The 576,716-nt window shown below is 41.5% G+C and overlaps 1 protein-coding gene across 1 annotated transcript; it reads left to right on the top strand.

Annotated features, from left to right (window-relative positions):
* Positions 1 to 206,178: 206,178 nt before the first annotated feature.
* On the top strand, positions 206,179 to 557,998 carry LOC126235999 (mucin-17-like). Its single transcript, XM_049945007.1, has 8 exons — positions 206,179 to 206,346; positions 350,107 to 350,253; positions 391,773 to 392,357; positions 449,215 to 449,454; positions 466,697 to 468,994; positions 485,198 to 485,344; positions 543,891 to 544,351; positions 556,755 to 557,998. The coding sequence occupies exons 1-8, from the start codon at positions 206,224 to 206,226 to the stop codon at positions 557,590 to 557,592; spliced, it is 4,839 nt and encodes a 1,612-aa protein (XP_049800964.1). The 5' UTR covers positions 206,179 to 206,223; the 3' UTR covers positions 557,593 to 557,998.
* Positions 557,999 to 576,716: the final 18,718 nt, after the last annotated feature.

The following is a 576,716-nucleotide window of genomic DNA, read 5'->3' as shown; positions in this document are numbered from 1 at the left end:
ACCCTGATTACTATAACTGAGCCTTTGTGGGCCAAAAACGAGGAATTGTGATGTTATTGTTCCTGTTGCAGTTGCCTATGTCATTATTGTTGTTATTCGATGTAGTTGGCATAACGTTGCTACCTGAGGGTAAACTCAGGCGCTCGTCTTTCACTGCTGTGTTAGTGACGGGGTCCATTGTTCAGTTTGCAAATTGTTCACTGCAGTGTCACCACTGTGGGAATAGTTGATTCTACTTCAAATACATATACCTTGCATAAGCGATTAACATTTCATTTGTACACTGCTGGCCACCGTAAATGCAACACCCTGAAGGAAGCATCCGAATCAAGTGAAATTTACACCATGGGTTTGCAGCGATGAGATATGCAACTGATTAGAATTTCAGCGCAGACGCACATCACGCGCGCCGGTGGCGCCACCTCATAGCGCCATTTAAGGCTTGGCGATTTCGACGAGTGTACGTTCGGCACGTGTGTTTACCTTGTGGTTGTTTCACAAGACGATCAGTTATGCCTCGTAGACAACAGCGAACATCTTTTGATCAAGTATCCGAGTTCGACAGAGGAAGGATAGTGGCTTACCGAGATTGTGGATTATCATACAGAGAAATCGCTAGTCGTGTTGGACGAAACCAAACAACTGTAATGCGGATATGTGACCGTTGGATGCAGGAGGGTACGACAGACCGACGTGGTCGATCGCATTCACCTCGGTGCATCACTGCACGTGCTGATAGGCAAATTGTGCGCATGGCAGTGACGGATCGCTCAGTGACATCCCGAACCATAGCAAAGCACATTGCGTCTGTAACGCATCATACAGTGTCTGCGCGTACCATTCGACGCCGTTTACAGCAGAGTGGTCTGTCCGCAAGACGTCCATTGCTTCGTCTACCATTGACGCAGAACCACAGACGTCTCCGTCGCCAATGCTGTGATGACAGACGGATGTGGACGGCAGAATGGAATGACGCTGTCTTTACTGACGAGGCACGCTTCTGTCTGCAGCACCACGATGGTCGGATTCGAGTGTGGAGACACCGTGGAGAGAGGATGCTGGACAGCTGCATTATGCACCGCCACACTGGTCTTGCACCGGGTATTATGGTATGAGGCGGTATTGGATATTACTCTCGCACGCCTCTAGTATGCATTGCCGGTACTTTAAATAGCCGGCGCTACATATCCGAGGTGCTGGAGCCAGTTGTCCTTCCTTACCTTCAGGGCTCGGCCACAGCCATATTTCAACAGGATAATGCGCGACCACACGTGGCACGCATTGTCCAAAGGTTCTTCGTCAATAACCAGATTGAATTGCTTCCCTGGCCGGCTCGCTCTCCGGATCTTTCGCCGATAGAAAACATGTGGTCCATGGTTGCTCAACGAGTGACCCAGATTACATCCCCAGCTGCCACACCAGATGATCTTTGGCAACGTGTGGAAGCTGCTTGGGCTGCTGTACCCCAGGAACACATCCAACGTCTCTTTGACTCAATGCCGAGACGTGTGGCAGCAGTGATCTCCAACAATGGCGGCTACTCTGGCTACTGATTCTGGCAGGAACCACATGTCACAGACGTCTGTAAACGTAATCATTTGATACTTGGTCAACATGTTATCTACAAAATAAATCTTGTTGTGCTACCTCTTGTCTTTCTTGGTGTTGCATTTACGGTGGCCAGCAGTGTATTAAATATGCTTTGCACAGGATAAAATACTTTGACCACACAATGAAACATGAACTACATACATGTACTGCAGAATATAATACACAAAGACAAGCATCATAACAATACTGATGATGTTGGGGCTGCTATGTTCAAACTAGAGTTCGTCTTCAGCGGCTCAATTACCAGCACCCAGTAAAAAGCTCAGATGGAATGGAATCATGAGATGACAAGTGCTGGTGGGATAAGGGTGCGTAAGAATGTGGGTTGTTAAACTGAATTTTCTTAGTTAGTACTGTGTGGGTTAGGCCAATGCATAGGGTAAGGCTATGTTTACAGCATGGAGTGAGTACCATAGGATAGGGTTGTTGCCCAGAGTGATAGGGATTGAGACTAGGCGTAAGTATCCAGGCATATTGAAGTGAAATCGAAGTGTTTCTGGATGCATGTTGCATGGGGGCTTAATTAAATGTAATGAAAATGATTTTGATTTCTTGCTTTAGCAGCTGTCTGTCCGGTTACGAAGTCTCGTAACGGTTGGCCCTGACTGTTATTATTACGCTATCTGACTGCTTAGAACAACAACAAGGAATGAAATGGAAATTTTCATTAACACAATTAATTAATTAAGTCCCCAGCAACTATAAAAGCAACGCAACAACAAGCACAAGAGTAACTGTTCTGTGTGTGGGAGTGTGACTCAACGTACGCATCTGGCACGGTTCTTCTTCAACAACACAAGAATTTTTAAATAACATTTATACTGAATTAATTAAAGGAAATAAAAATACCATAATTACTCAAGAGAACCACAATTACACTCTAATCCAAGAACACAAGCCAGATGCTTTGTTGACTGAACCTGTAATGACGCATTATTTAAAACATGGAAATAATGAAAAATAAATCAAGTTTCGTTACCTTCATATATTGATGACAAGCACTCAAATTATTACAATATATCTCCACACCGACTCGCTATTACAACATCTCAACAAGAATTTTTCAGTATCACATCTCAGCAAGCACTCCCTACTAGCACATCTCAACACGAACTGACTACTACGAGTCCTCGACAAGCACTGACCTCTAGCACATCTCAATAATGACAGCCCGTGGAGGCGGCGGAACAATGCTCTCTAGCGATCTCTGGCGCTGTGGCTCAGTGTAGCCACCTTTCATATGCCCTTCCTCCACGGCTAGAATTTGATGGTATTTTTGCCAGCATTGGTGGTGAAAATACCACCAAATTCGTCAAAAAAATACAGACAAAAATAAAAGATAATATTAATACGTAAATATCATATAACTAGATAAAATTTTGGCTTTGCACTGACCTTTCAATAACCTAATATATAAAATACAGTAAGCAATACAAATTCTTTCATACATGTGACTTTACATAATAGTTTACACAAGTATTATGTGGTTAAACAGTTCAATCAATAGCGTCAGCAATGACGAATATGTGCAAGTAAGAGTCTCATAATTTTTCACTAACAGTAATACACAAAAAATCAGTTTATACAAATATTCACATAAACGCTTTCCATAGCTCAAGAATAAGCAGTTGACAGTTCCAGCAGTAGCACCCAGCAATGGTCAACAGGTGCAAATACCAACAAGTAACATTTTTTCAATAGAAACAGTCCATCAGTGGCACCCAGTACTGTTGAATAGGTGCAGACACCAACAAGTAACACCATTTCAGTAGAAGCAGTCCATTAGTGGCACCCAGCAATGTTGAGCAGGTGCACACAGCAACAGGTGACTTCATTTCAGTAGAAGCAATCCATCAGTGGCACCCAGCAATGTTGAGCAGGTGCAGACATCAACATGTGACATCTTTTCAGTAGAAGCAGTCCATCAGTGGCACCCAGCAATGTTGAGCAGGTGCAGACACCAACAAGTAACACCATTTCAGTAGAAGCAGTCCATTAGTGGCACCCAGCAATGTTGAGCAGGTGCAGACATCAACATGTGACATCTTTTCAGTAGAAGCAGTCCATCAGTGGCACCCAGCAATGTTGAGCAGGTGCAGACACCAACAAGTAACACCATTTCAGTAGAAGCAGTCCATTAGTGGCACCCAGCAATGTTGATCAGGTGCACACAGCAACAGGTGACTTCATTTCAGTAGAAGCAGTCCATCAGTGGCACCCAGAAATGTTGAGTAGGTACAGACACCAACAAGTAACACCATTTCAGTAGAAGCAGTCCATCAGTGGTACCCAGCAATGTTGAGCAGGTACACACAGCAACAAGTCACATTTCTCAGCAGAAGCAGTTCCATAAAATACACTGTCACTGATCACACTGTTCATCAGAGTTTATAAGCAGAAATTAAACATGTCCTAGTGACACCAATATTGTAGAAAAGGTACAAGTAACAGTCCATAATTTTTTTACAATCACTGATCACACTGTTCATCAGAGTTTATAAGCAGAAATTAAACATGTCCTAGTGGCACCAATCATGTAGAAAAGGTACAAGTAACAGTCCATCATTTTTACAATCACTGATCACACAGTTCATCAGCAGAAATTAAACATGACTAAATGTCACACATCATGTTGAAAAGTGCAGCACCATCACTAATCACACAGTTCAGGCATGAGCAATAGTTTGAATACACATACAATGCTTTTACATTAAACATACAAATCATAACAAACACACAAATGATATCAGATAATTGTCCTATTAACTATTACAATACACAAATACCAGTAAATCTATAATATTTATAGGTGTCAGTGCAAGCCACAATAAACAAGTAAAATAATATTTAGGAGATAGGTTGGGATCACTTCTCTGGGATTATAAAAGGAAAACACACAAAACACACTCACTCATCTTTCATCCACATTAGTGCTACTGTGTAATTGAATAGTGTTAACTGTGTAAATGCAATTCTGTCAAAATTTTATGTTCATCATGTGTATCAAGTAGTAGTGGCAGCAATGTATAACAGTCAATAATAGTTAGTCAACGTCATAGTCATCATGTCAAGACCAATGTTTGCCAAGCCAGATCAAAATGTACGGTTGCTGAACAACTGTCAGTGACCCAAGATATGCAATTGCTTCCTCTCTCCAAAAAAAAGTATATACTGCTTAGTGATTTAACAAAGTGTGTGTGTAGACAATCTTCCTTCTACTTGAGTGTTCTAGTCTGCCATCTTCATCCTCCTTGTTCCATATGGACCAACAAAAAAATATGCTCCTCACTTACTTTAGCTCTTATCCACCAAAACTCCAATAATAATCAGCATCGCATAATCTCAATACTTCAATAATACCTTTTACGTCTACATATAAACCTTATCATCAATATCATTTACCTTACCTCTTGTCCATGAAAACTCCAATCATCATCACTTAATCTTAATACTTCAATAATACGTCGATACATATAAACCTCAGCACCAATATCATTTCACTTCCATAACAACTCTTTCCTCTAGTCAGTCTCCTCGAACAAGTACAGACAAAATCCTAGTGCAACTTCATTTCAGCATCCCATACAATCCGAAGACACAGTGTCCACACACAACCTCTGTATAATCCATCTGACCCAAATCTTCTACTCATTATAAATTATAAGATACATTTTGGTTCCTTGTCCATCGTTAAATAAAAGAAATGCATACATGACCTCTAACAGACTTTAGTTTGAATAACTTTCAGTAAGTAAGTACGATTACGAAGTGTTAATGATGGTGATATTTCAGTGTGTACACCACTTCAAAAATTATGGCAAACAGAAGCAAACATGTGGAGTATTTCTCGTGTCAATTGTGACTTCCTATTTCAATTGCTCACGAAGAATGCAGGGTAATAACTGTCAATGGTCTAAACCTAGTGTTGGTATGTCATGTCGTTAGCTTCCTTCCTATTAGCATAAATTTATACAGCTTCCATAAAACCTCCATCTCATGTGACTTCTATGAAATTTCTTGTACTAATGTCGTTCGTAGCATTATAGCAGTTCATTTTCTTATCTTAAAAATATCAGGCACTGAGCGTAAGCAAAACATGCAATAGCGAGTAAATATACCAGTAGAGAACAGAATGTCAAGAAGTGGATGCAACACAATCCCTACAACGAGGCTCTGCCAAGCGAACAATCTATAATTAATACCATAGTGTGACCTAAACTCTATGTTTGTACACAGTATATCAGCATTTCTATATACCAACTTATAGTTATGACAACAAAACAGAAGTGTGTAAATATGCAATCCATACGCACAGCAGCAAACATATATCTTACGTAATAAACAAGTCATTAGCATCATTCAGCATAAGCAAATAAATGTTCATATGTAATCTTAATAAGTAAACATGAAGGCGCAAGCAGATAAATCACAAAGTGTAACCTACATACCTAACTACAGTCAGCACAATTAATCAGGTGACAATTATAATTTAAATAAATAAGCACAGCAGGCACATAATAGAAAAATGTGACATCAGTGAAAAAGCAGTGCAGCCAAGCGATGCATAATATATACAAATAACAAGCCTGTTCATTAATCAATCATCGTCAAAATCAGTAAATGTACACAAGCACGTCGCTTCACAAGTAAATTCATAGAACATGAAATTTAGCACAAAGTATGAATCACGTAATCGCAAGCAGCAAATTACGTCTAAAGTACGTACCTAAGTGGAAATATGTTACCTGAAAAATAAACTCAATTAATCGTTACCTTTTTTGTTTATTACTTTCTTCTTCGAAATGACATTCTTCCTGAAAATTTTCTCCAAAGCAAGTCGTCTTAACGTCGGACACGCACAGAATTTACCTGAAGGTCTTAAATACTTTATACAACCGTATCCTGAAAAATACTGAACGTTAATAACATAATTTATGAAGTCCTTATAGCTTTATACAGAATTTATTCGGAGAAATTAAACTGTGTATTTATTTACGTCTGTCAGTGCATTCACACTGAGCGCTCGATCAGCTGTAGGCGCGTGACGTAGAAAGTGATTGTTTGCGGTCAACGACTGCCTTGTGCGGCGCGCAGACTGACTGTTGCTTTGAGTATGTGCCGCCGCCAAAACACAGCGCGGTATCCTTGTACTCTCTTCGTGTTTACATGTAGCTGTTGGTTTCTCAAAAGTATGTCATTCCACAAAAATTTTAACGTTAGATATATGATGTATTCCCTTAGAGCGCCGAAATTTAAGAGTTTCTACTTCAACAGTGTTATCATGAATAATTTTGCGAACTCTATACGGACCGTTATAAAGCAGAAAAAATTTGCGACATAAGCCTTTTCCTTTATGAGATAAACGGTGGGACTTAATTAACACCTTCTGGCCAACTGACAAGATTTTTAAACGACCAGGACGCTTAGCTGATTTCTCTCTTCTAGCAGCCGCCGATGCAATATTTTGTAGAGCCAGGTTGACAACTTCAGAATGCCGCAGTTTCCGTGAAGGCGGAAAAGGAACGATTTCAGAAATGCGATTTGTTGGTACTTTATTTTTTAATATCAATAGAGGCGGTAAAGAAGTTGAGTCATTAGGAAGTTCATTCAGAATGTTTTGAAAAATATGAAGATACTGATCCCAAGTTCTGTGATTCTGATGACAATAAAGACGGCACAATTTATTGATTTCCTTCATCCATCTCTCTGAAGCATTGGATTGAGGGTGAAAAAGTGAAATGAAAATTGGTTTAATCTTCCGACGCCGTAGAGTACGAAGCCAAATTTTAGAGCGAAACTGTGATCCATTATCTGATATAACCTTATCAACATGACCAACTTCTTTAAGAAAATGTTTGATGAAAGCATTAGATACTGAACGAGCTGTTGCTTTGCGTAATGGTGTAAAACACACGTATTTTGATGTCAATTCCACTGCTACGAAAATGTACGCAAAACCATTAGTAGAACGAACCACTGGACCGAACAAATCGACTGCAGCCATGTCCTTTAATTTCGCTGGAATGATAGGAAACAACGGTGCTCTGTGAGAAATCGTTGGAGGCTTAGCCATTTGACATAATTTGCATTTGGCAAGAACAGATCGAATACGTTTTTCCATATTACTGAAGTAACAATTTTCTCGTAATTTATGAAAGCATTTTCTGGGACCAAAGTGCGCATAACTGAAATGTGTGTACCAAATCAATTTATTGACCCACTCATCAGGAATACAAACTAACCAAACAGAGTTGTCGACCGATTTTCGTTTGAAAAGAATATCATTGCGAACTAAATAATACTGTCTGATCGCTACGCTTTCCTTTCCCCTCCACTTCTCCTTAATGTCCTTCCAGATTGGATCCTTATTTTGCTCCTTAGCGATGTCCTGGAGCGAAGACGAAATAAAGTTCTCAAACGCAACACCTTGAATGTACATCAAACAATAATGGTTTTCTTTGCCGTCCTCTTCAGCACTTTGTTTCAAACCCATAGGTGCACGTGATAAAGCATCAGCAACAATATTTGAAGATCCCTGTATGTAAACAATACGAAAATCAAATTCCTGTAGGTACAACGCCCATCGTGACAATCTGCCGTGAGTTAATTTTGTTGACATAAGAAATTCCAGAGCTCGATGATCGGTGTAAACCTTAGTATGTCTGCCAAACAAAAATGTGCGAAATTTTGTGAAAGCCCAAACAACAGCCAAAGCTTCAAGTTCCGTAATCGAATAATTCTTTTCGGATTTAGAGAGAACACGACTTCCAAATGCAATAGTCTTCTGTACTACAACGCCGTTTTCTTCTATCTCTTGAAATAAATGTGCACCTAGGCCTTTGTATGATGAGTCCGTCGCCAAACAAAAATCTTTAGATAAATCCGGATGTGAAAGAAGTGGAGCAGCAACTAAAGCATCACGAAGTTGTTCAAATTCTGACTGAGCTTCCTCATCCCAACACCAATTAGAATTTTTTCCAGATAGTTCACATAAACGAGGTGTGGCCAAATTGTCCAATCTAACAAAGCGTCTAAGAAAATTACAGACACCAAGGAAACTACGAACATCACGTTTTGTGGTAGGAACAGCATAATTACGAATAGCATCTAGTTTCTCTGGATCGGGAAGAATACCTTCTGTAGAAATAATGTGACCGAGAAATTTCACCTGAGAACGACCAAATTCTGATTTTTCCAAGTTCACTGTCATGCCAACTCGTGCAAAAATACGTAATAATGAATCCAAAATTTTGTTATGCTCACTCCAAGAACGTTTAGCAATAAGAATATCGTCAACATATGAAGTAATATTGTCACGAAGATAAGCAGGTAAAATTTCATTTAAGCTACGAATGAATGCTGCTGAAGATACAGTAAGTCCAAATGGTAATTTCCGAAACTGGTAACAGCTACCGAAGGCTAAAAAGGCAGTATATTTTCTACAATCAGGGTGGAGTTCTATTTGCCAAAAACTTGCGCGCATATCAATCGTGGATAAAACTTTAATTCCATGGAAATGTTGAAGAAGTTCATCTAAATTTTGTGGACGGTCAGTTTCAGGAATAATAATATTATTTATCTGTCTGGAATCCAGAACCAAACGAATTGATCCATCCTTTTTAAGAACAACGTGTAATGGGCTGGTATAAGGACTGACTGCTGGCTCAACAATGCCCTGATCTAACATGTATTGAAGTTCATTCTTAACCTTGTCTCTGTAAGCCAAAGGAATAGCATACGTTTTTCCTCGAAATGGTGTGTGTTCTTTAACTTTAAATAAATATTGTAAGCCTTGTATAGTTCCTGTGTGATGACTAAACACTGTAGCATGTGAAGTCAAAATATGGTGCAGCTCTTCTCTTGCAACGTCATCTGGCACTTCAGCTTTTTTAACCTTTTCATTAATTAATTCTTCGCTACTAATTATATCCTCCATCGCGTCTCTGTATCTATTGTCATTGTCATGAATAAACACACTGTCGTCATAATGCTCAACGAAAGCATCAGAAGTAAGAAACCTTAAACATTTTGTATCTGATTCAGATCTTGCTAAACACTCGAAAAATTTCAAACATTTCGGCATTCCGGCAACAGTCAAATTCACACTTCCTTCTTTAAAGTTCAAAATTGCCTTATGTGCGTTAAGAAACTCCATACCTAATATAATCTGTGTACTGAGTAATGGAACAATAATAAAATTAGCAGAAAATTCGTATCCTTGACAAATGAAATTTAGGTTGGTCTGTTGTTTAACTTCCACACCTTTTCCAGAAATCGCTCCTCGAATTGTAGTTTTAGAAATAGGTAACACAGGACAGGCAATAGTTCTTTCACATATACGAAAAACCGATTCACTAATGACGTTCAATGGGCTCCCAGAATCTAAAACTGCAGTGAACTTATTCTTACCCACACATACTTCAATAACAGGATGTAAAAATGCGTCTACATTATTTTCCTTTTCATCTAGCAAAATGTCTCTCATGTCTTCCAGGCGTACGTAGTGTAAAGTCGTAGTGTCATTACTTTCTGAAGCGTCTATATTGCTGCCAGAAGCCGAAGCTGCTAGTCATTGTCGATTGTTTGCGTCACGTCTTTGATTATTCCCGACATTTCGCGGATCAATTTCTACTATTTCCACTTGTCTCTCTGAATTTCTGTCACGCGGAGGATGCCAATTAGGTCCTTCCTGTCTGTTAGATGCAAATTCTTGGTTGTGTCTGTTATTAAAATTTCTGTTTTCCTGTCTGTCTGCATAATTACTTCTTGTATAATTTCGACTGTCACTTCTGAAATTATTGTTAGACCTACTACCCTGGTTATTTCTGTAGTAAGAGTTTCTATTATTGTATGAATAATTTCTGTCTTGATGATACCGATTACTGTTTCCGTATGATTGATCATTCCGGTACGAATTACCGTTATTATAATTGTCTGTGTAATTTCTGTTAGAACGTCTGTTATTGTCATAAGGCTGGTATCTATTGTCCTGTCTGTTACGTCTGTCATTCTCAAAATTACCCATATAACGCCCGTTCCGATCACTATCCCTTTTCTCTGAAAATCTATCGTAATTACTGTTACTGAAAAAGTTACAAGAAGTCCCGTCGTCGTTGTCATACTCAAGTTCTTGTAACAAAGTCTTGAAAGTCTCAATGTCGTCTTTACATCTTCCAGCTAAAGCAATTTGTCTTATGGATTGTGGCAGCTTAGTTAAACAAATGCGAATTAATTCAGTCGGGCTATAAGGGTTGGAAAGGAACTGATTCTTTCGAATCATGTCTTCAAAATATTCCGCTGGCGTGCGGAACTCAGACTGTTTGAAATTACGCTGCATAATAAGACTGTGTTTGACTCTGTCTTGCGTGTTTTCGGACCAATATGCCGATAGAAATGCATGATAAAAATCATTTAGGTTATTACAATCTCTAATGAGTGCGCGCATCCGCGTCGCCGGTTCGTTTTCTAAATATCCACACATAAATTCCAGTTTGTGACTTAATGGCCAATTTGGTGGGAGTGCATACATAAATTGATCTAACCATGCACATGGATGTATGTCATTTTTAGAATTGCGGAAGATCTTAAATTTCCGAACAGTCAAAAAGTGTTTATAGTCAAAGTTTTCGCCTCGTGGCGACAAAGACCTACCGCGTCTGTCCCAGTTTGAATGTCGATTATTGTCAAGTTCGCGCGCCTGGCGCTCTCTTGTTGCGTCCCGTAAATGAAACAAATTATCTTCTTCAAAGCCCTCTGCTATCTGTGATTCTAAATTTCTTCTGCTGTCTTTTCCTACGATTTCACCTTCGATTTGTTTGACTTGCTTTCGTAATGCCTCTACTTCCCTTTTAACGCGTTCATTAAACTTTCCCTGATTTTCAACATGCTTATTTATGTTCTGGTACTCTTCGGTTTCTGCAAATGGTAATGGAGCTGTATCATCTGAATCTCTATCCCCATTTAAACTAAGATTTGTCAATTTATCTGAAATCTCCTCAACTCTTTCCGATAAGTCACCTAATTGCTCTTTCTGTTTATTTACGTCTTCCGTAAGTGTCGCGACTCGGGTTTCAGTATTGTCACATTTAGTAGTTAACTGTTCACACTGTTGCGTTAAGTTATTTATTCTGTCATTTGGTACGGATTCCTCGATTCTCTCAAATATTTCTTCCTTATCGTCTGCACGTTGTAAATTTAACTCTGAAAATTTTTGTACTATCACGCGATCTCTTTCTTCCTGTTCTCGATCCTGTTCCCTTTGTCTAATCTCTACTGCAATTAATCTACTATTGTGAGAATTCAAAATCGGTTGTACTTCTTCTCTGATTTCTTTCTTTAACTCATCTTTCATATTTTTGAAACATGTCCCTATTCGTGAGTCTAACCGTGTTTCCATTGTTTCCATCTCTGTTTTAATTGTTCCTATTTGTGATCCCACTGTTTTTAATTCAGATCCCAACTGTGATCCCAGTGAGTCTAACCGTGTTTCCATTGTTCCCCTATCTGTTTCTAATTCAGATCGTAACTGTGATCCCATTATTCCCATCTCTGTTTTTAATTCAGATCCTTGTGAGTCTAACCGTGTTCCTATCTCTGTTTTAATTGTTTCCATTCGTGTTTCCATTGTTCCCATCTGTGTTACCATTGTTCCCATTTGTGATCCCAGATTTAATATTGCACCCATCAACTGCTCCATAGTAGCCGGTTCGCAATTCTTTTCGCCCCTAACATTTCCCGCAAAACCAGTTTCCTTCGTCATAGCTGTAAAGCTATCTGTGTTCGATACTATTTCAGAATCTTCTATCGTTAATCTCATATTCTGTAAATTTTCTGATTGAGAAAAATTTTGAAATGGTTCCGAACTATTTTCCCGACTTATTAAATTGTTTTCCACTTCATTATTCATGATACTGTTTTCCTCTGTTGGCGAGTTCGCCATGTTAACAATTTCGTCATTCTCACTATCCATCATTTTTGCCTTTTTCATCGATCGCGTAATCATTTACAAAACATACAAAACTCGTCACTATATGAAAATTACACACAATGACACTTTATCTCCAACAATACCATTCACACGAAATGTTTCCCTCAAACACGATTAATCGAACAATTGAAATAATTGCACTAAATCGTCAAACGCGTATACAAGGCAATAAAAATTAAATTTTGAAAAATACCATTAGAAGAATGCTAATTACCAAATCTACACATGCAATATAGACTACAATTACTAAACTACAAATTACTACAACAATACTACTGTCTACACAATCAGAAGAATTCCAAGGGACGATCCGAAGCAGCGGTCGCCACGTGCATGGGGACTTAATTAAATGTAATGAAAATGATTTTGATTTCTTGCTTTAGCAGCTGTTTGTCCGGTTACGAAGTCTCGTAACGGTTGGCCCTGACTGTTATTATTACGCTATCTGACTGCTTAGAACAACAACAAGGAATGAAATGGAAATTTTCATTAACACAATTAATTAATTAAGTCCCCAGCAACTATAAAACCAACGCAACAACAAGCACAAGAGTAACTGTTCTGTGTGTGGGAGTGTGACTCAACGTACGCATCTGGCACGGTTCTTCTTCAACAACACAAGAATTTTTAAATAACATTTATACTGAATTAATTAAAGGAAATAAAAATACCATAATTACTCAAGAGAACCACAATTACACTCTAATCCAAGAACACAAGCCAGATGCTTTGTTGACTGAACCTGTAATGACGCATTATTTAAAACATGGAAATAATGAAAAATAAATCAAGTTTCGTTACCTTCATATATTGATGACAAGCACTCAAATTATTACAATATATCTCCACACCGACTCGCTATTACAACATCTCAACAAGAATTTTTCAGTATCACATCTCAGCAAGCACTCCCTACTAGCACATCTCAACACGAACTGACTACTACGAGTCCTCGACAAGCACTGACCTCTAGCACATCTCAATAATGACAGCCCGTGGAGGCGGCGGAACAATGCTCTCTAGCGATCTCTGGCGCTGTGGCTCAGTGTAGCCACCTTTCAATGTGGTTGTGTCATTAAGGGGCAACTTGGAACAGGCAACTAGCGTAATTTGTTGGACCATATGGTGCCAGTCAAAGGGATTGACATTTTGGAGAAATGTGGTTATCAAACAGATTATACCTTTGATGGTGGATGTGGGACATAAGGAGTTTTCTGGGTGTATTGATAGAGTGTGTGAGGACTGCTAATTCAGCTTTGAGGAAGGATGCTTGCATTTGCATTTATAGTAGGTTGGGTGGGAGAGACTGGGGGTCCTGTACATTTGGATAATGCTTCAGAAGGTGATTTGCTGTGCAGTGATGGCATGTGGAAGGGTTTTTAGTCTTTGATGAGGTTGTTGTCGTATGTCAGGCATTTGAAGCTTTACCATGATTGGTCATGGAATCAGGATGGTCTTGGGCAGAAGATGCAAGTACCATTTGTAAATGAATCTTTTTTCTGTTTTTATTGTTTCATCCCCCTTGCACCGCATTGGAAGAGAGTGGGCTATCAGTGTTACATACGTCTAGTTCTTCAGGTTAAAGCCTTAAAAACATGCAAAAATTGGACAATCTACTGTAATTAAGGAGAAAAACATTAACATATTACTTTTAAATTAAAAAATTATGAAATTCAATCAAGGCATGAACATAAATTGTAAATGTTGACTTCTTAATTATCAAATTAAAGTCAGAAAACTAAAGATTAAAATAAAAATAAATAAAAAAGACATTTGTAATAAACTGATCATTTAAAGTGAAGCACCGTACTTTCACTAAAACTTGAAGTATCTACACTGGGGAAGGATGTATAAGGGGGAGAAAAACGTTAGACTTTTTGTGGGGTTGAAGGGTATCGATACAAGTAGAGCAATCCCTTCGGTTGTAGCTATGGAGATGATGGTAGATGTTCAGGTATATGGTAGGAAACAGAATGGAAACTAGAGATTGGAGTGTGTGCAGGGCTTTAACATGAAGGGGAAAAGATGGACATTAGTATTGGGAAAGGAAGCCCTGATGTGGAGTGGGATGGGAAGGAAGAGCTAGATTTGCTAGTGTACAGTAGGTACACTTCAAATGGGGATGTTTTTCCAGCGACAGACTGCAACTACACTGGTCCACAGGTAAGGGATTATTATTACTGTGGATAAAGGGGTACATTTTGGTAGTATGAAAGGGCTGAAGTAATGTTTCATTTAGGACAAAGGACTGGAAATTGTTTTGGGAAAGGATATGTACAAACAGGGATATACTTAGTGGGAGGGGGCTCGATATGTGGGATTGGCTCTTGTATTGCTGTCGCACCATGACGAATACTATGGAATCGTTTGTGTGGGTAAGAACTAAATGATGTTGTTGAACACAAAGTGTCTCTGAATATGATAGAAGCAGAGGAACTATAAGAGAAGTTTAAACAGATTTCAAATTGTGAACTGGAAAATTATATCCCAAGTAAGTAGATTAAAGATGGAAAAGACCCTCCATGGTTTAACAACATAATTCAGGAAATGCTAAGGAAGTAAAACCCTTGGTTCAACAGAGAGCATGCAAATGATATCAGGCAAAAGTTAATATAGATTTATGCATCTGTACTAAGATATAAATTGGACTGAAAATTCTTGAAGTTATCACATTTATTATGAAGCAGACTTTAAAAATTCATGGCTTTTTGTGACTTTATGTATTTCTTCCTGGTCAAGATGCGTTTTGAGAGTATCCCACCATCTGATTACCTGATAAATAAGCATTATATCTATTTATATATAGAAAATTTTTTCTTTGTTGTTGACAGTGTTACAAATAATCCGCTCTTCAGATAGTAGAACTTGCCTCTAACTGCTAGAAAAAGAGCAAGGAGATGTGTGTAGAATGAATTTAAAAGGTATCATGAATGGGCGAAATGTAAATAATATAATGCTGACTGTTTGAAAACAGTGATAAAAATGTGGGCAGCTGGCACACTTAAAAACACTAGAAAATCCCTGAACACAACAAAAGATTCACTGACCATTAATAATAGAGCAATGCACGCTTTCACTAAAAGTGGAAAAGGACCAGCCCTGGGTTGGTGGGTTGTAGATAAAAAGAAGGGTGGGCATGGAAAGATAGGAAAGTGGTGGTGATGAGGACTGAGGACTGGTAACAGATGGTGATGAGACAGGTGTGGCTGTGGGGGTCAGGGAGAGAGGGGTAACTGGTATTAGGATCTATAGGTTGAAGAGGAAAAGCAGGTGGAGTGCGACAAGGGAGGGCAAAAGGAAGAGGTGTGGTACGGCAAGAGGAGGACGAGGGAGCATATGGTATATTTTTTCTTTATTGTTATTTCATCCCCCCACCTCATCGTATGGTAGATGTTACAAGAGTCTTGTAATGGTTATTATAATAAAATAACAGTCAAAAGTAATAAAATGTGAACCTGCGATAAATACCATAGACTAAATATGTACAGCACGACTTGGACATACTAGTCATGTATCATTGATTGAAGCTTAAGTTTCATCAAATAAAAACTTGATGCCAACAAGAAACCTAACAGGCATAAAGCTAGAACTACAGTGTCAAGCCGAACTATCTATGCTGCAGAAGAAGACATTTTGCTCAATAGAGAGCAGTGGAGCACATATATGTGTGACGAGCCACACGACTTTGCCTGGTTTATGTGGAAGTAAACAACTTAGTATACACATATACAAAAACCTGAAATTACACAGTGGTCGAAAATACAGATCACTGACAATTTTAGAAGGAATTTACTAAATAACATAACAGAATAAAATTTTCTGTGTTCCTACAAATAACCAGAAAGTAAAAGTTGTGGAAATCCTTTCTAGAACACCCACACAACATGTTAATTTACTTGTCTAGTTTACCAATATGTATTTGAAGAAAAAGTCAAAGCTTACATTAAGTTCATACATAAAATGTAATGAATTGGTTACTTTATTAAGTGTTTAAGGTGGCCACATCGTTAAGACTTTTCTATGTTATCATTGTGCATATCAGAGAGAAAGCAAGTTACATTACTGTTAAACAATATTTGGTCTTGTCTTGACACACTCTTTGCCTTCTTAATTGAAGTGTGGTAGGTGATGGATGAATTCTGTAGTGCTGTGTTGACTTGTTATTGTATCTGTTTGATGAAAAAAATTTATTGTAAAGGACAGCAAGGATGAACATGATGTATGTATTGGAAAGCAAAAGGAATATAAATATTTTTAAGAGAATATGTTTGAGGTAAGACTGCAGGACTATGCACCTGATTTGTAGAAATGATCATTGGCAGCTAGTTAACTTTGTTCACTTGGTCAGAGCTGAGAGAAAGACCACCCAACTTCCCTGCACCAAGGGTTAACATATTAACTGATTAAGCTGTTTGTTTTTTATAGGAAATCCCTGTTAACATTGTGCCCTTTTTAAATCATTTTTCAGTTCATTAAGCACAGCTTTGTTCAGACCATTCAGACCAATGTAATGTATGGAGTGCATGCGAAATTTTTACTCTGTCTTTTTGAATACACACTTCATTCTAAAATCTTTGTCTCAGAATATCATTTCATCGAAATAGTTACTCTACACAACCCACTGTTTATCATTACCATTACCATCTTTCACCTTGTGGTATGCAACAGTTTGAATATAGTTTGGAAATTTTACTTAGAAATAGAAATCTAGCTTAGCCACTGCCTGCTTGCTCTTTTGCTTTTGAGAAATCTTCAACAATGTTGTCAAGATGTGAGGTAAGCGAAAATTTTGATTGGGGCCAGATAACTGTTTCACTCAAGTTGTACATTTAATTTAACGACAAGTTGCATTCAGATCAGTTTCAGTTCAGTTCAAATTAGGTGCTGTTTAGTTAAAGGTTAGTATATGAGTTTAAGTTGGATAATAATTTGGAGGTACATAGTTTAGGTAACACATAGGCTTTTATAGAGTGTGAGGTAAATATGGGCTAAATTTCATACAGAAACAATTATGGTGGGGAGGTTACAAGATAATCAAATTTTCTGAAAAACCAAATTTGCAGTTTGTTCATTAATCAGGCAATTGGGAGTTGAACAATTGTTAATGTATATTTCTAACTCTTCTAATGTATCGAAATTATTAGCCTTACTCTCAATGTGCAATATAATAAGCAAATTTCCATTTTTTATAGTTATGATCTCATAGATGTACTCCCAGGAGGCTGTTGTTGCTTGTGTAGTCATGTTCCCTAAACTGTTTTCTAATTTCTCTACCTCTCTGCTTACTAAAGTCGCCATAACTTTCTGTTTGTCTGGAAATCTAATTGTATGTTATGTTTTATCAAAGTATTTGCAATTTTTTGAGATAACGAGCTGTAATATGGCAGTGATATGTATTTCATAGTAAGATCTATTTTCCTAAATGCTTTTCACACATCTTTCTCATATCACTTTGCTTGTAGCTATTTGCTTTGCCTATCAGAAAATAGTGGGGCAACAGGGCTACAAGCACAATTTTCTAGTGCCAGTTGCATATATTCAGGGGCAAACTTGTTTGGTTTATGATAACCCTCTCTCTTCCTTTAACTTATTGTTCTTTTAATTGATTTATGAGCCCCTAGTGGTTGATTTATAGCGCCCAGGGGATTACCTATGCTTATAAGAAATTCTCACCCCTCCCCCTCCCTTCACCTCCTCTGTCTCCACCCCTCTGGGAACTCCCCTCCCCGATACAAGCACACCTTTGATATTAACTTAAATGACCAATTAATAAAATCGATAAATTAATTAACCCATTTCCATCCTGGTAAATTCGCCAGTCCTACCCTCTCACCCCACACATCCTCCCCTCTCCTACCTGGAAATCGACGGTTCTGTGCTGGAGAGGAAGGATCTTATGACAGGGAATTCAAATAGACAACAAAGGGTATGCTGAAACTACCTGGCAGATTAAAACTGTGTGCCAGACCGAGACTCGAACTCGGGACCTTTGCCTTCGCAGGAGAGCTTCTGTGAAGTTTGGAAAGTAGGAGACGAGGTACTAGCAGAAGTAAAGCTGTGGGGAAGGGGCATGAGCCATGTTTGGGTATCTCAGTTGGTAGAGCACATGCCCACGAAAGGCAAGGGTCCCGAGTTTGAGCCTTGGTTCAAATGGCTCTGAGCACTATGCGACTTAACTTCTGAGGTCATCAGTCGCCTAGAACTTAGAAATAATTACACTTAACTAACCTAAGGACATCACACACATCCATACCCGAGGCAGGATTCGAACCTGCGACCGTAGCGGTCACGCGGTTCCAGACTGAAGCGCCTTTAACTGCATGGCCACAATGGCCGGCTTTGAGCCATGGTCCGGCTGATAGTTTTAATCTACCAGGAAGTATCATATCAGCGCACACTCCGCTGCACAGTGAAAATCTCATTCTGGGAACAAAGGGTATGCCGTTTATTTATGAAATTCAACTCGCAGTCTTTGGATCTCTCTTGCTCATCATTCTCTGCTATTTCGGAATGTGCCGGTCTTGTAAGATACATCAAAAAGAAGTAATTAAATAGATCACTTTTTCCAGTCATGCAAGGAATACTGTCAACATACCTCACTGCACGTAACTACACCGTTAAAAATCTTTTGCATCGACCTCAGGGGCAGATGTGCTGGTTACTTCATATATTCCTGCGGTTGCTGTTGCCTGCCGCACTGCCAGCCTGCTCATGTGGCGTGCAGACCAGAAGTCAGGCTAATCACTGAACAATGCATCAGGTGGCAGCAATTCTTTCAATTTTGATACCATACTCACTTCCTGCTTTTCTCTCCCCCTTTCTCTGTCTGAAGTGATACTTTCTGTTTGTGTATACCAACGTATGCAAACACACACAGACAAAGATGGCCTCCCCACTGCTCCTCCCTTCCACCCCCTCTCCTGCCCCCCTCTCCATTCATGCTGATTTGGCACTGATAGTCGGTGTACCCCTTTGTTCTCACACTGCCACTGCTATGGAAACCTGTATTGGACGGAACAAAGACATTCAATAAGACCTAGGTATCATCTGTCATGTGCCACACTACCCCTACCTTGTCCTTAACAAATCAGCAGGCACCTGGGAAATCCCCAGTTGAGGATGTCTTGGAAGTATTCCCTCACTATGTCAGATTGATTAACTAATGAACAAGTTAGATCGATACCCTTTGTGTGTAGCTGGGTTTTTCTTGCATCCAGTTGATGGATACTAGGACTGGCATATATGGTGGGATTATATCCTGCAACTAACCGGTCTCCAAACTCTATTCTTCCCCCTTCTGAATTTTTGTATTTTTTCCTCCTTGTCTTCAGTTGGTGGATACTGCCGCAGCTACATTATTTGGTAGGCCCTAACTGCAATGTGGTATCACTGACCTGATGTCCACCAAAACGCTAGAGAGGGAGCTACTGCTAGTCAGAGGATCTTTGCTATTACTAATACTACTACAACTATGTGAAGAAGCTGCTTGCAGTGAGGTGTTGTGAGGTATGTGCCGAACCTTGCGAGGTCAGCGAGGACGAGAATATGGAGGAGGAGGAGGAGAAAGAGGAGAAGATACTGCAGTACTAGACCACTTTGAGCAGCTCGGCTGCGGCTGCTGCTGCTGCAGTCCTTACCCTCTTGTTGGAGGGAGAGGCCCATGGACGCCATAACGGAGGACGGCGGCGGGGGCGGCGACTTGGTCGGGAGTGGGAATCGGCAGCGTTGGAGGTGGCGGCTTCCCAAGCGGCGCTGTTGCCAGCGGGGCACGCCTCACTGGGACCCGCTTTGGCGAAACAGTCTTCGCTGTCTCTGGTACTCGTGCCGCAGTGTATTTCATGGCGGTGGTATTGTAGAGAAAAAATAACGAACATAATTAAGTACAACATTCCAGACATCGCCAAGTGCTGCCGCTGCAAGGAAACAAAGAAGAATGATTACTTGTAATTAGAATGAGAATGTAAATTACCTCTTTCGCTCTGGCTCCTTGGCATCTCCCTCAGGTCATCTGGCATCTCCTCGCGCCGACAAAGGTCTTCCTTCATGTCCTCCACACACTATGGCATTTCGACCTCGCTTGAAGTGGAGAAGAGCCATCTATCCATCTCACCGATATCACCTAGAGCCGCATGTTAGTTCTTTTATAATAAAAGCATATACACACACAGAAAACTGTGAGAAAAATTTTTGTTTAAGAAATGCACTGCTTATCCTCAACACGTACACTCCATGTTCACCTTCTTCTATCGGGAAATCGTCTACAACAACGAAAAAGAGTACACACCATATCATATATATGATGAAATTTTTGTCAAACAGCTGCATGTTACGAGTACACAGTACTATGAAGAAGAAAAATATATTTACTACTTAAAATGCTGTTGCTGCTTCTCAGCATCCAGCTGGTCAGTTATCCGCTCGGCAAATACCGAAACAATAAGGCCATATGTATTTAATATTACTGTGATATTCTCAGTGGAAGAAGAAGTTACAGTAATCGATTTTGGTCCCACAAAATCATCTACAACAGCAAAGAATATGCAATGTATTACGTATGAGATGAAATATTTTTAGAAAGAAATTACATATATTATGAAGAGGAAGAAAAATTATATTTATATATTGCTGCTGCTGCTGTTGCTTCTCGTCATCCAGATTGTCAACTGAACAATTGCTGAAAGAATAAGACGACATAATGAAATTTTCACTCTGCAGCGGAGTGTGCATTGATATTAACCTTCCTAGCAGGTTAAAACTGTGCCTGACCGAGACTCGAACTCGGGACCTTTGTCTTCCGCGGTCCAGCACAAAGTTTTAATGTGCCAGGAAGTTTCAATAAGACGATATGTATTCAGTTCTACGAAATTCTTAGCGAAAAAACTATATTTATAGATTTTGGTCCCTCAAAATCATCTACAACAACCTCAGACACGTTGGTCACAACTTATTTCTTATAATACGAAGAGGAAGAAGAAAATATATACTTACGACGATGTAACTGCTGCCGCTGATGCATCTCAGCCCTTCGTTCATCGGCGATACGGCGGTCATCGCTGAGAAACAATAAGACAACATGTATCCAATAATACGAAATTCTTCGTGAAAAAAGAGTTGCAGTTTACGACCTGAATCTGTACTTACCACGTAATTTTCCATCCTCCTCTAACAGTCTCTGACGCTTGTTGCCACTGGCACAGCGGCTGCTTGATGTCACTCAACACTTTGTGTGAGATTAGGGATGAACCAAACTAACGATTAACGCACACCAGAGAGAACAAGACAATCGACCTCACACAATGGCGGCGGATGAAGGCAGAATGAGACTGGGAGTGGAGGGGGTAGGTTTTATATACCTCCACTGATCCAGCATCAGTCACTAAGAACACAGTATTTTGAAACACCTGATTCACCATTAGTCAATAGGAGTGCAGTATTCAGGGATACCTTGTAACCTCCCCCTCACTTATCGACCTTAATGACAGTGAAAAATTAAACCGCGTGTACCTCATGGAAATTTGGGAAAGCAATCGTCACCGAAGTTAATCTGTCGGTAAAGAGGGAGGAAAGGGTTACATCTAAATGAAAGGAAAAATGCAAATGAAACTGGTGGAAATTAATTTTGAAAAGGGGTAAAGTTAATAAGGAAAGTAAATGTGCGGCCATTACGTTAACAATTAACTAGCGGTAATTAGATATTTGAGTAAACTCTTCCGGGCTAAGTTGCCGTGGTCGATATGTAGAAATTCTTCTCCCTGACGTTTCATTCTCAACTACGGAGAACATCTTCCGAGGTGAGTCGACGACTCACCTCGGAAGATGTTCTCCGTAGTTGAGAACGAAACGTCAGGGAGAAGAATTTCTACATATCGACCACGGCAACTTAGCCCGGAAGAGTTTACTGATAAAGACGCCGGCCGTGAAAGCCTACATGGAATGATTAGATATTTGAGATTTGGGGGAAATCACGGTCGCCAGTCCTAAGGACAATTACTATAGTAACTGAAAAAGAAAGGTTATTACACATATAACTAGCACTAGAAGCGTGGCAACTGAAGGTTGACACGTGTAGTGTGAAAACTGAAAGTTTGTCAGAAGTAATAAATTTCACTACACTCTGACTTAATTTAGCAAAGGAATTAATAAAACCGGAAAATCGAAAGTTAATTTAGTGACTGAAGTTAATAGTGAGCTTTCCTTCTGAAGCACATCGAAATCCAGTAAAATACGGTTAGTCTTGGACTACCTCAACAATCATTTCAAAAGCAACTTGACTCTACGCAATTTAGAAACAAGAGATTTAACTTTGAACTTGAATTAAATGATTCTGAACAATTAACAATAGTAAAATTTAGTACGTACCAAGCTGAGCTGCAGTCACAGGTAAGCTAAAACATGCTAACAAAACTCGCACTCTTAATTTTTGCTCGTGTAATCTAAATATTGTAGCCAGCTATGAATACTTTAACTGAACTTTGAAATTAAAGCAGTGAAATCTAATTATATTATTTTAATGCTGGCGTTTGAATTTCAACGACACTCGGGTTCATTTCGGAAAAGGAAGGGACCCTGCTTGGCAATGCAATTGGGACAATGAGCAACAAAGGTTCATGCTAAGTTGCTGTAATTTTGCGAGGCAAATGGAACAATTTTAAAAGCTGAGGTCTGCCATACAGTTCTGAAACTTTACGTGCTTTTAGTCTTCCTTGTTGGTTGATTGAAGGTTTGAAGCCGTCGATCGAGGAGGTGGCGACAGTCACTCATTGTCGGCCGTCGCTGTTGCAGAAGCTGGATGCTGGCGCGCCTTCTTCTCGACACGGTCACCAGGCGAAACGGGCTCTTGATGTGCGCCAGCTAATGCTTCCCGTCCGCGACACCATGTCAGAAACTATCATCGCAAGTCGAGCGCAATTACATGCTGCTAAACCCCGAAAGCGCGGCAACTCGCGGGAGCGTCACACAACACACCTGCTCCAATCGCTACTCCAGCCAGACTCTCTCTGCCCGCGCTCCACGCGGCAGAGTTAACACTACCAAAGATCCTACACACTTTGATTCTTCACACGACCTATCGATGTAATCGTTCGATAGCAGATTTCCCTAGGCAAGACCCAGCGTAAAAATACAAATAATATTTACGAAACAAATCAATTATACATCGACATAAATGCATATATATATATATATATATATATATATATATATATATATATACAAATAGTAAAACAATTACAATATATAAAGGCACAGAAATGTCATATATTCAGGTAACAAAATAAGGAAAAAACTTACAGTACAATAGATGGAAATAGGAGGATATGCATTTCCGGCGTTACAACCTTGGTCGACAGGTTTTTATAGCCACTCGAGGTGGCAAAGGACACAACTGTGAACAAAGGGTACCGCAGGTGCGGGATGACCTGGCTGCCAGACATCACAAAAAATGTAGCTTGCGCCCAATGTCGCCGCCGTGGAACTCTCTGGACGTCCAGTTCGCATCGTGTATTTTCAATACCGATAGAAGTCATCGTATTCTCGCACATGTAACAACCAAAATGTTTGTATGACACTCTAACAGGTTTTTGTCGTAACAAACTCATTTTTGCGAACTGAATCATATCCATCTTGGGGTATTCCTGTTCCAAAGCGTTAAACTGGTACAGTGCTTGGCAAGAAGAACTTAAAGTGTATTTAGACTCGATACAGAACAGTTTTGCGATATATAGTATGCAGACGTTTCTCTATCCATTTGCCTAGCCCTTCAAAATTAACCCCAAATGGACGTACTCTAGTATATTGCACTCGCAATGGTGTCTTAGTCGAGAAATTTGCATGACCTGGATGTGAGATCTATGATAGTTATGCGTTTAATTGTGGCTTACGTTTCAAATGCACTAACACAAACTCCAGCATGGCGGCCCGAATATATAAGACACCACTGTATTTGCTGGATTTATAAGTATCAAAAATACGAAAGCGTTTTGTGGAAGTGGCAAAATGGAGAAAATGAAAAAGACATGAGGACTTTTTAAACTGTAATTACATGCTCTGGCCCTTGACAAATATGTGATAACAACGATGTGGCGGGAGTGGGAGTTGCTACTGAGCCGTCCGTGTGCAACGACACCTAGTTGATGCGAGTGTAGACGTATCATCAGTAATGTTATGCTGTTTGAACTTAAGGGTATTGGGCTTATATTCCGACGTATCACCAGATGTTTGTGGGAAGTGATCAGACTACTATTCATGTAAAAAATTACGTATGTCTAGTCGTGAGGGAAGGACAGATTTTATGTGGTGAATTGTGATTTCAGTCCATTGAGGAGCATACGACACTATAAGGGGTGATTTCATTTCGTTAACAGCTGCACAATATACACTCCTGGAAATGGAAAAAAGAACACATTGACACCGGTGTGTCAGACCCACCATACTTGCTCCGGACACTGCGAGAGGGCTGTACAAGCAATGATCACACGCACGGCACAGCGGACACACCAGGAACCGCGGTGTTGGCCGTCGAATGGCGCTAGCTGCGCAGCATTTGTGCACCGCCGCCGTCAGTGTCAGCCAGTTTGCCGTGGCATACGGAGCTCCATCGCAGTCTTTAACACTGGTAGCATGCCGCGACAGCGTGGACGTGAACCGTATGTGCAGTTGACGGACTTTGAGCGAGGGTGTATAGTGGGCATGCGGGAGGCCGGGTGGACGTACCGCCGAATTGCTCAACACGTGGGGCGTGAGGTTTCTACAGTACATCGATGTTGTCGCCAGTGGTCGGCGGAAGGTGCACGTGCCCGTCGACCTGGGACCGGACCGCAGCGACGCACGGATGCACGCCAAGACCGTAGGATCCTACGCAGTGCCGTAGGGGACCGCACCGCCACTTCCCAGCAAATTAGGGACACTGTTGCTCCTGGGGTATCGGCGAGGACCATTCGCAACCGTCTCCATGAAGCTGGGCTACGGTCCCGCACACCGTTAGGCCGTCTTCCGCTCACGCCCCAACATCGTGCAGCCCGCCTCCAGTGGTGTCGCGACAGGCGTGAATGGAGGGACGAATGGAGACGTGACGTCTTCAGCGATGAGAGTCGCTTCTGCCTTGGTGCCACTGATGGTCGTATGCGTGTTTGGCGCCGTGCAAGTGAGCGCCACAATCAGGACTGCATACGACCGAGGCACACAGGGCCAACACCCGGCATCATGGTGTGGGGAGCGATCTCCTACACTGGCCGTACACCACAGGTGATCGTCGAGGGGACACTGAATAGTGCACGGTACATCCAAACCGTCATCGAACCCATCGTTCTACCATTCCTAGACCGGCAAGCGAACCTGCTGTTCCAACAGGACAATGCACGCCCGCATGTATCCCGTGCCACCCAACGTGCTCTAGAAGGTGTAAGTCAACTACCCTGGCCAGCAAGATCTCCGGATCTGTCCCCCATTGAGCATGTTTGGGACTGGATGAAGCGTCGTCTCACGCGGTCTGCACGTCCAGCACGAACGCTGGTCCAACTGAGGCGCCAGGTGGAAATGGCATGGCAAGCCGTTCCACAGGACTACATCCAGCATCTCTACGATCGTCTCTATGGAAGAATAGCAGCCTGCATTGCTGCGAAAGGTGGATATACACTGTACTAGTGCCGACATTGTGCATGCTCTGTTGCCTGTGTCTATGTGCCTGTGGTTCTGTCAGTGTGATCATGTGATGTATCTGACCCCAGGAATGTGTCAATAAAGTTTCCCCTTCCTGGGACAATGAATTCACGGTGTTCTTATTTCAATTTCCAGGAGTGTAGTAATACAAGGGTTCAAGTGGATCTGCTATAGTATACAAACAGGACAGGCAACACGTAACAAAATGGATACACTGAACGTGCTCTCGTCGGATCCCCTAAACAGATCCTGCGATGTTTATTACAGTACACCAACCCTTTCGTCCGTGGGAGCTCTGTTGATGATCGCATAGTGCCAGACGCATGTGCTTTACAACACTTGTTTGAGAGAGTATTGACAGGATGCAGCGCCTTCCAGAAGGGCTGACTTGAAGACTTCAACGTCACATAATTTCCTAGAATTGAGGAGAATCGAAACACCTAGAACGTGTGAATGTGGACGAACCATGATTTTTTCTGATGGTGTACATATACAAAGGATAACTACACTGCTTGACTGAAATGTGTACAGTGAAAAGCAGTGAAAAGGTACTGTGGCCAGTGTTCCAACATGTGCAAAGAAAGTGACTGTCTGGTCGTAAGTGAGGCATTGATTTGACATGGAAATCTGCGATTCAGCTGATCAATGGCCAAAAGCGGGATGAAAGATTTTACATGGAAAAAATGTAGATTCATAAGAATGATATAGATATTGATATTTCCAGAGCCACAACCGCCAACAGGAGATATTTCTGGTACATCGCTCATTGTCAAATGTCACCAGATTTATGCCACAATCATAACATTTAATTGCAATTACGCTGATAAATATGTAGCTGGTTGCCTAGGACGATTCTACCTGGCATGTGGGTGCATAGCTGAGGTAGCCAGTGACCGGAACGAATTGGCATTTCCAGTTTAAGGGGAGAGCCACCACTGAGCCTCTGAACCGGTCAGACAGGGTACTACTGTGTCGCCCTCTGGTCGGGTGAAAAGCGAACTGATACTCAATACGTGTTGGGGAGCATTTGTGAAGTTGTGTGTTGCAAATATTCTCCGATTTTTATGTGGAAATTCGAGAAGATTCAATATGGCGAGTGATGGTGCTGGACATATTGATAACATCCGAATTCCAACCACTCTGGTCCTCCCAGACACCCTCCACGACTGGGCAGTCCTCTCTCTCATAGGCCAATTCCAGCTGCGACCAGGCGCCATCACTGAGATGTGCGTCCCACAGCGGCAGCTAGCAATGGACCTCAGCGCCATGAGTATGCAGGATGTGACAGTGATTCAGCAATCTCGGACGTCTAGCCATGACAACTTCTACTGTGGATTCGATCATGGTTTACTTGTGTCATGTTTAGTGCTTCTCAGTACATCACAATGGACAATGTCTTGCAGTGGTTCTTGTTGTTGTTGTCTCTACCCTATCACACAATAGGCCCTTCCTCCACCTTCCAAATGTAGCAGAGAGAACCAGCTTAGCAATACTATAGTGCTTCAAAAACCCAATCGCAAGGCCAAATTCCCGATTGTTCAATTTATTGTTTCTGACAGTGGTATTGCAAGCACACATCTGTCCTGCCCCTTCCACAAATTGCATAAGAAGATAGCATGCAACACGACTGTAATTTTAAATTTTCTGCTACCTTCAATGTAACGGACTTCCTACCAAATGACATAACTATGCCAGTATCCACCAATGGGGGGCAGGGGGGGGGGGAGTGGAAGGGGAAAAAGTAGGTTTTGGAATCTGGGGAATTGCAAGATTGAATCCCATCAAATATATCTGTCCTAGTATCCACCAACAGGTTTGAAAGAAAATCTGACTGCACACAAAGGGTATCGATCTAATTCGTTCATTAGTCAATCAATCTGATAGATGAGGTAATATTTGCAAGACCTCCTTAGCTAGGGATTTCCCAGGTATCTGCCACTTTGTTCAGGACAAAGGATGGGTTAGTGTGTCACATGATAGATACTATCTACTTCTTCTCGAATGTCTGTGTTCCAACCACTACAGGTTTCCATCCCAGTAGAAGAGTGAGAACAAAGGGACACACCAACTATCAGCGTCATGTCTGCATGAATGACGAGGGGAGCAGGGGAGAGAATGGAAGGAAGGAGGGGTGGGGGGACATCTTCATATGTGTATGCTTGGATACATTGGTTCACACAAACAGGGAGTACCATTTGAGACAGAGAGAGGGGACAGAGAGGCAGGAAGGGAGTCTAGTATCAAATTTCACAGAGTTGTTGCCACCTGATGCTTTGTTCGGGGTTAGCACTTCTTCCAGTCTGCATGCCGCACTAGACAGCTGGTAGTGTGGCAGCCAACAGTGGTTGCAGGAATATGCGAAGTGGCCAGCACTTCTGCTCCTAAGGTCAGTGCTAAAGATATTTAACAGTGTACTTGTGTGTGTGAGTTATGGTGACGATATTCCTTGTACAACTGGAAAAAAGTCACCTATTTAATTACTTCTTTTCGATGTATTTTGTAAGACCTGCATCTTCTGAAATGGCAGGGGATGATGAGAAAGAGAGATCCAACTCCTGCAAATTGAATTTTATAAATAAATAATATATCCTTCATTATGTATTTGAATTTCCTGTCATGAGATCCTTCCTTTCTGGCACAGAACTACCAGTTTGCAGGTGGGGGAGGGAAGCATGTGTTATGTGGGAAGGGTGGGCTGGGGTATTAATCAGAAGGGGGAGGGGTTAATTACTTTATGGATTTAATTAATTAGTCACTAATTTGCTATCAAAGATGTGCTTGTATTGGTGATAGGAGTTCCAAGAGGGGTGGGCAAGAAGGAGGATGAGGAGGTGGGGGACGGGTGGAGGGTTTCTCAGAAAGATAGATTATCCCCAGAGGCTCATAAATGAACCTGCAGGGGCTCATTAAGCAATGAATCAAAGAAGTTTCCCCCTGAAGGTATGCAACTGGCAATAACAAATTGTGCTCGTTGCCATGTCACCCCTCTACTTCTGAATAATGGGTTTAATTTGTTTATTCTTATCTTCCTCATGTAACTGAAATTTGGGGAGCCTCTGAAACATTTTATTAATAATGCTCATTTCTGTGCCAGCGGATGGCATGAAACTGTTGCAGTTATTATGTAGGAGACTATTGTCTTGCGAAATATTACATTTAGGTCAAGAAAATTGAGCGAATTGTTTTGTTCCAGTTCGTTCATAAAAGCTATGTCAGCATACAAAAATTTTAAAACATCATCCAAATTCGCAGTTTGTTCTATACTACCACTGAAGACTATGTAAATGTCGTCTATATATCTCCTATACAACTAATTTTTCTTGTACAGATCATTATTGGTTTGGAGAAATTAGCTTTCTAAATTGTTCATAATAATTCCTAGCTTCTCAGGCACACTTTTGGAGATTATTGTGACTGTACAAACACACCGTCGTTAGAGCATTGCACAGACTCCCATATGGACGACGGTAATAAGCATCCATGGCGCAGAGAAGTAAACGGAAGTGTTGAAAATAAATGTCATCAGGTCCACATAGAATCCCTGTTTGGTTTTACACAGAGTACTCTTCGGCATAGGTGCTGTATTTAACTTGCATTTATCGCGAATCTCCTAGTGACTGGAAAAAAGCACAGCATAAAAGAATGGACCCACAAAATTATAGATCAGTATCCTTAAAATCGGTTTTCTGCAGAACTCTTGAACATATTCCCATTTTGAATATAATAAATTTACTTGAGACGGAAAAGCTTCTGTCCACAGATCAGCACTGCTTTAGCAAGTGTCGCCCCTGTTCTTTTCTCACATGATATTTTGTGAACTATGGATGAGGGGCAACAGACACATTCCATATTGTCACAATTCTAAAAAGTGTTTGACTTGGTTTCCCACTGCAGACTGTTAATGAAGGTACGAGCATACTGGAAAGATCCCTGATATGTGAGGGCTTTAAGACTTATTAAGTAATAAGACCCAGTACGTTGTCCTCGACGGCGAGTATTCATCAGAAAGAGGAGTATCATCAGGAGTGGCCCAGGAATGTATGATAGGACGGCTGTTCTCTACATACATAAATGGTCTGACGGACGTGTTGGGCAGCAATCTGTGGCTGTTTGCTGATGATGCTTTGGTGTATGGTAAGGTGCCGACATTGAGAGACTGTAGAGGATAAAAGATGACTTAGACAGATTTTATAGTTGGTGTGATGAATGGTTGATAGCTCTAAATCTAGAAAAATGTAAGTTAGTGCAAATGCGTAGGAAACACTATCCCGTAGGTTTGGATGTTGCAGATAAAAGAGGAGGCGAGGTCCGGACATTTTTTGGGAAAGACTGAGACTGAGATACTGCATTTGTGCGACGTGACACAGTCAGGTCGATTAAATACCTAGGTGTAACATTGCAAAGCAATATGAAGTGGAATGAGCGTATAAGGATTGTATTGTGGAGGCGAATGGTCGACTTCTGTTTATTGGGAGAGTTTCAGGAAAGTTTCGTTCATCTGTAAGGGAGACCACACATGGAACACTAGAGTGACACACTCTTGAATACTGCTCGACTGTCTAGGATCACTACCAGGTCAGATTAAAGGAAGACATTGTAACAATGCAGAGGTGGTCTGGGAGATTTTTTTCCAGTAGGTTCAATCAATAAGCAAGTATTATGGAGATGCTTTGGGAACTCAAATGAGGATCCCTGGATGGATGACAATGTTCAAATGGCACTGAGCACTATGGGACTTAACAACTGAGGTCATCAGACCCCTAGAACTTAGAACTACGTAAACCTAAATAACGTAAGGACATCACACACACCCATGCCCGAGGCAGGATTCGAACCTGCGACCGTAGCGGTCGCGCGGTTCCAGACTGTAGCGCCTAGAAGACAATGTTCTCTTCGAGGAACACTACTGAGAAAATTGGGAGAACCGGCATTTGAAGCTGACAGCATGACGATACTACTGCTGACAACGCACATTTCGCGTGAGTACCATGAATATAAGAAAGAGAAATTAGGGGTCGTATGGTGGCATATAGACAGTAGTTTTTCTCTCACTCTGTTTGCGAGTGGAACAGGAAGGGAAATGACTAGTAGTGACACAACCGAGCCTCCGCCACGTACTGTTCAGTACCTTGTGGAGTATGTATGCATGTATTTGTAGATGTAGAAGTGCACTTGTTTGCAGAAGTATGTGGCCTGTATTTTTAAGAGGAAAACGGTATAAAAGTAGCTGGAAAGGTTGAATATCTTGCAATCGTGTCCAGGAATATTTTTATATCTTCAGCAGTCGGAGTGGGCTTAGGGAGCTACTGGGACAAATGGGATTACTAATGGTTTTGAGAGGCACATTCAGTCCTGTTCGCTAGGTGGAGTATTAGCTTTACATTTACGGAGTGACTAGGATGGGAATCGTTGCAGGTGTTGCAGATGAAAGAGGAGGTGAGGTTTGGATGTTGCAGATAAAAGAGGAAGCGAGGTTTGGACATTTTTTGGGAAAGACTGAGACTTTGCAGTGAGGGCAAATGGGTGAGTAGTTACTCTTCCCATACAGAAGTCCATATGAGCAAACCAGTTGTGTCTTTACCTGTGGTTACTCGCAGTTTAGGTACTTGGGCTATGTACGGCTATGTTTAAAAAGAGTAGCTCGATGTAGTCATAGTGTCGAGCCGCGCACGTCTGCTTACATCCCCCACAGCTAATTCCCTGCACCTGTAGCTGTGATCATGCAGTCAAATAGTCTATGCACCAGCTAGAGCTGCGAGTTAATAAAATACACAGAAATACAAAATAAAAGTTAAATAAATAATTTAATAACAAGGGGTCTATTCTAACATCTGTAACTGATGTAGATAACAGAGAATTGCAGTGAATAATGTTCATTCAATAAAGGAGATCTCAAATAAACGGGAAGTGGTCCTACTATATTCAGACAAGATACTGACAGAAAATACCCTTATCAAACGCAGTAAAGTTACTTTGACAGAACTACGAGAGTGTTGGCAAAATCCCGAAACTAGATTGCAATCGTAGATACGCGAAAACTAAGTCCATTTCGTGATCACAGTACGCGAAATATTCATCAGGTCAAAGCAGTCCAGAGTTCAACATGATGGTTTACAAATGTACCCACATCATACAAAGAGCAATAAGCCATGCTCTGTCTATCCTCAGTTCTGTAGTACAAAAATTAGAGTCCCACTCTGGGGCACAGTCAAAGTATTGTAGCGGCCGTTCAGCGCCCAGAGTGAATCACCTATACGACTGAATCACGCACGTTACCACAGGCAGGTCTGCCTACTTCCAGCACTCGACGTAAAGCGTCGGGAACCGCTCCCTTGAGCTCGTCCCTCGAAAAGTTTCAGTCTCCACGTCACTCAAGGAGTGTTCCGCTACTCTCTACACCTCCATTGGTTCAAGGCCATCCCCACCAAAAATACGTCATTCTGAAGCTCTACAGACATGACCACATGCCCACTTTCCCGCCCTAAACTAATATACACCACTGGCCATTAAAATTGCTACACCACGAAGATGACGTGCTACAGACGCGAAATATAACCGACTGGAAGAAGATGCTGTGAAATGCAAATGAATAGCTTTTCAGAGCATTCACACAAGGTTGGCGCCGGTAGCGACACCTACAACGTGCTGACATGAGGAAAGTTTCCAACCGATTTCTCATACACAAACAGCAGCTGACCGGTGTTGCCTGGTGAAACGTTGTTGTGATGCCTCGTGTAAGGAGAAGAAATGCGTACCATCACGTTTCCGACTTTGATAAAGGTCGGATTGTAACCTATCGCGATATCGGTTTATCGTATCGCGACATTGCTGCTCGCGTTGGTCGAGATCCAATGAATGTTAGCAGAATATGGAATCGGTGGATCAGGAAGGTCATACGGAACGCCGTCCTGGATCCCAACGGCCTCGTATCACTAGCAGTCGAGATGACAGGCATCTCATCCGCATGGCTGTAACGGATCGTGCAGCCACGTCTCGATCCATGAGTCAACAGATGGGGACGTTTGCAAGACAACAACCATCTGCACGAACAGTTCGACGACATTTCGAGCAGCATGGACTATCAGCTCGGTGACCATGGCTGCAGTTACCCTTGACGCTGCATCACAGACAGGAGCGCCTGCGATGGTGTACTCGACGACGAACCTGATTTCACGAATGGCAAAACGTCATTTTTTCGGATGAATCCAGGTTCTGTTTACAGCATCATAATGGTCGCATCCGTGTTTGGCGACATCGCGGTGAACGCACATTGGAAGCGTGTATTCGTCACCGCCATACTGGCGTATCACCCAGCGGTATGGCGTGCCATTGGTTACACGTCTCGGTCACCTCTTGTTCGCATTGACGACTCTTTGAACAGTGGTCGTTACATTTCAGATGCGTTACAACCCGTGGCTCTACTCTTCATTCGATCCCGGCGAAACCCTACATTTCAGCAGGATAACGCACGACCGCATGTTGCAGGTCCTGTACGGGCCTTTCTGGGTACAGAAAATGTTCGACTGCTGCCCTGGTCAGCACATTCTCCAGATCTCTCACCAATTGAGAACGTCTGGTCGATGGTGGCCGAGCAACTGGCTCGTCACAATACACGTCACTACTGTGGTATCGTGTTGAAGCTGCATGGTCAGCTGTATCTGTACACGCCATCCAAGCTCTGTTTGACTCAATGCCCAAGCGTGTCAAGGCCGTTATTACGGCCAGAGGTGGTTGTTCTGGGTACTGATTTCTCAGGATCTACGCACCCAAATTACGTGAAAATGTAATCACATATCAGTTCTAGTATAATGTATTTGTCCAATGAATACCTGTTTATCATCTGCATTTCTTCTTGGAGTAGCAATTTTAATGGCCAGTAGTGTATTACAACAATATTTAAATAAAGAAGTGTTATAAACATTCTGTCACACTCAGCTAGTATTCTTGGGCAAGAGCACTCGAATTAAGTGACAACCAACTGTCGATAAATATTATTTGAACAATTATTCTGGACATAATCGTTTTTTGGCTGTCTTTTCAATATGAGCTACTGGTGCTGTGTTCGTTTGCTGTGTAAATGTAGCGAATACGATGTTCTGACAAACATGTGCATAATGAAACAGACACAAAAATATGTCATAAATCAATAAATAAAATCGATACACATATCGTTTGTTGAAATCCCATCAAGCGATTAAAAGTTGTTAATACACAGGTTCATTGTGTAAACGTTTATTCACTGTGAAATATTAACTTCCGTAGTTCTAAAGATATTGAAATATTGTTGTGTCGCTGGATGCACATCATTTTTCTGAGATCGCCAAAGTATTCTGATTTCTTTTAATACTTGCTGTAAATTAGTACAGGCTCTCATAGAGCTGTAAGAAGCCGTCTTTCAGTGAATTTCAAAGCCCACCATTGCTTGGAGCATTGTATTCTGCACAAAGGTAATGTAAGCGAAGCCGTCAAAATTCCCAGCGTTGGAATTTACCCATTTCCGCTCGTTTCTGCACTTGGAGACGCCAAGGGCGGCCGCGTGACGTCCTCGTCCAGCCGAGTTACACCCACTTCAGCAAGCAAATTCAGCTCTCCTCAATACCAGTACTAGGTGGACGAATAACTCGCCTACATACTAGTAACGTTGCAATAGACGGTGAGATAACCATTACAGCAAATAATGTTTTGGCAATGGGAGGATTGGGATAATTTGTGGAGAGTTCAAATTTGTGGGTGCGATGATATTTCTGGGCTGTCTCAGTAATTAAGTGATCTATTATGAGAACAGATTCAGTGAGGAAACGGATGAAAAAAGTGGGGTTTGAGTTGTTATCGACGCATATACCTTTCTGGATTTCTATGTCAGAATGGAAATTTACTTCAGATGCCATTTCTTCTGCTGTGATCTCGGGATCAACGTGCTCGATCACTGCAGTGAATATGGATGGACAGTGAGGGTGCTGGGGTTATTTGGCTTTAATGGGGGGAAGTGGACTGAGAGGAGTTAGGGGAAGGCACGTAAAGTGAAGGTAATGTGAGTGATTTTGAGAAGTAAGTGTGTGCAGAAGTTCGATTTTAGGGATTTAATAAAGTCAAAGCCTTTTCGGGGTACAATTTGTTTTACAGGTACTGGTGAGATGTATTTCTCCATCTCAAGTGTTAAGGATTTGGGATTAAGGAAATTTGGGTGAGACTGAAACAGGATGCAAGTGTGAAAATCAGAGGAAGAAGAAGTGTGGGGGGCTGCGTCCATGTATACAGTGATTAGTTGCAGGTCTTTTCTGAGTTTGGTACTGGGAGTAGGTTCTGTGTTTGGGGGTTTAGAGATTTCTTTGAGACAGTAGGGTGAATGGGGTGTTTGGGGAACAGGATGTGGCGTAATGCGTGAGGGTATTTCATAAATTATTAACCTCCAATCGGCTATTAAAAATAAACAAAAGCTTGTAGCTTCACAAACTTGCATGGTTGGAAAAGGACATCTTGAAGGTCATGTTCCGTCAGTCAGCTGTCTTAGGTATTTGTCGGTGTGTACACAGCAGACTGTTGAAATGGACAGTGTTACTGCGTCGTCCGCTAATTGCCAGGCTCCTTCTGTCATTCGCTTCCTGGAAACAGAAGGGATCAACGCTGCTATGACTCATTGTTGATGGTGTCATATTTGTGGGTATGGGTATAAGAGTGATGGTTTGGTGGGTAAGTGGTACAGAAAATTCCAGACTGGCAGAAATGTTGTGCATAATGAAAGTGGTTGAGGAAGTCATTCAAATGTGACTGATGGACTTCTGCAACACGTTGACGAAACTGAATGTGCAGGACGGTCGGTTCACAATTCCCGAAATTCCTAAAGATGTGACTCAGATTTCAGGAACAGCCCTCTGTAAAATTTGTTACATTGAGGTTAGGTTACCATAAGTTTTGCGCATGGTGAGTTCTAAAATATTTAACTGATGTTCACAAAGCTTAAAGAATAGGTTCGGCCCTTACATACCTTCAGTGCTATCATGAGAGGGAAAGGAATTTCTTAATGGAACTGTGACTAGGTGCAGTAGGTGAACTCTGTAACTAAAGAACAGTACAAACAGTGGATGCACACTTATTCACCCAGTAAATTCAAAAAATTCTAGCAGATTACTGTCAAACAGTAAAATTATGGCTAAAGGGTTATGGGATCGCAAAGGGATTTTGACAACAGATATCCTTAGAATGAGAAGTAACAGTACTGTGACATCAGTCAGGTTTATTGTGAGACTCTTTCGAAACTCCGAAAATCAATCCACAATATACAGTACGGCGTAACACTATAACACAGTATTTGACATCCTGATCCGTTATTTCTCTTCTATTTTTCAATGTTGTTCTTTCATCCTCAGTGTAAATATCTTCATTTATTTTTTGTCAAAGATAATCAAATGTATTATTGTGAACTTATAAATGATTGAAAACGATTTTATAAATGTTGTAAAGAGACACACTGCCAATGTCAGGGCTATACACTGTATGGAGTCAGAGATATAGCCTGAGTGGTGGTAGGATCTAAGCAGTATGAAAGAAGTAGAAGAGAGTCTGAACTTAGCTGTGAAAGAGATTGGACGCTATGTGACTGGGAGAAAAGAGTGCGCAAATAAGTGTACATGCCCATTGCATGGTTGCAACGTGTGTAGCAAGGTCTTGTGGCAGTGATGAGCATGCAGTTTGTGGGACACATTACAATATCAGTAAAAGGAGACACTCCAAGAAAATTATTAAGAGAAGAGTATCATGTGGCCAAACACTGGAAAAAGTTATCCAACACTGGAGAAAGAGCCTCCTTGAAGTACCTGTTACCATTGTACAATTACGTCATGCCAGCAGTTTAAGCTGAAGTAAGACTGTACCATCTCAGGCAGAACTGTAGAAGACTTGCCGGTATCACAGAAATATTTAGTGGACAATATACCATACTGAATGTGTAAAACTTTAATCCTAATCCTATGTTAATTATTTACTCACGTCATGGTTTTCATAAGCAAGGGTCCACACCTATCTTCCTAACGAGCGAATATAAGAATTGTAAAATAGAGGAAAGACTTTAATCTAAAATTATTGAATGTACCAGAAGTCAATAGTTAAATTTTTTCTCTTACATTTGTAAAGTCACTTTGCTGGTTGATCGAAGTTGTTAATGGATCTGGCACTACAACATTTTTAATATCCTTTTTAAAATAGGAGTTAACTAGCTGAGAAACCGGCACTGCTGGGTCAGAATATATCGCCTGGGAGAAGGGATGAGAATCATTCTAGATATGAGACGCATAAAGACTTATATCTCATTAAGGATATTATGAACGCAATTACCCTGTTAGTACGACAGTGGCAGTTGGTGAGTACGGTGGACAAAAATCAGAGTGAAAAGGGAGCAGTGAGTACTCTTAGGTAAAGATGAATAACATATGAGTTGCGAACTTTAGCTGGTTTGTGAACATGTTTTTATTGTTTCATTCATGATGCAATGTATTAGTGATAGAGGTCTCAAATGTTTCATCAGTTCTGTGGTGTGTGGTAGTGGGTGATTGCAGTTGTCGGATATATTGTAAGTAGGCTGTTTATGTGTTTGTATGTTGGCAGCGCTATGTAGCGCTCTACATTAATAACTGTGACAGCGTGAGACCTTAACTTTTCCCGACGAATTGACTGTTCAAATAACTTACGGGTTTGCTGCCGGGTGACGTCGTCGACCACTGCCGATATTTCGACAGGAGCACACCCTGCCATTCTCAAGGCACAAATGCAAGGCGGAAGAAATGTGCAAGGGAATTTAATACCTCGGTTCGCAGAGGAGAAACAAGGAAGATACCACACACAGAATAAGTGTCAACACAAACAAAGATAACCAACATCAGAAATATCGATAGTGACTATTAGTCAACAGGTGAGGTAGCACTAATTCTGTCCCTCTGTTTTTTGATGAGAGACAGAGCCGGATTCCAAGCAGCATTTTAAGAAAATCCACCATCTCTGTTTATAAAGTTTCTTGATAGTTTGATTTCAACGGATTCCTTAATAACACTATCCCAATAGCTGGACGTGCAAGCCAGAATCTCGGTATTTTTGTAGTCCATAGGATGACCGGTGTCAAGGAAATGTTCTGCAATAGCGGATTTGCTCGGCTGTTGTAAGCGTGTGTGACGCTCATGTTCAATACACCGGTCTTCCACAGTCCTGATTGTCTGACCAATATATGACATGCCACAACTGCAAGGAATACGGTAGACACTAGCCTTACGCAAACCGAGATCAACTTCTATGGACGCCAACAGGGCCTTAATCTTAGAAGGTGTTCGAAAAACACATTTCACATCATATTTCCGCAAAATACGGCCAATCCTGTTGGATATGCTTCCTGCATAAGGTAAAAAGGCCGTAGACTTAGGTGCCACTTCGTTGCTATCGTCACTTACCCGTTGCACAGAAGGCTGATAGCGCAACGCACGTTTGATCTTCCTCTCACTATAACCATTCTGACGAAAGGTGACTTCGAGATGTGATAGCTCAGCTGACAAACTTTCAGGGTTTGTGATAACGTGGGCCCTGTGAACCAAGGTACGAAGTACTCCTTCACGCTGAGCTGGATGGTGACAACTATCAGCTAGCAGATATAAGTCAGTGTGAGTAGGCTTTCTATAAACAGAATGTCCCAACGTACCATCAGTCTTCCTTCTGACCAACACATCAAGGAAGGGAAGGCATCCATTCTTTTCCACCTTCAAAGTGAATTGAATATTCGGGTGGATTGAATTCAGGTGTTCCAAAAACCGGTTTAAATTCTCACTACCATGAGGACAAACAACAAAAGTATCGTCTACATATCTGAAAAAACACGCAGGTTTCAAGGTCGCTGACTCCAATGCACGTTCTTCAAAGTCCCCCATGAACAAATTGACCACAATAGGTGACAACGGGCTTCCCATTGCCACTCCATCAGTCTGTTCGTAGCACTGACCATTGAATAAAAAGTAAGTGGAAGTCAGCACATGTCGAAACAAATTTGTTAACTCGACACCAACCTTAAACTCAATTAGCTGCAACGAATCAGAGAGAGGAACGCGAGTGAAAAGAGAAACCACATCAAAACTGACTAAAATATCAGAGTCATTCAAACGCAATCCCTGCAATCGACGTAAGAGATCTGCAGAGTTCTTAATGTGGTGTTCACACCTACCTACTAGTGGGCTCAACGAATTAGCAAGACGTTTAGCTACACGATATGTCGGAGCACCAATATTAGAAACAATAGGCCTCAACGGGACAACCTCTTTATAGGCCACGTTATCTCAGACCCTGCAAGTTTGGCACCTGAGCTATCACATCTCGAAGTCACCTTTCGTCAGAATGGTTATGGTGAGAGCCAGATCAAACGTGCGTTACGCTATCAGCCTTCTGTGCAACGGGTGAGTGATGATAGCAACGAAGTGGCACCTACGTCTACGCCTTTTTGCCTTACGCAGGAAGCGTATCCAACAGGAATTGCCGTATTTTGCGGAAATATGATGTGAAATGTGTTTTTCGAACACCTTCTAAGATTAAGGCCCTGTTGGCGTCCATAGAAGATGATCTTGGTTTGCGTAAGGCTGGTGTCTACCGTATTCCTTGCAGTTGTGGCATGTCATATATTGGTCAGACAAGCAGGACTGTGGAAGACCGGTGTATTGAACATAAGCGTCACACACGCTTACAACAGAACATTTCCTTGACACCGGTCATCCTATGGAATACAAAAATACAGAGATTCTGGCTTGCACGTCCAGCTATTGGGATAGTGTTATTAAGGAAGCCGTTGAAATCAAACTATTAAGAAACTTTATAAACAGAAATGGTGGATTTTCTTAAAATGCTGCTTGGAATCCGGCTCTGTCTCTCATCAAAAAACAGAGGGACAGAATTAGTGTTACCTCACCTGTTGATTAATAGTCCCTATCGATATTTCTGATGTTGGTTATCTATGTGCGTGTTGACACTTATTCTGTGTGTGGTATCTTCCTTGTTTCTCCTCTGCGAACCGAGGCATTAAATTCCCTTGCACATTTCTTCCGCCTTGCATTTGTCCCTTGAGAATGACAGGGTGTTGTGCTCCTGTCGAAATATTGGCGGTGGTCGAGGACGTCACCCGGCAGCAAACCCGCACGTTATTTGAAAACTCTGACAGCGCTATGCGTACGCTGTAAGAGACTATTTGGCTGGTCGAACTAGCAGCTGGAGGTGAACAGCCAGCAGCGATGCAAGCTGGGAGTGAGTAGTCAACAGTGATGGAGGTTAGAGGTTAATAATTAACAGTGTTGGGGGTTTGCGCTATTCGCGTGAGTGGAGGGTCTGAATGTGTATCCGTCATGGAGATTCATTACTGATGATTATATAATTTTTTTGATCTGGTTGTCACATGATTAATGTAAAATCTGCTAAATACATTGTTTGCTCTGCAACAAAAGCTTTCCTTTGCTAAGCACATGGTTAGTAGTAGTTAGAGCCTTCAGTAGTTAGAATCTTTTATTTAGCTGGCAGTACTGGAGCTTGTATCGCTGTAGTTCATGTAATGAAGATTTTCTGTGAGGTAAGTGACTTATGGTATGTATGGGTTATTGTTAGGATTTCTTCTAATTCAGGGTCATTCTTTTGAGTTAATTATTTGAGCAGTCAGGTTGTGTTTGAGTTATATTTATCAGGAATAATTCTGTATGTCAGATATGAAATGATAAAGACAAGCAAAGAGACAGTACTTGAGTTTCACTCAGCAGTTTCAGACTTAAATTTAGAAGTTTCATCTTCCCAGTTATTTCAGTCCAAGTAAGTAAAAACGTAATTAAGAAGTTTCATCTGTCAAACCTGGAATCTTCTGATTTTCTTATAGTTTGAGTAATTAGTGCAGGATCAGAAATTAATTATTGTTTACTACTAGCGCATAATTATATAGAGAATTTCCTTTGTAATTGTGGTTCCTTATTATTGTACAGTATTGTAAAGAGCAAAGCAGTTGCGGCATGCATGTGGATTTGCACCAAGTATTTCGCAGTTGCTATTGCAACTAATTAGGTATTTACGAATGCATGCTTTCATGGCGATATCCGTTAATAAAACATTATCGGGTTTCAAGCCGCGTCAAGTGGTTTACTGCCCACGAGATTTTAGCAGAGATCTCCTCTGCCATTGTCAAGTGGATGACAGACGTGTGGTTGTCATTGCCATTCTCAAATAGCCGCGCCGTCGCTCGTGACGTCGCTCGTGACGTCACTGGTGCTCGGTTCTGCACCATATATGGTAATGTTTTGGCCGCGCGACTGCCGGGCCCGCTTCAACTCCCTCAACACCGGATCCCACGCTGTACTCAGCTGCAATCCAACGTCTCTATTGAAGGAGTTGTCAGAAATTCTAATCTCTATGGCCTCGTTTATCACGCTATCCCAGAAACCATTAGTCCATTTAATAATAAACGTGTCATCGAATGCAATTCAGTGTCCGTTTTCCAGAGCATGTTCTGCTACAGCTGAATTTTCGGGATAGCGCACACGGTAATAACTTTCATATTCTATGCGGCGTTGTTCAATAGTGCGAACAGACTGTCCGACATAAAACTGCCCACATCCACACGGTATCTTGTAAATTCCTGGCGTTCTGAGGCCTACATCGTCTTTCACAGATTTCATTAGTTGCCGAATCTTAGCCGGAGGCCTGAAGATTGTGTCTATTTTATGCCTCTTCAGGAGCCGACTAATCTTCTCTGTTGTCGAACCACAAAACGGTAAGAATGCAACCTGCTTGGTGTCTTCTTCAGAGGTCTTCTTCCTTTGAGGCTTGGATGACACTGCTTGTGAGATCTGTTTGTTGTTGTAACCGTTTTCCTTAAAAACTTTGCGTAAGTGGCTCAATTCTTTCGGCAAGTTTTCAGCGTCTGAGACGGTTTCAGCTCGATATACTAAGGTCCTCAGAACTGACTGTTTCTGTGTTGAGTGATGGAAGCTGGTGGCGTGCAGATACGGATCAGTGTGGGTGGGCTTGCGGTAAACGCTATGACCTAGAGACCTGTTGGGTTTACGACGGACAAGCACGTCCAAGAACGGCTGGGAACCCTCCTTCTCTACTTCCATTGCGAAGTTGGTGTGGTCGTGGATGCTGTTGACGTGCTCCAGGAACTCTTCTAACTTTTCTTGTCCATGTGGCCAAACGATTGATGAAGTCCGCCGAATTCTTTATATGGTGTCCACAGTGTCCAGCGTGCGTAGAGAGGACGCTGACCAGATGTTTAGCAAGTTTATAGGTCGGCGATCCGATGGTACTCACTATCGGCCTCAACAGTGTGTCCTTCTTATGCACCTTCAGCAGACCAGAGAACATGGGCGGTCTTGGTGCCTTAGGGAGGAGACTCTTAATAGTATTCTCTTCCAGCAACGACCGTTTGATAAGCTCTGAAGTCTTCCTCACTATTCTGGATGTTGGGTCCTGAGGTAATTTTTGGTATGTGTCTTCCTCCAACATCTGTCAGATTTTTGCGTCATAGTCGGCTCGTTCCATTAAGACGGCTCCATTGCCCTTGTCAGCTGGTAGGACGACGGTGAGAGGAGAGCACGGAGGCCACTGCATTCAGCTCTAGTCATATGTGAAGCTGGTGGTTTGGCCCGACAGTCGCGCGGCCAAAACATTACCATATATGGTGCGGGACCGAGCACCAGTGACGTCACGAGCGACGGCGCGGCTATATAAGCGCGGAAATGACAACCACACGACATTCATCTACTTGACAATGACAGAGGAGATTTCTGCCGAAAGCTCGTGGGCAGTAAACCACTTGACGCGGCTTGAAACCCGAGAATGTTTTATTAATTAGATATTGGTTATTTTCAGTGCTATTTTAGTGTGTCTTCATATTTTTGCTTTTCAATTTTTTTTTGTCTGTTATCGTGTGAAATGCTGTGACAATTATGGCGTGTGACAGGACAAGACTGAAAGCAAATTGAGAAATTACAGTGAATACGAGAGCAGCGTGATCCATTACCTTGTAATGAATTGACAAATGTTCAAGACAGTAATTTGATAATTGTGCATAGGGACGTGGACCAGGCAGTAAATAACGGTGTAGAAATGGAAACGATCAGTGAGCTCAGAACTATTGTCGATAGATCGATCAGTAACTATTCGCCTCAGGAATGCGAAATGACTGAACAAAATCTTGGAAATACCGTAGATTCAGGTTTTGTGTCATTACACTTTCTTCAATTAATTCAAGATACATTCTCTGCTTTTCAAAATGCGAATGTTGCCGGTGCAAATGCACTGCTGATAAGCACAAAGGAACATGTTTCAGACATTAATACATTTTTATTGCAATTTATGCAACAAAATCAGAAACTAATAGACCAAAAGCTCCAAAAGCTAGACATAATAGACCAAAAGCTCCAAAAGTTAGATGATGTAAAATGGAAATGAAGTCCCATGCTTCTTTACAGAGCGTAGGGGAACGATGCGGGAGGCCCGCACCGCCTTACTAGGCAAGGTCCTAATGGAGGTGGTTTGCCGTTGCCTTCCTCCCACCGTAATGGGGATGAATGATGATGATGAAGACGACACAACAACACCCAGTCATCTCGGGGCAGGAAAAATCCCTGACCCCGCCGGGAATCGAACCCGGGACCCCGTGCTCGGGAAGCGAGAACGCTACCGCGAGACCACGAGGGGCGGACAAAAGTTAGATACAATGGTACAAATTGAGGAACGAATACTGCCACGGCTCCAAAAATTTAACACAATTGAGCAAACGCTTGAACAAACACGTGAAGGTTTAACTGCTGAGTTAATTAAAATCGAATCGAAATGTCAAAAAGATGTAAAGATGTAAAAACACAAATTTGTGAGCATTTTCAGCCTATTTGTTCGCGACATGAAAACACAATACAAAATCATGAAGCATCCATAAAAGAACTGCAGATTTATGTTCACGAAAATCACGACACCTTGCAGGCAAAAACTGACTCAGTTGCATCTATTGATACGGTTAAGCAAATTGCAAAAAAATGAGGAAAACTTAAAGGACACAGTAAATGCAATTTCGACACAAATGGACACTCTAAAATTTGATTTTGAATGATGCAAGACCGATAGATAGCCTTTACTAACAGAGTACGAGGAAATTAGAAAATTTAAACAAAATCAGAATCAAATTAATACGCAATATAAAAGAGAAATGCGGAAGTACAAAATCATTTGTCACACATGATACAAGAACGACACATTTCACAGAATACTCACGCTCCGACACGGGAAGACATTTAGATATACGGAAGAGTCACATAGTAATAACACTGGGTATTTCGGAGATCTTGAAAGGAGTCGGTAAGGTGCGGTGAGCCTTGAGAAGGAACCGCCGACACGACGTAAGAATGACAGATTTGCGACTTGGAGTCATAATGACTTTCACTATAAGCTCTTCATCACAATGCGTAAATTCAGAACATTCAAGAATTCTAGTAATGATATACATCTACAGCCTTGGCTTCATCAATTTTCTTATTGCTTTCCTCCTAATTGTTTATTAAAGACCAAAAAAAGTACAAAAGATTATACCACATTTCTCGTGTAAAACCGATTGTTGAGAAACAGTTTGCTTTCTGACTTAGTCTTTGGCATTTTACTTTTCACTTTACGTTACTATTACGCTCTGTCATATTTCGCATGCAACGATATTTTGAAGTCAACTATCCAGTCAAGAACCTATGGAACATATTAAGACAGTAATTTTACGAATCCAATTTTATGGGGAACAGACGACACAATCTTATTGTGTGCACATTTTGCTTGTTGGTTACGCGATTACGCCACGAGTACGACTCACATTCTTGAAACATATACCGCTAATGAGGTTTTACTGCAACATTTTGGTTTACTTGAAAAGAAAATTTTTATTAAAGTACTTTCTGAGAGGCACAGATGAGAGAGAATTTGGTTTATTTGACAGCTGCACGATTACAGTACGACGCTGCTTGGGAGTGACACAATTTTCATTATTGCTTTTGTGCTATATCTGTTTGATATCTGCACAGTTTTTCTACAGTCTTCTGGAAAGTAAAACATGTTTTGGCTATGACTTTTGTGGGATAGCTACAATGAGATAGGTATTTTTCGTAACACAACAATACGTTACAGTATAGTACTTTCAAGGTCACGGCAGTGAACGTATTAACTTCGACATTTTTACTCATAGCACTTTACTTTTGTAAATGACAAGAACTTTGGTTGTGAAGGGCGATAACTACTATACTTGGTACATATTTTACCATTAGTCCTGACAGAAATTACCTTTCAGCAAGAAGCACAATTTAGCACTACAGGACGCGCATTTGAATGATTACGTTTTGTACTTGGAACATTTTTAAGAAATATTTTTGAACTACAGTGATATAGTCTAGGTTTTAGGCGATACATTTCATTCCGCAGTTTTAATCTGTAATATCTGAGGGTATAATTACATTATCCCTCATGGGAGTACGCCTACTTTGTGTACTATGCGTGTGGCAAGATCAGTTTTATACATCAGTACCATATTTCTCTAAAACATTATTACACAACTATCTGGTCATTTAACAGAGAGGAATGAACATTTTTTTACTGCGTCACTGACATATGTCTAAGTAATTACGTAGTTGGATTACCTTACATTTATGAAATTGAACCTTGTCTGCATTTTGTGAACTGTTCACATATGTTTTTGGGACCATTGTGATACTGTGAAAGATTTGTGTGATGTATTTTGTATGCAATCATGATTTTTGAAGTATGAAGATGATACTACTAGAAGGAGATAGAATTTTTTTAGAGGTTTTGAGATTACTGAAGGAAGCTACGACGATTTTGAAATTTGATTGAGGAGTTATGATGATATTATTACAGTGACGATGTGTATTATGATCCTGAGATATGTTTATGATCAATAAGGTGATGCTATATGAGGAATATGATTATGCTATGTGTTTATTATTATGAAGTATTGAAGAAGTATCGCTGTATATGTATATGAAGAATGAGTGGTGGTTAGGGACTCTGGTTTGTGAAAAAGAATGTTGGAAACCAAGAATCGTACTTTAAGAGTTACGAGATGTGAGTATATATGTGAGTGTGAGTACCACAATGCCGACGGAAATTTTTGGACTCTGTTATTCATGAGATTTCGTTTCTATACACTTCTAACGTAAATTTTCAACATGCGAAATTTTTTATTCTGTATCAAACTGTCATTGTAGCTGAAATTGCTGTCGTACATATTTTGGTGAAAAATGTATGTGACCTTGATGTTATGCTGTGCTGGGCTACGTGCTAACTGCTTTAAAATATACCTATTGTTGTGTGGACTTTCATCTTTACTTGTGCCACTGTGAAGCATGCCACACTCACGCAAGCACTCGCATAGCTGTGGAAAAGAGAGGCTGTTGACCTAGCTATTGACTTTTCTTTGCAGAACGCACCACAAACATGACACACTATTGCTTGGAAACATATGATTAAACTTTGGAGTTTGTACTTTGTGCTACTTACTGAAATGCTTATAAACTGATGAGAAATATTTTACGTCTACACACCTGATTATGACTAGTATCTCTCTATGAGAGTTGCGAGAATTTTTACTGAGTTATGAAATGCCACATGGCTAGTGAATGATGTTTCTATGCTTTGCTTTGTACATATTTGCTTGTTTTATTTGATATCTAGTTTCTAGCTAAGCTGCGGCATTGGTTTTATAAAATTAAAAAAAAATTAATACATATGCTACTGTAAATACTTTCTGTTAACAGATCCATTATATAATAATTTTATGATCCACATTCTTAAAAAAGGAGCACTAGGAAAGGAAAGAAGCATAGCAAGTGTCAGCCACGTACTACCTCCAAAGACTGCTTGTACATCACAAGTGAAGTTCAGATGCAGTCCACGAAAAACATTTGGACCTCCAATCAATTGCTGATTATTAAACTGCCCAGCCAAGTCAATATCAATCGCCTTCAAACTGCGATATACTGGTACACTGCGCCGCCAGCGACGACGCCATGCACGTCGCAGAGGCATTGCTGTGGCACATTAACAACAGGAATTGCATACATAATTTTCTTTTCAAGGACTTGGTAATTTTTTGGTAAAATAGGTTGTTGTAGTGCACCTCTCTAGTGTTAAAATGTGACATAGACATTAAGATGTGAATAGACATTTCCGTTATCTGCATTTCTATCTTTACTGTAATATTTTTTCTGCTTGTGCTTTGTCATGTTTAGGTTGTAAGTAGGCTATTTAGGTTTTCTTATTGGTAACTCTACGTAGCGCTCTGTATGAAAATAACTGGCTGTGCTGTGTGCAGTCTGTGGCTAGTTTGCATTGTTGTCTGCCATTGTAGTGTTGGGCAGTTGGCTGTTAACAGCGCGTAGCGTTGCGCAGTTGGAGGTGAGCCGCCAGCAGTGGTGGATGTGGGGAGAGAAATGGCGGAGTTTTGAAATTTGTAAGACTGGATGTCATGAACTGCTATGTATATTATGATTTTTCAACTCTATTAAGGTAAATACATTGTTTGTTCTCTATTAAAATCTTTCATTTGCTAACTATGCCTATCAGTAGTTAGTGCCTTCCGTAGTTTGAATCTTTTATTTAGCTGGCAGTAGTAGCGCTCCCTGTATTGCAGTAGTTCGAGTAACGAAGATTTTTGTGAGGTAAGTGATTTGTGAAACGTATAGGTTAATGTTAGTCAGGGCCATTCTTTTGTAGGGATTTTTGAAAGTCAGATTGCATTGCGCTAAAAATATTGTGTGTCAAGATAAGCACAGTCTTGTATAATTTTTCAAAAAGGGGATGTTTCATATGTCGACCCTTAGCCGAGGATACCTCACTGGAATCTTCTGATTTTTATCTTGTAGTTTGTGTAATTAGTGTAGCTTTTGTTTATTGCTAGCGCGTAATTATAGAGAGAATTTCCTTTGTAGTTGTAGTTTTTCATTGTTGTACACAGTTGTGGCATGCATGTAGATTTGCACCAAGTATTTCGCAGCTGCGCTTGCAATTAACTAGATATTATTTTCAATGCTATGTTAATGTGTTTTCTTATTTTGCTCTTCAAATTGTAGTTTTCTGTGTTGTCGTGTGAAATATTGTGACAATAATGGCGTGTGAAAAACGTAATACTAGGCTCCAAAGTAAACTGAGAAATGACACTGAAGACGAAAGCCGCCGAGTAATGAATTAACTAATGTTCAAAGTAGTAATTTGGTAACTGTGCATAGGGAAATGGAGCGGGCTGCAAATAATGGTGTAGGCAGTGAAACAATTAGTGAACAGGGAAGCATTATCGATCGATCGCTCGGCAACAGCTCGCCTCAGGAATCCGAAATGACAGGACACAATTTTGCAAATACTGTAGATTCAGGTTTTGGGTCCTCATCGTTTTCTCAAATAAGTCAAGACACATTTTCTGCTTGTCAAAATGTGAATGTTGCCGGTGCAAATGCACTGCCGAAAATCGTAGAGGAACAGATTCCAGACACTAATGCATTGTTATTACAGTTAATGCAACAAATGGGACAAAGGCTACAAAAGTTAGACACAACGCTCGAACAAAATCAGAAACAAATGGGACAAAATCTTCAAACGTTAGACACAATGGAACAAAATCTTCAAAAGTTAGACACAATGGAACAACACCATAGACAAACACAGCAAAAGTTAGACACAATGGAACAAAATCAGAGACAAACACAGCAAAAGCTTCAAAAGTTAGACACCACAGTTGAACAAACACGTGAAGATTTAACTGCTGAGTTACATAACATTGAATCGAAATGTCAAAAAGTCTGCAATGACGTAAAAACACAAATTTGTGAGCATTTTCAACCTATTTTTTCGCGGCATGAAAATGCATTACAGAATCACGAAGCTGCCATAAAAGAACTGCAAACCATTGTTCATGAAAATCACGACACCTTGCAAGCTAAAATTGACTCAGTTGCATCTACCGATTCGGTTACGCAACTTGCAAAAACTCAGGAAAATAAAGGACACAGTAGATACTCTGAAACTTGGTTCAGAAAAACACACTGAGGAAATAAGTACACTATCGGAGAAAGTAGCCGAATTTTCGGATCAGTTCACTAACTTATCTACAAAGGTAGATGATGATATGAATGACACAAGACCTGTAGCCATCACTGACACAGAAGAGTATGAACAAATTAAGAAATTCAAACAAAATCAGAATCAAATTAATACGCAACACAAAAAAGAAATCCGGGAAGTACAAGATCAGTTGGCACAAGTAATACAAAAATTACATATTTCAGAGGACACTCGTGCTCCAACACGGGAAGAGGGACTTAGAAATACGGAACAACCACAAAATAATAACACAGGACACTTCGGAAATTATGAAAGAAATTGGCAAGGTCCACCGAATTTTGAGATGGAACCGCCGAAACGACGTAACAATGACCGACATGCGACTCGCCGACATGATGATTTTGACTATAAGCTGTTCATTACTACACGTAAATTCAAAACATTTAAGAATTCTGGCAACGACATTCATCCACAAACATGGCTCCATCAATTCTCTCATTGTTTTCCTCCCAACTGGTCGTTAGAACACAGATTAGAATTTATGTGTGGCTACTTAGAGAATGAACCAGCTGTAAGAATGCGATCGGTCATTCACGATTGTCACAGTGAAGGACAATTTTATCATGCCTTCCTCTCAGCATATTGGTCTCAAGCTACACAAGACCGAGTAAAACATAGCATCATAATGATGAAACATTTCGAACAATCTGAATTCTCCAGTCTTGTGAAATATTTTGAAGACATGTTGCACAAGAATTAGTACCTGTCAAACCCATACAGCCCCTCAGAACTAATCCGCATTTGCTTAATCAAATTACCTGAACATTTACGACATATTATTTTGGCAGGACGTTGCAAAGACGACATTGAAGCTTTTCAGGGACTCTTACAAGAATTAGAAGAAATTGACACTGATAATCGCGGAACGCGAAAACAGGAACACAACAATTACAGGTCACATCCGTCGCAATTCCGCGATGAAAGAAATAATAACTGGACACGACGAGGCTATTCTCACAACACAAATCGTGACCAAAATAGACACCAACCGTATGACAACCATTGGCAGAGTAATAGTCACAGAGAAAGTCCGCATTTCGTAGTAATGATTATGACAGAGGTAACCACAGAAACAGACAATATGGGAACCAAAACAATTATTATCATGGGAGAAAGAATAACTTCAGATGCAACAGTTCAGAGTGCAGTTACGATCAGGGAGACATTCTCCACCATGTGACCAACAAGAAAGAAATTATGGAATCTACCGACATGACAACAGACGATATAATCGTAACGACAGACCTGAATTGTATCAGAACTGGCGAGATTCAAACAGAGCAGGGCAATCTCGACAAGATGAATTTGTAGAAGTTAGGTCTCCTAATCCTAATAACGACGCGCGCCAACAAAGAGACAGACAATGACTCGCACCGCAGGCAGCCACGTGCGCCGGCTGGGCTTGAGAAAAATAACACAGACGCTAACCTTGAGAAAATTTTAGCATTCCTTACCGACGTATACAACATGATAATTGCTTTGAAATTGAAACTCTGCGTACTAGGAAGAGTAAAGAATTGCACCACATTTCACATGTAAAACCGTTTATTGAAAGATAATCTGCTTTTTAACTTTGTCTTTGCCATATAACTTATCACTTTACATTACTAGTATGCTTTGTCAGACTTAGAATCTGTTAACATGCAACAATGTTTGAAGTTAAATATCCAGTCAAGAACCAAGAGAACGTATTTAAACAGAAATTACGAATGCATTGTTATTGTGAACAGACGACACAGTGTTATTGTGTGTATACATTCTTGCTTGTTAGTTGCACGATTACGTAACGTCTATAAGGCTCACGTACTTAGAACATTTACCAGTACTGCTAATGAGATTTTAATGCAACATTTTGGTTTACTTGAAAATACATTCTGGATTTAAAGTACTTTCTGTGAGATACCAGATGACACAGTGGTTAGTTTATGTGACAGCTACACGATTTTATCACAACGCTACTAATGAGTGACAATTTACAATGTTGCTTTTGCAGTGTTTCTGTTTTATATCTGCACAGTTTTTCTGTATTATTCCGGAAAGTAAAACATGTTTTATTTGTACCTTTTGTCGTATAGCTACAATGAGACAACCTTTTTCGTAGCACAACAATCCGTTAAAGCACAGTACTTTCTTCATCACGGCAATAAGCATAATAACTAAGATATCTATACACAAAGCATTTCACTTTTGTTTATCATGAGGTAAGTACATTGACTTCTGCAGAACGTAGCTTTCGGAGGACGATAACTATGACACTTACACAGAGATTATGTTGCAACAAGACGCACAGTTTAGCGCTACAGTACACGTATTTGAATTACAAAGAAAGTTTTCCGTGATACATTTCATTCCATTGCTGTAATCTGTAACACCTGAGGGTATAATTACATTAATCCTTACTTTGTGTACCATGTGTCTGGCAAACACAAGGAGCCCAAGCTATTATGGTATTTGCTTATACAACTTTACACATCGGTACCATATTTCTCTGACACAAATTACACAGCTATCTGATCATTTAACTGAGAGAGGCAAACATTTTTTTTTCCTACGTCAGTGACACATGTCTATGCAATTACACAGTTGGATAACTTCACACTTATGAAATTGTATTTTGTCTGTACTTTGTGAACTGTTCATATTTTTTGGAACCATTGTGATACTACGAGAGCTTTGAATGTCGCATTTGGTATGAGATCATGATTTTTAAAGTACGTTTGAGGTAGATGACACTATTGAAATGAGCAGAGAATTCTTTTTAGGTTTTGAAATTATTGCAGAAAGCTACGACGATTTTGAGACTTGAATGAGGTGCTATGATGCTATTGTTACGATGACTATGTGTATTATGCTGCTGAGGTATGTTTATGATCAATAAGCTGATGATATATGAGGAATTTGATTATGCTATGTATTTATTATGATGAAATATTGAAGAAGTGTCGACGAATATGTATATGTGTAATAAGGTAAGGAATAATGAGTAGTGGTTAGGGAATCTGGTTTGTGAAAAAGGATGTTGGAAACCAAGAATCATACTTTAAGAGTTATGAAATGTGTGTAAATGCGTGAATGTACCACAATGCTGACGAAAATTTTTTGGACACCGTTATATTTACAAAATTTTGTTTCTACAGATTTGTAACGCAAATATTTCGACCTGTGAAATTTGATTTGTATCCAACTGTCACTGTAGCGGAAACTGATGTAAATATTTCGGTAGGTCGCTGTAAGCACCCAGCTGCGCGACAGTCGCCTGGAAAAAAGCCAGTAGTGTGTGCCTTTCAGAGGCACAGGTGGAGAAAAAAAGAGGCCATTATCCTCACTATTGACATTTCTTTGTAGAAAGCATCGCAAATACGACACGCTCAAACTTGGAAACATATGATTACACTGCGGAGCTCTTAATTTATGATATTTACTGAAATGCCTAATGAGATGACGAGAAATATTTTATGTCTATACATCTGATTATGACTACTGTCTTTCTGGTTGAGAGATTATTTTTACTACCTTATGAAATGCCATATGGCTAATGAATGATGTTTCATGCCTTCCTTTGCACATATTTGTTCATTTTGTTTAATATCTAGTTTCTAGCTGCACTGCAACATTGGTTAAAATAAAATTTTATAGATCTACTAATATAGATACTTTCTGTCTACAGATCCAGTAAATAATAATTTTGTGATACTTCCAAAAAAAATGAGGGAGCACAAAAAGACATTTCCCTTCACAGGAACTGCATACATAATTTTCTTTTCAAGTATCTGGTAATTTATTTCATAGAATAAGTTTTTGTGGTGCACCACTTTAATTACATAGATATTAAGATGTGAATAGACATTTCCCTTATCTGCATTGTTGTCTTTAGTGTACTATTTTTTCTGATTGAGCTTTTTCATGTTTAGGTATAAGTTATTGCATTTGCTGCTGCTGTGTACCAGGCATAGTGCTACTGAATTTCACTTTGTATTACTCTGTTAAGCCAGTTTTACTACTGATTTATTTTTATTGTTGCTGCACATTGGCTCATATTAGTTGTAATGTTGCATTTGCTGGGTAATTTAGATTTACTGTAGCTTGCTTTGCCAGTTTGCATTTTTTTCATTGCTGTTTGTATTAATTGTTTTATGCTGCTGCATTGCCTCGTCCCTTAGTTTAGCATCTGAGCTCAGTAGATTTAAGTTAGCTTAAGAGGGGTAGACTATATAAGAGAATGAGTTGCGATGAATTGGAAGAAATGCATTGAGAAGTTTTACAAAAAAAAGTACAGAAAGCAGGTATAGATAGCACTTTTTGAAATAATGAAGAACGAAAAGAGGTCTCTAAGAAGTAAAGAAAGTTTTGTTTGCAAGATACTGCAGTAAAACAAACCCTGTCCTTTCCCTTTCTGTTATTCCGCTACGTGTTTGTGTACCCCTGGGTATTTGTGTTCTTCCTGTCTTTATGTGTATCTGATGAGAGTTACGTTGTAGAATTTTTCTGATAATATATTTTTTTCTTTGTAAAGATGTTTAAACATTATTTATTCTGTTTTGTTTTAATGCTCATGTGTGAAGTTGATGTTTCAAAAGTTATTCTGATCTTTTATGTATAAACTTATGTCATTATTCCTGTAACACTGATGTATATGTTATTTCGATTCTTTTGTAAAGCCTGTACTACAAATGTTATCTGTATTGTTATGTTCTTTAATGATGTATTTTGTACCTTTGTAATTGTATTCTTATGTTATAAAATTGTAATTGACACCAGTTCATCATATTATTAACTTGTAAGTTCCATTTCACTGCACACGTTTCTGTTGGTCACAGTATATGGACAATATGTGAGAAGCAGGGACTGTTAGTGTTTGCACGTGTGTTAATAATTCAGCAAGTGACTGGATAACAGCATTGCTGGTTCTAAGGACAATTCCAAAAACTATGTGAGTGCACAAGTGGTGGTTATTGTCTTGCTATATTCTCAAGACTCTTCGATGGTGATTGTGCACCTGCACAGCCGCAACAGGTGGCTGCTGGCCGTCTCTACAAGGACTACAGTGGGTCTCCATCTTTGATGGCCCACCAGTACCATTATTTCTACAAGGACTACAGTGGGTCTGCACGTGTGATGGCCCACCAATACCATTATCTCTAGAAGGACTATAGTGGATCTGCATCTTTGATGGCCCAGCAATACCGTAATCTCTACCAGGACTACAGTGGGTCCGCTCTGTGATGACCTACCTAGCAGTATTCTTCAAAACTTCGACTGACTCTGCGGTGGGTTTGCTCTGTTGTGGACCATTACCTGCCTGCATGTCAAGAGTCAGCACTGTCTTTCTGTTGGAAGGACAACACTACTTCTTCAAGACTGCATTGAAATCCACTACTTCTGTGTGCATTGTCTTTTACTGCTCAGACTTTGAGAAAAACACTGCAATTTTACTGTGATGAACGATCAGGACTTTCTTTATGGTCTGTGAGAAAATTTTAGCTTTTGACCAACGTTGTATCAATAAGTGTGTGCATTTGATTTCTTTGTTATTGTAACTAGAAAATTTTTTTAACAAATATGTATTGGCCAGTGCCCAAAACAATTTGTAAAACTTGGAGCATTTGGGGAGCATGGGGGCTATGTAAGTAGGCTATTTAGGTTTTGTTATTGGTAACTCCACGTAGCGCTCTGTATGAAAATAACTGGCTGTGCTGTGTGCAGTCTGTGGCTAGTTTGCATTGTTGTCTGCCATTGTAGTGTTGGGCAGTTGGCTGTTAACAGCGCGTAGCGTTGCACAGTTGGAGGTGAGCCGCCAGCAGTGGTGGATGTGGGGAGAGAAATGGGGGAGTTTTGAAATTTGTAAGACTGGATGTCATGAACTGCTATGTATATTATGATTTTTCAACACTATTAAGGTAAATACATTGTTTATTCTCTATTAAAATCTTTCATTTGCTAACTATGCCTATCAGTAGTTAGTGCCTTCCGTAGTTTGAATCTTTTATTTAGCTGGCAGTAGTAGCGCTCCCTGTATTGCAGTAGTTCGAGTAACGAAGATTTTTGTGAGGTAAGTGATTTGTGAAACGTATAGGTTAATGTTAGTCAGGGCCATTCTTTTGTAGGGATTTTTGAAAGTCAGATTGCGTTGCGCTAAAAATATTATATGTCAGGATAAGCACAGTCTTGTATAATTTTTCTAAGGGGACGTTTCATAAGGTATAAGTTGTTGCATTTGCTGCTGCTATTTGTCAGGCTTTGTCCTACTGAATTTTACTTTGTATTACTGTGCTAAGCAAGCTTTACCACTGATTTACTTTTCTTGTTTGCTGCATATTGCTTTATATTAGTTGTAATGTTAACTTTGCTTTGCTAATTTTGATATACTGCTGCTCGCTTTCCCAATTTCCATTTTTTGTCATTGTAATTCGTGTTAAATGTTTTGTGCTGTTTCATTGCCTCGTTCTCTAGTTTATATATCTGAGCTCAGTAGGTTTAAGTTAGTTTAAGGGGGGGGGTATAATATATAAGAAAATGAGTTGTGATGAGTTGGGAAGAAAAGCATTAAGAAGCTATATGGAAAAGGTTTGGCCAAAGAGTGTTGTACAATGAGGAATAATTATTTTGAAAGAGGAAATGAACAGATGTAAGTCGAATATAATGACAATAGGCTTAGACAGGATTTTCTTGTAGACAAATGATGAGGTAAGAAATATATGAAAGTATAAATACAGATCAATAGGATTTTTTTGTGGGAACGAATGTTGAAATAAGAAGAACGACCTGTGGGAATACGAAGTTTTGATTGGAAATGAAGTACCGCAAGTATTGCAGTACTAAATGTTACACTGAAAACAAACCCTGTCCTTTCCTTTTGTGTTACTCCACTATGTGTTTATGTGTGTCTGTGTTCTTCCTGTCTCTGTGTGTTTACCTGATAAGATAAATTTGGCAGAATTTTTTCCTAATACTGAGCTGTGTTCACTTTGATGAGGAATGCTATATTCCTCAAATCTAAAATGTTTTTTACTTTGAAAAGATGTTCAGACATTATTTATTCTGTTCTGTTTTCTTTCGATGCTCATGTGTCAAGTTAATGTTTCAAAGGATATTCTCATTTCTCATTTATTTACTTATGTCACAATTCCTGTATTACTCATGTATGTGCTTAGTTCTATTATTTTTGTAAAGCCTGTAGTACTACAAATGTTATCAGAATTATGAAGTTCTTGACTGTAATGATGTTTTCTGTACCTTTGTAACTGTATTCTCATGCTGTAAAATTGTAAATTGTATAGACACCAGTTCTTCAAGTTAAGTAAATACACTCCTGGAAATTGAAATAAGAACACCGTGAATTCATTGTCCCAGGAAGGGGAAACTTTATTGACACATTCCTGGGGTCAGATACATCACATGATCACACTGACAGAACCACAGGCACATAGACACAGGCAACAGAGCATGCACAATGTCGGCACTAGTACAGTGTATATCCACCTTTCGCAGCAATGCAGGCTGCTATTCTCCCATGGAGACGATCGTAGAGATGCTGGATGTAGTCCTGTGGAACGGCTTGCCATGCCATTTCCACCTGGCGCCTCAGTTGGACCAGCGTTCGTGCTGGACGTGCAGACCGCGTGAGACGACGCTTCATCCAGTCCCAAACATGCTCAATGGGGGACAGATCCGGAGATCTTGCTGGCCAGGGTAGTTGACTTACACCTTCTAGAGCACGTTGGGTGGCACGGGATACATGCGGACATGCATTGTCCTGTTGGAACAGCAAGTTCCCTTGCCGGTCTAGGAATGGTAGAACGATGGGATCGATGACGGTTTGGATGTACCGTGCACTATTCAGTGTCCCCTCGACGATCACCAGTGGTGTACGGCCAGTGTAGGAGATCGCTCCCCACACCATGATGCCGGGTGTTGGCCCTGTGTGCCTCGGTCGTATGCAGTCCTGATTGTGGCGCTCACCTGCGCGGCGCCAAACACGCATACGACCATCATTGGCACCAAGGCAGAAGCGACTCTGATCGCTGAAGACGACACGTCTCCATTCATCCCTCCATTCACGCCTGTCGCGACACCACTGGAGGCGGGCTGCACGATGTTGGGGCGTCAGCGGAAGACGGCCTAACGGTGTGCGGGACCGTAGCCCAGCTTCATGGAGACGGTTGCGAATGGTCCTCGCCGATACCCCAGGAGCAACAGTGTCCCTAATTTGCTGGGAAGTGGCGGTGCGGTCCCCTACGGCACTGCGTAGGATCCTACGGTCTTGGCGTGCATCCGTGTGTCGCTGCGGTCCGGTCCCAGGTCGACGGGCACGTGCACCTTCCGCCGACCACTGGCGACAACATCGATGTACTGTGGAGACCTCACGCCCCACGTGTTGAGCAATTCGGCGGTACGTCCACCCGGCCTCCCGCATGCCCACTATACGCCCTCGCTCAAAGTCCGTCAACTGCACATACGGTTCACGTCCACGCTGTCGCGGCATGCTACCAGTGTTACAGACTGCGATGGAGCTCCGTATGCCACGGCAAACTGGCTGACACTGACGGCGGCGGTGCACAAATGCTGCGCAGCTAGCGCCATTCGACGGCCAACACCGCGGTTCCTGGTGTGTTGATAATTCAGCAAGGGAGTGGTTAACAGCATTGCTGATTCTAAGGATATTGCAAAAAGTTAGTGAGTGCACAAGTGGTGGTTCATGGACTTGCTACATTGTCATCATGACTCTTCAATTGTGGTTGTGCACCCACACAGTCACAACAGATGGCTGCTAGCCATCTCTAAAAGGACTACAGAGGGTCTGCACCTTTAGTGGCCCACTACTACCATGATCTCTACAAGAACTACAGTGGGTCTGCACCTTTAGTGGCCAATTACTGCCATAATTTCTGCAAGGAATACTGTGGGTCTGCTCTGTGGTGACCTACCAATTCTACCAATATTCTTCTGCCTCTGCTGTGGGTTTTCTCTGTTGTGGCCCATTACCAGTCTTCATGTTAAGAGTCAGCACAGTGTTTCCATTGGGAGGACAACTTCACTTCTTCAAGATGCATGAAGGTCCACTACTTGTGTGTTCAGATGGTTCAAATGGCCCTGAGCACTATGGGACTTAACTGCTGTGGTCATAAGTCCCCTAAAACTTAGAACTACTTAAACCTAACTAACCTAAGGACATCACACACATCCATGCAGGAGGCAGGATTCGAACCTGCGACCATAACGGTCGCGCGGTTCCAGACTGTAGCGCCCAGAACCACTCAGACACTTCAGTCGGATACTTGTGTGTGCATTTTATTTTAGTGCTCAGACTTTGTGCATAAAATTGTCATACACAACTCTTCTGATGAATGAGTAGGAATGTCTTTAGGGACTGTGAGCACAATTTTTGCTTTTGACCAACAGTATATTACTAATCGTGTGCATTTGATCTATTTGATATTGTTAATATGAAAAAATTTTTAACACTGCCTGCACTATTTTATAAATTTTTTTGAGAGGAGCAGGGGTGTATGTAAGTAGGCTGTTTATGTGTTTGTATGTGGGCAGTGCTATGTAGCACTCTGCATTAATAACTCTGACAACACTGTGTGCACTCTGTAGGAGACTCTGTGGCTGGTCAGACTAGCAGTTGGAGGTGAACAGCCAGTAGTGATTGAAGTTGTGAGTGAGTAGTCAGCAGTGATGGAGGTTAGAGGTTAATAATTAGCTGTATTGGAGGTTTGCAGTATTTGCACAAGTAGACGGTCTGAATGTGTATCTGCCATGTAGATTTATTATTAATGATTATATAATTTTTTTAACTAGTTGCCACATGATTAAGGTAAAATATGCTAAATACATTGTTTGCTCTGCAACAAAATCTTTCCTTTGCTAAGCACATGCTTAGTAGTAGTTAGAGCCTTCAGTAGTTAGAATATTTTATTTAGCTGGCAGTATTGGAGCTTGTATCGCTGTAGTTCGTGTAATGAAGATTTTCTGTGAGGTAAGTGTAAGGGTATGGGTTATTGTTAGGATTTCTTCTAATTCAGGGCCATTCTCTTGTGTTAATTATTTGAGCAGTCAGATTGTGTTTGAGTTGTATTTGTCAGGAATAATTCTGTAAGTCAGATATGAAATGATAAAGACAAGCAAAGAGACAGTACTTCAGTTTCACTCAACAGTTTCAGAATTAAATTTAGAAGTTTCATCTTCCCAGTTATTTCAGTCCAAGTAAAAATTTAATTAAGAAGTTCTATTTCAATATAGTGTGCAATGTGGAATACTTACCCCTCTTAGAGAAAGTTTTATATTCTCTATGACTTTTAAACTTTATTATTAGCGAATATACTCGCTTATACAATCCTCAACCTGTTCCATCCATACTGGCATTAACATTACGTTATGCAAACACATTTAACTGTGTGTAACACCATAGGGCCAATAACAGTTTAGTAATATTGTCTTAACATAATGGTATAAATGAAGCTGGAAATGAATTGAAGTTACATTATTTCATTAGGCATTAGGGAATTGATTGATGAAAACCCGCTAATTTCAAAAATGGTTCAAATGGCTCTGAGCACTATGGGACTTAACTTCTGAGGTCATCAGTCCCCTATAACTTAGAAATACTTAACCCTAACTAACCTAAGGACATCACACACATCCATACCCGAGGCAGGATTCGAACCTGCGACCATAGTGGTCACGCGGTTCCAGACTGTAGGGCCTAGAACCTCTCGGCCACCCCGGCCGGCCACGCTAATTTATGAAAAGGATTATATCCATGAAGAAGAAGCAGAATAGCCTCACAGACTGGCCGTGTGGTTAGAGGCCACTTGTCGCGGATTGCGCTGCTCCTCTCGCCGGAGGTTCGAGTCCTCCCTTGGGGATGGGTGTGTGTGTTGTTGTTAGCATAAGTTAGTTAAAGTTAGTTTAAGTAGTGTGTAAGTCTAGGGACCGATGACCTCAGCAGTTTGTTTCCTTAGGAATTCACACGCATTTCAACATTTTTTTTTATTAATAAGCAAAATGTTTCTCTGAAATCAGTGTAGTGTACCGTTCGATGATTCATTTGTTAGAAATGAGTACTTTTATCTTTGAGTCGATCTGGATTTTTTCTTCGTGTCTCTTTGATCATCAGGAAAGTGTGATTGATGAAAACTCTATGCGATATTAAAAACTAGTCTGTTTGATAATACACATCGTTATTAAAGTCTGAGTGACAAAACCATGCAAGCATCATATTATGTTGGACGAATGAAACAATAATCGCATTTTCGCATGTATGGTAAAGTTCATAAGTCACAGAGTATATAGCTTTTCCTAAGAGTATTCATTGCGCCACACTGCGAGGATTTTTGTACGCCACGCTCACCCCCTGCCACGCACTGTGACTAAACTCCCTTAATAACAACAAGAGCTCCAGGGCTATCTACTACCATAACCAAGAGTGAGTGGCAATGGGTGGTCAAGGAGCAAAATGTGTCGCTATGTACAAACCCAAGCTTTTTGTGTATACATTTAGATTAAATAATGCAATCAGTGAATCGTGGAAAACGGCAGTAAATTTTTTCTATGATTTAGGTATAGTGTTAAATTTTGTGTATTTATTAATTTTCTGTATGAATCTTGGCTTTCGTATTTCAGCGTCGCCTTATTGTGTTTTCTGTTAATTATGATATCACTTATACTTAGTTGTTACGTTTTCTGGTAATCTATTTTGACTATTTGAAAAGAAATGGTTAATTAAAACTCAGTGGCAATGAAAATTATTATTAGGTCACACTTTAGGAGATAGGACAGTCAGTTTAGTTTTAGTTAATTCTTAAGAGTTAGATACACTGAAGTGCCAAAGAAACTGATATGGGCATGCATATTCAAATACTGAGATATGGAAACAGACAGAATACGGCGCTGAGGTCTGTAACACCCATATAAGACGCAATTGTTAAATCGGTTAGTGCTGCTACGATGGCAGGTTATCAAGACTGAAGTGAGTTTGAACGTGATGTTATAGTCGGAGCACGAGCATGTCAGTAGGGGACTGTTCAAGCTGTGGAGACTCTTTAATGGTGTGGGCGTGTGCAGCTGGAGTCATGTGGAAACCCTGATACGTCTAGATACGACTCTTGACAGCTGACACGTACGTAAGCATCCTGTCTGATCACCTGCATCCATTCATGTCCATTGTGCATACCGACGGACTTGGGCGATACTAGCAGGACAATGCGACACCCCACACGTCCAGAATTGCTATAGAGGGGGGCCCGGAAGTTTTAAGTGAAGACAATACCGGCCGTGAAAGCTTACATTGTGTGATTCCATATTTGTTTGTTTCATATCAAACTGAAGTTGGTTTTGACACATTTTGTTCTGTGAACTTACGTATATTTCTTACAGCTTACGAATCCATGTGACTGCACGATTGTAAGTATACTTCTTTTATTCAAGTTCATTTTTGTTTGCATCCATTTTCTGCGCTTTCTCGCATATATGGAGAACTCTATGATAATTGCTTTTGACAGAACTGATATTCGGCTGTATTACGTCTTGTCACTGAATGAATATGTATTTCCGCTTTGAATGACGTTGTTTCCTGTGACTGAGTATCATGCATTTCACAAGGTTATTTGCAGAGTACATATGTAGATGTAAATGAGTATGCTTTGTTATCTTAGTGACTAGAGCATTCTTCCCTACAAATACTAAAAATGCTACAGTAGAAATGCAAATGTGTCAACAAACGATGACAGACCATACCACACTTTAACACCTGGTAGATTAACATGTTTGTCCACATGGACATAAGGATTTTAAGGAGCCCAGAACATGCAGTTGGGGCAGTTTACAGTACAGTACAGTTCGTGCCTTGCCAGACCAGATAACCATCCCGGCAAACCGTTCATCCTGGCGAAGCAGGCCTTCAAACCACCCTATGACCCAGGTCGTCCTCGTTCATAGCGTGGAGCGATCTTGGAACGTACACTTTCCACTTTACAGCCTTCAGAATTCGTCGTACGCCTGATCGCTTTACTCCACTTTCCCACGCACCTGCTTCACAGATTTTTGTGGTAACTTGGTAAAACGTTGCAACACAGCAGCACTTGAAGCTGGACTTCTTGATGTTTTTGGTTCGCCAGACCTTTCCTTTGCACATCCTGGACAGTACTGTCGGCTTCAAATTTATCCGACTACAGTAAATTTTTGTACGTGTTGGTGGCTGAGTTCCATACACATAATTCTCTAAATTCTCCACATTGTTTAAATTGAACTTTGAAAAGGCATTTCCAAAAGTATGCATGTCTGTATCTACATCTCACAACAGATCGATAACAGCAGGTACTAAGAAGTCCTCCCAAACATTTAAACACCTCAGTTCCGTGAAAAAGATTCGCAATGATCCAGAATTCTTAAATTTCTATCATAGATACAAAAGATCTATAGGAAGGTGCTGATCGCTGCAAAAACGTTATTTAATGACAAAACAATATAGTATAATGCAGAGAATAAAAGCAAAGCAGTTTGGGATGTTATAAAAAAGGAAACAGGGAGAGTCAAACAAATGCAGAATAACATACTGCTAAGGGAGGGGAATAAGGTAATAAATGATCCACAACCATTAGCAGACAATGTAAACGAGCATTTTTCAAGTATTGCAGAGAAGTTACAGCAAACATTTCTCAAAACAAATATAACTCCTGTAAGTAATGTTGCACTAAATACAATGATGTTACTTCCAACCACAGAGAATGAAATCAGTAAAACAATTCAAAAACTAAAAAATAAAAAGTCAGTAGGCTTATATGAAGTACCAATGTGTGTAATGAAACAATGTATAGGGATTATACAAGGCCCCTTAACAAATATAATACATGCATCCTTCACATCAGGGACATTTCCAGAGCAGCTGAAACAGGCAAGGGTTGTAGCTTTGCTTAAGAAAGGTAATGCAGAAGACATAGAAAATTACTGTCCCATTTCCCTGCTGTCAGCATTCTCAAAAATAATGGAAGCAATTATGAAAGACAGATTAATGAATTACTTGAATAAATACAATCTTTTAAGTGAATCACAGTTTGGTTTCTGAAGAGGCAAAAATATGGAGTCAGCCATAGTAGAATTCACAAAAGTTGTACTTGATGCTCTTGATAAACATGAGTGTGTCACAGGCATATTTTTGGATCTTTCTAAGGCGTTTGATACAGTCGACTACAAGATTCTATTAAATAAATTAGAAGCATTAGGAATAAGTGGGGTAGCTAATGGCTGGTTTCAATCATACCTAGAGTAGAGGTAACACGTATTTCAAATAGATCTAAACATTTAGTAAAACACTTATCTGAACCAAAATACATTAATATAGGGGTTATGTAAGGTAGCATATTAGGACCAATACTATTCCTGATATACATCAATGACTTTCCCAGTAGTGTTACTCATAGTGAAAAAATTCTCTTTTCTGATGACAGCACTATTATAGTCACTGCAAAAACAAGAGAACTCCTTGCCAAGAAAGCAAATGAAACTCTCAAGGATGTTTATGACTGGTCAGTAAGCAATAAAATGACATTGAACATAAAGAAGACTAATGCCATGAATTTCAGTTTGAAGAGGAAAAATGTCAATGTTAAATTAAATGTAGATGTGAAGTGGTGTGAACACACAAAGGTACTTGCAAACAGAATGCCATCGGCATGTTATGCCCTTAGAATCCTATCATCAATGTGTAACATGCAGTGTCTTTTAGTTACATATTATTCATATGTACACTCAGTTCTTAGCTATGGCATTCTTTTTTTGGGAACAAACGCAAAAATATGAACACAATTTTCAAACTCCAGAAAAAAGCCATAAGAATAATAACCAAAAATACTAGTTGATCTTATTGTAAAGATGTGTTCAAAATACTGGGGATTTTAACTCCTCTATGTGAATACATTTACCAGTCAGTTGTACACTTCAAAAATAATATTGGTAATTACTGCACAAACAGCTCTGTCAAAGACCATGCAACAAGAGATAGACTCAACTTACATACCACGAAAAAATAAACATGAATGAGCTGTGTGCCGCTCGCGTTGATGCCGTTCATAGCTTGGCATCTTGTAATAGTGGTAGTGGCGTCTCGTTTTCTTAGTGTGTTCATTGGCGCCACTATGTTTGCTCGCCTTGTCTGTCCATGAGTAGCAGCACCAGTGCTTATCGATAGCATGTACTGTGGTACCATCTTTGGAGCGGCCTCTAGTATTTCCGGGTCGCCGTGTGTCGAGCAAGTTGAGTTGGGATGGAGCAGCAGTACTCGCCCAACCGCTGGTGACACACATGCACTGTCCGATGGAAAGATGTAGTCGCGAGAGTGCACGACCATGTCAAGGACCGGATTCAACGAGTTTCAGTTGAATGGACTGTGATATTCGAGTAGCGAAACCTTCACCTGTGTTCGTGTGTCCACCCGTCGAAGTGCCCTCATGGCAAAAAGTTGACAGTCGACGATTTACACTGGGATTTTTCCCGTGTCTGACTTGAGTGGGGACGACTGTTGGTTGGTCGCTCGGTTGGTCGTCGCAGCGGGCGACATGCATTTGGTCTTCCAACCGCTTCTGGCTTCTCTGTGTTTCTGCTGACTTATAATTCGTCTGTGTTGTTTCACAGTGACTGGTTTTGGTACTGTAAGTTGTTGGTGTAATTGTTTTCCTGAATCCGTGTGTATCTTGTGGTTTTGAATGAGCAGTTATTTTAATGCTGTCTGTGTACTGGATATGGAGAGAGTTGCGAATGGACATCAGTTCAGCTTCGGATGGAGCAGCAAGGAGGTCCACAGCACGTGAGTCAGGCCGGGACTGCTGGCGGTGTGCAGGCACTGTCAGACTGAGGGGCTGTAGCTGGTGACCGAACCCATGGCATTTGAAGTTGAGTGAACTGTGTCCAGTACTGAAACCTCCACTGTTTGAGATATCGCTGTTGTCTGTGTGTTGCTGCTCCCAGGGACAGTGAGACCAACCGCAGCAAGTGGAGTGTATCAGGTTGGCGGAAGCTACTAGCCGCTTCCTACTCCTTGATCTTAGTTTGGATTTAGTATTATTCTTATTAGTGAAGTGCAACCTGCGGTATCTTCTGCCTTGTGGCCGGTAATGCCCCTGTTACCTGTCCTGGAGGTTAGCGGACTTTTCCGACAGTGTACCTTTCATCGTCATGTTGATGCTATCCGACAAGGTTCAAAATGGCTCTGAGCACTATGGGACTCAACTGCTGAGGTCATTAGTCCCCTAGAACTTAGAACTAGTTAAACCTAACTAACCTAAGGACATCACAAACATCCATGCCCGAGGCAGGATTCGAACCTGCGACCGTAGCGGTCTTGCGGTTCCAGACTGCAGCGCCTTTAACCGCACGGCCACTTCGGCCGGCTATCCGACAAGGCGTGTAGTTCGACAGCCTCTTGAATTGTACAGTGCATATGTTCTTGGGAGGTCTACCTTGGTTCTAGTGTTTCCTTCGGCCTTGGGTGTGTTTCTGAAGATGTGGCGCTGTCCATCTCTTCGCCCTTGCCTAAAAATATTCCATCGTTGTACCGGTGATCGGACGTTAGGCGGAAGGGTTAGTCAGTCAGTCAGCGCTTAAGCTGCTCCTGGTGTGAGTTGCCATCCTGTTACATGAGTACAACTCTTGGCTGCCTGTCTCACCCCTTACACAGCTGTAGTCATCTTCCTCAGGTCGATCCAGAGAGCACTGTCTGTGGATCACTCCATCTTGTTTGGACAAGTTGTCATAATTGTTTAAAATTTACTCTGTTTTAACATGTTATTGCCTTACCCACTTATAATTCCAGTCTTCAGTCGTTAATTGTTTGTAACACTGCTTGTGGCCTGTAGTCTACCAATAACTTGCAACTTTTTCTTAATAAGGTCTTCAGCCATTACTATAGCTTGTTACCACTTTGTTTGTTGAGAAGAAAATATCTTAGTATTTATTAATGTGTAACTGCCTTCCTCACTTGTAATTCAGGCCTTCAGCCGTTGTGTATTCTGAAATTGCTGCTGGCCTTCAGCTGTTAATTGTTTGTAACATTGTTTGTGGCTTTCAGCTGACAAATAGTTTCACATCTGTCTTGATAAGGCCTTATTACATTTACAAATAATCTAGTTACATAGCCTTATGTGGAACTGAGATCTACAGAATCACCTTCGTAATCTGCATCTACAAAACGATCTAAGAAATCAATACTTTCAGCTCTTTCGTAGTTAACTTCAAACCTTTTGATTCATACAAATGTTTTGGTACTCACAAAGCATACTTATGGTATCATTGTGACAGTTTTGAAATACTCAAATAGTTACACTATAACATATATCTGGCTGGGTTCTGAGCTAATGTACAGGATAGCACCTACCAAGTTCTTGTAGTTAATATCATCCTACTTTCATCTTGTGCTGCTTGTAGTTTCAAATTTACTCCCATTGGAGTGCTGTACAACTATGAATGTGGAATCAGGTATTTCTTAGCTAGAAATTCAATATATCTTTCCTGACTCATAGAAATTACATTCTTTACATATTGTGATTAACATTTATCCCATGATAACTCTTTGCTTTACCTAAGTCTTTCATTTGAAATCGCTTGGAAAACAGATTTTTGATTTCTTGTATTTTCCTTTCACTTTCACAACAATTAGCTAATCGTTAATGAACACAATTCTACAGATCACATAATTTGTAATACTTAATATATGTAGATAATAATTATGTTTACTTCTTTTATAACCTTGATCTTTTAAAAACTCTTCAAAACAATCATACCGTGCTCTAGGACTTTTCCTCAACCATATAATTCCTTAAATAATTTACAAACTCTATGTGTTCCATGCTTGTATCCAGGAGTTGCTTCACATAAGTTTCTGAAAAAACTTTACCATTAGGAAATGCATTCTGTACAGCCATTTGTTCTACACTTAAACCTTTCTGACAACAGAATGAAAGCAAAAGTTTCAATGTTTGCACCATAGCAACTGATGAATAAACATCATCCACAATTTCTTTTTGTTGAAAGCCCTTTGCAACAATCTTGCTTTACAAACATTATCTGATTTTCTTGTAAAAACCCACTTTACATGAAAAACATTTAAATTCTGTGGTAAAGTTACCAGTCTTGAGATTTGATTTTATTTAAACTTTAGATTTCATGATCCATTGCTCACTTCCAAATTTGTAACTCATTACTGTTCATATAAGCTAAACTCTGCCCATACAGGCCATGAAGGCCCAACACTACCGAGTGGCCGCCATGTCATCCTCAGCCTACAGTTGTCACTTGATGTGGATATGGAGGAGCATGTGGTCAACACACTGCTGTCCCGGCCGTGTGTCAGTTTACGAGACCAGAGTCACAGCTTCTCAAGCAAGTAGCTCCTCAGTTTACCTCTCAAGGGCCAAGTGCACCCAAATTATCAAAAACGGTCAGCAGACCAGATAGTCACCCATCGAAGTGCTAGCACAGCCCGACAGCACTTAACTTCAGTGAGCTGATAGGAACCGGTGCTCTACCACTGTGGCAAGGCCTTTGCACCATTACTGTTCATCGATTCCTCAAAATTTTCTAGACTATCAGAATTACATAAGTGTAAATGAAGTTACTCATGACAATTATGTCCTTGGAGTCTGTCACAGTGGCATGCTTCAATAATTTTTTTGGGTTTGAAAACAGCATCATTTCGAATAAAAAGCTGGAGCTTTTGCCAGCTGGCTCTGCCATCATCATCAGGAGTTGAAATCACTGACTACTGGGGATGGCACAGTGTTCTGCTTATATACATGTAATGGCATGGCAGTGTCTGGAACCTTCCTGAGAGAGCTGGAGTGGTGCATGTGCAGAGGGCAAGTTGGGCAGCAGCTCTGTCCCTTCGCAGTATGAGTGACATCACATGGTGCGAGAAGCTGGTGCCACATTTGAAACTGCTGCTTTCGTTTCCCTACAATGGTCAAGGCCACATCTCCACTTTCACGCAATATCCAAAGTCCACACTCATGCTCTACTGTGTGTGTACCCCTGGTCTCTGTTAAAATTGTTTCTGACATAATCATTAAATTTATCAGGCATTTTACATTCTCTGATTGACCTTCTGAACTGTTGTTCCTGTTTTTGTTTATGATTTCTTGCACACCCTTCAATGGCACTGTCCTCCATTTGCTCATTTACTGATTCATTTTGTATGCTTTTGCGCTTGGAATCAGTAAAATCTTCACTCCTTGAATCAGAGTCCTTAATATCAATACGTCTGATGTCAGCTTGCACAGTATCAACATGTCTGGCAACCATAACTTTGTTGTTTATCTGTACTCTGTATGCAACTTCACTGTACCCTATTAAATACCCAAGTCTGCTTTACAGTCTCACCATGACTTTCTCAGCTGTTTTGTCACACATACAAAAACCCTACTTTCATAAGACTTTAAAGTTTAAAATTAGGGTACTGTCCAAACAATATTTCTTTAGGAGTTTTCCTTCCAATAGTATTAGCTAAAGTTCTCTGTTTAAGGTATGCAGCTGCACAGATTACTTCAGGCCAAAGTATCCTATTTACTCTCACTTCAGCTAACAGGCATCTTGATGTATCTATAATTGATCGGTCATATCTTTCAGTGGTACCATTTAACTCATGCAGATGGAGAGGATATGTATTTAAAATGCTTTCTTTCTTTCTGGCTTACTATATAATACACATATGAATTTAAATATTCTTTCCTATTATCACATCTCAATTCCTTAATAGTTTTAGCAGTTAAACTTTCGATATCATTAACTTATTCCACAAGACAAACATAAATTTCATTTTTAGATTTGGTAGTGTACACTCTAGATGCTTTACTATAATCATGAATAAAAAGTGTGAAAACATCTTTCTCCATGCAAACTGTGCATTGCGTGAGGCCCATTCAAATCAGTATGAATAATCTTTAATGTTTATTTTGCTTTGCTTCCATTGTTTTCAAATGGTAAACTGTGCATTTTGTTTTCGATACAAACTTTACACTTCATAAATTTTGGTTCTAAATTTGTTGACAATCCATCTGGTAACTGATGTTTACACAGCATTTTCAAAAGGTTAAACTTTACAAGTTCAAGTGTATGACGCCATTTCTCCTTTACTGACATGCTATCCTTACCATTGACACTATTTACACTAATCTCTTTCTTGTAAATTTTACTTGTCATTTTATACAGCCTATCTTCTTTCGAAGCAATCGCTGTTAAGTTATTGTCTTTGTCAAAAATCTTTGAGGTATTGCCTATAGATACAATTTTATGTTTTTATGTTACTTTAGAATAGCTAATCAAGTTTCTGTTCATGCCTTTGATGTAAAATCCTTTTTTCATTTCGATTTGAATCATTGTAAAATAACTTATTGTGTTTTCTACTTTTGTAACTTGCAAAGCTTTGCTGTCCGCAATTTTTATATTCACAGGCTCTTTTAAGGTTACATACTCAGAAAAATAAATTTCGTGGTTAACGACATGATCTGTGCAACCACTATCCAGTAATCGAACAGCCTGTACATTGTTACCTGACTCAATGTTATTACACACCACTGTTGTGTTTGTACCTCCGTTACAAAACTGCTCATGCTAGTTCCATTCCTTTGATATCCTCAACATCATAGGTAACGACTGCCTCTTGAACCATATTGTTTACTCCAACCACAGGGCCAGTTGTTGTTGTCCCCACTGCACTGATGCACTGATCGCTTTGTCAATGTTGCCAACTGCTGGTACTGTATCCTCGATTATGTCCGCCACATGTTCATGAATCTCTGTTTGTTCTTGAATGCCGACAGTCCCTCTTGAAATGTCCGGTTTGGCACATTTGTAACACAACTGCTCCTAGTAGCTCGAACCAGTTTTCTTTTCAGTGTGAATGGCATTGGATTTTACACTTTCATGTCCATCCTTGTCTTTTAAATTCATCATCTAAAATTTACTTTTAACATATTTGGCTGTGATCTTCTGCTTTCAAAACATCAATCAAGTCCTCGGTATAGCTCAAGAATTCAGCAAAGTTCTCAACATGTAGTGTAGGCTCTCATTTTCTGTCACTTTCGCATCTGCTAATTTTAATTCATTCACTGTTTTTTTTTTCAAAAATACTGAAGAATGTTACCGTATCGCTGTAGCCTTTTAACCTCAGTTTGTCCCACTTGTTTCTATACATTGTCTGTAATGCTGTTGATTCTTGATTTGGCATTATCACAAATGCAGTTTTCTTATCATTCACGAATTCCAGTTGCTTGTTCAAGACTGCGTCATATACGTAGTTCATTGCAGCCAGATTTCTTCATCTCAAGTATCCTCCTTGCCTGTGGTTGTTTTCGCTCTTGAAGCCTCTCAATAGCATTTCTTCACTTTCAAATAAATTTATATTCTCCGTTTCCAGCATCTTAAGGTCAGCCATGTCCGGTTTCACAAAGCACACTTTTCTAATTACAGTCTTCTTTGTAGTTCACAAGGGATCACTACTTTTCGGAATTACACTCTTCTTTTTTAGTTTACAACTGTGGACTGCTACCACTTTAAGAATATATATTTATAAAAAGGTAAATACAAACTGTTCCAACCTGGAAGGTCTACGGGAGAAAGTGCAAGACAGGAAAAATTGGCGTGCTTTGATTCATGGGGTCACGAAGAGTCGGAACCGACTAAAGGAATAGAGAGAGAGAGAGAAATACAAATATGTGCCCTTACAAAGTGCGCACATTCATGGGACGGAACTAACTGCCTAACTGTTGTGTAATAAAAATACAATACTAATTCTCGTGATCCCTAGCGAAACAGTCAATACTATCGATAAAAATGTACCATATTCCAAAAAATCTAACAATCACATTTCGCAAAGCAAGAATACGGATTTTCGTACCATATTTTCCCATATTTGAAGTTTACTGCCAAGCCTCTATGAGCGCTAATGTCATTACCTGTTTCCATATCTTAACACTGCCCTTGTGATTCCTATAATCTCGTATCCTGTAGTCCACACGATTCTGTTTTCTGTTCAACTTCGCGCATACGTTTACATTTCGAACAGAGCAAATACGATCTCCATTTGTGGATGCGTAATAAAGTCGAAATGGTCGCCCTATTAAAACGTGCATTGCTTCCCAGGTTTGGTGGGAATCTCTTGCACTGTTTAACAGATGACAGGCGGCTGGGGCAGACGTACGTTTCGTTGTGCAGTGTGTTGAGGATATGTCGTGAGGTGATTTATGTGTAGTAATACCAGTTGACTCCAAAGTAAGCATGCTTAAATTTATAGATGATTGCAGACAAGGAGAAGTCATATGGAATGACGCATCTGAAGATTCTTTGAGTCAAATTTTGAGATCTGATGCCCTGAGCGACAAGTATTAGATAAAATTTCTCCTATAATATTACTGTAAAGACTCGAAGAAGGAAAACAGAGAAGAATTAGTCAGAAATTTATGCACAGTATATACGAAAACTGTGGACGAGTTAATAGCAAAACAACTGAGGAGCCTGACATCTGAACAAATGAAATGACGGGGTATGTGTAGTCCTCAGAAACAACTAGAAATTGAAATGAAGGACGCTGATACAAAAACTGAAAAACAACCTCCATTCTAGTGGGTTCTGGCATCTACGAAATTCGCAAACTTGTCGAGTCGGAGGATGTTAACCTGTATATAATCTTTGATGATTAAACTTGTGTAAACAACTTTTTTATAAAATCAAATACAAATGATGCATTAAAAGTTCATTAACGATCACGTAACGAATACGGACCTCTCTTCAGTATTTCTCAGTATCAAGAATAATCACGGAAATGCTTTGTCTTAAAATGCGAAATAAATAGTTCAAAGCAGTATACTTGTCTCCGGTTACTAGCTAAAAAATATTATTGCCGTCTTTATCGCTGCATTTGCCCAAACAGAAACTCTAAAATCTCGCTAGGGCCTCCTTCTGAAACATGCAGGCTAAAAGTTGTCGTAATCTATTTCTCGCAGCGTCTTGCGCAGAAGGAATGCGTTGTCCTTGGCGCTGACAATCGTTGGAATCCAGTTGTCTGGATGAAATGGTATTTCGTTCCTCTCCACTACATGGTAGGAAACTATATTCTGTCAGGAGGAATTTCTTGTCTGCAGCAGTAAAATATTTCCAGATGATCAGATTTTGGAAAAGTGTCGTAATATGTTGGACATCCCTCATGAAATCAGCAATGTTTAGGCTTACTTTCAAATGAAAATCATATAAAAATAGGAATTATGATTAAAACATTCCTGTTCCATTGTTTTTCTCTGACTGCTGTCCTTAACTATCTCAAACAGGAAACAGAAACACTTTTGAGACATTCTGTAAAAATGATGCTACCTTTCAGGATGCACGTTTTTTAATTACGTCGAATGTGCCATAGTTGTTTCCTTTTTTCAGCCATAATGAATGTATCCAGCAGCATCTTCGCTGCTCAACATGTACTAATTACAAAAGATCCAGTGCATCAATATCTTCATCTGATGAAATGAAATATTTTGATCTATCCGTAGCATGACTGCCTCGCATTTCTTTGGTAACACCACTTCCATGTGAATGGACATGTCCTGTCCGCGCTACGTCTCTGTCTCGCCGTCACCGGGAGTCTGTGCCATGCAGTTTGTGTGTGAATTGAGCCTTTGAAACAACTACTGTCACACAGACGCCTATCTTTGGCAGGGTTTATGTGGCTAACTCCGTTTCATATGTGATAGCGTGAGCATCAGGACGTGGGGCAGCAAGCATTCATACGCGCAGACCAGAGATTTTTGTGTGTTCTGCGACTACGTCACTGTGGGGAAGCTGTGCTCAGTCGCATTCCATGTTGAAAAGAGTAAGTTTTGAATTGTTGCTCTTTGTTTTTATGTCCTCTCTAGTTTGTTCGTTCTCTTTAACATAATACTACCGATTTCTGCTGTGGCTGTATGTGAAAACTACGCATATAATTAGAGACCTAAAGACAGCAATATCACCTACTGTAATTTTTCCAAAGATACATAAACATTTGATCGGTAGGTTCACTTCTGCAAAAAAGATGTTGGTATTAACACTAAAAATGTTGCTATCTGTAGCATACGTTCAAAAGAGGACGGTTTTTAACCACATCACCAGGCAGAATTACTGAAACATCCTCAAAAGAAAATTGTAAACCTAGCTGCAGTGCCTGTGTTCTACCTTTAATTAAAGTTACTTCTACTGCCCTCCCATCCTCAAGACAATATTATCACAAACAAATGATGGACGGAAGTAATGGGACTACCTTTGTTGTGGTGCATTTGTTACTGCGGGTTGCACACATCAGAGGCAGGTACGCACTCAGGGGCAAACATATTGTTCTCCTTTTGTTGACAGTTACCTAACCTTTTGTTCTGCTGAAAGGATCCTTCCTTTTGATAGTTAGGTAATTAACCTATTTTTCTGCTAAAGGGATCCTTCCTTTTGATTGACTGGTTCTTAACCTATTATTCTGCTAAAAGCATCCTTCCTTTTGATTTTCAGACACTTAACCTATTGTTCTTCCACCCCCACCCCCCACCCCCCTCCTCACACATTGTTACATTACGCTTTCAGGTCTGACTTATTCGAATAGCCCCTCTCACTCTTAGCAATATGATTGACTACTTACTTAAACTGATCAATTAATTAACCTCTCCCCCTCTGGTAAACCCCCTCCCCTCCCACTCTCCCTCCCGGAAATTGGCAGGAAAAGGACTCAGGTGATCGATTATTTGGAGGTAATCCGATTGTACTGTATGGAATATTGTTTAAACAAATTTGACATTGTGTGGAATATTGCTCATTTAAACAATTTAGGGGATTCAAGGCAGTGTATGGAATATATGGAAATTGGTGGAGAGGAAGGATCTCATAACAGGAAATTCAAGGGTATATTGTTTATTTATAAAAAATTCAGTTTGTGGGGTTGGATTTCTCTTGCTCATTGTACTCTGCTGTTTGGAAACATGTAGGTCTTGTAAGAAGCAATTGCAAGGGGCAAACATGTTGCATAACCTAATTTTCGGCACTGTTCTCTGGCTGTCTTAACCTAACGTTTGGGCCTTTGTCAGCACTTAACCTATTGTTCTGTTTAGTAGTTTTCCATGTCACCAACATTTTCTCAAACTATTGTACCATCTTTGATACCAAATTAAGTAATTAGTTATGTACTCCCACCATTTTCTGGTACATGTTTCGAGTTTCACACGATTTTGAACGCCATTTCTAGCGCATTCTTCTTTGTCACCCACCCCCTTAAACTATTGTACTATGTTTTACATAAAAATTATGCAAATTAACCTAGTTTTCTGCACTAACCTGCTCTTCTGCTCCATGTCACCCACTCAAGCGCACCCTCCCTTAATTATTTTAACGCTAACATAGCGTTGATACAGAAAATTTATGCAAATTAATTAAATCGATATTTTTCACATGTATGGGGTAGTTTTTTTAATTCGTAGCATCCTATTGGTCAGTGAATTCGATGCAATACAGTTTAAACAAAAGATCGCTAAAAAAATACATGCCATCACTCGACGCCATACGCCACCACCGCCCCCGCCGCCACCACCGCCGCCGCCGCCAACGCCGCCACTGCTGCCGCTGCCCCTGGCCCCAGTCCTATCTTGGCTGCAGCTGTCATAGCATCGCTCTGGCGTCCCTGGGCCACACTCCCTCAGGCTTGCAGCAGCCCGATTACACAGCATCTCCCCCTCCACTGTCCATTCTCGTCAATCACGTGAGATACAGCACACACCCCTGTCCCCCTCACCACAGAACTCCAAGGTGCGCTCACACCAATCCCATACACGAAACACCTCTGAGCAGAACGTGTGTTTACCATTGCTGAGCAGGCCGGTGTGGCAAGCGGTTCGAGGCGCTACAGTCTGCAGCATATCTCCGTCTCTCAGCGGTTAACTAAAGGTGGGGCGAGCAATGTTCTCGGCTTAGGTACTGGGGGTGTGCTTTGCCCATGTCCTTGACCGTGTGGATTGAACAACAGTATTAGGGTCATAGTTTAGCTAGAATATTTACAGAGGAGTATGTCCGAAGGAGTATAAAGGTCCAGGCTGTGACGTGGGCGGTCTCGCGCTCGTGGTGTGTGAGAGAGGCAAAACAGACGATTTTGAGTCATCACAGGTTAGTGGCTTCGTTTGAATTATTTGTATAGACACATAGACTTTTTGACCGATATAGCTTTTAGCGTGTCACGTGATAGAACTTTCCAAACATCTCGGGTGGTTGTGTGAGGTAGGTATCGGCAGGTTCGAAACTGTTCAGAAAAATAAATTTGGGGTGGAACATGTCCTTTGTCTGGCATGTGGTCGACAGGTTCCATCCTGTCCAGCGTTAAGTGCTCGCGGGCACGACAGGATGTTTACGTAGCGGCCTCTGGAGCAGTGGCTAGCGCGGGCTGGGACGCCGGTCGGCGCCTACCTGCCGCCCGGGTCCTTCGGAGAGAGTCGCGCGCGTCAGCCGACAGGCGGGGCACGGAGCGGAGTGCCTCAGCTGCGCTCTGGAGTTCGTTGTGTGAGGATCGCAAAGACAGTTGGGATGCACCTGTATGACCGTAATGCATTAAATAGAGAGTCCTTTTCCCACCTTGTGACTTTGCGTAGTACAAGTGACGAGATTTTAATAATGTATGTCCGGGTGCTGATTTAGAAATATGTAGCCAGATTCGATTGTCCAGCAAAGCATGTTGCGACTGGCCTATGGAGGGGTGTGACGTCAGAGCAGATTCCACTTTCGAGCAAACAACTTTGGCGACGAACGTGTGGCGGGGCGTTGCTTGTCCCACAAAACCGCGTGGTGGATCGCGAACCGACCGACCGACGCTTACGCCGGCTGAGTGGCGCCTGTAACGCCAGCGGCGGTTTGCTCGCTGGACCGGGGGCGCGCATGGGCTACCACTGACCGGTGGGGCCGGAGGGTAGGTCCCTCTGCTGGCGACGACGTGAACTAAACCATTTGGGCTCTGGAGTTCGTGGTGTGACCATCTCGAAGTCAGTTGGGACACACCTGCATCACCGTAATGCCTGAAATAAGGAGTCATTTTCCCACCTGGTGACTTAGGTTGGTACAAGTGGCGCGATTTTAATAATTTAGCGGCGGAAGCATAAGTGACGCGAAAATTCAAACTTGGTGGACGTGGCCCAACTGGCTTTCTTGCCGCCATCTTAAATGACGTCACAGCGACGTCCTCGGGTGGCTGAGATACGAACTAACACACAGTTGGGCTGAGGACCTCGTAGCGAGCATGGTGGATGCTGCTGCGATCTGGAAGATGTATACTAAGTATGTTGGAGAACAAGTGATGAGCGTACTGTTTCAAATAAAGACTTGAGTCCATTTCCCACTAATTCACAGAAGCTGACTTAGATTAGTGGAAGTTCAGTTTATTATTATTATTTGACGCGATTTTGATAGCTTACGAGTGAAACAATTAGTGATTGCGAAAAAATTCATACTTAGTAGGATGAGGTGGCCTATTTAGTATGTGTGACCGATTATCGTATTGGAATTTGAACTTGTGAGCGATTTTTTGTTATGGTTGTAACGGGAATGGATTTCTCCCCGCCAAAATCAGACGTATTCAATAAATAACAATAAATGACTGAAATTGGGGCGATTTTCTATGTTAGTGGAGGTAGGCCAATAATAATAATAAATAATAACAAATGATAATAAAATGAATATAAATAATAATAAATGATAATGAATGATAATAAATGATAATGAATGATAATAAATGATAATGAATGATAATGAATGTTAATAAATGATAATAAATGATAATGAATAATAATAAAGAAAAGTAAGGTTTTGCATGCATTATCCAGTTGGAATTTGAATTTCACACCTACACTCCTGGAAATGGAAAAAAGAACACATTGACACCGGTGTGTCAGACCCACCATACTTGCTCCGGACACTGCGAGAGGGCTGTACAAGCAATGATCACACGCACGGCACAGCAGACACACCAGGAACCGCGGTGTTGGCCGTCGAATGGCGCTAGCTGCGCAGCATTTGGGCACCGCCGCCGTCAGTGTCAGCCAGTTTGCCGTGGCATACGGAGCTCCATGGCAGTCTTTAACACTGGTAGCATGCCGCGACAGCGTGGACGTGAACCGTATGTGCAGTTGACGGACTTTGAGCGAGGGCGTATAGTGGGCATGCGGGAGGCCGGGTGGACGTACCGCCGAATTGCTCAACACGTGGGGCGTGAGGTCTCCACAGTACATCGATGTTGTCACCAGTGGTCGGCGGAAGGTGCACGTGCCCGTCGACCTGGGACCGGACCGCAGCGACGCACGGATGCACGCCAAGACCGTAGGATCCTACGCAGTGCCGTAGGGGACTGCACCGCCACTTCCCAGCAAATTAGGGACACTGTTGCTCCTGGGGTATCGGCGAGGACCATTCGCAACCGTCTCCATGAAGCTGGGCTACGGTCCCGCACACCGTTAGGCCGTCTTCCGCTCACGCCCCAACATCGTGCAGCCCGCCTCCAGTGGTGTCGCGACAGGCGTGAATGGAGGGACGAATGGAGACGTGTCGTCTTCAGCGATGAGAGTCGCTTCTGCCTTGGTGCCAATGATGGTCATATGCGTGTTTGGCGCCGTGCAGGTGAGCGCCACAATCAGGACTGCATATGACCGAGGCACACAGGGCCAACACCCGGCATCATGGTGTGGGGAGCGATCTCCTACACTGGCCGTACACCACTGGTGATCGTCGAGGGGACACTGAATAGTGCACGGTACATCCAAACCGTCATCGAACCCATCGTTCTACCATTCCTAGACCGGCAAGGGAACTTGCTGTTCCAACAGGACAATGCACGTCCGCATGTATCCCGTGCCACCCAACGTGCTCTAGAAGGTGTAAGTCAACTACCCTGGCCAGCAAGATCTCCGGATCTGTCCCCCATTGAGCATGTTTGGGACTGGATGAAGCGTCGTCTCACGCGGTCTGCACGTCCAGCACGAACGCTGGTCCAACGGAGGCGCCAGGTGGAAATGGCATGGCAAGCCGTTCCACAGGACTACATACAGCATCTCTACGATCGTCTCCATGGGAGAATAGCAGCCTGCATTGCTGCGAAAGGTGGATATACACTGTACTAGTGTTGACATTGTGCATGCTCTGTTGCCTGTGTCTATGTGCCTGTGGTTCTGTCAGTGTGATCATGTGATGTATCTGACCCCAGGAATGTGTCAATAAAGTTTCCCCTTCCTGGGACAATGAATTCACGGTGTTCTTATTTCAATTTCCAGGAGTGTATTTTTTCTGGAGACGTAGGTTAGTGGACACAGCACAATTGCTCTATTTTCCCGCCAAAATTCAAACTTCCCGCCATTTTTTCTGGAGGTTAGGTTAGTGAACATAGCACAATAGGCCTATTTGCCGCCAAAATCCGCCATCTTGGATGATTTCATGCACTGTTGCCATGTCTACATGCCGCCATTTTGGATGACGTCATCGCCGCCATCTTGAATAAATTTGGCAACAATGCAGAGTCAGCTGACATAACGGCTGCCCTACTACTACTACATTTACTATTTAACGATAATTTGGTTTGAACAATAATATTTACAATAACTATTTAATGTTGAACAAAATAAGAAACAACACAGTAAATAACCAAGACACTGATCATAATATAAAAATTAAAAAAAAACACTAGAAGAATCAAACGTTCATGGCTTTTGCTTGTGCAAACTCTTTCACACAATCTGTGTAATTTAAGTCCTCTGCAAGCTCGTGCTCAATCGATATAGTTGTAAGATCATTCAAACGAGTTTGGCTCATCGTTGATCAGAGGTATGTCCTTATCAATTTCAGTTTTGAGAAACTCCTCTCTCCACTCGTAACTGTCACTGGGAGTGTTAGGAGAATTCTCAGAGCAATGTTAACATTAGGGCAAAAATTATGTCTTCCTATTAACTTCAGAGTCTCTTTTCGATCTATTCTAGGTTTCAACAATGCTGAAAGCACTTTTAGTTCTTCCCTCAACTCCAGTGCATCAGTGTCGCTTGACTCATGATCTTGCAAAATCGCTGCGACGTTTCTACACTTTGTGTTCAGGCTGTCAGGAGGTGCATTCTTCAGCTCGCCGATGTCGTAGAGAAAATCAAAATAATCACGATGAGATTTCAGTTGATTGAATCTCTCATCCAAAGATGTGGTTACTATATCTAAAAGATAATACTAGAATTCAATCTTGTAACGTTTTGTTGGGTTATCTATTGTGTCATCCCTTCCTTCATAGGTAAAGTGTATTGGCTTCTTACTTCGTCGCCGGGAAACACTTATCCATGGTAATGTTAGATCTTCTAGCTCTAATTCTGTAGCCAATTCTTTGGAATCCGTCAAGAAAGACACAAACTTTTCTTCTGCTCTGCAGGTCTCGAAATATGCCTTTCGTTTTTTCAAGCATTTCCACGGCCTCGGAAACATTTATGTCAATGGCCTGGAGGGTCTTACTGACTACACTGATGTGAAGCAGAACGTCGCACCAGATTACCAGAGAAGTGAGGAAGGTGTAATTTTTAGCTGGCCGGAGTGGCCGTGCGGTTCTGGGCGCTACAGTCTGGAACCGAGCGACCGCTACGGTCGCAGGTTCGAATCCTGCCTCGGGCATGGATGTGTGTGATGTCCTTAGGTTAGTTAGGTTTAATTAGTTCTAAGTTCTAGGCGACTGATGACCTTAGAAGTTAAGTCGCATAGTGCTCAGAGCCATTTTTTGTAATTTTTAATTTCATTCGCAAGTGACGTTGCTTCATGAGCGGTCGTGCCATCGAATTCTTCTGATATCTGAACCAGTACATCATAAACGCCTGCAATTTGAAACCTCAGGGGAGTAAATGCATCGATGCCACTTTCCCACCTAGTATCGCTCAGTGGCTTCAGCGACAGGTTAGGCAGATACTTCTTCAAGACATCCCAACGTCGAACGGAGGACGAGAAGAAGTCATACAAGCTTTTCACTGTCGAAAACATGGAAACAGCATATTTAGAAGACATAGCGGCGTCGTTTACAACAAGATTCAATGAGTGACTGCTACAAGGTACATAAAATGCTCTCTTGTTCATATCTGAAATTCTTTTCTGGACATCAGACTTCTTTCCTTTCATGTTTGTTCCATTGTCGTATCCTTGCCCTCTCATATTACACAACAGGATTTTTTTATCTTCCAAGAACTTGAGTACTACCTGCGTCCAAGTGGAGCTTGAAGAATAGGGCACTGGAAGAAATCCCAGGACCACATATACCCCGTCGGGTCTTGTCTTCTTGATGAAACGTACCACAACTGTCATCTACTCAACTTTTGAAACATCTGGTGTGCAGCCCAGAATTATACTGTAATACTTTGCAGATTTCATCATTAATAGAATGTTGTTGGTTATAGATGATCCTATAAGATGAATTATTTCATTCTGTGTTTCTTTTCCAAGATAATGATGACCCTTGTTCTCACCTTGCTTTGTTCTGTGCAGGTGCTCCATCATCACAGTGTCGTACTTCCTCTGAAAGGCAGATATTGTAGACCCAGGAAATGAATTATTGCTATTAAGCGCTCAAGAACATTTTTCCAATGTTCGCTTTAAGTATGCAGAAGCCTTTGATGATGGGCGTCGACAGTTCCTGACTTTTTCAATCACTCGGAAAACACGATCCACTTTTTATGTGAATTCAAATTTTCGGTAGACTTCCCGTGACTTTCGAGATACGAAGCAAGGTTCCGCCAGTTGCTTATACCGTTCTTTGCAATTTTTGCTGTAGATGAAGAAAAAAGTTTGCAACAAAAGCAGAACACAGCATCCTTGCTCTTTGAGTACACCAACCAATGTCTGTCTGCTTCTTCTAAATTCTTCAAAGAATAGCCGTAGTGCACAGGGCTGAAACGCCGGTTGTCTTCGTTTTTAGGATATTCTTCAGCTTCCTTAATGCGCTCGGGAGGACCTCGCACGACCAAAGTCGTTCGAATGCAGTCGGTAATAATTTTCGACCATCTTCCGGGATCTGAGTCAATTGTGTCTTCCAGTTTAGGCTCGCCTACAATCCCTTCTCCGGCTGATGTTCCTCCGGTATTTTCCGAATCGGGTCTCCTAATTGCAGTTCTGCCTGATGTTTCAATCTCGGAGCTTTCGTCACAAAACAGGTCTTGAGTCCAGACGAAGTCTGTTGAACATGTTGTGGATGGCCCACCGTCAGCGTTGTTGCTGTATGTAGTGGCCGCAGTACTGTGTTCGTCAACTTTCTGGACATGTCCTGAAGATAAAGATGTAGCTGCAGTAGTTTCTGTACTTTCAGGATCTATTTTTCCACCCTCGCCGCTGCTACGTCGTTCTCTCTTTGGCTTGAAATACCGTTGTAGTGCATCCTTTTGCTTCTTATCGTCATCTTCCTTCATCGCCCGTCTTTTCCTATATTCACTGCCAGACAGTCTTTTTCTACCGCCATACATGTTTCGATCCAGCCTGTAAAGAACGGTTACGTGAAACTAACTGTTGATGTCAGTGTACTAGCTTTATTTGCAGTACACTTCACAGACAATTCCCTGATATTCCACTGCACGTAAACGGAAAATTATATTACTGTAGGATACACTGTTCAGGAGATGAAGTCATAAGAATTGCGCCGCGTGAAATGGAATTTCAGGCCGAATTTCACTACAGACGCAAGTTAAAAGGTCAAAGCGTGGGGCGGAAGACAATGGAGAGAGGAAGAATAAGGAGATGGAGTAACATAATAATGGAATAAATACACACTCGGGCATCGACGGGTACTAATGCTAGTCGAAATATATTAACTCACTGCACTGCGGTTGTTCATTTCAAAGAACTGACACTCGACATCTGTCGTAATTTCCAAGTGTCACTTATTTCGTGTCTGATTACGGAATAAGGGGTAACAAATTAGTCATCACCGTATCACTTCACTTTTCTTCGCTTTATTTTCATTCTAGCTATTGGGACGACGCATGCTTATTTGCCGACTTACCAATTTTTGAAATAACAGATCATAAGAAAAATAACTTCTCCTATTATGCAATCTTGAAGGAGAAAAATTCTAACTTACGAGAAACGAGCATGCGCAATACTAATTGTACGTTATATGAAAAGCACTTACCTATTACATCCCAAGTTGCAAGAAATTCCGACGAACCAATTCTTCTGTTCTTACGAAACGCAATGAAAGTGCTTCTGACCAATTTTGACTCCTTCGGCCACTACCGAAACGAATTCTGTAGTTTTCATTGTAGAGAACGCAACAATACCTATTGCCTGGAAAGCTGAAGTGGTGACGCGGCACTACCAGGAACTAGGTCACGTGACGAGGTACAGCGAGGCCACGGTTAAACTAGCGCCCAAGAAGAAGAAGCAAGAAGCTCACAATAAGTATGTGACCGATGATATGGATAAAAGTATTATCAGGCAGCAATTTCTACGGCATTACGAACAATAGAAAGAAATACGAACTTTGCGAAAACTGCGCAGCTTTTGTCAAACAGAAATGAGCTTCAAAGCTAGCAAGGAAACCCTTAGAAGCAATGTTCTGTCTACGGATTTTCGAATTAGAAGGTGTCAAAATTAACGTTTTGTTTTGTGCGGACGAGACGGCATTGTTGCTAAAGACCATACTTTATCAGGGTTTCATCAGAATCAAAGCGACCAGTAGTTTACTAAGATGAAACACGGATTCACAAGTATTATACAGTAAATAAATCTTGGCAAAGTGATAGTGTGCGAGTAGTATTGTCAAACAAAAGTGCCGGTCAGAGTTTAATTGTTGTTCATGCAGGCGGAGACAGGTGTTTCATGGCTCAAAAACCAAGACGTTCGACTATAACCCAGAAACGGATAGCAAAAATTTAAAAAAATACACCGATACACAACTTATACCAGGCTTATTACCAATGTCTTTATCCCTTGTAATTCCTCGCAGCGTATTTACCCATTCAGAATACTTCTAGCCATTGTAGGTGTTGGACATGTTTGACTGTAGTAATGTTCAACCATTTTTTTCCATAATGTGGGAAGAATAAAACACTCAGAAACTGCCACTGAAGGGCTTAGCAAAATTGCTTCAGGCTTAACATGTAACCGCAGTATCGAACATTGCATTCGAATTTCCAAATTAGATTCCGTCTTGTGCAAAATTAGTTGTGAGTAAACGCACGGCACGTATCAGACTGGCAGTGCTCCACTCAAAAGAATACTGGCGTGTAAGCCAGACTGCTTCCCCCCTCTCTGTTCCTCCGGTGTAAACACGACGGTGCTGCCACAGTGACGAGGAAGAAATTAGTCCTCCTGCCTCACCTCGTTCAATAGGGGGGAGCTGGCAGGTAGTCGAGGTGCCATGCCACAGTTCCCGAAGCCGCTCCCTCCGAGGTTTGGTTTCAAATCCCCTATTGGACATGAATGTTGAGTTTGTCTTAAAAAAAGGGGGGGGGGGGTGTTGGCAGATTTGCCGCCCCTCGGAAAGTGCTGCCCCGTGCGGCCGCACGTTTCGCACGTGCCTTGCGCCAGCCCTGGGTACGCCCCATTACTAACGATAATTTTATAAAGGGCTGATGCTCGTATAGTATAATTTCTGAAGCGTGATCTGATGTGAAGAGTGGACGCTATACATCTCTGGAAAGCTATATTGTGCTCGTATCACACAGAGCCAATGTTTTAAGGAAGAAGTTTTTTTTTGTTTTATGGTTTGATAACAGTTTATCGTCGAGAAACCAGGAAGAAGGATGTATGCCTTGAGCTTGAAATATATTTCTTACACTGGAATATTAACAGTGCTACATTACATACATCTCATAGGTCAGAAACGAAAGTGATCTAACATTATAGCCTGTTTAAAGTGCAGAACGTTGTAGCTTTAGGAGTGCATGTGTGTATGTTCTCTCTTACCAATACCTTCCAGGTATTGATCCTAGACTCTGGAACAATATTTTAAAATTGATAGCTTGGTTGATTTACATAAAAATGCTTCGAACTCCATCTGTCGGGAGCTCCATCATGCATAAAAATCACCTGTTTCTTGTTCTTCTTCACTGTCTGCTATTAGATCACAACACTTTCAAATCTGTTACTATACATCGATAAGGAGTGCTAACCTCCTCGAGATGGGCGCATCTCGAGCAATCTTGTGCACTTGGATGGCCGAAGACTCAGCAAGCTCTACTCTTTCACGAGGCATGGAATGTAGCAGTCTACTTCTGGTCGATTGCAGATTAAATCGGTAACTGTGCTGCAGGGCGGGTCAGTCAGTGACAGTGTGAGAGGGTCTTTCAGTCTCTAATTTTATCCTAAGACTGCGAGAATGCTCTTGACTCCTATCAGCATAGAGATAGATGGTAAATTAAACACTATGCTCGAAGTGTTAGAAATATGTAGAGTGCTGTCTGATATACTTTGATGATGGATGTGTTCGAGAATTAACACTGCAAGGATGTACTCCACAGTCATCTATCCACATTAGCAATGGTACTTGCAAAGTGGAGAGGGAGTTGTTTACCTATGATACTGAAATTGGGAAACATGCTGTCACATCATTGGTTGGTGTTGAAATTACTGTAAAATTGGTAAAATTGTTTACACAATCAATTGTAATGCTTATTATTTCAGTACGTCAGCGATGTCTTTTCCATCCCATCCATCCAATGGCACGCTGTTGGTTCCCATATGATGATTGACTGACAACGCTTGTTTGAGTTGGAGAAAGAGTTTTGTGGTGGGGTGGCTAGAACCGAAACAGTGATTGCATACATGAGTGCAATATGTGGAATCAGTCGAAATGGAACACAGAGCAATGAGCTATTCCATCAATGTGACAGATGAGTTTATATGTAGTTTGGAAAGCCACGCCAACGCCGCAAAACTCTTCCAATTTTTTATGTTGTAAATGGCTTTTATTTAAAATCATCAAGTGTGTGCGGTGTGTTATGGTAACAGCGGTAACAATATGATTTACATTGTGCGATGTCTAGAGGTAACCCAATTGACCTATCTTCCCTCCAAAATTCAAGCTTCCTGCCATGGAAGCTTGGCAGGGCACTTTGCAGCAGGTGTGGCACTTTGCAGCCATCTTGGCTAACAGTACTCGCGTCATCAGCTGGCGTCACGGCAGCCATCTTGAAAGACGTCAATCGCGTCGTCAGCTATGATCACAGCAACTGTCTTGAATGACATCAATTGCGTCACAGTGCAACTTCTTGGATAATTGTACTTTGGGGAGATGTCCTTGTTGTTTGTGAGAGGTCATGGATCAGAACGTCTTAATGTCAGTTTAGAACATGACACAGACCTCGAAGTGGTGGCAGAAAAACAAAATGTTTGGCAGTGTACAAAGCGTGTTAGAGCAGAAAAAAAAACAATGTTTCAAACATCGAGACAGGGCCACAGAGGGCGTCTCTTGCGACTTACAGTATAGTCTGCGGGACACGATCATCCTCCTACAGTACAGTTGATGAAACTTTAAACTGGTCTGTGCAGTTGATCAATATCTGTATATTTAATAGGATCGTCACATGTGCCCGAGCCTACACGTATGTGGTATTTGTTTTCAATATATGGGAGGAGAGAGATGTGGTAAAAATTTTATCTAGTTCTCTATTGGATGAAGTTAGTTGAGCTTTTATAGTTCGTAATTTTTCTCTGATGGATGGTACAGAATAACAAAGATAGCATGTTGGGGACATAGATGTGAATGGACGTGGATTGTAGTATTTGTATGTAGTTTGGGGGTACACCACAGTACAGTAGCAAAAATCCTCGTCCTTCGCTCAGTTCCCGTTTCCATCGAATGGCCAAAACACATTCCTGTCACAGTAATAGAGCTCAGCCTCTTTCTACATGGTATGCAGAAGGTGGTATATATAGTTTCCTCTGACTTCTATTCAGTTTCGACTTACATTAGAACGATCACATGCGCAAAGTTGTAGGGATAGTAGTGCGGAGTCTGAGAGGGCTATTGCATGATGCATAGGGACTAACCTAAAACGAGGCTGGAATTTCAGTGTAGCAGATAGGTTCAAGACAGGTGACACCTTTCAAGATATGAGAGTGTCAAAAATATGAATCACTAGTGGCTGTAATCATTAAAGCACTTCTCCATAGGATCCAATGCAGGTAGGTGCTTGAATGCAGGGAATTGATTCCAAATCATAGACATCATTTCTAGCGTATAGCGTGACACTTGAGATCAGAAAAGCTAGTGTGTATTTCTTACAATGTCAGTCAGCACAACATCTACTACTTTTGTGATCCTCCTAAATCAATCATCGCCTATAACTCAGTGGATATATCACCAAACCTCTGACATGGTATCGAGACAGAATACGCTACGACATGGTATCGAGACAGAATACGCTACAAATACTGGAGAAATATCTAGCGGTGTGAGGGAGTTGCAAATGCCGATTTCATACCAGGTTCCTTAGCCGAATCACTTTCAAAATTCAGTGATTTTATCATGAGGTTGCATCTTGGGCTACGTGTAACCAGGCTGCTGATCTGATAATATACATTCCTATGATCACCATCTCGGTATTTTTCTGGAAAAACCAATTCATTCAGAGGTAATACCATACCTCGATTTAAAAAGCCAGTATAGCTTTTAACATGGATACTTGTGTGCACCTTTAGAACCAAGACCGCTTGTGATGGTAATATGGTTGTGTTTTTCAACATCTGGCGCTTTGTAAGACGACTACGCCTCTCTTTCTAAGACACAGTGGTACCACTTGCAAGAAAAACTTATCAGACATGCCCAGTTATGGTTGATTTTCGGTCAGTGTTATTTCGTATCGTTGGCAATCAGTTATTGATGAGGTACTATACTTAGCAGTAGGGGATGTATGATAGGTTTGCCTTGGGCATCAGGCTTATAAAGTATGTGTTTGTGTTAAAAACATGTGCAAAGGAAGGTATGGATTTGACGTGGAATACTCTGACAGCAAAGGAAAGATTATGCCAGATCATAAGAATGGTACAGATATTTCTATTTCCAGAGCCACAGTTGTCAGCAGAGTGTATTCCCAATACTTTGCTCATTGTCAAATGCCGTTCAGTTGAGACCGCGATCGTAACATTTAATTATAAATACAATGATAAAACATATATGTGACCGGTTTTCAAGGATGATTCTGCCTATGCATGGTTGGCATGCAGCGCTGGTGATGGGAATGATTCATGTTTCCCGTTAACACTAGGAGCTGTCTGGATGGAGAGGCAGTTGGATCATAGGAATGTTGCTGACTTAACTGTATAGTCCTCTAGATGGATGAATAGCGAAATAATACTTACTATATGTTGGACAGCTTTCGTGATCGCATGGAAATTTGAGAAGATTCAATATGGACATGTGTTTGCGCTGGGCCATTTTTCCCATCCATGTAAATTGTTCAGCTGACTGCTTCTTCACATTTCGCGTCTTTATTTAGTTGAGAGAACATCGATTGTGTTGTATGGGTCTAGCAGGGGGAAGACATGTTTGCTGGTTCTCTAGACATGAGAAATGCTTTATTTGACTTTGTAAATTTTAGGAATGATTTGGAATCTGTTACATCACTGACATCGGTATTAGCAAGTGGAAATATCAGTTTACTCTAATTTTCTTTTGTTGAGTTTTTTCATGTAAAATGTCTTGCGTTTGTGCCGAGGGGGAAACGAGTCAGTCTTTGCACAACAGTTTTGAGAGTAAAATCGATCCACTGAGGGCGCTTTTTTCATTCGTCGGGATTGGATGACTGCCCGATCTCATGGCCAATATCTAGTGCTCCAAGTATACCTACGATGCATGTGCTTAATGCTGTCTGACTTCCTGGTATATGTACAAATTATGTAAAAGGGGAGATTTTACATGGTGCAGGACGCAAATTGTATGTTTACTACTTCGACACAGTACATGGTAATGTATTGCTGGGTTGGCGATTGGTATCACACTCTAATATTCAAGCTCCTGTCCTCAGTTTGATAGCTGTGTAATAGAGTAAGAGTCTTTCTGTATTTGATGATATTTAGGGCAGTTTGCAAGGTTTAATTGTGGGTGCAGTATGGCTATCTGTATAAAATAGTTTTTTGCAGCTGAAAGTCTCATCTGCAGAAAGAAAAAGAAAAGGCAGATGGTGCTTCCACACTGGCAGCATCAGTAATTTGGCGGGTAAATTCGATAAGAGCCAATCATAATCCCCCATTCATTCACAAGAAATCCTTGTGCTGGGATATGGGAACTCTACATACCGGTGAGAATGTATGTGTATGTTGAAAGTAGGCAGGGTAAGACGTGATGGACAGGGTGCCACATCAGGACCATCAGAAGGAATGCATTCGGCATTATTGCGCGCTATTTCCGTAAACAGGTTCTGTTAAGACAAGAATTTCCATACGCACAAGCTGAGACATCATAAAAGCTCCTACAAAGGCGACCGTTAACTATTTCTGGGACACTATACTATCTCTGAGAGGTCGACTTGGCTCTTATTTTACATAGCCATGTGGCGTCAGTATAAAATTGAGAAACTTTTAGATGGCGAGTCGCCACGCGGACTTTTTGCGGCGAGGTGTCAGTCAGGCTGAGGCAGGTTTTCACAGCTGGACACAGCTCATATGTACCGTTAGGGTTTCTGGGGAGAAAGCAGCCTGTGCTATTCTGGAACAGATTTCTATAGCGTGATCTGTGATGTCAGTATCAACAGGTGTAGCATCAGCAATGGTAAACACACGTGCTGCTCAGAGGCGTTTCGTGTATGGGATCGGTGTGAGTGCACCTTGGAGTTCTGTGGTGAGGGGGACAGGGGTGTGTGCTGTATCTCACGTGATTGACGAGAATGGACAGTGGAGGGGGAGATGCTGCGTAATCGGGCTGCTGCAAGCCTGAGGGAGTGTGGCCCAGGGACGCCAGAGCGATGCTGTGACAGCTGCAGCCAAGATAGGATCGGGACCAGGGGCAGCGGCAGCAGTGGCGGCGGTGGTGGTGGCGGCGGTGGTGGCGTGGGGGGGGGGGGGGGGCGGTGGCGGCGTATGGCGTCGAGTGATAGGATGTATTTTGTTTTTAGCGATCGTTTTTTTAAACTGTATTTTATCGAATTCACTGACCAATAGGTTGCTACGAATTAAAAAAACTACCACATACATGTGAAAAATATCGATTTAATTAATTTGCATAAATTTTCTGTATCAACGCTATGTTAGCGTTACAATAATTAAGGGAGGGTGTGCTTGAGTGGGTGACATGGAGCAGAAGAGCAGGTTAGTGCAGAAAACTAGGTTAATTTGCATAATTTTTATGTAAAACATGGTACAATAGTTTAAGGGGGTGGGTGACAAAGAAGAATGCGCTAGAAATGGCGTTCAAAATCGTGTGAAACTCGAAACATGGACCAGAAAATGGTGGGAGGACATAACTAATTACTTAATTTGGTTTCAAAGATGGTACAATAGTTTGAGAAAATGATGGTGACATGGAAAACTACTAAACAGAACAATAGGTTAAGTGCTGACAAAGGCCCAAACGTTAGGTTAAGACAGCCAGAGAACAGTGCCGAAAATAAGGTTATGCAACATGTTTGCCCCATGTAATTGCTTCTTACAAGACCTACATGTTTCCAAACAGCAGAGTACGATGAGCAAGAGAAATCCAACCCCACAAACTGAATTTTTTATAAATAAACAATATACCCTTGAATTTCCTGTTATGAGATCCTTCCTCTCCACCAATTTCCATATATTCCATACACTGCCTTGAATTCCCTAAATTGTTTAAATGAGCAATATTCCACACAATGTCTCAATTGTTTAAACAATATTCCATACACTACAATCGGATTCCCTCCAAATGACCGTTCACCTGAGTCTTTTTCCTGCGAATTTTCGTGAGGGAGGGTGCGAGGGGAGGGGGTTTACCAGAGGGGGAGAGGTTAATTAATTGATCAATTTAATTAATAGTCAATCAAACTGATAAGAGCTAGAGGGGCTATTCGAATAACTCAGACCTGAAAGTGTAGTTGTAGCAGTGAGGGAAGAGGGTGTGGGGGTGTGGGAGGGGGTGAGGGTGGGGGAACAATAGGCTGAGTGCCTGTCAATCAAGAGGAGGGACACTTTTAGCAGAATAATAGGTTAAGGACCAGTCTATCATAAGGAAGGATCCTTTTAGCAGAACCAAGGTACCTACCTGTGAATCAAAAGGAAGGATCCTTTCAGCAGAACAGTAGGTTAGGTACCTGTCAATCAAAGGAGAACAATAGGTTTGCCCCTGAGTGTATACCTGTCTCTGATGTAGGCAAGCTGCACTAACAAAATGCACCACAACAAAGGTAGTCCGCCCGCATCTCGTGGTCGTGCGGTAGCGTTCTCGCTTCCCACGCCCGGGTTCCCGGGTTCGATTCCCGGCGGGGTCAGGGATTTTCTCTGCCTCGTGATGGCTGGGTGTTGTGTGCTGTGCTTAGGTTAGTTAGGTTTAAGTAGTTCTAAGTTCTAGGGGACTTATGACCACAGCAGTTGAGTCCCATAGTGCTCAGAGCCATTTGAACCATTTGAACCAAAGGTAGTCCCACTACTGATGGAAAGTTTGTGAAAGTCGCAAATGTGCACTTAACACACTGTATTCATTGTCATCGACGAGGAAAAAAAGTGGATCAAATCTCAGAGTCAGAAAAAGGGCGTATTAAGAATGAAATTAAGAAACTGAGAAAGAACTATGACTAGCGACAGACAAACAAAATCAGCATTTAATAACAAATAACAATACGCTGCGAGCCCATGCTTTCCACAGACAGGCACACAGTGTCTTAGACTAGTTTCGACAGAGTTCTAAACTAATAAGTCAAGTCCACCAGATTGTAGAAAAATACACAAAAAATGTATTCCCCGCCAAATGCAAGAACAATGCCCACTAGAGTTCGGAAGATGTAAACAAACTATTGATTTTACGCTGTTCGTCATTAAAACTTATGTTTATGTAGGGTATGAGATGTGTATACCATTACCGAGAATTTCAACTTTAATGGGATGGGTGTAAAATTCTTTTCGTTGTCATCCTGGCGTTTCGGTTAATGTCTATCGAATAGTTTCAGGTTTCTCCATAATTATGCGTGTGTCAAGTAACTGAAAAACTCGAACTAACGCAAGAGTTACAGTGACTGAAATTATGGTGTTTTCTTGTTACACTAAATCTGCACGAAAAAGATTCAAGACATTGTTGCCGATAGTGACGCACAAAATGTGTTTACTATACCGAAAGCTTCTACGGATCTTGAGTAATGAAAATAAGAAACTTAGAAGTTATCAGACAGAAAATATTGAGTAACAGAACAGAAACGTCGAGCATAATCGTTAGAAGAAAAGCGACGTATCAGATTTTCATGACCACAGCTTACGAATATTTGTATTATACGCGTAATTCACCCTTCGCTTTTTTTCTAATAGTGTTGCTTGTAAAGAAATAGTGTCACATCCGAAGCCGAGAATCCGTCTGGCGTTGCTATCGCTTCTCGCCTAGTGACGTCCGGCGAGCGCTGATAACCTCGCCCCGAAACTTACAGACACACCCACCTACCCATACACACACACACACACACACACACACACACACACACACACACACGCGTGCCTCGTCGGTGCCCGACGCATTGGTCCAATCTTCTACTTAACAGTCGTGGACTGAACGGCTTTGCCTGAACTTTGTCGTTTATTCATCATTGCCTTATGCGTTCGCTGTATGGGAGTTTTATACGTCTGCGAAGAAAGCCGTAATTTTTGTCGCTTACTGTTGCTATTCTTATTTGCGAGTTAAAATGATTCATTTAGAACACACAAGCAGCCACGTAAAGGGACTAATTTACAAGTTGTAAGAATTTCTTCGCGACCTTTAAGTTATTTACAGAAGAAACGAAATCTTATCGGCCCGACAGACTACAACAGCAAAAGCGCGTCTGATTTTCCTATGAACAGTACTGAGATACCCTTACCGTACGTACGGAATTAGCAAGGACAATCCTGGTTTTTTTACTTCAATCCAGAGTAATGTCTGGGATTGCAGGCATGTCCGGGGACTGAGAATTTTTGAACTAGCCAGGATTTTTCTTTCTAATTTTAGACCTACATGATCTATATCGCAGCTTTAAACATTTTCTTAAACAGTCGGCACACGAAGCGTACCTTCGAACGTTGAGCGTCGGGCGTGACGAGTTTCTGACGTCACAGCGTGGAAAAAGCATGTTGGGGAGTCTTCCCGAACGCCATAGCATAATCTAGTATGAAAGATATTCTGCATGTTCGTTTGAACGTTGACCAATGAGACGGAAGAACGCCAGCTACGTCACATGCGCGTCATCAACGGCCGACTTGACATCGGCTGTGCACGTCATCATCTCTCTTCAGTACATAGTCGCGAGACGCCATATTGGCTTTCAGTTAAAGTCATTTGTATATATGCCGTTTCTAAGCAACAACAAATTCAGGATCTCTCGAAAGCCCGTCGTTAATTTCATAATTTTTTGTAATAAAATGACGGCAAACGTCATATTACTGGTTAAATAATTATTGTGGCTTGCAAGGTATGGTCTTATTATATTGAAGATTGATATAGCGCAATAAGTAGTCACAGAATTGTAAGCTGTCCGGTGACGTGTTGCTGGTTTGCATCTCATTAGATCCGAGAATGTTTTTACTAGCCTTCGTGTTTTCTAATAGGTTCTAATACTTTCTTATTAGTTTAATGAGAGTATAGTCTGTTTTTTACATGTTGTGTAAATATAAGTGCGCTCTTTCTGAGGAGTGATATTCTTCAATTTGGTTAATCTAGAAGACAGCATGCACTACTTTCAGCAAGATATCTTGCACTTTCTGGTTTTAAATTTTGTATTTCACATGTCTTAAGGGTTCTGATGCTGAATAGAAACGGTGGTCAAGTAAGAATGACCTTAAGATTTTACTAAAAAGTGAGAATGATGAAACAGTTTTTATCTTACGTGTCCCACTATTTCTAAAGGAACTTTTATAAGCTGACGTCCTTATCAGCCGGATATGGTACTTTCCTTTTTGCTTTGTAATATATTCTTGGATACTGAAGTTTTTATTTATGTGCACTACAGGCAGAACAATATGACTAGTATATGAACAATAGAGGAAATGTGCTTTTTAATAGGGCTAATGCAGGATCTTTACAGCTGTCCATTTCATAAACAAACTGTGATTTGTGTGCCAGACACAGCCACCAATTGCCACTGGAGTGCGCTGCAATCATATGTACCACGTTGTACAGCCCTGCCTCTAAGCTGACCTTGATGGATGCGCTGACATCGGTGTGTAGGCGTGGCTCCCGGTTGCACCACAACTTTTCAATCACAAAGTCAATTCCCCATCGTACCCCTCGCAGATTTACTGGCAAAATGGCCCAGTGAATAGCCTGTCAAAAACTGAACAAAAATAAAGCATGAAAACAAGAAGAATGTGTACTAAATTGTAAAAGAATAAGTAAAATAGAAACAGTGTACAGTCCAAGCTTAAGATGTTCAACACTGAGCAAATTGTAACAGTCACAGCGTCATGGTTGTATGGTCAGAGTGTTGGACTGCCAAGCGGGAGAGCAGTGATCAAATCTCCCTCGTGACTCTCTTTTTCCGCAAATTTATGAACTGCCCGTCCAGTCATTGATGTGTCTGCTCTCGTTGTGTAGTTTTGCCAGTTGTCATATTCTAGAATGAATTTTCACTCTGCAGCGGAGTGTGCACTGATATGATCCTTTCTGGCTGATTAAAACTGTGTGCCAGACCGAGACTCGAACTTGGGACCTTTGCCATTTGTGGGAAAGTGCTCTACCAACTGAGCTACCCAAGCACGACTCACAACCTCTCCTCACAGCTTTACTTCAACCAGTGTCTGTAGCATCAGGTACTCTGAAAACCTAAAACAATTAAGAATGGAAATACATACTGTACACCAAATTTGCAAACCATATTAACAATAAAACTACCCTACTGGCATAAAACGGCAGTAAGCAGTAATAATAAGTTGTAGATAGCTAATGACAACCTACCACAAAAAAAATTCTGTACAGTAGCTACAAGCGTATAAGATACGTCATCCTCTTCACTTGAACAAATTAGTTTTTGAGGCTATAATTTATGCCTAAAATTTCTAATAAAGATTTTGCCTATTAGAGTTTTCGAATAAACCTGCGATTTCAGTCCATAGATTCCGAGCTATATCCCGATTGTCATATTTTCATTCTCAGGACGCCACAAACTTTCTTGGACTAAACTTATCAGTTTCTCACGCTCCAAATTTCGTATGCGACAAAGTCGGTCGATTTGACCGAAGAAAACAAACTGATTTGAATTGCATTGATTGTCGCCCAGGAGATAGGATCGGCTATAGCGTGACCTTGCATGTAGTGGCGTACTCATTTGAAAAGATCGGCCGTCTCCGGCCGATGTCGGTCGTCGGCAGAATCCACAGACATTGGAGCCAGTGTGACCGCAGCCTAAGACATTTAACAAACGTATCGACGCGACAGTAGGAAAAGGAAGAGAAGGAAACGTAGTAGGTGAATATGGATTGGGGGGAAGAAATGAAAGAGGAAGCCGCCTGATAGAATTTTGCACAGAGCACAACTTAATCATAGCTAACACTTGGTTCAAGAATCATAAAAGAAGGTTGTGTACGTGGAAGAACCCTGGAGATACTAAAAGGTATCAGATAGATTATATAATGGTAAGACAGAGATTTAGGAATCAGGTTTTAAATTGTAAGACATTTCCAGGGGCAGATGTGGATTCTGACCACAATCTATTGGTTATGAACTGCAGATTAAAACTGAAGAAACTGCAAAAAGGTGGGAATTTAAGGAGATGGGACCTGGATAAACTGAAAGAACCAGAGGTTGTACAGAGTTTCAGGGAGAGCATAAGGGAACAATTGACAAGAATGGGGGAAAGAAATACACTAGAAGAAGAATGGGTAGCTTTGAGGGATGAAGTAGTGAAGGCAGCAGAGGATCAAGTAAGTAAAAAGACGAGGGCTAGTAGAAATCCTTGGGTGACAGAAGAAATATTGAATTTAATTGACGAAAGGAGAAAATATAAAAATGCAGTAAATGAAGCAGGCAAAAAGGAATACAAACGTCTCAAAAATGAGATCGACAGAAAGTGCAAAATGGCTAAACAGGCATGGCTAGAGGACAAATGTAAGGATGTAGAGGCTTATCTCACGAAGGGTAAGATATATACTGCCTACAGGAAAATTAAAGAGAGTTTTGGAGAAAAGAGAACCACTTGTATGAATATCAAGAGCTCAGATGGAAACCCAGTTCTAGGCAATGAAGGGAAAGCAGAAAGGTGGAAGGAGTATATAGAGGGTCTATACAAGGGCGATGTACTTGAGGGCAATGTTATAGAAATGGAAGAGGATGTAGATGAAGATGAAATGGGAGATATCATACGGCGTGAAGAGTTTGATAGAGCACTGAAAGACCTAAGTCGAAACAAGGCCCCGGGAGTAGACAACATTCCGTTAGACTTACTGACAGCCTTAGGAGAGCCAGTCCTGACAAAACTCTACCATCTGGTGAGCAAAATGTATGAGACAGGCGAAATACCCTCAGACTTCAAGAAGAATATAATAATTCCAATTCCAAAGAGAGGAGGCGTTGACAGATGTGAAAATTACCGAACTATCAGTTTAATAAGTCACGGCTGCAAAATACTAACGCGAATTCTTTACAGACGAATGGAAAATCTGGTAGAAGCCGTCCTCGGGGAAGAATAGTTTGGATTACGTTTCTAGCATTTGTAGACTTGGAGAAAGCTATTGACAATGTTGACTGGAATACTCTCTTTCAAATTCTGAAGGTGGCAGGTTACAAATACAGGGAGCGAAACGCTATTTACAATTTGTACAGAAACCAGATGGCAGTTATAAGAGTCGAGGGGCATGAAAGGGAAGCAGTGGTTGGGAAGGGAGTGAGACAGGGTTGTTGCCTCTCCCCGATGTTGTTCAATCTGTATATTGAGCAAGCAGTAAAAGAAACAAAAGAAAAATTCGGAGTAGGTATTAAAATCCATAGAGAAGAAATAAAAACTCTGAGGTTCGCCGATGACATTGTAATTCTGTCAGAGACAGCAAAGGACTTGGAAGAGCAGTTGAACCGAATGGACAGTGTCTTGAACATCAACAAAAGCAAAACGAGGATAATGGAATGTAGTCGAATTAAGTCGGGTGCTGCTGAGGGAATTAGATTAGGAAATGAGACACTTAAAGTAGTAAAGGAGTTTTGCTATTTGTGGAGCAAAATAACTGATGGTGGTCGAAGTAGAGAGGATATAAAATGTAGACTGGAATTGGGAAGGAAAGCGTTTCTGAAGAAGAGAAATTTGTTAACATAAAGTGTAGATTTAAGTGTCAGGAAGTCGTTTCTGAAAGTATTTGTATGGAATGTAGCCATGTACGGAAGTGAAACATGGACGATAAATAGTTTAGACAAGAAGAGAATAGCAGCTTTCGAAATGTGGTGCTACAGAAGAATGCTGAAGATTAGATGGATAGATCACATAACTAATGAGGAGGTATTGAATAGAATTGGGGAGAAGAGGAGTTTGTGGCACAACTTGACTAGAAGAAGGGATCGGTTGGTAGGACATGTTCTGAGGCATCAAGGGATCACCAATTTAGTATTGGAGGGCAGAGTGGAGGGTAAAAATCGTAGAGGGAGACCAAGAGATGAATACACTAAGCAGATTCAGAAGGATGTAGGCTGCAGTAGGTACCGGGAGATGAAGAAGCTTGCACAGGATAGAGTAGCATGGAGAGCTGCATCAAACCAGTCTCAGGACTGAAGACCACAACAACAACAACATCGACGCGAGGGAATGATGTGCTTTTCTAAAATCTGTGCGCGCGTCCTAGAGATCAATACCGCGTGCGGGCTCAGAAGGCGTTACTCTTGGTGTGCGTTCTGCTTGCAATTGTTCATTGTTTACTATTATTTTGGACGTTTGTGCCCAGCAGCTGTCAAAAGGCTTTCATACTGAAGCTTTTGCTCATTTGTCAGCCGTAAATTTTCATAAACACCGTAGCTAAACAAATGCAATATTTTTTGCTATAGACTTTATTTTTCTACCTATTCCTGTTGTGACAAACATTTTTTTGTAATACTTGCTTCGTATTGTAGAAATGGAATGCAACAAAAAAGGCATGAGCGTACGAATTCATGCATGTAGCGAGGAAATGTATATGATTTCAGGACTTTTTGCTGTATCATCACATGGTACATAAGAAATAGTTTATTTCAAAATAAATATCGGTATGCACATAACTTTACATGTGTGATTTTCGATTTCCATACAAAGCGCCTTAAATGAATGTTCGCTTCTGATTAGACTGAATCTTTTCCTTCATTACAGCATGTCAGAAATGAGAAAATGGCAACAATCGGCGAGATAATATGATCACAAAACTTATAAACAAATGGCTAAATTATTACTTCAAACTGTGTGGAATTGCTTCTCCCATTACTTGAGCAAATTCTCTTCTTTATCAAAGACAACAGTTCCTCAATACCAGTCAGTAGTAGGGTGGTGACAGCCTTGGTGCAGTGTGCATTGTTGCCAGGTCTATCAAAGATGGCGGCGATGACATCATCAAATATGGCAGTCTGTAGACTTGCGAAGAGCAACTGACATCATCCACGATGGGGGCCATGATGTCAGCTGATGACACGAGTACCATTATCAAAGATGGCGGGTTTAGCGGGAAAGTGCCACGCCCCCTGGTGGGAAGTTTGAATTTTGGCGGGAAATTGAATTTTTTGCTTCTACAGGTCACCCAGTAGTCCCCTGACTCCCCTTCCCGACTTTTTGCATGATGGCATGTCACCCTGTTGGATAATGGGCGCGAATTTCAATTTTTTGAAGGAATTTTGCTCTAAAAGCTTACTCCAGCAACTGGAGGGGGAGTTAATATGGTGTTGCCCCACTAGAGACTGCTCATGATGTCATTCAATTCGAATATAATTTGCTTAAATTTGTTTGGGTTTGTTGAAATTTGTTTAAATTTGTTGAAATATTTTTAAATTTATTATCTACCTATGGCAGTAGCGCCTTAGTGTGGTGTCAGCACCACAAGAGGCTGAGATATCAGTGCTTGTTGAGCTGTCAGTGTGGAAGGAGCATGTATGCAATTAGTGAGATGTTGGTGCCAGACATGGGCAGTTTTGAAGCTGTATTAGATGCACTCATTCAGCTGAGCAGTGCATCCACAGCTCATTGCATGAAGAATGGAAGCTAGCATTAATGCTTGAACATATGAAGAGGAAGAATATGGTCCTGCAAATAAATGCTTTGCATCGAGATGCATTAAAGATACATTACACAATGGATGGAAACATATGTCTCTGCTGGAATTGTTTGTCATTTGTGAAACCTACGTTAAGTTCCTATAAGACAACACAAGAAACAACTGCCTCTGATCCAGCAGACCAAAGAACTGAGCTAATTGCCGAGTTCACCGCTAGAGAGCGCTGTGATAGGTCACATGATCATGCAGTTCAGTCGATAGGAGCACAGCATCATGATGATGTCACATGTTTTTCTCAGCTGCACGTGAGCCCCAGCCTCCTCATCCCCCCAGCGATCTGGAGGGTAAAATTTGGTGGGAAATGGAATCAGCCTGTTCTGGGCTGCTGGAGAGAGGAAGGAGTATACTTTATTTATTTTTGGAACAATTTATTTAGGGACAGTTTTCACCTAGTTTATTTATTACGCTGATACATAACACTCACTTGACATGCTTGAGTTCACAATATACAGTTTACTGACCTGGAAACTACTCGTAAATAATGCAGTACACTGATGTGTGGAGACGAAAACAACTCGTAAATTACCGAAATAATGCATGTGTAATGCTATGTAAACACACTCACAACGCTGAAACACTCGACAATAATGCAGTGCACAAACACTCAGAGCGCATAAAAAACGCAGCGGTTCAGCGACTCGAACCCTGATTCTAATGGATGGAAAGCCTAAGTGCACCCCCTAACACATGGAAGCTGCGCAGATGCGGGAGAGGAAGGTTAGGTTAGTGTACTTTACTTAATTTGGTCAGGGAACTGACGCAAATATAGATCCCAATTACGAAATTAATTACAAAGATCAGTCCTAATTACACAGCTATATGCATATCGCTACACAAGGACAGATTAAAATCGCCATACAGCTCAAAAACTGACGGTACCATACAACTGGTCTTATCCTGCTGGGAACAAAATTCGCAATACCACTCGAAATTGACCCAAATATTGATCCTAATTACGTAATTAATCACAAAGATTGGTCCTCATTGCACAGCTATAAGCATAGCGCTACACAAGGACGGTTTAAATCGCAATACAGCTCAAAAACTAACGACACCATACAACTGGTCTATCTGGCTGGGAAAAAATTTCACAATACCACTCGAAAACAGCGACAGAAACTTTCAAACTATACCCTACACATACAAGCTAGAGGGGGAAAGGCTGGTGTGTAAGGTACTATCCTTATTCTTTTTGGTGGGAAATACTGACTAGATGCTAGTGTTGGACAGAGAGGAGTTTAAAAAAAGTGTATTACCTGTAAGCATACAGTATCTGTCGTTGTTTGACGTCGGAGTTCGCTACAGACACCTGCTAAAATCACCCTACAACCCAGGTAATCGAAGCCAATACACGCTATCACAGCTGGTGGAATAAAGGTGTCCCGATTCTAATTACACTTCAATATTGTCGTGAAAAAGCAGCACTCGTATTGAACGGGTCATATGCAGCATATGTACTGGGGAAAATTGTCGTGCTAAAAGACTACAGAGGAGGTAGTAGTTGAACTTGCATTCTTCTCGATGTACAATCACAAACTGCAGAAAATCGAGGCCCCCTCTCCAGCTACAGGGTGGATGGACCGAGGGAGGGAGCTACTTCACCAACAGCCCCGCAACACATGCTGAACACTGGCCGCCTTGATACGATGGCCCTTCGCCAACACAAAATTTTTACAGAGGTACAGACGGTGTTTGGGAAGGATAGATTGCATGCAACCGGTGGTGGAGTGTTTGTCGCTGTTAGTAGTAGTTTATCCTGTAGTGAAGTAGAAGTGGATAGTTCCTGTGAATTATTATGGGTGGAGGTTACACTCAACAACCGAGCTGGGTTAATAATTGGCTCCTTTTACCGACCTCCCGACTCAGCAGCGTTAGTGGCAGAACAACTGAGAGAAAATTTGGAATACATTTCGCATAAATTTCCTCAGCATGTTATAGTCTTAGGTGGAGATTTCAATTTACCAGATATAGACTGGGACACTCAGATGTTTACGACGGGTGGTAGGGACAGAGCATCGAGTGACATTATACTGAGTGCACTATCCGAAAATTACCTCGAGCAATTAAACAGAGAACCGACTCGTGGAGATAACATCTTGGACCTACCGATAACAAACGGACCCGAACTTTTCGACTCTGTAAGTGCAGAACAGGGAATCAGTGATCATAAGGCCGTTGTAGCATCCCTGAATATGGAAGTTAATAGGAATATAAAAAAAGGGAGGAAGGTTTATCTGTTTAGCAAGAGTAATAGAAGGCAGATTTCAGACCACCTAACAGATCAAAACGAAAATTTCTGTTCCGACACTGACAATGTTGAGTGTTTATGGAAAAAGTTCAAGGCAATCGTAAAATGCGTTTTAGACAGGTACGTGCCGAGTAAAACTGTGAGGGACGGGAAAAACCCACCGTGGTACAACAACAAAGTTAGGAAACTACTGCGAAAGCAAAGAGAGCTTCACTCCAAGTTTAAACGCAGCCAAAACCTCTCAGACAAACAGAAGCTAAGCGATGTCAAAGTTAGCGTAAGGAGGGCTATGCGAGAAGCGTTCAGTGAATTCGAAAGTAAAATTCTATGTACAGACTTGACAGAAAATCCTAGGAAGTTCTGGTCTTACGTTAAATCAGTAAGTGGCTCGAAACAGCATATGCAGACACTCCGGGATGATGATGGCATTGAAACAGAGGATGACACGCGTAAAGCTGAAATACTAAACACCTTTTTCCAAAGCTGTTTCACAGAGGAAGACCGCACTGCAGTTCCTTCTCTAAATCCTCGCACAAACGAAAAAATGGCTGACATCGAAATAAGTGTCCAAGGAATAGAAAAGCAACTGGAATCACTCAACAGAGGAAAGTCCACTGGACCTGACGGGATACCAATTCGATTCTACACATAGTACGCGAAAGAACTTGCCCCCCTTCTAACAGCCGTGTACCGCAAGTCTCTAGAGGAACGGAGGGTTCCAAATGATTGGAAAAGAGCACAGGTAGTCCCAGTCTTCAAGAAGGGTCGTCGAGCAGATGCGCAAAACTATAGACCTATATCTCTGACGTCGATCTGTTGTAGAATTTTAGAACATGTTTTTTGCTCGAGTATCATGTCGTTTTTGGAAACCCAGAATCTACCATGTAGGAATCAACATGGATTCCGGAAACAGCGATCGTGTGAGACCCAACTCGCGTTATTTGTTCATGAGACCCAGAAAATATTAGATACAGGCTCCCAGGTAGATGCTATTTTTCTTGACTTCCGGAAGGCGTTCGATACAGTTCCGCACTGTCACCTGATAAACAAAGTAAGAGCCTACGGAATATCAGACCATCTGTGTGGCTGGATTGAAGATTTTTTAGCAAACAGAACACAGCATGTTGTTATCAATGGAGAAACGTCTACAGACGTTAAGGTAACCTCTGGCGTGCCACAGGGGAGTGTTATGGGACCATTGCTTTTCACAATATATATAAATGACCTAGTAGATAGTGTCGGAAGTTCCATGCGGCTTTTCGCGGATGATGCTGTAGTATACAGAGAAGTTGCAGCATTAGAAAATTGTAGCGAAATGCATGAAGATCTGCAGCGGATAGGCACTTGGTGCAGGGAGTGGCAACTGTCCCTTAACATAGACAAATGTAATGTATTGCGAATACATAGAAAGAAGGATCCTTTATTGTATGATTATATGATAGCGGAACAAACACTGGTAGCAGTTACTTCTGTAAAATATCTGGGAGTATGCGTGCGAACGATTTGAAGTGGAATTATCATATAAAATTAATTGTTGGTAAATTGGGTACCAGGTTGAGATTCATTGGGAGAGTGCTTAGAAAATATAGTCCAGCAACAAAGGAGGTGGCTTACAAAACACTCGTTCGACCTATACTTGAGTATTGCTCATCAGTGTGGGATCCGTACCAGATCGGGTTGACGGAGGAGATAGAGAAGATCCAAAGAAGAGCGGCGCGTTTCGTCACAGGGTTATTTGGTAACCGTGATAGCGTTACGGAGATGTTTAATAAACTCAAGTGGCAGACTCTGCAAGAGAGGCGCTCTGCATCGCGGTGTAGCTTGCTCGCCAGGTTTCGAGAGGGTGCGTTTCTGGATGAGGTATCGAGTATATTGCTTCCCCCTACTTATAACTCCCGAGGAGATCACGAATGTAAAATTAGAGAGATTAGAGCGCGCACGGAGGCTTTCAGACAGTCGTTCTTCCCGCGAACCATACGCGACTGGAACAGGAAAGGGAGGTGATGACAGTGGCACGTAAAGTGCCCTCCGCCACACACCGTTGGGTGGCTTGCGGAGTATGAATGTAGATGTAGATGTAGATAGTTAACTAAACAGTAGGAGATAAAAGGACGGCTTTCACAAATGCATGTTGGTCATCTAAAGTATAGCGACACAGCCTCCCCTAATGGTTAGGGGGAGCAGCTGCAGCAACGAGATGTCACAGACTAGATAGATCCCCAATGTCTCCAATAGGCCTCCCGTTCTGGAATGGAAAACACTTTAGTTTAATGTCACGTAGCACACTCCAGCTGCGACAGAGGGGGAGTCATGGTCTCTTAGAGAAGTCGTTTGCCATTCTGCACTGGACTATTTAACATCAACTCGACTCCTATAATAAAGAAACTATTAAAAAAACAAAAAAAGTTCGTAACAGTAATAAATGTCCTCTTCCTATGAAGATAGACAAGTCCATTTTCATTTAGATTTATGAGCAAAATCGCTATAGTTTTTTACGTTCGACTGCACTCGCATCTCATTATATTGTGAAATTGTCATCATCCAACCTTTGTATTTGCACAGTGAGTGTACTAATGTATGCAAACTTAGCACCACTTAGCGTGCAAATGGACAAAACATCCGAACTGTCTTCTCAAGCCCAGAGTGTAAACAGTCATTCTAAATAAATATGAACCTGGCCCTGTAAGGCAGCTAATATCAGGTGCAGATCGTAACAAAAGTCATTACAAATGCTGCTGCCATTTAACTAGAATACACGAATTAATAAATGTGAAAGTTTGGAGTCTATTCTAGAAAGACAATAGAGCAATTCCCATTTTTATTCTACATATAATTTATCAACTGTGTTTTCAGATATCAAGTGATACACAACAATCATGTTCACTTACTTTTGACACTCAGTAACAAAATATTTAAATCTTGGACATATTGAATTGACGATCATTAAAATCGTTATCTCTACATATGAATAAAAATTTATCACAGGAAAGAATGATTAAAAATCTTCATCAGCTCACTTAAATCTACATTGCCGTAGCTGGTAAATGCACTGAGTTGATGGAGAATACATTTTACTTTTTGAGTCAATGAATAAACTCTAATGTACAAAATGTGAGGGTAGGTTGGTAAGCAAGCTTTTGATATTCAATGGTCAAAGTGTACACAAGTTGACGTGAGCAATTCTAGACTCAACATTTGCTGTGGCCTAATGCACGATGGTACTTTACCAAGTGGCATCTGCAACGGCATTGTCTCCATGCTGGATCTGAAACGCTAATTCCCTAGCCTGGCCTTGACTGAATTCACTCAGTCTTAACTTTCCTTCATTCTGTAGAACGTTAATCTTTCCCTAGGTGAAATAATGGCTATTGCACACTCGCTAAGGGTTGGAGTAACATGCACAATTTCTTTGGCTGCAAAAATTCCCGCAGGAATAATTATCTACCTCTTTGCTATTTGTTGCCAAGATATGTGAAGCGTATCGTCCTCGCTTCTTAGAAACCAAAGCTCTCATTGCCCTCGTTATTTTTCACACTCTTGTGCTATACACCGTGAGATGAGAGAGAGATCTAGCCATATTAGTTCTCAAAATACTTTTGTTTCATGGGGATCTCCTCATCACGTTGCGTCTGTGTCACCCGTATGACTTCAGCCAATCATTGTCTCGTTAGAGGTAAATTTGCTGGGTCGCAGCCTAACTCTGTTAATGCTGTGCAGCCACTTACCCTCAGTCCTGGCCATATTTACGTTAAAAGGAATAATGTATTGTTCTGGCCTTATCCCTTTCTGCACTGAAGCCCACCATTATCTTTTAAATTGTTTTTTTGATGCCATTAAGCACCTGCTCGGTTCGTCTCCAAAATGCGTTTCACTTTAACTTTTGATTCATGCAGCTGTCCATATATTGGTGGATAATGTTTTGTTAGTTTTTGGTACATGAGATTAACTGCAGCCGGCCGAAGTGGCCGTGCGGTTAAAGGCGCTGCAGTCTGGAACCGCAAGACCGCTACGGTCGCAGGTTCGAATCCTGCCTTGGGCATGGATGTTTGTGATGTCCTTAGGTTAGTTAGGTTTAACTAGTTCTAAGTTCTAGGGGACTAATGACCTCAGAAGTTGAGTCCCATAGCGCTCAGAGCCATTAACTGCAATTAGCTTTTGTTATTTTTTCTGAGGATCTCATACTGTATCGTACTGTCATTATGCATCAAGATCATGCAAAGTCTGAAAACCCTGACGCCTTACACATGTCATCCCATCTGAATTAATTTTGTGCTGCTGTGATCAATGGTTGAGGCATTGCTCACTGCAGTGCAAAATTATAAATTCAAGTAATTTAATCATTGTCCAGCTACTTGTCTATCTTATGCTAGTTGATATCTATTTCACATTTTTTACTTGAAATGTGTTGCTTTACACAGCATTTTCTAATTAGATGGTTATTATGTGGTTTCACAGTCCTTTATAGTTATTTGACTAATATTGCAACATTTTTCTTCCTAGTACTTGGGGTTAAATTATATAAAACCGAGCGGGGTGGCGCAGTGGTTAGACACTGGACTCGCATTCGGGAGGACGACGGTTCAATCCCGCGTCCGACCATTCTGATTCAGGTTTTCCGTGATTTCCCTAAATCGCTCCACGCAAATGCCGGGATGGTTCCTTTGAAAGGGCATGGCCGACTTCCTTACCCATCCTTCCCTAATTCGACGAGACCGATGACCTTGCTGTCTGGTCTCCTTCCCCAAAAACAACAACAATTATATAAAATTGGTTCATCCACCCTTTAGATTCTCTCTTTACAATAACTTCAGGCACTCCACAATTCACTAACATTCATGATATTAATGATTGTGAAAGATGAGTGAAATTAAGGAAGTATTTGTTGCTCTTATATCTACTCTCAACACTTAAATGCTACATCAATATTACAATTTAGTCTCATAAACAGATATGCATTTATTTTAGTGACATTATATGTGTAAAATAGTTAATATTTGTACTTATTTTTACACACATTACACAAATTTTATATTCATTGTCATTATTTATTATTAAAAACGTATGGTTCCAAAATGTCTACAATACACAAATTCGTATTAACACTTTTAGACTGAATGGAAATTTACAAATTACACATGAAATACAAAATATAAAACATGGTATATTTATGAATATACTTTAACAATTTACAAATCGAATTAAAGAATACAAATGAAACACATAATTTACAAATTCGTATGTGCGACTGAATATTTACAGGCATCTCAACTCCTTGCTGAAGTGATTATCTTTTGCACTCTTTGAAATATTACTGTGAATTTACCTCATACATCACTTTCTTTCTGCACAAACTTTACATGTTAAGCTTTGTGCTGGGTTTCCTCCCCAATGCTGCTGTCGATTAGTGGTGGTTGATGCTGCAAGTCAGTGGTAGACTCTGTGCGATGTTGATGGAGATTATCGACATTTACAGTTCTGAGTGTTCGATCACAAATGCCATTACATGGTTAATTCCATGTTGCATTGTTCTGATGACAACTGCTCGTCGAAGGCAATGCCATGATGTGACAACATAGGTGGCATAGTCCTTTATTGGCATCGTTGTCATCGAGGTTGATGCTTATAGCCCCTCGATGGTTGCTGCATTTTGATGTCCCCATTATGCATACTCTGTCTGTTGGTTTGACTGCCTTTGGTTGGTTTGATAGTTACAATGAAATAACTGCCATGGTTTTGTTGAATGCTACTTTCTGTTGGTTCAGCCAACGCTCGTACTGTTTTAAGGTATAGGATTTAGAAAGCAATCTTGTTGTCTTCTACCCTCATCTTGGGACTCTTTCTTCTCTCTGTTACCTGCTGCGTCTTCAGGTTTCCTTTCTTGGAACTTGCAACTTCTCAGGCACAGGGATAGGATATGTCATTCAGCGAAAGTTATACAGAAGGATTACCAGTAAGGTTGAATATATAATTTAGGAAGTAATATATCTCTGTTCACTTACCAGCTTCTCCGTCTGGTATTGAGAGATATTCCGAGTCTATTATTCGAGGCGGTTGTACTAATGAGTTGTTGCTTACAGTTTGCTATTGTGCATCGCCGTTAATGGGGTCACTTTGCCTTCCTCGCAGGCTTGCTTCCTTTGTCCCTCACAGCTGCTGGGTTTTCCCATCCTCTCGCTATTGGGGTGAGGCATGGGACAATATTCTTCCAAATACATGTGGCTTAGTCTCCGCACTAATGTGAAGCAGAGACAGTGAATTCCTTACTTCAGTCTCTTGTTTGCCGCCATTGCCATAGTGTGCAATCATATAAACTCTCACACTCAGACCATAGCCTCCTGTCTATTTTCTGCTTCTGTCGTCAGCTTGGCTTCCTTCCCCAGACAATTGTAGTGATGTTGTTTGAGTGTCTTCTTTGTTTCATTTGTTTACAATGACTTTTGCTTAATGCTGCAACTTATAAGTTCCTTTATCTAAATTTACAATGAGCTTGACATTTGGATATTTACATGAATAATACTAAATGAACACTTAAATACAGGCTGTTTATAAATGAATATCGGAGTTTTAGCGCTTTATAATAGTTATTACATTACACATCAGGTGGGTAGATCACGTATCTAATGAGGAGGTATTGAATAGGATTGGGGAGAAGAGAAGTTTGTGGCACAACTTGACTAGAAGAAGGGATCGGTTGGTAGGACACGTTTTGAGGCATCAAGGGATCACAAATTTAGCATTGGAGGGCAGCGTGGAGGGTAAAAATCATAGAGGGAGACCAAGAGATGAATACACTAAGCAGATTCAGAAGGATGTAGGTTGCAGTAGGTACTGGGAGATGAAGAAGCTTGCACAGGATAGAGTAGCATGGAGAGCTGCATCAAACCAGTCTCAGGACTGAAGACCACAACAACAACAACAACATTAAACTTACAGTTATAAACGATATGTCAAATGAAAGAGCAAATCAAACAGTTTTACCAAGAACCTTATAAATGTTCAATGTGAGCACCATTTGTCACACAGCACACATGAAGTCTATAGCTGAGCGCTGGATAGGCTGCAAGGGACCCAAAGACAGGGCTTGCTTTGCATGGTCTCCACGTTCACCCAACCTAACGCCATGCGATTTTTTCCTTTGGGGCTTCATCAAGCATCGTGTGTACGTGCCTCCGCTACCAGCAGACTTCCCTGAATTAAGAAACCGGATTGAAACAGCTGTTGCTACACTAACTGAAGACACACTTATCAGCGTTATGGAAGAACTCGGCTGTAGACTTGATGTGTGCCATGTGACAAAAGGTGCTCACATTGAACATTTATAAGGTTCTTGGTAAAACTGTTTGAGTTGCTCTTCATTTGACATATCATTTATAACTGTAAGTTTAATATAATAAATATTATAAAACGTTAAAACCCTGATATCCATTTATGAAGACCAAGTATTTTTTTCCAGTACTTTACAGAAGAATGATATCATTTACACATTAAATTACTTCATTTTATAACGGTTAATTTACTTCTTGAATGAGCATGGGTTGATTATGTGTATGTTAGTTAATTAGTACATCATGCAATTAGTTTTCTTTTATTTTTGTTTGTAGCCTACTTTGATGATTTAAATGATTAGTGTTATTGTACCTATATTTGAATATTTACATTTTTGTAGCTCGTCCTGTCTGCCTCTTAAAATCTGCTGCTGCCTGAAACACATCAACATTTATATTTTAGTTTTCATGGCTAATTGCCGTATGACTACTTCAAGAATTCCTATCCAATGCCTCTGTGAAACAGCATGTCATTCTTCAGCAAATAATGCTGATGAATGTCAACCGAGTTCTTGTCTTTCCACTTATGTTTGACCCTTAACAACTCTCGATCTTTGTTCTGTTCGAATACGTCATTGCCACCATTGCAACGATTGAAAAACGGCTCTCATATCGCCGTTAACTCACTACCACTATCTACGATTACGCTAACGAAAACGCCCTTGGCTGTTACACAGAGTATCGGACTTATCTCTGAAGTAATCTCGTTTTCGATTTCCTCCATTAATATGTCCCAATTACTTTGTAATTTAACCGGTATATGGGTTACCTAAGTATTAGTTCCTTTTAGCCATATTCTCAAAGAATTTGACTGCTGCTTCCTCACTCGAATTTTCGAATGAGAGATTTTGTAATAGTCCATACTTTATTCTCATCTGTGCATCAGGCGACCAATATGTTGCTATAAAGGCAAGTCTAAACGAATCATACGAATCGCAAGTTTCTGCTATCTTCTGCATAGTTTCAGCAACACTTCCCTCCATACGTGCGCAAATGAAATCTAACTTATGTTTCAATGGACAATGTGTTGGTATTCCTACTTTAAATTGGTCAATAAATGCGTGGAGGTGGAGAATATTTGCATCCTCCTTATAGTGCTGGTATTTCCGCACTTAAAGAAAGTGGTTATCATCATAACCTCTCGCTTCTGTCTGTGATGTATCTGCTGGGTTTTGAAGAGTGTAATTCTGTCCCTGGTTTGCGTCAAATCTACGCAAACATGTGCAACTCGGTTCATTCTGTGACATTTGTGCCGTAGAGTCACTGGCAGGCCTCACTGCGTAATATGCTTGCATAACGCCCGCTACCGACTCTGTATCTTGACGTATAAGCAATTCTGGCTCGTCAGACGCGGTACTGTAACCCGTCGGTATTCGTCCAGCAGGCTGTGGCAACGCGTCTCTATGGTTTGATCAGCGTATGCCATGCTTTCTGCTCAACGTACTGAACCTTGCTGCAAATCACACTCTTGCATTCCAGAGTGACCTGTTATTCTTTCTTGAACAAGTGGTCGCAATCCACACTGCTCCCTACGGTTACCGTGATGTTCTTGCATACGCTGGTTTGGACCAATTTCCCGTTCTCGATTTGCGATTTCTGACTGGCATCCACATGACCTTTCCGTCTTACGTCACACGTAATTTCGCGTACCCTTTCTGTCGTATTATCGACAACTGTTGATTTTGCAGTATTCACAGTAGTATCTACCGACATTAAAGTGTATTCTGTCGTCGTCTGCGACTCCTCACTAAGGCTTTCTACGTCACCATGACTTTCGATCGAACGTAAAACTTCCGATCTCAGCCGTTGAAACTGGTGTTCGATTTCTCTTGTATTTTTAAAATACGAGCATCGAATTTCTTTAACGCTGCATTTGTCGTTCTTTTGTGAGACGTCATCTCAGCCATAACATGTTTCGCCTTTGTCGTCGCATTGATGGCAAAAGCTTCGACCTGTTGTTTAACCTTTCTGACACTTTGTTGCGTAACTTCACGCAACGTAATCATATCTGTTCTCAATTGTTTGTGCCCTGTAACGACAGTTTGAAGCTTCAGTTCGTATTTGATTTGGTTGGCTTTGAATATTATCACGCTTTTTATGTATTTCCTTGTTAGTTTCTTTCAACACCAGTGTTATGCGCCCTTCTATACGCTTTTCTGATTCCTGAAACTATGTTGTTTGATGTGTTATGCGCCCCTCTAATTCTTTTTGCCCTTGTGTTATGCACCCTTCTAATTCTTTTTGCCCTTGTGTTATGCGCCCATCTATACGCTTTTCTGATACCTGAGATTGTTGTAATAAACGCTGTAACGTTCCAAATATGTTGGCGTTTTCATCTACACCATGTTCGCCAGTTGCCATCAGATGCAATCGTCCCTACCTCGTTTTTCGTGAACTGTTTCCTTCAATTCCGAACATAGTGTTGGAACACCAACTCGTTCTTTCATGTAACTGCAAGCCTGCTTGATCCAATATGATTACTTTTGTTTCAATATGCTGTCAGTCACTATCTACAGACTCTGCGTCAGATTCATTAGCAACGCCGTTCTCATGTCCATTCTTTGGATCATACTGAACATCATGTGTCACATTTTCGGACTCATTCGGTATTTCTAAATGTTTTGTCTCGTGTTGTTCACGCTGATCTACCTGTTGCGTGTCCAACTCGATCCTGTCAAGATCTTCCATTACTTCTCTTTGTTTTAATCGATTATTTTCTGTCATTTATGAGCTTCGACTAAGCGTTGCTGTTCGCGAATTTTCCGAACCTAACTACGCGTTAACATCAGACCGTAAGACTTGGTTCTACCCCAAAATATAATCCACAGTCCTATATTCAATATTTGAACCCGTTACCTAATCTTTTATTTAGCCTTTCGGTTAATGGAGTTCAGTCAGAACTCAACACAACCCAATTCAACGATGTGGTGCGTCAGCAAATAAGAAATACATGAATACAATTCTATCTACACTTACTACACAGTTGAGTCTCATTTACGTATACAGTTTTTTTTCTCCAATTTGCGTCAGATTATTGTTTGGGAGGTTTATGTCTCTTGTACCTATCAAAAGCAAACCCTCAATCTATCAGAATGCTGTAATTTCGCATCCCGGCAGGGTCGTCATTTTGTCATCGTACGTGTCATGTTCTGACTTTTGTATCTGCACAGTGAGTGTACTAGTGAGTGCAAACCATTTACAATGCAAATGGACAAAACATCTGAACTATCTTCTCAAGCCCAGAGTGTCAGTCATTCTAAATAAATATGAACCTGGCCCTGTAAGGCAGCTAATATCAGGTGCAGACCGTAACAAAAGTCGTTACAAATGCTGCTGTCATTTAACTGGAATGCATGAATTAATAAATGTGAAAGTTTGGAGTCTATTCTAGAAAGACAACACAGCTATTCCCATTTTTATTGTACATATAATTAATCAACTGTGCTTTCAGATGTCAAGTAATACACAACAATCATGTTCAGTTAGTTTTGACACTCCATAACAAAATATTTAACTCTTGGTGTGGTGTCACCGCCAGACACCACACTTGCTAGGTGATAGCTCTAAATCGGCCGCGGTCCATTAGTACATGTCGGACCCGCGTGTCGCCACTTTCAAAGTGATAGCAGACCGAGCGCCACCACACGGCAGGTCTAGAGAGACTTACTAGCACTCGCCCCAGTTGTACGACGACGTTGCTAGCGACTACACTGACGAAGCCTTTCTCTCATTTGCCGAGAGACAGTTAGAATAGCCTTCAGCTAAGTCCGTGGCTACAACCTAGCAAGGCGCCATTTGTAACATTGCATGTATCTTAAGAGTCTCACTTGATTCGTCAAGAGCGATGTACCACAAGGATGGAATAAAGTTAAGTATTTCCGCAGCTACGTACTTTTCTTTATAGCATTCATTACGTATCTTGTTTCAGACCTCAAGCCATCCTTCGTGCGCTTATAGCGTGCATCTCGGCCACCCTCAGACACAGTGTCGGCTCTCGTGTCGACACAACACTTGGACATATTGAATTGACGATTATTAAAATCATTATCTCTATCATTATCTCTATCATTGATCACAGGAAAGAATGATTAAAAATCTTCATCAGCTCATTTAAATCTACATTGTCATAGCTGGTAAACGCACTGAGTTGGTGGAGAATACATTTTACTTTTTGAACCAATGAAGAAACTTTCATGTACACAATGTGAGGGTAGGTTAGTAAGCAAACTTTTGATATTCAATGGTCAAAGCGTACACAAGTTGACGTGAGCAATTCTAGACTCAACATTTGCTGTGGCCTAATGCATGATGGTACTTTACCAAGAGGCATCAGCAACGGCATTGTCTCCATGCTGGATCTGAAATGCTCATTCCCTACTCTGGCCTTGACTGAATTCACTCAGTCTCAACGTTCCTGCATTCCGTAGAACGTTAATCTTTCCTTAGGCGAGATAATGGCTATTGCACACTCGCTAAGGGTTGGAGTAATATGCACAATTTCTTTGGCTGCAAAAGTTCCCGCAGAAATAGTTATCTATCTCTTTGCTATTTGTCGCCACGATACATGAAGCATATCGTCCTCGCTTCTTAGAAAGCAAAGCTCTCAATGCCCTCGTTATTTTTCACACTCTTGTGCAATCCGCCGCAAAATGAGAGAGAGATCTAGCCATTTTAGTTCTCAATATGCTTTTATATAATAGGGATCTCCTCATCGTGTCGCGTCTGTGTCGCCAGTATGGCTGCAGCCAATCAATGTCTCGTTAGAGTTGAATTTTATTTTTCTTGCTGGGTCGCAGCTTAGCTCTGTCAATGCTGTGCAGCCACTTACCCTCGGTCCCAGCCGTATGTACATAAAAAGGCATAATGTATTGTTCTGGCCTTATCCCTTTCTGGGCTGAAGCTCGCTGTTCTCTTGTTAAACGGGTTTCCCATTGCCATTAACCACCTGCTCTGTTCGTTTCTAAAATGTGTTTCACTTTAACTTGTTTATACATGCACCTGTCCGTATATTGGTAGATATTATTTTGTTAGTTTTTGGTACATGGGAGTAACAGCAATTACCTTTTGTAGATATAATATAATTATTAATTTTTTTAGAATCTCGTACTGTATCGTACTGTCGTTGTGGATCAGGCTCATCTAAGGTCCGAAAATCCGGACGCTTTACAATGCCCAGCGAAGTGTACTGCCACCGATCACAAATGATTAGCAGAGACATACCCACCCTGCATAAAATTAGGAAAAAAATCTTCGACTATTCTGATGCGAATACTACCGATCACAGAGTGTCCTCATTATTTTGAAATTAAATTGATCATGAGAGCTACTTAGCATGGCGAGTAATTTTTGTTTTTGTTTTTTCTGTAGGTGGATTACAGTCACAAGGTAGGTCAAATGGGAATCCATGGTGGGAACACGATGTTCTTTTAGAGTAACATTACTGAGAAATGACATCTGTAGCTGACCACAGAGGGATTCTACAGCCCACAATATACATTTCGAGTAAGGATTGTGCTATTAAAAATACGATGTCGCTACTACACTACCGTCACCATGCATAAAAAACAGTCTTGAATCTACAGTCTAAGGTCTATGGTCTATGGTGATATACTGTAAAATGAAAATGAAAAACTACTTGCTTAAAGCATCCATTCCTTCTGATACACATGCAATATAGCTTTCCAGAGGGTGTGTAGCCCCCACTATTCACATATGATCACGGTTCAGAAATTATACTATGCTCCCATCAGTCCTATATAAAATGATCTTTAGTAACAGGGAATGCCTCTTACAAAGAAAGGGGCAAATGCATAGCAGCGGTGTTTGAAATTACATGTCATGCCGCCACTAACTCCAAAACAGGACAGCTGTTAATCAGATGTATATGTGGGGATTGTAATACCTCACAAACACCTATCACTAACTTAGAATCACCATAGTTAAGAAACTGAAGACTAGATGTTATGCCCAAGATGTGGCAGGGGGATGGAGTGTCTTGCATAAATCTTTGTTCGTCTAGAGGAATGTGTCGAAACAGGATGGAAGTCCTCTGATGACCGAGAGGTTTGCTGTTAACTATTGCAAGTAGACAGTGCTCTAAGTCATACACAGAACATGCGGTTGTATGCGAGTCGAACGCAAGTTGTCACATGATACATATTGACAAAACAACGGAAAAAATGGTCAAATGAGCTACAGCGACGTGTCCCTCTCTCTCTAGAATGCTTCATCAGTCTACCATTAAATCCTACCTCGTTACAACTCCATCTCACCCTATCACTCCATCCACTCTCTGTCATCCTTTAACTCATATACAAGTAAGATTGGAGGCATATGGTTCTCTTTTTTCCAGGAAAGTATCAAATACAGCAGTCAACTTGCGTTTGTCACTATCACCTCAATAGAGATGCAGTAGGATGTTCCCTCGACGAAAAATAAGAGATTGTATCCCCCAGTTCCCGGTACTTCCATCTCGCCATTTTCCCGCATTCCTCTTGCTGTCGTGTACTCGTTCCCATGTACAAGAATTGTTCTGCACCAATCAGAAGAAATGTTAGTACTCTCTCAATTTCCCCACATTTCGTCGTATTTTCCCTCAGTTTATACGTATTTTCCGTCATTTTATCGATTTTATGCACTCCTATCCCTGCGATCATGACGTCACTTATTGTTCCGTGCTCCAAAATTGCTTGTAAATGTTCAACAGCTGCCAACACCTAGGGCAAATGCATTATTTTTCTGGTCGGGCTGCCTAGTACTGCACTGTACTCGAATGCACCCAGTCACCTCCAAACACATATTCTACAGTTGCAGCACGTTTGCTCTGTTTTATCTGTGTCTGTGTCTTTACATCTGTTGCAGAAGGTTCCCACGACGTGCTCTTCCTGCTGGTGCATTCAACTTCAAACATAGAACACATGTCCGTATGTAGCACGTGACTGGTCCACCCTCAAGCCATATCCCAAATGTAGTGTGTTTTGTATCTGGTTCGCGTCACCACTTCCGACATAACGCTCGGCGGATCCACCTTCCAATGCTAACTTGGGTCTACTGTGAGAACTGAGAGCCATCCGCGACACAATAGGTGCTAGAAATCGAAAAAAGAAACCAATTCGGAGGAAGTGAAATCTGAGAATTATGCTCTGAGAACGTCATAATACGCATTTCGTAGCACGTGGATACTCTTGTTAAATTTCAGATTGCTTCATTGCTTTGTATATCGCGACTGCAAAGTCATTAAGGCGCTCTGCGGTGCGCTGCGGGGCTCGGTAGCAGTTTGCCATCCCAGTGGCATCAACGACGGCGGCCCCCTCCCCCCCCCCCCCTTCCGCCCATCCCGACCAGCTGTGGGCCTTCTGACATGAAAGGCGTCGCACAACACGAGCTCTTAACTCTCAGGTGGCCTAATGACACAACCGCGACACATGTGCCGTACGACCACGTGTCTGGAAGTCTGTTGGTTTAGCGTTTCCCCAACAACTCTGTCCTGAGGAAAACATTTTGAGGTTTGCAACTGGCATTGGGCATGTCAGACTATCAGTCTGTCTCAGAATGAACAAAGCTATGCAACCAGACCAGAAGAATAATGCATTTGTACTATGTGTTGGCAGCTGTAGTACATTTACAAGCATATTTGGAACACAGAACCATAAGTGATTTCGTGATTATGTGGATAGAACTACATAAAATCGATAAATTGACGGATAATAAGTCTTCTGATTGGTGCAGAACAATTATTGTACATGGGAACGAATACACGATTTCAAGAGGAATGCGGGAAAGCGGTGAGATGGAAGCACCGGGAACCAGGGGATACAATCTTTTATTTTTTGTCGAGGCAACATTCTATTGTGTGTCTATTGACATAATAGCGACACACGCTAATTGACTGCTGTCTTTGATACTTTCCTGGAAAAAAGAGAACCATATGCCTCCAATCTTACTTGTATATGAGTTAAAGGATGACAGAGAGTGGATGGAGTGATAGGGTGAGATGGAGTTGTAACGAGGTAGGATTTAATGGTAGATTGATGAAGCTTTCTAGAGAGAGAGGGACACGTCGCTGTAGCTCATCTGACCATTTTTCTGTTGTTTTGTCAAGATGCATCACAGTGTTCAGAAAGGATAGATTGCATGCAACCTGTGGTGGCGTGTTCGTCGCTGTTAGTAGTAGTTTATCCTGTAGTGAAATAGAAGTGCATAGTTCCTGTGAATTATTATGGGTGGAGGTTATACTCAACAACCGAGCTAGGTTAATAATTGGCTCCTTTTACCGACCTCCCGACTCAACAGCATTAGTGGCAGAACAACTGAGAGAAAATCTGGAATACATTTCACATAAATTTCCTCAGCATGTTATAGTCTTAGGTGGAGATTTAAATTTACCAGAAATAGACTGGGACACTCAGATGTTTAGGATGGGTGGTAGGGACAGAGCATCGAGTGAAATTATACTGAATGGACTATCCGAAAATTACCTCGAGCAATTAAACAGAGAACCGACTCATGGAGATAACATCTTGGACCTACTGATAACAAACAGACCCGAACTTTTCGACTCCGTAAGCGCAGAACAGGGAATCACTGATCATATGGCCGTTGCAGCATCCCTGAATATGGAAGTAAATAGGAGTATAAGAAAAAGGGAGGAAGGTTTATCTGTTTAGCAAGAGTAATAGAAGGCAGATTTCAGACTACCAAACAGATCAAAACGAAAATTTCTGTTACGACACTGACAATGTTGAGTGTTTATGGAAAAAGTTCAAGGCAATCGTAAAATGCGTGCCGAGTAAAACTGTGAGGGACGGGAGAAACCCACCGTGGTTCAACAACAAAGTTAGGAAACTACTGCGAAAGCAAAGAGAGCTTCACCGCAAATTTAAACGCAGCCAAAACCTCTCAGACAAACAGAAGCTAAACGATGTCAAAGTTAGCGTAAGGAGGGCTATGCGTGAAGCGTTCAGTGAATTCGACAGTAAGATTCTATGTACCGACTTGACAGAAAATCCTAGGAAGTTCTGGTCTTACGTTAAATCAGTAATTGGATCGAAACAGCACATCCAGACACTCTGGGATAATAATGGCATTGAAACAGAGGATGACTCGCGTAAAGCTGAAATACTAAACACCTTTTTCCAAAGCTTATTCACAGAGGAAGACCGCACTGCAATTCCTTCTCTAAATCCTCTCATGAACGAAAACATGGCTGACATCGAAGTAAGTGTCCAAGGAATAGAAAAGCAACTGAAATCACTCAACAGAGGAAAGTCCACTGGACCTGACGGGATACCAATTCGATTCTACACATAGTACGCGAAAGAACTTGCCCCCCTTCTAACAGCCGTGTACCACAAGTCTCTAGAGGAACGGAAGGCTCCAAATGATTGGAAAAGAGCACAGGTAGTTCCAGTTTTCAAGAAGGGTCGTCGAGCAGATTCGCAAAACTATAGGCCATATCTCTGACGTCGATCTGTTGTAGAATTTTAGAACATGTTTTTTGCTCGCGTATCATGTCATTTCTGGAAACCCAGAATCTACTCTGTAGGAATCTACATGGATTCCGGAAACAGCGATCGTGTGAGACCCAACTCGCTTTATTTGTTCATGAGACCCAGAAAATATTAGATACAGGCTCCCAGGTAGACGCCATTTTCCTTGACTTCTGGAAGGGGTTCGGTACAGTTCCGCACTGTCACCTGATAAACAAAGTAAGAGCCTACGGAATATCAGACCAGCTGTGTGGCTGGATTGAAGAGTTTTTAGCAAACAGAACACAGCATGTTGTTCTCAATGGAAATGGAAATGGAAATGAGCGTTTGGCGTCATTGGCCGGGAGGCCCCTCGCGGGGCAGGTCCGGCCGCCATATCGCAGGTCTTATTACATTCGGCGCCACATTGGGCGACCTGCACGCCGGATGGGGATGAAATGATGATGAACACAACACAACACCCAGTCCCTGAGCGGAGAAAATCTCCGACCCAGCCGGGAATCGAACCCGGGCCCAGAGGACGGCAATCCGTCACGCTGACCACTCAGCTACTGGGGCGGACTTCTCAATGGAGAGACGTCTAAAGACGTTGAAGTAACCTCTGGCGTGCCACAGGGGAGTGTTATAGGATCATTGCTTTTCACAATATATATAAATGACCTAGTATATAGTGTCGGAAGTTCCATGCGTCTTTTCGCGGATGATGCTGTAGTATACAGAGAAGTTGCAGCATTAGAAAATTGCAGCGAAATGCAGGAAGATCTGCAGCGGATAGGCACTCGGTGCAGGGAGTGGCAACTGACCCTTAACATAGACAAATGTAATGTATTGCAAATACATAGAAAGAAGGATCCTTTATTGTATGATTATATGGTAGCGGAACAAACATTGGTAGCAGTTACTTCTGTAAAATATCAGGTAGTATGCGTATGGGACATTTTGAAGTGGAATGATCATATAAAATTAATTGTTGGTAAGGCGGGTGCCAGGTTGAGATTCATTGGGAGAGTCCTTAGAAAATTTAGTCCGTCAGCAACAGAGGTGGCTCACAAAACACTCGTTCGACCTACACTTGAGTATTGCTCATCAGTGTGGGATCCGTACCAGGTCGGGTTGACAGAGGAGATAGAGAAGATCCAAAGAAGAGCGGCGCGTTCCGTCACAGGGTTATTTGGTAAGCGTGATAGCGTTACGGAGGTGTTTAGCAAACTCAAGTGGCAGACTCTGCAAGAGAGGCGCTTTGCATCGCGGTGTAGCTTGCTATCCAGGTTACGAGAGGGTGCGTTTCTGGATGAGGTATCGAATATATTGCTTCCTCCTACATATACCACCAGAGGAGATGACGAATGTAAAATTAGAGAGATTCGAGCGCGGCTTTCCGGCAGTCGTTCTTCCCGCGAACTGTATGCGACTGGAACAGGAAAGGGAGGTAATGACAGTGGCATGTAAAGTGCCCTCCGCCACACACCGTTGGGTGGCTTGCAGAGTATAAATGTAGATGTAGATGTAGATGTGTGACATAACTTGCTTTCGACTCGCATACAACTGTGTTTTGTGTGTGTCTTAGAGCACTGTCTACTTGAAATCATTAACAGCAAACCGCTCGATCATTAGAGGACTTCCATTCTGTTTCGAGACATTCCTCTAGACAAACGAAGATTTATGCAAGGAACTCCATCCCCCTACCGAATCTTGGACACAAAATCAAGTCTTCAGTTTCTTAACTACGGTGATTCTAAGTTAGCGATAGGTGTTTGTGAGGTATTACAATCCCCACATACACACCTTATTAACAGATGTCCTGTTCATTGAGTTAGTGGCGGCATGAGGTGTAATTTCGAACACCGCTGCTATGCATTTGCCCCTTTCTTTGTAAGAGGCACTCTCCGATACTAAAGATCATTTTATATAGGACTGATGCGAGCATAGTATAATTTCTGAACCGTGATCATATGTGAATAGTGGGGGCTACACACCTCTGGAAAGCTATATTGCATGTGTATCACAAGGAATGGATGTTTTAAGGAAGTAGTTTTTCATTTTACAGTTATCACCATAGTTTATCGTAGAGAAACCTGCAAGGAGAATGTATGTCGTGTGCTGGAAGTATATTTCTTATATTTCTTACATTGGGATGGTAACAGTGTTGCATTCCATACGACTAATAGGTTGGAAACTGCAACAATCTAACATTATAGAATGTTTTAAGTGCAGAACATTGTAGCCTTAGGAGTGCATGTGTTTACGATATCTCTTACCAATACCTTTGGGTCCACAGCTAATGGTCGTGCGGTAGCGTTCTCGCTTCCCACGCCCGGGTTCCCGGCTTCGATTCTCGGCGGGGTCAGGGATTTTCTCTGCCACGTGATGACTGGGTGTTGTGTGATGTCCGTAGGTTAGTTAGGTTTAAGTAGTTCTAAGTTCTAGGGGACTGATGACTGTAGATGTTAAGTCCCATAGTGCTCACAGCCATTTGAACCATTTTTTGAACCAATACCTTCTTGGTAATGACCCCAAGCACTAGAGCAAGACTTTAGCATTGCTAGTGCAGTTGATTTACGTAAAACGCAACAAACTCCGTCCGCCTGGAGCTCTATCGTGCATAAAAACCACCCGTTTATTGTTCTTAACCGACTGTTATATAACAACAGTTTCATATCTACTGTACACCGATAATGGGTGCTAACCTCCTCGGCATTCGCGCATCTGGAGAAATCTTGTACTCTTGGATGGGTGCGGAACAGTAGTTACAGCCTCGGTTCACACTGTTCCTACACGAAACATGGAATGTAGCGGTCTACGTCTGGTCAGCTGCAGGGAGCGTTTGTCAAAGACAATGGGAGGAGATCTTTCGGCCTCTAACTTTATTCTACAAACATGCCCTGAGACTCCCATCCACATAGAGAAAGATCATAAGTTACAAACTATGATCGAAGTGCTGGAGGTATGTAGGTCACTGTCTGGTATACTTTGATGATGTATATGTTCGAGAATTAACAATGAATGAATGTCGTCAATCAACTTCGGACAGCAATTTGGAAACTCTTCACAACGCCACCAAACTCTTCCAGTTTCCTTATGTTATAAATGTCTTTTATTTAACATAAACCAGTGTGTGTGGTGTGTTACGGTAGCAGCAGTAGCAACATGATTTATGATTTATACCATGCAACATCTAGTTTTCTGCGAGAAACAATGGATCAGAATGTGTTAATGTCAGTTTAGAACCTGACACAAACCTCGAAGTCGTGGCAAGAAAAAAACAAAATGTATGACAGTGTACAAAGCGTGTTACAGCAGAAAAACGAATGTTTGAAACAACGACACAGTGTCACAGGGAGCGTCTCTTGCGACTTATTGTATAGTTTGTGGGACACAGTCATCCTCCTACAGTACAGGCGAAGCAACTTTGCACTGGTCTGTGCTATGGATCAGTACCTGTATATTTAATAAGATCGTGACATGTGCTCGATGCCGGCATGCAGATAGTTCGTAATTTTTCTCTGCTGAATTGTACAGAATAACAATGATAGAATTTTTTGGTGATAGATATGAATGGATTCCGAGGGGCGCGGATCTGCTTCGATGTTGTGTCTTCCTAATTTTCACAGCAAGAAACACCAACATAACTGCTTGTACTGTCGTTGTGTTGCTAGAGCAGGCTTCATTTGACGTTGACTTTACATATTTTACACGGGTGGTGTAGCTACAGAAACATGTTCACACTTACACCGAGTGGTCAAAACACGCTCCTATAGCATAACCTCAGCTCACTCTGTTTCTAAACAGGTTTCAGAATGTGGTGGATACTGCTCTCTCCGACTTCTGTGTAAAATTGCTAAAATTGATCTCGCTATCAACTGCGGTGTGTATTACAGTACATCACTACATATCAATGGCGTCTTTCCAAACCTGACCATCCACTATGTATGCTGCTGATTACCGCATAATTATTGACTGACACCACTCCGTTGAGATGGAGGGAATCTTGACGGAACACTGGGTATCTGCTACTTGTCACTGTGGAACATGGGATTAAATGTAGAGGTCATCACCTTAATACAGTTGTTTGGAAGCATTCCTCATTCCTACAGAATCGTCTTATTTACATATGCTGTGATGTGGTACACATGTTTTTATTTTTATCTTTATTTTTTTCGCCAATAAGATAACAGTACCTCTTTTTATTTGTGCCACCTCATGCGTGTTGTGAACAGTGCCTTCGTTCAATGGTCAACACCAAAACAGTAATCATGTACATGACTGCAAAATGAAGGAACAATGCTTTTGAAGCGGAGTATCAAGACATCTGCTGCCCTTTCGATGGGAAGATGAGATAACTGTACATTTAATCACCTTCGAATAGTTGTTGGAAGCGCTCTACAATACCGCAGACTCTTCCAGTTTCCATATGTTGCGATGTCTTCCACATTTTTGTCAATAAGAAACATCACGTCGGTGTTTTATTTCTACCAGCCTGTGGTGTGGTAGCTGTACAGTTTATGCCATGTGATATTCACTTTTCTGTGAGAGCCAGAGGATCGAAGCGTGTTAATGTCGGTTTAGCAGCAGCTGACACTGATCTCTAAGCCATGGTAGAAAAACACAAAGTGTATGGCGGTGTACACTGATTGGATGTGTTACAACCGAAAAAAAAAACAATGTATTAAACTGTTTAGGAAGGAGCAATACAGGAACCCTCTCGTGTGATTAATAGTCTGTTGGATATGGTCATCCTACAGTACAGGCGATGAAACTTTAGACCGGTCTGTGGAAGTGACTTTGAAAGGGTACAGAACAGCCCGACATTGAAAATAGGTACAACATTCTTCGTTATTCTTGTCAGAACAACATATTTTTCGTAATAATAACTCAATTTCACTTAATACACTGAAGCCGGATACCAGTGTGGGAAATAATGACAATTTATTTATTTAATTGATCACATGTGCACTCCCACAAAATAAATCCCTACATCCAGTTTGGTGAGATCTGTGAAATGAATGAATTATGGTCGTCTGCTAACTGCAGATAGTGAATGTGAATAGATGATCATCTTTGAGACGATCCTTTGGCCACCTTTGGTGGGACCAAAGAGATGAAATTTACCTGAGCTTTGAGCGCCTGAAATGTGGCTGACCAATACGGTAGCAAGGTGCTCCCCCACTTCGGTAGAGGTGCGAGTGGACCTGAAGAACGGCCATGTTTCAGCACTCTGCCGCTGGATCTTGTGCTGTTAAGACCTGTCTTAGGTGTGCTCTGTAAAGACAAAAGAGTGGAGAGAATGGTATGCATGTGGAATACTTAAGAGTAGTTTGGAGTAAGTATTTCTCTATTTCAGGAACTTTTGGGGGAGAATTAAACGACAGACAGGTAATATTAAGGGGATCGTAGTAATCTTCGGAAGTGACCAACGATCATAATGAAACCATGTGTAGCAATATGTTGAAATACTTTCGAGTGCTAGTACTAAGTGCTAAAGTTAAGCTGAATTACTGGCGTGTGTACTATAAATTGGAAATATTTAAGAAATGGCGTGTGCAGAACTTGAAATTAGAGACGAGTACTTCCACGTGGTGAGTACTGTGTGAGTCTCAATCTGTGTATGAAACAATGGATAATGAGAAGTACTCGACCATGGTATCAGTGGAGGACTCACATGTGTGATGAATATGGTCTTAATATTACTTTGCGTGTTATGTCTCCGTGTGACGCTAGATTCAAACTCTAATACTCTGAGAGAGAAGTAAGGTGAATCAGCTGTCCATCCAGCAACGCCACTTGGCTTGCATTGTACAGGAAGACGTGCATATATCCTCCCTCCAGAGTTCGTGGTAGGAAAGATGAATATGATATTAATATTACCTTTGTGTGTTATGTTTCCGTGTGACGCTAGATTCAAACTCTAATACTCTGAGAGTGAAGCAAGGTGAGTCAGCCGTCTATCCAGTAACGCCTCTTGGCTTGCATTGCACAGGAAGACGTGCATATATCCTCCAGAGTTCGTAGTAGGAAAGAAAAGTTACGAAGTGGGGCAATGTCGTGTGAAACTGGGATGAATACTAATTGAAGTGGGAAAGCTGAACGTGATGTGATTCTAACGTTGTGACTATCGTTTGTGTTGTATTCTATGTTGCTAGTGTGATGTATTTCATGTAATTTAAGTATGTGTGGTTTGTATGGGAGAGTAGCAAGATAGGTTCAGAGGCAGTGGGTTATGCATGTTCCTTTTTGTACCGCTCGGTCTGGAGGAAATTTTCGTGATGATGGGTGTGAGAGTCGAAGTGTGAGATATAGCAAGAGATCCACCATCCTATCCAGAAAGTGCACTGTAGCGTTAGATAATTACGAGACCATAAGATAGAGAATCACCAATGTAAAGCCATGCCCAATGGGAGGAGTTTCTCATGTGTAATTGTAGTATAAAATGTAATGGTGTGTTTAGGTTATCTGTGAATCATAATAGAATTTATCTGAATAAAAAAGACAGTGAAAAGAAAAAGATTGGTGGCCTTGTTCTTCGAATAGGGTGTAGTCATAATATCCAGAATTTATAACGTGTGTGCCATTCATATTCAGTGTTGATCAAAGCCGTTGGTTGAGAAAGAAAATGTGGTATTGCCAGTGCGTAGTGAACAATCAGAATTGTGTAAATTTTTAATAGTCAGATGTGCGTTATCCGTTTCCGTTGCGTAATATCCAAAAAAGGAGAATAATTTGTAGCTTAATTGTAGGTACTAGAGCTCACAATCAGTCATTGATGTTTTGCGATAAATAAGAATAAATCCACTCGCTTGGCAGACCACTCATCTTGCAGGCCTGACTGCTTGATGCCACAGTATGAACAAGGCATGTGGGTGCCTCTCAACTTCAATCACGAACTATGTGCTTCAATGAAGCAATACCTGTATATTTAATAGGATCGCCACATATGTTTGGGTGATAGACAAGAATGCACCCTGAGACACAAAAAGTGACCCATTTTGGGATATGAGAGTGCCACGAATATGATTCACCAGTGGCTGTAATCATTAAAAGATGTCTCAACAGGATCTAATGCAAGTAAGTGGTTGAATGGATAGACTTGATTCCAAATCGCAGACAGCATTTCTAGCAGAAAGCGTAACACTGTCAGTGGCTCGTGTGTGTGTACCTGTAGACTCAAGACTGCTTTTTAGGCATGGTGACGGTAACATTAGTCGCAACGATCGTCTTTTTAATAGCACGGTCCTTACGCGAAATGGATGTTGTGGTCTGAAGAATCCATCTGTGGCCAGCTTCAGATGTCATTTCTCAATTGTGTTACTCGAAAATAATACTGTGTTCCCTCCACGGATTCCCATTTGACCTCCCTTGTGAGTGTAATCCGGCTACAGAAACAACAAAAACAAAAATTACTCGTCATGCAAAGTGCTGTCAAGATCAATTTAACTTCGAAATAACGAGGACATTCTGCGGTGATCGGTAGTTTTCGCATCAAAATAGTCGAAGTCTTTTTTTTCTGATTTTATGTAGGATGGGTATGTCTCGGCTGATCATTTGTGATCAGTGGCGGTACTCTTCTCTGGATGTCACAAAATAATGAGATGCTATTGCAGTCGAACGTAAACAACTACACCGATTTTGCTCATAAAACTAAATGAAAATGGACTTTGACTGTTTTCAAGGAGAGAGGACATTTATTATCGTAGCGAATTTTTGATTTTTTTTAATAGTTGCTTTATTATAGGAGTCGAGATGATGTTAAACAGTCCAGCAGAGGACGGCGGGCGACTCCTCTCTGAGACCACGGCTCCCCCTCGATCCCAGCTGGAGCGCCCTACGTGACGTTCAACAAAAAGTGTTTTCCATCCCAGAACGAGAGGCCTATTGGAGTAGTTGAGGACCTGTATAGTCTGTGACAGCTCGTCGCGAAAGCTGCGCCCCCTAAACCATTAGGGGCGGCTGTGTCACTATACTTTAGACGACCAAGATGCATTTGGGAAAGCCATCCTTTTATCTCCTATTGTTTAGTTAACTATACCTGCTTTTGTGTTGGCGAAGGGCCATCATATCAAGGTAGACAGCGGCCAGCACATGTCGCGAGGCTGCTGGTAGAGTAGCTCCCTCCCTCGGTCCATCCACCCTGTAGGTGGAGAGGGGGCCTCGATTTTCTGCAGTTTGTGATTGTACATCGAGGAGAACGCAATTGCAACTACCGCCTCCTCTGTAGTGTTTTAGGACGACGATTTTCCCCAGTACATGTGCTGCATTATGACCCACTCAGTACGAGTGCTGGTTTTTCACAATAACGAAGTGCAATGAGAACTGTGATGCATTTGCCATCAGCTATGATAGCGCGTATTGGCTTCGCTTACCTGGGTTGTAGGGTGATTTTTAGTAGGTGTCTGTAGCGAACTCTGACGTCAAACAACGATAGATACTGTATGCTTGCAGGTAATACACTTCTTTTAAACTCCTCTCTGTCCAACATGAGCATCTAGTCAGTTGAATTTATTTCCCACCAAAAATAATAAAGATAGTACCTTACACCCTAGCCCTTTTCCCCCCTAGCTTGTAGGTGTACGGTAGAGTTTGAGTGTTTCTGTCACTGGTTTCGAGTGGTTTCGCGAAATTTTTTCATAGCATGATAACACCAGTTGTATGGTATCATCAGTTTTGCGGCGTTTTGCGCTTTTTGCCATCCTCGTGTAGCGTTATGCATATAGTTGTGTAATTAGGCCCATTCTTTGTGTTTAATTACGTAATTAGGATCGATATTTGGGTTAGTTTCGAGTGGTATTGCGTAATTTTTTTTCAGCAGGATAAGGCCAGTATTATTGTATTGTCAGTTTTTGAGCTGTATTGTGATTTTAAGCCGTCCTTGTGCAGCGCTACGCATATAGCTGTGTAATTAGGACAAGTCTTTGTGATTAATTACGTAATTAGGATCGATATGTGGGTCAGTTTCGAGTGGTATTGCGAAATTTTCTCCCAGCAGGATAAGACCAGTTCTATGGTATTCTTAGTTTTTGAACTGTATTGCCCTTTTAAGCCATCTGTAAGCGTATAGTTGTGTAATTAGGTCAAATCTTTGTGAGTAATTATGTAATTAGGATCGATATTTGCGTCAGTTTCCCGACCAAAATAAATAAAGTGCACTAACCTAACCTTCCTCTCCCGCAACTGGACTATTTCAGTGTTAGGGAGTGCACTTAGGCTTTCCATCCAGTAGAATCAGAGTTCGGGCCGCTGATACTTGAGTTTTTTATGTGCACTGTGTGTTCGTGCACTGCATTATTTTTGGGTGTTTAAGCACTGTGAGCGTGTTTGCATAGCGTTTCACATGTATTAATTCGGTGATCTACGAGTCACGTCTGTATGCTGTGTACTGGATTATTTAGGTAATTTACTAGTTGTTTTCGTCTCGCACAACAGTATACTGCATTATTTACGAGTAGTTTCCAGGTTTGTAAACTGTATATTGTGACCTCAAGCATGCCAGGGTGACTGTTTTGTATCAGCGTAATAAATAAACTAGGTGAAAACCGTCCCTAAATAAATGGTTCCAAAAATAAATGAAGTACACTCCTTCCTCTCTCCAGCAGCCCAGAACAGGCTGATTCCTTTCCCACCAATTTTACCCTCCAGATCGCTGGGGGGATGAGGAGACTGTGGCACACGTGCAGCTGAGAAAAACATGTGACTTTATCATGATGCTGTGCTCCTATTGGCTGAACTGCATGATCATGTGACCTATCGCAGCGCCCTCTAGCGGTGAACTCGGCAACTAGCTCAGTTCTTTGGTCTGCTGGATCAGAGGCAGTTTCTTGGGTGGTGGGAGCTTATACGTAGATTTTAGAAATGACAGACAATTCCAGCAGAGACATATATTTCCATCCATTGTGTAATGCATCTTTAGTACATGTCAATGCACAGTATTTAGTTGCGGGACTGTATTCTTCGTCTTTATATGTTCAAGCATTAATGCTCGCTTCCATTCTGCATGCAGTGAGCTGTGGATGCACTCCTCGGCTGAATGAGCGCATGTAATACAGCTTTAAAACTTCCCTTGTCTGGTGCAAACATCTTGCTAAATGAATTTCAGGCTCCTTCCACACCGACAGCTCAATTAGCACTGATATCTCACCCTCTTGTGGCGCTAACACTACACTAAGCCGTTACTGCCTTAGGTAGATAATAAATTTAAACAAATTTCAACGAATTTAAGCAAATTATATTCGAATAGAATGATATCATGTGCAGTCTCTAGTGGGGACAACACCATACTAACTCCCCCCCCCCTTCCCCCACTGCAGGAGTAAGCTCTTAGAGCAATATTCCCACCAAAACTTGAAATTCGCTCCTATTATCCAAGAAGATGATGCGCCATCATGTGAAAAGCTGGAAAAGGGGGGGAGGGGGACAGGGGAATGCCGGGTGACCCGTAGAAGCACAAAATTCAATTTCCCGTTAAAATTCAAACTTCCTGCCAAGGGGCGTGGCACTTTCCCACCAAAAACCGCCATCTTGGATAACAGTACTTGCGTCATCAGCTGACATCACGGCCGTCATCATGAATGACGTCATGGGCTGTTAGCAAGTCTACAGACCGCCATATTGGATTATGTCATCGCCACCATCTTGGTACATCTGACAACAACGCACACTGCACCGAGGCCACCCCCACCCTTCTACTCAAGTCGTGTCTGTTACGACGAGTTTCCAAAATTGCTGTGAATTGTCAGGTCTCAGTTCCTTCATTAATAGGAAATATGTGCCCCAACCTTCGTCCCTTCTTTCTAAACACATTCGAATCCAACTATCTGACTAAGTCGTCATCGTTCTGCCTTAAACTTAGGCTCCCTTTACATGTTTTCACAAGTATTCAGATCTGTCTGTGCAGACCTTGTTTTTGCAGACAAATCGTTGCGTGTAAGTTAGTCATTGACGGAAGCTTTGGTGTGCGCTGTTGATTGTGGCCCAGTATGATGCACCTTTTGCACTGCTTGCTTTTATGTTTTCGTTTTCTTCAAAGGCAAAGAGGAAAGGTGAAGCGGTAGCCCAGCATAGAGCCTGCGACTACTATAATGTACTTTTGATTTTCAAATGTTAGAAAAACGTAAGATGTTTTCCCTGTTCCTTGGTAAGGGGAAGGACTCACTCTCTGTTAATGGACGAAGGTAGACGCACTTTATTTTAGAGCGAAATCGGTGGTAGTTATTTGGTTATGAGAATAAGTAAAAGGTCTGACTTTTTGATGTGCGTAGAAGGAAGAATGTAGTATTATTTCACCAGTGAAAAATTGTTTGAATCATCATCCCAACTAGTACTTATATACATATAAAAACCCAAGAAGCCCACCTCTGTACTTCGGAGTTATTAAGAAGATCCGATTACAAAAGTAATGACAAACACGGTCAAGATTTTGTAGGTGGATATGGCCATCGGACGTAGTATTATTAATTGGTAAGCATAACTCTACAACTAGAGAAAGACTATTTCGTTTATGTGGAACTAACATGAAAATATTTTTTACCCGTTTACAGGCATAGCTCATCTTATTGTGCTTGTCCGAAACGCCGAAAAATTAATCTCACTATTTCCATATATATAAACTATTATTATAATTTTTTATTGTATTATAAAGTGGCGACAAGTGACAGGCACGATACGTTGTGAGCAAAACAGTGAGTACTAGTATTGTTAAGAAAATGAAAATAGATGTATGTTAATAATTTCTTTCTGTTGCGTGTAGTTTGATGACATGACAGAGACGATAATGTAACACAGGTAAAATACTAACTGAGAAAAAACAATAATAAATAAATTCAAGGAAGAAGAGAACACCAAAAGTGGACAACTAAAAATACAATAGAGGGAAGTACCAATTACAAGACAACAACAACTGGTAGGACCGCGCAATGCATGTAGAGAATGCGTTCCTAGTAGACCTATTAGGATATCCAAGCACCTATTTCCTAAAATCCAGGACCTAAAGCTTCAGGGGCTGACGCAATTGCAATCAAGTAGAGAGAATGACATTTCTTTATCAGTGCGAAAAGCATATTTAGTGAACAACAACTGAGATTACAATTACATATAGCTGTACATGTATTCTGTCGCGCAAGAAACAGAAAAGGTATTACTTTTTGGAACTACAGAGACGTAAAGATTTTCATGATGGACGGACAAAACAATGATGAAATGTCATTTCAAGATCAAAATACCAATGTAGCAGACTTCCATTTGCAAAACGTAATAATGAGTTGTTTGGAACGGTCAAAAGGTCATTATTTGGATGTTGGGCGCGACATGCCATTGTTACATGTCCGTGAATACGGAACATTTCATTACAATCAATACATTGATTACAGTAGACGAAATTAATGACACCACAAGGCAAAGGAAGTAGTACGCGTAGTACAGACGCAGATGCTCACAGCCTTAACAGAATCAGTACAAACAGACATGAACGCAATGAAAACGGACATGAATTCGAAAATGTTGAGTATAGAGACAAATTTGAACACAATAAATTCAAAGGTGTCGAGTTTAGACACAACGCAAACAGACACGACTAACATGAAAGCAGACATGACCACAGTAAAGTCCGAAATCGGGTAGGTAAATACAAACATGACACTCATATCAGGCGAAGTAAAAATTTGTGCACAGAACTCAATAATCTGGATACGAAGTTCACACAGCAGATTTCGCAAATCTCCACGGAGGTGGACAGGAAAATTAACGAACAAGTACTGACTTCAGTTCACGACATGAGTGAGAAATTAAAAGGCACAGTGGAAGAAAAATTTGAAACACTCACAGGCACATATGGACAGGAGCTATCCGGAATCAGAGAAACACAGGACAATTTATAGGTAATGCAAAAGAATACGCAGCTTAACATAGCTAACGTACAATCAGAAGTAGCGAAGCTACGTTCGTTCTGCGAACAAGACTTACCAGAAAATGTAGAGAAAATCACAGTGGAGATAGGATTACCTTAGTTAGTATGATTACTTAAGTTAGAACATCCAACTCAGACATTGTACAACTTTAGTAAACAGTGAAGAATAATACAAAAGATGAAAAACAACGTTCGCAGAAAAATGCGTACTCGAACAGCGTACTTATGTGGAAGCGGTAAACGATGTAATGGGGGGGGGGGGGGGGGGGGAGAGAGAAAGAAAGAAAGAATTTTAAAACGCGTAGGACATGATATCAAACAGGTAGAATAAAGATTAATGGACGAAATAGTTAGCAAACGAAGTACGGTAATATCATCGCCGGGGGTGGTAAGCGGAGCTCTAAACAGCCGCCCGCTGTTGAGAGAAATCAGTGGCGTGCACAATACCCAACTCACGCCGCGCGAACGCATACCGACGCGCGTCGCGAGCAACGGGTGAAACTTTTATGAGACAGATATGTCATCACCGCATGCAAATGATGTTCCGTCCTGTTGGCCAGCGTTTTTAATGGACGAGAGTTTAATAAAATACCGGCATTTTCGTGTATTTTCAAATGAAACAAAGCGAACGCACCCGGTAGTGTTTGCCCGAGCCTTTAGGAATGTACTGCCTTGGACTTTAACAGAAGCTCAAAAGATCAAACATGTGGAAGGACACACAGAAGGCGACGCCCTTTGGCGGGCTACAGAGACGTCGGAACTCTGCGAGACATGTGATCAATCCGAGAGTGCATTTTTTGATAAATACTGTAGAACAGCTATCCAGGAGAGATTAAGACGAGAGGTATTCAACCCATTATCATACCATCCAAAATTCGTAGGGGCTAAGAAATTATTTTGAAACGTATATAAACAAGACCCGCTACTGGAATAATCCGGTATCTCATGTCGATGTATTGAAAATCTTAAAGAAAAAATTGCCTGCAAATTTAGGGAAAAACTAGTAACCATTCCCGAATATGATCTCGAGTATTTTCTCTCAGTGCTCGATTCAATAGATCTGATTCGTGACGGGCAAGCCATGGCTTGCTATCGTGACGGGCAAGTCCTAATGTTTTTGTAAGTCCACAGTTTTGTTTAATGTATTTTGTCTACTTCCTTTTGATTGATTGAAGTGCTTTAAAATAAAGCCAAAGTGCCCTGTGTAAATAAAACTTTTGTTACAGTCGCGAAAAACGGAATATTTCTCAATATTACATACGACACCTATGTGGTACTTAAATTAAATGAGATATCGTTGTACAGTAAATTTTATATAAAATTTAGGTATCTTGTCCACATTTCATTCTCAACATTGTGGCAACTAAAATCGACCATACGGAAAGTATACGCTATGGACTTTTACCTCTGCAAACTCTTCAAAATTTCGTGCAATGGTTTACTATATTTAATGCTACATAATAACTGTGTTGAACATCGAAACAAAATTAAGTCATTTATGGGGGAAGGTATCAGTCAAGCAGATGTGTAAAAATCTAATTTTTGGGCCAAATAGTTTTTGTGGAATCGAATGATAAGAGTGTCAAAGCTGTCGGAACACCATGTGTCTGCACAGGAGAGCAGTGCAGTGACAAAATCGCGTACAGCGCGGAATGCAGGGAGCACGTCTTTGTAGCAGCGAAAGGGTTAAAGCGGCCGTGGTGGCTTTACTTCATGAATTGCGCGCTCCCCCCTAAACGTAAGCTTGCGAACTATACTACACTATGGCGCTGCTTCTCTCGGCGCGTGCGTCATGTGCAACTGGCAACGCAGCGATCTCCCGCGTCTGGGCGGGCATGCGCGAGCCGCCAAGATAAAGAATTGAACTATAGAGAAAGAAGGTAATGAACTGCCAGTGTGCCACATTAGCAGGCAAATAACGACAGACACACTAACATGAGCAGAAAGAGGAAGTAGACACTGAAACCAGATTATACGTACAGCATATCCCCATGATCTGTTTTTAAGGTATGATACGGAAGCAGAAATAGAAAGAAGATTTGTTCATTGAAGGGAAAGAACAACACGCAAGGTAAGTGAAATTATTCAAGCAACATTAAAGGTAAAGTAGGGAAACTTAGATATATAGCAGTTGTTTTGGATACTGGAGCGTCAACGAGCCTGATGTCAAAAGCAACTTTTTAAAGAGATAGCACGGGAAGTAAATGTACCCACACTACCCACTGAGACCTGTAAGATCGTAACGGCGATGAGAAGTAAATCCAAAGTTATAAAATTACAGGCCAGTACGCCCATTAGCATATGTGGTGTAATTTTGCAGTGTACTTTGTTGTTGATAGATAAACTTATAGTGAACTGTATACTTGGTATGGAAGTGTTCAGAAGGTAAGGGGTAAAAATAGATATTGGCAGCGAGGAATATCAATTTTCTAAGGAGAACTCACATTGACAGGAGACTTAATAAGAACCACAACGACAAATCAGACTAAGCAGGCACCTGACATTAATGCTAAACTTATCTACCCTCATATCTTAATGGTAAATGAAATGGAACATGATGACATTGGTGGGGAGATTCTCGATGAGCAAACAGTAGACAGTAAACAAAGTCTTAACTATGAACAGAGAAGTGAACTGACAATATTACTCTTTAAGTGTCATAGCATTTTTCGTAAACAACCGAGTATTATTCAGGGATATGAATATAAAATGGAAGTGTATCTGCATGAAACTTATTATAGAACGCAGATGGCATTCCTTGGGCAAATAAAAAGGCAGTAAGACAAGAAATAGAGCTTATAATTAGATGGAAGGTAATTGAAACATCGCACTCACCTCATTGCAGTCTGATTTTTGCAGCCAGTAAAACTGATAGTATGGTGCAGTTGGCGTTAGACATGAGAGAAATAAGCAAAATCACCACTCCTATAAGAACAAGGCCAGATAATTTAGAAGAATAGTTATTAAAGTTTCATGGGGTTAGGTACTCAACATCCTGCCGATTGAAAGACTTCATACTGGCAAATTTTATTACATGAAGAGAGTAGAAAGTATACAAGTTTCGTAAATGCCGGAAGGAGCTACCAGTTTAGTGTGCTACCTTTTGGATTAAACGTGAGTGCTGGTGTTTTTATTGAAGCATTAGACAGAGTACTTGGACCGGCATTGCTTAGCCAGATTACACTATATGTTGATAACTTATTAATTGCAACTCAAACATGGAATAAACATATAGGTGTTTTGGAAAAGGTTTTTCAAAAATTTGATGAATACGATGTCACAGTTAACTTTAAAAAGTCTGATTTCGGAAAAGAGAAAATAAAATTCTTAGTGCATATCATTTCACCAGTAGAAATTGTACCTGATCCCAGTAAACGAGATGTGATACGCAGTTTCCCAACACCCTACACAAAGAAACAATTAAAATGTTCTCTGGTACTGGCCTCGTTTTTAGGAAATTTCTGCCACAACAATTGTTGTACAGTAGTTTGCTATTAAACTTACTGCGTAAAAACCACACTTGGTTGTGGACTGAAGAATGTGAAAATGATTTTCAACACATTAATCAGGCGCTGGTTGACGCACCTATCGCTAAACACCCAGATATGGAGTTGGATTTCTGTTTAAGCATCGATGCTTGTTATCAGGAGCTCGGTGCATGTCTGTTTCAAATAATAACAAAGGATGATAAAGAAGATGTCAATAGAATCAGTTTTCCTAGTAGAACCCTCACGGAATGTGAGAGATCTTATTCTGTAACTGAGTTAGAAGTGTTAACGGCAGTTTGGGCGTTTCGTAAATTTCATATTACCTTTCGGGAAAACATACTAAAGTTTACTGTTATCATCAAGATTCGTCCTTTCTTATTACGTGCAAGTTGTTACATAAGAGAATAGCGAGGTGGTGCGTGTACATTCAAGAGCCTGATCTTGAAACAGTGTACATAAAAGGGAAACAGAATGTTTTGGCAGATGCTATATAACGGTTACCCCAAGACCTCACTGATTTCCATGAGTTAGAAGAACAAACATCAGATTTGAGGATACTTTTATATTACAAAGATCTGATCACAAAAGTAACGACAAACACGGTCAAGATTTTGTAGGTTGGATACGCGATCAGATGTAGTATTATCTAAGCTATTGTTATAATTTTTATTGTACTATACCGGCCCGCGCAATTTTTTATTTTTTGCATCATCAGTGTTATTTCAGTTCAATTGTTAGTAGTTTTTTGAGGAGTTTAGCATATCCAACGAGTTAAAATTTCATAGAGTGGCTATAGGTCTGCCATGTTTGAAGCAAATTGAAGTTCTGTCCGCCATGTTTTCTTTAGTCAAGGCCTTCGTCTGCTGTGTCCCGCCCCCTTGTAACTGCGTTTGACTTACTTGAAATAGCCCATACTAGCTTTATTTTTTCTAAAACAAGCAATAGACAGCAGTGATTTCTTTGTACACTGACAGAAAAAAGGGGTGTTTTTGTCGAAATATAGCTAAACTTTTCGATGTAGATAACACTACAAGACAACTCAAATAAGTCCGTCCATCCACTATAACGTCACTTGTTGCCCATAAATTAATGCAATTAGATCAGGTATCACCAGAATATTATGGTGAAACTTCTAAACATGCTGTGGTTAACTATTAGAAACAGTAACTGGCGCAGAATGCGATATTTTTGTAGCTATTTCAAAGTGAACAGTCAAAGCCTCAAAAACCAGTATACTGTGAATGAGAATATTATTTGAAATATGTGTTACAAGTAGTTAACACAAGCATAGTAATTCAATAATAATAATAATAATCTACAAGAAAAGTAAAATAATTTATTTACATTTAATTTTTAGAATGTTTTAACTGACATTCGAGTTTTTTCACTCTTTTCACTGAATTTTAAATAAAATAAGCTTGGTGTATAGTTGTCTCGAACTTTACCTCTCTGCTCAGAAGATTTTGAGTTGCATAAGTGATTTATTCGACATATAAACTAATGTTTAAGCAGCAGTTTTATCATTTTAACATATTGGGTTTCTTCACCAAATTCAGTTTCTGTTTCTGTAAAAAGATGTTCATTGTTTATAAATAAGGAGCCTCTCACCAATTGCATCACTTCTGTCTGGAACCTCAACAAAACATTTTTCTGACATTTCACGATTATGTCCTCATTATTTCTGAAAACCTTCTCAGCAACATTACAAAGTTTAACAACATAATTAGCTGGATTGATTAAACCAGTTTTCACATCTTCCCCTGCAATCAATCCAGTTCTTTTAGCCTTAATAGAATCAAAAATCTTCTAAGCAGTCAGTACAGTTAATTTTATTTGTCACCTGTCTCACTATACTTTCAGCTATGTACTCAATGACACATTCAGAGTACATACTCAGTGAGGCATAATCTGGCACATAATCATGATCTACAGCTGCAGGTCTTACCTTAGCAAAAGGAAGTGATGGAACAGTAGCAGGAGGTAGCATACTAGTATTTGATTCTTGGAAATTTCCATTTTGAGAACCTTCTATCTGTGCAATTAAGCATTTCCTGTATGCTGATCTAAACTGCACAGCATTTGGGTTATTTTTGTTTCCTCCTCTACTACGAATGCTGGAGAAAAATAATTCCAAGTTATCTTGACTTGTTCTACGGGTCAAAATATAATTGAGCTCTGCATTTTCTTTCCAAACATACAATTCCGCAATTTGCTTTATCCTCATTAAATTCAGCATAAGTCCATACAAAGGCATATTTCTGTTAGACAGAATAACAGGACTTCCATCAGAAAGCTTTAAAGACTTGAAATAATTAATGTATTCATTGATCCTTTTACAGACTGTGTCTCTGTTCCCTCTGAAAATTGGTGCCTTAGTGCCCTTGCCCATTGTGTGACAAGAATTTAATAAATCAAATGCACTGTCTAACATTTTGATATATTTAACTGTTGATCTTTGCAGAACAATATGTCATTTGCAACAGAATTGCCAAGGGTTTGTGCTGCCAAAGCCACTTTCATTTTTTGAGTATGGTACGGAATGTGCTGCCTCCTAAGTTTGTTTGCAGCATGCAAACCTTCCCTTTCATGCAAGTCCACTAACTTTTTAAAATATTCCCATTTAATTATGTTATCACTGCCTGAAATGGTACCATCTAACAAAAAAATTCTTTTCTGCAAGTAAATTACATGCCAGCTTTAGCATGTGAGCTGTGTTGAACATGCAAAATACCCTCATATCATTATTTGAAGGGTGGGGAAACAAACACTGTGGTCCCTGTTCATCACATCTGATCCCTAAATTTGCCATTAAAGATCTAGTTGTGGCAGTACCATCGCAAACCACAGCTACTATAGTAACAACAGTGACTTCAAATTTTCGCAGATACTGTTCTACGAAATTTAGCTTTACAGTAGAAGATAGGGAGTGCACTAAACAATAACCCACAGGAATTTTCCAATTTCTGTTTAGCGCTGTGACCATGAACACAAGAGCCTCTGTTGCTGCCTCGCTATCATCACTTTCTATGCCACCCTCCCCAAAATCAACATAGCCACTTGTTTCTTCCCCATCCCAAACAACGTCCTTCTTAATAGCCATCTCATCAAACATCATGGTACAAAAATTTGGGTTGTGCTATTCTCAACTTCAGAGGCAATTTTAGTGAAACCCTCCTCAGTAAAACCTGGATGGCCACCCACTGACATTGCCCAACGGCGAAGCGCTCTTGGATGGGGTAATTTCACAAATTTTCCTAAGTAGCTATATGCCTTGGCAGAATAAATTTCCTTATTTGCTGAGAATAATGGCATACTTTACCACTGCACTGAAGTTCCAATAGCTCCTTCAACAAACCAACTACATGTTCACTGTTTAACATACCAGAAACTGAACTACATAGCCTTCTTCTCAAACCAGCAACTAAAGTCTGTAACTGCACTATTCTTCTTTTGTGTCGCCCACTAAGTTGCTTCATTTGCTTTAAACGCCTTTTTAGTCGCACATTCCGTACTTGTACTCTGTTATATTGTGTTTTCAAATTCTTAGGGCTTGGTAGACAGTAATTGTTGTCAGCAGAAACAGATGTGGGTCCAATAGGTACTGAAAGAATGCAGTTACATCATAAGTTTATAACAGAGTTACACCATAAGATTATAATAGAAAGTATGTAATTCAAAGTAATAAGAAGGTGGAGTAAAAATAAATTATTGACTTACTTTGTGCTAATGATGTCACATTAACAGCACTGTCTTGAAAATTGTCGAAAGATCGCTTTCTGGGTTGTGGTTGTAATACTTTACCTTTTTTTTTGTAAATGTGGTGGAAAATTATAGTTGGTACTGCTTTTGACAAGAGGCGCCTCTGGACATTTGTGTGGTACATATATTTCTCTTCAAAATGAGCTGAACAGAGGTAACTGGCTGTAGTAGGAACCCAGTTTTCTCGCTTCATATTTATAACCCATCTTTTTGTAATTTCCTTATCTTTTAAAGGAAATCTGTAAGCAATGATAAATAAATTACTTTCCTGCATATGTCTTAAGCATAATTACAGTTCCAATGCAAATGACTCTTTAATAAACTTTAAAAACGTGTGTCGTATTTCGGTACTAATATACTTACTTATAGTATGAAATATTTGTTGTTTTATCGCAGCGATTTGTGCAGCTGAACGCTGAACACACTGCAGGCTTGTTGACTTTATATTTTGTAACAAAAAAGTCAACTAGAAAAGTTAAATATTGCAGCAATATCACAACAGCTGACACACTTCCAACACAAACAACAGTAACGCTTTCATAATGTTTTGACTAAGGAGAACATGGCGGCCGAGTTAGCGTTGTTTGCCGCTAGGTGCGCTGTAACTAGTATCTCAGCCACTCCATGAAATTTTAACTCATTGAGCATACCCAATAATTTCTTTCACTCAAATGTCTGGCCCCCACAGGCGTGTTTTTAACTCGCTATAAGCATGAATATTCGTCCACAGTTTTCATGTAGACCAACACTTTTCATAATTTTTTACTTATTATTCTCCCTTTTCCTGAGACTAAGCTTATTGTATCTTATTCTTTACAAATTATGATCGGAGACCTTTTATATAATACTTGACGTTCGGGACAACAGATCTCGAATTTTTATTCAAATAATTTTCAGAAAGGGCAGTCAGTATGTCATTACATTCTTGTCTGTAATCATCTACACACTTCAGCGTTCTTCTTTTGGACTCGACAGACATTATTGTGCATAATTCGCTACACAACATAACCTCAAAACCTAATCAAACACACGTCGTCAACCAAAAATCGTGAAGGTTCCCACCAAAAGTGGGTAGCAATACGTACGCACGGCCTCCATTTCCAGGAAATTACGCAGGCATAAATGCGCATGCGTAGTTGCGCTGTTGGAAATTTACGCGCATGCACAAAGTCGAACATAAAAAAAACATCGCGTGGACATACCTTAAATGGAAGGTAAGACGTGCAAATCCTATGCGCAGACATTCGTTGCGAATCTCGTCTGCACAGACAAGTCGGAAAGTGTAAAGGCCCCTAAGGGATTAGAGCCACTGTCAGGGCAACAGCAACAAAACTAACTGCATCCTCCATGTGCGAAATGCTGTATAAACGTAAAGGTTGATAAACATGTGCTTATGCAAGCAAGTGTCATGAAATTAAACGAGCAGTAGCGCTCATAATTTAGTACATAATAGTGTAACTATCAAATGGCTACATAAGAGAACAAAAATAACTAAATCAAAAGGAACCTTTGCCACACTAAAATTTTGATTTGAATGAACAGTGACTTAATCTTTCCGTTCGAGGTTTTGTGGCATGAATACTGCGCGATGTATCACTGTTACAGTAGTTGGGTGATGTGAACCACCACTCGGCAGTTCTAAAAATATATGCTCGCAGCGTACAGTTTTGGAACTTTAGAGGTTTACACCTTAGATGCCACGTGTAATAAGTGCCATGCTATCAGTTTGAAGTCGGCAACTTAGCAGCACAAGTTGGCGAAGAGGTTGTGTGGCTCCTCATCAATACCAGTAGAACATTACAGAAACAATATGGGCACTAGTGAAAGGATAGGTCACATACAAAAATTGCACCTCCAGAATTAAAAATGTGCAGATTTTGTAGATGGAGTTATTGATTTTATTCTGGAATACTGGTTTAAGAACTTATGGTACGCCGAAAATTTACAGGAAAATGACTTTCTAAAAGAAAAGAAACTCGTTGAAAGCATTGTCATTGCTTCAAATCATTGCTCGGCTACTAAGCTCTCAGATACAGATTCGCTTTCCCAAAATTGGTTGGTAGATGCGCAGTTGGCAGGGATTGCGTGGGGAGAGTTGTACTGGTGGGGGTTATGAACAGACACAGTAAGGTAAACGCCGAGTGCTGGAGGGAAAGTGTTGTTCCAAACTGAACCCCCCACTCAAATTTTTGTAAATATTGAGTGGAGCCCCTCCATGCCCAAACTTCCATGGTGACCATTCAAAAAGATCTGTCCCCTCTGCTTTGGTTAATATCTAAAATGAACTCCACTGTTAATGCAGGGATTTATTTTCGCTTGGGTTGTTAACCATTTGAAACTTTTAGAGAAGCGTCATTAGTGGCGAATTTTGAGTAAAACCTACACATTTGCTTCATTGTCATATTAAAATTTGCTTCTTTTGCCAAAACACAGCGTAATTTACACCTCACTAACATGTTGTGCCGACGCAAGTGCGAGATAATTCTGAAACAGTAGTTTGTTAAGTTAATTGCAGAACTGAGGAAAAGTAAGGTGAGTAGCTTCTGAAAAAGCACATCCTCGGTATAAAATAGACGTGCAGTGTCTTCACTTATGTTGTTCCAGAGCCCATAGCATTTCTCGTTTCACCAACTGACGATGGCTCCTAAAAACTACATTTTTTCAGTGAAAAAGTCTCTGGTTAGCGGAATAACATTGTAGATAATGAGTTTTTGCATAATAGCCGTATGACAAAATACTCTCCTCCTTATGGCGACCATTTGCCAAAATCTCATCTGGACATTTCAAATCGCTTATGGAATTTGAGGAATGTTGTAAATACACTCCTGGAAATTGAAATAAGAACACCGTGAATTCATTGTCCCAGGAAGGGGAAACTTTATTGACACATTCCTGGGGTCAGATACATCACATGATCACACTGACAGAACCACAGGCACATAGACACAGGCAACAGAGCATGCACAATGTCGGCACTAGTACAGTGTATATCCAGCTTTCGCGGCAATGCAGGCTGCTATTCTCCCATGGAGACGATCGTAGAGATGCTGGATGTAGTCCTGTGGAACGGCTTGCCATGCCATTTTCACCTGGCGCCTCAGTTGGACCAGCGTTCGTGCTGGACGTGCAGACCGCGTGAGACGACGCTTCATCCAGTCCCAAACATGCTCAATGGGGGACAGATCCGGAGATCTTGCTGGCCAGGGTAGTTGACTTACACCTTCTAGAGCACGTTGGGTGGCACGGGATACATGCGGACGTGCATTGTCCTGTTGGAACAGCAAGTTCCCTTGCCGGTCTAGGAATGGTAGAACGATGGGTTCGATGACGGTTTGGATGTACCGTGCACTATTCAGTGTCCCCTCGACGATCACCAGTGGTGTACGGCCAGTGTAGGAGATCGCTCCCCACATCATGATGCCGGGTGTTGGCCCTGTGTGCCTTGGTCGTATGCAGTCCTGATTGTGGCGCTCACCTGCACGGCGCCAAACACGCATACGACCATCATTGGCACCAAGGCAGAAGCGACTCTCATCGCTGAAGACGACACGTCTCCATTCGTCCCTCCATTCACGCCTGTCGCGACACCACTGGAGGCGGGCTGCACGATGTTGGGGCGTGAGCGGAAGACGGCCTAACGGTGTGCGGGACCGTAGCCCAGCTTCATGGAGACGGTTGCGAATGGTCCTCGCCGATACCCCAGGAGCAACAGTGTCCCTAATTTGCTGGGAAGTGGCGGTGCGGTCCCCTACGGCACTGCGTAGGATCCTACGGTCTTGGCGTGCATCCGTGCGTCGCTGTGGTCCGGTCCCAGGTCGACGGGCACGTGCACCTTCCGCCGATCACTGGCGACAACATCGATGTACTGTGGAGACCTCACGCCCCACGTGTTGAGCAATTCGGCGGTACGTCCACCCGGCCTCCCGCATGCCCGCTATACGCCCTCGCTCAAAGTCCGTCAACTGCACATACGGTTCACGTCCACGCTGTCGCGGCATGCTACCAGTGTTAAAGACTGCGATGGAGCTCCGTATGCCACGGCAAACTGGCTGACACTGACGGCGGCGGTGCACAAATGCTGCACAGCTAGCGCCATTCGACAGCCAACACCGCGGTTCCTGGTGTGTCCGCTGTGCCGTGCGTGTGATCATTGCTTGTACAGCCCTCTCGCAGTGTCCGGAGCAAGTATGGTGGGTCTGACACACCGGTGTCAATGTGTTCTTTTTTCCATTTCCAGGAGTGTATTTCACTCTGGCTTTATCTCTGGCGCGGCGCGATCGCAAATTAACATTCTAGAGATTGGTGACAGATAGAGACCTCCACCCAAGTGTAAAAAAAATGCAATTTGTTAGCTAACTTTCATTCGCAGCAACAAATTATGCAATAAGCACCAAAATCATGGCGACCCCTATTCTTCATTTCAAACTCTTTCGAATTTCGCGCAGTGAGCTACTTATATGTAAATGTTACATAACTATGATCAATCACAAAATGATGGGTACATCATCATGAACCCGACATATAAAGCTACAAGCGAATCGAAAATTAAGTTTTTTTCTGAATAATTCTTGTAAAATCGTTTGATAAATATTGCAGCGTGTGCGCCTCGATTCTGTCAGCGTTGGCCTCCCCTTCTGAACAAACGAATGAACTCGTCCAGCGGTTTGGACGAAAAATGGTCACCGCGCAATTGCCACCGTATCCTGCATGGACACTATACACAGCTTGTTTGTCACATTTGGGACCCAGACATACGCACCAGCCAAATCGCCTACGGTTGCTTTGATCGTTCCACATGTCAGCAATTTTCCAAGCAATTTCATCCATCCAGTACTACCAGCTCTGCTACTAACCAAAGAATGTTTAGCAGTAGTGACAATTGATTTCGTATTTCCATTAACACTTACAAAATTAAATAAAGTTCAAGAATTATATGGAATTACAGATAAAGTTGTTTAGTGCGAAGACAGAAAATAGGCCAATTACTTCCTTTCCTAAAATGAGCTAATTAGAGAGAAATTATTTGCTTTCAATTTGCAGGTATTGCAGCAGTCTGTTCAACATTTATGTACAACAATCGAAGCTAAAAGTTCATTGCTTATTGTAGAAATAAATAAAACATTTGCATTCCAAAAAGGGACAATGGTAAATAATGGGTTAATGAATGCAAATAAATCGTTACAGCGTGGAAGCGCTGTAACCAATATGTATGGAAAGCACGCATGCAGAATGACGGTTTGAGGGGGTCTTGGTGCTCTGTTCCTATTTGAGCTAGGAACATGAGATAAAAAGTTTTTGGTTTAACCTGGAACAGCAGCCATTTGTGTAGCCATTTGAACATCTGCCTAATTGTAGCTATGTTATAGTATAATACGCAATGTTTGAACAACGAAACGGAGATGGAGCCCAAGCCAACTGTGTGAATCAATTAATTTCTTTTGCAAAAGATTTGAATTGAGCTTGTATGTGCATCGTTTGGATCTTATATGCCAAAACAGTCTTCTTTAAATAGTCCTGGACTGGGGCGAGACTGATGGTTGTTATTTGGTCCATCGGTATATCAGACATTGGTGTAAGATAGTTTTTCACCGTTTGAAAATGTTGCTTTGTTTTGATTTTACGTGCAAGAAATATGTTTTTTTTTTCTGGGAGGTTTTTGAAGCACATCAGTTCTGTATTTTAAACTTGTACGAACCAGTTCAAAGTTCGCAAGATGTAGATAAAGTCAAAGCGAAAATCTTATTGTCCAGTAATCTTCATCCGTTGTCGAAACATGATGGTTTATAAACGAGCTAAATGCAGCACTTAAAATCGTTCCTAAGTGAATTAAGCACGTGGAAACAATGTAAAGTGAATCAAGTAAGTAAAAAATGCATTCTTACCATAAAATTGAAAACTCACTTTCAGAAATCTAGCTTTATTCCGATATTAAGTGAAAAAACACGATTTTGTAATTTTTTTAACAGCACCTCTCATACGTTTCAAACTTGTACGATGGGTGGCAAATACATACAATTAATGGTCGTCCTTCTGTTTTCTTAAAACCTTATCTGTTGCACGATATAGCGGTTTTACGCCAATCTCTTGTGCTAACACTGTTTAAAGTGATGCAAATGATAATAAAAATATGTTCTTAAGGTAATTATATAAGAAGCGTTTGCAAAACTCTTTCATCGTTGCAGCGCTACGTGCGAAAAGTCACGCATTTTCACATAAAACTGTGTTTTGTAGAAATGCGTTGCATTTTAAAAGCTGCATTTGTATGTAATTAACAAACTGACTATTACAGCTTGTTGTCGTTTCATGATCTATACGTTAATTTTTTTTTTACCAGTGGCTTAAAATCATTGACAACCCTTTGGTCGTGCAAAACAATGCTTGTACTAAACTAGAATTATGCCCACTCCTGTACAATGTGATACACTGTTTGACAGAGCATTTGAAGCTTTATCGATGACCATGCAGAAAATTAAACGAACCCGAAAAAAATTCTCGAGAAAAAGGTGACCTTATTTGTAACAAACAGAAGATATTTCACTGTCTTTTCTTCAGAAACTGTTATGCTATTTTCGAGAAAATTTATTTTTGGACTAAAGAGGATTATAAAATACTGTTTTGTCATTCACACATTGTTTCGTAGTGCTGAATGATCTTGTGTGACTAGGGATTCCCGTCGCGTAGACTGTTTGCCGGGTTCAAGTCTTTCGATTTGACGCCACTTACGCATCGATGGGGATGAAATGATGATGATTAGGACAACACCCAGTCCCTGAGCGGAGATAATCTCCGACCCAGCCGGGTATCGAACCCAGGCCCTTAAGATTGACATTCTGTCGCACTGTCCACTCGGCTACTGAGGGCAGACTTCGCAGTGCTGCTTATTTCAGACAATCATACTGATACATAATTGGGATTAGTTGTTGCAACATTTTGTGCCAAAACTATTCAAATGAGTTTTTCTAGCAGCGCTTCCTTAATTTTCAATTTTTTATTGCATACCTTAAATAAGCAATGGAAAGAACCTTAAGATAACAAATAACAAGATATGTGCTTTTCTGTAGTTTATTATGTGTTGCATGAATAGCTGAGCGTTCATGACCTGCACGATTCATTACACAGCCAATGTTTTTTTCCTTTTTTTTCAGACGCAAAATTTCATTTACAACATCTCTCGGGAAATTCTCAAATATCTGGAAACGAAACGTTAGCTCAGCTGATAGGTACTGTAAATTAGATTTAATCACATATGTTGGTTCTTCTTGTGTCTTAGGATACTTCCTCCTGTTGGTCATCAACTCATTGGATGTCGAAGACGAAGAAGTAGCATATCCTAGTGCAATGTTGCCCACACTTTGTGCTTGATTGTAAAGACACTTTCATATTTTGTAATGGCCGATTATTTCGTGCTATTTCATCACGTGGTTGGCAACATGCCCTGGGTGCAAGTGAACTGTGTGGTCAGAGAACTAGCCGTCTGGACAGACTGCCCTTCACATTGGTTCTCACACATCCAAAGCCATTTCGTCACTGCCAGTATAACGCAAGACTCTGTCAAAGATGCAAGTGTGGTGGCACTACTTGACATCCACTCCACCAGCAAACCAGGTTGCCTCCAGAAAGCATGAGTTACTAATAGGTGAGCCTATTCAGTGGCTTTCCCTCTCTATTTCACAACGCTTAAGACGATATTGTTCTGCACAGGACGGAAACGGGCGAAAGGAAGCCGTCACAATTCCTGTGACACCTTCGCACCTCAGCCATACTGGATGTCCTGGACCCTATGCTATGATCCACATGTATGTCACGCTTGCTGGGGATGCACCGCACCCACTCTCGATAATGCAAGAGAGGAACGTCATCAAGTTGGCAGTGATTGCAAGTGCGGTTTGAAGACTGAGTCTAAGCCAGTAATATATAAATTAAGAGATTTGAACGGTCAATAAAAACAAAGGAATTTTTATGAACAAGAACTACAAAAAACAAAAAAATCCTGGTGTACACCTTATTGAACAAATTTGAGAATGAAAGGAGATAAAGCATATGTTAAATAGCTGAGATATGATGATTCCAATAATAGATGGGTAAATAAAAGTAATGTTATTTAATTTAAGTTGGACCAGTTCATTAGTTACACTTTAATTCTATATAATATTTAGATCTGGTGAGTCACTTGGTCTAGCGGGAAAAATAATTCAATTAATAAAAATTTTTATGCATAAATCTGCCAAACAGTATGAATGAGAAAATTACACTTTCATTTTTTGTAGCCATATGTTATCTAAATGACAATGAAGATATAGTCTCGAAAATCATAAATCATTTAACTGATGAAAATATTAATTATTTACATAGTTTAATGGAGAATAAGTTTGTATTGTTTTTGAATACTTTAAAATGCAAATTACTGTATAAAGTTTATTCTCATCATATCTGCTATCTCTTTCCATAACTTAAACATTCTCTTAACTTTATACCCCTTTGATTCTAGAAGTTCTTTGAATACTTCTTTAGCCACTTTTTTATGAGGATATTCTTCAAAGTTTTCAGAAATAACTGAAGACAGTTTTTTGTTAAGTAAATTATTTATGATAACCCTTTTTACTTTATGTATTTTATTTCCAATCTGCAACTGTATAACAATTTCTTGTTGGATAATAATTGTATTGAATTCTATCAGATCTTTGTTTTGAATATTTGAATAATTTTTTCTATTCGAATTAATTTGATCAACATATTCGTTAGTATCTTCATAAAATAAATTCATATGATTTTTCAAATCATCAAATGGAATTTGATACATTTCTTTCTCTTTATTATCTTTATGTACGTACAGAAATTTTTCAAGTATGTTTTCAACTAGTTTGTAATTATAACATTGTTGTGTGTATACAAACAATAATTTGTCATCATCTAAGTGACTATTACTATTAGTTGAAAAGTGACCTACTAAATTTTAGTTGAACTCCATCAACTATAATTTGTTTTTTCTAGAATAATGTTTAGTAATTGCTATGTAAATTATTTGTTCTTTTTTCATTTCTATGATATTAGTTACTACCTCTTTTAAATGTTAACATTCTTTATCTTTTTCTTTTATTTGTAATCTACTTTCAAATTCGTTTGTGAGTTGTTGAGATGGAATGAATTTCTTTTCTTTTACATAATCAGCCTAGGAGTGAAAAATTTCTTCTGGTTTAAGATAATATCTTTTAACATCCTTAACCTTAGAGTTATTCAACAATTTAAAATTATCTATTGTCATAAGTACTATCTTTCTCTAGATAAACTATTTCGAGAAGCCTTTTCTGTGAACTCTTGAATATAGGGATTGAAATGTACTTATTTATTTTGATAATCTATTTGTTCATAATCTATACAATGTTCTTTGATGAATTCAACAAAACTTGATTCTTTCCTTATTTCAGCAATCGTAATATTGGATGAGTGACTTTCATTAAGAAATCCCATGAAAATAAGCTAAGTGGTATAATTAATATTTATTTTTTATCCTTCAAAGATAACCATAATTCTAAAAATATTTGATCATCACATAGTGTTAAGTTGTTTTGATTCATATGATCACAAATATTCGAGACAGATGATTCTGAACTGGCGACAACTACATTAGATGGAATAGCTGCTATTTATTAAAGATAATTTTACTAGTTTTTTATTTTTGAATAAAAATTATGGTTTCTCTCCTTCTTATTTCAGGGGTCATAATATTCGATAGCTGATTTTTTATGTAAATTCCATAATGAAAAAAGTTCAAAATTTTCAGATGGGATGAAGGCATAATGAATAAAGTTAAAAATTTACTGGACTAGATATCTATTTTCATATAGAAAATGTAAACTCAATTTGCCATGTCTAGATTTATTATATCAGTAAAAAGTTGTTCTTGAGGGTAATTATTTAAATATTATTATAATTATGCCAACAAATAATTCTTAAAGTTACTTTCAGTTGTTGATATAAATTATTTAAGTTAGGATTGTAGGTAAGTCTTAACATTTCTTCACAATTTCGATGTCTATCTTCGATTCTATATAACTGTTTTCATAATTTTCCTCTGAGTTCTAGCAACATAGTAAGTGTAATCACAATCATTGTCAAATAATTTCAAAAGAGCAAATGTTGGTTTTAAATTTTCATTAACTGTTTTAGGTACAATAAGAGGTAATAACATATTTATTTATTTGTTTCTTTCGTTTATTATTCCAAACGTATCATGAATTACTTCTTCAAAACTTTCTATACTTTCATCTTTGATTTTATTTAAATTTTCCTAGTGAGTTATTGTATCTTTCATTTTATATTCTCAATGTTTTTGAACTGATGGGAAAACTTCTTCATGAACCCAATCATGAAATTCTTGTGTAATAGGCATATTGGATCTCGTAACTAAAGAATATAGAATTGGTTCATGGATAAATTTTGTTGAATTTTGAAATTATTTTGTTAGTGGTGTCACACCACTACTGAAACTTTCATATTTAGTATATACCTATATTTAACATGAAGTTTTATACTGTCTCAGGGTCGATTATATCCTAAAATATCTGCAACTTGATCTGCCTAAAACCACAGATTATTTTTCATCAATAATCACAAATACTGACTGATTATTAGATCTATAATTGATTCCATTTAAGAGAAATTTTTTATTAGATATTTAATTTTTTATATTTAATAAATAATGAATACAGTCTTGGTCCATTATTAAAATTGAGTGTAAGTGTAGCTGTTAACTAAGTAATCAACATAATGTTTTTACAATCGTTTAAAATTGCAGGGTCCTGGAAATATGTACAGAAAAGTTAAAGTATCATTTGTAATTTACAAATTTTGCTTTTCCTTAAAATTGTCATGGTCCATTTTTGACCTTGAGAAACTGAATGCAATTAATCTTCTTTTGTTTAAGATCTGTGGGTGGGAAATTTTTCCATACCTGGGTATTCTGTATTGAAAAATTAAATTAATACATTTCTTTGTTCAAAGAATGAAATAATTTTTCAAAAGGGAAATGGCGCCTTTTTGAATATTCATTTTTCACAACTCTAATAAAAATTATTTCTAATGAATGGCAAATGTAAATAGTCTGAAAGTCAACGAACTGAAAGCTAGAGCAAAAGAAGTATGAAATAAAAGAATATTTCAAAGTTAGAAAACAATTTATTGATGTCATTACTACTCATAATATTAATGAAGAAATGAATAATATTATTAATGAACCAGTGTGAGCTCTTGCCTGTGCAATGAACTGAATGAATTAAAAACTAAACAACAAATTATTTAGATGATTTAACCTATGTGTAAATAATTTAATTTTCAACCATTATATGACTTGAGTTTAGCAAATGAAACATATAGTGAAATAGCTATTGATTACATTAAAAAAGAAATACATTTGGTAAATTTGAATGGAAAGAATTAATTTCGAGATTTTATTATATACCCAAGAAATAAGAGAATTTCAATTTGCATAATATATCAATACATCAGAAATTATCTGAAGGTTTTATGAGAGCATTTCAAGATAAATTAGATTGTGCAGGTACATCAGGTGAATAAAAATTATCTGAAAATTTTGTAGTAGAATTTAAAGATAAAGTTAATTGGGAAATAATTTTAAAATATCAACAATTATGTGAATCTTTTATGCAAAAAATAATTACACCTTATGAAATACTGATGGAACAATCTGAAAAATATGAATGTCCTATATGCTTAAGTAATGAAAATCATCAATTTATAAAAACAACCTGTAATCATATTTTTCATAAAGTGTGTTAAAAAAACAAATGAAATATCCTATATGTAGAAGTGTTACTAAAAGATATAATGAAAAGTCTATTATAAATCAAACTGATGATTTAATAATTATTGATAAAGCTTAAGGTAATGATGATGATAGTGCTTGGGAATAGATTCATACTATAATATTTTACTTCTTCACTAATTAATAAATTTTTTCTGTATAAATGGAGCAGGTTCAACAACAAGCAGAGCAGTCTTGTGGTGTCAAATCCAAACATTGTAAATATTGTAATACTTAGAAGTCGACTGACAATTTTGCTTCATAGAAATATACAAAAGATGGATATAGAATGATATGTAGCCATTGTGCAAATGAATATCATATAAAAAATTACAACAAAAATCTAATTCCTTGTGTATGTGGACAAAATATTTCTAATTATTATTATAAAAATAGTTTACACCAAAGTCCGAGTGAAGGACATTCGAAAATATTATTGTCAGTGAGAAGCTAAGAAAAAGAAGAAACTGATACAGTGGCAAAGAAATTTAAACCTTGGCAAGAGATGGAAAGTTTAGATTGTTTCTCTGTTAATCCATCACATAAAGAGAAACATAATAATAAATATGGAAAATGTACTTTAGAATATATGAAAAATAAGAAAATGAATCTTCTTGTATTTAGTACTTAAAAACCTATTAAATAAAGAACCTCCAAATATATAAAATCTTATTTTTTCACAAATCTAATAAAATTTATCATATATAAATAGAAAGGTTAAATGGGTTGATTCACAATTATTCAATTTTGTGATTATTGTAAAAGAAATAATTTAAGAATATATGGTAAATTAAATAAAGTTGCTCTAATTAGATTTATTAAAAGGCATCAAGACACAGTAACTGTTAATGTATCTATCAACGTTTATTCATTTCACGAAAAATATCAAGTATATCGATAAAAAAATACGAAAAGTAAGAAAGAGGAACGTGTAAATCTCCCTCATTTGAAGAAAGGAAATAATTCACACTATTGTATTATAAAAATTTTATGTAGGCATATTTTGAGTCTAATTAATAAACATGAAGAAGTAAAATTTATTTGTGATATGTGTTTACTCCATTTCACTAGTAAAGAAAGATTAGATAATCACACATCAAGGTGAAAATGCCAGAGAAAGGTTCCTATGTAAATTTTAAAAATTATCAATATATGCAGAAAGTTCCATTCGTTATTTACGCTGATTTTGAAAGTTTATTATTGAAGATGCACAACTAGCAACCAGACCCTGAAAATTCATATGCAATGAATCATCAAAAACATCAACCAAGTGGATTCTGTTATTATATTATATGTGCAAATGGACACTATAATTATCCTGTTGTCTATAGAGGACCAAATTGTGGTGAAAATTTATTGAATGTATAAAAAAAGAGGTTGAAGAAATTAGAAGAATTTATTCTGAATCTGAATAAATGAAACCATTAACTCCTGAAGAGCAATCAAGATATGCAAGATCGAAAAAAGTACAGTGTGCTACTATCATTATTCATCGAAAAATAAAAAGGTTTGACATGAAGATCATTTGACAGGAAAATATGTAAATCAATTATCTAATAAACATAATTTACAGTTAAAAACATCTGAGCTTTGTACCAGTTTATTTACATAATTAATCAGGATATGATTCGCATCTGTTTGTGAAAGACCTTGGTTATGATGGGAGAGAAATAGATAAATGTGATTCCAGGATTTCTCGGCATATTCTATTGATGAACTCTTCTCAGGTGATCATCCGAGTGGTGGCGTCATCTTGTCACTACGTTTCGATGGGTGTTGTACCCATCATCCTCAAGCGAGGTGTTAGGATGCTGCCGTCTCTCTCACCCTTTACTTTCCCCTCCTTGGGGAAGTGTATGGAGGAGTGTGCAGCCTGTAGGCTTTTACTCAACATTGTATGCTTGTGTGTGTGTGTGTGTGATTATCTTGGATAGTTTTGGTTGTCTGCGTATTGTGATTGTGTTCTGGTTGTGTCTCGCACTTGCCTGAGGTGAGAAAGATGTTAAGCTATTTTTAGGATTAAGGATTGGTATTACGACTTGGAGATTTTGGTGTTTTTCTCTTCTACTTAGTCGTCGAAGATCGTCATAGGGTATTTGTGCTTATCATGGGACATGTCATACTGACCTAGTGAGTTGATGAGGTTATTTCCCCCATCATGCATATGTCGATGGAGAACTCCTTCATGAGTTATCTGAACTCGACCTCTTGATTAACAGTGTCATCTGCTTGAGAGACCCACATTGTCAGGCCTTGGTTATTTGGTCATCTATCCATGATGGGGTTTTGAAACTACTGATAAATTCACAGAGGGGAGCGACTGCTGAACTGCTGCCTGAAGGACAACGAAGATCTGAGCATTCTGCCTCTGGGCCTCCCTAAATTCTTTCATCATTTCCGTAACAAGGCTCATGGTCTGGACGATGATGCCTAACAACTGATCCGAGGGGGTGGACAGAGTGTGGGTCTTGGTGGACATGGTCATTGTTGTGTTTTTCCCGATGTTGTTCTTGCTTGTGTGTCTGGTATTGTGGTAACTGGGCTTGCGTCGATTTCTCGACGTTTCGGTGGCTTTTTGTTGGAGAAACCACTTGTGCATATGTCGCCCTTGGTGTGTCGGGCCTTGGTTTTACCCAAGTTTTGTCTGTGTGTGTTGTCCTATTTCGTCTCTCTGTGTGGTTTGATGGGGTGGTGGTGGTTTGTTTTCATGTGTGAGGGCGGCCTTGACACCCTTTACCTTATGTATGTGGACCTCATAGCCTCGGTACCCTGCCGTGTGTTTTTTTCCATACAGCATGCATCTTATCTGCGGGTCCGTGTGTTTCATTGTGCAAGTCCTGGTGTTATGGGATTCGGCGCATTTTCTGCAGCGCTTTGGCATCTAGCAATGGGTGGCTATACGATGCAGTCCCTGCCACCTGAAGCATTGCACCATCTTGTTCTTGTGGTGAAGCGGCTCCGTGGTGACAGGAACTGCCAGAACAACCTTGATCTCATGCCTGTTCTGGGGTATGTCTGGCAGAGTGATTTGGAATAATGGCCACTTATTCTCTGCCCCATTTTTGCCCATCTGCTCAACGGTTTTTACAACAAATCCCTGGGCAGTCCGCTCTCTTTTGACTGTCTGAGGAAGGGGGGGGGGGCGCCTGGGAGGTCCCTAATAATGATGTCTTTGTTTCTTGTCTTGCTGGTGGGGATCATGTAGTATGGTATATTTTTGTCAGTGAGGGCCTTTCTTGTGGTGTTATAGCCTTCTATGTTGTGTAGTGTGATTTTGTGTTAAGGGGAGCGATTTTGTGTTTAGGGGAGCGATTTGGGTTGGGATGGTGGGATTCCTGCTCTTCTTGTGTCTATCCTTGTGGTCCTTAGCACGCTGCTGCTTCCTGGACGTGCACTTGAGTGGGGGGGGGGGGATTTAAGGAATTTAGATCGGGTGGGGGGTTGGGTCGCAGTTGTGGGTTTGGGGTGGATTTTAGTCAGTTGACGGGACTTCTGCTTGCCATCATTTAGGTCGAGGATATGTTGGGCGAGTCGGTTTTGGGCGTTGGCAAGCAGGAGCGGGCTCAGGAGAGGGGAGGGAAGGAGGGGATCGCAAATACTGACAATGTAGTTATCTGTTTGTGTTCTCCGTGTAGTTGCATTTTGTGTAGACGTCACCATGTCCGGAGTGGAAAGGGGGGTTGCTGCCAGGGGATTGCCAGTTACTACCCTTGTTGGCACCATTGGGTTTCCCAGTTGCATTGCTGGCCCTAATAACACGATGTCAGACGCGGAGTTCTGGACGGAGGAGGCGGAAAACCCTTTGGTTCCGCGGCCTGCTTCCAGGTCCTGACCTACTTTTTCTCTATTCTTGGGGGGAGCAGAGCCTGGCTCTGCGACGCGTCCGCGGCAACAAGAGAACGCGCTTCGTGCCGTCGGCGGAATGAGTCCGCCGCGACTCTGAACTTCCACCCAGCTCGACATTCCGCTTCGACAAGACGACACGACAATTCTACTGTCAGGCGACGCCACGCAAAAATTGCCAAGCACCGTTTTGCTACGCTGCGAGACCTCGTTGCTAGTGCCTGTAAATGTTTTAATAAAAACAAAGCCGGGCAAGACTTCCGGTTTCACTCCTGTGCAAGCAGGGGCCTATGGCTGCATGTGCGCGAGTAAGCGGAACTGACGCTCCACGCTTGACTGCCACTCAGAGAGTCTGCGATGCTGTGCTGTACATATTTATATAGTTACTTGACCGTTGTCCTCTTCTGCAGGTTGGCCAATCATGCGCCTGCGGAAATGAATGCCGAGCGGCGGGCCCGGTGGCGGGGTACTACGGCGCGGCTCCTGCGCGGGAGTCGAGTCCATTCTATCCCCGGACCCCGCCACCTTTAGAACGGAGCATTCCTGACGTATCGCCTCAATTGCGGAATCCCACGTTGCACTAATTCCAAATCTGCTATCCCAGTTGACCAGATTGTTGTGGAGACGTATTTCCACTGCCTCATTGATGGCAGAGTCCCAGAATCAGTTGATACTGCATATCTTCTTCGTTTCTTCAAAGTTGAAGGTGTGCCCCTCATTAACACTATGCTCTGCTACCACAGACTTGTTCATTTGTCCTACGCGCACGTTTCTGATGTGCTCCGAATAGCGCTGTGATATACACCGTTGTGTTCGTCCCATGTTCTGCCTTCCACATTCACACTCAATACTGTAGATGCCCGGTGTCTGCAATCCCAAAGGGTCTATGGTCGAGCCAAGTATGTCCTTTACTTTTCGCGTTGCGCGGAAGATGGCTTTTATACCGTGCTTTTTCAATATTCTTGCGATTTTGGCTGTTGGCGGGCCAGCATAGGGCAGGAACGCCACACGATTTGCATCTGGCTTGTCCTCCCGCCTCTTCTCTGTCCGTAACAAGCGACTTACCCGCGTCTCGCTGTAGCCGTTTATTCGTAAAGTTTCCTGTAGATGCTGCAACTCCTGTGGCAAACTCCCCCTGTCGCAGATGGACCTGGCTCTATGTACAAACGTGTTTAGTAGCCAGTTGCGTTGTGCTGGATGGTGGCAACTCCGAGCATTAAGATAAAGGGCCGTGTGTGTCTTTCTCCTGCAGACCGAGTGTCCCAATGTACCGTCCAGATTTCTCTTGATTAAAATGTCCAGGAAGGGCAGGCATCCGTTCTCTTCTACTTCCTGGTGAACTCGATATTTTCATGTATGTCACTGAAATGACATAGAAACTCCTTTAGGTTTTCCTTGCCATGCGGCCACATCACAACAGTATCATGAATGTATCTGTAGAACGCTTTTGGTTTTAGGCGAACAGTATCCAGTGTTACATCTTCAATGTGCTCCATGTAAACGTAGGCAATAACTGGAGCTGAGGGGGAGCCCATAGCAACCCCGTCTATTTGTTCATAGAATTTCCACCATATTCGAAATAGATGGTAGTTAGGACGTGACGAAAAAGTGATTGTGTCTTCATCGAAGTCTCCCTTGAGAAGCTCTAAGGAATAGTCCAGTGGCATGCGGGTGAAAAGGGACGTAACATCAAAGCTCAGTAGAAGGACCTTCTCATCTATGCGCAGCTCTTGGAGTACCTTAACAAATTCTGTAGAGCTCTTGATGTGCTGACCCACAAGTAGTTTTAGTAGTTGTGCTAGATGTTTGGCTCTCCCTTAATTATGTTAGTGAGTTTATGGTGTTCAGTATCGGACATAGTGGAACCATCTCCTTATGGATATTCAGGGGGCCACATAGTCGTGGAGGCGCCAATACCTTGGGGTAAAGCCTTCTGATGGTGTTCCTGCCTAGTACCGAGCTATTGAGAAGATCTGTGGTCTTACTTGTGACTGTAGTAGTCGCGTCTTTCCTCACTTGTTTCTATGTAGAATCTTGCAGCAAAGTCTCGATCTTTTGTCGGTAATATTCTGTCTTCAATAGTACAGTCGCACTGCCTTTATCTGATGCTAAAACCATTGTATCTTTGTCGTCCCAGAGGGCCAGCAACGCCTTGAGTTCTGCTGCCAAAATGTTGTTCTTTGGGAGTCTTGCTTTCTCGAGTATTCTCCAAGTCTCCCTCCACACTTCTTCAGCGGCCTCCAAAGAGAGCCCTCATATGGCTTGCTTGACGTTGACCACGATGTCACATTTTCGTAATGTTCTAGGAAATAGAGCGAAGTTCAATCCTTTCGACAGCACAGAGATTCTTGTTTCATCCTGTTCTCTCTTAGTCAGGTTGATGACGTCTTAGCACTGTTGAAATTGTCTTCCTGCTGCCGAGCCCTTGGAAGTCGGAGAAACTTATCGCATTGTTTCTTGCTGGCTTTCGTCTTGTGGAGCTCACAACTTGCGTAACAGTTACCATCTACCCACTCCCCGGTATGTGTTGGCAGAATGGAAATCAGGTAGAAGTGGTGAGAGAGCAAATTCTTCGCGTTCTTGTAGAGTTCCTTCTAGTAATATGGGTGTGCTCTTGTGCCAATGCTGAACTGGCGCGTCGTAATATGCGTCTTGTGTTTTGCCTTGCTGACAGGATGCCATAGGTTAGCAAACTGCGGCATCACATGCTTACCCTACTTCTTAGCAAGAAGGCCAACCTGCTGAGCAGCTTCCCCTTCTTGATTCGTAGTTTCTGCTGCATCTTGTAGCTGTACTGGATATCCTCCCCCATAGAGATGTGATAAATGCGATTGCAGGATTTCTCTGCATATTCCATTGATGAACTCTTCTTAGGTTATCAGCTGTTGTCCTCAGAAGACGACAATGGTCAAGAAACTATATAGGTACATGCAGCACAGCATCCTGACACCTGACTTGAGGATAATGGGTACGAAACCCATCGAAACGTTGCGACAAAACGATGCCACCTCTTGGCTGATCAACAGAGAAGAGATCATCAAAGAAATATATTTAATACCAAACAATGAAGACAGATACATTAATTTTTATAAGAAAACATAAAGACTAAAAATGAGATTTATTGACAGATTTCAATTTATGGTTTCCTCACTTTAATCAAATTGGAAGAGAGATCAAAGGAAAAACGTTAGAACATTTTTCTCAGAAGAGGTATTCGATTTAGTTATCATGAAAAGTAATTATCTGCATGATTACATGGATCATTGGGAAAAATTTGAAGAGACAGTTATCAGCAAAAGATGAATTCTATAATAATTGTATAACCATGAAATAAGTGATGAAGATTATAAAAATGCAAAAATTGTTTGTTAAAGATTTAATACTAAGAATCTAAACGAATTTCATGATCTGTATCTTAAAACTGATGTACTGTTATTGTCTGATGTATTTGAAAATTTTAGGAAAACTTATATAAAAGCTATGATTTAGATCCATCTTGATATTTTACAGTGACAAGATTACCTTGGGGTGCAATGTTGAAAATGAATAAATAACAACTTGATTTATAAACATGATTATAGTATGATTTTAATGGCTGAAAAGGGAATAAGAGGAGGAATATAACAGTATTGTAAAAAATATGTTAATTCAAACAATAAATATACGAATGATTTTGATAGTAAAAAGATATGAAATTATCTAGCATATTTAGATGCAGATAGTTATATGGTTATGCTATGAGTCAATATTTACCTTATGGTGAATCTGAATGGGAAGAACTAACAAATTTTGATTGATAACTCAAATTTCAGATACTGATAAAACTTGATATATTTTCGAAGTAGATTTAGAATATCCAAAAGAAATACATGATTTAGATTTGCCACTCATTCCTGAAAGCTAGTTGTTGACTACTCTGAATTATGTAGTTCATTATACAAAGGCTGGTACTTAGATAGTGAAAACTACTTATTCACAACTGATACAAAAGAGTTACATGTTTGCACCTGTTACTGTCCTTCAAAGCAGTCACCAGCGTTGTGTAGAACCCATTGCCAGCGATGTGGAAGGCGTAGTATACCATTATCAGAGCCCATTCTGTTGATGGTACGAATGGAGCAGTTATTGCCTGTCAAATCTCTGGAACAGTTCTGAAGCGAAAGCCACGAAGTGGTTCCTTCATCTTCAGAATCAAATCAAAGTCACAAGGACTTAAATTGGGGAGCGTGATGAATGGTACAATACTTCCTAGTCCCATCGACTGAACAGAGCAGCCACAGCTTGAGCTGTATGCACCCGTGCATTGTCATGCAAAATGATGGGTGGGTTGCGCAGAAAGTGTCGCTGTGTATTGACGGTCTGCTGTGGAGAAACGTAATGTGTTAGGATAACACCATCACAGTTGTACACGAGAATCACCATACCTTTAGACTGCTCCATTGGCACCATCAACAGAACAGGCTCTGCTAATGGTATACTTCGCCTTCCACATTGCTGGCAATGGGTTCTACACAACGCTGTTGAGTACTTTGAAGTACAGTAACAGGTGAAAACATGTAACTCTTTTGTATTGGTTGTGAATAAATAGTTTGAGAGGTGGCATGAGCCCCCTCTCATGTTTCTATCTTACGATTTTCCTCTCTAATTGCATGCGGTGAAAAGTTGCTATTCCTTCACACGCGGACTTCCCACGCAGCGTCTCTCGTCACCCGGGTGGTCCGGTGACAGGCGGGCTCTGCTGATCTTGAAAGGGTAAGCCAACGGGTGTGAGGGATCGAGTGAATGCTTTCCAGACGCCGACATTGTAGAATAGCGGCGGAGACACGCTCGCAGGGGCCTGAAGTAGCGGCTGGGCTAGAGGTTCCGTTACTTCGCAGAAACTTAGCGAAAACACTTTCTGGCGGGCTACCAGCGAGGCGTGGGAATGACTTGTGTCCCCAAGCAGCCTTGGCGCGCAAATTCCCGCGTTTTCTGCCGTATCGTAACTGTGATTGGCTTGATCAGGGCATAGCTCCGTGACATAGCAAAATCGGCGCAGAAATTGGCGCCAAGAATCTCCATTGGTGGAATGGTAGTGATTCGGCAATAGAGTGGAATTTTCCGCCGGTTTTCGAGTTGCTGATTGGAACGTTTAACCACGGCCACTGTCGTGGGGGCGGGAATGTTCTGTGTTCAGTTTGTACGGGTGCTCTTGTGGTGGTCGGCTCTCGCCTTTCGGTCGGAGTAGGTTACAAGACTGAGCTCTCGCTGCTCTGGACAGCCTGCCTTCCATTGGCTGTCTAATATACTTAGATTTAATTGTAACTGTGTGATGAAGTTGCTGAAGTTTCGACTTCAACGTAACTTTCCGAGTACAGTTGGCAATTGAGCGTTCTGCATACAAGCGGCCTATGTTGTCTGTCTTGAGCAGTTTTGGCTAAAGTTGACTGTATCGGAGTTACAGTGTGACTTCGCTGGTTAAAATCAATCACTGTACCGTCAGTGATTGTGTGGCGAGCCTTCTTCGTCTCCCTCAAAGGCGCATTTGTATTTCTAGGAAGTCTTTAGTCTGGAACAACCAAACCAGGATAATTCGTTTCGGGCTATACTCGCGACACTATCATCACCACGACGGGACGTTGAAGCAACCAGCCATCACCTCCAGTACGCCAGATCGTGTTCTGGCAGTTAAGAAGACAGTTTGGTAATGTTTTTCTGCAGCACCGGCAGATAGGGATTTTCCTAGGTGATAATCAGAGCTCAGCAGAGCGCGCCTGTTCGTCTTTTTCTAACTTTGTTCTGTCTTGGGTAGCAGCAATTAATGTTGGGTTGGCTGTGTATTCTATTAAGATTTGAGTTGCAAGGAATTGGCTCCACATACCACTTCGTCATAAATGTCACAATCTAGTTTAGGGACAACTTCACCTTCACAGCATTTATTTGAGTGTCCAATTTGAACCAATTTGATGTATTGTAAATGTTTCATGTGTTTTGTTTATTATTTTGAGTTTAGTCATAATAAATCATATTGTTATTTTGGACAGAACTTTCGTTCTGTTAATCGGTAGAGCAACCCTTTCATTTCTCACTACGTTACTGAAACTTTCCCTTATTTAATTATTGTCTATCAAACTAAATTATTGCAGGTGCCAAACTCTTTTCTACTCCACTTGCAGGGTCGATTACAGTCGGTTCGCGTTTCTTTTTAATCCATGTGCAACAACAAAAGTCGGAGTTAGAATAGGGGGGGCTTTGAGCATCATTTATATATGAAGATTCTCGAAGAATTTAGTGTTAAATACACTGCTAGCCCCGGCACCTCGCATAAAATGGCGACCCTTAGCCTCGGATCTTTCCTGTGAATCACTGATAAGCAAACAGTATTCTTAGTAGGAACATTCAAATTTTTTTCTCTACTTTTTTTAATGATTAATACCCAACTTGTTTTTCTTGTAGTTCCGTGATCAGTTTTAAGTAGCGGCGCATGATTACAGTTTTTGTTTTCAGTGTATATATTTTTTTGTTCATTGTTTTTTGTGTTTCGTTGATGTGGTGTCCGTGCCACATCGCACTTTGCCGGATTTGTGTGAGGTTTCTGTGCCACAACAAATCGTGCATGTAATTACAGCGTTGGAACGGCGTTGTTGAAATGTTATGTCTATGTGGAAAAATATATGAAGTAGATTATTTGTATTGTGCATTTTACATAAATTTGTTTTTCATGAATGATCACGAGAAGTAAGGCACAACTATTATCGAGCGAAGCAAAAACAAAAGAGGATAGCATAATGGATAAGGGGCAGTTTACTGATGGGGATAGGTTCGGAGATGAGATGGGCACATTTTAGCAGGACAGGACGACAGGGTCATTGATGAGGAAGGTGATTGGGACGCGATCTTAGAGCAACGTCGCGGCCGTGATTATGATAGTGAGGTAGAGGATGAAACAGAGACAGGCACACAGGTCGAGACGGTAGCAGAAGTTTATAATCAAACGAACGAGAGCAGACAGGGGCCAGCTCGGTCACGTCAGAGCTCTAGCGCCCAGGTTTCCAGAGTTACATCGCCCATGTGTGACGAGGATCAAAAAGATGACATAAACCCAATACTGAGCTTCCTACGATCAATGAAAGAAGAAGCTGAAGAACAACGTAAGAAGGAGAAGAAAGAAGCTGACGAACAGCGTGAGAAGGACACTGAGGCAATAATTTCGCATATAGGGGAAATTCGTGGGGAATTACTAAAAATAAAGAAAGAATGTGGAGAAGCAAAACAAATGTCAATGATAGCACAAAAAGTAGCAGGCCTAGCCAAAACGGCAGCAAAAGGGGCAATGAAAATCGCAAAAGCAACTTCTCAACTCGCAGGGCGCTTGCGACGTGCGACACAGGCCCACTCAAAATCCCTAGCGATCTTAAAAACTCAAGGTAATATTGCGGTTACGAACATCACGAAACGAATGAAAGAAGTAGAGAGTCGAATAGCAAAAGTAGAGCGAAACGGGCACACGAGCACTGCGCGTTCGGATTCCAATGATGGAGTACACAGAATTGTTTCTCCAAGGAAAAGACCGCCGTGCTCTAGCCCAGTGACAGAGTGCGGAACAAACAGTGCACACGCCGAAACAGCGAGTAATAGCTCCAATAATTGTAGCCCACTTAGGAGAGTGAATTCGGAGTGCCACTTCCACTGTGATACAGAGGTAGCACATCACAGTTGTCAGCAAGATAGATCAGGACACTCAGCAGACCTGGAAGTATCGGAAACGAGTGAAAACACCAGTGCGAGGATCGGACAGGATTTTGATCAGAATCACTTCCTGTCGATACTAAAATTCCAGAAGTTCAAAGATAATGGACGGTCGATGCATCCGAAGAGCTGGGCGATGTAGTTTACAAATTCATTACCGTCGTCATGGCCAACCCAGGCAAAATTAGAATTCATGTGTGGACACATCGAAGGCCAAGCCGCGGAAAAGATGCGGGGTGTGGCAGCGACGTGTCGGACTTATCAGGAATTTGTTGGTGCATTCCTGCGGACCTACTGGTCAAAGGAAACGCAAGACAGGATTAAAGAGGAAATAATATTTTGTCCTGAACTGGAAGTGTCCGGGCATAGGAGCGCAACCAAATTTTTTGATGATTTACTCAAGAAGAATCAGTTTTTAGATAGTCCATATAGCAACGGAGAAATCATTAAATTTTGCGTTTCCAAATTGCCAGTTAGGTATCAACAGACACTTATCGGGAAGTGAGGATCTGACATAGAAGCATTCAAGAGTCTATTGCGCGAACTCGAAGTAGTCTTTGATAAACAAGACGCAAAGGACGGGAAGAAGGCACAAAATAACAAATACCACGGGCCAGCAAGGGAAGACGACAACAGATCGCATAATCGCACTAGTCAGTTAGGAAACCAGGGTTACGGAAATCAAGGTTACGCTATTCAAGGTTATGGAAACTAGAGACACGGAAACCAGAACGTCAGGGAACAGGGTCAATCTAGACAAGGAAGTTGGGACAGGAGGAATAACGAACGGCAAAGCGACCGTAATTGGAGAGATCGAAACCAAGGACAACAGGAGAGCCAGGAGATTGAAACTAGACCCGCAAATCCTAATGCACGTCGGAGGAGGGGTAGTCTGACAAGGGATTGGCGCTAGTCCATAGGACTCCACCACATCTCTCACACAAAGAAGTTCGTGGAATAATAGTAGTTTAAGTGGTGTACATAGTAGAATAGGCAAATATATGAATCTTTCTTCGGAACAATAATCGTTGCATTAATAGATTAAGATTGTTAAAGAATTAACACGCTGCGTTGTCTTGTAAAAGAATTTACGGCTGCTAGTCTTTTTTTTGTTTATGTTCGCGACTTCCAACGTCGATGGAATAGGAGGCACTACCATTCCATGATCAATGTTTTTGTCCTTTCCTGTCTGGTGTCCATGTTGAGGGATAATGATGAGTGAGGAGATGTCGCACAAACGGGAGCATACAAGAACGTGCTCCTAGAAGCGTTCTGGGATGTCGTGATACGCTCCATAGCGGCCACAACCAGTTCGTGAGACGTTCATACCAATGCTTGCAGGCATGCGTCAGTGCACTGCACGATTGTGGTATATTGCGTGATTTCGAGGATGAATATGGGCAGTATAGTTTTGGCAGAGATGCGCCAGCATCGTTGTCTTGCAAGTTCCGTGAGCGTTTGACTCCAATGGTGCCCTAGACGGTAGAAATACGGGCATAAAGCCTACCATGCCAATGTGCTGGTTGGGGACTTAGCGTGCTGCTCGTGGCCGTCACAGATGAATAACCAAGGAATTATACTTGGAGATTCGTGACATACTGTGTAGCTGGTGTGTGGTGGGCGACGGAATCCCTCAACGGGAACCAGTCCTGGCTTGGTCATATTACATTGTCTCTGGAAAGGGGCGCTTTGATCGCTAAAACTGCATCACAGACAAAATTAAGTTCAACTATAAATTTATTGCCTTGTACAGCTATGGCTAACCCAATCCCTGGAGTTTCAGTGAGGCATAGTGAGAACTCGGAGACCGTGTCGTATGGCGCGCACATCACTGTCGTCGTCAATAGCGGCGAGCAGCGAGACATCTCAGCGTAACAGGAATTATGTAAAAAAAAAAAAAAAAAAAAAAAAAAGTATGATATACTAGGATAAGTTAAACCGTAGGATTTAACAATAACTAGATTAATATTATTGGGGTTTTCTACCACAAGTAGGAATGTTTGGCGCGCACCTGTTGGGATGTTATTTTTCAGGTCATCAAATCACAGACCCGAGATGGAAGGACGACAGGCGAGCGAAAGTAGAATAGTTGCATGTTCTTTATAGCACAGTAAAACTTCGACCTGCATAACAACATAATTTAATCAAAAGACATAGAATGTAGGTCGTTGGCAAATGGTAGTTAATTCTTGAGCATGTCTACTGTCGATCTATATAATTAATAGTGATATTAGTGCAGGCCCGCAAATTTTGTTGTTCATCCAATACATAGCATCAGTTGTCACACATCATGTACAGTATGGAGATCGTGCTTTACACAAATATATAGATAAATTATTTCCATGTCTAGATTAGATACACCAAGATTTTGTTATAGTGATAGCCATAGATTAATAACTATAAAATTAAAATAAGAGTGTCTGAAATGACAGACCATCAATGTATCGTTATGTAAATTTATTATAACATAGAAGGTCATGGGAAAAAGTTAGGCATAAGATTTTTGTCAGAACTGTGCAGATGACGGGAATCGTGGCAATGCAGAGGCCAGGCGGAGCAAAAACAAGAGGTCATCGGCTACCTGCAAGAAGGGGAGCGTCAGCGCGCCACCTGACGAGAAGGGCGTGGGAGCATCCGGTCCTACAAGCTGTCAGTCATCGGGCCGTATACCTGAGGGATTAGGCGGCAGACAGCCCTCGCCGGGCCACAAGCGAAAGTGTGGCTGGCTGTTGACACTGACACGCGACCAGCACGCAACAGCCAGCTAGCTCTCCGGACGTGGCAGCCGTTTGGAGGGATTCCCTGCGGCAGACCACGTTGTCGTGAGTACACGAAGATCACATAAGGTGTCAGAACCTGCGCCTCATGTGCCTCAGGACAGAAAGGGATGCTATATAATCACCTATTTGAGTGTTTACAACTCACTAGCATTGGCCGATCTGCATACACAAATCAGTATCATGCCACAAACTCTGACAAATGAACTGTCTCATTTTTAACTTCTCCTCTCACTTAGAGAGCAGTTGTAGCAATCGTCGCTCCTACTTCGATCCTGTCTGGATCACCTCACACACTTGTGGAGTCACTCCACATGCCCTCATCCCTCGTCGAACTGCAATATTGAGAAAATTAAAGTACTGTCCAGGGAGAGAAGAGACCTGGATTAGTGATGCATCCCAACTAGTAGACCTCAGAGACATTTAATCGACATGAGTAGAGCCTAACTCTTCCTACCGTACTGCCGTGATCATATGCGTGGGTCTTGCTGCAATCTCAACAGCGTACTGCAGATGCTCCAGCACACCCTATTGCTGTTGCAACAATGTAACAACAACACCTGACGTTTAGCCCTATGTGATGCCAGTACTGTGGCCCCATCCCAAAAGCCCCCCTCCGATGCTCAAGAAATGGAACCACGTGCATCAATGCATATGACTCAACATACCAAACCCCTCAGAGAAACTAACGAATTTGTGAAGTGCTTCGAATATTTCCAGCAATGTGATTTAGTGCCTCATTCTCAGCACAGTCTTGAACATTGTGCAATGTGCAAGCACAACTTGACACCCCACGAACCTTGTTTTTTTTTCTTAAATTTCTTTCTCCAGTGTGTGTTTTCTCTTAAGATTTGAGTTGCAAGGAATTGGCTCCACATACCACTTCGTCATAAATGTCACAATCTAGTTTGGAGAACTTCACCTTCACAGCATTTATTTGAGTGTCCAATTTGAACCAATTTGATGTATTGTAAATGTTTCATGTGTTTTGTTTATTATTTTGAGTTTAGTCATAATAAATCATATTGTTATTTTGGACAGAACTTTCGTTCTGTTAATCAGTAGAGCAACCCTTTCATTTCTCACTACGTTACTGAAACTTTCCCTTATTTAATTATTGTCTATCAAACTAAATTATTGCAGGTGCCAAACTCTTTTCTACTCCACTTGCAGGGTCGATTACAGTCGGTTCACGTTTCTTTTTAATCCATGTGCAACAGCAAAAGTCAGAGTTAGAATAGGGGGGGGGGGGGCTTAGAGCATCATTTATATATGAAGATTCTCGAAGAATTTAGTGTTAAATACACTGCTAGCCCCAGCACCTCGCAAGTTGCCACTATTTAAGTTCCAACCCTCATAGAAATCACAAGCAGTATTTATCATTAGAAATGAAATTAACAAAAACACATAGAGTTTTAACATTCAAACAATCAGATTGGTAAAGGAAGTGTATAGATTTATTTACCGATATGAGAACTAAAGCCAAAAATGGTTTTGAAAACGATTTCTATAAACTTATGAATAATTTAGTCAGTGGAAAATATTTGAAACAGAGTGGATATATAATTAATGTCAGCTGGAGAAAAATGTGATAAATTAATAGCAAAGCCAAACTTTAAAGCAAGAACTATATTTAATGAAAATATTGCTCTATTCATATGAATAAGACCAAACTTTCATCCAATAAACCCATCTACATTGGTATGAGTGTACTTGATTTATCTAAAGAACTGATATATGATTTTCATTATAGACTAATGAAACTGAAATATAGAGAAAATATTGAGTTGTGTTATCAAGATACGAACAGTTGTGTCTGTAATATAGAAACTAAAGATTTTAATGAAGATATGAAATCGATGATTAATAAATTTGATACTAGTGATTATCCACAAGTTAACAAGAAAGTTGTAGGAAAAATGAGGTGAATACAATGGAAAAATAATGGAATAATTTTGTGGTTTGAGAGCAAAAATGTATGCTTATAAAGTTGGTGCTAAAATAGAGAAAAAATCTAAAGGAGTTAAGAAATTTACTGTCAAAAGTAGAATAAGCTTAGAAGATTATAAAGATTGCGTGTTTAACAATAGAGAACATTACAGAAGAATTAATATGATTCGAAGTGATAAGCACCAATGACACACTGTTGTAATAATCAAGGATGCATTGAGTCTTTATGATGATAAAAGATACGTTTTGGAAAATAGAATAGATACATTACCAAACGGACCTTACAAAGTGACTGCTAAAGCAGTCTGTGGACTGTATCCAATCTGAGACTTAAGTCACTTTACAAATTATAAAAAATCTAATAAAAGTTTTCTATATAAATGAATACTAATCAAGAAGCTCAACAACATAAGTGTCTCGAAAGAGATTAAAAAACTAACTGAGTTAGAGATAATGTTTTACATAATGTTACTGAATGTTAAAAAATTCATATCCTTCAGAAGCATTTTATCCTCTCTGCCAATCAAAATTATATACATTCTCTACTTCATTCATCAGTTATTTTACTGTCCAAATAGCAAAACTTATCTACTACTGATAGTCTTTTATTTCCTAGGGTAATTCCCCCAGCATCACCCTGGATATTTTATCCACAAGGGCGCAACTATCATTTAACCAAACAGTGGAGTTGTATGTTAACCATACAGCAGATGGCATGTTCTTGGAAAAAATAACAGCCGCAGTTTCCCCTTGCTTTCAACCATTCACGATACAAGCACAGCAAGATAATGTTGGCTGATGTGTCAAGGCCAGATATGTCAATCTCCAGTCTGTTGGCCTTACACCGCAGTGACACTGTCATGTTCCTCCATATGTGGTTGGCACTGTTTGGCCACTCAGCCTCACTATTACTTCTAGTTATTATTCTTACAGCCCTTCTCTGCAGTTTACAAATGTTGTCCATGTTTTGTGCCTTCAGTACCCAGAAAAGGATCTCAGAACTAAGAATTGAGTGCACATAGGAATAGTATAGTCTCAGGATGAGCGCATGCTGTGAGCTTCATTTATTTCAAGCATCAACTTCGCTTCGCAAATTCTCAGGATGTAATTGACGTATTTCGATGCAACCAACGCTGTGATTTTTGTGATTTTTCATGCTATTGGGGTGTCCATTTAAAAATGCACAAGTTTGTGTTGAAAATAGTATTTGCTTACGTTTTAAAATTCCGCATAGTATTTAGTTTCCTAAGCCCCTGCCGTATGTTCATGCTGGTGAAAACCGTTTTTACATATTTATTGTTGTTCCAGAGATATTTGAGGTGGGGCAGTGTTAGGAGATACTATATATATGGGGTGTTCATTTTAATTGAAGTCATTGAAATATCATGAAAGCTACCCATCAGATCAAAAAAGTCATAATAACAATGTGTTTGTCTCAGAGGGCGACATCTACCCCCACCCCCTCCCCTACGCATTAGAAAGTAGTACCTTGGCAAAGAATGTGGAGGTCGTTTACATTTGTTGATGTGCCCATTCACAAAATGCTACCTGGTTACAGAAATCGACCCCCTGAAGTTTTTGATGCAGTGACACATGGCATGAATGATATTTACGATGATGCAGTATTGTGAGAATATTACCTACAGATATACTGGAATCACGGTGTAATTGCCTGACGCTTGTCTGTGGGTTGTGTTGCACTGCCGCTAATACAGCTATTTCGTTAGCTTCTCCTGTAACACTTTGCTGTGTTTCCTTTTGTGGGTTTGTATGCTGCCATCAGACATTAAGACATTCACAACTTTGTATAAGAATAAACGAGAGTGAGATATCTCTGGAAAACGCTTGACGTGCGAGGCAACAGCAGCTTTAACATTTCTTCTACATTCTCTGTAATTCAGGATCATTTCATTTTTCCTGTTGTGGTTGCAAAATTCATCGTTCATTTGCAAGTTTCTCTCCAAATACTAGGTAGGTGTACAAGCAATGAACACTGCACTAGTATTGTAATTGTAATGTTTTGCAACATTCATTGTTCATTTGCAATTTTTTCTCCAAATGCTATATATATGGGATGTTCACTTTAACTGAAGTCATTGAAATATCATGAAAACTACACATCAGATCAAAAAAGTCATAATTCCAATGTGTGTGTCTCAGAGGGCGACATCTACCCCCCCCCCCCCCCCCTACGCATTGGAAAGTAGTACCTTGGCAAAGAATGTGGAGGTGTGCAGGCAATAAATACTGCACTAGTATTGTAATTGTAATGTTTAGAGCTGCTATCTGTTCTATATCTGCATGATACATGAGCTCTGGTCACAGTGTACTGCCTGTTATGATACAGAACACTTACATTTCCTGCACATCATGATGCTTTTCTTTGGCAATGGGTAGGAGTCCTGAAACATCAGACATGGGATCTTCTATAAGCGTGGTATCTCAATAGGCATATTATTACAATACAGGAACTGCTATTTCAGACAATCATATGATCTAGTTTAATTAAAGTATTTGTGACTAAGTTTTCCAATAGCTTACCTTCATAACAGGATGATGAGAACATAAATTCTCTATATTCAAGTTTTAGTTCTGCTACCATTCAACCAGCAGGAGCAATTGGTAACTGATTTCATCCAGCATCCATTGTGAGTGTCACAATGTGTGCAAAACCTTGGATGATAACGTTCTATCTTCATCTCCTTAACAGTTCGAAATGGAAATGGGCATTTTGATCAGTATCTTGGTTGCAAGAAATCAGTATATTCATGGATCATTAAGCCATGAACTTCACAATGTCAAAAGGAGTGAGTTTCACTTATGCATCTTTAATTATGTCTGTGCAGTCCTTTGGAAGCTCAGTTCTTGTTTTACATCTGTTGAGGCCCATGTCTTTGTTGCTTTCAAAATATGAATATCCTCTAACTGGGAATTTTAATAGATTCAAAACACTTTGAATGAAGAACAAGATAGTAGATGAGCCTGAAAACGATGTAGTTTTGACCCTCACATCAATCGCAGAAGATTTCCAAATTTTTAACCTCTGGATCCAAAATCATAGCGGCACAATGCTGTAAGGAAGAGACTTCTTCATTTAGATATTCTTTCCCCATCTCTCAGGATAAACATAACATACTGAATTACTGTCTAAGAGACAATGTATGTCAAATTGGTATAGGGATATTAATAAAGGTGCAAATAAAGAAAACTCTAGAAAAGGAAAGTCACTTAGAACCAGATAAAACCAAACCTGATGGAAACAACATACAAACTAAGTATAACAACAGAGTTGAAATTGGGGGAACGACAATATACAGAAATCCTCTGTTCCAGCAACAAACTCAGCAACAAGTCCAAATCAACGCACATGAGCAACATAATAAAACCCAAAATCAGGTTAATGAACTTGAGGGACCATCATGGAGTACTGTGGTAGGGAGGAGCTGGGACAGGAGAAGAAACCAGAGTAATAATAAAACCATAAACGGTACAAAAAAGACGAATAAATGCTAGCAGCAGAAACAACAGCATGGGTATATATCGGTAACTTAAAGAAATCACCACAACTGATAGAGTAGTGAAATACCTCAACAAGAACCGAATACTGGGACAACTAGAATGTGAAGAACTGCACACAATGGGCGACAAAAAAGCTTTCAAAGTAGGCATTCCGTTTGAAGATCTACAAATCACACAAGAACCAGAATTCTAGCCTGAAAACATAAAAGTTCATCTATTTCGTTTCCTAAGAAGATAAATGGAAGAGGGAGCAGAGCTCAACTGAACTAAGAAGAAAACCAGAAGAACAAGAAATAAAAGACGTCTTGTGGAATACAGAGGGAATAGAAAGTGCTCTTAATCTAACACCAACAGACAGTCTGCAAAACTCGGATCTAGCAATTCTAAGAGAAACCTTCCTGATAGACACTAGCAACATAAAGATTTCCACAATTTTCACCTAATGGCAAAGAAGGGAATATCTATCCTACTGAAACCCTGGATGACCCCCACCAAAAAAGTCATAAAACAAGAAAATAGTAGAAACATCAGATATAAATATAACTGCAGCCTATTTCCAACTGCATATAAATGCATTAGAAATAATTGACGAAATAATCACACTCATCAAACAATGCAACAGCAAACTCACCATTATTGCAGGCGATCTCAACTGCAAAATAGACACGAAGAACTATAAAACGAGACTAGTCATTCAAGCCCTAGAAGAAGATGGTTTCAGCCTACTGAACGATAGACAAATATCTACATATACATGCCATAATGGGAAAAGCATCATTGATATCGCATTAACAAGAGCAGAAATACAAGGAAGCATTCAATCAATATGGCATGACTCGATCACTCCTATAAAAAAGCACATTCCAATGAAGATAAAAATAAATGACGTCACCTCACCACCAGCAAGAAAGACCCACTAAATCACACAAAGAAAAAATAACACATCAACAAGGACAAATAACACAAACAGAAACTTTAATAGAGGAAGGAGACCTTGAAAAAGCAACAGACAAAACAGAAGGCCTCCTAAAAAATTCAGTGATATAAACAAACCCAAAAACAAGGATGGCAAAAAGAAGGTTCGATGCTGAATGCTGTGGCAAAAGGAACATTGTTCTAAGGACTCTCCCCAGAGTAAGAAACAAGCATGGCGAGGAAACATGCTAACTATATGCGGAAGGGAGGAAAATATTAAAAAAATCTAACAGAAAGGAAGCAAAAAGAATACATAGAAAGAGAGACAAAAAGGGAAGCGGATGAAGCAGAAAAAGACCCATACATAGCAGCAAGACCAAGAAGACGGGCTTATACACCAAATATAGACATGAAGGAATGGGAAGACCACTTCAGTAAGATACTGAACAAACGAGGAATCTAAACACCCCCAAAGAAAGAGAAACAACATCAAACAGAGGAAATCGACAGTGTATGGGAACCTCTAAATGAAGAAGATGTAAAAGTAATAAAAACAGCGAAGAACAAGAAAGCAGCAGGTCCTGATAATATATATAATGAACAAGATGGGAAAGCAGCTCTCCAACACGTATGGATTAAACTATTCAACAAATGCCTGGAACTTGGAAGAATTCCGACTCAATGGCGACTCTCGATAATAAAAGTTCTCTACAAAGGTAGAGGAGACCCAACAGACACAAACAAGTACAGAGGCATAGCCCTAGAAAATACTCAGTTAAACATGTTCTCAAAGACAATCACACAATAATTTACAGCCTTTGTGAACAGTCACCTCCCAGAACCAAAAATGGGCTTTAGATCTGGAAGATCAACGTTTACAGCAGTCAGACTTCTTATAAACAACATCGACGAAGGGCTACAAAAGAAACAAATGTTCTTCACAGTGTTAATAAACTTTACCAAAGCCTTTGGCCTACAGGAAAGAGATCTCATAGTCCGAAAACCAGAAAACACAATGGGAGAAGATGGGTGTATGGGCAGGAATAATCAAGTCAATCCTCAAATACAACTTAATCCCAATATAAGACAACCTCTCTTTTTCGAATCTCAATCTTCAATCGAACGGAGTCTTACAGGGTAACCCAGTGAGTCCCTTGCTGTACATTCTTGATACTGAAGAAGTACTGCGAAATGGAGAAAATGAAGAAGATGTATACATATATGCATACGCTGACGACATAGCTGTAGCATCAGTACATATACAGAAGCTGCAGAAAGTCATTGAGAAGATAGATAAATGGTGCAGTGAACACAAATTACACATCTACATCAACATGGATATTCTGCAAATCACATTTAAGTGCCTGGCCGAGGGTTCATCGAACCACCTTCACAATTCTTTATTATTCCAATCTCGTATAGCATGCAGAAAGTATGAACACCTATATCTTTCCGTACGTGCTCTGATTTCCCTTATTTTATCTTTATGATCGTTCCTCCCTATGTAAGTCGGTGTCAACAAAATATTTTCGCATTCGGAGGAGAAACTTGGTGATTAGAATTTCGTGAGAAGATTCCGTCACAACGAAAAACGCCTTTCTTTTAATGATGACCATCCCATATCCTGTATCATATCTGTGACACCCTCTCCCATATTTCGGAATAATACAAAGCATGCTGCCTTTCTTTGAACTTTTTCGATGTACTCAGTCAGTCCTATCTGGTAAGGATCCCACACCGCACAATAGTATTCTAAAAGAGGACGGACAAGTGTAGTGTAGGCAGTCTCCTTAGTAGGTCTGTTACATTTTCTAAATGTCCTGCCAATGAAACGCAATCTTTGGTTAGCCGCCCCCACATTTTCTATGTTTTTCTTCCAATTTAAATTGTTCGTAATTGTAATACCTAGGTATTTAGTTGAATTTACAGCTTTTAGATTATACTGATTTATCGTGTAACCGAAGTTTAACACGTTCCTTTTAGCGCTCATGTGGATGACCTCACACTTTTCGTTATTTAAGGTCAACTGCCACTTTTCGCACCATTCCGATATTTCTTCTAAATCGTTTTGCAGTTTGTTTTGATCTTCTGATGACTTTAATAGTCGATAAACGACAGTGTCATCTGCAAACAACCTAAGACAGCTGCTCAAATTGTCTCCCGAATCGTTTATATAGATAAGGAACAGCAAAGGGCCTATAACACTACCTTGGGGAACGCCAGAAATCACTTCTGTTTTACTCGATGACTTTCCTTCAATTACAACAAACTGTGAACTCTCTGACAGGAGATCACAGATCCAGTCACATAACTGAGACGATATTCCATAAGCACGCAATTTCACTACGAGCTTCTTGTGTGGTACAGTGTCAAAACCCTTCTGGAAATCCAGAAATATGGAATCGAACTTCATGTGGATAAAGAGCTAGTTGTGTTTCACAGGAACGATGTTTTCTAAACCCATGTTGACTGTGTGTCAATAGGCCGTTTCCTTCGAGGTAATTCATGACGTTCGAATACAATATATGTTATAAGATCCTGCTGCATATCGACGTTAACTATATGGGCCGGTAATTTAGCGGATTACTCCTACTACCTTTCTTGAATATCGGTGTGAGCTGTGCAAATTTCCAGTCTTTTGGTACGGATCTTTCGTCAAGCGAACGGTTGTATATGATTGTTAAGTATTGAGCTAATGCATCAGCATACTCCGAAAGGGACCTAATTGGTATACAGTCTGGACCAGAAGACTCGCTTTTGTTAAGTGATTTAAGTTGCTTCACAACTCCGAGGATATTTACTTCTACGTTACTCATGTTGGCAGCTGTTCTCGATTCGAATTCTGGAATATGTACTTCGTCTACTTCTGTGAAGGCATTTCGGAAGGCTGTGTTTAGTAACTCTGCTTCAGTAGCACTGTCTTCGATAGTATCTCCATTGCTATCGCTCAGAGAAGGCATTGATTATTTCTTGCCACTAACATACTCACATACTACCAGAATCGCTTTGGATTTTCTGCCAGGTTTCAAGACAAAGTTTCGTTGTGGAATCTGTTATAAGCATCTGGCATTGAAGTCCATGCTAAATTTCCAGATTCTGTAAAAGATCGCCAATCTTGGGGATTTTGCGTCTGTTTAAATTAGGCACGTTTGTTTCGTTGTTTCCGCAACAGTGTTCTAACCCATTTTGTGTACCAAGGAGGATCAGCTCTGTCGTTTGTTAATTTACTTGGTATAAGTCTCTCAATTGCTACCGATACATAAACATAACAAAGACCGAAATGGTGATTTTTCAGAAAATAAGGCAAAACACCCAAGAATACAGAAATCAACAGTATTAGAGAAAAGCCTTTCTGGCACACTCTGCATTGTTGGCAGATGTATCCAAGACGGCAGTAACGATGTCATATAAGTTGGCGGGGTGTAGACTTGGCAACAGTGGGAAAGTGCCATGCCCCCCTCCCCTCCCCACCCCAGAAAAATGGCGCAATGTTCAAATTCCAACAGGATAATGTGGTGTCACCGCCAGACACCACACTTGCTAGGTGGTAGCTTTTAAATCGGCCGCGGTCCGGTAGTATACGTCGGACCCGCGTGTCGCCACTGGCAGTAATTGCAGACCGAGCGCCACCACACGGCAGGTCTAGAGAGACGTCCTGGCACTCGCCCCAGTTGTACAGCCGACTTTGCCTGAGATGGATTACTGACAAATACGCTCTCATTTGCCGAGACGATAGTTAGCATAGCCTTCAGCTACGTTTGCTACGACCTAGCAAGGTGCCGTATTCAATTGATATTGAGATTCTATTAATGTATCATCAAGAGCGATGTTCTACAAATGTGGATTAATGTTAAGTATTCCAGAAGCTACGTACTTTTCTTTATAGCATTCATTACGTATCCTGTTTCAGACCTCACGCCAGCCTGCGTGAGTTTAAGCGCGTGCCTTTCGGCTTCCTCTCATTGTGTCTAGGCTGTATTGTCTAGACACAACATATTTGGCGACGAGTCTCAAAAGAGGATTTAGCGTTCGTAATGCCCTAATTTACTTGTGTCATGGCTTCGCCACAATCTCCAGATGTACTGTCCGAATTTTATCGCTTGCAGAATCAGCAGACGCAGGCCTTATTGGATGCCCTTGGACAGCTCGTCCAGGGTCAACGTGCACTGCAAATCGATGCAGCGGCCGCCGCTCCACCGCTACCGCAGCCACAACACGCAGTTGCACCACCTTTTCGTCCGTTTGATGTGGCGATGGAAAGCTGGACGGAGTGGTCAATCCAATTTGGATTCCATCTCGCCGCCTACAGAATTCAAGGTAACGAGCGGCAGCCTCACTTATTGGCGTGTGTAGGGGTGCAGACGTACCGTTTGATAGTGAAATTATTTCCCCGCCGCGACGTAGCAACTCTGTCCTACAAAGAAATTTTGTCGGCATTAGATGCCTATTTCAAGGAATCCGTCAATGTAGTTGCAAAAAAGTATACTTTCTTTCGTACCAAACGTACAGCCGGTCAAACTAATCGGGAGTGGGTTGCAACTTTGCAAGGCCTTACAAGGGATGTGCTTTTGAGTGTGACTGTGGACTCCCTTATTCAGATACTATGGTACGTGATGCAATTGCACAGAACATTTCTGATGTTCATATACGGCAGCAAATTTTGAAACTAGTCAATCCCTCCCTTCAACAAGTGATCGACATATTGGATAGGCAAGACACACTTGACTTTGCTCAGGAATCATTTGCAACTTCGCCAGCAGTGTGTCACATTAACCGGCCAGCCGGGCGCGCTGCACGGAACAGTAAACAGCCCTCGCGCCCGTCCGCGCAGCTGCCGCCAAGTTCTTCGCTACGTTTGCCGCGCCAGCAGGCAAATGCAGTGCTAAAGTCATGCCCGCGGTGTGCTACTAGACATTCGCGTGAAAATTGCCCGTCACGCCAAGCTATTTGCTTCTTATGTAATAAAAAAGGTCGTGTTGAGAGTGTTTGCCAGACAAAGCTCAGATCGGACACTAACAACCATTCCAGGCCCTTTGCTTCACGCTGGAATCGGAATGGAACCACGAATACTCAGGCTCATGAACATTCGCCCATGGACATTTATGTAGTTCATTCCACTCCACCCAGTGCCACTCTCTCTAACAGTGACTGTGTTCGTCCCACAAAAAGTGTGCGTCGACGTCGCCGGAAATCACGTCAATTAGCAAGTCATTCTGTACCAGTGTCAGTTCAAATTGCACGAGACAGTCGCTCTTGTCGTCAGCAGGACAATAAACTTTTTGTCGATTTGGACATTCATGGCAACGTGATCCCATTCCAGCTCGATACCGGAGCTGCAGTTTCTCTGATCAATAAAGACACGTACAAACAACTGGGCACACCTCCGTTGCGTGCCGCAAATGTTAAGTTAAATAGTTATTCCGGTCAGAATATCCCTGTGTTAGGACAGTGCAGCCTTCTTGCAACATACAAGGGACAAACAAAACTTGTGTCATTTTACGTCCTTCAGTCTTCTTCTGCAGTGAACTTGTTTGGTTTGGATTTATCTCAGTTGTTTAACTTGTCTATAGTCAATCAGGTCCTATCAGTGAATCAGACTGTGCCTTCAGCCAGTGTTTCTCGTCTATGTGAAGAATTTGCGGACATTTTTGCACCGGGCCTTGGTTGCGCTAAGAACTATGCAGCACATTTGGAACTGAAAGTCGGCACGCAACCGAAATTTTTCAGAGCGCGCAATGTTCCCCACGCATTGCGTGATGAGGTCACAAGAACATTGTGTTATATTGCTAGAGAAGGCCGAAATGCACGCTATAAGCTCACGCAGGATGGCGTGAGGTCTGAAACAGGATACGTAATGAATGCTATAAAGAAAAGTACGTAGCTTCTGGAATACTTAACTTTAATCCATTATTTGTATACATCGTTCTTGATGAGACATGCTTCATACGATAACTATCAATTGATATGGCGCCTTGCTAGGTCGTAGCCATTGACTTAGCTGAAGGCTATTCTAACTATCTGCTCTGCAAATGAGCGAGGCTTCGTCAGTGTGCATCGCTAGCTAAGTCGTCCGTACAACTGGGGCGAGTGCTAGTCCGTCTCTCGAGACCTGCCATGTGGTGGCGCTCGGTCTGCGATCACTGCCAGTGGCGACACGCGGGTCCGACATGTACTAATGGACCGCGACCGATTTAAAGCTACCACCTAGCAAGTGTGGTGTCTGGCGGTGACACCACATTCCTCCCCCGCAAATCGGCGAACGGTCGTGTTATAAGGCTTCCGCCCACCGTGGGGAGGACCCCATGTTGACGTATGCGATGAGGTGGGGAGCCTAACAACAGGCGAGGCTGTGTCACCCGCACCCTGCCATTCGGTCCGAGGGGAACTAGGAAACGCCTGAAAACCGAGACCAGGGTGCACGTCAACATGCGGTGTATGCGCACGTAGAGATACAGGAGGGGCCGAAGGGTCGACCTCCATGTGGTCGGGGCACCCGACGGGCGAAGACGACATCTGGTCCGGAGCGGGCAAGAGTTCCATGGCGGAGGACATCTGGTCACGGGAAGCTATCGGCGGCGCGTGACCCATGGAGGCGCCAGGCGGTTGCAGCGACGCGTCCACTGCGGGCGTCACCGGCGGGAGAACAGGCGGCGGCGGCGGCGCGTCGCCATGAGGCAAAATGGAAGGCAGCGTCGGTAACACCTGGGGATGAGGCGAGCCAGTAGATTGGTCCCCAGGGCGCTGACTGGAAGGCACCGTCGCTGAAAGCAGACGGGGAGCGGCATAACCCAGGCGACGACAGAGGCGCAGCTGATTGAGATGCCGCCGCACCTCACCAAAGGCCCCCAAAACCAAATACATCGCGCGGCCGAGGCAGCGAAGAATGCGCCCTGCGAGCCAACGCCGTGAACCGCGATAGTTGCGATAGAATACAATGTCGCCTGGAGCAAAAGCAGGAGTCTGCCGCTGCACAGGAACCTGATGCGGCGGATGCAGCAAAGACATCAAGGTTCGATGAGGACGACCGCGGAGCAACTCAGCCGGCGAACGACCATCTCGGGGCTGAGAGCGATACGAAGAGAAAAAGAGCAATAACGCGTCCTCCCGAGAATGCGACTCTTTCAACTTCAACATCTGGGACTTGAAAGTCCGGACCAATCGTTCAGCGGCACCGTTTGACTGAGGCGAAAACAGCGCGGATGTCAGATGTTGAATACCATTGGCCTTGCAGAATGACTGAAATTCTGCGGACATGAATTGTGGGCCATTGTCGGAAACAATAGTCTGTGGAAGACCTTCAATGCAAAAGATAGCGGATAACGCTTGGATGGTGGTAGATGACGTCGTGGAAGACATTTTGGCAACAAAAGGAAAATTACTGAAGGAATCGACCACAACCAACCATCGAGCATTCCAGAATGGACCAGCAAAATCTACGTGCAAGCGTTGCCAAGGGGAAGTGGCTTTTGGCCATGCAAAGAATTTATGCAGTGGGGCGGATTGTTGTTCGGCACACGCCATGCAAGAAGAGCACATTTTCGTAATCGCAGCATCGATTCCGAACCAAGTACAGTGCTGACGAGCAAGCTGTTTCGTTCGCACTATACCCCAATGTCCTAGGTGAAGAAGCTGTAAGACAGAGGACTGTAACGAACGTGGGACCACGACTCTGGACTGATCATTATCAGAACGCAACAACAAAACACCACGTTGTACAAAAAGTCTCTCCTTGTGAGCAAAAAATCGGCGAACCAGCGGATCCTCGATCCGCGACTTTGACAAGGGCCATTGCGTAGCAACAAAACACAAAACGGTAGCAAGGACAGGGTCAGCAGCTGTGGCTGTCTGTAGCTATACGACGAAAATCAATCGGAAACGATTCGACCACGCCATCGGTTTCCGAATCAATGAACATGCAAGCAAGTTCGGAAGAATCGAATGCTCTATCCTCAGCAACAGGCAAACTGGACAACGCATCAGCGTTTCCGTGCTTAGCAGTGGACCGATACAAGATATCGTAGCGGTACTGCGAGCGGAAAATAGACCAGCGAATGAATTTCTGCGCTGTACGTGGAGGTACAGGCTTGGTCGGATGAAAAAGCGAAATCAAAGGTTTGTGGTCTGTAATGACGGTAAAATGACGACCATACAAGAAATCATGGAACTTAGTAACACCAAACACGAGAGCCAAAGCTTCTTTCTCTATCTGTGAATAAATTCTTTGCGCAGATGAGAGCAATTTGGACGCAAAGGCAATAGGGCGATCATGCGAGCCATCTTTGTGCGCAAGCCCAGCACCGATCCCGAAATCCGATTCATCGACCATCAACGAAAGGGGTTTCTGGGGATCGAATGGCGTAAGGCAAGTATTTGAAAGCAACGCCGATTTCAACTGGCGAAAGGCGCGTTCGCATTCCGTCGTCCAGACAAATGGAACACCTTTACGGCGTAAACGATAAAGCGGAGCTGAAATGGAAGAGGCATGCTGGATAAAGTTATGATAATAGTTAATTTTTCCCAAGACACTCTGTAGCTGCTTCAAATTCTGCGGCGAAGGCAAGTCTTGTATGGCACGGAGGTGCTCTGGACTCGGATGTATGCCTTGGGCATTGATGACATGTCCCAGATATGGTAAGTCACGAGCAAAAAACACACATTTGTCCTTCCGCAAGCAAAGACCATTTTGTCGCAATACCTGAAATATTGTTCTTAGATTGGATAAATGTTCGTCTTCCGTGTTTCCGGAGATCACAATATCGTCCAGATAGTTCGCAGCAGTAGGGACCGATGCACAAACAGTTTTTAAGTATTGCTGAAACAATGCAGGGGCGGATGCACACCCGAATGGCAGTCTTTTGAATCGGTACAAACCAAGATGCGTGTTAACCACCAAGACGCGCTGGGATTCTTCGTCCACTGGTATTTGCAAGTACGCATCTGCGAGGTCCAACTTCGAAAAGTATTTACCCGGGCACAGTTTATCAAAAAGATCTTCCGTGCGGGGTAAAGGAAAAGATGCAATCACTAATTGTGGATTCACTGTTGCCTTGAAGACCACACAAAGTCTCAATTTTCCGGAAGGTTTTGGCAAAATTACTAATGGTGATGCCCATAGAGAAGCCTGCACACGTTCAATCACACCTTGTGATTCTAAATTATGTAATGTTCTTGCGACCTCATCACGCAATGCGTGGGGAACATTGCGCGCTCTGAAACATTTCGGTTGCTCGTTGACGTTCAGGTCCAAATGTGCTTTATAGTTCGTAGCGCAACCTAGGACCGGCGCAAAAATGTCTGCAAATTCTTCACACAGATGAGAAACACTGTCTGAAGGCACAGTCTCGTTCACTGATAGTACCTGATTTACTATAGACATGTTAAACAACTGAAATAAATCTAAACCAAACAAGTTCACTGCAGAAGAAGAACGAAGAACGTAAAATGACACAAGTTTTGTTTGTCCCTTGTATGTTGCAAGAAGAGTGCACTGTCCTAACACAGGGATATTCTGTCCTGAATAACTATTTAACTTAACATTTGCGGCACGCAACGGAGGTTCGCCCAGTTGTTTGTACGTGTCGTGATTGATCAAGGAAACTGCAGCTCCGGTATCGAGCTGGAATGGGATCACTTTGCCTGCAAGGTCCAAGTCTACAAAAAGTTTATTGTCCTGCTGACGACAAGAGCGACTTTCTCGCGCAATTGGAACTGATACAGGTACAGAAGCACTTGCGACCTGACGAGATTTCCGGCGACGTCGACGCACACTTTTTGTGTGACGAACACAGTCACTGGTAGAGAAAGTGGCACTGGACGGAGTGGAATTAACTACATGAATGTCCATAGGCGAAGGTTCACGAGCATGAGTATTCGTGGTTCGATACCGGCGCGAAGCAAAGGGCCTGGAATGGTTGTGATTGTCTGATCTGAGCATTTTCTGGCAAACACTTTGAACATGTCCTTTCTTATTACAGTAAAAGCAAATAGCTTGGCGTGATGGGCAATTGTCACGCGAATGTCTAGTTGCACACCGCGGGCATGATTTCACTGCATTTGCAGGCTTACGCGGCACACTTAGTGGAGAGCGCGGCGGCCGCTGCGTGGACGGGCGCGAGGGCTGTTTATCGTTCCGTGCAGCGCGCCCGGCGGGCCGGTTAATGTGACACACAGCTGGCGAAGTTGCAAATGATTCCTGAGCAAAGTCAAGTGTGTCTTGCCTATCCAATATGTCTATCACTTGTTGAAGGGAGGGATTGACTAGTTTCAAAATTTGCTCCCATATACGAACATCAGAAACGTTCTGTGCAATTGCATCACATACCATAGTATCTGAATAAGGGAGTCCACATTCACACTCAAAAGCACAATCCCTTGTAAGGCCTTGCAAAGTTGCAACCCACTCCCGATTAGTTTGACCGGCCGTACGTTTGGTACGAAAGAATGTATACCTTTTTGCAACGACATTGACTGTTTCTTTGAAATAGGCATCTAAAGCCGAAAAAAATTCTTCGTAGGACAGAGTCGCTACGTCGCATTGGGGAAACAATTTCACTATCACACGGTAGGTGGACTCACCTACACAGGCCAATAAGAAAGGCTGCCGCTCGTTACCTTGAATTCTGTAGGCGGCGAGATGAAATCCAAATTGGCGGGACCACTCTGTCCAGCTTTCCATCGCCGGGTCAAATGGCCGGAACGGGGGTGCAACAGCATGTTGTGGCTGCGGCAGCGGTGAAGCGGCGGCTGCTGCATCGTTTTGCAGTGCACGTTGACCCTGAACGAGCTGTCCAAGGGCATCCAATAACGCCTGCGTCTGCTGATTCTGCAAGCGATAAAATTCGGACAGTACATCTGGAGATTGTGGCGAAGCCATGACAAGTAAATTAGAGCAATACGAACGCGAAATCCGCTTTTAAGCCTCGTCGCCACTTGTTATATTGCTAGAGAAGGCCGAAATGCACGCTATAAGCTCACGCAGGATGGCGTGAGGTCTGAAACAGGATACGTAATGAATGCTATAAAGAAAAGTACGTAGCTTCTGGAATACTTAACTTTAATCCATTATTTGTATACATCGTTCTTGATGAGACATGCTTCATACGATAACTATCAATTGATATGGCGCCTTGCTAGGTCGTAGCCATTGACTTAGCTGAAGGCTATTCTAACTATCTGCTCTGCAAATGAGCGAGGCTTCATCAGTGTGCATCGCTAGCTAAGTCGTCCGTACAACTGGGGCGAGTGCTAGTCCGTCTCTCGAGACCTGCCGTGTGGTGGCGCTCGGTCTGCGATCACTGCCAGTGGCGACACGCAGGTCCGACATGTACTAATGGACCGCGGCCGATTTAAAGCTACCACATAGCAAGTGTGGTGTCTGGCGGTGACACCACACATTACACGATTTGGAATCACAAGGTGTGATTGAACGTGTGCAGGCTTCTCTCTGGGCATCAGCCATAGTGATTTTGCCAAAACATTCCGGAAAATTGAGACTTTGTGTGGACTTCAAGGCAACGGTGAATCCACAACTAGTGATTGCAACTTATCCTTTACCCCGCCCAGAAGATCTTTTTGACAAACTGTGCCCGGGTAAATATTTTTAGTCGAAGTTGGACCTAGCAGATGCGTACTTGCAAATACCAGTGGACGACGAATCCCAGCGCGTCTTGGTGGTTAACACGCATCTGGGTTTGTACCGATTCAAAACACTGCCATTCGGGTGTGCATCCGCCCCTGCATTGTTTCAGCAATATCTGCAAACTGTTTGTGCGTCGGTCCCTACTGCAGCAAACTATCTGGACGATATTGTGATCTCCGGAAACACGGAAGACGAACATTTATCCAATCTCAGAACATTATTTCAGGTCTTGCGACAAAATGGTCTTCGCTTGCGGATGGACTAATGTGTGTTTTTTGCTCGTGACTTACCATATTTGGGACATGTAATCAATGCACAAGGCATACATCCGAGTCCAGAGCACCTCCGTGCCATACAGGACTTGCCTTCGCCGCAGAATTTGAAGCAGCTACAGAGTGTTTTGGGTAAAATTAACTATTATCATCGCTATGTTCCCCATGCCTCTTCCATTTCAGCTCCGCTTCATCGCTTACGCCGTAAAGGTGTTCCGTTCGTCTGGACGACGGAATGCGAACGCGCCTTTCGCCGGTTGAAATCGGCGTTGCTTTCAAATACTTGCCTTACGCCATTCGATCCCCAGAAACCCCTTTTGTTGATGGTAGATGCATCGGATTTCGGGATCGGTGCTGTGCTTGCGCACAAAGATGGATCGCATGATCGCCCTATTGCCTTTGCGTCCAAATTGCTCTCGTCTGCGCAAAGAAATTAGTCACAGATCGAGAAAGAAGCTTTGGCTCTCGTATTGGGTGTTACTAAGTTTCACGATTTCTTTTATGGTCGTCACTTTACCATCATCACAGACCACAAACCTTTGACGTCACTTTTTCATCCGACCAAGCCTGTACCTCCACGTATAGCGCAGAAATTCATTCGCTGGTCTATTTTCCTCTCGCAGTACCGCTACGATATCTTGTATCGGTCCACTGCTAAGCACGGAAACGCCGATGCGTTGTCCCGTTTGCCTGTTGCTGAGGATAGAGCATTCGATTCTTCCGAACTTGCTTGCATGTTCGTTGATGCGGAAACCGATGACGTGGTCGAATCGTTTCCGATTGATTTTCGTCGTATAGCTACAGACAGCCACAGCTGCTGACCCTGTCCTTGCTACCGTTTTGTGTTTTGTTGCTACGCAATGGCCCTTGTCGAAATCACAGAACGAGGATCCGTTGGTTCGCCGATTTTTTGCTCACAAGGAGAGACTTTTTGTTTGACGTGGTGTTTTGCTGTTACGTTCTGATAATGATCAGTCCAGAGTCGTGGTCCCACGTTCGTTACAGTCCTCTGTCTTACGGCTTCTCCACCAAGGACATAGGGGTATAGTGCGAACGAAACAATTTGCTCGTCAGCACTGTACTTGGTTCGGAATCGATGCTGCATGGCGAGTGCCGAACAACAATCCGCCCCACCGCGGAAATTCTTTGCATGGCCAAAAGCCACTTCCCCTTGGCAACTCTTACACATAGATTTTGCTGGTCCATTCTGGAATGCTCGATGGTTGGTTGTGGTCGATTCCTTCAGTAATTTTCCTTTTGTTGTACGGATGTCTTCCACGACGTCATCTGCCACCATCCAAGCGTTATCCGCTTTCTTTTGCATTGAAGGTCTTCCACAGACTATTGTTTCCGACAATGGCCCACAATTCATGTCTGCAGAATTTCAGTCATTCTGCAAGGCCAATGGTATTCAACATTAGACATCCGCGCTGTTTTCGCCTCAGTCAAACGGTGCCGCTGAACGATTGGTCCGGACTTTCAAGTCCCAGATGTTGAAGTTGAAAGAGTCGCATTCTCGGGAGGACGCGTTATTGCTCTTTTTCTCTTCGTATCGCTCTCAGCCCCGAGATGGTCACTCGCCGGCTGAGTTGCTCCACAGTCGTCCTCCTCGAACCTTGATGTCTTTGCTGCATCCGCCGCATCAGGTTCCTGTGCAGCGGCAGCTACCTGTTTTTGCTCCAGGCGACGTTGTATGCTATCGCAACTATCGAGGTTCACGGCGTTGGCTCGCAGGGCGCATTCTTCGCTGCCTCGGCTGCGCTATGTATCAGGTTTTGGGGGCCTTTGGTGAGGTGCGTCGGCATCTCAATCAGCTGCGCCTCTGTCGTCGCACGGGTGCTGCCGCTCCCCGTCTGCTTTCAGCGACGGTGCCGTCCGGTCAGCGCCCTGGGGACCCATCTACTGGCTCGCCTCATCCCCAGGTGTTACCGACAATGCCTTCCATTTTGCCACATGGCGACGCGCCGCCGCCGCCGCCGCCGCCGCCGCTGCCTGTTCTCCCGCCGGCGACGCCCGCAGTGGACGCTTCGCTGCAGCCGCCAAGCGCCTCCGTGGGTCACGCGCCGCCGATCGCTTCCCGTGACCAGCTGTCTTCCGACATGGAACTCTTGCCCGCTCCGGACCAGATGTCGTCTTCGCCTGTCGGGTACCCCGCCGCGATGGAGGTCGACCCTACGGCCCCTCCTGTCTCTTTACGGGCGCATACACCGCATGTTGGCGTGCACCCTGGACTAGGTTTTCAGGCGTTTCCTAGCTCCCCTCGGACCGAATGGCAGGGTGCAGGTGGCACGGCCTCGCCTGTTGTTAGGCCCCCCACCTCGTCGCATACGTCAACATGGGGTCCTCCCCACGGCGGGCGGAAGCCTTATAACACAACCGTTCGCCGATTTGCGGGGGAGGCATGTGGTGTCACCGCCAGACACCACACTTGCTAGGTGGTAGCTTTTAAATCGGCCGCGGTCCGGTAGTATACGTCGGACCCGCGTGTCGCCACTGTCAGTAATTGCAGACCGAGCGCCACCACACGGCAGGTCTAGAGAGACGTCCTGGCACTCGCCCCAGTTGTACGGCCGACTTTGCCTGAGATGGATTACTGACAAATACGTTCTCATTTGCCGAGACGATAGTTAGCATAGCCTTCAGCTACATTTGCTACGACCTAGCAAGGCGCCATATTCAATTGATATTGAGATTCTATTAATGTATCATCAAGAGCGATGTTCTACAAATGTGGATTAAAGTTAAGTATTCCAGAAGCTACGTACTTTTCTTTATAGCATTCATTACGTATCCTGTTTCAGACCTCACGCCAGCCTGCGTGAGTTTAAGCGCGTGCCTTTCGGCTTCCTCTCATTGTGTCTAGGCTGTATTGTCTAGACACAACAGATAATGTATTACACCTAAGAAAATGGCGGGAAAGAAAGGGCAATTGGGCTACCTCAACTAACCTAAGTCACCCGACCGCCACCTCTTCCTAGGAACCAGTGCCAAGTTTGAATTTTGGTGGGAAGAAAGGTCAATTGGGCTACCACCTATGCTACTCTAAGAAAATGGCGGGAAAAAAAGAACACTTGGACTAACCTAAGTAACCTGACCGCCACCCTTGGACTAACCTTAGTTACCTGACCGCCACCTCCTCCTAGGGATTCATGGAAGAAGGACTCAGCCTCCACTGGGCTGGTGGAGAGAGGAAGAAGTGTACTTTATTTATTTGGGAAAAATTTATTTAGGGATGGAGCATATTTATTACACAAATACAAAACACATGCTCTGACATTGTGGGGGTCATGTCACACATCCTACAGACATCAAACCACTAAAAGGCTCTGCAAACATGGTTGCTAATTGTCAACTGTCGAAATCATGCACCAATCTTTATTTAAACAATTTGAGCCACTACCGCCATCCTGTGTGTTCACCACGAGGTCCAGAGGTCAACTGACCTAGTGCACAGCACCACCACCAGAGCATACTTTCAACCCCCTCATCTGTTCGACCACTTTCTCTCTATCGCCATTCTAACGGGACACCTCTGACGTGCGGATACCGACGTCACAGATCGTGCTGTTCCACTGCTCGTGACGTGTGTGTGACACCCAGACTGACATTCTAGATAATGCTGTTCCACCAGTCATGATGTATGTGTGTGTTACACGCATACAGACGTCACAGATCATGCTATACAAAAACTGTTCCACCGCTCCTAAATAATTCAGTACAAAAATGGTTCAAATGGCTCTGAGCACTATGGGACTCAACTGCTGTGGTTATCAGTCCCCTAGAACTTAGAACTACTTAAACCTAACTAACCTAAGAACATCACACACACCCATGCCCGAGGCAGGATTCGAACCTGCGACCGTAGCAGCAGCGCGGCTCCGGACTGGAGCGCCTAGAACCGCACGGCCAATAATTCTGTACACTGATGTGTTAGACACGAAATCAACTCGTTAACTGTCCAAATAACATATAGCACTGCCTACAGAACGGCTCGCTAAATAATCCAACAGACACACCAAGCACTACCCACAGCCCCCTGTCCACTGCGCTGCACTGGAGGCTACCAGCGAAGTGACGCGACCGTCAGCTGCCAAGTCATGCACAGCTGCTCGCAATCATGAGGCAGCAACATCCCATTCATACTCTGTACGTGAGAAATTCCACTCAAAATAAGTGTTCACATGGGCACAGTTGCTGACGCGACCGGATGAGAGTGGGGACCTATTTCTTCAGAGCGCACTTACACTGGGTCCGGAGAATGTGCTAGTGTGTTTTTTAACATTGCTGGCATGATCACGCTATAGCTGGGGTATGGGTCCAGTGGGAGCACCGTTCACCATTGTCTTCTGCAGAGGAGACTTTCAGTGCTAAAATTATTTTCCACAGATCGCCAAATTGCACTCACGAATATTCATATCTATAACACGCATAATTTCCCGTGTAAGAAATATCTCTCATACCCTCACGGTTATCTATGTGCTGAATCTATACGTCCCTCACGATAGGACACACACTCATCTTCTCTAGTCATGCTACAACATAATCCACAGTAACTTTACAATACAACACATACACATTTTACACAAATAGTGCGGTTATCTTTTATATCTGTATAGCACCTGAAAAAATTATGGTATGCCTACACTCACACCAGATATATGTCACGATGCTCCTCAGCCGTAGAGGAGCACTGTCAGCCTTTTCTTTCTTTCTACAGACGTCATATTCAGCGGCAATAAACTGTTATAGACAGAAAACAGAACAAACGCTCTCTAAATGTGGAGGTGACTGGATACAGTCGAGTATAGTGCTATATTATGCTTCCCGATCAGTGCATTTGGGCTAGGTGTTGGTGGCTGTGCTACATCTACAAGCAATTTTAGAACATAGAACGAGAGGTTATGTCATGATCGTATGGATCTGACATAAGATCGATAGAATTTCGAAAAATAACGAGGGAATCGGTATAAATTGCCCTAATATACATCAAAGTGTGGGGAAAGTGAGGAAGTACTTGCGTATCTTCTCGTTCGCGCCAACAAGAGGAATACGAGGAAACGTCGACATCGAAACGAAGGGAATCAGGGAGGCGGTCAAATTTTTTCCGTCGAGGCAGCATTACACTGTATGTCTATTGAGGTGGAGCTGTAACGAGGTACGATTTAATGGTTGACTGATGCATTCTAGAGAAAGAGAAGATGCTGCAGGTAAATTTTTCCACTGTTCTGTCCAGATGTATCAGTCGCGTGACATAGCCTGTGTAATGCTCGTATACAGCCACGTGTTGTGTATGTGATTTAAAGCCCTGTCTACTTGCGATCGTTAACGGTAAACCTGTCGGTCATCATAGGACTTGCATCTCATGTGTGATGAAACTTGACACATTCCTCTAAACGAGCTCTGATATGACTTCAGCGTCATAACTAAGTTAGCGATAGGTGCTTGTGAGGCGCTGCGATCCCCATGTACACATTTGCCTGACAGATGTGCTGTTTACAGAGTTAGTGATGGAATGACTTGTAATTTTCGCATGTCAGACGCTGCTGCTATGTGCTTATTTGTTTCCTTGTAGGAAGTATCCCCCACTACTAACGATTATTTTATATGTCTCTGATGCAGTCATCATATAATTTATGAACCATGGTCAGATGTGAACACTGGACACTATACGTCTCTGTAAAGCTATATTGTGCTCGTATCACGCAGAGAAAATCTTTTGATGAAGTAGTTTTTTCGTTTTACGGTTCGACAACATAGTTTTTCGTAGAGAAACCGGGAAGAAGGATGTATGTCATGCGCTTGAAATATATTTCTTACACTGGAATATTAACAGCGCTACATTCCATACGACTGATAGGTTGGAAACGCAGGTGATCTAACATTTTTGCCCGTTTTAAGTGCAGAACGTTGTAGCCTTAGGAGTGTGTGTGTTTATGTTCTCTCTTACTGATACCTTCCAGGTACCGATCATAGACTCTCGAACAATACTTTAGAGTTGATAGCTTGGTTGATTTACGTAAAAATGCTTTCGAACACCAGCCATCTGGATCTCCATCGCGCATAAAAATCAGTCTTTTATTGTTCTTCTTAACCGTCTGCTATTACATGACGACACTTTGAAATGTGTTACTATACACTGATAAGGAGTGCTAAGCTCATCGACATAGGCGCATCTCGAGAAATCTCATGCACTTGGGTGGGTGAGGACTCAGAAAGCTCCATTCATTCACGAGTGTGGAGTGTAGCAGTGTTCTTCTGCATAGTTGCAGATTAATTCAGTAACGGTGCTGCATGGCGGTTTGGTCAATGACAGTGTGAGGAGGGTCTTTCACTCTCTAATTTTACCCAAAGACAGCGGTAATGCTCTATGACTCCCTTACAAATAGAGATAGATCGTAAATTAATCACAATGCTCAAGGTGTTAGAAATATGTGGAGCGCTGTCTGGAGTACTTTGATGATTTATGTGTTCCAGAGTTAACAAAGAATGGATGTACTAAACAGTCCTCTATCCACGTTTGCAATGATACCAGCAAAGTGGAGAAGGGGTTGTTTAGCTATGATACTGAAATTGGGGAAACATGCTGTCACATCATTGGCCGGTGTTGAAGTTACTGTAAAATTGCTAAAATTGTTTGCGCTATGAACTGTGATGCTTATTATTACAGTACATCGGCGGTGTCTTTTCCATCCCATCCGTGCATTGGCAAGCTCTTGGTTACCACATAATGATTGACTGACAGCGCTTGTCTGAGTTGGAGAATGAGTTTTGTGGATGGGTGACACCTTCTGAGGGTTGCTAGCAGCGAAACAGTGCTTGCATGTATGCATGTATGACTGCAATATGAGGAGCCAGTCGAAACGGAACGAAGAGTTATCAGCTATTCCGTCAGTGCGAGAGACGAGTCTAAATGTAGAACTCGTGAATCATCTTCGGACTGTACTTTGGAGACGGCACAACGCGAGCAAATCTTCTGGTTACCTTATGTTGCACCTGTCTTTTATCTAAAATCAGTCGATGTGTGGCGTGTCATGGTATCCGCCCTAAGAACATGATTTACACTGTGCAACGTCTAGTTTCCTGTGAAAGGCTGTGGATCACAACTTCTTAATGTCAGTTTAGAACCTGGCACAGGACTCGGAGACGTGGCAGAAAAACGAATTGTTTGGTCTTGTACAAAGCTTGTTAGAAAACAGTGCTTCAAACAACTAAACAGGACCAGAGGGAGCGTGGATACGATCATTCGCCTAGAGTGTAGGTGATCAAACTTTAAAGTGGCCTCTGCGGTGCCTGTATATTAAGTAGGATCGTTCCATACAGGCAGCAGCAGTACCAGCAGCAGTTTGAGGTGTAAATTCAGTGAGGGATGGGGTATACCGTTAGGAATGCTTGGAGGGTTGCACGCTGCGCTATTCTGGGGAAGCATTGTGAAATCTCCCTCTCTGCACTGGATCCGCACCGCAGCTTTGCGTCATTGCGCGAGAAATGGTGTCTATACCGGATGAAGTTAGTGGAACTTCTATAGTTCTTAATTTTTCTGTGTTTGGAGGTAGAGAATAACGATGATAGCATGTTGGGGCGATAGATTTGAATGTACGCGGTTCTGTAGTATTTGCATGTAATTTTGGGGGTGCACCACAATGTGCGCATTTCCATTAAACGGCCAAAACATGCTCCTATCGCACTAACTCAGGTCGCTCTGTTTCTACACGGGTTGCAGAAGGTGGTGGCTATGGTTTTCTCCGACTTCTGCTCAGTTCTGACTTAAAAATGGAACGATCGCATGAGCAAAGCTGTAGACATGGGCGCATCTGCAAGAATCGTAGGGACTGGCTAAAATCCAGGCTGTAATTTTACTGTAACAGACAGGTTCGAGGAAGGTGACTCATTGAGAGATATGACAGTGCCAGAAATATGATTCACTTGAGGCTGTGATCCGATGTGGGTATTTGCTTGAATGGAAAGACCTGTTTCCAAATCCCAGACATCATTTCTAGCGGATAGCGTAACACTAGAGCTCTGAGAATCTAGTGTACATTTTCTTACAACCTCCACGGGCACATCATCTACTACTACTGTTTGTGTTCCTTCGCAATCAGCCATCGCCTATAAATCAGTGGGTATATCGCAGAACCTCTGATATGGTACCGAGACAGAATGTGCTACAAATACTATAGAATTATCTAGCTGGGGCGGTGTGAGGGAGTTGCAAATACCACTTACATGCCACGATCCTTAACCAAATCACTTTCAAAATGCAGTAATTTTATCACGAGGTTGCATCGTGGGCAATATGTTGATCTGATAATACACGTTGCTACGATCACCATCATGGTATTTGTCTGGAAAGAACCACCTCATTCAGAGTAACATCATACCTCGATTCATAAAGCCGGTATAGCTTTTAACATGGATACTTGTGTGCACCTGTAGAACCAAGATAGCTTGTGACAGTAGACTTGGCTACTGTTTCTATGTTTCGGAACAGTGTATCGATACGTGGAACTGTTTCATTGTTTCGAAACGGCTATGTTTCACTGTTTCGAAACAGTGGTGTTTCATTCCGCTCTGTGTCGGATAACGGGACCTGATTCGATCTCGAGCCAGCCACAGAAACTGTATCGTTGTTTCAAAATAACGCTGTTTCAGTCCACTTGTGCTTGGAACGGACTAACTGTATCGAAACAGTGATGTTTCATTTCGGTTACCTGATTCGATCTCGAGCCAGCCACAGAAACTGTATCGTTGTTTCAAAATAACGCTGTTTCAGTCCACTTGTGCTTGGAACGGACTAACTGTATCGAAACAGTGATGTTTCATTTCGGTTACCTGATTCGATCTCGAGCCAGCCACAGAAACTGTATCGTTGTTTCAAAATAACGCTGTTTCAGTCCACTTGTGCTTGGAACGGACTAACTGTATCGAAACAGTGATGTTTCATTTCGGTTACCTGATTCGATCTCGAGCCAGCCACAGAAACTGTATCGTTGTTTCAAAATAACGCTGTTTCAGTCCACTTGTGCTTGGAACGGACTAACTGTATCGAAACAGTGATGTTTCATTTCGCTTTGTCTCGGACGAGATTCGGGCATGGCACAAATACGGAAATACGTTTAATATGCTACTTCATCGAACTCTTTCAAGAGTGTCGAAATCCTTTTGACACACAACAGCATGAAGCTTAAGATTTCCGAAAATAAAGCTTCGTTTCTAATTGATTGCTCTATTCCGAAATGGCGTAATATATACTTTATAAACACTAACAAACAATAAAATAAAGCACACTATTGGCATTCAAAATAATAAAAGTGTGAAAAACATTCAGTTAACTTACACATCTCCTATAACATATGCTTATCTGTTGATGTACAGTAATCATATTAAAAAACTCAAGTAAACCTACAACATTTTGAATTAGAAAAAGCGTAGAGTGGCAATTTTTAGACACATACGTAAATTGGATGCACTTGAAAATCAATATGATTGACGGATCATTGATGATGTAATGGTGAACGGGAAGGGCTGAGAAGCATGGTGGATTTATAGTAATGATTCGAAACACCTTAAGGGACAAAAATTTTTTTCTCTTATATTTTGTCATTTATTCGAATTATGTGGCTTTATTTGTGAGTCTATAGTCAATGTGCCTATTCTCCACAATGATTTCTTTTGTGTGTATGGATATTAGCAGGCCAGGTATATATTACCCATACTAACGAAATGTGGGAATCCCAGTAGCGTATCCATTGTTTCTGCAATTTTATCCCGCCTCCAGTACAGTTCGTGTTAGTTCTTCTGTCTTCAGCTATGGCGTTACGAAGTCCGGTGTGGGATTATTTTATGAAGATAAATCCTGAGAAAATTAAATGTAACTTGTGCTCGGCAGTGTTGTCGTTTAAAAGTAGTTCAACTTCTTGCTTAAACAGACACTTGCGACATAAGCATCAAACAGTTAATTTAAGTGAAACTCGTTCGAAATCAGTCTTTATGAATCTGGGCAGTCACGAAACCAGTTCAGTTTCCACAGCAACTGTTCAGGAATCTGCCATTCCAGTGCCTGTGCGTCAAGATGAACAATCTGTGCAAGAAATACCCAGCACTTCCACCAGTTCAGTTCTGGGTAGGTGTGGTAAACAAACAAAGATTACTGGATTTGCATCAAGACCAGTGCCTTCATCCAAACGAGCCAAAATAGACGAACAGATTTTAAGACTTGTTGTTAAAGAATACCTTCCATTTAATGTAGTTGAGAGTGTAGAGTTTAGAAAAATGACTTATTTATTAAATGAAAACTATGTACCACCAAGTAGAAAAACACTCTCCCACAGTTTACTCTCTCAAGTGTTCGACAGCACACTAGTGCGAGTAAGATCTGCAGTGCAAGCTGCATCCTACATCTGCATTACAACTGATGGATGGACATCTGTGAAAAATGAGAATTATATTGCAGTGACTGCTCACTTCATTGATGAAAACTGCAATCTGAAGTCATATTTGTTATCTAGTTTTAAATTCCATGACAAGCATACAGCAGAAAACATTTCCAATGAATTACAAAATGTGACTTCAACTTGGGGTATCACCAATAAAATTGTAGCTTGCACTACAGATAGCGCACCTAATATGGTGAAGGCAGTGATGATGTGCAAATGGTGGCATGTACCTTGTTTTGCACATACACTGAATTTAATCGTGCAAGCAAGCCTTGAACCAATTACAGACACAAGGGCAAAGGTGAAGTCAATAGTGGAATTTTTCAAAAGAAGTCCTCAAGCACTTGAGAAATTACACAATATTCAGAAGCAAATGGGCGTTCCTATTTTAACACCGAAACAAGATTGCCCTACGAGATGGAATTCCACATATGAAATGTTTGACAGGCTTTTGAAAATCAAAGAGCCTTTGCAAAGCACCCTTGCCATCCTCAGTGTGGATTCACAAACAAAACTGTCCAATGAAGACTGGTTAGTTATTGAAAAATCTTGTGAAATACTATCTCCTTTTGAACAAGTCACAACAGAAATTAGCAGTGAAAGAAATGTAACCTTGTCAAAAGTTGTCTTATTAAGCAAAGGTTTACAAAGTCATTGTGTGAGACTAAAAAACTCAGATCACAGCAATGAAGCCACTAATACATTAATTGCTAAACTTGAGGACGGAATCTGTACCCGCCTCGTTCAAAAGTTTGCAGATAAAGCAATTGCTTGTGAGGCAACATTATTGGATCCTCGCTTCAGGGAGCATGGTTTTCCAAAAACTGGGCATCGGTTAAAAGAAACAAAAGATGGCATAATTAACAAGTGCTGTGCAATACGACAAAAACCCACTCGGTGTTCTACAGAAAATCCGCCACCAGCCAAACCAGTTGAGGTGAGCACATTCACTTCTAGCAGTGGCAACATTTGGCAAGATTTTGACCAAGCTGTAGGTGGCTTGATCCAAAGTGTAGACAATCCACGTGCTGCAAGTATAGTCGAGCTTGATAGATATATGAAGATGCCACTGATACACAGATCACAAGATCCATTGCTGTGGTGGAAAGAAAATCATGTGTTGTTTCCTACACTGTTTGAAATAATGAAACGACATCTTTGTATTATGGCCACCTCTGTTCCATGTGAGCGCATATTTTCAAAGCAGGGGCAAACAATAACAGACAGACGATCCCGTCTTTCAAGCGAAAAAGTATCAAAAATGATATTTCTAAACTACAACTAGTCACAGCAGATCTACTCAGAAATGAAACAGGAAAATTTCAATTGATTTTGTTCTTCTCTGGACAGAGTGCACTGAATTTATATTTGATTGTATTTTGTTTAGTCCACTAAACTGTGTATGTAGCTACCTTACAAGAACATTTTTCTCAAATTTGTTGCACACAGAAGACACGTTTTTGCTCACCATTCAGTGAGTTTAATTTTTTTTAGTATGTTATTTATTCATTTATGTGTTTGAGAATAATTATCTGATTTGTGTATGTATATGTTTGTGTGTATATTTTTTTAAATGTGCTGTGTTTGGTTATTACACTATAGGCATCTTGATACTTGTGTATGATAAAAAATTCTCAGGCAAATCAACAATTGTACGATACTTTTGTTTTTGGCGTTCAGATACTGTGATAAAAATTGCATTTCTACAACAACGTAATTTCATCTCTGATTTCCTGGGCAAGTATATAATAAAATGGTAATACATCTGCTTGCTATGACTACTTGAGGGAACTCCATGTACCTGTACCTCAAACAAACTTCTTTAGCAAGAACTATAAGTGGTGTAGAGGCAGATTTGCCATGATACAGGTATCACAAAGGCATTACACTGTAGGAACTGCTTTATACTTCAAAGAAACATACGAATCTCTGCATTTCAGTTACCTTGACATGTTTTCCTATTCTATCAAGTGTACTTACTATGAGATGTATCCAGCTAACTTGTGAATGTTTGATGAGAAACTGCCATACTTGACCATTGCGCTATATCCTCCAGTCTGTTACGGTAATTTTTTGATCTGCGTGCATCAGTCACTTTGCATCCTGCTCTGTGTTACAAACAATGGAAAATTTATCTGCGGGTAGTAAAAGTGTGAGTGGCATACTCATAAATGTTAATTCAGTGCCTCACTTCCAGGATGTTATCTCAATAAATTATATCTCATGATATGCCTTTTCAAGAGCACATACAGATCATCACTCATAAAACCTATCAAAATTATGCACTAGAATACAGGGAAACGAGTTTGGCAAAATCTGTTATGTCAAACATATTAAGTCTGACCTCGGCCGATTGGAAAATATGAAAGTCACATGATACGAAAGCAGTGCATTTGCTGCTACACGAAATATGGAACTGCAAAGACGCCTAAGTGAAAGTTTCACACTTTCTGCGATATGATTGGCGGTCTCGCACCTCATTTGTGTTTTTATGACAATATTTATACAGTAGGCACTCAATATTATATAATGTGACGGCCTATACAATTATAAGACACAAACTGTTTCACTGTTTCGAAACAGCGTTTCGAAACATTACATTGTACTGTTTCATTTGTTTTGAAACAGTTAGTTGTTTCAGTTTGCCCATCTCTATGTGACAGTAACATGCAGTAGTTGTTGCGATCGGATTTTTTTTAACGTCTGCCGATTACGTCTCTCTTTCTAAGGCAAGTGGTAGCACTCGCAACAAAAACCTAAGACACATGCCCACCCATTGTTGATTTTCGGTCAGTATTATTTTGCATGATGTGGAATCATTTATTGGTCAAATATTACACTTAGTAGTAGTGGGGTGAACGTGATATAGTCGCATTTGAGCATTAGGCTTATAATGTATATGTTTGTGTTCCGACATGTGTAAAGGAAGAGACTATGTCCAGTAGTAAGGAAGGTACAAATATTTCCATTTCCAGAGCCACAGCCTTCAGCAGGGTGTATTTCTGATACTTCGCTCATTGTCGAATGCCATTCAATTGAGACTGTGATCGTAACATTTAATTGTAAGTATAATGATAAAACATATATGTGACTGGTTTTCCAGAATGATTCCGTGTATGCATGGCCTGTGGTGGTAATGATTCACATTTCCTGTTAACGGCATTAGCCGTCTGAATGCAGAGGCCTGTTGGAGTGTAGGAATGTATCTGAGTTAACTTTGCCTTCGTCTAGACGACCGAATAGCGAACTAATACTCAGTATGTGTTTGGCAGCTTTCATGATCAAGTGGAAATTTGAGAAGATTCTGTATGGAGATGCATTTGCGATGTAACGTTATTGCCTCCCATGTAAATTGTTCAGTTGACTGCTTCTGCACATTTCGCGCCTTTATTTAGTTGAGAGAAGATCGATTATGGTGCGTGCATCTAGCATGTGGAAGACACGTTTGCCTCTTCTCTAGACATGGGAAAGGCCTTAGTGGGCTTGTAAATTATAGGGATCATTTGGAGTCTGTTACATCACTGATATCGGTATTCGAGAGTGTAAATATCTGTTTCCTCTATTTGTTTCTAGCTACTCAGTGGTTTACAGCATGCTGCACCTGGCCAAAGTTTAGATTTGTAGAGAAATATTTTCCAGTCTATATCTTGGGAATTATGTTGCGCTAACGATCGGTAGGATGCTGCCTAGTGTTTGATAACGAGAAGTACTGCGAAAATAGTATAATATTATGGTGAACCTGCGAAAATACGTGTGTTCTTGTAATTCCCAAGTCTGGAGATGTGCGTAGAAAAACGAGCAAGCAAGGAAGGAGGTTTGGAGCAGAAACAGTAACGCGTTTGTGCCAAGGGGAAACAGTCCCGAATTTGTAGAACTGTTCTGAGAGCGACTTTGGTCTGCTGAGGGTACTCTGATGTAAAAGGGATGATTTTGTATGGCAGAGGATATGAATTGTATGTTTACTAGATCGATACAGTACATGGTGATGTATTGCTGGGATGGAGGTCGGTTTCACGCCCTAATAATCAAGCTCCTGTCCTCAGTGGGAGAACAGTGTAATTGAGTAACAGTGTTTCCTTATTTGACGATATGTATTGCACTTTGCGAGGTTGGGTTGGCGTTTCAATATGGTGATCAGTGTAAAATAGTTTACTGCCACTGAATGTCTCATCTGTAGAAAGAAAGAAAAGGCTGACAGTACTTCCCTAGGGCTGAGGAGCATCGTGACATACAGCTGGTGTGACTGTAGTTATACCATAATTTTTTCAGGTGCTATACAGATATAAAAGATAACTGCACTTTTTGTGTAAAATGGGTATATATTGTATTGTAAGGTTACTGTGGCTTATGTTGTAGCATGGCTACAGAAGATGAGTGTGTGTCCTATCGTGAGGGACATATAGATTCAGCACATAGATAACCGTGAGGGTATGAGACAGTTTTTTATGTGGAAAATTATGTGCACTATAGGTATGAATATTCGTTCCTGAAGCACAGCCGTCAAGAGCACATTACATGTATATCAATCAGTGTCAGACTGTTGCGGCAGTTGTAATAATATTTAATTGTAGTTAGACTGGTAAATATGTTCCTGGCTTGCGATATTCTTGTGAGTCTACTATGTATGTATTTGATGATCAGTAGACAAGTTTTGTGGGTTTAACTGTGAGTGCAATTTAGCGATCTGTGGAAGATAATTTTAGCACTGAAAGTCTCCTCTGCAGAAAACAATGGTGAACGGGTTCCCACTGGACACATACCCCAGCTATAGCGTGATCATGCCAGCAATGTTAAAAAACACACTAGCACATTCTCCGGACCCAGTGTAAGTGCACTCTGAAGAAATAGGTTCCCACTCTCATCCGGTCACATCAGCAACTGTGCCCAGGTGAACACATATTTTAGAGGAATTTCTCAGCTACAGAGTATGGATGGGATGTCGCCGCCTCATGATTACGAGCAGCTGTGCATGACTTGGCAGCTAACGGTCACTTTACTTTACTAGTAGCCTTCAGTGTTGTGCAGTGGACAGGGGGCTGTGGTCAGTGCTTACATGTGTCTGTTGGATTATTTGGCAAGCAGGTCTGTAGGCTATGCTATGCGTTATTTGGACAGTTTAAGAGTTGATTTCGTGTCCGCACATCAGTGTACTGAATTATTTAGGAGCGGTGGAACAGTTTTTGTACAGCATGATCTGTGACATCCATATGTGCGTCTCACACACACACACACTTCATGAGCGCTGGAACAGCATGATCTGTAACGTTAGTCTGGGTGTCACACACACCTCATGAGCAGTGGAACAGCACGATCTGTGACGTCGGTATCTGCATGTCAGAGGTGTCCCTTTAGAATAGCGATAGAGAGAGAGAGTGGTCGAACAGATGAGAGGGTTAATTGTATGGTCTGGTGGTGGTGCTGTGCATTAGGTCAGTTGGGCTCTGGACCTCGTGGTGAACACACCGGATGGCAGTAGTGGCTCAAATTGTTAAATAAAGACTGATGCATGATTTCGACAGTTGACAATCAGCAAGCATGTTTGCAGAGTCTTTTAGTGGTTTGATGTCTGTAGGCTGTGTGCCGTGACCCCAACCATGTCAGAGTGTGTGTTTTGTATCAGTGTAGTAAGGATACTCCATCCCTAAATAAATTGTTCCAAAATAAATAAAGTACACTCCTTCCTCTCTCCACCAGCCCAGTGCAGGCTGAGTCCTTTCCCTACAAATCGCTAGGAGGAGGTGGCGGTCAGGTGACTTAGATTAGTCCAAGTGTCATTTCTTTCGCGCCATTTTCTTAGGGTAGCAGAGGTAGCCCAATTGACCTATCTTCCCGCCAAAATTCAAACTTGGCACCAGTCCCTAGGATGAGGTGGTGGTCGGATGACTTAGGTTAGTGCAGATAGTCCAAGTGTCATTCGACCTGACACTGTATGCGGCTCGTTTGAAAAGCAAGAATGAAGATGACAGAACCGACTGTAGCTGCATATATGGCTCGGTGGAGGTCGCACTTCTATCCATTTTCTATCGGAACTGGCTGCAATCCCTCCCTTGTGCAGCCAGTTGAAAGGGCTCCTCACCAAATAGTGAAGTATTGTGTGTGTGTGTGTTGTGTAGTGAGTGTGAAGTGCATCGTGTCAAAAAGTGAAATTCGAACAAATTCATTGACTTTTGGAGATTCATTTAAATGGGCAATTTCTGTGAGGCCCCCATTTACAATTACTCATTTGGTATGAATCTTGGGATGGCTGAACTAAGGTACAGTATAACAGCATGGTACACAACCCTTGCATGCTCCAGTGAATCCTGTAATGTCTTCGATCTTATCGCGACATTACAGATTGGGGGGCTGTGTAGCGATGCAAGGGGCACCAAATTTGTTATAAAAGTCAGTAAATTACTCAACTGACACTATTTTTCAGTACAGGTATTTCGTTTATTCAAAGCAAGTTCAAAACGGCTCTGATCACTATGGGACTTAACATCTCAGGTCATCAGTCCAGACTGAAGCGCCTAGAACCGCTCGGCTCTCAAGCAAGTGTCGATTCATAACATCATCGCCCAGACACGAGTTGACTGTGATTTGAATCGGTTTTAGCAAACTACTAATTTCTCTTAGGTGATGAAATTTTATTGATTATGAAATACAAGTTCTTGAAGTTTATTGGCTCAAATGGCTCTGAGCACTATGGGACTTAACATCTGAGGTCATCAGTCCCCTAAAACTTAGAACTACTGAAACCTAACTAACCTAAGGACATCAGACACATCCATGCCCGAGGCAGGATTCGAATCTGCGACCGTAGCGGACGTGCAGTGCCGGACTGAAGCGCCTAGAACCGCTCGGCCACAAAAGTCGGCTGGAAGTTTATTCAGGATCGGAAATGTTTAATTAGTAATTACATGCCATAATTTATTTGTTTAATATAAAGGTGTTTTGAATTTTGTATGCATAAAGAAAAGTGTGAATTTATGTGCGGCTTTTACTCTGAGACGAGTTATCACTAAGAGTGATAAAACTGAGTGTGTACAGTTCGCTGACTTACGTGGTGAATTTTATTTTGTGATCTTACCCGAATGGAGAGTACATCCAGTTTTACTTAAACTTTATGTGATATATACACACCACGTTATTACAAAAGAGTCGTTTGGCCCATTAGGGAAAACTGAAACCTGCAGCTCGATTTGAAATACGTTACACGCCAGTGCGTGATCGAGCTGTCCAGTAAATCGCGTACAATAGATGCAGATGCGTTTGGACTTAATGCACGAAGTTGGAAATTAATTGTGATACAAGTGCTGATTTTGACAAAAAATGAACCGAAAGTTTATTAAAAATATCGAGGTCCAGTTTTAATTGAGACACGTATCACCTTGTTGATTACGTTGCCTAGCAACACTGCAAAGCAGCTTAATTAATTCATTAGAACTATTTGCGACGTAGTAAGTCCCATTACACACACAAAATGTTACACGTAGTTTGCTGGCCGCATGAGAGTATGAGAGTGTTTTTCTTTCCATAAATGCCAACACACCGGCAGTTTCAAAAGTTAAATTATTAACTTTTGTGTAACTTCATCGATTGTACTATACTTGTTGTATCGTGTCTCTTCAAAGAGATCTCAAGAAGCCAGGGTAAACAAGAAGAAGAAAAAGAATAAAGAAGAGGTATCAGTATACTTGTTCTACTGTATTTCTTTCCCCTGTTCTTGTCAATCGTTCCCTAATACTCTCTCTGAAACTCTCTACAACCTCTGGTTCTTTCAATTTATCCAGGTCCATCTCCTTAAATTTCTAACTTTTTGCAGTTTCTTAAGTTTTAATCCACAGTTCACAACCAATAAATTGTGGTCATAGTTCACATTGGCCCCTAGAAATGACTTACAATTTACAATGTGGTTCCTAAATCTCTATCTTACGATTGTATAATCTATCTGAAACTTTCCAGTGTCTCCAGGCCTCTTCCATGTATACAATCTTCTTTCATGATTCTTAAACCAACTGTCAGCTATGATTAAGTTATGCTCTGTGCAAAATCTACCAGGCCTTCCTCTTTCGTTCCTTACTCCTAGTCCATAATCATCCAGATTCACCTACAACTTTTCCTTCTCTTCCTTTTCCTACTATCGAATTCCAGTCACCCATGACTATTACATTTTCGTCTCCCTTAACTATATAAATTATTTTTTTATTACTTCAATAATTCCCACTTTATCTAACTTTAGGCTATGCATTTCCCTTTTTAAATTTTCTAACCTACCTGCCTCCCTTAAGGGATCTAACATTGCACACTCCAATCCATAGAACGCCAGTTTCCTTTCTCATGATAACGACGTCCTCCTGAGTAGCCTCTGCCTGGGGATGCAAATGGGGAACTATTCTACCTCCGGAATATTTTACCCAAGACGATGCCATCATCAATTAACCATACAGTAAAGTCGCATGACCGAAAAATTATGGCTGTAGTTTCCCCTTGCTTTCAGCCATTCGTAGTACCAGCACAGCAAGACCGTTTTGATTGATGTTACAAGGCCAGATCACTCAATCATCCAGACCGTTGCCCCTGCAACTACTGAAAAGGCTGCTGTCCCTCTTCAGGAACCACACGTTTGTCTGGCCTCCATTGTGGTTGCACCTACGGTATGGCTATCTGTATTGCTGAGGCATACAAGCCTCCCCACCAGCAGAAAGGTCCACGGTTCATGAGGGGAATCAATACATCTCAGAAATCCATATCTTGCAGGACTTCACTGCTCCTGTGCATGTTTTGAATGGACTGACACATTTTCTCAGTGTACACCATGTTTTTATCTAGCTATAGCTGTGATTCCAAACATATTATAGTCCACTAACCTGATTCAACTGAGAGTATGTCTGATTAACGGCATAATGACTCCAATAAGTCGTTTTCATCAAATTTGGACTTAACCTTTTCTTTGTGTGTAGTCTCCATGTTTTATGTGTTTCTTGAATCTGACAATTATTTTACTAAAAATTTATCATGATCCGGTATGGGGACTACCTCTATCTTTTGCACCCTATTTTCCAGGTAAGATTACAACCAGTCACTTGCTATTCCTCTAACACTATAACACACAGAGCTTGTGGCTCATTTAGTAATTTTATGGTTAACAATGTCTTGAGCATTGGACAACTTTAAGAATATGCCTGTAACACAGCAATCCTTAACAAGAGTTTCAAGAACCACTTTTGTGAACTCTGTAACTGGCCAATATTGTACTTCTCCCACTTTGGAAACCAAATTGTACTTTGTTAAAGAGGTTGTATTTATTCATGTCACTCATTAGCCGATCTTTCATCACTGATTCAATTATGTTTGATTACATAACTTGTAGTGTTCAATACTCCTTGCATTACATTTCTTTAGTAACGGCACAACTCATGCAGGTTGTAGGTACGGTACTCAGGGAAAATAACTGAAGAAAGGCACTCATTTATTACGTCTGTCAATGGCGCATGCCTTCAGAACAGAGACTGGCACCTCATCTATGACTACTGACTTCTTATTTTTTAATTTTTGTTTTGTCTTCCTGATGACAAGCTTTCTTGTGGGAAACAACAACATGGTTGCATATAATTCATTGTAGGTGCTACATGTTTTTAGGAGGATTCTGATGCAACTTCTCCACAATACCAAAGAAAGAGTCATTGACAAAATTTGCCAATTTCTGTGGATTTTCTATCATTCTACCCCCCCTTTTTGAACAGTATGTTTCTTGCTTTATGACATCCCACATTACTTTGCTTTTATTTTCTGCATTATACATTATTTTGTCATTGAGTGATCTTCTTGCAGCAGGCAGTACCTTCCTGTATATTTTTTATCCCTGAGATAGTAATCTAGCAACTGTGGATTAGTGTAGTGCTTTTGTAAAGAACTGAGAAATCTAAGTGCCTGAGAGGACTTTCTAATACCCACAGTTATCCATCCAGTTTCCTTAGCTGCTACTAGTGAAGTTTCTACATTTGGAAATGTTTCTAAAAATTAATTTAAGCAATGTGCTACATTGTTTCCCATACAAACTTCAACACAGTTTCATCTGCCAGTGTCCTAAAAAAAAGTATGTATTTTATGTCCTGAGAAGATCCTTTTGTCGCCCTGTAGCTTTGCAGGTTTCACCAAGCCTGTCTTTGGCTTTATTATCTTATAATAATGATCTGAGAGGCTAAGATTCCTTTAGATATTTTCCAATTTATCCTATTGATACCTGTAACTACATGGTCCATGTCTGATGCTGAACTTTTTGATACCCTAATAACAGTGTATTTGTGCCATACCAAAACTGCTCAAAATGTTTAGGAATTTATTTCTAATTCTGTCCTCAACATCTGCATTAATATTCATGTATCCACAAATTACTAAGTTAGTTTTGCTGGCTGGTAGTCTTTCTATTACTTCAGTTAATTTGTTGAAGGAAGTGTTCACATTACCACTACATGAGCAGTTCATGTATGCAATGAATTACTTCTTACAGCTGTCTAGCTTTCTTAGCTCAACAGCTACCCATTCTAAATGTTTATCTGCACTAATTGTGATCAGACCTTCTCTAACTTCAACATTTGTGCCACCTTTGGTATAAATGAAGATTCCCTCATCCTTTAAGATAGCTCCTCAGCAACAATTTACACATTCATGTGACGAGAGAATTATATGCTGTATTTCATTACCTTTCCACAACTACTCACTAATGCATACCACTGTGCTTCTGAAAGACTGTAACTCAGGTTCAAGTTGGTGTACTTTACTTTCAATAAACTACACGTTTTTACGAAGAATAGATACTTCTGAAGGGGATTCTGTAGTGTTTGTGCACTATAGTGTGGTCCATTCTGTCTTTTATGTACACTTTGCAAAAATCTCTAAATGGCTGAGACGCTTTTAAGGGAGGGGATGCTGTTGTCACGATATATCCTAAAAAAGTCTAATCCTCCTACAGTGACAACTGGTATTGAACATGTGTGGCCCCACACACACACACACCTGCTATACTCTAATTAACTCTATCAACCTCCCTCTCCCACTCCTATTGAGGTACAGACCATGCCTAGCACAATCCCGCCTCATGATAGTCCCCAGTGGCACCAGTACAGTGTACACCTCCAGCTCTGCACTGAGATACCTTACGGCACTGCGAAGATTAGGCCATCGTGCTGCTAGAATAGGTCAGCCTTGACAATGGCGCAGCCAGTTTGGGAAGTTACACTACCTACGTTGTACATGCTGTCTCCATCCGAGCTGTTCCCTGCCCCACCCACTATCACTACCTGGCTGCCTTTTGTAAAATCCTTACACAAAGGCCCTAAATCCTCAAGCACCTGATTTGGACCAACACTCGGCTTGAAATTTCTGGTGATCTGATACTCCCCTAACTTCTGTGTAATTAAGGGCCCAAACCTCTGCCATGACTGCTACCTAGTTACAGTCATCTCTTCTTCCTAAAAGTTGCGCTATTCCTATCCTTACACTCACTGGCAGAGTATACTCTACTTCATCAAAATAATCCTATTATTTATAAAGCATTGCTTGGTTTTCTTCTTGGTTTTACCACTTCCTTCTAACGTATTTACAGGAAGAGAGCCATTTCATTCACAACGATGGCGTGATGGAGCTATCACATAGTTCTTAATATAACCAACAGCCCGTCCCTTCAGCAACGGAGAATTTGTTAAAGACTGTTTTGTTGCTGCCATAACAGTCTTGTGCCCATCGACTCTCCCTCTTTTCCCAGCAGTTCCTCCTTCATGGAGAATAGTTTGCAGATGCATCGAAGAAATGGAAAACGACGTGGAAATGCAACTGAAAGATAAGACTAGAGATTCACCTTTTTCCCTTTGGCTCTGGATGAAAGCACGCTTGTAACGGACCTTGCTCAGTTTGTTGTTTCTGTGAGAGATGTTGACGCCGAGTTCAACGCGATGAACGAACTCCTTGTTTTAGTGCCAATACACGATACGACTACTACCGAGACGTATTTCCTTTCTTAGACAACATTGTAGACAAATATGATCTTTGCTGGTGAAATTTTTTATCGATTGTAACAGATGTTCCTGCATTGATTGAGCAAAAGGCTGGTATAGTTGCTTTCATAAGAAAGGGGTTGAAATAAGGTAGTATCCGGCAGGAAATGCATCCTGCACCGCGTTAATCTGCTGGCAAGATGTGCCAAGAATATGTAGCGTCGTCGAAGTTGTTGTAAAGGCTGTTAATAAACTGAAATCGCACGGTCTGGGACATTGGCAGTTTAAGTCCTTCCTGGCGGGGAAGGGATGCAATGTTTTCTACTTCCTATCATCTATCATTCTTTTTTATTACTGATTTTCAATTTCCCCCCCCCCCCCACGGGGGCGGGCTGGCAGCAGCTTAGTACGCTGCTCTACAGCCTACAGACTTTTTCAAAAAAGGGAAGAAGAAAAGAAACAAGAAAAACAGGCTATAAAACAGCGACTTAAAGTGTAAAATGGCGGGAAAATGCGGAAAGTTAAAACAGAAAGCAAGAGGGGTTGGCAATGTTAATAAAATACACAGGAATCCATGTGGCGACAGTCTAGTTTCCGTTCGCAAGAGGTAACACACCCAGCAACAGTATGATGGCTGTTCGCAACACTTCGCAAAATATCTTGGCACTGACAAGCTTTCACAGTGTGCTGTGCCCAACTTCATTAGGTAATGTTTGTATGAACGCCGGAAGAATTACGAAATAACATATGAAGAGTTTTGAAACCTATAGGGAACATAAAACAAACCTTCATAAGCTTTACAGCATGCTTGTTTTAGTTATTTTTAGCGAACAAATATGAGTATTAATGGTACTTCCGATAGTCTGAACTGCTATGCGATCTGTCGGTCAAATGGAAAACTAGGATCGGACTACATAGTTTCAATGATTCTATACAAGATGTCGTACGTTGATACACATAGGTTCATGTTATTTGCTCACAGGTGGCAGCACGTACGATTAGTCTGAAAAGTCACATCAAAGATTGTGATGTACAAAGCATGTATGTAGTCCTTAGGTTTATATGCTTTGGTGTCCGTCACAATTCGGCAATTATTTCAACGTTTTTGATGTCTAATTGTCTAAATATCTATCTTTGTAGGATAAATATGAATTTATTGCATCTTCTTTTCTATTCGCTGTGATAATGAGGCGAAACAATTAACAATTTTCTGTTAAAAAGAAAGTTGTTCGTTGCTTTCATTTAGCGAAGTAGCGTGTGACATTGCTGTGGCTGTGAAACGAAGGTCTTTGCAGTAGTGTTTCAGATTGAGTAAAGCATTGAGATAGTTCGGTGGCGGGGGAGTTGTACTAAGTGTTAAAGAAATGGAGAGTTTTACGAATTCGTGTAGATTGTGTCTGTGGAAAGGAGATAAAATGCTTCCAATTTTTACATCTCCTGATGACGACGAAACAGCAACGAAGATTCGAAAATGCCTGCCGTTAGATGTAAGTACAACACTTCATTGCATCATTGACATACGGTATTTTATACATACTTTGGCGATAACTTTTGCTTTAGTTTGGAATGTGTGTTTGTTTAAAACTAGATAAATTTAACTGTCGTATCATAAACTGAAGAATACTTCTGATGACCAAGCATTCGTGTGTCATTACGGTGGAGGATAGGCTACTTGGTATACGAATATTACTATGTTTCATTTAGTACGTCACAGTGGCGTTTAAGTTAAATCGTGAACCTTGGCACGAGAGTGTAGTATATTACGCAAACGGATGTTACTCGCTGCTGATTTACATATTTTGTTTCACACATTACGTACTGTTAAGTTTACAGTGTATAGGTTAGTTTTCATTAATTAAGACTGACCTTAGACCGAATGTAGTAATGCAGTAAACGTATAAATACATACCTGTGTTATTTAAAAGTTGAAGTTCGTTTAGTCGTATGAATATCAACACATCCAACAACGTGCCAAACAACATTCGTTTATTGTTGTTGCCTTTTTGGACCTACTTGTTAAATTAGTGCTGAGTTGCAAAAAGCGCCGAAAACCTGGAAATACTGAATATGATATTCATTGTAAAAGGTCACATCTGCTGATAAGACAGGTTTTTGGGTTAAGTTTAAGGGGGGAATTTGGTAGAAGACTTCATTAGTAATTATAGGTACTTTTTTCTTTTTCAAACTTTGAAAGTGTACAGTATCTGACTAGATTACAATATTTTCAAAAGGTGGGCATAAAGAACTCTCCCCTGGTATTGCTGGGATTTTTGGTCTTGAAGTCCGGAATGGGGAATATGAAATGCGAGTTTGCATCGGAATATTATGCAGGCAGATGGTAGGCCACGAAAAATATTGTTCCATTTGGTATCTAATTTTTTCAATGAAAGATCTTGCCTGTTCCACTTTTTAGATGTTTCTTGTCCATTCTTTCATATATGTCGTGAATTTCTCTCTTCCTCCTCGTCTTTCCTTCCTTCCCTCTCTGTCTTTTTGTTTATGTGTAAAGCTATTTTTATCTTACATTCCAGTATTGTTTGTTTTTCTTTGCATGTTTAGAAAATATAGGTGTAGGTCCAACAACATTTTGCCAACCTTCATTAATTCATGCAGTTTGATTTTGTTGGTTTAAGCTGATACTGTTCCAACAGAGTAATTGCATTATGAAGAGGATATACGAGAACGTTCAATATGAGCTCTGGCTTTGACCAGTGACGTAGGAAATGTGACAAAACTCCCATAAGCAGTATGGCAACAACTACATAATGTGATGTTACTGCTAATTTTTTCAAATGGGCTGCATACACTACCAGTTTTTTTATTCTTTCAAATTCATTGGGGTATGTTACTATAAATATGGTAAATATCGAGATGGCACACCAAAGGCATCATGCACAAAAAATTATTTTGTCAACTTAAGTACACCATCAACATGCAGTAAGCAGCTATGTATCCAGCATTTTCCGTATCACCAGCCAATAGCAGTTACTTTTATTCAGACCAGTTCTTTAATATTTCTAGCTGTAAACAGCCAATCAGAGTGAACACCAAGCTGTGCAGTAATTGCAGCAGAGTTTGTATAAAAAATGGCTGCTTTTACAAGTGGCCCTGCCTCTGATTGGGTGGGATACGCCTGTGACAAGACAATGAATCAGTTATGTCTTGCACATGGGTTTGCCACAGGATATGACCCATGTAGAAAGGGGTTGCGAGCTGTGGGTGATGCAGTACCACTTACGGAGAGAAGTATTTTGGGTAGGAGGTCCCTAATTCTTGGATGTGATGATAGATAATTAAAACTGTGGCAAACAACATGGTTCAGTTGTTCAAGTCCAGGTTGGTAATGGGTTACAGTGGGACACTCCTCTGTAGCCAATTATTCAGGGTGGTGGAAGGGCCACAGCTGTGTGAGAATATTCTCCGGAAAATTGTTTGTGGACTAGATTTGACAGTTCGTGTCTCTCTGTGGTGATCCTTGTGAGACTTTCAGCATACTGGGCAGCAGAATCTTTATCACAACAAATACAGTGTCCATTGGTGGCTAGCTTGTATGAGAGTGATTTTTTGGTGCAGAAGGGATGACAGCTTTCAAAATGCAGGTACTGTTGATGGTTAGTGGGTTTAATATATAGAGGTGTGGATTGAGCCATTAGAGAGGTGGTCAACCTCCAGGAAGGTGGCTTGTTGGGTTACGAACCAGGTCAAACAGATGGTAGAGGTGTGGGGGTTGGGAAAGAATGAAGAGTGAGTGTCATGGCTCTGATTTCAAATTGAAGATATTGTCATTGAACCTGGATCAGCCAGTGGGTGTGACATTTTAAGAGGTGAGGAAGGTTTCCTATAGATGGCACAATGGGATTGTCCTAGGGATTCCAGAAGTCCTCCTCAACCGAACATGCCACTTTCCTGGATGATGACCTTCATCTCTCTAATGGCTTGATCCACATCTGTGTACATATTAAGTCCACTAATCATCAACAGTACCTGCAACTCGACAATTGTCTCAAAATTATCACACCTTTACAGCTTGGCAACCTGTGGATAGCATATAGGTAGTGACAAGAAGTCCCTTGCTTAGTATGCTGAATGTCTGGTGACTTTGTTTAGACAAGCACTGCCTCTTCGACCCAGTTTACAAACATTTCTTGTGCGATATCCTGACACTCCCCTAATCCTCTCATCATCCTCAAGAATCAGCTACAATAGAGCGCACCCTCATTGTAACCCAGTTTCATCATGGAATGGAACAACTGAACCATATCATTTGGCAGGTCTTTGATCACCTATCGCTGTGGCCAAAATTGAGGGACATCCTATCCAAGAACCTTCCCATCTCTCCTGAAACAGTCTTCCACTGCCCACTCAGCCTAAACAGCACATTCGTCCAACCCTACACTTCTCCCACTTCCAACCCAATGTCATTGGGGTGATGTGACTGTGGAAGATCCAGGTGCAAGATTTGCCCAATTAACTCATCCAGCACTTCCTGCTCCAATCATGTCACAGACTTATCCCATCCCATATGTGACAGGGCCACATACGAAAGCAACCAAGGGCAGTTTCAGCTCAAATCACACAGGTCAAGAGTGAATGTGTCACATAATCATATCAAAGTTTTCTGAAGAAAAAAAAAAAAAACTATTTAAGTTCCAAAAGACACCACTCAGAAACTTAGATATTTTGATTTCCTGGTGATTTGTAGATACTTTTCATTCCCTATCATCCTGCACTACATTTCTCATGTAGACCTTACATGAACTTGCATTGTGCCCTGGGCCTTAGCACGCAACATGGCCACGTGCCACAATGGCACTACCTTGAAGTGGGGGAGGCAGTGATGCATACCAGATACCATAACTGCAACTGCCAGGGGGCCATGGCTTTTTCACAAATTCATTTGTTACACACATGGGACCTTGGGTTGTGGCAGCCCTTTCTTCCTTCCCAGGTGGCAGTCCCTTCCCCTGCTGCTTCCTCCCTGTGCATACTCCATTCTGCTCCCTTCTTTGCCCTCTGTGTCCTTAGTTATATTTTGTTCCTCTTACTTTTTTGTTTTCACCTTTCCTTTTCACTGTTTTTGCCCCTCTTTGGTATTTGATCTCCCATTCTAATTTTCTCTCCATAGTGAAGGCCAACTGGGGAAGAACACCTTACTTAGCATATTCTGTGGGTGGCCCTACCACCTGTCCCATCTTCTCCATGATACCAAGGTCTTTTAGCATTACACAGGTAGCACAGTAACCAGTGTGTGTGTGTGTGTGTGTGTGTGTGTGTGTGTGTGTGTGGTTGTGGTTGTTATATACCCTTTTGATTGAGTCTCCTGACAACAGAGGGATCACAGTTCTGATATCTGAGCTGAGCTGAGCTTTTGTGCCTAGAGGAGTGTGTAATTGTCATTCTGGAGCATTGGAGCTCCCAGCAATGACCTCTGTGCCAAGTGGCCCTTGCTGTGGCTGGGTGATGCCTGCAGAGAGAGCCTCTAATTGGAATGATATCAGGGCAGAAGCTTTGCATATGAAATGTTTTAATCTTCAAGTTGGCCATTTCTATATGGCCATCTCTCTAGTTGAGAATGAATCTTTTAATGTTGTCTGGCTTGGGGTGAAATCCTTTACTCATGTCAGGTCTGCAACAGGACTGACGGGGACAGTTTCACATCCACCAAGTCTTTATTTTTCGTGTGAACTGTTGAAGACAAGTTTGGTGAAGTGCACTCTGAGTAAAATGTGGCCAGGTTCACTGGTGATCAAAACTACTTCTGCTGCCCAGTCTGCAGCCCTTCATGCCTGTGACACTCGTGGTGATGTCTATGTGTCCGTTACTCCACACCAGCCTTTGAATATGGTTCAGGGCATCATTTTTCATAGAGACATCATCCTTCAGATTGACGAGTAGATGAGTAACTCCATGCCAATCTGGAACAGCAGGTCATTCATTTTGTTTGGCATGTTCAGAAAGGCCGTAAGGACAGTTGCATAGGTACCGTCACCTTTATCCTGGCAATTGAGGGGGATACCCTTCCAGAGGTGTAGGTTATGTGTTATCAGAGTGACGTTAAGCTGTACATCCTGCCACCCAGGAGGTGTACTCTGTGTTTGCGTTTTAGGCACAAGTCTTACACTGTAAAGCAGAACCTCTGTGGTGAATGTGGGCGCCCAGTCCATGAGGGAAGCCCCTGTATTCCACCACCTGTGTGTGTTAATTGCAATTACTATCACACTCCAAACTTGCCAGATTGTCCAGTTTATAAGACGGTACAGGAGGATAAGTCCCTTGATCATTAACCCTACACTGAGTATCATAAGAATGATCATCTTCACTCTGTGTCATCTAACTTTCTATCTGTTATGTCCTTTCCCCCTCCTCCATCTACAATACTCCAGTGCCACCCCTTATCCTATCCCACTCCCATGCAGCTCCTATGCTCTTCCCTGCAGGTGCCGCTCCTCCTATCCGGCTGGAGAAGTGTCCCGCTCCTTCAGATTTTGTTGGTGTGGGGGGACCCTTTCAGCACCAGACCAGAGACCTACTGCCACAAGACGGCCATGGTACCACAAGGTCGCTTGCTCTCTCTTGGTTCCAAATCTTTGTGCAGCCTGCTCTCTCTGGGCCCTGTGTTCCTCAACCTATGAAATCAAGAAGAAACGTAACTCGTGGGACAAGGCCGCTCTGGTGCCCCAGGAGATACTGACTCCTTTCTCACAATCTGAGTTAGCCCTCTTGTTCGTGGATGTCACCTTGTCCTTGTATGTGGCGGATCAGCCCATTCACCTCCCATGTGGATCCCCATTCCGTGCTTATTCAGTAGAACTGTAATGAATACTACCATCATTCCAGAGCTGCAATCCCTTATTTCCTTTTACTCCGCAGCTTGTGTTGTTCTACGGGAATCTCATTTTACTGAAGCTCGCTTACCAACCCTTTGTGAATTCTGTGTTTTCTGTCGGAACTGGGTTAGTCCTTTGAGGGCTTCTGATGGAGTTTGGTGTTGGGCCACATGAATGTTGTTAGTACATGGATCCCCCTTCATACCACATTGGAAGTGGCTGTCATCCATGTCCACTTGGACTCTGTGGTCGCAGTTTGAAAACTGCATCTCCCTCCTGGCAGGCCACCAATGCTTGCTGCCATAACTTACTTCCTTCGGCAAGTACCTCCTCCATTCCTCATCCTTGGAGATTTTAATGCCCATCTCTCCATGCAGGTTGTATACCTGGAAGAATCCTGGAGATACTAAAAGGTATCAGATAGATTATATAATGGTAAGACAGAGATTTAGGAACCAGGTTTTAAATTGTAAGACATTTCCAGGGGCAGATGTGGATTCTGACCACAATCTATTGGTTATGAACTGCAGATTGAAACTGAAGAAACTGCAAAAAGGTGGGAATTTAAGGAGATGGGACCTGGATAAACTGAAAAAACCAGAGGTCGTAGAGAGTTTCAGGAAGAGCATAATGGAACAATTGACAGGAATGGGGGAAAGAAATACAGTAGAAGAAGAATGGGTAGCTCTGAGGGATGAAGTAGTGAAGGCAGCAGAGGATCGTAGGTAAAAAGACGAGGGCTAATAGAAATCCTTGGGTAACAGAAGAAATATTGAATTTAATTGATGAAAGGAGAAAATATAAAAATGCAGTAAATGAAGCAGGCAAAAAGGAATACAAACGTCTCAAAAATGAGATCGACAGGAAGTGCAAAATGGCTAAGTAGGGATGGCTAGAGGACAAATGTAAGGATGTAGAGGCTTGTCTCACTAGGGGTAAGATAGATACTGCCTACAGGAAAATTAAAGAGGCCTTTGGAGAGAAGAGAACCACTTGTATGAATATCAAGAGCTCAGATGGCAACCCAGTTCTAAGCAAAGAAGGGTAGGCAGAAAGGTGGAAGGAGTATATAGAGGGTTTATACAAGGGCGATGTACTTGAGGGCAATATTATGGAAATGGAAGAGCATGTAGATGAAGATGAAATGGGAGATAAGATACTGCGTGAAGAGTTTGACAGAGCACTGAAAGACCTGAGTCGAAACAAGGCCCCGGGAGTAGACAACATTCCATCAGAACTACTGATGGCCTTGGGAGAACCAGTCATGACAAAACTCTACCATCTGGTGAGCAAGATGTATGAGACAGGCGAAATACCCACAGACTTCAAGAAGAATATAATAATTCCAATCCCAAAGAAAGCAGGTGTTGACAGATGTGAAAATTACCGAACTATCAGTTTAATAAGTCACAGCTGCAAAATACTAACGCGAATTCTTTACAGACGAATGGAAAAACTGGTAGAAGCGGTCCTCGGGGAAGATCAGTTTGGATTCCGTAGAAATGTTGGAACACGTGAGGCAATACTAACCTTACGACTTATCTTAGAAGAAAGATTAAGGAAAGGCAAACCTACGTTTCTAGCATTTGTAGACTTAGAGAAAGCTTTTGACAACGTTAACTGGAATACTCTCTTTCAAATTCTGAAGGTGGCAGGGGTAAAATACAGGGAGCAAAAGGCTATTTACAATTTGTACAGAAACCAGATGGCAGTTATAAGAGTCGAGGGACATGAAAGGGAAGCAGTGGTTGGGAAAGGAGTGAGACAGGGTTGTAGCCTCTCCCCGATGTTATTCAATCTGTATATTGAGCAAGCAGTAAAGGAAACAAAAGAAAAATTCCGAGTAGGTATTAAAATTCATGGAGAAGAAGTAAAAACTTTGAGGTTCGCCGATGACATTGTAATTCTGTCAGAGACAGCAAAGGACTTGGAAGAGCAGTTGAACGGAATGGACAATGTCTTGAAAGGAGGATATAAGATGAACATCAACAAAAGCAAAACGAGGATAATGGAATGTAGTCAAATTAAATCGGGTGATGCTGAGGGAATTAGATTAGGAAATGAGACACTTAAAGTAGTAAAGGAGTTTTGCTATTTAGGGAGTAAAATAACTGATGATGGTCGAAGTAGAGAGGATATAAAATGTAGACTGGCAATGGCAAGGAAATCATTTCTGAAGAAGAGAAATTTGTTAACATCGAGTATAGATTTAAGTGTCAGGAAGTCGTTTCTGAAAGTATATGTATGGAGTGTAGCCATGTATGGAAGTGAAACATGGACGATAACCAGTTTGGACAAGAAGAGAATAGAAGCTTTCGAAACGTGGTGCTACAGAAGAATGCTGAAGATAAGGTGGGTAGATCACGTAACTAATGAGGAGGTATTGAATAGGATTGGGGAGAAGAGAAGTTTGTGGCACAACTTGACTAGAAGAAGGGATCGGTTGGTAGGACATGTTTTGAGGCATCAAGGGATCACAAATTTAGCATTGGAGGGCAGCGTGGAGGGTAAAAATCGTAGAGGGAGACCAAGAGATGAGTACACTAAGCGGATTCAGAAGGATGTGGGTTGCAGTAGGTACTGGGAGATGAAGCAGCTTCCACAGGATAGAGTAGCATGGAGAGCTGCATCAAACCAGTCTCAGGACTGAAGACCACAACAACAACTCCCCATGCAGGCATTGCTTTTCATTTAGTCAGGATTTCCTGATAGACCAGTTTCTTGCAGATGACTTTTCCCTTGTTAACTATGGTTCTCCTACCAATTTTAGTCCCCTCCCCTTGTCCCTGCATTATGCTGGTCGCTACTGTCACTTCTCCCTTCACTATGCCTGTAAATACTGTATCCTATGTATCTGCATCAACTAAACAATGTGTCATTCTTACATTCTCTGGTTAACATTGGCCTAAATTCAGCTTCCTTGCCTGTCATTTTTTGTTCACTATCCGCTTCATGTTGATTCTTTTGTTATCTTCCCACCTCCCGATGGCCAAGTTACCCCACTGTCCTTCCCATTGCACTGACTGGCCTATATATATATATCCCAGATCATGTTTACCCCCTGTTTATCAGGTTGTGTTAATGAAGTCACCCGTGGCACACCCAATAAAATTATTTGCACCGGTCTTATCCTCCAGGGTGACCAATGACAGTCTTCCATCTCAGGCATTGCCCTTCTGGGTGGTCTTTGGACATATCCATGAGTTCTCATGGAACACCTTGTGATTCATTATGCTACTTCAGCAGCCTCCTATCCAGTTGCCTTCCTCATCCAGAAACAGTGGGCTGAAGCTTCCCAGTTATGTTTTGCCCCTTGTCAGATGAAATCATACAGTGAATCATTTACTGTCGGGATCTTCTTTTGGTCCTCTTCTCTTCCCATGATTCAGCACCTGCTCTCAGTTCTTTTCACAACTAATTTAAGCGACACATTAATCCTCCACAAAGGTAGTATCTCCTCTGGGTGTTTAACTGTGTTTGGCTCCAAGTCATTTTTCCCAGTCAGTGGAGGGACAGTATTGTGTTTCCTGTCCTTAAGCCTGGTAAGGGTCTGTCGTCCCATGAAAATTACCAGCTATTCAGTTTCACCAATGTTCCCTCCATGTTACTTGAATAGATGGTGGCTCGTCTGCTCAGTTGGGTCCTCAAATCTCGGGGCCTTTTGTCTCCTTACCAGTGTGCCTTTTGTTAGGAACGGTCTCCAGTCATCTGCATCAATTGGAAACCGCAGTTTGGAAGGCCTTTTTTCAGCACCACCATCTTGTCACAGTTTCCTTTGATCTTTGTAAGGCCTTTTTGAGTGCCCCTTCCTGATTTACCAGTTGCTGTGCTAGTGGTCATCCAGAGTTCTGGTTGGCCAGCATTCTCAGCTCTCCACAGGCCTAGTTGAATGGCATTCCAGAAGGTTCTGTATTAAGCGTCTTCCTTTTTCTTGTCATTATTAACGGACTTGCGGCCTCTGTCAGACCATTGGTCAGCCCTATACTATGTGTGGATGATTACTTTATCTGGGCCTTCTGTTTGACAACAAGCTTACTTGGTTGCCCCACATGCTGACTTTTTGGGGCACCATCCCCCATCCCTGTCTAATAAACTTTGTGCAGTCAAAGGGATGAGCACTTCACAGTGTCCTTCCCTCTGCCTGTCCCAGATGGAATCCTCTGCTGTCTTCATATCGTCTGTACTAGGTGGACCAATGCCTCGTTCTCTGTTAATGAGCTGCCTCTTTGTAGTTGCGGGGCCCCCCTCATAGTGATCCATATTTTGCTGGACTGCCTGCACCTTTTAGCCCATTGCACTAAGAAGTATATCCTTCTACCTTTCTTGTCTTGGGTGTTAGCGGATGACACTAGAATGGTTACATCTGTACTCTGTTTTCTTTGTGAAAGTAGTTTGTCCTCCCAGATGAGGTACAGAAGTACCTCAATTTCCTGCTGGAATTGGAGTCCCTCATTTAGTATTGGAATTTGTTTGGGTGGCCTTCGGCCTTGCCTCAGTGCTGGTCATGTTTTTCCTCCTTTTTCCCAGCATTTTGCCTGGTCTTTGTGCCATTTTGTTTCCCCTGATGGTGTCCCTGTTATCAGGCTCATGGTATGGTGTGGGGATGTGCAGTTTTGGTGCCCCATCATGCATAGTGCCTTTGGGGGATCACCTGCTCTCACCCTCCTTCCCCTCCTTTGTTCTGTTTCTTACCTTTCCTGCTGCCCTGATGTTCTTTTTGTTTCTTTGTCTGCTTGTTTTCCTTTCCCATCAACTAGACTGTACAGTCTGTGTTTTCCTTCCTTAGTTTCTGTCACTTTAGATTGGTGGTCTGATGACCTTAATGTTTGGTCCATCTTGCACCTCCCCTACCAACCAACCAACCAGAACTACAGCCTGATATGTCTCAATAGCAACAACTTCTAGAAAGGGTGGTTGTAAATAGGAGTCAGTGCAAAACAAAAGAACAATCAGAAAACTGCTCAAAATTTTATTTAGCAATACATCGAAATTTATCGAGTTTGCGGTAATAGAATTCAGCATACTCTCTATCTAGTGCTCATTGTCTTAATGAACTAACATATAATTCAGCAGTATCTGATGTCAAGCAATTGTGTAATGTACAGTTAAAAACTAAACTTTCTTAACATGGGAAAATTGTGTTAGCAGCACTGTTTTGGAAGATGCATTTCTTCAGCAGCCCATCTCCAACATTTCAGTGTAAGATCCTCTCAACACTCACAAGTTGTCGGCACTTTACGGTTATAACTCAGAAGCACCTTCATCTTCTTAATGCCTGTTGTGCTTCCACTCGTAGGTACACATGCAATGGAAAATGAAGTATCACTTATCATTAGTGCTTTCAGATTCCCCTAGCACAGATTACACCATATTGTCTTGCCTTTATGTTACAGTAAGTGTATACAGACTTTCTTATACCTGATTTAGATAGAGACCTAATAGTAAAACATTAAAAATGTATTATCTTTCTAATAAATCCAACTCTGTTCTACTGTCATATGCAAAGCAACATAAATCTCAACAAAAACTTTTCCCTGTCACTAGTTGAGGAAACACGAGATAGTAATGACCTGCACAATTGACTCACAAAAGATTTCAGTACTCTTATTATAAATATTGCATTGGCTCCACCTCATAATCTTATCTCTTAAGTACTGAGTCATATCAAGTAAAACAGACACATACAGAATAACCCCTGTTTATTATTAGTTAATTCCTCACATCTGTCGTGAAAGTAGTCATCAGTTACATATATCTATAAGCAATACTTCAATATGAGTCATCTTCATGTAACTCTAAACCAGACATCCACTATTTGGTGATGTTGCCATCTTTTTTTCCAGTGCCCTCATAAGTTTAGTTGCATCAATGCATGTGCAATCCCATTAACACAATGCAAATTTCATTCGTATTATTAAATTGATATACTCAATCTTATACTTTCTGTTGAGCAGATCTTCACAAAAACTCTCCATACTTTGCTTTCATCAATGAAAACTTCAAATACACCCACAGATTCATATCCCACCAATTACTATTCATATTATTGGGAGGTTTTCCTAGATACTTTCTTCAAAATAGCAACCCCCACCCCCTTACAGCTTACAGAACTTTTCTTCCACTGCCTGCTAATCCCCTTTTGCATGTTCATTTATTCATTAAACAACTTCATTAGATTACATGTCTCAAAGAGGTCTCTCTACATTACCCAAGCTTTTTCTTATCTAACATTCTGTCACTCACAAGGAGGTCATCCAGCAGTTGGATTGTTATAATTTTTATATCTATGGTACATGAAGATCAGAACTCGAATATCAATTTACCTAAACAGTTTGCTGTAACTCTAAAAAAATTCTCATGCAAATCGACTTTGAAGATTTGTGAGGGACTTAAATCCACTATTATTCCTAGTGGGCTGCATGGTTAATTTTGGTAGCATTGGACAATCAATGGATCATTGGTCCAAATCTTGCTATGGTCCTTTTTTCATTCAGTTTGAATATCTACATCATTTAAATATCAAATCCATTAAATATATTCTGATTAACACATATTTAATCATTTTTTAAGTATACATGTGGTGTTGTTTTTAATTACATAACACAAGCACTAAAATTATAGATTCTTAATTATCAGTATTTTATAAAAGATTTTTAACAAATATAAAGGTTTTTAACAAATATTGTTTCTGTTAGAAAGCCTTACACATTTATTAACAATCTTTTATGAAAATAGTGATAATTAAGAATTTATATTGACAATAAAAATTTTGCGTGTGGTATGAAGGGGGTCAGAAGCAAAGGGGTACATACTCCATGATGAATAGAAAGAAAACTAGTTAAAATATGTTACAAAACCATTACTTTCATGTAGGGTTATATTGAATTTTTATGTTGTATATTACCTGAATAACCTTTTTATGATGCGTGAGAAGGGGGAAGTGACCCAGCTGGTGTGAAGTATTTTCTGTAATCGGATAATGCATTAAACTGTATTCTTTCTTATTTTGGTTCACCATTGTAAGCCACAAAATGCATTTTGTTCTTACAGCATTACCTGAATACTTTGTTATAGCTATAAATAGCAACATTGATATTTCAGTTGATAACAATCAATAATAAAGCATTATACAGAAAGTGTAAATCACAGTCTTCTCAAGCAAATATATTTTGTAAGCAAAGGGATACTACAAGTGTATACAGACTTTTATGAATTGTGATATAAAATTGATCATGTATATTAACCTGTTACTCCAGCATCAAACAGAAAGAATACAAAGTATTTTTTTTGTGTCCAATATACACAAAGAATATAAACTCCATTTTGAAATGTCGAGGGAATTCTAGCACTTGTCACCCTACCCAACTAATTATGGGGCAGAAACAGCCCTAAGATTATTCCCATAACATCTAACAAAATGCAAACCTTCCTTGAGTATTGAAGCCCATGAATAAGTTCCTTTGTCAAAATATTGCACAAATAACACAAACAAATTGTTATTAATTAAATTTGCACAGCAGCAACCTCCACATATAACACAAACAACTCTTCCTTTTTGGCTAAATCCAGCCTACTTTCCCCAGTCAGTAGACTCTAAATGTGTTCAGGGAAGAATATAGTCATAGATCTAGGATAGTAACAAGAGGAAGCATTACAACATTGGAATGTGAAAAAAATTAATTACGTTGCAAGGAAGTTGGGACCCCACGCATACCTCACACATGTTTATTCAATTTATGAACTCTCTGAGGCCTTAAATTAAACCACACCCTTTCACATATTTTTCTAAGTCGGTAGTATTCCTCAGTACCAGCTCTTTTCTCGACTTTGGGTCCAGCGATGAGTAGCTATTTCAGTGTGGCACATCCACAGTTCCAAATGGTCTGCCAAAATTTCTGAATTTCAGAATATCTTTGTTTTGATCAATCCTTTGTCTTAAGAAGCAACAACTTTTCAAGTTTCAGTGTGGTTGCTTTGGCCGTACACTCATAACTATCTTCTTTCTTCATAGCTTTTCTTCATTCTTGCCTTAGCTAGTTGCTCTTTCTCTTGCCTTGAGATACAGCTATGTAAGGGAATTCTAGTTCCTCTGGAATCAAATTACTGGATCTAATACCTAACACAAATTCCCATATTGAAGATAACCTATCACCTTTTACAAAATAATATTAATAATGGTTTCAAAGGCAAGAATGTACATGGCCAAAGATCAATGCTTTGTGGGGCGTTAAGTTCTGCACAGCCTAATAACTTTTCATAACAGTTTCATTCTTATTGCCATGGGGAAAATGTACAGGTATTCTGATACATTTTGTTTTATTCTCCCTGTGTTGTCAGATAACATTGCCTCTGAATTGCCCAGTTTGAGCATGAACTCTCTATCTTCTCTGCTATAGTTCTAGCATTTGCCTTCCTTTTAGAAACAACTTCACCTACACTTTACATGTGTCCGATATTACAAATACGTAGCAACACCCACATCTTGATATAGGCAAGAGTCCAATAAGGTCTACTGCAACTAATTCAAGTGGTTTACTTGGTAACACATTTTGTCTCAGGCCAAGGACAGGCTCTGTTGACAATCTTGACATTTATCAAATAAAGTTAATCTTTTCTTCACCCTCCACCACAAATAATTAAAAATGAGTGTTTCTCGAATTTTCTCTATACATTTTCGTACTCCCAAGGATTTAGTCTGACTTCTGCATGCTGAACTGGGAAGCATAGTCTCCATTATTTTAAGTTTTCCTATAAAATTTTATTCCTGTATGTAACTTACAATAAATACCAACTTCTGGTTGACTTGTTGAATTTAAATTTAAATACTGCTTGACTGGCTATAAATTATCATTTGGATTCTGCTCTCTACTTCATGTCTCTGCACATCTTCTTGATTATCTTTTCATCCTTAATTTCATTTATATGCATAACTTGCAGTACTCTCTGCTATTTCTGATCCTTTTCTGGTGGCTCTTCCAGTTTTGGCATGTGACATGGGACATCAGCAACAATATTACACTTACTCATAACATATCAAAGTTCCTAAATTTACTGCTCTCCAGGAAAGTTCTTATGCTCAGATTGTTCTTGGGTCTGAGAGTGGGCAGAGAAGCTTTGAGATATGTAGCCAGTCAAGAAGCGTGTATTGGAAAGACAGATTACAGGTGAGGGGAGAGGAGCGTTCATCGCAATTGACAAAAATATTCTCTCTATTGAGGTCAAAGTGTGACAGTGAAGTTATCTTGTCATTTATAACAGGTCTTGGTGAAACCAAGTTAATTGTTGGATGTTTTTGCTGGCCACACGATTCAGCCATGACAGTTCTAGAGTCATTCAAAGAAAGTCTATGGTCAGTAGCACATAAATACACAAATTGTGCTGTACTAGTTGGTTGCGACTGTAACCTATTGAGTATAGACAGGTGGATTCATTGGAGGGGTACAGACACTCGTGTGAAGTACTTTTGAACACAATTTCTGAAAACTGTCGTGAGCAGCTAGTTTGGCACTCGATTGGAATATGCTAGACCTTGCAGCTACAAACAGGTCAGACCTTATCGACAAGGTCAATATAGAAAAGGGGATAAGAGATCATGCTGTCATTATTGCAACTATGCTTACGAAAGTTAATAAATTAGTTGAAAAGGCTAGAGGGGAGTTTCTGATAGAAAGAGCAGATAAGCAATTGTTAGCATCTCACGTATTCAGTGAACTTGACATCACTTAGTTGCATAAGATGGACACAGAAGAATTACGGGCAAAGTTTTAAGTGGATTGTAAATTGTGGCCTAGAGAATTATGTGCCTAGCAAATGGATTAAGAATGGGAAGTCCCACTTTGATTTAATAATGAGATTCAGAAAATGTAGAGAAAGCAGAGGCTGTTGTTCTCTTGGTTCAAAAGAGAATGTACAAATGACTACAAGCAAAGATTAATAGAAATTCCTGCATCTGTGAAAAGAACTTTGTGTGATTCATACAACTACCACCACTGCCATATCTTAGCAAAAGATCTTGCAGATAACCTGAAAAAAATTATTGTTCTATGTAAAATCGCTAAGTGAGTCTAACGTTTCCATAGTCACGTATTGACCAGTTTGGTGTGGTAGTTGAAGATACCAAAACAAAAGCCGAAATTTTAAATTTCACATTCAAGAAATCATTCACACAGGAGAATTGTACAAACATACCATAGTTTGACCATCAAACAGACTCCCATATGGGCGAAATAGTAATAAATAAGCATCCCTGGTGTAGACAAACAGCAGCTTTGGAAACTAGTAAGCCACCAGGTGGAATGCCAATTCAGTTTTTCAGAGGGTACCCTACGACATTGCCCCCTTACCTAATGTGCATTTATCACAAATCTCTCGCGTAGCACCAAAGTCCCAAGTGACTGGAAGAAAGTGCAGGTGGCTTGTATATAAGAAGGGCAAAATTATAAGTCAATACTGCTAACATTTGGTTTGCTGCAGAATCCTTGAATGTATGCGCAGTTCAGATGTAATAAATTTTCTTGAGACTGAGAAGCTTATGTCCACGAATTGGCATGGTTTTTGAAAGCATTGCTCATGTGAAACTCAGCTTGCCCTTTCTGTACATGAAATCAGGCAGCAGCAGCCAACTGAGACACAGGCAACAACAATGAAGTATCTGATTTTGTAACATTTTATGAGTTACTAACAAGGAGCAAATTGTATAGTTTCTACTTGTTAATTTAATATTTAATGACACAGTTATCACGTTTTCATTGCTTCAGAAAGTAAACCAATTTTTTGACCTGTTGCAAGTTGCTAATCAGGCGCAAATTATTTAGTCTCGCCTGAGAGCTTTACCAGTTCAGTTTTTGGGCATTTAGACACAGTTCTTGTGTTTTCCTCTGTGTCTACAGGAGAGTTACATAGCGTGTGTCAGTAGTCCTTGTTTTGTCAGTGTAGTGTAGTTTTCCATGGTCTTTAGTATGGATAGGGACTGTGATTGCTGTCTGTGGATGTGAGCCGAGGTGGTGATACTTCACTCTCAGCCCCAGGCTGTGACGTCTTCAGTTACACAGCTTGAAGCTGCAGTGGATGGGCGTCACTGTTGTGAGCTGACCGTGGGGATCCAACAGACGCCCAGTATGTCTTGAGTCTGCCAATCCGTCCACACCGGTAGTGAGCCCAGGTACTGCTCAGACTGACCTCAATCTTTCACCTGTGGTCGAGTGGAAGGTCGCCTCAAGGCATGGAAGGTGGCAAAGGACATCCCAGGAGGCCGCACGTAAGGCCTCGCCCATTAGTCTGACAAACAGGTTTCGGTGCTGTCTCTGATAGACACTGTCCCTCAGCCAGATGCAGTCGCTAGCCCTGTTTCAGAGGGAAACCTCTTAGCCTGCAAGACCTGGACAGTCATAGAGGGTGCGATTATTAGTTGCTGGGAGCTCCAATGTTAGGTGCGGTATGGCTCCCCTCAGGGACATGGCTGCCACGAAGAGGAAGAAAGCCATTGTGCACTCTGTATGCACACTGAGTGGAGTCATTCCAGATGTGGAACAGGTCCTTTCAAACGTCATGAATAGCACAGGGTGCAGCCAACTGCAGGTGGTGGCTAACATCGATAGCAATGATGTGTGGCGCTTTGGATTGGAAGAGATTCTCTCAGGTTTTGAGCAGCTAACGGAAGTGGTAAAGGCAGCCAGTCTTGCTCGTGAGATAAAAGCAGTGCTCACCATTTGCAGCATAGTTAACAGGACTGATTGCAGTCCTCTGGTATAGAGACCGTTGGAGGGTCTGAATCTGAGGCTCAGACAGTTCTGTGACCGTGTAGGCTGCAGATTCCTCGATTTTCGTCGTACTGTGGATGGGTTTCGGGTCCTGCTGAATAGGTCAGGAGTCCACTACATGCAGAAGGGAGCTACACAGGTAGCAGGGTCTGTGTGGCGTGGACTGGGTGGGTTTTTAGGTTAGAGGGTCTCAGGGAAACACAAAGGGCTTCACTCTCAAAGGGTGCAGGTCGAACACAAGAAGAACATAGCTACAGGAACCATCAGTATAACAGTTGTAACTTGTCGTAACTGTGTTGAAGTACCAGCGCTCCAAGTGCTAATAGAAAGCACTGATGCTCAAATCGTTATAGGCACTGAAAGTTGGCTAAAGCCAGAGATATATTCAGCCGAAATTTTTGTATAGAACCTAACGGTGTTCCGAAATGATAGTTTAAACACAGTCGGCGGTTCCATGTTTGTTGCTGTTAGTAGTAGTTTATCTTATGGCGAAATTGAAGTAGATAGTTCCTTTGAGTTAGTATAGGCAGAGATCATTTTTGGCAACCAGAATAAAATAATAATTGGATCCTTTTACCTACGGCGCAATTCAGATGATACAATTGCTGAAAGGTTCAAAGAAAATTTGAGTTTAATGTCAAACACGTATCTGACTCATACAATTATTAAGATGGTGACTTTAATTTACCCTCGATATGTAGGCGAAAATACATGTTTAAATCCGCAGGTATGCATAAAACATCATCCAAAATTGTGCTAAATACATTTTTTGAGAATTATTTCAAGCAGTAAGTTCACGAGCCTACACGAATAGTAAACTGTTGTGGAAACAAATGTGACCTCTTAACAACAAATAATCCTGTGCTAATAACGAACATCAAAACGAATACAGGATTTAGGGAACACAGATTTGTTGTAGCAAGATTGAATATTGTAACCCCTAAATCCACCAAAAATAAACGACATATATACCTGTTTAGAAAAAGCAAATAAAAATCTGCTTGATGCCTTCCGGACAGTCTCCACACCTTCCAAATTAACAATGTAACCGTAAGTGTAGACCAGGTATGGATTGAATTCAAAGAAATAGTATCTACAGAATTTCAGAGATTTACACCAAACAAATTAACAAACGACAGAGCTGATTCCCCAATGTACACAAAACGGGCCAGAACACTGTTGCACAAACAATAAAGAAGCATAGTAAATCTAAACAAACACAAAATCTCCAAGTTTGGCGGTCTTTTACATAAGCTCGAAATTAGCGTAGACTTCAATGCTAGATGCTTACAATAGTTTCCACAACGAAAATTTGTCTCGAAACCTGGAAGAGAATCCAAAGAGATTCTGGTCATGTGTAAAGTACACTAGCAGCAAGATACAATCAATCCCTTCTCTGCGCGATAGCAAAATAAATACTATCGACGATACCTTCACCAGAGAAGATGAAGTAAATATTCCAGAATTCGAATCAAGAACAGCTACTAACATGAGTAATTTAGAAGTAGATATCCCCAGAGTAGTGAAGTGACTTAAATCACTTCATGAAAGCAAGTCTTCCGGTCCAAACTGTATACAAATTAGTTTCTTTTGGAGTATGCTGATACAATAGCGTAACTTAATAATCACATACAACCGCTCACTAAAGGAAAGATGCGTACCCAAAGACTGGAAAGTTGCAGAAGTCACATCAATATTGAAAGAAAGGTAGTTGGAGTAATCCACTAAATTACGGACCCATTTGTGTTCGAACATTATGAATTGCCCCGAAGGAAACGATCCATCGACACAAATTCAACACGGATTTAGAAAACATTGGTCTTGTGAAACACTACAAGCTCTTTACACACAAAAAGGGTTGAGTGCTATTGAAAAGGGATTTAAAATTGATTCCGTATTTGTAGATTTCCAGAATGCTTTTGATACTGTACCACACTAGCAGCTTGTTGTGAAATTGTGTGCGTGTAGAATATCGTCTGTTATGTGACTGGTTTCTCGATTTTATGTCAGAGAAGTCACAGTTCCTGGTAACTGATGGAAGGTAATCGAGTAAAACAGAACTGATTACGGGCGTTCCCCGAAGTAGTGTTATAGGCCCCCCTGCGGTTCCTTATCTACATAAACGATTTAGGAGACAATCTCACCGGCTTAGGCTGTTTGCAGATGATGCCATTTGTCCCCTAGTGAAGTCATCAGAAGATCAAAACAAATTACAAAACGATTTAGAAAAGATATACGGGTCATTGCATTTCAAGTGTCCCAGTTTAGAAGATGATCCCAGCTCGACCATCTTCAATTTCAATGAAATTTGTTCAGGATGTACCTGAGGGCCCTGCCTGAACTTACGCAAAGTTTCAGGCTCACCTGTAACTTTGTTGAGGTGCTAGTCATTTTCGTGAAGACCACTTTTACAGAGACTGAAAAGTCGTGAAGAAATCTTCAAGTTTGGCATTCCACTGTTCCTAATGTAAAGGAGCTAGACTCTTACTTCTGGATATAGTGGTATAACTTTGTCTGCTCTACACATAAATGTTGCAAGTAGTGTTCAAAAAGCAATGCATTTGGCATAATCTCAGTTCAAAGTGGCCAGCCAATCATGTCGCGAGAAATTTGCCACGTATTTTAACGAGGCATAAGTAGTGGAGAAAGTGCGCTGTGGACCTGGTCTTTTGCCAAACTATTGTCTGTCTGGGTGTTTAGTATATCACAAATTTTGGCCTGGCTTGTGTGTTTAATTATTGTGCTACCATCCCGTAACTTTGCTAAAAAACATGTATGTATCAAGATATACCCGTGTTCAAAGTCATGTATCTCAAAATGGACACCTACCACATTACAGTTATTAACACCATTCAACAGAGCACATTTCATTCCACTCGAAAAAAGTTATTTTCATTTTGGTGTCTCTTCGGGTCAGGTGCAAAAAATTCTCCTAAACTATTGACTTTTTTGGTAATTCGGCAAATTCTTGCGTTGGTCCATGGTGGCTATGCCACTACCAATCTCAAGACTCGTAACCCCTTCGCCAAGGGGCCACACCCAATAGCCATGCAAGTTCAGCCACGGGTGGGTTTCTTTACTGCAGGTTCCCAAGCCTGAAAGTGGGTGTCTAGCAGGTTCCCAAGCCTTTTTTGGGTCTCTGTGGTTCCCAAGCCGTAATACAGAATTGTTCAGTTATTAAATGTTTTTTGCTGATGTCCAAAACTATTGCTTCCGGCAAACTGTATTGCTGCCCCATTATTGAAGCAGCTGTGACTGGTATGACTGCAGTTATCTGTTGTTCTGGGATCGAGCATGTGTCTCTTCTAGTAGGCCAATGAAATGATCGAGCAGTTCCATGAGGATGCATGAAATTAATCAAGGCATCTTTCTCTCTTCACATGAAACTTCACAGATATTTCCTATCCACGATTTTCCATCATAAATGCAAGCAACATACTGGTCAGGCTGTAGTTCATTAATGGCAACATGTTTAGTAGTAACTTTAGCATGTCGGTTATAGTCCGTGAGACGAGTGATTGGTACTGACAGTTCCGGCGGGCAGACGGCGCTGTTGCCGAACGTGGCTCACAGCACGCGGCGCCCTGTCTGCTACACGCATTCCCTAGCAGCAGAAATAAAAGCGAGACAAAATACAAGTCGTATTGGTACGCGTGAATTTATTTAAAGTTGATGCTTGAAATATATTAACTCGAAAACTGATAAGAGCTATTTAGTACAAGTATTTAAGATGCTGAAACATAATAAAGTTATTTGTTAAACTTCACAACTGAAATGAAAACTATTTTCGCAATTTGTTGAACATTAGCAGTTTTGGTTTCCATTGTTAAGTATTAGCATTATTAATTTGTCCTACTACAAGCTACAGAATAATTGGTCAGTGTATTAAGAGTTATAATCTGAAGAAAGTACTCACAATATGATGATCTGGTTGTAGATCGATAGCAAACTCCCTCCTTACATTCCTGAATACGTTGTAGTTACTGTAATGGAAAAACACCATTCACATCACTGTCAGAATCTGATTTGAAATTGTCTTCCTCAGCACTACTCGAACTATCACAGCTCTCTCCCAGATGTATAATTAAATTTTCGATGCATTCTTCCACAACCCCTTCGGTTTTGGCCGCCTCTCTGATGGCACTTGCAGTGCTGTTTAGAATTTTAGCCCACGTCTCGCTTGTCACTTTATTGATAGCTGCTGGAAGGAGAGTTTCCACTTCAGAGATCGTGAATTTTTTATTGTTTGCAGCAATGTAATTTTTTATCTACGCCCACACTCCTTCAATTGCATTGAAGTGACAGTGGTATGGAGGAAGCCGAACGATTTCATGCCCGTGCCTTTTAGCAATCTCGTCAATTACATATGTTGGAAAATGGGGATTTCTTTTGTGCCACAATTTCGAGCAGTTCCGCCTTCCTTAAATCTTCTCTCAAATCTACTTTTCGCCGTTTCAACCACTGAATGATATCGTCTTTTTTTGTTGCCAAGGTTGGTGCCTTATCGTGAACAACGGATTGATAAGGCGCATTGTCCATAACAATCACTGATGGACTTGTCAGATTCGTCATAAGCGATGTCTGGAACCATTCTTGGAATACTACACTGTTCATTTCTTCATGGTAATCTCCCGTCTTCTTTGACCGAAACATTTTCAAGCAGTTTGGCACAAAACCTTTCGATGTTCCTGCATGTAAGACAATAATACGCCCTCCTTTGCCAACAGGCACTGTCATTGTCCCCTCGGGCGTTCCATCATTCCAGCCTCTACGTAAAGAATGGCTGGCATTGACCCAAGTTTCATCTAACCACACTATACTTTCGAATTCCACACCCATGATCCTGCGCAGAAATCTGCACCGCCATGCAACTACATCTGTCCTTTCCATTAATATTTTGCGTCCGTTAAACAGTGAATAGCTGAAGCCTATGTCTTTCAACACTGTACGCAATGAAAATTTGCTCCCTTTAAAAAGATCGTCTTTCTGAAGCGACACCAGTAATTTAGATAGAGTGGGATGTTCCCTTCTCTTATAATAGCTGTATATATGACGACGAATAGCGTCTTTCTGAAAATCGTCCAAAGCTGTCACCTGCTTATTTCTCGGTCGCTTCTTTCCTGGTGTGTGCAGCTTTGTTGTGCCACTCTCGTCACAATCTACACTATACTGTTCTTTCCCTATCTTTAGAACAGTGTTCTTACTTATTTTCAATGCTGCTGCAGTTCTCTCCACAACCTGAACAACAGGAATTAAGGGCCCACCTTTGTCCTTTTCTTTCTGAAAGTAATCCCTCACAGAGCACACGAATTCACGGGCCTGGGTGTGTAGCACACTTTTCTTCCTCCGTTTCACTTCTTGTGTTGGGCTGGTACTAACCGCCGCACTAGACATTGTTTACAACGAAACATAAACAAAGAAACACTAAAAACAACAAAAACGAAATAAACTGCGAATTCAACTTCAAACGACGAACGACCGCACCGCCTGCACGTGAGACACTGGTAAGTTTCATAAGCGCGCGCGACCGGGTTTCAGAGCGGCAACGTGGCCCTTGCTACCCGCTCAAAGTCAGGCCGTCATTGGCTGCCTGCCTGCGGTCGCTAGGCAACGGAAAGACGCTACCGAGCTGTCAATACCAAAGACTCGTCTCCCAGACTATAACATTTGCTATAAAGGACGATGTATCATTTGATACTCGTGAATTTTACGTCGCTTTTCTTTAGTTGGCACAAAGTGGTGATGGTCCCTTGTACCAGACACTGTACATCCATCCTCAAAACGTTTCTCTTGAACAATTTTTGCATCTTCGATAATTTCGTTTTTAATATGAATAAATTCAATGCGATGAAATTTTTTTCTTTTTTTTCCAATATTGAAACAGTTCAGTTGGTGTTAAGATTAGGTTGTCAATTGGGCGCTGAAGGCGCTAAACGGTTAACTGTGCCCCCAATTCCGTCACATGGTGATTTCCCATGGCTTGTTCCGAAAAAATTCCATTCTGCACTAATGCCAAATTCTTTTGATGATAGCAAAGATTTAGGAAGCTCGTACAATTTTTGTACTGTGCTGCAGAACCGTCGCTAAAATAATGAATATGCTTAATTTCTTTAAAAATGTACTTAAGTGATTTGATAAAGTATGTTAAAAACACATGCACTGCAATTGTGTCATGTCAGAGGCAATCACTGATTATGCAGTAGCTAACACTCTTTAGGTCTTCATTACCTTTGTAGTAAATGACAAATGGATGTATTGTAGCTTGACTATTTTCCCAATGGAAACCCTACACTGCATCTTGGATAATAAAGGAGTAATTTTCTGCGAAATCCGGTAATATAATCAATTCTCCTGGTTTGGGACCTTCTTTAGTGAACTGTAAATGCTTGCTCTGATGCTTTGCAATGTAGTGGGGAGTAGAAAGAGCCAACAGATTTGTAACTAATACTTCCATGAATTCTTCAGCTGTCATTTATCTGGTTTCAAGTGTATCTCTATCAGTGTGAGTCCATTGTTTGAACTGAATTGTATCCTCAGTATCAATATCTGCAAAAGTGCTTTCCAAATATTCATTTAGAGCTTTTGTTCCTGGACATACTTCACAGCAATGAAGCATGCAATCCTTTGTTGCCAAATTACAGACAACGTTGCTCAGTAAAATTTTGTAATCTTCCTTTATTGGTCTATGCGCCAACATAAGTTTCACATTTTGATGTATTGTGCAGACACAAACTGAATGTGAACCAGCTGTGCCTACAGTCACACACCACTTTGGCCTTGATTCACAAAATTTGGAAAATCCAATTTCTGGTCCATTTTTATTGCGGTACACAACAAACATTTCTTTTAAGTTGCTCAGTAATAAGTATTTCTGTTTTTTAACCTTTTCTCCATCTATACGAACAGTAATACAGTCCTTTTTTCCTGGACAAATCTGGCTAAACTCATCATAAAAATGTTCTATGACTCTTGTCTTCACATCCTCAGAAAGCTTTTTCCCACATTTACCTTTGGGCTGTGCCAATATTCCCTGTTCAGCTTTTAACTTTCTAGCCTTACTTACCATTCTTTCTGAAACGCATAACTCTTCCATAGTCTTTTTGATAGACCAGCTTTGGGGAACTAAGGTCAAAATTTCAATTTTCTCGTTATTATTTGATATATGTAATTTTTCTTTCAATTCTTGTATCAGCTCAATGTAATCTGAAAAAGTCAAGCATTGCTTGCTTGTGGATGGTTGCTCCAATTCACTGGGATTAAGTCCTCCCACTTCTGCAATTTTCTTAATAATTGCACCTTCAACTTGATGTATTTTGCGCTTTGCATATCCTTTTGTATCCCTTGCACCAATTTGTTGAAATTTTAATGGTGGTATTCCAACAGATGTTAAGCTTGTATTCAAATTGTGACCAACATTAGTCTCGTCATCTTCAACTGACTGATATGTAACGTCCATTTGTGAATATTTCAGTGTATCAAATTCTTTTCTACAGGAAGGGCACATTTTTTGGCCTGGTTTAATATCAGACATGGTTATCGTTTGTAGTAGGTCAGCTTTTTCTATGTTGATTGAGAGCAATATTTTTCGTGCAGTGTGGTTTTTCTTGCCAAATGGGTTGCAGCATGATCTTTGCAAAAATTCAAAACTTTTTAGGAGTAAAGCTTCATGATGGAAGCATAGTTGAGTATTTTCAGTAGAGTGTAAACCACTCTGTCTAGTAAGTAATTCTTGTTCTTCTAAGGAAAGTTGCTTTACAGCTTTGTCCTTTTAAGGCACTGTATGCCGTTAAATGGCGTGGGGAATCAGTATTTCTAAAACTGCATACATTGACTTAATCTTGGGCTTCCATTTTAGCATCAACTTGATATGCTTCAGACACTAAAATCAAATTGCCGAGTCCTAAATTAAAAAAAAAAGAAATAAAATTAATAAGCATTCAGCTTCCCAAAAATTATGTAGCAGTCTCTAGTACAGTTAAATGGTTAAATTTAGCAATGAACCTGTCGCAAACAGACATAAAATCACCGAATAAACAGCAAAATGAATATTTAAACAATGAAGACATAATCAACAAAATTCCAAATTTTAGGCGACATTTTTGCATCTTACCCAAAGTGACACCAAAATGAAAATAAGTTTTCCTAATAGAATGAAATGTGCTCTGTTGAATGGTGAGTGAGTGAGTGTAATGTGTTAGGTGTCCATTTTGAGATACATAACTTTGAACACGGGTATATCTTGATACATTCATGTTTTGTAGCAAATTTACAGGATGGTAGCACATTAATTAAACACACAAACCAGGCCAAAATTTGTGATATACTAAACACCCAGACAGATAGTAGTTTTGCAGAAGACCAGGTCCACAGCGCACTTTCTCCACTACTTATACCTCGTTAAACTACGGGGCAAATTTCTCGCTACATGATTTGTTGGCCACTTTGAACTGAGATTATGCCAAATGCATTGCTTTCTGAACTCTACTTGCAACATTTGTGTGTAGAGCACACAAAGTTGTACCACTATACCCAGATACAAGAGTCTAGCTCTTTTACATCAGGAACAGTGGAATGCCAAACTAGACGATTTCTTCACGACTCTTCCGTCTCTGTAAAAGTGGTCTTCACGAAAATGGCTCTAGCACCTCAATGAAGTTACAGGTGAGCCTGAACCTTTGCATAAGTTCATTCAGGGCCCTCAGGTACGTCCTGTACAAATGTCATCAAAATTGAAGATGGTTGAGCTGGGAGCCCTGGGACACTTCACGTGGAATGACCCATATGTATGGTGCGAAAATTGGCAGTTGACCCTAAATAATGGAATGTATAAGGCCATCCACATGAGTGCTAAAAGGAATCTCTTAAACTTCGCTTACACTATAAATCAGTTAAATCCAAATGTTGTAAATTCAACTAAATATCTAGGAATTACAGTTATGAACAACTTAAAGTGGAAAGAGCACTTAGGAAACGTCACAGAGAAGGCAAACAAAAGACCGCATTTTATTGGCAGAACAATTAGCAAGTGTAGCAGATCTACTAAAGAGACTGCCTATGTTACACTTTCTCATCCTCTTCTAGAATAGTGCTGTGCAGTGTGGGATCCTTACCAGATAAGACTGACGGAGTACTTTGAGAAAGTTCAAAGTAGAGCAGCACTTTATCGAGAATATTTATTTTCTATCATAACCTCAGCCATATCCGATGGACTGTCCGATTCATCTTTCTCTTCTGTCCATTTATCATGTACTGCACTGATCACTGATAACTCCTAATGAGAACTCTGTCTCTTATTTACGTGAGCTGCAGTTTACCTGAAACTGCTACAAGGCTAAGCATTGTGTGCACTTTAATGACTTTCAGATGTCTTTGCGCTTTTTGTTATTTCCAAAATCGACTTGTGTGTATCTCTATTATTTTCAAAAGGCTATAAAATACAATTTAAAATTGGTTCTCAAAATACAAAATATGTTACATTTTTAGAATTGATTAGCAGCAGTGTAATGAGATGATTTTTTTAAGCTTATCAAATGTTATGTCACAGTGTGATACATAGAAAATTGCCAGGTAGGCATATTGTATTCTGTCAAAATTCTCACCAAAAGATAGGTCCTAACTGTTATCAATGAACAATAGTGAAACCAAACAGACTAAACTCCCAGACAGTGCTAGCTAGATTCATGGTTCATAATGCCTTTGTTTGACCACAACTAAGTCCATCGTCCTTACATTGTATAAAACAATTCCAGTATAATTCATCACAGAGGATTTTTTGTATGAAACATTGTGTAACAGTTTTGAAAGGCCGAAAATTGTTCAATGGAAGGAGACACTGAGTGACACTAGGGCATGAGGGATATTGTTTGTTACCAAGAATAATTTTTAAATAATTAGAAGATATAAAATAATTACACGAGCAAAAGTTCATAAATACCATTATATAGTATTTTACAAAATATTGAAATAGCAGTCGAGGAATGTAGGAATTACATTTGAAGAGCAGGCTGTGTCCTTGCATTCCCCTTTCTTTCAGGAAGAGCAAAACATGTTAAAAAAAGGAAAAAAATGCATAGTTCAAACAAATTGAGGAAAACCAATCTTGAAAATTCTGTACACAAGTATCAGTAGTATGGAATCATCTAGATTACCTTATATAATTGATACTCCTTAACCACAACATTAGTTTAACCAAAACACACTCCAGAACTACAATCATATAAAATCAGTGGAATGGTACGCTGACAGTTGTGCAGTCTTACATAACGTTCCTATTTTCACATATTACAAATTCCATTTTTTCATAGAAATCCAAGACAACTCTTATAGAATTAGACGTATAACAAATAAAAATTATTTGGAGTTGTACATATAAGTTACCTAATTAAAATTAATGAAATTAAAAAAGGGGTAAGGCAAAAGGAGGGAAGGAGAACAAGATTAAAATTGGTACATTTAAAATTATATTTGTAAGACTAAATTTTGTACTACAGAATGATTTTTGTGTAAGTAACTATACTTTTTCATTAAAATATATTTTAAAAGCATTATAAAATGCCATAAAAGCATTTAAGCGAGAGGAGAAGGGGCTGTGGTGGGATTATTATTATTCTTGTCAGAAACATACAGGTACATGTGCATACATTTTACACAGTTATGATTAAATTACTTTTGACCAAACCTTGGCTACATCCAGTGCATTTTCAGTTGCTTGTTGATCATCATCTTCTGTACAAGAGACTGGGCACAATCGACACCGAAGCATGTGCCGAAGTGCCTGTTCTTCTCCACAGTCACACTGAACATCATTTGGATCAGTGTATCCCCATCTTGCCAAGTTAACTTTTGATCTTCCATCTCAGTGCATTCAGGGACTTCCAAGTTGTCCATTCCCCATCATGGCCTGGAGATAAAGCTCCAACAACTCTTTTCCAACCAGGGGGAAGGTAGGTCATAGCCCTCCAAGTTGTAACATAGCTTTTTCAGCAGAGGTTCTAGGCGCCTTTGATGTCCTAAGGAAACTTCCTTGACTTCAGTCGTTGCGGATGCGGTTTATGCCCATACAGAGGATGTGTAATTTCCTGTTCCACTGCCTTTGTTTCCTTGTTTGCAGCTATCTCTCTTAGAACAGCTGGTGGTACTATTCCTGCGATGTGGTAAAGCCATTTGACTGGAGTGGATTTTAAGCAACCTGTTATAATTGTGCAGGTTTCATTGAGAGCTACATCCAACTGTTTGGCACAAGTTGAATTATACCAAACACGACAGGCATACTCTGCCGCAGAATAGCATAGTGCCATTGCGCATGTTTGGATTGTTTCAGGTTGACTACCTCACTGTGATCTGGCCACTTTCCATAGGAGATTGTTCCTACTGGAAACTTTCGACCTGCATTTCATACAGTGCTTTTTGAAAATGTGAGATGTGTCAAGTGTCACTCCTAGGTATTTTGGAGTCTCATAGTGTTCCAGTTTGACCCCCGAGCATACCATTTTCAACTTGCGAGTGGCTTCCTTGTTTTTCGAATGAAAAGCACACACTTGGGTCTTTGAAGGGTTTGGTTCAAGCTGGTTTGTGTTGTAGTATGTCGATAGATCTTTGAGGAAATTCGTGAGGTTGTTCTCCACTGATTTGTAATCTGTACTCTGGGTGGCTAGAGCAAGGTCGTCAGCGTATAAGAAGCTCCTGGTACTCTGGGCTATAGGTTGGTCGTTCGTGTATATATAAAATGGAACGAAAGGAACCTCTCAGAAGATTGCGATGACCTCTGAGCAGGATGATAAAAGCAATTGAGCATACCCTGGGCAACGTCAGAATATGATTCAAAATAATCTGATGGCTGATACTTTCACACCAGAAACATATATACCTGAGCCTTTTTCAGGGCCACAGTTAACACCAGTCTTAGAAGAACTGCTACGTGAACTATGCAGTCATCATCAGCGCCATATACTGTGGTGGGATGGGTAAATAGGATTAAACTTTACAGATTGAAAAAACAATCTTTTAAACTATCAGTAGTTCTAAAACTACAAATGTTGTATAAAATGACATTTTAATCAATAATGATGTGAACGCATTGTGGAACAGCTATGGTAGTGCAGTTATGGGGGCGTTCAGCTTATACCATATAGTTTCAAGCACTAAATAATATCTTATATATATTTTATCGGTCAGGGACTATGATGAGTGTCTGACACTATGTGCGTAGTGAATAATAAAATTGGGGGGGGGGGGGGCGAGGGAGCGAGCCACACAAAGATACATAGCATTGAGCATGAAATACAGAAAGGTACAATATGTAACTACATACTGTACCATTCTGTAAAGAATAGTGTGACTGTGAACTGCAGAGCATCACCATTCACTGAGGCCCCAGGCTAGTGGTAAAAATGTATCTACAAGTGTTCAGTAAGAGAACTGAAAAACTGGTTCTTTAAAATTGTTTTTTCCCCTTAGCAGTTCTGATGAAAATTTTATTTCACTCTCAAAACTTTCCAGTTCCTCAACTGTATTCAGAAGTAGTCCTTTAGGTGCATTGTGCAGTATTTTAAGATTATGTTGGAATTCACCTGACTTGTGGTTGTTTCGTACAAGATGCTTTTTTAAATAGTCTTCATTGCTGTCTCATATGTTCATTAAAACGCTTTTTGAAGGACTTACCAGTCTGTCCTACATAAAATTTCCGCAGTCACTGCACCTAACTTTGTGAACACCTGTGTCGTCCTACTTCTTGCACCTGGCTTCAATTGTGCATACAGGTAGATCTTTTTGGCAGTCACCACGAATAGATATTGCTATTTTTCATGTGTTGTAGGACTTTACTATGTGCAACATGGAAAATGTTGAAGGCTAGTAAATTATAAAAGTGTAGGGAACATTGTTCTCCTTTTCTGGTCGGAAATCCCTTACTTAAAGAGTATGGCATCCATCTTGACAGTAATATTTTTTGGTGATAAATTACACAAATGCTGAATTAATGACTTAAATAATTAGTGTGGGATGTTGCATGACTCAGAAAATATAGCAACAAAACTAGTGTGTTAAAATTCAAAATTTTGTAAGTATTGGGGCAAAATAGGCAATCGAAATTACAAGTATCTGAACATTTAGTGTCAGTTCTTTCAAAAAGTTAGTTTCACGTACTGTGTTTCCAGAAGGAGTGAATTATCTACTTTTGAATGAATGGTAAGTTTATTATTATATTATCTCAAAATTATTCTCTATTAATTACTATAGTTGAAATTTCAATTAGCCAAACATTTAATTAACCGAACTTCGGTGAAACTAATTTCATCGTTGGAATCAGGGAGATAAGTACAAAGAATTTAACTGTGACTTTAAATGAATTTGCACAAGATTTACAGTTTGACTTATGTCTATACTTGTTACATGTGGTGCTGTATTAGATATAAAATGAAAAAACGAAAAAAAATCGAGTTTTTCATTGAAATAGTAAAGATAACGTATGGAGGAGTTCCCAACTTTCTCTGTCTGATAAGCATTAGAAATGCACTGAACAGTGCATTTTTCCTTAACAACCATTTTCTGTACATTTTCATTAAACATTACTTTCAGCAAATCTACCCACATTTCACTGCTTACCTCAGCAGAACATGGCAACTTAACCACAAGCTTTATCGTTTTGGAGGCAACTTGACCTCAAGCTTTCTTGCTTTGGCAGCACTTTTCTTTTCAACGTGGACCTCTTTCGTTACAACATTATTTACATTAACTTTGACTAACTGATTTGCCATTGACTTTGTTACTAACTACCGAAGTTTCACACTTTCCTTTAACCTGATCATTCATATTTTCACATTGCTTACATCCCTCACTAACAAGTTCAACAGCTTTGTCAACCATTTCGATTACTGCTTGTCCACAGAGTCTTTCAACATCAACCAGTGTACCAATAATTACAGCAATAGTTTTCTAATCAACCCACCATCCTGTACATCAGTACATCAATAACATTTTCTTGCACTAAGCCAGAAATTATTTCATTACTATCCCTCTGCGACTGTACCTAATGATTACTGCTTGTGTAGTTGCTCTTCCTAACAGCATCCCATATGAAAAAGCAATGCATAGCTCTGTTTAAAGAGATAGCTCAGTGTAGTTTTAGGGTAGAGAGGCCTACGTCTGCTTTCGTACCCTGCAGCTAACTCGCTGCAAATGATAACCTGTAGCTGTGGTTCTGCAGTATGTATGTATTGGCTAGAATTGCGAGTTAATGAGATGCAAAGAAATATAAAATGAATGATATGCTAATAATTTAATAACATGGGATCCTAACATCGACGACAAAGAATAATGTTCATTCAAGAAAAGACATCTCAAATAAATGGGAAGTGGTCCTACGATGTTCAGTTAGGCCAGGTTCTCATTCAAATGAGCAAAAACTTGCAAAGTTTGGAATTCTTTTTGAGACGTGAAAATACATTCAAAGGACCTTTCTGGGGATTATGATTGATCATAAGTAGAACTTTATTTTAGATTTTAAATAGAAAAAATGGCGCCCATAATTACGGTTTGATCGAGGGCCTACGAGTTTGAAGGAAGCACACTTCATGAGCGTTGCCTCTCTGGAGCTACCTGAAATCAAAAATTGATAGCATCAGTCGATACTATATTAAATTTTGAGGTAGTTATATCCAACCACAGTGATATAACTTTAAATTTAACGATATGGTGCTAACGCGAACCTTGAGTTCGATTTTTGGCAGTTTGTTTCAATCTTACGGATTTACAAGAAAATAGTTATTATTAACAAATTTCATATATTACAGGTATAAGCTCCCAACAAAAGGGTTTATTTTTTCTAGGGTCAAAGGTAGAAGTTTTAGGTTGAACCGTTTTTATTTTATCTTCACACAGTTGAGAAAGTGTTTCTCGAGAAAAAACCTGTTTGATGATGGAAAACTTTTTTATGTATTGTTAGTACAGTTTGCATGAAAACTACGTGTTATTGTATATTTTTGATGCCATTGAACACATATCTGGAGTTAGATTTTCAAAAATTCAAAAGTGCAAATTCAGTATGTCGGACCAAAAATTGTTTTGACCAAAATTTGACCAAAACAAAGTGTTTTCGTTATTTACGTTTAATCTGCAATTCCAGAACCGTATATCAACCATCCTCTTCTTCGAATTTTTCCTGAAGAGCAATTACCTCGTTCTTATCGACTAGAATAGCCGATCAGGCTGAGCTGGATATGCTGCGTTTGGCAGCCTGCAGACGTTGTCCGTCAGCGTTTTCGGCGAATATGTTAGCATCTGCACTGCAATATAAATGTTTTTGTGAATGTGCATCACGGCACGACAATTTTTATCCGAGCCGGGTGTCTCCGGCTTAGATTATCACACAGTGGCCAGTACACTGCTTTGAACAATGGGCGGTAGAAACTTCTGTAATGCACGGATTAAAAAACACATATATCTTTCTAAAAATGGAACAAAAATCGAATTTCCGACCCCTTTGAATGAGAATTTCTTATAATACAGACAGAAAATACCCATATCAAATGCAGTAAGTTAAGTTGATGGCTTTACAACAACGGTAGCAAAATCCGCAAACTAAACTATTATCAAAGATATGTGAAAACTAAGTTAATATCGCGATCGCAACACACGAAATAGTCATCATCTCAAAACAACTCAAGAGTTTGATATGATGATTCACAAAGTAATACATGTGATACGAAGAATAGTAACTCATACTCTTCCTATTCTCAGTTCCATAATTGAAGCAGAAGTAGAGTCCTACTCTGGAGCACACCGAGATCTCGCGAACCACAATGTCCGTAGAGGAATTAAAGTATGGTTGCAGGTGTTCTGGTAGCGGGTGTTAACTGCCCAGAATCAATCACTTGTATGACTGAATCATGCACATTACTGCAGACAGGTCTGCCCTCTTCAAGAACTAGACCTCATGTGTATAGACTCTCTCCCTTGAGCTCTTCACTCGAGAAGTCCTAATTTACACTTGACTCCCGTAGTGTTTCTCTTCTACCTACTTTTCCATTGGCTGAAGGCCATCCCCACCAAAAATACAGCGTTCTTAAGCTCTGCGGACATGATTTGACTCAACATGACCACTTTCCCACACTAAACTAATATATTACAACAGTAAGTAAAAGAAACATTATAAACATTTACAATAAATGTAAGTAATAGTTAGGTCATAAATAAATGAGCAATATTCTTGCACAAGTGTGTGATCGTTAAATGACGACAAATTGTCATTAAATATTATTTAAACACTTACTTATGCAGTCTTGATTGAAGTGTCTTTTTGTGTGTATCCACCCTTGTGGATGGAGGTCTGGGGACTACAGCCGTTCACTATTATACGAAAATGAAACTCCTACAGCCGTCCTTAAGATGTCATTTATTGTGTAGCTACCAGTTTCGTTATTTCAGTGCACCATCCTCAGGCCTTAGTTGATGCCGAAGGGATTATCGTGATCCCTGTATACGATGCATCAGTAGGCAACATAACTGGTTTACACAGGTGTACATAGACTGGTTATGTGGGCCATTGATGCACTGTATATATGGAATCGTGATAATGCCTTCAGGATCAACTAAGGGCCGAAGATGGTGCATTGAAGTACCAAAACTGGTATCTTACAATAAATGATATCTTAAAGACGGCTGTAGGTGTTTCATTTTCTTACAAGAAGCATCTTCTGGTTCTCTTTTCAATTGTAATGGCCGCCAACACTTGATTGATCAGTTTTAAATTAGCACAGTTTTTTAATAGCACTCTCAATCAGTATTTAAATAAAGATACTGGCATGATAGTAAACTATTCATTACATAAAACAAAAGTGTGACAAAATATGAGTTAGTCGTGCTGTATCCATTTGCTGTGTAATTGTGGAGCATATGACATTCTACCTAATGTTTGCATAATAAAAAAGATATGAAAGACCAATTAAACCAAGAAATGAAATAAATACAGGTACATAGCTGTCAGGGATGATAGCTATAGTGCAGTGGTATCATCTGAGATATCATTTGTTGAAATCACTTGAAGCCATTAAAAGTTGCTAATGCAGAGGTTCATAGTGAAAATGTTTACTTCTTCATCCTTATCTATTGTATCATAAAATTTCCTCCTTAACAACTCATGTTCTGCATAAAGCTCTTTATGTACATCATCTAATTCAACTTTATTATTATACTTCTGCCTCTGATTTAACACATTCATATGTGATCCAATTTGATATTCCATTAGGATACTCATTCCTCAACTGCTCAAACTCTGCTTCTCACTCTTCCATATCACTGTCCATAGGTTCTCACATTGACCATGCCCATTATCTTAACTGAAATTCATTGTTCACTACTAACAGAATCAGTTCTGTTTCTTTCAGAAATCATTTCATTACGATCAGGACAATAAGTTTACATGGATTCATTTAAATGATCCTGACAAAAATCAACAACTTCCATTCACTTAATTACATTTGTTTTCAATTAAATTTGTATTTGACAATCTATCATTACCAAAAGATTATAATTTCGTATCAAAATTTTCAGTTTAGTTCACATATTCCTATTTATTTTCTTCGCTAATTTCAATATCACATTCTTCTGACCTTTGGGAGTTGATGGTTGTTTAATCCATTGGTGTACAATGTTTGAGTATACCATCTTCATGCTCGCATGCATGTATGTACAATAGCAGGTACAGCCATCACTGTGCAGTCACCTTTTTATGCAGTGCTTAGGCGTGTACTGAAATACTGATTATTCTATTTTTAGTTCAGGCAACATGTTAATAGATGGCAGCAGCTGTGTCTGGGGCTGTTGCTGTTAACTGCTGTTTATGTACCAAGTCGTTTGTCTCTGCTGCTAGTTGTTATGTTTGCATCTAGTAAGCCCCATGATAGATGGCTGCCTTGCTCCATGATGTGACACCAGTTGAGCTCGTGCACTAATTGGCTGCCTGAGACTAGTGTCCTTAATGGCAGCTCCTGCTTGAAGTCTGTGTTCTCTCTCTCGTTGCAGTTTAATGTTAATATAATCGTCTTATACACTGTGCGTTATCATACACTGTTTATGTCTACTCGAGCCACCTGAGTTACTAAATCTTACTGTCACTAACCCTGTCCAGTTGTTAAATCCTAATTATCACTGTCTCTTAGACATACGTTTCCTAAGTTCATAGTCACTTGCCAGGTTGGAATAATGTGCTCACTGTACTATTTTCATTTTCACATAGTTTTATTTCACCTGTGCTACCTGAGACATTCATAGTCTGTTTATTAACACTGCCACCATTCCACATGTGTACAAGTCTGTTTCATTGTACCAAAACAATGAAATATATTCACCTGGGGCACCATACGTAGCACATTTATCTGCAAGTGTGCTCTCGGTAGCTCAAATTTCTTCTGTCGAAAGTTGTCATCAGCTGAAAACTGTCAGTGACAAAAGGATAGTTTCAACTACGGAGTTCACGCAGTTTTTAACATTAGAAACCAATCAACTTTACTTCCACTTTTGACACATTTGCGATCAATGGCCAGATCGGATTTCACAATTCTCTGTTTCTATGCAGGTGAGAGAAACTACATAATGCACTCTGTTAAAGTTCTGACCATCCACATTTTGTGCAGTAAACGTACTCGTAATGAAACAGCAATAGTTCTGTGTGCTAAAAAATGGACATAGACATCACAAGAGCAGTTGTTAAATTGAGTGGAAAACTAGTGTCACCATAGTAATACATTCACAATGAAAACTAGACTAGTAACATCCTCTACTTGTAGCAAATACAGTGCAGTGCACATGCTGTGGTGGTACAAAATGTTTGCTCCATAATTAAATTGCCCCTTGAAGAACCTTTTGAAAACACTGACACTTCGATGTGATGTGTTTATGTCCCAGTTGCAGACTTTAACCCAATCCAACGCAAAGATATACAAGAGTGCTTGCCAATTGCATAGTTTTTATGCTTACAGGTAGATGCTGCTCATTCAGTAACGCACCTGGGACTCTCACAAACTGGCATAGAAAAGTTACATTGCTTGCCAATCACTGACTCTTCGATACATAATGTTCCTCATTTACTCACCTCATTTACTCAGTGCACTGGGACTGTCGATTTCTGGAAAGGGTTGGCTCTACAAATGACGCAAGAATATGATGTGAATTATTTCAATTTCAAGTACAATAGATTTTGGTATTTTGCATAGGCTATAGGGCTTTACCATTATCTGCATTATGAAAAATGTTGTGATATAGCATTAATCACAGAAACTAAAAAGAAAATGAAAGAGACTAAAGATATCGGAAATTGTACTACGATATACAGTGGAGTAGAACGAAAGAAAAGAGCACAAGCTGGAGTTGCCATAATAATAAATAAAAAGTAGTCCAATAGATTGATAATCTGTGCATGGATAAACGAGCAGATGTGCAGCATAAGATGTAAGATTTCTAGAGGATATCTAATCTGTATAGCAGTGTATGCTCCAGAGGAAGGGAGAACGAAGGAAAGCAAGACGTTCTATGAAGATCTACAGAAAACACTAGATAGAATTAATAAGAATGACTGTATTGTAATTGGTGGAGACAACAATGCAAGAATAGGAAGGGAAAAAATAGATAATATAGTTGGCTATACTGGAGAGACTATAGTCAACAGCAATGGAACCATGTTAAGAGATTTTGCAACTTTCAACAACTTCACAATATTAATCACAAAGACATACACATGGTCCGCCAGAGGATTTAGTACCATAACTGACTACTTCATAGCAAACCAAAAAACGTGCTTGTATATAGAGTACGACATTAATGCAGGTCACTTGCTGCTACAAGCAAAAGTTGCCCTAAAGCAGAGATGGCATAAAACATGTAAAAAATCCCCAGAACAACTGACGGAGGTATATAAAGTCTACTTACTAGACAGGAGTTAATCAAGAATCTTTATCAAAGACGCTTAGACACAATAATGGGAACAGTTCCAGAATTAGAGTATTGAAAATGAGTGGGAACATATTGAGAACTTTAGCCAGTGAAGCTTTAGGTAAAACGAAACACAGGAAGAAGAAAAAAGGCCATATGGTTTGGATAAAAGAAACTGAGGAGGCCGTAAAAATAAAAAGAAAACTATGTAAAAAATATCTACAACACCCAACTCAGGAGAATAATGAAGCATACAATAAGCAGACGGGAGAAGTGAAAAAACTAAGCAGAAAGTTTCATCAAGACGGTTGGGATAACTTAGTTGCCAGGATCGAAAACAATGTCCATGGGAGACAAACACTTGTACATAAAATGGTAAGACACTTTTATAACAGCGAAAAGGATGTTGCAGATATCAGTGTAATAATAAAAGACTGGCTGCATTATTACAAGGAAAAGTGGACTAATGAAATTAACACAGAAAATGAAGATCTTGAAACAAATCCAGATCATCTTGAATTCCAAGAATTAGAACATGCTCTCAGACACACAAAGAACTGAAAGGCAGTAGGAAGTGATGGCATTAACAGCGAATTAATAAAATATTCTTCAGCACCATTAAAAAAGAGTACTTAGATTTTTTAATCTCTGCTGGATAACAAAGGAAATACCAAAAGAATGGAAGATCTCACTTACAAAACCAATATTTAAAAAATGAGACAGATCAAAACCCGAAAATTATAGAGGCATGTCACTATTAAATACAGCATATAAGATTTATACTAGAATAATAACTGAAAAACTAAAACCCATAGTGTAGTGCCTGCTGTCAGAAGAACAAAATCGATTCAGAAGGGGGTAAGCTGTACAGAAAACATACTTAAGCTACAGCAAACGAGAGAAAACTGAAGGAATTCTATAAAGAAACATATATCCTTTTTGTCGATTATGTAAAGGCTTTTGATAAAGTAAATAGACAGCTATTGTGGGAAATTTTAATAAGAAGATGTATACCTATACCAACACACATTGTACAGGTAGTTCAAAAGATCCATGCTAATACAAGAATCCAAATATTTGGGGATAATGAAGAAACAACAAAGGTTATTAATTTAGGAGTTTGACAAGGTTGCAGCCTCTCCACTGCTTTTTAATGTATACATCGACGACATTATATGGCGATGGAGAATGAAACTGAAGAACTGTACATATAACTTCAACCAAAAAGATTACATTATGACTTTTTTATTCGCAGATGACCAAGTGTTAATTTCGAATAATGAAGATGGACTGCAGAGAGCTGTCTGTGAACTATACCAAACATGCCAGATATATGCCAATAGCAATACAAAAAACAAAAGCCATGGCTTTCTGTGGAAAAAGTCCAGTAAGAACAAAAATAAATATAGACAGCAAGATTATAGAGCAAGTAGATAGATTCAAATTTCTAGGAACCATGCTGTCATACAGGGGAGACCTAGATGAAAAAGACAAAATTGAGAAATTTAACTGCTAAAATGGCACTATCAGAAGAGCCCTCCAACGTAAAGTAAGAACAGAAACATATCTAAAATTTTATAAAGTTATGTCAGTACCAACATTACTATATGGAAGTGAATCTAGGGGAATGAAAAATAAAAATAAAATAAGATTAGAAGCCAGTGAAATGAAATTCCTCAGGTACACAGCAGGATACACTAAGCTAGACTACAAAAGAAATACAGATATCAGGAAGGAATTAAATATTTTCGATATGAACAGTAAGGTTGACGAATACTGACAAAAATGGATATCCCATCTGTTACAAATAGACAAATCAAGATTACTGCCAGATTTTTGGCGATATACTTCCTAAGATAAAAAATGCATTGGAAGACCTGCAAAATGATGGAAGCACCAGGTGTAGCTGCAACAGGCTGAGGGAAAGCCTAATGCATGACGGAAGAAGAAGAAGAAGATGAAAAATGTTGAGGATTAGTAAATTATAAAAGTATAAGGAACCTTGTTCTGCTTCTGTAGTCAGAAATTTCATACTTAAGAGTATGGCACCCATCTTTACAATGATCTTTTATGATAATAACCTATTCAAAACCTGAATTAGTGACTTCATTAGTTAGTGAGAGGTGTCACCAAACTTAAAAAATATAGCAACAAAAGTAGTGTGTCAAAGTTGAGAATATTGTGAACATTGAGGCAAAATAGGCAATCGGAATTGTGAGTGTCTTAACTTTTAGTGTCAGTTATTTCATAAGGCTATTAGTTTCAGGTGATATAAAGTATGTTTCCAGGAGGAGTAAAATATCTAATTTTCAATGAGTGGTAACAGTATTTCGTTGTCTGTGAGGTTAAAGTTTTTCCCCATCACTTTCTACAGTCGAAATTTCAGTAAGCCATAACTTTTAATTAACTGTGCCTCTGGTGAAACTAATTGCATCATTGGAATCAGGGAGATAAGTACAAAGAATTTAACTATGAATTTAAATGAAATTTCATGTAAATAACAGTTTGACATATTCCTGTACATTCTACATATTACATATGCATCTGTATTGGATATAAATGAAAAAGTGGAAAAAATATCTATTCATTGGAGGATAAAACATAACAGATGGAGAAGATCAGTGCTTTCTATGTCTCAACCTGGCCTGGTACCTTCAAGCATAAGCAGAATGCCCTTAGTGTGACGATTAATGAAAGTGAAAGTGTAACAGATATTACTGTTGCCTGCCAGAACAACAACTTATTTCCCTTGTGCTGTGATCTGTGTTGCTCTCCAAGAAACGTTTCTCACTGATGACAATTCCCCAACTATTTGAGGCTATTGTGCATTGTGTCAGAATAGTACTGGCCTCAAGTGAGCATTCACACAGATGTCAGTGAATGGATTCTCCTTCATATAACATTGAAAGCAATAGCAGTAAAGTGTCAAAGGTCCTAGCGACCACTATCTATAATCTTTATTTACCCTCAGGCAGATCACTTATTTCGAGACCACCACCTTCATCCATTAACTTTCCACCTCTTTTTCTTGTAGGGATATCACAGCACATACCACTTATTCTGTCTGGTGCCTTCTGATTGATCAGCTTCTCTCTGATCTTGATTTCGTCTCCTCAGTGATGGTATTCCTACACACTTCATTGCTGCACTTGCCGTCTTCCCAGCAGTGGCTTTGATACAATGGTTGTACATGATTATCTTTGTGGCAGGGGCCAACTTCCAGTGATCCCTACACCTTCTTGTCACTGTCCAACAGATCAGTTACCACATTGGGCACTTCAAGGAGCCAACTTGCAGTTTCATACCTCCATGGTCAGCTTTGCACTTCCTCTGTCAGACTGCAACTAGGTTGTGGAAGATGTATCCAGTATGATCATCTTCACTGCTGTAACTGCTATTCCCCTTTCTGCATGCCCTCTCTGCCACTGGCCAGCACCATACTGGAAACTGCTATTCAGGATCTTCGTATGGCCCTCTGACACACAAAGCGATATCCTTCACAGCCAGACCTCCTCTCTAAGTGGCCTTGTGCTAAGGCTTATTATCTGATTACACACAGTAAGAATCGAAACATTTGAAATGTGTTGCTACAGACGAATGTTAAAAATTAGGTGGACTGATAACATAAGGAATGAGGATGTTCTGCACAGAATTGGAGAAGAAAGCAATATGTGGAAAACATTGACAAGAAAAGGGATAGGATGATAGGACATAAGTTAAGACATGAGAGAATAGCTTCCATGGTACTAGAGGAAGCAGTAGAGGGCAAAAACTGTAGACGAAGACAGGTTGGAATACATCCAGCAAGTAATTGAGGATGTAGGTTGCATGTGCTACTCTGAGGTGAAGAGGCTGGCACGAGAGATGAATTTGTGGCGGACTGCATGAGTAAAAAGACTCTCAGGGTTGAAGTGAATGACCGACTGCTTGGGGATACTGCTGGTGAAGCAGATCAGCTGCATAAACTTTCGTCAAACTACACAGTGTCGATTTGCCCTCTCTCTCTGCCACCAAGCCACAGCGTGAAGAGCACACTGTGCGGCTTCGGGCCAGCAAAAATGAAGCAGCTACCGCCCGATTTGCCCTCTCTCTCTGCCACCAAGCCACAGCGTGAAGAGCACACTGTGCGGCTTCGGGCCAGCAAAAATCAAGCAGCTACCGCCGCCCTCCCTCACCTGTGGCCGTTCCTGGGTGCGAACGCTTCCTCCCCCAAATACTCTGCCTCCAGCTGCAGCAGAGAAACCTCGCCGCGCCGCACTTTTGTTGCAGCTCTGTAGATCGACTGTAGTCTTCTGCAGCGCAGTTGAAAGCTCTCAACAGAGTTGCCAGCTGTCGGGGATCAACTCTCGATAGGTCGCGCTGCAAGAAGCCAGTCTATATCAAATCGAGTCAATACTGTCGCGGCGGCAACTCAATCTGTGCTCGCAGTCGACACTACCCAGAATGAAAAGACTACTTGCATACTTGAGATGCCACATGTATGTGCCTGAGAACTGCCCTGGCCTGGGGTTAGCTGAAACACGTTCCTAGTCACTGGCTTTGTTGTATTTGAAGTGGAAATCTCGTTCGTTACACTTGGAAATGGCCATCGCAAGGATTGTTTTCCCAGCTGTAGGGAGAATTATGATCGTGCTGGGTGCACTACGTCTCCTCCTTGGGAACATAATGCTTTTCATCTCAAATGTGAGCTAAGCTCGTTAGTCTTTTGGCCCACCAAACATCAGTGACTGTTCCAGATCTTTTCCTTCTGGGTGGTGATTATATGAATGTGAAAATATCACATCACATTGTGCAACAGCATCGGGAATCTCTTCTTTTCTGGCTGCCTTCTGAAAACATGAATGACAAGTTAAAAACATCTCCCTATCCTTCATCACCACTGCCATCCCAACTGTACTTGGCTAGAAGGTGTTTTCTGTTTGCTGTGGCGAGATAGTATCATCTTCCAATCCTTAAACCATGCAAAAAACTAACGACCATTGCCAGCTAATGACTAACCTCAACAGTGTAATCTGAAAACTGCTTAATATGATTGTAATCCAACGATTATACTGGGTTATTGAATTGTGGGGCACTTTGTCCCCTGTTCACTGGAGGGATGATCCACAACTGATTTTGTGGTTAGGTTGGAAACAGCACTCCAGCAGCCTTTTTTCTGAATACCAACACCTCATTGTAGTCTTTTTTGACACACATCCAGTGTATGACACAACTTAGCACTATCACTTTTTACTTGTCCACCTTTTGAGGCTTCTAACAATTTTTATTCATCAGTATTTATCCCTCCAGTTGTCCCCACAGTGGGATCACCACACTATGAGTACATGCTTGGCTACCACAGGATTCCAACCTTAGCATTGCTTCCTCTTTCTGTGCTGCAAACCTACATATCTTACATCCTTTGACTTTGTCAGATGGTCGTTTGGGTGCAGACCCTGCTCGGACTGGATTCACGATTTTGTTCTTGATCTTCCATTAACAATTGCATGGCCCTATTATCAGATTTGACTTGCCATCCTTTTTTCAAATTTTACAGAACTGCATGTCATGCAGGGAAGGTCACCTACTGTGGTGTATGCTCAGCCTCTGTGCCTTTCACCTCGGCACCCTTCCTTCCTGCTGTCGTAGTAAGCCCAAAACCCAGCATGGTAGCCATCCCATTGTGGGGGGTCATCAACTACTTGCACAATGGTAGCCCCCCTCGCCTCCCGACCACACAGCGATTGCACTGTTGGTACCTGTGCTGCACACTCCTCATACTGTGCAGTCTGTGCCCATCATGACTGGGGCATGGTGACTCTCAGCAATAGATTACTGGCCAGGTGGTAAATACTGTGGCTTGGTGGTGCCCATGGGGAGAGCTGCCATTCAGAGAGGGTGGCAACATGGCAGATAATTCACACATGAAGTGACACACTTTCTTGTGATGGTGGTCACATGGCCTCAGCAGTCACCTCAAATGGTAATGCTTTGTACAATGCAACAAAGTGCGATCCCAATGCAGTCCTTTCTTTGCCATGTTGTGGAAGGAATGCTGGGCCAGACAAGATGCAAAATCTCCCCCCAGACACCGTTGTGGCCACAAATCTTCAGTTTTTTTTGGAAAACATTGAAGACAAATATGGGGAAGTTTCAGCCATGTCTGAGATGAAGAGTGGTTTCCACCTCATTAAAATGTCGTCTCCTGCTCAGTCACAGGCTCTCCTCTCTTTTGAAAAATTTGGTGATGTCCCCGTGACAGAAATCTCAGTGTGGTCCAGAGCAGCAGCATCATTCACTGTAATCTTCTGCACTGTGATGATCTGTGGGCCAACTTAGAGTGACAGGGTGTGCACTTTGTCATGCCCATAGAGGACCAAGGGGAAACAGAATTGCTACTGGGGTCTTCCTCTTGGAGTTTGATGGTGATACATTGCCTGAGAAGAAGAAGGTGATAATCTACTGGCGTGATGTGAAACACTGTTCCTCCTCCTTTGAGATGCTTCAGGTTGTGAAGTTTAGACATATGTCTTCCCATTGCACTGCTACTACCCCTATCTGCAGGGATTGTGGATGTGTGCTGCACGTCAATGTTCCTTGTGCCCCTCTCGCCATCTGTGTGAATTGTGGCAACGTCCACTGTCCCTGCTCACACGATTGCTTGGTTTTTAAACACAAGAAGAATATCCAAGAGTATAAGACCTCGGACAAATTCACATATCAAGAGGCTAGAGAAAAGTATGAGCATCTTAATCCCTTCCTCTGTTGCTCCTCATACATTGGGCGCTCGGAGCTGCCATCTGATACCTGCCTCCCAGGTGGTTGGGGGTCCTCCTACTGCTTCCACCACATCCACTTTGGGAGCATTGGCTCACCACCTGCTGGGGACACCGATCCCCCAGCCGGAGGCACCTCATTGTCCTCCAGCTTCTCTAACCAGGAAGAAGTTCCTTCAGACTCTTCCTTTTATGGTTCCTGCTGGTCAGCAGCCAGATGCCAGCCAGTGGCTGAAGGAACTGTAGGCTCCTGGCTGTAAGAAGGACAAAAAAGTCCTGTAAGATGAAGGAAACTCTGGTGGCCCCCACGCCGTCTGACTGCATGTACTCCTGTGTCCAAGGTGGAGATCACAGTGGCCCCTGAGGCACCAGATCTCCCAGGCAATGTGCCATGGAACATGTCAGTGTATCTCCCAAGGTCTCAGCTGGTAGCAGTACCCTGGGTCATAACCTGCACCCTCCCCTGCCTCCTTCCCTTCTGGTCACTTCATGCTCCCACAGTATTCAGACAGTGTGAACCTCCAGTGGATTTGGAACCGGTTTTTCCACCACCTGGCTGAGCTATGGCAGATTCTAAGCACTTACCCTGCATTCTACTATGTCATCCAGGAAATATGGTTTCCAGCATCTCGGACCCCTGCTCTTTGTGGCTACTGAGGTTATTTTAAGAATCATACTGGCTGTGAGATGGTATAGGGTGAAGTTTGTATGTATGTGATGGGCCCTATATACAGTGATCTTGTGGCTCTTGATACACCATTGGAAGCTGTGGTTGTTCAGGTACGAACACATTAGGATTTTACCATGTGTAATGTTTGTCTCCTTCCCAGTGAGGTCATGTCCCAGGATGTATTGTCTGCATTACCAGCGCAGCTTCTCCCACCTTTCTTAGTCTTTTTTGGCGACTTCAATGCACATAATATTTTGTGGGGAGGAACAATGAACACTGGCTGTGGTAAAGACATCGAAATTGTACTGGCACAGCTCGATCTTTGCGCCTTGATCTCTGGTGCCCCCATACACTTCAGTGTGGCACATGGAGCCTATTCAGCTATTAATATATCATTTTGCAGTCCTGGTCTTCTACCATCTATCCACTGGAGGGTCCACAATGACCTGTGTGGTAATGACCATTTCCCGAACATCCTGTCGCTCCCTCAACATTGCTCCTCTGGACACCCACCCACATAGATGAATCTCTGTGATGCTGACTGGGATGGGTTCACCTCTGCTGTTGTCCTTAGCTCCCCATTACAAGGTAGTGTCGATGCGGCTGTTCAGCATACAATGGCAGCCATTCTTTTGGCAACCAACTCTTCCTTGGAGTCCTCTTGTCAAGGACAGTACCCTGGTGGACCCCAGAGGTCAGTGTGGCCTTAGAGATCGTTGGCAGGCTCCCCAACACCGTAAGTGGCACCCTTCACTGGAGCTCCTCATTCCCTTTAAATGGCTCCTTGTTCGCATCCGCTACCTAAAAAAAGTACGAAAGCAAGAAACCTGGAAGCAGTACGTTTCCACCATTCAATCACATACCTCTCCATCATGGATATGGGCAAAGATCAGATGAGTCTACGGCTTCCAGTCTCCTGCAGGTGTACCAAGTATTTCCTCAGATGGTGCCATTTACACTGATCTAGACACTGTCGCTAAACATTTTGCTGAGCGTTACGCTCGTGCAGCTGCTTCTGAGAACTGCCACCCTACCATTTGGCCCACAAGACAATGAGTTTAGTGAATGTGCTTATCTTTTACTACCTGCCACCTGGAAACATATAATGCTCCAGGCAGTGAATGGGAACTCGCCTGTTCCAAAGCCCATTGCCCTGATACAGCCCCAGGGCCAGTCTACATCCACAGTCAAATGCTGAAACATCTCTCAGCGGATTGTCAGCATCACATCCTAGCTCTTTAATCTGATCTAGAATGAGGGTGAGTGCCCATCTCAGTGATGAGAAACTGCGATAGTTCTGGTATTGAAACTGGTCAAGAACCTGTTCAAGATTGACAGTTATCATCCAAACAGCCGTACTGATGTTATCTGTAAGTTGCCCGAACGTGTGGTGATCAAGTGCCTGTGTTGGCTCCTTGAGTCTCGGGGCCTTTTGGCTGTATCTCAGGTCGGTTTTCACAAAAGCTGCTCCACTGCTGATAATTTGGTTCACCTTGAGTCCACCATCTGGACGACATTTGCACATTGTCAGCACCTCATCATTGTCTTTTTCAACCTCCAGAAGGCATATGATATGATGTATGACATGAAATGACATGGGGTCACCACATTCTTACTACATTACATGAGTGGGGACTCCAGGTTCCACTCCAGATTTTTGTCAAGATCTTCTCTGTCATAGTGTATGTTCCAAGTTGAAGTGGACGCTTAACTCAGTGCCCCCCATATCCAAGAAAACGCGGTCCCACGGGGCTCTGTACTGAGCGTCCCCCTCTTTCTTGCGGCCATCAAAGGTCTAGTGGCAGCTCTGGGGTCTTTGGTATCGCCCTCCTTGTATGCCAACGATTTTTACTTGAATTATTGCTCCAGTATGGTTGTTGCTGAGTGTCGCCTATTGGACGCCATACAAAAGGCACAGTCATGGGCTCTCATCAATGGGTTTCAGTTTTCAGCTGCCAAGACTCGTATCATGCACTTCTGTTGCCATCGTATTGCCCACCCACACCTTATCTAGATGATCAGTTACTTCTTGTAGTTGAGACACACCACTGTCTGGGACTAGTCTTCGATTCCCAGCTGACGTGGCTTCCCCACCTTTGCCAACTTAAGCGAAAGTACTGGTGACACCTCAATACACTTCGATGCCACAGTAACACTAGCCGGGGTGCAGATCGCTTTAGCCTTTTACAGCCCTACAAAGCTCTGATTTAGCCCCAACTTGACTGTGAAGGTCTTGCATATCGTTCTGCATCACCTTCAGCATTGCGGATGCTGGATCCGCGGAACTGCAACTTTCTCGACTGTCACCTCTGTTTGGGGAGACATCACATTTGCTCCCATGGTTTCTGCCCTGACCTTAGATTTTCCTCGTAGTTCTTTGGTCCAAAAGATTCCGTTGACACCACGATTTTTTGCCCTGTTCTTGCGTGTCTTTGAGAAGTATCTGGGTTCACAATGGCTCGACAGTCGACAGATGAAACGGCTTTGCATACACACATGCACATTGCAGTGAACGCCACTCTCTACCAAATGGCTGCAGTGTCTTGAACTACTGAATTGATGGTCATTAAATTAGTCCTTAGCCATGTTTGTTCTTGCACTGGCATGAGTATTCTAATCTGCATTGACTCCCTTAGCAGCCTTTAGACTATGTATCAGTGTTACTCTCCTCACCCGCATATCATGGCTGTCCAGGATCTTGCCTCTGACCTCCATCAAGCTGGGCGGACAGTCGATTTCATTTGGACCCCCATTCTTGTTGGGATTTCGGGAAATGAACAAGCTGACCATTTGGCCAAAGCAGCCACCAGGATCCAGGTTCTGGAAATGGGGGTCCCAGAAATGGATCTTCAGTAGTTTATACACCATCAATTGCTTGAAGTCTGGAACTCAGATTGGTCTGCCTTGGTAACCCCTAACAAAATGAGGACAATTAAGGAGACCGCGACCATGTGGCAGTCTTCCCTGCATGCTTCTCGCAGCGAATCCAACATCCTCTGTAGACTGCTTTGGCCTTACTCTGCTAACCTGTGGCCCCATTTTCAGATGTGGGGCTCCCCCTCACTGCTGATGAGGAGCCCTCCTGATGGTGGCCCACTGTGCTGGTACAGTGTGTTGATCTTGACATGTCTGTACTACACGGATGCAGTAATGCACCACTGTCCCCCACATGTGTGGCAGTTTGTTGATAGGTCTATCCAGCTTGCCACATGCCCAAAATGCGACCCCGTCCAAACAGCTGAAGCTGTTCGACAGGAGTACGTACTTGTCAGTGGGACATGGTCGTACCCTAGAATGAACGTTGAAAACACTTATCACCTCTAAACTCAAGACAATTATCGCCTGAAGAGTTCAAACAGAGGGTGCATAATCAGGTCTTCTGACTGCTATCTGATTGTCAATGACCATGAAAAATGAATCACTGACACTACGATCCCTCAGTGTGCACCTGGTGCAACTTAATGCAGCCCTTGTGGGGGGGGGGGGTGCTTTTTTTTCCTTTTCCCTACGGTGTACAATGTATGAATAACTCGATGGAATGCGACCAGAGAAATTCATCAAAAACCACCGATAGTGTCACATCATAACTACAGTGAAGTCCTAATCTGAAAGCAGGGTCGTCAATAAATTACAGCATTCAGTACTGAAGCGACGTTCATTGCAAACAGCAATACAAACAGAACAGAGCCAACCTCCTGGATGGAATGCAGTTATTATAATAACATTGTATGAGATGTGTTCAATAAGTAATGTAACACAATTTTTTTCTCTGCCGACTTTGGTTAAAAAATGCGGAATTTGCTGTGGGACATCATGGAATACTCCCGCTTCGGTCCCTAGAATTTCATGGAGTTCCAGTAGATGGTGGCGCTATACATAGCCATCAAAATATCGTCTATAATGGAGGTGCGTTCCAAGCAGAGAGCTGTCATTGAGCTTCTTTTGGCAGAAAACTAGGCATTGAAGATATTCATAGGTGCTTGCGCAGACTGTCTATGGAGACCTGACAGCGAACAAAAGCATGATGAGTTGTTGGGTGCAAACCTGTCCTATCTGTCCGTCATACTGGCCAGTCACGCAGCTGTGACTCCTGAAGTGCTGGAACGTTTAGATACTCTCTCTCATTCGAGGTGATTGACAGATCACAGTCAATTACCTCTCTGAATAGGTGGACGTCTATGTTGGTAGTGCTGACAAACTTGTCCACCATTTGGGGTACTTCAGAGTATTCGAACGTTGGTTTCCTCAGTGCCTTGTAGAAGGCGATAAAGGACAATAGATGACTATCTATGCGGAATTACATGTGTGTTAAAAGGCTGATCGTGACCATTTTTTGTCGAGTATTGTCACACGTAATGAAACACGGGTCCTTCACTTTGAACCAGAAACAAACCAGCAACCCATGGTGTGACGCCGTACCACTCCTAATCCAAAGAAAAGTTCAAAACTGCACCCTCATCCGTTAAAGTGATGGCGACTGTCTTATGTTCGATGTCCTCACTTATAGTGTAACGATGATGTCTGAAGTGTACCGATATTGTGCTACCCTCAGAAAATTGAAGAAATGACTTCGGTCCGTTCATCGCCACAAAAATGCAAAGAACTCTTCTCCTCCATGACAATGCAAGGCCTCGCACAATTCTGTGCAACCGAGAGGAGCTCACAAAACTTCGTTGTATTATATTTCCTTATCCACCCTACAGCCCGGAGTCGCACTTTCCGACTTCCATCCGTGTGGCCCAATGGAGAATGCACTCTGTGAGAAGCAGAATGTGGATGATATGGAGGTTATTGATGCAGAAAGACGTAAGAGGTTGGCTCCGACGTCGACCAATAGATTGGTACCATGTAGGTATATGGGTCCTCCCAGGAAGTTGGCGCAAGGCTGTCGCGTTAAACGCAAATTATGTAGAAAAATGGGATTTTTGTAGCTAAAAGAGTGGGGAATAATATGGCATGTTGGAATCCTGAATAAAACCAACATGCTTTCGGAGAAAAGGTGTTGCATAACTTATTGACTGCCCCTCGTACATCTAGAGTATGTCTGTCAGCATCTTATTAAAGCATTATGACAGGAAGCAGTCTGGTAGATGGTTTTCATCCTGTGGCTGATGTTGTAATGTGAAATTACCTCTTACAGTATTATCCATTTCATATTGATCGACCCCTGACTTTGAGCTCATATTCTGGTCACGGTGCCGTGCGGGGTAGCCGCGCAGTCTAGGCGTCTTGTCACGGTCGCGCGGCTCTCCCCGACGGAGGTTCGAGTCCCTTTCCCAAGCATGGGGCTGTGTGTTGTCCTTAGCGTAAGATCGTTTACGTTAGGTTAAGTGGTATGTAAGCCTAGCGACCGATGACCTAAGCAGTTTGGTCCCTTAGGAATGCACACACATTTGAACATTTGAAATGGAGGCGTCTTACGCGCTAATGTTTAAGAGAAACCGTGCTTATTCTATTTTTTTTTTTTTTTAGGCGAGTGTCGACTTTAAGGACGCATAAATATCATGACGTAAGTAGAAGAAATATCCTTTGCACAGTTTAAAGATACAACCATACTCTACTTCCAGACGAATTGTCGTTGCTTTCCAATTAGTCGTTTTGTCCTAATAATGATGGGCATAGATTTCCGCAATTCGCCTAATGGTGATACATATTAATGAAGACGAAAGGTTTAAATGCAAGCGTTGTTGTCTTAAACAGCGGTTATGTAAATCTACATAAAGCACTAATATCTCATGTGTAATTTATTTGCTTTTGCATTTATACGCGCAGTGTGCTTGCATGTGCTTTGTTGACGGACCTCTGAACACTATTTCCAATTCATTGTTGCAGTGTTTATACCGCTTCTTGCCATCGGATAGGAAACAATCATGCTCCCATTTGTTGTTGTGGCCTCAGCAGTTTGGTCCCTTTGGAATTCACACATTATTAGTGAAAAGTACAGTAAAGCGAATTTCGAGAGAATGTAGAGAAACTTCATGTCTTGTATCATCAAAAAGAGTTCTGGCAGGCGACAGAAGTTAATATTGGACGAGGCGACAGAAGTCTGTATTGGACGAGTTTACACAGAAAGTCATAATAAGAAAAATTCACGACTTCTATGTGGAAAAGCAGTTTCCCGCAGTAGCAGCCGTGTTGAAAAAAGACTGAAGTGGAAGATTTTTCTGATATGAGTGAAACAATCCATTGTCATCCTATTCGAAAATTGGTCTTCAGGTACAAAAAAGTTCAACAAAAAACCTGTACTGATGGAAAATAACCAAGTAGCAGGAAAAAGATAGTTATTGCGCGAACACTGGATGGACTAGTTATTACACTGATGAGAGTTGGTGTGGTGCAAATCCTTCAAGAAAGCTTGGTCGGCAGGAACAAAAAATGCCTTATGCATCAGAAAATGTATACGATTATCACAGAGGAAGTGATAAAGAGTGGAATGGCTGAAAAGGAGGAATTCAAACACCGTCCTGTTGTGGAAAAATAATTATAATGTGCCACATTGGGAACAAAGCTGGGTTCGTGCAAAATACTGGCTTATGTTTTATTGGACAAGAATGAAATTCTGAAATGAAGAGCGCTTTAGAAGCGTTCTCGAAAAAATTAGATCCGCGATTGTTTTAGATCAGACTCCATATCACACAATGATAAATCCAGTATCACGAAATCCATCTACGAAATAGCGAAGGCATTCTATTATTAAATGGATGGAAAGCAAAAATGTAGAGCTTCCGTCTAATGCCACATCGTATGAGGAATTTACTAAAGCTGGCCTACTCGAACACGTGCGGCCGCAGTTCAGTGCGCAGGAATACCTTTTGGAAAGTATGTTGCGATCAGTGGACAAGGAAATTAACCTTTGTGGTTGCCAGTAGCGCACTGCGTATTGAACGCCATTGGACTTCTTTGGGCATTTGTCAAGAACAATGTAGCAAAGGAGAACAAGAATTTTAAAATAAGCGCGAGATAAGTCATTGCAAATGTGAAACGCTGGTACATTAATAACCCGTGTAAACGCCAGAATGTTGAACTCAAGCATGCAAACGTGCATTCATCGTGTTCCATAGGTGCTGGATGGCAGTTTACGGGACGGAGTTCCATGCCTGTTGCACTTGGTCTGTCAGTACAGGTACGGTTAATTCTAGATGTGGATGACGCTGGAGTTGTCGCCCGATAATGTCCCATATGCGCTCGATTGGAGACAGATCTGGTGATCGAGCAGGTCAAGGCAAGTTGTCGACACTGTAGAGCATGTTGGGTTACAACGGCGGTTTTTGGCGAGCGTTATTATGTTGGAAAACACCGCCTGGAATGCTGTTCAAGAATGGCAGTATAACACGTTGACGCACCAGATTGATATACAAACTTGCAGTCAGAGTGCTTGCGGTAACCACTAAAGTGCTCTTGCTGTCTTACGAAATCACAACCCAGACCATAAATGCAGTTGTAGGTCCAGTGTATCTAGCACGCAGACCGGTTGGCACTGGCATCGAGGCAGAACCAGCCTTCATTTGGAAACAACAGATCTCCGCCGTGCCCCCCCCCCCCTCCCCCAATGAGATCTCGCGTTACACCACTGAAGTCGCAGATGGCGGTGGTTTGGTGTCAGTGAAATGCGCGCTAGAGGGAGTCTAGCTCGAAGCCGTCCTTGAAGTAACCGATTTGTTACAGTTCTTTGTGTGTGTGTGTGTGTGTGTGTGTGTTGAAGTTCCTTATGTCACATTTGTGCCAACTGCTCCTCATATTGCTGCTCCAGATGCAATGCGATGCACCAGAGCCATATATCGAATACGGTGGTCTCCCTCTGGGAAGTCGCCACCTGGAGGCCGGTCTTCTTGCGACCGTACATTCCCGTGACCACAGCTGCCAACAGTGATGTATAGTGGCTACAATCCTGCCAAGTCTTTCTGCAACATTGCAGAAAGAACATCCAGCTTCTCGGAGCCCTACTACACTACTTCGTTCAAACTCAGCAAGGTGTTGATAATGTCGTCTTTGTTGCCTTAAAGGTATTCTTGACTAACATAGTCACCATGTCCAGTTTCAAAAGTTACTGACACTCATGGTCGTTACAGCGTGTATTTAAAAACAAGCCTGATTTGCATCCTCATAGTGGCGCTGCTAGCGCAACTGTTATGGACTAGCGCGAAATTTGAGTAGACATCATCTTTCAGATTAGACACATGCCTACCAACTTCCGTTTGTGTTGTTCAACTCCTCCTTGATGTTGCGATTTTTTTTCCGTCTGTGTATAATTAAGGCCAAATTTTTTCCTCTTACTCCTTCAACACCATTATCATCTATTACTAAATTTAGAGCTTTGGTGCAGCTTTCTGTCTTCCACAAGACCAGCGTCAACATCAGCCTGCAAACTTCTTGTATTATTCCAAGAAGCAAAGATGTTCTCTTTTTCTCACAAAGCCAGTAATTACTAAAATCAGTCAAAGCAGCGGTAGTGTGTTTAAGAGCGAAGTGAGTTCCATCAGTAAAATCTTGCCATGAACAGAACCATGACAAAGTTTTTGCACATCGAAAACATTGCCTTTGCAACGTTTTAACGTAACGTCATCTGGCATAAATGTAGCAGTATTCTTGCAGTTGTCAGTTCCTTTCCTTGAGTCCAATTAGTGCAAACCAACAACTGTGTGGCGTTAAAAATACGCAATATTAACTCCACATTTTGCTGTAAGATTGAATGTGGACATAACTTCAGTGTTAGAGCATGGGTTCGCAAACTTTTGTTTGTCGCGCTCCTCTGCTGCCGAAAATTCACCATCTTCGAAATTACTGCTCTGTCTACCAGTCCGATGTCATCAGCATGGATGAATTTAGTTGATATTGTGGTTGGTGAATCATTAATGTATAAATTCTTACGAAGGTTCTGGAGAAGATGTCAAATTTCTTTAAGACCTGGAGATTGATCCCAAGCACATCAAAAACTGAAGTCTCCTGTTTCCATCTAGCGAATCGTGCTGCGAACTACAAACCAAGAGTTCTGCGCAATAGACAAACGTTGAGGTACAATCCTTTTCCAAAATATCTCGGAATCACTCTAGATAGAACCCTGAGCTACAAAGAGCACATCACCAAGCTTTCTCATAAAGTTGCTGCACGGAACAACATACTACATAAGCTCAGTGGTACCACTTGGGGACTTCTGCTGACTGTTTGCGTTTAACTGGCATCAGTCTTGTGTACTCTGCTGCCGAGTACTGTGCACCTGTGTGGTTGGAAAGTGTATATGTGAAGAAGGCAGACACAAAACTTAACGACACAGTGCGCTGCATTACTGGTTCCATCAATTCAACCCCATGCCACTGGTTACCTGTTCTGAGTCACATCCCTCCACCTCACTTAAGGCGGAAACAAGCTCTACTAATGAAGGCGAAGAAAATCTGTGCATGACCCTCTCTACCACTGCACAAGGAATTCTGTCATCCGCCACAGCAACGATTGCGATCAAGAAGACCAGCAAGTGTTACTGCAGGACAACTCATCGCGGATGGTTTTGATCTAAATGAAAGCAGGAAGCATGAAGCATGAATGGTCAACAAAAAGATTGGGAACAAGAGCCCATCACCCTGATCCCACAAAGAAGCCAAAAGGTTTTGACCTACCGAGGAACCACTCGTGCCGCCTCAACAGGTTAAGGACTGGACATAGTTGTTGTAGCTACTTCACATGTACAAATGGGGCTGGATTAGTTCACCAATGTGTGAATGTAATCAAGAAGAGCAGACAATTGAACATTTAGTCCAACGCTGTTAACTTCATTCATACCCAGCTTAATTAATTGGTTGAAAAACACAGACTGTCAGGTTCAATCTTGTCTTTTATCATATGTATATTGTATAAAATCACTTGCCTTGTATCAGCTGTAGATTGTATATAACCACCATACGATTAAATAAATAACTGCCGAAAATGAAAACTCCACGTGACCTTCACAATAATAATGCTGTATTACCTACAACAAGCACCTGAAAATGCGACCTGTTAGCTTGTGGCAACCATCAATTAACAATGACTCTAGAACGAGGTGTGCTCTATCTTGGTATTGAGTGAGCTTTGGACCTTATTTTGGGCTGTTTGTTTCCGCTCGATGTGCTTTATTTTCTGGTCATTGTGTGCGTATAAAGAGTCTGTAATCGTACTCTTGGTTATTTCTATCTGGAAGTTAATCGGTGTCGATAGAAAATCCACATTGGTGATCCCGAGTCGTGTGAATACGTTTCAATTTGTGCATTGCTTACCACCGGTTTCGCGCCAGCTCAAACTGTGACTCAACCTTCGCGACAGTGCGGTACGTCACTACCGCGGAATTTACTTTAGGTTGTGAAGCGCAAAGTTCTTCCGCAGGTATTAACCAATACAACGAGAATGCTCGTTTCTCCAGTGTTTACTCCGCCGGAAGAGGCGACTCTAACCTTTGTCACGCCGCACCGGATGTAGCACACACATGCCCTGAAGCCTGCGACTGGATTTCATGTTCGCGGAGTTTCTGTCTCACTCCACTACGGACGACTCGGCTGTACAGTTTGGCGGCCCACACTCACAGCTTCCCCCACCCCGGTTGACCCGCCATTATAAGCGTCGCACCCATTCGACGCCAACTTTCTCGCCGATCGCGCAATGCCGTTTAATGTGCTCACTGCCGCACCGGCAAATGGGACACACAATCGCGCCGGGATACCCCTGCGTTGGGTGAACCATTTGCATGACCACCCCGATCTTACTTGTTAATAGTGATATGTTGCTAAACCCACCTGAGTGTAATAAATACGCTTCTGCTCGTTCACTCCTCATCGAACGTCTTTCCCGTATGCCAGCAGATGCAATCCACGGCATCGTTTACGACGAAAGTTTATGTGACAGAACCTCTTCCCAGCTGTGCCGACGCTTCCGTGCTCAGGTCATGACAGAGGTCATGCCGGATTTAGCGCTCTGGGCATTGTGGTTAGTTACACTGCCACAGGAATTACAATTACGTCCTCATACCTCATCATCACACGAGGATAAACGACGGTTGGTTGATCAGGTATACGCATTACTCGACTCTGCCGCCTACTTCACTCGCGCAGTGCAGCGTCTGCTACTGCGGTTGGTACGCCAGCGCCTATACTTCCTCTGTCGGCTGGTAGAGGTCGGGCGGGGACTCACCTTGAGCAACTGCAGCCATCTAGCGGTCAGCAACGTGAACCACCAGTTGCTTGTCGCAGAAGTCCACCGACTGCAGCCGAGCCAGCGCGACCTGCCCCCTCCGCTCCGTCTCATGCTGCCGCTGGAGGAGTTGCGGTCCCAGCTGACTCACGCGCTTCCCCTCCACCCACCAGTATATTCGCTGTAGAGGTGAGCCAAACGGTTATTCTGGAGTAACCGTTATCACAGTTCCAGTTATTCTTTGATAACCGTTATCGTTAACGGTTATTAATAACTGCCAAGTTATTTTTCGCTAGCGAATACCGAATACTCCGAGGGGCTACAGTTAAATAACGACATAGTTGGAATCCATCAGTTTAGTTATCAGTATAACTGCGAGTAGTGTGAAATGGCAGAAATGTCGTATGAATCATGTCATAACCTTAACTTACCAACTCCGGGTACATTTTAGTTGATGTTAGAACGATTATTTTAGTGTTTCATATCATATGTTTGTAGGTTATCGGTCGCTATTAGAAATATTATCTTCGCAGCTGCGACAGAAAGTACGCGGAACTTCGCCACAGCACTGTTTAAGTAAAATGTTAACAACGTGCGTTTTTAAGTATGAAGTAATATGTAAACTGAGTACTGAAGGTTAAATTCGAATCTTAATTTCTTGTGCTGCTCACATAATAGAATAAAGTACACAGCCTTGTAATACAACAAAAAATATACGTAATGTGACAGATTCGTTTACTCCTGTGCTGTAAAAGCTAGTCCTATTAGGGAAAGTGTGAGTACGCTAATCCAAGTTTTATGTCAGATTTGGAAACTGCTCGATTTCTCCAGCTACAGCATGTTTATAACATATGAAGACATGCAGATCGAAAAGGTTGACAGTGTTACATTTCTGGGACTACAACTCGATAATAAATTCAGTTGGGAAGGGCATACCACATTTTTTGACTCAATTATTTCATAAGGGAGCATATTCTGTGGTAACTCATCAGACGTAGCAAAAGTTTTTCGCATGTAAAAGCGTGTAATAAAAATCGTTTGTGGTATAAATTCAAGAACATCATGTAGGAACCTGTTCAAGGAACTTTGTATTCTAACCACTGCTTCCTAGTATATTTATTCCTTAATGAAATTTGTTACAGGTATTTCCAGCCAATAGCTCAATACATAATATCAGTACTAGAAATGAGAACAGCAATCTACATAAAGACCTAAAATCACTTACCTTGGTCCAAAAGGCGTCCAATATTCAGGAACATGCATTTTCAATAAACTGCCAGCAAGTCAGCAACCATTAAAAACTTGGTTTCAGATAAAGCACGGTTTACAGTGTGTTTGAAAGACTATTTGATACAGAAGTGTCGATTCCACCCGTCATCAATATGCTGGAAATGGCTATTTTGTGTCTATGACGTCACTACGTACACACGGTAACAAATACGAAGATACATATAAATAATACAATAACATCTCCCACCAAAAATACAATCAAACCAACGGGACAGCTGCGGGAAGTTGGGGGTTTTAGGGTGAGGACGAGCTAGTAAAAAAAAACACCATGATCCCATAACACAAAATTAAGAACAAAAAGAAAAATTCTGCTACACTCCAAAAATCTGCAGGAATCGGACACTTCCCTTGAACAATATAGGTCAACCGTAGGTGACCATACCAAAACACCAGTACCCACAACTAAAAGTACGAAAATTGGAATCGGACATTTCCCTTGACCTACATAGGTCAACCTCAGATGACGATACTAAAACATCAACACATACAACTATGAAAATGGGAATCGGACATTTCCGGTGGCCTATATAGGTGCCAAAAAAACCAACACCTACAACTGCGAAAAATAAAACCACAATCCCAAAAGTCCACAAATCAATCATCCCTACATAAATTAAATCACATTCAATACTCCATAAATACACAAAACATCACAACTAGAAAAAAAAAAAATAATTACCACCAGCAAATTCCGGCACTGCAAACTAGATCGTCGCCAGCCCCCCCCCTCCCCCCCCCCCCCCACACACACAAAAACCAACTCATAAACACCGTGCCGTAATGACATTCACACACCACAACACCTTTACGTCGAAGCAGACGGGTGGAATCAGACGCTTCCATTGACCCCTCCTTCTACTCTGTAGATGAATATCGTAACAGAGACTGATAGACCAGCTTAGGTAAAAATTCTGCTATATTTCAGTTTTGACAGCACTTGGTTGCAACAGTCAAGATCGGGTATTCTGTGTATGATAAATTTATTGAAAGTGCGTAACTGTGTTTTATTCTGACAGTGTATCAATTCTGTAAATATTAGCAGTTACTGTGATATATTCACATATTTTGACAATCTCCTGACAAATGATGAGGATAATAATTATATTCAACTGTATTATGTTATACTTTCTGACATGTTATTTGTTATTCGCGATGGCCAGCGGCTGTTTCCGAAGAAGTATGTAAATATTTGTTCGCACCAGTAACTATCGTCTCTGTAATGTCACCGGGGCCTAAGACTGGAGTCACTGTATCAGGAATACAAACAGTTATTCCGTTACCATCTTCCAGGTTGCCTGTAATGGTACTTGGTAGCCCGATAACTGCCAGAGAGCGAGAACTGTGAGCCAATTACGATAACTGCCAGAGGAAAATACCGATCTCTGACAGTTATTTCCATAGTCGCTCGAATTCCTTATGGTATCTCTATACAGCCCGTCCAAACTAAATTGACATATGAGGCGGTGGCTTAAGGAAACGACCGTACTTGTTAATGCCTGTACTGCAGCTCCTATCAGCCACCGCTTGGACATTAACTTTATTTAATTGTTTATGCTAAAAGTAACGAAGGCGCATGATACAGTACACAGTTCTTATCAACAGATGGCGCGCAGTCTCTCAGTTATTCCTCTGGCCTATAGAACGCCTTCCAAATGGTCTACCCTCTCCTTAGTTCCTAGCCAGATCTCCGATGAGTTGACGGGAAAACGTAGTACGATCTTCGGTCAACAGATGGCGCGAGGCATTGTTGACATTAGACAGTTATTGAAATAACTGCCTGTATCAGAGGAACGGTTATCGCAGTAACCGTTACTTTTCAGTGACCGGTTATTTCTATCACGTTACTTTTCAGTAACCGGTTATTTCTATCAGTTACGTTATTTTTTGCCACCTCTAATTCGCTGTGCTGGTTCCACAGAAGCCCCTACCACGCCGTAGCGGAGAAGCGAGGCAACTGGTCCCCAATTGACGCAGCTGATCGCCGCCATTTGCAGGGATGAATCCTAGTACTGGGGTTGTGATTTGAAGTATATGAGACGCAACAAGAGCAAATTGAAGCACAAATTAAACACACATTTGTTTCAAAATATATTGAGTATTCGAGTCTATTTTAAAAATATACTTAAATGAATGAAGTTTCCTAATTTCCGAAATACATATACATAGAGACGCGAAATTTAAGAATGTAAGGCTCTTTCCTGACAAGGTGGAACGGGATTACATCGAGTTATTTGCGTTAGATAGAAACATGAAACTTTTAAAGTAGCTGACAGTAAGATTATTATTTAATTCATGTAATTTTCCTGTCAGGTCCTGTTTGCTTTTTGCCGACTACTGTGTAGATTTTGCACGCCTACTTTTCTTTAGCACAGTATTGTCTACACTCGAATTTTGGTATGATTAATTGTAATAACCCATATCACTTTAAATACCGTAGGAATTTCATTCGCATATTAGTTTTTAACACTGATAGCACCTCTGAAAGTGGTGGAGTTTGCAACATTTGATCAATATTTGACCATTTACGAAGTATGATCACCACCTGACAACACATGTTAAGTATCAATTATTCGACCTACCTCTGATTCATAATATTTGATTAAAAATCTAAATACCTATCATGTGCCTAGTTCTTCATTCAGTTCAACTTAGTACATTAACCCTGTTAGTATTTTTAGTAATTTATATGCAAATACAATATAAGTACTTGACATGCAACAAAGTACCTTTGTGTCTAATCTAACACTGCAACTTTTTCCCTATGTAGCTTGCAATTTTTGTAGCAGAAAGTTTATTGGATACAGTATAAGGTGTAAATATAGACATCAGTTTAGGCTATAGAACAATCTGCTGTCACCTACATTTAGCATTTGCATTAATTGGCTTTGCAAACAAAATGTTACTTTCCAATTTAACCTACAACTCAGAGGCATCACATACTGGTTTATCACAACTGCCGGCCGGAGTGGCCGTGTGGTTCTAGGCGCTACAGTCTGGAGCCGAGCGACCCATCCGGTCGCAGGTTCGAATCTTGTGTGTGATGTCCTTAGGTTAGTTAGGTTTAATTAGTTCTAAGTTCTAGGCGACTGATGACCTCAGAAGTTAAGTTGCATAGTGCTCAGAGCCATTTGAACCATTTTTTTTTATCACAACCAAGATGTAGTGTCACTTGAAGAGCATCCTGCAACAACCTATTATTGGTATCTTGACAATAATACCCTTTATCATTATCAACATTTCTCACTTTAAATAAATGGTGAAAGCATGGAAATAAAATGCTAGGACCAAAAAGAGCCTCTGCAAAGATCTAAAGGTATTAAGAAGAGTCAGCTATCCATGTTTTCAGTAACTTACCAGAGCACATTAAATGTCATTTAGTGGAGGTCAAAACAATCTAAGAACTTCCTATGTGGCAACTCCTTGAAATCTATTCAGTAAATCTTAAATGTATTATTTTGGTTATAGAATTAGCACTTTAGTACAATAATGTAATGACTTTTAACTGTTGTACACTGACATGTACATCTCTAACTTCATTCCACACCCTATGGAATACTACTGATGTAATGTTCAGTAGGAGGAGGTAAGAGGTGTGAGGAAGGACCACCACACTACAGACATTAATTTACATAATTAAGTGCACAGGATTTAATTTTGTACACATACATAAGAAAGACATTTACAGCTGTCTGGATTATTCATACACAGGTGGTAAAATGATAGTTTAAATGATACAACAATGCTGTTTTCAGTTTTAAACAGTTTTATTTTTAATTGAAAAACATAATAGTTCACCCATCACTGATTTTGAAATAAAATTGATTTTGTCAGTGTCTAATAACTTTTTTGTGCAGTTTTGCATTGCATGTGTTACAATTGATTTTACAATAATGTACAAGTGATTCTCTGGGAAAGCATTTTCCATCAGATGGTCCTTCAGTTCAGGAAATAGTCCTGCTGCATTACTATTTGCACAACATGTGACATTTCAATGAGAGTATTGCTTTTCTGAATTACATTAGTTGATTTCACAACCGGTAGCCGTATTATTTTCTCGGCTTCTCTGCAAACCACAATTACTCTTGCTGATGGCATAATCAAGCCACCATTGTTTTTCCTCCTTAACAAATCAGAGAACTGAAATGCTTATACACTAAATAAACTATGTACACAAGAACTGCAATTCAATTTCTTTACAATATGTTCCACGACAAAACCTGCAATATATATAACAGCATTACTAGTCTACTCTGTTATTTGGCAACATCACATAATCATGATCATACACAGACTCCACATTTCTTTCATCAGTACAGTCATATCTGCTGCTGTTGCAAAACTCAACTGGGTCATATGAAACACGTTTATTTTTCCCAGTCCAAGGTAAAAGACATGTATCATCTTGAACCTGACAGTTAGCAGTTGTCTTAGGTCTGACCTCATTTGAAAGGAGGAGATTCCTATATGCTGCTCTGAACTGCAGGTAGGATTGATTGTTATTCCATCCTAACCTAGATCTAACCAAAGAAAAATACATTTCCAGATGATCCTGGCTAAACTGGTACATCAGCAAGTAGTTCATCTTTTTTGTCATGATTCCATCATTATTCAAGCCTTTAATAGTTTCACACAGTGCTAATATCCCAAGTATAGCTATCTTCCTATTACCTTTACATAATAGCTTCCCATTTGTATCCTTAAGGGATGTCAAATAAACAGCTACTGTCTCAAGGATTGGCTCCCAAACACACGTTTTACTCTCCCGTATTGGTGCTTTGCATCCCTTAGCCAAAGGATTTTTTTAATTGAACTTATCAAATATTTGATCAAAAATAAGACAAAAGTCTGCTGTTCCTTCAGAACCCTGAAATTCCTCTAATTTTAAACCGCAGCATAAATATTGCAGTGTGGAACTAACTGTAGCACTTAATACCTGGACAGCTAACTTCACTTTCATTTTTTGTTGTCCAAAGTTCAGGTGCAATAATTTCAGTTTATTAGCTAGAGTAGGCCCCTCCCTTTCTTGTGTACAATGCAGCTTTTGTATATACTGCCAGGAGACTTTCCTTCCACTCCCATCAACTAAATTCTTGTATGTACCAAAAAATATTTCTAACTAACTTGATCATATGACAAGGATCTAGAATTATATATACATTGTTAACCTGTAACAGGATGAGAAAAATAGGGTTTCATATCTTCAACAGCAATATTTGCCCCTAACTCCTTTGCCATTGCAATATTAGTGGAAAGTCCATCACAAGTAACAGCTAACACACTGATATTTACATCATACAACATTGCAATGGGCATTTCAATAATTGTTTTCTTCTCCCAGGCAGAAACACCATCAGTTAGGAAGTATCCTATAGGGCTCTTCCAATAATCGTTGACACCTACTGCCATAAGAACTTAATGCTTCTAGTCCTGATGTTGGCACACACCCAAAATTAACATAGCCTACAAATTCACTTCCATCCCACTCAACACACTTTTTCATTGACATTTCGTTAAACATTAACGCACGAAGCACTTCACGAGACGATTTTGCAACTCTTGCCTTTATAATGTCAAAACTTTGTGACATAAAACCTGGCAAACCTTCAACACAATTGTACCATCTCCGTAAAGTACTTGCATGTGGTAGGGATAAATTAAATGTACTGCAAACATACCTGTAAGCAGCAGGTGAATAAAAATTTAAAGTTATAGCAAAAGCTTTTAACCTATCCGAATATTGCTGTTATCTATTTTTGCTTCTATCTGGGATCTCCAATAACATGTCACTGTGAGTAGCGTTAATAAGCGAGATTACTTTTCTAAGTTTGTTTCTGTTGATTGAAAACAATATATTAATAAATTTACTAAATGGTGACATAAAAAAGCCAGTGCCACGCACACTTAACCGCTCTCCTGTACACGTATTTTTTTCGCCACTTCTCGCGAAATATTGTTTTGAGACTGTTCACGTGCTTTATTAGTCTGGTAACTGGTGCCAAAGACATCTTTGCTTTGTGCATTTTTATACTGCGACTAGCTTTTAAAGACGCCGGCGCGGACGGCGGCTCACAAAGCTTTGCCGTCCTGCCTGCAAATTAGTTTGCAGCAAGCGACAATGGTATGTAACAGCACATGCTTTTATGGCAAAACTGCGACAACTTTGATTCTACTCGGCGCGTCAACATGAAAGTTGTATCACATTTTAAGTTAGACCTGCAAAAATACAACTGAAAAGTGCATCCAGTTCTGTGCATTAGTTTTTGCGTGGTGCGCGTAAGACATAGATACAAAAATTCTAAAAATAATTTTTTCCGCTTCGACAGCTGTTATGAAAAGCACCCTCATATCCAGTTTTCTGAAATGTCTCCTACGTACAGACATTTTCAAGTTATAATTTTATTCATCATCATTTAAGACTGATTATGTCTTTCAGCGTTCAGTCTGGAGCATAGTCCCCCTTATAAAATTCCTCCATGATCTCCTATTCAGTGCTAACATTGGTGCCTCTTCTGATGTCAAGCCTATTACTTCAAAATCATTCTTAACCGAATCCAGGTACCTTCTCCTTGGTCTACCCCGACTCCTACTACCCTCCTCCTACCATCACTAACAACTACTTCACTGAGTGCGTCATAAAAACTATCCATCTTATCTTTATCTGTCCCCTCACAATGCGAATATACTGACACAATCCTAATTTTCTTGCTAGACACTGTCAAATCTATCCACTTAAGTCGTTCGTTTACATACCTTATTGCAACTACGCTGGGTTCCATTTCTTTCTTGATGTCAAGCCCTACACCCCATTGGGCTATTCCTGCTTCGACTCCTGACAGGTAGACCTTGTATTCTCCCACTTCCTCTTCTTTCTCACCCCTTACCCGAATGTCACTTACAGCTAAAACGTCCAACCCCATCTTACTTGCAGCCTCTGCCAGCTCTACCTTCTTCCCAGATATTAATAGCTCCCCATCTCGTTACCATTCGTTTGCCGAGTCGTATCTTCGAAGTCCCTGGTTTGTCAATTAGAAGTGGGACTCCGTCACCTCCAAAGGTCCGAGGCATTTTGCTCTGATTGTTGCCAGCATCATATTTAAAGTACCAGGAAGCAGGTGGCTAGCCTTACTTTCCCCGGGTCCCATTGAGTTTTACCCTTAACGGTTGAGGGACTAACTGGTGGATTTGGTAGTCTTTGCCGTCTGAGCACAAAGGTGACCACGACTCAGAATATGTCGGAGATGCCCAGCCGTATTCCAAAGTAACTGGTATCGTGACTGTCAGGACCACTTACTTGACCACTCATACGTTGCCCGCGGTTCATGAACTAGGACATGACAAGAGGAACCCACACCATGAACCACTATAATTTTATTATTTTGTGTAAATTCACAATGCAGTGGAAACCACTGAGCGTAACGTTCAAAGAGTACCGGTTTATATGCAACAAAGCTATGTCCAGTATTGAATGATTTTTTGCTGCCAATGTCTTGAGTAGCTGGGTGGACGTCTCTCCAGATCACCATCCTTCGAAAAATTGTTAAAGGTACCTGTAAGAGAACACTTCCTTTGAACTGGAAAGCTGACAATATTAATATGATGTACAGATTCAAGATCTACGCCAACTCTTCAACGTTACAGATTTGTAAATTGAAAGTTATTAACCTGTTATTAAAATAATTGTTTAATCAATTAGGTGTGTTCGTGATTCACGCTTTACCATTAAGAGGATACAGTGGGGTGCGGTACTGCAACGTGCTAATGCTTAAAATGTACATCAGAGATGGTCAAAGCTGCGCACTATCAAGATCATTGCTCAAATTCTGACGGAAAATCGATTGCAACGTTGTTATTTCACCAGTGTTCTGATTTCCTCTTTAAAATATGACTTCAAGTCGATGACGTTCCATTGTGGTATTAAAAACTCTCAAGTATATACCAGAACTATGGGTCAACAAATTCTGGGCGCTAAATAAATGTGTACTGTATTCGAAATCATCCAAATAAAAAGTACAGTGTTTTATGATGATATCAGACACAAATAGCTGATTCCTACATGTTACATACAGAGAACCAAAATACTTTTTTTACTGTTTAAACTTCAGCGTAGATACGGGAATAAACAGGGACCTTACCTTATGCTTCAATGGTTTCCGCTTTTCAGTCAGCAACTTTGGAATCACTACATAAAATCGATGTCACCCAATTACTAATCATGTACTTTGTAAAAGAAGTTAACTATTGGCCTCCAGGCACCAATTGTTAGATGTCTGTACCTCTCGGGACTTGTGTCGATTGCCCTTTTTGAATTACTGTTGCGTCAACACTCCCGCGCTTTTAGATTTCTAATTTTGTTCTGTGTGGCGTTGGTTGCGTGCAAGAGGTTTGTTACAAGAACAAAATGTCACTAAGAAGCTATTGTGGGCCATCGAAGTTAGCTCCGACACAACGATTACCCCGTTCTTCGTCGTGACGCCAGAAACATAATTAATCTGTTGGCAGAATGTTGCGAACTTAATCAAATGGGTTCACTAGTCTACTTGCAACAAATAAATGCTATACCTGAAATGACTGTCAAAAACAGGCACGGGGCCCGTAGCATTTGCTAACTCCAGCTACGTGGGCAATCCGGCACTGACTAGTGCTTATGCATATTACATGAACATATTTGCATAATATATGCATTTTTGTTTTCAAGGAGCTCAAGTCAGTTCATTTTATATTTCTGCCAGGTGCACTCATTACCATGTTGAGGCTTTGTTATTATTCTGAATCTCACAATCTGGATACCTGAAGAAGAATTCGATCAACAGAGTAAAAAGATATAGTAATGACATCTGAGGCGTTTAAATATGTTACTCATACGAGGTTAACACAACCAATCATCCACTGGAATTTTTGCGTACAATAATGCCAAACCTAAGAGATACGCAACAAACTGAATACTTGGAGAAAAGCAATTATTCATTCTCCCTCCAAAAAATTAAGACCCTACAGGCGGCTGAAGAAATCGAGCAGTTTTCCAGGTTTCACATAAAACTTCTCTCAATTGGATTATCTTGTACAGGAGTAAACGAATATATTTCATTACAAGGCCATACACTTACTCCATTAAGTGAACGGCACCAGAAATTAAGCTTCGAATTTTACTTACAGTATTCAGCTCACATATTAATTCATACTTGTAAAAGCGCGTTTTTAACATTTCGCTTTAACAGTGCTGTAGCAAAGTTCCGTTTACATTCTGTTGCAGCTGCGAGGATAATATTTCTAATAGCGACCGATAACATTACACATAGCTACAAACACGCCTGTCCTTATAGACGGCATCAGTATAGGCACCGGGATTAGTGACCATGATACCATGGCGACTATGGTTAATAAAGTTAATAAATCAGTCAAGAAGTGTGTGACACTGTTTCTACTAGAAAGAACAGATAAACAGCTGTTAGCATCTCACTCAGACAATGAACTGATATCATTTAGTTGCAGTATGAGGGATGTAGAGGAATTATCGGGAAAGTTTAAAAAGATTGTAAATAGTGTTATGAAGAAGTATGTGCCTATATATATAAAACACCAATAACCGTTCAAAGATCAATTTAAATCTTCTGGACAGTTAGTATGCTAAGGTTATGCCACGATTCGTGATTCATGCGGATATTCCTACCACTTCGCACTACTCGCATTGGCAAACTGAACTGACGGACTCCACCTCGTTATTTAAGTGTACCCCTGTCTGGAGAATTTGACAGTGAAAAATAATTGACACATACTTATAACCGTTAAAAATAACTAATATAAAAAATAACTGTAACTGTGATAACTGATACTCCAAAATAACGGCTTGGCCCATATCTGATATTGGATCCCTATCAACATCGTAACAAAATTCAAGCACACTTCTATTTCGATCTTTAAAAAATTGGTTAAAAGTATTTTCTATGAAGTACTGAGTAAGTTTTAAACCACTTGATACACTAAAGGTGCCGTGTACCAGTTCCACGCTTGTACTGCAAAAATGTAGTCCGTATTTTAATGACACTGACATAGCTAAAAAGAAGCATACATCTTGGTGTTTGGCGCAAACTCAGCAAAGGAAAACCGACTCAGAGTACTGCTCAGAGAGAAGTCACATAATGCTTTCTTTAGTTAATGATTAGACTTTGCAGTTTTTTAGCATTACGTTCTTAAAAAAGTAGCGATATATTAAGGCAAATGAGCAATTATGTACGACGGACGGTTTACTAGAGACCTACTCTTTACTGTGAAATGGCGAGTTCTGTATTCCATCTCACATAGAACGAACGCAGTGACTCGAAACAGGTGCTTCAGCTTAACTCAGGCAAAGGCGGTTCTCATGCACGCACATGTGGCGTCACAGACGTCTCAGGTGTATGAGTAGTCTTTTCATTCTAGGTAGCGTCGACTGCGAACGTAGATTGAGTTGCCGCCTCAACAGTATGGACTTGATGTGGAGCGTGTCGACCTCTTGCGGCGTGTCCCGGGACTGAACGTCCCCGACAGCTAGCAGCTCTGTTGCCAGCTTTCAACTGCGCTGCGGAAGAGTACAGTCGAACTATAGAGCTGTGACAAAAGTGGCGGCGCGGCGAGGTACATGGCTGCTGGTGCGGGCGGAGCATTTGGGACAGGGAGAGTTTTCGCCCGGGAACAAACCACGGCTAGCTGGCTGAGAGAGACGGCAAATCGGCCTGTGCAGTTGACGAATGTTGATGCAGCTTACCAACGTCGCCCGCAGTATCCCAAAGCATTCGGTCGTTCGCTTCGACCTTGCCTCTTTTTTTAATGCGGTCCGCCACGAATTTCTCTCTCGTGCCAACGTCTGCATCTCAGGGTAGCACTTGCAACCTACGTCCTCAGTTATCTGCTGGATGTCTTCCTCTACAGTTTTTACCTTCTACAGCTCCCTCCAGTAAAATGGAAGTTATTCCCTGATGTCTTAACATACATCCTATCATCCTGCTTCTTCTTCTTGTCAGTGTTTTCCATGTATTCCTTTCCTCTCCACTTCTGCACAGAACTTCATCATTCCTTACTCTGTCAGTCCACCTAATTTTCAAAATTAATCTGTAACTCTACATCTCCAGTGCTTCGAGCTCTTCTGTTGTGTTTTACGCACAGTCTGTGTTTCACCACCGTACAATGCTGTGCTACAAACGTACGTTCTCAGAAATTTCTTCCTGAAATTAAGGCTACTATTAGACTTCTCTTGGCGAGGAATGCCCTTTTAGCAAGTACTAGTGTGCTGAAGTTTAACAACAGATCAGTCAGGAAGCATCAATACGCACAGAAGTGGTATATGGAAGTACTAAGGAATCAGAGATGCGCTTGAAGTTCTCTAAAGCTATAGATACTTTAATAAAAAATAACTCAGTAAACAGTTCAGTTGAAGAAGAATGGACATCTCTGATGTATTAACATACATCCTATCATCCTGCTCCTTCTTCTTGGTTATTTTGCTGCCTAGGTAGCAAAATTCCTTAACTTCATCTACTTCGTGACCAGCAATCCTGATATTAAGTTTCTTGCTGTTCAAAACTTCAGCCTTCTTTTCATCACTACTAAATGGTGATCTGAGTCTGTATCTGCTCCTGGGTGCGCTTTACAGTCCAGTATCTGATTTCGAAACCTCTGTCTGACCATGACATCTAAGTGGTATCTTCCTGGATCTCCTAGCTGTTTTCTGGTATACCACCTCCTCTTGTGATTCCTGAACAGAGTATTCGCTGTTACTACCAGAAATTTATTTGCCAAACTCAATTAGTCTTTCTCCTCTGTCATTCCTAGTACCATGCCATATTCTCCCGTAACCCTTTCTTCTACTCCTCCTACAACCGATTTCCAGTCCCCCACGACAATTAGATTTTCATCTGCGTTTTAGAACGTTCTCTCTCATGGTCACCTCCCTCTCGGCAGTCCCGTTCTGGAGATCTGACTGGGGGACTAGACCGGAATCTTTTGCGAATGGAGAGATCATGATGACACTTTGGCGTGTTAAAGTACTAAATTCCTTTTTCATTTATTAGTGTTGTATTTTAACTGAAAGCATTTACACAATGGTTTTGTTATCTCGACAGGTGACCACAACCACCATAGTATGGGGTGTCTCAAAAGAATGTTTATATCTGATGTGTCAAAACAAAATAGAGGTTGAACTCTATAGCAAAAATCTTCATTTATTATTGAAATATACAGTTTAGGGATATACTTCTTAAAAATGTCACTTACATGCAATCCAGCAAGCCTAAGACACTCATTTGAAGTTGAACAAAATTTTGCGTGACGGCTTGGCAGGTAGACACTGGAATGGAACCCACTTCGCTACGGATATCTTCTTTCATACGTTAGATTTGACATTGGACGTATGTGCTGTGGCTCCGTCATGCTGAAATCAGGTTCTTTGGTTATAACCAGGAAAGTTTTGCAATTCAGGCACCAAAAAGCCATTAAACATCATCACATTATGTTCCGAATTCACAATAATTGCACATCCTGCCGCGCAGAGTGGACGCGCCGTTAGAGGCGCCATGTCACTGATAGCGTGTCCCCTCCCGCCGGAGGTTAAGAGCCCTCCCTTGGGCATGGGTGTGGGTGTTCTTCTTAGCATAAGTTGTTTAAGTAGTGCGTAAGCCTTGGGACCGATGACCTCAGCAGTTTGCTCCCTTAGAAACTCACACACATTTGAACAATTGCACAACCGCTCTGATCCTCAAAAAAGTACGGGCCAGTTATTCCTCGAGCCGACATCGCAGCTCATACAGTAACTTTCAGCTGATTAAGGGGTTTCTTGCGCTTCTGTTTGGCCAGCGTTGACCCGGTCTTCTCAAATGTTTCGATCTATTTCTGGATTAAAGGAACACTTCGAGCATCATTTACATTATGCAATCCATAATCACTGCAAAATTTCCTGCGTGCTACAGTCGGCTTGTTACTGTTTCTGTAAAATTCTCGCACACACAACGTGCGGTACGCTCCCGAGAAGCGCTCCAAATCGATTGAATTCCTAAAAAGGCCAAGCAAGCGATGAATGTACTCCCCACTCTCCTCCGATTTTTTGCGGCGATTTTTTGCGGATGTCCGGGGATCTCTTCAAATATAACATTTCTTTTAAGACACGCTGTATAATAGATATCGGCCAAGTTTTACGACCAGATTGGAATTTTTATCTTGACACTAAACACAATGCTTTTACATTGGTTGTCAGTAATTTGTCATTTTTTTCTCTCCAAACTGAAGATTACAGACAGACGTGTAGGAATTATCCGCTTTTTGTCATGACAACATGTGAATGTCACTTACCTACTGAGTAGCCTGAAGTGGACGGACAGTGCACCATTATCACCATGTCAAGTCTCTATGCAGTAGTAAATGGGTATGTTGGATACACTTGGTGTATGCCGGTCAGTGTGGCCAAGCGGTTCTAGGAGCTTCAGTCTGGAACCGCGCGACCGCTACGGTCGCAGGTTCGAATCCTGCCACGGGCATGGATGTGTGTGATGTTCTTAGGTTAGTTAGGTTTAAGTAGTTCCGAGTTCAAGGGACTGATGACCTCAGATGTTAAGTCCCATAGTGCTCAGAGCCATTTGAACCATTTTTGAACTTGGTGTATAAACAATAGTCGTACTCATCCAAACAAAATTTTAGACTTTTTCAAGAGGGATGATAACCGGCGACATTCGGTGATAAGTAAGAAACAAAATACGTCGATAAAATTAAAAAAATATTAAACAAAAAATTCCAGATCGTGAAATTAATGATAATTGTTTTTAAGCTTCTTCATTCTTTTATATCTGTTTAATATTCTCTTCTTCGAAAAACTTAAAATCCTAGCCACCAGTTAATTTATTATTCTGCTTGGCAAAATAATTTTAAATTTACCATCGAGCTCATACAGATTTTGGCCACCATACCCAGTTCTCAAATATTCACAAACTGTAATGTAATATAATTCATTTATTTCTGACTCACTAATATTTTTAAACAGATTAGAATTGTTAGCGTTATTGAGCTTCATCAGAGCCTCCATTTATGTAGAATAAATTGTAATAAGCTTTAAAAAATAAATTCATTCTCGACAAGTGCTAAACCCTTGGCACCTTTTTGAAGGAAACTTGATAGGGTTTTTCTGATGGTACACTATTTCACCCCACCGGGCCATTCCTGCTGAGTGTCACTGTTGATCTGCTTGTCTACTGTCATCGTCCACCATCTTCTTTTGCAGCGTCTTGGCCAATGCACATTGGTATGCAATGGAAAAGTTGCTTCTGGCCGTTGTCCCAGTCTTCTTCTTGATGGGCTGCAGCAGTGGACGACGATAGCAAATTACAATAGTATTGGCTGCCCGAACCAATTCTATAGCAATTCAATTGTGCCCCACAGGGCAAGAAAATAGCGTTCACAAATCGTATATATAGTTGATATTTTAGTAACAAAGTTCAATGGAGAACAAAAAATGAGATCTGTTACCGGTTTCCTGAACAAAGAGACAAGTGGCAGCTAAAGCAGCCTTTAGACAGCGTCCAGGAAACAGGTTTGAAGCGAAGGCTATTTCATTTTCCTACTAAAAGAGATAAAGAAAACCTGGAGGCAATTTTCTCATAACTGAAGTATACCTGTTGTGAAAAAATTATCGTATATCTAAAAAAAAAAAAAGCTTGGGACTAACAAAATATGGAGGAGGAATTATTCCAGTATTATTAACAGAATTAAGTGGAGTTACACTATTCTTGGGAGCTGTTGGTTCATTAGTAGGCAGAGTAGCTGGAATTGCAATAGTAGTAATGGATAAGAAAAGAAGTGATGCAGAATTGCAGTAAAAAAGTCATACTTCAGCGATTGAGAAGAAGGGAACAGGAGTAAAAAAAATTCAAAAAATAATTCTTTCCCAAATTTATAAGTAATTTGATATAGAAAAATTTGCTAAACAATTAAAAATTAAACACTTTCGTGTTGTGTACATGACTGATGAATTACCTAAAAGCCAAAAATAAATATTGAGAACCTGGAATAGTAAATTTAGATACATCTGATCGTGTTGGGACACGTTGGACATATTATTAGAATAAAAATAAAAAAATTGTATTTGATTCATTTTGAGGAATTACTCCTAAAGAATTGATTAAATATCTTGGCTCAAGTGAGCTGTATGATAATGAATAATGAAGTAATGTGTGGCGATTTGTGTCTTTGTTTTAAAACTGTTATCAGATAATTATAAGTTAAATGATATTTTGAGTTTACCTTATTTCCAAAAATTTCCATTCATTAAACAAGGAGAGCACTGAAAAAATGAAGTCAAAAATCAAAATACAAGCAAAGGAATTAGTGTTTTGAACCAAAAATAGGAAAAAATGCTCTTAATAAATTAGGTACATCTACATGTGTGTGATTACTCTGTTCACAAAAGTGCCAGGCACAGGGTTCAATAAACCACCTTCAAGCTTTCTCTCTACCGTTCCACTCTCGAAAGGTGCGCGACAAAATGAGTACTGGACAAGCCCTGATTTCTCTTAGTCTGTCGTGATTATCATTTCTCCCTATGTAGGTGGGTGCCAACACAATGTTTTCGCTATCGGAGGAGAAAACTGGCGATTGAAATTTCATGAGAAGGTCCCGTCGCAACGAAAAACGCCTGTGTTTTAATGATTGCCACTCCAATCCACATATCATGTCTGTGGCTCTATCTCCCCTATTTCGTGATAATACAAAACGAGCCGCCCTGCTTTGAACTTTTTCGATATCATCCGTCAGTCCCACCTGATACGGATCCCACACTGCACGACAATACTCCAGAATAGGACGGACAAGAGTAGTGTAAGCAGTCTCTTTAGTAGATCTGTTGCACCTCTAAGTATTCTGCCAATGAATTGCAGTCTTCGGTTTGCTCTACCCACAACACTATCTATGTGATCGTTCCAGTTTAGGTTATTTGTAATTGTACTCCCTAAGTATTTAGTTGAATTTACAGCCTACTGATTTGTTCGCACCACACAGATCTTACCTAAATCATTTTGCAATTCATTTTGGTCATCTGATTTCACAAGACGGTAAATGACAGGATCATCTGCAAATAATCTAAGAGGATTACTCAGATTGTCCCCTATGTCGTTAATATAGATCAGGAACAATAGAGGGCCTATAACACTTCATTGGAGAACGCTGGGTATTACTTCTGTTTTACTCGATGACTTTCCGTCTATTACTACGAACAGTGGCTTTTCCGACAGGAAATCACGAATCCAGTCGCACAACTGAGGTGATATTCCATAGGCACACGGCTTGGTTAAGGTACTATTTCGCTGCAGGCAAAGCAACGGAACATATGTCGTTGTAACTGCTCGGCAGTCAGCGGTCGTGACGTCATTGCGACTGCCGCGTCTCGGCCGCTGCAGAAGCAGTCAAGCAGTTGGGCCGCGACTGCCACGTGTGTGACGACTGCAGAAATCAACGACGCGCTATGTCGAAGAAAGGTTTTCACGATGACGACGAACAATTAGTGGAGTATGTGAGCAGATACTCTACACTGTATGATCATAAGCATACAGATTTCAGAAATGTGATGGCAAAGGATAAGATGTGGAAGAAGATAGGAGAAGCAATGAAAAAAAAGATGGTAAGTGTTTTGCATATAGACACTCATTTATTTATGTTTTTTTCCCTACTGTGACAAATTGTACAATATGGAGGCTACAACAATGCTTCCATTCTTTCTGTCACCAAACGATTACAACAATAGTCGTTACGAGTAGTAACAATAATTTATTTCCTTTATTTGAGCCTTAGTTCTTTTCCAGGTTGTAATCATTGATTTGTAGGTTCACAGAAGTAGAATCCCCCTGTTCGGGGCAGGGGAATAATGTTCAGTGGTAAACTCACGTCATGGTCAAGTTCATAAAAATCTCGTCCTCTTTTTTCTAAATAGACGTCCCTGAGGAGATTGTGTAGACAGCAACAAGCTGTAACGAGTTTATCACATGTGTTAGGTTGAAGATTCAGATTTGTGTAGAACACTCGAAATACCAGACACAAAAGTCCTAAAGCGTTTTCAGAAACTCGGCGCGCTCGTGACAGTTTATAGTTGAAGATCGCTTTTGCTGGGCAGACGAGCGAGTGTAAGTCTTGAGAATATGCTTTCACAAGCGGAATGCCTCGTCGCTCTACTATAGCAAATGGCATCTTGATGTCAGTTAATGGAAGCTTTTCATCTGCTGGAAACACGTCTCCTTTCTTGATCATTTTCCCCATTGCTGACTTATTAAATATGCCACTGTCTCCTTTCTTCCCATATGAACCTACGTCTATCGCAACTAATTTACGGTTCGCATCAACCAATGCCAAAGTACTATGGAGAAGTACCCTTGTAATTCCAGAAAAGGGAACCACTTTTTACAGGACACCGTGTCCTTATATATTTCCCATCAATCACAGCACAGCAGTTAGGGAAACCGCAAAGAGTGTAAAATTCTTTCGCGCCTTCCCTGAAAGATTCTCGAGATGGAGGAGGCAGGAAGATAGGTGCCAAGTGTTGGCACATAGCTTCTACTGTTTCACGAACTATGATGCTCACGTAGCTTGGTGATATCCGGAAACCATATCCAAGGGACACGAAACACTCCCCTGTAGCTAGAAACCTGTAACACAAACCATAATTATTATTCATTCATGAAACATAAATAACATGTCTTGTCCTAATTACACAGCTAAACAAATATCGTTCCGTTTTAGGTAACCAGTGTAAGAAGAGATGGAAAGACATCAGAGATAACTACTGGAAAACTGTTCGAAAAGAACAACTGCAAACAGATTCTGCAGCACGAAGTTCAACAACAAAATGGGCGTTGTTCAACAGACTAGACTTTTTGAGAGATGTAGAAAGGGAGCGGTCGTCTTTTTGTAGTGTCCCGCCAAAGGAGCCAACAAGTGTTGAAGGACTGCTATCTGATGAAGACGGACAAAATGCCAATGAAACAGGGCCTGACACTCTACAAGCCATTGCTTCCTTGTCCTCTAGTGACGCAGCTACTGCCAACTCTTCCATCTCAGCTCGCAGATCGAGGAAAACACACTGGGATTCAATCAACCAAAGGGGCCAACAACGATTGGAATTGCTGCAGCGCTTGGCTAATAATCGGGAGCCGGAAGATGATGTGGGGCTGTTCATGACAAGCATCGCAGCGTCCATTAGGAAACTACCACGTCACCTCATTAATAAAGCGAAAATTGACATTTTAAGCTATGTTACGAGACTTGACAGTTCTTCAGAATCATCTCTTGTACCACTACCTGTCATCATCAGTCCTTCCAGCTCGTCTTCCCTTTCATCCCCTTTCGAACGAACTTCATCGGTTGGAGACGATACGTACACTTTCACCCCATTAATAAACGTCGAACCACAAGCAGGTGATACTACTTTTGAAAATAATTACTAATCATAATGTAAACACAGTGTAAAGATAATGTAAAAATAAACAACAAACCGTACAGGCCCTGAGTCGTTTCCAAATAAACCTATTATTTTAATAGAAATTTCTGTTATTTCATAGAGATACAAAATTATCCATTTTAAACCATTGTTGATGAATACGTGTGTTTTTCTACAGCTACTTACTGTAAAGTCACTGCCATTTTTTCTTCGGCTTCTATTGGAGTTTGCACTGCACTGGCAGCTGTTCCTGCTATTATCTTCTTTCACCAGACTTAAAACAAAATCGAACTGAGTCTAAAGAAATTTCTGAACCTCTCTTCATCGTTTCGCAAGTGACCGGTTACTAAGTTAGCATAAATTCCTTCACTTTTCCGTGTTTGGAAAATGCTGTGGGGAGAAGATCTTGTAAGCAATGCAATAATTTCCTCCTCTTCTTCCTCGTCCACCAAAAACCTAGAACGGTGTTAGCATCCACGTTGCGAACTCGCGTGCGTGTTCCTTTCACAGAGGTAACTCACTGAGTTCAAAAATGGTTCAAATGGCTCTGAGCACTATGGGACTTAACTTCTGAGGTCATCAGTCCCCTAGAACTTAGAACTACTTAAACCTAACTAACCTAAGGACATCACACACATCCATGCCCGAGGCAGGATTCGAACCTGCGACCGTAGCGGTCACGCGGTTCCAGACTGTAGCGCCTAGAACCGCACGGCCACTCCGGACGGCAACTCACTGAGTGGCGTGGCCGCTGCGGTCAGCAGTCTCAACGAAATACACAGCCAGTGACGGTCGGCAGTTAGGGCTGGCAGTTACTGCCCGCCACTACGGCGGACAGTCGCAGCGAAATAGTACCTTTAAAAGACGCTTGTGAGGAACGGTGTCGAAAGCCATCTGAAAATCTAAAAATATGTAAATTTGACAATCCCTGTCGATAGCACTCATTACTTCTCGAATATAAAGAGCTAGTTGTGTTCCGCAAGAACGATATTTTCGGAATCCGTGCTGCCTATGAGTCAGTAAATCATTTTCTTTTCGAGGTACGTACTTCATAATGTTCGAATGCAGTATATGTTCTAAAACCCTACCATAAATCGACTTAAGTGATTTGGGCCTGTAATTCAGCGGATTACTCCTATTTCCCTTTTAGGGTATTTGAGTGACTTCAGCAACATCCCAGTCTTTAGGTACAGAACTTTCTGTGAGCGAGCGATTGTATATAATTTCTAAATATGGAGCTATTGCATCTGCATACTCTGAAAGGAAAGTGACTGGTATAGCATCTGGAGCGGAAGCCTTGCCTTCATTAAGTGATTTAAGCTGCTTTGCTACACCGAGGATATCTACTTCTGTGTTTCTCATCTTCGCAATTCTTGATTTGAATTCAGGAATATTTACTTCCTCGTCTTTGGTGTAGGAGTTTCGGAAAACCGTGTTTAATAACTCTGCTTTGATGGCACTGTCATCAGTGACTTCACCATTGTTATCGCGCAGTGAAGGTATTGATTGCGTCTTACCACTGGTGCGCCTTATATATGACCAGAATTCTTTGGGTTTTCTGCCAGATTCCGAGACAGTTTCGTTGTGGAAATTATTGAAAGCATCTCACATTGAAGCACATGCTATATTTCGAACTTTGGCAAAACTTTGTCAATCTAGGGGATTTTGCGTTGTTTTAAATTCGGCAACTTTTTTCGTTGCTTTTGAAATAGAAATCTGAACTGTTATGTGTACCATGGGGGATCAGTACCATCACGTATATGTAGTACACACCCCAATTTCTGTCGATACTATCTCTTTGAAGTCGTTCCACATCTTTTCTACACTTACGTGATCAGATTGAAAGGAGTGGAGACTGTCTCTTGAAAAGGCGTTAAGAGCCTTTTTATCACCTTTTTTTAAATAGATGTACTTTGCGTTTATTTTTGATGCTTGTGGGTGTTACGGTATTCAAACTGCCTTGTGGTCGCTAATCCCTGTATTCGTCATGATACATGAGAAAGTTGATCCAAAAATTGATAACTAAACAATTTCAGAAAATTAAGACTTTTAAAGCATAAGCTGCAAATGCTTAGGATGCAGTTACTAAACAATACTTAGAAAATGGATTAGCCAGTCTTGTTAGCACAACTGAGTACTCAAGTATTTTAACACAATTCAGTAATTGCGACACTACAAAACTTGTTGATGAAAAAGTTGTGCAGATTCATCAAGAAGACTATCCACTATAAAATATCTCGATGAAAAGCATGAATGCAACTGACATTTCATTTAGATAGATGTAGTAGACTAGATCATAAGAAAATAATTGAATTTCCTTTTATGACTGGAAATGAACAAAAATGCACGATTTCGAAAATGATATCAGGCTTAAAGGAGTTGTTGGTAAGAATATAAACAAAGATTTGAAATTTGATGAACTATATGAAGTTAATAGTAGTAATCAATGATGGTACACATATCAAAATTTTCTAACTGTAAAATTGAAGGATACAGTTATGACTAACAGTAGATGTAAAGTTAATTATATGTGGTGAAATAATTTAAAATTTAACTAATTTTTGATCTATATTAGTGGATAATAAGTTACATCTGGTGCTTGAAGTGTAGAAAATTTACTGACATACACTATCCTCACAAAGTAACAACTAAACATGATAGACAATTGAAGGTTATTACACAGTGTGCAATACTAAAAAGAGTAAATTTGTTAAAATATTGTATGTGATCTGAATATTCGTGAAGAAATTGTTAATCGGTTACATAAGACTAAAGAGAAAATTTTTAAAAAGTTATTTCTCTTGATATCGATCATTTATAGGAAGCTGATCTAGTAGAAATGGATTCTGGAATCTTCAAAGGTATCTCAAAAATATATATAAATATTTATTGACTGTAATTTGTTTTTAAAATTTGGGTGAAGTATTCCAGTTAAAGATAAAGCATTAAAAATGTGGCTGATACTTTTGAAAAAAAAATTGAAACTAAATTGTCAAAGAAATCTGCAGGCATATAATAGTAAAGAAATCTATAATAAAGAATGTGAAGAACTTAAAGTAATTGTAATATTAATCAGTATTCAAAGTAAAGCAGCTGTTGTTGAAAGATTTAATAGAATGCTTAAAGAAAAAATTTGACTTAAAGGGAAATTATAAATGAGTTGATTTAGTTAAGAATCTAGTTGACTAGTACTATAATACAAAACATTCAGCAATAAAAATGAAGCTAGTTGAAGTTAATGATAGAATTTATAAGCCAACTGTAATTACATCTAATGATAAACCCAAATGTAAAGGGAGTGATAAAGTGAGAATCAGTAAGCTTCAAGGATTTTTGGAAAGTGATTAATGATCAGTTGGTCAACAAATTTTTGAAAATGAAAGTATTATTCATTCTGATACAATCAGTTCAAACTAAGAGCATTAGCTCATGAAGTGAAAGGAAATTTTTATGACCAGGAACTGCAGAAGACAAAATATCCTGATGTCTCCTGGAGAAGGCCTTGAGAGGAAGAAATGAGATAAGGCATTAGATTTTGTTGGGTTTTGACAATTCATGTAATAGTTGGGTAGGTGGATGAAACTAAAATTGTAAATGGAAGTTGTCATTGACGAAGATGTTTGGTCTTGTTTATAATATTAATACTGCTAATTGTTTTACTGAAGAAGGTAGGGTTTATTTTGATCTTAAAATGAGAGTTAATAAAAACGATAAGTCAGAATTATTTGATAAATTTAAATTTGAGTTGATGGAATAAAATGATTTTTGTTCATTTTGTTCATTAGATGACATAAAAAGTGTTACGAATTAAACATAAAATTTAATTATGAAAAAAGTAGTGGGGTTTTCACTTTCATTGACGAAAATTGATTACATTGTTAATCAGTTCACCTTTTCTGTATCCATCCAAACTCTTAAAATAATTACAATAGCAATAATGCATAAATTTTCTCTCATTCTCTGTTAAAAGTTTACTGAATTAGGATCATAATCAAGTCTTTACATTTCTTCACAAATTTCTTGTAGTCGTTCAATAAAATAATTTTTGTGTTCTGTTTGGTTTCTGTAGGAATCCATAATTTATTTTCTTCTCTTATATTCATCATATTCCCGAATTGATGACAAAACTTCCTGTATCACCCAGTCTTAGATTTTTTCAGGAAGAGGCATATTTGATATCAAAATCAATGAATACAGGACAGGTTCTTCGATAAATATAGTGTGGGGCTGCATGTTTGAAGGAGGTAGCAAATCACTATCCTCTTTATCTTTATCACTTTTTGTATATCTAGATTGCTTCATGATTGCTCCATTTGTATTTTACATCCTAATATTTCAAGAACATCTTTAGATTTAAACCAATGATTATTCTCCCTGCAACCGTTGGATAAGCAGCTGCCAGCAGAAAGTTGTATACTCCTAGCACACTCATTTGTTACATAGTTTAATTCTTAATTTCTTTGCGTGTTTTTGGTACTTGCATTGTTCAAATTCATAAATTTCGGGCGTATTATAGTATTTGAGAGTTGTAGGATCGCGTTTTACTACGTGAATAGTGTAAAATCGCGTAGTCACCTTCCGCCGCCAAGCAGTGTGTAAGCAGTGCGCAAGTAGCAGCATTACTGCATTTACTAGGCAATCTTGTATTTTAATAACCGTTTAAATTTTGTATCGATTTGTTTGTGCTCTCTGTAGATTAGATCAGACGTTCTTTGCACAACAGTTTTTAGCATGGATAGGGACTGCAACTGCTGTGTTCGGATGCAGGCTGAGTTGGCATCCCTTCGCTCCCAGCTTCAGGCAGTGTTTGCTTCGGTCACACAGCTTGAGGCTGTTGCCAATGGGCATCACTGTGGGGGTCCGGATGGGGGTTTGTCGGGGACGGCCAGCTCGTCCCACGCATCCCCCGATCGGACTACGACTGTGGCTGCCCGGGATACTGCCCACATTGAGGCTGATCCCTCACCTGTGGTAGTGGGAGGTCAGCTGGAGGTGTGGCAGGGGGCGAAAAACATTCCGGAGGGCTGAACGGAAGGCCTCTCCAGTTTGTCTGACGAACCGGTTTCAGGCTCTGTCTCCGGCTGATACTGATGTTCGGCCGGAGATGGCTGCTTGTCCTGTTCCAGAGGTTGCCCATCAGTATGCAAGATCCGGGCAGTTGCAGAGGGTGGGATTACTGGTAGTTGGGAGCTCCAACGTCAGGCGCGTAATGGGGCCCCTTAGGGATGTGGCAGCAAGAGACGGGAAGAAAACCAATGTGCACTCCGTGTGCATACCGGGGGAAGTCATTCCAGATGTGGAAAGGGTCCTTCCGGATGCCATGAAGGGTACAGGGTGCACCCATCTGCATGTGGTCGCTCATGTTGGCACCATTGATGTGTGTCGCTAAGGATCGGAGGAAATCCTCTCTGGCTTCCGGCGGCTATCTGATTTGGTGAAGACTGCCAGTCTCGCTAGCGGGATTAAGGCAGAGCTCACCATCTGCAGCATCGTCGACAGGACTGACTGCGGACCTTTGGTAGAGAGCCGAGTGGAGGGTCTGAATCGGAGGCTGAGACGGTTCTGCGACCGTGTGGGCTGCAGATTCCTCGACTTGCGCCATAGGGTGGTCGGGTTTCAGGTTCCACTGGATAGGTCAGGAGTCCACTACACGCAGCAAGCGGCTACACGGGTAGCAGGGGTTGTGTGGCGTGGACTGGGCGGTTTTTTAGGTTAGATGGCCTCTGGCAAGTACAGAAAGGGCAACAGCCTCAAAGGGTGCGGGGCAAAGTCAGGACATGCGGGGACCAAGCAGCAATCGGTATTGTAATTGTCAACTGTCGAATCTGCATTGGTAAAGTACCGGAACTTCAAGCGCTGATACAAAGCACCGAAGCTGAAATCGTTATAGGTACAGAAAGCTGGCTGAAGCCAGAGATAAATTCAGCCGAAATTTTTACAAAGGCACAGACGGTGTTTAGAAAGCATAGATTGCATGCAACCGGTGGTGGCGTGTTTGTCGCTGTTAGTAGTAGTTTATCCTGTAGTGTAGTAGAAGTGGATAGTTCCTGTGAAATATTATAGGTGGAGGTTACACTCAACAACCGAGCTAGGTTAATAATTGGCTCCTTTTACCGACCTCCCGACTCAGCAGCATTAGTTCCAGAACAGCAGAGAAAATTTGGAATACATTGCACATAAATTTTCTCAGCATATTATAGTCTTAGGTGGAGATTTCAATTTACCAGATATAGTCTGGGACACTCAGATGTTTAGGACGGGTGGTAGGGACAGAGCATCGAGTGACATTATACTGAGTGCACTATCCGAAAATTACCTCGAGCAATTAAACAGAGAACCGACTCGTGGAGATAACATCTTGGACCTACTGATAACAACAGACCCGAACTTTTCGACTCTGTATGTGCAGAACAGGGAATCAGTGATGATAAGGCCGTTGCAGCATCCCTGAATATAGAAGTTAATAGGAATATAAAAAAAGGAAGGTTTATCTGTTTAGCAAGAGTAATAGAAGGCAGATTTCAGACTACCTAACAGATCAAAACGAAAATTTCGGTTCCGACACTGACAATGTTGAGTGTTTATGGAAAAAGCTCAAGGCAATCGTAAAATGCGTTTTAGACAGGTACGTGCCGAGTAAAACTGTGAGGGACGGGAAAAACCCACCGTGGTTCAACAACAAAGTTAGGAAGCTACTTCGAAAGCAAAGAGAGCTTCACTCCAAGTTGAAACGCAGCCAAAACCTCTCAGACAAACAGAACCTAAACGATGTCAAAGTTAGCGTAAGGAGGGCAATGCGTGAAGCGTTCAGTGAATTCGAGAGTAAAATTCTATGTACCCACTTGACAGAAAATCCTAGGAAGTTCTGGTATTACGTTAAATCAGTAAGTGGCTCGAAACAGCATATCCAGACACTCCGGGATGATGATGACATTGAAACAGAGGATGACACGCGTAAAGCTGAAATAGTAAACACCTTTTTCCAAAGCTGTTTCACAGAGGAAGACCGCACTGCAGTTCCTTCTCTAAATCCTCGCACAAACGGAAAAATGGCTGACATCGAAATAAGTGTCCAAGGAATAGAAAAGCAACCGAAATCACTCAACAGAGGAAAGTCCACTGGATCTGACGGGATACCAATTCGATTCTACACAGAGTATGCGAAAGGACTTGCCCCCCTTCTGACAGCTGTGTACCGCAAGTCTCTAGAGGAACGGAAGGTTCCAAATGATTGGAAAAGAGCACAGGTAGTCCCAGTCTTCAAGAAGGGCCGTCGAGCAGATGCGCAAAACTATAGACCTCTATCTCTGACGTCAATCTGTTGTAGAATTTTAGAACATGTTTTTTGCTCGAGTATCATGTCGTTTTTGGAAACCCAGAATCTACTCTGTAGGAATCAACATGGATTCCGGAAACAGCGATCGTGTGAGACCCAACACGCTTTATTTGTTCATGAGACCCAGAAAATATTAGATACAGGCTCCCAGGTAGATGCTATTTTCCGACTTCCGGAAGGCGTTCGATACAGTTCCGCACTGTCGCCTGATAAACAAAGTAAGAGCCTACGGAATATCAGACCAGCTGTGGCTGGATTGAAGAGTTTTTAGCAAACAGAACACAGCATGTTGTTATCAATGGAGAGACGTCTACAGACGTTAAAGTAACCTCTGGCGTGCCACAGGGGAGTGTTATGGGACCATTGCTTTTCACAATATATATAAATGACCTAGTAGATAGTGTCGGAAGTTCCATGCGGCTTTTCGCGGATGATGCTGTAGTATACAGAGAAGTTGCAGCATTAGAAAATTGTAGCGAAATGCAGGAAGATCTGCAGCGGATAGGCATTTGGTGCAGGGAGTGGCAGCTGACCCTTAACATAGACAAATGTAATGTATTGCGAATACATAGAAAGAAGGATCCTTTATTCTATGATTATATGATAGCGGAACAAACATTGGTAGCAGTTACTTCTGTAAAATATCAGGTAGTATGCGTATGGGACATTTTGAAGTGGAATGATCTCATAAAATTAATTGTTGGTAAGGCGGGTGCCAGGTTGAGATTCATTGGGAGAGTCCTTAGAATATTTAGTCCGTCAGCAACAGAGGTGGCTCACAAAACACTCGTTCGACCTATATTGAGTATTGCTCATCAGTGTGGGATCCGTACCAGATCGGGTTGACGGAGGAGATAGAGAAGATCCAAAGAAGAGCGGCGCGTTTCGTCACAGGGTTATTTGGTAACCATGATAGCGTTACGGAGATGTTTAGCCAACTCAAGTGGCAGACTCTGCAAGAGAGGCGCTATGCATCGCGGTGTAGCTTGCTCGCCAGGTTTCGAGAGGGTGCGTTTCTGGATGAGGTATCGAGTATATTGCTTCCCCCTACTTATACCTCCCGAGGAGATCACGAATGTAAAATTAGAGAGATTAGAGCGCGCACGGAGGCTTTCAGACAGTCGTTCTTCCCGCGAACCATACGCGACTGGAACAGGAAAGGGAGGTAATGAGAGTGGCACGTAAAGTGCCCTCCGCCACACACCGTTGGGTGGCTTGCGGAGTATAAATGTAGATGTAGAACACTTGTTTATTACTGTATGAAAGCTTGTTGTTGAAGTGTCTTTGAGTGCATCAATATGGATTAAATATTTAATAGCTGAATGAAATTTGAAATATTATAAGTGGGTTGCAATTAGTTGATTGATTCATGTATTGATAAAACTTTCATGTCGTTGATGTATGCATTATCTACAATAGTCTCTATAATTTTATATCAATAATAAAATTTGTTGTAATTAAAGGAAGTCAGTAATGGTGATAGTAGCGTATTTCTAATAAACTGATTTCTGTTTACCTGAAGCTAGTGCATAATTTTACTTTAATCTAATACAACTTATTTTCAAATAAATGTAAGTGTCCAAAAAGTGTAAAAAATGTGTAGAAGTGAGTTGATAATTTTTATTCTTACATGTACCCAAAGGATAAGCATTCACTTATTCATAAAGAATGTGATACAAATGGTCATATTTGTAATAAACAAGTTCTGTGTGTATGTGGAAAATATATTAAATCTAAGTATTATAAGAATCATTTAAAAACGAATTTCATGTGATGAACATTCTAAAATATTAAAAAATGATGTGTGAAATTCAACCATGAAGTATATAAATTGTTAGGTATTAAAATTTTAGTTGCTTTTTATTTAAATCCAACATATATGGACAACCTCTGGGAGATTAAGATTCGTCTTCAGGATTATTATAAACAAAGACGGAAGTCAAATAAAATCAAAATTAAATTCTCATTTTTTGCAAGTCTTATTTCTTATAGCCCTAAATAGAAGGCATTAAAATGAAACGACTCATAGTCACTCAGCTTCATGATGCTTATAGGAGAAATAATACAGCAGAGTAAGTGAACATAATTTAATTACTTTAATTATATCACATAACATATGTATTCCTGTTCTGAATAATCTCAGTAGCTTAAAATTAGTTGAACTCAAAGCTTTAGCTAAAAGTCTTGGTATCAGACGCTATAACACAGTAAAGAAATCAGAATTAGTTAATTCAGTTGTCACAGGAATGTCTTATTCACCATTAACCATTCCAAAAAAGTAAAGACCAAAACGAGTACCTAATATACATCACTTATAAAAATTTGATGTTAATTTTGAAAAAACTCGACCACTGAGAAAAAATAGTAAGACTTGATCAAATATATCCATTCAGCAGTAAACTATGAGAACAAGGAGAAGAGGGTAAACGATTAAAAAAAATTGAGATTAAAAAAGTAAACCTGAGATTAAATTAAAAATTTATAGCTTGGTCTATTGACTATAAAATTGTCTTTAACTATGACAAAATTAGTAAATTCACTATGTTAGTGAGAAAACAGGCTATACAACAAAAGCACTTAATTCTGTGGTACAGTTAGGTATAAAAAGATTTGTAACCTCCGGAAATTCAAAAATGTTTTATCAGATTTGTCCTATTTCTACAGGATATAAAGCTTCAATAAAATTAAACAGTCTGTTGAAGTTTTGTGCAATAAAAATATAGCGGATACCGCATTTAGTATTCAAATATTAGCAGTTCCTAGAGGTAGCAAAAGTAAAAAAAGTAATAAATCTAGCTGATGACAAAAAGAAAAAAGGATGTATCCCAAGAATTATTTATGATAATAATCTGTGTTGTCCTAGAGCAATAATAGGTGCATTAACATACCGTACAAATATTATCTTTGGGAGAGAACTAACTGCAGTGGAAATTAAGAAAATTAAAGTTGGACATAAATACAAATTACAGAAATAGTTAACTGAATTATTACGTAATCAGTTATGTGAATACAATGAAGAAGGATTTACTCTAGGTATTGAGATAAAAGTTGTATGTGTTGAGTATTTCAATTCAGTTATCTATTGTGGCTCTGAGAAAGGTATACAAAATATTTGTATAAAAACCTTTTATGTAAACCTAAACCCTTTTTATGTAATTAGCAGTGTAACAGGTTTCTTAGGATCAATGTATTTCTGTAATGTAACAAACAAAATAACAAGAACAACAATCATGCTGTAAAATAGAGAGAAAATTTATATATATTACGCAATGGCACAGAATAAAATACTGAAGAGAATAAGATACTGTGCAAATTGCTATTCATTATGAAGAATGCGTAAACAATCACTAAGAAGTTTGTGAAACAGCTTATAAATGTAGAGAATATAAACGCATTTGTTTGAGATCTGATAGATATGCACACTGTAGAAACTAAACAATTTGCAAAAATTAAAAATCATAAATATTACATGCAATACAATTTGGGAAAATGTGGCATTTGTGAAAGAAAATATTGTGACGTTTTTATAGTCAAAGTTTGTGAAAAGTATCATAAAAATGGTGGGTTTATTAATGAGGAATTGAAAGATAGTTTCCCAGTACAGGGAATGCCTTAAAATAGTGGCAGATGAAGAGTTTAAATGTTGTGAAAAGGGAATACAAAGAGAATTCATTGTACCTATATTGAAAGATACATGTGGTTTGATTATGAAGCTGAACAAAAAGCAGCTATTCATATTCCAGATCTCATAATAGCTCACAGTTTTAATGGAGATACTGTTCATATATTTAAAATTAATGATGAAGTCTGAAGGTGGATGGTATCTATGGAACCAGAAGATAGAGAAAAAATTTCCCAATGGCATAGTTAAAAAGTTAAAGAAAATTGTGTGCTTAATATGAGGTAGGAAGTTAATGAGTACTATAATTCTGATTTGTGTACATCGAGAAGAGGTTGCGTGCAACTAAGGAGACAGTTCCTAGAAATAGCTAATGTAGGTCCATTCTTTTATTTAACAATTGCCGGAGTGTGTACGACTATATATGGGTATAATTATTTGCCCGAAGGAAGAATTGTCGTAGTGGATAAAGATCGTTTGGAAAATTGTATTAAAGAATCCATAGCTTGGTTAAATAATTTAACAAAAATAATATTCAACATACTCTTAGCAGTTGTGAAGTAAGTATAGTTGGAGCTAAAGTAGATGGCTTTGATAAAGAAACCATTAATGTTTGTCAGTATCATGGTTGTTTCTGGCATGGTTGTAAAAAAAAAAATGTTTTAAAAGTGAGACAATCAACAACAAAAATAAATAATCGCTGGATGACTTCTATCTGAAGACTTTGACAAGAAGTGCAGAAATACGAAATAATGGATATAATTCAGTAGAGATGTGGGAATGTGACCAGTTTAAGTCAGCAGTGTATAAAGAACTGAAGAAAGTGAAACAGTTACCCAAAATTGTCAAGCCAGTAAACCCTAGAGAGGCTTTTATGGTGGTCGTAGAAATATGACAAAATTAACAGCCAAAGCAGATGGTGTTAAGACAAAAATAACGTATGATGATATGCACAGTCCTTATCCAAATGTACAATATTATGATTATTATCCCAAGTGGCACGAAACAAAAATATATACCAGTTTTACCAGTATGAATGAAGACAAGAAAAAATGCAAAACTTATTTCCTTTGTGTGTCAGATGTCCATAAGAATAAATAAATAAATAAGTAAATGACGTCACAACACGAGGAAAGAAGTTTTATTGGTACTTTGGTAACTGACGAAGTAAAGAAAGCTGTGGAAAAAAGGATATATAATTTCAGATAATTGTGAAGCATGGGACTTTAGATAAAAAAGTAACATGTTCAAAAATTATGTGAAAGGTGTTACGAAAATAAAATGAGAAACCAGTAAACATAATTTTGAAGTTAATAGGGTGTATATGAAAGAATTGAAAGAAAAATTGGATATTGATTTACACTCCTGGAAATGGAAAAAAGAACACATTGACACCGGTGTGTCAGACCCACCATACTTGCTCCGGACACTGCGAGAGGGCTGTACAAGCAATGATCACACGCACGGCACAGCGGACACACCAGGAACCGCGGTGTTGGCCGTCGAATGGCGCTAGCTGCGCAGCATTTGTTCACCGCCGCCGTCAGTGTCAGCCAGTTTGCCGTGGCAGACGGAGCTCCATCGCAGTCTTTAAAACTGGTAGCATGCCGCGACAGCGTGGACGTGAACCGTATGTGCAGTTGACGGACTTTGAGCGAGGGCGTATAGTGGGCATGCGGGAGGCCGGGTGGACGTACCGCCGAATTGCTCAACACGTGGGGCGTGAGGTCTCCACAGTACATCGATGTTGTCGCCAGTGGTCGGCGGAAGGTGCACGTGCCCGTCGACCTGGGACCGGACCGCAGCGACGCACGGATGCACGCCAAGACCGTAGGATCCTACGCAGTGCCGTAGGGGACCGCACCGCCACTTCCCAGCAAATTAGGGACACTGTTGCTCCTGGGGTATCGGCGAGGACCATTCGCAACCGTCTCCATGAAGCTGGGCTACGGTCCCGCACACCGTTAGGCCGTCTTCCGCTCACGCCCCAACATCGTGCAGCCCGCCTCCAGTGGTGTCGTGACAGGCGTGAATGGAGGGACGAATGGAGACGTGTCGTCTTCAGCGATGAGAGTCGCTTCTGCCTTGGTGCCAATGATGGTCGTATGCATGTTTGGCGCCGTGCAGGTGAGCGCCACAATCAGGACTGCATACGACCGAGGCACACAGGGCCAACACCCGGCATCATGGTGTGGGGAGCGATCTCCTACACTGGCCGTACACCACTGGTGATCGTCGAGGGGACACTGAATAGTGCACGGTACATCCAAACCGTCATCGAACCATTCCTAGACCGGCAAGGGAACTTGCTGTTCCAACAGGACAATGCACGTCCGCATGTATCCCGTGCCACCCAACGTGCTCTAGAAGGTGTACGTCAACTACCCTGGCCAGCAAGATCTCCGGATCTGTCCCCCATTGAGCATGTTTGGGACTGGATGAAGCGTCGTCTCACGCGGTCTGCACGTCCAGCACGAACGCTGGTCCAACTGAGGCGCCAGGTGGAAATGGCATGGCAAGCCGTTCCACAGGACTACATCCAGCATCTCTACGATCGTCTCCATGGGAGAATAGCAGCCTGCATTGCTGCGAAAGGTGGATATACACTGTACTAGTGCCGACATTGTGCATGCTCTGTTGCCTGCGTCTATGTGCCTGTGGTTCTGTCAGTGTGATCATGTGATGTATCTGACCCCAGGAATGTGTCAATAAAGTTTCCCCTTCCTGGGACAATGAATTCACGGTGTTCTTATTTCAATTTCCAGGAGTGTAGATAATGCTAAGATAAAAGGAAATTTAGGAAAATGAGCTGTTGCTAAGTTGTCTTAATTCACTATGGGTAAAACTTGGACAACGACAAAATGAGTAAAACTGAGTATGAGACAGATTCACAACAATTTTATTAGGTACTATTGGATGACCATTTAGATAATGTAGATAAAATTTTATTAATGATAGTATGGTACTGATGAAGTAGAATTTGAAGGATTATTATGTGAAAATTAAAACATCTACAAATATTTTTATAGCAGCATTCACCATATCAAATGCAGGGCCGAAGCTGTATGATAGGATATATAAGCTAGGAAAAAAGTATTATGTATTTTGATATGTACATTGAAGCATACATTGATGATGGTGAAGTTAGTGTAGAAAAAATGTTGTATGTTAAGTGAGTGGACGGATGAATTAGGAGATAGTAAATTGAGCTTCAACTGAACCTGAAAGTTTATTATTTTCAGAAAAAAGATAAAACCACAGTGATAGTGGTGGTGGTGGTGGTGGTGGTGGTGGTGGTTCGCTTGATACTGTATTAACATTCAAAAGTTGAATGGAAAATCTATGATAAGGTTAATTGAGAGTGAAGTGGGAGAAAAGATACAATGAGAGTATAATCAGGTAACCAGAGATGTTGATGCTAAAATTTTATTCAACAAACGATGTACGAAAGAATTCTCATTTCAGTATGATAAAAGAGTAGGTCTAGAAAATTGTGATGCAGTGACTTATGGATATTAAAATTAATAAATTAAAATAAATTTTCTAACACTTCTAATATGAAAATAAAATTTATATTAAGCATATTATATAACTGCAATATACAATAATATATTGGTGTATTTCTCAAACGTTCTACAATTAAAGATGGTTTAAAATATGCTTTGCAGATATCACATTGAACTTCTTTCTTGTTGTTTTTTTTTAATTATGAATTTGGCCAGCTATGGACTGCATGCAACTTAAGACTTATGGTGTTTCTTTTTCTTCCTTTCTTCCCAGTACTTCTTCATTTTCTCGCCAACTGCTTGTCTCTGCTCATCTCTGCTAATCTGTCCACACTCTCTTGGGTCGAGGTTTTGGCGTATCTTTTTCAAAGTTTGCGTTTTCTATAAGTAGCCTAAAGTTATTCCTGTCACGTATTATTTCTTCTGTAACACCTATTTTGTTGGCGTCTTTCTTTACTGCTTCTACCCATCCTACGGTTTTTTTCAGCTTACTAACGTAATTAACAATTTTCTTTGTAATCCGTGTTTCTTCCATTCTTTTTAAATGTCCGTAAAATTTTAGCCGTCTCTTCCTCATTGTAAAATGGTTCAAATGGCTCTGAGCACTATGGGACTCAACTGCTGAGGTCATTAGTCCCCTAGAACTTAGAACTAGTTAAACCTAACTAACCTAAGGACATCACAAACATCCATGCCCGAGGCAGGATTCGAACCTGCGACCGTAGCGGTTTTGCGGTTCCAGACTGCAGCGCCTTTAACCGCACGGCCACTTCGGCCGGCTCCTCATTGTATCAGTGATCTTTCCTGTATTTTTGTATAGGTCTTCATTTCTCCTTTTAATCCACCTATTTCCTTGTTTTTCTCAGGACCTAGAATTTTTCTTAATATTTATCTCTCTCTTTTTTCTAGTTCTCTGAATTCGCCTTTCTTATTCAATATTAGGCACTCTGATCCATATGTTGCTTGTGTTCTAATAACTGAATTATAATGTTTAATCTTTGCTTGTATGGATATTGATTTCTTATTGTAGTAGTTTTGTGTTAATTTATATGCAAATTCCAACTTTTTTATTCTTTCTTCATTTGTTGTATTATCCAGTCCATTGGCTTGGATCCACTCCCCCAGGTATTTGAATCTATCAACTCTTTTAATTTTTACATACTTTGTTTTCATTAACTTTTCTGCATTATGTTTGTGTTCTATATACTCGGTTTTTACATAGGATATTTTTAGCCCAGTCTTTTCAGCAATCTCGTGTAACATATCAAGCATAACTGTTGCGTCTGTTCGGTTTTCAGTTATCAATGCCATATCATCTGCAAGGGCTAAACATATTACTTCAAATTTGTTCTTTCCTTGGCCCATGCTTATACCTTATACCCTTGATGCCTCTGTTTTTAATGTGTTTTCCCATGTTTTTACTACTTTATCTAAAACCAAGTTAAAGAGAATTGGGGACAGTCCGTCACCTTGTCGAACTCCTGTTTTGATTTTGAATGGTTCAGAAATTTCACCTTGAAACTTAATTCTTGATGTATCTGTGAGCGTTTGTTCAACAAGTCTTCTGGTGTTTTCATCTATCCCTGATTCATAAAGTATCTGGAATAGTGTTTGTCTGTCAACTGAGTTGTAGGCCTTCTTGAAGTCTACGAAAGTAACTACTGTATTTTTATTTTGTATAGCTCTCACTCTCAAAATTGTTTTTAAATTAAAAATCTGTTCTGCACATGATCTACCTTTTCTAAATCCTGCTTGATTATCTTCTATATTAGGCCCTGCTTGTTCCTCTATTCTATTTAAAAGTGCTTTAGAAAGTATTTTCTATGCCACTGGTAACAAGGATATGCCCCTGTAGTTGTTGGTGTCTGTTTTATCTCCTTTTTTATGGAGAGGGTGGATCAATGCTTGTTTCAAGTCACTGGGTATGATTCCTTTTGTCCAAATGTCTATAATTACTTTGTGAATTTTCTGACATGCGGATAAGCCCCCTAGTTTCCACATTTCTGCCACTATCCCATCCTCACCTGGTGCTTTGTTATTCTTCAATGCTTTGATAATCTTTTCTATTTCTTCTACTGTAGGTGGTTCTGACGGTGGATTTTCATGTTGTGGTTTTTGAAATTGTAACCGGTCATTAGGCTCCTCACAATTTAATAGATTTTCAAAGTATTCAGCTAAGATTTGCTTAAAACCATTTTTCCATTTTTATCTTCTTGTTGGTTTATTACTTCTCTCAATCAAAATGTCAAATTTAAATTATCATGCACAGTACTCATATTTAGAAGATTAATAATTTTTAAGCATAATAAATTTTTTATCTGTAAAAATGGAGACTGCTCAAGAAGCACAACAACGCTATCGATTCGAATTTTTTTGTAAGATTGGCGAGCTAGAAGTAAATGTATGTTACATTACAGTATGTGGGTATATGAAAATGAGATATGGTGAAAAAAAACGGTATGCAGGTCGATAATAAATTTAAAATTATTTTTCCAAACAGATGTAATAAATTAATTCAGTGGCTGGGATTTTCAATTTTCTGAAGAAGGAGTACTAAACAGATATAAATGAATGCAGAAGCTTAAAAATAATCATGAATTTCGTGGTGTGGGATTTTTAGTTAAGTAATTTTATCACTATATTTTTTCCTTGTTTAGCACCACCTCTTTGCTGATTACAGCCCTTCGTACAAATGTCCTACAGTTCAAAAATGTCCACTGATTCCCTGCTTGGCTATGACCATTGTTTGTGCCTTAAATGCACCCAACATACCCACTTACTATTCTAGGCAGTTTAAGAACTGAAAACAGTGATGATGATTTCACATTTAAGTCAACAACACAATTACCTTATTGGACAAGGCAGTTGGGAAAAATCATGTAGAACTGCAAGGAAAAATATCTTAAATGCTGTCGCTTTTGAAGCTATGTCTGAGAATGCAATAAACACAATTTTTTTAAGTGAAAGGGAAGAAAAACATTTTATGACTTGCATTGGAGGTCTCATTGTGTTGTATATACCGTGTAATTAACAAAAATTTGGACGTTATCACTTTTGCGTTCAGCAAATGTAAACAGATCGCTCATGTAATTAATATAATTATCACGTCACATTCTTATAACACTTTTTGATTCTAGTAGCTGCGCGGGATTAGCCGAGTGGTCTAAGGCGCTGCAGTCATGGACTGTGCAGCTGATCCCGGCGGAGGTTCGAGTCCTCCCTCGGGCATGGATGTGTGTTTGTTTGTCCTTAGGATAATTTACGTTAAGCAGTGTGTAACCGTAGGGACTGATGACATTAGCAGTTAAGTCGCATAATATTTCACACATTTGAATAATTTTTTGATTCTATTAGAAAGATATTCTGTAGCAATTCTGCTGTGTAATTTCTCTGATTTATATGTGAAACCTGTTGAAACGCTATATCAGTTATGGAGAGGAAATGTTCTGGAAGAAGTACAAATCAGTTTTTTATTTTAAAAAATTATTCTTCTGAATACAAAATGAGCCATTAGTAGCTTAGTGTGTATTGTTATATAAGTATCATATTTGCAAAGTTGCTCATTCAATTCTTGACACATCTCTTTGCTTTGATTTGAATTCCATATTAATTATAAAGTGGAAGTATTAGTTAATATATTTCAAGTATTTTTTAAATTAAAAAAGTGACCTCATGATTACAAGACTTATATGCTCTACAGTTTGCTTCTGGCTGTTCTATTAGATTGCTTGAAAAGTTTTGCACCTAAGAGCAGAAAGTACATTAAAATGATGAGAATGGGAATTTTTAGTGCTTTGAAGTATATTTTCTGCTAATATAAAAGTGTTTTAGGTTGAAGGTCCTAAATGCCGGTTTAAATGGCAGTTTTCAGAGTGAGAAACGCACACTATTGCTTTGTGACATCTCTTCTTCTGACATCTCTTCATTTGTCTAGGGACATTATTTCCATTGCTTTGAACTTTCAACTATTAGCTACTTTGTTTATTGTTGTATATTGGGCTGTTTTCTATAGTAATAACATAACACTTGTCATTCCATGTCAAATCAACACACTTTAAATAAAAATTTTACCTCACCCTCTTAGATTTTGCTGAAAGTTGGTATAGTTATAGTGGGTGCTGAAACTAAGAAAAATACCAAATTTCAATTTTTTACCTCAAACCATTCCTGAAATATGGCCATGTAAACTTTTCAAAAACTGGCCAAAAATGTGTGAACCGACTTTTTTAAAATTGCCCTAGGAGCTGCCCTAATTGAGCTAGAGAACTGGGAAAGGTGTCATTTTTTAGCATTTTTCATGTTCTTTCCAGCGATAGACAAAAAAGCTTCTAATTAATAACCTTTTTCAAAATGGTAATTAATATTTTGATTTAATTTTTTTACGAAAAGTACATAATTGAAAATTTTCAAAATATTTCCGTAACTACTTTATACTGTTGTAAATCACATGACAAAATATAAATGTGCAATGATGATGGGTTCATTGTTAAAAAAAATTATTGCAGACTCTTGTTTTTCACTAACGGCCCTAGTTTGTCCAAACTGACGTTTAAGGTAGTACGTCAGTAGAGGACTGTATACATAGGGCTTGATGTCTGTACAATAATTCAGAGACTGGTGCCATTGTTGAGATGATGTAGTCTGCATTACCTTCTAAGGCTTTGTGTGCCTACAGCATTATTGTGCACTGTGGTTTTAGTGCAAATCAATTGTTACCCCTGTGTTGACCAGTCTGTATCTATTATATTTAGTAGTTCATTTTCAAGTAAATCTATATATTCAAGGACAGTTTATAAGTGGTTTTTGTATAAATATGGAACCAAGTAAAAAGTGCAGTGCTGTAAGGGTGCAGTGTTGTAATCCATTGAAGAAGTCAAATCATTTTATTAGAGACAGAAAAAAACTGAGAAATGTCACAACATGGATGCCCAAATTATTAGGTGAGTCCCCAATTGACAAGAGAAAACTAACATCTAGCCATTACACCAAATCAAAAGTGAAGAAAATCTCATCAATGACACACAAACTTTTTGTTGCTCCTGAAACTTCGTCAGATACTGATACTGATGAATCCGTTCTTGAAAATCTTAAAAGAAACTTTAAAAATGCTATAAGTAGAGCAAAAAACTAACCATTCTTACAAGTTTACCAGAAGAGTGCAGTGTCAGGAAAATAATGAGGGAATTTAATGCTCCTAATTACGTTGTTCGGCAGTCCAATAAAATTTTGAAAGAGAAAGGATTCATGGAGGGGCCAAACCCAAAACCAGGGAAGTGTTTACCAACAGAAACTGTCAAAACTGTACATTCATTTTATGAAAATGATGAAGTTAGCAGGGCAATGCTAGATATTAAAGATTGTGTGACAATTACAGAAACAAGTGGAAATAAAACAAAAATATCAAAAAGACTTATTTTGTGTAACCTTAAAGAAGCTTACAAGCATTTTAAAGACAAGTTTCCTAACAAAAATGGGTTTCTCTAAATTTGCCGAGTTGAGACCAAAACGTAGTGTATTAGCTGGCTGGAGTGGCACACAAACTGTCTGCATGTGCACAACTCACCAAAACATAAAATTAATGATAGAAAATGCCAAACTAAATACAGTGACAAACAGCAGCTTAAACAGTTATAAGCAGTGCATTGCAAAAATGCTTTGCAACCCATCATCAATTGATTGCAACTTGGGAAACTGTGAATACTGCCCAGGAGAAACTGTCATACGTAATATTTTAAAAGATTCTTTTCATGAAAACTTAATTGAACAAGTTCAGTTCCGACAGTGGGTGTCGGTTGACCGATGTAATCTGGAAATTGTTCAGAAAACTTCTGAAGAATGAATAGATTTATTTTGTAGTAAGATGTCGACTTTGATTTGGCATGACTTCATTGCCAAACAACAACGAACATTCCTTAACTCCACAAGAGAAAACCTTATGGAATCTGGATTTGTTGTCATATGTGATTTTTCAGAAAATTATAGTATAGCTCTACAGGATGAAGCACAGAGTTTCCTCTTGACAAGACAACAGATTACCATTCATCCTTTTGTTATATATTACAAATAGGAAGACAAAATTGAGCATATGGGCTTTGTCATCGTTTCTGATTGACTGGAGCACAATACAACTGTGGTTTACCCCTTTCAAAAGAAGCTAATTTCATATCTAACAAATAAAATTCCAAAAAAGATATACTATTATTCTGATGGTTCTGCTGCTCAGTATAAAAATAAGAAAAACTTCCTGAACCTTTGCTTTCATGAGGAAGACTTCAACATAAAAGCTGAGTGGCATTTTTCAGCCATAGCACATGGGAAAGGGCCTTGTGATGGAGTAGGGGGTCCAGTAAAGAGACTGGCATCTTGTGCAAGTTTGCAAAGACCATACCAAAATCAGATACAAACTGCACGAGATCTATTTGAGTGGGCAGTAGATAATATCACAAATGTTGATTTTGCATATTCCACTCAAGAAGACTATGCTGCTTCAGAAATATTCTTAAAAAGCCGACTTGAAGAGGCATTGACAATCAAAGGAACACATCAATTTCACGCTTTCATTCCCAACACTGCATCAAAATTAGTAGTCAAATACTTCTCAGGTAATATGCAGAGTTGGGAGAAGGAAGTAACTACATCACCAGACAAACTGAAGTTACAAGATGTATCAGGCTATGTCACCACTGTATATGGCAGAATCAGGTGGCTTGGGTACAGTTTAGAAAAAAACGAAGAACTTGATGAAGTGAAAATAACTTTTCTTCATCCATGTGGACCAGCTAAGTCATTCTCTGATCGTGCACATGCAGATGTCCTGTGGGTGTCAGTTGTGGATGTTCTCACAAAAGTGAATCCATTTACGCAGACAGGGAGAACATACATTCTTAATGAAAGTGATGTAAACCAAACCCAGTCAGCTTTATTAAAATATAATATGTGAAGTTCCAAGACAATTTATTGGGAAACTGCTTTCAACTCAAAACTTAATTTTTGTCTCAGGTTAGTGTTAACATATATTTTATAGAAACTTGTTTCAAAATTATTGTTAGTACTTATTGTGTTAAATTTAGCTATGTACAGATACCTGTTACTCAAAAACAAGCATTACATATTTAATTTGTTTAATAGTTCCATTTCAAACATCATGGACCAGAACTATTATGTAAATACTTGTACTTATTCATTCTTTATTTCAATTTGTAGTTAAATGCTCAATTTCTTGTTTTTGTTATATCGGTTAATATACTGTTAGTGAAGTTGTATGAAATTAAAATAAGCAATCAACTTAATTATAAAATATGCTGATTAGTTTTGGTTTAATAAGGTGATGTTTTGAATTTCTAATACTTTTTTTACTTACCTTTCAGTATATTTTAAAGAAATTCCTGTTTGTTAAAGGTCAATGTAGTCAAACTAGGGCTGTTAGTGAAAAACAAAGAGTCCGGAATAATTTTTTTTAACAATGAACCCATCATCATCCCAGATTTATATTTTGCCATGTGATTTACAGTAGTATGAAGTAGTTATGGAAATATTTTGAAAATTTTCAAGTATGTACTTTTTGTAAAAAAAATTAAAATTAAATCAAATTATTAATTAGTATTTTGAAAAAGGTTATTAATTCAAAGCTATGTTTTGTTGTATATCCCTGGAAAGAGTATGCAAAATGACACCTTTTCCAGTTCTCTAGTTCAATTAGGGCAGCTCCTAGGACAGTTTAAAAAAAGTCCGTTCACACATTTTTGGCTGGTTTTTTAAAAGTTTACATAGCCATATTTCAGGAATGGTTTGAGATTAAAAAATTGAAATTTGGTATTTTTCTTGGTCTCAGTGCCCACTATAAGTATACCAACTTTCAGCAAAATCTAAGAGGGTGAGGTAAAATAGGTGTGTTGATTTCACATGGAATGACTCTTGTGCTTTTTGTTTCTGCACAAAGCAATATCAATATCGACTTCTGAACTTTTTAAGAAAAGGTCTAGAGGACTTGGAAGAAAGAAATAGTGAATGGAATGACAAAACACACACACACACACACACACACACACACACACACACACACACAAAGTTTGGAATGGGGTTAACAGCAGGGAAAATCAGAGACAGAGGTATATATGAAGACTATGACACATCCAATGAAAGAAACTGATCAGTGCATATCAGGAATGCATTAATGACGCTATAAGTGGAATAAAACTTGGAACACAATTTCTCTCTTGTTTAATGCTTTTTTTTTCTCTGAAAGCATTTATCCAGAGCGATGTAATTATAAAGGTCAGTCATTAGAAAACGAGCATGGAGTGAGAAAGCAAACAAAAGTAATATGTTAAGAAGAGAGAGCGATTGTTTTCAAAGCATATAATTTCTTCTAAGAGAACAGTGGACCAGTGTACAGGGTGTTTATAAGTGAATACCGGGGTTTTAACGCTTTATATTATATATTATATTAAACTTACAGTTATAAATGATACACCAAATGCAAGAGCAACTCACAGTTTTACCAAGAACCTTACAAATGTTCAATGTGAGCACCATTTGTCACACAGCACATATCAAGTCTATAGCCGAGTTCTTCCCAAACGTTGAAGGGTGTGTCTTAAGTGATTGTAGCAACAGCTGCTTCAATCCGGTTTCTTAATTCAGGGAGGTCTGCTGGTAGCGGAGGCACGTACACACGATCCTTGATGAAGCCCCAAAGGGAAAAAATCGCATGGTGTTAGGTCGGGTGAACATGGAGGCCATGCAAAGATGGCCCTGTCATTGGGCCCCCTTGCGGCCTATGCAGCTTGGATACAGTGAAGTTCAACCAATCCCGACCTAACGCCATACGATTTTTTCCTTTCGGGCTTCCTCAAGGATCGTGTGTACGTGCCTCCACTACCAGCAGACCTCGCTGAATTAATCAAACCGGATTGAAGCAGCTGTTGCTACAATCACTGAAGACACACTTATCAATATTTGGGAAGAACTTGGCTATAGACTTGATGTGCGCCGTGTGACAAATGGTGCTCACATTGAACATTTGTAAGGTTCTTGGTAAGACTGTTTGAGTTGCTCTTTCATTTGACATCATTTATAACTGTAAGTTTAATATAATAAATATTATAAAGCGTTAAAACCCCGATATGCATTTATAAACACCCTGTATACTGTTGCCTACAAGGTATGTAAGGCCTCCATATCTAGCCGCTTTATGGAGCCATAATTGGCACTGCACCCGTAATTGGCACTGCACCCGTAATTCCGACACAGCCACTAGATGTCATCTTGTTTCCCTGTACTTGACCACATGTTAAAAGGGCATAGTATTGGAGATCTTCATATTACTTCCAAAAAAAGGGCATGAAAGTTGGTGTGCACAGTACAGGTCATTACTCAGATTAGTTTAATGTGAAATACAGACTATTAAACTACAGGATAGTATTGTACTAATTCAGAAAACTATCCTTATTGCTGCATATTAGTTCACTCCCCCCCCTTTTTTTAAATGTTACAGAACTAATAAACCAGATTAATATAGTGCATTTTATAAGAAATATATAGTGAATGAAACAAAGAACTGGGGCACACACTTGCACATTTAGCTCTTCGAGATCTTTCTATTTAATGGCTTGTAATTAAGCAATTTCTCACGTAGGTGCTGCTGTTACTTTTCTTTCAATGTTATCCAAAAGTGTGTTCAGCGCTTTAATTAGCAAAACAAAACATTTTCTTATTTTTGTATGTAAACCACATTAGCTCATTCGTGAACCTCATCGTACAATAGTGATGGAGCGATGCCCTTACAATTTTGTTAGGCAGTAACTGGCATCATACAGCGCTTGTGTAGAAATTGGCTATGAGAAGCACAAGAGACACAGATGAAGGCTTCATGTACCGTAGCCCACCACTATCTTGGTTCTTATTAACATATTCAGTGGCGATCAGTTATTAACTGTAGTTACCATTTCTGAGCAGTTATCTGTTTTTCCTCTGAAACTCTTACGAGAAACCCTATACAAAGGTGACAGAGGATGTTTTCGTTGTCACGTGGCAAACTGACTGAAAGACATGATTAAATAAATTGTATCACAAAATGGGAGAGATAATTGAGCAATGTGCTAGTGACAAATTTAGTGTTAAAACAAAATACCGTTGTTACTTATGGTAATCTGAAAACAAAGTCCTCCAGTGTCGGGATCAGAGAGTGTTTTTTCTCTTCACGGTTCTAAAATAATGGAAACAATAGTATGTGAAATTCATAGATCTTATGTACTATTCCGTGTTCAGTTGCACTGTTGATGTTGGTGTTGAATGTGATACCGTATGAAGCATTTCTCAGAAAAATAGTTAGTGATGGTTTCCATATTCGCTTTCACAGATGATTGTAAGAGACCTGTTTTAACTGACATCTCTATGGCATGCATACAGGAATGCACATATGTCGTATCATTGAAGCCTGCAAGCTGCCTGAAGTGACTAAAAATCGACACTGTATCATCACTCAAAATGTTTCTTGCCAACGCACAATGGAATTCAATTTTCAACAGATACCATAGGCAAGCTACTGTCGATTCTGTTGTGATGAGAATTGCATTATACACTTCCACATTAAAAACTTCATATTTACATTGTCAAGATTTCTGTGTTTCTTCATTTAAGAAAGAAAACTTTCAGTGAGCCACGTAGGTTGGCCATCACTTACTGCAAAGAAGTGTAGTTTGTCGTGGTTGCGTGAAGTATATGCGTGTGTAGTATTGCATGTATCAAGAATGTCATACCATTTTGTGTACTGTTTCCATGAACTCCGTGGACCCTTGAAGACTTTACATATTGGGATAATATTCACCTGTGGGAGGAGCCATGATGGATACTGAAAACAACTACTTTTCCTGTGGAGAGTGATTTTCTCCAAATTAGACAGATAGACCATTCTTCTGGTTAAGTCATGAATACCAGGTTACTTTTTAGTTCGTGGCGAGTTGTAACATGTTTGCCACTTGTATCTCTTCCATCTATTGTGAATATTCAGTTTAGAAATTGAGAGTGAACATTTCATTATGTTGCTTTGATCGTAACTGAGAAACAAATTTCAGTTTTGATCAAGGGATGAATTGTTTCTGGTCAAATCGAGCCACTACACATACTCTCAAACATAACTACATTAACTTTAGAATTGTCTGTCAAATTCTCAAAACAAAATCCTGCTTCTTCAACTGTAACAATTGCACCCCCTTGCAGGTCTGGGGGTTAGAATAGGCACGAGGTATTCCTGCGTGTCTTAAGAGGTGACTGAAATGAGTCTCACACGTTTCGGCATTTATGTGATGGTCCCATGTAGGGCTTGACCTCCTTCCTTCTAAATTTTCCCGAAGAGCAAGCCAATTGGGGAAGGGCGCCCACCGAGACACCTCGCATCCTTCGTCAATGTGGATCTGCACTTCCGCTCTTTCTCCAGCTGTTGGGCGAGATCACCCTCGTGGGTGCGTTTTCCTCCATCCACTGTGCATTATTGCTTTCTACGCTGATGACGATAATGCGGTAATGGACTTCTTAGCTCGTTTGGACCTGATATCCAGCATGGTAGCCAGTCCACTGTGGTGGGGCCACCATGTACCCTATTTGTTGTAGCTCCGTGACCACACAGGAATCGCTGTGCTTTTAACTCCCCATGTATGCCAAGAAGTAGATGCCCGTCACCCTATGGCATTGGGACTCCTGGCAATGGCCATCCTGCCAGCTGGCCTTTGCTGCAGCTGGGTGGCGCCCATAGGGAGGGCGCTTGGTCGGAGTGGGTGGCACCAGGGCGGATGGCATGCCATGAAGGGTAGTACATCATCTGTTTCTGGTGGTCCACCAGCAGCAGTCTCTAAGCAGTCAAGGTCTAACTTCAATACTAAGACATACGACAGCAAATCGTTTCCCTCCATTGCCACAATGAGAGTTGATGGGAATCTTTCCTGTCACTGAAGCATTAGTTTTTTGTGGAGCAGGAAAAGTTTTGGGAGGTGGAGTGCTTGTCCAAAATGCTCGTCTTGATAAAAACAGCATCCGCTGCCCAGTCATGGGCAATACTCGCTTGTGACAAGCTGGAGGATGTTTCTGTCTCCATCACACCCCATAAGAGCTTAAATATGGTCCAGGTATTATTTTCCACAGGGATCTTCTTTTACAGTCTGATGACGAGCTGTGTGCCAATTTGCAGCAACAAGGTGTCTATTTCGTCCGGCGCGTCCAACAGAGTCCAGGGGATAATAAGGTTGCCACCGGTGCCTTCATCTTGGCCTTCGAGGGTGACATATTACCCAAGAAAGTCAAGATGATGGTCTGCCACTGTGATGTCGAGCCATATGTCCCTTCCCCCGACGTGGCACTTTAATGCTGGAAGTTCAGGTCACATGTCGAGATTGTGGATGTCCATCACATCACAGTACTCCATGTGCCCCGCCTCCCATCTCTGTCAACTGCGCAGTGCACCAATCCCCTTGCTCGCCAGGCTGTAGTATACTACACAAGGAAAGGAAAATAATGGAATACAAGACCCTGGACTGACCGACCTACAAGGAGGCTAAGAGGAAATTTGAAAGGCTCCATCCCATGCACATGAAAACAACTAACGCCGCTGCTATAACCACTGTTCCAGCCACAACCGTCGCACCACTTCAAGATCATCTCTCAGAGCTGAAAGACTACACCGGCCCCCTTGATGTTGGGGGGCACTTCCTCCTCTGTTGCTTCTACACGACCTACTTCGGGAGAAGCACCCCACCCCCTTTCCAACCATAGGGGATATCAGTCCCCACATCTCAGCCAGAAAAGCATAAGTCGTCTTCAGCACCTCTCGCTAGGCAGGGGTCCCTTGGGCCACTCCCTTCCCAGGATTCTAATAGTGGGAATGATGATACCTGCCAGTGGCTGAAGCAACCACAGGTAGCTGGTCGTAGGGCGTCATGGTTCTACTCAGTCTCTGAGACTGAATCAGTGAAGCTTTCCAACCCGGACAAACCTAAGGAGCAATGTGAGAAACCTAAAAAGAAAAAGACCGCCAAGAACCAAGGCACTGCAGTGGCACCTACACGCAGGTACTGAGGATTAGATGGAGATTCGGGCGTCTGCTGAGGACCTAGATCTCGCTGGGCCCTCAGACACAATGGATGTCGACCACACAGGTACTCATTTGGTGGCAGCAGGTGACCCTGAAGAGTAGACTGCCTCATTGAGTGTTTCATGCCTTCCCAGTCTCATGATCACGTAAACCTCCAGTGGAATTGCAACAGTTTTTTCCAGCACCTTGTTGAGTTACAGCACCTGTTAAGCTGCTTTCTGCATTGCCCTCCAGAAAACCTGGTTCCCGGCAATGCAGACCCTGTCCTCTGCAGCTATAAGGGATATTACAGAAACCGTAGTGACTATAATAGTGTGTCAGGTGTAGTTTGCGTCTATGTCCTGACCTCAGTATGTAGTGAACCTGTGCCCCTTTCAACCCCTTTTGAAGCTGTGGCTGTCAGGATAAGGACGATGCAGGAAATAACTGGCTGCAATGTATATCTTCCTCCAGATGGTGCAGTACACCAGAACGTATTGGTTGCACTGATTGATCAACTCCCTAAACCTTTCCTACTTTGGGAAATTTTAACGTGCATAACCCCTTGTGCGGTGGCGCCTAGCTTACTGGCCAAGGTAGGGAGGTCGAACATTTACTGTCACAACTCGACCTCTGGGTCTTAAATACAGGTGCCCCCACACAATTCAGTGTGGCACATGGCACATATTCAGCCATTGATCTCTCGTTTTGCAGTCCTGGCCTTCTTCCATCTATCCACTGGAGAGCACATGACGACCTGTGTGGTAGTGACCACTTTCCTATCTTCCTGTCACTCCGGACGCCTACCCAGACAGGCTTTAAAGATGGCAGACTGGGAAGTTTTCACCTCTGCTGTCTCTGCAGAATCTCCTCTACACGGTGCCATCGATGTTGTCGCTGAGTAGGTCACTACAACGATCGTTTCTGCGGCGAAAAACGCGATCCCTCGTTCTTTATGGTGCCTCCGGCGAAAGACAGTCCCTTGGTGGTCGGCGGAAGTCGCTGAGGCAATTAAAGAGCGTCGTCGAGCTCTACAGCGACGTAAGTGGCACGTTTCCCTAGAGCACCTAACAGTCTTTAATCAGCTCCATGCCAGCTTTTGCCAGCCTATGAAACGACGGAAACAGGAGTTTTGGGAGAGGTACGTGTCGACCATTGGTTGCCATATGTCACCTTCCCAAGTCTGGACGAAGATCAGACGTGTTTTTGGTTACCAGCCCCCAACAAGTGACCGCAGCATTAACATCAATGGCGTGTTATCTACCGACGCAAACGCGATTGCCGAGCACTTTGCTTAACACTATGCTCGAGCCTCTGTGTCAGAGAACTACCACCCAGCCTTTCACACCCTCAAACAGTCTCTCAGTACACGCCACAGTGAACCCTATAACGCCTCATTTACAGAGTGCGAGCTCGTCAGCACTCTTGAACATTGTCCCGTCACAGCTTCTGGGCCAGATCAGATCGACAATCAGATGATTAAACATCTCTCGTCTGACTACAAGCGACATCATATAGTCACCTTCAACCAGATGTGGTGTGATGGCATCTTTCCATCACAATGGGGGGAGAACACCATCATTCTGATGCTCAAAAAATGGTTAAAAAGATGGTTCAAATGGCTCTGAGCACTGTGGGACTTAACATCTTTGGTCATCAGTCCCCTAGAACTTAAACTACTTAAACCTAACTAGCCTAAGTACATCACACACATCCATGCCTGAGGCAGGATTCGAACCTGCGACCGTAGCGGTCTCGCGGCTCCAGACTGTAGCACCTAGAACTGCTCGGCCACCTCGGCCGGCTTCTGATGCTCAAACCCGCTCAAAACCCACTTGATGTGGATAGCTACTGATCCATCAGCCTCACCAGCTTTCTTTGTAAGCTGCTGGAACATGTGGTATGTCGGCAGTTGGGTTGGGTCCTGGAGTCACGTGGTCTACTGGCTCCATGTCAGGGCGTCTTCCGCCAGGTCGCTCTACCACTGATAATCTTATGTTCCTTGAGTCTGCCATCTGAACAACTTCTTCCAGACGCCAACATTTGGTTGCCATCTTTTTTGACTTAAGTAAAACATACGACACGACCTGGTGACATCATATCCTTGCCACATTGTATGAATGGGGTCTCTGGGGCCAGCTCTCGATTTTTATCCAAAACTTCCATTCCGTGTCCAAGTCGGTGCCACCCATAGTTCCCCCTGTATTCTCGAGAATGCTATTCCGAAGGGTCCGTATTGCGAGATTAGCCGAGAGGTCTAAGGCGCTGCAGTCATGGACTGTGTGGCTGGTCCCGGCGGAGGTTTGAGTCCTCCCTCGGGCATGGGTGTTTGTGTTTGTCCTTAGAATAATTTAGGTTCCGTAGTGTGTAAGCTTAGGGACTGATGACCTTAGCAGTTAAGTCCCATAAGATTTCACACACATTTGAACATTTTTGAACATCAAAATATAACAGTAACATAGTAAGTAAGAAATAAAACACACACACACACACACACACACACACACACACACACACACACACACTCTTTTTCAGAAATTGTAAGGGAATGTAACAGTCCACGATCCTCAGTCTCAAGTGTGTGCCAAAAATTACCTCTCACCAACTCACTGTCATCATAATTGGTGACAGCCCTCAGTTGACGTCGGAAAGCAATGGCATTTGTGTAGAGTTGTCAGTGCTAACAGACAAGCAACACTGCATGAAATAACCACATAAACTATTGTGGGATATATGACGAACTTATCCATCCATTAGGGCAGTGTAGCAAAATTTGGTGTTAACAGGCTATATCAGCAGACAAATGATGCAGATTTGTTTGTTAACAGCACAGCATTGCCTGCAGTGCTTCTCCTGGGCTTGGGACCGTATCAGTTGGACCCTAGAGTCTTGATTTTAGTTGGTAAGAGCGGATGGTAGGGTTCGAGTGTGGTGCAGACCCCACAAAGCCATGTACCCAAGTTGTCAAAAAGGCATTGTGCAAGCGGGCGGTGGCTCTATAATGTTATGGGCTGTGTTTACATAGAAGGGATTGGGTCCTCTGGTTGCTTGACTGCTTGGATACCATTTGCAGCCATCCATGGATGTCATGTTCCCAGACAACTATGGAATTCTTACGGGTGACAGTTCACAATGTCACCGGCCCACACTTGTTCGTGATTGGTCTGAACGTTCTCGACAGTTCGAGTGAATTATTTAGCCAACCAGATCACCTGATGTGAATATCATCAAAAATTTATGGGACATAATCAAGTAGTCAGTGTGTGCACAAAATCCTCTTTCGGAAGCACTTTTGCAATTATGAATGGCTAGAGAGGCAGCATGGCTCAGTATTTCTGCAGAGGACTTCCAGTGACTTGTTGAGTCCAAGGCCAAGCGAAAGGTCTAACATACACTCCTGGAAATGGAAAAAAGAACACATTGACACCGGTGTGTCAGACCCACCATACTTGCTCCGGACACTGCGAGAGGGCTGTACAAGCAATGATCACACGCACGGCACAGCGGACACACCAGGAACCGCGGGGTTGGCCGTCGAATGGCGCTAGCTGCGCAGCATTTGTGCACCGCCGCCGTCAGTGTCAGCCAGTTTGCCGTGGCAGACGGAGCTACATCGCAGTCTTTAACACTGGTAGCATGCCGCGACAGCGTGGACGTGAACCGTATGTGCAATTGACGGACTTTGAGCGAGGGCGTATAGTGGGCATGCGGGAGGCCGGGTGGACGTACCGCCGAATTGCTCAACACGTGGGGCGTGAGGTCTCCACAGTACATCGATGTTGTCGCCAGTGGTCGGCGGAAGGTGCACGTGCCCGTCGACCTGGGACCGGACCGCAGCGACGCACGGATCCACGCCAAGACCGTAGGATCCTACGCAGTGCCGTAGGGGACCGCACCGCCACTTCCCAGCAAATTAGGGACACTGTTGCTCCTGGGGTATCGGCGAGGACCATTCGCAACCGTCTCCATGAAGCTGGGATACGGTCCCGCACACCGTTAGGCCGTCTTCCGCTCACGCACCAACATCGTGCAGCCCGCCTCCAGTGGTGTCGTGACAGGCGTGAATGGAGGGACGAATGGAGACGTGTCGTCTTCAGCGATGAGAGTCGCTTCTGCCTTGGTGCCAATGATGGTCGTATGCGTGTTTGGCGCCGTGCAGGTGAGCGCCACAATCAGGACTGCATACGACCGAGGCACACAGGGCCAACACCCGGCATCATGGTGTGGGGAGCGATCTCCTACACTGGCCGTACACCACTGGTGATCGTCGAGGGGACACTGAATAGTGCACGGTACATCCAAACCGTCATCGAACCCATCGTTCTACCATTCCTAGACCGGCAAGGGAACTTGCTGTTCCAACAGGACAATGCACGTCCGCATGTATCCCGTGCCACCCAACGTGCTCTAGAAGGTGTAAGTCAACTACCCTGGCCAGCAAGATCTCCGGATCTGTCCCCCATTGAGCATGTTTGGGACTGGATGAAGCGTCGTCTCACGCGGTCTGCACGTCCAGCACGAACGCTGGTCCAACTGAGGCGCCAGGTGGAAATGGCATGGCAAGCCGTTCCACAGGACTACATCCAGCATCTCTACGATCGTCTCCATGGGAGAATAGCAGCCTGCATTGCTGCGAAAGGTGGATATACACTGTACTAGTGCCGACATTGTGCATGCTCTGTTGCCTGTGTCTATGTGCCTGTGGTTCTGTCAGTGTGATCATGTGATGTATCTGACCCCAGGAATGTGTCAATAAAGTTTCCCCTTCCTGGGACAATGAATTCACGGTGTTCTTATTTCAATTTCCAGGAGTGTATTAGGAGGTATCCCATGACATTTCTCACGAGTGTTTGTTTGTGTGTGTGTGCGTGCGTGCGTGTGCGTGCGCGCGCGCGTGGGCACAGTAACATTGGATTAGCATAGGCAGTAGTAACAACCATTTTTAACAATTGTTGTTAGATGAAATTAACTGCACACAAGATGTCATTTACAACTTGTGTTCCTAGACTAGTACTCCCCTGCAGGTTGGGAGGTAAGAATAGGCCCGCAGTATTCCAGCGTGTCGTAAGAGGTGACTAAAAGGAGTCTCAAAAGTTTGGGCCCTTATATGATGGTCCCATCTTGGGTTTGAGAACCATATTTCAAAATTATTCTGAAGAGCGAGCCATTTGGGGAACGGCGCCTTACTTGGTGCATTGTTTCCATCGTGCATTGAGACCTTTAGCCACCTTATTTGTCGTTGCATTGCAGTCCCGCTCACTCTCCATCCCTTGGGCAAGGATACATTCCTGGGTGCTATTTCCGCCATGCACTCTGCAGTGTCTCTTTCTGCGCCGACGACGACTATGGACCACTTGCCACCTAATATCCAGCACCGTAGCCAGTCCATTGTGGTGGGGCCGCCATGTACCCTGCTGGTTGTAGCCTCCTGACAACACAGGGATCACTGTACTGATGCCTGCGCAATTAACTCCCCACGTATGCTAAGGAGTAGATGCCTATCTCCTTGGGGCATCGGGACTCCAGGCAATGGCCATCCTACCAAATGGCCCTTGCTGTGGCTGTGTGGCGCCCGTGGGGAGGGCCCTTGGTTGGAGTAGGTGGCATCAGGGTGGATGACACGCAGTGAAGCATGGCACATCTTCTCTTGCTGGTGGCCTACCACCAGCAGTCTCTAAGCGTTCGAGGGCTCACTTTACTGCAAACATGATGACCCTAAATCGTTCCCCTCCCTGACCACACCATGGGAGGAACGAAAGGCTATGAGTGAATGACAGTGAGACATATTCGCCCCGGTATCTAATCTGTACGAGAGGTGATGGGGAATCCTTTGTGTCCGTGAAGCCTCAGTTCTTTGTATAGCATTTAGAGGACAAGTTTGGGGTGGTGGAGATCTTGTCAAAAATGCTGTCCAGGTCAGTCTTGATAAAAACAGCATCCTCGGCCCAGTAACTGTCATTACTCTCTTGTAAGAAGCTGGGAATTTTCTCTGTTACTATCACGCCCTATAAAAGCTTAAGTATGTTCCAGGAAATTATATTCTACCCTCACATGTCCCGATTGTGGTCGTCCATTCCATCCCGATACTCCATGTGCCTCGCCTCCCATCTGTGTCAACTGCAGAAAACACAGTCCCTCTTGCTCGCCGACTAAGATTCTACAGAAGGAACGGAAAATAATGGAATACAAGACCCTGGACTGATTGACTTACCCTGAGGCTAAACGGAAATTTGAATGGCTTCATCCCGTGCACATGATGTCATCTTATGCTGCCACTGTCACTCCTGTTACAGCTCCATCCGTTGCACCACATACAATCATCTCTCAAAGCCGAAGGACCACACCTGCCCCCTTGATGGTGGGGGGCACTTCCCTCCCTGTTGCTCCCACACCACCTATCTCAGGAGCAGCACCCCCCCGCCCTCCACCAATGGGGACACCAGTCCCCACTTCTAAGCTGGAGAAGCATAAGTCTTCTTCGGCTTCTCTCACTAGGAAGGGATCCCTTGGGTCACTCCTTTTCCAGGTTCCTACCAGTGGCAAACAAGACACCCGGCAGAGGCTGAAGAAGCCCCAGGTAGCTGGTCGTAGGGCTTCGCGGTCCTCTTCAGTCCCAGAGACTGAATCAAAGAAGCTCTCCCAGCAAGGGCAAGCAAAGGAACAGTGTGAAAAATAGAAATCGAAGACTCCAAAGACCAAGGAAATTGCGGTGGCATCCACTCCACCACTACCTATGAGCTCAGCATCTGCGGATGTGGTGGAGATTCTGACGTTCGCTGAGGACCTAGATCTCGCCGGTCCTTCGGACATGATGGATCTCGCTCCCGTCAGTACTCAGTCGGTGGCAGCAGGTGACCCAGCAGCATAATCTGCCTCCTCTGTCCCTTCACGCCTTTCTCGGCCATGGAAAATACCCTCCAGTGGAACTGCAGCGGTTTTTTCCACCATCTTGCTGAAATCCGACAACTCCTCAGCCTTCACGCTTTCCTCTGCATTGTTGTTCAGGAAACTTGGTTTCTGGCAATGCGAACTCCTGCCCTCTGTGGCTATCGGGGTTACTATAAGAACCAGACAGCTTATGAGAGGGTATCTGGTGGTGTCTACATCTACACCCTTCATTCTCTTTACAGCGAGTCTGTCACTGTACAAACACCTTTAGAGGCTGTCGCTGTTCGGGTGTGGACGCCGCAGGCCGTTACTGTCTGCAGTCTCTATCTTCCACTGGATTGTGATGTCCCGCAGCATGTCTTGGCTGCGCTGGTAGCCCAATTGCCGCCACCTTTTCTGTTACTACTGGGTGGATTCAATGCCCATAACCCTCTGTGGGGTGGATCAGTGGCAACAGGCCGAGGCAGCATCGTTGAGCAAGTATTGGCACAGCTGAACCTTTCTCTTTTAAATACTGGTGCCTTCACACATTTCATTGTGGCACACGGCACGTACTCAGCCATCAACCTTTCAATCTGCAGCCCTAACCTATTACCATCTGTCCAATGGAGCGTGCATGATGACGTGTGGTAGTGACCACTTTCCGATCTTCCTGTCACTGCCACAGCGTCACTCTTCTGGGCGCGCCTGCAGATGGGCTATGAATAAGGCTGACTGGGACTTGTTCACTTCCATTGCCACTACTGAACCTCTTTCCAATGACGCCATTGGTGTGGTGGTTCACTCGGTCGCCACCAGCATAGTTACTGCTGCAGAATCTGCCATTCCCTCTTCTTCTGGGTCCCCTCGGTGGAGGATTGTTTCTTGGTGATCGCCCGAGATCGCTGAGGCGATTAAAGATCGCAGGTGGGCACTTCAATGTCACAAGCGGCATCCCTCATTGGCACACCTCATCGCCTTTAAACGGCTCCGTGCGCAGGCCCGCTGCCTCATTCGCCAGCGCAAGCAGGAATGCTGGGAGAGGTATGTCTCCACCATTGGTCTCCATTGCAGGTTTGAGCCAAGATTAGGCTACTCTATAGCTATTGGACCCCCATTAGCATACCTGTGCTGTCACTGAATGGAGCAGTCTGTACTGACTCCAACATGATTGCAAACTGCTTAGCGGAGCATTTTGCTCAGAGTTCTGCTTCTGCAAATTTCCCACTGGCGTTCTGCTCTATAAAAGAGTGGTTGGAATGTTGGAGCCTTTCATTTCACACATGCCACCCTGAATCATACAATTCTCCATTCAGTGAGTGGGAATTCCAGAGTGCCCTAGCCGCTTGCCCTGATACGTCTCCCGGGCCAGATCATATCCACTGTCAGATGCTCAAAAAGCTCTCGGTGGACTGCCAGCGACGCCTCCTAGACCTTTTCAACCATATCTGTGTTGAGGGTGAGTTCCCGTCGCAATGGCGGGAAAGCATCGTACTCCCCGTGAGAAACCTGGCAAGAACCCACTGGAGGTGGCCAGCTACCACCCCATCAGCCTCAACAACGTTCTTTGCAAGTTGCTCGAATACATGATGAGCTGCATGTTCAGTTGGCTATTTGAGTCTCGGGACCTTCTGGCTCCGTCTCAGGGTGGGTTCCGTAAGGACCGCTCTGTCGCCGATAATATGGTGAGCCTGGAGTCTGCCAACCATATGGCCTTTGCCCGCTGTCAGCATCTGGTCATCTTTTTTGACATGTGGAAGGCATACGATACAACATGGCGACATCACATCCTCTCTACGCTTCATGGTTGGGGTCTTGTGGGTCTGCTTCCGATCTTCATACAAAATTTTCTGTCTCTTCGTTCCTTCCGCGTGCAAGTTGCGGCCTCCCATAGTTCCTCCCGAGTTCACTGTCTTAAGTGTCTGACTCTTTTTAATTGCAATTAATGGGCTCGCTGCGGCAGTGGGAACGTCTGTCTCAGCTTCCTTGTATGCAGACTACTTCTGCCTATACTTTAGCTCCACTGGCATTGCAGCCGCTGAACGGCAGCTGCAGGGCGCCATACACAAAGTGCAGTCTTGGGCTGTAGTGCATGGCTTCCAGTTTTTGGCTGCCAAGACCTGTGTTACGCATTTCTGCCGGCGACGCACTGTTCACCCTGTGCCACGGCTTTATCTTGATGGCGAACACTTGCTGTGGTGGAGACGCATCGGTTTTTGGGATTGGTTTTTGATACCCAGTTGATTTGGCTCCCTTATATTCTGCAGCTTAAACAGACGTGCTGGCGGCATCTTAACGCTCTTCATTGCTTGAGTCACACCAGCTGGGGTGCCGATCGGTCTACCCTTCTACAGCTGTACCAGGCGTTAATTCTGTACCATCTAGATTATTCCCCCTGCGGGTTCGGGGGTAAGAATAGGCCCGCGGTATTCCTGCCTGTCGTAAGAGGCGACTAAAAGGAGTCTCAAATGTTTCGGCCTTATGTGATGGTCCCCTCGCGGGTTTGACCTCCATCTTTCTAAATTATTCCGAAGAGCGAGCCAATTGGGGAAGGGCGCCTTACATGGTGCACTGTATCCGTCGTGCATTGAGACCTTTAGCCGGCTCTTTCGTCGTTGCAGTGGTGTCCTGCTCGTTTTCCATCTCTTGGGCGAGGATACGTCCCCGGGTGCGATTACCACGCTGCACTCTGCAGTGTTGCTTTTAACTGCGACGACGACCTTGGACATTTTTGCACCTAAGATCCAGCACGGTAGCCAGTCCGTTGTGGGGCCGCCATGTACCCTCTTGGTTGTAGCCCCCTGACAACACAGGGATCGCTCTACTGATGCCTGCGCTGTTAACTCCCCACGTATGCCAAGGAGTAGATGCCCATCTCCCTGGGGCATCGGGACTCCCGGCAATGGCCGTCCTGCCAGGTGGCTATTGCTGCGGCTGGGTGGCGCCCGTGGGGAGGGCCCTTGGTCGGAGTAGGTGGCATCAGGGTGGATGACACGCAATGAAGCGTGGCACATCTTCTCTTGCTGGTGGCCAGCCACCAGCAGTCTCTAAGCGTTCGAGGGCCCATTTTAAAGGTAACGTTTATGACCCCAAATCGTTCCCCTCCCTCGCCACACCATGGGAGGAACGAAAGGCATTGAATGAAAGTGAGATGTATTCGCCCAGATATCTTGTCTGTACCAGAGCTGATGGGGAATCTTTTATATCCGTGAAGCCTCAGTTCTTTGTAGAGCATTTAGAGGACAAGTTTGGGGAGGTGGAGGGCTTGTCCAAGATGCGGTCTGGATCGGTGTTCATAAAAACGGCATCCTCCGCCCAGTCGCGGGCCTTGCTCGCTTGTTGGGGTCCGAGGGATCAAGTTGCCACCGGTGCCTTCATCTTGGCCTTCGAGGGTGACACGTTACCTGAGAAGGTCAAGGTGATGGTGTACCGTTGTGATGTCAAGCCATATATCCCTTCCCCGATGCGGTGCTTAAAGTGTTGGAAGTTCGGCCATATGTCTTTACGCTGTGCTTCTGACCTCGTCTGTCGCGATTGCGGTCGGCCATCCCATCCTGATCATCCCTGTGCCCCACCTCCAATCTGTGTGAACTGTGGTGCGCACCATCCGCCTTGCTCGCCAGACTGTCCGATTCTGCAGAAGGAGCGGAAGATCATGGAAATCAAGACTCTCGACCGCCTGACGTACACTGAGGCGAAGCGGAAATATGATCGGCTTCATCCAGTGCGCATGACAGCTTCTTATGCCGCAACTGTCACTCCTGCTCCAGTTCCATCCGCTCCAGTCAGCTCTCAGAGTCGCAGTCCCACACCTGCCCCCTTGATGGTGGGGGGCACTAAACCCACTGTTGCTCCTGCTCCATCTACTTCAGGAGCAACACCCCCCCCCCAACCATCGGGGACATCAGTTCCCCCTTCCCAGCTGGAGAAGCGTAAGACTTCTTCGGCTACTCTCGCAAAGAAGGGGTCCCTTGGGGACCACCATTCACAAGTTACGACCAGCGGCACAGTAGACACTCGCAAGTATCTGAAACAACCACCGGTCGCTGGTCCTAGGGCGTCGCGGTCGTCTTCAGTCCCTGAGACTGACCCGGTGCGGCCCTCCCAGCCAGAACCACCTAAGGCACAGCGCGCAAAGCAGACCAAGAAAAAGGCTCCCAAGCATACTGACATTGCGGTGGCACCTGTCCCACCGCAACCTTCTCACTCTGCGTCCAAAGATGAGGTGGAGATTCTGGCGTCCGCAGAGGACCTGGATCTCGCCAGTCCCTCGGGCGCCATGGATGGATGTTGTACAGGTGGTGACTCAGTAGCAGCAGGGGCCCCGGAGGCGTAATCTGCCTCCCCAGTCCCTTCACGCCTTTCCCATCCATGGCCAATACCATCCTCCAGTGGAACTGCAGCGATTTCTTCCACCATCTAGCTGAGCTCCGCCATCTTATCAGCCTTCATCCTTTCCTTTGCATTGCTCTGCAGGAAACTTGGTTTCCAGCAATGCGAACCCCCGCCCTCCGTGGCTATCAGGTTTATTATAGGAACCGAGCAGCTTATGAAAGGGTGTTTGGTGGCGTCTGCCTCTATGTTCTTAACTCTCTTCACAGGGAGTCTGTCCCTCTACAAACAGCTTTAGAGGCTGTCGCTGTTAGGGTGTGGACGCCGCGGGCTATTACCGTCTGCAGTCTTTACCTTCCACCGGATGGTGATGTCGCGCTGCCTGTCCTGGCTGCACTGATAACCCAATTGCCGCCACCTTTTTTGTTGCTGGGCGATTTCAATGCCCACAACCCTCTATGGGGTGGGACTGTCTCTGATGACCGCGGTCGTACCGTGGAGCATTTGTTGGCTCAGCTCGACCTTAGCCTCTTGAACACCGGTGCTCCCACGCATTTCAGTGTGGCCCACGGCTCGTTCTCGGCCATCGATGTCTCTCTTTGCAGCCCCGGACTTGTCCCATCCCTCCACTGGAGAGTGCATCCTGACCTGTGTGGTACTGACCATTTTCCCATCTATTTGTCACTGCCCCAGTGTCATACTTCTGGGCGCCTGCCCCGCTGGGCTCTCCACAGGGCTGACTGGCCGGCTTTTACTTCCGCTGCAACCATTGAGTCTCCCCCACAGGGTGACATTGACGAGGTGGTCCGTGTCTTAACCACGTCAATCATTTCGGCGGCCGAGGCTGCCATCCCCCGCTCTTCTGGACTCCCTCGGAGGAAGGCTGTCCCCTGGTGGTCGCCGGAGATTGCTGAGGCTATTCGCGACCGTAGGCGGGCTCACCAGCGTCATGGGCGGCACCCGTCTCTAGAGACCCTCATCGCCTTTAAGAGGCTCCGTGCCTTGACCCGTCGCCTTATTGCACGGCGTAAGCAGGAGTGCTGGGAGAGGTATGTCTCATCCTTGGGCTCCCGTGTCTCCCCCTCGCTCGTGTGGTCCCGGATCCGGCGGATTTATGGATAACAGACCCCTATGGGTGTCCCTGGGATCTCCTTGGACGGCGCTGTCTGCACGGACGCTGCCGCCATTGCTGCGCACTTTGCTCAGAGCTCTGCGACTGCAACTTATTCCCCCGCCTTTTGCTCTCTCAAGGAGCGAGCCGAGCAGACGCCGTTATCGTTCCACACGCGTCGTTCTGAAAAATACAATGCTCCTTTCAGCGAGAGGGAATTCCTCGCTGCCCTCGCCGATTGCCCTGATACAGCACCAGGACCAGACTGCATCCATGCACAGATGCTGAAGCATCTCTCCAGGGACTGCCAGAGACACATCCTCACCATCTTTAACCGCATTTGGAGCGCGGGCGTGTTCCCGTCGCAATGGCGGGAGGGTGTTATTGTCCCCATCTTGAAACCCGGTGCGGACCCACTGGCGGTAGACAGCTATCGTCCCATTACCCTCACCAACGTTTTGTGCAAATTGCTCGAACGTATGGTGGGGCGGCGTTTGTGTTGGGTCCTTGAGTCGCGCGATCTCCTTGCTCCATCCCAGGGTGGCTTCCGTCGGGGCCGGTCTGCAGCGGACAATTTGGTGAGGCTGGAATCTGCTATCATTACGGCCTTTGCCCGACGTCAGCATCTCGTTGCTGTCTTTTTTGATCTGCGGAAGGCGTATGACACCACATGGAGGCATCACATCCTTGCTACGTTGCATCAGTGGGGTCTTCGTGGTCAGCTCCCGGCTTTTCTTCAAACCTTTTTATTGCGCCGCTCTTTCCGGGTGCAAGTGGGTGCCGCCTCTAGTTCATCTTATATACAGGAAAATGGGGTCCCGCAGGGCTCGGTGTAGAGTGTCTCCTTATTTCTAGTGGCCATTAATGGTCTGGCTGCAGCCGTGGGGTCGTCGGTGTCTCCTTCTTTGTATGCCGACGACTTCTGCATCTCATTTGACTCCACGACTACGGGAGTTGCCGAACGCAGGCTGCAAGTAGCCGTTCGCAAGGCAGCATCATGGGCTCTGACTCATGGTTTTCAGTTCTCTGCAGCCAAGACTCGAGTTATGCACTTCTGCAGGCGTCGGACGGTCCACCCTCATCCTGAACTTTACCTCGACGGCCACCTGCTTGAAGTGGTGGACACTTGCCGCTTCTTAGGACTCGTCTTTGATGCCCGGCTCACGTGGGTTCCTCATATTACTCAGCTGAAGTAAAAGTGCTGGCGGCACCTCAACGCCCTCCGCTGCCTGAGCCACACCTCTTGGGGTGCGGATCGCTGCACGCTATTGCGATTATACAGAGCCCTTGTGCAGTCCAGGCTTGATTATGGGAGCCTGGCCTATGGGTCTGCATCACCCTCAGTGTACGAGCCCCGTGGACAGTCTACTGGTGGAGGCGGGGGTTCCCCCGCTGCGGATTCGCCGCCATCGACTGCTCGCCGACTATGCTGTCCACGTGCATTGCTCGCCGGGCCATCCCAATCGTCGCCTGCTTTTCCCTGCCATGGTCCTACATCTGCCCGAACGGCGACCTCGGTCTGGGCTTTCCATAGCTATTCCCTCTTCTGCCTCCCTTCCAGGTCCGTGCACCTACGCCTCCCTGGTGTTTGCCCCGGCCGTCCGTCCGTCTGGACTTGGCACAGGGACCCAAGGACTCGGTTCCGCCTGTGGCCCTCCGTCGCTGTTTTCTTGCGCTCCTCGCCTCCTTTCCAGGCTGTGAGAGTGTCTACACTGATGGTTCCCTGGTTGATGGTCGCACTGCCTACGCTTTTGCTCACGCTGCCCATGTTGAACAGCGCTCCTTGCCAGCTGGCTGCAGTATTTTTACTGCAGAGCTGGTGGCCATATTGCGCGCTCTTGAGCATATGCGTTCCTGCTCAGGTACGTCCATCGTCATCTGCAGTGACTCCCTCAGCAGCCTCCAGGCCATCGACCGCTGCTATACCTCTTCTCCTCTGGTGTCCTCTATTCAGGAGTCTGTTTTCGCCATTACCCGCTCTGGTCGTTCGGTGGTCTTTATTTGGACGCCAGGTCACGTTGGTATCCCGGGGAACGAACGTGTCGACAGGCTGGCCAAAGGGGCGATCGACGCCCCAGCTTTGGAAATCGGCCTCCCGGCTCGCTATCAGCAGCTGGTGTTGCGCCGTAAGGTGCTTGGGATGTGGACTGCTGAGTGGCGTGGCATGACATCCCCGAATAAACTGCGGGCTGTCAAGGAGACGACCGATGTGTGGCGCTCCTCCCTGCGGGCTTCTCGCAGGGACTCTGTCATCCTGCATCGGCTGCGCATAGGCCATACCTTCGTGACGCACGGTCATCTTTTGCGTCAGGAGGATCCCCCCCTGCGTCGGTGTGGGTTCCGGCTGACGGTCGCCCACATTTTGCTGGAGTGTCCCCGACTGCACACCCTCCGGCAGTCTTTTCATCTCCCGGGCACTTTGCCTCTGATTTTATGTGACGATGCCTCCATGGCTGACAACGTTTTAAATTTTATCCGTGGCAGTCCTTTTTATGGTTCTATTTAGGGAGGTCCTGCACCTTTCCCTTTCTGTGTCTTTTGTCCTCGCGTCTCTCAATCTTTGTTGCTGTTTTGGTGTGTCGTCGGATGGTTGACTCTTTCCCTTTTTTTTTTTTTTTTTTTTTTTTGTTCTTGTGGTCAGTCAACCAGTCTCCGGCCATCTTATTTTCTTCTGTTCCTTTCTGTCTGGTGTTCCTCTGTACTCTTCTTGTCTGTAGTGTTTGTTGCTGCAATTGTGTTCTTTTAGCGCCTGTGGGGCGTCTCCTCCCCCCTTTGGTTTTTACCTGCTTCGACGATTTTCGGCTCGCCTGTTTTTGGAATGGGGGACTGATGACCTTCGCTGTTTAGTCCCCCTTAAACATCCCAACAACCACCACCACCATCTAGATTATGGGAGCCTGGCTTACGGTTCGGCAACCCCTTCTGCATTGCGGTTGCTGGACCCCATCCTTCACAGCGGGATCGGACTTGCCACTGGAGCTTTCCGGACAAGCCCTGTCAACAGCGTACTTGTGGAGGCACGTGTCCCTCCATTGCGGTTCCGGCGCCAACGATTACTGGCCGCTTATGCTTGCCCGGACATCCCAATTACCATCTCCTGTTCCCTCAGTCAATCGTCCCTCTTCCAGAACGGTGGCCCCGGTCAGGGTGTCCGGTCGCGGTTTGCGCCACTGCTCTTCTCTCTGGGATTGAGGTTTTCCCTCTTCCACCTCTTTTCCAGGCCCCTGTACGTATACGCCCGTGGTGTGTGCCCCACCCATGCCTTCGGCTTGGTTTAGCACAGGGCCCGAAGGACTCAGTCCCTCCTGAGGCCCTCTGCCATCACTTTCTTTCAATCCTTGCTGTGTTTCAAGGCTCTGACATCTATATTGACGGTTCGATGGTTGCTGGTCCTGTCGGTTATGCTCTTACTTTAGAGGATCATTATGAACAACACTCATTGCCGGCTGGCTGCAGTGTTTTCACTGCCAAGCTGGTCGCCATCTCTCGCGCTCTAGAGTATATCCGCCCTTGTTCAGGTGAGTCCTTCATTATCTATAGTGACTCCCTGAGCGGTTTACGAGCTATCAACCAGTGTTTCCCTCGCTCTCATCTGGTGATGGCTATCCAGGAGTCCCTCCATACTCTTGCCCGTTGCGGCCGCTCTGTGGTCCTTGTGTGGACCCCAGGTAATGTCGGCATCCCAGGAAATGAACATGTTCACACACTGGCCAAACATGCTGTCGGTGCACCAGCCTTGGAGATTGGCCTTTCGGAGAGTGACCTCAAGTCAGTTTTGCAGCAGAAGGTACTTCGCACCTGGGGTGAAGAATGGCGCACCCTTCCTTCACCCAACAAACTTCGTGCCATCAAGGAGGCTACCGGTGCGTGGCGCTCCTCCTTGCGGGTCTCTTGCAAGGACTCTGTTGTGCTCTGCCGGCTGCGCATAGGCCACACCTGGATGACACACAGCTATTTATTTTGCTGCGAGGACCCACCTTTATGTCGCTGCGGGTCAGCTTTGACAGTGGTCCACATCTTGTTGGACTGCCCGCTTTTAGCTCTGCTCAGGCAGACGTTAGCGCTGCCTGATACTCTTCCTGCACTTTTATCGGATGAAGATACGATGGGAGATTTAGTTTTGAGTTTTATTCGTGCAGGGGGTTTTTTAATCACTTGATCTAAGTGTTTGTCCTTTTTTTTGTGTTGAGTCTGGCGTTTGGCCTACGATTTTAGACGGGGGTTTTTAGTGCTTTTCTTGGTGGTTGGCTTTTCCTTTTTTGTTTCTAAGGTCGGCAAACCACTGTCACACTCGATGTGATTTTAATTCATTTTTTCTGGTCTCTGTCTGTGTCTGTCTTGTCCTGTGTCGTCTCTTGTCATCTGTATTGTTTGTTTCTATTCCTTGTGGGTGTTTCAAGTTCGTGGAAAAAGGGACCGGTGACCGTAGTAGTCTGGTCCCTTCAATCCCACAAACCAACCAACCAATCCTACTACACCAATAAGTAAAATAATACATGAAGTTACAAAATGAAGTGATAAAATGTATTGGTATTTGACATTATATGAGAGAAATACATACCAATCACTACACGTCAACGGCATCTGGTGTGTTTTTTACGCTTCAGCACTTAGAGAGAAATAGTAAATACAAACATAAAAGGTCATGAATGATAGACATAATTGAGCCTGTGTATGTATGGACAATGGTAAATAAATGTCTCTCTCTCTCTCTCTCTCTCTCTCTCTCTCTCTCTCTCTCTCTCTCCAACGCAACTCACACACGACTGTAGTCTTATGGCCGTGTCCTATGTGAGCAACATCTGTGTCGCTGCCTGTCTCCCGCTGCAACTGGCGACGTTTGAATTCAAACGTGTCTGAATCCAAACCTGTTTGAATCTTGTCGCTGCAGCACGCGCGACAGAGAGCGACAGCCACGTGTCTTCTCGGCAAAACAGTGGAGCGGACGCGACGGCAGCTATGAATTACTTAACATACGATTTTGAGAAAAGTATTTTTCCGCATCTTATAGCTAGATATCTTTAAACGATAAAGGTTAGAATTTATTTTCGTTATTCGCCATTGATACTGTGCTGCACGAAATTTTTAAGAATTTGCAGAGGTAAAAATCACATTGCGTAGACTTTCCGTATAGTTTATTTAAGGCCATACATTATTGCGTATGAAATGTAACCAATATCTCTAAATTGGATTTAAAGTTGAGACCGGAATGAAATCTCTTTTCATTGTTGAGGTATTGGTTGTTTTATCCGCGGACGGGTCGCTCGCACCGCGTCCAAACCTTACCTGCGCTTCAGGAATCAAGTGGTCGTAAAAATCATCGTATCTCATAAACGATTCAAGATTTCGAAACGACGAATTTTGGAAATGACAGCACGCAGAAAGGACTATTTTATCATATCATAAACACTCGATACGTGTTGGTAAACGCGTGAGCAGAGTGAAAACAAGACTCCCTATAATTTACACCATGAAGTTTTGTCCAAATTTTCATAGCCAAACAAAGGGAGAGAAACAAGTAAACGGGCTATCAAGGTGACCAGCATGAGGTCTAGTTTGGGATGAAAATATTTATCTGCTTGAAAGTGATCAAGGTAACTAACGAAAATTTAATTAATAAGCTGAGGAAAAATTGAAATATTTCACGAGAAACTGCTGTAAATGAAGTGTCAAAAATTTCATGTGTTCAAGACTTAGCTATTTTGTACATAAAAAGATACATTGGTGTGATATTTAAATGTCAGAAAGGCTTCCTAGGAATCAAGTACGTCAGGAAGGCAAACGAGGAGTCAGTAAGATCATGCCTTCTGAATAAAACTTGAAATTAAAAAATGAAAGAAATTAGTCAAATATTTTATGAAATGATTTGTGTAAAAGAAAGAAGTAGATCAGAGAAACGTTCTACGTGCTTTCGAATGATGCTCGAAATCATTAACAGAAACGGAGGTGCACCAAACGTTACCCTAATATTTTATTTCATGCTTTTAGACAAATCATTACACAAAACATTTGATTTTCTTTTCAAAATTTTGTAAGCTTTACTTTTACAGACTATTTAGAGTAATTGAAAAGCTTGACCTTAACATTGGCTGCTGATGAATTACGTTCGCAACATCAAATATCTGTAAAATTTCATGGTTCATTGTAATTTATTAGGAATTAAATGTGTGTGATATGCTGGGATAGGTGTGAAGTTCTTTGCGAGACCTTAAAAATATACGTAGTGATGCAGTGTAAACAGTATACATTAAACTTACTACACAGAATTGTAACAGTCAGTAAAAATGTAATAACGGCCCAGAGTCGAACCCAGGACCTTTTCCTTCCACGTAATCACGAACTGTAAACGCTACCCCTACATCACAGCTAGCTGTTGACTACTTTGATCAATCTGTATACTTAGTTTTGTATTTAGCGTAGTTAGTCATGTAGTCCGCCGCTCGTGGTCTCGCGGTAGCGTTCTCGCTTCCAGAGCACCTGGTCGCAGGTTCGATTCCCGGCGGGGTCAGGGATTTTTCCTGCCTCGAAATGACTGGGTGTTGTTGTGTTGTCTTCTTCATCATCATTCATCCCCATTACGGTCGGAGGAAGGCAATGGCAAACCACCTCCACTAGGACCTTGCCTAGTAAGGCGGCACGGGTCTCCCGCGTCGCTCCCCTACACTCTGTAAAGAAGTATGGGACTCATCATCATCATCATCATCATCATCATCATGTCATGTAGTAGTCATTCCTGCGCATTTATTGGCTGTTAAAAGTTCTTGATCACGTAAAAATAAAACATGCGTTTGTAATTTATTGATGAGATATTCGAATGCTTCTCTGCTCATTCGCGTGTTTTCGACGAATTTGTCTGGTGATCTTCGTAGTTAATATTTATGAAATTCTCCATGGAGATTGCTCCCTTTGTAAATTTCATGCACAGCATTCCTTTTCGCTTTATTTTCTTAAGTAAACCTAATTTGTAGCCATACTCTCCAGCTACAGTATTCTTCAGGTTAGGGACGCCGTTTTATAGAAACAGCTGGTTGGTTCTAAGCAGCCATCTTGTAGCGCGACATGGTGGCTCACACGCAGGACACCCAAGCTTTAGCTAGATGCTGCTGCTTGTCGCTGGAGTGTCGCGTATCCAGAAGTCGCGCGCATCAGTCTTTTTGCTGATTATATAAATATAGTAATCATACCCAACAAACAAGAATTAGAAGAACAAGAAGTTTAGTACAGTTCTAAGTTACTTGTGTAACCAGTCAATTATAACTGGGACATCTCCTGACTGGCTAAAATATGCAGATGTTAAGCCTCTATTCAAGAAAGGGGATAAAGAGATACCATCAAACTACAGACCGATTTCACTTTTGCCAGCATTCTCAAAAATTTTAGAAAAAGTAATGTACAGGCAGCTGCTCAACCATCTGACCACAAATAACATATAATCAAGAACACAGTTTGGATTTCTGAAGGTTCTGATATCGAGAAGGCTATTTACACCTACAGTGAAAATGTACTTAATTCATTAAATAACAAATTACAAGCAGCGGGTATCTTCTAAGATTTGTCAAAGGCATTTGATTGTGTGAACCACAACATCCTTTTAAGTAAATTAGAATTCTATGGTGTCACGGGCAGTGCTGCAAAATGGTTCAAGTCATACCTCACTAACAGGAAACAAAGGGTGTCAGTGAAGGGACTAGTGAATTAAGTCATCAGTCATCATCAGAATGGGAAGAAATTACATGTGGTGTCCCACAAGGATCCATCTTAGGGCCATTGCTTTTTCTTGTGTACATTAATGATCTCTCATCAGTTACACTGCCAGAAGCAGAGTTCGTTTTGTTTGCAGATGACACAAGTATTGCAATAAATAGTATGTGAAGTGTAGTTCTAGAAAGATCTGCTAATGATATTTTCATGGTTATTAATAAATGGTTTAAAGCCAACTCACTGATATTAAACTTCGAAAAGACTCACTATATGCAATTCAGAACCTGTAAGAAGTTTCCACCCAGTATATGCATAAAATACAAAGAAGAGCAGATAGAAGAGGTTGACAGTCTTAAATTCCTGGGATTACAACTTGATAATAAATTCAGTTGGGAAGAGCACACCACAGAACTGCAGAAACACCTTAACAAATCTGTATTTGCAATTCGAGTGTTATCAGACATAGGCGACATAAAAATGAAAAAGCTTGCATACCTTGCCTACTTCCATTCCATAATGTCATATGGTGTAATATTTTGGGGTAACTCTTCACGTCAAACAAAAGTTTTCAGAGTCCAAAAGCGTGTAATACGTATTATTTGTGGAGTAAATTCACGGAAGTCCTGTAGAAACCTCTTCAAAGAACTGGGTATACTAACTACTGCCTCTCAGTATATTTACTCATTAATGAAATTTGTCCTAAATAATATATCTCTTTTTCCAACAAACAGCTCAGTTCATACATACAATACCAGGAACAAAAATGATCTGCACAAGGACTTAAAAGCACTTACTTTAGTTCAAAAAGGGGTCTACTACTCAGGAACACTCATCTTCAATAATTTGCCAGTAAACATAAAAAATTTAATTACAAATAAAGATCAGTTTAAAAGGAGCCTGAAAGACTTACTAGTGGCCAACTCCTTCTACTCCATTGACGAATTTTTTAGTAGAAACAAATGATGTATTGTATATATTCATACTATTAGTATTGTTATTTCAGCTTTAAAAAAAATTGACATGTTCCACAGCCACGAGGATCTCCTCAGCACGGATCTATGGAACGAAAACTAATCTAATCTAATCTAAGGTGAAGAAAACGTAAGTAATGTCTTTCTGAAAATTATTAAGTGGTTGTGTGCAAATTGATTCTCAGTGAAGCTTGAGAACACACAGCACATACAGTTCTGTATAGTAAATGGCATAACATCATTGATAAATATAGTCTTTGAACAGAAGTGTGTTTCCTAAGGCAGAATATTCAATATTTCTGGGTGTGTGCGTTGATGAGAAATTGAATTGGAAGAAACACGTTGATGAGAAATTGAAATGGAGGAAACACATTGATGATTTGCTGGAAAGGTTAGGTTCAGCTACTGATGCAAATTTTGATGATAAACACGTCAGTAAATCAGGCTACTGTGCCTATTGTCATTCACTGCTTTTGCATAAAGTGATTTGGCGGCAAACCAGTGAAGACTATTTACTACGTAAGTATTAATTGTAACCTCTATCGACTTTAGAATGATCAGACCCACAGTCAGAAAATCACACTGTTATTTCACTCCTTGTTGTAAATCCATGATATAAGTGAATATAATGACAAAAACTCTGAACCAAGAACCCTAACACTGAAATGAGAAAAAGCCTGATTGTCAGCCCCCCACCCCTCCCACCACCACCAACATCTTTCAATATAACATAGACTATAACTCGACGTACATCATCAGAAATGATTTCAGCAGCTCCTCGTTACAAAAAACATTCCAAAGACAGCGTATTCGTACTCAGTAACCATTTAGTACACATTCAGAATTTTCAACTTCTCATTCAAAGCATTTTCAACATTACTGCAATTTGCTTTCATGGTACTCCTGTAACACACAGATATCAAAATTTCATTACTCGCGTAGTCTGATAAAGATGCTCTTTTCTCTAGTACTTTCAGAGCATCGCCATCCATTTCAAAGCATCGCAGAGTAACATAAATTTGTCAAAATACTTGAGGTTCCAGCTTAAGTTTCCCACTTACAATCATATTTGACGTTCTGACTACAGTCATCCAATATGATAGCAATACCCAAAAAGGCTTGACCCCCAAACTCCGTTAAATGCATTTGATTTTACGGTTTGGGCACCCACAGCTCAGATGCATGACAGAAATATTCATTTGTCCATACCCGCGGCTCTTGTAACTATACAATTCATTCGGTTCTGGCAATTTGAATGCAATCTGAACATCGGAAGTCTATGTTCTTTTTACGAACCAGTGTTAAATCAGCTGTATGTAAACAATTAGGATACAATTAAATCATCACAAAACTGGTTGTGTGTGATTGTATAATAAAGGAAGTACTTACAATTAATAAGGCTACCAAAAGAGTTTGAGTTTTTTTAAATAAAATAACTCTTCCATTAATTAATTCTGAACACAGTCGTATTCTGTTCAATAAAGCATGTTTACTATGTATGACAAAAAATTCAACGTCCCTATTGACCAGGTTTCCCCCAGGTCCGTTTATTCGCCTTCCAGAGCCTGGGAGTCGTTACCAGTTTTTCATCTTATCATACTTCATTGATTGCATCTATTCCAAACCGTGTTCAGCTACTGCAGATTTACTTGGTTATCCCAGCTTAATGTCATGTTGGTGCTCCACACATAGATCTTCCACTGTTCTGGTTGTGTGACCAGTGTATAATGTACCACACTCAGAAGGGATGTTGTGGATGCCTGCATTTCGTAATCCACATTCATTCTTCGTAAGGGGAAGTAGCCTCTGCCGGCGGCTTGATGGTCATCTTAACTAGATTGTGTATTGGGGTGACCAAACTACCTTCTGTCTGACCAAGACATCCAAGAATTGCATCTGCCCGTTTTTTTCCAGATCGATGTTATATTTGATGTTATAGTGACACGAGTGCCGTTGAAGAAGTAACTCACGGAGTTTCTTCAGTACATGGGTCAGATCAAGAACATGTCATCCAAGCATTGAAACACATTGGTTTGTATGAGCTGGTCCATAAAGTTTCACGACCACTGGGGATAGTGAATTGCCCGTGACTGTGCCTTCAGTTTGTTTGTAATATTGCTCCTTGTGCAAGAACAAGGTGTTCAGTAACACCCGCCTGAACAGGTCTGTCATTTCAGGGTTGAACTCTTCAGTTATTACCGTATCCTTTAGTGACAATTGGGTGAACAAAGAAACGACATCAGTACTGACCATTCTGTCAGCATCCAAAATGTATAGGTCTTTCAGCTGTTTGCTGAAATCTGTCGAGTTATATATGTATAAGGTGGCAGCATTTCCCTACTGAAGAACTCAGCAGCAGAAAATGACGAGATAATACGTGGAGATACCTATTTTGTTGACTGCAAGACACAATGAGGTGTCTTTCTTATGCACTTTTGGTAACATTTAAAACCTAATTTGCACTGGAGCCTGTCTGTGCCCATAGGATGTTGTTAGCCTTCTTTCATGATCTTGATGTTTTGAGTAGCACATTTGTCTTCCTGTTGACCTTTTTGATGGTGTCACTGACAACACATCTGTATGAGGGATCACCCAACAGAAGGTGAATTATATTGTCATAATCCTGCCTGTGCATAATAACAGTGACCATGAGTACTGGGACTGGGAGTACTACAATGCTGTGGCCAGAATGTGTTTTAAATGCAAGGAGGGAAGCTTTGAGAGTTTCACTTTTCTACATACAAAAAGGTTTAGAGGAGGTCCCTGGAAGTTCAAACTCTGTTACATACTTCTGAAACGGGACCCTGTTCATAGAAAAATCTAATTCCCAACTAGAGAAGAACATTCAGAGTGTTCAATGCCTCTGGGACTGTGCAATTGAAAACGAACTGCATAACACCTTGAACTATAGCAAAGTTGTTGTGACTGCAGGGATCTGGTTGACATGTCCGAAGAAGAACTGAAATTTGAATTGGCCCAGGAAGGCATTGTTGATGTGCAAAACGTAATGAGTAGGGTGTATATCAGTCTGGTGAAATCAGACTTGTTTGTACTGACTGTCGGCAGCACGAAACTTCCAGAGCACATTAAGGCCTGTTTCCTTCACCTCAACACATGGCCTCATTTTCCCAACCCAGTGTGCTGTTTTACATGTAAGTGCTTTGGGCACACCACCTTTGGTTGTAAGGGAGAAGCCACTTAAGGGCAAAATGTGGTGAGATCACCCACGAAGGAGTTGGTTGTTTGTCTCCTCCGAAGTATGTAAACTGCTCTGGGGATCACTTGCCTGGAGTAGAGACTCCAGCGTCTTCCTTGAAGATTGAAAGATACAAGGGTTCAAAACAACTCTGCTTATTTCGTATGGAGGCCAAAAAGATCTATAAGGCCCTGAAGTTCACTACATTTTTTGTGTCTGTTCTTAAACACCCTGTTCAGAAGAATGGTGCTGCTACACACAGAAATCGAAGTCTCACAAGTATAAGAAAGATAAGCAGAAAGGTAAACTATTTTCTGAGACTTTAGATGTTCCGCTCTGCATCCCTGCAGCAGTCGAGCCTATGCACACTGTCAACGGATCACACAACTAGATGTACTATGACCCAGTAGCGAAGTATTTACACCTGTCTTTTCTTTTTTCATTCACCGTTTTCTCAGACCTGATTCCAATGCTCCTTCAGTGGAACCGTAACAGCTACCATTGCCATCCGACCGAACTCCATTATTTAATAGCTATTTACTCTGTAATTGGCATAGCACTTCAGGAAACACAGTTCATGGCAAACATAGCTCCATGCTCTGAAAAACTACAAACCCTGCTGTACCAATCGTGTTAATGTCGAGAGAGAGCTTGGTTTAGTCTGTACCCTCATATGCTCTGATAACATCCAGAGAGCAGGTGCCCCTTACCACTGCACTAGAGGCTGTGACTGTTAGTGTCTACCTGCCAGTTTGGATGACAATATGTAATTATTATCTACTCCAGACAGACGTTTCTAATGTCAGGAGCTGAGATTTAGTGGAACATCTACCTCCCCCTTCCTCTTGTTGGGGACTCAGTGCACATAAGCCTCTGTGGGGCAGTGACACTATGTCTTGCGGAGGCCGATTACTAGAACACTTTCTTTCAGAACTGTACCTCTGCCTACTCAGCACTGGAGCTGCAATACATTTCAGTACAGTCCGCAGAACAAACTCGGCTACTGATCTTCTAGTTGGAAACCCGAGTATCTTAACCTGGATTCAGTAGCGCATTCATGGCCATCTTTGTGAAAGCGACCATTTTGCTATTGTTCTCTCCCTCTCAACTCACAGACATCTGGAACATGTCCCACGTTGGTCACTTCAGAAAGCTGACTGGCAGGCTTTCTCATCTACAGCCACTTTTGCAGCCTTTCGTATGACAGATATCGACAAAATGGTACAAGATACTATTCAAGTTATTAATCCTGCCACAGCAGCATTGACACCCTCTGGCTCATCCCAACAATCAGCGGTGCCATTGCGGTCCAAATATTTAGCCACAGCTACCAGGGGATATTGCAGGGTGCGTCAGTGCCACAAGTGCCATCCCTCTATGGATAATTCAATAGCATTCAAGCGACTGTGGGCGAAAGTGCGGTTTTTATTAAAGAAAAGGAAGCAGGACTGTTTGGACCAATATGTATCATCTGTGTGATCCCACACCCCATCGTCCCAAGTAACATCTATGGCGACCCATCACCCATGTCAATGGTAACAACTGCACTGATCCCTTGGTACTTGCTGATTGTTTTGCGGGTCACTTCACTGAAGGGTCCACTTGCAGTAAGTGCCATCTTCGTTTCATGACTCAGAAACACATTATTTCCCTCTGCGGGTCTGGGGGTTAGAATAGGCCCGATGTATCCCTGCCTGTCGTAAGAGGCGACTAAAAGGAGTCTCACTTTTCGGCCCTATAAGTTCAGGTCCCATTTTATGGTTTGACATGTCACTTTCCAAATTCTACAGAAGTGTGGGCCATATGTGGAAGGACACCTTACGTGGTGCGTGAGTTATCCATAGTGCCCTTAAGATTCGATCTCCTCAACCTCTTGTCATGGCTTTGTATCTCCACCTGCAATTCAGCTATTTGGGTGAGGACTCTTTCCAGGGTATGTCATTTTCCGTTGTCTCCTGTCCTCTCCTGTAAACTCCCCATATGCCAAGGAGTAGATGCCTGTCTTCCTTGGGCATTTCGACCCCTGGCAACAGCCATCATGCCAGGTGGCCTTTGCTGTGGCTGGTGGCGTCCGTGGGGAGAGCCCCTGATCGGAGTGGATGAAATCAGGCCAGATGACCCACAATGAAGTGGACTAAGTCATCTCTTGCTGGTGACCGTACGACTCCAGCAGTCTCTAAGAAGGGCGAGATCGAGTGCAATGCTAACAGATATGACCCTAAATCGTTTCCCTCCCTCGCTACACCATGGAAGGGACGTAGGGCTACAGAAAGAAGAGAGCCATATTCGCCTCAGTATTTAGTCTGTAGCACAGTGGATGGGGATTCCTTTCTACCTATGAAGCCTCAATTTTTTGTTGAACATCTTGAGGATAAGTTTGGGGAAGTGGTAGCGCTGTTCAAGATGAGAAGTGGTGTAGTCTTGATTCAGACAGCATCTCCAGCCCAATCCCGGGCGTCACTCGCTTGTGACTGGCTGGGTGATATTCCTGTTTCCGTCACTCCCCATAAAAATCTCAATGCGGTCTCCAGGGCATTATTTTCCATCTCGACCTCCTCTTGCAGTCTGACGACGAGCTCCGCGCCAATCTTGAACAGTGGGGGTGTTAATTTCGTCTGGCATGTTTACAGGGGCCCAAAGACAACGGGGTTGTTCCCAATGCCTTCATTTTGGCCTTTGAGAGTGATTCATTGCCTGGAAAAGTCAAGGTGATGGTTTACCGCTATGACGTTATAGCAGACGTCCCTCCCCCTATGCAGTGCTTTAAGTGCTGGAAATTCGGGCACAGGTCTTCCCGCTGCACTTCCAACGCCACATGTCGACACTGCGGACGTCTCCACTGCATCCAGATACTCCCTGTGCACCTCCTCCCATTTGTATCAACTGTGGAGAACAGCACTCCCCCCTGCTCGCCAGACTGCACAGTACTCCAAAAGGAGCGGTAAATTATGGAGTACAAGGCGTTGGATCGGTTGACTTACCAAAAGGCTAAACGTAAATTTGAACAATTACACCCCGTTCGATTGACGACCACATACGCTGCAGCTATAATACCATCGCCATCACAAGTATGAGTCGTATCACACTCTGTGCCACGAACAGTGGGCCCTCCGGGCCTCCAGAATACATCTACCCCCTTGGTGGTAGGGGGATAATCTCCATCCATTGCTCCAAAGGACCTACTTCCAGAGCAAGGTCCCCAAACGCAGGGGACATCGGTCCCCTCCCCCTGAGCCAGAGATGCAACATCCTCCTCTGGCTCCTCTCATGTGGAAGAGGTCCCTTGGGACCCTCTCTCCTAAGGTCTCCACTAATGCCACAGTCGACACTCGCCAGTGGCTAAAGGAGCCAAAAGCTACTGGACGAAGAGCTTCAGTCTTCCACTGTACCTGAAGCTACTTTGGAGAAGTCCTCCCAGGTAGCCCCTAAAGAGAAGCGAGAGGGCAAGCAAACAAAGAAGTCTGCTAAGAGGAAGGTCACTCTGATGGCCCCAACACCACCACTCCCTACCAGTTCTGGACCTGCTGATGAGGTGGAGATCTGCGCATCCCCTGAGGACCTGGATCTCACTGATGCCTCATCCACAGCAGGAATAGATACAAATACTCAAACGGTGGCAGCAGGTGACTCTGATGCGTAACCTGCCTCGTTGCATGCTTCTTGCCTTCCCAGCCTCACCATAACGTCATCCTCCAGTGAAATTGAGGCGGTTTTATCCACCACCTGGCTGAGCTACAGCAATTGTTAAGCTTTACACCTGTTTTCTGCATGCCCTCCACGAAACCTGGTTCCCGGGAATAGGGGACCCCTGCCCTTTGCGGCTATAGGGGATATTACAAGAACCGTAGCGACTATAATAGAGTGGCAGGTGGAGTTTGCGTCTATGTCTTGAACTCAGTATGCAGTGAACCTGTGACCCTTCAAACACCTCTTGAAGCTGTGGCTGTCAGGATAAGAACAACACGGGAAATAACTGTCTGCATTGTCGAAACTTTCCTGTCTCAAATCGACCTCAGCCTCTTAAATACTGCCCCCCCCCCCCCTCCCCCACATTTCAGTGTCGCACATGGCACTTACTCGGCCATTGATTTATCCCTCTCAAGCCTGGGACTTCTCCCATCTGTCCACTGGAGAGCCCACGATGACTTTTGATCACTTCCGCATCTTCCTGTCACTCCCCCAGCGCCATTCCCCCGGACGTCTACCAAGATGGGCTTTAAACAAGGCAGACTGGGAAGCTTACATCTCTGCTGTCACCGTTGAATCTCCACATCATGGTCGATCGATGTGGCAGTTGAGCAGGTCACTACAACGATCGTTTCTGCGGCCGAAAACACGATCCCTTGTTCTTCAGGGTGCCCCCGGCGGAAGTCAGTACCTTTGTGGTCTCCGGAAATCGCTGAGGCAATTAAAGAGCGTCGGCGAGCTCTACAGCGCGATAAGTGGCACCCTTCCCTAGAGCACCTAATAGCTTTTATAACGGCTCCGTGCCCGTGTTCGCCAGCTCATAATAAGACGGAATCAGGAGTGTTGGGAGAGGTACGTGTCTACCATTGGGTGCCATACGTCTCTTTCCCAAGTCTGGACGAAGATCAGACGTGGGTACCAGACCCCGACAGGTGTTACTGGCATTAACATTAATGACGTGTTATCTACCGACGCAAACGCAATTGCCGAGCACTATGCTTAAGCCTCTGCATCAGAGAATTATCCCCCAGCATTTCGCACCCTCAAACGGCCGATGGAAATAAAAGCCCTCTCTTTCACAGAACGTTACAGTGAACCCTATAATGCTCCATTTACAGAGTGGGAGCTCCTCAGAATCCTTGCACATTGCCCCAACACAGCTCCTGGGTCAGATCGGATCCACAGTCAGATGATCAAACATCTTTCGCCCGACTACAAGCGACATCTCCTCGTCATCTTCAACCGGATCTCGTGCGGAGGCGTCTTTCCATCGCAATGGCGGGAGAGCACCGTCATTCTAGTGCTCAAACCCGGTAAAAACCCGCTTGATGTGGATAGCTATCGGCCCATCAGCCTCACCAACGTTTTTTGTAAGCTGTTAGAATGTATGGTAAGTCGATGGTTCTGTTGGGTCCTGGAGTCACGTGGCCTACTGGCTCCGTGCCACGGCGCTTTCCGCCAGGGTCGCTCTACCATTGGTAATGTAGTTTCCCTCAAGTCTGCCATTCGAACAGCCTTTTCCACACGCCAACACCATGTTGCCATCTCTTTTGATTTACGAAAACCTTACGACAGACCTGGCGGCATCATATTCTTGCATTATATGAGTGGGGTCTCTGGGCTCCCCTCCCGATTTCTATCCAGTATTTCCTATCGCTCCGTACTTTCCGTGTCCAAGTTCGTGCCTCCAATAGTCCCCCCCCCCCCCCCCCCATATCCAGAATGAGGTCCCGCAGGGCTCTGTATCGAGTGTTATCTCTATTTTTAGTTGCCATGAACGATCTAGCAGCAGCTGTCGGGCGGTCGGCCTCACCTTCTCTGTATGCAGACACCTTCTGCATTCTATACTACTGCTCCAGTACTGGTGTTGCGGAGCAGCGTCTACAGGGACCCATCCACAAGGTGCAGTCATGTGCTCTAGCCCACGGCTTCCAGTTTTCAGCCGCAAAGTCGTGTGTTACGCACTTCTGTCGGCATCATACTGTTCATCTTGAACCAGAATTTTACCTTAATGATGATCGACTCACTGTAGTGCAGACTTGTCGATTCTTAGGAATGGTTTTCGACGCCCGATTGATTTGGCTACCTCACCTTCGTCAGCTTAAGCGGAAGTGCTGGCAGCACCTCAAGGCCCTCCACTGCCTGAGAAACATCAACTGGGGTGCAGATCGCTCTACGCTGCTGTAGCTCTACAGAGCCCTTGTTCAATCCCACCTGGACTGTGGGAGTCTGGTTTACGGTTCGGCGGTGCCTTCAGCGTTGTGTTTACTGGACCCAGTGCACCACTATGACGTTCAACTGCCAACAGGAGCTTTTAGGATGAGTCCAGTGACCAGCATCCTATCGGAGGCTGGAGTCCCTCCATTGAAGATGAGGCGTGCGTAATTGCTCGCCAGTTAAGTTGCACACATTCATAGTTCTGAGCATCTGAATGACCTTCTCCTTTTCCCATCCACGGCGGTTCATCTCCCACATCAGAGGACCAAGGTCAGGGCTTAAGATGGCAGTTTGTGTCCGATGTCTTTTGTGTGAAATGGAGTCCTTGCCTTTACCACCTATAATCCAGGTCCATTCACGTACACCTAGACCGAAACTCCGCCTGGACCTTTCACACGGTCGTAAGGACTTACACTGCAGCTCTCTGCTGTCACTTCCTCTCGTTCCTTGACATGTACCAGGACCATGAAGTGGTTTACACTGACGGCTCGATGGCTGATCGTCACGTTGACTTCGTGTATGTTCATGGAGGACATATTGAACAGCACTCCTTGCGGATGGTTGCAGTGTTTTCATTGTGGAGCTGGTGGCCATTTCTTGTACTCTTGAGCGCATCCGCTCATGCCCCCGCGAGTCTCTTCTTCTCTGTACTGATTCCTTGAGCAGTCTACAAGCTATCGACCAGTGCTACCCCCGCCATCCTTTGGTAGCGACCATCCAGGAGTCTGTCTATGCCCTGGAACGGTCCATCTGTTCCGTGGTGTTTGTGTGGACCCCAGGCCACGTCGGAATCCCAGGCAATCAACTTGCTGACAGGCTGCACGGAAACCGCTTCTGGGGATCATATCCCTGTAATTGGCCTGCGGTCATTATTACGCCTGAGGGTTTTTCAGCTTTGGGAGACAGAATGGCGTAATCTCAGTACGCACAACAAACTGTGTGCCCTTAAGGAGACAACGAATGTGTGGAAGACGTCCGTGCGGGCCCCTCGCAGGGACTTTGTGGTTCTCTGCCATCTCCGCATTGGCCATACGTGGCTATCACATGGCTACCTCCTGCGTCGCGTATACCCACCGTGGTGTCACTGTGGCTCACATATGACTGTCGTCCACGTCTTGCTGGACTTTTAACTGCTCTGCGGCGGAATTTTTATCGTTCTCAGCACCCTACCTTCAGTGTTGGCCAACAATGCCTCAACAGCATATTTGGTTTTACGTTTTTTTCGTGAGGGTTGTTTTTTTATCGTACCATCTAAGAGTGGGCATTTAGCCTTCTCTCTGAGGTCGCCACCCTCCCCCCATTTTAACTATGTCGCACTTTCTTTGCATTTGTTTGTCATGGTGGTCTACATCTACATCTACATTTATACTCCGCAAGCCACCCAACGGTGTGTGGCGGAGGGCACTTTACGTGCCACTGTCATTACCTCCCTTTTCTGTTCCAGTCGCGTATGGTTCGCGGGAAGAACGACTGTCTGAAAGTCTCCGTGCGCGCTCGAATTTCTCTAATTTTACATTCGTGATCTCTTCGGGAGGTATAAGTAGGGGGAAGCAATATACTCGATACCTCATCCAGAAACGCACCCTCTCGAAACCTGGCGAGCAAGCTACACCGCGATGCAGAGCGCCTTTCTTGCAGAGTCTGCCACTTGAGTTTGCTAAACATCTCCGTAACGCTATCACGGTTACCAAATAACCCTGTGACGAAACGCGCCGCTCTTCTTTGGATCTTCTCTATCTCCTCCGTCAACCCAATCTGGTACGGATCCCACACTGATGAGCAATACTCAATATAGGTCGAACGAGTGTTTTGTAAGCGACCTCCTTTGTTGACGGACTACATTTTCTAAGGACTCTCCCAATGAATCTCAACCTGGTACCCGCCTTACCAACAATTAATTTTATATGATCATTCCACTTCAAATCATTCCGCACGCATACTCCCAGATATATTTGGTCGTGTTTCCAAACATGTATTCATCTCACCTTGTCTTTTTGGGGTAGACATTTTAATGTGTTGTGGAGTGGGTGGCTCATCCTCTTTTATTATTTTGGTCAGCCATCGCAGACCTTATGCTCAATGGTTTTAATACATTCTTCCACTTTTTATTGTGGTGTATGTTTTCCTTGTGTTTTGTTTGTTCCATTCGTTTTATTTTTAGGTGTGGTGTTGGATGTTTTTGTACCTTGAGCCTTGCTTGCTCAGGGAAAAGGGACTGATGACCCTGTAGTTTGGTCCCTTTATGCTCCAAACCAACTAATCAACCAACCAAATACATTATTGAGCACTACCTGCTATTCCTCCATGCACACAGCTCTCTATCATACAGCGCCCCTTTAAGTGAATAGGAGCTTCACAACACTTTGCCATAGTGTCTAGATATGGTCACTGGACCTGACAAAGTCCATAACCAAATGCTCAAACATCTACTGGCTTTTTAATCGCATTGGGGGTGGGGGAGGGAGAATTCCCTTTTCAGTAGTGGGAAGGTTTATTATTCCTGTCCTGAAACTGGGAAAGGGTGCACATATTTTAAATAACTACCAGCCAGTCTCTCTGACAAATGGGCATATTCAGCCACTTGAACTAACGGTCAACCACCGTCACCTCAGATCATGTGGTTTGTCTGAAATCTGGAGTGCCAATGCTTTTGCATATTGCCAACATCTGATTGCTGTGTTCCATGACCTACAGAAGCACATGATACCACCTGGTGACATCACATCTATCTACACTGCATGAGTGGGGTTTCCGGGTCAGTGTACTCATTGTTATCCTTAATATCCTATCTGTCTGACTTTCTTGGTCTGGCTAGGTTCGACTCTCAGCAACCAGTATGTACAGGACACGGTGACTCTCGGGGATTGGTTCTGAGCATAACGCTGTTTGCTATCGCCATCAATGGTATCGTAAAAGCAGTGGCTCCACAGTCTCTCCGGCACTGTGTGTAAATGATCTTTTCCTGTACTGTGCCTCTGCATCACTGTGCACAATTGAGTGCCAACATCAGGGGGCTGTCTGGAGATTACATGACTGGGCCATGGTTCGCAGCTCTCAATTTTCTCTTGCAAATTGACAAGATGTGCATTTTTGCTGACTCTGGACTGCACCCACACTGAGAAATTTATCTTCGTGATCATTTACTTGAAGTCATTTAAACTTTTCAATTCTTAGGTATTTTACTTGACAACGAGCTAACGTGGCTGCCACATTTCCGCTGGCTCAAGGCAATTGGCTGCTCTTCATTTTCTTAGTAATTTCTCGTGGGTTGCGGACTGCATAGTTCTTCTGAGAGTTTACAAAGTGCTGGTTTTATCCCAGTTGGACTATGGATGTGTTGCCTATGGGTCAGCAGCATCGTCCGAACTGAGCTTGCTGGATCCTGTTCCCCAACTGGCATGCGGCTGGCAATGGGGGCCTTCCGTACAAACCCTATTGAGAGCCTCCTGGTGGATGCTGGCATCTCACTGCTGAGGGTAAGACAACAGTAACTTCTGGAAAATTACACAGTCATTGTCTTTCAGACACCTACTCACCCATGTCTCTGAACGCTGTTCCACAGTTTGGACTGTTAATGCATTGCCCATAACTGTACCCAGCTGGGATCCAACTTGATACTCTATTGGATGACTTCCAACAGCCCCCTGTGGTCTGTGTTCCTAGGTCTCCCTCTTGACACCCCCTGTGGTCTGTTCCTGGTCCTGTGATATGGATGGTCCTCTTTTGTGGATCCAAGAAGGGCGCTGCTGATCCTACCCTTCTCTGACATATGTTTCGTTCGATGCTCTACGATTATTCTAATGAGGTATGCATCTTCACTGACTGATCGAAAGTCTATGACAGGGTGTGCAAGAGGACACGAGAAGCACTCTAGGCCGAGTGCTAACAGAGTATACACTGCAGAGTTGGTTCCTGTATCTCAGGCTTGATGGTACATCGACGTCCTGGCCACAACGAACTTTCTGATATATAGCGATTCCATGAGCTACGTAATGCAGCATTCGTCCGATCTGCTTCTGACATCGGCATCCCGTATGCCAGAACAGAGACGCGGAATGCCTTCATCAGAGCAAGTGAAACCAAAGCAGATTTTTATGGTATGACCAAGGGCACTGCTGGAGACGAAAACACATCCTCATCTATCAGTCAGCGGCCACCAGGGCCTGTTCCCGACCACTGCAGATCGACATCAGAGCCAGAGATCGCGATCAACAAGTAGACTATTTTCTTACAGCACTCAGGTGATCTAAAATAGTCCCTGAAGATCAATCTGCTAACTGGCCTTATAAGCTGACACACCATCGGCCAGAAGGCACTTCGACACGCCGCCCGGATTTGTAGGAATCTGCCATCCCGGCCGCAACATCCATGCACCTCATCTGCTGGTAGTCCCGGATCGTCAGGAATGGCGGCTTCAGACTGCGACTCAACGAGAGTAACGTAATGGTGGTGTGGCCTCCATGGACAGCTTTGTGGTAATGCTAGGCCAACCAGTCTCTACTATTGTTTCCATCTCTTCTGTGGTGGACTTCTCGAGCAAGTGACTTGTGAGGGAAAAATTTTGTTATTCTTCTGTTGTAAGATCCGAAGTGGGGCCCATCCTTTGTTTCATGTTTAAATTTTGTTTTGAGGAATATCGTTCACGTTTTGTCTCTGCTACTGCAGGTACAACGACATATCCCTGTGCTATTTCAAAAATCTTTTGTTTCATGTTTAAATTTTGTTTTGAGGAATATTGTTCACGTTTTGTCTCTGCTACTGCAGGTACAACGGCATATCCCAGTGCTATCCCAAAAATCTTTTGGTATCCAACATCCAGGACCAACTGGTTGACTTCTACAGCTCTGGAAGGACAAAGACTTTCATCCCATGCAATGAACTCGCTGACCATCTAGCTAAAGACACAACTACAGAGGTGTAACGCGAGGTCGGAATACCAGGCACCGACTTACAATATCAACTTCAATGCAATATTTAGAGACTCTGGAAAGTGGAATGGCAGACTATTACAATCCCAAACAAGTTGAGGGCAATTAAAGGGCCCATGAAGATGTGGCATACATCTTTCCAGGCCTCTGGGAAAGATGCCATTGTGTTCTACCGATTATGCATCAGCCACACAAGACTCACCCACGAATTCCTTCTGTGTTGGGTTGATCCTCCTCACTGCAGCTAGTTCTTGGTGAGTGTGCCCTGCTGGCTGATCCGTGTTACTCTCCCAGCTTGCCTGCCTCACTACCTGACGCTTATGGGTGATGAGACAGCCACCAACAAAGGGTTGAATTTCCTGAGGGAGAGCGGTTTTTAACTGAACTGTAATACTCATCCTCTTTCAGTGTTACGAGTGGTTGTGGGGGGAGCGCTTCTCCCTGCATCAGGTGCCTCTTACGCGACCCCTTTCTTCCCCCTCACCTTTAGACTGCCTTGTGCAAGATGCTACCTGGCTTACCTCTATTTCCTTTCACCTGTCATTTTACAACTGCTGTTAAGCCCCTTTTCAAACTCTTTGACTTGCTTACATAGCTGGAACACCAAGTCCCCACATTTTTACCTTTTTAGGTGTTTCTCCCATGAAATGGAGGGACAGATGACTATGTTGTAGTTTAGTCCCTTCAAGGAGATATTCATCATTATCATCACTTTACTGTCTTTGACTTTGAACTGTTTGCAATCTTGCAGGCACTGGATCAGATGAGGCGTACTTCTAGTGCTGAATTCCTCATTTGTTCCAATTCTCTGAGTGTCATTCACTCTGCAATGCTTGTACCCAACAGATAAAGTAGTCCAGAATATCTAGGATGTCCTCCATCAACTACAATGGCTGGGGAAGCTGGTGTATTTGTTGGGTACCAGGGCGCATGAGTATTGTGGGGAACAAAAGGGGTGATGTAGGTGGCAATTTTTTTTAGAAATTTGTGTAAGATCTTATGGGACCAAACTGCTGAGGTCATCGGTCCATAAGCTTACACACTACTTAATGTAACTTAAACTAACTTACGCTAAAGACAACACACATACTCATGCCTGAGGGAAGGGGAGGGGGGGGGGAGCCGCGCAAACCGTAACAGGACGCCCAGACCGCGCGGCTGTAACAGGCAAGGAGGCATGTAGTGATCCTCAGTTATTTCAATGTGCTGACCACCTGCATGCTATGACCTTGCTGCTGATGTACAGAGTCATGCATCGATGGGAAGATGAGTGGCGGGAAGTGACTGACAATAAGCTGCATCTAGTAGAGCCCTGTACACTGCTGTAACATACTTCCTTTTGGCCACGAACAAGGGATGAGGTCCCGCTCATTCGTCTTTGCATAAATAACTGTGCACCGCGTTTTACTAGACTGTGTTTTATTTTTCTACCAGAGGGCAGCGACAGATTTTCTGTTAAGTAACACTGAAACGAATGTGGTTAGAGTTTTAAAGTTTTGTGATGTGTCCAATTTGTTTCAGAAAATTTTAGGGAGATGTTCTTAATATGTTAAGACATTGACATGTTCCCCCACATTTCTTGTAAGTGGTCAGCCAGTCACATTTCCATCTGCTTTTCGTATAGCTGTTTTGTGGTTTCACGTCTGTTTTAAACCCAAGAGTAGCACCTTTCACCCTTCTCCACTGTATTAAGACGAGTGTGGTAATGGGGTGATGGTGGCTGAATTAGTATCATTTTGTAGGTTTCCTCGTCACTGAGTGAAAACAATTTTAGACATTTGATTCACATATGTTTCTTTTAATTATGTGTAAGGGCCCTGACAACCCTGGCATTGAGCACCTGTAAGCTACACACACACAATATCTCATGGCAGCTGTCAAGTTGATATGATGCTTCACCTGAGGTGACTAGTATCACGACTGTATCTCACCATATTGGCGGGGAGAAGTCATTTCTCTTTGTAGCAATGTATGTCCTTATATTAGTGTTATGAACAAGCTCTGATCATTGACAACAAATGTCATAAGGGAGTAAAAGTACTGTGAGGTGGTTGTCAGAATGAACAGTTGTTTAAAGAGCTGTGTACAAGACAAAGGGAAATCAGGGTTTAATAATGAAGTCATTAGAGTTGGAGCCCAAGTTCGAATTTTTGTGTGGATGGGGAAGGAAATTGGCTGTACTCTTTCAAAGGAGCTATCCCATAATTTGTCTGGAGGTATTTAGGGAAATGATGAGAAAGCTAAACCTGGGTGGCAGAATGGGTATTTGAACCCTTGTCCTCCCAAAAACAAGTCCCAAGTCCAGTGTGCTAACTGTTGTGCCATCTCAGCAGATGTTCAGAAGAGGTTGTGGAGTAGACAGCAGATATTTCCTTTCTACCCAAGTCTGTGTGTAAACAAATTATAGCAGATGATTTGTACTACACGAGCTTTGGTGCACAAAAGTGTGGTATAGCGGTTAGCGCCGCTGACTGGCGTGTTGTGGGTTGCCAGTTCAAACCTGGCCACAAGAAAACATTTTTTTATTCAGTATTCGTCATTTCTGGAAGATTTTCGAAATTTCTTAATCACTGATGGAAAAAAAATCTCACCACTAAGAAGGAGTTGTGACAAATGAAAGCTAGTAGATGTTTCTACATTTGAAAGGCGATGTCGGTTCAGATATCCCGCCAGTCGCATCAAGAGTGGCACTATTAGCGCCACTATGAGGATGCAAATCATATTTTCTTTAAATACTCGCTGTAATGCTCATGAACGTTAGTAACCTTTGAAATAGGACATGTGAGTTGGTGTTAGTTAAGAATGCCTTTAAGGCAACAAAGAGGCCATTATCAACACCTCACTGAGTGTGAGCAAGGTCGTGTAATGTGGTTATGAGAAACTGGATGTTCCTTCTGCAATATTGCAGAACGACTTGGCAGGAATCTAGGTACTGTACATGATTGCTGGCAGCACTGGTCACGAGAATACACAGTCGTAAGAAGACCGGGCTCTGGTCGCCAACATGGCACTTCCAAGAGGGAAGATCATTGTGTTTGGTGTATGTCTGTGATGCATCTTCAGCAACAGTTTGAGCTGAAATTGGTTACTTCAAGGACAGCTCAGAGTCAGAGGCCCTGTAGCATGCATTCCATTGACCCCAAACCACTGCCGTTTGTGACTTCAGTGGTACCAAGCGAGAGCTCATTAGGGGTCAGGCTGGAAGTCTTTTGTGTTTTCTAATGAACGCTGGTTCTTCTTGCTTCAGTGTCAGTGATGGCCGTATGCTAGGAGGAGGCCAGTTGATGACATGCAGCCAACTTGTCTGCTTGCTAGACGCACTGTACCTACACCTGGAGTTATGGTCTGGGGTGCGATTTTCAGCCTGGTGATTCAGCCTGTTCTGCTGCCATTCATCAACAGCTTTCCAGGGAGTGCTTTCCCACAGGATAAGACATGCCAGTACACAGCTGTTGTAACCCAGTGTGATGTATAGGGTGTTGGCAGGTAGGTTTGCCCTGCTCAATCACCAGATCTGTCACCAATCGAGCAGCACGTACAGGATGTCATCGGATGACAACTCCAGCGCCATCCACAAACAGCATTAAATGTCAATGTACTGACTGACCAAGTACAACAGGCATGGAACTCCATCCCACAAACTGACATCTGGCTCCGTACAAAACAATGCCTGATTGCCTTAAACATTCTGGCTATCACACAGGTTATTAATGAACCAGCATTTCACACTTGCAGTGACATATATCACACATTAAGTTGTGACCTTGCAATGTTAAACACTTAAATATGTTAACTAGACAAGTATATTCCCAAAATGTCATTGTTCTACATTAATTATTTTTTTGGTGTTGCGATTTTTTTCCCATCAGTGTATTTTGGAGTAGTAGATGTTTGTATAAAAGGAGCACTTCTTGTCCAGGAGTTCAATGCAGTTCTGTTCTGGTTGTACGTTGGTTTCACATAATAAATGTACTTTCAGCGCTTCATTGACGACCCTGCTTTTGGTTTTGGCTCGAGTATGTTTACAACATGACAATGTATATAATGACAAAAAATGTCAGCCCAATATTGATTCCCGTGGTACATGCATAGTCAGGATTTTCCATTATGATGACATTTCATTGTGTGCGCTCCCTGCGTTTCTTAGCTAGACACACTGAATCCTTTTTTAGTTAGACGGGATAAAAAGCAATATGAAACGGAAACGAGCATGTGAGGATTGTGCAAGGGAATGTGAATGGTCGATTTCCGTTTAGTGGGAGAATTTTGGAAAAGTGTGGTTCATCTGCAAAAGAGAACACACACAGGATGCTAGTGTGACCTGTTCTTCGGTACTGTTTGAGTGTTTGGAATATGCGCCAGATAGGATAAAAGGAAAACATTGAAGCAAATCGGAGGTGGGCTACTAGATTTGTTAACGGTAGGTTCGAACAATATGCAAAAGTATTACGGACATACTTCAGGAAATCAAATGGGAATCCCTGGAGGGACAGCGATTTGCGTTCCCTAGTAACACTATTGAGAAAATTTAGAGAAACTGCCATTTGTAGCTGACTGTGCAGAACAATTCTACTGCCGCCAATGTACATTTCGCGTGAGGAGCACGGAGATAAGATAGGAGAAATAACTCGTACAGGGGGATAGGAGAAATAACTCGTACAGGGGTATATAGACAGTCGTTTTTCTCTCGCTCTATTTGCAAGTGGAACAGGAAAAGAAATGACAATTAGTAGTAGTGCAGGGTACCCTCGGCCGCCCACCGTGCGATGGCATGCAGAATATGTACCGGACGATCAAAAAGTCAGTATAAATTTGAAAACTTAATAAACCACGGAATAACGTAGATAGAGAGGTGTAAATTGACACATATGCTTGGAATGACATGGGGTTTATTAGAACAAAAAAAAACCCATATTGCTAGACGCGTGAAAGGTCTCTTGCGCGCGTCGTTTGGTGATGATCGTGTGCTCAGGCGCCACTTTCGTCATGCTTGGCCTCTCAGGTCCCCAGACCTCAGTCCGTGCGATTATTGGCTTTGGGGTTACCTGAAGTCGCAAGTGTATCGTGATAGACTGACATCTCTAGGGTTGCAGAAAGACAACATCCGACGCCAATGCTTCACCATAACTCCGGACATGCTTTACAGTGCTGTTCACAACATTATTCCTCGACTACAGCTATTGTTGAGAAATGATGGTGGACATATTAAGCATTTCCTGTAAAGAACATCATCTTTGCTTTGTCTTACTTTGTTATGCTAATTATTGCTGTTCTGATCAGATGAAGCGCCATCTGTCGGACATTTTTGAACGTGTGTATTTTTCTGGTTCTAATAAAACCCCATGTCATTCCAAGCATGTGTGTCAATTTGTACCCCTCTATCTACATTATTAAGTGATTGATTCAGTTTTCAAATTTATACTGACTTTTTGATCGCCCCGGTATATAGACGTAGAAAACCAGTTACTAGGAAGCTCACTGATGCCACACTGGTTGAATGTCTCTAGAGGAATGTTAAAAACTGCATCATCTTGATACTTAACAGTGATTTAATGATCAAAGTATCAAACTGTTGGAGCTTGTATCATCACATTTTTCTGAAAAGAGCCATTGTGATGCTGCTCTACTTAGTTCAACACGTTTGAATGGAATCTGTCAAGTTTAATACAACTATTTTCGAATTGGTGAATTAAAATGTTCGGCTTTGCATAATTCCCATGGCATTTGAACCATATAATTGTAATCAAGGAATATTTATTTACAAAATATCACTGGCAAGTGTTTGTAATTTTGGAAGATTTTTGCCTAATGCTTTTATGAAATGGAATGTAACTGCTTTTTACAACAGCAGTGTTCTGCACAAACGTAAACTTCAGTTTGTTTGCTTTTTCAACAGGTGCGATGGGAAGACAGTTTGCCAAAAGGGATCTGTGCCAGCTGTCTGTACAAGGTGGAGATGCTGTTCGAGTTCCACTGCTCTGCTGTGAGAATAGACTCATTGCTCAGGAAATATCTCGCTTCAGAAGTGACTGTTAAGGAACAGGTAACATTTAATACTTAAGTCTCAATATGCTAAACAGATCATTTCAGTTTAGACCTGAAATTCAAATGTGCAACTACTAAACTGCGTAACGGAGGATATTTTAAGGGGAAAAAGCTTTTGATTTACAAAGAATCTTCTACTTTCCTTAAAGCGTGTAGGATGCAAGTGGGCCGACTTGGTGCAGGGGAGGTACCCCAGGACATTTTAATTTCCACTGTCTATACTTTTACAAATAAATTCATAAAACTTGGTTAGCATATCCAAGAAGGATTCAGGATTCACAGTCATAGCAGTGGAAGTTAAAAAACGTAACAAAATAATTTTTTTACTTGTGAAATTTCATCTTTTTTTTTCAATTACTATTGGCAGCATTTGCTGCTATACGTACACTTTTCTTCATAAGTAAGAAAGATTCTTCGATGAATTTGCACAGCAAACCATACTTACAGGCGTATGAAACTCTAGAATTTATTTAATTTATGAAAAAATGGATGAACTGTTACGTTTTAAACGTCATGTTTAGAAGAAACTCAAATTTTATAGTTAATCATCTCAATTTTTACCACAGTTTTTAATAGATTTGGAAAATTCTACAGTTTTGCATTAAGGAGTTTGTGTTTAATAAGCATACCAAGTTTGAAAGTAATAGGATATTTATTTTGGATGTTACATGTACCTAAGTACAGAAATTTGTGTTTTGTGGAAAATGGCCATTAAAGGTTCTGCTTACATTTGGCATTCTTTTAGAACGGTTCAGCACTATAACCAGGTTCTTTTTCATTTTCTAAATCAGTTTTCTTCCTTTTCACATTCCTTTGGTGCACTCTTTTTTTTATTTTATCGCCTCCAAAAATGATTTACCTACATTTACTACACACACTCCATCGCGTAAAAAGCTTTGATGCAGTACACTCGGCTTAGTTCCCATTTTCTCTAAAACAAAGCTTTGCACATACATCTAAAATAACGCTTTGTGTTTTCTTCCACAAAAATGGTTTTTGGAAAACTTTCCCTTACACATTGGTTAAAACTGTCATTTGGGTTTTGGGTACCGGCTTGAACACATTTCTGCAATAAGTATTTATTTGCAATGTCCCTGAATACAGGTTTGATGGCTTCCATTACAACAGTTGGTAGAGAATCCCTGTGATGATATTCTTCACCACCAGCAATTGACCTTTGGTAGCCACATCATGATTCACTTCCTTTTGGGTACAAGTTGTGGTTAGAGTTATTGTCTGTGGACATTTTGTGGAAGTACAAGGTGCAAACCGGTTGCTTCATATTTTTCAAGTTCCCTGTTTACCTTCTTATTGCTAAGCCATAATATGTCTGTAGCTTGTCAATTTCTGCATCTTTCAGTCACCCTCTCTCTTTTATTCCCTTATGATCAGATAATTTTTTTACTGACAAATCTTGTCTTGGCCTTCTAAGTCTTCTCTGTACATGTCCCACACATTCTAACTTCTGCACAATAGTCTCAGCTACATGTGGAGACATTTTTGAATCTCAAGGAAAGCTTTACTATCACCGTCACTAAGGTACTTCACATATTGCAGCCCACGGGAGGCAACAGTTTTGGTAAACAAGCTGACAACTCCATGCACTTCCATACCTCCACTTGAGCCTTTATAGTTCATATTACATTCATGATCTGGAATCCCTTTCACATAATATGAAAAAATTTGCTCAATACTTCAACATCTAGTACTTTGCCAGTGTCAACAGATGATGATGTAAAAACACCATTCAATGAAGTGTGCCCTCTTTTTTTTTGCCAGATACCATCAAAAGTGGCCACTATGTCCCTGTCACCATCATTTTCGATAATAGATTCTTCTGCAGCACTTTTTGTTGATGATTCTGCAACTTCTTTTACAGCTCCCAAGCAGTAATTCATAATTATCTCTCAAATTTTGCTGGAAGAGGTGAAAGAGTCATCACTGCTCAAAGTGTTCTTGCTGCCTTCTGTCCCCTACCAATACAGCGCATGCCATATTCTACTCTCAAATTCACATTGAGGGAGAAGTTCGGGTCGGTTACACCAAACAATACTCCCATTTTGCAGTAGTTCATTTATTCACCTCTTTACACAAGCAAGAACTGACATGGCGGTTTTGCGCAAAGATAATCTTAGTTTAGTTCAAAGACGATACTCAGATCGATGCTGGTGTCGACATCATCAGCGCCACATAGCTCCCGCAGTATGGAGTACTCTTGAGAGGCCGGGGGGGGGGGGGGGGGGGGAGTGACTATGGCGTCGGCAGGGGTGGTCCGCGGGAGCCGGACCACAGTCAGCTCGACAGCATCGTCGAGGAGCTGTGTCGATAGATGTCGTGAGGGAAGGTTCGGCCACTGAACCTGGAAGTCGTTGAAGCGCACCGGGCGTCGTACTGGGCGTGCTGGTCGTGCGGCGACAGGGAGGCCGGCGGTTTGCGGGCGGAACGGAGCGACGACGACGATGTCTCTGGTGGGCGTGGCGAACACACGAAGCATGTCGGGCGAGAGGGGAACACATTTCACCAGGTGGCAGGGAATGGCGGAGGTTGTGTCATGAGCACCAGATGAAGGGAAACACATGACGAATAGTCTGTCATCGCGTAGTATTATAGAGATGTCGTGGATTATGTCCGGGGGAACAGGCACAAACACCTCGAGCGAGGCCATGTTCAACATGGGGGGGGGGGGGGCAAGAGAAACTTCGACAGGGCGAGGCAGGCGACGGTGGAGAGGTCGAAGGGACCGGCGGCGAGGGGGTGATCGTAGGTAAGCTCAACGTGGGGAGCATGTGATCACTCGACGGAGTGCGGGAGACCAGAGTAGAAGGCGAGGTCCGAGAAGAGCTCCACGATTGGCGCTGGAAGTCACTCGACCGAGTGTGTGTAAGTCCGACGTAGAGGGAGTGGTCGGAGTTTCGTGAGCCACAACAGTGTGTGGCGTGGTCGTGGCCTGAAGGGGGGTAGAAGTGGGCTCGACATGACCAGGCTAGTCTGTTGAGAGAGACAGTAACAGCTGAATCTTTTATCTGGATGTCATAGGTGTTGACTGAGCGCTGGAGAACTCGGTACGGGCCGGTATATGGAAGTTGGAGGGGGAGCACAGACAATGTCATCTCGGAGCGTGACATACTCGCAATTGTCCAGAGATTTCGGGATGTGAACCTAAGGGTGGGAGTGGCTGGCAGGCAGAGGGATATGGAGGTTGGTGAAGTGCCGTCTGACGCGGTCCACGAAGGAAGGCAAGTCAGACTGAGGGAGAGACGAGGAAGGCTCACTAGTTCGCCAGAGAGAACAATGTTCTGGCCTTATACGAACTCGGCTATTGTGCCTTTGAGGTCTTCCTTATAGATCGCATGAATGCCGAGTAGCACAAGGGGAAAGGCCTCCGTCCATAGAGAGTCCTGGCATCGAAGAGCCTCCTTGAAAGTGCGATGCCAGCACTCAACTAGCCCGTTACGTTGCAGGTGATATGCTGTGGTATGGATGCGCCGGATGCCGCAAATGTTACAAATCTCGTTGAACAGGGCCGACTCAAATTGTCTGCCCTGGTCAGTTGTTATGACAGCTGGACATCCGAAACTCGATACCCATGACTCGACGAAAGCTCGAGCAACAGTTTCTGGCGTAATATTGGGGATGGGGACAGCCTCGACCCAGCGAGTTGTTCGGTCGATAGACGAGAGAACATAACGAACGCCGTTAGAGGGGGGGAGAGGGCCGACAATGTCAATATGAATATGCTGGGAACGCCCAGGAGGGATCGAAAAGGCGCCGAGGGGGTTGAAGTGTGCTAGTGTACTTGGCACCATTGGCACGCAACGCAGGAGCGTGCTCATTGCTGGCAGTCCTTGTTGACATTTCTCCACACAAAGTGCTCCGCTACGAGGCGGGCGGACGCACGAACACCGGGGTGGGCTAAATTATGCAGTGCATTGAAAACAGCGCGACGAAGCGTGGTTGGGATGAGGGGGCGTAATGTGCCCGTACTGTCGTCGCACCAGATCTCACCAGAAATGCCAGGGAAGGTGGTGCGGACAAAGTGTAGTGAAGAGGTAGAGTCTGAAATCAGGTTTTTTGTGTCCTCGGCGGCGGGTTGGAGGTTAGGCAGTTCAGAGAGGTCTAACAGCGAGTGAATGGCGTCAACTCATGAAAGGAAATCAGCAACTATATTTCAGCACCCTTCATGTGTCTGACGTCGGTAGTGAACTGAGATACAGTATGTCCATGTATCTGAAGCGGCGAGGAGACGCGTCAGCTGGCGGGTTTGTAATGGCCGCAGCCAGGGGTTTGTGGTCTGTTAAAACATAGAAAGGGCATCCCTCAACATCAGTTTTAAAATGCTTGATCGCTTCGTAGACCGCGAGCAACTCCCTGTCAAACGCGGAATATTTCCATTGTGCATTGGTGAGCTTACGCGAGAATAACTGCAGAGGCGAAGTTTGGCCGTCACCTGTCTCGCTAAGGACAGCGCAGATGGCAGTATCGCTCGCGTCTGTAGTGATGAAAAGCTGCGCATTGTGATGAGGATGCGCATTGGTGCAGGCCTCGGCAAGAAGATTTTTGAGGGCAGCGAAAGAGGCAGTCATAGCATGCGTCCATGGAACGGGCCGAGATCCAAAAGTGTTGGTGCCTGCCAAGGCCCCCAAGAACCAAGGCACTGCGGTGGCACCCACACCTCCACTACCTACAAGCTCTGTGTCTAAGGATGAGATGGAAATTCTGGCATCTGCTGAGGACCTAGATCTCGCAGGGCCCTCAGACACTATGGATGTTGACCGCACAGGTACTCATCTGGTGGCAGCAGTCTCCCAGTCTCACAATCACATAATCCTCCAGTGGAATTGCAGCGTTTTTTTCCACCACCTAGCCGTGTTAAGGCAACTGTTAAGCTTTACACCTGTTTTCTGCATTGCCCACCAGCAACTTGGTCCCCGGCAATATGGACCCCTGCCCTAATCTTCTATAAGGGATATTACTGTACCGACTAAAATAGTGGGTCAGGTGGAGTTTGGGTCTATGGCCTGATCTCAGTATGTAGTGAACCTGTGCCCCTTCAAACCCCTCGTGAATCTGTGGCTGTCAGGATAAGGACGCCACAGGAAATAATTGTATACAATGTATATATTCCTCCAGATGGTGCAGTACCCCTGAACGTATTGGCTGCACTGTTTGATCAACTCCCTAAACCTTTCCTACTTTTGGGAGATTTTAACGCTCATTACCCCACGTGGCCGAGGCAGAGATGTCGAAAATTTTCTGTCACAACTCGACCTCTGCCTCTTAATTACAGGTGCCCCCACACCTTTCAGTGTGGCACATGGCACATATTTGGCCATTGATCTCTCGGTTTGCAGACCTTGCCTTCTCACATCTATCCACTGGAGAGGGCATGACGACCTGTGTGATATTGACCACTTCCCCATCTTCCTGTCACTCCCCTGGCGTCATGCTGACGGCCTCCTATCCAGATAAGCTTTACACAGGGCAGACTGGAAGCCTTCACCTCTGCTGTCACCACTGAATCTCCCCCACATGGTGCCATCGATGTTGTCATTGAGCGGGTCGCTACAACGATCGTTTGTGCGGCGGAAAACGCGATCCCTCGTTCTTTAGGGTGCCCCCAGCGAAAGACAGTCCCTTGGTGGTCCCCAGAAGTCGCTGAGGCAATTAAAAAGCGTCGGCGAGCTCTACAGCGTCATAAGCGGCACGTTTCCCTAGAGCACCTAATAGTCTTTAAGCGGCTCTGTGCCTGCATTCGCCAGCTTATAAAACGACGGAAACAGGAGTGTTGGGAGAGGTATGTGTCGACCATTGGGTGCCCTACGTCACCTTCCCAAGTCTGGACGAACATCAGATGCCTTTTTGGTTGCCAGACCCCAACAGGTGTCCCTGGAATTAGCATCAGTGCCATGTTATCTACTGACGCAAACGCGATTGCCAAGCACTTTGTTGAGGCCTCTGCTTTGGAGAACTACCCCTCAGCCTTTCACACCCTCAAACGGCGGATGGAAAGTCCTGTCGTTCACTACGCGCCACAGTGAAGCCTATAACGCCACATTTGCAGAGTGGGAGCTCCTCAGCGCCCTTGCATATTGCCCTGACACAGCTCCTGGGCTGGATCAGATCCACAGTCAGACGATTAAACATCTCTCGTCTGACTACAAGCGACATCTCCTCATCATCTTCAACCAGATCTGATGCAATGGCGTCTTTCAATCACAATGGCAGGAGAGAACCATCATTCTGGTGCTCAAACCTGGTAAAAAACCCGCTTGATGTGGATAGTTACCGGCACATCAGCCTCACCAACTTTCTTTGTAAGCTGCTGGAACGTATGGTGTGTCGGCAGTTGGGTTGGGTCCTGGAGTCATATGGCCTACTGACTCCATGTCAGGGTGGCTTCCCCTAGTGTTGCTCTACCACTGATAATCTTGTGTCCCTTGAGTCTGCCATCCGAACAGCCTTTTCCAGTCGCCAACATCTGGTTGCCATCTTTCTTGACTTACTTAAAGCATACTACACAAACTGGCAACATCAGATCCTTGCCATATTTAATGAGTGGGGTCTCTGGGCCCCTTACCGATTTATATAAAAAACTTCCTGTCGCTCCGTACTTTCTGTGTCCAAGTCAGTGCCTCCCATAGTTTCCCCTGTATTCTTGAGAATGGCGCTCCGAAGGGTCTGTATTGAGTGTATCTCTATTTTTAGTGGCAATTAACGGTATAGCAGCAGCTGCAGGGCTGTGTTTGCACTGTGTACTGACTCCTTGAGCAGCCTACAAGCTGTCGACCAGTGCTTCCCATGCCATCTTTCGGTAGCGTCCATTCAGGAGGCCATCTATGCCCTGGAATGGGCCCGTTGTTCAGTGCTGTTTATGTGGACCCAGGATATGTCAGAATCCCAGGTAACAAACTTGCTGACAGGCTGACCAAACAGGCTATGCAGAAACTGCTTCTGGAATGGGCATCTCCGAAAGTGACCTGCATTCTGTCCTACGTTGCAGAGTTTTTTGGCTTTGGGAGATGGAATGGCATAGCAGTACGGAATGGCATAGCAGTATGCACAACAAGCTATATGTCATTAAGGAGACTACGAATGTGTGGAAGTTTTCCGTGTGGTCCTTTCGCAGAATCAGTTGTCCTCTGCCGGCTCCACATTGGCCATACATGGGTAACACCTGGTTAGCTCCTCCATCGCAAGGACCCACTTCGGTGTCGCTGTATCTCCAAAATGATGATCGTCGTCCTCTTGCTGGACTGTCCACTTTTAGCTGCTCTGCGGCAGACTTTTAATTTTCCCAGCACCCTACCTTCGGTGTTGGGCAACAGTGCCTCAACAGCAGATTTGATTGTACGTTTTATTTGTGAGGTGATTTTTATCATTCGATCTAAGTTTTAGCACATGTCCCTTGCCCCTCTATGTCCTTCACCCTAGTGCTTTTAGGGTGGATGTTTAATGTGTTGCAGAGTGGCTGGCTGCAGAGTGGCTGGCTTCTCCTTGTTATTCTCATGGTCAGTGAGCCATGAAAATCTGCTCTCTTGTTTTGATCTCTTCTACATATTTCTTGCGTCTCTCTGTGGTTTTCTTGTCCAATTTTGTCCATTTTAGTGTTCACTGCCCTTCTGTCATTCTTGTGGCCTTCTCCTTTCTTCCAGCTGTGTTTTGTATGTCTCGATTATTTTACTCCCACCCTTGTGGAATTATTTTAATTGGAACGAGGGACCAATGACCTAGGAGTTTGGTCCCTCCCCCCACCCCCCCTCCCTCTTTTAAACTAACTAACCAACCAACCAACTGTTGCATTTCTTGCTTATCACAGATAAGTTCGTAGCAAGGCCTTTCGTATCACTCTCATCTTCCACTACAGAAACACTATGCCCACTAAAGCAATGCTTGCACATAACATTGTCCAACATTGTGACAGTACATTAATGTCAACAATAATATTACATGAACCTTCAGATTCACAGCCTCCATTTTCTTTAGCACCAAAAACAAGTTTCCTTCTTGAAGCACTAAACAGTGGTTTGTTTACCGGCTCTGAGAGGATGCAGTCTTCAGCCATTGGTGTAACATTCGTTGTAGCACCCTTTGCTGTGTATCTGTTGGCCTGATGGCATATTTACGATTGAATCAAAGAATTCTACCTGTCTTGTTCGATAATATGTCACAAACTAACACAAAACAACACAGCCAAATGAAAATTGTTTCGAAATTCACACCACCACACTGCAAGCCTTTCAAAAAAGAGAACAAACAAAATCTGCGATCAAAACAATGAATGTCGAAAGGAACAGAGAAAGTATCAATATCAATAGTCTTTTGTTTCATGTATGACAATCACTGGTGCAAATATAAACATTAGAATTCTACAGAGCAAAATACACTTGTGTGTGACAGAAGAATGCTGTGCAAAGGGGATGTGGCACTGCATCTTGATCCACATCATACCAAATAATGTGCCTTATAATCTCTGAAATATATATGTTTTATGCATCAAACAATTGAAGAAGATGTGCGCTACAGAATAGTCATAGTTTTGAAATTTTGAATTTTTTAAATTTTTTGATGTCCTACCCCCCACCCCCCCCCCCCACCCTTTCATTTTATGTGTTATTCATCCAGGAATTTCCATTGTTGCTGGACAGTAAGTTAATCAGTATGATCCAATTGAATATGTGGATTATTCCTACATATTAATTCCATCTTTTGATCCAGATGCACTAATCTTTTGATCCAAATGCACTAATGTGCAAAAGTATGTACTGCTGTGACCACTATATTAACTAACTCTTTGTAGGAGACTCTTGAGTGTCTAGCGAGTTATTTGAATCCTAAGGGGCCAATTCTCTTAGATGTTTGTAGGATGTACTGAAATACTGAGGTAGGGGCTTTCTTCCATTCTCAGAACTGCTGAATAGATATACATACCTATGTCACAAAGATGTGACACTAATGAAAGGTTACACACTGTAGAGTGAAGTTTACAATGCTACTGACAGTTGAGAACAGGGATTGAAAGGACAGCATGGAAACATGTAACAATAGATAGGTGACGTTTTTTCCCCCTTTCTTATTTACACGTGTGGATAGGCTGAGAGCCCCATCTTTCGGGAGGTCACCCACCTGAAGGGTATGTGTAAACAGTGTGATGGAAGAGGGCAATATATGAAAGGGATTGGGAACGAGTTTTGTGGACAGAAGAGAGTTAAGGGAAAAGATAAGTACATATTAGAGATAAATGACTGCTCAGATTTGGCACAAATTGTAATTATGGAAAAGTCTTGATTGCACATTTCTTTATTGAGTGTTATGTGGTTTGGAAAATCAAGGGTAGGGCATGATCGTGACAGGCACATTACACACAGTTACTTTAGTACTTTCATGTAGAGCTTGTATTAGGCTCCAAAAACTGAGCACATGGACTATATATAATAATACATTTATCATTTCATAAAGACAGCATATGGTAGTACAGTTGTTCATTCGGTGAAAGCAACTGTCAAATTGGTTAAACCACATTAAACTGCCAAATAAGAAAATAAACTGCAACAGATGATGTAAGCATTAACCAAAGACATTTCACTTCAACAAGTAATTATACTAAGACTGCTTCCTCAACTAAACAGTGTAAGAACTTCTATGAAAGAATATGTTTTAAATGACATCATTTAATAACAGTTAAATGACAGTAAAATGTACATCAAAATATAACAGTAACATAGTAGGTAACAAATAAAACACACACACACACACACACACACACACACACACACACACACACACACACACACATATTCAGAAATGGTAAGGGAATTTAATATTCCATGATCCTCAGTGTCAAGAGTGTGCCGAAAATTACCTCTCACCAACTCACTGTCAACATACTTGCTGACAGCCCTCAGTTAACGACGGAGAGCAGTGGCATTTGTGTAGAGTTGTCGGTGCTAACAGACAAGCAACACTGCATGAAATAACCGCACAAACTAGAACTTACCCATCCATTTGGGTAGTGTAGCAAAATTTGGTGTTAACAGGCTATATCAGCAGACAAATGATGCAGCTTTGTTTGTTAACAGCACAGCATTGCCTGCAGTGCTTCTCCTGGGCTTGGGACCGTATCAGTTGGACCCTAGAGTCTTGATTTTAGTTGGTAAGAGTGGATGGTAGGGTTCGAGTGTGGTGCAGACCCCACAAAGCCATGTACCCAAGTTGTCAAAAAGGCATTGTGCAAGCGGGCGGTGGCTCTATAATGTTATGGGCTGTGTTTACACAGAAGGGATTGGGTCCTCTGGTTGCTTGACTGCTTGGATACCATTTGCAGCCATCCATGGATGTCATGTTCCCAGACAACTATGGAATTCTTACGGGTAACAGTTCACGATGTCACCAGCCCACACTTGTTCGTGATTGGTCTGAACGTTCTCGACAGCTCGAGTGAATTATTTAGCCACCCAGATCACCTGATGTGAATATCATCAAAAATTTATGGGACATAATCAAGTAGTCAGTGTGTGCACAAAATCCTCTTTCGGAAGCACTTTTGCACTTATGAATGGCTAGAGAGGCAGCATGGCTCAGTATTTCTGCAGAGGACTTCCAGTGACTTGTTGAGTCCAAGGCCAAGCGAAAGGTCTAACATATTAGGAGGTATCCCATGACATTTATCACGTGCGGGGGGGGGGGGGGTCGTGTGCATTCGCGCAATTACATTGTATTAGCATAGGCAGTAGAACAACCATTTTTTAGCAATTGTTGTTACATGAAACTAACTACACATAGGATGTCATTTACAACTTGTGTTCCTATTCCAGTAAGTAAAATAATACATGAAGTTACAAAATGTTGTAATAAAGTGTATTGGTATTTGACATAATATGAGAGAAATACATATCAGGGTGTTTATAGTGCTGATAACATAGATGATAAATATAATGCTTTCCTTAACACATGCTCTTTGAGAGTTGCTTTCCATTAGAATGTTCTAAACAGGGTACTAGCAGTAATAGGCAGCCCGGGTGGCTGACTAGCGAGATAAGATATCTTGCAGAACAAAACGCGAATTATATCAAAATGTTAGAAGTAGTCACAGTCAAGCTACAGTAGCCCATTACAAACAGTTTTGTAAGGTGCTTAAAAATGTTATTAGGAAGGCAAAGAGTATGTGGTGGACAAATAGAATAGCTTAATACACATGATAAAATTAAAATCGTATGATCATTTGTAAAGGAATTGTCTGGTCAGCAGCACAAGGTCGACGATATGAAGTCAGTTCATAGTAAAAATATTTCTGCTACTGATAAATCAGATAGTATTTAACAATCATTTTCTGGGCAAGGCTGGTGAATTAAATAAAAATTTAGTTTCTACAGGGAATCATATAACTCTCTTGGCAAATGCCTTTCTGAGATTGATGTCTGAAATACTCCTCTGTGACCCAGACAAGAGGGAGATTGAGTCAATATTTAAATCACTGAAGACTAAGGACTCTCATGGTTATGATGGAGTATCTAGCAGAATATTAGTACTGTGCTGCACATGTTAGCCCTGTATTTAGCCATATTTGTAATTTTGCCTTTACGAATGGTCAGTTTCCTGAGCGATTGAAGTACTCAGTAGTAAAGCTGCTTTATAAAAAGGGAGAAAGTAGGCAATTTTAGACCTATTCCTATGCCATCAGTGTTTGCAAAAGTTATTGAAAAGGCTGTGTATGTAAGGATAACTGATCATTTTATATCACATAATTTACTATCAACTGTACAGTTCGGCTTTAGAAGTCGTTTAACAATTGAAAATGCTATATTCTCTTTTCTCTGTTAGGTAGTGGATGGGCTAAACAAAATGTTTTGAATGCTTGGCATATTTTTTTATTTAACTAAGGCATTTGATTGTGTTGATCACAATATATTGCTCCAGAAGTTGAACCATTACGGAATGTGGAGAGTAGCTCATAATTGGTTCACCTCTTACTTTAGCAATAGGCAGCCAAAGGTCGCTATTCACATTGTTGATAATGGCTGTGATGGGGGTCTGGGTGGGGTACTGTCAAGTGGGGGGTGCCCCAGGGATCAGTGTTGGGGGCCACTACTGTTCCTTGTTTATATAAACGATATGTCCTCTAGTATTATGGATAACTCTAAAATATTTCTGTTTGCTGATGACACTAGCTTGGTAGTAAAGGATGCTGTGTGCAACATTGACTTTGTTTCCAGCAGTGCAGTTCATGAGATAGGTTCATGATGTTGTTGTTGTTGTGGTCTTCAGTCCTAAGACTGGTTTGATGCAGCTCTCCATGTTACTTTATCCTGTGCAAGCTTCTTCATCTCCCAGTACCTACTGCAGCCTACATCCCTCTGAATCTGCTTAGTGTATTCATCTCTTGGTCTCCCTCTACGATTTTTGCCCACCATGCTGCCCTCGAATGCTAAATTGGTGATCACTTGATGCCTCAGAACATGTCCTACCCACCGATCCCTTCGTCTAGTCAAGTTGTGCCACAAACTACTCTTCTCCCCAATTCTATTCAATACCTCCTCATTAGCTATGTGATCTACCCACGTAATCTTCAGCATTCTTCTGTAGCACCACATTTCGAAAGCTTCTATTCTCTTCTTGTCTAAACTATTTATCGTCCACGTTTCACTTCCATACATGGCCACACTCCATACAAATACTTTCAGAAACGACTTCCTAACACTTAAATCAATACTCAATGTTAACAAATTTCTCTTCTTCAGAAATGCTTTCCTTGCCATTGCCAATCTACATTTGATATCCTCTCTACTTCGACCTTCATCAGTTATTTTGCTCCCCAAATAGCAAAAATCATTTACTACTTTAAGCGTCTCATTTCCTAATCTAATTCCCTCAGCATCACCCAACATAATTCGACTACATTCCATTATCCTCATTTTGCTTTTGTTGATGTTCATCTTATATCCTCCTTTCAAGACACTGTCCATTCCGTTCAACTGCTCTTCCAAGTCCTTTGCTGTCTCTGACAGAATTACAATGTCATCGGCGAACCTCAAAGTTTTTATTTCTTCTCCATGGATTGCAATACCTAATCCGAACTTTTCTTTTGTTTCCTTTACTGCTTGCTCTATATACAGATTGAATAGCATCGGAGAGACTCTACAACTCTGTCTCACTTCCTTCCCAACCACTGCTTCCCTTTCATGTCCCTCGACTCGTATAACTGCCATCTGGTTTCTGTACAAATTGTAAATAGCCTTTCGCTCCCTGTATTTTATCCCTGCCACCTTCAGAATTTGAAAGAGAGTATTCCAGTTGACGTTGTCAAAAGCTTTCTCTAAGTCTACAAATGCTGGAAACATAGGTTTGCCTTTCCTTAATCTTTCTCCTAAGATACGTCGTAAGGTCACTATTGCCTCACGTGTTCCAACATTTGTACGGAATCCAAACTGATCTTACCCGAGGTCGGCTTCTACCAGTTTTTCCATTCGTCTGTAAAGAATTCGCGTTAGTATTTTGTAGCTGTGGCTTATTAAACTGATTGTTCGGTAATTTTCACATTTGTCAGCACCTGCTTTCTTTGGGATTGGAATTATTATATTCTTCTTGAAGTCTGAGGGTATTTCGCCTGTCTCATACATCTTGCTCACCAGATGGTAGAGTTTTGTCAGGACTGGCTCTCCCAAGGCCGTCAGTAGTTCTGATGGAATGCTGTCTACTCCCGGAGCCTTGTTTCGACTCAGGTCTTTCAGTTCTCTATCAAACTCTTCACGCAGTATGGTATCTCCCATTTCATCTTCATCTACATCCTCTTCCATTTCCATGATATTGTCCACAAGAACATCGCCCCTGTATAGACCCTCTATATACTCCTTCCACCTTTCTGCTTTCCCTTCTTTGCTGAGAACTAGGTTTCCATCTGAGCTCTTGATATTCATTCAAGTGGTTCTCTTTTCTCCAAAGGTCTCTCTAATTTTCCTGTAGCCAGTATCTATCTTAACCCTCGTGAGATAAGGTGCTACATCCTTACATTTGTCCTCTAGCCATCCCTGCTTAGCCATTTTGCACTTCCTGTCGATCTCATTTTTGAGACGTTTGTATTCCTTTTTGCCTGCTTCATTTACTGCATTTTTGTATTTTCTCCTTTCATCAATTAAATTCAATATTTCTCCTGTTATCCAAGGATTTCTACTAGCCCGCGTCTTTTTACCTACTTGATCCTCTGCTGCCTTCACTATTTCATTCCTCAAAGCTACCCATTCTTCTTCTACTGTATTTCTTTCCCCCATTCCTGTCAATTGTTCCCTTATACTCTCCCTGAAACTGTGTACAACCTCTGGTTCTTTCAGTTTATCCAGGTCCCATCTCCTTAAATTCCCACCTTTTTGCAGTTTCTTCAGTTTTTAATCACAGTTCATAACCAATAGATTGTGGTCAGAGTCCACATCTGCCCCTGGAAATGTCTTACAATTTAAAACCTGGTTCCTAAATCTCTGTCTTACCATTATGTAATCTATCTGAAACCTGTCAGTATCTCCAGGCTTTTTCCATGTATACAGCCTTCTTTTATGATTCTTGAACCACGTGTTAGCTATGATTAAGTTATGCTCTGTGCAAAATTCTACCAGGAGGCTTCCTCTTTCATTTCTTAGCCCCAATCCATATTCACCTACTACGTTTCCTTCTCTTCCTTTTCCTACTGTCGAATTCCAGTCACCCATGACTATTAAATTTTCGTCTCCCTTCACTACCTGAATAATTTCTTTTATCTCATCATACATTTCATCAATTTCTTCATCATCTGCAGAGCTAGTTGGCGTATAAACTTGTACTACTGTAGTAGGCGTGGGCTTCGTGTCTATCTTGGTCACAGTAATGCGTTCACTATGCTGTTTGTAGTAGCTTACCCGCACTCCTATTTTTTTTTAATCATTATTAAACCTACTCCTGCATTACCCCTATTTGATTTTGTATTTATAACCCTGTATTCACCTGACCAGAAGTCTTGTTCCTCCTGCCACTGAACGTCACTAATTCCCACTATATATAACTTTAACCTATCCATTTACCTTTTTAAATTTTCTAACCTACCTGCCGGATTAGGGGATTTGACATTCCACGCCCCGATCCGTAGAACACCAGTTTTCTTTCTCCTGATAACGACGTCCTCCTGATTAGTCCCCGCCAGGAGATCCGGATAGGGGACTATTTTACCTCCGAAATATTTTACCCAACAGGTCGCCATCATCATTTAATCGTACAGTGAAGCTGCATGCCCTCAGGAAAAATTACGGCTGCAGTACCAGCACAGCAGGGCCGTTTTGGTTAGTGTTACAAGGCCAGATCAGTCAATCATCCAGACTGTTGCCCCTGCAACTACTGAAAAGGCTGCTGCCCCTCTTCAGGAACCACACGTTTGTCTGGCCTCCCGCACCTACGGTACGGCTATCTGTGTCGTTGAGGCACGCAAGCCTCCCCACCAACGGCAAGGTCCATGGTTCATGGGGGGATAAGTTCATGGCTTGTAGAAAATAAACTAACGCTAAATCACAGTAAGACTCAGTTCTTACAGTTTCTAACACACAATTCAACAAAACATGACGTTTTAATTTCAAAGAACGGGCATATGATTAGTGAAACTGAACATTTCAAATTTCTAGGTGTTCACATAGATAGTAAGCTGTCGTGGAAAGCCCACGTTCAGGATCTTGTTCAGCAACTTAATGCTGTCATTTTTACTATTCGAACCGTATCAGAAGTGAGTGATCGTTCAACACGAAAATTAGTCTACTTTGCTTATTTTCATTTGCCTATGTCGTATAGTATTATATTTTGGGGTAACTCTTCCCATTCTAAAATGATATTTTTGTCTCAGAAAGGGCGGTTCGAACAATAAGTGGAATAAGTTCACGAACCTCTTGACGACCCCTGCTCACGAGTCTGGGTATTTTGACATTGGCCTCTCTCTCTCTCTCTCTCTCTCTCTCTCTCTCTCTCTATATATATATATATATATATATATATATATATATATATATATTCCTTACTGTCATTCCTTGTTACCAATATTAGCTTATTCCCAAGAATAAGCAGCTTTCACTCTGTTCATACTCGGCAGAAATCAAACCCACATTTTGATCGGACTTCCTTAACTCTTGTGCAAAAAGGTGTGCAGTATACTGCTGCATCCATTTTCAGTAAGCTACCACTCGAATTCAGCGATCTTAGTAGTAATACACGCGCTTTCGAATCGAAACTGGAGAGTTTCCCCTTGGGTCACTCCTGTCGAGGAGTTCCTTGAAAAATTCAGCTGATTCTTGTATTGTCGATTGCGTTTACTTAAACTTATGGACTGGCTTTTTTCGGGTTCATAAACATTTATTTTCATCTGTTGTTACTTTTATGTTGTAATTTCATGTACTGACACGTTCCATGACCTTGGAGATTTGCTCCTAAATTAGGTCCTACGGTACTAGGCGTGTAAATAAATAAATACATAAATAAATAAAATACACGTCAACGGCATCAGTATGTTTTTTATGCTTCAGCACTTACAGAGAAATATAAAATACAAACATAAAAGGTCATGAATGATAGACATCATTGACTCTCTGTATGCCTGGACAATCGTAAATAAACGTATCTCTCTCTCTCTCTCTCTCTCTCTCACACACACACACACACACACACACACACAAAATTATTGTTGTTACTACTGCCTGTACCAACCGTCACATTATAAAACCTACTCTCTCTCTATCTCTCTCTCTTTCTCTCTAGCAATTGTTGACGTATTTCATGACAACAATCAATGGAAAATCCAGGATGAAATGTAAGAATCTTATGAAAAGGAAAGTTGCCACTCACCACATGTTGCGGAGATGCTGAGTCGCATGTAGGCGCAACAAAAAGACTGTCACAAATAAAGCTTTCGGCCAGTAAGACCTTCGTCAAAAATAGGCGACTCTCTCACGCCAACGCAACTCACGTGCATGACTGTAGTCTTAGGCAAGTGAAGCTACACTCAGTTGCCTGAGACTGCAGTCGTGTGTGTGTGTGTGTGTGTGTGTGTGTGGGGAGGGGGGGGGGATTTGTCTGGCGTCTATTTTTGACGAAGGCTTTGCTGGCTGAAAGCTTATTTGTGACAGCCTTTTTGTTGTGTCTATCTGCGACTCAGCATCGCCGCTATATAGTGGAGTGGCAGCTTTCCTTTTCAGAATATTGTCGCATTTTATCACATATGTTTTATAACTTCCAGTATTACTTGAGACACTGGTGTAGCGACACATTATAAATGATACCTTATTTTTATGACTCTCTTACAGTTAAATAGTTCTTACATAATGTGTTCCTGTTATATGAAGATGTACATTTTATTGTCATTTAACAATGGAAAATTCAGGATGGAGTGTAACAATGCTATTGTCATTTAACTTGTATCTGAGTCATTGTCATATGTTGATTCAAATTTTATTGTAATTTAACAGCATCTTTCGCAAAAGTTCTAATCAAGCTTAGAAGTAGGGTGTACTTTCAGGTGCAACATTCAGTTCAAGCTATCGAAGATAGGCCTCATCATATGTAATGGGATTAGTGGACAGAGGCAGTGTCGCTGTGTGTCATACGAGATTTCCATTTGAAGAACCAGGGATCGTGTGCCGCTCTAATTTCAAACTGGTTGTTGTATCTTGTTAAAAATTCCGGGTTTGTGGGTCCTATTATACAGCCTTAGCGAGGTGGTCGTAGTTCAACAGATAGTAGTGCGTTTACTCGAGATCGCTAACCCACGATGACACTGTCTGTACCTTCCAGGTGCTGAACATCAGTGATAAATTGTGCGACATGATCGTTGTGCCAGAAAAGACATGGGGAACAGTCTTCCTCGGATTGCATATGGAATCTTCTAGTAGTTGGCGGTCCACGTAAACTGTGAGTGAGTGCTCGCTCACAGTGTCATCCTTGAAGTATCACGCTGCATCACACACAGCTTGGAGTTCTCTGTCATAAGGCGACGACGTACGCTGAGTCTCGGTTAACTTCTGTGAGAAGAAATGTAATGGTTGTTGCTTGATTGCAACTCTGTGCTGAAGAAATGCGTCGATTGCTGTTTCATGCATGTGAGAGGTAATTGACAAGGGAGCTGTTGTGACCAGGTGGGCTAACTTTGTCGGATTTAGCAAGCTGGGACAAATTTGGTCAACAGACTTAAAGTTTTGGAGTCAAAGTAAAAGCCTCTATGCCGCAAATGTTTTTTCCAGCCAACGCATGTGTCAAAAGTGCCTGTATGGCTGTCTCTTGTTGCGTGTGATACCTAGAAATTAACTGTGCCAATAAATCAGTGTAACTCCTGATAGTTGGCTGTAGGAGCTCTTGGATAAGCTCTTTGCATTGTATTGTGGTCGAACACCAGGTCAACTGATAGTGTGTCCTAGAAATGTTACTTTGGGCGGTCAAAGTTGGCACTTGCCTTTATGCACCACTACCCAGAAATGTTCCAGGGCCAAAAAAATAATCGTAATATGTTGCTCATGCAAAAAAGGCAGAGAGAGAGAGAGGGGGGGGAGGGAGGGGGGGGGAATGAATTTTTTTCACGAAGTATTGCCATGTTTGGGCTGCGTTTTCCAACCATAAGGCATGAACAACAATCTGTGAGCATATAATCTCTATGTTCCATCTTTTTTAGGAACTACGCGTATTTGTGAATTCCACTGGTTGTCCGACGGCCTCATTATGTCGGCTTGCAATAATTTTTCAGTAGCAGTTTTAGCTGCTTGTAGAATGTCTGGTGCCAGTCTGCAGACTCGTGAACCTGGCGTGCCACAGTAAAACCTCATGTATATATTTTTGAAGGGGCATGATAAAATAAATGTACAAGTGAGATTAACGTTAAAATGAACCTGTTAATATATTTCTGTTAAACTGAAGTGCGTGAAAACGGTCCATACATACAGGGTGCCAGTTGTTGAAATGTATGAAAAAAACTTGAATTAGTTACAAACTACGGCGTGCACACACTTCATTCAACGTGTAAACATCACTACAGATATTCGGATTTAGGTTATGACATGTTCATTATGCCTGCCATCATTGGCGATGATGTGGTGTAAATGAATAGTGAAATTTTGCACGACTCACTGAAGTGTCGGAACAACGATGCTGGCGATGACCTCCTAAAGGATATTTTCAGCTCAGCAATGGTTTGGAGTTACTGCTGTACACCTTGTCTTTAATATAGCCCTTCAAAAAGGAGTCGCATGTGTTCAGATCCAGAGAATATGGCAGTCAATCGAGCCCCATACCAGTGGTCTCTGGTCCCCAAAATGCCCCTCCATGACATCACACACTCTCCTGCTTTGATAGGGTCGAGCTCAGTCTTGCATGAACCACATGCTGTCGAAATCAGGGTCACTTTGGATAACTGGGATGAAATCATCTTCCAAAACCTTCACGTACCGTTCAGTAGTCACCATGCCATCAAGGAACATCGAACTGATTATTTCGTGACATTACACCCCACACAGTCACCTGTTGAGGGTGAAGAGACTTCTCGATTGTAAAATGCAGTTTCTCGGTCCCCTAAATGCGTTAGTTTTGCTTACTGACGAACCCATCCAAATGAAAGTGGGCTTCGTCGCTAAACCAAACCATATTCACATCAAAGTCCTGCTTGTCAATTCTGTGGACAGTTGTGTCAGCGAAACACAGTTGCTGTTCCATGGCCCTGGGGCTTAATGGCTGATGGGTTTGAATTTTGTATGGGAAGAGATGCAGGTATTCAACAATAATTTGTTGCAGCGTCTCCCAGTTCATTCCCACCTGTTTTGCAGCTCGTCTGATCGCTTTCCTGGAGCTGGTTTGAAAAACAGCGCGTATCTCCTCGATATTTTCAGGCGTTTTCACGATTTTGGACTGCTGACATTGCCAACACTGCCATCACGAACACTACCCGTTGTCTCAAACCTGCGAATCAAATTATTGATTGTTAACACACTCGGATCGGTTGTCTTCAGCTTGAAATGGGTCGCAAACTTCCTTTGAGCCTCAGTTGGGCTGTTATTGTTCGCATAGTAGGCCTTCATAAGCGCTTTACGATCAGGCACGCTGTTCCATGACATTTTGACGTTCAAATAGCCGCCAACAGCAAGGGGCGTGCGCATGCGCATACTAATTCCCGTCACGCTCTGCGGCCAACCGTGCAGTTTGGACGTCATAACTGAAACCGTTCAGAAGTTACGATGATTTTATTTCGACCCTGTACATAGTACAGTAATAGGCACATTTGTGTTACTTCTAGTGTAGCAAATGCTTCTGGTAGACTAGGAGTGTTCAGATTCACCATCCGAGTCTTCAGATTCCTCAGAACTATTTAGATTAGATTAGTTTTTCGTTCCATAGATCCGTGCTGAGGAGATCCTCGTGGATGTGGAACATGTCAGTTTTTTTAAGCTGAAATAACAATACTAATAGTATGAATATATACATCATTTATTTCTATTAAAAAATTCGTCAATGGAGTAGGAGGAGTTAGCCACTAATAAGTCTTTCAGGCTCGCTTTAAACTGATCTTTATTTGTAACTAAATTTTTTATGTTTGCTGGCAAATTATTGAAGATGAGTGTTCCTGAGTAGTAGACCCCTTTTTTAACTAAAGTAAGTGCTTTTAAGTCCTTGTGCAGATCATTTTTGTTCCTGGTATTGTATGTATGAACTGAGCTGTTTGTTGGAAAAAGAGATATATTATTTAGCAGAAATTTCATTAATGAGTAAATATATTGAGAGGCAGTAATTAGTACACCCAGTTCTTTGAAGAGGTTTCTACAGGACGTCTGTGAATTTACACAAATAATACGTATTACACGCTTTTGGACTCTGAAAACTTTTGTTTGACTTGAAGAGTTACCCCAAAATATTATACCATATGACATTATGGAATGAAAGTAGGCAAAGTATGCAAGCTTTTTCATTTTTATGTCGCCTATGTCTGATAACACTCGAATTGCAAATACAGATTTGTTAAGGTGTTTCTGCAGTTCTGTGGTGTGCTCTTCCCAACTGAATTTATTATCAAGTTGTAATCCCAGGAATTTAAGACTGTCAACCTCTTCTATCTGCTCTTCTTTGTATTTTATGCATATACTGGGTGGAAACCTCTTACAGGTTCTGAATTGCATATAGTGAGTCTTTTCGAAGTTTAATGTCAGTGAGTTGGCTTTAAACCATTTATTAATATCCATGAAAATATCATTAGCAGATCTTTCTAGAACTACACTTCACATGCTATTTATTGCAATACTTGTGTCATCTGCAAACAAAACGAACTCTGCTTCTGGCAGTGTAACTGATGAGAGATCATTAATGTACACAAGAAAAAGCAATGGCCCTAAGATGGATCCTTGTGGGACACCACATGTAATTTCTTCCCATTCTGATGATGACTGATGACTTAATTCACTAGTCCCTTGCACTGACACCCTTTGTTTCCTGTTAGCGAAGTATGACTTGAACCATTTTGCAGCACTGCCCGTGACACCATAGAATTCTAATTTATTTAAAAGGATGTTGTGGTTCACACAATCAAATGCCTTTGACAAATCACAGAAAATACATGCTGCTTGTAACGTGTTATTTAATGAATTAAGTACATTTTCACTGTAGGTGTAAATAGCCTTCTCGATATCAGAACCCTTCAGAAATCCAAACTGTGTTCTTGATAATATGTCATTTGTGGTCAGATGGTTGAGAAGCTGCCTGTACATTACTTTTTCTAAAAGTTTTGAGAATGCTGGCAAAAGTGAAATCGGTCTGTAGTTTGATGGTATCTCTTTATCCCCTTTCTTGAATAGAGGCTTTATTTCTGCATATTTAACTAGTCAGGAAATGTCCCAGTTATAATTGACTGGTTACACAAGTAACTTAGAATTGTACTAAACTCACAAGAACATGCCTTAATTAACTTTGTTGATATATATTCATGTACCGGAAACTATTTGTAAAGGCTAGTTTCAGATATTCAAGGACATTATTTACTGATCCTGACAATCTCATTCTATCAGTAACGGATATAAAGTACTTGTTAAATAGATTTGCCACACTATGCCCATTGGTTACTAATGTGTCATCTACCCTTAGTGCTATTTGCTCCTGCTCCTTTCTGGTTCTACCAGTCTCCTCTTTCACTATATCCCATATTGTTTGTATTTTGTTCCCGACATTGCTATCTTCTTCTCGTAGTGCATTTGTTTAGATGTCTGAATTACTTTTTTAAATATTTTACAGTATTCCTTGTATTTAGCTAAACCATCAGCATTTGAGCTACTCTTAGTCGACAGATACATTTTCGTTTTTCTCTTACAGGAAATCTTTATTCCTTGTGTGATCCATGGTTTTATTATAGACTTCTGTTTAATTTGAGTAACTTTTAGAGGAAAACAGTTTTCAAACATGGTACTGACATTGTTCATGAATGTGTTATATTTTTCATTCATCTCATGAGCTCTATAAACATCTTTCCAGTTCATATCTTTGAGCAGTTTTCTAAAACACTCAATTTTTGGTTGATTGACAACTCTCCTGTACTCAGATTTAGCAGTCTTGATAATCTGCTTAGAATTTACATCTAAAACAGGGAGCTGCATGTCATGATCTGATAGTCCATTTATAACAGGGTTTATGATATGTTTTTGTTCCCTTGATTTGTCTATAAAGATGTCATCAATGGCTGTCCTTGAGGATTTAGTGATCCTAGTTGGAAAGTTTACAGTGTGAGTTAGATTGAAAGACAACATTACTAACTGCAGTAAATGTTTACTGAAAGATTGCATTAGAAAATCTATATTAAAGTCACCAGCAATCAAAATTTCTTTGTTTCTTCCTGTTAAATAACCCAAATGAGCTTCTAGATGATTTATGAATAGATTATAATTTCCTGCAGGTGCTCGGTAAATAGTTACTATTATGTAGGATCTGTTATGGAACTCTACTTCTGTTGCACATGCTTCTATATGCTGCTCTAAACAGAATTTATTAATGTCAATGTTCTTGAATTTATGGCAGTTTTTAATAAATGTGGCAACTCCTCCTCCATCCATATCTACTCCACAGAAGTAGGAAGCTAGCTTAAATCCTGAAATGTCTAACATATCTATACCAGTGGTCACTTGATTTATTCCAGCTGATACGGGCACTACCTCTTTAATTATTTCATACACCTTTTGTACGCAACACACGGCAGAATCACAATCACAAAATCAATTCCACTTGAAATACAGGCCGAGTTATTGTACTTATAGTACTTCGAAATCCACATCAAAATGTTAGACATTTTCAGGGTCAGTTTGAGTTTCATCTTTTGTGATGCCAGCTTTTCGAAAGCACTTGCGTATTGTGTTTGGCTTCAGTTGATCCTAAGCAGTCCTTATGTAATGCATTGCTTATAAGAAAAGTAAATTAAAAAGTTGCATATACGTGTCTGTGCTGTATTTAATTTGATTTATAGATCTATTGTCAAAATGTTAGTGAAGTTCAGAGAGAAGTGACAGGGATTGCTATATATACTAGTGTATGTTTAAAGTGCGCCCTATCCTACACTGCAGTTCTCTGGTTTACCTGCAACAAGGCCTGTTTTGGATCTTCCTTCCCACTGTCGAGATGTGTGATGACACGTTGAACCAGCATTTTGCTGTACTTTGTTTTTGTAGCGGCGATAATGCCCAAGTCCAGATGTTGAATATGGCTTGTGCAGTTTGCCGGAAAAACAGCCAGTTCTATGTTGCTGAACTGTAGTGCCGGAGAATGAGTCGAACAATTGTTAGAAGCAAAAATATTCTCATCTTCTCACGACGCATGCGGGCGTTAAGTTTATCGAGGTGACTAGGTCTGCGGTCATCCATGCCTTCTTGTTTGTGTCATACTCGGTGAGATACGGCTTTAGGCTTCGCTGACTTCCCAGTCACTAGTGGGTGGAGTTTATCAGAGCCATCTGCGTTTGCGGTAAGGAGTATCGTCATCCTTTGTTTGCTTCTCTCCTCCCTCCCCCCCCCCTTCCAAAGCATTGGATCGCCCTTAAATACCAATGTTTTGTCTGGCAATAAGTTAAAAAAAAAGTCCTGTTTCGTCTGTGTTGTAAATATCTTTCAGGCTGTATTTTGTAATTGTACTTGGGAGATCATTTTCTTTCAAACATTCCACGGTGACATTGCCCACACTGTTAGCCTCCAGACAAACTCTGCGACCAGTAATGGCTCATCTTATTTTGAAGCGGCGTAACCAACCAGAAGAGGCATGCAAGTTTTCAACATTTAACTTTTTTTGCGAATTCTAAAGCCTTTTCTTTCAGTACTGCGCCTGAAATAGGTACATTAGCTGCGCTGAAACCAAGTTTGTACGCACTTCTCCACGTCTGCAGACTTTGCAACCTGTGTACGCATGCGTTTCTCACCACTTGGCTTGGCTTTCGAAGCACTAGATCTTACCTGCGTTTCATTGGCCAGTATGAGAGTCCTGTGATTTTCGCGTGCATGAAAATTGGAAACTACACTTAAAATGAGTTCACTCACAGAAAAAACACGCCTAGATTCACTCATTGTGCGTTCCACTTAGTTACACTGCAGTGAAGTGGCAGTGGTTTGTATTGCGTGATTGTTGGGCCGCGGGCCGCATCCTCCTCCTTTAGACGCGATCGAGAAGCGCTACTGTGCGGCGTTCATGAATTCACACGGCGCGGCGCGTCATACCGCCACTGAGAACAGGAGCAGCTGTTGCCGTGAGCAGCTTCGATGCTCGGCTGATACTGCTGCTGTGTTCGTCTCGTGCCAACTGCTCATAAGCCGCTACCGCTGTTCGACCGATCAACAGCGCCCCCGAGTGGCGTCTTGTGAAGGCCGCTTTTGGGAGCAATGTTCCGCCGGGTTATACGATGCTGAAATCGACAACCACAAGGTCAACAACAACAGTGTCGCCATGTGTACTGTAGCTAAGGCTGCAATAACAACAACGACTTTGCATGCAGGCAGCAAACCAACAATCACTGGCCACACACGTACGAAATGTTTTCAGACGATTTCCAGGTCTTTATAACGTGTAAGTGTGACGAAAATGACTGTGAAGGAGTAGAAATAATACCGTGATAGTGCGAAAACGTATAAATGGGAAACGCAAAAGTGGGGTAACTTTGCACGCAAAATCGAAAAAGTGCACAGCATACAACATATAAGTGCGAAAAACGTTGAGCTGAGAGACGTATAACTGCAATGTCATTGTATTAATTTTGTACACAGTGTCGTGTCTATCACCTCTCTGTGCCGCGCGGAGCGGCCGCGCGGTTTGAGGCGCTACGTCACGGTTTGCGCGGCCCCGACCGCCGGAGGTTTGAGTCCTCCCTTGGGTATGGGTGTGTGTGTTGCTCTTAGCATAAGTTAGTTTAAATAGTGTTTAAGCCTTGGGACCGATGACCTCAGCAGTTTGGTCCATTAGGAACTCACACACATTCATACACACCTCTCTGTTTATACGCCGCATACAAAACATTGGGTTAGGCTAGGCGCAAATTGAGACGCGTATAGCACGTGTGGCGCGACGCAGCGCAGCGCGCGTTTTTGTAACATCACAAGTTCAAATGGGACCACGCAAATTGCGACGCGACTGGGACGCGACACGCGCCTGCGCCAGGTCGCGCGGCGTTGTGGTTGAGGCACAGTTTCTCGCGCCGCGCGTCGCGCTTGCCTCGCTAGCACCGTGGGAAGTATGAGGCGGGGAGCGCAAAATCAGCCCGGCCATATGCTCACATCGGAACGGCGCATATCAGCATTTGTAGTATTGCCAATACGATAAATTTTGCCTTACTGTGTACTGAATTTTATTGCCTTTGGGTAGTGTTTCGTTTTTCGCCATTTAAACACTCCAGCCTTCTTCGTTAGCACGATATACTTTTCTATTATTTATATCTGCATAGTTTTGTTTTTCTTCTGTCAAGAAAAATGTATACTTCAGTAACTGATGAGCTATTGGCCGCTGGAATTGCACCATATGCCTCCGCGATGTTTTCAGATCGCAAGAAGGGACAGACGGTAGTGAATAAGGAAGCAAGGAATATTATAAAATCATGTGATTAGGAATCAAGGCAGGAAAGTAAAGCAAGGTTATATTCTCGCTGCCTAGTAAGCTAGCGTATCTGTACGATCTGTTACAAAAATTTAGAAAGGGATAATCTCTACAGGTGTGATCCCTTTGTGCTTGTGGTAAAAAGCGTCCAAGATCTGAAGTATAGAAGTTTCACTGTGATTACTCTGATATGGATGTAATAATGTAATACAACACACTGTACTACATTCAAGTGAACAACATATTTCCACTGCAAGCTAGAAACAGTCGAAAAGCAGTCACAAATAACAATGTTTTAATTGGTTCGGCGTGATGAGAAAAAGCATTTCAATTGTTGCATGGACATTATCAGCGTTAATAAATTAATTATACAACAACAGGCTACACAAATGAAGAAAATGGTCGGTATTATTACGAAAGTAGGAATATACTAAAAGAGTGTTATGATTTGATATATTTAATTTGTTGAAATGTGCTGCTGACAAAGGCAGATCTACTTTCATGACAATGTTTTTCGAACTCCATCTCACAAGGCACACATGGCTAGCTTGTGCATTCCTGACGCGCGCATTATCTATCCTTCGCTGCTGACGATACACTGACCATTGTGTTGTGCGACAGATAAATTGTTTATTTTTCTGAGTAACAACTATTTTATTCGCGATCACGCATTGTAAGTTTGGCAAGCCCTAGGTGAGTAAACAGTATCTGGCATGTGCCTATCATTCCGTCTGAAGGAATGCTCGTCATTATTTTAATACTGCTCAGATCAAGGGAAGGAATAAAACCCTTTGGTAAGTTTCCATTCCAGTCGCTCAGTGTTAAAAATACGATGGGTTACGGGGATTCCACCAAAATTCCAACAGAATTGTCAATCTGTTTTTGTGTGAGTTGTTAACCTTTTCTCAATCAAAGAAGCATCACCATTTATGAGTAAAGGCCACATTTCTCTTGGTGATTGGTTTAATTGTACTTCCTTTGTCACAATGTAATTTGCCAAACTCATCTAACAGCAGCTATTGAGACAGAATTCCGAAACAGAGGGCCTCATTAAACAAGTAATTGGCAATCACAGAGCTCAATAGCTTACGAAAAACCTCATAGTATCGGTTTGCAGTAACATAAAAGAAGAAATTTCATGTTTATTTTCATACTAGGAAGCTCTTGCTTCGCTAGCTGTCGATAACTCTTAAAAAAATAGTCACTGGAGTGAAATAAATAAAAAAAGTATAAGTAGTGATATATCGCCATAGATAAAGTTCCGTGTGTTTAATAATTGGCAAAACACTCTCCTCCTTGTGTGCTATCATTCGCCAAACTTTCGTTTCGATGTGTCGAGCGGTTTAGGAGATACGAGAGATGTTGCGAGTATTTCATTCTCGCGGGCGTGAGATCGGAAGTGAGCGCGCTACATGGGATCCATTTTCTCGAGATCGGAGGCAGATAGAGATCTCCTCCCAAGTCTAAACAAAAATTCAGCATGTTAGCTAAATTTCATACGCAGCAACATATGGTGTAATACGCACCAAACGCAAAATCATAGCGACCGCTAATTTTCGTTGCAAACTTCTTGAGTTTTGCGTAGTGTCTTACTAAAATGTGTACATCACAATAAGAATGGTCATTAGCGAGGTGATGGGCAATTCATCACGAAGCTGACATATAACGCATATATTTTCAGACAATAGTTTCTGTAAAATCGTTTGAGAAAGATGAGGTTGCGCGCGCTTCGGTTCAGTCAGCGCAGAGCTTCGCCAGTCGGCGCGTGCGAAGTATGGTGTACGCGTCGCAAATGCGCTGCACCCGCGTGACCCGTGCAGCACGTGCGTGTTGCGCTGTAGTTTCGTGTCACGTCACACGTGCTATACGCTTCTCAGTTTGCGCCTAGCCTAAGGGGCACATGGGGTACGCACGCATACTGTTAGGTAAGTTCATCCTACAAACCTGCATATGTGTTGGGTCATGCGGTGCAGTATGTCCAGAATGTGTGTATCATCCGCTGACACCGTAGCAGATACTGCTTTGTTCGTGCTGGGTATATTTGCAGAAGTTGGTGCTGTCCCCACTGAAACTGCCGTAGTTAAAATTCATGGCATCCAGTACCGTTCCTAATGAAAGGTGTCGTATTTTCGGTTCTACAGTCCCTTATTTCTTCATAACTCTTCGTCACCCTTTGTAATTCAAATGCTCATGTCCGACAGACATTAAGTAGTTGCAGGCAGAAGTCATATCTAGAGAAAGAAGGGGATTGTAGAGAAATAGTCCCGTCCGTAGCTGCATGTGAATGCGTTGAACTACCAGTGACACTGAGGATAACCAGTTTTAGCTTAGGGGAGAGGTGAAATTGATAAAATCCGTGCCCAAGATTGGTTCACAAACATTTGCGGCGATGAAGTGCCTTGGAAATTTGTCGTACAACCAGAGTTCCTCGGTGTGCGTGATAGTTTCAAATAGCCTTATGTGAAAGTTTTTGGCAGCGCATAGTTGGGCGGCAGACGTCTTAAGTCTTGTTAGTTATTGTTCTCCTGGAATGGTCACTTCAGAGCCACTGTCGGCAAGAAAGCAGTGTTCTGTCGAGTTGTCTGTCATGTACAATCTACCATTGTCACTTGCAAACAGGGCAGAACTAGTTTGGCCCACATGTTTGAGATGAAGGCAACTGTTGAGTGTAGCGAACCACAGCACCCATTACAGATCACACTTGCATTCGGGTGGTTACATGGCATGGAACAGTTGCGCGCACCTGGGCGCTGAAGCGGGCCTTAAACCCACACAGCTGCACCCCCTCGCTGCTGTGAGAAATGTTTTTGTCAGCCATGGCTGTCCTAGTCACAATCGGTCGAAGGTCACCACCCATACAGCGGGCGCTGCTGACGTCATCTGTGAGTGTATGTAATTGCTTAGGTTGTGTTGGCTCCTTGTGGTTGAAGGCGGCGTGTCGTGGAAAAAATGTGCTGGAGGTGGTTATTGTTGTCCAACACATCCGAGTATTGTCATTGCTGTAGGAAGGCAAAACGTCTGTCAGCCAGGTTTTGTGCGAAATCATTGCCGACTATATCTGCGGCGATAATTTGATTAAACAGGGTGTCCAGAATGTGCTGCCTGGAATGTAAATACAGTTGATTGATGCGTATGAAATTTAGCTAACATGCTGAATTTTTGTTTAGACTTGGGAGGAGATGTCTCCAAAGCGGATATGGTGTCCTGTTGCCGAATTTTTCCTTGCAAATCGCATGTCGCAGCTGTTGATCTGGTGTCTTGGGCAGTCAGTGGAGCAATGCTTTCTTTGCACTGTCGAATTTGCCTTTGTACGGAGGTCCTTGTATGATGTCGGTAACGCCATGGGCGTGATCTATATTGCTTAGGCCCATTAACTTGGAAGTATTGAAGATTCTGGCTAGGCCCCGCATGGGGTTGTGAACAGACTTGGCTGGTTTGTTCCCGACACAGATGACCCGGTAAAATCAAATGAGGTGTTACCATGTAGTCGTGAATTAGTTGGCAGAATACTAGGAGGTCGAAAGGTGTTAGACATATAGTCATAGTTCTTGCACGCGTTCACCATTCGTGTTGGTGATAAGACAAGACATGGATGTTTAACATCACCAACTGAAGTTACTTAAAATAGCCGAGAAATGAAAATATTAACTTTCTGTAAATTCTAACTTGAATAATTAGTAATGACAGCAAATTAAAGAAAAATGTGGCCTCTTTTGATGAAATATAGTTTCTTTGATTATGTTGTTAATGATTTTACGTAAAGTATTAAACAATTTCAGTAGCAACTTTAAAATAGCTGCGGCCCACAGGTTGGAACGCAGTTCTTTCGGTAATCCATAAATTGACCGTGAAATTTAATGTTGTTTCCTTTCGAAAAGGAATACGTGATTTATAATCGGGCTTCGTAATGTAAAAATTATTGCAGGCGTTATCGGAATTTAAAGACAAAAGATAGTTGCACATGAAATGATGATTGAAAATTACACGGACCAGAAGAAAAGATTCCGTATTTAATTATTCCACAAGTACCACTCTTCTAAGGAAAGGAGTAGTATTTTAATGAAATAAAGAATGACTTTAACGATATATTTTCATAGTAATTGACACTCACATTTGGCCATTACTGGTTAATCGCTAGTTATAACGGAAAACAAAAAATGTCGGAACGTAATACCTTTATATGACTCCTACACGTTTAATCCTGAAATCAAAACGTTTATTCTCCAGGTTAGATTTAACGGTGAACACCCATCTAAATTAACATCAGATCAAAGATAGCACAATTCAGAATTGAGCGAGCGAGCAAAATAAGCAAACAATGAGATCAAAACGTGGGATAGAGAACCCTGGTACAGTGGCTTATATAGTCTCTTATGTCGATGACCTTTTTGTCATTAGAGATTACATGTATGGTTACGGTTCTGTACCTCTGGTTCAGTTCATCTATCCCTGAAGTTGTATACTTTTTGTTACGCGCCTTGCCACGGTTCGCACGGTTCCCCCCGCCGGAGGTTCGAGTCCTTCCTCGGGCGCGCGCGCGCGCGCGCGCGTGTGTGTGTGTGTGTGTGTGTGTGTGTGTGTGTGTGTGTGTGTGTGTGTGTGTGTGTGTGTGTTGCCCTTAGCGTAAGTTAAAGTTAGATTAAGTAGTGTGTAAGCCCAGGGACCGATGACCTCAGCAGTTTGGTCCCATAGGAACTTACCACCACCACTTTTCGTTTGCGCACATTACGGCGTCTGTTTCCACACATTAAGATTAGATTTGACTCAGTTTTCGTTCCATAGACCACAAAACGAGACGAGTCTTGTGAGTGTTGAATATGTCAGAAAGTATAACATAAAAGCATATGACTATAATAGTTACTACCCTGATCATTTGTCGGCAGATTATCGAAATAGGCGAATACAATGCGGTAAACTGGAGCAGCTAATACACTCCTGGAAATTGAAATAAGAACACCGTGAATTCATTGTCCCAGGAAGGGGAAACTTTATTGACACATTCCTGGGGTCAGATACATCACATGATCACACTGACAGAACCACAGGCACATAGACACAGGCAACAGAGCATGTACAATGTCGGCACTAGTACAGTGTATATCCACCTTTCGCAGCAATGCAGGCTGCTATTCTCCCATGGAGACGATCGTAGAGATGCTGGATGTAGTCCTGTGGAACGGCTTGCCATGCCATTTCCACCCGGCGCCTCAATTGGACCAGCGTTCGTGCTGGACGTGCAGACCGCGTGAGATGACGCTTCATCCAGTCCCAAACATGCTCAATGGGGGACAGATCCGGAGATCTTGCTGGCCAGGGTAGTTGACTTACACCTTCTAGAGCACGTTGGGTGGCACGGGATACATGCGGACGTGCATTGTCCTGTTGGAACAGCAAGTTCCCTTGCCGATCTAGGAATGGTAGAACGATGGGTTCGATGACGGTTTGGATGTACCGTGCACTATTCAGTGTCCCCTCGACGATCACCAGTGGTGTACGGCCAGTGTAGGAGATCGCTCCCCACACCATGATGCCGGGTGTTGGCCCTGTGTGCCTCGGTCGTATGCAGTCCTGATTGTGGCGCTCACCTGCACGGCGCCAAACACGCATACGACCATCATTGGCACCAAGGCAGAAGCGACTCTCATCGCTGAAGACGACACGTCTCCATTCGTCCCTCCATTCACGCCTGTCGCGACACCACTGGAGGCGGGCTGCACGATGTTGGGGCGTGAGCGGAAGACGGCCTAACGGTGTGCAGGACCGTAGCCCAGCTTCATGGAGACGGTTGCGAATGGTCCTCGCCGATACCCCAGGAGCAACAGTGTCCCTAATTTGCTGGGAAGTGGCGGTGCGGTCCCCCTACGGCACTGCGTAGGATCCTACGGTCTTGGCGTGCATCCGTGCGTCGCTGCGGTCCGGTCCCAGGTCGACGGGCACGTGCACCTTCCGCCGACCACTGGCGACAACATCGATGTACTGTGGAGACCTCACGCCCCACGTGTTGAGCAATTCGGCGGTACGTCCACCCGGCCTCCCGCATGCCCACTATACGCCCTCGCTCAAAGTCCGTCAACTGCACATACGGTTCACGTCCACGCTGTCGCGGCATGCTACCAGTGTTAAAGACTGCGATGGAGCTCCGTATGCCACGGCAAACTGGCTGACACTGACGGCGGCGGTGCACAAATGCTGCGCAGCTAGCGCCATTCGACGGCCAACACCGCGGTTCCTGGTGTGTCCGCTGTGCCGTGCGTGTGATCATTGCTTGTACAGCCCTCTCGCAGTGTCCGGAGCAAGTATGGTGGGTCTGACACACCGGTGTCAATGTGTTCTTTTTTCCATTTCCAGGAGTGTATTTACAGAATTAACACGCAGTCAGAATGAACCATTGTTATGCACTCTTAATAAATTTATCATTCAAAAAATACCTAATCTTGGCTGTTGTGACCAAGTGCTGACAAAACTGTAATCTAACAGGCAATTTTACTTAAGCTGGTCTAACATTCTCTCTTAAGATACTCATTTATAGAGTATGAGAAGTTGCCTATCAAAAAATTTTTCGAAGTCTGTTTAAACCGTGCTTTATCTGAAATCAAGTTTTTAATGGTTGCTGGCAATTTATTGAAAATGTTTGTTTCTGTATGTTGGACCCCTTATTGGACCAAGGTAAGTGATTTTAAGACTTTATATAGATTGTTCTTATTCCTAGTATTCATACTGTGTATTGAGCTATTGGTTGAAAATAAAGATATATTACTTGCAACAAATTTCATTAAGAAATAAATATACTGAGAAGCATTGGTTAGAATACCAAATTCCTTGAACAGGTTTCTACATGATGATCTTGAAATTATATCGCAAATGATTCTTATGACACGCTTTTGCACCCTAAAAACTTTTGCCCGTTTTGATGAGTTACCCCAGAATATCATCCCGTGCGACATAATAGAATGAAAGTAAGCAAAGTATGCATGTTTTTTTTAATATTTATTAACATAATTTTTGGGGGGGGGGGGGCTGCGTAAAGTGTCGCTGTGACGCCACAGAAGCCCCCTTGGTTGTTGAGATCACACTAAACACTCATATTTGTCAACATTCAACTGCCGTTCGCTTTACTATTGTCATTTACAAAGTTCATGGTTATGAATCTGAATTTTTTATTGCCCGAGCCTTTCATCGTTCCACTGCTATTCGATGTCTAAGGGCGACTCATCGTAATTTCATAACGCATTTCTTTATTTACATTTTTGTTCTTGGCGTTTACCTTTGCCGCTTGACTGTGGCCTGTTTTCTAACTTTGCCTCGATTATAAATCGTTCGTCCACCTATCCAGGCGCGTTCTCATGGAAAATTGGGCGAAAACCAGGGATGGACTTACGGTCCTCAGCGTCTTTCTTATATTCATAAATGCATTCAACACTGGCATAGCAACATAAAATGTTGCAAGATATATAATTATGACAGTATGAAACATTATAAAAAATGTGGACATTGTTTCATAAAATATTACATGAGTATGAAATTTTTCAGAATTTCCTTAGCGTTTTTGGCAACATATTTCAGATATTCGTAGAAGCGGCAAAAATTAAATGCACACAAGTTAACTACAAAGTTATGGAGGTCGATGACCTGAGCCCCCTGCGTTTGAATTAAGTTATTTACACAGTCATCCCTCATTTAATATTACTGAAAAGAATTGCTGTACACTTTCTCTGTACTTAGGTACATATTCTGACAACTTCAGCAAAAAGTAACCACACTGACAGTTCTAGCTTCATTTCATTAAGTGCTTAAATTATTTAGTTCATATTCTGGTTTAGTACCGTATTTTCATGTACAGCACACAGTCACATACTAAAAGGCACATACATAAAAAAATACAAACATAAATAACACCAAAGTTAAGCTGAATGTGTACGAAGTCTTGACTAATGAATATTCTTGTAACTTGGATTACTATGTACAGTTACCAGTTGCGTATTTAGATGATCTCTGAGGATGATTTCCTGCTGTTCCACAGGTGTTTTGCATAACATGAGTTCTTTATCTAATATGACGTCTTGTCTTTCACAGACAAATTAGTTAATCTTTACCGCATTATTTTGTCTGTATGTTTCACTGGCAACTCCAGTGAAGTGTGAAAACTATACTGGGTGGTCCATTGATAGTGACTGGGCCAAATATCTCACGAAATAAGCATCAAACGAAAAAATTACGCCGGCCTGTGTGGCCGCGTGGTTCTAGGCGCTTCAGTCTGGAACCGCGTGACCGCTACGGTCGCAGGTTCGAATACTGCCTCGGGCATGGATGTGTGTGATGTCCTTAGGTTAGTTAGGTTTAATTAGTTCTAAGTTCTAGGCCACTGATGACTTCAGAAGTTAAGTCGCATAGTGCTCAGAGCCATGTATGCTGCTCTTTATCCTGGACGACATCATCCAAGTGTCCGGACCGTTCGCCGGTAGTTACGTTGTTTAAGAAACAGGAAGTGTTCATCCAACCACGACCTGCAACAAATACCGATGCCCAAGTAGGTGTTTTAGCTGTTGTCGCTACTAATCCGCACATCAGTTGTAGACAAATTGCGCGAGAATCGGGAATCTCAAAAACGTCGGTATTGAGCATGGTACATCAACATCGATTGCACCCGTACCATATTTCTATGCACCAGGTATTGCATGCCGACGACATTGAATGTCGTGCAGATTTGTCACTGGGCACAAGAGAAGTTACGGGACGATGACTGATTTTTTGCACGCGTTCTATTTAGCGACGAAGCGTCATTCACCAACAGCGGTAACGTAAACCGGCATAATATGTACTAATGGGCAACGTAAAATCCACGATGGCTGCGACAAGTGGAACATCAGCGACCTTGGCGGGTTAATGTATGGTGCGGCATTATGGGAGGAAGGATAACTGGCCCCCATTTTATCGATGGCAATCTGAATGGTGCAATGTATACTGATTTCCTACGTAATGTTCTACCGATGTTAGTACAAGATGTTTCACTGCATAACAGAATGGCGATGTACTTCCAACATTATGGATGTTCGGCACATAGCTCGCGTGCGGTTGAAGCGGTATGGAATAGCATATTTCATGACAGGTGGATTGGTCGTCGAAGCACCATACCATGGCCCGCACGTTCACCGGAACTGACGTCCCGGGATTTCTTTCTGTGGGGAAAGTTGAAAGATATTTGCTATCGTGATCCACTGACAACGCCTGACAACATGCGTCAGCGCATTGTCAATGCATGTGCGAACATTATGGAAGGCGAACTACTCGCTGTTGAGAGGAATGTCGTTACACGTATTGCCAAATGCATTGAGGTTGACGGACATCATTTTGAGCATTTATTGCATTAATGTGGTATTTAAGGTAATTACGCTGTAACAGAAATGATAAGTTCACAAAGGTACATGTATCATATTGAAACAACCGAAAGAAAATGTTCAAACGCACCTACGTTCTAAAATTGTGGGCCATATGTTTGTGACTATTACAGCACCATCTATCATAAAGCGACAAAAGTGGTCCAACTAAAACATTCGTATTTCTTTACGTACTACATGAAAATGCAATAAAAAATGGATGTTTCTATTTAAAAAACGCAGTTGATATCCGTTTGACCTATGGCAGCGCCATCTAGCGGGAAAACCATAGCGGCATCTCGTTTCCCCCTTGAAGCTAGACAAGTTTCGTACTTTGTAGTTTTTTTCGTTTGACGCTTATTTCGTGAGATAATTGGCCCGGTCACTATCAATGGACGACCCAAACTGACGAGTTTTTTTATCAAAATATGCCATTAACCTAACAAATATTATTCTTTCTAGGATCTTTGTCAAAATGGGAAGAAGGCTAACTGGTCTCTAATTATCTGGGAACATATGATCACCTTTTTTGAATAGTGGTAGTACTCTGGAAATCTTCGTTATATGTGGGAAGATTCTTTTATCGAGACATGAGTTGACTAAGTGACAGGGGTTTAGCAATTTCCCAAGTAGTTAGCTTCAAAATTTTATTTGACAGGCCATTTATGTCTGTGGATGCTTTTCTTTTTAGTTTCTCTATTATTTTCTTATCTCTTGTTCATTTGCCGGATACAGGTAACATGAGTTACTGGGTGACTTTTGTTTATTCTCATCTAGTTTTTGGGCTTGCAGAGAATCACTATTGTTACCCTGTGTAGGTTGTTGGAAGATGCTGGTAAAATATTGGCTGAAAGTGTTGCTAATAATTGTTGGATCTTCTGTTACAACAATATTGATTTTTAGGCTTAAGCTTTTATTGTTATTTCCTGATGACTTTCCTGTTTCTCTGTTTATTATCTTCCAAGTACTTCTGACTTTGTTGGGAGCTTGCGTAACAACATTTCCATTACACAGTTTTTTTTGCAGTTATTACAGTTTTATTGTAAATCTTTTTATAGTCTCTATAATATTCAACAAAATAAATAGGTCTATCTGGAGCTTTCCAAATTGCATGAAGAAGTTTCAACTTTGACAGGATAATAATAGACCTTTTGTTAGCCATGGCAGATTTCCTCACTTTTTCTTTATTAGTTTAGTTTTGGTTGGCAAACACTCTTCAATTATTTTTAAATATGTATCTAGGAAACTGTTATATTTATCATTAACACTATTAGATGAGTATATTTCTGGCCACTTTTCATTATGTAGTTTTATCTTTAGGTCTTATGTTAGAACTTCTCATGTCTCTGTAAGGGATAAAGCTGAGCGAATCTAATTTCCCTACTTCTTTTATTATTACTGTCCGTGAGTTGTGATCTGATGTTTCTTCTATAAGGCAATTATATCTGCCAGACTGAATATTTGTAATTATGTAATCAACAGCAGTTTGAGTGTTCATATTCATTCTTGTATAGTTTTCAATTGTGTTAGGTAAACCGTACATTATAAGTAATCTCTGTAGTTCTGTTTTATATTTTGATTCAGATAGGGAGTCAATATTCAAATCTCTGCATAAAATTAACTTGTTCTTCGGTGGTACTTTTCCATTTAGAGATTACATTTATTGTTGCAACTCAGGTATCCTTGATACAGTTCATGTATCCCTAAAATTTTATACTTTTTTGTGGACTTTACAGTGTCTGTTTCCACATATTCAGGGTAAAAATTTATATAATGTGGCTGTGATGCCATAGCAGAATGTCACTTCCCTGTTTTACTAATCGTAGACTGGCTCGGATGGAAGAAAACATTATACGAGTCATTTTGAAAGTGACCATTTTGTTCATATAGTTAAAAAAGAGTGTAATCGTGGAATGGCTCCATTGTCAAAGCAAACACAATGTGCCAAAGTACATGTGTTAAAATTGAAGTAGCTGCTGCTATTCGTTGAAGGGTCACCACTGTAGTGATTTTAATGGGGTCATGCAGAGTGGACTGAGCCCTTGTAAGACCAAATGAGCTATTTGACTGGGAAGTAACAGCTCCAGTCACGAAAACTGACAAAGGTCTGGAGAGTGGGGTGCTGTCCACATGCCTCTCCATACCAACATCCAGAGGCTGAGGATGACAACATGGTGGTCAGTCAGTACCATTGAGTCTTCCAAGGCCTGTTCGGAGTTTGTTCCGTTCAGAATGCTCACAGAATACTAATAAATGCAGTTAACACACTTTATTACTGAAAAAGTATGTGCAACAGGAACATGTGTGCACGCTACAATTGTTCATAGTGAAATGAGTGGGCTAGTGTGGCAAAGATGCTTAGTTATGTAATATTTTATGTCATAAATAGTGAAGTCCCCACGTACCCAATACCATGTTACAACAAAAAAGGTTATGTACACATGGTAATTGTATTGTACTTCTACATACATCTTTGTGAAATTCACACTAAAAACGAATAAAACATTGACAATAAGTGGAAATTTAATGTAGGCATTGTCAGTGAGATAATATCTTATAGAACTGAACTACGAAAGAACAATATAGAATTATAATAATAAGTAAGCAGGCACACACCCATTCGCACATTGTGAATCATGCGCAACTCAAGAACATCCTGAAGAGGCCTGTTTCGAGAACTAGATATACTAACTACTGCTTCGCAATATATTTACTCCTTAATGAAGTTTTTCATTAAAAATTATCACTTTTTCAAACCAACAGCTCAGTTCATGGAATCAGTATTAGAAATAAGAATAATCTTCACAAGGATTTAAAGTCACTTACTCTTGTACAAAAATATGTGCATTATTCAGGAACACAAAGTTTCAGTAACTTGCCAGCAGCCATAAGTAGCTTAACAACCAATGAAATTCGGTTTAAGAGAAGCCTAAAGGATTTTTTGGTGGCCAACTCCATTGATGAATTTCCCAGTAGAACCAGTTGATTTGTTTTTTTTGTGTGTGTGTGTGTGTGTGTGTGTGTGTGTGTGTGTGTGTGTGTGTGTGTGTGTGTGTGTCAAAAGTACAATCTAACTTCTGCAGTAATGTGTTCATTGGTTCATGTTCTATTATATGTTTACCACATTATAAATAAAGGAACATATTTATTAAATTTTAAATTCAGTGCATTAGTGCACTCTTAGTAAATGATTGTTGTAAAATGATCCTTCATATAATGCTCATAAAAAAGACGATCATTCCGCATGGGACCTGTGGAAGGTACATTAGCTTATTTGTTTTGGTTGAAAATATTTGTCATGTATTATTGATTTTCTGGGTTCTACATCCTGGAGGACCAACTCACTGTAGATCAATTGGAATGAAAGTAAATCTGATCTGAAACAACTTTGGGATTAACATAGATGATACTGTGTAGTTAGTATAAGACTTCAGAAATTTTATTAAAGATTTTCAAAGAACTTTAGTGCCAAATACAGTTACTGTATCAAATTTATCTTCCTGTTTCAAGTAATGACTACTGTGGTTTTATGATCGTAGATTGTAGGTAACATGATCTACAAAAAAAGGGGGGAAGTTTCATTGAACAGACTTTCAGTGAATTGATATAAAAAAAATTCGAAAAGAGTAATTGAGAAGCTACAGTTAACACAATGTTCTTTAACTTAGCTGATATATGTATTACAGTAGACATTATGAATTTAGTGGCATATTGTCTTTTTCTAACATTCTTCCTCAGCATCTCAGTGGTGCTTTCTTGTTAAATAATCCATTGTGATAGATTTATTATGCTGACGTGTTGCTAGATTGCCATTATGTATGTGTTGAGTCATGTACTTTCTCAAAGCACTGCAAGTGTACGCAGCTGTATTTATGCATACTGCAACCCTCACTTTCCACTACACACTACTACTGCTCATCTCTTGTATCAACAAATAACCTCAAATAACCAGTGCAGTTTTCTTTGAGACATTAACAGAATTGTTTATATGTATATTTTGTTTCATACTATACATTCTGTTATTTGCATGTTATTTTAGCCTTTAAGAAAATATATCATTAAAGTAATAAATTTACAACATTGCACAGAAAATAATATAAAAGCCTCCACACAAGTAGTTCCCTTGACCACTACCTGATGGCACTACATTTACACAATATTTGTGTATACGTTGAGATACTTAAAAACTGAATTATTTAGCAAGAAAGAAAATTATGTTGTGCCTTCATCTCTTCAATGTGCATATGGTTAATGTGTGTTCATGTCTTGAATGTACTACATCATTACAACTCACAGAGGAAGTCTTTTGTGGCACTCTTCCTCTGTGTTGTTCATCTGTCTGGAATGCTTATTGGCTGAGATTGATGACGTAGACTGAGAAGTATCAAGAAAGAGCTGTGGATGTGTTGTCACCAATCATTTAATCAGTGCTAGTGTGTCACAGAGGTGCTTATTCAATGTAAATGACACAGCATTGTGTGTCATTGAGAGACTACTTTAAAAATCTGCTTTGTTTCAAGAAGGATAGAGCTATATTACACACCCCCCCCCCCCCCCACACACACACACCTTACAAAATTACCATGATATTAAATATTAGAGAAATGAGTTCGAAATTCCCAGAAGCTTACCAGCAATAATTCTGTCTATGCACAATTTGTAAATGGAATTAGAGAGGACCTATTGTGCTAAGGTTGTTTGCAGAATAAAACTGAAGCTGTAGACTTAGAAGTGTGTATATGCATGTAGAGTAATTTGTCACTTCATTATAAGAATCCCCTGACATCTAATATTTGCATACCTTTCCTAGTTTTTTATGCATCCCAACTACGCTATCTGATCGAAGGTATCTGGACACACCTAAGGCAGGTGAAATTTACAGCTAGATATCACAAGAGGCTAATATGTCAGTATAAAAGGAGGCAGGGATTATTGTTTTGTCAGTAAAGGTGCAGTAACAGCAGAATGGGTTGATACAAAGAGCTCAGTGATTTCAAACATGGGATAGCCATTTGAGTAAAAAGTCCATCAGGAACATTGCAACCCTGCTGTCCAAGTAGACTGTTTGTGATATGATCGTGAAGTGGAAACACCAAGTAACAATCACAGCTAAACCAAGACCTGTCAGACCTCGTGTGATGACAGACAAGGACTGATGAGCATTGCAAAGGGTGATTGTAAAAAATTACCTGAAATCAGCACAAGAAATCACTCTTGAGTTCCAAAGTACTTCCAGTAGTCGAGCTAGCACAATGTGTACTAAGTTGATAAGAATGGGGTATAATAATTCAGCAGCTGTTCATAAGCCACTTATTTCTGTAGCCACTGCTAAGCAAAGCTTGAAGCGATGTTTACAGTGATACCACCGGACGTTAAATGACTGGAAATGAGTGATTTGGAGTGACGAATCACACTATACCACGTGGCAATCTGATGGAATGGTTTAGGTTTTGCCAATGTCTGGAGAACATTATATGCCATTACGTGTAGTGCCAACAGTGAAGTATGGAGGAGGTGACGTTACAATACAGGGTTGTTTTTTGTAGATAGTGTGTGATTCCTTTATTGTTTCTAAGAAAACACTACATGCGAAAAGGTAGGAACACATTTTATAGCATTTTGTACTGTGCACAATAAAGGAATAGTTGGAGATGATGATTGATTTTATCAGCATGACTGTGCACCCTGTCATAAAGTAGCATCTGTGAGGCAGTGGTTTTTGGAAAATATCATTCCTGAAATGAACTGACCTACCTGAAGTCCTGACCTGAGGTCAATGGCATATCTTTAGGATGAGTTAGAACATCAACTTTGTTCTCAACTGCAGGGTCACTACCTTCTGTGGTTTCGGCTCTTGAGAAGGAATAGGCTGCCATTCCTCTACAGATATTCAGGCACCTCAATGAAGGCTTCCCTAACAGAATCAATCCACCATTAAATGCGAGTGATAAGAACACCCCATATAAATGTTTACTAATAAGTGTCCACATACTTTTCACCAGATAGTGTACTTTACCAAACAATTTTTTGAGAATATATATTTGGATATTTGACATAGTCTTTTGTCTTTCAGCAGCTGAGCGGCAGTGGATATCAGGCCACCAACATGCCCCCCATGCGTAGTGTGGCCATTGGCACTGAGGATGAATATTTCCTTTCGGCAAGAAGAATGAGGGATGGCCAAGAAAGCAGTGGTAATGCAGAACCTATGGTAGCCAGATTGCGTGTGCGGACACCACATGACATTAGTGATATGAGTAGTACAGGAGTTTCCCCAGTGGTTCAGGTGCCTCGACAACAGTCAGACCCCTTTAATGGACATACAACTGAAGTGCCACCACTGCCACACAGATCAGACAGTGTTCAGGGTATTGACAGTATTCATGCAATTGGAGCTACAGAACAGTCACCATTGAGGAGTACAGTACTGCGTTTGCCTGCAAGTGGTACTGCAGTTCAACAAGAGGAGTCAGGGAGGAGTGCCTCAAGACAGTCGGAACCTGTGGCTCACACAGCATCCCCAGGAGAGGCCTGTGTAACACAAGACTCCACATCAGATTGTGCCCCAGCGGAAGACACAGATGTAGTGTGCCTTTCAGTCAAGTCTCCACTGATTGTGGTGCAAAGTGGTCCCTCAACATCCCGGCCATCATGTGAGGTAAGTATAGTGTTGACTCACTGCTGCATCAACTCTTATGCAGCAGGATATTGGAAATCTTACGCTTAATGTGTACCTTCCCACAAACCCATTGAACATCAAGAGCCATACTGACGTAAGTTGTTATTGCTGCAAAAGAATGAAGAAGAATGCATCTGACAATATATAACTACTGTGAAGAATTAAACAACTCACCTGCTTAAGATCGTGAACAAGTTGAGTCCCACGAGATTACTGCACATTTTCATGAGTGCAACACTAGCAACCTAACACCTGTGTTCTTGCTGTTGTGTTGTGGCCTTCAGTCCAGAGACTGGTTTGATGCAGCTTTCCATGCTACTCTATCCAGTGCAAGCTTCTTCATCTCCCAGTACCTACTGCAACCTACATCATTCTGAATCTGCTTAGTGCATTCATCTCTTGCTCCCTCTACGATTTTTACCCTCCACGGTGCCCTCCAATTCTAAATTGGTGATCCCTTGATGCCTCAGAACATGTCCTACCAACTGATCCATCCAATTTTCATCCAGAGCTTTTATGTGAGTTCACTCATTTGCTCGGAATGGGAGACCAACAAGTGTCTGCCACCTTTGGCCAGTTGGCAATGACAGAATCGAGGCGCACACCCTGCAGTCCTTACCAAAGGATTTTACAGAAACTATTTGGTAAAAAAATCATTTTTGCTTTACCTGTAGCTTTATGTGTCAGGTTCGTGATGATGTGCCCATCATTTTGTTAAAGGTCATAGTTATTGTGATATTTACATGGAAGTAAGGCACTGCGTGAAATTCAAAAAAGTTTTCAATGCAAAATAGGGGTCACTATGATTTGGCACATGTTACATAATATGTTGCTATGTATGAAATTTAGCTAACATATTGAAATTTTCTTTAGACATGGGTGGAGGTCTCTATCTGTCACCAATCTTGCGAAAACTGGTCTGACGTAACACACTCCTGTGATTGCGCTGCGCCAGCGATAAAGCCAAGATGACATACCCACATCATTCCACATATTTTATAAATGGTTTGAGATATCAGTTAGAGGTTTTGGCGAATGATAGCATGCAAAGAGGGGAGTATTTTACCATATGGTTACTACCCAAATTTCATTACCTAAGTGTTTTGCTACTAACTACAGAATTTTTCAATGAAAGAATGTAATTGTTAAGGGCCATCGAAAGCTGGTGGAATGAGAGATGCTATGGGTTTTGGAACAACACTATGAAGAACTACACAACTTTTACTCAAAATTCACCACTCATGATGCTTCTTAGAAAGTTAAGAATGGTTAACAACTCAGGCAAAAATAAATTGCTACACTCGACCTTGGGTGAGGGGTCAACCTCAGTGCAGGCAGTACCTGAGGCAGCCACTCAAAATGGTATTTATCAGATGAAAGGGAGTAACAGTGCCACCACATACGATAATATCAACATGGAACTAACAAAATGTTTTATCAAATTACAAAGTGCTTGGGTTGAATAAATGATGTAAACAGAAGCTATCAAGGGATTAGCTGCGGTCCAGTTTACACTGTTTTTTCATTACAGTGTGTATCTTATGTTTGTGATGCCATTCTGAATGCACTGTCATGTATGTGAAATGGTCCCAGACATAGCAACATGGGATAAGACATCTGTTCAAAAAATTCCAGAACTTTGTCCATAAAATTTTTCTACCCATTCCTTGTACTTATTGTGCATGGTCTCCTTCGAAATACTCTCCTCCTCAATTGATACACTGTTCCCAATGCTGATTCCTCCTCCGGAAGCAGTGTACCCTATTCCCAATGCAGATTCCTCTTCCGGAAGCAGTCTAGGTACACCTCTTGCTGGATCGTGCGAAGCGCCGCCTATGAATTTTCTTTTATCTTGCCTATCGTTGTAAAGCTTTGTCCTTTCGGTGAGGTGTTCAACTTTGGAAATTAAAAAGAAGTCCGCAGGGGCCAGGTCTGGAGAGTACAGAGGATGAGGCAGCACAGTGATTTCCATTTTTTGTGCAATAATCAAGCACCAACAGCAATGACTGTACGGTTGCATTATTGTAATGCAAGAGCGATGAATTGTCTCGCCACATTTCTGGCCATTTCCTTCTCACATTTTCCTGCAGGTATCACAACACGTCTCGATAGTACCATCAATTAATAGTTTGTCCCTGTGGTACGAATTCAAGATGAACTAATCCTTTAAAGCAAAAACAAAAAAGTATCAATATGGTTTTGACATTTGACTTGACCTGACAAGCCATTTTTGGTCTTGGAGAGCCTTTCCCAATCCATTGTGAAGATTAAACCTTGCATAACTATAGACCCATGTCTCATCACCAGTTACAATTCTCTTAAGGAACATCTCATTATCATTTGCACGATCCAAAAGCTCGTCACAGATTGAGCTGTGGGACAAACTTGGGAGCAACATGATGCGTTCCAAAATGCTGTGTTAGAATTTTATGACATGATTCAGGTGAAAAGTTACATTTTTCTGCAACACTTTGGACAGTCAGTGTTCGATTGTCATACACAGTTTCGTTGACGTGTCGATGAGCATCCTCGGTAGATGTCAAAGGGCATCCTGAACGAGTCGTCTTTAACTTCCATCCAACCATTTTAAACCGTTCGAACCATTCATAACACAAGTATGGCTAAAGCACTTATTGCCGTTGGCTTATGGCATCATTTGGTGTGTCTCTGTAAAGTTTTTCTTGTGTTCCACACAAAATTTAATGCAGATACGTTTCTCCTCTAACTCTGCCATCTCGGAATTCGCAATCTGTGAAACATTGTTCTACCCATTACAGCAGTGAACATTAACTTAACAGACATACAACAGTGGAACTTCTATCAGTTACACATTAAACACCAACATGTGCACAGATGCCATCCACATTTTGCTCCAACGCACCATTGGTGCGAAAAGATGAATGTTGCAGAATTTTTTAAACAGACCTTGTAAAATAATCCATCTTTTCTGAGGTTTTCTTGGTGTTGCTTAGTAACCAATGACCATGACTAGCCTTATATGTGCTGTATTGAAGCCGAGCTACTCCTATATAGATTAGGATGTATACACATATGTTGAACTACGCAATGATGTTGCATCAGGAGATGACTGCAGACATTTGCATTCAGTACAGGCTACAAGTACCACAAAAAGACAGGTCAGGGTGCAACATTTGGGTCCACACAGGCAGCTGTACTAGATAACATACCCGCTTTCTACATATGTGAGAAAGACAACTAACACGTCACAAATTGTAGGTCAAGAATCTTACTCCAACATATATTTCAAATGGTTCATGGGACCTCATATAGATAAGAAACAAGATATACAATACATATTATCGGCTTCTATTAATGAAAGACACAATCTCTTCAGGTTCCAGAGGAAGTATCTAATCAGTTACAATTTCTAGTCTAAATACGTTGTCAGCAAATTACAGCAATACATATTCCAACAAGCACACTTTGTTTGTTACACCTGATGGGAATACTGAAATCTGCTATTTGATTGTATTGAGAGAGACAGACACACACAGAGAGAGAGAGAGAGAGAGAGGGGGGGGGGGGGGGGGGGTGCAGGACGCCACTTGTGACCTGTGGTTAAATGCAGGGGAGGATTTGAAATTCAAGAAGCACACTTATGCTTTACCCTTTGTGGTGAATCAATGTTTTCAGCTGTGGCTTGTGGAACATTCCCAAACTGTAGAGCAGATTCTGGACATGTGCAGTACAGATACACATTGAGGTATACAGACTGTGTGAGCAGTGGTTGCTGATAACATCATTCAGGGACGAAATCTGGTAATATTTTGCACCTGCTGTGTCATCAGGGACCATTGGGAAATGTTTTATTGCGGCAGGAATAAGAATGTGTGCAAATATGCCCAGTCTACCACTGACACCAGGACACTGCCAATCATGGCTACTCTGGCATCCTGAAAGTGTTGACTGGAGAGTAGAAAGGCACCAAGAGTAAGTTCTGTGTATATGTGATTAATTTGTATACACGTGTATGGCATAGGCCTGATGAGCTGCCTATTCTGTTGCGCATTCGCCCATGACACCTGTCCCATCCTAGGCTTCATGGTGGGGGAGGGGTCAGTGACATCAGTTACAACATGGGGCTACATTTGGTGTTTCTACATGGTAAAGTAACCAGTGCCTGCTACTTTGCACAGGCTCTTATGGTCATGCTACTGCAGTTTCTTCAACATAAAGGCAATGTGCTTTTTCCCCAGGTCAGTGCATATGGCTGCTGTGAAGCATGGCGTTGTACAATTTCCTTGGCTGGTGAGATCACCAGACCTTTCACCATTTTGACACTTGTGGAACATGATGAAGTGGGAACTTATTCATTATCCAGAATCTGAAAGAAACATTGCAGAATTGCAATAAAAGGTGCAAGATGCTTTGGACAGTATATTGCTGGATGCCATTCAGCACCTTTATGATCATCTGAATTCGAGAGTAGTACATACCTGCTTTGTTGATGGGAGGGGGGGGGGACTGTGTATTTGTTTATTGATCTGATATGAAATGGAACAAGCATGTGAGGATTGTGTAAGGGAAAGTGAATGGTCATCTTCGGTTTCTCAGGAAAATTCTGGGAAAGTGTGGTTCATCTGTAACGGAGACTGCATATAGGACATTAGTGTGACGTATTCTTGAGTAGTGTAAGTGTTTGGGATCTGTACAAGGGTGGATTAAAGGAAGACATCAAAGCAATTCAGAAGTGGCCTGCTAAATTCGTTGCTGCTGGGTATGAGCAACACACACGTTTTGGACATGCTTCAGGAAATCAAATGTAAATCCCTCAAGGGAAGGTGACATTTATTTCAAAGAACACTATTGGGAAAATTTAGAGAATTACTATTTGAAGCTGGCTGCAGAATGATTCTGCTGTCTCCAGCATACATTGCGCATAAGGACGAGGTAGATAAGATATAAGAAATTGGGGCTTATATGGGGGCATGTAGATTTTCATTTTTCCCTTGCTGCATTTGCGGGTGGAACACAGAAGGAAATGACTAGTAGTGGTATTGGGTACCCTGCACCGCTTGTCGTACAGTGTATTGCAGAGAATCTATGTAGATGTAAACTGTTTGGACACCCTTTATGATGCACATGTGTTTCACTTGATCTGAATTTATCATATACTCTTACAATTAGAAACTACCTGTTGCCTCGCTTGTCAGTAGAATGATCTTATTCGTGAAGATTTTACAATTTTTTCAGCAGAGTATGTTCTCCAAGAAAATTAAAAAACTGGGAGATGCACATGTGTTCTCCTGGGGGAAGACTTGTGCCATGGCTCAGGAGCCAAAGGCTGTAAAATTCACCACAAAAAATTGAGTGTAATTGGTGGTAGCTATAAACATAAGCAGTAACCTGTCTCTGTCGTGGCCAGCCATGGCAGAGCCATCAGACGTGCGAACTTATATACACTAGACATACATCAAACATATTAGAGAGTGAAACACATTTATACTTATTTGCAAGTCGAATCACAATACTCAAAAACATCACAAATACATATGATGAAAAAAAAAGTATGACAGTAATGGTTCACAGCATTTGAATATGAAACCTATTAATATTCAGGATACTGAACACAGTGCCTCTAAAGTAGCTGTAATCAGTTGCTAAACTTCTTAGACACACATACCTCGGTGGACCAGGTAGGTGCGGAGGTATTATGTACTGCCACTCCGCTCTTGCAATTGGTTCAGGCATTTTAGTCACTGCTAGCTCCCATTCACTACAGAGGCATATTATTCCAGCCAAGATGCTTCACACATTAGCTTTTAGATGTAACCTTTGTTTTTAAGCAGCGTTATATATTTCACAGAAATGTAGGTTGCTATGATGTGGTACAAATTGAACTGTGTTGATGAAATGAAAATGCACGCTTTATATAGGTATAAGTGCATGCTGCGTGGTCTAGCATTGTCATATAAATGTAGTTGTTCAGTATTTTTTAAAACTTTACAAATGATATCAAAAAACCAATTCTCCTTCTGTGTGTGTGAAAATGGGCCATGGACGGTTTCTACACATGCTGTCATGTAAATATCACACGACGATTTTTCTAATGAGACAACTAAATGGGTAGGATGCAGCAAAGCAATTCAGAGGTATCTGGAGATTCTTTAGCAAACCATTAATGGGAAAGTTTATAGAAACTACATTTGTGACAGACTGCACAACATATACCTAGCATAAGGACCTTGAGGGCAGGAGAAATCGGGGATCATATTTAAGCACATAGTTGGTTGCCCATCATTAAAGTATCATTACTTGATCACAAGGTATGTTTATTAAGAGATTACATGACAATTATGTAAAACTTTCAAAATTGTTTAACGAGCAAACAGGATCCTAACTTCATCTCTTTGTTCAGACATGATAGTGGAGGAATGTAGTAGTTTGACTCCACCGATGATGCCTAGAGAAATGTGTACATAGTTTACAACTATACCAGATATAACAGAAGATTGTTTTAGGATTTTGGTGCAGCTCTTCACAGTAGCCCATTTGCTGCAGTTAATTCCCAATAGTTCATCTACACACGACATTACATCTACACATGACAGTAATATCTTACATCCAGTAGCTCACAGTTAACATAACGGGTAGTGTGAGTGTCATGATTGCATGTGTTAGGCCATCATTACAGTGAACTACATACACTCTCACCTCGATGTAGCATGACTCAACCCTCGTGCCACAGACACTCATTCTGCTGGAAGACAAAACACAGTTCGTTACACTGGACTACCAATGTCCCACTTCTCAAATGCACATAAACAACTGATATGAATATCAAACGATTAGAAAGGTTTCCTAAATAATTTCTTATTAATTATATAGATGCTTGTGCAGGAAAATGTTCTGTAATAGTTCTTAAAGATGTGTAGTTGATATGGCAGAGTTGGTAGAGTACTTACAGTTCTTGTAATAGTGCATTCATTTCATAATGTCATACAGTATAGTATATGGTGCATTCAGTAAGGTAGTAGAAGTAGATTCATATTATGTATCCAAACAGGTTCCCAGCTAGATACAAGTAGTAGTAGTAGTAGTAGTAGTAGTAGTAGTAAAGTCATGCCATACTGCATCTGGCACCATATATGCATACTTTGTGATAGATGACAGTATTATTCTTTAATTAATACTCATTTTGCTTTAGGTATGCCTTGGTGTGATGGGAATTTGTTACTGATATAGACGAAATATAAATTCTAATCATCCTTCCTATAAATGGAAAGTGATCCATAGTCCAGGCTAGCATGTTATTTTAAGTGATTTTTAGTTGAGTGCTCACCTAGATTGTGTTTTACTTTATACATAAGGTGTCTAACATTTACAGCGGATTTCTAAATCGTGGCTAGAGGAATCTGGAGGTGTGAGTGATGTAAAACGAGTTTCTAATGGATTTGTGGGATAGTGGGACTTCTGCAAGCAAGATTACATGTTTCCATAGGGTTTCTAAATCACTTTCTGATGAATGCTGGTATGATTCCTCCAACTGGCATAATTTCTCCAACAAGGGTGCATATGCAGAAGGTGTACATTTATGTGTGGTATAGACATGTGATGGTGGTTCCATAGGATTTCTGGCTCATTTCCAATTAATGCAAATGTGTCTCCTTCCACAAAGTAGACTTTTGCTGACAAAGGTTGTCAGTGGTTATGATAGTGAGGATTGGCTGTTACAACCTACACCAACTCCAGATGACCGATTCTTCCAGATTACTAAGGATATTTTTACACAACTACCATAAATTGTGGGTACAGAGCTAATGTCCACTAAAGTTATGGATTTGTTCAGATAAAACAAATTTGGTGACTATGATATCAATGTGTTTCCCCTCAAGAAGATGCAAGACCATTTGACCCTTATACTACATGCAGTTATATAGGAGCTTGTGCAGAAAGCCTTTCGCTGATCCCAATAGCAAGAGTGAGGACATGTGATGGGAAATGATCACCCATGTAGCCTTTGGGGGGGGGGGGGGAGAGTGGTGGCAGGATTTCTAAAAGTCTGCTAGACTGAAGGGCATTGAAATATAATCAACTGTAGTGAGAAACTGAAATGTTTCCAATAATCTTTAAACTTAGAGTTGTTCAAAGCTGTGAAGAATTTACTGTCATGGAGGGTACTATGAAGTATTTGTGACAAATTTCAGACCTTGAGTATTTTATAGTGTTGGGAAAGTTGAGAAATGTGTGTACTGCACAGTGGAGTACTATATAACACTCCACCCCACACACTTACATGGTACATCAAAACTGTAACAAATCGCCCTGAAACAGTTACAGAGTAGACATATATATTGCTATGCTTTACTTGACGAAGTCTCATGTCACAATAACCTTCCGACGTCACGTGCAGTTCCTCATTTTTTATTTTCATTGTGAAGGCAGTGTGAGACATTACAGAAAGACGACACACACATAAATACCACCAAAAACATATATAAGCAGATTGGTGAATGCCCACATTTTCTTCCATGATGAAGATTGCTGATTAATATGCAACAAATTTCATGACATCACAGTTTACTAAGGACCCTAACGTTAAAAAAAGTCCAGTGAGTTTTTGTTGAAATCTCCATGAAATATCACCAAGAAGCAGCCATTTCTGCTGAAAAAAGAAGAGTCGAAACCAAGTCTTTTTGGAAAAAGCATTTAAACCAACTACTCAATCATTTCAGGGTGTGATTCAAGGAGGATAGCTATTCAGAAAGATGATGATGATGATGATGATGATGATGATGATGATGATGATGATGATGGTATCATTGAAATGCATGAAACCAAATGGGGAAAAAAACCATACACATCAGGCATGCAGTGTATAAGTTTTAACCAAGCACATGATAAAAAGACAGGGATAGAGAACTTGAAAGAATGCCAGATTTACTGAATCCATTATTCTTAAATGCTATTGAATTCAATAAGCATTGATCAAAAGACATAGAAATCTATTGTAAAATGTTATTTATGACAGGTTACTGTTCTAGGGGACTAATGACCACAGATGTTAAGGCCCATAGTGCTCAGATCCATTTTTGAACTACAGTGAAATACTTGGACAATTACTAACTACGCACAATATTGACCACCACTCTGCATACATCTCACTGGAATGAAATCATTTCAGAGCTTTGAGAAAGACATGTTATTGACTAATTAAGGAGACAGTTGTTAAAGAGCGTAACAAAAAATACACAGGACATCCCAGTGTAAGCATGTTATAATATGAGGTCTAGATTACTTGCAGCATGTGTATTCACTAGCTATGAGCAGTATTCTTTGGAGAATAAAGGTTCCAAATATATTGTAATGATCATTTTGAAAATCCATGTGATCAGAGATTTTAGCCACCATAAGATTGTCCCCAATCAGTTCTGTAATAAACATAAGCACATGTAAATTATCGTGCTAATGAATGTGATGTTTTAAATATAATTTATGCTACTAGTCTCTCTAACAAGAATGTCAGGGTTCACCTTGGCTTCATCCCAAATGTCTAGAGGTATTAAACACTTTAGGGCGGGACATTTTGATACATCGAACCATCACAGAGTCAAAGTTGTCCCATGAGACAAGTAACCACAAACTGCCTGCACTCACTCGAGAATAGGTCGGCTGAAGTATGGTCAGATGAACCATACGACTTGCACGTGGACTGAGGGCTACAACCCCCTCTGGTAGTAGCACCCTTATGTATTGGGATGCGGTACGAGGTGTACCTGTGTGGTGTGGTATTCTGAACAACATACCCAGACTATCTGGTGTGTGGTGCATACATTAGATGCAGTGTCCACTCTATGTACTGCATTGCGTTGTATTTGAATGCCATATCTGACAAAATTCAACGCCCGATCTACACTTGTGCATCCAGATGTAATATCTGTCATGGTGCAGAATGGTGTGACAGTTTTCAGGGGCAGCGCTCATCCCACAGACAACTAGTGTGGTTCATCTGTCTTTCACTTGTCCATATTTTGATTTTTGAGCTGAATTGTTCTTTCAGGAAGAGCAGGCACTTTTTGTCGCTTGTGTCATAGGACAACTTTAACTCTGAAACTTCCTGGCAGATTAAAATTGTGTGCCGGACCGAGACTCGAACTCGGGACCTTTGCCTTTCGCAGGCAAGTGCTCTACCAACTGAGCTACCCAAGCACGACTCATGCCCCGTCCTCACAGCTTTAGTTCTGCCAGTACCTCGTCTCCTACCTTCCAAACGCTGTGAGGACGGGGCGTGAGTCGTGCTTGTGTAGCTCAGTTGGTAGAGCACTTGCCCGCAAAAGGCAAAGGTCCCGAGTTCGAGTCTCGGTCCGGCACACAGTTTTAATCTGCCAGGAAGTTTCATATCAGCGCACACTCCGCTGCAGAGTGAAAATCTCATTCTGGAAACTGTAACTCTGTTGTAGTTTTATTACAGTTTGAGGACAAATTGTTACAGTTTTTCTGTAACATATGGATGTATGGTGTAAAGTGTTACGTAATCACCACTGTGCAGCACACAGATTTCTCAATTTCGCCGCCTTATTCGTGCTTCATATAAAATATTCAATGTCCAAACTTTGTCAGAAATACACGGTGCGGCAGAACCGACTGAGGGTTTCTGTCGATTACCGCTGGGGCTGTGGTCTGAGTAGGCAGTTGCACATGGTCTGCCTTTATTCAGTCGTTGACCCCATTTAAGTAGCCAACATGGTGTGGACCTGTGCACATCGTAGTTTTGCTGTTCACACTTACTATGAAAACAACGGATCTGTGATCGCTACACAACGAGCTTTTCGGCGACAGTTCAACATACCAAGCAACAGTGACGTTCCTAATGCAAACACAATTCGCTCTTGGGTTCAGCAGTTGGAGGAAACTGGTAGCATACTAAGAATAGATACACACGGCCGACACAGATCCATCATAACGCCAGAAAATGTGCAGTGGATGAGAACGGCAGTTCAACAATCGCCGCAACGTTCTGCTCGACGACATACTGTTGCATTGGGGATTTCAGACCGCAGTTTCAGAAGGATTCTGCACTGCGATTTGAAGTTCCATCCTTTCAAAGTAATGATTGCTCAAGGATTACGCCCAGCAGACTACACCAACCGCCAAAGTCTGTGTGCGCAAATGCTTGCTCAGATCCCTCCGAATTCAGCGTTCTTCAGTAGTGACGAGGCACATTTTCATCTTAGTGGGCGCGTGAATGAGCAAAATTTTCGCTGCTGGGCTGAAAATAACACACGAATTTTTTTATGAAAGACCGCAACATTCTCCTAAAGTGACAGTGTGGTGTGCAATATCACAATTTGGCGTGGCGCTTACTTTTTCTAGGAGGAAGGAGTGACTGTGAGACTGAATTCCAAACGTTATGTTTCAATATTGCAAAATTTTCTGCAACCCAGAATGGACGAAATTATTGAAGAACATGGAGTGGGGGAACTTGTGGTTCCTACAGGATGGAGCTACTGCTCACACAGCTCGGATTTAATTTAATGTTTTGAGAGAAATATTTCTGGGACACCTCGGCTCTTTGATGGGTGATGTCGGGTGGCCTGCAAGGTCACCAGATTTGAGCATTTGTGACTACTTTTCTTTGGGGACATCTCAAGGAAAGGGTTTTCAAAATCCGCCCTCACACCCTACCAGAGTTAAAAGAGAGGATTATTGACGAAGTGAATGCCATACCCCGCGATATGTGTGCAAAAAGATTCTCTAAACTTCAGGTATTGTCTACAACAATGTATTGATGCTAACTGCCGCATCTTGAGGACATTATTTTCAAAACTAAATGAATGTAAAATGGTATAATGTATTAATTTAGAAAATAAAAACATTTTTCCTTTGTACATCCAGATTTACTTTGCTCCTTTAAAACTGCTTAGTCAGTTCTGCTGCACCCTGTTTTTCAGAACAGTCTTCATAAAACCAAACTACTCACAACCTTGAAAACTCTTTAAGTTCGACAGTTATTAGGAATATATCTGGAGAAATGCATGATACACACCGTGGTATCTTACAATAGATTTATTCACAACCAGCTTGTCGTAGACCATCTTTACAGTGGAAGAATATCTATTGTGACAACTTCACGTCATACATGCTATTAAACCAGAAAACTGTACCCCATTGCTGACATGAAAACGTCATAAAATGATACTTAATGCCATAAGTAAGCAGAAAACGTTGAAAACATTTAACAGCTGTAAGGCACAGCACCAATGTTCAGACACAACCTGATTGTATATTGTGTTGACAGTCACCTGAAGAAAAAAAAAGGGAAAAAAATCAGAAATATTTCAAAGCTGACTGTAGTCACACACATTTCAATGTCCTACACCTAGCAGGTTGTAGAAGTGGTTAAATTGCTCTGGGGCTCACCCTGTCTAGAGTCAGGACTGTAGCGTGTATCTGGAAGAACAGAACATACACAAGAGCTTAAGACTACAAAGTACATTCCATATAATGAGGCCAAGATGTATAAAGCCATGCTGCCTCCAATGATGGCTACCTTCTTTGTTTCAATTGCTAGACAGCCATTACAGAAACCCAATGCTGTTACACAAAGGAGGTTGCTAGTATCAGCACTAAAACCTGCGTTTGTCCACACACTTATGCTGCTGCAGTTATTTCAAAGCTGTCCCCCCCCCCCCCCCAGAACTTCAGTAAAGCCATGTTTGCCGACGTTGTGGAGTTCCATTCTCCTCCTAAGGTTCAGTCTGGAAATCCATCCAGTGCAGTCACAAGCACAGCTGTGGTTGCGGCTCCAAAGTCCACCCAAGGCAAGACGATCACTTCAGATGGAGTTGGTAAGTAAATAGTACGATGATATCGAAGTCGTCATCCAGTGACATCTCTCTCGATTCATCTTTAGATACGATGGACCTCAGTGTCATACTGGGACAATCATCTGTCTCCAAGACTGAGCCAGCACCCACTGTGGGCTCCACTCCATGGCAGAAAGTTGGGATGAAAGTGCTGCTACCCCAAAGGTAGATTGCTCCAGTCTTACAGTGGAACATTAATGAATTCACGATGCATCTGGAGGAACTAAAACTGCTTGCACAGGAACAGCCCTGTGCTTGTGTTCGCAGGAAACACATTTTAAGGTGCCTGATCCTACTATCATAAGTGAATGTACACTCTGTCACAAGGATGATCTGACTGGGGAAAGGGCCAAAGGAGGAGTCGCTGTGTTGGTCAATAACGCTCACCACTCCACTGCTCTCCCCCTAGCTACTGACCTGCAAGTGGTTGCAGTTATATCCGTTAAGAGAATCACAGTTTGTTCACAATGTATACCTCCAGACTATGAGATAGACTCTGAGACTCTAAATGCTCTTACAGAACAACTGCCTGACCATCTGACCATTTCTTCTACTGGGAGACGTCGGTGACTATCAAAGAAGTGTGGTTCGATCTCTACTTGCCCTCAGAGTGAGGTTTTGGAGAGACTCATGACGTCTCATAAGCTATGCATTCACAGCACAGGCACTCTCACTCATTTCAGTGGTGCTGCAGAGTCATTCTAAGCCACCGACCTCTCATTTCGCTGTCCATCTCTTTCAGCCTCTGTTCAATGGGAAGTCAGTGACGAACTTCATTCCAGTGATTACTTCCCATTCTGCATTCACCTACTAGATGGGGGATTGCTTTAACAGGAGCCAACAAAATGGCAGGACTAACTGGACGCTGTTCAGGTAGCTGGCTGTGTTTGAACAACGTGACAGTGTCCAGGAATGGGTGGACCACATTATGTGAGAGATCCATCATGCTGCTGACTTACCCATCCCAAAGTCTTCAGACCATCTTAGGAGGGCGATCTGTACCTTGGTGGACTGATGAGTGTCGTTCAACAGTCTGGGACAGGTGTGTGGCTCTTTAAATGCCGCCAAACAGCAGCCAACCTTACAGCCGACAGCCTTCCAAATTGCAAGAACCAAGGCCGACACATAGTTAACGAAAGCAAGAAAAGTTCATGGCAAGTGTTCCTGGGCTCCATCAACCATTCCACTTGTTGTCCAAAAGTATTGGAAGCCATCAGGATGATTTCTGGTGAACACAGCCGTTTACTAATAGCATAAGTGCTGAACAGACAATGCCTGGAGATATTGCTCAGATGGTCCCAAAACATTTTGAAGCGACCACTGATGCTGCCAGTCAGGATCCATCGTTTTACCACTACTGTGCGACTGCAGGGAGGGACAAGTTGGACCCAAGAGCTCACAATTTTGAATCTTTCAGGTGCCCTCTCTCTATGTTGGAGATGGAATGTGCCCTGTCCTGAGGTTCGTGGTACTGCGTCTGGTCACGATCAAATCTGGTTTTGCGTGCTTCAACATTCACCAGCAGTGTCAAAGGAAATCCTCTTCAAATGTTTTGATCTTATATGACAGACACGTAACTCTCCCAACTCGTAGACAGAGATAATACTGATACCTCTCCTCAAACTAGGCAAGGACCGCACATGTCCCAGTAATTGAGCGTTGCCTTAGCAAGCAGTGTAAGAAGGACCCTGGAGTGTATTGTTAACTGTAGTCTTTTCTGGTTGTTTAAGTCTAGGCAACTCCTTAGCTGTTCACCTCAGGGGCTCAGCATTTGTTTGTTGAGTACGGGCTTGGCGATCCCGGGGTTCCTGAGCTGGGGACTGGTAAGCGCCACCAGTCCTCTGTCACCGTAAGCTCTGGTCATACTTCAACAACAACCGTGCCGTGCAGTGGTGGAACGTTGCCCATTTCGGAAAATGGGGGTCTTCGCTTCACCACCTGGACTGCGAGGAAGGTACCCACCTCAATAGAAAAAACCTCAACCTCAGGGTTTGCTACATGCTGAGGAGGTGAATGGTTGTTGAGGTGAAACAGTCTTTAGCGAGCAACCTCTGGGGCACCTGCCACACCCCAGTTGAATCACACTTGCTCAGGCATGCAGGGCTCTGCCTGGGTTGACGGTTGTTTCCCTAGCGTCTCATGGGATCCTTATGGAACTGTCTCATGAAACTACTACTCCTGACAGGATGTGTGTACTGTCTGGCAACACCTACACCCACTCCTCAAAGAGAGCTCGGTTGGTCAGTCCTCCCGAAAAGAAGTCTCAGAGTAATAGTAACAGGGCATTAGTGTGCCATAACACTTTCATTGTAATCAAGCGAAACGGGGGAAGCTTTAAGAAGATGCCCCCTTTCTATATTAACAAGGCACTGGAAGGTATTGCTGGGTCTCTGAAAAGTGTCAGACGACTACGTAGTGGAACACTGTTGGTTAAAACTGCTAATTCCACCCAAATATCTAAGCTTCTGGGATGTAAGGCCTTAGGTGGCTACCCAGTCGAGGCTGAATTGCATAACACTCTTAACTATAGTAAGGGCGTGGTTACCTGCTCTGATATAATGGAGATGGACCCCGCGGATTGCATGAAGATTGGAAGAATGTGGGCATCATGGAGGTGCAGAATTATATGAGGAGAGTCAATGGCAAAATTGGAAAAATCGGCACCGTTTATTCTAATGTTTACTACTCTCGAATTACCGGAACATATCCTTGCCGGCTATATCTGCCTTAAAGTTCGCCCGTTTGTTCCTAACCCCATGCAATGCTATAAATGTCAAAGATTTGGCCATACCACTATGGGATGTAACGGGAAGGCTATGTGTGGCAGTTGTGGATTCTTCGCTCACGAGTCAGGGACTTCTTGTACACTTCCTCGGAAATGTGTTAACTGCTCTGGGGGATCACCCAGTGTGGAGCAGAAAGTGTGGGGTTTACAACAAGGAAAAGAAAATTCAAGAGTTGGAAGTACAGAGATGCATACCCTATGGTGAAGGTAAAAAGGCTTACAAAGCCATGCAACCACCAGTTTTTGCAACTTCTTTTACATCAGCCCTTAAAACACCAATAGCTAAGTGCGATGCCTTCACACAAACTCAGACCACAGATTCAAGTATGAGCACATGCGCTTGTCACTGTACCTGTGGGGGAAATGTTCCACTTGCAACTGATGTTGCTCAGAAGCCGTCAGCAGTAGACTTACCACCTACGTCACATACCACTCACCAACTTCAGAAACCACCTAAGCCATCCCAGCAACCCAGGTAGCCTCCTCCTCCTGTCAGTAAAGAAAAATGTCCTTCCAAAAGTAGTTCTAAGTCCAAGAAAGCGGTGGGTAAGCCTTCGGATCGACGAGCACTCTTCCATTCTGATGGCGACTATGCTGTTGAAGATATGGACTTCCCAATCGGAGGAACTAGAGAACGCGGAACTGGCTAACATTCCCACTGACCTCCCCGCTAAATCACCGCCTCCAAGGGAGAAAGGAAAGAACCACCATCGCTAACCAATGGCTTCCATAGGAACTTCTGTGTTGCAGTGGAATTTGAATGGATATCCCTCACATTTGGAAGAGCTGCAGCTACTGGTCCAGGATAAACCTTTCTGCATCTGCTTACAAGAAACGCATCTTAAAGTCACAGACACACCTACATTACGTGGCTACTACATATACAGGAAAGACGATACTACTGTAAGCAAGGCTAAAGGTGGAGTGGCTATTTTTTTTTTTTTTTTTTTTTTTTTTTTTTTTTTTTTTTTTTATGACAGATACCACTCCTCTCCTGTCCCTCTCACCGCGACCATCCAAGCAATTGCTGTGAAAGTTCCCTCACCATTTACTATGACAGTGTGTTCTTTGTACCTGCCCCCCCCCCCCCCCCCCATGAAGCTTTGGATGCGGATGCACTGGCAGACCTCTTCCAGGCACTCCTGCGCCCATTCCATCTTGTGGGCTACTTCAATGCCCACAATGTGCTGTGGGGCTCAGCTACTACTTGCTCCAGGGGTCGGCTGATCGAGCGACTCTTCCATTCTGAGGATATCTGCCTTCTGAATGCGGGTCAGATGACTCACTTTTCCACAGCTACAGGGTCTTTTTCAACTATTGATCTTTGCTTTTGTTCCTCAGCTATTGCAGATTCAGTTCAGTGGGAAGTGGCTCCAGATTTACATTCTAGTGACCACTTCCCATTGTGGATTCGTCTGCCACCTAGGACAGTGACCAGCAGGAGACCACGCAGATGGATGATACAAAGGGCAAATTGGTTACAGTACAGTCGACAAGCTATTGTTGAACGAATGGATTGTGCACGAGAGGGGTGGCCCATACCACTCATGAGATCCAAAGGGCTGCCACAGAGTCCATCCCCAGGTCTAGCAACCACCTTGGACGACAGCCTGTACCTTGGTGGAATGATGACTGTCAATTGACAGCTCTTCGGAACTTGAAACGGTGTCCAACTACAGACAATCTTTGTGTCTTCAGGTCTACGAGAGCACATGCAAGGTGAGTGATTAAAGAACGGAAGAGGGCTTCCTGGAGGGAATTCACGACTTCCATTAATCGGTCCATTTCCCCTGTGCACATTTAGGAATCAATAAGACGGATTTCAGACTATTGTAGTCAACAACCCCTTACAGCCTTGTCAAATAATGGGGGTCTTGGTGGACACGCCAGAAGAGATGGCTCACGTTTTAGCTGGACACTTCTTTACTGTTACTAAGTCATCCAGACAAGCTCCTGCTGTTCAGGTATTCCGTCGGACTGCAGAGATGAGGAAGCTCAATTTTTTCTCGCATAATGAAGAAATCTACTACTTCCATTCCCCATGTGGGGACTAAAATCAGCTATATCTGAAGTGAGAGACACTGCTCCAGGACCTGATGAGATCCATTATACCATGCTTCGTCATCTATGCCCTGAAGCGCAAGGTCAGCTCCTCTCTTGTTTCAATCAGATTTGGTTTGATGGACAGTACCCCACGACTTGGAAGGAGGCAATCTTAATTCCATTCTGGAAACCAGATAAGGAACGTAGCGCCCCTAACAGTTATCGGAGTGTCGCCCTTACTAGTTGTATGGGTAAGACTCTTGAACGCATGGTCAACTGCCGTCTCGTCTGGCTGCTCGAGTCCCGAGATTACCTGAGCCGCTCCCAGTGTGGTTTCAGGTGCTACCATTCCACTCTTGACAACGTAATTCTACTGGAGACGGCGATACAGGAGTCCTCGTTCCGCCGACACCATTTAGTTTGTGTGTTTTTTGATATCGAAAAAGCATATGACACTACTTGGAGGTACAACATCCTTCGCCAACTTCATGAATGGGAACTATGTGGACGCCTGCCGCTTCTGATACAATCCTTTCTCGAGGACAGGCGTTTTCGTTATCGCATTGGCGATGCCGTGTCTGATTGCTGTGTTCAGGAGAATGGTGTGCCCCAGGGCTGTGTCCTCAGTGTCACATTGTTTGCCATCGCTATCGATGGCATTTCCTCTGCAGTCAGGGGCCCTTTCAAATGCTCTTTGTTGTGGATGACTTTGCAATCTTCTACTCTTCCTAGATCTTACGACGACGACCACGACGAGGCAGCTACTACTGACCATTAGGAGGCTGGAAACCTGGGCCCAGACAACTGGTTTTCGGTTCTCACCTGAGAAGACTGTGTGTGTCAATTTTAATCGTGCTCGTCGGAGTTTTAACCAACCAGAGCTTACAATGGGTTACCGTATTTCAATTTTTCAAGACACAGTGCGCTTTTTGGGTTTATTATTTGACTCCAAATTAACATGGCTCCCACACCTGAAAGACCTATGAACAAAGGGCTTCTGGTTGTTGAACATTTTGAAATACTTTGGCGGAAAAACATGGGGAGCTGACAAGTCCCGCCTCCTACAGCTTTTTAGGGCATTTGTTCAATCACGCTTAGATTATGGCAGTGTGGTCTATGGATCGGCCCATCCTTCCTACCTCCAGATGTCAGATGCTGTCCACCATGCGGGTATTCGGATCTCGACTGGAGCCTTTCGGACCAGCCCAGTTCAGAGTCTGTGTGCAGAGGTGGGTGAACCACCACTCTGGATTCGTCGACGTATCCTTTTGGCTAGACAGACTGAAAATCTCAGCGTCACCCCAGTCATTGGCATCTAGTTCAGTGATCCAACCCACCTTCGAACGACTGTTCAAGAATCGGCCCCGAGCGACCCAGCCATTTGCTATACGTGCTACAGACTGCCTCAAGGATCTGGATCTCTCGGGCATGAAAATACACACCCAGGGATGGAACGCACTGCCGCCTTGGTGTCTTTGGAGGCCCAAAGTGATTTTAAGCTTGACGCAGTACCCGAAAAATTGTATTCCAGATATGGTTTTTACAATTTTGTGTTCGTCATTTTAAGTATGTACCACAGTTGTATCGTTATTTATACAGATGGATGCCAGCAGGGGAATGCTCTCGGTTGTTCTGTGGTTTTCCCTGATAGGGGTTTTAAAGTACGTCTTCTTGAACAATTTACCAAGCACTTCACGAAATGTATCTGGTAGACCCGCTGATTCAGCTCATCCATGACTGCTTACAGCGGCTCCAACGCCGTGGCAAGGAGGTGGTCTTTTGCTTGGTACCTGGCCATGTTGGGATACAGGGTAACGACTTGGCTGATAAAGCTGCCAAGGAAGCATGTTGGGATGGTGCTGTCCATCAATGTCCCATCCCGTTGCACGCCATTATCTCATTTTCTGACAGATGAATCATGCGTCAGTGGGAGACTGAATGGTTGCAGGTGTCGGACAACAAACTGCAGTCGCTCAAACCGACCACAAAAGCTTGGTGGAGTTCGTGTCAGCCTCGCCGCTGGAAGGAGGTTTTGCTTACCAGACTGTGCATCGGGCATAGCCCTTTCACACATGGCTTCCTCCTCTGGGGGGAGGATCCACCTTTCTGTGAAGTTTGTGGCGTGCCGCTTTCAGTTCAGCATATTGTGGCTTCGTGTGTCCTGTATACTGATATTAGGGCAGCCCTTGGTCTTGCTGGAGATCTGCCCACCGTCCTTGCAGATACCGATACCAGTGTTAACAGAGTGGTGAAATTTTGTGAACTATCAGGTCTCGTCCCTAAACTGGTGGGGGAAGGGCTGCAGACTTGAGTACGTTATAAACTGCTCTGCATGTGGGGACAGCCTTTGTCACCATCCATGAGATTTCATGTTGACTTTTCGTCAGGTCGCTGATGACAGTGATGTTGAGCGCCCCCTCAACCCAAATCATCATAATCATCATCATCATCCTTAGCCTTTCTCAGTGTGGATTCGGGAGATTTCGGTGCACTGTCGAAAACTTCGCCCTACTAGAGGCGGCGATTCAGCAGGCTTTCCTGCATAACCATCTGTCTCGCTATATTCTTTGACATCAGCAAGGAGTACTACACTACCTGGAGACAAAGTATTCTCGAGCCACTCCGTCAATGGGACTTTCATGCCCACCTCCCCATTGTATGGTCCTTCCCACTTTTTTAGGGCCGAAGTTTGTGACATGCTGCAGGATCATTTTGAGCAGGAGAATCGTGTTCCTCAGAGCAGAGTTTTAAGTGTTATCTTCTTCGCCATAGTATCAAACAGTATCACAACTACAGTAAGGAGTCCTGTACAATGCTCCTTACTTGTGGACCAGTCTGCTGTTTTCTGTTCCTCGTCCACTGTTGTATGAACGACCTGTCAGTTGCAACTTACAATATAGAGATTAGAGGTGTGTGTTTCCATTTTAATCATTCTCGTCGTATTTTTAATTTACCTTTCTGGCATATGAGGGACACAGTTCTACATTTTAAAGACTCTGTGAGGTTTCTGGGCCTTGTTTCTGATTCCAAACTGTCCTGGTTACCGCACCTGACAGACCCAAAAGCCAAAACCCAGAAGGCACTGAATATTGTGAAGTGCAATAGCCACAGGTCTTGAGAAGCAGACAGGTTGCGTCTGCTCCAGTTTTGTAGGGGTAGATTATGGCTGCACAGTGTATGGGTCGGCAAGGCCTCCTTACCTAAAGATTATTGACGCTAACCACTATGAGGAAATTAGGCTAGCAACAGGTGTTCACAGGACCATCCCCGTATCCAGTCTCTGTGCTGCTGCTGGGGAACAGCCACTCACCATCTGGCGGCAGCTCCTTGTGGTGCATCAGGCATGTAAGTTCCTCGCAGCTCTGACTTCACCTGCATACTGTACCATTGCTTGTGTACGCCTGGAATGCGTTTTCTTCAATCATCCACAAGCAACAGTGTCATTTGGGATCAGTGTGCAGTGTGTGCTGGAGTCATTATGTGTGGAGTACGTACAGCCCCAAATCCAAGGTTTTAACCGCCTGCCAACATGTTTACTGCAGAGACTCAGGGTGATTTTATTTTAGATTTAGTACAGTACAGGAGAGATTGCACTCCTCCATATCTTTTTAAGACTTTATTTTTTGCCATTTTAACTGATCACCACAATTTTACTGCTGTCTTTATGGATGGGTCGAGATAGGGGATTGGTTGTTTTGTTATTTACCTAATCGTGTCCTCAAGGTACGACTGCCTCAAGACTTTACTGTCTTCGACATGGAACTGTATGCGATCTTGCGGGCTGTGGAGCTGATCAGACGCTCTTTGAGTGCTAAATTCCTTGCCTGTTCAGATTCTCTTAGTGCCCTTCAATCTCTACAATGTTCGTACCCAGCAGATAAAGTAGTCCAGTATAACCAGGATGTCCTCCGACGATGACGACTAGGGAAACAGGTCTCTCTCTGCTGGGTACCAGGGTACATGGATATTGTGGAGAATGAAGGGCGGCTGTAGCAGCCAAGGAGGAGTATCGTGAGTCTCAGTTATTTCGGTGTTTAATCCCCCTGCATGCTATCACCTCCCTGCTGAGGTACAGAGACATGCTTTGATAGGTAGACGAGTAGCTGGAAGTGACATGTAATACGTCTTGTCAAGCAAAATGACGTCCTTCTTACTCGTCTTCACATAGGCCACAGTTCTCTTGACACATGGCTCCTTGCTCTGGTGAGAGGACCCTCCAATGTTTCGTGCTTGTGGCGTACAAATCACACGGCACTTTTATTGGATTGTTTTTTCAGATGTGACGCTAGCTGCAGATTTCATGGCAGATCTGGCCCCCGTCCCCATATTTTGATTGACGGTCAAATGAATGTTGCGCGACTTTTAAAATTTTCTGATGATGTTTCCAACTTGTTTCTGAAAATTTTAGAGAGATGCTTTTAATGTGTCAAAAGGGTGACTGTCTCACCCACGTTGCATCTGTTGTTAACTAAGGTGTAGTATCTTCCACTGTTCCTCAGTTGTCTTCAGTTCATGTGAGATACAGTGATTGTGTGAGTCCATGAAAGTGAAGTGGAAGTGAGTACACGAGTTGAGAGCTCTTAAGCTACACACACACGCACCATGGGAGCTACTGTTTGAATCTGTAAAATGAATATAGTGTTACAATAACCACTGGAGTAACCATCACGAAATTAGACAATGTTGCCACAATGTCAACAATGTATTCGTTCAGTATCAGATGAATGTTTAGCTCTTCCGTGTGATATCGTATGTTCACTTGAGGTTTCACTCTCCCATGGAACTGTGCATTGACGTGTTTGGTAGTGTGGGAAATGCCGAAGCAGGGGCCTACGTGTAGTTTGTGTGCATAAAGAGCAAGAAGATTTTTGAAAACCTCAAAAATTGTCGTATCGGATTAACTGAAGTTTTTACTGATTTTGTTAACAGTAAAAAAACCAGGAGTATTATAAATTTTGCGGAAATTCATAAAATGGTATCAAAGCCTTTTGTTATTTCGGAATCGACTGTTTCCATACTAACAGTGCAATAACATCGCCAGAATCTTGAGATGTGAACATGGTTTTGATTCTCCAAAAAAGCGATATAAATGAAAATGGAAATCTACCGAATTTGACGATTTCGAGAAAAAGTTAATGTTTGGAACTCTATCTTAGGTGACAGTATCCGACGGCAAATATATATATACTAGGTGATCTCGGTGAAGAAATTAATTATTCTGACTCAGAAACCTCCATCTTTGTCTTTTTAATGGAAAGCAGAGATATTGCAGCAGCTAGAATGAACTTATTGCGTGCTGAGGACAATAGCCCTGTTGTGTACTTCGATAAAACTTGTGTTTCCCAAAACCAGTTTTTGCTTGAATTCAATGGAATAAGTGGCCTGCAAACTTGCAGTTGCTTTTGTGTAGTGTATATCGGCGATAAGGGTGATGGACGGAGTGATGAAGGATCAGTAATAGCTGTAATTAAAAAAAATTTCGGGAGATAAGGTATATTCGCTGTCGTATTTAGGCAAATCGTAGGAACAAAAGTCCTTGCACCAACACAAGTACTTGACTACTGCGATGCACGTAGTCTCTCGCAAAATGAATGTGTTCACAGGTGATACTGTACAGTAATGACGTCTCAGATATTACCAAAATTAATTTTATAGTTTTCTTAACAACTTTCTCGCTAGAAGTTTCTGCAAAGGTCCAACAGAACGCAAATTCATCAGGGAGGACATTTTTCGTTACACAGGCGGAACTGTTTCACACCTCTTGTAGTATTTTATTTTTTATCTCGGAAAACTTTTTACTATAAAATATTTATCATATGCATCTATAAACTTTCAGAACGTTCATATATTTTTTCAGCCCAAATATACCAGTAGTTCTGTTTTATCAACAGATTGAACTAATAAATTATTTTTCTTCCAAATGTCTTGTGATTTTAGTTTTTGTTTATTTACTTATTTATGTATTTTTCGTAGCAGCTGGCAAGAATTCTCTTTTGGAAAGTACTCGATCATATTTTAGACTAAAAATAGAGATGCTGATTATCCTTTTCGGAATTTATACAAACATTTGAAATTACCGCTAAGTGGCAAACGTTTGATGTCTGTGTCAGTCGTTCGTGTGTATTGAGATGTGGGACATTCGCGCTCCAGTGTAATGAACTGTACTGCTTCTTCTAGTAGGATGAGTGTTTGGGCATGAGGGCTGAATCGTGCTACGTCAGTTTGTGAGTGTGTGCAATTCACTTGATATGCTTGTAAGCAGATTGGATACAAACCAAGTCGTTTGTCACATTCTGTATCAGTTCCGAGTGACACGAAGTGGTGGGATTTTGTCACCACTGTGGACAAACATCTCTAGTCATCACCGACGGAAATTAGGACCTTGGGTGCTTTAGCGATGAGTGAGCGACTCGTCCTTACATATGATCCCTGATTTCTCCTATCTTTGAGGTCCTTATGTGAATACACGTTGTGCAATCTGTCGCAAATGTAAGTTGTGTAAACTTTCTCGTAATGATTCACGAAGAACATCCACACACCTCTGAATTGCTTAAATGCTTCTCATTCATCCAATAGTCTCTTTAGAGAAACTATTACATTATACTTGTACGAGGGGCGTTTGAAAAGTCCGTGCAAAAATAAAAACTACTTACGTGTTTTGGGTAAACCTTTTTTATTTTTTGACATAGTCTCCTTTTAGACTTATACACTTCGTCCAACCCTGTTCTAATTTGTTGATCCCTTCCGAATAATAGGAATTGTCCAACTGTGCAGAATAGCTATTAGTTGCTGCAATCACCTCGTTTGAATAAAATCTTTGTCCCACCAGCCATTTCTTCAAATTGGGGAACAAATAGTAGTCCGAGTGGGCCAAGTCTGGAGAATATGGAGGATGTGAAAGGAGTTGGAATCCTACTTCCAATAATTTTGCGACCACAACTGCTGAGGTATGAGCTGGTGCATTGTCGTGATGGAAAAGGACTTTTTTGCGGTTTAGTCGCCGGCGTTTTTCTTGCAGCTCGGTTTTCAAACGGCCCAATAATGATGAATAATATGCACCTGTAATAGTTTTACCCTTTCCCCGATAATCATTGAGGATTATCCCTTGCGAATCCCAAAAGACTGTCGCTATAACCTTTCCGACCGAACCTTTTTTGGTGCAGATTCTCCCTTGGCAACCCATTGTTTAGATTGTTGTTTGGGCTCAGGAGCATAGTAATGTATCCATGTTTCATCCACAGTGACGAAACGACGCTTAAAGTCCTGCGGATTCTTCCAGAACAGCTGCAAACCATCATTGCAACACTTCACATGAATCCGTTTTTGGTCAAGCGTGGGCAATTGCAGAACCCCTCTTGCGTATAGCTTTCTCACGTCCAAATGTTTATATGCCAAATATTATGTACTCGTTCATTCGAGATGCCCACAGCACTAGCAATCTCACGCACCTTAACTCTTCTGTCATCCATCACCATATCATGGATTTTATCAATGATTTGTGGAGTCGTAACCACCACTGGGCGTCCAGAACGTTCAGCATCACTTGTGCCCATATGGCCACTCCGAAAATTTTGAAACCACTTATAAACTGTTCTAATCGAAGGTGCATAGTCACCGTAATGTTTATCAAGCTTCTCTTTAGTCTCCTGAGTCGTTTGGCCTTTCACAAAGTAATGTTTAATCATCACATTAAATTCTTTTTTATCCATTTTTTGACAATCACTCGACTTTCTTGAATCACGCGAATGCCAAACACAAAGAAATAGACCAGTATGGCTGAAACTTGCTGTGCGTTCATTCCAAAGATGCTACTAACTAAACATGACCTCGATACGCTCCAGTGGTGCCATCTCTCGGACTTTGCACGGACTTTCCAAACGCCCCTCGTATTTAGCTGACAGTAGATGTAGAAACTATCGATTGCCCGTATACACACACATGGATATTTGAAACACACATTTATTATCAGTTTTTCTTTCTTTTGATGTCGTATTTTAGTTTCACTGGGTCTAGGATTTCATTCCCTTTCCTTTCTTAAAACAAAGGTATCCATCACTTCTTAAAATGCACAAACATATACAGTGTACATTTTACAAGAGTAAGTCAACCACACAGACCCGATCAATAATTATATCCCCTAGCTGGGAGGGAAAGCAGCATATCGTTTGTTTTAGTGACATATTGTTACAGTGTGTTGAAACCTGCAAGGTTGTGTTTTAGCTCTATTCCTTGGTTGTCTGGCAGATTGTTGTCGCATTCTGGGAGGCAAGGTGGCATTTCTTTTGTTTCTGTAACAGTGTGTTATGGATTGTTCGTGTTTATAGGTTAATTGGGATCTCCCTGCCACAAAAATCTTCTACACATGCCCTCTTGGAGAGGGAATGAATGGTGGGATAAAAAAATCGTTTGTTTCTGTGACAGGATGTTGAGCATTTTTGCAAATGCTGTTTTGAAGTTAATCACATTCTTTGACCTCGAGTATCAAAATGCGACAAAAGTGACTGAGACTTGAACCCTGCATAGACGCCATATATGAAATAAATTTCACAACAAAGATTTTTCATACATACTATATGTTGGAACAAGGGCATACTAATTACAACAAGGGATGCAGCTAATATTAAACTTCAGAAATCTGTAATGGTTGTTATTCCTCAACCATCAAGTGTATTGTCATCTGAATGGCATACGACTGTGAAGCTATAAATGTGCCATGTGTGTCTAATTTAGCAACAACTGATCTGTAAAGTCCCTCTGACATTGCAAATGTACTAATTACTAAACCTCTCTCTCCACCATCTGCACAGTTAAATCTCGTGGTGTATGTATAGAAGGGAATAAAACATGCTACAGCTTCTGCTAATAGTTAATATTCATTTGGTACTTTGTGAACTATGGGAAATAAATCACTAACGTTAAGGAAACAATCCTATCCTCTTTTTTTCTCTACATCAGCTTCCAAGTAACTTTTTTTATATGCATTAAATTCATCATGTATTTCACACAATCCAATTGGAGCAGTAATTGACTTAGCAATGCTATTTGTAAACTCTGCTTGTATGGAATATCTGTTTAATCTCTTTATAGGAGTAATACTGGCAGACTTAGGTATAGCACACATACACACGTCTAACTGCTACTTTTCACCATGAACTTCATGCTCCAATACATACTTGCAATATCATCAGAGTGGTATAATAAACATTCACCAGAGACTGAGTCACTCCTTTACAATCCGTATTGCATTGAACAGACCATGCAGGTTCATGACACTTGGATGCTTTAAAAATACTTGTCAGGTCTTGAGATGTAAACATCGTCTCAACTCCAAACATGTTGATGATGGATATACAGTTGCTGCCAAAGATACTGGTTTGTACTTGTTTGTCATTCAATCCTCATTGTAGTTCAGCTTGCTACACAGTTAATCCCACTCCACATCACTGACATATGCTCTATGTCCACTATAAGTTCGAAATCTATGTAAGGTGCTAAACCAAAATCACCTTGCTCCATTGGCAGTCAGTTGATAAGTAGTATTGAAGAGCAGCAGCCTCTAACGATTTACTTGAGGTTCATTGAATGTTGCAGGCCTTGGGTGTAGTGGAAAGTTGAAGTCTGGAAACAGTTTTGTGTCCTGCTCAATATATTAGGTGCTGTATCAGGGGCTTATCTGCATTCTACCTAACTGGTGCTAGTGACGGCTATAGAGGAAGCTCAGAATCTGGTATGAGTTCTCTATGCTGACTTGATTTCCCCTCCAGAGCGTGGAGAGCCGCACCAGGGAGCATGTCTGCAGGCTGGCATGATACCGACTGCTGTTGGTACTGCTGAAATGTATGAGGCATAGCATCATCTCCATCATTGAGATGTTGTACGGAGGAGGAAATAAAAGCAAATAGTGAAAAATACACACATACACACACATATAATGAATAATAAAAATTGACAGAGCGAGGAGTGGTTTTGTACTTATAATCCACTATGAGAGTTAGTTTCTTATGTCTGGAAGTGGGATATCTCTGACGACAATTAACAGTGATGGTGATTGGCCTTTCACCATGGAGTACAGAGTACACATGATGAGTTTGCTTGCTGGTTAGTAAGGCTGTGCACTGATGATGGGAGAGGGGGTTAGATGAACATAGTGCCACAGGAATTGGAATGACTATTTTGGACTTCATTCTTATACCCAGGTCAGCCATCTTGAATTCCAACATCATCAAAGCCGTCATAGATTCCAAACTTAGAACCATGAGGGTTAGTACATGCAGGGTGACATCATAGATGTGAATAACATGCTATAAATTGATAGCAGAACTTCATTCTAGATGGGTAGTAAACCTGGACACTACAGGTGAGTAATGGATAGAAATCTGTCGGTATCTTAGAGGACCTATGTGCAACATAAAACACTTGTAATTTATATGAGCAATCGCTTAAAAATGCAGTGTCAGCCCAGACATCAGGTAACAATCTGTTTATAGGAATGACGGTTGGAGTTTTAACATTTCTTCTACAACGACACCATCAGACAAAGACATGTCTACAGCAAAATAGATATTAGTTAAAAAGTCACCCATCAAAAGAGATTGCTGGTCGATATGGTACAGCCAGGTGAGGATCCTACAGTTAGTTGGAAACGTATTGCAGTCTGAATTGGCTGTGGGACCTACTGTTTGATGCCGCTTTTGTTAAGCCTCAAACCTTAGGAAGACGACTATGGTAAGTATACTCCGAAAGCTTACATATAACACATTGTGGAGAACATCTTATGTCATTGCTTATCGACCTCTTATGCTATTCCTCACCCATATGGAGCAATGGGTGAACAAATTTGTGTTTCTGACAAGTAACTTTAGATGTTCAAGCACGATGAGCCTGTGAGCATTTACTGTACAATGTGGATTGCTATGGAGATACTACCTAAGGCAGACGTATCTTAATTGCTCTTCTGTTACGTTATAGGTATTTGTTGGAATACAATGCTAGTCTCCATGACTTCTGTTCGATGTTAGATACAGGTAGCACTATGGTTTGGTGTCTGACACTGGGGGGCTGCTTTTCATGTTGAAGCATTGTGGATATGAAGGTAACGGACTATTACTCTCTTAAGATGTCGTCGTTTCGTCACATAAATTTACTGTCACTGACTATAGTTTTATAGGGATGATGTGAACGTACCATAATTTCCAAACTTGATTGGGACATTAGTTTCGTAAAATGCTGATGTTATACTCTCCGGAATCATGCCAGACTTAAGCAATGTTGTATTTGATGTCCAAAGTAGGAATTTCTCCTCAAAAAATTTGCGATCATAGTATGTGGCACTTGCTAACTGTATGTATGTTTACGGACTGTTGGGTGGCATTAAATCACATCGGCATGTTCACACTGTCTGTGTTCTGCACTCCCACTTTGTGGGCATACATCTAGCTCTCAAGGAAAAAGAAAAATGGTCTACTAGTTCAAAAATTGCACTGCTCGTCAGAAATGTATGTGGAACATTCAGCTTCCAAGTTGTGTTGGTTTCAGGTTTGTGGTAGAAATGTGGAGTCCTTAATACACATGTTCGACGAGTTGTGTGAAGTATCATTGACTTGGTACGCACAACCATAGGTCCGTACCACTAGGTGGCTGCTCATTTTGGAACTATGCCCTTCCCGGATACAGACTGACATCGTGTATTCAATCCCTTTCAGCCTATCAACAATTTGTAAATTCCTTGTAACATAGAATCGCTCGACTGTACTGGGTGTGAAGAGAGGTGGATCAAAAGTGCAATATGCAATGTTATCGGTACTAAAATGTAAACTTTCACGGCCGGAAATATCATGTCCATTATAATTATCCGGGCTGTTATGCCGTGGTCGGTTGATGAATTCTGAGGTGATTCCCAACGTTTCGTCTCCGACTGCGGGAGACATCTTCAAGGGGGTCCGTAGCTTGATGGTCCAACACACACACTGGCTCGCTACTGACTGCCGCTAAATTCCGTGTCCGCGCGCCCCCGCGCCGCGGCGTGACGTCACGTGTTTTGAAAACGTCAGTGCAATTGGCCGCTGTCCGTCGCCGTCGATCGCCGTTGCCATCACCCAGTAGTGGACGAGTGGTACACATCTTCTTTAACACCGGCATCCATATACCGTTTAAATTGACGCCCTCCTCCTTTCGGTTGAAATTATTTGGGTGTTTAGCGATTTCGATTGCCTCCCTGTAGAGCCTTTCGTAGTATCCGCTCGTGGCCGCTAGTACTTGCGTCTCCTCGAAACGAATATTGTGGTTCCCTGGCTGGAAAGCATGCTCCGCAACAGCTGATCGTTCCGTTTCTCCTCTTCTACAATTTCCCGTGTGCTCTTCCAAACGTTTAGAAACAGTTCTTTTGGTGGTACCCACATAAACATCACCACAGCTGCATGGGATCCTATACACTCCAGATTTTTCCAATGGTTTGCGAGCGTCCTTGGCAGGCCTAAGGTATTCCTGTATCTTCCTGGTGGGCTTGTAAATTACGGTAATATTCCGCTTCGTCAAGATCCTCCCTATTCTTTCCGTTACATTTTTAACAAACGGCAGGAAAACCTTAGATTTTGCAGTAGCCTGTACGTCAGTATGATTTCTGCGTGGCTGCCTCAACGCACGTTTTATTTCGGCGGACGAATATCCGTTCTTCGTTAGTGCATTGTGGAGACGTTCCATCTCAGCGTCGAGCAACTCAGGTTCACAAATATTTCTAGCTCTGTCCGCTAACGTCTTGATAACACCCCGCTTCTGTTGTGGGTCGTGGTTCGAATCCCGGTGCAAATAACGGTCCGTGTGCGTGGGTTTGCGGTACACTGAGTGGCCCAAACTACCAGTTTCGTTTCTAAACACAAGCACATCGAGGAAATGTAGTTTGCCGTCTACCTCCTCCTCCATAGTAAACTGAATTCTTGAGTTTATACTGTTCAGATGTTCGTGGAACCGCCTTAGTTCCTCCCTACCATGTCTCCACAACACAAACGTGTCATCCACGTATCGGAACCATAATTTTGGTTTCTTGCTGGCAGTACCTAAGGCCTGTTCTTCGAATTTCTCCATAAAGAAGTTTGCAATTACGGGACTTAGGGGGCTTCCCATAGCTACGCCATCCGTTTGCTCATAAAACTGTTCATTCCACTTGAAGTATGTGGTCGTCAAACAACACTTAAACAGCTCTAAAATATCGGCAGGAAAAATTCGATCCAGCTGTTCCAATACATCATTAAGTGGAACCATGGTAAACAGCGATACCACATCGAAGCTGACCAATATGTCCTCCGGCTGGACCACTATGCCAGCCACATCCATAACCACCGTTGCGCTTCCTTTGTCAGCTGGGAGAACCAAAATACTGTCGTCGTTATTCAGGAGTTTTAAAGCTCTTCTCTCACCCACAGTTATATTACATTTCGGCGGTTATGCATTGGCTAATATTCTCACTGTTTCTATACGGATTTCTTCAGCTGTTACAGAATCTACACTGCGAATTCCTGCTTCTACATTGGCTATAATTTCTTCCGTGGGCACAAAACGCGGACTAACAGCAAAATTTCCTCCTTTGGCAAGCACAGATGTCTCATCGTCAGATAACGAACGTTTGGACAAATTGATAACGGTTCGGGAAACGTCTAAATGCCGAACAGTCTGATTAGGTAGCAAATTATCAAACTACTTCTTCTGTCTACTAGACGTCGTCAGCATACGCTTCCCCATAGTATCATGCAGTAGTCTATCAGTTTTATCAGCAGTAGTCTATCAGTTTTATGAGCAAACGGATGGCGTAGCTATGGGAAGCCCCCTAAGTCCCGTAATTGCAAACTTCTTTATGGAGAAATTCGAAGAACAGGCCTTAGGTACTGCCAGCAAGAAACCAAAATTATGGTTCCGATACGTGGATGACACGTTTGTGTTGTGGAGACATGGTAGGGAGGAACTAAGGCGGTTCCACGAACATCTGAACAGTATAAACTCAAGAATTCAGTTTACTATGGAGGAGGGGGTAGACGGCAAACTACATTTCCTCGATGTGCTTGTGTTTAGAAACGAAACTGGTAGTTTGGGCCACTCAGTGTACCGCAAACCCACGCACACGGACCGTTATTTGCACCGGGATTCGAACCACGACCCACAACAGAAGCGGGGTGTTATCAAGACGTTAGCGGACAGAGCTAGAAATATTTGTGAACCTGAGTTGCTCGACGCTGAGATGGAACGTCTCCACAATGCACTAACGAAGAACGGATATTCGTCCGCCGAAATAAAACGTGCGTTGAGGCAGCCACGCAGAAATCATACTGACGTACAGGCTACTGCAAAATCTAAGGTTTTCCTGCCGTTTGTTAAAAATGTAACGGAAAGAATAGGGAGGATCTTGACGAAGCGGAATATTACCGTAATTTACAAGCCCACCAGGAAGATACAGGAATACCTCAGGCCTGCCAAGGACGCTCGCAAACCATTGGAAAAATCTGGAGTGTATAGGATCCCATGCAGCTGTGGTGATGTTTATGTGGGTACCACCAAAAGAACTGTTTCTAAACGTTTGGAAGAGCACACGGGAAATTGTAGAAGAGGAGAAACGGAACGATCAGCTGTTGCGGAGCATGCTTTCCAGCCAGGGAACCACAATATTCGTTTCGAGGAGACGCAAGTACTAGCGGCCACGAGCGGATACTACGAAAGGCTCTACAGGGAGGCAATCGAAATCGCTAAACACCCAAATAATTTCAACCGAAAGGAGGAGGGCGTCAAATTAAACGGTATATGGATGCCGGTGTTAAAGAAGATGTGTACCACTCGTCCACTACTGGGTGATGGCAAGGGCGATCGACGGCGACGGACAGCGGCCAATTGCACTGACGTTTTCAAAACACGTGACGTCACGCCGCGGCGCGGGGGCGCGCGGACACGGAATTTAGCGGCAGTCAGTAGCGAGCCAGTGTGTGTGTGTTGGACCATCAAGCTACGGACCCCCTTGAAGATGTCTCCCGCAGTCGGAGACGAAACGTTGGGAATCACCTCAGAATTCATCAACCGACCACGGCATAACAGCCCGGATAATTATAATGGACATAATGTTATCGGTACAATATTCGTTTTAAAAGCGTAAGAAAACACCTAGAAAGGGGGTTAAACTCTATTTAAGTGGAAACTTTATTGATTTCGATACATTATTTGTTGAGTTTACCATTTTGTAACTCAGAATAGATGCTGCAGTGTACACTGATGTGACAAATGTCATGGGATAGCATATGCACATTTACAGGTGGCAGTAGTATCGTGTACACGAGGTATAAATGGGCATTGAATTGGCGTGGCTGTCATTTGTACTCTGATACATCCATGCAAAAAGGTTGCACGATTAAACGATTTTGAATATGGAATAGTGGTCGGAGCTAGATGCATGGGACATTCCATTTCGAAAATCTTTTAGGAAATGCAATATTTTGAGATCCACGGTGTCAAGAGTGTGCCGAGTATACCAAATTTTAAGCATTAACTCTCACCACAGACAACACAGTGGCCGGTAGCCATCACTTAACGACCAAGAGCAGCGACGTTTGCGCGGAGTTGTCAGTGCCAACAGACAAGCAGCACTGTGTGAAATAACCAGGTGAAATCAATGTGGAATGTATGACGATCGTATCCGTTAAAACATTGCAGTGAAATTACAGGCTATGGCAGCAGATGAACAATGTGAGTGCCATTGCTAACAGTAGACAATGCCTGCTGCCCCCTCCTGGACTCTTGGCCATATTGGTTGGACCCTAGACGACTGCAAAACCGTAGCCTGGTCAGCTGAGTCCCGATTTCAATTGGTAAGAGCTGATGACAGCGTCTGACTGTGGGGCAGAGCACATGAAGCCATGGACTCAAGTTGTCAACAAGGCACTGTGCAAGCTGGTGGTGACTCCATAATGGCGTTGGTTGTGTTTACATGTAATGGTCTGGGTCCTCTGGTCCAACTGAACCAGTCATTGTTCGAAAGTGGTTATGTTCAGATACTTGGAGACCATTTGCAGCCATTCATGGACTTCATATTCCCAACCAGCGATGGAATTTTCATGGTGACAAAGTGCCATGTCACTGGCTGCAATTGTTCGTGATTGGTTTGAACAACATTCTGGACACTAAGTGAATGTTTTGGCTATCCAGATCACCCCACGTGAATCCCATCGAACATTTATGAGATATAAGCAGTATGCCGGCCAAGAGGTGGTCTGACGTGACGATATGAGGTGTCTCATGACTTTTTTCATCTCAGTGTATACTGGTATGTTATTCTACAGACATTCTTATTTTTCTTGGATTGGCAGTAAAGCTCATATGTTTTCTGACTTAGGTAGAAACAGTATCACTTCACTTGTGATATTTCGACATCTGACTTAGAAATCCAGTGGCATGTCTGATGTCATTATACATCGCGTGAAACGTACCAAACGAAGCAATAACAATACTTCAGTGATGTCCTCAGGTGAGATGTGAGTCGTTCCACTCCCTGCCTCAGCTGTAGGTTCTGTAATGTTTAACATTAGTGATTCACGAAAGAAACGTCCACACATATGTTTAAACTGCTTTGTGGTAAGCAGAATTGAAGTGCTACGTTCTCATATAGTCATGTCCGAACAGAAATAGATGAAATTAGGATCTTGCCTCCTCGTGAAACGACCCTGAAAACTTCAGATGTGCGTCTGCCTATAACCCCTTTAAAACATATCCTGCCATGAAATAGCTGTCCCTCCTCCTTTCAGACTATTATGATTGAGGAAGCCTTTTACAGTTACAATGGCATAATTTTAGATTTCGTAAAATACAGCTCTTATTGTAAAATAATATGCAATAAAGGTTAGATTTTGCGTTTTGTTTGACAAATTCGAAATGTGCCAGTGCCCTCAGCAACATGCTCTTCTTGTAGAACACAAAATTGAGGCTATAGTGTATTCTGATTTTTTTTTTTTTCCCAACAGCCATTCCCATTGTTCAAGAGCTGACAGTAAATCTTATATATTTTCTGAATTCTGTAGGTACAATACCGCTTTGCGAGTTAACTTCCGACTTAGGGGTGGAAGACTTAGAAAAACGACTATAGATACTCAGGATACCTTTATCTAACGCCGACTTGGGATGGATCAGCGTGTTCACCGCGTCAGCGACGGCTCTCCACCCAGTGAGCTGGCATGCAGCCTGAGGTGCTGGCGTGCACGAATTATACCCGACGCTATGTGGCGGGTAGAGCTTTCACTTACTATTCCTTTTATACCTCTGGCTGCACTCAAGTACAAGTAAGGTGCTGATCAATATTCTCGTAGAAAAGACCGCAGTTTCCCATCATATGTATTTATTACATTTTGATGGGTACATTCGGCTTGTCAGATAAATATATCCGTTTCATTCTCAAATGTTGCTACTACATGTATAGTAGCTCTCCCCTGAAAAGGTATATTATTAATTAAAGACGCAAGTGTTCCTATTAAACAGTGTTTGTTATTGTGGTCTTCAGTCCTGAGACTGGTTTGATGCAGCTCTCCATGCTACTCTATCCTGTGCAAGCTTCTTCATCTCCAGTACCTACTGCAACCTACATCCTTCTGAATCTGTTTAGTGTATTCGTCTCTTGGTCTCCCTCTACGATTTTTACCCTCCACACTGCCCTCCAGTACTAAATTGGTGATCCCTTGATGATGCCTCAAAACATGTCCTACCAACCGATCCCTTCTTCTAGTCAAGTTGTGCCACAAACTTCTCTTCTCCCCAATCCTATTCAGTACCTCCTCATTAGTTATGTGATCTACCCATCTAATCTTCAGCATTCTTCTGTAAAGCTGCATGCCCTTGGGAAAAATTACGGCTGTAGTTTCTCCTTGCTTTCAGCCGTTCGCAGTACCAGCACAGCAAGGCCGTTTTGGTTAGTAAGGCCAGATCAGTCAATCATCCAGACTGTTGCCCCTGCAACTACTGAAAAGGCTGCTGCCCCTCCTCAGGAACCACACATTTGTCTGGCCTCTCAACAGATACCCCTCCGTTGTGGTTGCAGCTACGGTACAGCTATCTGTATCGCTGAGGCACGCAAGCCTCCCCATCAACGGCAAGGTCCATGGTTCTTGGGGGGGGGGGGGGGGGGGGGTTAAACAGTGTACAGTTTAGATTTTAACTTTGGGGAATAAGTCAAGAGAGTGTGTCCAAGTCTACCCCTCGTGGTGTTTCTTTAAATAAAGGTACGTGAGGAGGGACGATTAAATAGTAAGCTGGAGTAAAACATGTCCAGTAGCTCAGCAGACAAGCCTGGATCTGTGCAAACATACTGTGTCTCAGACATCATAGTGCCAGTATTCAGATCTTGAATTCTGACATCATAGAGCCTGTCCCAGTATCTTAAGTATGGGCCAGTATGCCAGAATTCTTCACTGTTATAAATTATCTTGACAGGTTTGAGCTGGATTATGACGTCATAGAGCTGCGACAATGTGCCCCGGTCGCCGTATTCGATCGTCATCTTGTATTCCAGTTCAACCATCTTGGATTCTGACATCATAGGTTGGTGCACGTATTTCAAGTCTCTGATTGTAACGAGTTAGAGCCACGGCTAGTATTCCAAGTCAGCCAGCATGACAATGCACCATTTTGAATTTCCCATCAGTTTACAGTTAGGCCAACAACCATCCTTCGATAGGAAAAACGCTATCGCAGTTGGGCTATTTTTAGAATATCCCGCCAAAATTAGATTTCCCGCCATTGTATACATAGGGCAATTGACCTCCATCTGAAGGTGGGTGGGGAAATCCCAGGACTAATTGATGACATCATCCTGATGCATATTGAGCCCAAATATCTACCGTGTACAACCTAATGTATGTTCAAACAGTTACTTATGTTGTGCACTTAATGTATCTAGTGCTATCACAGTTGAAACACTATTCACATGGTATGGAACCTGGAAAACAAAATGCACAAAAGCATCTAAGTTAAAAACGTTGGTTGCTATTCAAGTGTTGACTACTAACAGGATTTCTTGCTGAGCTGCATTTTTATACTTAGTTTGGACTAGAATCTGACCCTTCAACTGTATCGACTGACCATTGTTCGTCACAACTCTTTGTTGGGGGTACCACATCTGTGGGGAGCCGATGTGCCGGTACATGGCCACATTAATCAGACACAACAGCGCCCATGTCCAACTGCAAATCTGCTTCTTTGTCCCGTCTGCTGCTAATATGGGCACTGGCAAGATAGCATGTAGTGCATTGATGACAGTTCTTGTACGTCGGCTGAGGAAAACACTAGCTAGATGTCTCAGTTTGCTGTGTGCTAAAGAGGTAACATCAAAGAAAGTATCACAACCCGGACACAATTTGATGTCGCGAACTTTTCCAGGATCCTTTGACAATGATGGGGAGGAAAAAGTTGTATGAGTTTCCACACACTCTGGGACACGCCAAAGATAAACAAAGAACTTCGGTTTATGAGTGTCTACCACCGTTGAGGGCTATGCATTGCTAACTACTGGAGTAACTACTGAATCAAATGTAAACGGGTGCTTGGTGCACGAGTTGATGACGTTAATTATACGTCACCATACATTTATGTCCCAAGCCTTGCAAGTCAGCAGCCCATGATGCTAGCTAGGATTGGTTACGTTGCTTAACACAGTGATTAAATTCGATCCTGTTGGCAACTATATGGGTTTGGTGAACGTTAATGGTCCGTCATCAAATGCCAAACGTCAGGAAGCTCAAACTACTGGGATCATAGAGTGGGCATAGTTTCTGCATGTCTTGAAACAATAGAAAACAGTACGTGCGGAACTCTGGTATTCTGCGTCACTTGGCTTTCCTGACAATGAAGTGCAATAGGACATGGGTAGGCCTCCCAACTCTAGTTTGCCTCGTGAAAGCAAATGAATGGTAGTAGGGGAAGACGGTAACGGTAATGCTGCAGTTCAAGACCGTGGTTGGTTTTTCAGAAGTTGCAGCAGAAATTTCTGCTGCTTCTGTTGAAACTCTCGCTGCTGTTAGAATTCCTACTGCTGTTGCTGCAGTTGGTTTTGCTGTTCCAGTTACAAATGATGCTGCCAAAACTTCATAAACTTGGGATCCAGGCTTCATTGGAATAGTTACACGACGAGCAAATCATTGTCGCTGCATTTCTATCCTACTAGAAGGGAGAACCGATAGAGGTACGTAAAGTACCCTCCGCCACACACCGTTAGGTGGCTTGCTGACTATAGATGTAGATGTAATCTGCGTAGATGGAACGATTTGTGAACACTCACACTGGCGATAACGCAGAAATCTGTGGAGCAAGCTGGTGCTCCTGAGGCCGATGAAGGCGGAGTTCACGAAGTGATTGGCTAGCAAAAAAATGTGGAGCTGGGATCGAGAACGAAGCAAAATCGTCAGAAGTGTACACAAACAGCCTGGAAGGCAATTAGCAACAAAAGTCAAATAATCAGGATCAGATATTCTACTATTAATGGCGCGTATTTGAAGGTTTCATTGAAAATAATGAAAACTCACAGCCACGAGGCCGCGGTATTTACAGGCACTCTCGCTTCACACACGGGGCATACCTGCGTCTGCAGTGACACACTATGTATAAGTAATTCAGAATTTCATCCTTCTTTCTGTCGTCCTTCGTTTTAGTATCAGTGTGGTCACTGAACCGCTGAGTACGACCAAAACTTGTTAAGATTTTTGGTCAGATTGAGTAGGAAATTTATTTTTAATTCACTGAACAGATCACACAATACTCACCTTACGCTCATTTAGACTTCGTTCACCTTTTCTTTGTCAACTAGATTGACTTCGCTTTAATCTGATCTGTGGCCTTGTGGAATCTTTCCATTACTTTTGTACCACAGTAGTTCTTCCCCATCCATCAAAACTTGTTCAGTACATACTGGTCTAAAGCGAATTGTACAATGCTTCTGAATTTTATCCACTTTTGCTCCACATCTTCGTCCTCAGTTGATTAATTAATATTGAATACTCAGATACTGAGCTGCAATTTATATACTGTCACTCACGCTAAGCAAAATATTTCCCCACATTTCTTAACATTACTTATAACAGCTGAAGTCATTGATGCTACCACAGGCTTATGGTACTGTTGCCACATTCGAAAAGTTCAGGTGTGTTAATTACTAGGAGCTGTGAGATACTGCGCTCACCAGTCAGTTCTCTAAATATCTACCTGAAGTAATTTTCAGTAACATTCAGAACAATCTATAACGAATTTCTGTCTTTGGCATCAGTTGTGATTGTGTGTGTCATCATTTCGATAGCTGGTAAAAAGGGGAGGATGAAACGAAATTAAACTTAACAATTTGAGAGGGTATCTGATGTTATTTAGGTGATTACAAAATCGTGTCAATTTTACAAAGAACCTGGCAGTATGAAGCCACTTATCAGTATAACTTTGCCTGCCCAATGGCGTGGATGCATGCATTGATTGCATTGAAAACAGTGTCATAAAGCTGCTGTATGGTCTCCTAAGGCAAGCTGGCCCACAACTGCTGTGACTGGTCCTAAATAACCTAGATTCTGGCACTGGGATGGAGCTGAAATCTGGACTGGACGCACACATATGCTATTGGGAACAGAGGGCAGCGTGGAGGGTAAAAATCGTAGAGGGAGACCAAGAGATGAATACACTAAGCAGATTCAGAAGGATGTAGGTTGCAGTAGGTACTGGGAGATGAAAAAGCTTGCACAGTATAGAGTAGCATGGAGAGCTGCATCAAACCAGTCTCAGGACTGAAGACCACAACAACAACAACAACAACAACAGATCTGGGCATCTTGCTGGCCGTGGGAGTACTTCTGCTTCGTGCAGACGGTTCACAACCACAAGTGCTGTGTGTGGATGAGCATTGTGCTGTTGAAAAATGGTACTATGCCACTGTTGCACGAGAGGTAGCATGTTAGGACACAGGATGTCTGTGACGCACCATTGTGTCATCATAGTTCCCCCCAACTACTACCAGCTGTGACCTGAAGTCATACCCAGTAGCTCCCACACGTTGATGCCAGGAGTAACACTGCTGTGCCTCTCCAAAACATTGGAAGAAGGGGACCTCTCCCCAGGTCACCACCACATTTGGTGATCATGGCATCAGTGCAGTACCAGTCATAATCAGTCCATGCGTCCCGTTCACACACCATTCCAAACTCAGCCATTTGTCTTGTGGTGGGCATGTGAACGTGTGCATGGGTTGGTAATACCCTAGTGCAGTGGTTCCCAAACTTTTGTAACGCGACCCACCATTTTTCTGGAAACATTTTCACTACCCAGTACATACATATGTGTACTCTACCACTACAGTCACTATGCGGTAAGTTAATAGTAATATAAAAATTATATATATAATGAAACTGTACTTAGTATTGTATGAAAAAATGCTTTGCTGAGTAATAATTTTGAAAATCGCGAAGGGAACATATTTTGGCCCATAAAAATTTTAGTTCATGTAAATTAAATGGTGAAGTTAATGAGATTTGTGGTATTGTGTAGTCTTCGTGTTAAAGACACTTTTTATATCTGGATTGAAGCTTGTTAGTTTTTGTCGTAAATCATTTTCCACACAAAGTTTGTTTCTATATTTGTTTTTCAAAAAACCAAGCTAGAAAAAGCACGTTCACATAAGTAAGTGCTTGTGAATCCCATTAGTTCTTCAAAGCTATGTTTGCAAGCACTCTATACTCTCCCTTTAATTTGATCAAAAATGGAATTAGGCTTAATTCCTGAAATAAAGTTTTGAAAGAAGAATCACACCATAGTTCTATCAGGGAGTCTTCCGCAGATGCCGACAGTTTTAAGTTTGTCCTCTTCAGACGGATTTCTTATCCATAGCTGTTCATCAAGAATTCTTGGAAAGTAATACCTACAACAAGAAATCAATATTAAGTAACACTCTTGAATAAGCAAACAACTATCAGTGGAATTAAAGTGAAACTGTCAGATTCTTTTGAGTTCATTATGTGGGGATGGCCTAACTATCATTTTGAAAATTGAGGTGGTTGAACTTAATTTTTACTTTTATGTACTAGGTGAAAAACAATAACATGAAAATAAACATGTTTAATAAGGAATACTAAATCTTGGTGATTATTAATAAAATTATTTAAAAATAAGTACCTGAAACTAGAGGCCAATGAAATTTTCACTCTGCAGCGGAGTGTGCACTGATACGAAACTTCCTGGCAGATTAAAACTGTGTGCCGGACCGATACTCGAACTCGGACCTGCGCCTTTCGCGGGCAAGGTCTCTAAAGACTGAGCTACCCCCGCACGACTCGTGACCTTCCTCACCGCTTCAATTCTGCCACTACCTCATCTCCTACCTTCCAAACTTCACAGAAGCTCTTCTGCGGATCTTGCAGAACTAGCGCTCTTGGAAGAAAGAATATTGCGGAGACATGGCTTAGCCACAGCCTGGAGGATGTTTCCAGAACGAAATTTTCACTCCGCAGCGGAGTGTGCGCTAATATGAAACTTCCTGACAGAACTGAAGCTGTGAGGACGGGTCGCGAGTCGTGCTTGGGTAGCTCAGTTAGTAGAGCACTTGCCTGCAAAAGGCAAAGGTCCCGAGTTCGAGTCTCAGTCCGGCACACAGTTCTAATCTGCCAGGAAGTTTCAAATCAGCGCACACTCCGCTGCTGAGTGAAAATTTCATCCTGGAAACATCCCTCAGGCTGTGGCTAAGCCATGTCTCCGCAATATCTTTTGCTCCAGGAGTCATAGTTCTGTAAGGTTTGCAGAAGAGCTTCTGTGAAGTTTGGAACATTGGAAACAAGGTACTGGGAGAACTGAAGCGGTGGAGATGGGTCGTGAGTCGCGTTTGGATAGTCAGTCAGTTGAGCACTAGCCCAGAAAAGCAAAGGTCCTGAGTTTGAGTCTGTCTGGCACACAGTTTTAATCTGCCGGGAAGTTTCATAGAGGCAGTGAGGCCAGTGCTTCAAGATATTCCTTCATGGCAGCTGCTGTTCCCTCATTAACTTTGATTTCATATGTTTGTAAGAAATCATTGAGGAGTGGGAATACATCAGAACAGCTCTTTTTCACTTTACTGGACCATCTTTCCAGTTTTTTAATAGTTGCTTACAGTGCTTTTTTTCTAAAAAAAAAGTTTGAGAGTACTCCAATGCAGCAAAAATTACTTATAACTGAAGCATGGGTACCACCTGTCTGCTTTTAGCCATGATGTCATCAACATGTCGAACTACAAAAAAAAATGGTATCTGACTCTTCAGTTGACTTTACTACAGGTCAAATAAAGCAGGCGATACCAAGAAACACCCAAACATAGAAGAGAATGTGGTATTGGACACTTCAGTTTGCATCACCTCAAATGAAGCATGCTATTCCCATCAACCCCTGAACAATAAAAGAAAATTGTATCGTACATTTCAATTGACCTATAATACACCTCAAATGAAACAGGTGAGTCCAATCAACCCTCCGACATACAAAACAATACAAGGAAATATTACCGAACACATATTTTAACCTATAAAACACCACTAAATGACAATACAACAGAAACCATCCACACCTATAATCAACAACAATAGAAACTACACAACAAAAATCTTTTGTAACCTTGTTTGGCTCCCAAAATGGCGTAGATGATGGGTGGTATCCTGTGCTTCAACTGACCCAATTTTCAATACAGCTGAAAATTGCCAATATGAAAAAGTGAAATAAAACATTTATGTCTGTGAAATAAATCTTTGGCACTCTTCCAAGTTCTCAACATCGTAAAAAAATTACTTTGTCGACGAAAAAGTTTGGGGGTACGCATCCCCCAGCGTTTCCCCAGAAAAACAGCACTGGTTGCTTATATTTTGTCTTGAACATAGAACTTGTGAAAATCCTTCCCTTGCAGCGATAAATTGAGGCTATTAAGAGCACTGAATAGATCACCCAAATATGAAAGACGTATTAGCGAGTTTTCGTCATTTAACATGTCCAAGAAACTGCTCACAGATTTCGCATCACTTTAATGCTGCAACATGAAGATTCTCAGCTCATCTCGAAGCTCAAATAATCTTGATCGCACTTTCCCTCTTTGCAACCAGCGTACTTCACAGTGCAGGAGTAGTGTTTTGTGCTCACTGGCCATGTCATTGCGCAGTATGGCAAACAATCTTGAATATTTAGGTGTAGATTTAAGGAAATTCACAATTTTCACTGCACCATTAATGATTTTCTTTAGGCTTTCAGACAGATATTGACATACAAGGGTCTCTCTGTGCAGTCTACAGTGAGTACACTGAACACCGTGTGACCACTGGTATAGGAACTAGGCCTAAGCACAATGAGAAACTCAGACAGGAGAGTACTGCAAATGTTAGAATAAGGAAAGGTTCTCATAAAAGTATAATTAAAAATAATGTAAGTATATTTCATCAAAATATTGGGAGTTTAAAGAATAAAGTAGATGAGCTTCTGGTTTGTTTAGAAGATTTAGAAGCTGAGAATGAAATAGATATACTATGCCTGTCTGAGCATCACATTGTTACTGATATGGATAAGGTAAATGTAAGTGGATATAAGCTCTCTGCACATGTAATGAGAGAAAATATGGAGAAAGGAGGAGTTGCCATATATGTCAAAAGTTATCATTGTGCAAAAAGTATAGAAACAAAAAAGTTTTGTGTAGAGAAACATATAGAAGCATGTGCCTGTGAGCTTAAATTAAATAAAGGCACATTTATAATTGTAACTGTATATAGGTCCCCATCAGGAAATTTTCATCTATTTCTGAAAAATTTGGACTCCTTGTTGTGCAATCTGTCAGACAGGGGGAAGCAAATTATTATTTGTGGGGACTTCAATGTAGATTCTCTGAAAGAGGGTAATAGGAAAAATGACCTTGAAGTATTACTCGGTTCTTTCAATTTGACACCCGTTATTGATTTTCCTACTCGGGTGGTAAAGGATAGCAGCTCACTGATAGATAACTTCTTTATAGACCAAGATAAGTTTAACCAGATAAATGCTCAGCCTGTTGAGAATGGTCTTTCTGATCATGGTGCACAGCTAGTTACAATATATGACATAGCTCCATTCAGCAATACTAAACAGTCCTCCAAAGTAGTACGTTCAGTCAACGATTTAACAATTGCAAATTTCAGGGAAAGCCTACAGCAGTTAGACTGGGATGAGGTGTACCGTGAACCTGATGCCAATTTAAAATATAATTTATTTCATGACATTTTTGTAAATGCATTTGAAAACTGCTTCCCCAAGAAAATAGTTAAATATACTCGTAAGAAACCTTGTAACAAACCATGGCTTACTAAGGGTATAAAAATATCTTGTAACCGGAAAAGGGAAATGTATCTGACAGCAAGAAAGAGTAGTGACCCAGAAACTATCAAAAATTATAAAAACTACTGTGTTATATTAAGAAAAGTTATTAAAAAATCCAGGAGTATGTGTATCATGTCTGAAATCAGCAACTCTGATAATAAAATTAAAACAATTTGGAATATTATTAAAAGAGAAACAGGTCAACCAAGAGCAGAGGAAGACAGTATTACCATCAAATTGAATGAAAACTTTACGAACAAAAAGTCAGAAGTTGAAAATATTTTTAATAATCATTTTCTAAATGTTGTGGATATAGTAGGATCCAGGTGTTCATTAGAAGATGCTAGGCTATTAATGGAAGAGGCCATACCTATGCAATTTGATACAATTGAAATCTCACCCACTTCTCCCTCTGAAATTAGGAAAATAATAAACTTGCTTAAAAGCAAAAACTCACATGGAATTGATGGCATTTCCAGCAAAATACTAAAAGCTTGTTCTCAACAGATAAGTAAGATTCTCAGCCACCTGTGTAATAGCTCTCTGGAACAGGGCATTTTCCCTGATAGACTGAAATATGCTATTGTTATACCTTTGCATAAAAAGGGGGATAGATCTGATGTCAACAATTACCGTCCAATCTCCCTTCTAACAGCTTTATCCAAAATTTTTGAGAAAGTAATGTATTCAAGAGTAGCTTCACATATCTGTAAAAATGAAGTACTAACAAAATGTCAGTTTGGTTTCCAGAAAGGTTTTTCAACAGAAAATGCCATATATGCTTTCACCAGTCAAATTTTGAATGATCTGAATAACCGAACACCACCCATTGGGATTTTTTGTGATCTCTCAAAGGCTTTTGATTGTGTAAATCATGAAATTCTGCTAGACAAGCTCAAGTATTGTGGCATGAGTGGGACAGTGCACAAATGGTTTAATTCGTACCTAACTGGAAGAGTGCAGAAAGTAGAAATAAGTAGTTCTCGTAACATGCAAAGATCAGCACATTCCTCAAACTGGGGAACTATCAAGAATGGGGTTCCACAAGGGTCAGTCTTGGGTCCTTTGTTGTTCTTATTATATATTAATGACTTGCCATTCTATATTCATGAAGAGGCAAAGTTAGTTCTCTTTGCTGATGATACAAGTATAGTAATCACACCTGACAAACAAGAATTAACTGATGAAATTGTCAATACTGTCTTTCAGAAAATTACTAAGTGGTTCCTTGTAAACGGACTCTCACTGAATTTTGATAAGACACAGTACATACAGTTCCGTACAGTGAATGGTATGACGCCATTAATAAATATAGACCTTAATCAGAAGCATATAGCTAAGGTAGAATATTGCAAATTTTTAGGTGTGTCCATTGATGAGAGATTAAATTGGAAGAAACACATTGATGATCTGCTGAAACGTTTGAGTTCAGCTACTTATGCAATAAGGGTCATTGCAAATTTTGGTGATAAACATCTTAGTAAATTAGCTTACTACGCCTATTTTCACTCATTGCTTTCATATGGCATCATATTTTGGGGTAATTCATCACTGAGGAATAAAGTATTTATTGCACAAAAGCGTGTAATCAGAATAATAGCTGGAGTCCACCCAAGATCATCCTGCAGACATTTATTTAAGGATCTAGGGATATTCACAGTAGCTTCTCAGTATATATACTCTCTTATGAAATTTGTTATTAACAACCAAACCCAATTCAAAAGTAATAGCAGTGTGCATAACTACAATACTAGGAGAAAGGATGATCTTCACTATTCAAGATTAAATCTAACTTTGGCACAGAAAGGGGTGAATTATACTGGCACTAAAGTCTTTGGTCACATACCAAATAGTATCAAAAGTCTGACAGATAACCAACAAGTATTTAAGAAGAAATTAAAAGAATTTCTGAATGACAACTCCTTCTACTCCATAGAGGAATTTTTAGATATAAATTAAGGGAAAAAAAAACAAAAAATATTTTAAAAAAATTAAAAAAATAAAAATAATAAATAAAGAAAAACAAAAAACACAATAAAATAAAGTTGTTATATTAACTTAAGTATGTTGTTAAATTGACCTAATTATGTCATGTATTGGAAAATTCGACTCGTTCCACATCATTACGAAATATCGTATTCATGATCCATGGAACTAGTATTAATCTAATCTAATCTAATCTAGAAGGGGCAACTGCCCTAACTTTGGCGATCAAACCTCAGTAAACGCCAGACATAGTACGGGCACCGTCAGTCATCAGTGGAACACATTTTGTCCACTCTCTTTCATTTTCTACCATAAAGCCATCAAGACATTTAAACATCAAGACATTCTTACCCTGCTGTTGTCATTGGCAAACATTTACAAAAGAGCATTTCTTCTTCTGTACTCCCATCAAATTATAAACTAACAAAAGCTAAAAGAATAGTCTTGCCAGCTATGTGCTTTCATCAAGCTGAAGTGAAAAGTAATCACTTTGCTTGAAAACTGTGAATCAAGGACTGTTTTAAAATCTCTAACATTTCATCGATCCTTCTCTTTGCTGTTGTGTTTCATAGTGGTAATTCATCAATTAGTCTTGTGTGCTTTTCGCTAAATAGAGCATCAGATATTATTTTGGCCACTGGTAAAATAACATCCTCTCCTACGGTGTGAGAGTAGCGGGGCAAGGAGGCGTCACCCTACTCCTCATTGTTGCCAAATGTATCCAAGATGGCTGCGATGGTGTCATCCGAGATGGTGGCGTGTAGACTTGGCAACAGCATATGATGTCATCAAAAATGGCGGCTGTAACTGCATCCAATATGGTGGGGAGTTCGAATTTTGGCAGGAAGAAGGTAAATTGGGCTACCTCCACTAACCTAAGCCCCCCCCCCTCCCCGACCCTCTCCAAGAAAATGGTGGGAAGTTCAAATTCCAACAGGATAATGCATCACAACATGGTTATCTCTACTAACCTAAGAAAATTGCGGGAAGATAGGTCATATGGGCAACCCCCACTAACCTAAGTCACCCGACCACCACCTCTTCCTAGGAACTGTGGCACTAAGTTTGAATTTTGGCGGTAAAGTTAGGACTAACTTAAGAAAATCGCTGGAAGGTAGGTCACATGGACTACCTCCACTAACCTAAGTCACCCGACCGCCACCCCCTCCTAACTCAGCCTGCACTTGGCTGCTGGAGAGAGGAAGGAGTGTTATTTATTTATTTAGGAACAATTTATTTAGGGGTGGAGTATATTTATCACAGTGATACAGAACACATGCTCTGATATGATATGCCACACAGCATACAGATCTGCAAACTACTCCTAAATAAATCATGTATAATGCTCTACACACGCGCTTGCTAATTGTAAACTGTCAAAATAACACAATGCACAGCCTGCAGACATGCAAACCGCTCATAAATAATGCATTGCATTTATGTCTGGACAGCCAAACAACTCGTAAATTATCAAAATAATAATGCATCTAACAGACTCTGCAAACATGATTGCTAATCATAAACTGGTGAAATCGTGCACCAGTCTTTATTTAAACAATTAGAGGCAGCACCACCATCCAGTGTGTTTGCCATGAGGTACACACTCCAACTGACCTAGTACACAGTACCACCACCAGAGGGCACTTTCATCCGTTCCGTGACGTAATCCAAAAATGGCAGCCATGACGTCAACTGATGACGCAAGTACCGTTATCCAAGATGGCGGCAAACAGTGTGTTCACCACAAGGTCTGCACCTTAGATTAGATTAGATTACATTAGATTAGTTTTTCGTTCCATAGATCCGTGCTGAGGAGATCCTCATGGATGTGGAACATGTCAATTTTTTTTAAAGCTGAAATAACAATACTAATAGTATGAAAATATACAATACATCATTTGTTTCTATTAAAAAATTCGTCAATGGAGTAGAAGGAGTTGGCCACTAGTAAGTCTTTCAGGCTCCTTTTAAACTGATCTTTATTTGTAACTAAATTTTTTATGTTTACTGGCAAATTATTGAAGATGAGTGTTCCTGAGTAGTGGACCCCTTTTTGAACTAAAGTAAGTGCTTTTAAGTCCTTGTGCAGATCATTTTTGTTCCTGGTATTGTATGTATGAACTGAGCTGTTTGTTGGAAAAAGAGATATATTATTTAGGAGAAATTTCATTAATGAGTAAATATACTGAGAGGCAGTAGTTAGTATACCCAGTTCTTTGAAGAGGTTTCTACAGGACGTCCGTGAATTTACTCCACAAATAATACGTATTACATGCTTTTGGACTCTGAAAACTTTTGTTGGACTTGAAGAGTTACCCCAAAATATTATACCATATGACATTATGGAATGAAAGTAGGCAAAGTATGCAAGCTTTTTCATTTTTATGTTGCCTATGTCTGCTTACACTCGAATTGCACATACAGATTTGTTAAGGCGTTTCTGCAGTTCTGTGGTGTGCTCTTCCCAACTGAATTTATTATCAAGTTGTAATCCCAGGAATTTAAGACTGTCAACCTCTTCTATCTGCTCTTCTTTGTATTTTATGCATATACTGGGTGGAAACCTCTTACAGGTTCTGAATTGCATATAGTGAGTCTTTTCGAAGTTTAATGTCAGTGAGTTGGCTTTAAACCATTTATTAATATCCATGAAAATATCATTAGCAGATCTTTCTAGAACTACACTTCACATACTATTTATTGCAATACTTGTGTCATCTGCAAACAAAACGAACTCTGCTTCTGGCAGTGTAACTGATGAGAGATCATTAATGTACACAAGAAAAAGCAATGGCCCTAAGATGGATCCTTGTGGGACACCACATGTAATTTCTTCCCATTCTGATGATGACTGATGACTTAATTCACTAGTCCCTTCACTGACACCCTTTGTTTCCTGTTAGCGAGGTATGACTTGAACCATTTTGCAGCACTGCCCGTGACACCATAGAATTCTAATTTACTTAAAAGGATGTTGTGGTTCACACAATCAAATGCCTTTGACAAATCTTAGAAGATACCTGCTGCTTGTAATTTGTTATTTAATGAATTAAGTACATTTTCACTGTAGGTGTAAATAGCCTTCTCGATATCAGAACCTTCAGAAATCCAAACTGTGTTCTTGATTATATGTTATTTGTGGTCAGATGGTTGAGCAGCTGCCTGTACATTACTTTTCTAAAATTTTTGAGAATGCTGGCAAAAGTGAAATCGGTCTGTAGTTTGATGGTATCTCTTTATCCCCTTTCTTGAATAGAGGCTTTATATCTGCATATTTTAGCCAGTCAGGAAATGTCCCAGTTATAATTGACTGGTTACACAGTACCATCAGAGTGTGTTGTCGTCCGTTTCATGACATAATCCAAGATAGTGGGGAGAAATGGCAGGAAAATGACTATGCCTTTGCTGGACAAAAGTTTTTATTTTGCAGGCAGTGCCACCACCACGAGTTTTAGAGTCCAACTCACCTAGTACACAATCCTGCCACCAGAGGGTGCTGTCATCCCTCCTGTGACATAATCCAAGATAGTTGTCTGGGGGGGGGGGTAGCTTGAAAATGACTCAGCCTGTGCTGGGATGCTGGAGAGAGTAAGGAAGGAGTGTACTTTATTTACTTTGGAATAACTTATTTAGGGAACGATTTAGAGACATACTGATACAGAAATTGCTTCAGGTCACGCCACACAGCAAACCGACCTGTAAACTACTCCTAAATAACGCTCTGCATACATGCCAACAACTCCTAATTTACTGAAATAATTTCAGTACAGACATGCGGACTCCTCCTAAATAATGCAGTACACATGTGTAGACACACTCAGTACCCCTAAACAATCCAAATAGTGCATACCACAGCCTACAGACTTGCTCGCATAATAATGCAACAGACACGCAAACAACACGGTAGTTATCTGTCCCACCAAAGATTATGTGCTGGAAAACGCGTAATAAAAAAAAAAATCCCAGAATAATATATATAACATGTAGGGAATGCGTAGGGAGCTTTGTAAAAGGTTGATTTCGTATGCACGACTGCTGATATTCAGTCATCATCCAAGAGAAGCTATCTGGATGTAACGGCTCATTCCAATGATTATGAAACATTTGAACAAAAAATTTAGCTCTGACTTGCCCAAGGTCTAAGGGAACATAGTTGCGGTAAAGTAGCTGAACAGATTGTAGACATTCGTTCTGAATTTGATTTAAAGCTGACAAAAATCGTGAAAACATTTCCAACAGTGGATCAATATATGTAATGAATATTTCGAATATATGTAAATGTCTCGGTTACAGGAACAAATGAAAGAGATTCAGCTTATATTCAAAATATTGAAGTAGTGCAAGATGATGATGGTGTATTAGGACTAAGAGAATTTTTCAGAAACATCTTAAGATTTTGGAGTTGCAACTGGCCAATCATTAGAGGTGCGCCAAACACACACAGTACATTTAATAGCAAAAAGCGATATGGATAAGTCGAGATCTCAAAGTAATTCATACAAAAAAACTTTATAACGCAGCCATGTCAAAATGTTAATCATTTTGTTTGTGTTCGAGATCTCCTAAAGGTTGTGAAATATATTTAGAGTCAACTGGAAAATCACGTACTTTCTATTGTGACGTTCCCTCCCTCCTTCTGCACTTGTCGGGAGGAGACGCGACTTGTAATGACGTTCGTCCCCGTCAGCATGATGTGGAACAGCACCTGTAACACAGCTCCTCATGTAGTTCAGAAATATTCTATTGTTCGTCCGTAACAGTCTTACCAGTTTGTGTTAACTGATCAATTGTTTATCTTTTATCTTACGCCCGGTTAGTTTCTTTGAGCAGTGAAATCTTGGTTCTGAATCCTATCATTACAGTCGTTTTTCACACCATCCTTAGTGAGGATTAATAATTGCTGCTCATAATTCCGTTGCTACGTCAAATTATTAACAACGGTCCAACGTAACTCCAGAGATCGCTTATGTTGAAGTAACATCCTTGTAACACGCCGTAATGCCGATTTTTATATTATTCACCTTTCACTGTCTGTTATTCCTGTCTTCACACAGTCACTTAAAATGTTTAAAAGACCCAGTCACTAGCATGAACATACGTTATATTATTCCTTGAATCATGTAGGCGACTCATCTGATTTCTCTCTTGACTAATAGTTTATTAATCTTTTTGTAATTAATTGTTTGTCCCTATCACGCACGCATACCGATATGTAATTCAAGATTAACTTCTCATCAGTCCAGTAATCGTGATGTTGACAACAACTTTTGATTGAATGGCATATTGGTTTTTTCTTCTTGAGTTTGTATTATTGTGTCCTACTCAAGACTACGAAAGGTTTTCATGTCACTGATCCATTACTATCAAGTTCACAACTGTTCTTCAGTCCGAAGGTTAAGTCCAGTAAATCAGTATCACTCAATTAAAAACCACTGTGGCGTTGATAACAGTAAAGATTACATTATTCAATCGAATGACTGAATATGGCTTTAGTCTATCTCTCCCGAACTATCGAACTTTCACAACTGAAACAATCAAATAGCGTTTGCTTCCAGAAGACTATCGCAATAGTTCTCTAGAGCGACTCAAGAGCAACTAACTAAACATTTCCATATCCCAGTTGCATTGTAGGCGAATAGAATTTTCTTTTCCATGCGGCTACAACTCTCTTCCATGGTAAATGACTGAATTAGCTCCTTAGATTTAACCTTCGTTCATATGAATTTAAATTTATTCTATAGATGTTTAAAAGATAATGCATGACAACCCTTTCCTTTTATCTCCTCTTTTGTATGTTACTCACAGTATTTAAGTGTTGTAGTTGTTAATCAAAACATTATCAGTGTAATTAATTGTTTATCACCAGTAGTTGTTGCCACTGTCAAGATGACTCACTTCCCTACTTTAAGTTTTCACAAAGTTTGTTAATTGGGGTTTTCTGTCCTTGGGGCATTACACTGTGTACAACACCATGGAATGTGTATTATGATTCTATTAAAGATCTACTCCCAGTCAAGGATACTATAAATGAAACCTCGTGGCAGAGTAACCATATCAGCACACACCCCGCTGCGGAGTGAAAATTTCATTCTGAAATACAATGTGTTAATGATTACATAAGCTGCTGAAAACCTATTGCTGACAGCATCAGAAGTTAACAAGGGGACAAAGATACCTTCTATGGATGTCTTCTGCTGCAACGAATTAGAAAGAGAAGAATGCTAAGCAGCTTGCAAGCTGATAACCTTATATTCTGCGGTGTGCTGACAGAAATTATTAAAAATAGATGTCTTGAGAAATTCTATAAATTAGAGGAACCAAAAGCAAAGATGGCATATTAGTATCCGTGTCTTACGTTTTTTTTTTTTCCCCCCCAAAATGAAATGGGTAGGAGAACAGAGAATGTCTTAAAAAATTGTTTACTTCAGAAGTGCAGAAGATGAAACAAAAAGAAGAAGACGGGAAAAACTTGCAGCATGTGCCTGGTGAGTTGCTCATAATCCATAGTATATGCAATGATTCAGATCTGTTGTGAACTGACTGATAGTCTATTGTCTGCGGCAGTATTTATGGCCAGTGATGTACAGTAGACAGCTACACATATAGCTGCACATTCGATTAGAACAGTTTATAAGTGGTTTCAAAATTTTCGGAGTGGCCATATGGGCACAAGTGATGCTGAATGTTCTAGACGCCCTGTGGAGGTTACGACTCCAGAAATCACTGATAAAATCCATGATATGATGATGAACGACAAAAGAGTTAACATGCGAGAGATTGCTAGTGCTGTGGACATCTCAAATGAATGGGTACATAATACTTTGCATAAACATTTGGACATGAGAAAGCTATCCGCAGATGGGTTCTGCGATTGCTCACACTTGACCAAAAACGGAACCGTGTGAAGTGTTGCAAGGATGGTTTGCAGCTGTTCAGGAAGAATCTGCAGGACTTTAAGCATAGTTTCTTCACTGTGGAATAAATATGGATACATTACTATACTCCTGAGACCAAACAACAATCTAAACAATGGGTTGCCAAGAGAGAATCTGCACCAAAAAAGGTGGTGACCATTCCTTCGGCTGGAATGGTTATGGTGAATGTCTTTTGGGATTCACAAGGGATAATCCTCATCGACTATCTGGAAAAGGGTAAAACTATTACAGGTGAATATTACTACAAGGCAACAATGAGGAATGAAGTATTATATGCTGCTGAGACGATGACACTAGCAAGAAATGGGGCAGAACAACTAGAGAAAGAAGAGAGAAAAATATTGAGAAAAATAGTGGGTCCCAAAAGAGGTGGAGAGAGGTGGACGCGAAGACCTAGGGAAGAATTGTACTGGAACATGAGAACAATATCCGGGGAAGTCAGACTCAAAAGGGTGAGGTTTGCTGGGCATGTAGTTAGGATGAGTACCTGAACAGAATGACGAAGAGAGTGTGGGAAACAACAGGGAGGACAAGGGGAAAGACAGGAACCAAGTGGATTGTTGAACTTCGGAAGGACTGGTTGGAATTGGGGATCAAGGTCGAAGGAAAGGAAAATTGGATGAACAAATATACACCGACAAATATGCCAGAGATCAGTGACAGAGAAGAATACAGGAAAAGATTAGAATGTCACCAGTGGAGCCGCCAGGAGAAATGGAAACTGAAGATCTCGGAAGAAGAGCGGGAGAGGAGAAGAGAAAGAATGATGAGGTTCTGGGAGAAGAAGAGGATAATGCAGTCCATGAAGGGGCTACCTGTGGTCCTCCAGAGGCCGTAACGCAAGAAGAAGAAGAAGAAGAAGAAGAAGAACATTATTCATCGTTATTGGACCGTTTGAAAACAGAGCTGCAAGAAAAACACCGGCGATTGGACCGCAAAAAAGTCCTTTTCCATCACGACAATGCACCAGCACACACCTCAGCAGTTGTGGTCCCAAAATTAATGGAAATAGGATTCCAACTCTTTAACATCCCCCCTGTTCTCCAGACTTGGCTCCCTCGGACTACTATGTGTTCCCCCATTTGAAGAAATGGCTGGTGGGACAAAGATTTTATTCAAACGAGCGGGTGATTGCAGCAACTAATAGCTATTTTGCACACTTAGATAATTCCTATTATTCGGGAGGGATCAACAGATTAGAACAGGGTTGGATGAAGTGTGTAAGTCTAAAAGGAGACTATGTCGAAAAGTAAAAAAGGTTTATTCCAAACACATAAGTAGTTTTTATTTTTGCACGGACTTTTCAAACGCCCCTCATAAACCTTGATCCCGTGGTTCGTTGACCGGTGGATGACAAAACAGAACGACTCTGGTTTGCCGTGGGCCATTGTTGTTCAGCCGTCACGGCACTGTGCGAGGCATCCGTATGGTTCAGGTCGTTAATGCGAGTGTCATAACGCTCATAATCACTAGCAATGGAAAACACGATGTTTTGCCCTGTCCAAAGTTCGAACGCACTTGGATTAACATTTCGAACGGAGGACGCTGGTCATTGTTTATTGTGATTCTCTGGACTGCTTTTGTCTCAAGTTCCAGGAATACGCATTTCGCTGCTGGACATCGGCGGTCCAAAGACGTGGCGAACAATGAAGGTATTGTCGCTATGTCGTTCCACACTGGAGTATCATCCAAACCTTGGCGGATATTTTGCGATTTTGCATAGGAATGTTCGTGGCACTCACGAACACATGTTGAGAGATGATGTCGACTTTGCTGAGTGAGGTATTGGCGAAGGAACAGTGTAGTTGAGCCGTTTGTAATGGTAGCAGTGTCAATGGCCTTATCAAACTGACAGATTTTTGGCTAACAGCAAAATCGCTGCGCGACGTGGAAATTCTAGGTCACCACTGTTGGAAATGGGGTATTGGATGTGTGATAGCGGAATAGTGATGCAACATCATACTATTTATTGCTAAGCACAATATATATGAGTAGCGTAATTGTTACATGCCTATAGAGCATACTAACTTCCCACTGGCTCACGGGCCAGAGATTCTCCTTTCCACGAATCAAGATTTTAATCCACCACAAGCCTATGGTAAATACGCCATCTAATACAGAATGTTCAGTGTTTTTAAAAACTTATTGGGAACTGCATTTTGCAGGTTGTCAGTTGTGAAGTTCAGTAACTTCTACTCTACATGTGAATGAATGCTAGTTTTTTCTATCAAAATGTCAGAAGATTGTTTACATTGTGCACTTTGGTGTGGCAGTGTGATTGGGAATAATATTCTGTGGAAATCCTATATTATACATAATCTGTTTTTTTGCATAAAACTATGCAGTAAGATCTAAACTTTTTCTCTGAGGGAAAACAGAATAATAATGCGCCCAGACAAATGGCTGAAAATGTACACAGTTGGTTAGATAAGTATGGTGTGAAATAATGATTCCCCTGGCCTCTAAACTTCACATTAAAATATTACTCTGCGATTATGGTCTGTATTATATTGACTGAGGCCCACTTGACTGTTTTTGATGCTTCTCAAGAGTTAGTACTACTACTTTGCAACTATATACGACCATTCACAATGAAAGCTCAGATATGGAAATCATTAGCATTTCAGAGCAACCAAACAAGTTGTGTTGGAAGAATGCCATCTACATCCTGTATGTAGGGAAAGTTTACGCAACCGGTTGCTTATTCATAAATAGTATTTGTATGTTGGTTGCTTATGAGAAGCTCGTGTTATGCCTCTTGTAAGGCGAAGAAAGTCTGCCACCACATTGCAAAATTAAGACAGCAACAGGATAGTGGCACCCGAGGACTGTGGTCTATAATTTTATGGTATTGTTATCGTTTTCGTTGGAATAACACAACTTGTGCAAATACGGAATAGACAGATTCGAGAGGGTCATACCACCATGCAGGATCTTAATAGCTCCATCTGAATAACACCTAAGAGGACCAACATATTGTTCACTCGACTGTACAGGATCATACAGCCACTTAACTTTTGCTGAGCCAGGTAATGAACTTGTTTGCAGCAAGGCAAGTATCCACATGGAAAGTGGTGCACTTGACAACAAATTGTTTACATAAGTGGAACCATGTCGTCTTCTCAGATAAGTCCCGGTTCTATGTACATCATCATGTTGAATATATCCATTGTGGAGGGTGCAAGGAGAGAGAATGTTACTAGCTTCTAAACATCACCATCACACTGACCTTACATCTCACATGATGTTATGGGTGCATGTGATTACACAATAGTCACCTCAGATTCACATAGCTGGTAGTTTGGACAGCAGGCATTACATTTCTGGTGTGCCAAGGCCATTGTCTACTGTATCCTCAAGGTATCCGTGATGTTATCTTTCGAAGAAATAAAACGAGACTGCATGTTGTCCAAGCTGACCTGACCGCCTCAATACAGGTGGTGTTTGACTTGATTCCCGGGCCAGCATGTGCTCCTGATCTCTCACCAACAGAAAACATCTGGTCATGGGTTGCCAAGAGATTAGCACACTACCACTCAGCAGTCACTGCCATTGATGAACTTTGGCACAGCACTGGAGTTGCACAGAACAAAATTCCTGTATATGTTATCTGAGCTGTTTTACGTGAGAGACTGCGGAAGTAGAACCGTAGCTGCTGCCAGAGAATCCAGCCCAGTATCCTAAATTTATCACCTTTGGTAAACTCCCCAGATCACCTGAAATTTTTATCATGTATTCTTCTTAATTTACTATATACACACATGAAGATAAACTCCTTCCTGGAGTTGATGTTTTAATTATATAAATGCAATGATTCGGTCAGAGGCAATCATTTGCCAAAATGGACAGGTTTTCAATCTTTTTGTCCAACTTTGGCAATCCAGTAGGCTGCTCGTAGCTCATCTTGCCCTGTTTGATTGTTGCAGTGTGCCGACGATGATGAAGTGGTGGTGCTTGCCGAGATCCAGAAGCAACCGTACCCGTACCGGCGGTGCAAGACCCCTACCAGCTTTGACACTTCCTCTGTGTCTAGCTGTGCCTCTGCGTCTGCTGTTTCTACCTCCTCCTCTACCTTCGAAGGTGGGAGGAGAATGGCACCTCCGCGGAAAGCACACCGTCTTTGTCCCCGGCACCAAGAGTACTTGCGCTTGATGAACCTACAGCAGGTATGTCTAGCCACTCACGGCACTGTTAATAGAGTAGGTGCCATTTGCCTTTTAGGATCCTATACACTGCTATCGTCTCGTCAGCAGGAGCTCTTAAGTCATAATACTGCCAATAGTTCTGCGAATATTTTGAAATAAAACTTGTTTTGCTGTCTCTGCATTGCCTTTGGGGATGCTGCAGCTGTAGACTTTTCTTAAATAAAGTAATAAATTGTTCCTGATGTGTAAACCAGATTAAACAATATTAGTTTGAATATAGGTGCAGTAATCTAAATAATGTTCACCAACTGTAAGTTTTAAAGTTCAGTAATAATAGTTTATTCTCGTTTGTCATACACTGAATGCAGACTGGTAATTAATCTAATCAGCAAAATTAAATGGATTTAAATTGCTTGAGCTCCCCATATAGTGGATTGTAAGCTCACTATATAATTAAAATATGGGAAACACAACATGTGCTCAAGTTCAAATACTAAACACACAAAATAGAAGTACAGTAGTCACGTGTTGGAATGATTCTAAGTGTGGATCAGTGCTGAAATAAATAGTGTCCCAGCTAAATATAAACAGAGTTATAGTTTGACTTGATGTAAGATCACTCTAACTTCGAACCAGCTTAAGATTAAAATGCAAGTTCTACCAAACTACTGGCAGAATAAATCAGAGCACTGATTATTGTAAATTTTTCCAAGTCCCCACTGAGCTACCGCACAGAATATTTCTAAGCGTCATGACCATCATCACAGAAAAACTTCTATCCCCTAAAACTGTATGACATGATCACTGTCCAAAACGGCATAGGTCCTGCCTCTTCAACTCCATCCAAGTGTGAACGAGCAGAATAGCCATCACCGTTTATAAGTTTGGTCCTCCCTACCATGGAAATCCCAAGTATCTACATCACTTAATGGCCAACGTTATTTACAACTTTTTATACAATAATTGAGTCTTAAAGCTAGGCACATAATCAGAAGTGCCCTAAAAAGTCCAAATAAAATGACATATTACATTTGATTCTATGTTACAGTATTATAAAAAAGATAGCTGCTACTTGCCATATAGTGGAGATGCCGAGTCGCAGATAGGCACAACAAAAAGACTGTCACAAAATAAGCTTTCATCCAAAAAGGCCCTCGTCAAAAGTAGACGACAGACAGACAGAAACAAACACTCACGCAAACGCAACTTGAACACACGACTGCAGTTGTGTGTGTTTGGGGGCAGGGAGGGAGGGGCAGGGGGGACACAAATTGAGGAAACGTTGTGTGCTGTGTGCCTGTTGCTGTGCATATTATGATGCTTGCTATAGGTAAAATCTTCGTCCTTTTTTTTCCCCATTACGTTTCCCCATGGATCAATAATAAACTGTTTAAATTTTACATCATCCTCAGCAGTACTTCTCAGTCCACAGTGTTTTGAAACTGGAACTTCAGTTATGGACACCATATATATACAAATATCACTTTAAAAACCACGCTAAAGGCCACTCCAGGCCCCTGTGAGTCCAGGTGTTAGAATAGGCCCAAGGTATTCCTGCCTGTAGTAAAAAACGACTAATAGCAGTCTCACATGTTTCGACCTTTATGTGATTCTCCCCTATAGGGTTTGACCTCCATTTTTCAAAGTTTTCCCGAAGAGCGAGCCAATTGGAGAAGGGCGCCTTACATAGTGCATAGTGTCCATCATGCACTGAGACCTCTAGCATTCTTTGTTGACTTGGATCTGCACTTCTGCTCATTCTCCAGCTGTTGGCGAGGTCACCTTCCTGGGTGTATTTTCCTCCATCCCCTTTGCAGTATCGCTTTCTGCACTGTCAATGATAATGAGCTTTTTAGCTCATTTGCTCCTGATATCCAGCATGGTAGCCAATCCATTGTAGTAGGGCCACGATGTACTCTGTTGGTTGTAGCCCCCTGACGACACAGGGATTGCTCTGCTGATGTCTGCGCCGTTAACTCCCCACATAAGCCAAGGAGTAGATGCCCATCACCCTGGGGCATCGGGACTCCCAGCAATGGCCATCGTGCCAGGTGGCTTTTGCTGCGGCTAGGTGGCACCCGTGGGGAGGGCCCCTGGCCGGAGTGGGTGGCATAAGGGCAGGTGACATGCCATGAAGTGTAGTACATTATCTCTTGCTGGCGGTCCACCACCAGCAGTCTCCTAAGCAATCAAGGTCGAACTTCAGTGCTAAGAAATACGATCCCAAATCATTAACCCCCCCCCCCCCTTGGCCACACCCTGGGAAGAGCACCAGGCTAAGGATGGCAGCAGAGCTTGTTCACCCCGGTACCTCGTATGTACAGGAGTTAATGGGGAATCTTTCTTGTCAATGAAACCTCAGTTTTTTGTGGAGCATTTAGAGGACAAGTTTGGGGAGGTGGAGGGCTTGTCCAAAATGCGGTCAGGGTCGGTCTTGATCAGAACAGCATCGTCTGCCCAGTTATGGGGACTACTCGCCTGTGACAAGCTGAGAGATGTTTCTATTTCCATCACGACCAATAAAAGTTTAAATATGGTCCAGGGTATCATATTTCACAGGAACCTTCTTTTGCAGTCTGACGATGAGCTGCATTCCAATTTAGAGCAGCGAGGTGTCTGTTTCATCTGGCGTTTCCACTGGGGTCTAAGGGATAATCAGGTTGCCACTGGTTCCCACATCTTGGCCTTTGAGGGTGACACATTACCTGAGATGGTCAAGGTGATGGTCTACCACTGTGAAATAAAGCCATATAGCCCTCCCCCGATGTGGTTTTTTTAAGTGTCATATGTCCTCCCACTGTACTTCCAGCATCACCTGTCAGGATTGTGGACATCGTTCACTTCCCAATACTCCCAATACTCCGCCTCCCATCTGTGTCAAGTCCAGAGAGCACCATTTGCCTTGCTTGCCAGACTGCAGGATTCTCCAGAAAGAAAGAAAAATAATGGAATACAAGACCCTGGACCGACTGACCTACACTGAGGCTAAGAGAAAATATGAGAGGCTACATCCTGTGCATATGACGTCAACGTGTGCCGCCACTATGACTAAGGTTTTACCATCTTCCGTTCCTCTGTGTACAGTTGGCTCTCAGAGCTGTTGCTCCTGCACAATCTACTTCAGAAGTAACACCCCTCAACCATCAGGGACATCAGTGCCCACTTCTCAGCCAGAGAAATGTAAGTCTTCTTCTGCTCTTCTTGGCAGGAAGGGATCCCTTGGGTCACTCCCTTCCCAGGTTCCTACCAGTGGCATATCTGACACCCGCCAGTTGCTGAAACAACCACAGGTAGCTGATCGTAGAGCTTCACGGTCCTCCTCAGTCCCTGAGACTGAATCAGTGAAGCCCTCCCAGCCAAACAAACCTGGGAGCAGCGAGAGAAACCTAAAAAGAAAGAGACCCCCAAGAACCAAGGCACTGCGGTGGCACGCACACCACCACTAGCTACAAGCTCTGTGTCTGAGGATGAAGTGGAGATTCTGGCATCCGCTGAGGACCTAGATCTCGCTGGGCCATCAGACACAATGGATGTCTATCGCAAAGTACTCTTCTGGTGGCAGCAGGTGACCCTGAGGCGCAGACTGCCTCATTGAGTGTTTCATGCCTTCCCAGTCTCATGGTCACATAATCCTCCAGTGGAATTGCGGAGATTTTTTCCACCACCTGGCTGAGCTATGGCAACTATTAAGCTTTACACCTGCTTTCTGAATTGCCGTCCAGGAAACCTGGTCCCCAACAATGCGGGCCCCTGCCCTCCGCGGCTGTAAGGGGTATTACAGAAACTATAGCGACTATAATAGAGTGTCAGGTGAAGTTTGCGTCTATGTCCTGAAGTCTGTATGCAGTGAACCTGTGCCCCTGTGCCCCTTCAAACCCCTCTTGGAGCTGTGGCTGTCAGGATAAGGACATTGCAGGAAATAACTGTCTGCAATGTTTATTTCCCTCCAGATGGTGCAGTACCCCTGAGTGTATTGGCTGCACTGATTGATCAACTCCCTAAACTTTTCCTACTTTTGGGAGATATCAACGCACATAGCCCCTTGTGGGGTGGCACCATGCTTACTGGCCGAGGTAGGGAGGTCGAAAATTTACTTTCACAACTCGACCTCTGCCTCTTACATACAGGCACCCCCAACACATTTCAGTGTGGCACATGGCACATATTCGGCCATTGATCTCTCGGTTTGCAGACCTTGCCTTCTCACATCTATCCACTGGAAAGGGCATGACGACCTGTGTGATATTGACCACTTCCCCATCTTCCTGTCACTCCCCTGGCGTCATGCTGACGGCCTCGTATCCAGATAAGCTTTACACAGGGCAGACTGGAAGCCTTCACCTCTGCTGTCACCGCTGAATCTCCCCCACATGGTGCCATCGATGTTGTCGTTGAGCGGGTCACTACAACGATCGTTTGTGCGGCGGAAAACGCGATCCCTCGTTCTTTATGGTGCCCCCGGTGAAAGACAGTCCCTTGGTGGGCGCTAGAAGTCGCTGAGGCAACTAAAGAGCATTGGTGAGCTCTACAGCAATATAAGCGGCACCTTTCCCTAGAGCACCTAATAGCCTTTAATCATCTCCATGCCAGCTTTAGCCATCTTATAAAACGACGGAAACAGGAGTGTTGGGAGAGGTACGTGTTGACGATTGGGTGCCATATGTCACCTTCCCAAGTCTGGAGGAACATCAGACCTCTTTTTGGTTACCAGACCCAACAGGTGTCCCTGGCAATTAACATCAATGGTGTGTTATCTACTGACGCAAACGCAAATGCCAAGCACTTTGCTGAGCACTATGTTCGAGCCTCTGTGTCGGAGAATTACCCCCCCCCCCCCCCCGTCTTTTGCACCCTCAAATGGCAGATGAAAAGGAAAGTTGTCTCCCACAGTGAACTCCCATAACGCCCCATCCCAGTCTTTTGCACCCTCAAATGGCAGATGAAAAGGAAAGTTGTCTCCCACAGTGAACCCCCATAACGCCCCATTTACAGAGTGGGAGCTCCTCAGAGCCCTTGAACATTGCCTTGACACAGCTCCTGGGCCAGGTTGGATCCACAGTCACATGATTAAACATCTCTCATCTGATGACAAGTGACATGCCCTCGCCATCTTCAACCAGATCTGATACAATGGCATCTTTCAATCACAGTGGCGGTAGAGCACCATCATTCTGGTGCTCAAACCCGGTAAAACCTGCTTGATATGGATAGCTGCCGGCCCATTGCCCTCACCAACTCTCTTTGTAAGCTGCTGAAATGTATGCTGTGTCGGCAGTTGGGTTGGGTCCTGGAGTCACATGGCCTACTGGCTGCATGTCAGTGCGGCTTCCACCAGGTTCACTCTACCACTGATAATCCTGTGTCCCTAGAGTCTGCCATCCGAACAGCCTTATCCAGGTGCCAACATCTGCTTGCCATCTTTTTTGACTTACGTAAAGCATACGACATGACCTGGCGACATCATATCTTTGCCTGATTTTTATCTAAAACTTCCTGTTGCTCTTACTTTCCGTGTCCAAGTCGGTGCCCCTCATAGTTCCCCTCCCATATTCAAGAGAATGGCATTCCGCAGGGCTCCATACTGAGTGTGTCTGTATTTTTAGTGGCTATTAATGGTCTAGCAGCAGCTGTAGGGCCATCAGTCTCACCTCCTCTGTATGCGGATGACTTCCGCATTTCATACTGCTTGTCCAGTACTGGTGTTGCTGAGCAGCACCTACAGGGAGCCATTCATAAGGCGCAGTCACGGGCTCTACCCCACGGCTTCCAGTTTTCAGCTGCCAAGTCGTGTGTCATACATTTCTGTCAGCATTGCACCATTCATCCAGAATCAGAACTTTACCTTAATGACGATCCACTCACTGTAGTGGAGACATATCGATTCTTAGGACTGGTTTTCGATGCCCAATTGACTTGGCTACCTCACCTTTGTCAGCTTAAGCAGGAGTGCTGGCAGCACCTCAATGCCCTCCGGTGTCTGAGCAACACAACTGTGGTGCAGATTGCTCTACACTCCTGCAGCTCTACAGAGCCCTTATTCAATTCTGTGTTGACTATGGGAGTCTGGTTTACGGTCCAGCAGTGCCCTCAGCATTGCGTTTACTTGACCCAGTGCACGACTGTAGCATTCGCCAAGCGACGGGAGTTTTTAGAATGAGTCCGGTGACCAGTGTCCTGGTGGAGGCCGGAGTCCCTCGATTGAAGGTTAAGTGTGCACAACTGCTGGCCAGTTACGTTGCACATGTTCATAGTTCTCCTGTGCATCCAAATTACTGTCTCCTTTTCCAAACCACGGTGGTTCATCTCCCGCATCGGCGGCCCAGGTCAGGGCGTATGATTGTGGTTTGCTTCTGGTCCCTTCTGTCTGAACTAGAGACTTTCCCATTACCACCTCTCCTCGAGGTCCATTCACGTACACCTCCATGGTGTACACCTAGGCTGCAGATTCTTCTGAACCTTTTGCATTGTCCTAAGGACTCTGTTAACCCTGCAGCTCTCCGTTATCACTTCCTCTGGATTCTCGACATGTACTGGGGCCATAAAGTATTTTGCAACGATGGGTCAATGGCTGATGGTCACATAGGCTTTGCATATGTTCATGAAGGACATATTGAACAGCACTCCTTGCCAGATGGCTGCAGTGTTTTCACTGCATAGCTGGTGGCCATATCTCGTGCTCTTGAGCACATCCGCTCATGTCCTGGTGAGTCATTTTTCCTGTGTCCTGACTCCTTGAGCAGCCTACAAACTATCAACCAGTGCTACCTCGCCATCTTTTGGTAGCGTCCATTCAGGAATCCATCTATGCCCTGGAACGGTCCCGTCATTCAGTGGTGTTTGTGTGGACCCCAGCACATGTCAGAATCCCAGGCAGCGAACTTGCTGACAGGCTGGCCAAGCAGGCTGTGTGGAAGCCACTTCTGAAGATGGGCATCTCTGAAACTGACTTGCATTCTGTCTTATGCCACAGGGTTTTTTGGCTTTGGGAGACGGAATGGCATAGCATTACACACAACAAACCGCGTATCATTAAGGAGACTAAGAATGTGTGGAAGTTTTCCTTGCAGTCCTCTTGCAGGGAATGAGTTGTCATCTGCCGGCTCCGCATTGCCCATACGTGGCTAATGCATGGTTACCTCCTCTGTCACAAGGACCCACCTTGGTGTCACACTGTGGCTCTCAAATGGTGGTCGTACACCTTTTGCTGGACTGCACACTTTTAGCTGCGCTGTGGCGGAATTTAACTGTCCCAGCACCCTACCTTCAGTATTGAGTGACAATGCCTCAACAGCAGCTTTAGTTTTACGTTTTATTTTTGAGGGTCGGTTCTATCATTTGATCTAAGTTTTAGTGCATGTCCTTTGTCCCTCTGTGTCCTCCACCCTAGTGCTTATAGGCTGGAGGTTTTAATGTGTTGCCGAGTGGCTGGCTTTGCTTTTTTATTCACATGACCAGCCAGCCATGGTAATCTGCTCTCTGGTTTTGATCTCTTCTATGTGTTTCTTGCGTCGCTCTGTGGTTTTCTTGTCCAATTTTGTCCATTTTAGTCTGTGTTGCCCTTCTTTCATTCTTGAGGTTTTCTCATTTCTTTCAACTGTGTTTTGCATGTCTCGATTATTTTATTACCACCCTCGTGAAATTACTTTAAGTGGAACGAGGGACAGATGACGTAGCAGTTTGTTGTCCCCACCCCCACTTTTAAACCAAACAACCAAAGGTCATTCCAGACACTGTGCTACATATAAAACGCAAGATAGCTCATTGGTTTTATGTCTTAAAACAATGGTTTACTACCATGTTTTACAATTTTAGCCAGTGCAGGCATTTGCCTGCAGGGGAACAGTGACCATTAGAAATTAAAATTGTAGAACAGCCACAAGTCACACATAACTACTTCTTTATTTTTACACGTTCCACTTTACCAATGCAAGTATCTTTAGGGCTGTGGAAGTACACTGTGTTACACCACCATATAATAAGATTTAACAGATTCAATGTCCAGTGGGATAACTTACATTACATAGGCAAGGGCCACACATTACGAGTATTGGGATTTGTTTAGGGCCACTGTCATAAATAAAATGGAGTAAGTTGGTTGTGCATAGTTAATATAAACACTCTTGTTAGGTACATTGTAAGATTAAACAGCAAGAGACATTATTTCTTGTTGAGCAAGTCAAAGCCCCATCAGTATGTGTTTTGTTAGAAACTACCTCCTGAAGCATAATATAAAACGCTGTAATGCAAAAAACTCTAACAACATTAAACTGTGGCAAATTTCTGCTGCTTTTTCAGGTGTTCACACATACAAGTCTAAAAAGCATATCTGGTGATTAAAATAATTTTAAAGTTACAAATTAAAATTTTAATTGCCACTTGTATGGGCATTAATGCACACACATCATATAGTTGTATATAACAGGTTGTTAATACCATTAAAACTAAAATGTAAATGTCGTGTGACTAGGGCCTCCTGTCAGGTAGATCATTCGCCGGGTGCAAGTCTTTCAATTTGATGCCACTTCGGTGACTGGCGTCTCAATGGGGATGAAATGATGATGATTAGGACAACACAACACAACACCCAGTCCCTGAATGGAGAAAATATTCGACCGAGTCACTAGTCAAGCCTGGGCCCTTAGGATTGACATTCTGTCACGCTGACCACTCAGCTACCTTAGACCCACTGCCCAGAGAGTGCAGCAAGGTGGAGGTTCCCTGATGTTTTGGGGTGGCATTATGTGGGGCTGACGTATGCCGCTGGTGGTCATGGAAGACGCTGTAACGTCTGTATGATACGTGAATGCCATCCTCTGACTGATAGTGCAACCATATCGGCAGCATATTGGCAAGACATTCGTTTTCATGGATGACAATTCTTGCCCCCATCGTGCATATCTTATGAATGACTACCTTCAGGATAATGACATTGCTCGATTAGAGTGGCCAGCATGTTCTCCAGACATGAACCCAATCAAACATGCCTGGGATGGATTGAAAAGGGCTGTTTATGGACGATGTTACCTACCAACCACTCTGAGGGATCCACGCCAAATCGCTGTTGAGGAATGGGGCAATCTGGACCAACAGTGCCTTGATGAACTTGTGGATAGAATGCCACAACAAATACAGGCATGCATCAATGCAAGAGGACATGCTACTGGGTATTAGAGGTACCGGTGTGTACAGTGATCTGGACCACCACCTCCGAAGGTCTCACTGTATGGTGGCACAACATGCAATTTGTGGTTTTCATGAACAATAAAAAGGGCAGAAATGATGTTTTATGTTGATATCTATTCCAATTTTCTGTACAGGTTCCGGAACTCACAGAACCGAGGTTATGTAAAACTTTTCTTCATAGGTGTATAATTAATTGACATGTACAGACATGTTTGCTGTTGTATGTAACATTGGTAATTATAGAAACCAGAGCAGTTGGCTGATAATTAATAATACAGGTTTTGTTGGCTAATTTGTATAGGGGAACAGCCACTGTCTTCTTTATATATTCTGAAAAATGACCACTAACAAAGGTCCGATTATTAACGTGCACTGAGCCAATTTCTGATTTGTATTATGTTTTCAAGCTAATGTAAGCTACTTTATCTGCAGTTTCACTTTTTATCCTATTATGACTGAACATAACTAACAATCTTGGTTTCTGCAAATGATGTGTGAACCATTTATGTAACATTTTGTGCCTCCTTGCTTTAGATTTATTACATTTTATGGTCATTGGGCAGGAGTATCAAAAATTTCGAGAGACTGGTAAATCATCAAAATGTTTGGGGTAGTGATAACATTATTCCAGTTCAGTACCTTAACTGTATCCGTGAAGCTGTTAGTATTCTTATCATTTAGTTGCCTAACATAATGAAACTGTCCATAATCTTCCTCTGACTTTTTAATTGTTAATTTGATCCATATAACTTGTTGGTTTGACAGATTATCAACATTAAGTACCTTAGTTTGAAGCCATTTTTACCCTTCTAATAGAATTATCAAGGCAGGAAAAATGCCTTGTTGGTCTGCAATGAGATGTTAATGTGTTAAGCAAATTAATTTTCCTGTATGCCTTTTTTTTTATTAGTTATAAGTTTAAATCAGCAAAAAATTAGTATGTGGTATCTGGCATATTTTTTTTATTTTACACTCCTGGAAATTGAAATAAGAACACCGTGAATTCATTGTCCCAGGAAGGGGAAACTTTATTGACACATTCCTGGGGTCAGATACATCACATGATCACACTGACAGAACCACAGGCACATAGACACAGGCAACAGAGCATGCACAATGTCGGCACTAGTACAGTGTATATCCACCTTTCGCAGCAATGCAGGCTGCTATTCTCCCATGGAGACGATCATAGAGATGCTGGATGTAGTCCTGTGGAACGGCTTGCCATGCCATTTCCACCTGGCGCCTCAGTTGGACCAGCGTTCGTGCTGGACGTGCAGACCGCGTGAGACGACGCTTCATCCAGTCCCAAACATGCTCAATGGGGGACAGATCCGGAGATCTTGCTGGCCAGGGTAGTTGACTTACACCTTCTAGAGCACGTTGGGTGGCACGGGATACATGCGGACGTGCATTGTCCTGTTGGAACAGCAAGTTCTCTTGCCGGTCTAGGAATGGTAGAACGATGGGTTCGATGACGGTTTGGATGTACCGTGCACTATTCAGTGTCCCCTCGACGATCACCAGTGGTGTACGGCCAGTGTAGGAGATCGCTCCACACACCATGATGCCGGGTGTTGGCCCTGTGTGCCTCGGTCGTATGCAGTCCTGATTGTGGCGCTCACTTGCACGGCGCCAAACACGCATACGACCATCATTGGCACCAAGGCAGAAGCGACTCTCATCGCTGAAGACGACAAGTCTCCATTCGTCCCTCCATTCACGCCTGTCGCGACACCACTGGAGGCGGGCTGCACGATGTTGGGGCGTGAGCGAAAGACGGCCTAACGGTGTGCGGGACCGTAGCCCAGCTTCATGGAGACGGTTGCGAATGGTCCTCGCCGATACCCCAGGAGCAACAGTGTTCCTAATTTGCTGGGAAGTGGCGGTGCGGTCCCCTACGGCACTGCGTAGAATCCTACGGTCTTGGCGTGCATCCGTGCGTCGCTGCGGTCCGGTCCCAGGTCGACGGGCACGTGCACCTTCTGCCGACCACTGGCGACAACATCGATGTACTGTGGAGACCTCACGCCCCACGTGTTGAGCAATTCGGCGGTACGTCCACCCGGCCTCCCGCATGCCCACTATACGCCCTCGCTCAAAGTACGTCAACTGCACATACGGTTCACGTCCACGCTGTCGCGGCATGCTACCAGTGTTAAAGACTGCGATGGAGCTCCGTATGCCACGGCAAACTGGCTGACACTGACGGCGGCGGTGCACAAATGCTGCGCAGCTAGCGCCATTCGACGGCCAACACCGCGGTTCCTGGTGTGTCCGCTGTGCCGTGCGTGTGATCATTGCTTGTACAGCCCTCTCGCAGTGTCCGGAGCAAGTATGGTGGGTCTGACACACCGGTGTCAATGTGTTCTTTTTTCCATTTCCAGGAGTGTATTTTTATATTTTTAATAATAGAGAATGTATTTTTCCAAAGTACAAATTGTTCTGCATCAGTATCAGGAGAATGTTGTATAGAAACAGTTGTAAATTTTACTTTTGACAATAGAATGACAGCTGCTACAAATACACTTTCAGCACACAAATAACTAACATACAGCACTATATACTTCAAGCATAGCAGTTAGAGAAACTAAGCAGTTTACTCTGAAATTATTGGTATATCAGAGCACAACTTAAATAATTTGAGAATTCAGAGGCTTCCTTTACCAGGATACAGATTAGCTGCCTGTTTTTCAAGGAGTGCCTTGTGGGGTGGGGGCGTGGCCATGTACCTAAAAAAAACAGCATTCCATTTGAGTCCATAGACATATCATGGCACTGCACTGAACAGGTATTTGAATGTTGTGCAAGGGCAGTTGATTTAATGAATCTAAACTTCTAATTTTCATTGTTTATAGGTCCCCTAATTCTGACTTCAGAGCATTTCTGCTCAAGCTAGAGAGGGTTCTTGCTTCACTTTATAGGAAGTACCAGAAATTAGTTATGATGCAGACTCTGTTTTTTCCATCTAGGGTGCGGGGGAACAGTAGCACAGACATAGACAATATTTTTATTCATTCTTTATTGCTAGATGGGCACTCTGTTAGTAAAAGGGTGAATGGCCTTTCAGACCATAGTACAAATTTTTAACACTAAAAGGCTTTTGTACTCAAACATATGTCACATATGCACTACCATTTGTGGAAATTGCAACACCAAGAAGGAAATACATGATTCAGTGTATTTAATACCACCGGTTAGGTATATGGCGAGTAAAAAATGATTACCTTTTCAAATCTGTACTTGTCCTTTGAACCCTATTATTCAGTATGTCGTGTGGCCCCCATGCTCTTCAATTAGAGCTACTATACGCCATGGCATTGGATCTCTAAGGTTCTGAATATGTTGGTGGGTTGGTTGGTTTGGGGAAGGAGACCAGACAGCGTGGTCATCGGTCTCATCGGATTAGGGAAGGAAGTCGGCCGTGCCCTTTCAGAGGAACCATCCCGGCATTTACCTAGAGTGATTTAGGGAAATCACGGAAAACCTAAATCTGGATGGCCGGACGCGGGATTGAACCGTCGTCCTCCCGAATGCGAGTCCAGTGTCTAACCACTGCGCCACCTCGCTCGGTCTGAATATGTTCCTGAGGGATTTCCATCCATGCAGTTTGTATCCGAGCCCACATATCCATGACACCAGTTACTGGAAGACTGTTACGCACCAGGTGCCGACCAGCCATATCCCAGACATGTTCAATGGGCAACATGTTATGGGAAAATGCAGGCCAGGGAAGCAGTGGTACCCGTTGCTCTTCGAAGAAGGTCTGTACATTCCTCGCAGTATGTGGCCGGGCATTGTCCTGTTGAAATGTGGCCTGTGGAGATGCCTGAAGCAGGGGGGAGTACCTCAGGTTCCACAACTTCCCTTAGGTACCGATTGCTGTTCAAAGTGCCCGCAATACAGACGAGACGAGATCAGTTGTTGTAACCAATGGCACCCCAAACCATCACACCTGGTGTTTGTCCACTATGCTGCTCCACAATGCAGCCCTCCAGGTTGTGTTCACCACGGTACTGCCAGAAACGTATGCGGGCATCACTGTACGACACATTGAAGTGGGACTCATCCGAAAAAATAACATGTTTCCACTCGGCACCCCAGTGCCCATTGCAGTCGGAGGAGCTTGTGGTTTCTGGACAATGGAAGCCGACGTAATGGCATGCTTGGAACCAGTTCAACCTGCAGCAGACGGTGACAAACCATCGATGCAGACAAGTTCACATCTGTTGCAGTACTCCAGCGATGAGCCAACACTGTAGATGACGCTGTATGGTCCGTAATGGCCATGCGGACAAGATGACGGTCATCCCGTGCTGTGGTCATGTTTCATGGTCCAGTTCCCGCTCGTCGCTATGTACGACCTTCCTCTATCCACTGCTTCCACACATGCATCACTGCCATAGCAGCATGCCCTGTGTGAACTGAAATGTCACAGTATGACAACACCGTTTCCCGGAGACTGATCATTCTGCCCCATACGATCTCGCTCACATGTCAGTATGGCTCCCTTTGACATCGACGAGGCATACTGGCAATCACTTTATTGTTTCCACCTTGTGTGGCAGCTCTGCACTGACTGCACTAGGCACAACACCGACCCTGTCGGACCGACATGAGAGGGCTCTGCTTGGCCTACGTGTACCCCATCTCACAGCAAAACTTATCACGTATTGCTTGCACACCTGTTGCCATTTCCACCAAGTGTGGCGCTGTTTGTGTAATTCCTTCTTGGTGTTGCACTTTTAACAAATGACAGTCTAATTACAAACTATGTAATAAAGTTAATCCAACAGAGAGTTTTTTTTTAACTCGTCAAGGAACAACAGTGGCAGGATGTTTATAGTGCTGATAACATAGATGACAAATATAATGCTTTCCTTAACACAGCCGGCCACGGTGGCCGTGCGGTTCTGGCGCTGCAGTCCGGAGCCGTGGGGCTGCTGCGGTCGCAGGTTCGAATCCTGCCTCGGGCATGGGTGTGTGTGATGTCCTTAGGTTAGTTAGGTTTAAGTAGTTCTAAGTTCTAGGGGACTTATGACCTAAGATGTTGAGTCCCATAGTGCTCAGAGCCATTTGAGCCTTAACAAATTTCTCATGCTCTTTGAGAGTTGCTTTCCATTAGCACATTCGAATGGGTACTAGCAGTAAAATGCAGGCTGGGTGGCTGACTAGTGGGATAAGGATATCGTGTAGAACAAAGTGGGGAATTATACCAAAATGTTAGAAGTAGTCACAATCAAGCTACAGTTGCCCTTTACAACCAGTATTGTAAGGTGCTTGAAAATGTTATTAGGAAGGCAAAGAGTATGTGGTGGACAAATAGAATAGCTTGATTCACAGAACAAAATTAAAAACCATATGGTCAGTTGTGAAGGAAGTGTCTGGTCAGCAGCACAAGGTCGATGATATAAAGTCAATTCATAGTAAAAATATTTCTGTTACTGATAAATCAGATAGTATTTAACAATCATTTTCTGTGCAAGGCTGGTGAATTAAATAAAAATTTAGTTTCTACAGGGAATCATATAACTCTCTTGGCAAATGCCTCTCGGAGATTGATGTCTGAAATACTCCTATGTTATACAGACAAGGGGGAGATTGAGTCAGTTATTAAATCACTGAAGACTAAGGACTCTCATGGATATGATGGAGTGCCTAGCTGAATATTAAAGTACTGTGCTGCACATATTATCCCTGTATTTAGCCATATTTGTAATTTTTCCTTTAGGAATGGTCAGTTTCCTGAAAGATTAAAGTACTCAGTAGTAAAGCCGCTTTATAAAGAGGGAGAAAGGGATAATGTAGACAGTTTTAGACCTATTTCTATGCCACCAGTGTTTGCTAAAGTTATTGAAAAGGCTGTGTATGTAAGGATAACTGATCATTTTATATCACATAATTTACTATCAACTGTACAGTTCGGCTTTAGAAGTCGTTTAACAATTGAAAATGCTATATTCTCTTTTCTCTGTTAGGTAGTGGATGGGCTAAACAAAATGTTTTGAATGCTTGGCATATTTTTTTATTTAACTAAGGCATTTGATTGTGTTGATCACAACATATTGCTTCAGAAGTGGGACCATTATGAAATATGGGCAGTAGCACACAATTGGTTCACCTCTTACTTTAGCACCAGACAGCAAAAGGTCATTATTCACAGTGTCAAGAATGGCTGTGATGTTGTGTCTGAGTGGGGTATAATAAAATGGGGAGTGCCCCAGAGATCAGTGTTGGGGCCACTCCTGTTCCATATGCCCTCTAGTATTACGGGTAACTAAAATATTTCTGTTTGCTGATGACACTAGCTTGGTAGTAAAGGATGTTGTGTGCAACATTGGCTTGGTTTCCAGCAGTGCAGTTCATGACGTAAGTTCATGGCTTGTAGAAAATAATGCTAAATCACAGTAAGACTCAGTTTTACAGTTTTTAACACATAATTCAACAAAACCCGACATTTTAATTTCACAGAAAGATCATATGACTAGTGAAACTGAACAGTTCAATTATCTAGGTGTTCAGATAGATAGTAAACTGTTGAGGAAAGCCCATGTTCAGGATCTTGTTCAAAGACTTTATGCTGGCATTTTTACTGTTCGAATGGTATCTGAAGCAAGTGATCGTTTGACATGAAAATTTGACTACTTTGCTTATTTTCATTCACTTATGTCGTATTGTATTATATTTTGGGATATCTCTTCCCATTCTAAAAGGATATTTTTGGCTCAGAAATGGGCAGTTCGGGCAGTAAGTGGTGTAAGTTCACGAACCTCTTGTTGACCCTTGTTCACGAGTCTGGGTATTTTGACATTGGCCTCTCAATACATTCATTCTTTACTGTCATTTTTTTGTTAACAGTATCAGCTTATTCCCAAGAATAATCAGCATTCACTCAGTTAATACTTGGCAGAAATCCAACCTGCATTTGGATCAGACTTCCTTCACTCTTGTGCAGAAAGGTGTGTAGTATACTGCTGCGTCCATTTCGAATAAGCTACCACAAGGATTAAAAAATCTTAGCAGTAATCCATGTGCTTTCAAATTGAAACTGAAGAGTTTCCTCATGGGGTCACTCCTTCTATTCTGTTGAGGAATTCTGTGAAAAATTAAGCTGATTCTTATGTTATATTGTTGACTGCATTTACTGAAACTTATGGCTTGACTTTTTTTTGGGTTCATAAACATTTTATTTTTATCTGTTATTAGCTTTCGTATCATGACCTTGGATATTTGCTCCTCAGTTTGTTCCTACAGAATGTGACGTGTAAATAAATAAATAAAATAAATCAGTGCTTGTACGTATTGGCAAAAGTCCAACCTTAATGAGTCTACAGTAACCTGGAACTAAATTAAAACCTGATGTCGCGTATATTTCTTCTCTGATCCAGTGTTCATTAACACCTGAAAACATTCTTTTCTTGTCTTTTAGTAGACTGCCAAGATCATCAACATTATGTTTCAGAAACATAATATTTATATGCAGAAATGAAATTGAGTTTTCATCACAAGGGGGGAAATTTAAAGCTTTTTGGGGCTATGTGGATGCGCACAGACTTGCTTTCATGAAACTGACACACAAATTTAGACTGATAGGTCATTTTGCCAGATTGTTGTTCTTATTATTTACGTCTGTAAGATATTCCAATGCAGGTTCCCTCTCCATAAGACCATCTTTTTTTGTACTAATTGCAGTTTTTTCTGAATTTGGCCTCCAATATGCTCTTATTCTTTGTGAGATACGCTTTGTTTATTGCCCATAGCACTTCGAATTTTTCACAGGAAAAATGCAATATCAAACTTGTCATATATTTGTCTTGTTATTTGTAGCTACAGTTATTCCATCGTTATCCAGTGCATTCAGTGATCAGTCAGTAACATTGCCTTGTTTTTCAAGTACATGAACATTTCCATATTAATGGAGTGTGTAGCAGCTACAGCATTAAAACTTCAAATGTGTATTAAGTAATTTTCATTTTTGTTGAAACTCTAGCCATAAGTGATCATGCAGTAATTTGTAAGCATACTGTATCACTAAATAGCAGTTTGACATGCAGTGCTTATTCAAAAATTATGCCAACAGGAGCAGCAACGGATGAAGCAACGAGGTCTACAACAACAGGAGACACTGCAGAGGGTAGACCACCATCCTTCAAGAGCCAGTGGACAGGAGCCTACTTTAAGCACTTCCTCAGCCAGTCTGAGATTGTCGGATGTGTCCAATCCTGTGCAATGTGAGCCCTCTCAGCAAGTACCGCAAAACCAGTCATGTGGAGGAGGCACAAGGCAATTGTCAGCAGAAACTCCACATATCGACACATCATCTAACTCGACAGAATCTGAGGGACGTGTGCAATTGCTTGGCCAAAACAAACTTACATCTGGTGCAACAAGTCATCTGGTAGCCCTTCTGAACAGTGACTCATCACATATCACAGCTCAACCTGGTCAGTTGGAACAAGCACGGCATGTGACGAGGACCAAACCTGAAGGAGCCACCACAGAGGCAGTGGTGGCACCACTTTCCAGTTCTGCAAAATGCAACTCATCTGTAACTGAGCCACAGGACCAAGTAAGGCAGCTGACTCTTGCCCATCCAAAAGGAACAACTGTTGAGTCTTTCCTGGGAAAACCGTGTGGCAGCAAATTATCTTCAGCTGATGCACCACTGCCAGCTGCTGCAATGTCCCAGAGTGCTGTACCAACCCCATCTGTTGCAGCAGCTTCACCTGTTTCACAGCTCTCAGCCTGCGTGCCTCCTTCGGCTGCTCCGCCTGCTACACCTGCAGTGCCTCCTCCATCTTCTGAAGCTATCCCAGTTACTGCAACTCCCCCATCTACTATGCCCATCCCATCTGCTACTCTGTCAACAACCTCTAAAAGGATTTCATCTGCAGCTTTACCCACCAGCTCTGTACCAGTCTCATCCACTGCACTACCTGGAATGCCTGTGACAACACAATCTGACCCTTACCCCGTAACCTGTGCGGTGACTCCATCGGTCGCACATTCCGGTATCGCCTCACACCCCAGCAGAGCTGCTGCACACTCTCCGTCCCCTGCAAGATCCTCATCTGGTGGGCAGTCCCCCTCGACTCTACAGACCTCATCATCACGAAAACAGTTGAACACACGGTCTCGATCTCGCTCTCGCTCCAGTTCGAAATCTCCATCTGCTGGACAGCGCCGTGGCTCTAAATCACCTGTGTCCACTGTGATGGCCACACCTTCTGCATCTCCCAAACCCTCTCCACCTTCCACAGACCATGCACAACTGCGACTGGCTCCCCTGACTGCATCTGTTACGTGGCCATTGCCTGCTGCACCCACTACACCTCCTGCACTATTACGTGCTTCAGCACAACCACAGCAACAAGAAAACAGACAGCAGAGAGTAGTGTTGCCGACACGTGGTTCTGGACATCCTGAGCATCAGGTGATACCAGCCAAACTACAAGATGGAGTCTTCAAGTTACCAGCATTCCTGGTTGTAACTAATGCCCCTTTTCATGCACAAACACAACCTCCAGCAGCAGCAACCACTCATCTGCCGGCACAGTCTCAAACCTCTGCCCCCGCAGAAACTCCTGCAGTGCCAAAGGAACAGGAACAGAAACAACAGTTGGCACAAACCGAATCACCGGGAGGGGCCATCAGCCAGTTGTTAGCAGCATCTGCACTCATTAGTCCCCCACGTGCCTCAACAGAGCCTAAGCAACAAGAGAAGAAGCAAGGGGAGGTGCAGAGAAAACCCACAGGAACACATCTCTGTCAATCTGCAGCAGCATGTTTGCCCACTGCCCCTCCACACTCCCCTGCTCCAGGTAAGCAGCACGAACAGCAGCCACAAGTCCAACATGAGCAGCAGAAAAATAGACTGGAAGTGTTACGTGATAAACTGTCAGCAAAAATAGGCAGGCTACCAGCAGGCTCACCTGTAGGCACTGACGAGAAGGGTGTCTCTGTACAAAATGGTCAGACACGCTCAGAGGCCGATCAGCAGTTAACAAATTCAGCAACTACCACTGCCACATCACATACAGTTGCACAGTCAAGTAAGAGGAGGAAAGAGCACCGGTCACACGCAGTTGTCGCCGAGCGTCCTGCGACTCCAGCTGAATCCACAGCTGCCTCTCCTACATCACAGAAGCCAAAGCAGATTAAACAGAAATACTATAAAGCAAGCTCACAAACTGAAAAGAGCCTTCGGAAATCACCATTGACAGTAACTTCCACTGCAAAATCTTCCTCAGAAAGAGCTAAAAGCCAACTGTCTGGAGGGACTGTGGAGCAGCAGCAGCAGACCACGAAGCAACCAGCACTGCCAAATTCATATGACTCTCAAAAGTGGAAGAAGAAGAAAAAGAAGAAAAAAGAAAAGGTAAGTAAGGAGCCTTTCTCCAGTCCACTCTGTAAGTACACCTTGTTTAATTACAGATTTAGAAGAAAAGAATAAGAACAAATAAATTGCAGTGTATTATACTGCTGTTAATCTGCATTGTGCGATATTACTAAAGACCTTAAAATATTCTTCGAAATTTGTTGCTTTTCATTCTGCTGAGGGTGAAAAATATGCTTTTCAAAACGCAAAAATTTTATTTTTTATTTTTATTTATTTATTTAATTATTTTTGATGACATAATATATGGAATTAGAGTTCACATTCCAACAAAGTTAATCAATTTTATGATGCCTCCTCGCTGGATGATTCTTTCGTTACACGAGGGTTAGGTTTAACTGATATTAACCATAATCCTATGAACAGGAATGCAAACTGTTCAAAAGAAAAGTTTGTCACCTGCGAACATGTTTGGACTGAGAGTGAAGGACCAAAGGAATTGAAAGCATAATCCTTGTGAAACTAAGTATTTTACTGAGAATTGAAAAGAACACAACAGCCAAAATAAGGCAGTCTGTTTGAAAATGCACTTCTCTTAATTCAAAATCTGTTCTGAGATAACATTCAGTACTTGCATGCCACTGATGTGCATAAGTGCTTGTCCACCTCCACTCATCTATGCAACAGTCGCCCGTCCTCAGACAAATCTGTTACTCATCAATGAAGGAAACACAACATCACTGGGCCGGGTTCCATTCCATGAGCTCCCTTACCTACCTTCTTTGTAACACTACTTTGCATGGGGTTTCTACTGTTGTTCACAATTTATGCTCAAAGAACAACTGGATTGTGTCAAGATGATTGTGTACTGCCTTGGTCAATAAAGTCCTCACAGTTTCTTCTATAAAGGCAGTACACAGTTCTTTCCTAAGGGTGACCACTATGAGGAAAATCTACAGTGTTTTGTGTCTCCTGTAGTGGCTGAATGTCTGAACGACTTCCCTATGGCGTACACCGATTTGACAGTTTCCCATGCAAAGTAAAGTGAATTGCACATGTGGTTTGAGGTTGAAATGATGCTGGTAGGCATCTTGACAGACTGAACACAAAGTGCACACAAGTCACAATATTTTGTTCACAATTGGAGCCACAGTGACTGCTACTGAACTGCACTGGGGAAGCGAAGTTAATTTTACCTCCTTTACACAGGTGGCTGGACTTAAAAGAGGACCACAGCTACTCGTCATCAACTATTTCATCTAAATGTATGGTATATGCAGGGCTCGGTCAGAAATGAAAATAGTGAAGTGAGAGCTCCAGGTGGCTAAGCATTTGGAAAAAATAGCATTTTTGGCACAGTTCAGTTGACGCACAAGCCATTTATGTTTTTGCAGTTGACAGGCAGCAGTTGGCACAGTGTAAGTTAGTACAGACAGATAATCAGAGTATTGTGAGGTTGACTCCCCTTGCGGAATTTTTAATTTTATTTTCAGTATTTACATTACTTACTCTAAACACAAATGAAAATCATGCTTAGTTCATTGTGTTTATTAAAATTTTCGTAAAAGCAATGAAAGGAAAGACAAGAGAAAATTTGGGATTGCAAATAAATTTCCAGGAAGAGATTATAAGGGTGCACATCAAAACTTTCTATGTAAAATCAGATTATTGTTGTGGTTTGATGCAGCTCCCCAAGCTATTATAATGTGTGCAATCCTTTGCCTCTCCGAACTACTGCAACTTACATCCTTCTGAATCTGCTTACTGTATTCATCTCTTGGTCTCCATCTATGATTCTAACCCCTTTACTTCCTTCCAATACTAAATTTGTGATCCCCCAGAATGTGTCCTGAGAACTGATCGCGTCTTTTAGTCAGCTTATGCCACAGATTTCTTTTTTGCTAATTATATTTGGTACCTCCTCATTAGTTACATGATCTAACAGGCTAATCTTTAGCATTCTTCTGTAGCACCACATTTCTAAAGCTTATGTTTTCTTTTTGTCGAACTGTTTTATCGTCCATGTGTCATTTATGTACGTAGCTGCACTTCATAAAATACTTCCAGAAAAGACTTCCTAACACTTACATCTATATTTAATGTTCACAAATTTCTTTTCTTCAGAAATGCTTTTCTTGCCATTCCCAGTCTGTGTTTCATATCCTCTCTACTTCGGCCATCATCAGTTATTGTGTTCCCCAAATAGCAAAACTCATCTACTACACTCCTGGAAATTGAAATAAGAACACCGTGAATTCATTGTCCCAGGAAGGGGAAACTTTATTGACACATTCCTGGGGTCAGATACATCACATGATCACACTGACAGAACCACAGGCACATAGACACAGGCAACAGAGCATGCACAATGTCGGCACTAGTACAGTGTATATCCACCTTTCGCAGCAATGCAGGCTGCTATTCTCCCATGGAGACGATCGTAGAGATGCTGGATGTAGTCCTGTGGAATGGCTTGCCATGACATTTCCACCTGGCGCCTCAGTTGGACCAGCGTTCGTGCTGGACGTGCAGACCGCGTGAGATGACGCTTCATCCAGTCCCAAACATGCTCAATGGGGGACAGATCCGGAGATCTTGCTGGCCAGGGTAGTTGACTTACACCTTCTAGAGCACGTTGGGTGGCACGGGATACATGCGGACGTGCATTGTCCTGTTGGAACAGCAAGTTCCCTTGCCGGTCTAGGAATGGTAGAACGATGGGTTCGATGACGGTTTGGATGTACCGTGCACTATTCAGTGTCCCCTCGACGATCACCAGTGGTGTACGGCCAGTGTAGGAGATCGCTCCACACACCATGATGCCGGGTGTTGACCCTGTGTGCCTCGGTCGTATGCAGTCCTGATTGTGGCGCTCACCTGCACGGCGCCAAACACGCATACGACCATCATTGGCACCAAGGCAGAAGCGACTCTCATCGCTGAAGACGACACGTCTCCATTCGTCCCTCCATTCACACCTGTCGCGACACCACTGGAGGCGGGCTGCACGATGTTGGGGCGTGAGCGGAAGATGGCCTAACGGTGTGCGGGACCGTAGCCCAGCTTCATGGAGACGGTTGCGAATGGTCCTCGCCGATACCCCAGGAGCAACAGTGTCCCTAATTTGCTGGGAAGTGGCGGTGCGGTCCCCTACGGCACTGCGTAGAATCCTACGGTCTTGGCGTGCATCCGTGCGTCGCTGCAGTCCGGTCTCAGGTCGACGGGCACCTGCACCTTCCGCCGACCACTGGCGACAACATCGATGTACTGTGGAGACCTCACGCCCCACGTGTTGAGCAATTCGGCGGTACGTCCACCCGGCCTCCCGCATGCCCACTATATGCCCTCGCTCAAAGTCCGTCAACTGCACATACGGTTCACGTCCACGCTGTCGCGGCATGCTACCAGTGTTAAAGACTGCGATGGAGCTCCATATGCCACGGCAAACTGGCTGACACTGACGGCGGCGGTGCACAAATGCTGCGCAGCTAGCGCCATTCGACGGCCAACACCGCGGTTCCTGGTGTGTCCGCTGTGCCGTGCGTGTGATCATTGCTTGTACAGCCCTCTCGCAGTGTCCGGAGCAAGTATGGTGGGTCTGACACACCGGTGTCATTCCATTTCCAGGAGTGTACTTTAAGTTCCTCGCTTCCTAATCTAATTCCCTCAGCATCACCTGATTTAAAATTCATCTACACTCCATTATCCTTGTTTTGCTTTGTTAATATTCATCTTATATCCTCCTTTCAAGACTCTGTCTATTCCATTCAACTGCTCTTCCAAGTCCTTTGCTGACTCTGACATAATTACATTGTCATCGATAAACCTCAAAGTTTTTATTCCTTCTCCGTGTGCTTTAATTCCTACTCCAAATTTGTCTTTCATTGCCTTTATTGAATACTATTGGTGATAGGCTAAAACCCTGTCTCACTCCCTTCTCAAGCTGTGCTTCTCTTTCGTGACCCTCAACTCTTATAACTGTCATCTGTTGTTTGTACGAATTGTAAATAGCTTTTCTGCCCCTGTATTTTACCCCTGCTACCTTCAGAATTTCAGAGAGAGTATTCCAGTCAACATTGTCAAAAGTTTTCTCTAAGCCTACAAAGAGAAGTCTTAGGGTCCATATTGCGACGTGTGTTCTTAAATTATTCCGGAATTCCCTGTGGTCAGCTTCTACTAGTTTTTCCATTGTTCTGTAAAAAAATTGTGTTGGTATTCTGCAACCCAGGCTTATCAGAACTGATAGTCCGGTAATATTCACACCTATCAGCACCTGCTTTCTTTGGATTTGGAATTATTATATTCTTCTGAAAGTCTGAGGGTATTGCACCTGCCTCGTACATCTTGCATACCATACGGAAGAGTTTTGTCATGGCTGGCCCTCTGAAGTCTTATCAGTAGGTTTGACAGAATCTCATCTACTGGGGCCATGTTGCAACTTAGGTCTATCAGTGCTCTGTCAAATTCATCTTGCAGTATCGTATCTCCTATCTCATCTTCATCTACGTGCTCTTCCATTTCTGTAACATTACCTTCAAGTACCACCTGCAGGTCTGGGGGTTAGAATAGGCCCAAGGTATTCCTGCCTGCCGTAAGAGGCAACTAAAAGGAGTCTTAACATGTCTTGGCCTTTATGTGATGGTGCCCTGTAAGGTTAGACATCCATTTTTCAAAGTTTTCCCGAAGAGTGAGCCAATTGGGGAAGGGCGCCTTACATAGTGCATAGTGTCCATCATGCACTGAGACCTCTCGCATCCTTTGTTGACTTGGATCTGCACTTCTGCTCATTCTCCAGCTGTTGGGCGACGTCACCTTCCTGGGTGTATTTTCCTCCATCCCCTATGCAGTATCGCTTTCTGCACTGTTGATGATAATGGGCTTTTTAGCTCATTTGCTCCTGATATCCAGCATGGTAGCCAGTCCATTGTGGTGGGGCCACGATGTACTCTGTTGGTTGTAGCCCCCTGACGACACAGGGATTGCTCTGCTGATGCCTGCGCCATTAACTCCCCACATATGCCAAGGAGTAGATGCCCATCACCCTGGGGCATCGGGACTCCCAGCAATGGCCATCGTGCCAGGTGGCTTTTGCTGCGGCTAGGTGGCACCTGTGGGGAGGGCCCCTGGTCGGAGTGGGTGGCATAAGGGCAGGTGACTTGCCATGAAGTGTAGTACATTATCTCTTGCTGGCGGTCCACTACCAGCAGTCTCCTAAGCAATCAAGGTCGAACTTCAGTGCTAAGGAATACGACCCCAAATCATTACCCCCCCTCCCCTTCCCCCCTCGGCCACACCCTGGGAGGATAACCAGGCTAAGGATGGCAGCAGAGCTTATTCGCCCCGGTACCTCGTATGTACAAGAGTTGATGGGGAATCTTTCTTGTCAATGAAACCTCAGTTTTTTGTGGAGCATTTAGAGGACAAGTTTGGGGAGGTGGAGGGCTTGTCCAAACTGCGGTCAGGGTCGGTCTTCATCAAAACAGCATCTTCTGCGCAGTCACAGGCACTACTCACCTGTGAGAAGCTGGGGGATGTTTCTGTTTCCGGCATGCCCCATAAGAGGCTAAGGATGGTCCAGGGTATCATATTTCACACGGACTTTCTTTTGCAGTCTGCCATTGAGCTGTGGGCCAATTTAGAGTGGCAAGTTGTCCATTTCGTCCGGCACATCCACCAGGGTCCGAGGGATAAAAGGGGTACCACTGGTGCCTTTGTCTTGGCCTTCAAGGGTGACACATTACCCGTGAATGTTACGGTGATGGTCTGCCGCTGTGACGTAAAGCCATATATCCCTCCCTCAATGCAGATCTTTAAGTGCTGGAAGTTCGGCCATATGTCCTCCTGCTGTACTTCCAGTGTCACCTGTCGGGATTGTGGACATCCTTCACATCCCAATACTCCCTGTGCCCCACCTCCCATCTTTACCAACTGCTGAGAGCATCATTTGCCTTGCTCAACAGACTACAGTATTCTCCAGAAAGAAAGAAAAATAATGGAATATAAGACCCTGAACTGGCTGACCTACACTGAGGCTAAGAGAAAATGTGAGAAGCTACATTCTGTACATATGATGTCAACCTATGCTGCCGCTATGACAACGGTTCTACCATTTTGACCAGTGCTACCCTCACCATCGTTTGGTAGCGTCCATTCAGGAGACCAATCTATGCCCTGCAATGGCCCCGTCGTTCAGTGGTGTTTGTGTGGACTCCCCAGGACATGTTGGAATCCCAGGAAACGAACTTGTCAACAGGCTACGCGGAAACCACTTCTGGAGATGGGCATCTTCTAAACTGACCTGCATTCACTGTTACGCGGCAGAGTGTTTCGGCTTTGGGGGACCGAATGGCATAACAGTACGCACAACAAGCTGTGTGTCATTAAGGAGACTGTGAATGTGTGAAAGTCTTCCATGTAGTCCTCTCGCAGGAAATCAGTTCTCCTCTGCTGGCTCCACATTGGCCATATGTGGGTAATGCATGGTTATCTCCTCCATCGTGAGGATCCACCTTGGTATTGCTGTGGCTCACAAATGACGGTCATCCACCTCTTGCTGGACTGCCCACTTCTAGCCGCTGTGCTGCAGACATTAAACTTTCCCAGGACACTACCTTCAGTGTTGAGCGACAATGCCTCAACAGCAGTTTTTTTGTTGTTGTGGTCTTCAGTCCTGAGACTGGTTTGATGCAGCTCTCCATGCTACTCTATCCTGTGTAAGCTTCTTCATCTCCCAGTACCTACTGCAACCTACATCCTCTTCAATCTGCTTAGTGTATTCATCTCTTGGTCTCCCTCTACGATTTTTACCCTCAACGCTGCCCTCCAATACTAAATTGGCGATCCTTTGATGCCTCAGAACATGTCCTACCAACCGATCCCTTCTTCTAGTCAAGTTGTGCCACAAACTTCTCTTCTTCCCAATCCTATTCAATACCTCCTCATTAGTTATGTGATCTACCCATCTAATCTTCAGCATTCTTCTGTAGCACCACATTTAGAAAGCTTCTATTCTCTTCTTGTCCAAACTATTTATCATCCATGTTTCACTTCTATACATGGCTACACGCCATACAAATACTTTCAGAAATGACTTCCTAACACTTAAATCTATATTCGATGTTAACAAATTTCTCTTCTTCAGAAACGCTTTCCTTGCCATTGCCAGTCTACATTTTATATCCTCTATACTTCGACCATCATCAGTTATTTTGCTCCCCAAATAGCAAAACTCCTTTACTACTTTCAGTGTCTCATTTCCTAATCTAATTCCCTCAGCATCACCCGACTTAATTCGACTACATTCCATTATCCTCGTTTTGCTTTCAAGACACTATCCATTCCGTTCAACCGCTCTTCCAAGTCCTTTGCTGTCTCTGACAGAATTACAATGTCATCGGCGACCCTCAAAGTTTTTATTACTTCTCCATGGATTTTAATACCTACTTCGAATTTTTCTTTTGTTTCCTTCACTGCTTGCTCAATATAAAGATTGAATAACATCAGGGATAGGCTACAACCCTGTCTCACTCCCTTCCCAACCACTGCTTCCCTTTCATGTCCCTCAACTCTTATAACTGCCATCTGGTTTCTGCACAAATTGTAAATAGCCTTTCGCTCCCTGTATTTTACCTCTGCCACCTTCAGAATTTGAAAGAGAGTATTCCAGTCAAGCAGCTTTAGTTTTACATTTTATTTGTGAGGGTGCGTTTTATCATTCGATCTTAGTTTTATCGCATGACCTTTGTCCCTCTGAGTCCTCCACCCTACTGCTTTTAGGGTGGAGGTTTTAATGTGTTGCAGAGTGGCAGGCTTCTCCTTTTTATTCTCATGGTCAGCCAGCCATGGTAATCTGCTCTTTTGTTTTGATCTCTTCCACATATTTCTTGCGTGTCTCTGTTGTTTTCTTGTCCAATATTGTCCATTTTTGTGTTTGTTGCCCTTCTGTCATTCTTGTGAATTTCTCCTTTCTTCCAGCTATGTTTTGTATGCCTTGATTATTTTACTCCCACCCTTGTGGAATTATCTTGTTCGGAATGAGTGTCCAACGGCCTAGCAGTTTGGTCCCTCCCCCTCTTTTAAACCAACCAACCAACCAGCCAACATCCAAGTGCATTTCCCTTGTATAGACCCTCTATATACTCCTTCCTTCTTTCAGATTTCCCTCTCTTGCTTAGCACTGTTACTCCATCTGAGTTCGTGATATTCATGCAGTATTTTCTCTTTCTCCAAAGGCATCTTTAATTTTCCTTCAGGTGGCGTCTGTCTTTGCACTAGTGATACATGCTTCTAAATCCTTACATTTGTGTTCTAACTATTCCTACGTAGCCATTTTGCATTTCCTGTCTATCTCATTTTTTAGGCATTTGTATTTCCTTTTCCCTGCTTCTTTTACTGCATTTTATATTTTTTCCATTCATCAGTTAAATTCAGTTCCTCCTGTGTTGTCGAAGGGTATCTACTAGGCCTTGTTTTTTTACTTATTTGATGTGAGGACAGCATCCTCACTGTTTGCTCTCTCAAAATTACCCATTTATGCTGCTGTATTCCTTTTCCCTGTTCTTGTCAATTGTCGCCCAATGCTCCCTTTGAATCTCTCAACTACCTCTGTTTATTTTAACTTACCCAGGTCCCCACCTTACTTTCCAACCTTTTCGCAATTTCTTCAGTTTTAATCTATGGTTCGTAACCAATTCGTTGTGGCAAGAGTCCACATTTGCTTCTGCAGATGTCATACAATTTAAAATCTGGTTGCAAAATCTCTGTGTCACCATGATATAATCAATCTGAACCCACAGGTATCTCCTGGTCTCTTTCATTTATACAGCCTTCTTTCAAGATTGCTTCATCTTGGGTAAAGTATTCTGGAAATATGTCCACAAGGCTTCTGCCATTGTACCTCACAAGAGGCCTGAATTCATATTGCGTGCTTATGGAATATTGTCTCAATTTTGCAACTGGATTTGTGATTTCCTGTCGGAGAGGCCATGATGAATAGTAATTGACAGAAAGTCATCAAGTAAAAAGGAAATGATATTTGGTGTTCCCTTAGGTAATATTATAGGTCCTGTGCTGTTCCTTATCTATATAAATGATTTAGGAGACAATCTGAATAGCCATCTTAAGTGGGTTGCAGACTATGACGATGTCATTTATTATAAATAGTCTTCACAGGTGTGCCGCCGGATGACGTTGTGCAAATCCCACAATATTTCTTCGGAGCAACTGTCCAACATCATCAGGTGGTTGAACCTCGCTGGTGGCTAGGTAAAACTGACAAGATCCGCATGTCGACGCCGCTGTATATAGAGCACGCGCGTGAAGATTGTGCAGGCACGGAAACCACGCATGCACAAAAATTGCAGATAGATGGCTCCAGACTCAAACGCCCTCTGCCGGGAGACGCAGAGCGGCCGTTCTGCGCGTGCGCTGACGCTGTATTTACTAATATGCTGCCAAAGCTATGACAGGTCAATTATCGAAAGCTCTTTGCTTTCTCGTCTTGATTTAACAGCAGCCAATGCAGGGTTCCAGGCTGTACTCAATTGAAATCCAGCATCCCTGTTGATAAGGTTATCAGGTGTACGGATATGTATTGCCTCCTTAATGACGCAATCCCAGAAAGAGGATGCTGGGGATAAAACTTCCGTCTTTTCATAAATCATGTGATGTCCTGTTTTCAGACAGTGTTCTGCAATTGCCACTTCTCTGGTTGGCGTAGGCGTGTATGATGCTAATGTTCATCATAACGTTCTTGTACTGTGCGACATGTCTGACCTATATATGCCGCGCCACACTGACAAGGAATCTTGTACACACCACGTTTCCTCAGACCGAGATCATCCTTAACCGAACCTAACAGGTTCCTCAGATTTGCAGATGGTCGGAAAACACACTTGATGTCATATCTTTCGAGGACTCTTCCGATTCTTGACGACATGGCACCAAAGTACAGCAAGAAAGCCAAGGTGGTGGGTGTCTTCGTATCTTCATTCTGCTCCATAGATTGAACTCGCTTGGGCCTGAATGCATTACGTATTTGTCTCTCAGAATAACCGTCTTGACGGAAGGCTGTCTTCAAATGTTGCATCTCACTCGGCAGGATTTCAGAGTCAGATACCACACGCGCTCTATGAACTAGCATACGTAATGCACTACCGCATTGTGCTGGATGATGGCAGCTTGTGGCCTGCAAATATAGATCTGTATGAGTTGGCTTGCGGTATACGCTGTGTCCCAAAGTTCCATCTGCTTTCCTTCGTACCAAAACATCAAGAAAAGGTAGAGTGCCATCTTTTTCCACTTCCATAGTGAAATTAATATTCGGATGGAGCGAATTTAAATGTTGAAGAAATGTAGGTAGAGTATCCAGTCCATGTGGCCACACCACAAACGTATTGTCAACATACCGCAGAAAACAAGAGGGTTTGAAAGTGGCTGACTGTAGTGCTTTAGCTTCAAAGTCCTCCATAAAATAACTGGCCACCACAGGAGAAACAGGGCTCCCCATGGCGACACCGTCCACTTGTTCAAAATATTGGTCTTGAAATAAGAAGTACGTTGAAGTAAGCACATGTTTAAATAGTGCCACTGTGTCCTCCTCAAACTTGTTACTAATGAGCTCTAAAGAGTCCTACAAGGGCACCTTTGTAAATAAAGACACAACATCGAAACTTACTAAGAGATCCGATGATTGCAGTCTAAGAGTTTTCAAGCGACCTATGAAATCCTCTGAGTTGCGTATATGATGGTCGCACTTGCATACGAGAGGTTCCAATAGTGACGTCAGATATTTGGCAACAAAATAAGTAGGTGCTCCAATGTTTCTCACGATAGGGCGCAGAGGCACCCCATTCTTATGGATCTTGGGTAGGCCATAGAGTCTAGGAGGAACTGCAGCTTGTTGACGTAAACCCTTAGCAACTTGCGCTGGGATCGAGCTCTTCCTGATGAGTTCCAAAGTCTTCCTCTGGATCCTACCCGTCGGATCACTTTTTAATTTACTGTATGCAGGATCGTCGAGCAGTTTGTGCATCTTGCTGTTATATTCTGTGCATGAGAGAAGAACAGTAGCGTTTCCTTTGTCAGCAAGTAAGATGACAATGTCTTGGTCTCTTCTCAGATCTTGTAGTGCAGTTCTTTCAGCTGCGGTAATGTTAAAGCTGGTCTTCTTAGGTGGCGCCCAAGTCAGGATGCGCCCTGAATCATGCGTAATCTCTTCGGCAGCTTCCTTAGGAAGTTTCAAAACAGCCCGTTCTATTCCACTAATCACGTCTCTGATAAGAATGGGCCCAGGTGTAGGAGCAAAATTCAGACATTTCTCTAGCACCGAAACTGCAGCGTCGTCCAGCCTCTTTTTCCGTGAGATTAAACACGGTGCGTCTTCTTGGCACATTTTCTTGCGTTCGGGCTTCGAGTCGATCATATTTTGTCATTTGACGAACCTTGGCTTGCTGTTCAGTCCAATCAGCTAGTGCCCAAGTGGCGCTATTTACCCAGTTCCAGGATACCGCTGAAAGGTTCACTGAGATTTTCAGATGGAGTGATAGTAATCGTCTGGACACCAAGCACAATTCCTGATGTGTATAGCGTACCCTTTCTCTCGCAAGTGCTGTACTCGCCCGTCGTTTGATTCTAACGGCAGCCTCAGAGTTTATATGGTGTTTAAATTTAGCAAACGCAGGTATGGTTTGCTTGTCACGGCATCTCAGTAAAAATGCGAGGGTGCTTAGCAGTCTACCTCTCTTGAGACATAACTTGTCAAATTCACAAACGTTTTTTGCCATCTCCTTCCCGTAAAGGTACCAGATGTGACTCTTCAGGCTTTCCCGGTGGATATGTTGTAAATAGTCTTCACGGGTGTGCTGCCGGATGACCTTGTGCAAATCCCACAATATTTCTTCGGAGCAACTGTCCGACATCATCAGGTGGTTGAACCTCGCTGGTGGCTAGGTACGACTGACAAGATCCGCATGTCGATGCCGCTGTACATAGAGCAAGCGCGTGAAGATTGCACAGGCGCGTAAATCACGCATGCGCAAAAATTGCAGATAGAAGGCTCCAGACTCAAACGCTCTCTGCTGGGAGACGCAGAGCGGCCATTCTGCGCGTGCGCTGACGCTGTGTTTACTAATATGCTGCCAAAGCTATGACGGGTCTATTATCAAAAGCTCTTTGCTTTCTCGTCGTGATTTAACAGCAGCCAATGCAGGGTTCCAGGCAGTAAAGCATCAGCGCACGCGCAGAATGGCTGCTCTGCGTCTCCCGGCAGAGGGCGTTTGAGTCTGCAGCCATCTATCTGCAATTTTTGCGCATGCGTGGTTTCCGCGCCTGCGCAGTCTTCCCGCGCGTGCTCTGTATACAGCGGTGTCGACATGTGGATCTTGTCAGTCGTACCTAGCCACCAGCGAGGTTCAACCACCTGATGATGTCAGACAGTTGCTCCGAAGAAATATTGTGGGATTTGCACAATGTCATCCGGTGGCACACCCGTGAAGACTATTTACAACATATCCGCCGGGAAAGCCTGAAGAGTCACACATGTCATTAATTGTCTAGTAAAGTCATCAGATGGTCAAAACCAATTGCAAAACTATTTGGATAAGATATGTGTATGGTGCGAAAATTGGCAGTTGAGCCTAAGTAATAAAAAGTGTGAGGTCATCCACATGAATGCTGAAAGGAATCCATTAAACTGTGGTTACATGATAAATCAGCCAAATCTAAAAGCCTTAAATTCAACTAAATACTTAGGAATTACAATTATGAACAATTAAATTGTAAAGAACAGACAGAAAATGTTGTTGGGTAAGCTGAACCGAAGACTGTGTTTTATTGGCAGAACATTTAGAAGATGCAACAGACCTACTAAAGAGACTGCATACACTACACTTATCCATCTCTTTTGGCGTACTGCTGCGTGGCCTGTGATCCTTACCAAACAGGATTAACGGAATACATCAAGAAGGTTCAGGGAGGGGCAGCACATTTGTATTATTGAGAAATTGGGGAGAGAGTGTCATGGAAATGATAGGGGATTTGAGGTGGAAATCATTAAAACAAAGGCATTTTTCGTTGCGACAGGATCTTCTCATAAAATTTCAATCACCAACTTTCTCCTCCGATTGTAAAACTATTTTGTTGGCACCGACGTGCATAGGGGAAATGATCATCATCATAAACTAAGAGAAATTAGAGGTTGCATAGAATGATACAGATATTCATTATTTCCACACTCTGTTCGAGAGTGGAAAAATAGAGAATTAGTGCAAAAGAAGTTCGATGTTGTCTCTGCCAGGCACGTCACTGTGATTTGTAGAGTAGCCATGTAGATATATATTTAGATCTGAACAGGAGATTACATCTGCATCCACATGTAGATGGGTAGTCCCCCATTAAGATCTCTTGGCAGGGACTACTCATGAGAATGTCATCATCAGGAGAAACAAAACCAGTGTTTACAGATCGGAGCGTGGGATGTTATATTACTGAATCAGGCAAGAAGGTTAGAAAATTTAGAAAGGGAAATGGATAGGTTAAAGTTATAGTGGGAATTGGTGAACTTCAATGGCAGGAGAAATAGGATATTGGATCAGGTGAATACAGATTTATAAATACAAAATCAGATATAGGTAATGCAGGAGTGGGCTTAATAATGAATAAGAAAATAGAAATGCAGGTAGGCTACTAGGAACAGCATAATGAATGTATTATCCTAACCAAGGTAGACACAAAGTCAGCACCCACAACAACAGTACGAGTTTATATGCCAGTTAGCTCCGCAGATGATAGAGAGTGAAGAAATGTATGATGAGATAAAGTATTTTTTTCAGTTAGTTAAGGGAGATAAAAATGTAATGGTGATGGAGGACTGGAATCAGATGCAAGGAAAAGTAATAGGTGAATAATAATTGGGAGAAAGGAGTGAAAGAGGAAGCCGCCCAGTAGAATTTTGCACAGAGCATAGTTTAATTGTTGCTAATACTTGGTAAAAAAAAATCATATTACAGTTGATGGTTTATACATTCTGTGGTGATATTTGGCATAAAGACAGGGGAAGCAATAATTTTCTCAGCATCCTACGCACATTATTAACACCTAAACACTGCATTTTTACAATTACATGGTTGTTTTGAAGTTTCTGCAGAAAAACGTACCTGGTCTAAAACATAAAAGGTTCTCTCTCATTGCACAGTTTGGCAATAAACGACATGTAACACATCATTTCACCAAATATTGGTGAGGATGGGTAGTATACAATGGAATGTATTTTGATGCTTGCTTGAAACTTTCTGATCCAATTCTTTACTTGAGATAAAAATAGATGCATAAAAAATAGATGTGGCATTAGCTGCGGAAGGTCATAATGAAACTAACTGGGTACAAAGTCCCGTATTCTTTAATTACAGTAACTTCTTGGAAAGTTATATGCAGAGTCCTCATGGAGATAATCCCAAATTTTCCTTTGACTTTAATAGTAATAAAAACAATATATTGTGAAAAAAAAATGAAAAAGAAAAGTTGCCACAGAGGGGCTCAACCCCTGACCCTTGGATTACCAGTCAATACTCTTTCTACTGCACCAACTGCTGCCTGGAAGCTACACTGACCTAAAAGGCTCATGTCTCACACATCCTGCACCAAACACTGCTATTTTTTTATAAACACGTGTCAGTTGCAGTTCACACTTCTGTTACTTTCATTTCTGGCCGAGATTTGGATAAAATCATTGGGAAAGAGTTGACATGGTTCCCCTTAATGTAATATGCAGTGGTCAAAAGAATGTTGAGTGGTTTTGAATATTTTCTATAGAATTCATCCACTCAGTTTTGTGATTGTTACTATAATTAGGATTACATGTAACAACTCACTGAAGTTTTGCAGGTTGGCTGGGGTGAGGGGTTGAATCGTGTGGAGAGAAAGGAAGCAGGGAGTTGTGTGCATTATTAACAAAAACATAATTACCCCTTTAGGAAATTTTGGAAAACAGTTGTTAGAAACTTAGGGTCCAAAGTGTTTTTAATGGGTGCTGAAGTACTCTTGATATGTCCACATAAATTTCTCTTGGAATAAAAAATAATGGAGGTGGGGAAGAGTGTACCACTTTTGAACAGAATTACTCAATGCATGTACTATTTTCCAACTTAAAAGTGTTTGGGGCCAGCTAGTTGTTGTCTGAGCAGAAATATTGTGCTTTTTTTTTTCCTGACTGGAAAATGATTAGGAGATGGGAATAGCAAAGTTTTACCTTTAGAGTAATTACTTACAGGTCAGGACTGCCCTAATGTACCTGTGTAAATCAGTTACAAATGGTTGATCAGTATAATTTTTTTTCTTTTTTTAAAAAATGCATTAATTACACTAATCCCTCATCATTTAGTGTAAGGCCACTGAAGGCCAACATTTCGAGTGCGCAGAAATGCTAGTCCATTCTCATATGCAATATCCATATAGCGCTGTTCTTTAGAGTAGCTGATACAGCGATTTATCGCAGTTATACTATGCAGCAAAGTAGTGGAAAACTAAATGTAATAGAATGTTGATATTTCACTTCTTCTTTTCACCAAAAAGAACAGTTAATTTCAGACTTTTTGTGTCTTCACTATACACGCCTGAATGTAGGAAAGAGACAAAAAAATTCAGTACTGTCAGATGCCCCAAGCATCAGTTGTATTCAGTGTTTTGCTTTATACTTAAAAACACTTTGTGTGTCATTACTGCTTCCTTCTTCTAGATTAATTAGAGGCATTTGATTTTATCCTTTGTGATCTATGTTTTCTTTCCATTTTATTTCTTTGTAGGCACTCTGGTGAATGCCATTAACTTATATTGTCCAAAGTGTGTACCCCAGTCTGTCAAGCCTTCTGATTCCATTCCATTAACACATTTTAGCTGTTTTTGATCCGTTTTATTACACATTCTGATTCACCTTATTTTATGCTGCCATCCACTTTTTTGTGTATTGAATTGATAATGTTTTGAAATCAATACTGAAAGAAATTTGACGGTGAATGAAAATTAAACAAAAATTATATTCTCATCAGTGATCCTAATGGTGTGGAAAGTCAGTGTGTTTGCACAGAGCACAAGAGTAATTCTGAAATGTATACTCACTGGTGTGTTCAGACTTTTTCTTAGACTTCAACCAGTGTGTCAATGACGACAGTGGTGCCATTGCAAGGAAAGCATCCCTTGTTCATTTTCACTGCTATAGGGGTGTGATAACTTCCACATACTGATTGCCAACAGGAGGAGGAGGAAAGTCACCATCGATCATCAAATAAATATCAACAGGAGCAGCTGTCACAAAAAAGAAAGCACTCATCCAAGAATACACGAGAAGCTGAAGACCTGCCATCACAGCCTGCTCGTACCCCTTCTTTACAGCAGAGTCAGGTGAGGCATACTACACACTTGAAATCAAACATGGTTTGGGGAAAAATCTACTTCACGAGTGGCAGGAGACATATTGTGGAATAGCGGTTTATTCATCTCATGATGTACATTTACAGTCCATTTGGTTTACTTACAGGAGACAATATTTGAGTTACAGTGATTTTACAGTAACTAATAATAGTGCTAAAATAAAGACTAACACTGTAGTAATATTTCTTGTGATATGTGACACGTTGTATCCAGTTCAAATTTCCAGTTTGTGTGCATGAATTCATTCATTGAGTAATAAAATTTCAGTTTCACCTGCCTCATATAGCTTTCTTTTAAGTGGAACTAGATTCAACTGCATTAACTTGTCCCCTTTCAATTTATTATAAATTTTTATTACCATGCATTGAGGTCCTGGGCATACAGTTTGAGGTGGTAGGTGGAAAGCATAAAAATTTCTTTGTTCCTTCTGTCATGTGAGTGAATGAAATGGTTCCCTTCAAATAATTCATACTGGTGTACAAAAAAGACAAGAATATTACCTAAGGATGTCAGAGTGAATATTTTAATTTTTCTAGATAAAGGACGACATGGTTCTTTGTGATTTACATTGCACACATTCCAAATGATTTTTTTCTGTGTTTTGAGTATCTGCATAATGTTTGTTGAGTTACCCCTAAAACAATATTGTACCTAATAATGGATTCAAAGTAGCTTGTATATGCTACTTTTCACATATCCATGTCAGTTGCAGTTTATAATATTTGCATTGCAAACATAAATCTGCACAATTTGTTTGCTAGGTACCCAACTTGTACCTGCCAGCTCAAATTATTATCCAGATTTAATCCTGAGAATTTGATTGAGGCAACTTCTTATGTATCTTCGTTGTTGTGAGTAACCTTAATGTGCTCACATTTTGACTGTTTGGTTTGAAATGCATCATATGAGTCCTAGGTACATTTAGATTCAATACATATAGCTGGAACCAAGTTTCTAAGGTACTGAAGGTACTGATAACAGATTTGGGAATTTTTTCTGAATCCTGATTTTCAACAAAGACAGAATTACCATCTGTGAACAGAACTGATGGGGAGCTAATATTTAATGGGAAGTCATTAACATAGAAGAGAAAGAGAACTGGGGCACTGCCCCTAATGCCATATTTTTCAAGTTGTAAAAAGGCAGTGCATGGATTACAGAATTAAACGCCTTCGTGAGGTCGCAGAAAATTCCTTCCATCATGTTGCTCTTGTCTAATGATGTACTTATTTTCACAGTGAAACCTTTCAATTGAACTATTTACCTTGTTGAGAACCAGATTGATTGTTTGGAGTAATAGAATATCTTGCAATGAAGTTTTGTATGTGGGCTACAGCAACTTTTTGAAATATTTAAAATGAGACTGGGAGAATTAAGATAGGACAATAATTTCACATGACATATCTTGATCCCTTTTTGAAAAGTGGTTTCACTTCAGTATAATTCAGTAACTCTGGGAAGGAGCCTTCATCAAAGCAATTATATATTATTTGAGCAAGTGAGTTAGCAATTTTGGCGTTCACTGCTTTTATGACAGTAGTGGGTATTCCATCCAAACCTGCAGATTTTATGGTTTTTAATGCTAGGATTGCATTTTTACATCCTTCTTAGAAACTTTTAAAAATTTTGTTAGCAGTTCAGAACTTTCATTTAGGCCAAAGGGGTTTTACTTTGTTGTGATAATCTGTTACATTTACATCAGACTTTGCTGCATATATAAAGACGTCATTAAAACACTAGAGTTTCAGTAGTGTTTCCTCCAGCATTAATTTTTGAAATTTCTTGGTTACAGGATTTAACACCTAACTCAGCTTTAATGACTAACCACAGAAATGAACCTAAAGGTAATACAATCAGTAGCTTTCAAAATCTGAGGTTTCTCCCTCATGCAAAATCATGGATAATTGTTAGGAAAATGAACCACTTGCCTTCCCCTCCCCCCCCCCCCTCCTTTTTTTTTCTACCTGTCGTGTATGCTGCTTCTCTCATATCTAACATTTTGACTAATCTTCATGCCTTTGTCATTTTCACTGTCTTATACTTTCACAGCTCACTAGTTTGTAGAACTTATTTGTTCATTCCCGACAGCCAGCTATTTTCTTCTGACTCTTTCGTGATTCTTTACAGCTTACTACTGACATTTGTGTTCAGTTTCTGTCCTCCTGGCTTCGAGTACTCCCCACACACTTTTCTTTGACACGTCAAATACCTTCTAAAAGAACAGTTTCCCTGTTATCATCTCATGCTGTCCTCCTCTTGAAAATGGTCCAAGATTATTTTACTTCTTAATCAGACGGTGTTCAGGAAAGATAGATTAGGCAGAATTGGTGGTGGAGTGTTTGTGTCTGTCAGTAGTAGTTTATCTTGTAGTGAAGTCGAAGTGGATACTCCGTGCGAATTGGTATGGGTGGAGGTTAAACTTAACAGCCGAACTAAGTTAATAATTAGCTCCTTCTACCGACCCCCAGACTCCGATGATATAGTTGCTGAACAGTTCAGAGAAAATTTGAGTCTCGTAACAAATAAATACCCCACTCATACAGTTATAGTTGGTGGGGACTTCAACCTTCCCTTGATATGTTGGCAAAAATACTTGTTCAAAACCGGTGGTAGGCAGAAAACATCTTCCGAGATTGTCTTAAATGCTTTCTCCGAAAATTATTTCGAGCAGTTAGTCCACGAACCCACGCGAATTGTAAATGGTTGCGAAAACACACTTGACCTCTTAGCCACAAACAATCCAGAGCTAATAGAGAGCATCATGACTGATACAGGGATTAGTGATCACAAGGTCGTTGTAGCTAGGCTCAATACCGTTTCTTCCAAATCCACCAGAAACAAATGCAAAATAATTTTATTTAAAAAAGTTGATAAAGTGTCACTAGAAGCCTTCCTAAGAGACAATCTCCATTCCTTCCGAACTGACTATGCAAATATAGACAAGATGTGGCTCAAATTCAAAGATATAGTAGCAACAGCAATTGAGATATTCATATCTCATAAACTGGTAAGAGATGGAGCTGATCCCTCATGGTACACGAAACAGGTCCAAACGCTGTTGCAGAGGCAACGGAAAAAGCATGCAAAGGTCAGAAGAACGCGAAATCCCGAAGACTGGCTAAAATTTACAGACACGCGAAATTTGGCACGGACTTCAATGCGAGATGCCTTTAATAGGTTCCACAACGAAACATTGTCTCGAAATTTGGTAGAAAATCCGAAAAAATTCTGGTCGTATGTAAAGTACACAAGTGGCAAGACGCAGTCAAAACCTTCTGCTGCGCAGTGCCGATGGTACTGTTACCGACGGCTGTACTGCTAAAGTGGAGTTATTGAACACAGTTTTCCGAAATTCCTTCACCAGGGAAGATGAGTGGAATATTCCAGAATTTGAAACACGAACAGCTGCTAGCATGAGTTTCTTAGAAGTAGATAACTTAGGGGTTGTGAAGCAACTCAAATCGCTTGATACGGGCAAGTCTTCAGGTCGAGATTGTATACCGATTAGGTTCCTTTCAGATTACGCTGATACAATAGCTCCCTACTTAGCAAATCGTATACAACCACTCGCTCAGCGATAGATCTGTACCTACAGATTGGAAAATTGCGCAGGTCACACCAGTGTTTAAGAAGGGTAGTAGGAGTAATCCATCGAACTACAGACCTATATCATTGACATCAGTTTGCAGTAGGGTTTTGGAGCATATACTGTATTCAAACATTATGAATCACCTCGAAGGGAAAGATCTATTGATACGTAATCAGCATGGTTTCAGAAAACATCGTTCTTGTGCAACGCAGCTAGCTCTTTATTCGCATGAAGTAATGGCTGCTATCGACAGGGGATCTCAAGTTGATTCCGTATTTCTGGATTTCCGGAAGGCTTTTGACACCGAGACGGCAAATCATCGAGTAAAACTGAAGTGATATCAGGTGTTCCCCAGGGAAGCGTCCTGGGACCTCTGCTGTTCCTGATCTATATAAATGACCTGGGTGACAATCATAGCAGTTCTCTTAGGTTGTTCGCAGATGGATGCTGTAATTTACCGTCTAGTAAGGTCATCTGAAGACCAGTATCAGTTGCGAAGCGATTTAGAAAAGATTGCTGTATGGTGTGGCAGTTGACTCTAAATAACGAAAAGTGTGAGGTGATCCACATGAGTTCCAAAAGAAATCCGTTGGAATTCGACTTCTCGATAAATAGTACAATTCTCAAGGCTGTCAATTCAACTAAGTACCTGGGTGTTAAAATTACGAACAACTTCAGTTGGAAAGACCACATAGATAATATTGTGGGGAAGGCGAGCCAAAGGTTGTGTTTCATTGGCAGGACACTTAGAAGATGCAACAAGTCCACTAAAGAGACAGCTTACACTACACTCGTTCGTCCTCTGTTAGAATATTGCTGCGTGGTGTGGGATCCTTACCAGGTGGGATTGACGGAGGACATCGAAAGGGTGCAAACAAGGGCAGCTCATTTTGTATTATCAAGTAATAGGGGAGAGAGTGTGGCAGATATGATACACGAGTTGGGATGGAAGTCATTAAAGCAAAGACTTTTTCGTTGCGGCGAGATCTATTTACGAAATTTCAGTCACCAACTTTCTCTTCCGAATGTGAAAATATTTTGTTGAGCCCAACCTACATAGGTAGGAATGATCATCAAAATAAAATAAGAGAAATCAGAGCTCGAACAGAAAGGTTTAGGTGTTCGTTTTTCCCGCGCGCTGCTCGGGAGTGGAATAGTAGAGAGATAGTATGATTGTGGTTCGATGGACCCTCTGCCAAGCACTTAAATGTGAATTGCAGAGTAATCATGTAGATGTAGGTGTAGAAAACTTGTGTTCATTTCAACTCTTTCTTTTTCCCATTGAAAATACCTCTCTCTGAAAAATTCCCACTTCTGTCACTGTTTGTTTTGTGTGTCTGTCTGCCGGCCGAAGTGGCCGTGCGGTTAAAGGCGCTGCAGTCTGGAACCGCAAGACCGCTACGGTCGCAGGTTCGAATCCTGCCTCGGGCATGGATGTTTGTGATGTCCTTAGGTTAGTTAGGTTTAACTAGTTCTAAGTTCTAGGGGACTAATGACCTCAGCAGTTGAGTCCCGTAGTGCTCAGAGCCATTTGAACCATTTTTTTTTTGTGTGTCTGTCTCTTTTATGTTGCCACCTTTTTACAAGAAACTTTGATTTAAAAAATTATTTTTCGTACAGATAATACCTAGTGTGATCAGCTGTTGCTGTCAGGTAATATATGTGAACTTCAACCAGGGTGTTTAGTGTGAGAGTTTTTTGCTAAGATGTAATCACCTGGAAACTACTGTTCATCAATTTACAGTATAACATTTTTAAAATGATAGGTCCGGAGTAGCTGCAATACGTTTAATATTCTTTGACAGCTTCTTGCCATTCTCAAGTAACCTGTGAATGACATAGGTGAGACTATCTATGTATACAGTGGGGTTCATGTGAATAAATATGTATTGTAATTTTATCAGTGTAAAATTATATTGTTTATTTATTTACATGAACAACCACCATATATGTAGATAGTCTCATTGATGTTATACTTGCAGGTTGTTTGAGAATGGCAATAAAGCCAAAGCAGCTGTTGTAAAGAATGTTAAACTGAATGCAGCTGCTCTGGATCTTTCATTTTCAAAATGCCATACTGTGACATGTTCTGTGCTGTGGGTCTAATCAAAGATAAAAACATTGCCTTACATGCACTAACCGGATACTGTCTTCGAAGTGACATTATCCTCTCTCTGCAGCCTCTTATTTCTTTCATTATTGTCTCTTCCATTTTTTATTGTGCTTAAAAAAAATGGAGTCCTCAACTGATGTGTGCAGATGGTAACCCTTAATTAATTCCTGAACTTTTCTATTTTGACATCAAATTGAAGGCTATTGTTTCTTAAGTGAATGGATAAAGAATAGAATTGTTGGTTGTTGGGCCACTGTCCCTCAGTGGCCATTATTGATGAGATGGGAAAATGTGTCACGCGATGAAATTCAAAATTCTCTGTTTCACTATACAACAAACCAAATTAAAAACTGCATCACAGGAATTGTGTCCCAGGTGCCTTGTCATGCCAGTGTACCAACCACAAGGTTAGAATGGTACATGATGTCATTTATCTCACATTTGATTGAATCATGCTGTCTACATTTCAAATTTTTGTTTCCTTTTTCTGAATCACACCTGTGTGGGTAAATTTTTTGGCATTATGTCATATTCAATGTTTAGAAAGAACAAATAGTGTCTCAAAAATGTATTTTGTTCTACACAGAAACTTAACTATAATTTCCAAATATCAACAGCTGGCACTCTCACAACAATAAATGCTTGAGCAGTTATTAGGACAAAATATAACAAATGTATATTTGTAAAATTTGAATAGATTATGTGCTTTGTAACATTAATTATGAAGTTTCTCTTCACCATATGAAGATACTTTCCAGAGCTTAGTAGCAATGGTTTGTATGGAGTCAATGGGCCATTCTATAGCCACGCCTTTACGCCTTGAATGTATAAAGGGTCCCAAAGTGTATGGTGATGCAGTTTATTTTTGTGCCTTTCTACTGACATCCAAACGATGCTCCTAGTGGGTTCTGCAGAAACACAGCATGCCATGAAGCAACATATAATGTCCCTCAACTAAGAAAAGCTGTAAAAAATTAGTTTTACACCACATATCAACAGGGTGCATAGATATATTTCATTGTTTTATGACAATAAAGCTAGTGGATTTCATCAGCTCTGGTTTTAACTAACAAATTAAGAAAGGTTCTTGCATTTTTACATTTTTATACTTTATTACTGTAGATACACACATTTGTTACCATGTCCATCCTAGCATACAGTTTCAGAAATGAAAGAATCAAAACTAACATAGTTCGTAATAATCTTTTCATACATACATTTCTCTCTCTCTCTCTCTCTCTCTCTCTCTCTCTCTCTCTCTCTCTCTCTCGCCAGTTTAACATTTCCACTCAGACCTGATACGAAAAGAATCAAACTTTTCATCAGTTAATGTATTGTTTATAAATATGTGCAGTGTTTTAACAGTTTTGATTTTCCTACTCAGATACTATACAGAGCAGAATTTTTGCCCTCTGGTGGAATGTTTCAGTTCTCATGAAAAAACCTGAAGTTTCTGTAAACATCATCTATGGCTGATTTTAAATCTTTTCTGATATATCACAATCTCCAAAAATTCACTATTACTCAAACTTAACAAAATTATGTGGGCCTGTGGGCTATGTGACATCTTGTCTCAAGAGCTGCCCAAAGAATCCTCTTAACTCTCAGTAAATTCATCTTCCAGTACCAAAGCATGCAAAAGATATCTTCTCCGATTGGCTAAATGCCGCAGTATCCAATCTCCTGTCCAAAGCCAACTCTAGTGAAATTACACAAGAACATATTCCCTAAAGCAAATAAGAACAAGTGAACACCACATGTAATTATTTAAATGATGGAGCAAGTTTTATATTTCTACTATAATGAAAACTGGCTGATTCACAATTTGCATTCCCCCCCCCCCCCACTCTCTCTCTCTCTCTCTCTCTCTCTCTCTCTCTCTGTGTGTGTCTGTGTGTGTGTGTGTGTGTGTGTGTGTGTGTGTGTGTGTGTGTGTTTGTTACATCTTGGCTGCACAATCAGATTCTAATGCTCAGTCATACCTAGTTATTCACAATTTTAATGCTTTCTACTTCAAATACATACCACATTTATTCCCTCATTCACTCTCCATAACAAATCGGAATAACATTGTCAAACATATGGAAGAGGTAGTTACGGAATTTATGGTGTTAAACAAAATAGTGTGTCATTAACTGTTTTGGAGACTAGTTTGTCATCCTCTAACATATTTATCAAAAAATATTAAAATGTCTGAACGTTGATATAAAGATATTATGAAAAGGACAGGTTCCAACTCACCAAATAGAGGAGACATTGAGTCATAAGCACAACAAAAAGACTGTTGTTATACCTTCAAGCTTCCGGCCAAAAGGCCATCTTCTGATGTAGAAAACGCACAACTTACAGTTATGCTTTTTTGTGTGTGTTTTTCTATTTTTCATTTTAAGAAGGAAGCTTTTTAGCCGATGGCTTAAATACTTAAATGTAAACAATCTTTTCATTGTGCCCATCTGCAGCTCAGCGTCTCCTCTATATGGTGAGTAGCACTCTTTCCTTTTCATGATACTGTTGTTATTCCATTGTGGACCTCTCATTTGTTGGTTGTAATATAAATTTATAAGTTTCAGCTTTTTGATGATTTTCGATATTTCTGAAACTACTTCAAATATGAAACTGAGATTTGTCACTTACTTAACTACTGTTATTCTGAAAGGTTCTATGAAATTTCATGTTGATTAATATATGACGACTGTCTGTAGTAATTATATGGTAGATGTGTTATTTAGATGATCTGTAGAGTGCACACATGAGCCTATGCCAGCAGCACAGTTACTGTACTGTTGTACAAACTGCCAGAATCCAAGTATTGTTCTATAAACAACAGTACTTACATTTTGACAGTTGACATCCTTTCCATGTCAAACGTTTCCTCCCATACAGGCTTGGCATTCGAGGCAAATGTATTTGTTCAGATGCAGACTCACAGCAACACACCACCATTCTCACTTCAGCCTTCATATCCAATGCTGGTACTGCTGATTCTTCCAAAAAACAACTTACGAGCACACCACTTGGCACTCAGTATTATCCTGGTCTTGAATGTATTAATCAGCTACTTCAACAAGGCCATGACTTCCTGAAATCGAACCCTGAAAAGAGATCCATTCTGAGATTTTGCTCACCACACCTAGAATAGCTTTCCGTCACCCTCCTAATGTCTACTGTATCCTTGTCAGACCATATGCACCCATCTCCCTACTGTAGGACTCCTATGTCTGTGACTGTGCTTGCTGCAAGACATGCTCTATGCACCATCCTACCTATTCCAGCTCTATAACTGGCAAAATGTATACTATCAAAAGGAGAGCCACCTGGGAAACAACACATCATATACCAGCTGTTATGTAAACACTGTTTGGCCTTTTACATCGGCATGGCTACTACCCAGTTATCAGTCAGGATGAACGGCCATAGGCTCAGATGTATACTTACAACACATAGTGTCTTGTTGCAGAGCATGCTCTACAACATGACAATTGTGAGCTCGGTGCCTGTTTCACTACATGTGCCATCTGAATTCTTCCCCCTGATACCAGTTTCTCATAACTGTGCAGGTGGGAACTAGCACTACAACACGTCCTTGGTTCTCGCCAACCACCTGGCCTTAATTTACGTTAGTTCCTTCTGTCTGAGCATTTATTCACAGCAACTACTTCTTTCATCTCTCCATTTTAGTTTCCTACATCTGTCATTTCCTGACCTGTCAATTTTTTGTTGTCCCTCTCCCATTTCTGTTGTGTTCAATGCACTTACCTTCTCACTCTTATTAACTTGTGCGTGACATTTTAGTAGTAATCTCTGTCTTGCATATTACCCTGTCTTCCACCGTTAAGCTGTCCGATGCAGTCCCCAACAATCAGTCTTTCCTTGTCGTCCTGTCCAGTAAGTCTCCCCTGCCCCTTTGTTCTGGGTGTCTTTTCTGAACTGTACCCCTTTCCCTAAATGTCTCCAGTACTTTTCCTTCACCCCTCATCCTTCTCCTTCAAATCTTCTGCCAGAAGAAGGAGCCACTGTCTCCTAAAGCTTGTAAAAGTTCAACCTTTTTTTTTTTGTTTGTGTGTGTTCTCCTTCCGCTGCTTGGTGAGTAGATTTTTTATTGATCCAAATTATGTGATGTATTAACCACTTATTACAATGGAAACATTTGTAAAAATATCCATATCGATTCTTGGAACTACATCTCTTGTAGAACAGTTTTCATAAGATTTTCTATCCTCATTTTAACCTAAAACTGTCATCAGTACTCCAGAACTGATGTTAAACGGTCTGTGCACTTGGAAAGATTCCAAGATCCAACATATATATTGGTTCCTTTCAGCTACTGTGGAAATTTCAACAAAGAAAACAACAGGTTAACACCTCCACTTTCTTAAAAAAAAAAAAAGTGTAGTTTATTTACTTAATCCTGCTCTAGTAAGTTCATCTTCCTCATCTAGCTAGCTAATAGCTGCACAAACTAATATGAGACTTAGCCTCTAGTAAGTGTTGCCTCTTGATAGGAGTTCTCACATGTTTTCTTCTTAATGTTACTGAGACAATACCTGATGTCATTGTAAAGTCTCAATCTTTTAAGTTGTTGAGCAGAATCCAAACAGAACATTCAGGATGCATTATGAACCACCTACAAGAAAATAGAGTAAGACATTTCATCAGATCTCAGCTGCAGACAGGGCTTTAAATATCTCATAGAAATTCTACCTGAGAAACTCTCAACATGCTGACCACTAAGATGATCTCCCAAGGTGTGACCTTTTATCAGATTAGACTCGAGTGAATTTAACACAATTAAAACACAAATCACATTAATACTGCTCCAAACACTTGTTCTTGAATGTTTGGAAATGATGTAGTACTCTTGTGATGAATTATTGAGCTAGTTTATTTTATAGTTCCTCAAATAACATGATGCCTTCATGCCAGGGCATTTTGCAACTATCAGCTGACTTGAAAAAATAAGTTATCTAATATTTACAGAATAAATATTAGATTTTGTGATCATATCAGCTGAAATGCTGTTATCTTCTTACAAACAATGGCCCCTGTTGAAACTTCCTGGCAGATTAAAGCTGTGTGCCGGATTGGGACTCAAAGCTGGGACCTTCACCTTTTGCAGGCAAGTGCTCTACCAACTGAGCCATCCAAGCATAACTCATGACCCATCCTCACAGAGTCATTCCCACCAGTACTTCATCTCTTATCTTCCAACTTCCGTGAAGTTTGGAAGGTAGGAGTGAGGTACTGGTGGATATAAAGCTGTGGGGATGGGTTGTGAGTCTTGTACAGTATCTCAGTTGGCAGAGTATTTTCCTGTGAAAGGCAAAGGTCACAGGTTCGAGTCCTGAGCCAGCTCACAGTTTTAATCTGCAGGAAGTTTTGTATCAGTCGGACTCCACTGCAGAGTGAAAATTCATTCTAGAAGTAGCATTTATTGCTGAATGAGAATAATGATCTACTTGAATTTTGACATGCCTTGTGATGAGACAGATGGAAATTCTGTATACATTTTTGTACAAGCAACCAAATGATGAATGACAGAGGGTATTATGTACCATTGCTAATCATTCTGTTTCCTGTTTCACTTGGAATTGGAGCAAAGGAAAACAACTGCCTATAGGCTTTGGTACAAGCCTTGATTACTCTTATCTTGCATCACCATTCTGAAGCAAGATGTACGTTGGTACTTCATTCTGTAGTTGCAGATGCTGGTTATCTAAATCTTCTCGATAGTGTCCATTTGAGATCACAGACAATTTCTGTAACACTTGCATGCTGATCAAACCTACTGGTAACAAACCTCGCAGCACACCTCTGAATTGCTTCTGTGTCCTCTTTAATCCTATCTAGTGGGGATCCCAAACACTCGAACACTGCTAAAAACTGGATCGCACAAGTGTTCTAAAGTGGTCTCATTTATAGATGAGCTACACTTCCCTAGAATTCACCCAACAAATAAAAACCGGACATTCACCCTCCCTATTACAGATCTTACGATATTCTATTTCATATCACTTTCCAATATTATGCCTGGATATTTAATCAACATGACTGTGTCAAGTAGCACACCACTAATACTGTATTCAAATATTGCACAGTTGTCTTTCCTACTCGTGCAGTAACTTACTTTTTTTTCTTTTCAATTTAGAGCAAGCTGCCGTTAATCACACCAGGTAGAAATTATGTTCTCAAGTCATCTTATACTCTGCTACAGTCACTCAACCATGACACTACAGCATCATTGCCAAACAGTTGCACCAAGCGAGGTAGCGCAGTGGTTAGAAACTGGACTCGCATTCGGGAGGACGACGGTTCAATCCCGCGTCCGGCCATCCTGATTAAGGTTTTCTGTGATTTCCCTAAATCGCTCCAGGCAAATGCCGGGATGGTTCCTTTCAAAGAGCACGGCCGACTTCCTTCCCCGTCCTTCCCTAATCCAATGAGACCGATGACCTCGCTGTCTGGTCTCCTTCCCCAAACAACCAACCAACCAAACAGTTGCAGATTGCTGCTCACCTTATCTGTTTGTGTGTCAGTTATGCCAATGTTTTATCCCTCTAAATACCACGTGCATCACAGTCTCATGAGATACTGCATGCAGACCTATGTGCTGCATTTCCAAAACGGTACCAGCCGTACATTTTTGTAAGTAGTATTACTTGTTTAATGTCAGTACAATATAAGGACATTAAACATCACAGAAAAATAATATTTATTTTAACTTTGGTACCAATTCAGGGGATAAAGTTAAATGAATATGTGACTATATTATATTAGCAGTAATTTTGCTTTCAGTAGTCTATAATATTGAATAATTACAGTACATACCATACACATGTGTTTCTCATATTAGCTGAAACTAGTAATATTACAAAGTTATATGTATATATATCGTTCTGCACTTCCATTTCCCCATCTTCTCTTCAATGAGACAGCAATTGCTAACTACTTGATGTGTTGAGTGGTTCTTACATACAAAATGTTTGCGTGTTGAACAACATACGGTAGTTTTGTTATTCTTGTGTGGGCCACGTTGCTGGTGTGGACTGCTGTTTCTTTCATTTGATTGTCTCATTTGACTTTGGCAAATTCTTTAAGTTTTGCATGGTCTTTGCAATGTTCTTCAAAAAGCCCAAAAGTCATATTTCCCAGGGAATCCTGTATACCACGTGTTTGATCTGTATTATTCCACGCCCACAATATGTGTGCATTTAATCCTGCCATGCCCAAAAACCTGAAGTAGAATAAAGCAAACACTTTTGGTTAGCTGTACCCATGCCACCCTTTGGTATGGTTATAGTCTCTTATTGTGGTGGTTTTTTCCTGTTTCTGTGTCTATTTCCTCACAATCGTGCATTGTAGATAACAGTAGGAGTAGGACACATTTTTTTTCTCCTAATTGTCTTGTGGTGTTGCAGTTCTTCTTCTTATGTCCATGCTTGCTATGACAATAGGACGAGGAATTCTGCCTTACGCAAGACACCTTTTCAGTTATGTTTGACCCAGACATGTTTCAGCACCTTTTGTGCTATCTTCAGTGGGTTATTTTTTATTTTCTTACTGTGAAATTGTTGTTACATATTAACATTTAGTGAAACTTTTGGTACAAAATATTTACAGTTGTGAAAGAGTAATTGTTGTAAAATATTACACATCACTTGTTCATAGTTCACAGTTAGGATTTGTATTAACAACCTGATGCACTGTGTGTTGTTTATAACATTATGTCTAAAGTTGTAGTTATAGATTCATTGGCAAAAGAGTGGATGTATGCGTTAGTTTACCTACCTTACATGATGCTATTGGATATTTATGTCGGTAGTAGTCTGCTACACAATCTACAACTTCTCATCTGCAAACAGCATATGTAAATTTCATTTTTCTGTTTATTACACATTTACAAATAGAAATGAGTTTATAAATTTGTGATATATACTCATTTCCATTTGCAAATGCATAATAAACAGAAAAATAAAAATTACATTTGCTGTTTGCAGATGAGAACTTGTAGATTGCGTAGCAGACTAGCTGCCAACATAAATAACCAATACAATCATGTAAGGTAGGTAAACTAATGCATACATCCACTGTCTTGCCAATTAAGCTATAACTAGAACTTTAGGCATAATGTTATAAACAACACACCGTGCATCAGGTCGCTAATACATATCCCAACTGTGAACTATGAACAAATGATGTATAATATTTTATAACAATTATTCTTTCGCAGTTGTAAATAGTATGTACCAAAAGTTTCACTAAATGTTAATATGTAACAACAATTACACAGTAAGAAAATAAAAAATAACCCACTGAAGGTAGCACAGAAAGTGCTGAAACATGTCTGGGTAAAACAAAATTGAAAAGGTGTCTTGCATAAGGCAAATTTCCTCGTTATATTTCTGTTCTTCTTTGGTATATAGAATACCAGGGTGCAATCATCCTGTAATCCAAATAGCGAAAAGCCTCTTTCGTAGGATTTCAGATCCAGAAAGTCTGAGGGGATTTCTTTTTTATGCTTTTTCATTGTACCAAGAAATGTTACACCATTCTCCAGAAAAAACTGCACCTATGGATAACTAGTGTAGTTGTTGTTGTTGTGGTCAGATTTCCATGAGAACCTAAGGTGGACTGAAGCTGTCACTTGGCTATGTCAAATGGTTTGTTTGATGTAAAATAAGGACCTTCCCTTTGTTTGCCACAGTGTATCTCAAAGCTGGGCACATAAAATGTTTGACTGTCGCACAGTGCATACAATTTCAGGCCATTGTTTACCAGCTTGGCAGGAATATATTGGATGAAACTACACCAACCTCGAAAGGGAGGCAGCATTTCATCAATGGTCACAAATTCTGATAGGAAGTAATTGTTTTTGCAGTTACTTCCAAAGTCCCTGTATACCTCCCTAATTGCTGCTAATTTATCATACTTTTCTTGTATTCCCTGGTCACCCTCTCATCAGACCTGATGCTTCTAAGTAGGAACGTACGATGGGTATTTCAGAAGTCTGTGCAAAAATGAAAACTACTTATGTGTTTGGGGTAAACCTTTTTTATTTTTTGACAAAGGTTCATTTTAGACTTATACACTTCTTTCAACGCTGTTCTAATTTGTTTATCCCCTCCGAATAATAGGAATTGTCCAAGTCTGCAAAATAGCTATTAGTTGCTGCAATCACCTTCTTGTTTGAATAAAATCTTTGTCCCGCCAGCCATTTCTTCAAATTGGGGAACAAATAGTAGTCCGAGGGAGCCAAGTCTGGAGAATAGGGGGGATGTGAAATGAGTTGGAATCCTATTTCCATTAATTATTTGACCACAACTTCCGAGGTGTGTGCTGGTGCATTGTCATGACTGGAAAGGACTTTTTTGCGGTCCAATCACCGGCGGTTTTCTTACAGCTCGGTTTTCAACATGTCCAATAACGATGAATAATATGCACCTGTAATAGTTTTACCCTTTTCCAGACAGTTGATGAGGATTATCCCTTGCGAATCTTGTAAGACAGTTGCCATAGCCTTTCCAGCCGAAGGAATGGTCTTCGTCATTTTTGGTGCAGAGTCTCCCTTGGTAACCCATTGTTTAGATTGTTGTTGTTTGGTCTCAGGAGTATAGTATTGTATCCATATTTCATCCACAGTGATGAAACGACACTTTAAGTCCTGCGAATTCTTGCTGAACAGCTGCAAACCATCCTTGCAACACTTCACATGATTCCGTTTTTGGTCAAGTGTGAGCAATCGTGGAACCCATCTTGCTTACAGCTTTCTCATGTACAAATGTTTATGCAAAATATTATGTACCCGTTCATTCGAGATGCCCACAGCACTAGCACTCTCACGCACCTTAACTCTTCTGTCGTCCATCACCTTATCATGGATTTTATCAATGATTTCTGGAGTCATAACCTCCACAGGGCGTCCAGAATGTTCAGCATCAAATGTGCTCATATTGCCACTCCAAAAATTTTGAAACCACTTATAAACTGCTCTAATCGAAGGTGCAGAGTTACCGCAATGTTTATTGAGCTTCTCTTTAGTCTCCTGAGGCATTTTGCCTTTCATAAGGTAATGTTTAATCACCACAAGAAATTCTTTTTCGCCCATTTTTTGACAATCACTCGACTTCCTTGATTCACATGTATGCCAAACACAAAGAAATAGACCAATATGGCTGAAACATGGTGTGCTTTCTTTGCAAAGATGCTACTAACTAAACATGACCTCGATACGTGTTGGTGGTGCCATCTCTCGGACTTTGCACAGACTTTTCAAACGCCCCTCGTAAATCTGTTTTAGGAAAATGCAGCTTGGCAAGCCATCATGCCCGTACCATTACATTTCTGAGCTCTTTGGGTATTGGCATGGCTGCTTTTGTTGAGAGCGATCAATAACAAAACTCCACGGAGAGGTTTCATTTCCGAAGAAGAAGTAAACCTAGAAACTTTTTCCCTTACATATTGAATTGTACATGTCCATTCTGAAATATACGGATTTTTGTGTAGCTAACAGTTTTGTCAATCATATTTGTAGGAATGAATCGCATAAATATATCCAATTCCAAGAAAATATTTCTGCCTATGTGGGTTGGGCCTGACAATATTTTTATAGTGTTTTTTGATTTCATTTATTCAATAGTCATAAGGAGTTTCTTATCCAAAGTGTTTCCACATCTTTTCCAACATAAAAACTGTAATCATTGCCTTGAATATCATCTAAGGGATTGGAATGTTTGTCCGCAGATTGTTCTGAGGCACTACTGTGGCAGTCCATGCTCACACTTACTTCCTCCACTTCACTTTCATCGGTGAAATCACATGGAAGCTCTACCCTTCATCTTCATCCTCAGGCAGCCCATGAAGTATTTGATATATAACTTCATCATTTATATTGCCCTATTCCTTGAAAAGCAAAAGGGAGCAAAGACATAATTATGTGCATTGCATTTATCGCAATACGCAGTGGCAGTTAGCACAAACAACGGGAAAGGCAAAGGGAGAGATGACAAAGTTCACAGGAACAAGGCTCCAGTGACAGTGTGGAAAGTCCTGCGGCAGACGCTGTCTATGAAACCATTCAAATTGGAGCTAGTGCAAAAGCTCAGTCGATGATGCCAAGCTGGGACGGGTACGGCAAGAATTCGCTTACCATATTGACATCTGCCGGGTCACTCATGGTTCCCATATTAAATGTTTGTAAGAAAAACTTTCAGAGTTTCTCTTCATAATGCAATATGGATGACATCTGTGCAATGTTTAGTTCTTGTGCAATAAATAATTGAAAGTATTCCCGGACTTTATGTACACCCTGTACAATAGAGAGGCTGCGAGTGCTATGTGCAACCTGCTCCATCCCAGAAGACTGCTGTTTATGGATTTGACAAGCAGAAGACAATATCTCAGTATCTGACATCAATGGTAAGGATGCCTTTTCATCACAGAAACTTCCTGTCACTTCCACGGATAAGCATTGGACCCTCCCCAACTTGTTCTTGCAGCTGAACATTAGTAAGTGATTTAAATTGTACATTCTTTTCAAGTGAGTGGGTATCACTAGCAGCAAATAACATTGTGCAAGAGGCTAAAAGCAAATACAGACACCAATTTCCCACTAATGTCACCACTATCTCTCAGAATAAAATTCATTAATTTATAAAATGACTACTGGGTCTTTTAAGAGTTTATACTTACACATATACTGATGGGCCAGAACATTATGACCACCTGCTTAATAGCATGTTGGTCCACATTTGAAATGATATGTAGTGTATCAGTGATTCTGTGTGGAGTGGGTTTGACAAGTCTTTGGCAGGTTTGCGGAGGTATGCGGCACTAGGTTTCTATGTACAGGTCATGTACTACCCATAAATTATGGGCTGAATTCAGATGGATAGCTGGTGCCCGATTTTATGCCATAAGTGTTCCATCAGTTTCATATCAGGTGAATTTAGCGACAAAGATATCAATGTGATTCACTGTTATTCTCCTCTAACCACTTTAGCACAATTCTGGCCTCGTGACACCGACAGTTTCCTGGAACATGCCATTGTTGTCAGGGAAAACATCAAGCATGAAGAGAGAGAAAAAAACAGTGGATGTGTGTGTGTGTGTGTGTGTGTGTGTGTGTGTGTGTGTGTGTGTGTGTGTGTGTGTGTGTGTGTGTGCGCGCGCGCACACTTGCGCGTGTCCGCATGGACATAAGTGCATGCGATTGTTTTCCATTGTGTCTGTCTGTGACTCTGTGCCTCCTCTGTGTGGTGAGTAGCAATCTGTCCTTTGTATGTTATTGTTATTCCATCCTGAATTTTTGATGGTTTTATATTTATACTAGTTAGATGTTGACTTTGTCAGCGTATTAACAACTCATGGTAGTATATGTAAAGGTACATAAATGATTTGTTTAAAGTGGAGGGTGAAAAAAAGCATCTGAGTAGCAGAAGAGGGCGAGGACGAGGGGTGGTAGCAGCTTTTTCCGAAGTAGCTGTTTCCCTCGTAATACGCATGTAGCATGTAGTAATAACCATAATTATCAATTTGAGTAGATTAGTGCTGGTCATAATTTATTGTCAGCATACTTTACACAAGTAGCTGGGAGTGATTGCTCCTCTCTGTTAGTGTGTAACTTTGCTCATTGCAAATCACTGAAGGCTCTCCATCATGATGGAGAGTGAAATGAATGTTGGAAGGTTGAACTTCTATAAATTCAGTCGAGCATGTAATCCCCTTACAGTGACAGGATGTATACGACCCGGGAAAAACCCGGGAATATTTTCATCCGGGAGAAAACCGGGAAAAACCCGGGAATTTTATAGAATTCTGGGAATTTTTCGTTGTTTTAGTTTTCAGTTAAATTTTTGTAATTTTGACTGGTAAGAATCGATACTCTAACAAAGGATATTACTGAATCCCTCTACTGCAGAATAATACTGCAACAATAAAACGTTAACGAGAAAAAAACGAAAATAAAACATAAATTGCAAGGGAAATGTGCCATATACAACAACAAAACACAGTGCTCATACAAGCGTTTGCCAACAGCAAAATGTGTCAAAGGCTTTAGGAAGACTATGCAATGCTTCATAACAAGTTGCCTCCAATGAGCGTGACGTCACAGTTGTTTACATTAGGTTCGTTTTAGCAGTTACGAGCGGGCTCATGCGCATGCGCAGTTGAGTGGCGTATGAGTAGTACCTTCTCCCGTTTCTGGTTACAGAAACAGGGCTGTTGGCTGTGTAAGCAGTCGCAGCAAGCAGCTAGATGCAACCGGGAAAAAATTTTACTGCCGTGCCCAAGCTGCCAGATTCACGCATGCGCATCGGGCCCTGATCTATGAGCCACTGATGCTATCAGCATTCTTGAGGGGAGAAATCCTTGTTTCACAAAGCGCCTAGCATCCAGCGCATGTTGGTTCTATCGATTACTCATATGATTTTGATGTGCATCCCTGTTGGTTTTTGAACACACTCTGTAAGTTGATTTCTGAATGAATCATAAGCCGCGCGGGGTAGCCGTGCGGTCAGGGGCGGCTTGTCACGGTTCGCGCGGCTCTCCACGTCGGAGGTTCCAATCCTCCCTCGGGCATGGGTGTATGTGTTGTCCTTAGCGTAAGTTAGTGTAAGGTAGATTAAGTAGTGTGTAAGCCTAGGGACTGATAACATCAGCAGTTTGGTCCCATGGGAAAAAAATCATAAGTTGATTTTTGAATGCGTGCATAATGTATGTGAAGTCTGTGTCAGGGGAATCCTCGTCGCATCTAGAAATAAACTTTCCTGCAGGCAAAAGGGGATCGGGCTATACAAGCTGAGAAGAGTAAAGCCGAACGAGTGAATGCGGATCGCTGTCTGATTATGTTGTTGCTTGGGTTTGCGAATGATCAGCATTGTTGTAATTACAAGGGAAATCCATAGATTCAGACTACCAGAGTGGAAACGAACGACTAACAGGAACAACAGGTAAGAAAGATTACCTATTATCTTCTCGGTGTATCCAGGAAAATGAAATTTTGTCAGAAAATGTTTGGCCAGATCGCCACACTAGTGAAGGCCAGTTGTACAATCCACGTCTAGCAGCCTCTTAAGTTCTATTCTGGAAGTAGTGTGGAAAATGGTTTGTACGAATATAACAACGCCTAACCGGATAATAATCAGGGGAAACTAAAGCAGTGATTCTGGCTGGGTTAGTGATGTTAACCGGCGAATAAGTTTTGACGAAGGCAGGAATAGTTCCGGAATTAGTCATGAAAAGATTGAAACTTCTTGGCAGATTAAAACTGTGTGCCCGACCGAGACTCGAACTCAGGACCTTTGCCTTTCGCAGGCAAGTGCTCTACCATCTGAGCTACCGAAGCACGACTAACGCCCGGTACTCACAGCTTTACTTCTGCCAGTATCTCGTCTCCAACCTTCCAAACTTTACAGTTAGCTTCTGTAAAGTTTGGAAGGTAGGAGACGAGATACTGGCAGAAGTAAAGCTGTGAGTACCGGTAGCTCAGATGGTAGAGCACTGGCCTGCGAAAGGCAAAGGTCCCGAGTTCAAGTCTCGATTGGGCACACAGTTTTAATCTGCCAGGAAGTTTCATATCAGCGTACACTCCGCTGCAGAGTGAAAATCTCATTCTGGAAGCATGAAAACATTGTTGATAGATCGAGGAAGGAGAAGAAACGGGGACATAACATAAATTAGGGAAGAATATGACGATTCCAAATTTGTGAAAAAATCTCGTACTACTACTTTTCGTTCTCATGCTCGAGAAACTGGAGCGTATGAATGAAATGTGAAACTTTTTTCTAACATAAAGCTTTTTCCTTGTAGTAGGCCTAATAGGCATTTTATGTTGGTCTTCGTGAATTATATTCTGTCGTGTTATAAAAATGACCATTTGTGCCAAAACAGTCTCGTTTATTTGGTATTTGATACAATTTCTGCAGTGTTAGAAACACCTATTTTGTTTTATCTAGCAGACAGCGACAAAATAGACGTAATCATATCGAGAAACCACACCAGTATTGGGTACTATTTGTATTAACAGCAGTCAACGATATTTCGATTTTTCATGTAGGAAAACAATTGACGAACTTTGATGAGGTAATAGATTCTGTCACAGAAAGGAAAGCACGCCATGTAAAGCTGTATCAAGATTAGAGAGAAAACAGTGCTAGGAGCTAAGGATTGAAGAAATATGTACTGTATTGCTTGGCTTGTCTTTACTGGTATTATGCATCCTATATTTAATTTTATGTCACACAAAACAGCAAGTTATTAGCTAACAGGCAATAAAGAGTGCAAATTTTCTTAAGAGTTCTTGTTCTCCCAGTTGCAAATAATCCTATCCAGTATTAATTGCAAGTATTTTTAAGAGGGGCAGGATGTCAAACCGGGCGACTGGGAGCAGGAGAGGCACCACAGGACATTTTAATTTCCACTGTCCTGAATATAGTTTGATGGCATCCAGTACCAAATATACACGCTTCAATTCCACGGAGCGAAATACAGTGACATGCGATAGAAGAATGCTGTGTGAAGAGGGGTAGCACTGCACCCTGGCACACTTATAACCAAATAACATGCCTTACATTTCCTCGAACATATATGTTTTATGTATCAGACTCTTCAGAAATATGTGCGCTACAAAATGAACATGTTTTTGAAAATTTGATTTTTTAAATTTTGACGTCATATCTCAAACGCTCGAGGAAGGGGGGCACCCCCTATCTCAGTATTGCCCCGGTTCGGCAATATCGTAGATCCGAGGCTGATGTACAGAGCAGTCTTGAGTTATAATGGGGAAGTGTGTAGTCTCCACGTGACCCGTGTTTACATTTAGTGAATTTGCTGTTTCCTCTCCGTTTACTGCTCTCACGTCAAATGAAAACAAAATGGATTTCTGTGGCCGGGAGCTATCAAGTGAATGAAAATACATTCACATATTTACGGAAGGCTAATATACGTTATTAGTTTCAGATTTTATTTTATTTTCATTTTTCTCACAGGCATGCATTAATCACCTTGTACAACAATGAAGTTATTTTTGTCGGTTTGCTAAAGAAGTTTGGTTTTTATTCATCTTTTACACCGAGGCAGTCAATGTGTTTGAAACAAAGTGTTTAGTTCTACACCATTGGATAATTTCAACTGCTTGCTGCATTTCAAGTGCACGTTTTCATCTTCTAGCGTGTATGGAATTATGCCGTAGTAAAGAATCAAAAATGCTAACCTAACCTAACCTAACCTAATACAGTACTGGTATTCCAAGAAAATTTACATCCCGAAACCCACACTGAAAAGCTTAATATCAGGTCGAGGCCTACTTCATTGGGAATCTGGACATACGAATGTGCTCTTTAAGTATGCACTTTAAAGGTGCCATTTTAGTATGGTTCACAAAATTCCAATGCTCTTGGAGTGTCCTCTATTATGACCTAATGTAAGATCTTTTACTGTTTTACACGTACGAACATACGGGCTTCCTGCGTCATAGCAGCTGCCAAAGCGCGGTGGCCCGTTATCTGGCCCTCTGACGACTACTGAAACGAACCTATTTCTAACAGGTCGCGGGAAAATATTGCGAATGGTGGTTTGAAAAGCGTTACTTTCAACGTAAATTTCCTTTTAAGCAAGTTGAACTATGTGCGATAATGTACCATGAATTTCTTAAACCACAGAGCGTTTGATAACGAGCCATTTAGAAGTATTTCGAGCCCAGAAGATCATTCATGTCTTTATTATGAGCAAATTGATGCAGTGCTACGGAAAGCTCTCTCTCCTCTGCGGTAGCTAATTTGTGGAAAACTTTGAGGACAAATCACTGGACTCGGCTAAAAACTTTACTGGCACATTTGTGCGATGATATATCTTAAAGCATAACACGCTAAAAAAATATCAACATTATATGTGAAAGCTTAGCTTCTCTTGAAGCTTATTGAGATTAGAGACCAATATTATATGTGAAACATTTGCTTTTCTTGTAGGAACGCTATGTATATTAATTTAAAACATTAACTTTTCCTGTTTGTGTATCCGCGATTTTAACAGTGATGTTGGTATTAGCTGCCTACATCACGTGTCCTGTGTCTTAATATCCGCTGTCATCGGCTGGAGGGATCACGTGACAAGAGCTATGACTGGCTTACAAAAGCGCATCGCAATCTCGGTTACAATGGTTCGGAAAGTAACATACAGTGTTTAGTGGAATTCGAATTTATACTTTCGTAATACGAAAATATGCAGCGTACATGTTGCTGCACATCAAAAATCTTTCCAAAAGGAGTTTTCTTCCCTAAGTTTCGTTCTCTAAAGTGCCGGGAAATTGTACGCCTGTGTATAAAAACATATCCATTCAAAGGATAGATAAGTTTTACAGTTCCAAGGGAAAATATACTTTCACTTGATTACACCGAAAAAGTGTATTTTGGTCCGGGAGAAAGTGTATTTTTAACCGGGAAATCTGGGAATTCTTTTTTTCTTGTCCACGTATACACCCTGAGTGAGTTAAATTGAGTATTCAAGGGCATTGCTTGAATAACAACTTATTGAATAGTATGATCTACTTAGAGAGTATTTGAAATGATAGTAGTACATAATTACTTATAATCTTAGGCAAGTCCTTAGCCCTAAATTTCAGTTTCTTTATAATCTCATTTGGCTCATGGTGTGTAAGCCCCCCTTCCCCCCACATTCCTGTAAATTTGTTCAGTGGTTAATTTAAACTTTCTGTACAGTGTCAAGATTGCAACAGCAAAGAAAATTTTTATGTTCAGACAGACTGTGGCAACACATCATCATCAAATTTGTTCCTTATCTTACCATCATATTTGATGGTGATAGATATTATAAGTTCCGCTGATAGACAAAGATGTGAGAAGAGATAAATTTTTAAAGATTCAGTCTGCTCTTACACTAAAAATCCTAGTTTTCTTGTAATACAGAATCTGTATCGAATCTAGATGGAAGTTATGATAGCTGTTATTCACGTATAAGTAACTGATTTGTTTATTTAAAATAATAAGCGGGTGGATTATGGCTTGCCTGTAAAATTAAATATGTAGTGGTGGGTAGGAAAATAAAGTACAAAGACGGTTACTGGACTTTCGAAATTTTGTTCTGCATCAGAAAAAGATTAGAAGTAGTAAAGGTAACAGCTCGTCATGCAGTCGAGGTATTGAGTTGTCAGTAGAAGTATAAATGATAGTGAGAATGTACTGAGCTTGTGACGATGTCTGTCTTCGGCGCTAATAAATTACACACACATCTGTACAGCTACTTTGTGCTGGCCCTTCATTTCATCTGGGATGAGGGGGTTCGTGTTGGGTCCTTGGCCGAGGGGAGTGGGAGAGTAGGTTGAGAAAGGTTTTGCTGATGGCTGGGAGGGAGAAACAGGGGGAGAGGTTGGACATGAGTGCGGACCATTGGCTGACATTGACAGCAGTCGGGAGGAATGCAGGATGCTCCCTGCAGTCTCCTTCTTCCTCTGTTGGGTTTCCCACTCGCAGCCCATGGCTCAACGTGATCGTGTGCCATTTGCAATTCCCCTTGCCTGTGCTCAAGTGGGCTTATTAACGCCGCCTACCTGTTTCATGTACTCGCTGCCTCTTCCTCCCAGCTGTATCCCTCCAACCTTCCCTTCTCCTCCCCCTCTCACCCTAGTTGAGCCACAGTACCAGTACAATGTAGTCAACTGTAAAATTTAGCTGTGTAATGTGTAAGTTTGTGTGTGTGTGTGTGTGTGTGTGTGTGTGTGTGAGAGAGAGAGAGAGAGAGAGAGAGAGAGAGAGAGAGAGAGAGAGAGACTCATTGTCCTACAGTTGCCACTATTCCATTCTAAACACCTTGGCAGTTTCCTCCTCCTCTCATGCTTGCTGCCCCATTTAGAGTTTTCAATTATATTTTTATGAAATGTTCATATACTTCTTCTGAGAAGCCTTGTAAATGTTCAAGAACAGTGATAGGGTCATATTCGACTTCAGACTCTGTCAGCATAAATTACATCAGACTGTACAAAAGCTTTTGGAACTTATCTGTCCATTGAAAAGAAAAATTTTCAGTTGGACCTCCGATGGTTATAGACAAACCACTTATCCTTTTTGCTTAATTTCAATCCTATGTACACCAAAGAAATGCAACTATACTATGATACATGTTGGAGAAAAAACTTGATAATATTGGCACAATACTTCTCTAGTGAGTTAGTGCTCTACACCCGCGATTTGTTGAAATAATGAAAGTTTCGTTCTCTGTGTCCATTCGCAGGCTGTCATGGTAATTAACTGTGTGGCCCATTCAACATGAAGACAAATACAACAGAAAAAAATATTTTAATTTAGCAGCACAAGTTTGGCTATTGTTCATGTACAATCAAGTTTCAGTATGAATTTTTTCTAGGAAGTTTGAAGAATTTAAGAAGAAATGTTTTCAGTTTCTTTCCTTTTTTTTAAGCTGATTCTGTTATTTTTTGGAAAATTTATATTGCTAGGCGGGTAATAAAAAATCAGTTAGCTAACGTGTATTGAATTATTTATTAGGCAGTGGTCCATTCAACATATTACTGAAATTTTTTGCGTAATGATGTGTTCATTTCAGATTGATTCACTTCTCTATACGAAGGAGCGAAAGCGAAGACATGAAAATAAGAATTTCTTCTCCGTTTCCCCTAAACGATGGTGTGGTGCCAATGAAAGTGCTTCTGAGACGGGAGGGAATTTGGATTACATCGTGAAAGCAGGTGATTCATCCACACATACACATCAGAGTTGAATAATGTAAAAGAAATCTGATTTTTAGAAGTAAGAAGTATCATGCTTTTAACTTCTTATTGTAAAACATCTCCAGATGTGGAATCTTTCTGATTAACTTTGAAGGTGTGGAGATAAGTTGCCAATTCTTCACGCTTGAGAATACAATGGTTTCTGTTACTGAGCTGGCAGAATCTGGTTGGATCTGAAGAGTGAAATTTTGTGCCTGGAAGACACACTTGAAGTAGTAGACGAGATTTGCTTTTTGGGCAGCAATGTAACTTACGATGTCAGAAGTAGAAGGGGTATAAAATGCTGACAAGCAAAACAAGAAAAGTGACTGTGTGAAAGAGATATGTTGTAACATCTGATATTTGAGTGTTAGGAAGTCTTATCTAAAAATATTTCTGGGATGTAGCTGTATAAGGAAGTGAAATATTGACGATAAGCAGTGTATAGACAATGAAATGAAAGATGATCCTCAATTGTGGTACTTCAGAAGAATGCTGAACATTAGATAGGTAGAGGTGGGCAGAGAACTAATTAAGTGGACACATCCTGAGGCATAAAGGAATAGATAATAAAATGACTGAGGGAAGTGTGGAGGGTAAAAATTGTAGAGGGAGATCAAAACTTGATTATATGAGAAGATTCAAATGGGTGTATGTTGCATAGTCATGCAAAGATGAGTGTTGTGCTGGTCAGACTAGCATGGAAAGCTGTATCTAACCAATCTTTTTACTAAAGACAACAACAACAACAACGTCTTGAGTGTCACTGGAGCCCCTTCATACTTTATCAGAGTTCATGTTACACACACACACATTTGAACTGGCTTTATTAGTGGCGTATAGATATTTCTGGTGTTTAAGTTATTTCACAAAACACAATATGTTTTTATATTTTTGTTTTGAATTCTAATTTTAGTTTCATCTTCTACATTTTTGTTGTATTAAAAAAGGCTTCTAGATATTTAAATTTGTTTATTTATTCGATGGTTTCAGTTTCAATTTCAAGTTATTGTTACCTATGGGAATACAGGTGAGCACAAAATATATTGCTTTGTTGACACGTAATTGTAGACCACTTACTGTGAGAGCTTTAATTAATTAGTGCATTTGAGTTAAAAGTTCTGTTGTATTGCCTCATACTAGAGAGATGTCATCAGTGAAAGGCCAGTGTTGGAATTTTATTTATTTTTTTATTATTTATTTTGTATCTGTAAAAGATTATAAGAGTTACCTCATTCAGCTGTCTCCATGCAAAACTACTGTGTGTACAGGAATGCCACTTCAGAAGTTTCCTCATATTGGTGAAGTTGATAAAATAACAATTTGTGGCACTATGAAGTTAGAAAAAAGAAGTTAACAGCCTGTGCTACATTATTTAGTACAAACGGAATCTTTGCTAATCGCAAAATGGAGTCGCGATTCAGCAAGCCAGGATTCCTCTCCATAAATGTTTGGAAATCTTCAGCGGATTCAGGCAACAATACTGTCACCAGTAGCTTTCTAAATTTAAAAGCTTTAGTGCATTTTTAATATGCTTCAACAGTGATATTGTTAAGGTAGGCTTTCCCATTAGTTCACATAATTCATTATCACTGCCCTTTTCCATACGTTTACTTAAAAGGAAAGTTGTGCCAATTGTCATATATTGTTCATTCCCATATTGACCTAAAAATCTGGCCCCTTCTCGCACCAATATGAGTGACCTGTGTGTCTTAAATGACAGATAACCTATGGGTAACACAGATTTGCCTCCTAGCCTGCAGAAAGTGCTTTCATAAAGTGACATGCCCCTTATGCAAATGAACTGAAGTATGTGCAGTATAACCAGAAATGCCACATCCTTTAGTCGTACTGTGTGTTGAATCGCCTTTTCTATTACTAAGATGAAGAGAATTGGTCTTAAAATTGTGGCCTTAATTGGTTGGTATGGGGTGGCCCTGGCTAACTACGAACACTCCAGACATTTAGTACATGAACAAAACTTCCACACTATCATTTACAGTATATACAGAAACTCAAATATACATAACTTTGAAGATCTGAGTTTGTTCCAGTATTGTGTATCAGTCATATATCACTGAACAGTAATTTTGAATATAGTTTGAACATTAGTAGTGTAAATGCACTGTGAGTCTTTGGAGAGCTGAGAGTAGAACTTCGATATAATGTCTTAATAAGATGTGCAGATAGATACATTGGGACTCAATGAGAGGAGTAGAAAACAATGTCCTCTGATGGCATCTATAGTGCCACCCATAGAAATAGCTCTGTAGCTATTGTGACAAGCAGTAGTGCCAGTTTGTGACCCATATATGAGTATTGTCTTCTGATAATGTCATGAAAATGATAGATTGTTTCCCACCATACAGAAGAGACATTGAGTTGCAGACAGGCACAGCAGAAGACTGCTATACATTTGAGCTTTTCCCCAAAAGGCCTTCTAAAGAAGGAAAAACACACATTCACTCAAGCACAACTCACGCACACAACCCTCAGCGATCAGAGAAAATGGTCATGTGTGTGTGAGGTGTGCTTTGTGAATGTACGGTATGTGTTTTCTACTTTAGAAGAAGGGCTTTTAGCCGAAAGCTCAAATGAATAGCAGTCTTTTCGTGCCTGTCTGCAAATCAGTGTGTCCTGTGTGTGATGAGTAGCAATCTGCCTTTTTCATAATATTGTTGTTATTCCATCCTGGATTTTCCATTGTTTGATTTTGCCTAGTGGTGTTGTCTGCTGAGATGTGGGCAGCACACCATGTATAGTTGACATAGGTACAGTTGATACTGCAGTTAGCTTGTCTCTTACACCAGAGTGGGTGCCAAGGTCAGTAGTAAATAAACTTTTAATTTTTGTTCTTAGAGTGGAATTTTTCTGTACATATTTTGGTTAGATTTCTAAGTTTCTGTGGGATTGTGAATTCTCAAGTAATAACTTCTGGTAATGAAGTCAGAGGTGTATTTTGAAGTCAACAAACATTGCATCAACTTCTTCTAATACTGATATTTCTTCTCAGACAGATTTTTTTTAATAAATATGTGAGCAATAGTACAGTTTTCTTCAGAACCCATTTATAAGCAACTGGAAGTCAAATGGACGCAATGGGTGAAATGTCAAGAGACGGTTGTACCAGAGATACCAAAGGTAGCTCAAGTACTATAATTTCAGTGGTAGGTCTAGGTACAGAGGAGGCCGGGATCAAGGAGAACTAAAGTTGTTACACCCACTCCATGACCTAAAAGTTTGAGATTCTGTCTTCCACTGAAATTGAAACTTACCTAGTGAGGCTCACGTCACCTGTTAGGAAACCTGCTGTAACCCACAACCCACAAAGCAAGTGTAAAAGAGCAGAGGCCTGTTAATTGTCAGCAGTCCAAACAGATGGCAAATAATGATACCTTTCAGGGAAATAGTAGCAAGAGATGGGGAGGATCACCTTGTACACTTTGTGTGTATGCCTGGAGATGTTATTCACCATGTTGAGGGAACAGGGTGAACTAACTACAGATTGTGGTGCACATTGTAATGAAAGAAGCCTTGTGTCTGGAGTCTGAGGTCATGCTTAGATCATCCAGCAGCTTTCAGAAAGGGTCGAAAAGACCAGTTTTGCTCATGGAATTTGAAAAAGCTCACAATTTGCAGCATTATCACCAGAACTGATTGGGGGCCCTCTGGCTCTGTGTCAAGTAGAAGACCTGAACCATAGACTCCTTGACTAACTAGGCTGTTACTGAACTTGTTTTGTAAGGTTGAGAATTGTAGGGTCTCCCAAATGGATCAGGGTTGCACTACACATCAGTGGCTGCTATCCAGATGGCTGGCTGTGTGTGGTGCGTGCACAAGATGTTTTTGGTTTAGGCTTCTCTCCATCCAATCCAGATAATGATATCTGTAGGAGATGCTCAAGTAATAGTATAAGACACAGAGTAATGATCACCATAGTGAAACAATTAAAATCTGAATGATCAGCTATCGAAGATTCACAACAAAGTCCCAGAGTTTGAAGCACTCCTAAAGAGTAGTGCAGCTCATACAATACTGGATGTAGAAAGTTCACTAATACCCGAAAGTGATAGCAGTGAGATTTTTGGGGTAAATACAAGTGTATATGAAAAGAACAGGCTAATTGTAAATGGTGGTGGAGTAACTGTTGCTGTATACAAGAAACTCAAATACAGTGAGACAGAAATTTATGCTGCATGTGAGATTGTGTAGGGAAAAATAAGTATCAAGTTTGGGCATAAACTTGTAATTGAATCTGTTTATTAACCATCAGATTGACCCATAGAAGTACCAAAAACTTGAGATAAAAGCTCATTTTGCTAGTATGTATTTTCCCCAATATACTGTCATCATTGGAGAAGACTTTTAATTATCCATCAACTGAATGGGGTAATTACAGTTTTGTAAGGGAGTGTGTCTTGGAAGATGTCCTGCAAAATGTTACTAAATATCTGCTGTGAAGACAACCTGGAACAGGTAGTTCAAAAGCAGATGTAAGGGCATCCAAAAAAACAGATTTATTCACACAAGGAAATAAGTCTCAGTACAACAAGTGGTCCAGTTCACAAGCTGTCCATGCTAAGTCAGTCCACTAGAATCAAAAACAGAACACAATAGTTTACCCAAACATCCACTAATTCAGAACCATCATACACAATAGCAAAGCCCTTCAATATAATAATGCACTGCGTATATAAGTCAACTCCCACCAGTAGTTTCCCACAATCAGTAAGTTGTGATGTAAGTTTCATTGCTAATGCAGATCCCTATATACTGGTCATGGGCTGTAGCTGAGGGCACCACTTGATATGTGGTGAGTGCCTCTTAGCCTGGGTTACTGTGCTGTGTCAATATCCATGTATGAATCAGAACCTGAGGTGCTGTCAGGCCATGATAGAAAACTGATCTCTTTTAGGATGACCACATTGAAACTGGTATCAGTGTTTGTGAGGCAGTTAAAGTTTAAAAGAATAGGTGATCAAGCTTTGGATAGTTCAGCACCTAGTAGAACAATACATAATGGGAAGGACCATTCACAGTATACAGTTAGTGTAAAGAAACAGTGTCTGCAGCATAATAGATATAAGACAAAACACAGTGCTGGAGAGAGAGAGAGAGAGAGAGAGAGAGAGAGGTGCTGAATGAAAATCATCTGGATTTTAAGAGTGAAGCCTATTATGATTGCCATAGCAGAATTTCATCATAAGATTGTCACAGATCCAATCTCATCTGACGTGAAGAGTGGGTGGTGGCACCAGAGTTAGTGCCCAGACACACATAAGTGACACCAGAAATGAAGATGAGGATAGCAAAGCAAAAACAGAAATGCTGAACTCTGTTTAGTAATTTTGTTTCACTAAGGAAGTCGTTTCTGAAAGTTTTCATATGGAGTGTAGCCATGTATGGAAGTGAAACATGGATGATAAATAGTTTGGATAAGAAGAGAATAGAAGCTTTCGAAATGTGGTGCTACAGAAGAATGCTGAAGATTAGATGGGTAGATCACATAGCTAATGAGAAGATATTGAATAGAATTGGGGAGAAGAGGAGTTTGTGGCACAGCTTGACTAGAAGAACGGATCGGTTGGTAGGACATGTTTTGAGGCATCAAGGGATCACCAATTTAGTATTGGAGGGCAGCGTGGAGGGTAAAAATCATAGAGGGAGACCAAGAGATGAATACACTAAGCGGATTCAGAAGGATGTAAGTTACAGTAGGTACTGGAAGATGAAGCAGCTCGCACAGGATAGAGTAGCATGTAGAGATGCATCAAACTAGTCTCAGGACTGAAGACCACAATAACAACAACAACAACAACAACAACAACAACAATAAGGAAGGTACAGAAGTACTGCCCTCGTTTATTGTTGAGATCGCTTTAAAGTTAGAAATCGTTGTCAGATGCTATACAAAATTTGCAGCTAAGTTAGGTTCATTGCTCAACCTGATTAACTGTTGTAGAATCATAGAATATGTTATGGAATCATAGAACATGTTATGAGCTCAAAAGGTAATGACATATCTCAAACAGAATGACCATCATCACGCAACTGGCACAGATTCTGAAAACATTGCTTTTCCAGAAACCAATTTGCACTTTTCTCATATCTGAAAAGACACAGATTCAAGCTATCAGGTATATGCAGTATTTCTTTATTTCCAAAAAGCATTTGACTGAGTACCACACCATCGTTTACTAAAAAAGGTAAATATGGAGTAGCAAACAAAATTTGTGACTGAATTGAAGATTTTTTGTAGGAAGCTCAGATAGTTACCAACTTCGAGCATTCCCCACAGAAGTTTGTTTCGACCCTTGTTGTTCATATCAGTGTCCTGGAAGACAACATTAATTGTAATGTCAGATGTTTTGCAGATAATGCAGTTATCTACAGTGAAGTGCTATCTGAAAAAAAGCTGCAAAAATATCCAGTGAGATCTCATATGATTTCGAAGTGATGCAAACATTAACATCTTATTTTAAATGTTCAGAAATGTAAGACTGTGTGCTTAACAAAGCACAGAAAAGTAGTGCCATATAATTACAATGTCAGTGGGCCACACTTGGGATCAGTCAACTTGTACAAGTAACTGGGTGTAACACTTTGTCGTAATATTAAATAAAATGTTTACATAGAGTCAGTCAGGTGTAAAACAGGTGGCAGATTCAGTTCACAGCCAGGAAACTGTGAAACTGCACTCCGTCGGTAAAGGAGACTGCTCATAAAACACTTGTGTGTCCCATCTTAAAATATTGCTGAAGGCTATGGGACTCCTGTCAAGTAGAACCAGCTGGGGATATTAAATGTATACAAAGAGGTGAAACATGACATTCACAGGGGAGAGGGTCGTAGAAATGTTGGAAATCTCGTGAATGCTAGAAGATAGACACAAATTATCCCACAATAGCTTGTTACAAGTATTGAGAACCACTGTTAAGTAAATAATCTAAGATATATTCTTCAGCTCCCAGGCATCACCTCTGCAGGGACCATGAAGACAAGATTAGGCTAAACATGGAATCCGCAGAGGTGTTAAAGCAATCATTCTTCCTGCATTCCGTATGCAATTCGAACAGGAAGAAACCTACAAATATTTTATCGTGCTGAGTACCCTCTGCCATGAACTTCACAGTGATTTGCAGAGAATGTATGTAGATGTAGATCCTTGTGCATCATAGAGTACATCTTCAGACGGCATTGTGTGTCTTGATAACAACTTATGCTCTATGTAGCAATAAGATATCTCTGTACTTAATTTATATATTAGAACTATCTTTTTAACTGTAAATTAGATGTATGAGAACTTCCCAGTAACGCGCTGCTGTTATGTACTTAATCAGCAGATTGGTGCGAAGTGAATGGCAGAGGATACTTCCCATGACACCGCACATTAAGATTTCTTCCTGTTCCAGTTGTGTTTGGAGAGTAGGAAGAATGACCACTTAAATGCTCGTGTGTGTGTGTGTGTGTGTGTGTGTGTGTGTGTGTGTGTGCAGTAATTAGTCTGATCTCATCTTTGTGATCCTCATGAGACCAGTACGTATGGGGCTGATGTGTGTTCCTAGATTTTTCATTTAATATTAATTTTCACAACTGCGGAAGTAGGCTTTTGGAAGGTAATTGGTATCTATCTTAAAGCATTTTGTGGCAATCTGTGACACTCTCCCACAAGTCAGATAAGCCTGTGACCATTTGTGTTGCCTTCCTTTGAGTAAGTGATCTTTAGGTATCTGCTACTGGTTCCATGTTTTGAGTATTAATAGGTGTAAATTTTTTTTTAATAAAGGACAAGATCTTAGTTTTTCCACATTTCTAAGAGTATGAAATCACTGCTTATAGTCCACAGCTTATGGTCTAATGGACAGCATTGGTGCCTCTGGATCGTGGGGCCCCACGTTCGATTCCCATACATGCAGGTTTAAGATTATTTTTGCTTGGCGAATGGGTGTTTGTGTTGTCCTTTTCATTTTGTCTCACCTTCATTGACTGTAAGTCTTCAAAGAGATGTCAAGAGGCGGGCAAAAATGCTGTGTTCACATTTAATTTTTCTTTTTATTCTTTAATTTTTTTTTTTCAATGCTAAGCTTCATTTCATAGAGTTCATCAGTGTGCTTTGCAAACTGGATCAGTAGTTTCGTATTCAATTTGCTAAAGTCAAGTATTTGTGTGTGATCATTTAATAATAATAAGCAATAAAAATTAAGTTGGCAGGCAATGTGATTTATTAGCCAGTGGTCTGCCTCTAAGTAGGATATGAAACCCTGAACTATCCCACATCAAAACGGAATGCTCTTTAGTGCGGCCAGCCCAAGTGTTGGAAAATAGTCTTTGAGGGTTGATGTACTCTTGCTGCCTGCATTCTGCTAAGGACAGCACCACCAGCCCAGTGTTTAAGGGCAGCAACTGCGGTGGGTGGCCCATGCCTCATTTATGTTATGGAGGCCTATATAGGATGATGATATGCACCCTTGCAGTCAGTTTTCAGCAGGACTCAGTAACAGGAATGTTCTCCTGAAAGTGATGGATAGTTGGGTTGCCAAAGTATTGAATAATTTTGATTTTAGAATCCGGCAGCAAGCCCAAGGAGCCTTTCGACAATTTGTTAAACAGTTTCCCCTTACATTCCTGGTTTCAGTTTCTTCCAGCATTCATTTTTCATCTGCTAAGAAAGTGATCAGTTAGTTGAAAATATCTATGATATGAACAAAGAAAAATCCACTTTTCTGATATTGTAGTGAAAATTTTATGTTCACTGTCGGGTACACTCTGAAAGTTTGTAATGGCATCACTGTTCTTTTTAATATTCGAAGTTGTTGCATTTCCAACTCCATATTCCCAAACTGCACTTGATCCATGAGCACCTTCCTTCAACTGGTCTATTGTTTTAAGTTTATCAAAAACACCAACAACGACAAATTTACATTTAGTTGCCATCTTGAGTGGCACAACATCTGCACCGTCTGTCATAAATGAAGGTTCAGATGTCAACATAGAAGGCCACCACCACCACCACTAACAACAACGACAACAACAACAACAAAGATGGTTGGTGGAGAGGGGGAAACTGGTCGACCCAGCGCTATGGTAATTTGTATATATTTGTGTGTGTGTGTGTGTGTGTGTGTGTGTAGAGAGAGAGAGAGAGAGAGGGGGGGGGGGGTGGAATCATGTGTGTGTTCATGTGTGTTTGCATGCATTTAAATGTGCAAATTTGAATCTGTTGACCGCAACACATTCAGTTAATTTATGTTTTGGTTGATACTTGTTCGAATAATTAAGCCTGTATTTTATGAGGACTGGAACTTTAATAGTGGCAACTATTTATTCAAAACTTATACAAAATAAGTATATGTTTCAGAGTGTTACTGTCCTTCAGAGAGTTACTGTCCTTCAGAGAAGTCATCAGAATTGTCGATGATCCTCTGCCAGCAATGTGGAAGTTGTAGAATAACCTTAGCAGTGCCAGTTGTGTTGATAGTTCAAGTGGATTGTTGCCAAATGAACCTCTATAACTGTTTTGAAGCAAATGCCATGAAGTTCTTCCTTCAATTTAGCAATCAAATTGAAGTCACAAGGGCTTAAATCCGGGGAGAACAAATCAGTCACAGCTTGCGTCACATGTGCTCAAGCATTGTCCTGCAAAATGATAGGCTGGTCTTGCAGCAAGTGTTGCTACTTCTTTTTCTGAGCTGGTCACACGCTGTGTACCAAAAATGAATAACTTGAAGAAAGAAGCAGTGACACTTCCAGCAGTACCCACCCGTCATTTTTCAGGACAATGCTTGAGAGCATATGTTGCAAGTTGTGACTAATTTGTTGGATCGATGGGCTGGGAAGTGCTATACCACCCACCACATCCCCTGAACTTAAGCCCTTGTAAGTTAAACTTGATTTCTAAATTGAAGGAAGCATTTCGTGGCTTCTGCTTCAGGACTATTACAGAGATTCGTCACACAATAGACCACTCCACTCAAACTATCAACACAACTGGTGCTACTAAGGGCACACTATGACTTCCATATTGTGGCAATGAGTTATCCACAATGCTGGTGGCTACTTCAAAGGATGGAAAAACTCTGAATCATGTCTCTGTTTTGTATGAGTTGTAAATACATAGTTGCTACTATTAATGTACCAGTCCTCATACATCCACTGGGGCAGGGTCAACCATGGCCCCTGCTGATCTGTTTCCCATGGCAGTGTTATTCTATTCCCACACACACTATTTGAGGATATCTGGATTTGTTGTCGTTGTCGTTGTTGTTGTTGTTGTTGTTGTTGTCTTCAGTCCTGAGACTGGTTTGATGCAGCTCTCCATGCTACTCTATCCTTTGCAAGCTTCTTCATCTCCCAGTACCTACTGCAGCCTACATCCTTCTCAATCTGCTTAGTGTATTCATCTCTTGGTCTTGCTCTACAATTTTTACCCTCCACGCTGCCCTCCAGTACTAAATTGGTGATCCCTTGATGCCTCAGAACATGTCCTACCAACCGATCCCTTCTTCTAGTCAAGTTGTGTCACAAGCTCCTCTTCTCCCCAATTCTATTCAATACCTCCTCATTAGTTATGTGATCTACCATGTTATCTTCAGCATTCTCCTGTAGCACCACATTTCGAAGGCTTCTATTCTCTTCTTGTCCAAACTAGTTATCGTACATGTTTCACTTCCATACATGGCTATGCTCCATACAAATACTTTCAGAAATGACTTCCTGACACATCTATACTCAATGTTAACAAATGTCTCTTCTTCAGAAATGCTTTCCTTGCCATTGCCAGTCTACATTTTATATCTCCTCTACTTCGACCATCATCAGTTATTTTGCTCCCCAAATAGCAAAACTCCGTTACTACTTTAAGTGTCCCATTTCCTAATCTAATTCCCTTAGCATCACCCGAGTTAATTCTACTACATTCCATTATCCTCGTTTTGCTTTTGTTTTTGTTCATCTTATATCCTCCTTTCAAGACACTCTCCATCCCCTTCAACTGCTCTTCCAAGTCCTTTGCTGTCTCTGACAGAATTACAATGTCATCGGCGAACCTTAAAGTTTTTATTTCTTCTCCATGGATTTTAATACCTACTCCGAATTTTTCTTTTGTTTCCTTTATTGCTTGCTCAATATACAGATTGAATAACATTGGGGTTAGGCTACAACCCTGTCTCACTCTCTTCCCAACCACTGCTTCCCTTTCATGCCCCTCGACTCTTATAACTGCCATCTGCCTTCTGTACAAATTGTAAATAGCCTTTCGCTCCCTGTATTTTACCCCTGCCACCTTCAGAATTTGAAAGAGAGTATTCCAGTCAACACTGTCAAAAGCTTTCTCTAAAGTCTACAAATGGAAGAAACGTAGGTTTGCCTTTTCTTAATCTAGCTTCTAAGATAAGCCGTAGGGTCAGTATTGCCTCACGTGTTCCAACATTTCTACGGAATCCAAACTGATGTTCCCCGAGGTCGGCTTATACCAGTTTTTCCATTCGTCTGTAAAGAATTCGCGTTAGTATTTTGCAGCTGTGACTTATTAAACTGATAGTTTGGTAATTTTCACATCTGTCAACACCTGCTTTCTTTGGGATTGGAATTATTATATTCTTCTTGAAGTCTGAGGGTATTTCGCCTGTCTCATACATCTTGCTCACCAGATGGTAGAGTTTTGTCAGGACTGGCTCTCCCAAGGGTGTCAGTAGCCCTAATGGAACGTTGTCTACTCCCGGGGCCTTGTTTCGCCCCTGTTTAGACCCTCTATATACTCCTTTCCACCTTTCTGCTTTCCCTTCTTTGCTTAGAACTGCGTTTCCATCTGTGCTTCATTTACTGCATTTTTGTATTTTCTCCTTTCATCAATTAAATTCAGTATCTCTTCTGTTACCGAAGGATTTCTAGTAGCCCTCGTCTTTTTACCTACTTGATCCTCTGCTGCCTTCACTATTTCATCCCTCAAAGCTACCCATTCTTCTTCTTCTGTATTTCTTTCCCCCATTCCTGTCAATTGTTCCCTTATTCTCTACCTGAAACTCTGTACAACCTCTGGTTCTTTCAGTTTATCCAGGCCCTATCTTCTTAAATTCCCACCTTTTTGCAGTTTCTTCAGTTTTAATCTACAGTTCATAACCAATAGATTGTGGTCAGAGTCCACATCTGCCCCTGGAAATGTCTTACAATTTAAAACCTGGTTCCTAAATCTCTGTCTTACCATTATATAATCTATCTGAAACCTTCTAGTATCTCCAGGATTCTTCCATGTATACAACCTTCTTTCATGATTCTTGAACCAAGTGTTAGCTATGATTAAGTTATGCTCTGTGCAAAATTTTACCAGGCGGCTTCCTCTTTCATTTCTTAGCCCCAATCCATATTCACCTACTACGTTTCCTTCTCTCCCTTTTCCTCCTCTCGAATTCCAGTCACCCATGACTATTAAATTTTCGTCTCCCTTCACTACCTGAATAATTTCTTTTATCTCATCATACATTTCATCAATTTCATCATCATCTGCAGAGGTAGTTGGCATATAAACTTGTATTACTGTAGTAGGTATGGGCTTTGTGTCTATCTTGGCCACAAAAATGCATTCACTATGCTGTTTGTAGTAGCTTATCCACACTCCTACTTTCCTATTCATTATTAAAGCTACTCCTGCATTACCCCTATTTGATTTTGTATTTTTAACCCTGTATTCGCCTGACCGAAAGTCTTGTTCCTCCTGCCACCGAACTTCACTAATTCCCACTATATCTAACTTTAACCTTTCCATTTCCCTTTTTAAACTTTGTAACCTACCTGCTGGATTAAGGGATCTGACATTCCTTGCTCCGATCCGTAGAACGCCAGTTTTATTTCTCCTGATAACGACGTCCTCTTGAGTAGTCCCCGCCCGGAGATCCGAATGGGAGGACTATTTTACCTCCGGAATATTTTACCCAAGAGGACGCCATCATCATTTAATCACACAAGCTGCATGCCCTCGGGAAAAATTACGGCTGTAGTTTCCCCTTGCTTTCAGCCGTTCACAGTTCCAGCACAGCAGGTCCGTTTTGGTTAGTGTTACAAGGCCAGATCAGTCAATCATCCAGACTGTTGCCACTGCAATTACTGAAAAGGCCACTGCCCCTCTTCAGGAACCACACGTTTGTCTGGCCTCTCAACAGATACCCCTCCATTGTGATTGCACCTACGGTACACAGTGCTCAGAGCCATTTGAACCATTTGAGCCTTATGTGCATCAGTTGACACTTGGAATTCTAGCTTTTTAATGGCTCTCTGAGCTCACTCTCACTCTGATTGCAGTTTGTGTAACTACTGAATTTCCCTGGTTACCTCTACTTTCTCCCCTCCTTCAACAATTGTTGCAGTGTCTACTCATTGTATGGTGTTCATGGATCAATGGATCACTTAAGGGATGTAAATCTGTTTCCCATTTTGTAACCAGAGTGGCTCACCTTTTCTTTCTCCACAGTGGTGAGCACAGCTGCACTGTTTTTCCATTAATGCTACTGTTGCCTAATGCTCCTGTTGTCATTGCTGAGGTTTGCATCATTTCTGTGTCCCTGTTGACTGCTGCCACAAAGTCTCCTGTGCAAAGTTGAACTGTGACCCCTCATAATCCATCAAATTTCTAATATACTGTCTCACGGCTTTTGCCTTCTTACTAGGTCATAGTTTGAGATATGCAGCCAACTTTTACTTCTTTTCAGCGTCTGACGCAGATTCTTTTCTTTCCATCTGTTTACTTCCTATTTACATTTCTCTTTGCAGAGTGTTTCCACTCCTGGATTTCTGTTAATCAGAAGTGATAAAGCTTCATATCTTTGCTGCTCGCCATCATACCTCACCCTTAAGAACGTAAATGAACATTCCCACATGTCAGCAAAGGATCTTGATGAAACCTGGCTGATGTGTAAAGGCGCAAAATGCTGCAATACTTTTTTTCCCCAATTTCACTTCTAAAGTGCAAAATGTAACCGAAACGTAATTGGCATTTTAGATTTAGAGGGAATATCTTCAAAACGATGATATATAAAAAATGTTCTTCATGTAAAAGTTGATATTTGAAAGCGGTATAATCAACTTTGCAATAATTTGAAATTTTGGAAAATACAACACAACTATTAACTAATTTTAAAAAATGAAAACTTTTCTTACAACATTAATTAAAAAAGCTTTCAAAGTACATACATCCCTGTGCAATACAGCTGGATCTTGGAATACCATTTTTGGAAAATGAGCTGTACACAGAGTGCTGTCGGAGTATTTTTAACATACCTAAGTAAAATATCTAAACTTTTATTACTATTCTAATTATTTATTTTACGTATATTTGTTTCATGTTTTAAATTGTTGTTTTACATTCATGGTTTTTTTATTTGATTTTGAGTTTACTGTTTCACATACATGTATTTTGTTGATTGAAGGTAACAAGTAAATCATTGTGATGGACAATTTTACAATAATGATGTTCTTTAAGGAAATGCTTAAAATATAACGTATTTTTTTACACCATGCATGTAAAATGAACAAAATTTCTTCACGTAATATACACAACGAAGAAAACAATATGAAACAGTTCATCAGGCTTTCAAATTGTCACTGGTGATCCTCAAAATATCCTGATTTGTATCATCCATATTTCAGTATGTTGGTAAGCCTTTGTGAAAAGGATTGATTATGTACTAGTGAGTGCAGCTTGATTGTGGTGTTTCTCCAATGGAGACTGCTGTCATAATCACTCAACAGACCCAGATTTTTTTCCCCCCCATACTGAGACCCGGCTTCTCATAGTTTTAAAAGAAAGTAATGGTAGGTTTGGACTGAGAATTCGAGAATCTCTTTTTGAATCCTCAAATGTCATTATGAAAGCATCAAAATCTGGTAAACAAATGTCTGACCAGGTTAGAAGACATCTGAAAGGTGTTTTCTTTCCCAGTGAGGAAGAAATATCTATATTATTGTTAGATCCTTGTGGTGGTCAGTGTGAAAGAATTGTGTAGAGCATGATACTGGATGGCAAAGAACTTGTTCATCTGGTGATCCCAAAGGGCTGGATGGGAAAGGTACAGCCATGGGATGTAAACAGCATTCAGCGTTGGAAGAGCTTTTGGAGAAGACTTTCAGATCTAGTTCTCTTACGTGATTATGATGTCAGTCTCCACTTGAAAACAATACAGTTAAGCTGCAGTTACTAGTGCATAATCAGTTCTCTCCGTCAAGACTTATTAATGTACTGAAATATGCCTGATGCAAATGAGTATATTTTGAGGATCATCAGTGACAATTTGAAGCCCTGCTGAATTTTGTTTTTTATATTGTCTTCTTCATTGTGCATATTACATGAAGAAATTCCATTCATTTTGTGTGAATGGTGTAAAAAGGCATTCTGTTTTAAACATCTCTTTGCAGATTATCATTATTGTAATTATTTTATATCATAATAATGAGTTACTTATTATTTTCAATTAACAAAATACACATATGTGAAGTGGTAATAAAAAAGGGACTTGAAAGTTAAATGTAAAATAACAATTTGAAACAAATGTAAGTAAAATAAATAATTAGAATACTCAGACAGCAAATTATATAGAGCTTATTTTCTGAAAATGGTATTCAAGGATACAGCTGTATTATGCAAGGTTGTATATGGCCTCAAAACCTCTTTAATTTATGTTGTAACAAAAGTTTTCAATTTTCAAAATTAATTACTAGTGGTGGTGTATTCTCTAAAATTTCAAATTATTACAATTTCAAGAACATACCAGCTTTATATATATATATATATATATATATATATATATATATATATATATATATATATATATATATATATATATATACATTTTTGTGTATCATCATTTTGAAGATATTCCCTCTAAATCTAAAATGCCAAATAACATTTCAGAGTGTGTTTTACCCCTTAACAATGAAATTTGGCACAAACAAAAAAATACAAATTGCACCATTCTGTCCCTCTACACACTCGCCACGTTTCCTCAAGATCGTTTATTGACACTTTGGAATGTTCCCTTATTAGTGCCTATATATATCACACACACAAAAAAATCACTTGTGAAAACTATAAAATTACAAGGTGATGAGGGCGACTGACCATTACTTAGCTTCAGGAGTTGAAATTATGGGTATTCCATCAGACGCATTTAAAAGTTGAAAAATAAAAGCAGAGCAACCTGTAGGTTTTGCAACTTTCACCAGGAACCCCTTGAGTGCGAGGTCACGATTTCAATCTTTGATAATACTCATTTGAAAATAGTGTGTTAACTATTACATCAGGAAAAATACTAGCTGCTAGTAACTCACCACATGCATCAATCAGGAGGGTGTCAGAAAATGGGTGTACGGAAGGTGCAGGGATCAACTTTCTATGGGATGTATGTATTACACTTCACTGATATTTAAGAAGTGTTCGAAACAAACTGTTATCTTGCACCATGGACACTGAATGTGAAATAGTGTTGTCACAGTGATCATGGAGTTTTGCATCATAAAGGTGAAGGTGAACTTCTTGGGAGTTACAAACTGTACAGAACATTTAACTAGGTATCCAATCCTAAAGAATAAATATAAAGTCGTATTGGTGTATCAGCCTGATGGGAACTGATCGAATATGATGGCATGCGACTGAATGTGAAACAGTGTGTCATAGAGCTTATCATGAAACAGATAATGTAATAATATGTTTTACAGACACAGAAAAAATATACATCCAGAGGATGAATTTATCCAGTGGTTCCAGGCAGTATGAACTGCAATATCACACACTTTTCAGAAGGGATAGTTTGCTCTATAGGAGTATGCTTTTTATATGCAGACCTGGAATTTAGGACCAGCTGTTGGCCAAAAGCAGTCATAGTTGTAGTTCTCTTATGCCCATTTCCCCACCTGCTGTGATGTGAATATTCCCTACTGCTCTTGTAAGATTACATGCACGAGAAAGAATCATAGGAGGCAGTGCACCTCCAACTTCTTGTAGCAATAAATAAGTTTCCAGCCAATTTACCATTAAAATTAACAGTCAGCATAATTGTGCATGAAAGCATTAAGGCATTGATGATGATAGTTGATCTTGATGCAAATCTCTTGGTACCTCTAATTTCCACTGTTCCTTTCATAAGCATTTCCTCTTCGTATCCCGAATGGTCAAGTTGAAAACAAATTCCGTACTGAATGATGGAATAAGTTTGTTTATCTCATCTATAAATTTTCGGGCCGATTCTGAAGTTCGTTGTGCATCATCAAGTTGATGCTTTGTTTAAAACTTTGTTATCTTACATCTTACAATTCTGTAGCCTGTCTGAACTTATGCAACCATTCACTGGTGCCCTTGAAATCACTGTAATCTATGTCACATGCAGTTTGACATGCATAACGTTGTAGGTCACTATCATGTACATACTGTAAATTTTATTGAGGATCTTCGAAATGCACAAACACCATTTTTTGTAACAAGTGTGCCTTGGTCTCCCTGGAGTGTCTGTAGTTTTTTTATGCACTACAAGGCCTTTTTTCCTTTGCTGCAGATGACCTTCCATGTACATAATTATTTTTAGTACTCACTCCTTGAACTACAGTTGTCCTTTACTACATTTTGCTGGAAACGGGATTTGGGGTTCTCTCTCTCTCTCTCTCTCTCTCTCTCTCTCTCTCTCTCTCTCTCTCTCTCTCACACACACACACACACACACACACACACACACACACACACAAACCCCACTCACTCATCGTGCTGAAAAGCTAATATTTCATCTGCCACTTTCTCACTCCAAGAAATTCCTTGGGTTCCTTTCCTGACAAAATGTTAATGTTGGCAAGTGTTGTAGATATAATGCAATGTTTGCTTTGTTTATTGTTACCATTGCTCTGCTTTGTATCAATACCACTAGTACTGTAGCAAGTTACACATTGACTAAGCAGTTCAGATATGCTAGACAGTTTCATGCTGTGCTCACCATTGGATACCTCCAGTCCTGCCCCCTGTTGCCATGAGAAGCCAAAATTGGCTTTGCAGGGTAGACGATACATAGGGTGTCAAATGCTGTAAACATCATTGGCCTTTTGCGACCTCACACACAAGGGGTTCCTTGTTAGTTCTTTCTTCAGGGAGGAAAGAGGAATAGGTTAGGAAGGGAGGCGTAGGTCACTCAGACCGTGTTGTGATGGCCTATAAACAAAAGCAGAATCCTCACAACAGGGTCTGAGTGATGTATGCCTCCGTCCCAACCTATCCTTCTTTCTTCCCTCAGGAAAGAACTAAGAGTTGCAAAAGCCAGATGTTGCTCTGCTTTTATTTTTCAACTCTTAAAAGTGTCTGATGTAATTGTAATTTCTTCTCCTGAAGGTAAGTAATGGTCAGTTGTTCAGTCTCCTTTTAATTTGCACTTACGTCTGTTATTTCCAACTTTCACACACAATTGGACATTACTACTCGTGTATACCTTTTTTTTCTTTCCTTTTTGTAACCCAGATTACTTACTTTACCCCTATCCAATGTTCTCCTAAAGTTTCTCAAGTTGATAAACTAACACCAATGTATTTAAACTAGAGTGTTTCCTCCAACATACATTGATATCACAATTATTGCTCTATTTTGCCTACCAATTTTTCTAGTTTCTGTGACTTTGGATTTTCTCATGCTACTAATGAGAAACACTTCTGCAAGTTCCTATTGTATTTCTGCTGTGCATCTTGCCCTGTTCATCACATAGATCTGAAGGCTTCTCTTGTGAGGCAGAAGTTTCATCCACTTTTCCCTAGATGTAACTTTACCACTGAATGTTAATAAATGCCTTGGAGTGGCTGTTTCTTCCATCTGTAATAGCTTCAGACCCCAAGTCTCATATGCAAACACATGTAGCTCCAGTTTGCATGTGTATTGGATTGCTGTCTGCTTTACAGTCACTAGCTCTTTTTTCACTTCCTTTCTTTTTGTATTCCAGTATGTTACATTTCTTTCCACACTCATACCTGTCCACCTGACTTCATGAGATTCCTACTGCAGATTTTTAATGCCTGAACACAACCAAATCGTTAACAACTACAACACTTAGTAAGCCTTTGGTTACCCTTTTTGTTATAAACACCCATGCACATTTTCTAAGAGGAAGTCTGAACTAACTCCTGCTTTATCTCACCCATGAAATGCTGCGTCTTTACTCTCTGTTTATCCTTACTGTACTGCACATCCTTCACTCCCTGGATTACAGTTCTTTCTTGAACGACGTTGCAGAGGCACCTCCTATACCCTACCCGGTTGCTGCTGCTCATGAAAATAAATAGGGTGCAGTTTATTATACAACTGACTTCATTTATTTAGTGTGTTCAGCCTAATACCATCTCTCTGGCACAATTGGGTTGATTTGTCTTCAGTGTCTTGTCAGATTTCTACAATATTGATTTTACCAGTAATTTTTCATGACATTTACATTTCCTGAATTTGTATTCCAATTACTTCATTTCATATTATTTCTTTCACTTCTTCCATTGTTTGCCTGGTAGTTCTAATTATGTTAATCATTTTTCATAAATACTTTTCTGCATCTACTGATTCACTTTCCAGTGCATTTTCTATTCCATCTCACATCTCTTCATTAATTAATGATAGGTGAAAAATTAATGGTATGCTTCCTGGTGTTCTGCTGAGTTCTCATTTCCATTTTATGCGCAGTACAACTACTACTGACCCAACTGTCGTTTACATATACTGCAAGTTTTTCTGTTATTTGTGTTCACCATTGGACTCCAACCAGTGTGTGAACTATTGTTGGTCTCCCCCTCTGTTTATAGCTGGCTTTGATTCCTGACATGCACCATTTTTCAGAGCTCGCACTGGTATTCTGTGATACATAAATTCTGTCAATGTTTTCAACCATGGTCCACAGAGCTCAAATATTTTCAGACGAGAAGTTCCTCACAAAAGAGTTACAACATCTATGAAAAGTGTCCAAAGAAGTGTGTACTCAGATCATCAAACTGAATGGGTGATGCAGTCAAAATCAAGAACTGCTGAGAAAGAGCTTGAGACTGAGACCGAGGAAGAGGAGCCAAAAATCTCTTATCTGCCTTATGCTGGTCCATTATTTGCAAATACAGGTAGACTCCTGTGGAAGCATGACATCCAGCATATTTCACTTCCTTCAAGTAAAATAAAAATTATTCTTTGTAGCATTAAAGATGATCTAGGGCTCGGAAAGTCGAATGTGTATTGCATTCCATGCAAATGTGGAATATATTAAGTGGGGCAGGCTACCAGAACAGTCAAGGAGAAATGCAAGGAATATCAGTGACATGCATGACTAACACAACCAAGCAAATCAGCTGTTGCTGAGCACTACCTTGAATACATTCATATAATAAAATACAGAGAGACCAATATTGGGATGCTAATGGCAGATTTCTGGGACAGCATATTTAAAGTGTCTATCAAAATAAAGATGTCAGAAAATCCAATACACAGAGATGGAGGCTTCAGTTTAAATAATGCTTTTCTCAATTTATTAAAGTCTCGTCATCTGTCACGTTCACCAGAGTTGCAAAATACAGAGAGCATTCATGTTTCACGGAATATCAGTGTGAGGTCTGAAAAACAAAAGAGTATTAGAGGACATAGTAGGTGCCAGGAATCAAAGTTGGCTATAAATATCAGCGTAAAACAAACAAAAGTTCACAGTTTAGTTTAAGTGCAGGAGGCAAGTAATATCACAGGAACCTCACAGCAACTGAGGAAGATGACTGACTTGGTCGCCAAAATATTGTGCATAACACAGTAAAAACCCGTAACACCCAGAAGTACCCCATTAATCAATTGTGCCAGTAAACCTGAGAGATCATAGATGATAAAAATTGAAGAACAAAACAAAATGTGACTGGTTGCAGTACTTTCAAGAAACATTCAGTAATTTTAAGAAACAGGTAACAAACATTTTTTGGAATAAATATAGCCTCTCTAAAAGCAGCAGATAAAGTACAGGATGGAATAACGGTACTGTGGAAAGATTAGATTTCTACTCACCACATAGAGGAGGCATTGAAACGCAGTTAATGACAATAAACAATATGACAAATTTTATTTTATCCATGTTGGGTCTTGTGTATTCTGTGACTGTTAATAATAGTTGGTGAATGACGCAGTCAGCCACAAACATTTTTTAAATGATTTATTTTACTGCCACAACTGGTTTTGGACTTCAGCTGACTAAAATTTTTAGCTACAGAGATGTTTTGACCAACAGCACATTGTTGCCCCCACACTTAACAAGAATTTTCGAGTATGTAGTGACACTTAATAAGTTCCTTCATTAATAAAAAAAGACTGAAGTGCTTGCATTTACTTATATATGATGCAAAATGGTTGAATTCAATTACATAAGTTCCAGTAGATAGCAACTTGTTTTGTTGTCCATGTGGTTTTCCAGGTCAATGTATATGATGTTCAATTCCACATAGCACACACATTGTAAATAAATTACTGTGGCACATTTCATAATATTCTTAATGTCAGTGTCGAGAGTAGTGCATCTGCTATACACTTTATGTTTTTGTTTAAAATGCAAAGATTTTTATTGAGCAAAGATACAAAGATATCATTCATTTCCTATTGACAAAGGGTGTAAACAGAGCAAAGATGTTGTGTGGGATGTGCAAAATGTAACATGTTAATAACAGAAAAATGTTTGTACTCTAAGAGTAAACTTACATACAGTAGGACAAATAGTTTTTAGTAGGTTTTTTATTTTAATTTTTTTTTACTTGTCAGTGGAAAGGTAACTGGTTGCATCTTGTAAATTATGTATATATATGTACAAACATTTATGTATGCAGATATTTGACTATCATTACAGTTTATAAATTAATTACAGGAAACACAAAATTAAAAAAGTTGGAGAGTGGGTTGAGAGCATCATATTTATTTATCATGGTAGTTTATACAATTATATACTGATATCGTAAACTGCAGTGGTGTGACTGTTAGTGGTCCAATCTGTGTTTGATTCAAGTGAATAGTCCAAGGAAATTATTTAGAAAATGCTTATTGACTAGCTCCAACTGCTCATTTAGTGTGTATTGGGGAGAGCTGTGGATATGAATATATGTTTCTAGTTCCTCTGAGAGGTCCATTTTGTTGCCTTTGTTGGTGGTATGTAATATCTGTTAGTCGTCATTAATGCTAGAAACAGTGTGTCTATATTGACTCATGTGAATGGTTATTGCAGATTATTTACATTTTTTAGTCCAAAGGCAGCCATGTGTTCATGATATCTCATACTGAAGCTTCTGCCAATCGACCGAGCAAGGTGGCGCAGTGGTTAGACACTGGACTCGCATTCGGGAGGACGACGGTTCAATCCCGTGTCCGGCCATCCTGATTCAGGTTTTCCGTGATTTCCCTAAATCACTCCAGGCAAATGCCAGGATGGTTCCTTTGAAATGGCACGGCCGACTTCCTTCCCCTTCCTTACCTAATCCATTGAGACCGATGACCTCACTGTCTGGTCTCCTTCCCCAAACAACACAGTCATGGACTGTGCGGCTGGTCCTGGCGGAGGTTCGAGTCCTCCCTCGGGCATGGGTGTGTGTGTTTGTCCTTAGGATAATTTAGGTTAAGTAGTGTGTAAGCTTAGGGACTGATGACCTTAGCAGTTAAGTCCCATAAGATTTCACACACATTTGAACACAAACTATCATTGTTTTTATAAAACTTTTTTTGTGGTTAACACACACACTGTTGCCCATTCCACTGATCGATGATTACTAAAACGGCAGACTGTTTACTCGCTAACTGTCACGAACCCACAGTGATGCCACTTGCCCATGGCTTCCACTACTCATTTAAAACATTCCTGTTATTCTGTGTCACCCTGTATTTCGTGTAACTAACTTATAAACTGTAATGATAGTCAAATATCTGTATATACAAATATGTGTACATATATGTGTAATTTAATTTTTCTGTTATTAATATGTTACATTTTGCACATCCCACACATCATCTTTGTATCTTTGCTCAGTAAAAATCTTTGCATTGTAAACAAAAACATCAAGTGTATAGCACATGTGAATATTATGAAGTGCCCCACAGTAATTTATGTACAATGTGTGTGGGATGTGGAATTCAACAACCTATACATTGACCCGGAAAACTACATGTACCACAACAAAACAGATTGCCATATACTGGAACTTATGTAATTTAACACAACTATTTTGCATCATACATAAATGAATACAGGCACTTCAGCCTATTTTTATTAATAAAACAATTTATAAAGTGTCACTACATACTTGAATATTCTTGTGAAGTGTTGGAGCAGACAATATGCTATTGGTCAAACCATTTCTGTAGCAGAAAATTTTAGCCACATGAGGATAGACATAATAGTCCAAAACAAGTTATGGCAGTGAAATAAAATTTAAAAAATTATTTGTGGCTGGTTGTGTCATTCACTAACTAATACTAAAAATAGTTAAGTGTTTGCACAAAGTCCATCCTCGTAAGTAGAACTTTCATATATTGGAGCAAAATGGGCCTTAGTGTACAGAGATAGTAGCTATGTGTGTGTACAAGTTTTCGTGTGAATGTGTATGAGTTCTCCTTCTTCTCCAAAGCCTTAAATATTTGTAGTATTCTCCTTCATTCTGCCTGTTCGTAACTCAGCCTGTATGTGGTGAGTAGCAGTCTGTTGTTTCCATATTTCTGTAGCAGCAAAGAAAGTATAATAGGAGCCGCAATAACTTCCTCTATATTTATATACTATTCATGGCTTTTGGAATGTATGCTTCTTTATTGTTCCAGTGACTGAAGCATAGGAAAGGGTACTCTGCATTCTTATAAGATTATTCCAAGTTTTGTTTCATTGTACAGTTAATTGCTGCTGGAATATTATTATTGTTGCAGCTTCGCATGCTACTCTATACTGTGCAGGTCTCTTCATCTTCTAATAAATACTGCAATCTACATCCTTCTAAATCTTCTTACTGTATTCATCTCTTGCTCTGCCTCTACAGTTTCCCTCTACACCATACTTCAATACTAAACTGGTGATCCCTTGATGTCTCACAACAGGTCCTGTCTCCCAATCCCTTCTTGAGTCAGTTGTTCCACAAATTTTTTTTTCTTCCCACTTCTATTCAGTATCTACTTATTACTTACATGCTCTACCCATCTAATATTCAGCATTATTTATTATTTCAAAAACTTCTACTCTTTTCTTGTGTAAGCTGCGTATAAAATTATTTAAAAGCAATCTAGATCACAACCATTGTTAACTCCTGACCAGTTTCAGCCTTTTAATTATGGGCCATCATCAGAATTTGCACCATCTAGATTACGGTGATGGTGCCATTGCCGTCATCCACATGTTGCAAACTCTGGTGATGGCCCGTAATGAAAAGGCCGAAACCGGCCTGAAGTTAACGTTGGCTGCGATCAAGACTGCTTTTAAATAATTTTATCACAGTAAGATCGCTGATCTCTGTAGAATGTTATATTAAAATTATAAATTGTTTATCATCCATGTCTCACTTCCATACACGACTACACTCCATACAAATATTTTCAGAAATAACTTCCTAACACTTACATCTGTATTCGATGTTAACAAATTTCTCTTCTTCAGAAATGCTTTTCTTACCATTGCCAGTCTACATTTTATATCCTCTGTACTACAGCCATTATCAGTTACTTTGCTACACAAATAGCAAAACTCATGTACTACTTTAAGTGTCTCATTTCGTAATCAAATTCCCTTTGTGTCACCTGATTCATTTCGACTAAATTCCATTAACTTTGTATTGCTTTTGTTGATGTTGATCTTATAACCTCCTTTCAAGACACTGTTGATTCCACTCATGTACTCTTCCAAGTACTGTGCTGTCTCTGACAGAATTACAATTCTATCAGGAAACCTCACTGTTTTTATTTCTTCTCTCTGAACTTTAATTCCTGTTCCAAATTTTTCTTTGGTTTCCTTTACTGCTTGCTGAATGTACAGACTGAATAACATTGGGGATAGGCTACAACCTTGTCTCACTCCCTTCTCAAGCAGTGCTTCTCTTTCATGCCCCGTCGGCTCTTATAACTGCCATCTGGTTTTAGTAGAGGTTGTAAATAGCCTTTCACTCTCTGTATTTTACCCCTGCTACCTTCAGCATTTCAAAGAGAAGACTCCTCTTTCCCTAGTGAAATTTGCATCTAATTCCTTACATTTGTCCTCTAGCCATTCCTGTTTAGCCATTTTGCACTTTCTGTGAATTTCATGTTTTGGACATTGACATTCCCTTTCACCAGCTTCATTTGCTGCCCTTCTATATCTTGTCCTTTCATCAATTAAATTCAGTGTCTCCTGTGATATCCAAGGATATCTACGAGACATTGTTTTACCTATTTTGTCATCTGCTGCCTTCACTATTTCATCTCTTAAAGCTACTCATTCCTCTTCTACTGTACTCCTTTCCCCCATTCTAGTCAATAATTGTTTAATGCTCCCTCCGAAACTCTCAGCAACCCCTGCTTCTCTCCACTCATACAGGTCCCATCTCCTTGTTTTCCTATCTTTTTGCAATTTCTTCAGTTTAATCTACAATTCCTACCTTTTTGCAGTTTTTTCAGTTTTAATCTACAATTTATAACCAATAGATTGTGGTCAGAGTCCACATCTGCCCCCAGCAATGTTTTACAGTTTAAAATCTGGTTCTATAATTTCTGTCTTATCATTCTATAATCAATCTGAAACTGTCTGGTGTCTCAGTGTCTCTTCCACATATACGACATTCTTTCGTGATTTCTTAAACTAAGCAGTAGCAATGATTTAAATTATGCTCTGTGCAGAATTCTACCATTTGGCTTCCTCTTTCATCCCCCCTGCCCCAGTCCATATTCACCTACTATTTTTCATTCTCTTCCTTTTCTTACTGTCAAATTCCAGCCCCTCATCACATTTATATTTTCATCTCCCGTAACTATCAGAAATATTTCTTGTATCTCATCATACTTTTCTTCAATATCTTCAGCATCTGTGGAACTAGTTGGCATATAAACTTGTACTGCTGTGGTAAACGTGGGCTTTCTATTTTCTTATTTATTATTAAACCCCTCCTCCATTACCCCTATTTGACTTTGTATTTACAACCCTACATTCACCTAACTAGAAGTTGTGTTCTTCCTGCCACTGAACTTCACTAATTCCCACTATATCCAACTTCAACCTGTCCATTTCCCTTTCTAAATCTTCTAACCTACCTGCCCTATTAACAGATCTAACATTCCACACTCTGAATTGTAGAACGCCAGTTTTGTTTCTGCTGATGACGACATTCCCCCCTGAGTGACCCCCGCCTGGAGATCCAACTGGGGGACTGTTTTACCTCTGGAATATTTTACCCAAGAGCATGCCATCACCATTTAACCATACAGTATAGCTGCATGCGCTGGGGAAAAATTACGGCTGTAGTTTCTCCTTGCTTTCAGTTGTCCGCAATACCAGCACAGCAAGTCTGTTGTGATTTCTGTTACAAAGCCAGATCAGTCAATCAACTGGACTGATAACCTTGCAACTACTGAAAAGGCTGCTGCTCCTCTTCATAAACCACACATTTGTCTGGCCTCTCGACAGATACCCTTACATTGTGGTTTCACCTATGGTACGGATATCTGCATTGCGGAGGCATGCAAGCTTCACCACTAAAGGCAATGTCTTTAGTTCATGGGGGGAATACATGTCCCTTTGTTGTTTAGATAACTAAAGTGTTTCCTGACATTATATCTGTTGCCTTATTTTGCTCAAATATTAGTGCTTATAGTTCTGTTTGATGTCTGTTCTACAGCTGCAGGTGTACTCTGCAAACTCCAGTGAAGTGCATGGAAGACATTACTTCCCATTCTACCACATTTTAGGGTTTCTCTCCATCCATTCAGATATGGAGTGTGGGAAGGACGATTCATTAAATGCCTCTTTGTGTGCTGTAATTAGTCCAATTTTGTCTTCATGGTTTCTGTGGGACTATACATTATATTCTGATGATCCCCACTTAATAGTTTGTAAGTAGGTTTTCGAAAGATGCTTGACATCTGTCTTCAGATGTCTACTGGTTCAATTGTTCAGCACTTTGTTGATGCCGTGCTGTGAACAAAATGAACATATTCATGCTATTTTTACGTGAATACATTAGATACCAATTTGGTATGGGTCCCACACACTTAAACAGTGTTCTAAGATGTGTAGCATGAGTGTTCCGTATGCAGTCTTCTTTGTAGGCTGACTGCATTTTCCCAGTATTGTGCCAGTAAACCAGAGTCTATTACCTGCTGTACCTATGCTTGAGTCTATGCGATAATTTCATTCATATCTTCACAAATTGTTGCACCCATATCTTTGTGTAAGTTGATTGACCAAATATGACTAATTGATGAAGCCCTTTTCTCTCTTTTTTTATATGCGTTATTTTTCAGCCCTTGGACAAAGTTTTTAACACACTGAGTGACAATCATTGACTTCAAAATTAACTGAAATTTTTCATGTGGAGCAATCTCATTTATCAATATCTGACATGAGGTCTATACAAGGACGATGTACATGAGGGCAATATTATGGAAATGGGAGAGGACATAGATGAAGATGAAATAGGAGATATGATACAACGTGAAGAGTTTGACAGAGCACTGAAAGACCTTTCAAAGAGCACTGAAAGACTTAAGTCAAAACAAGGCCCCGGGAGTAGACAATATTCCGTTAGCACTACTTACAGCCTTGGAAGAGCCAGCCATGACAAATCTCTGCCATCTGCTGAATAAGATGTATGAGACAGGCGATATACCCTTAGACTTCAAGAAGAATATATTAATTCCAACCCCAAAGAAAGCAGGTGTTGACAGGTGTGAATATTACCGAACTATCAGTTTAATAATTTACCACTGCAAAATACTAACATGAATTCTTTACTGGCAAATAGAAAAACTGGTAGAAGCTGACCTTGGGGAAGATGAGTTAGGCCATACTGACCCTACGACTTACCTGGAAAATAGATTAAAGAAAGGCAAACCTAAGTTTATAGCATATGTAGATTTAGAGAAAGCTTTTGACAGTGTAGACTGGAATACTATCTTTCAAATTCTGAAGATGGCAGGGGCCAAATACAGGGAGTGAAAGGCTATTTACAATTTGTACAAAAACCAAATGGCAGTTACAAGAATCTGGGGACATGAAAGGGAAGCAGTGGTCAGGACGGAAGTCAGATAGGGTTATAGCCTATCCCCGATGTTATTCAATCTGTATATAGAGTAAGCACTAAAGGAAACAAAAGAATATTTGGAGTAGGAATTAAAATCCATGGAGAAGAAATAAAAAAATTGAGGTTTGCCAGTAACATTGTAATTCTCTCCGAGACAGCAAAGGACCTGGAAGAGCAGTTGAACGGATTGGACATTTTCTTGAAAGGAGGATATAAGATGAACATCAACAAAAGCAAAATGAGGATAATGGATTGTAGTCTAATTAAATCGGGTGATCCTGGGGGAATTAGATTAGGAAATGAGACACTTCAAGTAGTGGGTGAGTTTTGCTATTTGGGAAGCAAAATAATTTATGATGGTCAAAGTAGAGAGGATGTAAAATGTAGACTGGCAATGGCAAGGAAAGTGTTTCCAAAAATGAGAAATTTGTTACCACTGAGTATAGATTTAAGTGTCGGGAAGTCTTTTCTGAAAGTATTTGTATGGAGTATAGCCATGTATGTAAGTGAAACATGGACGATAAATAGTTTAGACGAGAAGACAATAGAAGATTTTGAAATGTGGTGTTACAGAAGAATGCTGAAGATTAGATGGGTAGATCATGTAACTAAGGAGGAGATACTGATACTGCTGGGAGAAGAGGAATTTGTGGCACAACTTGACTAGAATAAGGGATTGGTTGGTAGGACCTGTTTTGAGGCATCAAGGCATCACCAATTTAGTATTGGAGTCCAGTGTGGAGACCAAGAGATGAATACTCTAAGCAGATTCAGAAGTATGTAGGTTGCAGTAGTTGCTTGTAGATGAAGCAGCTTGCACAGGATAGATTAGCATGGAGAGCTGCATCAAACCAGTCTGTGGACTGAAGACGACGACAACAACAACAACAACAACAACAACAATAATAACAACAACAAAACATGAGGTTGCCAGACTCTTTCCAGGATCCACCTCTCTGTGATATATGTGACGAGCAGATACGCAAACATGAGAAAACTATTTATATATGCAAATGATCCTAATCTCTAAACTACACCTGTGAGCTTGCACTGAAGCTATCAAATGCACATTGTATTTTATTACAAATGTAAAAGCAGCAGAATAATTAATGTAGTATATCAACTGCAACCATTGAATGATACACACATGTGCTGAGTCTAAAGAGCTGAATATTGAAGTGAATCCATACGGAAAAGCTCCAATATAACTGCTTCCAGTTACATTTTATGTGAAAGTAACCGGTGCTACTGCCAGGCCTGGTGTCTAATGGTAAAGCATGTGCCTGGAACCCAGAAGGTCATGGTGTTGAATCCCAGTCAGAAAATGCACTTTTTCAGTCTGTCTTGAATGTAGCATTCACCTCTCAGTGACGTGAAGATTCACCCGAAACAGCACATAGTTCGGATTCCATATTAAACTGTAGGTCACCTTTTCTCAGTAGGATAACAGGAGTTGAGTGGGGTCACACAAACCACCAAAGAAGTATCCATTTGAAAGACTTAGGCTACTGAGCCAGAGGAAGTGCACATCACGTGACGCCCCCCCCCCCCCCCCCGCCCCCCTCCGCTCCTCCACCTGACACACACACACACACACACACACACACACACACACACACACACACACACACACACACACACACACTCCCTCTCCCTCTCCCTCTCCCCCTCTCCCCCTCTCCCCCTCCCTCTCTCCTCTGCGCCCCCACCCCCACCCCCCCTCTGCACAAACCAAAAATAAAGAAGTCAAAATTCTTCTTCCTAGAGCCTTCCCATTGGAAAAGAGTCCACTTTCCTGTGGATTTAGGCTTCTTGCTCTTAGATCTGTGTTTAAGTGTCCAGCCACCATAATTCAGATCTTCATTGGTGCCTCTGGCCTTCAACAGTGAGAAGGTAGCCTAGGTGATGACTGAGCAATGCAGTGTCCATATGATGTGTCCATACCAATGAACTTTATGTTCTTGTATCTTCTCATTGATTGAAGCCACTCCAGCTATTTGTTGAACTGTTGTATTGTGGATGTGGTTCAGCAGAGAAGTGTCTAATAATCTTCGTAGTATCTGCATTTCCAGGGCACGCAGTCAGTGAGCGGCACTTCTTGGCTTGGGCTAATGCTCAATACCATATAGTACAAGAAGCCTCACCATTGTGTGATATAACTTTGATTTTAGGTGGATAGGCATCTTCTTATCACAAAGAACACCAGTGATGTGTGTGAATTGCATTCAGGTTGCTTTGATTCTTGCTCACACATCCTCATTCACACAGGTGTCACTCTGTTGTTAAGAATTTAGATATCAGAATTTATCCACCAGAATTTATCCAGCTTCATTAATTAAATAGTTCAAGAAGATGGAACTTTCTGAGGTACCCAATCTTGTGCATGTTTCAATGGAGGCCGAATCTTTGTAGACAATCATACTGTGTTTGAAGTTGAGTTGGTTATTTACTGTATGTGGTTTCAGATTTTATTGGAACTAGGTGCTGAAGCAGATAATTTTCAATCAGTAAATGAAAGTAATTGGATTGTATGTGTATAGCTGTAATATTTTCATAGACATTTTTGTAAAAACACACACACACACACACACAAAATCTTTAGATGAATCTGAATATAGGAAGACATGCCACCACAAGGAGGGAAAGACTAAAATAATGGTGAGCTAAGTAACATGTAAAATTAAGTACGTAGTAAATTCCAGAACATGGTTTTGTTTGAGAAATTATAAAGAATGAAAAGGAGTAAACAAAAGGAAAAAATGTAAAAACAAGGACTGAGAAATATGTTCCAAAATAGTGCAAGACCCATGCCACAATGAATTCATAATTACATTCTTCATAGAATGGGCAAATGAATCTTGCAATTAAAATGAAGGGCTTGCAGTATTGAAGAATTTAATAACATTTTTCCTTACAGGTATTTTGTGGATGAAACACCAGGAGTCCTTGTCCACTATATAAATTTTCGCCATCTGCCATTTTGAGTAAATTTACCACATCAATACTGACAATTTTTTTCATTGAAAAGTTTGTCACAAACCATCACAACAAAATTACCAATTTGGCTGTTAGGTGCAGCAACAGTGTTTCACTGTAGAGGCAGTATCTGTACAGTGCATTGTGCTCTCAGTAGGGACTGGTTTTAATGTGCTGATGTGTTTATGAGATTGTCATTTTGCTGGAAATGATCAGTATTTTAGAGAAATTGCTGATGTAAAGAAAATACATATATTTCAGTGCCATTCGAACAAATTGCTGTAGACAGTTATATGAGAAATGGAACAGCAGTTAGTTACCTGTGTTATGAGCAACTAAGCTTTGTGACAAAAATAGCAACTAAGTGAGAGACTATTTCAGATATTATTTTTAATGTTAACCTTACAGACACACAGACCCAGAGAGCTGCCAAAAGAAGAAGAAGAAGAAGAAGAAGAAGAAGAAGGAAGTAAAGAGCAAATGACTATGTTGGGAATTGGTGACTATCAATGACACTTTAATTGAACAGCGTGAAGTTAGAATTAAACTTGTTCTTAATGTGTTGACTGCCACAAGGCCACCAGTGGCCACAGAAGAGCTGCGCCAATTATTAACACATTTAACAACAAAGGCATCACCAATTTGCAGTTTGAAGTCATGAAACATATTAAATGTGTTATATCAAAATGTCAGAAAACTACAAGAAGAAACTATGGATGAATGATACCTTAGTTTGTTTTTGAATCTGGACAGTGTTTTTATATTGATGCTTCTAGGAAATAAATTATGCACAAGGGTGTGATGAAAAATAATGCCTCCATTTTTTTTATTCTGTTCTCAGCATCGGTTCAAGTGTGATGCATCACACGTATTACTGAGTCAACTTCTGCGTTGCTGACACAAGTTGCAAACCTCCGTCACTAGACAGCTCCCTAATTGTAGTGTGTCATGCGGCAGTGTGTAACATAATGATATCAGTGTCTGAGAAACACCATGATGTAATAGAATTTGAAAGCTTCTTTTTCTTCAATTGTGAGACTTTTTGCCACCAGTTTCACGCATATTTTTCTCATGTTGAATTGGTTATGTAAAATTTGCGCTACACATTCTTTGTTGATCTTATAGTTTCAGGAATTGATCGAATACACAACCAGTGGTCAGATCAAATCAGATTATTCCACTTCTTCGTCGTCGTCTTCTTCTTCTTCTTCTTCTTCTTCTTCTTCAATCCATTTTAGATGTCGAAGTGCATCACAGTCATAAGTCACCCTCAACATCTTCTCGACTGTCTTGGAAACGCTTGAAGCACTCATAAACTCGCATATGTCACAAACAGTCTTTGCCATACACTTCTTTTAAAAAAAGATATGTCCACTTATCATTTTGCTGGAAACACAGAATGACAGCTCTTACACAAACAAAGGCCATGGCCACACTGATTTTTCTGCAGACAGCAGAGATGCTGCACTTGACTTAGAAGCCTTCATGCTTTACAGATATTGGCTGTTCATCTTTGGCTCATGCGTATGTACTCTGTGACAGTATCAGTCCCATTATTCTATAGCCACAGTTTGTATAGGTGTTTGCCATCGGCCTCAAAATTTGCTAAAATGAATTCCATAAATACGCCAATCCCCAAGCTGGATATTGAGATCATCTGCCTTGATTGTCCTATTTGCTCATGTTCTTGTGTCTGTTTTCTCACTTTCATTTATGAACTTATTGTCGTTTATGTTATGTTATGTTATGTAGACGAGGTCATTAGATAATAGACAATCTTGCTGCTGTGCTCTGCACGGTGACTTGTGTAATAAACCGTGATTGCAGATAAAGTGCTTTTTCTGGATTAAGAGGCAGTACTGTTTTGCAGGAGATGGAGGCTGTGAGTCAGCTCTACGGCAGCCATTTGCATCCAGTGAAGACAATGTACAAAGTTAACAGAGGCGAGGCGGAGCAGCCGCAGGTGGAGCGTTGGCGCAACGTTCAACAGGACGCTGTTGAGCGTGTGCGGGTCGCTCTGCGAGAGTGCACCCAGCTGCCACAGCCACCGCTCCGTGACTCTGCGACATCTCCGCCTGTACCATCTGCCACCGTGACGACGCCCTCACCTCCCATATTGACGCCTCAGCGGCCATCCGTGGGGCCGGTTCCTCCCGACTCTCCGTCCCCTCCGCCACCAATGCTGCCACCTGCAATCTCCACAAAAACCCGCACCGACCGCCCGCACTCCACTGGCCTACTTGTGCAGTGCACCACTCCTCCAGCGAATGAGAAGTTGTCTCCCACACCGTTCCTCACGCCACCTGATGGAGTTGACCAGCAGAAGTCCAGGTACGAGCATTTTGATTAGTAATGTGAAAAATCACTCTGCTGGAACTCATGTATATCACAGTTATTTTGTATACTACCACATTTCTGAGCAAAAAGAGGCTTTAGTTTACACTCATACTTCCAAGAAAAATTTTCAGTATCTTTAACTGTAATTTGTTAGAGATTTAAGAGCCCTCACTCTATATTAAGGTCACTGTTTACCACTGAACAAAAACAGAGTTTTCATGTGATAATTGTTTCTGTTTCCAAAGTGATATTGAATTTAAAATAGTGCCTTGTGCAGTTTTATTTCAGTTTCATCAATCTTTATCTACTAGGGTCTTGATCTTTCAATAGATTGATTAATTTAACCACAAAATACCAACTAAATTCTCAGAAAGACTTAAACAGATTCAGAGCCATAAGAACAATCACTACAAAAGAAAACGCAACATTTTTGTTTCGTTTTTGCCCCTCTTGTGTTTGACTGCAAAACAGATGGGTCGTTAGCATCCATGTACAACTAAACAGAAGTTGGTTTGACATAAATTAAGTTAGACAATTATTTCAGTTAAACAGAGGTAGGTAATCATACCTTCCAGACATGATCACATTTAAGCAGTTATAACCCCACAAGCATTCTCCAACTGTCCACTGGTAACCATTGTTTGTTGTGGAGTGTGGAACTTACTGCACCAGTCTCGCTCTGGTTTGTATCACTCCTACCTAGCTGCATGAGATGAAGTCTTCAGTCTGCATTCACTGCATCTTTTTTTGCCCTCAAAATGGTCAAGTTTCAAGTCCAACAACTGCATTGGGGGTGAAAATCAAACAATGGAAAACACATGATGGAATGTAACAAAATTATGAAAAGGAAAGTTGCTACTCGCCATATAGCGGAGATGCTGAGTGGCAGATAGGTACAACAGAAAAACTGTCACAAATAAAGCTTTCGGCCAGTAGTGCCTTCACACACACACACACACACACACACACACACACACACACACACACACACACAGATGCAACTTGCACATACATGACTGCAGTCTCAGAGTGCAGTACGGCTTCAGTTGTCTGAGACTGCAGTCACGTGTGTGCGAGTTGTGTGAGTGCCCGTGTCTGTGCTCTATTTTTGACGAAGACCATACAGGCCGAAAGCTTTATTTGTGACAGTCTTTTTTGTTGTGCATACCTGTGATTCAGCATCAGTATAGTGAGTAGCAACTTTCCTTTTCATAGTATTGTATTGAGGGTGAAATTTATTACACCAATTTATGTAACGTTTTTTTTTTATATCCTCCCAAAACCTACTTGTTAGTCTGGGCAAAAGTACCATATTTACTCGAATGTAAGCCGCACTCGAATCTAAGCCGCTCCTGCAATTTGAGACTCAAAATTCAACGTGAGAGAAAAGCATTAGACCGCTCCTCCAAATCGAAACAAATTGGTCGATTGTAACGTGAAACACAATTGAGGTCGAATGGATGAAGATACAGCTACAGTAGTTTGGTTCAAGTCGTAAGCTTAACAGTTAAGCTTTACCACGTAGCCATTGCTATGTGTCAGGTACTCTGTCCGTATTTATACGGGTACCCTTCCTTTTTCACGTGCTTCGTCTGGTTTGAATCGATTGCTTATTTTGCTTTGATCTGATAAGTGCCATTCTCTTTGTTATAGGTGTTTACGTCACTCTAAGCTGAAAATGCATTATTGTACTGTGTTATGCATTATTTGTTGCATTCTGATAACGAGTGTTTACGGCCTGTCGCCGCTCGTGGCGTGGCTTGCTTAGTGCGCGCTACCACTGCTTACAATAAAAAAAAGAGGAATTATCTCATTAGCAAAACAATGGCAAGAGACGGCTATTTGTTGTTACTTACATTGCTGCTTTCTCTGATAATGATCAACAAGAACCAAATAATAGCTGCGTATGACAGATGTTCTGAACGAGAGTTTAGCGAAAATTTTTCTCCGTTTGAAAATCTTTGCAGATACCTCTTTAGTACATTACATTCTGCACAGAAATTAGAGTCACCTTAGATTTAAAAATTTAGTCGGTTGCCGTGCTTCATTTCTGACTGTATCACTATTCAGCATAAGAATAATACGAATATAAACATGACATGATATGTATATTCATCCACGTTTGCTGTTGTCATGGTCTAGTTTCGTAGTTTATTAGGCAGACAGGATTTAAATGAGATAGCAGCAAACACGAAAGAATACATGGCATAATGTTTACATTCTTCTACCTTTTCTTTTAATTTATTTACTGACACAGAGGTTTTGGCGCCAGTATTTATCTTGGTGCCTGGCAAAGCATACCTGTGTTGTGCTACATATATTTGAAGGCAGAAGTTAGTTGTGGTGACCCCTACCAACATTTTTCAGAACTTCCGCTTACTTTGGATTACAAAAACCAGAAAAAAAGTGCGGCTTAGATTCAAGTAAATACGGTAGTGTTATTTAGTGTTATGTGATTTCCATTTTGTAGACCTCTCTACATATTGTTACTCCAAAATGTGGGTATGACATGACTGACTGTAGTTGTGTCTCACTGATCTGGTAGCCAAAGGATACCATACTTCTCCATTTCACAAAATGTGAAACTTTGCATTTCTCTTCATTAATAACATGGTGCCTTACAAGACTCATAGGCAAATTCATGATCTTTGAAAATCCGAAGATTTCAACTGTTACTATATACCAACAACGAAACACCACCAACTTGACCACATATTTTGAGAAGAAAACTGCACGCTTGCAAGATATCACCCCAACAATTGACCGTATGTGAAAATCTTGACCATAACTTTAGTGACACGCAGTTATGACATCCTGAATGTACAGCTTTTAAACTTTTGTGGCACCAGTTGTCACCCGCTTCACCCAGTTGCAACCACCTAATGTCCAAGCCTGAAGTAATGTACAGCATAGTGAATAACGGGTTTGTGTTCATAATTTTCAGTAAACCAATAAGCAATAGTGCTTTGTTCATTGTGTTTCTAACATGTAACATGTGTCGGAGATCTCTTTGCTTCAAACACTTTTATGTCGTGATTCAGAATGGAGTGTATGTTAATGAAATGAATGAGTGCATAATTAAAGAAGTAGTGTAGCACTGTTTAAGGATTAACATTGTTGATATTTCTTTGAATTGAAGAGCTGACACTGCTGAAGTGCAATACATTAGCAGGATTTGTGCTATTCTCCAATGTGATTGGCACGATTAATTTGTAAATTGCAAACTGTAAACGACATTTTATACTATTATTCAGTTGCTCAGGCATATTAATTTTGATTTTGAGTTGTGTATAGTTAAAATAGAAGACACGTGCGTGACGTTGACATATTATGTGTTCTCAAACAACATTTCAAAACATGTTCGGCAGACGTGACCCCCTACCCCTTAATCTTCCCTCAACTTCAACATGCCATGAATAGGAGGGTGCTGGCTGTCACTCCTCTAAAAACTATTTTGCTCTTGGGCATCAGACAGATGCAGTGAGATAGAGGAAATGATGAACAAATGATGGCCGTGAAAAGTTCAGAAGCTGCAAATTCAGAATGTCATAACTGCACACTATCAGAATTGTGGCGCACATTTATTTTTGCACAGGGTCGATTACTGGAGCTGATATCTTGCTTTTTTCCTTCTTATAATATGAATTCAAGTTGGCAATTTTCCCTTGTAAGTCGAACAGCAACAGTCCTATTACACTCTCCTGGGACAAACCAGCTCATTGCGATGTCTCTAGATGAGTCTCAACTGTAGGTGCCTTGTGTAGCTAATTTTAGTGTGTGCGTGTGCGTGTGTGTGCGCACGCGCGTGTGCACTTTTGCTCATATTTGTGTTGTTGTACATTATGATGATGATATTGCGCAAAACATGCATTCTGACTGAATAACATGTTTCTTTGGCTGATCAGCCCATGTAAGGGTTGTATCCTTACAATGTCCACTGCAGATTTTGCAAAAGGGCGTCCTTGCATAGAAACATCTAGTGAATACCACATGCACTGGCAAGAAAGCCTGGCAGTATGTGTGGTGGCAACTTTGGCAGTATGTGTGGTGGCAACTTTGTGGAACCACATGCCAAAAGTTTTCCTGAACACCTGAAGTACTTTGCTTGAACAAAGTATTGCTGGCAGCTTTGGCAACAACAGTAGAAAATTGGATCTTCCAACTTTCAACACCTCCGTTCCATTCCATTGCTTGATTTCTCACAGAACAATTATTGAAAACTGGTATAATAAGGTCAATGAAACACTCCAGAATTTAAGTAAAACATTGGTTTCAGATGAGGGTATAGTTGTTATTGCACTATCATATCTTTGCCGTGACTCCTTAGACACATCTTTATTTTAGAATTGACAAAATTTAAAGATGCAAAATCTTGGAGAATAGCTTTTTAATTTGTTGCTTTATAATACTATACAAGGACACAATTTTAACATACCATACTGATGAATCCAGTCAGGGGCAATCCATAGTTGTAAGCCCATCTTACGTATGCCTCATTACTCTTGCTCCATCGTGCTAGTATCGAAGTGTCAGTGATAGTGTTGATGAAGAGGAAGGAAGTAAGCTCTTGTCTTAACATAAATCATCTGTCCATAAAAGCTTTTTTCGTAGCTGCCAGCATCTTGTTTCTCGATGTGACAGCAGACAAAGGTGAGCCATCAGTGTTGCACCCGATGACGACACAGGACACAGAAGAGAGACCACCCTGTCTTTTCTGACGATTCCCAGTTCTGTGTACTGCGTCACTATGGCTGTGTCTGTGTGTGGAGGCTTGAGGAAACCGAACATTGCCAGATTGCATTTGTCATTGCCATATTGGCTCAGCACTCAGTGTGATGACATTGTGTGCCATTGGGTACTCAATATGATCACCTCTCATTCACATAACTGATAATGTGGACAGCAACCACTACATTTCTGGCTCATTAAGGCCGGTGGCTCTGCCATATCTTCAAAGTCTCCACAATGTTATGTCTGAACAATACAATGTGGGAATATATGCTGACTGTGGTGTCCTGATCTACCTATACAGAGGATGTCTGATTGACAGCACACTCGCCAGGTCCCACACCCACTGAAAAAAATCTGATTGTGGCACGCAACTCTGGCATAGGTTTGAGACTATGTGTAATCACGTACCCATGTATGTCATCCGAGCTCAGTTCCATTCAGTGCCTGAGTGAGTTAGAACTGTTGTTTCTGCCCGAGGTGGCAACTCTGCTTACTAAAAATTCTGAGTCTTGTATACCCCCGAATCACCTTCAATGTAATTGAGTGATGATGACAAAGAGGATGAGATGAGATTAGCAATAGACATTAGTATCAGAGGGTGAATACTAAAGAAAGTGGAAAGTTTAAAGTAGCTGGGTGCATAACAGAAGATAATGGGAGGAATCATAAGGAGATTGATGAAAGAGGGAGGCTAGGACATGGATTTCTGCAGAGTTTAAGAAGCCAGATATGGAGTAAGGATGTACTGCCAACTATGAGGGTGGTTTGAAAAGTTCTCGGAATGGAATAGAAAAAAAGTACTTACATCACTGAAACTTTTTTTATTTTTCAATGTAGTCTCCTTGTATATTAATGCACTTGGTCCAATGATGTTCCAGAGCCTTGATCCCACCTCAAAAATGGGTTTCCTCAAGGCCTGTAAAATAGTTGTCAGCTCCGGCTATCAATTCCTCGTTTGAAATGAATCTTCCTCCACCAAGAAAAATTTTCAGTTTTGGGAAGAGATGGAAGTCTGAGAGAGCCATATCAGGTGTATAAGGTGGGTGTGGCAACAATTCATACCTTAGTCTGTGTAATTTTGCTACAGTGATGGCACATATGTGCAGGCGCGCATCAAGAGTCGCGGCACCCATTTTGCAGATAATTTTTTCTTTTCTAATTTTTCAGTTAAAATGTGATACACCCTTTCAGATGACATCTGGCAAGCGTAAGCAATTTCACGCACTTTGTTGGAGATCCTCCGTGACATTTTATGCACTTTTGCAATGATTTTTGGACTAGTGACACATCTTGGCCGACCACTGCATGGATCCTCATCTAAGCTCTCCCCGCCAGATTTAAGTTCATTTGTCCACTTGGCAATAGTTGAATATGAAGGAGCAGAGTCTGCCAGTGTATTCTGGAAATCAGCATGAATGTCTTCTGCTTTCATACCTTTCTTTGCGAAGTACTTAATCACTCCTCGAATCTCAATTTTTTCCATCATCACAAGTCACTACACGGGAACAACAACAGAGCCATGTCACTGCCACAGCTCTCTTATGAGAGCACAGATGTGGCATGTGTTTACAGGCAACAGTCCAATGAATATCATGTGAACAACTTGTTGCAATAGCACTGATCTCTCATGGTGATTCTGAGAATTTTTGAAATCACCCTCATAATAAGCAAGTGTCATATCAAAAATATTATGCCCCATTACTCATGTACATATTGGAAATGTAAATAATGAAGAAAAGGCACATGAGTAGGGTAGATCAGCTAGAAGGGATAGATTAAGGAATGAAATGGGGAAAGAAATAGGGAGAAGCTCATGCAATTGACCATAGATAAGACAAGATTGAAATGGTGCATACATGTTGAAAGAACTAGAGTTGGCGGGACACCAAGACAATCTCATGAAATGATGATAGGAGGCAAGAGACATAGAGGAAGACTGAGAGACAGATGGATTGCTGGATTGAAGGAATGTGTGAAGAAGAGGGAGAAGACTAAGACAGAATACAGGGAGAAACATGGTGGAAAGACAGAAAGAGATCGAGAGACTTACGTTCTAAACAGACCCAGCCAGAACTGGAAAACAAAGATGATGATGATCATTGTTCTTATTGTAGTGCATCAGCACAATAAATACAGTTTCACCATTGGCTGCCTTCTTAGTGCTCCAATTTCTGAGTGTATATGACCCGGGACAACCGGGAGATCTGGGAAAAACCCGGGAATATTTTCATCCGGGAGAAAACCACGAAAAGCCCAGGAATTTTTGAGAATTCCGGGAATTTTTCGTTGTTTTAGTTTTCAGTTAAATTTTTGTAATTTTGACGGGTAAGAAACGATACTCTAACAAAGGATATTACTGATCCCGCTACTGCAGGATAATACTTCAACAATAAAACATAAACGAGAGAAAAAAACGAAAATAACTTAAATTGCAAAGGAAATGCGCCATTTACAACAATGACACACAGTGGTCATGCGAGCCTCTGCCAACAGCAAAATGTGTCAAAGGCTTTAGGAAGACTATGCAATGCTTCATAACAACAAATTGCCTCCGATGAGCGTGAAGTCACAACTGTTTACATTTGATTCGTTTTAGCAGCTATGAGCAGGCTCATGCGCATGCGCAGTTGTGTTGCGTTTGAGTAGTAGATTCTCCCACTTCTGGCTACAGGAATGTGACCGTTGGCTGTGCAAGCAGTCGCAGCAAGCAACTAGATGCTACCGGGGAAAAGGGGGCGCCAAATTCATATTCTTGAGGGGAAAAAAAACTTGTTTCACAAAGCGCCTAGCATCCAGTGCACGTTCGTCTATCGTTTATTCATATGATTTTGAAACGCATCCCTGTTGGTTTTTCAACACATTTTAAGTTGATTTCTGAATGAATCATGAAGTTGATTTTTGAATGCGTGCATAGTGTACGTGATGTGTCTGTCAGGTGAATCCTCGTCGCATCTAGAAATAAACTTCCCGCAGACAAAAGGGGACGGGGCTATACAAGCTGAGCGGAGTAAAGCCTAACGGATGAATGCCAATCGCTATCTTGATTATCTGGTTGATTGGGTTTGCGAATGATCAGGGTTGTTATAATTACTAGCGAAATCCATAGATTCAGACTTCCAGGATGAAAATTAAACGACTGGCAGAAATAACGGGTTAGAAAGATTACGTATTATGTTCTCGGTGTATCCAAGAAAATGAAATTTTGACAGAAAATTTTTGTCCAGGTAGCTACACTAGTAAGGACCAGTTGAACAGTCCCCGGCTAGCAGCCGCTTAAGTTCTATTCTGGAAGTAACGCGGAAAACGTGTTGTGCGAACACGTAAGAACTCCTAACCGGAAAATAATCATGAGATAACTAAACCAGTGATTCTGGCAGGGTTAGTGAAGTTAATGGGCGAACAAATTTTGACAGTGGCAAGAATAGCTACGGAATTGTTGATGACAAGATTGTTAGAACGAGGAAGGAGAAGAAACGGGGACATCATGCAAATTATGGAAGAATAAGATGATTCCATATTTATATAAAAATTTCGTAATACTGCTTTTTGATCTCATGCATGAGAAACTGGTGCGTATGAACAAAATGTGAAACTATTTCCTAACATAAAGCTTTTTGCTTGTAGTAGGCCTAATAGGCATTTGATATTGGTACTTCGTGAACTATATTCCGTCGTGTTTTAAAAATGGCCATTTGCGCCAAAACTGTTTCGTTTATTTGGTGTGTGTTACAAAACTGCTGCAATATTAGTAACGCCTATTTTGTTTAATTAGAAGACAGTGACAAAATAGACGTAATCAGATCGAGAAACCACACCAGTCTTGGGTATTATTTATGTAAAGCTGTAGCAAGATTAGAGAGAAAAGAATGCTAGAACCTAAGGATTGAAGAAATGTGTACTTTCTTGCTTGTCTCTTGTCTTTATTATGTATCCTATATTTAATTTTATGTCACGCAAAACAGAAAGTTATTAGCTAATAGGCAATAAAGAGAGCAAATTTTCTGAAGAGTTCTTGTTCTCCCGATTACAAATAATCCCATCCGCTATTAATTGCGAGATTTTTTTTAAGAGGGGGCAAGCTGTAAAACCGGCCGACTTGGAGCAGGAGAGGCAGCACAGGACATTTCAAATTGCACTGCCCTGAATATAGTTTGATGGCATCCATTACAAAATATACACGTTTCAATTCCACAGAGTGAAATACAGTGACGTGCAATAAAAGAATGCTTTATAAAGAGGCGTGGCACTGCACTTTGGCACACTTAAGACCAAATAATATGTCTTACATTTCCTCGAACACATATGTTTTATGTTCCAGACTTTTCAGAAAGATGTGCGCTGTGAGATGAACATATTTTTGAAAATTCGATTTTTTTTAGTATTGATCCGTTTCGCAAATATCTGTATATCTGAGGCTGATGCGCAGAGCAGTCGTGAGTTATAGTGGATAGTCTCCACATGACCCGTGTTTACATTTAGTGATTTTGCTGTTTCACCTTTGTTTACTCTCACGTCAAATGAAAACAAAACAGATATCTGTGGCCGGGAGGTATCAAGTGAATTAAAATGCATTCACGTAATTACGGAAGCCTAAAATATGTCATTAGTTTCATATTTTATTTTGTTTCCACCTTTCTGACAGTCAAGCATTAATCGCCTTGCAGAACAATGAAGTTATTTCTGTCTGTTTGCTAAAGAAATTTGGATTTTATTAACCTTTTCCGCAGAGGCAGTCAATGTATTTGAAACGAAATGTTTAATTCTACAGTACTGACTAGTTTCAACTGTTCGCTGCATTTCTAGTGCACGTTTTCATCTTCTAGTACGTATGGCATCATATCATAATAAAGAACCAAACATGATGTAATACAGTACTGGTGCTCCAAGAAAATTACATCCCGAAAACCACACTGAAAAGCTTAATATCAGGTTGAGATCTACTTCATTGGGATCTGGACATACGAATGTGCACTTTAAGTATGCACTTTAAATGAGCACATTTTAGTATGGTTCACGAAATTCCGATGCTCTTCTGATGTCTTGTTTCTTTTATGACATAATGTATGATCTTTCAATGTTTTACACGTACGTACATATGGGCTTCCTACGTCATGATAGCTGCGCAAATGCGGTGTCGCCTGTTATCTGCATTCTCTGGCAACTGCTGAAATGAACCAATTTCTAATAGGTCGCGGGAAAATATTGCGAATGGTGGTTTGAAAAGCGTTACTTTAAAAGTAAATATCCTTTTACGTAAGTTGAACTATGTGCGAGAATGTACCATGAATTTCTCGAATCACAGCATGTTTGACTCTCATTTAAAACTCAACTCTTTGATAACGAGCCATTTAGAAGAATTTCAAACCCTGAAGATCACACATTTATCTCATTATTAAAAATTTTACTGGCACATTTCTGTAATGCGTCTTTAAGTGTAACACACGCAAAAAAGATCAACATTATATGCGAAAGCTTAGATTCTCTTGCAGCTTATTAATCTTAGAGACCAGTATTATTTGTGAAAGCTTTTCTTTTCTTGTAGCAACACTATGTATATTAATTTAAACTATTAACGTTCACTGTTAGTGTGTTCGTGCTACGTAACAATGATGTTGCTGTTGGCTGACTACATCATGTATCCTATGCTCTGAATATCCGGTGTCATCGGCTGGCGAGATCACGTGACATGGGCTATGACTGGCTTACAAAAGCGCTTCGCGGTCTCGATTTCAATGCTTCGGAAAGTAACATGCGGTGTTTGGTGGAATTCCAGTGTATACTTTCGTAATACGAAAATACGCAGCGTACATGTTGCTGCACATCAAATATATTTGGACTCGCATTCGGAAGGACTACGGTTCAATCCCGCGCCCGGCCATCCTGATTTAGGTTTTCCGTGATTTCCCTAAATCCCTCAAGCCAAATAACCAGGATGGTTCCTTTGAAAGCACACGGTCGACTTCCCTAATCCGATGAGACCGATGAGCTCGCTGTTTGGTATCTTCCCCCAAACAACCCAACCCCAAATATATTTCCAAAACGTGTTTTTTTTTTTCCCTGAGTTTCGTTTTCTAAAGTGCCAGAAAATTCTAAGCCCGTGTATAAAACCATAACCATTCAAAGGATTGATAAGGGAAAATATACTGTCACTTAACATGGAAAAAGCGTGTTTTGACCCGGGAAAAAGTGTATTTGTAACCGGGAAATCCGAGAATTTTTTTCCTTGTCCGCGTATACGCGCTGAATTTTAATGGGCAGCAGTGTATTTTAACTAACACTACCATCATGAAGGATACTTTTCTTTTCAACGTACAAGTTTTACTTAATTTTATAGAAATATTAAAGTTAACAATTATGTGTTGAAAACTGTGCCAAATATTTGCATTATTTTTCAGAAATTCTAAAATTAACAATGTTCTGTGCATAAAATTCATAATTCATACAATTTCAAGAGGGCCAGTTTTGAAAGAGCTATCCTCCTTTAATTACTGCCAATTAGGCAGTAATCACATCTCAAATACTCATTGGAATTGTAATATGAGCATTCATTATTCAAAATTAATGTATATATGCAGATTGAATCTTAAATGAAAATTTGTACCAAGGCCAGGACTTGAACCCAGGTCTCGTGCTCACTAGGCAGATGCGCTAACCGCTATGCCACCCTGGCACAGTGGCCTTGCACAGCTGCACAGACTACCCTATCATGCCTCCCTCCTCAGTAAAACATCCTAATCAGATCCCAATCCATTCGATATTCCCCCTAAACTTGAACAGCATTACAGAGGATCCCCAACTGTATTGGAATAACACCCCAGCATTGAATTAATCCTGTCTTAAGCCCAGGCATAAGTGCTTTAATCAAATCAGGCTGTATGATTCCAGAGACCTTTAAAAGTCTGAAACATCTATGACGTATATATGCAAACAGAAGTGACAAATGAAAATCTTTACCAAAGCCAGGAATGGGAATTTGAATTGGGGAGGGAAGCATGCAAGGCTAGTCCATACAGTTGTGCAAAGCCACTCTGCCAGAGTGACTAGTGGTTAGCACATATGCTTAGTGAGCATGAGGCCAGGGTTCAAATCATGGCCTTCATCACACTTCAGTCTGCATATATACATCACAGATGTTTCAGACTTTAAAAGGTCTCTGGAACCATATAGTTCCATTTGACAGTAATAATGTCTTTGTTGAAAGAGGCATCATGTACATGAATCAATAGTAGTAAAATAATTATAGACCACATTTCCTGTGGCTACACAGTGTGTGTGTTTAATGCAGTGGTTTTCCTAGCCTTCTGCATAGATTTTTGCTGATTCATCCTCTTCTAAGAGCTGTTTCCCCACTCCAAAAGCAAAAGGGCACCCTGAACCTCTATTTGTTGCACTGCCCTCTATGACATGAACGGTGGCCATTGTCATGATTTTTATTCAAAATTTAAACAGTGGGAAACGGGGATTTTATTACTAGTCAAACGCAGTACCTCTAAATCGTGTGGAGGCTGCATCAGACTTATCAGGGGACTGATGACAAAAAAGTGTTAATGAATTTAATTATCTTTATGAGATTGAAAAATTCTTGAGGGCAGTTTTATTAAACTCCATATTTTTTTCTTGGCCATCATTTTAAAGACAGAATAATAACAACACTGATGTATTGCAGATCGCAGCTGCCATCCAAGGCAACGGCAGAGAGTGGTGAACGTCGGTTGCGCACTCCCAGCCCGGCGTCCAGCATTGGCAGTGTAGACTGGTTCTCTGTGCCACACCGCAACGGCGTGCCTCCGCGGAGGTACTACAACAGGAAGAGGCGGTACCTCGATCTCAGCTGGGGTGAGGCCTCAGGAACGGACAGAGAATGCAGTGAGGACAGAGGCGACAGTGCTGAGAGAAGCCCTTTGTCACTGCCGTCACCCAAGACACAGTCATCCTGCAGTGCCCCAAAATCTTCTGTTCAGGTATCTGCAGCATGCCTGGAACTATTTCAGCAGTCGGTTCCCTCGGCGACTGCCCCTCACCGGTTGACGGCGGGAACTCCCCTATTGACATCACGATCTGCACGTGCTGCCCGCTACTTATGCCGCTACTGCCAGCAGCGGTTCAGTGCGCGCATCCTGCTGAGCCTGCATCGCGTTAACGGGGCGTGTGAACTGCACCGCAGCCACAACTATGCGTGCAATGGGGGTGGAGGTGACCATCTGCAGGTGACAGAGCATGAGCTGATGCTGGAGGCGCGTGTGCGTCTCGAGCGGCTCTTCGTTTGCCCACGCTGCTCGCGTGTGCTCTCCACCGAGAGCACACTCAAACGGCACATAGCACTCCGCCACGGACATGAAAACCCCCGTGACACACGTGCCTCTGTGCAGGTGCACTCGCAGGACTGGACACTATCCCTGCCGGATACACCGTCGCCACCTCCCCTGTCGCTGCCACTTGCTGCCAGGTTGTCTGACAGCAAAGACAATGTGTTGGAAGCTCTGGGGCTTACCAGGAAGAGTTAATGACTGTGTCATAGCTCCAGATGCTCTGTTGTTGCCTTTCTCAACTGGTTGCTTCTTACTCTGTGCATACAAAAGCTGTGAGACTGCCATAATTGTTTTACTATTCATTTCTCACATATCACCTTCTCAGTATATAAAGCAGTCAAAAGTAGACCATCTGTTGACTGTAGTCTGTCAGACTTTTTGCATCACATTTTTTTCTTCTAGTCGATCTTTTTAGAAAAAAAGAGATCAGTGTTTCATGAACTAATAAGGAAGAGTTATCCATTGATATGAGTGTACAGAGAAACAAAACCAACTCCATGAAATTGTTTTTATTATCATTAAATTGCTTACCTATCATTGTGTGCTATACTTTTTCTGTCTGTATTGTCCGAAGCATTTAGGGAAGCACTACCCTACTAGATATGATAGATATGATGTGCACATCGTGTGACCTGATTCATCACTCTTTAAAGTTTTACTTGTCCTTAATTTTGATTTTGGCACAGTACAACATTATATATATATATATATATATATATATATATATATATATATATATATAATGCATGCTTGGACACATTGTGGAGGTGGTCACTAGAATGTTTTAGGTACAGTGGAACAGAAAGTTGATTCAGAGACTTGAGAGATGCCAGGGAAGTTTGGTATTCCAGCTGTTTTTCTGATGGGTGTGAATGTGTCGACTAACATAGGATTTGTTAGAAGTAGGCCACCTTTCACATTCAAGACAAAGCACCAAATGATAAATTTCTCACTTCAGATGTTCTACATCTCACTTTCAAATTGTCCTAATGATAGTGACTTTACAGCCTAAATGTAGACTACTCGTCTTTGCTTTAGAAACCATTGCAGCAAAGCCTGAGGATAAGCAAATGTCGGGTAGTCTCACCAGAACTCTTCTGAACTGGTGTGCACTGCTTGGCTTCAGTAAGAGTGAAAGAAATCTCCCCGAGTCATTTGACTGGACATGAACTTTCAATTCCTCACTCTCTGACTTCCATTGTAGGTGCTCTTCATGGTTATAAAAGAGCCAACAATAAAATTGTTTGTTTCAGTGAACTACACTACTGCTCACTTGAAGGAAACATAATTGTTCTGAAGGTTATATCATCTTATTCAAAATTGCTCCCATTTCATCAAACTTTTGATGTAAGCTAACCACATAAGCTTCCATTGATCGAGGATCCAGATATCCTCCACTAATTTTTCTGTAGCTTGGCAGTAGAAATCACGCCTTAGTCTTGGAGCAACTGATGTGCAAAAATGCTGCTGCTGTCCATGTATTTTGAGATAAAGTACATTGCTGCCATTGCTTAACTTCCCATGCCTTATAATAATCATTTGGTTAATTTTGAATGTCTCAAAGTGATAACATTCTGACACATTGTCTCCATTGGATATTAAAATTTGCTTCAATTGCTGTAAAGTTTCAATTGTGAAGCCATTTTTAAATTATTGTGTAATATAATCCATCAAAATTGATGTATCATTTCAAGTTCACCCTAAATGCTGCTGTAGTAACGTGTAATTCTTAACTGAATTGTCGTGACACTCTACTGATGTCATAGGGTTTGATCACAGACACACAACATTTTATCCCTCTTCTTACGAGTAGATCCGTATAGTTTGCAGATCAATGTACATGATTCATTGGCTCTCTCCTACAAATACTAGTCCACAACTTGTAATCACAAGCAGCACAACATTAATAATTTAACACAATACTCAATAATGTAATGTATTCATTAATTCTATCATTGTCAGCAGTGATGCCCAAATAAATGTTATTAATTACTGACACTTACAAGTCCTGAAGTAGTAGTTTGGTCTGATTCTGTTATATTCCAGTTACACAAAGTGAGTCTATAATACCTAATGGGCATATATGCTGTAACTCCTTATAAAAGTTTATGAAGTAGTCACGGACCCAAGCGTAGTCACGGACCCAAGCTTAATGTACATTCACCAGTGTGAAATTCTGACTTGGGTAACTGGCTTGAGTTAGACAGAGCCTTACCTTTCACTGGCTTTTCCTTATCCTTGCACGATGAGGTTCTTGGCTAGTGTTAAGACAGCCAGCTCAGTCTGATACTGTATTGTACTGTTTGCCAGAATTCACAATTATAAATTCATGCCATGAAGGGTACTGTGAACAGCAGTGATATAGTACACACCATAGCAGAAACTGCATGGCAATGAAAGTAAAATGGGAAAAAAATTAATCCATCCAATGACAGCCAATGTGACAAAATGTTATTATTTAGCCAATTTGCTGGGGCTTTGGACCCGATTGCAACTTGAATTAGAAAGGACAGCTAGGGCAACAAATCGTCAGGGAGTAAACTGTGATCCTTCAGTGTCTCCATGAGAAAGGAAGCTAAATTCTATTGCCTAGTTATTATAAAATTTGTGTTGGATTTGTACAGAGGCTCAAAATTTCACCTGTATGTATGTATGTGTGTGTGTGTGTGTGTGTGTGTGTGTGTGTGTGTGTGTGACAGAGAGAAAGAGAGAGAGAGAGAGAGAGAGAGAAATTTCACCTGTATGTGTGTGTGTGTGTGTGTGTGTGTGTGTGTGTGACAGAGAGAGAGAGAGAGAGAGAATATATTCTTTTCCACTTTTCTGAGCCTTCAGTTTGTCATCTGGGATTTCATCTTAATGATCAGTGATATTTTTCTTTCTTTTGCAATTGTTTATGCTCTCTCCTAGTATCCTTTTTTTAGGGTTGATATTCTCTGTGTCCAGTACATCTCACCAAACTTGAGGTGGCGAAATACAGACCACCACTTCTTACTAAGAAATTAAGCACAGTGAACTGAAATACTTTTGTTGTCAATGTGGCATATATGTTTCAGAATATTCATGTTACTTTTGTGTGTTCATTCGCGATTTTTAAATATTACCAGAGCTCTATACCAGCCCTATGCATTCTTCATTTGTGCCACCTAACATTTATATGAACGTGAGAAATACACATCATCATTTAATATTCAGAATGAACAATAAGTGCATGAAATCAGACTATGCGAACAACCACAATCAATTACTTGGTTCACATTATATTAGATGTTTTAATTTTATATATTCCTTTCTCCTTAGATGATGAATTAATTAATTTATTAGGTCACTTGCAACAGCAGGACCAATCTTGCTGTTTTCAGTATTTGTATAAAAACATTTTAGCTTTACAGTGACATGTTTTTTTTTTAAATAAATGCTTTTAAATGTCATTTGTGTGTCACACGAGGAATAAATTTATCATGAGGTCTGAAGAAAATTCAAGATGAAATGGTGTCACTATGCAGTGACTTTGTTTATGAAGCTTGATTGAGTAAAGCTATCTGCCATGCCTTTTCGATTTGCAGAACTTTGTTAGAAATGTGAAGTACGCAAACCAAGATTGAGATCCCAAAGTATTCTGATCATTCAGTTTTTTTGCAATGGAAGACAGGAGTGGCTGCTGCTTATAGTGTCCCAGAAACCTAAAATTAAAGATGAGACTAAATAATATAAATAAATTGATAAAGGTTGTGAGAAACTATTCAGTTCTTTCCTCCTCTTTTTTTTTCAGTCTACATAAATTTGTTTCCACCTTACACAGTCTCCAGTCACTGGGCCGCCTTACACAGTCTCCAGACACTGGGCTGCAATTAGTTGTTTCAGTGATAAGTTTTAAGTAGAGATACATTTTTTAAAGAAAGGAGGGGGAAGGAACTCCATGACACTGGAATATGCATTTGGTAACAGAAAACTACTCATCCATAGCAGAAGATCCTGATACATCACTCGAACAGATTTTCCTGCTTTGGGAGATAAGGAAAAAAATGCTCCTGACCAGCTACACAGTTGTGGGCAGTACTGTGTCATTGCAGTTGTGGTGGTTGGGGATGTCAATTCCTCTAAGCAACCTCTGGGGGCTACTGTAACAAATGTGATATTTTCAGCTAATTCTTCAATTTTTTGGCAAAGGATTGTACAAAACAGACCAGTACAGCTTCTGCACTTTGTCGTATTTTATATATTACAGTGTTTTCAGGCAATAATATTAGTTGTTTCACTCTGCTGGCAAGTACTCATTTTGATCATTGACATCTCTCCATGGATAAGTGAAGAACTAACACTGGGAAAAATTTGGCATATAAAAGAGAGGGGAAAAAGGAGCAATGTGAAGATTTGTATTAACCTGTGCTTTTAACGGAGAAGTGAGGTTCATGTCTTTAATGTGTGTTGGAACATGTGTGAGACTGTGGAAACAAGAAAGAACTGACAGTAACAAAAGTATCACCAGTCTTGAAGGCCATGAACATTAGATACAATGACTTATGGATCATATTGCAAGATTTTTTTTTTTTTGAAGGCACAGCCTTTATGTAATATTGTATGGCATTTTCAGAATGACTGATGTATGAATTTATTAACAACTGTGCAATCTTATGGAGATGACAATGTGGTCCCTGCAGTGCCAAATCCACATTCTGATCCCGATATTGCGAAAATGTCATCATGATTTTCATACTATGAGTGTAATCATCATGGAATACAGTTAAGAGTTTAGGGAAATTCATATCCCTGCCAGCATTATCAGGGAAAGTGTCTCATAATCGGAGCTACATCTTGTGTTACATGTGTACAAAACAAAAAAAACAAAAATTTTTTTAAAGAGAATTGCTGTTAATTTCCCAAATGTAACTTGAAAATGAAATACATTTATAATTGTTGTAAATAAGAAACACCATCTTCGAATAAATTTTCTAGCTAAATTAATATACTCATTGCATTTTTCTTCACGTGTGTGTGTGTGTGTGTGTGTGTGTGTGTGTGTGTGTGTGTGTGGCCTCTAGTTATAACACATATGGTGAACATTGAATTGTTGTCGCCACATACCATTATTTGTATTTAACCTGTGTAAACTATTCATCAGTCTTAACATTCTTAAGACAAAGTGAATCTCCCCATATGTATAACAGCTCTTCTTTTAACAGAAATGAGAATGAGACAGGACTCTGCTGACTCACCTGTACTGCAGTGTTTATTTTGGATTTACTTTCGGAAGAACTAAGTCAAACAGTGAAAAATTCAGTACATAATAATAGCAATGAAATAGGATATTGCTACCGACCACTTAGAGGAGGCATTGGGCAACAGGCAGGGATATAAGTGTAGGGGTGGGGTGGGGATGATGCTGTGGTGTTATATAAAGTGTGTAAACTCAACACGCCATTCTGGCTGGTTACTGCACCCCCCCCCACCTACTCTCTCTCTCTCTCTCTCTCTCTCTCTCTCTCTCTCCCCCCCCCCCTCTCCCCCTCTCTCTCCCCCCTCCCTCCCTCTCCTTGGGGACATTCAGCCTACTGCCCATACTCCCTCCTATACAAAAGACACCAGCCATTTGCTCCACTGCCTCTCCACTGATCCTTTTCCTTTGCCACCCAGTGCCCTGCTGAACTTGGTTGATGCTACCTCCCCCTTCAACAGAATCCCCAGTACCTTTGGTCGTGCCACCATTGAACACTACCTGTCCCAATGCCCAACTGACTATAAATCTACAAAATTCTTACCTGTCCCCTTGAACAACTGTCTTCACCGACAATTACTTCTCCTTCAAATGCATCACCTACAAACAAATTCACAGTAGAGCCATTGGAACCCACATGTTACCATATAAATTAAAGTAAAAAGATAAAAGTTCACTTGGTGCCTTCCTAAGAGGTCATCTCCATTCCTTCTAATGTATGTAGGTGTAGACCAGATGTAGCTTAATTTCGAAGAAATAGTATAGAAGGTAGTTGCAAGTTTCGTACCAAGTAAATTAATAAGAGATGGAATAGGTCTCCAATGCTATTTGAACCAGATCAGTACACTGTTCCTGAATCAATGAAAAGCATACCAGATTTGAGGGAACACAAGATCTCCAAAATTGCCTATGTTTTACAGACGCTCAAAGCAAATACACACGTCAGTATGGGGTGATTTTAATGGATCCTCCCAATGAAACTCTTTCTTGAAATTTGGCAAAAATTGCAAACAGATTCTAGTTGTATGTGAAGTTCACCAGCAGTAGGGCACAATCAGTACCTTCAGTGCACAATAGTAATGGTAATCTTACCAATGACAGTGCCACTAAAATGGAGATACTAAACACAGTTTTCCAAAATTCCCTTACAGAAGTAGATGCAGTAATTATATCAGAATTTGAAGTGGCGGGTGGTAACGGAAAAGGAGAGAAGTAAAAAGACTGGATGCAATGGAGGAATGAGGACTGTGTAATGCTGGAATGGGCTGTTTGGGTGATGACTAACAAAGGTTGAGGGCAGGTGGGTTACGGGAACATAGGATATATTGTGGGGAAAATTCCCACCTGCGCAACTCAGAAAATTGTTGTTGTGAAGGATCCATATGGCACAGGCTGTGAACCAGTCATTGAAATGAAGGATGTCATGTTTGGCAGCATGCTCAGCAACTGGGTGGTCCACTTGTTTCTTAGCCACAGTTTGTCAGTGGCCATTCATGCAGACAGACAGCTTGTTGGTGGACATGCCCACATAGAAAGCAGGCAATATTCAGAGCCAGCTTGTAAAAAGTTTGTTGCATATACTTTAGTGCTCTGGGGTAACCACAGCTTGTTGCAGAGTATACTCTACAACTAGACAGCATTTTTCCAGAACACATAAATGGGAACTGGTGCTACAACATGTCCCTGCCAACCACCTGACCTTAATTAATGGTAATATCTTTCGTGTAAACATTTTTTCACGGTTATACCAGTCTTTTCTTCTCATCCTGTCTGGTAAGTCTCCCCTGACCTGGGGTTCTGGGCAACTTTTCTGAATGCTACCCCCCTTTTCCAAACCACATCCACCCTTTTCCATCACCCCTCTTCCTTCCCCTACAACCCTAATGTCAAAAGAAGGAGCCACTAGCTTAGTAAAACTTGAGAACTGCAATACCTTTTGTATGTGTGTTCTCCTTCCACTGGTTGCTGAGTAGATTTTAATCCAATTATGTTGTAATATGTATGTTGCAGGAACAAAATTTATACAAACAACAATACTGTAAAGAATTGTAAATTTTTTTTAAAAATTGAACTTCCAGTAAGTATTGTAGCACACTAATGGAGGTGGCAATAAGGGAACTGGCCTAACCAACAATGATAGTGCACATGGATATACCAAGATGAGAAGTGATTTTTCTTTTTTTTATGTCGTGTGTTTGTGTTTGTGTGTGTGTTTGTGTGTGTGTGTGAGAGAGAGAGAGAGAGAGAGAGAGAGAGAAGAATCTTTAGGAAAAATGGCTGTTTTAAAGCCAAAGTTGGAATCTAAACAGGTTCAGGGACAGTGAGAAGATGTCTGACATTGTGGATTTAAATATAACAGTCAATATGGAGGATGAATCATTTGGACCAGCAGAACAGAGAGAGGTAGGTAATATGATCAGAAAAGAGGAGAAAGTGTTAGTCCCAGTAAACATGAGAACATCACAAGTGGAAAATGTGTTAGTAGGAATGGACCAGTTAGTTTAGATTCAGGTTGAAAATAGGGAAACGAGGACTATTTTAAATGTGTTCAGGTTAAAAAAGAAAAAAAGAAAAAAAATGAAAATCTGTGAAACACTTCACCACAAAAGTTCCGCATTTCAGTCAATGTGTACAAACTGAATGCAGCAAAGGTAGGCATAAAGAATTAGAAGTGTAGAATCAAACTTGGAAGAACTAAAATCTGATCACATTAGTGAAATCAAACAGGTCAAAGATGAAATTGGCGTTGATAGGGAGAAAAACATAATTACTTTAACAATATTCACAGAGAAATTCAAAATTTAGATAAGAATCCAAAAACTCACATTTCTGGTATTGAAACAAACACTGATACTAAATTGGCAGCTTCTGGCCCAGGAGCGGAAAGACTTACCTTAGGGAAACTTGTGTGTTTTTTATTCTCTCTATCAACATACCAACACTTTGTTTGGTAAGTTACAGCATCTTTGTTTTTATATATATTTTTCCCACGTGGAATGTTTCCTTCTATTATATATACACCAAATGGGAAAGCGCTGGTAGATAGACGCAATAAAAAACACACAAATTTCAAGCTTTGGCAATCCAAGGTTGCTTCATCAGGAAAGTGGGAAGGAGAGGGAAAGATGAAAGAATATGGGTTTTAAGGGAGAGGGTAAGCAGTCATACCAATCCCGGGAGCAGAAAGACTTACCTTAGAGGGAAAAAGGGACAGGTATACACGCACGCACGCACGCACACACACACACACACACACACACACACACACACACACACACACCTACCCATCCGCACACATACAGAGACAGGCAGGCATATGTAAATGCAAAGAGGTTGGGCAGAGATGTCAGTCGAGGCAGAAGTACAGAGGCAAAGATGTTGTTGAATGACAGGTGATGTACGAGGGGCGGCAACTTGAAATTAGCGGAGGTTGAGGCCTGGTGGGTAACGGGAAGAGAGAATATATTGAAGGGCAAGTTCCCATCACTGGAGTTCTGATAGGTTGGTGTCAGTGGGAAGTATCCAGATAACCCGGACGGTGTAACACTTTGCCAAGATGTGCTGGCTGTGCACCAAGGCATGTTTAGCCACAGGGTGATCCTCATTACCAACAAACACTGTCTGCCTGTGTCCGTTCACGCGAATGGACAGTTTGTTGGTGGTCATTCCCACATAGAAGGTTTCACAGTGTAGGCATGTCAGTTGGTAAATCACGTGGGTGCTTTCACACATGGCTCTGCCTTTGATCGTGTACAACTTCCGGGCTACAGGACTGGAGTAGGTGGTGGTGGGCGGGTGCATGGGACAGGTTTTAGACTGGGGACAGTTACAAGGGTAGGAGCCAGAGGGTAGGGAAGGTGGTTTGGGGATTTCATAGGGATGAACCAAGAGGTTACGAAGGTTAGGTGGATGGCGGAAAGACACTCTTGGTGGAGTGGGGAGGATTTCATGAAGGATGAATCTCATTTCAGGGCAGGATTTGAGGAAGTTGTATCCCTGGTGGAGAGCCACATTCAGAGTCTGATCCAGTCCCAGAAAGTATCCTGTCACACGTGGGGCACTTTTGGCGTTCTTCTGTGGAAGGTTCTGGGTTTGAGGGGATGAGGAAGTGGCTCTGGTTATTTTCTTCTGTACCAGGTCAGGAGGGTAGTTGCGGGATGCGAAAGCTGTTTTCAGGTTGTTGGTGTAATGGTTATGGGATTCAGCACTGGAGCAGATTCGTTTGCCATGAAGACCCAAGCTGTAGGGAAGGGACCGTTTGATATGGAATGGGTGGCAGCTGTCGTAATGGAAGTACTGTTGCTTGTTGGTGGGTTTGATGTGGACTGATGTGTGAAGCTGGCCATTGGACAGATGGATGTCAACGTCGAGGAAAGTGGCATGGGATTTGGAGTAGGACCAGGTGAATCTGATGGAACCAAAGGAGTTGAGGTGGGAGAGGAAATTCTGGAGTTGTTCTTCACTGTGAGTCCAGATCATGAAGATGTCATCAATAAATCTGTACCAAACTTTGGGTTGGCAGGCTTGGGTAACCAAGAAGGCTTCCTCTAAGCGACCCATAAATAGGTTGGCGTACGAGGTGGCTATCCTGATACCCATAGCTGTTCCCCTTAATTGTTGGTATGTCTGGCGTTCAAAAGTGAATAAGTTGTGGGTTAGGATGAAGCTGGCTAAGGTAATGAGGAAAGAGGTGATCGGCGTGAAAGGAAATTCTCCATTGCAGTGAGGTCTGGGACGTGCGGGATATTTGTGTATAGGGAAGTGGCATCAATGTTTCCAAGGATGGTTTCTGGGGGTAACAGATTGGGTGAGGATTTCAGGCATTCGAGAAAGTGGTTGGTGTCTTTGATGAAGGATGGGAGACTGCATGTAATTGGTTCAATATGGGTAGTGTCTTGGGGAGTTGGATCATTAGGAGTAGGATTATTTTTCTTCATGGCAAAGTGATATTTCCAACAGAGACTACGAGTGTAGGACAGTAAATCTTTGACGAGGACTGTTTGGTTGAATCTGGGAGTAGGGCTGAAGGTGAGGCCTTTGGATAGGACAGAGGTTTCGGATTGGGAGAGAGGTTTGGAGGAAAGGTTAATTACTGAATTGGGGTTTTGTGGTTCCAGATTGTGTTGACTAGAATTTTGAGGTTTTGGGGGGAGTGAAGCTGGATGTGGAAGATTGAGTAGATGGGAGAGACTTGGTCTGTGTGCAATGAGAGGAGGTTGAGGTTTGTTGGAAAGGTTGTGGAGGGTGAGTGAGTTGCCTTTCCGGAGGTGGGAAACCAGGAGATTGGATAGTTTTTTGAGGTGGAGGGTGGCATGCTGTTCTAATTTGCGGTTTGCCTGTAGGAGGATGATCTTAACAGCCGGTGTGGGTGTGGGAGAGGAAAGATTGAGGACTCTGATTAGGGATAGGAGTTGACATGTGTGTTCATTGGCTGAGTTGATGTGTAGGCGAAGGATTAGGCGGGTGAGTGCTATGAATTGTTCGGTTTGGAACTGGTATATGGAAAGAAGGGTTACAGCCTGAGATGGGAACTTTAAGTGTGGGGCCTTTGGGGGTAGTGCCAAATGTCAGACAAGCCTGAGTAAATAAAATATGGGAGCGTAATCTGGCTAGGGCGAAGGCATGTTTGCGGAGGGAATGTAAGTAAGACTTAATGGGGTCGTTGTGTGGATGTTGTGAGGGTGACATGGTATTAGAAGGGGGAAAGTGTAACATGAGGCTAAAGTGAGAATAAAAATATGTGGGGAGAGATAAAGGTGAACTAGAAAGCAACTGGAGTTCTGGTGTGAAAAAAGTCTAAAAAGTGTTGGTTAAGGCTGAGCTATGTTGATCCTGTGGTGAACTTACATTGGTAAATAACGAAGTGCACAAAGGTTAGGTGGTTGTGTAGCCTACAAAACACGTTAAAGGGTAGAGAAATTTGGGAAAATTTCGAAAAAAATGCGTGTAAATGTATTAAAAGGAATGGTTATGTGGTGGCAGATTATGAAAATGAGGCTAACAATTGTCTGACGAAGAAATAATAACGTTAGAACCTGTGGGAAGCTGCTAAAAATGATCAGGTATGTGGGGAAAACGGGAATAGGAACTGAAGCTGTGAAATAGTATTCACGAGGTTACACGAGAAATGTTTGTAAACTGGGAACAGTGGATTTTATAGCAGCGGTAGTGTTGAAAGTGGTAAAAAAATTTTTGGTTATGGTTTGGAATTAGGTTACGTATTATTGAGTGTATATAGGCAGGATAAAATTGTATGGTGGATTACAATAAAAAGGGAAGGTGAATACAATGTGAAACCACTTGCACAAACAAAAAGAGAAAGTAAGATGACAGAAAAGATTTCGAAATGCAACAGTGACGAAAACAATTTGAAACCTCTGTCCTATACAAAGGCCTCACCTTCAGCCCTACTCCTAGATTCAACCAAGCAGCCCTCGTCAAAGATTTACCGTCCTACACTCGTAGTATCTGCTGGAAGTATCACTTTGCCACGAAGAAAAATAATCCTACTCCTAATGACCCAACTCCCCAAGACACTATCCATATTGAACCCTGCCTGGAACAGTTCCGTCCTTCATCACAGCAGGACCCACCTCCTCTTCCTCAAAATCACCCTCTCCAAACCTTCCAGGAATTTCTCACTTCCAGCCTTGCCTCTCAGTCTTTCTTGAAAAACCTTAATCCTACTCCCAACATCACCACAGCTGAAGCCTAAGCTATCCGTGGTATGAAGGCTGCCCGATCCATCGTCATTCTTCCGGCTGACAAAGGTTCCTCAACCGTGGTACTTGATCATCGGTAGTGTGTGGCTGAGGGACTGCGCCAGCTTTCAGACAACACTAAATACAAAGTTTGCCAAGGTAATCCCATTTCTGATGTCCAGGCGGAGCTTCAAGCAATCCTCAGAACCTTAGGCCCCCTACAAAACCTTTCACCTGACTCCATCAACCTCCTGACCCCACCGACACACCGCACCCCTACCTTGTACCTACTTCCTAAAATTCACAAACCAAAACATCCCGGCCGCCCCATTGTAGCTAGTTATCAAGACCCTACAGAACGTATCTCTCCCTATGTGGATCAACACCTTCAACCAATTACATGAAGTCTCCCATCCTTCATCAAAGACACCAACCACTTTCTCGAACGCCTGGAATCCTTACCCAATCTGTTACCCCCAGAAACCATCCTTGTAACCATTGATACCACTTCCCTATACACAAATATCCCGCACGTCCAGGGCCTCGCTGCAGTGGAACATTTCCTTTCACGCCGATCACCTGCTACCCTACCTAAAACCTCTTTCCTCATTACCTTAGCCAGCTCCATCCTAACCCACAACTCATTAACTTTTGAAGGCCAGACATACCAACAATTAAAGGGAACAGCTATGGGTACCAGGATGGCCCACTCGTATGCCAACCTATTTATGGGTCGCTTAGAGGAAGCCTTCTTGGTTACCCAAGCCGGCCAACCCAAAGTTTGGTACAGATTTATTCATGACATCTTCATGATCTGACTCACAGTGAAGAACAACTCCAGAATTTCCTCTCCAACCTCAACTCCTTTGGTTCCATCAGATTCACCTGGTCCTACTCCAAATCCCATGCCACTTTCCTCGACGTTGACCTCCATCTGTCCAATGGCCAGCTTCACACATCCGTCCACATCAAACCCACCAACAAGCAACAGTACCTCCATTACGACAGCTGCCACCCATTCCATATCAAACGGTCCCTTCCCTACAGCTTGGGTCTTCATGGCAAACGAATCTGCTCCAGTGCTGAATCCCATAACCATTACACCAACAACCTGAAAACAGCTTTCGCATCCCGCAACTACCCTCCTGACCTGGTACAGAAGCAAATAACTAGAGCCACTTCCTCATCCCCTCAAACCCAAAACCTCCTACAGAAGAACCCCAAAAGTGCCCCACGTGTGACAGGATACTTTCTGGGACTGGATCAGACTCTGAATGTGGCTCTCCACCAGGGATACAACTTCCTCAAATCCTGCCCTGAAATGAGATCCATCCTTCATGAAATCCTCCCTACTCCACCAAGAGTGTCTTTCCGCCATCCACCTAACCTTCGTAACCTCTTGGTTCATCCCTATGAAATCCCCAAACCACCTTCCCTACCCTCTGGCTCCTACCCTTGTAACTGTCCCCAGTCTAAAACCGGTCCCATGCACCCTCCCACCACCAGCTACTCCAGTCCTGTAACCCGGAAGTTGTACACGATCAAAGGCAGAGCCATGTGTGAAAGCACCCACGTGATTTACCAACTGACATACCTACACTGTGAAGCCTTCTATGTGGGAATGACCAGCAACAAACTGTCCATTCGCGTGAACGGACACAGGCAGACAGTGTTTGTTGGTAATGAGGATCATCCTGTGGCTAAACCTGCCTTGGTGCACAGCCAGCACATCTTGGCACAGTGTTACACCGTCCGGGTTATCTGGATACTTCCCACTGACACCAACCTATCAGAACTCCAGTGATGGGAACTTGCCCTACAATATATTCTCTCTTCCCGTTACCCACCAGGCCTCAACCGCTGCTAATTTCAAGTTGCCGCCCCTCGTACATCACCTGTCATTCAACATCTTTTGGCCGGCCGCGGTGGTCTAGCGGTTCTTGGCGCTCAGTCCGGAGCTGCGCGGCTGCTACGGTCGCAGGTTCGAATCCTGCCTCGGGCATGGATGTGTGTGATGTCCTTGGGTTAGTTAGGTTTAAGTAGTTCCAAGTTCTAGGGGACTGATGACCATAGATGTTAAGTCCCATAGTGCTCAGAGCCATTCAACAACATCTTTGCCTCTGTACTTCCACCTCGACTGACATCTCTGCCCAAACTCTTTGCATTTACATATGCCTGCCTGTGTCTGTGTGCTGATGGATAGGGGTGTGTGTGTGTGTGTGTGTGTGTGTGTGTGTGTGTGTGTGTGTGTGTGTGTGTGTGTGCTCGGATGTATACCTGTCCTTTTTTACCCTCTAAGGTAAGTCTTTCTGCTCCTGGGATTGGAATGACTGCTTACCCTCTCCCTTAAAACCCATATCTACATATACATGACTACTCTGCAATTCACATTTGAGTGCTGGCAGAGGGTTCATCGAACCACAATCATACTATCTCTCTACCATTCCACTCCCGAACATCGCGCGGGAATAACGAACACTTAAACCTTTCTGTTTGAGCTCTGATTTCTCTTATTTTATTTTGATGCTCATTCCTACCTATGTAGGTTGGGCTCAACAAAATATTTTCGCATTCGGAAGAAAAAGTTGGTGACTGACATTTCGTAAATAGATCTCGCCGCGACGAAAAACGTCTTTGCTTTAATTACTTCCATCCCAACTCGCGTATCATATCTGCCACACACACTACCCTATTACATGATAATACAAAATGAGCTGCCCTGTTTTGCACCCTTTCGATGTCCTCCAAAATCCCACCTGGTAAGGATCCCACACCGCACAGCAATATTCTGACAGAGAAGTGTAGTGTAGTGTAAGCTGTCTCTTTAGTGGACTTGTTGCATCTTCTAAGTGTCCTGCCAATGAAACGCAACCTTTGGCTCGCCTTCCCCACGATATTATCTATGTAGTCTTTCCAACTAAAGTTGTTCGTGATTTTAACACCCAGGTACTTAGTTGAATTGACAGCTTTGAGAATTGTACTATTTATCGAGTAATCGAATTCCAACGGATTTCTTTTGGAACTCATGTGGATCACCTCACACTTTTCGTTATTTAGCGTCAACTGCCACACCATGCAACAATCTTTTCTAAATCGCTTTGCAACTGATACTGGTCTTCGGATGACCTTACTAGACGGTAAATTACAGCATCCATCTGCGAACAACCTAAGAGAACTGCTCAGATTGTCACCCAGGTCATTTATATAGATCAGGAACAGCAGAGGTCCCAGGACGCTTCCCTGGGGAACACCTGATATCACTTCAGTTTTACTCGATGATTTGCCGTCTATTACTACGAACTGCGACCTTTCTGACAGGAAATCACGAATCCAGTCGCACAACTGAGATGATACCCCATAGGCCCGCAGCTTGATTAGAAGTCGCTTGTGAGGAACGGTGTCAAAAGCTTTCCGGAAATCCAGAAATACGGAATCAACCTGAGATCCCCTGTCGATAGCGGCCATTACTTCATGCGAATAAAGAGCTAGCTGCGTTGCACAAGAACGATGTTTTCCGTAACCATGCTGATTATGTATCAATAGATCGTTCCCTTCGAGGTGATTCATAATGTTTGAATACAGTATATACCCCAAAACCCTACTGCAAACCGACGTCAATGATATAGGTCTGTAGTTCGATGGATTACTCCTACTACCCTTCTTAAACACTGGTGCGACCTGCGCAATTTTCCAATTTGTAGGTACAGATCTATCTGTGAGCGAGCGGTTGTACATGACTGCTAAGTAGGGAGCTATTTTATCAGCGTAATCTGAAAGGAACCTAATCGGTATACAATCTGGACCTGAAGACTTGCCCGTATCAAGCGATTTGAGTTGCTTCACAACCCCTAAGGGCTACTATATCTTTGAATTTGAGCCACATCTCGTCTACATTTGCGTAGTTAGTTCGGAAGGAATGGAGATTGTCTCTTAGGAAGGCTTCTAGTGACACTTTATCCGCATTTTTAAATAAAATTATTTTGCGTTTGTTTCTGGTGGATTTGGAAGAAACGGTATTGAGCCTAGCTACAACGACCTTGTGATCACTAATCCCTGTATCAGTCATGACGTTCTCTGTTAGCTCTGGATTGTTTGTGGCTAAGAGGTCAAGTGTGCTTTCGCAACCATTTACAATTCGCGTGGGTTCGTGGACTTACTGCTCGAAATAATTTTCGGAGAAAGCGTTTAGGACAATCTCGGAAGATGTTTTCTGCCTACCACCGGTTTTGAACAAGTATTTTTGCCAACATATCAAGGGAAGGTTGAAGTCCCCACCAACTATAACTGTATGAGTGGGGTATTTATTTGTTACGAGACTCAAATTTTCTCTGAACTGTTCAGCAACTATATCATCGGAGTCTGGGGGTCGGTAGAAGGAGCTAATTATTAACTTAGTTCGGCTGTTAAGTTTAACCTCCACCCATACCAATTCGCACGGAGTATCTACTTTGACTTCACTACAAGATAAACCACTACTGACAGACACAAACACTCCACCACCAATTCTGCCTAATCTATCTTTCCTGAACACCGTCTGAGACTTCTTAAAAATTTCTGCAGAACTTATTTCAGGCTTTAGCCAGCTTTCTGTACCTATAACGATTTCAGCTTCTGTGCTTTCTATTAGCGCTTGTAGCTCAGGGACTTTCCCAGCACAACTACAACAATTTACAACTACAACAATTTACAACTTCAACAATTTACAACTTCAACAATTTACAACTTCAACAATTTACAACTACAACAATTTACAACTACAATTCCGACTGTTCCTTGATACAAGCATGTCCTGTATTTGCCATGCACCCTTTGACATTGCAGCCCACCTTGTACTTTCCCGAGGCCTTCTAACCTAAAAAACCGCCCAGTCCACGGACACAGACTCCGCTACCCGTGTAGCCGCCAGCTGAGTGTAGTGAACTCCTGACCTATTCAGCGGAACCCGAAACCCCACCACCGTATGGCGCAAGTCAAGGAATCTGCAGCCAACACGGTCGCAAAACCGTCTGAGCCTCTGATTCAGACACTCCACCCGGCTCTCTGCACCAAAGGTCCGCAGTCGGTTCTGTTAACGATGCTGCAGATGGTGAGCTCTGCCTTCATCTCCTAAGCAAGACCGGCAGCCTTCCCCAAATCAGATAGCCGCTGGAATCCAGAGAGAATTCCCTCAGATCCAAAACGACACACGTCATTAGTGCCGACATGTGCCACCACCTGCCGCTGGCTGCACCCTGTTCTCTTCATGGCATCCGGAAGGTCCCTTTCAACATCAGGAATGACTCCACCCGGAATGCACACGGAGTGCACACTCGATTTCTTCCCTCCTTAGCCGCCATATCCCTAAGGGGTCCCATTACGCGCCTAACACTGGAGCTCCCAACTATTAATAAGCCCACCCTCTGTGATTGCCCGCACCTTGAAGGTTGAGAATGATCCTCTGAAACAGGGCAGGCAGCTGCATCTGGCTCAGCCAGACACCGTGCCTGAAACCTGTTTGTGAGGCGCACCGGGTAGGCTTTCTGATCAGCCTCCGGGGACGTCTTTTGCTGCCTGCCACGCCTTGGAATGACCTCCCAATCAACCACAGGCGAGGGCTCAGCCCCACTGCGGGCAGCAATCGGGGCAACCACAGCGGCAGACCGATCTGGGGACAGACAGGACGAGGTTGACATCCCCGTGATACCCAAGTCCGGCTCCCCACAGTGGTGCCCATTGGCAACAGCCTCAAGCTGCGCGACCGAAGTCAGCGCCACTTGCATCTGTGGGCGAAGGGATGCCAACTCAGCCCTCATCCGAACACAGCATTTCCTGTCCATTCTAATTGATGTTGAACAACAGTTACTGAAACACGAGTCTGTGCCTAGATAACGCAAGGGAAACACACAAAGAATGTATGAACTAACCTGTACAAATGCCTAACGACTGCGCTACAATCTGCCTGAATTTACGATTACAGTAACTAAAACTCGAAATTACACCTCCTATACGAAACTCTCACGCAATTTAAGTAAGAATCTACGAAGTAAACACTAAAGCGCGATGCTACTACTCTCAAATACTATAATACGCCCGAAATTTATGAATTAAACAATGCAAGTACCCAAAAACACGCAACGAAATTAAGAATTAAACTATGTAACAAGTAAGCAAGCTAAGAGTATACGACTTGCTGCTGGCAGCTGCTTATCCAACGGCGCAGGGAGCACACTGGCTGTGACCAACCTACACGGGCCAATCAAAACAAAAACAGAAGACAGACGACTACGCGAATTTACACTATTCAGATACTAAAGCGCGATACTACAACTCTCAAATACTATAATACTCCCGAAATTTATGAATTAAACAATGCAAGTACCCAAAAACACGCAAAGAAATTAAGAATTAAACTATGTAACGAATAAGTAAGCTAAGAGTATATGACTTGCTGCTGGCAGCTGCTTATCCAACGGCGGCAGGGCCCCCTCTCCTTCCCTCTTTCCTGATGAAGCAACCTTGGGTTGCGAAAGTTTGAAATTTGTGCGTGTGTTTGTGTGTTTTTTATTACGTCTGTCTACCAGTGCTTTCCCGTTTGGTAAGTCACAGCATCTTTGTTTTTTTCCCCACGTGGAATATATATATATATATATATATATATATATATATATATATATATATATATATATATATAGAAAGAGAGAGAGAGAGATGGTAGCATGAAACAAGTTTGCAAGTATTAGACAAGGAAGTTAGCACACTTAAACAAACCATCTGATAAATTAACCCATTACTGGCCAAAACTCTATCGGATCATTTCGTGCAAACTTTTATACATAAATACGTTACATTGAGTGATTAATTGAATAAAAAGTTGTTTTGAAAATTTTCAGTTTATTAGAAAAGGCCGTCCCATTTTTGGGACATTGGCCAAATGCGCTATCCAAATTCACAACCTTATTCTTCATGCATAATATTGTAAGAAACAACACAAACAATAAGTAAAGAATGTTTTAATATTATTGAATGTCTATTCAGTATGAAATGAAGCAAAACACTTGTCGTGTACACCAACATTGCACCTATCACCATTTTTTTTTTCTTGCAGTAAGCACATCTCTTCTGTGTTTTACTCTCTTCCGTGTTTTACATGACACAATGAAATGATTTCCCGGATCTAGTCGTACATTTGTGCTCACCCGTCCTCCCATCAATTTGCTTCCTTGTGGTCCTCTGCGTTTTGGTACTGATCCCATTTTCTTTGATAGGTAAAACCACTATTCTCTGTCGGACATCCAAAAGTGAGATCTTCTCTCTAAAGTACCGTCTACATCTTGTACAACAGACTCATTGTTCAATACATTTTTGTCAATGTCTTCTTCATCTGTTATTACATCTGCATGGGGTGGAATAATCGCCAATTCTACGTC

The sequence above is a fragment of the Schistocerca nitens genome, chromosome 2 (genome assembly GCF_023898315.1).
Source record: "Schistocerca nitens isolate TAMUIC-IGC-003100 chromosome 2, iqSchNite1.1, whole genome shotgun sequence".
Lineage (NCBI taxonomy): Eukaryota > Metazoa > Arthropoda > Insecta > Orthoptera > Acrididae > Schistocerca > Schistocerca nitens.
Note: the sequence above shows the minus strand (reverse complement) of the source record. Positions and strands in the feature narration are given on the sequence as shown.

What these genes read in the sequence shown, in the direction of transcription:
- LOC126235999 (XM_049945007.1), top strand. Translation starts at nt 206,224, where the DNA reads ATGGAGAGTTTTACGAATTCGTGTAGATTGTGTCTGTGGAAAGGAGAT. An exon ending in CATCCCGGCCATCATGTGAG is followed by an intron (nt 392,358 to 449,214) that starts GTAAGTATAGTG and finishes TGATTGTTGCAG; the next exon opens with TGTGCCGACGATGATGAAGT. An exon ending in GCTTGATGAACCTACAGCAG is followed by an intron (nt 449,455 to 466,696) that starts GTATGTCTAGCC and finishes TTATGCCAACAG; the next exon opens with GAGCAGCAACGGATGAAGCA.